This window comes from Heliconius melpomene, chromosome 13 (genome assembly GCF_056956725.1).
Source record: "Heliconius melpomene rosina isolate 202511_hmr_F chromosome 13, ASM5695672v1, whole genome shotgun sequence".
Classification (NCBI taxonomy): domain Eukaryota; kingdom Metazoa; phylum Arthropoda; class Insecta; order Lepidoptera; family Nymphalidae; genus Heliconius; species Heliconius melpomene.
This window is the reverse complement of record NC_140401.1, coordinates 5,064,004-5,637,242: the sequence shown is the minus strand read 5'-3', so window position 1 is coordinate 5,637,242 and position 573,239 is coordinate 5,064,004. Positions and strand designations below refer to the sequence as shown.

At 31.2% G+C, this 573,239-nt stretch overlaps 40 protein-coding genes and 2 long non-coding RNA genes across 62 annotated transcripts; 17 read left to right on the top strand and 25 right to left on the bottom strand.

The window, feature by feature from the left end:
• Positions 1 to 2,999: 2,999 nt before the first annotated feature.
• On the bottom strand, positions 3,000 to 9,114 carry LOC146532669 (endocuticle structural glycoprotein SgAbd-2-like). The gene is made up of 4 exons (XM_085196780.1): positions 8,964 to 9,114; positions 7,462 to 7,589; positions 6,124 to 6,295; positions 3,000 to 3,348 (listed from the first exon to the last, which is right to left on the bottom strand). The coding sequence occupies exons 1-4, from the start codon at positions 8,964 to 8,966 to the stop codon at positions 3,226 to 3,228; spliced, it is 426 nt and encodes a 141-aa protein (XP_085052906.1). The 5' UTR covers positions 8,967 to 9,114; the 3' UTR covers positions 3,000 to 3,225.
• Positions 9,115 to 14,231: 5,117 nt separating this feature from the next.
• On the bottom strand, positions 14,232 to 18,329 carry Cpr49Ah (cuticular protein 49Ah). Its single transcript, XM_085196773.1, has 4 exons — positions 18,200 to 18,329; positions 16,286 to 16,554; positions 15,027 to 15,288; positions 14,232 to 14,821 (listed from the first exon to the last, which is right to left on the bottom strand). Exons 1-4 carry the CDS (start codon positions 18,209 to 18,211, stop codon positions 14,723 to 14,725), a joined length of 642 nt encoding a protein of 213 aa, XP_085052899.1. The 5' UTR covers positions 18,212 to 18,329; the 3' UTR covers positions 14,232 to 14,722.
• A 6,812-nt stretch (positions 18,330 to 25,141) lies between these two features.
• LOC146532667 (uncharacterized) lies at positions 25,142 to 28,678 on the bottom strand. Its single transcript, XM_085196768.1, has 3 exons — positions 28,471 to 28,678; positions 26,631 to 26,807; positions 25,142 to 26,407 (listed from the first exon to the last, which is right to left on the bottom strand). Exons 1-3 carry the CDS (start codon positions 28,620 to 28,622, stop codon positions 25,387 to 25,389), a joined length of 1,350 nt encoding a protein of 449 aa, XP_085052894.1. The 5' UTR covers positions 28,623 to 28,678; the 3' UTR covers positions 25,142 to 25,386.
• Positions 28,679 to 29,107: 429 nt separating this feature from the next.
• On the top strand, positions 29,108 to 31,741 carry LOC146532666 (uncharacterized). The gene is made up of 3 exons (XM_085196771.1): positions 29,108 to 30,102; positions 30,504 to 30,606; positions 31,439 to 31,741. Exons 1-3 carry the CDS (start codon positions 29,477 to 29,479, stop codon positions 31,616 to 31,618), a joined length of 909 nt encoding a protein of 302 aa, XP_085052897.1. The 5' UTR covers positions 29,108 to 29,476; the 3' UTR covers positions 31,619 to 31,741.
• A 2,909-nt stretch (positions 31,742 to 34,650) lies between these two features.
• LOC146532665 (endocuticle structural glycoprotein ABD-4-like) lies at positions 34,651 to 40,659 on the bottom strand. The gene is made up of 4 exons (XM_085196781.1): positions 40,540 to 40,659; positions 36,395 to 36,510; positions 35,693 to 35,867; positions 34,651 to 35,058 (listed from the first exon to the last, which is right to left on the bottom strand). Exons 1-4 carry the CDS (start codon positions 40,549 to 40,551, stop codon positions 34,960 to 34,962), a joined length of 402 nt encoding a protein of 133 aa, XP_085052907.1. The 5' UTR covers positions 40,552 to 40,659; the 3' UTR covers positions 34,651 to 34,959.
• A 14,039-nt stretch (positions 40,660 to 54,698) lies between these two features.
• On the bottom strand, positions 54,699 to 55,944 carry LOC146532664 (uncharacterized). The gene is made up of 4 exons (XM_085196772.1): positions 55,933 to 55,944; positions 55,313 to 55,812; positions 55,057 to 55,228; positions 54,699 to 54,913 (listed from the first exon to the last, which is right to left on the bottom strand). Exons 1-4 carry the CDS (start codon positions 55,942 to 55,944, stop codon positions 54,827 to 54,829), a joined length of 771 nt encoding a protein of 256 aa, XP_085052898.1. The 3' UTR covers positions 54,699 to 54,826.
• Positions 55,945 to 64,584: 8,640 nt separating this feature from the next.
• LOC146532663 (larval cuticle protein LCP-30-like) lies at positions 64,585 to 66,650 on the bottom strand. Its single transcript, XM_085196274.1, has 3 exons — positions 66,636 to 66,650; positions 65,399 to 65,631; positions 64,585 to 64,915 (listed from the first exon to the last, which is right to left on the bottom strand). The coding sequence occupies exons 1-3, from the start codon at positions 66,648 to 66,650 to the stop codon at positions 64,585 to 64,587; spliced, it is 579 nt and encodes a 192-aa protein (XP_085052400.1).
• Positions 66,651 to 67,048: 398 nt separating this feature from the next.
• On the bottom strand, positions 67,049 to 79,781 carry LOC146532662 (uncharacterized). Its single transcript, XM_085196774.1, has 4 exons — positions 79,612 to 79,781; positions 78,467 to 78,588; positions 76,508 to 76,944; positions 67,049 to 67,279 (listed from the first exon to the last, which is right to left on the bottom strand). The coding sequence occupies exons 2-4, from the start codon at positions 78,482 to 78,484 to the stop codon at positions 67,123 to 67,125; spliced, it is 612 nt and encodes a 203-aa protein (XP_085052900.1). The 5' UTR covers positions 78,485 to 78,588; positions 79,612 to 79,781; the 3' UTR covers positions 67,049 to 67,122.
• A 4,365-nt stretch (positions 79,782 to 84,146) lies between these two features.
• LOC146532661 (larval cuticle protein LCP-30-like) lies at positions 84,147 to 87,356 on the bottom strand. Of its 2 annotated transcripts, XM_085196769.1 has the most exons (6): positions 87,288 to 87,356; positions 87,099 to 87,142; positions 86,612 to 86,836; positions 85,183 to 85,332; positions 84,808 to 84,891; positions 84,147 to 84,627 (listed from the first exon to the last, which is right to left on the bottom strand). In XM_085196769.1, the coding sequence occupies exons 1-6, from the start codon at positions 87,300 to 87,302 to the stop codon at positions 84,234 to 84,236; spliced, it is 912 nt and encodes a 303-aa protein (XP_085052895.1). In that variant the 5' UTR covers positions 87,303 to 87,356; the 3' UTR covers positions 84,147 to 84,233. The 2 variants fall into 2 exon arrangements, with proteins under 2 accessions (XP_085052895.1, XP_085052896.1); XM_085196770.1 differs by lacking the exon at positions 84,808 to 84,891.
• Positions 87,357 to 99,929: 12,573 nt separating this feature from the next.
• Positions 99,930 to 100,849, bottom strand: LOC146532660 (larval cuticle protein LCP-17-like). Its single transcript, XM_085196783.1, has 2 exons — positions 100,800 to 100,849; positions 99,930 to 100,629 (listed from the first exon to the last, which is right to left on the bottom strand). The coding sequence occupies exons 1-2, from the start codon at positions 100,809 to 100,811 to the stop codon at positions 100,258 to 100,260; spliced, it is 384 nt and encodes a 127-aa protein (XP_085052909.1). The 5' UTR covers positions 100,812 to 100,849; the 3' UTR covers positions 99,930 to 100,257.
• A 3,983-nt stretch (positions 100,850 to 104,832) lies between these two features.
• On the bottom strand, positions 104,833 to 105,579 carry LOC146532659 (endocuticle structural glycoprotein SgAbd-8-like). Its single transcript, XM_085196562.1, has 2 exons — positions 105,394 to 105,579; positions 104,833 to 105,270 (listed from the first exon to the last, which is right to left on the bottom strand). Exons 1-2 carry the CDS (start codon positions 105,403 to 105,405, stop codon positions 104,908 to 104,910), a joined length of 375 nt encoding a protein of 124 aa, XP_085052688.1. The 5' UTR covers positions 105,406 to 105,579; the 3' UTR covers positions 104,833 to 104,907.
• Positions 105,580 to 107,444: 1,865 nt separating this feature from the next.
• Positions 107,445 to 120,130, bottom strand: LOC146532658 (uncharacterized). The gene is made up of 10 exons (XM_085196273.1): positions 120,045 to 120,130; positions 119,885 to 119,936; positions 116,202 to 116,226; positions 114,304 to 114,418; positions 114,131 to 114,221; positions 113,590 to 113,665; positions 113,061 to 113,341; positions 109,490 to 109,647; positions 108,017 to 108,137; positions 107,445 to 107,723 (listed from the first exon to the last, which is right to left on the bottom strand). The coding sequence occupies exons 1-10, from the start codon at positions 120,128 to 120,130 to the stop codon at positions 107,562 to 107,564; spliced, it is 1,167 nt and encodes a 388-aa protein (XP_085052399.1). The 3' UTR covers positions 107,445 to 107,561.
• A 237-nt stretch (positions 120,131 to 120,367) lies between these two features.
• Positions 120,368 to 121,425, bottom strand: LOC146532657 (larval cuticle protein 1-like). Its single transcript, XM_085196653.1, has 3 exons — positions 121,342 to 121,425; positions 121,142 to 121,260; positions 120,368 to 120,817 (listed from the first exon to the last, which is right to left on the bottom strand). The coding sequence occupies exons 1-3, from the start codon at positions 121,348 to 121,350 to the stop codon at positions 120,601 to 120,603; spliced, it is 345 nt and encodes a 114-aa protein (XP_085052779.1). The 5' UTR covers positions 121,351 to 121,425; the 3' UTR covers positions 120,368 to 120,600.
• Positions 121,426 to 129,606: 8,181 nt separating this feature from the next.
• LOC146532656 (larval cuticle protein 1-like) lies at positions 129,607 to 130,668 on the bottom strand. The gene is made up of 3 exons (XM_085196359.1): positions 130,543 to 130,668; positions 130,272 to 130,396; positions 129,607 to 130,024 (listed from the first exon to the last, which is right to left on the bottom strand). The coding sequence occupies exons 1-3, from the start codon at positions 130,549 to 130,551 to the stop codon at positions 129,808 to 129,810; spliced, it is 351 nt and encodes a 116-aa protein (XP_085052485.1). The 5' UTR covers positions 130,552 to 130,668; the 3' UTR covers positions 129,607 to 129,807.
• A 3,162-nt stretch (positions 130,669 to 133,830) lies between these two features.
• LOC146532655 (larval cuticle protein 1-like) lies at positions 133,831 to 134,782 on the bottom strand. Its single transcript, XM_085196642.1, has 3 exons — positions 134,714 to 134,782; positions 134,447 to 134,571; positions 133,831 to 134,259 (listed from the first exon to the last, which is right to left on the bottom strand). Exons 1-3 carry the CDS (start codon positions 134,720 to 134,722, stop codon positions 134,043 to 134,045), a joined length of 351 nt encoding a protein of 116 aa, XP_085052768.1. The 5' UTR covers positions 134,723 to 134,782; the 3' UTR covers positions 133,831 to 134,042.
• A 2,631-nt stretch (positions 134,783 to 137,413) lies between these two features.
• Positions 137,414 to 138,343, bottom strand: LOC146532654 (larval cuticle protein 1-like). Its single transcript, XM_085196643.1, has 3 exons — positions 138,186 to 138,343; positions 137,967 to 138,082; positions 137,414 to 137,840 (listed from the first exon to the last, which is right to left on the bottom strand). The coding sequence occupies exons 1-3, from the start codon at positions 138,192 to 138,194 to the stop codon at positions 137,624 to 137,626; spliced, it is 342 nt and encodes a 113-aa protein (XP_085052769.1). The 5' UTR covers positions 138,195 to 138,343; the 3' UTR covers positions 137,414 to 137,623.
• Positions 138,344 to 141,756: 3,413 nt separating this feature from the next.
• On the bottom strand, positions 141,757 to 158,147 carry Orc3 (origin recognition complex subunit 3). Its single transcript, XM_085196156.1, has 12 exons — positions 157,938 to 158,147; positions 157,708 to 157,851; positions 157,456 to 157,634; positions 156,843 to 156,951; positions 156,397 to 156,617; positions 156,012 to 156,159; positions 155,660 to 155,785; positions 150,487 to 150,801; positions 150,004 to 150,387; positions 149,339 to 149,572; positions 143,303 to 143,487; positions 141,757 to 141,927 (listed from the first exon to the last, which is right to left on the bottom strand). The coding sequence occupies exons 1-12, from the start codon at positions 157,968 to 157,970 to the stop codon at positions 141,831 to 141,833; spliced, it is 2,175 nt and encodes a 724-aa protein (XP_085052282.1). The 5' UTR covers positions 157,971 to 158,147; the 3' UTR covers positions 141,757 to 141,830.
• A 167-nt stretch (positions 158,148 to 158,314) lies between these two features.
• LOC146532652 (uncharacterized) lies at positions 158,315 to 159,563 on the top strand. The gene is made up of 2 exons (XR_014878645.1): positions 158,315 to 158,848; positions 159,518 to 159,563. It is a non-coding gene; the product is annotated as an uncharacterized LOC146532652 (long non-coding RNA).
• Positions 159,564 to 160,440: 877 nt separating this feature from the next.
• LOC146532651 (T-box transcription factor T-A-like) lies at positions 160,441 to 175,530 on the bottom strand. Its single transcript, XM_085196157.1, has 8 exons — positions 175,286 to 175,530; positions 166,717 to 166,882; positions 164,713 to 164,833; positions 164,232 to 164,375; positions 162,788 to 163,064; positions 162,315 to 162,434; positions 161,871 to 162,207; positions 160,441 to 161,295 (listed from the first exon to the last, which is right to left on the bottom strand). The coding sequence occupies exons 2-8, from the start codon at positions 166,875 to 166,877 to the stop codon at positions 161,061 to 161,063; spliced, it is 1,395 nt and encodes a 464-aa protein (XP_085052283.1). The 5' UTR covers positions 166,878 to 166,882; positions 175,286 to 175,530; the 3' UTR covers positions 160,441 to 161,060.
• A 7,554-nt stretch (positions 175,531 to 183,084) lies between these two features.
• Positions 183,085 to 193,310, bottom strand: LOC146532650 (coiled-coil domain-containing protein 6-like). The gene is made up of 11 exons (XM_085195849.1): positions 193,022 to 193,310; positions 192,821 to 192,950; positions 192,523 to 192,613; positions 191,547 to 191,696; positions 190,963 to 191,106; positions 190,425 to 190,564; positions 189,903 to 189,980; positions 189,248 to 189,362; positions 187,672 to 187,764; positions 187,169 to 187,276; positions 183,085 to 186,866 (listed from the first exon to the last, which is right to left on the bottom strand). Exons 1-11 carry the CDS (start codon positions 193,044 to 193,046, stop codon positions 186,699 to 186,701), a joined length of 1,242 nt encoding a protein of 413 aa, XP_085051975.1. The 5' UTR covers positions 193,047 to 193,310; the 3' UTR covers positions 183,085 to 186,698.
• A 950-nt stretch (positions 193,311 to 194,260) lies between these two features.
• Positions 194,261 to 216,177, top strand: LOC146532649 (uncharacterized). Of its 4 annotated transcripts, XM_085196136.1 has the most exons (29): positions 194,261 to 194,419; positions 195,045 to 195,193; positions 195,278 to 195,472; positions 196,102 to 196,191; positions 197,269 to 197,376; positions 198,181 to 198,399; positions 199,892 to 200,071; positions 200,397 to 200,552; positions 201,072 to 201,215; positions 201,620 to 202,245; positions 202,614 to 202,714; positions 203,734 to 203,882; positions 204,247 to 204,369; positions 205,000 to 205,102; positions 205,447 to 205,564; positions 205,842 to 205,940; positions 206,540 to 206,600; positions 207,744 to 207,869; positions 208,621 to 208,708; positions 210,889 to 210,992; positions 211,074 to 211,275; positions 212,357 to 212,594; positions 212,692 to 213,161; positions 213,307 to 213,425; positions 213,510 to 213,616; positions 213,719 to 213,815; positions 213,978 to 214,100; positions 214,301 to 214,472; positions 215,045 to 216,177. In XM_085196136.1, the coding sequence occupies exons 2-29, from the start codon at positions 195,059 to 195,061 to the stop codon at positions 215,563 to 215,565; spliced, it is 4,974 nt and encodes a 1,657-aa protein (XP_085052262.1). In that variant the 5' UTR covers positions 194,261 to 194,419; positions 195,045 to 195,058; the 3' UTR covers positions 215,566 to 216,177. The 4 variants fall into 4 exon arrangements, with proteins under 4 accessions (XP_085052262.1, XP_085052263.1, XP_085052266.1 ...); XM_085196137.1 differs by lacking the exon at positions 196,102 to 196,191; XM_085196140.1 differs by lacking the exon at positions 197,269 to 197,376.
• A 1,309-nt stretch (positions 216,178 to 217,486) lies between these two features.
• LOC146532648 (transmembrane protein 242) lies at positions 217,487 to 218,560 on the top strand (the record flags this gene model as incomplete). The annotated part of the gene is made up of 4 exons (XM_085196154.1): positions 217,487 to 217,538; positions 217,733 to 217,834; positions 218,144 to 218,280; positions 218,352 to 218,560. Coding segments are annotated over 4 exons (444 nt in total), but the record flags the coding sequence as incomplete, so codon positions are not given.
• On the bottom strand, positions 218,530 to 220,499 carry LOC146532647 (uS5 assembly chaperone PDCD2-like). Its single transcript, XM_085196151.1, has 6 exons — positions 220,230 to 220,499; positions 219,977 to 220,156; positions 219,742 to 219,897; positions 219,247 to 219,342; positions 218,871 to 219,167; positions 218,530 to 218,700 (listed from the first exon to the last, which is right to left on the bottom strand). The coding sequence occupies exons 1-6, from the start codon at positions 220,407 to 220,409 to the stop codon at positions 218,548 to 218,550; spliced, it is 1,062 nt and encodes a 353-aa protein (XP_085052277.1). The 5' UTR covers positions 220,410 to 220,499; the 3' UTR covers positions 218,530 to 218,547.
• A 394-nt stretch (positions 220,500 to 220,893) lies between these two features.
• On the top strand, positions 220,894 to 222,441 carry Dus4 (Dihydrouridine synthase 4). Of its 2 annotated transcripts, none has more exons than XM_085196150.1 (2): positions 220,894 to 221,035; positions 221,356 to 222,441. In XM_085196150.1, exon 2 carries the CDS (start codon positions 221,384 to 221,386, stop codon positions 222,410 to 222,412), a length of 1,029 nt encoding a protein of 342 aa, XP_085052276.1. In that variant the 5' UTR covers positions 220,894 to 221,035; positions 221,356 to 221,383; the 3' UTR covers positions 222,413 to 222,441. The 2 variants fall into 2 exon arrangements, with proteins under 2 accessions (XP_085052276.1, XP_085052275.1); XM_085196149.1 differs by having other exon boundaries at positions 220,910 to 221,270.
• Positions 222,442 to 222,484: 43 nt separating this feature from the next.
• Positions 222,485 to 230,646, top strand: LOC146532645 (uncharacterized). Of its 2 annotated transcripts, XM_085196147.1 has the most exons (7): positions 222,485 to 224,107; positions 225,676 to 225,786; positions 226,204 to 227,292; positions 228,085 to 228,293; positions 228,746 to 228,831; positions 229,595 to 229,762; positions 230,070 to 230,646. In XM_085196147.1, exons 2-7 carry the CDS (start codon positions 225,676 to 225,678, stop codon positions 230,258 to 230,260), a joined length of 1,854 nt encoding a protein of 617 aa, XP_085052273.1. In that variant the 5' UTR covers positions 222,485 to 224,107; the 3' UTR covers positions 230,261 to 230,646. The 2 variants fall into 2 exon arrangements, with proteins under 2 accessions (XP_085052273.1, XP_085052274.1); XM_085196148.1 differs by lacking the exon at positions 222,485 to 224,107 and having other exon boundaries at positions 225,680 to 225,786; positions 226,229 to 227,292.
• On the bottom strand, positions 230,627 to 248,341 carry Blimp-1 (PR domain zinc finger protein 1). Of its 5 annotated transcripts, none has more exons than XM_085196143.1 (9): positions 248,185 to 248,341; positions 238,065 to 238,117; positions 237,297 to 237,548; positions 237,065 to 237,181; positions 236,799 to 236,840; positions 236,163 to 236,311; positions 235,976 to 236,076; positions 233,674 to 235,890; positions 230,627 to 233,409 (listed from the first exon to the last, which is right to left on the bottom strand). In XM_085196143.1, exons 2-9 carry the CDS (start codon positions 238,071 to 238,073, stop codon positions 233,087 to 233,089), a joined length of 3,210 nt encoding a protein of 1,069 aa, XP_085052269.1. In that variant the 5' UTR covers positions 238,074 to 238,117; positions 248,185 to 248,341; the 3' UTR covers positions 230,627 to 233,086. The 5 variants fall into 5 exon arrangements, with proteins under 5 accessions (XP_085052269.1, XP_085052268.1, XP_085052270.1 ...); XM_085196142.1 differs by lacking the exon at positions 248,185 to 248,341 and adding an exon at positions 240,459 to 240,850; XM_085196144.1 differs by lacking the exon at positions 248,185 to 248,341 and adding an exon at positions 238,934 to 239,004.
• A 36,458-nt stretch (positions 248,342 to 284,799) lies between these two features.
• On the top strand, positions 284,800 to 296,002 carry lin-28 (protein lin-28 homolog). The gene is made up of 5 exons (XM_085196152.1): positions 284,800 to 285,185; positions 292,270 to 292,400; positions 292,929 to 293,101; positions 293,421 to 293,541; positions 293,918 to 296,002. Exons 1-5 carry the CDS (start codon positions 285,146 to 285,148, stop codon positions 293,999 to 294,001), a joined length of 549 nt encoding a protein of 182 aa, XP_085052278.1. The 5' UTR covers positions 284,800 to 285,145; the 3' UTR covers positions 294,002 to 296,002.
• A 10,185-nt stretch (positions 296,003 to 306,187) lies between these two features.
• On the top strand, positions 306,188 to 308,677 carry LOC146532642 (uncharacterized). Its single transcript, XM_085196155.1, has 2 exons — positions 306,188 to 306,708; positions 308,586 to 308,677. The coding sequence occupies exons 1-2, from the start codon at positions 306,642 to 306,644 to the stop codon at positions 308,675 to 308,677; spliced, it is 159 nt and encodes a 52-aa protein (XP_085052281.1). The 5' UTR covers positions 306,188 to 306,641.
• A 713-nt stretch (positions 308,678 to 309,390) lies between these two features.
• sif (guanine nucleotide exchange factor still life) lies at positions 309,391 to 381,307 on the top strand. Of its 5 annotated transcripts, none has more exons than XM_085196135.1 (41): positions 309,391 to 309,526; positions 310,429 to 310,613; positions 311,624 to 311,742; positions 312,330 to 312,460; positions 312,764 to 312,846; positions 313,631 to 313,783; positions 314,087 to 314,217; positions 314,481 to 314,663; positions 315,579 to 315,684; positions 316,163 to 316,367; positions 316,695 to 316,989; positions 318,591 to 318,777; positions 319,309 to 319,365; positions 320,356 to 320,470; positions 324,926 to 325,003; positions 325,396 to 325,446; positions 327,422 to 327,622; positions 330,114 to 330,246; positions 354,796 to 354,944; positions 356,423 to 356,702; positions 356,784 to 356,915; positions 359,519 to 359,701; positions 360,346 to 360,546; positions 361,608 to 361,832; positions 362,120 to 362,306; positions 362,478 to 362,592; positions 365,445 to 365,599; positions 368,715 to 368,824; positions 369,275 to 369,472; positions 370,874 to 371,068; positions 371,162 to 371,270; positions 371,350 to 371,529; positions 372,000 to 372,137; positions 372,221 to 372,378; positions 372,468 to 372,655; positions 372,886 to 373,054; positions 374,052 to 374,138; positions 374,245 to 374,362; positions 374,832 to 374,952; positions 375,321 to 375,424; positions 378,227 to 381,307. In XM_085196135.1, exons 1-41 carry the CDS (start codon positions 309,417 to 309,419, stop codon positions 378,370 to 378,372), a joined length of 6,171 nt encoding a protein of 2,056 aa, XP_085052261.1. In that variant the 5' UTR covers positions 309,391 to 309,416; the 3' UTR covers positions 378,373 to 381,307. The 5 variants fall into 5 exon arrangements, with proteins under 5 accessions (XP_085052261.1, XP_085052260.1, XP_085052259.1 ...); XM_085196134.1 differs by having other exon boundaries at positions 374,832 to 374,985; XM_085196133.1 differs by having other exon boundaries at positions 313,676 to 313,783; positions 374,832 to 374,985; positions 375,321 to 378,369.
• A 520-nt stretch (positions 381,308 to 381,827) lies between these two features.
• On the bottom strand, positions 381,828 to 394,416 carry LOC146532640 (uncharacterized). The gene is made up of 5 exons (XM_085196129.1): positions 393,762 to 394,416; positions 388,906 to 389,003; positions 385,695 to 385,766; positions 385,506 to 385,616; positions 381,828 to 385,396 (listed from the first exon to the last, which is right to left on the bottom strand). Exons 1-5 carry the CDS (start codon positions 393,964 to 393,966, stop codon positions 384,962 to 384,964), a joined length of 921 nt encoding a protein of 306 aa, XP_085052255.1. The 5' UTR covers positions 393,967 to 394,416; the 3' UTR covers positions 381,828 to 384,961.
• LOC146532639 (uncharacterized) lies at positions 389,813 to 398,578 on the top strand. Of its 2 annotated transcripts, none has more exons than XR_014878644.1 (3): positions 389,813 to 390,710; positions 395,866 to 396,078; positions 398,260 to 398,578. It is a non-coding gene; the product is annotated as an uncharacterized LOC146532639 (long non-coding RNA). The 2 variants fall into 2 exon arrangements; XR_014878643.1 differs by having other exon boundaries at positions 395,866 to 396,093.
• Positions 398,579 to 399,688: 1,110 nt separating this feature from the next.
• LOC146532638 (uncharacterized) lies at positions 399,689 to 404,490 on the bottom strand. Of its 3 annotated transcripts, none has more exons than XM_085196125.1 (6): positions 404,286 to 404,490; positions 403,999 to 404,201; positions 403,696 to 403,872; positions 403,263 to 403,580; positions 402,723 to 402,870; positions 399,689 to 402,006 (listed from the first exon to the last, which is right to left on the bottom strand). In XM_085196125.1, the coding sequence occupies exons 2-6, from the start codon at positions 404,176 to 404,178 to the stop codon at positions 401,465 to 401,467; spliced, it is 1,365 nt and encodes a 454-aa protein (XP_085052251.1). In that variant the 5' UTR covers positions 404,179 to 404,201; positions 404,286 to 404,490; the 3' UTR covers positions 399,689 to 401,464. The 3 variants fall into 3 exon arrangements, with proteins under 3 accessions (XP_085052251.1, XP_085052250.1, XP_085052252.1); XM_085196124.1 differs by having other exon boundaries at positions 403,254 to 403,580; positions 404,286 to 404,425; XM_085196126.1 differs by having other exon boundaries at positions 403,254 to 403,514; positions 404,286 to 404,425.
• Positions 404,491 to 404,992: 502 nt separating this feature from the next.
• On the top strand, positions 404,993 to 426,720 carry nudC (nuclear distribution C, dynein complex regulator). Its single transcript, XM_085196127.1, has 8 exons — positions 404,993 to 405,222; positions 405,358 to 405,435; positions 405,558 to 405,777; positions 406,735 to 406,883; positions 422,680 to 422,868; positions 423,228 to 423,300; positions 425,141 to 425,270; positions 426,215 to 426,720. The coding sequence occupies exons 1-8, from the start codon at positions 405,148 to 405,150 to the stop codon at positions 426,264 to 426,266; spliced, it is 966 nt and encodes a 321-aa protein (XP_085052253.1). The 5' UTR covers positions 404,993 to 405,147; the 3' UTR covers positions 426,267 to 426,720.
• On the bottom strand, positions 407,923 to 416,016 carry LOC146532637 (uncharacterized). The gene is made up of 4 exons (XM_085196128.1): positions 415,780 to 416,016; positions 410,019 to 410,144; positions 408,988 to 409,393; positions 407,923 to 408,714 (listed from the first exon to the last, which is right to left on the bottom strand). Exons 1-4 carry the CDS (start codon positions 415,795 to 415,797, stop codon positions 408,674 to 408,676), a joined length of 591 nt encoding a protein of 196 aa, XP_085052254.1. The 5' UTR covers positions 415,798 to 416,016; the 3' UTR covers positions 407,923 to 408,673.
• Positions 426,721 to 427,563: 843 nt separating the features above from the next.
• On the top strand, positions 427,564 to 430,714 carry LOC146532635 (protein odr-4 homolog). Its single transcript, XM_085196624.1, has 7 exons — positions 427,564 to 427,802; positions 427,867 to 428,062; positions 428,141 to 428,490; positions 428,580 to 428,759; positions 429,359 to 429,566; positions 429,980 to 430,156; positions 430,317 to 430,714. Exons 1-7 carry the CDS (start codon positions 427,707 to 427,709, stop codon positions 430,505 to 430,507), a joined length of 1,398 nt encoding a protein of 465 aa, XP_085052750.1. The 5' UTR covers positions 427,564 to 427,706; the 3' UTR covers positions 430,508 to 430,714.
• Positions 430,715 to 431,100: 386 nt separating this feature from the next.
• LOC146532634 (uncharacterized) lies at positions 431,101 to 443,172 on the top strand. Its single transcript, XM_085196123.1, has 4 exons — positions 431,101 to 431,667; positions 437,008 to 437,511; positions 439,831 to 439,969; positions 442,392 to 443,172. Exons 1-4 carry the CDS (start codon positions 431,464 to 431,466, stop codon positions 442,697 to 442,699), a joined length of 1,155 nt encoding a protein of 384 aa, XP_085052249.1. The 5' UTR covers positions 431,101 to 431,463; the 3' UTR covers positions 442,700 to 443,172.
• Positions 443,173 to 449,276: 6,104 nt separating this feature from the next.
• On the top strand, positions 449,277 to 469,758 carry LOC146532633 (vitamin K-dependent protein C). Of its 2 annotated transcripts, XM_085196766.1 has the most exons (15): positions 449,277 to 449,371; positions 455,112 to 455,186; positions 455,492 to 455,582; positions 456,031 to 456,145; positions 456,573 to 456,684; positions 457,007 to 457,082; positions 457,234 to 457,360; positions 457,685 to 457,778; positions 458,959 to 459,068; positions 459,614 to 459,735; positions 461,236 to 461,462; positions 462,337 to 462,539; positions 465,976 to 466,132; positions 467,047 to 467,205; positions 468,825 to 469,758. In XM_085196766.1, exons 5-15 carry the CDS (start codon positions 456,616 to 456,618, stop codon positions 468,942 to 468,944), a joined length of 1,464 nt encoding a protein of 487 aa, XP_085052892.1. In that variant the 5' UTR covers positions 449,277 to 449,371; positions 455,112 to 455,186; positions 455,492 to 455,582; positions 456,031 to 456,145; positions 456,573 to 456,615; the 3' UTR covers positions 468,945 to 469,758. The 2 variants fall into 2 exon arrangements, with proteins under 2 accessions (XP_085052892.1, XP_085052893.1); XM_085196767.1 differs by lacking the exon at positions 456,031 to 456,145.
• Positions 469,759 to 469,851: 93 nt separating this feature from the next.
• On the bottom strand, positions 469,852 to 474,693 carry LOC146532632 (uncharacterized). The gene is made up of 7 exons (XM_085196271.1): positions 474,165 to 474,693; positions 473,614 to 474,080; positions 472,290 to 472,512; positions 471,988 to 472,117; positions 471,808 to 471,909; positions 471,589 to 471,727; positions 469,852 to 469,995 (listed from the first exon to the last, which is right to left on the bottom strand). Exons 1-7 carry the CDS (start codon positions 474,691 to 474,693, stop codon positions 469,858 to 469,860), a joined length of 1,728 nt encoding a protein of 575 aa, XP_085052397.1. The 3' UTR covers positions 469,852 to 469,857.
• A 2,646-nt stretch (positions 474,694 to 477,339) lies between these two features.
• On the top strand, positions 477,340 to 485,755 carry LOC146532631 (glutamine synthetase 2 cytoplasmic-like). The gene is made up of 7 exons (XM_085196611.1): positions 477,340 to 477,505; positions 478,128 to 478,289; positions 479,715 to 479,928; positions 481,081 to 481,153; positions 482,259 to 482,443; positions 484,301 to 484,437; positions 485,576 to 485,755. Exons 1-7 carry the CDS (start codon positions 477,340 to 477,342, stop codon positions 485,722 to 485,724), a joined length of 1,086 nt encoding a protein of 361 aa, XP_085052737.1. The 3' UTR covers positions 485,725 to 485,755.
• A 7,320-nt stretch (positions 485,756 to 493,075) lies between these two features.
• Positions 493,076 to 517,362, bottom strand: LOC146532630 (RYamide receptor-like). Its single transcript, XM_085196740.1, has 11 exons — positions 516,853 to 517,362; positions 501,192 to 501,286; positions 500,559 to 500,761; positions 500,155 to 500,303; positions 498,751 to 498,872; positions 498,279 to 498,373; positions 497,254 to 497,379; positions 495,962 to 496,062; positions 495,500 to 495,590; positions 493,781 to 493,858; positions 493,076 to 493,701 (listed from the first exon to the last, which is right to left on the bottom strand). Exons 1-11 carry the CDS (start codon positions 516,861 to 516,863, stop codon positions 493,342 to 493,344), a joined length of 1,431 nt encoding a protein of 476 aa, XP_085052866.1. The 5' UTR covers positions 516,864 to 517,362; the 3' UTR covers positions 493,076 to 493,341.
• Positions 517,363 to 523,915: 6,553 nt separating this feature from the next.
• LOC146532629 (uncharacterized) lies at positions 523,916 to 529,952 on the top strand. The gene is made up of 8 exons (XM_085195663.1): positions 523,916 to 524,016; positions 525,277 to 525,435; positions 525,944 to 526,094; positions 526,357 to 526,500; positions 526,787 to 527,243; positions 527,627 to 527,886; positions 528,742 to 528,867; positions 529,463 to 529,952. The coding sequence occupies exons 1-8, from the start codon at positions 523,968 to 523,970 to the stop codon at positions 529,704 to 529,706; spliced, it is 1,590 nt and encodes a 529-aa protein (XP_085051789.1). The 5' UTR covers positions 523,916 to 523,967; the 3' UTR covers positions 529,707 to 529,952.
• Positions 529,953 to 530,526: 574 nt separating this feature from the next.
• Positions 530,527 to 548,941, top strand: LOC146532628 (uncharacterized). Of its 3 annotated transcripts, none has more exons than XM_085195661.1 (29): positions 530,527 to 530,782; positions 531,048 to 531,152; positions 531,244 to 531,428; positions 531,703 to 532,011; positions 532,105 to 532,312; positions 532,500 to 532,667; positions 533,976 to 534,101; positions 534,793 to 534,945; positions 535,276 to 535,404; positions 535,491 to 535,643; positions 535,753 to 535,878; positions 536,001 to 536,153; positions 536,263 to 536,388; positions 536,511 to 536,663; positions 536,773 to 536,898; positions 537,021 to 537,173; positions 537,283 to 537,408; positions 537,531 to 537,683; positions 537,793 to 537,918; positions 538,041 to 538,193; positions 538,506 to 538,634; positions 538,874 to 539,029; positions 542,253 to 542,393; positions 543,567 to 543,697; positions 544,645 to 545,193; positions 545,464 to 545,652; positions 547,577 to 547,833; positions 547,959 to 548,138; positions 548,365 to 548,941. In XM_085195661.1, exons 1-29 carry the CDS (start codon positions 530,716 to 530,718, stop codon positions 548,819 to 548,821), a joined length of 5,187 nt encoding a protein of 1,728 aa, XP_085051787.1. In that variant the 5' UTR covers positions 530,527 to 530,715; the 3' UTR covers positions 548,822 to 548,941. The 3 variants fall into 3 exon arrangements, with proteins under 3 accessions (XP_085051787.1, XP_085051786.1, XP_085051788.1); XM_085195660.1 differs by having other exon boundaries at positions 530,528 to 530,782; positions 542,250 to 542,393; XM_085195662.1 differs by lacking the exons at positions 537,793 to 537,918; positions 538,041 to 538,193 and having other exon boundaries at positions 530,528 to 530,782; positions 542,250 to 542,393.
• The last annotated feature ends 24,298 nt before the right edge of the window (positions 548,942 to 573,239 follow it).

Below are 573,239 nucleotides of genomic sequence, written 5' to 3'. Positions count from 1 at the left end.
GAAATTTCAAATTATACTACTAAATTAATCTATTACATGTTTTTATACAAGATTTTATTTAATTACATCTGTGTTGATGACTGCGTATATGAAAAGCTTAGAATTTTTATTTAACTCACTTACAGATTTCAGATTGTGTTCAGTGAAAAAATGTAATTATGTACAATTTGTGTCGTTTTAAATTTTATATTGCCGCTAAAACCAAACGACACATTACTCATGTGCAGATATATATGTCCCATCAAAAACATTAATGTGAAATGAGGACCAAATTTATTGCTAAGTAATCGTCGCTCTCAAATTCACCGATAAATATTGGGAGATCAATACGGGTACCGAATTCTGTGTTCAATCGAGATGGTAAAGAAATTATTACTATAAATTATTAATACTTTCTTTTAAATCACTTTATTTCCCTACGTTCTTTGATCTAACTTTCATACTTACCTTTTTTTACTCGCTTGATAGTTATTAATAATTATCGGTTTTTAATTTTTTGTTTAAATGTTTTGTTTAAATGTCTTCCATGTTTATATAGACTAATTTATTGCCGAGTTATGAAAAACTCAAAAGTAGCTTAAAATAGATTCTGTAAAATACACATTGCCCGTTTCCAGTTTTTCAACAAAAATTTTAACCCTAAAAGGGTAAAACAGGGGTTGAAAGTTTGTATGGAAAAAAATTAAATCGGCACCGATTCTTATTAAATTTGAAATTTAGATTTTTAAAAGTATTTAATTGAATACGTGTTTCATCGTTTTCTAGAATTCTTCCCCTAAGGTGCAAATAAGGGGTTGAAGGTTTGTATGGAAAAATTCTTAAATCGCCACCGATTTTTATAAAATTTGAAATTTAGACTCTTAAAAATATTTCATTGAACACATATTCGTATTTTATATAACATATTTCGTTTCATGGTTTATTAGAATTTACCCCTAAATAAGCAAGCGAAGCTGCGCGCGTCCGCTAGTTTCATTATATAAAACTCCCCGAGAATGGAACCTATATTAAGCGATAAGACAGACGCTGCACCAGGACGGAAGTCCTTAGAACCTGAAAACATTCCTAACTATTTATAGTTAGTTATTAAAATTTTTTTTGAACGAAAATAAAAACTATTGAATAATAAGGAATAAAAAAATATATAAAAGAAACACATATCAACATTCGAAATACGAATCTAAAGGAATATTATCGTAATGTGACATTTTTGCGACTGCTTACACAAAATTCCTTTTAAAAACACACATTAACTTAATTTGCCATTTAACTTACATAACGTAAGTTATTTAAAAATGTAAAAAAAAATGTTTTAACCTGCTGTAAAAATGCACCTGTACAAATGTCACGAACCGTGACATCTGACGTGACTTCGTGATGCATCTACAGCCTCCATTACAGACAAAGAATAAGATTTGTAAACTTTATTTGGTATTTGAATTTCTGTTATATTTAACGATAATTATCGATGCTATTGCTAAAAGTATTACACTTTAAATTACATTGTAAATAAAAGCTCCCACTCTATTGCTCCGAAATTTTACTGTATATTTCTAATAAATAGTAGTAAAAAAATGTTATACTTATTAGCTTATTGTTTTTAAATATAATCAATATACTAACTAACTAACTATATTAACTAACTGACTGTACTTAATTAACGATAATTTGTGTTAGCCAGTGAGAATCTTTATTTATATAAAATGCATACTTCTGTATTCCTTATATGGTAATAAAATATCATCCACACCATCTGGATGCGTGGCACTCCACTACTGTGCGGTTTCGTAGGAATTTCCTTCCACGCGCCACCGAACAGTGGAATAGCCTACCCGCGGCAGTGTTTCCAGGTCGGTACGATATGGGTACCTTCAAAAAGCGCGTCTATCTCCACCTCAAAGGCCGGCAACGCACCTGTAGCTCCTCTGGTGATCATCATCAGGTGACCCGAACGCTCGTTTGCCGTGTCCTTTTTCCATAAAAAAAAATGGTATGTTATTTAAAAATGTATACAACACATATCTATTTAACGTTATTACCTTATAAAATGATAAGAAGGCCAGATAAAATAAGGCGTGCCTTAATATATATTTCGATATTTCATATTTTGTAACTTGATTCTACGAGTGTATAAAGGTTAAGATATAATTTCATATCAATATTAAAATCTTCTTTATACGTCGCTGTCAGTGTAAATTTCAGAAACGATACAAAAAAGTTCAAGAAAAACTTATGGATTCTTCGAAATTATGGTAAACAAAACATAGAGTCAGATGTATGGTAGAGTTTTCCCTACAACTTTTCGAGATGATGCTTGTGGAATTTGACTATCAGAGAGGAAAATGGAAATGATTCATCCCCCGAGTTTAGATAGAACCTAAAACCATTGCGGTAACAGACTGTCCTTGCAGCACTACGCCACAATGGAGATCTGATGGATGACCTCTTGCCATATTTTGAATTATTTTAGTTAATGTCAACAAAAGAATAATTGCAGTTACAAAAAAGTCAAGTTAATTTTAGTAATATGAATAAAACTACTCCAAGCTTAAAACCTAAATTATGGCCAAAACATCTACTAAACTTATAAGGTCATTCTGCCAACGACGAACGCAGGTGGTAATTAAATAATTATAAAATAAAAACTTCCTTTTATATTCAGATAATATATTTGATACAAAATTATTATATTCATTTTAATAAAAACAAAATAATATAGACTAAATGACGATTGTGATCACAGGAGATGAGCATATTTTTAATATCTTAGGATACTATGAAGTTTCTAATGTACTAACATTACTTATGACAATGCATTAACAGAAAATTGCAAAAATATTTAGGAAGACGTCGTCGAAATACAAGAAAAAATGGTTAACTGATAAAAATATGAATGTTTTTAACTTAACCATAAAATTGTAAGGAAATGAACCATGGAACCAAATTATTGTAAAGCGGGTACAATATCGTAAATAAATTTCGACATTGAAACATAAAAATAACTGATTATTAACATTTAATTTCAGTGTACATTTCTAGTATAAACTTAAAATCTATGTTTATCTATTATCTACATTTTTAACAATTCGTACCCGCTTCTACAAGGTTAGGGATTACTAATATATTTAAAAGTAGAGAAGATTATATAATAAAAGCTAAGCTATACATCACTAGAGGCATTTAAACTGGCAGTGGCAAGAGTTCCTTGGTAGTGGTTAAAATATCTTAGCGTCTTCCCCTGAAAGGTTGTTGCTGTTGCTGATTTTGTGGCTGAGGGTTGGCAGCGATGTATTCTAAAGCTCTTTGGATCGCTGGTGGAATAGGGGGTGGAGTCGGCAGATGAGCGCCCTGAAATATTTATTTATAGACATATAAGAATAAATTGAAACGTTAAAGTTTATATAATAGATACTATTGTAAGATTTTTTATAATAATAATGTTCCTGGAATAAGGTTACTCTTATTGCTCTTGTACTATATTGGCTTGATTTTAAGAATAAGATAAAAAAAAAAAAAAAAACGAAATAAATGAACACGATATTAATTAATAGATATTTAAATTTCCAGTATAAATTATTGAACAAGAATATATACACATAGGGAATTGCTTAAATGCTAAACATAAATGTTAACATGATGTACACAAGTGACGGGATCTTCTACGTGATAATAATGCATTTGCGAGACAATACCTGTCCTAGAAACATGTGTATTTTGGTAAAGGATATGGTAATTTTATGCAAAGGATTGCTCTTGTTACTAAACTTGTTTTACGAGACGAGTAAGTATGTATGTAAGTACATTGAATGCATAATAATGACCTCATTTTTATATGGATAAGGAAGAAAACCGTTAATTATATTAATATATATCATCTACAAATAAATATGTAATATTTGTTCAAAATAAATTTAAATAAATATATTACGTTATATATTTTTTTATATTTCAACAGTATTATAAAATATCTAATAATACATAGTGTGTATAGTAGACGTAATTTATGTTATAAAAATTCAAATTAGTGCGATTCTTTCGTTATCGACAGTACCACCTGTCAAAGTTGCGTAGGCTATAAAAACTATGAATGACTTAGTGACGGCTAGAGGTTTTAATGAAATAAAGAAATTCATATTTATATTGACTGGTAAGAGGTTCCCCATTTCTTAAGACGGGTCAAGAGTCAATGTTTGATATTTTGAGGCGACATTTGCACATATATTAGCCAACTAACACCCGCGCCCGTTTCACATAGTCCTCGTCTTCATAGGTCTTTACGCAATGATGATTCAGACACACTAGTCGCTAGTACTTTCCAACCAATTTGTGTACATACTAGAACCACTCCCAGTACTTTGATATAATCGTAAATAACATGTTAGTGGTAGTTCACCACCCACTTTGAACCAGGCATGATGCTTTGATTCTACGATTTCTAATTCACATCAATTACCACCTCAAAATATTCTAGTGTCAAGAATACAGTAATTGTATGTGTGAAAATTTCAGGTTTTATTACTCATAGAAATTCGTAAAAACCGGTAAAGGTCAGCTTATGTAAGTTCTTTGAATTGGTTACTGGTAGTTTGGTGGTCAATCAGTTTTCGAAACAAAGACAGATTATTGTCAAATGGATGGATTTATTGCTGGTAGTAATACCGCTTGAGACATACCATAGAGAGGATGCTTTATCGACATCTCTGAACATATTTTATGGAACCTTTAATTTAATAACTTTATGCCACATAAATAAAAATCTATGGATTCTTACTGGTTTGTGGGTCAATGTTGATTACGTAAAAATATATTGTAAATTTGGAGTGAGCTATCCACATTGATACATGTATTAGAAAAATATAGACGTATTGCACATTTTATAGTCCGCGTAGGTTAATAAAATGTTATTAATCACGTAGAAAAAATTATAACATTTTATATATATTGTATTTTAAGGCCAGTCGTGGTGCAGGGGCCATTGAAATGAGGAATGGAGTGTCTTAACTCTAGGTTCTCTCAGCCTACCCTGCCGTGTACGGGATAGAGCGTGAAGCTGATGAATGATCTTATATTTTTTCTAATTTTACCTCAACATGAAGTAATGTTGTGAGGTGTTTTATTACGCTGAATTCCGCGACACATCTGTCAGAACATTGCGATTACAACTAAGATGTCAAGGATCTCACACGCCGCGCCGGCATAGGGCAGATGAGTAACGTTTTAGCTGATATTAAAGGTTTATTACATTAATGTGCAATAACAATATTGATGTTTTTTATATCTATAATTAAGAATAAACTATTTTTTTGCCTCGTTTCATTATTTTGTTATATATTTTTTTGCCCCATCGGTTGTCGGTCCTCCTGACAATATGGCCTGCCCATTGCCACTTTAGCTTGCAGATTTTGAGAGCTATGTCGGTAACCTGCGTTCGTCTACGGATTTCATTATTTCGAATTCTGTCGCGTAGAGAAATACCAAGCATAGCTCTCTCCATCGCTCGCTGAGCGACTTTGAGCCTGTGGATAAGGCTTGCGGTGAAAGACCACGTCTCAGCGCCATACGTTAACACTGGCAACACACACTGATGGGGAAGAAAGGTCCTCGAATGGCGACCACGCCTCGGCAAAAGGAGTACAGGCCGCCCTCCAACCAGGTGGACCGACGACCTTAAAAAGACAGCGGGAACCCGCTGGATTCAAAGGGCGCAGGACCGGACGGAGTGGCGAGCATTGGGGGAGGCCTATGTCCAGCAGTGGACCTTAAAAGGCTGATGGATGATATTTTTTTATATTTAATTGTCCGTCTATTATGGTAGCGGAAGGTCGTTTGGCATAGCGTCGTTTATGGTGGTGGTAGTATGATGGTGAAGAAAGTCAAGCCACGCCTACGCTATTTTTATTAACATACATATTATATATGCTTAAATTGTGGATATCCCATCACTACCAAAGCCAAACTGCTAAATTAATAAATGCTTGACAAAAAGAAATGAACTTTTAAGTTCATTTCATTCAAATATTAATTTGTATTAATGAATATGAATGTAATTTCCAATTAAAGATTAAAATTACATGACTAAAATATTCTTTACCTACTGGTAAATAATATGAACCGAGATCTCACCTTCGGTTGGAAGCCATTTTCGTCAGCTACATATGAGAGTGCTATAGGTGTACCGTCTGGTGCTTTGTAACTGACACTGCCCTCAGCCACTTGTATCTCTTGACCTTCACCTTTGCCGAAGTTTTTCACGTATCCATTCTCCTGAGCTGAGATCTCATTACCAGTTTCAAATCTAAATAATCAAAGGATTTATATAATACATCAATAACATTAGGTAGGTACTTGTATAAAATCAAATATTTTACGGTATAATGGTAAAGAGAGGAAACATGGGAACCTAGTGTTAAAATATTACGCCGAGTTCCGCCGAGGTAATTTTGTTGTAATAATTTAAATTTTAAAACGGAATGAGATTCCATAGAGCTATCAAACTTATCATAGCTTCTTCTTGTGAATGCGAAATTATTCGCCTCTATACTCGAAGTTTATGTACTATTTTATTCAGTCAATTCTTTTACTACTTCTACCTAATATTTTGGAAAAAGATATATAATATAAGTTTATATAATTATGATTTTTTTTATATTTTAAAGATTTTTATATATAGGCTTATATAGTTATTTGTTACTTTTAATTTACATGCTTAATTTATCTTAACGAATCTTGTATCCGGATTGAGAAATACTTGCTTAACTTTTATTGATTCAACAACTTGATAAAATCTTTATGTGTCTAATAGCATACGTAACTTTTAAATGTTGGGAAATATTAAAGAAAGCTGATTAATTATGATTTAAGTATGCGAAATGATAAATTACCGTTTTCATTAGGTTTATTTATATTTAGAAACAAATAAATAAATAAATATTTAAATATTAATTATTGACTGTGTTTTATATATTTTTTTGCTAAGTAAAGTAATATTATGTTGTTTTTTTAGTAAGTATATTTAACTTATGAAAAACATAGTAGGAGGTAATATTCTAAGCTCGCGACCACAAATAGGAAAAGTAACTTTTGTGTTCAATATTACACATTTAAGCTTTAATTTCAAATATGTATGTAGATTGAGGTGATCGTGGCTCAGGGGCACAAATGTCTGGCTGTAACGCGAAGAGTGTGGGTTCAAATATCACTGGTGGGAATCGATTATTATTTATTATTTTTTTCATTTCTTCTCTCTGGGACCAAGGTAAAAGGGCGGCGTTGAGGGCCGTCACTCAACACGCAATGTTCCAATAACTCGGTGAAAAGATTATACACATATATAAGTACAATATGTATAGTTACCATAAACAGACAAGGATAAATCTTACAGAACCTGTCATTAACCCTATAAAAAATGATATACTCAATCAATGCTAGTTTTTCTTGTTAGTCAATTTATTATTTACTCACGCCCATCGGTAAGAACCGTCTACGTTCGGTCCGTCAGATTCATATTTTAGTATTGGTATAGGTTCATTTAGTTTTTGCGCCTGCGTTGTGAAACAGCATGCCACCAGACAAATGAGCACTATGGAGATCTGTAATTTAAAAATATATGATTACTAATTTGTAAATAGATTGGCTTTAACCTTCCAAAAATTATGAGTTACAAATAGTTGCAACTTAATATAAAGGATGGATCAAATATTATAGATATAAGTAATTTATCACTTTTATGATACTACAATAGAGTAAATTTTAATCTTCTATTTTTTTCTGCTTCAAGCTGTGTCCTTCTGGAGACTTCTGGAGAAATTGCATAATGAATGGCTGAACTCAACGCCAGTTCTACTTCGACACCAGATCGAAGAGACTAAAATATTAAATATTTAATTTCTTTGAGTGGGAATCGAACCCACAGCCTAATCCTAATTACAGTCCCAAACAGTTACAGCTTTACTTTAAACTTGCCTTCTTATAAAGCGCTACTAAAATTAAGCTTATCCAATTATTTTCTTCTACCACACTAATAGCATTAGCATCTAACTACACTAATAGCATATCACAGTTCATATAATAATATGGTATATAGCCTGTTACAATTTCAGAGCAAAAACGAGAATGGCGTGATTGAAAATTTATAAGTCTAGGCGTTAGCCTTATAATAATTGTTAATATTATATATTCAGTATATTCTTAATAATTATGATTATGATAGTATATATTTCGAACTTTTATTTGTTTTTTTTTTTCCAGATTCACGCTGTGTCTCGTATATAGCAGGCAGAGAGGTCTAGTTTTGTGACACTCTGTACCCCGCTTTCCGCCGAATTTTCAAGGCATTGCATGGAGAGTGGCGGAACTCAACACTGTGCGCTGCCTTTATAAGTGATACTCGTATAGTTATAGAATCTTAATTTTTTTTCGTTAATTACCAAGAATAAACCGTATCGTTTCTTTCCAAACATTTAATACGTAATTTTTACAATTCGGTAGGGCGAAGAATTTTCCTCTTCTTAATTAATATGTAACACTTATCGAATTATTATAATATTAGAAAACATATAAAGATAAATAGTAGCTATATATCATATAAAATATGCACTAAATTATTTGTGCTGCTATTTATTTTTATATCAGTTACTGTTTTTTTTCTAAGCTTACTAATTGAACTATTAATATTATAATTATTTGGTAATAATTTAACATTTTAATAAAAAAAAACAATCTACAAAATATATTGAAACAAACCCCAACACAACACATAATAACTTAAAAATACAAATAAAGATTACTTTAAACAACATGAACTTTGAAAACTTATTTATTTCATATACACTATTACACAAAAAATAATAAAATTATTTTAATTTATTATTTACGTAAAAAATAATATTAAAAAGCAAAATTTTATAAATTCTTACGTTTTTACTATTGCAATTTTCTAAAAACTAAAAGCGAATAAGGCTCACCATTATAATATCAGCAGGATAAAGGGCGAAGCCAGGTCTGGATGGTATAAGATGCACCACAAGTATGTGAACAGTGACACTGGCTTAGGTTTATATAGCAGCTTCTTTACCTCTGAACTTAGAACGACCTGAGCGCATCCCGATGTTTCATCTAACCGAACGCACGTACTCGTAAACAAATCTATGTATGTATTTATTGAACGCACACAATAACTAACTAATGGATGGTCCATTATTGGCAATTATTGTTTATAAAACAAAGAATCCTTCAAAATTATTTTAATCGATCCAACGAGCTTTACAATGCCTTAATGAAGGTAGAGTGTTTTTTTATTATGTATTATTTTAATTAAATTGCACGGAAGTTGCTTTAATAAATGATGAGTATCATATCAAAGTATATGATTGCTTTATTAGAATTTATACTTTTAATTAAGCTTATATTGGTCCAGCTAGGGAGCTTAGTATCTAACTTTAATATTAAATATAATACTTTTTTTTATTTATTCCAAATAATGCAGAACAAATTAGTATTAACATTGAAATTATTTTCTAAATGACTATTCTAAGAATTATGTTTTTTTTTAAGAATACTAACATAGTAATGGTTATCTATACAGATACAGAGTGCATGACGAATTTACTACAATTTATTAAATAATTTAAGATATGCTTTGATAGTTTATTAATATTTTATGGTATATTATTATTTTATTTTTATTGTTTCACAATAAGCACATTTCTTAAACTTAAAGTATATTTATTATACTTAATTGTTTTGTTAGATTATCGGTTTGCCTAATGCAGTTTTCCACTAATTTCGAGCTTTTCATTAAAACATACAACCATTTATAAATATGTGATAAAGACCTTCTAAGCTAAACATGTGTTTGTACATACATACATTCTTGTCACTATATTATATGCATACTAATATATAAGTTGGCGTCATTAGAAACCTATAAATCAAGCAGACCGTGGAAGAAGCCACAAAGCGCACGAGCTTACAAGTACACGTATAATAGGAATTTCCAGCTTATTAGAAGGGCCAGCAAGTATAATTCTGATTCAGTTACATTTACGTATTGCAGTTTGTATTACTTCCTTGAATACAGTATTGCCAATTACATTTTATTGAATTTTAATATGGCACACATGAAATTACTTTTTTAGTGTTCCGTACCTCAAAATAAAACAGTCTGTCTGTAAAGACCATTTATCTCGAGATCGCACGGAGGTATCAAGCCGGAATTAATAACTAATATTCAATTTTTTTATGTTTTGAAGTACAGAAAAGAATGAAGCTTCTAAGAGAATGTAATCAAAAGATATGATAAAGATAATAGATGCATAATTTTGATTGTATTTTGGATGAAATTCGCCCCGTTTAATAATCAAAGCCATATTAGCGGGATACTTCCCGTGGACATGAAGTTGTATAATTGTAATTCATTTCATATAAAATGAGTCCGACTCGCACTTAACCGGTATTTAGTGTAGATGTAAGCAAAAATGGTATTTATATAATATACATATTTATCATCTTAAGGGCATTTAAATGTGTTATACATATTATAAATTATTAACATGTACTGATGACTCGCGAAGAACTCAAATACTATGTCAAGTTCACTATTATAAGCTAATCAAGGGATTCCCATATAATTTTTAACTCAACATTCCTCTTAAAAGTTACATTATTAAAATAAGGTACGTAACTTCACACTTGGGAAGAAAAGTTTATTTAGAAAACGTAAAAAAAAGAGAATATATGGAGATTTCACCCACACCTCTTAAAAATAAAACTTATTTGTATATCAGTTAAATGCCATTTTATTTTAATTATACTAAAGTATATTATAACCCAGAGATCAGTTCGATAGCCATTCGAGGAAATAAAATATTTAATATATAAATCTTGTCGTTTTGGTAAATAGGCAAAAGCGCGGTGTTGATTTCCGCCACTGAACACGCAATGTCACTAGCATTCGGTGAAAAGTGAAGAGCGGAAGTGTCTTAATGGGAACGTAGTGTATATAATTCTAGGCTTGTAGGTTCCCTCTGCCTACTACGCTATGTGATATAGCATAAAGCTGAAAAAAATAAAAACCAAATATATTCATATATCTGTGCGCAGTAGTTACTTATTTTAGTTAGGTATATACCATATTTTTGCCGACATTTGCTAATAACATTCCTATTACAAGTATAATTACTAATAAATTTACATGTAATATAATATTCAATTCATAATAAAATTGTATATAATTAATATAAATGATTGTTTAATATATATCTAATAGCTGAGGTAGAGTCTGTCGGCGGTTTACGATATACCTACCACAGTACTAATATTATCGAATGAATTCAACGGGTGATGACAGTTTAATGAAATGTTTTCTCAAATGAACATGAAGCGTACTCATTACCTTATTTCTCAAACGCATCAAGCAATATATACTTAGTTATAGTCAGTTAAGGCCATGGATATATTTAGAAACACTACAAGCCAACTGACTGTCCATATGTGCTTATTCAATCCTGTTATTCGTTTGGTATTTGATGACACTAATAAAATAAATACATCGTTGGGTACCATAACGAGAACAAATTTACATTTTAGTAAAATAATAGTTAACGTTTAATTTTTAATAGATAAATGATTACTGCAATAATTAATTTCGCTTATTCCTAAATATTGTTATTAATTTTTGTTTTATTTAGTATAATTTTTAAATCTCAAAAATTCAATATTATGGAATTTTCATATATGGAATAATAAGCCGATTACATACTTGCTTATAGCAGGCTAAAAAATTTCGAACAGATATAATTTCAATTATATTTTTCTATTTCACAGGGAACTCAAAAAAAGAAATTCTGGGAGCTTGTATGAAAATAAACATTTTAATCATATTTTTCTTCAACTCTGATTTAGACCTTCTAACGATGCAAAGTATGTATTGGTAAGAGTATATAAATATGATTGTAAATGTCAGACTTGCTACCGAAAGCTTTTATATGTTGACAAACGTTTCTGCTGAAAGAGAAGAGATCTATTTTGTAATCCTAACGGCATTTAGACATAATATTGAATATAATATAATCGAATATATCTTAGTTTCTATTGACTAACTGCTAGGTTATAAACGTTATTAGGAAAATATAAACTTGGACGTAAATATATGATATAACGTTGCAAGTTTTATTTAAGTTTGACTTTCCTTATTACTTATTTTATTTTTTATAGTAATTAATCAATATTTACACGTGACTCAAGTAAGGTTCAGAGAAAATCCTTTACCATTATTAGCCAGCTACTAGTATGTAGATACATCCTAGAGGTTAGCTTTCATTCATAAATGCATGAGGTTTAACTTTCATTGTGGTTTAGCATAATTCTATAGATATTAGTAAAATATCACTATTGCACATGCAAATAGCGTAGCTTCCTGTTCAATAATTAAATTAAATTCAGTTCAGTTCTTAGTTTATGGCGTTCCGAGTGTGCCAGTTGAGCACTAATCACGTCACCAATGTCACGTTGTATGGAGAAGACACGATGGAGATTGTACGATAAAAAAGGTATTTTAAGAATAGGAGAATGCATGACAATCAAATTTTCAGCCTCGTACGTCACGTTGATATGTTGATACCCTAAAAGGAAATAAGGAAACTACAGATATGTATGATTTATTACAATATTTAAACAAAAACATTCTGATTTTACTAATCTCATAGTTAACATTGAAGTAACGTTTTTATTGTCCACAGTACAACATTCCTAATTTAATTTCTTAGATTCCTCAAAGCCTAAGGAATTAATTATGTTATTTCATAGACATTTGCTAATTACTATATTACTAAACAATTTATATATCTCCGGTGACAATTTATATTTATGGAGTTATTTTTTATTAAAAGTTACACGTCAACGTGCACTGAAAAATAAGTAACTTAACGCACACCATATTTTAATTTTAAAACTTTATTTCATTAAGAACTTAGAGTACTAAAAAAATAAGTAAGATGAAGAAAAATTAATAAAGTTAGATAAAGTTTAATTAGTAGCTCTTAAGCTACTAATGCTATTTTCATAAAATATAAGTAATAACCATCGCGATCAATGAGGCTTTCGATTAACATTCAGGACCTACGGTGACACAGACAGACACACAGCCTGTCTGTGTCTTTATAGTTGCCTGATGTTTTACATCAGGCAACAAACTATAAATATCAACCTAATAATCCAATACAAGTTCTCCAACTTGTATAGCAACCTGCAAATATAATAAAGCCTCTGCGTTAAAAATCATCGAGTGAAATTTAGATTTAATTTTATCCTGAACGAACAGAGAACTTGGCATCCACATACTTAGATGTGAGATATTCTTGTGTGAGATTCTTTTTTGAATCTCATTTTACATTTATATTATTGAAGGCATTGTCCTCTATGAAAATCCTTAAAACCATATTATATTTCGCTTCGTTGTTTTTTTTTATTCTTCTTAATACTATAGTTTTTAGTTGTTTTTTTAAAATATTAACTATTTCTATGATATTTCAATTTCAAAACTTAAAAAAATTACCGTAGAATTTGAACGATTTGTACCATTTCTATTAATATTGTAGAGTTGACATTGGTAATCTATAAGTCGCCTTTCTGCCTTATTGCTTACACTTAATTATTATTATGGAATTCTGAATACATTGTTTTACTTCGTCCTATCAAGGAGAAAAATTATCTGTTTTTTTTTCTTTTTTTAGCTTTACATTGTAATTTACACATATCAAGAAATACAGAGGGAACCTGGGAACCTAGTATTAACACACTTCGTTCCCTTGTGTTCCCCACTTTCCGCTGAATTCTGGAAGCACTGCGTATTGAGTGACGGAGCTCGGTGCTCAATTGTAGAGTTAAATAGTAAATTACAAAGATATTCGTTCGTGATTCATGTACACGGTAGAGTTAGTTACCTCCCAACTGCTTCACGATGGGTTCAGTATGGTGGGGCTTAAAATGATATTAATATTTAAAAAAAAATGATAATAATTAATATTAATTTAAAGAATTCCATATATCAAAATCAAAATATTCTCATCTCAAACCTCAACCTCATTCTCACCTCAACCTTATTCTTGTTAAATTACAAGCACTTTTAAATCAAGTCAAATCCTTGACTTCACAATATTATTATATACCTAGATAAATATAAAAACTATTTCACATACTTCAGCATGAGAACTAAATGAGAATAAAAAGAAACGTTATATTTTAACATTTTAATATCAAATTAGTGATAAGTTACATAACAATATGTACAAAAGTAAATTATGTTCGTACAATAAAACTTGCTTTTACCAACTGAATATCACATTAAACAAAAACCAACAATAATTTTGGATACCTGACATATAAAATGAGTATTAATTGTTCCAAAGGAAGAAATCATGTTTACTTACAGCTTATAAAAGGAATATTCTTAACATTACCTACACAATACATATTTAAAATATAAGATAAGGCTTAGATGGCATTTGCACTACAGTCTGATCAATAAAATTAAAAAACATATAAGTGCGAACCCAATTAGATTCTAGAGATATTGTTTTAGTTTTGTATTAATTATACTACAAACGAATGACTTTGATCATGCTCACAGAGCACTTGCAGGTTACTAGTCATAGTCTATGACACTACTTTACGCTATTGCTTGACATAACGTCACTGGCTTTATGGTCAGCTTTCTATATATAATTTACTGCTGGTAGTAAAGTCCTTTGTAGTCGAGAGCTGCCTTGTCTTCAAGTAACCTGGCGGATTCAGGGTTGTTCTTCAGCTCTATGGCGGCACGCTCCTGGAATTATAAGAAAAATATTATATGTAGACAAATATTGCTTGTTAACTATTTTAAAAAAGAAAATAGCAAAATAGTATATGAAAATTATTATTTTGTATAAAAACAATTTAAGTGATTTTATTCCAGTGTATATAAATATTTATTAATTACGTTTTATACGATTCATATGAATAAATGATTTAAAATATATATTCATAATTACCTGGTTAGCTTTAATTCCAGCATAGATCAAATCAAGACCTTTCTGGATTTCAGGAGAGACTGGGGGAGGGGTTGGGATATGGTCGCCCTTGACTCTGAAGCCTAGTTCGTCAGCAGTGTACTCGACAGTGATGATTTGACCGTCTGGGGCGGTATAAGTGTAGGAGCCATGTTGCACTAAAGCTGGCACTTTGTCATCGTTTTCTCCAACAGTTTTCAAGTAACCTTCTTCTTGAGCTTGAATGTTGTTTCCAGTTTCATATCTGTAATGTAAATGTCATTTATGTTTTAATTGTTTTTTTATTTACATATTTAAAAGTATAAATTATATATTTAATAGGCGTTAAGGATAAGTACCTATATAAAAACTAAATATAAACCTCAGTGACAATAAAGTTACTTTTATTTTGTTTCATAATTAAATTAAACGTAATGAAACTAGCTACCTGTTACTTACGAGTATAAAGTTCCGTATGTAAAAAATATAACCGGATTTTAAATCGATTTTTACGTGTCGAATATCGATCATAATAGACCAAAGTGAAACTCTTAATGAGGTAATATTTATATAATATATTATGTATCATATTATTAACAAGCTTTATTAAAATTTGGTTATGTTTTTTTAATATTTTTTGGGTTTTGTATCTCAAAAGAAAATAGGCAGACGGATGTCGCCCTTTTTTTCTTTTGTAGTAATCCTAAAAAAAATCTTTAAAGGATTACTTTGTTGTTTATCTGTCAGTCTGTCCAAGTCTGAACCAGATATCCAAGATCATAGACTTGGACCACAGAAAACAATAAGTTTCAAAATAAATGCAATTAAAGATGAGCGAGCACTTTATACTTCGTTTTTTGCCGCAAAGATTCAAAGATTCAAAGATTCAAGATTTTTTCAGATTCAAGATTCAAACTCAAAATATATTATTTTATTACAAATAAAAAACAATACAAACTTACATTTATTAAATTGTATATCAGCCCGCAAACTTAAGTTTGTCAACTTTTATAATTAATTTTACTTTCCGTTGACCTACAACCATGAAATCCGTATGGAATTGACTCGTATCTAATCGGTTTTCTTAAGAATTTTTATACATAATATGAATAAATTTTGTTTTTTCTTTCGTTTTTTTATAAATCTTACACATTGTTCAGAAAGCACATAAAAATGCGCAATACATATTTTTCAGACTCATAAAGTCTAATTTACAATATGTAATAAATATTTATAATAAATAAATACAATATAAAACTTACGCTGTCCTGTAGCTGCCATCAGTTTCCTGTTCCTTGTCAAAACGAATAATTGGGATGAAGGTGGTGGTGTCGATTTGAACTTTTGGTCTGAAGTCCTCAATTGGTTTGGCCTGTCTGTATTCCTGTGGTGGCTGCCTATAATCTTGCTGTTGTTGATAGTTATTGTAGTTTTGCTCAGCGGCCTGTTGGTCTTCTAAGCCTTCAGGCTTCAACGACACTCTTCTTTGAGGAAGAGCGGCTGTAAGCGCTAGAGCAGCGGATAACACCACCTGGAAATATCAATTAAGTTTTCTTATAAATTAATGTAAAATTTAAATTATTATAAACTCAAAAACTCTACTATTTTTACTCAGATGGGCCACCAAAACTGACAATTAGAAACAAATGGTATTACTATTATAAGAGATGTCAGTTAGATCATTATAGAAAATGATATATGATTATCGCAAGGAATAATAAGGTGCAATGATGTCAGCCAGTGAGGAGCTTAATCATATTCTTGATGTCGTAAGATACCTTATCTCGTGGCCGGATACAATAGGTACAAGTTTCGACATCGCTTCGTTCGTTACATCGCTTGGGCGAAAGCAGGTCCCAATACAACGCGAAGAAGAGAATCGACACTTGTTCTGTTCGTATTGTTTTCTTTCAGATGTTTTTAACTTTAGCTACGCTTAGCATCGAACATCGTCATGCATATTTTACAGTTACACAATAAACGAGTTAAGAAGAAAAACGTGACCGATATGGCCTAACTAAGCCATTTGGAGTATATTAATTTTTTAAATCTTATAAATGAAATAAATTAAGCATAAGTTTCATACATATTTCTCATCATCGTCGATTTAAATAAAGATCTCATTAAAATACACATGCAGATTGAATACCAAGAAAGGGACTAAGGCTTATATGTCAAGGTCACGAATAGAATTTAAATGAATTTGGCATATAAACTTATGTGTAGGCATAAATTAATTATATAAATGATGAAACCCATCTCTTAAAACATGTTATGTACAATATATTTGATATTACAAATTACTTTACAATTCAAATATATTAGAAAAGCTCACCTATATGAATAAAAACCACGCCTTTCTTGGTACTAAAAGATTATTTTTATTTTAGTTTTAATAATTATAATTTTAATTATTAAATTTAATAATTAATTTAATCAATATAACATAATGTACAAAAAAATATGACCGAAGAAAAATATGTTGTGCAATGAAACTAGATAAAAAAAGTCATAATCATTTGTATAACAGAACTATCAAGCGTTTACATATCTAATGAAATATAAAATAAATTAAGACAGTTTCAGCTGCTTTTTAAAATTAAATCGATTCTTAAAGCAAAATTTTAAATTTCTTTTATTAATACGTAAGGTGAGCTAATGATATAAATGGCATAATTATAGGTATTACGGAAGATTGTTACGAAAAAGATTACGATAATAATGATATAATAGTAGGCGTTAGTCTCATGTTTAAGGATATTCATATAAAACACTACTTTTAGACGATTTATGACGTTATATTAGTTACGTTTAAAAAATTGATGTCATAATGAAAGCGAAAGTTACAAAACGTCTATGAAAAGTTCATCGAAAGTGAGATCAATGTTAAAAGTGAATTGAGAACAAAAGTCGCGACCCACAAAGCAAACAGCGAATGCCACACTTAGGTGCAGGCATTCCAACATTATGTCAAAGTTCAACAACCGACTCGTCTACCGACTCTATTAGGTGCATCTTGCAACAGATGATTGCGGAAATCTTTAAACAGTAAGATTTCAGTAAAAACCCGCTCACCCACTGACCCATATTTTAAGGTTAGCTATGGCAAGGCAAAATGAACGATTCGTCTGGCTTATATCGATGGCAGATGAACTACTATAATTTAATGAACTTACCAGTACTTTCATTGTTGTTTTTGTGATTTTTTTTATGCGGCAGCGACGCACGTGGTGTGTCTGAACTATGTCAGAGTGGTAGTAGTGCGCTCACTTATATACTTCACCCCTGCCACTTACGAGCGCGGTGCCCTGGGCCATCACACTTTCATACCAGATTTGTCGCTGCAATATGCTGAATCTGCTACATCAGTGCGTGATCTTGACAAATTGATTTTAGTTTTATATTTTCATTGTTTTCCAAAAATAATATTTTTTTTATTACGATTATTATATTTTATTCAATAAAATCAAGCGATCAATATTTTTTATTGATAATAGAAAATAAATTAATCAATTTGTTATGATATAATGTTTAATGTATGAAAGCAATAGAGCATGTATAGTAGCATAGTATTGTATCGATATGTTAATACATAATACAAATAAATCATATTTAATGTGGTATTTTTTGTCTACAATTTTTTTAGCTTCACACTGTATCTCGGTCACACCAGGGTAGACAGAGGGAACCTAGGAACCTTTTGTTTAGATACTCCGTTCCCATTTCCCATTAATGTTTATTCACTTTAACTTTCCCCATTTTTCGCCGAATTATTGAGGCAATGTGAGTGAGGCAATGTGGTGGAACATAACGCCGCCCTGTGCTTGCTATCAGAGCAAGTAAATGAAAATGTAAAATATTTAATTGTTGTTAATTATTTCGAGTGAGAATCAAACCCACAACCATCATGTTTACACGTCTTTACCGGACCCAAAAATGTACTAAATTACTAAAATAAAATTAAAATTTATTCCAATTAACATTTAAGAATCCTGTAAAATGTACTTGTGAAAAAAGAGTCTAAATTATACATACTCTATGCTCTACGCGACTAACAGATTTTATCTTAAATTGGCTGTACCTATATAGGTCGCCTTACATCCTTAATACATGTTAGATTATGTCCATTCGCTATTTTCCCGTCAAGACCATAGATCTAGATTATTATAATACCATATTATATTATGAACATATAAAAGACAATACAAATTACAAATTTGTCACGATAATTGTATAAAAAGCCTGTACCATGAGGGAGTGTATTATTAGTTAAATATGTGGTAAAGATCAAATAACTTTTATTAATTGTGTAAGACTTTAAAAAATGTATTAACATATAATGTATATTATAATCAACCAATATACTCTTTTGCTTAGTTCCAATTTTTAAGAGAAATTTTTAAATAAATTTACTCTCCTAAATAAATATTATACAATAGCTGTCACGCTGGCAGGTATATGTAATTTGTACAATTGCGTAATATAGTAAGATGAAGATTACCTTTTAGCCTAGATATTAAGAAAATACATTTTAATACAGTAAGTTACAGTAAAAAATAAAAAAATATCATTAATACAATTTTACAAAATTCGAACCTGCGAGTACGTCAATACAAATAAATGTTAAGTTTGTTAACTGAACAACAGCGGTAACATTATATAATGGGCAGTGTTTTCGCTCATCAGTGTAGCAATGCCTTAGTATCATTTATCTCATCTTGTGCAACGAGTTAAAAAGGGTGCTCATTCGGGATCCCGATACCACGAAATCAAATTGATTAAAATTTACTTCTATTGTATAACATTTTTAGAGTCACCTGTATCCCACACACTGCGGGGAGGCAGAGGGAACCTAGTGTTAATACACTCCGTTCCTCATTTGCTGTCGAATTCTGGAGGCATTGCGTGTACGAGTAGAACATGTTATGTCGATTTTATAGTAACACGCAATACTTACTATTATGATAATACATACATTGCTTTCGTGTTTCATAATGTGTTTTGTTAACTTAAATCTATAATTAATTACTGACTCAGTTGTTATAGGTCTATATTTATATTTAATTCATACTTACATTGTAGTATAAAATTCTCATTTATTATTTAAATTTTATTTGTTAATAAAAAAATAAGTTTTTTTACTAAATATAAATTTACCAAAGCATTTTTTTATAAATATCTCGAGAAATAAATGAGAATTTTATTTATCTCTTGTCTTATAATTCTTAAACTTTTTAGACATACATTGTGTACGAGTACTACATTAGATGACCAAAACCAACGCAACACTTAATTGTATGCCCATTAATAAAAAAACCTTTTCATTATTAATATTTATCTGATTTAGAATCGAAAGAGTAGATATAACAGTAAATAATTTGAGTCCAGATGAAATCGTTTAAATCATTTATAGCTAAGATTATGACATTATTATTATACAATTACTAATTGCTCTGCTCCACATTCTACTGATTTCTAATTTTGAAGATATCCAACGTAAATTGACATAACTGCTGAAATCATAATTACTCTTTGAATTTTTTTATTTGCGCTTTCCAATAAAAAATAATAATATACAAACCTTTTTTTTAAATGTCATTATTTTTATTGAACGGTTGTCAATAAAAAATAAACCATACTTTTTTTTTATAAAAACTAATGCTTATATTTTGTTATTAAATACTTTATTCTATATCCAAGTATTTTTTCTTAGATGTGATTGTTAATGAACTATAAGTAAGCGTGCGAAGAAGAGGTGAATTCCAATGGATACACTCAGATGGCAGTGACATCGTTTCAACGCCTTACATGAGAGGTGACGGAGGAGTATAATTCTAATGAAGCTTCAACTGTGCATTAACTTCTATATGGAACGTGATCTACCCACGTTACTATTTACTAAATAAGATAGGTATGCAAATACATTCTATAGGTACTTTATTATTAATATACATTAATAAATTATGTGGAAGTTAAATATGACAAGATATTTTCTACATATTTTGGATTTTTTTTTATTTTTTATATGTGACTATTTAATAGTTATGTCTTGTATTAAGGATATGAGGAAACAGTTAATACTTTTAAGTATAATATTAAATCTGGTGGAGTTTGTCTTATAAGGCCACAGGGAGAGAAGAGAGAGATAATGAGGATCCAATCCACAGCCCTCGATTGGTAGGTATACCATAACAGTGTCCTACTATACCTGTTCTTTTCAATTCTTTATTTATGGCCTTCCAAACGCACTAAGCACTTAGCCAACATTATTACATTATAAAGAGATCACATTAAAGCATTATTTTTTAGGATATCTATCCTACTTTATCCTACTTTAAGAAATATTCCCTTTCTGATAAGAATGTATGTCTTTTCGTAATGTATGTTTTAGTATATGTTAATTTGGTGCAATAAAGAATAGAATGTTTTTTTGACATCAATAAAAAGATATTAGCATTTGTTGAAAAATCAGAATCGAACTAAAACTCAGCTAACAATTAAAAAAAATTACCGTACAAATCTTCCAACTAATCCAACTAAATACTTAGTCATTCATATGTATATTAACCGCTATCTTTACATAAATAATTACCATCAGCCGTAGTAAGACGGACCGGTTATATAAGGTACCATAAGGTTACCGACATTGCGCGTGCTCTAGTGAGTAAGCGGACTGTGCACATTGTTACGCATCATTAATAGCACCTAGGAAATGCTCTGGTACGCTTTGAATGATCATTTCCTTCTTCCTAATCGTCTGTTTTTTAACTTTCCCTTTTAATAATCATTTAAAATTATTTTAAATAATCATTATGTAACCTTTACTAGCCCGCGAGTGGCTTCGCCTGCTTAAATTAAGCGTTTGTGTGTTTATGTATTGTGTGTTTATGTTTAAGTATGCTATTTGGGTAATAAAATAATAGGGATCGAAGTCTCTTAACACTAAGTACATTCACTCTGCCTACCCTGTATCAGTTAGATACAGCGTAAAGCTTAGAAAAAGATCGGGAGACAATATAAATATAATTAATCTTAAGAGATTGTCTTGAAAGTGCGGCGATGATGGCCCTGTCCCTGTATATTAAATTTCTGAGATCTTCTTAGGTATTAATTTAAATAACATGCTTGCATTATTATTATTTTTTGCAACATATTTAACGATGAAAAGGAATAATATTAAATTGAATAGATAGTTTCGCAATAATCTTATATTTTTTGTAATTTATAAAACATTATTTAATTAGTTTAGGTAATCCCTAGAAGATATATGCTGTCTGTTGGATTTTTTATAACTTTTAAAGCAGAACAATTCCGTCGTACCTATGTACGTAGTTAAAGTTAGGCAAAAACCTAATTTTCAGGCACAAACGTTCTCAAGATCTGGTTTTGCAATTTTGTTTGTTACTCCATTCTTATTAGCCATAGCGTCATATAATATAACATAAAACTTGCCTTATAATAATAAATAATAAATATTCAACACGAAAGAAAATTGTCAAATCGAACTAATCGTAATATCACAAATACATCATAAACAAGTACACGTCCGGGACTGATTTCAGCGACAATACAAACAATTACGAAATAAAAAAATATTTAAATATTTATTCTTGTTTGTATACTTAAGTTAAATATAAAAATGTTATAAAACAAAGAGTAAATATTTTTGTTTTTATTTTATTACATCTGATATTTATTACTTTAAATATACGAGCTTCGTAATTACTTGGCAACCAATAGAACCTTAAGTATTAAATACGTACAGACAGACGTAACGTAGCATAAAACTTCGTATTCCAAATAAGTTAAGTATGAATTTTGTTACAAGTTTTTTATTTTACGTGACTTTTGTAAGCGGATGTAGATCAAAATGACTCAAAGTTACGTACCTTCATTATATTATGCCTGTTTATAGGTGTTGTTAGAGGAAATGTTTTCGACATAATTGAAAATGACTAATGTTTTTCCGAAACTAGATCTTTTTTTATATTATGATATTTTAAGCTTAAATACATTTCAATGTAAGACAAGCAGAGAAAACACTCTCCACTCTCTGACATTACGTACTTAACACATGTGATGGAACCTAACATTAGCTTTCCAAACCTCAGGTGGATGCCCATATGTATTTTTGTGAATATATTAAACAAAAGTACTTAGATTTATTTGCGTTTAAGCGTCTAGTCTAGTCGTCATATCGTAAAGTTATTTTCCCCAATTTTATTCAATGAAATGGTAAATATTCACTAATTTAGTGAATATAATGAAACCTAAAGCCGTACTTGTTGACCAAAGCACCCACTTAAAAATAATTTTGCGGGTGAAATAAGAAACCACAACCACAATAGTCAGACATCATAGTTTTACATATATATTTAGTTGTTAATTAAAATGTCACTTTTACACTTGTTGACATATAAAAACAAATTTGACATAGAAAAGCAGTAGGTATACTAATTGATGCCTATTCCAGCATCTTTAAAGGACATCAATACTTATACAATAGCGTGAGGACAATAAGATCCTCCACGATTATGCATTGGTCGCTGAAACTGATCTTGACATTTGATGTAGATGCTTATATTATATTACTATAGAAGTCACATAACATTAATGCTTTCTCTTTATTATTGATAAAGATAAATTAGTTATTATTTACTTTTGACGTATGCAGTGGTTGCGAATTGAAGGGCCCACTAGAAAGAAAGGTTGCTTATAAAATATTTTTCCATTGTTGTTACCTTGGTTTCCTTTACTCAACACGCAATATAAACGGAAAATGGGATACACTATAGAGTCAGTAAGTTAATCAGTAAGTTTTTCTGCCTGCCATATATGATAGACAATACTGGGAAAAAATACATTGTTTTAAATTCTACGAAAATGAAACTTAAGTTTTCAAAGACCTAATAATTTAACACTTAAATGTCAATAAAGACGAGGAGTATTTGATATACGTTAAAAAATTTAGAGGTTAGACAAATTTTAGTAACCTAGCTAGCTAGCTCTGTGTAGATATATGGTCAGGTATAGCCTAAGATGGAATAAAAGATATTTAAGTTTTGAAGCAATTATCTCAGTTCACACAACATCTTGTATTTGTTTCTTAATTAAAGCACTTTATTAAATTATTAATATGGTTTACTGAATTTTATAAAACGAATTATTTTATTGTTATTAATATGAAAGTTTTGTAATACGTAATTCCTTTCAAGGTAACTAAGCAATATCATGTCACCTACACCAGAATTCAATTACTTACAGAGTTCTTATTTGTTTATGTACGATATATATTATGAATCATAACGTTAGGATTTTTTAAATGTTATCACGCTTTCTTTAACTTCACGATGTATCCCACACATTAGGCAGAAGGAGTTTAGTGTTAAAACATTCAGTTTCCTACTTTCTATAGAATTCTCGAGGCAATGCGGGATGAGTGGCGGAACTCAACGTGCTATTCCAAAATGAGGAAATAAAAATATTAAATAATTACTTCAAAGGCAGTCGAACCCAGAGCCATCACGTTTACAGTCATTTGCTTCGGCCGTTGTGCCATGACGCCATCAGCCTCAAGTATTTTATTATCCACAAATCTTATTGAAATGGTTAAGCTTCCTGTGTGTTTACTTTTGTTTGGACTGCTTACAGTGTTGCACTCTTTAAACCATTTCTTACTTAACTCACGGAAAAAAAGAAACTGAAATTACTGAGCTGAAATCAACTGTTTGATTAAAAAGTATTTATCTTTGTTTCTTGTCGGTGACTAATGTGAGTACGATAATTATTTTATGAAATAATATTATACAATATTATAATAAGGCAACCCAGCATCTTATTTTTTTAAGCAGATTGTAAGAAATTATAAATATTCTATGTTTTTAATATTCTTTTCATTAGGTATAGAGACAAATATATTTTACTTGCAACACACTTAGCATTAATCAAAGAAAAATAAACAAATAATCTTTCGCGTATTTTTATTTGCATAATGCAATTCAACTTTATAAGTAATCTTCAGTTACAGTTCTTGAACAAAATTTATGTCATGATATTTTTACCTAATTTGAATAGGTGTTCTACAGTAAAAAAAGAGAGTAATGAAAGTAACGTATAACATAATTTTAGAGACTTCATTTATTTACATAAAGAAAACAATACTCATATTTATACCTTAATAACTAAGGACTTAGAAGTTTTGTCATAATTTATATATCTTATCACATTTTTATTATACATTTTTCTTAATAAAGTAATAAAGCTTAACAACCGCATTTCACCCGTAAGAAAATAGAATATTTTAAAAAGTTATATTTAAATTATTATAACACTGTCCAAGATAGTGGAATTAGCAATAGATCGATTAATCTGATACGGTTGAAGCGATCGATTCTTCAGGTTGAGGAATTTTGGTGGATTGTTCAGCTTCTTCTGCAGAAGGTTGATAAGCAACTTCTGTAGAAGAAGATTGTCCGATTGCTTCAGTTGAACTCGATTGCTCAGGAGCTGAAGTAGAAGATGACGGTTCAGAAAGTTCAGATGATGATGGCTGTTCAGTGGAAATAAAAGCCTGTTCTGCTGAAGCTGGTGATCCCTGTTCAGATTCAGTAGACTGAACAGGAACTGGCGAAGCTGCTTCACTACTCACATCTACATTGGCTGGCGATGCATCACTGGCATTCAATACTTCAGATTCTGCTGGTTGTTGTGCTGCTTCAATAGATTGTTCATTATTATCTTCTGCAGCTGGCTCACCTTCTGATGCAGGTTTGTCTTTTTCTTCAGCGGCTAGCGTTGAAACTTCGCTTTGGATTGCATTTTGTGGAGGTATTATTGCGGCTACATCAGGTAACGCTGCATCTGCTGGGGCTGCATCAGCTGAGGCTGCAACAGCTGGGGAAGCTTCAACTGGGGCTCCATCAGCTGGGGCTGCATCAGCTGGGGCTGCATCAGCTGGAGCTGCATCAGCTGGGGCTGCATCAGCTGGAGCTGCATCAGCTGGGGCTGCATCAGCTGGAGCAGCATCAACAGGAGCTGCATTGGCCGGAGCTGCATCAGCTGGGACTGCATTAATTGCGGGTGCATCAGTTGGGGCTAAATCAGCTAGGACTGCGTCAGCTGGAATTGCATCAGCCTGGCCTGCAACATCTTGAACAGGAGAAGCAGCTACGTCAGCAGAGGGTTCATCAGGCTTGCTTAAAATTTGAGGTGCCTGTGGCTTACTAGCTTTTTTTTCAGCAACACCTGAAGCGGATACTGAACTATCATCAGACTTCAACGCTCGTCCAGATTTTTCCCCTGAGCTTGGAGACGCTGATATGGAAAGGGGAGATTTCGGTAGATGGTCACCAATAGGCTGGAATCCATTCTCATCGGCAATATATCTATTGGAAAATATTTAGATTTTGAAATATATAATGTCAAAAAATATTTAAAGTTTATTAATTTAAATAATAACATATATTGTTTTATTTACACTTCTCTACCTTTCTTATAGGGTTAAATTAAGCTACAGCTATTACTCGATTACGAGACTGTAGAGCTTAATTGACTGTATGTGAAATGCGAACTAAATTCCATTCGGGGCGATATATGTATTGATTTTACCTTAAAGAAATAATAGTGCCGTCTGGAGCCGTATAAGAGTAAGATCCCTGTTGAACATGAATCTCGTCACTGTAATCTTCATTTTCGCTGGCTTCATTGCTGCTTGCTGCACGGCTCTTAGGAAGAACTTTTTCGTATGCTATTTCTTCTCGTTTGATTCCATTACCAGTCTCGTAACTAAAATATTTTTGTTTATATTAATTTACTGCAGTGAACTTTTCTTATATTAAAAATGATAACTACAGATACTTTTTTCCCTATCCCTTTTTTCAAGTGTGTGACTTAAAACGCTACCTACAAGGGTTCGATACCCACTCAACGAAATGAAATATTTGTTTAAATTAATATATTTATTTCTTCGCTCTCATTCATTAATTATTTCTTCGCCAGAGGGAAGGAGCGATGGTTTCAATCTCTACTCAAGGGAAAGATTATACTTTTTTGATGATTTGAGCTTCTCCAATCTTGTTAGATTCCTCTAATTTAATATCTACTGCCGGAAAAACGGAAAATGCGTAAATGAAAAAATAAGAATATGTAATAATAATACAATAATAATTACTATAAAAATCATGGTCGGTACTTATAATTGCTATAAAAATGCGTACTATAAAGTTAATGGGGCGTTAAATAATATCTAATTAATTTTCTTTATACCTGTGCATATTATATAGGCTTGTAAATATCTTTAAATGATATAATACGAAAATTAAATATACACCGTAACTCAGCTAGAGCAACGTTAGCTATTTTCCCATTAAAATATTTTCTAAATAAAGGTACAGAAATTTGGGGTTTTTTGTTCTATGTGAAAAAAAATGTGTAACATGAAGCTGCCTCAATATTGTACCTAATTTTTATAGGGTTACAGAGTTTGAGAACGTTAAAATTTTGTTACAAGCCATCATTTTCAATATAATATGTATGTTTGCTTAAAATTGAATGCTTCAAAATTTTGCTTGATGTCGAAGTTTAACTAACATTAAAACATTTTTAACAATTTTTGAAGTATCATTCCACATTTAGGAAAGAAAAATACTCTTTAGAAAACGTATATAAACGTAACGTGTTCCAAGAGGCACGGGTTCAAATCCCGCTTCATCCAAATTTATATAAGTTTTCTAAAATATTTAGCATTAAAACAGTTTTTAATGCGATCCTGCCTCCCTATACCTTTTAAAAATAGTCTCCACCTTGTGCTAAATAGTAGCAGATAGTCTAGACTCGAGTTGTGATAGAAGACCTACATATTATTTTTCACATTTTTAAAATGTTAATTCATATTTAGGAAAGAAAAATACTTTTCAGGAAACATATCAATATTCGAAGGTAGCATGTTCAAATACCGCTACGTTAAAATTTTTATATGTTTTGTCAAAAGTAATTTACCTTATTGTTTTTTTAAAATTTGTAGTTAGTAAATTAGCCTTTTATCGAATTCAGGCATTTAATTGAAGCTTAATGTAAATTATTTTTTCTATTATATCATAAAACAATGCAGAAAGATATTGAAAGAAAATCTGTAGGCGCATTACACATTATTACAATATATATTTAAAATAAAATAATTAACTAACATAGCAAAGATAAATTCAATATACTTACTGCAAACTGGATTAGACTTGAAAAAATGTTACATTTCTTGTTATACATTTATTATTATAATTGACCATGTTAATACTAGCTAGCCATAAAATTCTTCAATCTACATCTCCAGAAGTAAATTTAATAATTATTTTTTGTTATGTTGGAAGGCAAAAAGATGTTTTAATTGACATGTGTTTTTGTTTTAAATATTAGCATTATATTAATTTACTTTTGAATTAAAAAAAAAGATTACCTGAATTTGTATGTCCCATTGGGCTCAAATTCTTCAGATTGAGAAACTATTGGTATCACCGTTGGTTGCTGCTTTTCAGGAGGTAGCTCAGCTGGCGCCGCGGTAACGTAAGATACGAGCCAAAGGCACAAAATGATGTTCTTGTAATACATTTTAATTTAATTCTTAGTACTTCCAAAAATCACTAATGAATGATACTCCAGACTTTACGAGCACCTATATGTAAGTCTCATCTATTTACACTATCCTCCCCCCGCCTTCCGGTGGAGCCTTAGCGTATGCTAAATACTTCAACCTTAGCGGTTGACTGAGGTGTTCTTTGGAAAATTGCACAATCGACGAGGTGTCAATAATGTGACATGAAGGGTGACGATCGAACGCGATTAAACTGATAAATACTTCAAGCAAGGCCTGAAACAAAATGTACGTAATGTTCTTTGGTTTTCAGTGAGGCATTAAAAGAAAACACTCTATGCGAAGGCTATATAAAAATATTATGCCAAAATATAATGTTATGTTTATTTTTGTATTTTGAATATATTTGGAAATTTGAGATATTTTTTGAGATCAGTAAAATTTGTGTTCATCAAAATATTAATGATATTATAAAAGATTTGATGTTCATTTTATACATATATCTTGCATAGTTCTATTGGTTTTTTAATTAATAAACTGGGTTACGTGTGCAACTATGTCGCTTGGGGTCATTATTTGACATATGAACCTTAACCATAAAGTCATAGATTGTTTATAAAAAAGTTGAATTAAAAAAAATGTATGCATTTATCGATAGCTTAATATTATACCAAAATATATATATTCACAGCTATAACAGAGTTTATATATATTTTAATGTTTTTATACTTGTTTGACTAGTGGTTTGACTGTCTACATAAATATTTTAGAGTAGAAGTAGCTATAATTGTATGCTGACACATCTTCATTACGATTTGAAACGTGTTACTGATACGTTGTAGTGTAATAAATATACAAGTAATTATTAAAAATGGCAACTGTAAGTACTCTGCTGTATTTAGTTTTTGTAAATCTCGTGACTAGTAGTGTTTTAGAAGATAACTTCAGTCATAAAATATTACCTTCTGAGAGTTATAGACACAATCACCCGCCGTCATTCGAGCCATATGACTTTCCAGATGCAAATGTGTTCGAAATTAGGAAAAGTCGAAATGTAGAAATTAATGAAAGTATTAAGAATGAACAACTTGGAGTAGCTAAAACAATAACTAATTCAGATTCTGTTTTGGATTCATGGTCTTCGAAACCTAATGTAGAATCTGCAAAGTTACGGCCTGGCAATAAGTCTCAGGTAAACAGTGCAAACAGCAATGTTAAAAGACGCAAGCTAAGGAGAAACCAAAATCCTTCAAATGCAGCAAATGATGTAGAGAAACAGACACTTCCTTATTTAGATGAAAAAAGATCCAGCGTTGCTATAGAACTAGTGAGCACATCTCCAAGTCCCAGAACAATCGTTCCAAAAACTTTCACAAAACGGCCTGTTCAATTTAATCCTGTTACTAAAAAAACATGGGAAAATACTCGTGTTCCTGTAGTAAAGATACTAGAAGAAACAAATTACGTATTTGCACACAATGGCAATTTTCATTACAGGTATATTAATTGCATTTAATTCTTTACTTGTGTTTATCCTTTTATTTTATATTTCGAGGCCAGTCGTGGCGCAGGGGCACAAGGTGTGGCTGTAAAATCGATTGATCGTGAGTTCGATCCCCACTCGAGGAAATGAAATATTTATTTAAATTTACATTTTCATTACTTCGCTCTGGTGTAGAGGAAACGCTTGGCGTTGAGTTCCGCTACTCAACACGCAATATCTCCAGAATTCGGCAAAAAGTGGGTTAACCTATCCTGCTGTGCGCGGGATGCATCCCGCGCACAGCACAGCACAGCTTCACGCTGCAGCGTGAAGCTGATAAAAAAATCATATTTATTTTTGTAGGGTATTATACATTTATTTTAGACAGTATTTCATATCATATTTAATTTTACAGTTTCGAAGGAGCTGACGGTACTAAAGTTTCCAGTGTAGGCGAACTGAAATCTTTCAACGATGACAGAGCTGGGGAAGCGGTCGCAGGAGAAGTACATTACAAGGTAATTATACGGTATTCCGTACTTTAATATCATAATAACGCAGCGTGGGCTGAATATGTCTGACTGTACGCAATCATCACAACAATCAAACAGAGAGCAGAGAGTTTAAGTTTATTTTTATTTAGAAATTAAAGCATTAATTTATTAATTACATTAAAGAACCGAGACTGCAATTAAATTTCATGTTTCAAATTGTCAGATACTAGTTTCGTTTAAAAAATATTTCAGATATTTACATAACAATGAATATAATAAATAACAATGCTAATTGAATTATGGAATGCTATAAATATCTATGAGATGTTTGGCCTTAAAGGTTAAAAGTAGTCACGTATGCCCTTGAACTATAAAATTTAATCCAGGTAATATTTACATGTCTCGTCTAGAATAATAATTTGTTTAGTTTTACAAAACAAAACAAAAATATATTATGATGTTCAAATTTTGTTAATCATACAAGTTGGTAATCATAATATCCTCATCGTTAATGGGTTTTTTATGTTAAAATTTGTATTTTTAAGTTAATCATATTAAAATATATACTTTAATTTATAACATATATGTTAATTTTAAATTCTTGTGAAAATTTTTATAGTATATATTATGAGCAAATAAATATCTTCTATCTATAACTGATTCTTTGTAACGACCTTTTACAAAAAAACAAAATGTCTTATAATATTAATATATTAAGGATTTGGACCCATTTACAGAAGTCAGTTCAATTCCATATTTGTAGCGTTTCGTAAAGCACTAGGCATTTAATTAATTTTCCTACTAATAATAAGTACAAATAATAAATAATTAAAAATAAACACTATGTATTTTTCAGGATAACGAAGGTAACGATTTTAGTTTATCATATACTGCTGACGAGAACGGGTACAGACCATATGGTGCTCATCTGCCCACTCCACCTCCTATTCCTCCTGCAATCGCACGAGCACTAAAACACTTGGCTACAAAATCAACCCCTGAAAGTATAACCGAAGCTACGAACTACTATTACTAAGATTTTTTTTTAATTACAGTTGTAATATAATTTATAAGACTTTGTTTTTTGTTTTCTTTTATAATAAATCTATATAATATTGTTATGCTGAGATTAAATGATTGTTGAATAAATATTTTATAATAAAAAATATACGATAAAAAATTGTGTATAATTGTTATAATAGGTATATCTTTTGGAAGAGAAAAAAGTGAAATCATTTATTAATAAATTCTAAAAGTAATTAAAGATTAATTAATTTCAGAAGTATATTAATAATAACAAACTATATTCAGTAACATATAATATTTTGATGGATTTTTATCATCTAGAGGCAAATTAATTAAGTTCGTATGTACACGAGTATGTAAATTTGATCAACACTGCGCTTTTTCACAGTTAAGGTGTCAAAAATACTTGTTTGCTTATTTAATATGTTAGTGTTCAAATAAGCTTCAATTAAAAAACCTATAGGTAAATCAGACAAATTAAGTATGAATGAAATATACGTGTGCATATTTTTCTTTCAGCTTCATGCTGTATCCCGCATATACTAGGATAGGCAGAGGGAACTTAGTGTTAAGACACTCCGTTCCCTACATTCCGTCGAATTTTCGAGGCATTGCGTGTTGAGTAGTGGAACTCAACTGCGCGCTTTTGCCTTATTAGGTTAATATTACTAAAATATTTTCGATCTTTGACAGCGACTTTTACATATCGCCAACATTTGTACTTAAATAGGAGTAGTAACTAAATGTAAAATCATTAAAAACGTGTAAATAATGATAAAAATATATAATTATTTTTTTTGCCTAAACCGATAAAAACTAGGTATCTTGATTACTCAGTTTTTTTGACATCGTTGGAATTGTAGATACTTTTCGACAACATCCTTTTTAATTAATATAATCAATTACTATACGATGAACATTTCTTAGTCTTAATTATTGAATAATATTACCTACATAAACTACATTAAAAAAGGATGAAAATTAATTCTGTATATCAAAAATTTAAAATATATTATTTAGATCCATTGGAATATCTATAAAACTAGATAAATAAAAAACCACTCTGCAATTTTTTTGTCTGTATGTTAGTTTGTTTGCGAACTACGCAAAAACTACTGGACGGAAATTAATGAACTTTGATATAATGGAGCTATATTTTTTTAGATTTACCTACCTTAAAAGAAAAAATGGAACCTTTATAGGAATAGAACTCGCTCACATTGGTGTCCGTCAGACAATTTATCTCGAGATTGCGTGGAGAAAACAAGCTGAATTAAAATCAAACAATCAGGTCTACGATGCTGTGTGCTGTGCTCTATGCACAGAAAAAATCAAGCTTCGAAGTCAATACAATCAAAAGCTATAAAATGCATAATTTCGATGCATTTTGTATAAAATTCGCCGGGTGATTAAAACCTATAGGGTACTTCACTGTAGGTCCACAGTTATGAAATTTGGTATTATAATTATAATTTATAGGTATTTCACATAAACATATTACAAATTTATGATTATAGTTAATTTCTCGTAAGCCTACGGCACGACCAAGGTATTTTTTTAGAAAACCATTATTATTGTTTATTAATTTTTACTTAAGTAAATACTTGTCTTTATTACTCGATAAGTTTTATATGTCAAAATAATTAAAATAAAATAAAAATGTCTCGTTCGTCTACAACTTGATATCCGTTTAGTGTTCTCATCAATGACCTTGTGTCAGCGCTCACTTTAACAAACAGGTTACTCACGCATACTTACAATGCGAGAATCTTCTCATACGAATAGATTAGTCGGGCGTTTTATTCGATAACAGAATTTACGTGACAGTTTAACTAACGAAAAAATATACTTTTAGATGGAAGGGTACAATTTATTAGGTATGCTATTTAGGCTTATATCGTAAGTTCTCTTTCTGCAAAATTTCATAACTGTAGGTCCACTTGAAGTACCCTACAGGTCGTGATTTACAAAATGCAGCAAACACGATGAATCGTATGTTTTGATTGCTTTGACGTAAATTGGTTGATTTTTTTGAACTGTAAGATACACCTAAACATTTGATATTCATTTGAGCCCTGAAACCTCCGTGCAACAGCGAGATGGACAGACGGACAACAAGGATTCCGTTTCTACCGTTTGAGGTACGAAACCTTAAATATGGGAGGAATAATGAGAATAAATATGAATAAAATCATGAAGTGTGTGACAAACACGCATATGATGTCATCTATATTTTGTAATTCACCTTAAACAATCAAATTGAATAGACCAAATCTCACAGAGTTTAGACATAAGATCTAGTACTGAAACCTGTAATTTCACCGCTTTTTCGACAAATGAATAAAACGTGCGTTTCTGCTGCAAGTGTGCACGAAGCTTAAATTGAAGCTCGTTTCTTAAGGTCGTTTTTGCTTTCCACTTACATTTGCGTTGGAGATTCTTGGAACAATATACATGCATACACTTTCCTTATATTTAATAATTACATAATTATTACCGAAGGTGAATATAATTGTGTTCTTGTTACGTCGTTATTTGTAAATATAATGTGCGTTATTGTTTTTTTATATTTCACATTTTATTATTAAATACACTTATTAAAAAGGTAAATTTAAATATTTATGCACTAAGTTCAAATTCGGCTCGTCAATTTGTAAACATAGCTATTAAGTAGTGTATAAATTTGCATTATATGATATGTAAACTTAGACACTTGTTTATAGGTAAAGTGTTACCTAGTGTGTCGAGTGTGTCGAGGTCAAACAAGAAGCTATCGTCACTTTGCTGGTAATTAATTTAATATCCTGGACAAGTCAAGTTTTATTGATTTTCATCGGTCACAAATCTATCTTTAATACTTGTGTCATACTAGGCATTGTTTTTGAGTTAAATTATAAGATTTGTCGGAAATGACCTCAACAATTAACACCTTTACGACATAAGTGTTGTCAACATGAATGCTAATAAAATGTTTACATCATATGCTTAAATTTATTCAACACATTGTAATAAAAATCAAATAAATTACAATAAAACAGACCATTTTCATCTGCAATGCATCTTTGGCACTGGAATTGCGTTTATTTAAAAAACTAAATACAATAAACATTTTATTTTCGTACGAATCTTAACTATCACAGTTCATGTATTGAGCATTATTTTTGTATATTTTTTTCTCTTTGCTTTGAGTATAAGAAAATCAAGTACCATTTTGTTATATGCATTTTATAATTTATATACATGTTCCTAAAATATATTTGGTAGCAAATGTCCAAAGTGGTACAAGCGTAAGCCTTTGACAAAAAATATTGGTCTGCATGAGGTCATTGAGAGGTCGGTGCTAGTGTCTCTTCAGTTTCTAGACGGTGGTGGAGGAGGCAGAGATGCGATGTAGTCCAACGCCTTCTGAATTGCTGGAGGTATAGGCGGAGGAGTTGGCAAATGAGCACCCTGAAAAAATAATAATTACTTATTTTTATAATTACACTAGGAAATTGTAAAAGTTTAATATTTTTAACAGTATATATATTTTTAAAAGTAGGATAAAACATTATGAACTTTCGCCTGCGCCTGCATGTTATTTTTAAGGTCGTAACATCCTACCTTGACATCATATTCGAATAAGGTACATCATATATCGGCACTCACACTGCAATCAATTTTAATATAACTTATGTATGTAAAAGATATATTGCTATTGCTAATTTTGAGCCTTTTTTTCTAATATATATTTTTTTTAGTTTCATTTTGTACGCCGTATATACCAGGATAGCGGGGAAAAACCGCCAAACTTCGAATGGCGGAACTTAACGCCATGCTTTGTTATTATGAGAGCGAGTAAAATGAAAAAATCATCCATCATCATCCCTCGACTCAACCTAGAACCGTCGCGTCACGTGGCTTTACTTTACTATTATTGTTGTATGAAAAATATGTATTCTAACGTATGTATGGTATGTTAATTATCGAGGAATTTGGTTTTCTATACATATTACAAGTATATACAAATTACAAGTATATACAAATTATAATACAAATTCTATTTTTTATATAAAAAAACTGTATAAAATTATTTTTTATTCACCTCAGGTCTGAAACCATTCTCGTCATCAGCGGTGTAACTTAAGTTGATAACAGTGCCATCTGGGGCCGTGTAACTAAACGCGCCTTGTGCGACTATTACATCATTGCTGTCAGGACTTGATGCCTTCTTTAGACTGCCTGTTTCATCCGCCTTAATGCCATTTTCAGTTTCATAGCTAGAAATGTCAAAAATAAAAAGTACACAATCAACAGGATAAATAAGATATTTTTAACGTTGCTTTTTTTAACTGAAGAAATATTTAACAATAAGCTATTCAAGTTTAACCACCTTGTATGATGACTATATAGCTAATTTGGCTAAATACATAAGTAAACATAAAAATAATTAATGTGTCAATATTTTAATAAACAGGACGATTAAAAGACAAATAGACAAACTGATGCAGATGGTAGAGGACGTCATTTCCATATATTTTTACTCCATATAGTACGCCCTTCATATTACCGTTTCCTATAATTCCCCCCATTCAAGCTTCATTCAATTCAATTGTGGGTTCGATTATCAGTTGATTCTGGTAACGACGCAAAGCGCATGTTGAGATTCGCCTATCAGAATTTGCCGGGATGTGGGGAATGGAAGTGTATTAATGGTCTTAACCTGTCTACCCTTCTATATGCATGATACAGCGAGAAGCTGAAAAAAATGGACAGGAGGATGAGGAGGAGTAAGAGGAGGACCTACCTGTATACATAAGATCCATCAGCTTGTTGGTCAAACTCTTGCTTAAGAATAGCTATGACTTTTTCTTGTGGCGCTGCTGCTGCGATGACTAGCACAGCAAGAAATAAAAGTAATCTCTGTAAAAAGTAAAAATATTTAGAAATTGAAGGATTGGATCTATTTTTCCGGCGAGCAGGGTGGACAGTAAGAGTTTAGTGTTAAGAAACTTCGTTTCCTACTTTTCGCTCATCTTAGAAGCATTGGGTCTTAAAGCGGTACTCAACATCGCGCTTTGTAATAGTTATTAATTAAATTATTTATATCATTATTTCAAGTGGGGACTGAACCTATAACCAGCGTTTATAATAAATCGATTATTTTTTGCACTCCTATAACATTGTTATAGCAAAGTCGCACTTATTAACAATAATTGTATGTAAGAAAATATAATATTGTAATCGGACAAAGACAAAGTCCAGTGCCATCTTAAGGCGTACTACCCTAGCCCTTATACACGCATAAACTTGGAGCAAGTTAGAAAAAAATACCCTGTAAGTTTTGTACCCTTTAAATAAGTAGTAAACTTTAAGAATTTTCAATATTTATTAATAAGTATAAAGTAGCACATTTTATGTTATTTGATTTTCAAGTCCAGCTGTTATATTATATAGTTTTCAAAACATCGAATATAAAAAAAATATAATATATGTTTCAGCTTAAATTTTCTTAAACCATAAATAAAGAAATAAATGTTCATATTTAAAATAACGCATTAATTAGGTTTGAAGCTACAAACACAGATTTGGTACTTTGCTAATATCTACTTTAAGGCGAAGAAATATCAATGATGCGATAAAACGCGAACCATATGTATTTTTTGTGTATTTCAAATTGTCTCTATCACATACATTGTTTAAGTAACTAAGATAACAAGCATTTTTTTTATTTAAATTTTACTTTAAAGTACGCTAGGCTTTAAGCTAATACGCATTTTACTTTAATACGTATTACTTTTATAAAAAGTGATCATAAATCATTGTTTCTATTGCAATGCAATTGTTTTTATTCTTATAATGTGAAGTATTAATTTCTTTTAAGACGATTCGATATTCTTGATATTTTTTCTGTTATAATATATATAATTAATTATTATACTTTATACATATAAACTGTTCTCTTGAATCACTTTATATTTATGTGAAAACTGCATCTAAATCTGTTGCGTAGTTTAAAATCTTTCGAAAGCTAAGTGCACTTCGTATTTTACTAGAAAAGTAAGTACTATATTGGTGATATGACTGGGTTAAGTGAATAACACATTGTTTAAACACTCTAGAATACAGAGACAGACCGACTATGCAACCATTATAATTAGAAAATATTAAATAAGAAATAGTTTAATGATACAAATAATAAGAAAAATTAAGTAAGTAATTCTACATAATATATAATTTTAGTAATGTAATTTTACATTAGATATTATCATTCTTAATGTCGAATGTATATTTTAATCAAAATATAGAGTCGTTCGGGGCAAGTACTTAGGTTAAGTACTAAGAAATTTTACTTAATTTTACAAAATAATTCTATCATATTTTGATTGGTTCACATATTTCCATAATTTAATTATTCCATTCATTAATTACTATATAAACTAAAATGGTTCTAGAGCTATGTTTATTTATGGTTACATAATTTTTGCTGAAATATACGAATACAATTTTGTAATAATAGGTTCCCCTTATCTTCCCTGCTATATGCTGGATATAACGTGGATTTAAAATATTATTCGTCGTTTAAATAGATGTACCTGAAGATTTTTTAAAAATTTAACTTTTTAAATTATGATTTGTCTCAGGCTTCGAAGATGAATCTCATGAATGGGGATATAGTGATGCTACGTATATTAGAATAAATGTAATTAAATATACAATAAAATAGACCTTACAATTTTAGAAATAAAACACAGTGTTATAAAGTCGCGGAAACAAACAACTCTTTGAGGAAGGAAGAACCTTCAGTAAGTGAACATCAAGCTCTCTGTTTCCCCTATAAGGAGACCTATACGACAAAAATCAAAAGAATATTAATCTTTAACTATAAATAAAAAAATGTACGTTCCAAATAAGGAATACGAGGAGATGACTCGAAAGAACTCTGGCGTGTTTTACTATGATTATTAATTACCAAGAATATTAAAATAACATTTTAATACAATCTTTACCTATTTGCGTTCATTGCTGAGATTTATTACCATGTCATTAAATCACTAGATGTTTTTAATAAGGCAATAATGAATTTATACAGGTACTGTATTTATGCAGATGTCTGCATAATGGCGAACGTTTTGTAAGAGTGTTGAGTTGTGGGAATATGACACAGAATTTAAGTGTTACCTCGAAAACACAATGTCCTACGTGATAAAACAAAAGGAATGCGACTAATTAAGCGCTCACACGCGACAGAGACGGACTCTCAAATTTTCGGCAACGAAATGGAACGTTATTTTAGATATATGCAACTCTGTAAAATGCTTTTTTTTTTCAATATATTTTAAAATTCTATTTCTTTAATATCACTTCTTATTGGCTTAAAAATTTTAGCTAATTTAATGTGGTAAGTACTTATTCTATTCTATTAAGTTAAGTAGGTAAAGTTTTGTGTTGAAAAACCAATAACGTGCGCTGTTCAAATTTAGCTATTGTTACTTGTTTTATTATTTCGCTAAACAATATTCAAAACTTTGACCTAAAGCAGATTGTTTTTGTGTAAAGCATGAATGAATGAAAATATAAGTATGATATACATAATGGTTATGTGAAGTATATGCACATATACATTTATATATATTAATTATCGCTGTTGATTGATGATTATATTATTAGACGTTAATTTGTCATGATGATTTATGTCATACACAACATAATATTCAAGCGACAAGAACGGCGAAATAAGCTTTCTAAATGGTTTCTCCTGAAAATAATTTCATCGACAACCAGGTTTCGTCATCGAAATGATGAAAAAAATCAGTTTCCAAGGCTACCAGAAATAGCCTGCTAGATCCTACGATCATGGGCGTTGTGATTTTTTTATGAAGATTCGTGGAATCAAAATAAGTACGTGAACAGACCATAAACAATATGTCAATCAAAGGAAGAAATCCAAAGTGTTATCATTAGCATCCCACCAAATGATGATGATGCGTCATTGAAAACTTTATTGAACGCATTAATCATGGCCACGTTAGAGTTCCTTGGCCATTTGGGGGATATCATACGTAGTATATAAATGGGAGATGCTACTTAATATACATGTACGGTTTTAAATTCGCCGATTTCTCACAAAAGGTGAGTGATTTGTAATTATGAAAATAATTCCTACACGTCAAATATCAAACTTATGATCCTGAAAGTTAGATATTTTTTTCTACAGTTGCCAAAAATCTCAAATTTAATTTTGCTTTTCCAAAATAAATTTCTGCGGTACTTTGCCACTTAGATTAAAATAGACAATGCGATTAGCAAAGGTTAGCTGGGATGTAATAAATGCAATGGTTGTTGCATAAGTTGCGACAAACCTCTCGCCTTGTTGCATTTGCCACATGTAAATGTGCAATAAAAATATGTCAGTTTATTTTATATTTTTTTTTCATTTTTAATTTTTAAATATTCTAAATTGCGAAATTCTTGAAAAAGTTCTGTACTATAATGCACTCTCAACGCTCAAGGATATAAAAATAAAATAATATTACAAGAGCAGATCGCAAGGACAATGATAATATAATTTTATAATTTTTTTGTGTTAGGTTAAGGCACATATGTTTTTCTTTCTCATTTTACGCAGTTTTATGTGAACCATTAAAGTTCATTCATTGTTAATTGTTATTGGCATAACTTGATACACAAATAACTATTAGCTCGAATATAAAAAAGTATAATATTATTTAATATTATTTAATAATATTATTTAATTTATATTATTTAATATTATACTTTTTTGTATTATTTTAAAAATCGTGTGAATTTTTTTTACACTTTTCATTAAAGTTATTATTTTTTTAAAAAAATTGTAATATATTTTCATTATCTTCCTTAAACAACCTAAAAATGCAAACTTTTCTTAATTATTAAGGTTTTAGGTAATAAAAAAATATAAAAGCTACTTACCATTTTCATCATGTTTCCAAATGAAGTACTAAGGATGTGCAAGATATCCTATGTGATGATTGCGGCGTATGCGCCGGATTGTACTTAGCCTCTAATATCTGTCCCTTTTATAGAGACGCAGGTTTGTCTAGCCATTGCATACAAGCAGGGGGAGTTTACATTGACTGCAAAAACACAGGGCCGTACTCAAAAAATATCAAATTTTATAGAATTGACCATTCTAGTCTTAATACTAAACCAGTTAATTCTTTTTTTAACAAATTAAATTAAATCAAATCAAGAGAGAATAATGCAGATTAATCTCATTACAATAAATATTACTAATTAATTACGTCTATATTTGTTCTAAAGAAAAGAGCTGTAACTCACACCTTCGTGATGGCGATGGGAATTTCGAAAAAATCTCCTTTAGTGCTCAAAACTAACTTAATTTATCAAAAGTGACTTAGGACAAGACTTATGAAAGAACCAAAATTTTTAGCAGCAACAGTTTTACCTATCGTTATCTCCTAGTCACTTAGCAACAGAAGAATTGTGAAGTGAAAAAGTTTCGTGTCGTCGAAGATAAGTCTATATTTAAGTTTATATACAATGCCATTTTTATACGAATTTTTATAAATTAAATCTTCATGCAACAGACAGTGTGTAATACGAAACACTATACCTAGTGTATCGTCTTTAAAGTTATTGCGTAAATTTTACTTGACAAATCAGAATAATATTTACTCATGAGAAGAGAATGGCGTTTTAAAATTTGATGAAACCCAATTTCAGTTTGAAAATTAAAAAGATAGCCCTTTTTGTAATATTTTCCTTAATAACCATCTATCTATTCCACGATACATAATTCTATATATTATAAGAATATTGATCATAATATAATGATATATTAAATATAATAGTGAAAATTTAAAAATATAATAGAATTAATAAAATATATTTTGTAAATAACAACAAAAAAACAACAATTCTTAAAAAACATGAGATAATTTATTAATAACTATCAAAATGCTCGTAAAGCTATGTAGGTACACCAAAAGTAGTACACGCGTTTATGTCAAGTCCATTACTGTCCGCAATGAAGACGCCTCTGCATGCTGTTCGAATAATTTTTGTATTTTCTAACTTTAACGTAATTCTTTGATAAATTTACAAATCAATTTTAGACATTCTCTGCAAGAAAATACTTATTATTTGAAAATGTTTTTTTTTAAATTCTCAAGCATTCTCTACATTCAACAGCAGATTTTAGTGTTATTGTCTTATTAATTTTCCATTGATATTTAGAAGAAGATTCTATATTATATTTCTTCTGTAACCCACCATTATAGTAAGTATCTATAGTGAAAACACAAAATGGATCTCACAACGTTTAATACGATAAAAATATATGTGTTTACAAGTGAAATAATAAATACATTTAATACTTATAATAATGTGTTTTTCATATACCTAAAATATAGCAAAGCTTGCTTTATATTTTTTTGTTTTATAGCACACTAGGCAAAGAGAATCGAGTTTTAAAATAACCGTACCCACAACAATCGCGCTTACAGAAAGTTACTGTGTCGTCGAATGCATGTTATTCAGTCAGATGCATGTTATCATTTCTGCACTTAGTTTCATCATATTTGGAGACCATAAAATTGGAAAACGTGATGCCTGCTTCTCCTCACCTTTGAAGAGGGACTGAGGGAGTCATCAATGCTACGGGTGTTGTACGAAAAATCTTTGGGCACCCTGAAAACGTTCATAAGGCAAAATAGGCGCGCAGTAGGCGAACCTTACACTAAAGTCTCATATCAACATACGGGCTGCTAACTAGCTGGGTAGTTTTGGAGAAGTTTTAGTGAGTAGTTAGAGGTTCATTTCCGATGAATCCAAACGCAGAATGAATATCTTTCGCCGCAAGGCAATTTTATACTGCATACGGGTAATCTTTGTTGCTGCAGTGTTAATAAAAAATATATTGGTGGAGCGGTTTCGCTGGGTTTTAGTGGGTAGTATCGGTATTCTTTGCGATGAGTCCCACAGTACCATCCTTGTACGGATGGTCTGCGTAAAAGCATTTCCCAGCGTGAAAAAAAAAAGTGTTAATAAAAAATGTAGCAGAATACTTTCAATAGCTGTCTACTCTATTACTTTTATCTTTACCTTGCCCAGAGTTTTAATTTGTCCTATAAATATTTGTAATAGTATTTCAAAAATACTAGTCGTAAGTACAAGTGGATCCACAGTACAACCACTAACAACAGTACGCGGTGCCTCAAATCTTAAAGAAATGACAGAATTATTTATAGAAACAGCATAATTTTTTATTTCTTTGTAATGTACAAAAGATAATAAAAAAAATAAACAAATAGTTGTTAATGCATCGAAGTGTTGTTTATGAGTCAAAAGTTTTGAAACACTAATAAATAAATACACAATAGAGTTTATGGACTTAAACATTGTTATTTGATGTGCTTACATAAATTTATTTATACATTTTGTTTTTAAGTTGAGTGCTTTTTAATATAAAATACACAAATGGACGTCTGCATCCTTTAAATATTTGAATTATAATAATGTGTGTATAATAATTCAATTTGGATTTACATATAATATTACGTGTATATTCTTTTAAGCGTCATCAAGATATCCATGGCCTAGTTGTGGTGTTTCTTATGTAATGGTGGTTAAAGAATCTTTATAATAAAGTCATATTTCATTGAATTACCTACCTCCTGATCTTTAGAAACCTATAAGAAGTAAAAAAAATAAAATAAAATGTATTATATTTTTAGTAAAGTTGTAAAAGTATTTTTCTACTTAGAAATATATTATTCAGCTTCACACTCAGGCAGAGGGAACCTCGTGTTAAGACACTCCGCTCACTATTTTCCGCTGAATTTTGGAGGCATTGGGTGTTCAGTGACGAAACTCAAAGTCACTCTTTAATTCGACACCAGATCAAAGAAATGAAAATATTAAATATTTCTTTTTTTTTCAATAGGTTTTTTTTCTTCATTTTGTCGAGTGAGAATTGAACCCATAACATGTTGCATGTACCTCACACACCCCTGTTCGACGACTGCCCTCTATAAAGAAGAGCTATGTATCATTATTATTGGAATCATTATTATTGTACAACTAGGGACACTTAGATAGAACTTGGAAGCTAATCGTTATCCTTGCTGCTTAATATAATCTCACGAGTATTTATATTTTGTAAATGTAATTGCAATAACGAGAATTGTAATTTGTTTTACTTAATTTCATACTAAAGTTTTGAGGCCGTCATGGCGCTGGGGCACCAAGGTGCGTGTTGCGACTTCGATTCTCACTCGACGAAACGAAATAATATTTATATTAATATTTTTATTTCTTCGCTCTGGCACCAAGGCTCTTTCTCTCTCTCTGGCACAAAATAAAAATTCGACCGGAAGGTGGGGAACGTAAAACGAAGAACAATGTTTTAAATGTAGAACTTATAGCTATTATGAAACCTATCTTTCTACAATATAAAAAAGTTGTTCTTCATAAGATAGTATTATTATTGTTACAACGAGCGGAAAAGCGAGCGAAGGCGAAAAAGCGAAGCACAGAGCGAAGTCTCCTTGTAGGTAAAGCCTATAATTATAACTTTTAATAACGAGAGTCAGTTTAACTATTATACTACAATTATATTAACGCCGACTAGCAAAGATTTTATCTAAATACTTTAACAGGCCGAAATTTAAACAATAAACCTATTATATGTATTGTTTTCGTGTAACAAAAGGTAATTGTACTAAAACATCTATGCGAATTCCTTTGCGCAGGTTAATCTCATTCGTTACTTCTATGTGATTATTTTAAATATTTTAATTAGATTTCAACCGACTATTATTATTATAACCACGACTATGTACTTAGATGACTGTAATATTGGTACATTAAGCAGTTATAAATAACTGTATTTTATCAATACACATCCTCACGCTTCTCTTTCACAACGTAAGGAAGGCGGAGAGAACCTAAGTTCGTTCTCGTAATAATAAATTGAGCCGTTCATATCTATCACGGACGGATATCCCAAATACGCAATAATCGATGAGCTGAACACGTTTAAAGGCAGCTTATTTATATAATTTTTAATATGTACTTGGATTTTTTCACTGTAACGATTGCAATATTATGACGATTCCATTATTTTTAATTTTAAAAAGATTTACATTAACATATATCTTTTTAAAATTATCAATTAGGATTAGGATAATTTTGTGACCACTCAATGACTGCAACGCGTTTATAGGTTGTAGGTTCGATTCCCACTAGAGGAGATAACTTATTTAATATTTTCTCGATCTGGTTTTGAAACAAAGCAAACGCTGCGGTGTGTGAGTGGGAACATTAGGTTAGTGGCAACATTAGGTTTAGGCTGCCTACCCTACTACATCCGGGATACAGCGAGAAGCTAGAAAAAATAAAACTTAAAGTATAACAAATATAAAAATATATAAATTGTTAAATAAATAAATAAATATATAAATAAATACTAAGAATCAGCCACAAGGTGATTTGAATTGAAAAAATCCTTGCTATGCTAATATCATATGTTAGTACGACTAGCCATAATATAATTCAGTTTACTCATCAATAAACACGACATAAAATCAAAGGGCATCAAGTATTTACAACAAAAAAGCACAACATAATTGTTGCTACGACTTAATGAGAAGGATGCGCATTGCACACAATCCATTCACCGCGTCAATCGATTAAAAAAACATAAATATCTAAGTAAGGAATTTGTATTTTACTATCAATTACGTATAGACGGACGTTTTTGTTTCATTCTCACATGAGAAGACAGTAAATATTTATTTCGACATATTTACACATCGTTTTTCAGTGCGCCACAGCTGTAACAGTTATTAGTTTTTTTTTTATTAATAATAAAATTTTGATTTTATAGCATTTTTTTAGCTAAATGTCTTACTTAAAAAATATAATTACGATATAAATTTTAAAAATTACAACAAAATAAAATAAATAAAGTCAGACATTTAATTCGTAAAACAATTACTAGTAATTGAAGTAAAAATCATAGACTTTTTAAAAATCTATAAGGTTTAATATAATAATAGTTTAACAGAACTTATGAATCATCTAATTATTAATAATATGATTTACATTAAAGCACAATTAAAAAGAACTAGTTTTTATATAGTACGTCTTAATGCTATTAACATTGTGATGAATCCTCCAAAGGTATATGTAAGATATTTAACAAAATGCTGACATTTCGACAACCATCTAACGATTACTAAGAGCGGCATGACCGCGTGGCATTAACATTACCTACATTTAACGTTAGAAAACATATACAGCCTCTTTACGCATCCACACGTCCTTTTAGTTTGTAAATATTAAATATTCAATTTATTTTAAGCACAAAAATAAACGATAAAATTATATTCGTACCAAATTCCAAAAGAATATTGCAGCTAGACTATACATATGTATATACTTGTATATTATATAGATTTAATTCTTGAATGTTGCGATAGTCAACAGGATAATTTGAAAATTATTAGCTTATTATCAAATTAGAATTTAAACACAAATTCCACACTTGTTGTTTGCTTATATACCAAATTATTCTCATATATGTATTTATGTAATTGTTAACTTAGCGCATTTTTTATGTCATGTTGTGTATGTAAAAATATTATACTTTTATATAAAAGGAATATAACGTCAAAGAGGTATTTAAAATGACATGAAGATGAATAAGAAAAAACCGATTAAGTACGAGGCGGTCTCGCTTATCGAGGCTTCCGTACCAATTCGGTCGAATGTACGTCTAGTTTGTGAGCATATGCACTCGTTTTGTACGAAATGAACTTTAAATATAAGTTAATAGTGTTTTTTTCCTATTAAATATTTATAAATTATCACTTTTCTGATTTTTTCCTTTATCTGTATTATAAGTCCTCATATCATTGTATTGTAAGTTCTCAATTCCACGGGAAGTACTTTATAGGTTTTGCGATTTTCATACAAAATGCACCAAACTCGACGCATAAATGCTCGTATCTTTTAATTGTGAAGCTTGATATTTCTGTGCTTCAAGAGACAACAGTCTTAAATATTTGATAAACATTTCAGTATGATATTTCCACGCGATCTCCAAGTAAATGATATTGACAGAACCCTAAAAAGGATATATTAACAATGTTCCATATAAAATTATTATTAAGTATACAGACCAACATAAAGCGTGATATAGAATTAATATTCATATATTTAAATATGTGGATATCTCATTAATTTTTATTTCTATTCTATGTCAATGCTCTGTTTGATGTAAAGAAAATAAAACTATGTAGCAATCGTTGCAATATTTATTGAAAACTAAATATATCATATTATAACATTGAGATTAAGAGTATGTATTAATTTTTTTTCTCTTCTTCTTCTTCGTGTCAATGAATGGAGAATTCATATCACATTTTGCCAGTATTTAGCCACGTCGACTGCGGCATCTGTTGCTTCCATCAGATCGTCATGTGAGCAGGTGAATGGACATTTCGGGCAGGAGAGTAAGTGTGCCATCGTTTGTGGATCGGCGCCACAGTCACAGGGTGACCCATCCCTCAGTTCGTACCCCCATCTCACGAGAAGCTCTTTGCATCGGCCAACCTGGCTCCGTAAACGATTAAGTGACTTCCATGTTGGCCACTGCAAGTTGTAACCTGCGGGTAGGCACTCTTTGGGGGGAACAAAGCCTGAAGGTGGCGAGTAGATTGTCTGCCATAACCGTATCCTATCCTATCCTTTTTTCTCTACATTTTATCGATTAAAATATACTTCGATTGGCCAACTAAATATCATCCAATATAACAAGCAATTAAATGCTAAATTGGTTATTAAATCTTAACAAGATGTTAAGCCAATCAAAATATTTATTAAATTATTAGTTACAGCTTCCTCAATTTAGAACCACAATATTTAAAAGTATGTGTCCAATAATTTTGTAGAAAATATTAAATATTTATATACACATCGCATCCATAGGATAGCACGTATTATTTAAATTAAATATGACTAATATAAAAAAAAATGGAACATTTATAGCTATCTCGAACCCATTTAGAGTTGTTGTAACCCGGATACCCAGAGAATGTCATACAAGAGCTATGTTTAATGTTGAATAAATAAAATATATCACTGTTCTGACGTTGCCGACATTATTTTTATTTTTACTCGATGAAAAAATTAAGATTTATTATGTTAATGAAATAAGAACCAATAACCTTATTAATTTCAGATTTATGACATTTTAAAAATAAAGTACTAAAGAAATAGGTAAATAATTTCTGTTTAGAGGACATAAAATGGCCTAAACCTCCTTTAATAGTAATGTGATATCTCCGGTGATTGATTATTTTATAATAATGACAATATAAATATTAAAAGGACTATTTAAAGTAAATACTGTAAAGTACTATAAAATCTACACATATATAAAAAAAATTGTATGATTTTGAAATTAATGTTTTCTTTGACTCATATATGTAACTACTTATGCCTTATAAAAACATTACTTTAAAAATAATCTTGTTCTTTTGTCACGGACGGATAGTCCGGTCTGTCTGTACGTATGTATAATTAACTTACTAGACGATTACAAGTTCACTTCATTAACAAAACATACCTCGTTTTACTTTGCACAAATTTCGCTTAAAAATAAAAATAGGATGAATATGATGAAATAATTTACAACTAGTGTTTATCTTTTTGAGAGAAGTCGTAAATATTTATTTTAATAGGTGAATAGCTTTGATTTTACATTAGATATAAACATATTAAATGTATGTCTGTGTGTGTATTGGATTAAATATAAAGTACCTATGTCTGTTAAATAATATTAACATGATAATTTATTATTAAAATCCAGCATATTTCAATTCCAAAATAATTAAACAAAAGTCCAATTTTATAATAAGCATTATCATTTTTTAAATAAAATATACGGTAAACCTTAACGCAGTACTTCTTAAAAGTCTTAAAATACTACGAGCGAAGTCAAGTTCGACAGTAGTATATAATAAAGTAACTAGGCAATTTAATGCTAAACAGTAAAAGAATGATTAATAACTTTTAAGATCGATAACAAGCTAAGCATAAGTTATATAAAATGATAGTACATTATAAAACGGTGTTATGAGGTATCTCAAAGGCTAAGGTTATTCCTATTCGTGATGAAGAGCGGTCTATATACATATTATACGTATTTTAATTCAAAATATGAGGCCGTCTTGGCGCAGCGGCACAAGCGTGTGACTGTGACGCGACGGTTGTGGGTTCGATCCCCACTCGAGGAGGTGAAATATTTATTTACGTTTATATTTCCATTTTTCGCTCTAGTGTCGAGGCAAAGCGCGACGTTGAGTTCTGCCACTCAACACGCAATGCCTCCAGAATTCGGCAGAAAGAACGGAGTGTTTTGACACTAGGCTCTGCTTACTGTGAAGCTGGAAAATAAACAATTAAATTACACAGCAGAATAATTAAACAGTAGGTTTCCAAGTCCAGTAGCTAAGCTATACAAATTTAACATAATGGTGAAAACATTATGACCATTTAAATATTCTTTGAAATTCATTATATTTTATTCCATTTAGATAAAATTACATTATGCAAATAAATATATTTTTAGAGCGGTAAAACGGAACAGTCCCTTTACCGAGCTGTGAAGCAGACGATCAAGGTTATTTATAACATTATTTATTTTGTACCATTTATTTTCCCGATAGAATGTCAGTCAATTTTATAATGTAGGCAAATCGCAAGCTATACCTACATTTTTTTTTTTTATGGAAAAAGGACAAAGGACGAAAGGAAACTAAACGAGTAAAAAAATATATATTTAAAATCAAATATCAGCTTCACAATATATCCCGCGCACAGCAGTGTAGGCAGACGGAACCTAGTGTTAAGAAACTCCGCTTCCCACTTTTCGCCGAATTTTACAAAACATTGCGTGTTTAGTGGTGGATCTCAACGCCGGATTTTTTGTTTCTGCAAAGTACACATATAAGATGTACCTACTGCTGCCTACTGCTAGAGGCCATCGTGGCCCGGAGGCAGAAGAGTGTGACTGTAACGCAACGATTGTGGGTTCGATCCTCACCTGAGGGAATGAATTATTATTTTCTAATATTTTCATTTCTTCGTTCTGGCACCAATGCAAAAGCCCGGCGTTGAGTTCTGCCACTCAACACGCAATGCCTTGAAATTTTCGGCGGAAGGAGGGGAACTCAGTGTCTTAACATTAAGTTGTCTCTGCTTACCCTGCCGTACGCGGGATATAGCGTGAGGCTGATAAAAAAAGTGATAAAAACTATAGTCATAATAATAATGACAACAATTACACAGAAGCGTAAAGTCACGCAGCATTTTAAATTTACATAATTTTGCATTTTTAAATGTTCTTATAAAACTAGTTTATGAGTTCAGAACTTATTACATAGTCGATGATGAGTATAAATATTTCCTTATACAAAAAGGACTTAACAAATAGATCGTTATCTTCTACTATTATATTGTGAAAACGTAGGAATTTTTTTTTTAAATATATTAATAGCTAGCGCCACGCTCGCATCTTCGCCCGCTTGAATTACATAATTATTAATTTAGTAATCTGCTTCATTTTCGTTTTGTAATAAAAATATAATTAAAAAAACAATATCTTTTTAATTTATAGTTATTTATCATTGTATAGGTAAACTTAAAAAAAATATGTATAGATTTCTAGTTGTGCATTTTAATATTTTTTGTAACGCAGCGCCTGCGATAAAAAACAAACTAAAATTCCCGCTAAGCCTAGCTTACATGAAATTTTTGCTAGGCGTATGCTTTACTATCAATAATTATAATTTGCCATAAAGTTGTATTCGCGTTGCTAATTCAATTATCAATATGGATTTTTAACGAGTAATCAGCGAAGAGTTCGCGCAAACTATTGCGAAGAAGTATATCTATTAATTTTCGATTTTGTACGATTTATAAGGTCGACTTAGAGATAAATCTTTCAAGAACCAGTTTTATATTAAATTTCGGTGGGATTGCGTAATCATTGAATGTTGATGAGCATACAACAGCCGCGTGGGTTCAGCTGCCTCCCGCCTTGAACCACTGTGAGGCTTGTAAAAACCAAGGACACTTTATGTCGGACAATCGATCAGGTTCATCTCGCGTTGATTTAATATGAACAGACACGGTTTACCAACGCGTTACAACCATTACTATAACGCAAAGAAAATTTAAAAAGTATTAAATGAAATTATGAATACGTAGTTATACAGGGTGGAAGAGGCAGCGCTTCTTTAACTGAAACTGCATATAGGGTAAAATATTTCAAACCCAGAATAAAAAAAAATAATCAAGGCACCTCAACGGTTTGGACGTAGGATTTTTTTTCATTTCACGATTTTTATCCATACCTGTATTTCGTGTGACGCACACATACGTGTGCGACGTTGCCGCTTTGACAAGTAAGTGTGTGCGTGCCTATGTTATACTTTACAAATGGCGTTTTATTTTAAAACGATAATTTTATTATATATTTTGTTTGAAAAAAAAACTTTTTCATTTTTGAGAATAATTTTTTTTCCGAATTATATTAGGCTTTTATAGAATAGTTAAAACTGTGGTTTCATTTAAAGTGGCGCTGACAATTCCACCCTGTATAGGTACACTAGCAGCCCGCTTGCGGCTTCGCCTGCGTGAACTACGTTATTATTAATTTCTGTCTCCATGAGTACCTACGTCCTATAAGTGACGTCCATGCAAAATTTGAGACTCCTAGCATTTGTAGTAACGAAGTTTCATACAAACTTTCAACCCCAAAAACAACCCCTTAGAAGTCGAATATTGCAAATTCCCGTCTTAGCGAGCACCTACGTCCTATAAATCACTCCTATGCAAAATTTGAGATTCCTTGCACATGTAGTTTCTGAGATTTCGTGATGAGTGAGTGACCTTTCGATTTTATATATATAGATGACTATTTACTGTTATAAATCCACCATTTTCCTAAGATCGATGCTACCTTGGGTAATTTTTATAAATTATTTTCTTTAATTTTTTTTCAGTGTAGTAGTTATATATTTATATTTCTCTTGACTGGAAAGTACTAATTAATTAAGTTATGATTTAATCTAAACTTGAATAAACAAAAAATGTCTTATTAACATTTTTAGATTATTAATTTTCAAGTTTTTGCTTTTCATCATCAAACGTATTATATATATATATATATATATATATATATATATATATATATATAAATGCTCTACAAGTTGTGATAAATAATATTGACTAATGTTTTCTCGAAGAGTATTTTTTCTCCGCATATTTCATTGTTTTAATTACAAAAATCACTTCACATTTTTACACGCGAAATTATTTTAGAATTCTCTTTGGTTTTTGATTTGTTATCGCAATTCGCTGTAGTCTATTTACATATCGTACGAGTAGATTATGATACCTCATTAGAAGGCAAAGGATCTGTATTAAATTTACACACAAAGTTATTTCTTTTAGAGAAATTTTACATTTTAATATGGACCAGAATCATTGTTCTAGATTTTCCATAATGTCCTAAGCTCATATTTCTAAATCTTAGCATGTACTTCCTACCTAATAATTCTTGTCAAAGCTTTTATAAAATAATTTAAAAAGTTTTTAATGGGCTGTTCTCTAAAAAAATTATTTTATATGGTCATCTACATCTCCTTCACAGGAATTGGACGAATTACAAATAACGTTGTAGGTATAATATTGCTGCAACAAGCAAAAGTAAAATATAAATTAAAATTAGCCTTAAAAATAAGTTATCGAACATTAGAATCTTAACAATAGAAATATATACAAAAGATACAAATGTTAATTAATCAAAGTCTCATCTTGGACACCTCTTAATTTAATAAATCGCTTATTGGTCATTGAACTAATACGTCGTATACCTACTCGTAAATGTATTAAGCAGTTCCGTGAGAGAAAGAGCGAAAAATAACATAAACTGAACTTAGTTCCTATTAACATTATTATAATTATAATACTAGGGCCCGTGCGGGGCTACGCCCGCTTGAAATACTTAATTTTTGAAATACTTAATTTTGAAATACTTAATTTAATAAAGAAATGGAACACTAAAGTTTCAGTTAATTCAGTAAAACAGTTGTATAAAGTAGCTGTTACGGCAATTAGCAAATTTGTCGAACTAGATACTTTAAATCATAACTTTTTTACTTATGAACCCATTGTAATAAAATAAGCCCTATATGTTTACGGAAGCTTCCCAGGATCCAATAGTGAAAACCGCATCTAAATATATTATTTTAAAAAGCAAAGCTAAATATATTATTTTAGTGTAAAAATTAAGATTTGCCGATTCAGTAATATGTATATCTTTCTCTATTACCAGAGAGAAGACAGAAAAACAATTAATTTACTGCCAAACGCAAAATAATAATATTAATAAATAGTTGTAACATTCCAAATAAAAAATATTATAAGAATCTAAGCTAACTGAAACAGCACATGATGGTATGTTAATATACAAGAAAGCTGTTATAAAAGCGCAATATACCATTCCTTATAATTTTTTGTTAAATAACACGCAGACGTTTAATGAACTGATGTTATAAAGCTCTAAGTTTTTGTACAGTTTTTTTATGAAGTTTTAAATAATAGTTTAGGATGATAAAAGTGACAGAAACAAGTTTTTACCGTGGATTATTGTTTACTAAAGGTCAATAGGCATATACATAATATTAGAATCTAAATAATTTTAGAGGATTTTGACCGAAAATACTAAAATGTTTATATATAAATTGTGAACCTGTTTTTTAATATAATTAATTTAAAATTTAAAAAGTATGCTCCAACACTAAATATATTTATTTTTATTTTTTATTATATATAACTGTACTTTTTTGTAAAGCTACTTACTAAAAGTATTTATGCAAAATTTTATTTTTTACTTATAATATAATATATTAAAAGCATTCAGCACTGCTTTGTGTCGTTTATATTCTTACTTATTTTTAATTTCTTAATTTATTTTAATTTTGTTGTATTTCAACTTATCATTTATATATACAATTTCATACATAGATAAATAATTATGTATATTAATACTACCAAAAATAACAAAAAAGAGCATATTTAGTCATTATTACCAATATTTATCACTTAAATATTGACACATGAAGGACCATAAGCTATTCGATACTATATTATAAATGTAAATAAATTAAAATATATCATTAAAGGAATTCTAATTTTGTTGCTATAAACGATCACGTTATTCAAATGTTATGGTTTCCTGATCTCGTCTCGACACAAATGAGCATCTTCACGTTTATTCATGAACTCTATATGACTTTTTAGCTATATAGCGATTTTAAATGAATTTGGAAATATAAATATACTTTTAAATCCTCAAGATTTATTTATATAAGGCACAACATTTACATTTTATTCCATACTGTGTAACTAAGCCATTTCTTTATTATCTTTATTAACTATTAAAATTAATAAGATACGTTTACCTTTTTCCTCGCAAAAGTGAGAGGGCAAAGGGAACCTAAGGTTCCCACTTTCCACCCGATTTTCGAGATATTTAGAGTTTCAAACTAGAGTTCCGCGCTTGCAGGAATGTAATAAATTAAATATATTTACTGCTCCGAGTGGGGACCGAATCACAACTATCAAGTTTTCAGTAAGATGCTGCCCCACTGCACAAGGCTATATACTATATGAACCTCTTGTAACGTAAAGTCTTCTTTAACTTCACACGGTATCCCGTATATAGAAGGATGGGCAGAGGGAATCTGGGAACCTAGTGTTAAGACACTCTGTTCCCCATTATTGTATCGCAACAATTTTTATTATCAGAATAATAAGAAGTTTTGTGAATAAAAACACTCAACAATATTAATCTCTTAATTTATTAAGGCCATCTTGGCGCAGTAGGCAATTTTCTGTTTAAATAAGGGATTGTTGCAAGTTCAATCCCCATTCGGGTGAAGTGTTCAGTATAAAATAAAAATAACATATAAGATATTAAAATATTTATTGTATTCGTATATTATATATTTACTGTTTAATAAGGCTTGAGATTGTAACGGTTGAGAAATATCACAATATGAGTATGTATTTGTACACATAAAATTATATCTACTTCATTATAAACTTTTAATATCATGGTGGTAATATTCGCTATTATTTAGTAAAAATAGTAAATAACTTAGTTTTTGGGGGCGGATCTCGCGATGTAAGCGAGGGCGCGGGCGATCTGGGCGGGGATTTCAGGGGCGACGGGGAGGGCGTTTCCCTGTGAATAAAAAAATATTCCTAAATTCTACGTAAAAGAAAAAAATAAACATTTACTTATGAAATATTAATAAATAACAATATTTTATTATTTAAATAAAAATATTAAAATGATAATTAGAAAAGGTAAAAATTAAAACTTACGCTGGGTTGGTATCCGTTCTCGTCAGCGACGTAGCTGATGGCGATGACTTCACCTTCAGGAGATGTCCATGAGAAAGATCCTTCGGCTACATCAGGGGCTACTGGGGGGTTGCCACCAAGGACACGGGGAACTCCTTGAGCTTGAGCAGCAATACCGTTTTCGGTTTCAAAACTGAACATAAATAATAAATATTGCAATTTACAGTTAAATACAAATTACACAGAAAAATACATAATATAGAAATATCTTTCTTACGCGTATCTGTAGGAACCATCGGGGTTGATCTCATTGTCGTATCTGACGATGGAGGCAGAGGGACCGTCCGATACAATCTTGGCTACGGGAATTGCAGCGATAGCGGCGGCCTTGGCAGGTACAACGGGTACCACTGGGACAGATGGGATAGCAGGGATAACAGGGACAGCGGGGGCAGCAGGGGCAGCGGGTGCAGCGGGAGCAGCTGGAGGAGCAACACTAGCGCTAGCTTCAACTACGACAGCTGGACGAGGTGGGAAAGGAGTAGAGGACACATAGGGTTTGTAAGGCTTATAGTTCTGGTAACGGTTGTAGTTGGAGTTGAAGGGATTGTATTGGCCGTTGTATTGTCCGTTGTACTGTCCGTTGTATTGTCCATTGTATCTGTTGTATCTGTTGTATTGGTTGTATTGGTTGTACTGGTAGTCCTTCTGTGGGAAGTATTGTCCCTGGTTGAGTTGAGCGGCGGCGGCTGCCAGCACGCATGCGAATACGACCACCTGAATTTACAAAATTAACACGTTACAATTATAGTGTATTCAAACAATTGTTTCATATCACAAATACACAAGTATTTATTAATTTTTATTTGATTTTTTTTCCGAAAATAATCGACTTACGGCAAACTTCATTTTATTATTTGTGAGATTGCCTAGCTTCGATGAACTAGTTCGAATGTGGATAAAAAATCCGCGCAGGCTTTTATATATCAGCGATAGAACCACCCACTTTGGGCGGCGAATTGCAATAACATTTAAATAATTTGCTACGAGAACGAAGAATTATTTTTATTAAAATAACACTTGGTCTATCCATATTAGTCATTTAATTTTATAAGGTCGATATGGGGTCATAGGAGCTATGAGCTTTTGTTTAAGTGTTATAGTTATCAAATAACTATTATTTAAAGATAAATATTTTATTGTTGTATTAATGTTATATTATTTATTATATACACTAAGATGTCGAATGCTTGAGCAATACAATTTGTTGATAAATGACGTTTTATTACATTTTTGTGTTATTTTATATTTATTGGTTTTTAAGTGCATTTTTTAAATAAATAACTTTTATAAATATATTCCTGGTTGAATTGTGCTAGGACTTTTAAAATACATTTTTTTTTACTCGTTCCCCATTTTCTTCCGAATTCTGGAGGTATTGCGTGTTGAGTGGCAGAACTCAACGCCGTGCTTGTGGCTCGACACCAAGGGGAAGAAATTTAAATAAATATTTCATTTCCTCGAGTGGAGATCAAACCCTCAACCTGTCGATTTTGCAGCACACTTTGTGCCCCTGCGACACGACTGGCCGATGTTAACAATTATTTTTTAATTATTTAACCGAAGAATGGAAGTATCTTAAAGGAATTGAATTATCATAACACTGGGTTTACAAGCTCCTACGGTTATGTGAGGGATATAGCGTTAAGCTAAAAAGATTTAATTTGCTCGGCTGAACAAAGTTACCTATCACTATTTTATATGATTAATTACAACATTTGTTTTTTACAAATTATTTCAATCCATATTTTTATAAGCAAATTATATTAGGAATATAAAAATTAACAATCACAAGCTCTCCATAAAGCTAAGGGATCTTAAAGACGTAAGTAAGAATATTGATAGAGCTTTAGGTTATTATTTCTTTAAGTACTTGTTTCACTTTTTTTATATGTTTTATTTTTTATTTACAAATGACTAGCTTTCCTAAATTTTAATGTAAATTACTTTTTTAGAAAATACGAGCGCTTTACAGGCAATTCAAAATATAATGATTATTTGAAATGTTTTTTTCTAAAGTAAAATTATTATTGAAAACAAACAAGGATCTTATATTAAAATAGTTTATAAAAACAAAATGAATAATAAATATGTTCATATATAAATATGGTCATGTTGCATAATTCACACGGTGATAACATTATGTTGAATTTACATTTTTATGCCTGATTTGACACTCTAGCCGTGTTAGTAAAAATTTCAGAAGTTTTTGGTTTAATTTTATTTGGCCAAAAGGCACACCTGTGTCATAATTACTGAGATATAATTTCATTATTTACTTTTTGTTAAATTAGCTTCATGCTGCATTCTACACAGCAGGGTAGGCGTAGGGTACCTAGTGTTAAAAAACTCTGTTGACCATTTCCCACCCAATTCTGGAAGTTTTGCCTGTTGAGTGACGGAGAGAATGAAAATACATTTAAATAAATATTTCATTTCCTCGAGTGGAGACCGAGCCCATAACTAGTCGCGGTTAGAGTCACTTTTGTCCTTGCACCACGTCCTGCCTCAGTTGGCTCAGTAGTTCAGTTGGGTTTAATAATTAGGAATTGAATATTAATCGACACGCAATGTCTCGAAAATTGGACAGAAAGTAGAAAAACGGAATGTCTTTATATATTTCTTATATGCGGGATATAGTGATCGATGTGATAAGATCAAATAAATTTATGCAATAATATTATAAATAAATTGAAAAAGAAATAGATGAATCTAACTAATTACTAGGTAGATTAATCTATTTTTATATCTAAAGTATCTACGCGAAGATTGTAATTTGTTATCTCACATATATGATCAATATAGATGACATTTAAATATGTGATTTTCCCCTCTTTGATAAACAAAAAAATGCTTAATCAAGATACTATTTTTAATTAAGATAAAGTCAAAAGTAGGAGTCTCTTTTACGAAACAACTAGAACGCACCCTAAGAAAAGTAACATCATAATTTATTAATAAAATATTAAATATAATTTCTAATAGTATCAATACTGTTGTTTAATTAATATTTATAAAAATGTATTAAAAATTTTCAAGGACACCAGCTGCTGTTCAATGGCCCCAGACGCTGGTTGGTGATAAAAATGACAAGTTTCTATGAGATGAATCATTTACCTATTAGTCTCTTCACCAATAAAAGAGATTCATTATAAAGATAACACTCAAAATCTGTAATTAAATCTAGCTCAATAAGTTTAATGGCTAATTGGGGTCTTTTTAATTAACAGCATCTATATGTGCTTATAAATTTATTTTTTCTTTAACGCATATAATAATAATTGATTTAACTTCCCTTCCTAAAGCGGATCTTACAATTCTTAGGCTCTAAATTTATGGACACAATAAAACTAAATTTGTATTAATGAGACAAAGACAGTCCATATTTGGAAGAAACCTTATCATTACCGCACCCATATATTTTGTTGTCATTGACTCACTCCCAATAGTATTCGTAGAGGTCACATTACAGTATAAAAGAATATGTTATAGAAACAAATAAATCAGCTTCACACTGTATTCCACATATAACACGGTGGGTAGAGGGATCCTAATGTTAAGACACTCCGTTCCTCACTTTTCGACGAATTTTGGGGGCATTGCGTGTTGAATGGCAGAACTCAACGCCGCCCTTTGCCTCTACACCAGAGCGAAATAATGGAAATATAATTTTGAAATAAATATTTCATTTCGTTATAGAAACAAATTAATTAGTAAATGATATAGCTTTTATTTAGCTTACCAGGCGTGCTAAAGAATTTACCTAACCAAATATACATACGATACCAATATTTTTTTAAACAGTTATTTAAATCTATTCTTGTATTTGAGCTGTAGGAAAATTAAAATAATTTTATTTTAATTGATAAAACTATAAAGCAATATTTCTTATCAAACTTTTATACGTCGTTCTTCTTTCTTAACAATAAAAATATTAATATATGTATAGCCAAGTTGGTTGGCTTCTTAAGTATATAATCTGAAAAAAACAATTAAGTACATTTTTTTTTTTAACGTTATTTCTTTATACGTTTCTAAACTTAACAAAATTAATGCTTATAATCATTTATCTCATATTATTATATTATAAATATTATTATAAATGCTAAAAATATTTTTATATGAGTGGGTACAGTTAGTTCAGAAAGACATTTAAATTTATTAATCGTTTACCAGCAAAACCTGCTTGACAACGTGATAGTTTTAACAAATAAACTAACAATCTTGTTATGCTAAAATTATAATTGATATGTAAATCGAGAAAAGTCAACGGTTTCAGCTTGTGGTTTTAGAACTCTAATATCTATTCATATTATCTTAAAATCTTTCTCCAAATAAACATAACATATCTATTTAAATAATAAAAAAATCATAGCCTAACGACCTGCCTGTGGTGTCGCTCGCTTTAACACCTCTACTACAACTTACTTATTCCCATAAATATGTTACATTGTTATAATAGCGCGTTAATCAATATTTAATTATATTAAAACTTAAAAATTTTAAACTTAGCAGATTTTACGTAATTAAATTAGTACTAGTTCTTTTACACAGGTAAATCGCGCGACAAGCTTTTATGATCATATAAATTGTCTATAATGAGGTTATGAGTTAATAGTTAAAATTTAAAAGACTAATTTTATTTTCTCCTTTGTAGAGCGTTTAAATAAAAGCTTTTTCTAAAAAACATTTTTTGCTCTTAATTTATTATATCTAATATAGATATAGATACTGTTAAAATTTACTCGTATAGCGTGAATCGTAACTCTCCATCAGTTACAGGTTGGTTGTGTAGCAATAAAATATTCTAGTTTTATTATTATCTGGGCGTTGCTCTTCTCTTGATATATGAGCGTTAGGCAACATGCGTGTCCTATTGCTACAATTCGTATTTCGGATCTATCACCACAAATTTACGAAATTAGTCCTGATCTTATTGAAGGCGACTGAGATTATGGTCTCCAGGCCAGGCCACATATTTCCAGGGAAGCCAAGGAAAACTTCATGTCAAGACACTCCGTCCTTTACACTCTTACATCGGAGTCACTATTTTTTGAGTAAAGCAAACAGGGGATCGAATCCACAATAATCACGATTACAGTGTGACGCTGTTCCACTGCGCCATGATAATCTCATAAACAATGTATGTTTTTTTCAGCTTCACGCTGTATCCTGCATGTGGCAGGGTAGGCAGAGGTAGCCTAGTGTTAAGACACTCCACTCCCCACTCTTTGCCGAATTCTGGAGGCATTACGTGTTCAGTGGCGGAACTCAACGTCGGGATTTTACCTTGGTGACCAAGCGAGGAAATGAAAATATGAATAAATAATACCTAATTCATCACCCTGAGCCCACAACAGTGATATGATTAAGTGACGCAATTATTTTTTTAATAAATGCCAGTAAAAATTATTATATGCGCAACATTAAGAAAATATTGAAATATATATAATATATTGTTATATTCTCATTTAAAAAATATATCTGTTTGTACACAATATAACACAACATATAGGAATAGTTTTAATAATATTATATGTAATTATTAAAGGCGTCATAAATACAAAGTGAAGTTATAAAATATATTAAAATTATAGTGATATCTGTCACGGTTTTGACAGGTGCTTATAATTTATTGTAATATTTGATCTTGTCGTGGTAATTCTCACATTCCGCTAGCTCATCCGAATTCAGTATCAATGCCTAAATTCAATAAATAAATCATTGAAACGAAGATTTTTAATATTATATTTTGTATCACTAATTAAGGTCAAATTTAAATGTTTTATATAGATACTATAACTTCAAATTAGCTCCCTTGTGGTATAATTGCACACAGCCCGGTTGTACATGCAACATTTCTGGGTTCAATTCTCACTTGGGATACTTCTTTATATAAATTATTTTTGTTTGCTATGTCTGATCTGTGTCCTTTGCGTGTATTGGAAGAAAAACTATATATGTAATGTTATTATTGTTATAAAATGTAATTAAGAGATTCTTAAATATCCACATTGCATTCATTTATTTAAATATTAGTTAATTTTATACACATATTATATCGCGGTTTGTCAGATATATTTAACTTCACCAGTATCATGCTAAGCTATATAGAACCCATATCGTCGACATTTTTCTTCATTATTATTTAAATGAATTGCAAGACTATAATTTATTAACATAATACTAAATTTGATCGTTTTCATTATTAAAATTAAGTTAATATCTTATTCTTAGCAAAGTTATTTTTTAAATGAATTTAAATCGTAATGTGGAAAATTAAAATATTATGCTCCAATTTCGTATAAAACACAGGTTTTAAGTTGTTTAATTTAAATCGCATCCTTGTTTGGTATCTTTGAATGAATGACGAAACATCAGCCTCCATAAATTTTATTTCTTATACTTATATCACGGAAACTGCTCTGATCTTGTTTTTTTTTATTGTGCTATTTTACAAAAGTGATAATAGCTTTAGTATTTATGTATAATAGCATCCTGTTGAGTAGAAGATGTACAAATTTTATTATTTCTTTAATACTAGCGAATGCCTGCAGCACCGTTCACGTGGATTTTTTACTACTACACTTTTTTTGATCCACTATTTATTTTTATTGAAACTTTTACCATCTTAGTCAATGCTAATTTCGCTGACCTTTTTTTTTAGAATAAAAAATTAGAATTACATATGAAGAATTTATTATTTGAGATTTTAAGAAGTCATTCCTTTAATTTTTATATTTATATCAACAAAAAACCCCCATTGCACTGCATCAACTTCTGCGTCATTATCATATAATTATATTATTTGTGTAGCTGCAGCTGACTTTTTCATTAATCCATATGATATTTTCTAGATCTACATTTTGTAACAGCTTCACATACCAAAATTCACTAGTATCAAATATTTATCAGTAATGAAAAAAAATTAAATCAGCTTCACGCTGTATCCTGCACACAGCACGGAAGGCAGTACCTAGCGTTAAGGCACTTCGTTTCCCACTTTCCGCCGAATTCTGGAGGCATTGTGTGTTGATTGGCAGAACTCAACGCCGCCTTTACCTCGATACTAGAGCGAAGAAAATGGAAATATTAAATATTTCATTCTCTCGAGTGTGAATAGATCTCACAACCTGTGGGCGTTTACAATCACACTTTGTACCTTTGCGCTACTTTATTCGCTTCTATTTTTTTTTATGGTACAGTAATAATAATTTAATTTAAAATTATTGTTACTTATCAATCATCATATCCTGACTTAGTGGTAATTGGATCAATAGTATGTTTAAAAGAAAAGACTTAAATTGTTCACAAAATAGCGGGGAGATCGATATACATAAAAAAAGTAACTTTTGCACTAACTTTGCAAATTGCAGTTTCAGTCAAAATGGATAACGTAGATTTATTTTAATTACTCTTATTATGCCAGTCATGGAGCATGGGCGCAAAGTGTATTGTAGTTGCGATCCCCACTCGAGGAAAACGGAACGAAGAAGAGGGAACAAAGTGCCTTAACACTAGGGAGGGATCTCTGACAGCGAGTGACTGAGGCGTGACGCTAAAAAAATCCCAAAATAATATTTTATTTAGTAGATATGTTTCTACTTATGTTTAAAAAAATATTATTTTAAATATTAATTTCAAATTAAATTTATTTAAAATGTTGATATGGTTTATTTGGAGCTAGTATGGTTTATTTGAAGTAGTAGATGGTTTATTTGAAGCTAGTAGCGGCGCAGGGGCACAAAGTGTAACTGACATCGCGACCGATTATGGGTTCGATCCCCTCTCGAGGAAATGAAATATTTATTTAAATTTATATTTCCATTTCTTCGCTCTGGTGTCGAGGTGTTGAGTTCCACCACTCAACACGCAGTGCCTCCACCTCCTCTGGTGTGTGCGGGATACAACGTGAAGCTGATATCTAATTGTTTGTATATAGCTTGCGTTTTGGTTTACTATTGGTTACATCATAATAAGTGTGAATGTATTCATTGATATCAAATAGATACAAGTTTAAATGTTTACGAATTTTTTTAAAAAACAATTTAACGGCAAAATGATTTTATTTAAATAAATTGGAATCCAAACGATACCTAATAGATTTTTGCTCATTTTAATAAAAGAGAAATGAGTGAGAAAAGTGAGAGAATAAAATAATTACATTCTTTTTATATAGCTTGCTTATATAATATATATATATATATATCCATACCTATATTATAAATTCGAAAGTAACTCTGTCTGTCTGTCTGTCTGTCTGTCTGTCTGTCTGTCTGTCTGTCTGTCTGTCTGTCTGTCTGTCTGTCTTTTCCGCAATCAGGGCCAAACCGCTAATTTAATTGTGATAAAATACTCATATAGAGATACTTGAGGGTCCCGGGATGAACATAGGATACTTTTTTTTTCTCATATTTGTAATATTTTCGTTATATACCAATATATTAAAATAATTAATTTGACAAGGAATTTATTCTGCCATGTTAATAACAATCGTCGCTACGCGTTGCTAAGCAACGGCTTGCAAAGTTTGCTGTTTTAAGAAAACGTCACCCACAGTGAGTTTGCTTAATGCATACATGGTGCGCGCCGATATAGATTTATACAAATCTCTTTATACAAATCATTAACAAAAATTAGATGATTTCTATAATTTGATATTCATCCTTATGAAAATAAATATAATAGTCACTTTTAGCATTTCATCTAGATGGAAATTATAGTTTACTGTATAACATTCTAATAAATAATTAAGATGTGACTGATTCCAAATGACCTAGCCTTCGGGCGGCATAATATGAGTATGACCGACGCGAACGGGCGGATGACTTTGATGATTTTGTAAATTTTTATAGATTTTCGAATTACTATTATTTTTTATGTAATTATTTGCTGCTTATAATTAATTTATCTCAGTTCGGTTATCTATACCGATGTTATACACTTAAAATATCGTAATTTTAATCATTTGAGATTTTATTTAATATTGTTCGCAAAAATTAATAATTTTTTAATATAGAAAAATGTTTAGTACGCGCGCACAGCAAACTTTAGGTTTTTTTTTCTAATATTAAGAATTTCCTTTAGTTACTTTTACTTCTTTGGTTTGTTCATTTCGGTTACTCAGATATTTTTTCTAATAATAAATCTCCACTTATTATTATTTTTTAACTTATTTTAATGATTTAGGCTTATATTTTCGCGGGCGTAGCCGCGTCCGGGCCCACTAGTATATATATAATATTGTAATCGCCTTAAAGCGCAATAACTTTTAACCAGAACTAAATCGGTTGCTTGTATATTACAAAACTATATATATTCTTCATAAATACTAACATACAAACTAAACTAGGATTTTGGAAACCCTAAACAATTTCAAATCTAATCTAAGGAGTAGAAAATAGAGAATCGTTATAAAATAAATATTTTATTTTTATTATAACAATCGTTTTACATTTATATCATTCGTTAATCGTTAAATAAAATAATTTAAGGTAAGTGAGCGCCAGTTGGGTGGAAGCCATTTTCATCGGCGGTATAGTCCACTCTGTAAGTTAGTCCATCGGCACCAACATATTCGTAGAAACCAGATACTCTAGTACCACCAGCCGAGTTGGCGTCGACTATTCCACTTTCAGCAGCACTTATTCCATTTTCCGTCTTGTATTTGTATTGATAGCTGTTAACACTTGAGTCACTGTCTTGTTCAATGATTCTCGCATAGCCCTCGTTTCCGTAATTTATAGGATAAGCATATTTAGTTGGTGATGCCGTTGAAGGTACCGCTATGACAGGACGAATTGTTGAACTGGGAATAACGCTGAAATAAATAAGGATAATAATGAATAATAATTAAATTAACTTAACTGACAATCTCTGTTGCAAGAAATTGTAGCGCCTATAAATATTATAGAGCAAGCTTAGCTACTGTAGAAAATTAAGAATACATTTTTAAAGGCGTGTAAGATATCTTTCATAGGTGATGGACGAATGCGACAAAGCGTTTAACATATCAAAGTAAAAAAAAATTAAAAATTAAAAAAATAAAAAATAAAAAAATATATAAAAATTATAAATATAAAAAAAGTAAAAAAATTAAAATTAATTAATTAGTATAAAAATTTCATTTAATAGAATATTTTAATAACAAGCTTTCTATGATATATGTAACATTCTTAACCTACTATAATTAAAATATATATATGAATTCATTAAGTTTAGCAAACACTTTTTAAGCTTTAATAAGCTCTTCGTTATGTTAAAATAAAAAAAATGTTTAACTATAAAGAAAAATTAACTGTACCTATTATCTTTGTTAGCCACTACAGGTGGTGCAAGCTGTTGATGTAGCGGCTGGTATGCGTAGTTAGGATAATAGCCATTATTCCTATTAAAGTAGTTCTTATATTTGTAGTTGTATCTTCCGTCGTGTCCTCGGTTAAATGCGCCATATTTGTCCCCATAGAGGTCTCGACGATAGCTTCCATCGTTTTCAGATCTTACTAAGTTTATAAGGCACAGAGCCAAACATACAAACTGAAATTAAATAAAAAAATCGAAGTTATGTAGTAATTGCATTGAAGTATATTTCAATACTTCTTTAACTTCATTGAACTTTACGTAGAGCCAAAAGAATCAAGACTCTCCGTAACTCTATGCTTGAATTTGAAGCATTGTAGACTAAGGAATTAGTATAAATGATTTAGTGAATATATATATATATATATATATATATATATATATATATATATATATATAAACATACATATGTATGTACAACATATTTATGTACACTCCCATAACATTTTCATGACTGAAATATCTTCTTTAGATAGTTGCAATACGTTCAGTACTGAGATATTTTGCACAAATTCAATTTCTTTATAAGAAAATACGTACACAAAGAACTGCTTATTTAATTTTTGTTTGTAAAATATGCTTAGCCAAGTTTGTAAGCCTTTTATACTTTCTCAAATGTATAGATATTTATAAATATTTATTAGTCGAAGAAAATAATAGATGAATTGTTATTTTTATTTGTTTCGTAGCACCACAAACTACGATAATAAAATTTCTTAAAATACTGTAATATAAAATAATTAAATTTTAATTTTAATAATAATAAATAAATATAAAAGAAATATGTTATGTTATAAATGCGTCTAGGAAGTAAAATTAAGCTATTATAAGTATGTAACATTGTCTGACCAAATCGTTGATTATGCTAAAATGACGTGAAATATTTATGTTTGCAAAATATATTTTTTTTAGATTTGGTTAATAATTTAATCTCAATTTGTTTTAATTAAAATTCATCTAACTCTGAACGCAATTTATTGGTTGGAAATTGCTTATTAGGATGACTAATTAGATAAGCTACGAAAATCTAATAAACCTCCCCATTGAAACAAAATTTAAAGGTACCTAATTATTATTATTTCTTATTTAATGTCGTTTACAAATGATGAATAAAATTAAATATTAGTGATTTTTATGTTATTTTCCCAAAATTATATTTGCAAATTTATATAAAATCTTACCACGAAAGCCTTCATTGTACTAAAACCTTGTGTGTCCGAATCTTACAAGACAATGATACCTCGACTATCCCATCACTTGATTTTATGCAATCGTCGAAACTAAAATAGACTATTTATTGCAAGAATAGGATCGCCCGATATGTAGAAAAAGCAATTTAGTGCTTGTCAAGGTGACATTGAAAGGAACTTATTTGGAGCGCCGTGTGAGTTACGCCAATAACCACACCCATAGCAAGAAATTCGATCAATTTACAAAACATAAAAAAAAACATCTGCTTTTTAAGTTCCGGCATCTTGTCTGTTGCCCACATGTCAACTTAATCGGTATACGGCAAGTTTATTTTATACATCGCTTTTATTTAGAACAGTTGTCATAAACGCATATTATTTAGAAATAAAACAGCACAGTGTTCACAATATTTTATTATAATTTAAAATTCCGCGTGCAGCATATACAAAAGTAAGACATGTTCCATATAAATTAGCATCATGCGCTCTCGTCTTCTACAATCCTAACGAATACTTCATATTCTAGCTTTAATTTATTTTTTGAAGAGTTGTCTGTCCTTAATGCTTTAGATCCTTTGAAGTTGTAGAACGTTCCCAGCTTTTCACCCTCCTTCAGTTTTAAGAATGGCGGGTACCTGAAATCACAAAAATATTTCATTATAGCAAAACAGAAATTTTACTTAAAAGGTAAACTTAACTAAACTTAAAATTTCTTTTAAGACATTATCTGTATGCTGATTTTAATTTTGAAGACATTTTTTGTCTTACTTTCAATCCTAATTTTTTATCCTTAACCCATTTTTATAGATAACCCATAAGAGAGTTATGGGATGGATGGGACTTTAATATAAAAGTTTATTTTCTCAATATCTATTAGAGATTATAAGATATATTTATAAATATTAGCTTAATATATATTGAACGTGTGTAATGAACGTACGTTCTAAAGCAATAATTAAGTTTACAACTAAATTAATTATTAATTTATTTCTTGATATATTACTATATTGTATAACAAACTTCTATCGACATAAGAGTACTTGCTATAACATAGACCTACATACGAGTACATAAACATACATATGGTACGCATATCTTAATATTTAAAGCTTTTACCTGTGGTGCATAGGTGCAGCGGTATTAAAACACGACTAACAATATTTTAAAAGCTTACATTAATATAAGATAAATATTTCAAAAGTATTATAATAGTATTGAATATAACAATCAATCCTCATAATTAACTAAATATACTAAATATTGATCTTCGGAAAAAACATTAAAAAAATTACAAACAAATAAACATTAACAAAATTATATTAACAATTCAATATAACCAACCGAATTTGAATATCAAAATTTTATACTAATATTAAATGGGTAAATATTAGAATAATTTTCTTAATACAAATCTATGCCTTTTTACTTTATCTGCGAAATTTGTTTTCCTCGAGTGCTAATAAATTAAAATAATTAAGTACCAATAAATAAGGCACCGTACTGCTTAAATTTCATAATAACTTTATGAATATTTTTTTTAATAATAGATATCGAGAAAAGAAACTTTTACATTGAGGTTTATGATCCCAAGCTTATTAACTGATTTTTATCTGATAAGTAGATGTCCATATGCTTAATAAATAAACCCTTTAGAAATGCATCTCAAATATAAATAATATGCAATAATTCCATTTAAAATAGATTCCATTGAAACTTAATTATTTGAAATCCCACGTAGATACGTATTAAAAAAACTCAATTTTTTTCTTAGTCTCAATGCGAAATTTGCTAGACCTATTAGAGCCTTAGTAATTTCTAAATATATCAATTCATCATGTTTAATTTATCATCTTCATATTTTCAATTTATTTTTATATAAATGCAGCATATTACTTATGCTTTACTTTTTCGTAATCGATGCGGAGGCGAAGCGCTAGTATTTAGAATTGACTTATCTACGACTTTGGGCTGAGGAATAATTTTATATACTTATATCAAATATTTAATGTATTTTAAAATATTAATACATAATTTAACACCGGGACAATTGAAATATTTCCATGAATTGACGTCTAGTATAGAATTGGTTGGTTCATTAATAGCGCAGAACTAAGTACTATGTGCTTCAGTAGACGTGAAAAGGTAGGTGAGAGGCATACACTTAAAAGTTTTATATAATTTTGAAATATTAAAACACTTATTATATTTTGTAGTTGGAAAAATATAACAGCAAAATTACGTTTATAGTAATACATTTCCTTTTCGATGTAATGGCAGTAGAGAATATCGAAGATTGCTAACGTTATGTTGTAAAAAATACATCGTTTATTGCAAAAAAATAGCTTTTACATATTACAAGAAAAATAAAAAAATATTTTTGGACCCATTTTAAATAATAGAATAGAATATTCCACATCACAATTAATACAAACGTAAGTGGGCGGAAAATAGCTTAAACGAGATAGTTTGTAATAATGACGATATTTCCCACCAAAAAAGCATATCGTGCAGTCTATACGAGTGAATCTGCGAGCAAAACTTATATTAAAACATTAAAAAAGTTTAAATACCAAAAAATTTATGCATCCACATCTTTGTAACTCTTAGGCAGATTTGTATGGTATGTTGTTTTTTCTTTTTCTTTCTATTTGTTTCCATCATTTATTTTAATATATTTTTAATGATAGTTAAAGGTTTAAATTACATAAGTTAGTTAGTTATTCATTAAAACACATATCTAAAAAGTATTCGACTACAACAATTCTTTCTTGTTACATTTTACCAAATGGTAATCGCTTTGCGATATAGGGAACAAAAAAAAGCTTCGAGATTACTATGATTCTTTTATAATAGAAATCATATTGAAGTTAAAAAAATGACTTTGGAAAAGGATTCAGAAAATAAAAAGGTGAGCATTTCAGTTACTACTATTGTCACACTTTATGTCGCATATACCAAAGTAGGCAGCGGGAACTTAGTATTAAAACACTACGTTCCCGTTAAGACGCTTCTGTTCCTGACTTTCTGTCGAATTCTCAAGACATTGAATGTTGAGTGGCGGAACTCAACACCACTCATATACTGAAAAAATAAAAATATTTCATTTCTTCAATAAATAATTTTTAGAGTTCCGTTCCGTGAAGCTGAAAAAATAAAAATTATAAGTCACCGCAATATAAAGATACGTCTATGTCGCAAATTTCAGTAAATTTTCTATACCCGCAAGGGAATCAAAAGTTACAGGGTACTTCCCGTGAAATTAGAATCTTGAAATTTGGTTCTAAGCAACGTCTTATAGCACAGATAAAGGAAAAATTTCAAAAATAATAAGGTATTTCATAGGAAAAATCATTACATGCTGTAGTTTTTCATTGCCTACAAAATGAGAGTATAATGCCCGCCTAATTAAGTTTGTTAACTTAACTAAGTTGTACTTCCTTTTTCTCAGTAGATCTACAGTTTTGAAATTCGTACAAATGCCTCGGTGCACGAGTTTAACTCGCACTCGAGCGGTTTTTTTTGTTTGAAGAATGTTCACGCTGTATCCCTGTATTTTTTATTTAAAATACATAATATTTTCTTTTCCTTTGTCTGTGTATATTTAACAAAAAGCATTCTTGAGAATATCCTTTAGGTAGCGGAAGTTTTTAAAACTCCCTACAGAGATACGAGCTAGCAAAAAAAAAATGTAATTTAGTTAAATAAATGACAAAAATTGTATTAAGCTATTTAAAATGTGACATTTTTTTACTTTTTCATTTTTAAACAATGATAAAACTATTTCATCAGTAAATCAACACTTAGCGGACTTCTAATTTCGTACTTTTTGTTTTTTACTATGTTTAACTTTAGTCGTAAACAAAGTACCTTAACCTTCTTTATATTGCCTATTGGCCATAGGATTATAAATTAATGAATATTAATATTACGCTAAAAAAAATTCCAATTTATTATATTAGAGTTTGTGAAGACATTATGTACCTAAATATAAAAAATTGGTAAACTAATTAATTTTATAACAGGTAAAATTTAATTAATTCTTTTTAATGAATTTTATTCTTCTTCATAAAATTTGGGTACTGTAAACGCAAAACCCATCGCTTGTAGCTTTATATCTCTGACCTTTTATAACAAATTAACGTGCACATGCCAATTTTATATGACTATTACAAAACTTACATTCATAGGAATAACATGTTTTATAGTAATTGATTAAAGAGGTTGAAAGTTCGTATTGTGAAATTTAATAAACTCAACTTCAACTTCGCGTTCTTTTCCCGCATAACAGAGTAAGCATGGAGTACTTTGTGTTAAGATACTCCGCTTTCCGCTCTACATCCGAATTCGGTTCAGTTCTTAATTTATAGCGTTCTGAACGTGCCAATTGAGTACTAATCACTTCGCCAATGTCACGTTAGGTGAAGAACAAACAAGACAGATTGTACGGTAAAAAATACATAACGTTACATAATAGATTAATAGGAGAATGTATGTTAATTTTTTGATTTAATTTTATTTTTTCCTACATATATTTCTTTTTTTTAACTACTACGAATTCCTTCACATTTAGAAAAACATCGTCATTGATATAAATGCAGAAATAAAAACTCCAATTACCTACCAATTATTCTAAGTTTGTCTGAGTCCAAAATAACAAAAAAAAGGTAGAATCATCAAAATCGGTTTATCCAGTCATATCTTCTGAGGTAACAAACATAAAAAAAGTCGAATAGATAACCTCCTTTTCTTACAGAAGTCGGTTAAAAAAATATACTATCGCCTATCCGTCTTAAGCCGGAAGTAAGTAGTACAGATCACACACGCTATATGAAATACTAGCGGCCCGCTCGCGGTGACACCCGCGTGAACTATGTTATTATTAATTTCTGTCTCCATGACTACGTCGTAGTGACGTCTATGCAAAATTTGAGACTCGTAACATTTGTAGTAACGAAGTTTCATACAAACTTTCGACCCCAAAAACAACCCCTTAGAAGTCGAATATTGCGAATTCCCGTCTTAGCGAGCACCTACGTCCTATAAGTAACTCCTATGCAAAATTTGAGATTCCTAGCACTCGTAGTTTCTGAGATTTCGTGATGAGTGAGTGACCTTTCGATTTTATATATATAGATTTCATACAACAATTAAAGCGGTAGAGACCGTCTACTCTTAGACTGAACTTACTAATACATACAATTAAGTGAACTTACAATAACATACTGTTTTTTTTAAATTGAGTTTTTATACGCCGCAGATTTTTGTTGTCCGTGCCTTTTTGTAATTAATTCGTTATTAAAATTGTTGTTTTTTTTTAATGTAAAGTGGACGTTAATTATATTTTGAATGGTCTGTCAAGTCCGTTGATCGTGATGCAGTTAGATGGTTACGTAGTATTTTTAAGAAATAGCCATTTTGATGTTGTGTTCCACTATATCAGTCCTGGAACCTTCATTTGCTCTTTTCAGTGCAGTAAATGCATCCTTTTGCGTGCCTTCTTAAAGCGACGACAGCGTGTGATATACTGTCGTGTCGAACGTCCTTGATGGTCTTAGTTTGGATGACTACTACAAACTCGTATGTAAGTCCCTGAGATTCGTTGATGGTCACGGTGCGTTTCCCCCTTTTCCGTATCCTTTCCTGATTAGGTCCGCTTGCTTACGTATGGACCAGGTACAGAGAATTGGGAGTACATGGATGGAAGCACCCGTGTATCGCGACTCTCTCAGGCGAGTTGTCCGCCGGGCTGAGTAGATTCCGTTATAAACTTCGTTAAGCGCGTATGTCACATCCAGTGGACGTCTATATGATCTCGCTAGCTCTTGACCGATTGCTGTCACGAGGTTTATGCCGATATAGTGCATTTGGAAGAGGTTAGAAGAGGATAAAAATCTTTTTATTTATTTATTTTTCTGATGTCATGAACATTGAACAGGAACTAGTACGTTCATTGTATCTCATATAATGTCCAATATAATATACATTTTATTTGCTACTGCTTCATTGTTTATGTATAAGGAAATTAATTGCAAATATTACCATCCTCATTAGAATTTAAATTTAATATGGTTTGATCATTTCTAACAATTTATTATTAAGTTCCGTGACGAGATATCAATATATGATTAAAATATTCACAGCAATATTGATGTGAACAGGATTCTTCAATAGTTTTAGTGATGGAATTTGCTTGAAATGCATTTAAAACGAGAAACCGGTAGTTGCCTCATTTAGAATGTTAATGAAAATCACTTTTATTGCTATATTTTAAATAGCCTGTCATCTTTTATGCGGACAATAACATGCTCAGTAATTTTACTACACGCTTGCTGCTTTGCTTAGATCTCAAAAATAAAATTATAGAATTCAACATCTTAAAGTGACTACTTTATCTTATATATTGTTATAAAATTTGGCACGAAGTGTGAACTTTCAATACAAGCACAGGAAAAATCCGTAGCATAGAAATTTATATTTATATTGCGGATAAAAAATATTACAAGCTTATAATTTTAGTTCATTTCAAAGTAAGTAAGTAATAAACATTTTCAATATTAACCTTAAAGTCCTAACTAATGCAATATCTACCTAAGTAATTTACCATCAAACAATCAATGGTCGAAAATCATTAAATTAACTTAAATAAAAAGAAATAACTAAATGTAATTCACAATGATATGTGAAATCGCCAGCGATAAATAAAAATTTCAAAAACAGACCCTTTGCGACGCCGCCGCCTTAAGTAAGTATACATAATCAGTCAGTAACAATAGCTCTGCTAAAGTATGGAAGTTTCTCGATACCTTAGGTATTGGGCGACAACGTAAAACTACACTCATAAACGACAGAATGGATCTTGATCAACTTAATAAACATTTTACTACAGTGAACCTCTTAAGCCAACGCATTAAATCCAGTACTCTCTTATCACTCTCTTCACTACCTGTTCCATCTTTCACTCCTTTTAGTTTCCATTCGGTTACTGTTACTGAAATTAGACGACATCTACTTTCCATAAAGTCTGATGCAATAGGCGCCGATGGGGTGAGCCGAAAAATGATTCTCATGACATTAAATGGTGTGCTTCCTGTACTTTGTCATATTTTTAACAATTCCCTTTCTACCAATTCCTTCCCTAGCTCTTGGAGATTTGCTCATGTTATTCCTATACCTAAACTTACCAATCCTAATTCTTTCACTCACTATAGACCTATTTCTGTACTTCCTTTTCTGTCCAAAGTACTCGAGAGAATTGTACATCAACAACTTTCTTTATACCTAACAAAAAACAATATTTTATCAGTTTTCCAGTCTGGTTACCGGCCAGGACATAGCACTGTTACAGCACTCAATAAAGTATGCGATGATATAAGAAGTGGAATAGACAATCAAGATGTTACCATATTAGCCTTATTAGATTTCTCCAATGCTTTTAATACAATTGACGTCGACATATTGTTAGCTGTACTCAAATCTATTAACATATCACCAAACGCTACTGAATGGTTTTATTCTTACCTGACCGACCGTGAACAATGCGTACGTGTTAATGACAAACAGTCCTCGTACTATCGACTCAGTGCTGGGGTACCTCAGGGTGGTGTACTTTCTCCGTTACTTTTTTCCATCTTTATAAATTCTTTAACTCCACTGCTGACAGTGTCCTTTCATCTTTACACTGACGACTTGCAGATTTATACGACTACGGCGGTTGATGATATTGCTAGCGCTATACGGCGTGTCAATTTTAACTTAAGCACTATTAACACCTGGAGCAAATCATATGGCCTGTCCATAAATCCTAGCAAGTCGCAGTTGTGCATTCTCGGCAACGCAAAACAACTCTCCAAATTTGACTGCTCCTTACTTCCTTCCGTAATGCTTGATAATTGCAAGATGGAGTTTAGTATCTGTGTGAAGAATCTAGGTATCAGGATGGATAATACTCTGACATGGGTTCCTCAAATAGCGGATTTAAGCCGCAAGGCCTTTGCTGCTATTGGGAGGGTAAAAAGATGGAAAAATTTATTGCCGCTTAAAACTAAAATATCATTAGCTCAATCTCTTCTTTTTCCTATACTGGATTATGCAGATTCCTGTTACCTAGATTTGTCACAGCAGTTACTAAATAAACTCGAACGTCTCCAAAACGTAATAATCCGATTCATTTTTGGACTTAGGAAATATGATCATATTACCGAATATCGAGTTCGACTAAAATGGTTGACCATGAAACATCGTCGCAATTATCATGCACTCGTCCTTTTATACTCTATCTTGTATCTCCCTTTAACTCCTTCATACCTCAAACAAAGATTTACTTTCCTGGGCTCCCACTCTCAGTCTCTCAATCTACGTTCTAAATATGACAATGTATTGGAGGTTCCATTATGTCGCACCAAGTGCTATGGTGAATCTTTCACCGTAAAGACGATAAAATTATGGAATGAGCTACCGCGGTTCATCAGGCAGTCGACATCTGTCAACATCTTCAAGCACCGTCTTAAAGAATATTACCTGTCGTTGTAGTCTATGTACAGTGTATGTATTTTATGATATTATGTATGTATGTATAATACTGTATTTATATATATGTATATTTATATGTATATATATTACTTTATATATATATGTATGATTGTATGTATGTATATATGTATTTATTGAATATATAAATGTATGATATATAACAAAAATATCTTTGTGCAGCGTCCGCCAACTATGATCTCCTATTATTAGTTATTGTAAATAAAAGGTTGCCTGTAAGAGATCACTTACAGTGATAAGGCCGCCCTTGCGCTATGTTAAAATACTATAATTCTCATGTATCTTTATGTATCTTTGTGCAATAAAGTATTTTTGATTTGATTTGATTTGATAATTGCATTAGCGTAAGAAAGATAATGCTACAACAACTTTACTACAATATCTAATGCCTGTTTGTTCCACTTTTTTAAAATTTTCTTTAATTATTTATTTTTAACAAAATCAAAGTACTATTGCTTTGTGTTAAGTAAAATGTATTTTATACTTTTTAGTTTGTTAGTCAGTTTGTTTTTTGTTAAAAATTAATTTATAATAGTCCTACTTGTATATATTTGTGAATTATTGAATTAATATAATATCGAAAGCCTCAAAATATAACTCTCATAACATAACTAGAGTTGTATTTTTTACAGTTTCCTATTTATATCAATTGTCTTAATTATAAGAGACGCAAATATGCAAGCATGCAAGTGGCATGTAGCTACGACCTAGGTGTACACATACTGATATTGTTTGATTAAAACACAACTTTACAATACAACAATAAAGACTTCATAAAATTCACGAAATGATTACCGCTCAAGTGACATACTGGGAATATCGTAAACTAAGAACAGAACAGAAGAATGCTAAAGAAAAGTAGTTACAAAATTTAAAAAACATTTCTAAAGTTAATTTTAAAATTATCTCATTTCTATTTAGATATACATACGTACAAACTATTTTATTGGTAGTATATATATATATCGTCAACGCGGATCCAAAATGATTTATTTGAACCAGTTTTAATAAACAAATCATATAGTTCATATCCGTAAATTAATAAACACTGCTCTATTTAGCATTAATTTTAGAAAATCCTCGATGAGCGACCTCGAACTAAAACATATAAAGGTCATCCTACTAATATCGGATGATACCAACTCTGATGATTAGATAAATTTGCATTCCTTAAGATCATAAAAACAAGTTAATAAATTATTTTAGACGAATATTTTTCATGTAGGTAACACAATTACGAAAATAGTTTACTTTTTAAATTTTTACTTACAACCACACAAAAAGCTTATCTTACGATAATGTATTAAAGCACTTACTGCGTTACAGATTCCGTGGTATTTTTAGGTTCCGGTTCTAGAACTTTGCATTTCACAGCAACTTCTTCCGGTACTTTTACGTTATCAACATTGTTTGCTGTCCAGCCTAACTTGACACCACCAATATCGGGTGAAACATACTTAGCAATAAAAGTTTTAATTATCCTATGAAGGAATGGAAAGCGTGGGGCGTATGTCTGGTGGCCTATATATTCATTGGAGTCACCTCGTCCCAAATGCTTGTAAGTACCATCGTAAGGATAGGCCCCTCTTTGATAAATATAAGTGTATTTTCCTTCATCACTAGGTACATATTTGCCTTCATCTAAAGGTCTATAATATTTGCCGTCATCATATGTGTCATAATTCTTAGGCTTGTACTTTCCGTCATCGAAGGGTGAGCATTGAGCTATCGTCAATATCGATATCACGATTGCCTGGAAAGTGATTAGTTTAGAATTTATTTACAAGTCATAATTATAACATTTTTAACATTATTTATATTGTATGCATACCAAAGTATATATATATAGGGTTCAAAAGTTTTTTTAATACTGTATTTAAAGCTTTAACCTGAAGCTCGATATTGTTAAAATGTATCTAACTGAAGGTGATGGCTGTAGGTTCAAAAAGGATGCATCTGAGTGGGTGTAATTAAAACATTTAAAAATATTTAAATTAGATATCTTGAAATTAATAGCGCACAAAATAATAATATTAGACGCATTCTTGAAAATACAAGATATATCGTAATGGTATAAAAAGAAACTATTAATATAATAATCATGTTATCAATATAACAAAAACAAAATATCTATATATTCTTTTAAAATAAGCTATAAAGGAAATCTCATCGAGTCAACCAATATGAGTTTAAGAACAGTCAAAAAATATTATGTATATGAAAGATACTGATATGTTAAGATATCGATAGGGAAACTCTCTATTTAAAAGAAGACATTATGAGAGTAAGGATAACTCAATTTTTAATATGGGAAATATTTATTATCCTTTGAGACTCCAACACATTATTTAAAAAGAAATTTAATTTAAACCCAGTCGCGCCACAGAGGCAAAAGCGTGTGATCATATTTTCATTTGCTCGCTCTGGTAACGAGGCAAAGCGCAGTGTTGAGTTACACCACTCAACATGCAATGCATCCAAAATGTCTAGAAAATTCTGCGCAAAGTGGGGAACAGAATCTCTTAGCACTAAGTCTCTCTAGGACTACTATGCAATCGTTGCACACAGTGACGGTAAAACCGCTGAACTATGTCTTACTAGGTCAGTAAAATCCCTGATTGATGATCAAAGCATAAGCACTTGATGCAATTAACATTAAAAATTAAATAAATATTTCATTTCTTCGAGTGGGAATCGAACCCACAACCAGTCGCGTATACAATCGCATACTTGTGCCCCTCCGCCACGATTAGTTTCAGTGTAAATAAATTTATTAATTTATTTTCTAACTTTTATGAACAAATGTCGAATTATATAATTCCAAACACAAAAAAAGTTAATTTAAATAACTTGTATCTATTTATACTTTCCTACAGATTCCGTCATCGCTATACCCTATTTAGAGACTAATTCATTGACCCCAAACACGCAGATGCTAAGCAACATAGGCTCTACATTTAATTGTAGGATAGGTATATCTAAGATAAACTTTTTTTGGAAAATTATTAATGTAATAAAATATTAACCCTACGTGGCAGATTCGAATTCTCACTTGACCAAATTTTTCATAGTAATATATATGTCTTTAAAAACTTTCTATAATAAAAGGAACAAAAAAAGTGGAAAATAATGATCCCACATTTCACATCACTACTAAAACATTATAATCAATACATATAATTCACAAAAGTTATTACACACGTCCGCATGTATATACATAATCCTAAAAACAATGTTGTTAAAACAAAACAAACAAAATAAATAATATAACTTACAAATTTCCTTAGTTGCATTTTTTCCAAAAAATATGAGCAACTATTTAATATTCAATGATATTTTTTTCTCACTCCGACCGGTACAAGTTGTTTACTCCACAGGTTATGTTTTTGATCTGAAACTAGATCACATAGTTTGACATAAGTGAGCAGTATTTTTGTGAGATAACAGCGAATATTCGTCAAAAAATATCGTATTCCTCATTGCCTTAATTAACATTTAGATCTATAATAAATTTTATTCGAGACATACCAAAAGTGGATCAGTATCCTAAAATCAGGTGTGACGAGGTCAAGCAGAAGAATTTGCATAGCTCATGACATTATAGTGACCAATGAGTCTGAGTTATAACTTTATTCACCAATGCACTAATATTATTTTAAAAATTAAATTAAATCAAATCAGCTTCACGCTGTATCCCGCACACAGCAGAGTAGGCAGAGGGAACTTAGTGTTAAGAGAGAGAAGAGAGTCGTAACACTAAATGTATTTTACTGGCACAATTTATGAAAATCACAATATCGCCTAACACCTTGTGGGTTCGAGACGACTGACTTAAAGAATAATCGTAATTCTCTTAGAATGTATAAGGAACAACTTCACAGAGCAATTTGCATATAATAAAATTAGTCCGTCATAAACCCAACATAATGGTCACTAACCTTTCATATTACCTTACTTATGCCCTTATACATATCATCATTTACATATATGTTATTGCGGTAATTACATGCAATGTTATTCCTGCATGTAACGTAATAAAGGCACTATCTTATGTTCATGCATAATAATTCCTAGGTTATTTTAAAAAAAAAAACCAGGTTCACGATGTATCCCGCACACAGCAGGGTAGGCAGAGGGAATTTCGTGTTAAGACGGAGTGTCTTACTTCCCCACTTTCTGTTTTACTTCCCCACTTTCTGCCGAATTCTGGAGACATTGCGTGTTGAGTGGCAGAACTCAACGCCGCGCTTTGCCTCGACACCAGAGCGAAGAAATGGAAATATAAACGTAAATAAATATTTCACTTCCTCGAGTGGGGATCGAACCCATAACCGTCGCGTTACAGTCAAACCTCTTTACGACGGATATTTTCTTGTACGTTAATAATTTTCTTATATATAAGTAACCCTATTACACTAACCTTTACGTCCAGTGCACATATGACATTTCAATGTTGATATATAAAAAAAAAAAACAAAATCGTTACCAAAATGTCAAATCATAGTTCACAAATTGACTAAACACACTCTACAGGTTTAAGACGTTTAATAGACAGAGATCTGTATCACATTAATTTCTTATTTATAAACTCGAGACCTACTGTTGCTGTTTTATAGTAGTCTGACAGGAGCGTCACTATTAATAAGGATCTTATTTCGAAATGTAGACGACATTCCGGTTAAGCTAAACGTAATATAATGTTTTTCTGAAACTGTTTTACCAATCGCCTTTTTAAATAGAATAAAAATGAATATAAATTAGAATTTAATAATTTAAATCTTTGATAGTAATAATATTCGCTATAACTAGCTTAACGTATATATGTATTTATGTTTATTTATACAGGCTGTATTTTTATGTAAACGGACTTAACGGTTTAAACTGCAAATGTATCAATACAGTATTATTAAATTAAACTGCAATATAAATAAAAACCATTATTGTAATGTTACAGCAATTATATTTTTATTAATATATGCATTCATTTATTTCTGCCGTTTTCATTTTATTACATTGACTTTTTATTACAAATACAAATAGAGACTTGAACCATCGATAGCTAGGATTTTCCTTATATTACTTTTAAAGTACGTAAACTCTTAAACTTGTTTCTTGATCCAATAGTAAGTGATCGCCTCTTGAGATATTGGTTGAAACTTCATTATTGTTATCATTATTTATATTTTTTTATAATATAATAAGTGTCATTCAATGGTATTAAATGGCCACATGACAGGAAGCTAACACTGACCAATAGCCAATATCATAGGAACACCAAAGGACGCCTAGTCCTACAGACAAAAAATCTTGACATGTGCGATTTGGATTTTATGAGATTTGCCTTGGAACTATTATTTACAATGCATTATCATTGAAATTTGCAAAAGTAAGCAACCGAGTGACACTCAGTTGTCAGCGTTTCATCCATTCAGCCATTGTATGGTCAATTGTAACTCAACGCTACGCTATGTCTTGTCTTGCCTTTCTTTTTTGTCTTGTCTTTCTCTGAACGGACACAATCACAGCAATAATAGTCAAATGCATTTCCACTGCTTCACGAAGGTCTCAATTTGCATTACAACTGCTCACCATACTAAAAATATTTTTGTAGGCCTCATTTCATTTTTATTCAGAAAATATCTAGTATATTGATGAAAGTATAATGAATAATATGCATTTGTAATATATAATTTTTCAGAATTTATAATATTTTAATAATGACAGTATGTAAATTGTAAAACACTCATTCGTTTTAGCGGGACTTGAATTGCGGCCTGTTTTATATACGAAAGTTATAAAGAAAGTAGTTTTCTTTATTAAGTCTGTAATAACACAAAAAATATGGAAACTCCTAAGTAGCAGTAAGCTTAGTGGTCAGAGCACTTGGTTTCCAAGATGTGCGATGATTTTGTACCCGGGGCGAAGAAATGAAAATATTAATAAATAATAATTCATTCCTCCGAGTGGGAATCGAATCCACAGCCGTAGCGTTACAATCACAACTAATATAGACGATAGTCTATATTATACTTTATTTATCAAAATTAAATGAACAATAAATAAAAACGTTATATCACAATGTCGTATTTTTAAGCTTTAGCCTTCCTTAAAATCTAAAACTAGTGTGACTAACAATATAATTAAATTAACATAACATAAAAATACATCATGTTTTTTTCATTTCCGTTTTCCGACTGTCAGTTGCCTGCCGCTATTTAGCCTAAATATTATGAAAAATTAAATACTGTATTAAATTAAATATAATTTTTATATTAATATTTTCATTTCTTCCGCCGTTGAGTTCCGTCACTGAACAAACAATGCCTCGAAAAATTCCGCGAAAAGTGAGGAAGGAAGTATTAAGTTCTTAACACTAAGTTCCCTCTGCCTACTCTGCTGTGTGTGGAAAAAAATAAAATTAATCAAAAAAAAAATAAAAATAATCAGCGTGAAGCTGATTAATTTTATTTATTTGATTGATTCAAAAGAAAATCTTTCCTAAGTCTGTTATAATGAAAAAGGATAAAAATAATTTGAACTCGTTCTCTGCTCAATTAATATGAAATATTATAAAAGACTTAGCTTTTCTTCGTTAAAAATAATTGCTATATTTTATTTCAACAACCACATGAAATCTATTTTATTTGAAAGCCGTATAAATAAAAACAATAGAACAAAACTTGCTAAATTATTACTTCTAAGTTATTAATTTAGAACTAGTAGTTTTTTTTATTTTATCGATATTAACGATTATCATAATTACGTAAAGAAATCACGTATACAAAGAAAAAAGATGTTGGAAGCATTAATTTACTTTTAATAAGCGCCTTAACATTTATTCACGCAAATCCCAATTTGCTTTTTTTGTTATGAAATTTCGTTTTACAGAAACAAAATTACTCGTGTAAATTGATAAATTTTTCAGTATCTTCAGAATAATTTATATATCTATGTCTTATATAAGGCATTATTATAAGACGGACGTCGCGCAGGCATATTTTTGAGTATAAACAAATGAATAGAAAATAATTATATTTATTTCTATTTTTCTTTTTTATCGTATAGCAAATAGGTAAAAAAATATATACTAAAGTCACTTTGTAGTGCGCTCTCAGCTTACTTAGCGTGTTGAATGAACTATAGATTCTTTTAATTTTCTTCTTTTAATTTCTGTTAATTTCTCTCAATTTAAAAATTTATTCGATTATTACATAATGTACAATGTATGTATTACAATTGCAAGGTTAGTAAATTTGCGCAAATTTAAAAAAAAAATTATAATTATTGTCACATAATGCTGTCCCTCAATATAATTATATTAAATATAAAATGTTTAATATTTTCATATGCTCGTGACAACGAGGCAAAGCGCGGCGTTGAGTTTCGCCACTCAACACGCACCAGAGTTTGGAAAGTGGGAAAGAAGTGTCTTAATGGGAGCGCAGTCTTTTAGTATCTACTAGGTTCCCAATGCATACACTGCTACGTGCGGGAAACAGCGTGAAGCTAAAAAAAATATCATCATTATAAATTAAACATGGTCTTGTAGTGTTTAATTTAAAAGTGTCTGATACTTTTTATCTTAAGAGTAAGGATTTTTTTTCAAATTCAAGCTATATCCTGGCATTTAAAGCGGAGTAGGCAAAGAAAGCCTGCCTTGCCTGCCGCTTACTTGCTTCTGCTAATGGCAAAATTTATCGTTGCATTAATCGTTGCACTTTCAAGATATTATGCCTCAGACTTCCTTTTTTTGAGAAGAAGGACGTTCTATGTTTGTTAACAATATTATTTTTTATTATGGTACGTCAATTTCTCGATAGATAAAAAAATCTTTTTTTATTTGAAATAGAATTCTTTTCATTGGTACCATTGCTGCCAAAGTCGGGATCTGGTGATGTCATCCTATGGAAATTGAACGAAGCCCTAGAATTTTATAGACAAGTACTATGTGTCATATATTTCTTGTAATAATCAAATTATATTTGTTTCTTGTAGTCATCATCTGTCGACATTATTGTGCTAGCAATAATATTAGGAGACACAACTCCTCAACGACGTATCTATGCTTTAAGTAGTCTTAGTAATGTTTAGTTTTGATGACAATTAAATTATATACAGGTGTAACTCGATCGAAGGATCAAATGTAGTCTATAAGTATGGGACCTCAGTATCTATCTATTTCAACTTCACGTATATTCATTCGATTTTCAGTGGTTCAGCGGATATTTGGGAATTTGTGATTTTTTAGAAAAAACCGTATTCTTGAACAAAATTGTCAAATACAGCCCGACTGTTGGGTCTGCGCTCGGTGTTTTGTTTCAACAATATAGTAACAATAATAGAACTTTCGTATCATATAATAACGCTATCGATCTATAAATCTTGAAAATAAGATCAAGAGTAATAGATTTTTACAAAACTTAATTTAAGCAAAAAATATCAAGAGCTGTAACGAAAAAAATTACTAGTCATTTTTGCCAGAAGTCATTTTAAAAACTACTGGTATTTATGTAGAATTTTTTGTCAAACACCATTTAATATTTATATATTAAATATTTTGATATTTTAAAGATAAAAAACCACAGGCTGGATTGGGCGGTGTTTAATGTTAACTATCAGAAACTTTAGAAGAAATATTTCACAAGTAACTTTTTTTTACCGTCTACTATAATAATTGTTTAATTTTAATATATAATTATAATTACAATTAATCAAATATAGTTAAATTATGTTAGAACTAAAACTATTTATTTATTTTTAGAAAAATGACCATTTTTAAGGGATTACTTAAATCAAAATGTTGTAACTAACAACACACATGTATGTATAAGAAATTAAAAATATCTTTACAGAATGATAAGCCACGAAATTTTTTTTACTCTTAAATAAATAGATAAATATTTTTTTTATCAATAGAAGTACAAAAAAGAGTAAAGTAAAACAAACAGAATATTCTAAAAATATGCATTTATAATAGGTAACTAAAAACATCATCTATTATAAAAATATGACTAATATATCTTAATTGTTAAGACTAGATTTTTAAGGTAAATGAGCTCCACTAGGCTGGAAACCATTTTCATCGGCGATGTAATCAACTCTGTAAGTAATGCCATCAGGGGCAACAAATTCAAAGAATCCCTTAACTTTAATACCTTCACTTTCATTATCAATTTTCTCGATTTGTCCAGATTCTTCGGCTAAGATTTTATTTTCAGTCTCATAAAGGTAGTGGTAGCCATCAGGTAGAACGTCAGATTCTTGACGGATAATGCCATATTTGTAGTCATAATTGCCAGGATTGACTTTAGCTCCAGCTAAACCTTGACCAGCTGGCTTAAGTCCAAAACTAGCGCTATTGGATGGTGGAGCTTTGGATACAGGAGGTGCAATACTGGATACTATTACTGGAATGCCTGAACCTGCTCCAGATCCACTGAAATAAAAGGTTGTAATAAGATAAATTGATTTTCGTTATACGCACAACAATAATAAATAAGTAATGTAAAAATACATTACAACAAAAATTAATAAATACTACAATTCAATTGAAATTTATGTAAATAAAGTTAGAAATTAGCATTAATTATTGTGCTATACGAAAAAAAAATCTTACGAGCTTGAAGATTTATCTTGAGAACCTTTATTAGCAGCATCAGCACCATTTGCACCATTTGATTGTGAAGGTACCTTATTCCTACTAAAATATTAGAATAAAAATTATATATTAAAAATGTTAGATATTATTTACAAGTACGCATTGTTAATTGTATTATTTATAGGATTATATTATTATTGCATTAGTTTAAGCGAATAAATTTCTATTGTAATTTCTTCATTAATTTGATAATTAATACTATCCTGGTCCATTTTAAAATTTATTGTATTATTATTTTAATTAATTATTATTATAATACATTTACATTGTTATTGAGAAAACCATTTAGCACTCGAGACCAGATGACTTTGTGATAATGATAATAAAACTCACTTGGAAGCGTTCTTGTCAGGAACATACTTGTCGCCTTGTCCTCCTTTCCCAATGTCGTCTTTATTGCCTACATAAGCACCCCCAGGGCCCCCTCTATCCGAAGACCCGCTGTAAAAGCCTCCAGCCGAACCACGATCGCCGCGGTCACCGCTGAAAGTTTTTTCATCATTGTAAAGTTTTAAATACATACTATGTCTGAGTCATATACCTATATAATACATTTAAATTCAGGCTTTTAGTAACATAGGGCATATTATAAATATCAGTTCATTAATATGCAAAGTGTGGTCAAGTGCTAAATAGATGCGCTGACTATATCATTGTCATCTGTATGATGCATAAATATTTGAATAAAACATTGTCGAATTATTATTTTTTAGGTTCACTCTATATCCTGTACATAGGAGGGTAGGCAGAGGGAATCTGGAAACTATTAAGACACACCGCCCTATTAAAACACTTTCGTTCGCCACTTTCTGCCGAATTCGGAAAACATTGTGTGTTTTCCAAACTCAATGCCGCGTTCCGCTGTTGGCGGAACTCAATGCCGCGTTTTGCCAAATGCAATTATCACATCACGAGAGAAGAATCACATTATATATAACGAGGGCAGGGATACAATCGTCGCTTGTGAATTGTGAATGTATGTTAACTTTTAAGATATTCAAACACCATTGTCTTAAAATATTATAATTAATATCATTTACACCCCTATTCTAATATTACTGTTATTCTGTTTATAATATTCTAATAGTTCTGGTTCGAAGTTCGATTTTTTTTATATTGAACAGTTCATTCATCGAGAAGAAGACAGGGTATATACTATTATAATCATTTCGATATAATCCACTGACATGTGGTCAGAGTTACCTCTGGAACTTACTTAGAAAAAGGCATAACTTTTAGTTATTTTTTAAAGCTAGTATAAGATAAAAACAATAAAAATAAGATTTTATTGACATTAAAATAAATAGCAGTAATATCTGTACAATAAAAAAGATGAATCAGGGTTATAGTAACAGTAGGAGGCCTTAGGGAAGCTACTAAAGTCAATAAAATACGTGCTTTATATACTTTGAATCAAACACGCATTAGAGTTCTCGTCCACAAATTATACATAGATATTGATCTTTTTACTATCGTATAAATATGATCGGTGTTGCAATAACATGTTACAGAACAATTTCATATTATGAAATATATATAATACTAGCGGCCCGCCCGCGGCTTCGCCTGCGTGAACTATGTTATTATTAATTTCTCCATGAGTACCTACGTCCTATAAATGACGTCCATGCAAAATTTGAGACTCCCAGCATTTGTAGTAACGAAATTTCATACAAACTTTCAACCCCAAAAACAGCCCCTTAGAAGTGGAATATTGCAAATTCCCGTCTTAGCAAGCACCTACATTATATAAGAAACTCACTCATAGGTGCCAGATTTGTCGGGAACGTAACGTCCAGAATCATCATATTTTCCAGGATTATAACGGCCGGCATCGTATTTGCCAGGGTCGTATTTGCCAGGATCGTAACGGCCGGCGTCACTTGCTACGGGTACATTGGGCCTTCTGAAGTAGCTGTAAGGGTCGTATCTATTCACTGGCGCTACGCTTGATGTACGAAATACGGAGAAGGGGCGCGGGCTAACACTGTAATTTATTTACAAACAAAGAGATTATTGAATGTTTATATATAATTTTTATTATAAATATAAATTTATCATACATTACTTAAATGTATTTTTTTAAATACTATTTCATTTAATATAAAAATATTTTACACATATATACAATTCGTTTTTTAATATAATAAAAAAAAGACATTTGCAATGGCTAACACTTAATTATTTGTGTTTAATTTTTTATTTTCACACAAGATTAAATATAATATATTTTTCTAAATACTACTTACCCTGCATACTTTTGACCACTGCAAGCAGCTACAAGACAGATCGCCTGTAAATGTTGAAAACTGTATAAAATATTCAAAAACTTAATAATTAAAATTTAGTCTTATATTTAAAAACAAATATAACTACTTAATCATTTAATTTAATAAACTTAAAAAAAATATACGACGTCTATTTCGAACTCTACGTACCACCAGAGCCAACATTACTGTTATTGTCACACCGCTACAATGAACTTGAATGTTGCCGCGTCTAAGATCTATGCGTTTATATACCTTTTTTTCATCTAAATTTACAATGTGATGCTTCTGCTATGCTCATCTACTTTATCTTATTAGTTATTCATTAGCAATGATTCTCAAACTTTTATTCACAAACTCATATAATTTTAATGATGGCAATGTGCGAATTGAAGCAACATTGCATTGTTAAAATTTTATAATATCTCGTAAAAAATATAAAAAATATAGACTTATTAATCAAATTTGATATATGTGAAGTGATTTCGTATATAACAAAAAAACTGAAACGAAAAGATATGACTATGTAAAGACACTTTACCAAGAATATTTGGCCTTTTTACTTATAATACTCGTATAATAAAAAAATATAATTACTATTTAACATATAATTATTTTTTTAACAAAACTTTTAATAGATTTTAATAAAAGTATAGTATCAAACCTCTTCAATTTATAAAGCCGATTATAACGAACGTGGGACGGGTAAGAAAACAACGTATGTAAAAAGAGAAAAAAATATAGACAATACAATATAATATACAATTTAGCAAAAAAAAGTTTCAAGAAATAAAAATAAAGGAGCGATATAATCTTCACCGACAAGTGAAAATTTAATATGTTTGTGTCAGGTGCTTGAATACGCAAAAGTTTTTTAACCAAAATAAATATAAGTGTAAATTACCTACTATTTTCCAGGTTAAAAAAAAATTATCTATTCAATGCACACGAATAGACATTTATTTAATTGTAAATCCTTGGTAAACTTATAACTATAGAACTATAGCGCTATTATAAAAGTTTTTGACGGCGGTAATATATTAATTATATTATACCAAATTATGACAATCACAATAAAGGATTAATGTTTGTAATCTTATAGTTCAAGGATTCAGTTCATAATTTATATATTTTGACTGGATATTAATTAAGACATTAAATTTGAAACTGGTTCAAAAAATTATTGACATTTATTAATATAATAATTTTGACATACATTTACCGATTATGACAACAAATAAAATTTCTATTTATATAATAACCAATTTTACAGGTAAGCCCGTCATATTTTTCATCGTGGACGGAAAGGACTACGTTGAACTCGCACGAGTAAGCTGCAAACTTGTTTTTCCGCCTATAAATAATTGGGGAGAAGGATCGAGTTCGAAGAAAAACTTAAATGAACCCGCTCAGTTCTGAGAATTTTTGATCTTTGATGGTGGAAATGTAAACCTATTTTATTTAAAAGGAGTCCGATCCGCCTACCAAACGCCCGCTTATTTCTCTTATACGATGCGAACCGGGCTTTTTTCTTATAGTAGGGACTATAGACTTTGCAGCATGATAGTAAACTATCTATTTCAATTTTATTCAGGACACTAAAATAATAGCCATGATAATGAACTTAATAGAAATTATTAAATTCAATATAGTTTGAGAAACAATTAATAACATATTATGAAAACACAACCCCTATGGGGGCATTTGTTAAAAAAATAAAAGTTTTAGTCATATTAAATAAATTATTATGCTAACAAGGAAGTCGTATACACATATAACTTAACGGCAATTTAATGATAATAAGCCATTTCGTCTATAGTTTATTGTGTTGCATTTTTTTTTGTTAATCTATATATATAAAAGGACTTGTCCTCACTGACTGAGGTAAGACGCACGCACAGCCGTAACGACTGATGGTAGAAACGTGGAATTTGGTCAGATGTTTACTTTCGTAATCTGGACATCCACTAAGAAGGGATTTTGAAAAATTTTTACCCTAAAGGGGTGAAATAGGGGTTCAAAGTTTGTATGGAAAAAAAATTAAATCGGCACCGATTTTTATAAAATTTGAAATTTAGATTTTTAAAAGTATTTAATTGAACACGTGTTTCATCGTTTTCTATAATTCTCCCCCCTAAGGGTGCAAATAAGGGGTTGAAAGTTTGTATGGAAAAATCTTTAAATCGCCACCGATTTTTATAAAATTTGAAATTTAGACTCTTAAAAGTATTTAATTGAACACATGTTTCGTGGTTTATTAGAATTCACCCCTAATTACGCAAGCGAAGCTGCGCGCGTCCGCTAGTATTTAAATAAAGCTAAACTTGTACTGCTTGGAAATATTTTATTTATAATAGCTTTATCGGTAGTTAACATTGTAGTTTCTTGTTATAAATATATAGAAAAGTCAGTAATGCACATTAGTAAATTTAAAATTACGTAGTTCAAGCGGGCGAAGCCGCGAGCAAGTCGCAAGTTTATAATATAATTCAATTTATAGTTCAATCTTCGTTACTAATTATTATAATATAGTTAATGGAATCCACATTTAAGATTTTAATTTTAAATTAATTGAAAGGGTCAAGTACACAAAACTAGCATCATGTATGCCATATGTTAATTAGATAAGCAGTTTAATATCGTCGTAAATATCTGAATTATATTATCTTATTTCTTATGATAATATTTTTAATGTGACTAATTATTTTATATTAAATTAATTATATTCTTAATTGAATAAATGATCTTAAATAAAATTTAATAATAATGAAGAAATAAATTCAAATGCTTATGTGTTAATTTCGTAGGCTTCACAGAATCCCCATTTCTGGATTATGCTGATACTTACTATCTGGACATCAGAGAGGAGCAATTAAATAAATCGTAACGTTAGATTTAAATTTGGTATTGTTTTCATATTTGATAATTTATGATAAATAAATTTTCTTTAAAATTAAGCTCAATCGACGCCCGAAATGTGGGTCAAGTTTAATACAGCGACAATTTGATAACAAATAGACAGACAATTTTACAGATTTACGTAAATAATGAGTTGTATAACGAAATGTACTACATTATTATCTAGGTACATGTTTTATATTTGACGTATGTGTATGTGTATGTGGATAATATTTAAATATCCTTATAATTATTTAAGTGAAAGTAAGATGAAAAATAAATTATATATTATAACTTTATATCCTACGGCTGAATGATCAAAATTAAAAAAATAAAGAAAAGATATTTTTACATTCTTAGGAGCATAATATACATTATTGATATTTGCATAACATGCACGTTTGTATAAACAAAAGTAGTACATATACGGGTCATAATCAGAAAAGTGGACATTTTTGAATTCGTAACGTAACTGATAAGTAACAACACTGATAATGTTTGTTACGAAACTGATGTCATAAGGCATTATACACAACAAAATAAGGTTATTATATGAATAAAACTATTGTTTTTTTTTATTTAATGAGACACAGATTAAAATTTTAAAGATTTAATCGTTGAATTAACAGATTATAAATGTGAGAAGAAAACATAACCAAGTGACAATATTAACAATATAATAATGCTAGTTCGTAACGTAGTAAACTTATATTTCTAGTTAGAGATCACAAAGTTAATGATAAAATTAAATCCACTTTAAAATATATCAAAATTTGAGTCGTTATCACTGGAATTAATTTTAATTCTTTGTAAGTGTTTATTCCGCATATCTTCATATTTAATAGGATTGGTCTTTTTAAGACGTTCTCTATATCTTTTATGTGTTTCAGCATTTGACATAGGAGCTATGATGCTTACTGAAAATACAAAAATATTTATCAAAAAATAATAATCACAAAATCACAACTAATTTCAAGAAGAATAAAAAAATATTCTTAACTAAATCGGTTCAGCTGTTTCTGAGATTACCGTGCACAAACACATAGACAAACAAGCAAAAACCTTAAAAATCATTATTTTTGGTTACTTTACGTTATGAAAAGTCACTAATAGTTTTTTTCATATGCCAGCAATTTTTATTTTCTTATATACATATCTTCCATATACAAGCACCGGTTCGATACAATTTAATTATAAACATTGGTAACGTAATTGTGAACTAGGCTTCATATTTTCTCAATTTCGTTACGTAACGAAATATAACGAAATTGAGAATGAAGTCTGAGAAATTCTAACCTTTTTAAATATTTGCTCATAAGCCACGTGTTGCATGTGCAAGCACTCAAGTTCTTTTTTGAGATTTTGTAAAAAGAAGCAAATAACATAAACAAGAAAACGAAATTATAGAATACTTACCAAAATAAAAGCCGTTTATAACCCTGAGATGTAATTTCACGCATTCCCTCTAAAACATTTGAACCCCTCAACTGCTGTGAGAACACTACTGGTTGTAGCTACGACAGCATTGACTTTTAGAATTATGGTGCCATAACAAAAAATAATATTAAACACCATCCAAAATAATTGCATTCATAATCTAATTGTATGTTACTAGCCCTGAGTAACAAAAAGACAATATTTTGGGACAAATTTACTTAACTAATATATATTATTTAATAAATAATGTATCAATAAAAGTACTTCTATTTAATATTATACATAAAGTAAAGTAATATAAACATATCTGAAATCAAATAAAACCATAAACATTCGTAACAAATCAATTTTTAAAAAGTAAAGTGGTGAATGGGACACGAAAAATTGTATGGAAGCATTTTGAAAGGTTTTTTTGCAACTAACAAAAAATACTATTATTTGCCATAATACATTTAAAATATTACAAAAATCTTTAAGTTAATAAATAAATTTATCGTAAATGGCAAAATATTTAAATTATCTTTAAAATTGTATTTTTAAAACGCATTCAAAGTAGCGGGACAAGAAAAGACACAAAAAGTACACTTTTTCTGATTATGACCCATACACGTGGTTGCGCACACAATGCCGTTGCTGGTACATAAATATCGGTCAGAATCATTTAAATAATGTTTTATTATAATCGGGACCCAGAATTTATTATAAAATTTAACTTGCAAACTATAATATTGCGTAATATGCATTAATATGCAAACTGGATCTTGTAGAATTTTATCGGTTTTTGACATCACCATAAAATAAAATCAAAACATTTACAAACATTTTTCGAATAAAATTTAATAGCTTCCTAATTCTTATTTAATTTAGACCTAATATGATATTTAATTTTATTTAAATGGCTATGGCTGTACAGTTCATATATAAAAAATATATTTATTAGTCTAATTGAAGAATATTTTTATTCTTTTCAGGGTAAATAAAATGGATATTCCTTATTTATTACCCATTAAAGGAATTGCCACCTTTAAAGGTTTACCAATCTTCCGTATATATTTATCTCAATAGCAATTTAATGATACTATCTCTATTAATATGTTAGTAGAGTATATTAACTTTACGAAATCCTACGCAACTCCAAAATTCTACGCAGAAATATCTTATATTTCTTCGCTAAATATGTTATTATCAATGTCAATTTCAATAATTTATAAGAAACTTCATCTACCTTATCGTACAAAGACAATAAAAATATGTTACAATAATTACGCAAAGGCACAAATTAACTAAATATATTATTTTAAATATCCATATACCTACCCGCTTTTATTTTAACTTACAAATAAGTAATCTAATTTGAACTAATCAAACATGAATGGATCCTATCAGAACTGTGTTCTGTATGACATTATACTTCATAATTTGTTTACATTTTGTATCTTGAATTTTAGGGTTCCGTACTTCTTAAGGAAAAATGCAACCCTTGAGCCTTGGAGATCATTCTGTTATTAAAATGTACCCCACATTCAGTTAATCTAGAATAATGAAATTTGGCGGCTAGTATCTACAGGTAGTACTAGTTTAGTAAAAAATCTGAAAACGATATTTTTGTGGTTAAATCTTACAAACAATAGCCTCAAATAGTAAAAAAATACTTATTTCAGTACTATAAAGGAATTCAAAATTCATAAGGTACTTCCGGTTGACCTATAATTATGAAAGTTGGCAGCTAGCATCTACACATAGTACTAATTTAGAAAAAAAATCTAAAAACTACATATTTATGGTTAAATTTTAAAATTTAATTGCCTTAAAAGGAGGGTAAATTTGGTATTAAAGCCACTAGTTCAAGTGAGATACGAAATAAAAGGGCTCAAGACCTCCAATTTTCATACGGAACCATCAGTGAGTGAACCCAACTCGCACTTGTCCGGTTTTTTTAAATTAGGGTAAATGACCTACATTCATTTTATTATTCCACATTAACATAAATGAATATGCTGTGTCAAATTATATAGTAAAACTGTTCTAATATTATCTAGGAATAGATTATATAGTAAACATTTATAAATAAGGATATAAATAAGTATTTAATTACGAATTGCGAATACAACGTAGCGCGTAGAGAGTACTAGAGTGGTACTACGAATGACGTAGCGGGTCGTACTCGTATTACCTCGATAAAAAGTAATTTATGAACAATTCTAATGTTCATTATTTCCATTTCAATTTACTATTGCAAAATATTTTTATTGTCTTTTTATTTGAAAAATGTTATGTTGGTAAAATATTTGTAAATATGAATATTTATTATCTATAAAAGCTATTAACATTATAATGTTTAAAAATCTAAAATGCTGCCACTGTGGAGCTACTATGTATGTGAGAATTATTTTAATTTTTTAAATAAGATATTATACACACGTCGGTGTACACGCATCGTCCCCGAACCATCGATGAACTGAAGGCTGCAATCACGGAAGAAATCAATGCTATTCCGCTGAATATGACTCGACGAGTAATGGACAACTTCCGGGAAAGGCTTCAGCAGTGTGTGGTCAATGGAGGTAGACATTTACAGGATATCATTTTTAAAACCAACTAAATTAAAACTGCATGTTATGTGCTTTCAAACAATAAAAAAATTTTTACTGCATGTCGCTTTGTTTTTAATACACACCTTATTGAAATCGGAAAGTTCAATATGACTCACCCTGTATAACTATGTCTATAAAAATAACTTAAAATAATAAAAAAAAATATTTAGAAAAAATATTAATTTGTCCCATATTAGACATTTTTGTGAAAATGTCTATACATTAGTTATCAGCCTTTTGAAGTCCACTACTACTGGAAATAGTCCACTACTATTGATAAGATGGCCATTTTCTATACAATTATGCAAATGCAATTCCGCTATAATGGAGAATATAATTAAATGAACATTTTAATTAAATATTCTCCACTCCTGCAACATATGTTGCAAGGAGCAGGATATTAATAAAAAATAATATGGATTGGTTCTTTGTATCCTCTATCTAAGGTAACATTCATACAAGCATATGCACGTTTAATAATTATGAAGAAGTCCTTGTACCACAGTTGTCGTCCATGTGTCAACGTCAACAAGATGTTATAATGATTTCACGCGACCTTTTTACATGTGTTGTTGCAACATCAGAACCAGAACCGGACATAAATGTTTATTAAAAATACATGTATAATATCATATTAGTCGTACACAAATATATAAAATAAATAAAAATTAGATGAGAGTATACACTCGACAGATAAGAGGAGAAGGAGAGACGCATCCGTGAATGGTATTTTTACTCCTCCGTTCAAAATATTTTAATAACATGATGTCTAATTATGATATTTAGTCTTCATCTCTTATAATCATTATATCAATCTCTCTCTCCTGTAATCATTATATCATTTCATTATTTTATGTTGCTCCAAAATTTTAATTCGATCTACGTAGTTTTAATTTAGTTATTCGTAGCGGAGATTAAGATATCTTTGTAACGGTCCAGATCGGTCATTTTGTTAATGTAATAAATATAGACTTATACTATTTACTGCATTTATAAATGCATGCCTCTCTTTTTTAAAATGTTTCATATTAAGTGACTAGACCAAAAACTTTTCCCTAAGTGGAATAAGGCTATCTTCAACGGAATCAACGCATATCAGTTCTTTATGAAGATCATAATAAATGCCTTACTTTTTTAATCTATTTTTTAAGTTAACACAGCATTCAACCATATTACACAAATCTCAATGCCATTGAACTTTTAGAATATTTTTATCTAAACAACTATTTAAGTTTATAGAAGTGACATTTTGGTGGGTTTATAGAACAAACGTAAGTACAATTATACATATGTAAGTATAATACAAATACGTAACTGAGCAATGATGCCATTACGTCTTTATTGAATCAAATATATAAACTATTAATTTTATGATTATATAAGAACCGAAGTGCTAATATAAACGTTGAAAACAAATTATATGCAGTTTTTATTATTAGCGACAGTCATCTACGAGCAGACTTTGTCATGTCAAGGCATTTCTGTCATGTGTATATGAATATCCGGGTATCTTTAGTTTTAAAAAAGGTAATTAATTATCATTTTCAGAGGCACAAGCATATTTCTGTAAATACAACGGTTGTGGGTTCGATTTCCACTTTCCTTGCTCTGGTAACATTCTCACACGCTGGCCGCACGCTGCGCCTCGAGCATTCGGCGGAACAGAGTGTCTCAGCACTAGGCTCCCTCTGTCTACCCCGTTATACGAGAGATACGGCGTGAAGCTAAGAAAAAATCAATTAAAAGGCACAGGCACACACAAAGGCACATCACATTACTAATAAGTTAAATATATAAAGCATCTTATAATATTACTATCTATTAAAACAATTATCCTACAGTAAAAGTCAACAAAACTATCTTCCTTATGACATAATAGAGAAAAATATAATAAAATTTGAAATAAATAATGAGGAAAGATAAGTAGATACAATAAAACAACGCGACCTCTTCCACAACCTTATAATGCATGAATCAACACATAACTTAGGTCTAATATCTAGAACATTTTTCATTCATTTTTTTTACAGAATATTTTTAACATTTTTATACGTTACATTTTATTTTGTTTATGTATTCCCCTAAATTTATAAATAAACGTAAAAATATTTTTAGTAAAAGTAACGATAAAAATAAATAAACATTAAGCTCTACTAATAATTCTACAGGCATGTTCTTTTCCTTAAAGAATAAATTATATTTTTAAATATTGAATTGTTTGTTTAAAATTAATTGTATTAACTCTCTTAAACTTTAATTTGACTAACTAAAAAATAAATATAATAATAAAACAATACGATAGACAGAAAATGTTTGCTTTGTTGGGAAAATTTCCAATAATATAAAAAACATACAACTGTATTATTAAAGCTTTTATAGAGCTATCTTATTCGTTTACTTTTTTCTTCCACTAAATGTTGAACGCCGACAAAATATAAAGAAATAGCAAATAAATTTATTTAAAGCGCCTGCTGCAGCTACGATTTTATTAAAATTAGCATGAAACCAGTATATTGCTACTAAACTTTATACAGGTGTCATATAATATTTTAATAAATATATTTTATCTAAACCGATAAAAAAAATCAATAATTGACCGTTTTCCATTTATATATATATATATATATATATATAGATATATATATATAGATATATATATATATAGATATAGATATAGATATATATCTTCAATTATACTCGACATATTAAAAATCTTATAAACCATACTATTTTAAGTGAATATTTCAGCAAGCTGAACAAAAACCAATAAATCTCAGAAAACTAAAATTTGCGCGTTTTATATGACTATAAGAAACACATTAATTACTATCACAAAGTTAATATATATTTTTTTAAATATATATTAGTGTAATTCTCAAATCCACTTATATTATTAGTAATAGTCCACTTAGGACTTGGTGGAAAAGTATTGCAAATATACTAGGCAAAGAAATTGCTCTTTAAAAAAATATTAACACTGTTTACCATTTTTACCGATTTTTATTCTCAATTATTTGTGAAAATTATAATATACATATATTCTATGCCACATATAAATGTTACATATTATCGCTACAATTGATATCATTAACTATCAATTTAATACACGGTATTATTTGTTATGTTACGCGGTATGAATTTGGTAGTCTAAAGTTAAATAACAAGAAAAAATCTTTTGTTATAATTTTTTTTATGTCTATAAAAATATCCACATACACACACACAAATAGCTAAAAAAAAGTCGAAATACTATGCTGCCTAACCATACCTAAGGTAAATAATGGTAACGCGTAATAGCTTTTTTCCATTTGCGCCACTGCTAGTTCTAATTGATTATCTCTTTAAATAACGCTGCACAACATATTTTAAGGTAAGATTTCATTAATTCTTATATCGTCAGCTTCACGCTGCATCCCGCACGCAGCAAGGTAGAGACGGAACCTAGTGTTAACACTCCGTTCCCCACTTTCTGCTGAATTCTGGAGGCATTGCGTGTTTAGTGGCAGAACTCAACGACGCGATTTGTCTCAACGCCAGAGCGAAGAAATAAAAAATATAAAAGTAAATAAACGCTGCGCCACGACTGCCTCAAAAAAAGAAAATGTTACACAATAGGAGAATGCATGTTAAAAAGAGATACAGTTAAATACTGCTTTCACCTATTACATACGTAATGTCTCGTATTCAGACGCAAGGCGGAGAACGGAGTGTGCTAACACTCGTTTATATTTTGATGCTTTATTGGGATAGTAAAATTGATTTTGATTGCTGAAGTTTATTTTAGGTTATGTTCCATCGTTTAATTCATAACATTGTATTTACAGTAGATATTAGGGGACCGAATGATTACTGCCAGTTCCTTCTACGTAACATGTAAAGTAGGTAAAGGGTCAGTAAGTCAACAACCTAAAGACCTACAGACTAAACTGCAATCGATTTTTTCGTTTCTTTTTGCAGTTTTTTCTTTTTTTAACTTTATTAAATAAATTGAAAGTAAACATAAAGTTAGAAAAATTGAAATCAATAAAATAAATTTCATTTAGATATATGTCGCTAAGCTATAGGGCTAAGATATATGTACCTACATGCGTGACAAAAATATTCATATCAATGCATTTATCAATATTGAATTATCGATACTGTCTAGCTACTAGATATAATTAATACACGATGAATCAAGTAAACATATTTTATATGACACAAAAAAACGATTTATAATATGAAAATTGAAACATTAATTTACATTTAAGTGTTAATATTGGATAATAAAATTAAAAATATCCTCGTTGACCTTCACCAGGTCTACCATGTATAAATCACCAAATATATTCAATAGAACCGGCATCGTGTATTGAAGATGTCCGCACCCACAGGCCTCTAAAACTAGTTTCGTTTATTTAAATGTCAACGGCTATTATTACCACTCCCTAGGGGTCAGCGATGTCACACAGACGATCTACAGTCATCGGTAACCGAAACCTTTGAAGAATATATTTTTTAGGTTGGACGGTCTTCGACTCTTTGTTACTGTCAATACGATATATTTAGAAGGATGTCAATAATTATGCAACATCAATATTCTTATTCAACTTCCAAATAGATGTTATGAAAGTGCTCTTTACTTATAACATAGCTAGACGACATTTAAATATAAGCAAGGAATATTTCATTTGTATACTTATCCAGAATATAAAAGTCAGCTTCACGCTGTACCCCGCACACAGCAGGGTAGGCAGAGGGAACCTAGTGTTAGGACACTCTGTTCCCCACTTTCCGCCAAATTTTACAAGGTATTGCTTGTTGAACGGCGGAACTCACAGCCAGGTTTTTACTTTGGTACCAGAGCGAATAAATTAAAATATTAAGAAATAATAATTCATTTCCTCGAGTGAGGATTGAACCCCCAACCCCTGCGGCATGACGGCCTATTCACAATATATTTGCTGCTCCTGCTATATTGTATTTTTATCTTGTTAAGTAAAAGAATATATAATACCTCTTATATACATTTATGTACATGCAGATAAACGCTACACATGTAACAAACAGTTGTTGGGGCTTAACCCCAATAGTAAAATATATCATTCAAAATGACAAACAATATTGTTGAAAAAAAAATGTCTTGTATAAAAAGCTATTCTTATTCAGTGTTTTATTATGTATATATTATTGTTTTAGTTATGGCGCCATCTAACATATTTAAAAAAAACTAAGAGATATAGATTAATACAAACAAATGCAAGATATTTATGTGTTATCTTTTAATTAATTCTATAATTTATAATACTAGCTGTTGACGGCAGATGGAGTAAGCTTCAAGCTCAAACTAAAACTTCCAAACTAGATCTTGTTGTAGTACGTAATATGTACGACGTACGTACCTAAATGCATACAATATACAAAGTCCAAATACTTATTTAGTTGACGTATTTATCATAAAAAAATGTTGTTCTAATAATTTATTAAAAAATAAAATTTAGCCGAGAAAGAAAGCAGGTGCCCAAAAAAAATTAATCGCTATTCTGAATGTTATGTGTTATTAATGTCCTAGTTAGGAAACTAGGATATCGAGACAATTTTTTCATATTATTGTGTTTTCCTCGACCCTTGATAAGTAGTTTAAGTTTCAAATAAATCAGACGATACGAAGTCAGTCAATATCACGTTCCAAATTTTCTTTACAAAGATACATTCATACCAAGCTAGTAAAGCCAGTTAATATTACTGTGAAATCAAAAAATAGGTGAAAAAAATTTACATAATTTGTACTGAGTAAACTCCATTAAAACTTTTTTTAGATCACATTTTATTACATGTTTTCTATACATGTAAAATATTAAACTATTTTAATAAAGAATTGTGGGTAGATGTAATAAAAGATAAATGTTCATGTAAGACTATTTAAATAAAGTATAAAATGGTATGTACAAAAATACAAACATGATATCAACCTCTCATCTTTATGTTGCTGTTCAAGCGATTACACATCAGTTAACATTTCCTTAAGATTTACAATTACAATCAATTGAACGTTACATTTATAAATAATTAGTAATACTTTTTTTATAATAATGTTTTTACTCATAGCCTCAAATCAAATTTTAACTGATGTGTACTCGCCTTTAGGAAAAATAGTCCCTTATTGGTATAATTATAACTAATAGCCTTCTAGGTAGTGTAATCGTGGACAGCCACTCCTTTTAGTTAGCATCTTAGCGTTGGGCTTGAGGGGGGGCAGTGGCGAGGAAGTCCAAAGCGCGTTGGATATCAGCTGGGATAGGAGGAGGAGTAGGTAGAGCGCTACCTTGGGGTTGGTATCCATTTTCATCAGCTACATAGGTTAATTGGATGCTGCCACCGTCTTCACTGGGGTAGCTAAACTCCCCTTGGATTTGCAGAGCTGGCTCCTCAGCGCCAATGTTTCTTAAAGCTCCATTAGCTGCTGCGTTAATTCCATTACCAGTTTCATAAGAATACTGGAAGGAACCGTCAGGGTTGATGTTGCTATCTTGACGCAAAATTGGGATCGGCTCCGAAGGTAACTGTGGTGCGGCGAAGGCTACTGCCACAAGGGAAAGGATGATCTGGAATGAAGATAAATATAATATATTAGAAAATTCATAAGAATTTTTAATGGGTTTCACTTTCAAATAAATATTTGAGTCGTATTAAATATTTTTTTATAAATATTTAGTGTTATATCCTTATTGTTTTTATATCACTAGTTATCAAAAACACTAACACTGACACTTACAAAGGTTCTCATGTTGGTAGTAAATTGGTGAATGCAATAGACAATGTTGATCTAAGAGTGTTATCGGTATATATACGGCGGTCACCTGCCTCCACCGCTGGGAGGATTGCACCACACGCCGCGTCAGAATAATTCGACAATATTATGTGAGAGCTTACCTATTCATGCGCATGCAATATATTTACACATCATTTTAATATTACTTATTTATTTTTAGAGACTCCCACAAGTATTCTTAACTAATTAGTCGTTTTTTTTAAGTATATACAATGTTTTAAAAAAATAAGCTAATATATATTTGATATCCTAAAAACATAGAAAGCCTTTAATTGTTAAAAAAAATATACTATTTTATTTAACTTTTTTTTTGTGAAAACTAAACTAATCGTACCTCAATCCATAATAAGTTTCTAGTTATCGACATAATTATGTAATTATTAGTTCTGTACTTATTACAATGCAGTAAAATTTTTCTTGCAAGAAATTTAATACTTAAGATTAAATAAATAATATTTAATTTCAACATATTTGCAAGTGATAAATGATTCATGAAAGAAATTACTGTAATGGAAAATTAATAAAAAATTATATAGTATTGAAGTCAGAGGCCCGTCATGGCGCAGGCAAACAAAGTGTGACTGTAAAATCTACTGGTTGTGAGTTCGATCCCCACCCGAGAAAATAAAATATTTATTTAAATTTATATTTGCATTTCTTAGCTCTGGTGTCAAGGCAAAGCGCGGCGTTAAATACCGCCATTCAACACGTTGCCTCCAGATTTTGGCAGAAAGTGGGGAACGGAGGTTCTTATTACGTACTAGCCTCTCTCTGCCTACACTGATTTTATAATATTAAAATAAACTGAAAATAATATTTGACGAATAATTATAAAACAATATATAATACTTAAATTGGATTCCCTATGTACAAATTTAAAATCTATTATTTACACTTACTATAAACAGATAATATGTAGAAATGAAATTATTTAAAAGACACACTGTCTATACAAAATATGTTTGACATAGCATTGATAATTATATTTAGGAATTTCGTTAAAGGTTACACAAATCAAATCCAAGAATACTGTTGTATTGCTTAAACTTTTGTAAGATTTCACCATTTTCATTAATTTACCTTCTAAAAAAAGTGCTAAGTACATACAGATAGATATAAGAGAAGTAAACACATGTCAAATATTCTTAACTAATTTATTAATATTTTATTGAGTGTTTAAAGCCGATGTAAACAACTCAATAGATAATATACTCGTATATAAGCATACATGTTTAAAAACATGACTTGCATTTTACTCGGTATAGACTTTTTAGAAATTCTTCTATTAAATTTATCATTTCTTTAACAATAATGTACGTGCATATTCGTGACCATCGACGATGCCAATTTTTTTTTAAATAAACCCAGCAATCGCTGTGCTAGTGCACTAAAGTATGCAGCGTAGAGCCATTCGAACCATTAAGGACCCAATCTATGAGAGGCTAGACTTTTTGACTTTGCCTTACCACTACATTTATCATGAGGAGTACGGAACCCTAAAAAGAAATAATTAACTTTATATATTAATATAATTATGAGAATATCATATTTTGTTTCTATTATAATGATTGATGATAAATGCAATAATCTTTTTCTTCATTCCAAGGTAATCATTGAAATCGAATAAGAAAGGTCAATTGATGAAGACAAATATGCATATTGCATACTTATATGTTTATGTACGCTCTTTACATTCTATTTGTTAAGATTATATCATTATCAGTAGAGTACTGTGTAAAGACTATAAAGTAGGTAAATTAATCTATATTATTTTAAAAGAATTCATTTATTAACGGTATAGGTAAATTTATTTTACTAGTAACCTAAGATACAAATGCGACCGGTTACGGGTTCGATCCGCACTCGAGGAAATGATTTTGTTATTTAAATGTATATTTTCATTTCTTCGCTCTTGTGCCCAGTCAAAGCACAGCGTTGAGTTCCGCCACTCAACAGGCAATGCCTTTAGAATTTAGCAGAAAATGGAGAACAGAGTGTCTTAACTCTAGGTTCCCTCTGCATACCCTGTTGTGTGCGGGATACGGAGTGAGGCTGATAATTATTATGTAACTGTTTAATCATTATAAGCTTACAAGAATAAATCAATATCCGTATACGAGTATATCTCTGAATCTTTTATCCATTAGGTTTTTTATTTAAACATCGCTGGGGAAAATATTACTGGGCGACCCATCATTATACCTCTAAAGTTTAGAGGTATAAAGTTTAGAGTCTAAACAGTTTTTTTATAATAATCACACAGTTAGGCAATTTGCTAAAGGTCAATTTTAATAACAAGTATAATAAATTTATGCGCACATTTTCAACATTTTTATTTATAACTAGATTTTGTTCGCACGTTTACAAGCGAATAATATATACTCTACTCCAAGTTAAATTCCACGCTACCCAAGTTAAATTAATTTAAAATAAAAAGCTCTTGAAAAGTAACGCTAGTTTTTTTTTAATAAAATCTACCCATTTTTTAGATATAAAAATCCATTACAATAAAGTTTTACGTTTGATTATGTAAGATGAAATATAGTCAATACGAGGTGTGCAATATTGGTTTGTCGATTTTTCATGGTAGCGTTATATTTTATTAATATTTTTATTAGACCCCTGTTTTACTTGAAGAGTTTTAAAGCGTATATGAAATTACGGATAGGTTAAGGGCTCGATCGAGACGAGGTCACGGCAATACAAGTCTGGTTTTTATAACTTCCATTTTGAATTACGTAGTTTCACAGGTTTTGGCCGGTAAGAATCATCCTCAATGGTGATGATTCTTGCAAGTGTGATTATAAAAAACGTTGACATTAACAAATTTACGCACAATGTATAATGCTTATTTCCATATAATATGTTTATGTATATTTTAAATCTTAAAAATCATAATTACTTTTCCTATATGAGTAAAAAAATGCAAATAACTATATTATTATATAGTACAATGTTTTTATAATATTATTAAAATTATAATTTGTGATTTTCGGCGTTATGGATATTTGGATTTTTTTGTATAGAAAGTAAAAATATAAAGCGTACTTAAATGCTTTCGATTATATTTGATCAAAATAGCTATTAACTCATATTGATTTGCTTATTAATATCTGTGTATTTTATTTAATTGTCTTATTTATGGCAGCGTGATATAATATAAGTAAAGTACATAAGTATATGATAAATTCGATTAAATTAGAAAACGTAGCTCCAACGATAATGTTAGTTACTGTACTTCTAGTAGTATTATGTCTAGATCGTCGTAAGACTACGCTGACGTTCCCACACGAAGAAATGAAATGTTTAATATTTTCATTTCCTCGCTCTGGTAAAGCGGAATGGTGGTGGGGAATGGTTGTCTTAACACTAGGTTACCATGTTCCTTCTGACCACCCTGCTTTGCTGCTGCTGCGGGATACAGTGTAAAGTCAAAAATAATAATTATTATGATTACGATAACATTACTCATCACATCAATAAAGAGAGAGAAGAACAACGTAGGTTTGAACTTTCGTATTTCATGTATAAAATTAAAAGTTGTTATATAAGAATATTAAACAAACAAAATTATGTATACTGTATATTTTGGAGACAAACGGAAATGTTACGGATAAACATCTTGGCAACAAATTCAAATTTTATGCATAAGAAATGCTTGTTTATATTTTTTCATATTTTAACGTGCACTTGAGTTTCGAGTTATTTGACTTATAATTTTTTTAGCCATCATAATATTATATAGTAATCAATATTATGTTTAAATATTTGTGAAACAAAAGTATGTCGCATTTTATCCTTATTAATTAAAAATCGTTTTACAAATTAACCGCAATGATATTAAATGTTCTAACTTTTTGCAACTAAATGCTTGATGTAGAGCTTAACGAGCCTTTTAATATAATTTTTAATTTAAAAATATTTTATTGTTAATTCATAAATAGGGTTTTAAATAAATTATAAAATTTATGTAAAATAGTATATTTGGTGTATAAAAATATAAAATAATTGTACTTTACTTTTCTATTATTACTAAGCGATATGTTATTTTTTATTCTTGTGGCGCAGCGGTTGCCAGATACGCGAGGGCACGCTGGATGGGCTCAGGTACGGGAGGAGCTGTCGGAAGGTGAGCTCCCTGTGGCTGATATCCGTTCTCATCAGCGACATAAGAAAGTTGAATATTTGATCCATCTTCACTGGGATATTGGAATTCACCTTTCACCTCCAAAACGTCAACGTCTCCAACTTTTTTTAAATCTCCCTTTTGATCAGCACTGATACCATTACCTGCTTCAAAGGCATATTGATATGATCCATCAGGATTAACCTGACTATCCTGTCGAACAATAGGAATAGGCTCTGGAGCTTGGGGAGCAGCAAGTGCCGCTGCCACGAAGAGTGCTATAAAAACCTAAAAATTAAATACAACTTAATATCCAAGAAAGTTTTAAAATGTAAAATATTCACAAATACAATTTGCACTGTACTTTCACTTAAATAAAAAAAATCACAATCTCAATTTTTGTAAACTTACAAATATTTTCATTTTTGTGCAATTATTAGATAAAATATCGAGAGAATATTCAGTTATTGACTGTTGCTATCGTATCCCGACAATTTTAGTATTTATAGTAGGCTCTAAGTGACCACCTCCCAATATTTCTAGTTTCACAATCCTTTAGCGATGTCGTAAAATCTATGAAATGAGTAAACAGTGGATGCATTACCTCGAGGCGTATATGTCAACTTGTTGTCGACGTAACGGCTGTCAACAAAGCTAGCGGATTTTCATTTGTTCAGAGGTGACCTTAACACGGGTGACTATTTACATCGGTGTAATCAAATTATTTTGATCATACAATTCATTAGTGCGGTAGTTACACAAAGTTCTCGTTCTACCTTTCGTTCAACATCATTGAATTTCATCAGTCCCAACACATCTTATGTTGCGCTAATTTAAAGACGATTTGCGTAAAACGTGATTATGGCAACTTCAATTTAGATAGTTTTAAAGTTAACCTTGGTATGTGAATTTAAACAAAGCACAATTATTGCATATATATATTTAATATTATTGTATCTCATTTTATAATTATTATACGTTTACGTTTAATATATTATAACTTAAGTATTTTCTTTTTTTTTGGGTGTAAGCAGACAGTATTGTTTTATTTCTTGCCTACTATGGTTAAATACGTTGATAATTTATTAATTATATCTTGTAAAGTGATCACACGAGATATTTTTTGATTTTGCATATCTATTTTACTTTTTTGTTCTCCGAACCGTACCCGTGCCTATTTAAGCTACACGCGAAGTTCCTAGGGTCAAATTCTATGTATAGATAGGTAACTGCAGAAATAAGTTTAATTATTTTCTTAAATATTCAGTAATTTTATTAAAAAAAAAACTATTTTAATTTTTTTTGCACGTTTTATTAGCAACGAAATAATAAACACTCATATATTCCTAAATGGGGTTACATTTAATATATTATAGTCATAGGCGACATTGCATCATCATTTTTGTTCTATACATCGAAATGGCACACGCATCTGTATCGATACTTATATTATTACGTAATATCATAATCATTCGTATGAATACGTATTCAGACAACAAAAGGATTTCTCTCATATTGGTTATGTAAATGTTAATACATTATAAGCACTATGGCCAATAGAATGACTTCGGGCGAAATTTTGGTTGCATTACCATCGATGTACTGGGAGTGGTGTGTCACCTAGTAATAAAAAAAACATGTAGATTGTAGATATATCTCATATGTCATATATGTATATACGTATATATTTTAATATTGTTTTCCTTAAAAAATTGTTACTTCAAGCATGTTCTTACAGTAAAAAAATATATTTAATTATAATATTTTATTTTTGTTAAGGCAATTAATTATGATAATTTCCCAGCTCTGACATAAGCACAGCGTTAAGTTCTGCTACTCAACGCGTTTCACCGAATTCAAGCGAAGACGGCTAATTTATTTTTCTTTTTTACTGCATTACGAACGATAGAAAGCGCATAAATTGTTATTTATTCAATCAATATTTGTATAATAACAAAAAGAATAACTTTAACTTTACATTGGTCACGATAGTAAAAATAAATAACATAGAATACATCCGATCGTTCTCATAAAATTTAAAAGGATAATTTATTATTTATAACCCCATAATAAAAGTATAGTTAGCGTAATAGACAATCAAAATTGATTTATATTATTCGACAGTTTGAAAACCGTTTAAAATCTTTTACAACATATGATTAAGGAGCTTCGACTATGTGAAGTTTATGGCGATGACTGGCGACCTTGACACGTGCAGAGAAAGTGAACTGGCGGGTCGTTGGGCAAGTGAGGTCGCCGTGAGATAAACGCCTGCGCACACGCATCGAGACCTGTTGTTTTATAGCACTTTTCCTCTCAATTTCTTTTAGAGTCAGAAACCAATTAAATAGTAGTATAATTTTAATATATTGAACTTAAAGTAATAGGAATAAAATAAATATATTTAACATCAAATATTTTATTCGATGTATTTTCAAATAAGTCCACTATATAAAATAAATTATTATTGTACTTAAAACTAAGTCACACACTTATATATCTTTTACTATACTTTAATGCCGGTGTTGTATTATAGCCTCTTATGGTCATAATAAATTATATTTCTTTGTAATATTGATTTATAATAATTTATATAGATTTTGCTCAGGCGCTTGTGGGGGAAGTGTGGCGAGATGGTCTAAAGCTTTTTGAATTTCAACAGGGATTGGTGGTGGTGTAGGAAGATGAGCACCTTGCGGCTGGAAGCCATTTTCATCAGCTACGTATTGCAGCTGGATAACCTGTAAAATATGAAATAATTAAGTAATAATTCTATGCCTAATTGATTTGGCATACTACATTACTACATTCTGATAATAAATATGTAGCTTAACCTGTTAAGTTCTTTTATAAGTCACCTAAGAAAGTTTTATTTTTCAATACAAATGTATATGTAAAACGCCTGGAGCTTAATTTAAGTTTATGTGTTGCTGTGGTAATTGTCTATATTTTTGTCTAGGCGTTAAGAAAAAAATATATAAAAACAGACGTTGAAAATGGAATGGAATAAAATTATATACAAATCTTAACTTACTTGTCCATCGGGCGCTGTATATTTGTACTGTCCCTGCGCAACCTGTGATTCTTGTTCAGGGATGCCTACATTTTTTATGAAGCCAGCTTCTTCAGCACTTATGCCATTTCCGGTTTCATAACTGAAGAAGAAGAAAAAAATACATGAAATTTATAAATGTCGACCATATATAGATAGCGCATTGCTATTGTCACAGCATGATGGTTCTATTTTTAAGTCGCCGGTATATGATTCAATAGTTTTAATCGTTACAACGGAAAAATACTTGAAACTGTGATTATATCTGAGTTTTTTATATTATATAAAAATACATGATGTTATTGTCTGTGTTTGCTAATAAAATTCAAAAATATTTAACAGATTTAACATTTTTAGACTTAGACATTTAGAAAAAGCCATATCATCAATGGCAGTTAAAAAATGCTTATTAAAGTTCTCGTATATTCTACATCGAATATACCTATATAATATTACAGGGCATAGAGAGTTATACTACATGGTTATATAATTAATCATACACAATAATAAACTTATTTGTGAAGCAATCGTCACAATAATAATTAATTATAGTCTAAATTAGTTGAAAAAAACTGGTAGAATCATGTATTTGTTTCGTGAAATAAATTCGTATGTATATATAATCGATTACAATTAAATTGAACATTTATCAATTGACGTGTAATTTATGCCAATAAAATCAGAAGCTGCGAGAGATAGGTCATAGAACTTTGTATAAGCATGTACAGCATTTTAATATATGCTAATATTTTTTGTCAAATATGTCTTATAATTATCAGTCACTGTGAAGAAGATAATTCAAATGTCACTATAAATATTCAAGATCTGAAATATTTGAGGCCGTAGTGGCGATGGGCTTTGGGGGCGGTTGTGGGTTCGATCTCCACTCGAGGAAGTGTAATATTTATTTACCTTTATATTTCCATTTTTTCGCTCTGGTGTCAATACAAAGCGCGGCGCCACTCAGCACGCGATGCCTCCAGAATTCGGCAGAAAGTGGGGAACAGAATGTCTTAACACTAGATTCCCTCTGCCTACCAAGCTGTGTGCGGGATACAGCGAAAAGCTGATTTTTTTTTAGAAGATCATGTTTTAACTTTTGTAATTACATTAAAAGGTATTTAGCGAAGCGGTGCCAGGGTAAAACAATGGCGAAACAAAGCACTTTTTAATCGAAGTTTTTAATACTTATCGTACGAAAATTTATCAAAAACCTATTACTTGCTGCTATTATAAGTATTATACTGCAAATGCTTAGCTAGTAGCTCAGTCGCCTTGACTTGTCATCAAAACACAATATTTTGTCAAATGTCATTTTGCTTAATCATGACATATGATACAATACATTAAAATATGCATACATTAAAATACAACTTTTAAAAGATTGACTTAACACCTGTTAACGAAATACAGAAAATAAGGTCAATGTTAAAGGTTAAGTGCTTAAATACTTACTTCCATTTATAAGATCCATCAGGGTTGAGAATTTGTTCTTGTCGTATGATGGGAATGGGTTCCGTGGTGTACACCTGCTGTTGTTGCAACTGTGGGTTCTGGTGATATAAGCTGCTGATGTCTGCAGCTGTTGCAGCAACAATCACAACTAATAGAAACTGTGGAAAAAGTGACAGTTTAGAATTAAGAAAAAATAAAATTTAATAAAACGCGGCGATATCATATTGAAACTTACGATATATTTCATTTTGTTTAAATATCAGGTGCAAGTTGGGAGTTTACAAAAGGTAAAGAAGGAATGATGCACTGAGGGTTAACCCCACGTATTTATACGTTTTTTTCACTGCATTACACAGCGACACAGATTCAAAATTCATATTTTATGGCGGTGCGCGACAAAGGATAACTTCTGTGAAGTCCCTTATTCCGATGTTCATATATATAATGTATGTAACGAAGAGCAAAATGTAAAAAGCACCTTACTGCTTATAAGATTACGTTAAAATATTCATTGGCTGGAAATTAATTATACGTAAAATTTTGTATATACACCTGAAAGGCTAAAATCTAGAGCTATTAATTATAGAGAAATATTAACGACAATGTATTTTCTTAGCTTCACGTTATATATCGCTTTCAGCAGGATAGGCAGAGGGAACCAAGTGTTAAAACACTCCGTTCCCCATTTTCCGCCGAACTCTGGTGGCATTGCGTGTTGCAAGTGGCGGAACTCAACGTTGAGTTGAACCTCACCAGAGCGAAGAAATGAAAATATTAAACATTTCATTTCGAGTGGAAATTGAACCCACAACTTGTGTCCATGCACCAACACTGGACTTACTGTCATATCCCTTTATAATATTATTAAAAATATAAATTGGCTTATTTATATAATTTCTATAGGAAAATGTAAATGAGCAACCTAAAATAAATATTGGTATATTTTTTCAAGCAAAAAATGAAAAACAGAACTTTAGAAACATAAAGCAATAAAAAGAGAAAAACTTAAAATTCACTCACGTACAATTGTAATATAATAATATAAAAGTTAATTCTGTTTTATGCTTTTGAAAGTGTTTTTTTACAGTCACGCATAGATCTTATCACAATTCTGGCAAATCGTGGTATGCAAAAGATTTTAAGTATAAAAGCAAGTACAATTTTGTTGAAACAAAATATAATCATTCCAATAAAAAAATCGTATAAAATATTATTTCTTGTAAAATAAACCATCAGCATTAATAGCAAAAACCAGACAAGCACGAGTCGGGCTCGCCAACCAAGGGCTCCATACAAAAGTTGGAGATGTCGAGCTATGTTTATATGGCTTGAATTTCAACTCGACATTACCAAGTATTCCTGAGATAAAAAACTCTTGACAGACGGACAGCAAAATTGTCTTATAAAGCTTCCTTTTTTCCTTAAAAGGTACAGAACCCTAAATCCGATTTCGGCAAGTAAAATAACGCTCGCAGAATTGGGTAGAATTGAATTTTGTTGCAAACTTATATACGAATATTATTTCTGAATAGAAGAAGAAAGTAAAAATAAATATTGTTCTTGTCTAGTCTAACCGTTATTCATCGTCTATCTTTAAATAAATTTAATAAAATATATGAGTGCAGTAATATAATAAATAAGATATTTTTCTCGCACATAGCAGGGTAGATAGAGGGAACTGGGGAACCCAGTGTTAAGACACTCCATTCCCAAAAATACCTTTCAGTCCCTCGAGTGAGAATCGAACTCACAACCTGTCGCGTTTACACGGTTGTGAATTTGCGCCACAATGAAAAATAATAAAATTGCTTAAATTGTTTAAAATACCGAAATCTTATAGACTAAAATATTGTTTAAAAACTAAGTGTATATACGACATTGGTACATCTTATATTTTTCTTAAAACGAGGAGAAATCAGAGCAAATTACTTTATGAAGAAGTAAAAAAAATTGAGTAAGGAATATGTTTGATTATCAGAAATATTAAGTTATTTACTAAATATGGTTTTCAGCTATTGTTCTGCTTTCCAACGATATAATATATATATTCTCGTCAAAAAGTTTTATTCACAATAAGTTTCCAATATGAACAAAGCAGTTTTTATTAAAAAAACTAAGGATAAAAATTGTGAATCTCCAAGTGGCTACTAAGAGAAAATATTATGAAAGAAATCAGTTAAAAATTTTGCAAATTTAACCTTAACTCGTAGGTGCATCAGTGCGGACAGATTTCTGGAAACCAGTTACAAGAATGTATGACACACTTCAACAAGGTTTTTTTAAAACAAAAATTTATTGATCTTGCTTCATCGACCCGTCATACATAATAACAAAATATTGTCCTTTAACTTTATTCACTTTTGACCGCTACTATGTTAATTCATGTTTTTTAATTTTTTTATTTACTTCTAATAACCATAACATTCAGTTGTTATGTCACATATGCTCTATACTATATATTGATATTAGGTTTGGAATGGAACCCACTACCCTCACATTTACAGGCATGAAAATAATAAAATATTGGTCGTTTTCTTTTTTTTTAACCTCTGAAATGTGTACCATCGTGACGCACTATTACTTTTATTTTTTTATTCAGCTTCACGCATCCCGCATGTAGCATGGTAGGTAGGTAGGCAAATTCTGAAGATATTGCGTGTTGAGTGGCGGAACTCAACGCCGCGTTTTGCCTCGACAATAGAAATGAAAAAATTATATATTTTGTGTCCTCGAATGGGAATCGAAACCATAACCTGTCGCATTTACAGTCACACAGTTGTGTGTGTAATTTAAGAAATTATAATACTACGTATATTAATATCAACACATATTCTATTTTATTAAAAAAAAAGATGTTTACGACGTTATTTCCAGAATTTAATAAGAGCCTAGGTATAGATAAATATATAAATAATTGAGAATTTTATGTGGTGTTCAAGTTTTTCTTTATACTAACATTTAAATTAATTCTTTATGACATTCCACAAAACAATCAATTACTTCGTATAGGTTTTTTTTAATCACGTTTTTTTTCAACACTCCAGGTAGTTGACCATCTAGTGAATTTTATTTCTATTTTTCATCTGCTAAGCACATTTTGACTTGTAGATTAGCTTGCTTGGATTTTTTGTTCAGATATAACAAAAAAATTTGAAACAAAGATATTTAAAATTTATCTTAATAAGATGAAAAAGTGGCGCCGCATTCGTGGAGTTTGGACGACCGTGAACACGATAGAAGTAGATTACATTTTAGGTGAATATTAATTATAACATTTTCACTATGCAGGTTTGCCAGTTTTTAGTTTCTGTGATACGTCAGGTTTCTTGATAAGCGCAAAGCGTGAGGTTGACACTCTATATAGTCCAAGATCCCAGACTGCCAGACCTACGTAATTTTAGCAAAGCTGAAATTTTGAAGACTATTAGTCTAACCCTTAAAATTGGCCCTGGGATCTTGGTCTAATATATAATGTTTAACTAAAAAAACATGCTATATACATATTTCATTTATTTTAACATTAAACATGTTAACAAAAACATCAGACGGAGGATTTTGTAGCTTCTTTTACAACGTTGTTATATCCAAAAGGCCGATAAGGATTGTAAGTATTGAAAGGATTGTTAGGATTGTAAGGATTGTTATGATTGTAAGGATTGTAAGGATTGTAAGGATTGTTAGGATTGTAAGGTCTTAGAGTATTATACTGATTAAAATATTTGTTTCGATTATAAGGATCGTAAAGGTTGTAACGAGGATCGTAGATTTGAGATCCTTTTATGCTGTCGAGTAGAGACGCTGGTACAACACCTCTTCCGTCCGCCGATATATGAACACCTGCTGGTCTGAAACCTGCAAGGATTAAGAACAATGATAAATTAATAATATTATGAGAGACTAATGATTTCAGAGATCTTAGCGCTTAAACAAACAAACAAACAAACAAACAAACAAACAAACAAACAAACAAACAAACAAACAAACAAACAAACAAACAAACAAACAAACAAACAAACAAACAAACTCTTTATCGTTGTTATATTGGTATTAATTTTTACCTAATATTATAAGTAAGTAATAACAGAAGTAATATTACATACCATTTTCATCGGCAACATAATTTAGCTGAATAGGGATGCCTTCTGGCGACACGTAGCTAAAACTACCTTCCTTAACCTGTAACAATGAAGCTTATATATTCGCTCGTCGTTTAATAGTAATAAGTCAATTAAGGCTTTTTGAAGGTCTAATGATATTGCGTTCCAGGTGGTGGAAACCAAAGGTTCACTTTGTTTAGACAAAGTAGACTATAAACAACCAAATTATTTTAAGTGTCAAAGATGACTTTGACTTCTGAACTGCTATTGCTATCAATGAGGCTCGCGTCTACTTCGCTTAGTTTTCACTATAATATAAAATGGAGGACCAGTTTATTTACGTAAAGCTTTATTACTTGCAATGTTACTTCGATTTACCATCAGCTTACAACTTTATTAGATTTATAAAGACTATAGGATCCTTTGACTTTATGAAATACATACTGCTAATGATAACAAATTATTCTACACTCTGTTCTTAAGTAAAATGTGAGACGAATTTATGTCTATCTGTTTTAAGACAGCTATATTATCTATTGCTTACATGAGTTCCTTTGGGTGAACCAGTATTGTCTACATAAACATCCTTCGTGATTCCTCTTTCCTGTGCTTGCTTACCATCGCCAGTAGTGAAACTAAAAGAAAATGATACAATTATTTATTATTTGTAATTATTATCCAAATTAAAATTTTAAATATTCATTGAATTGAATTTACCTGAAGTCATAACTGCCATCTATTCCTTGATTGCTTTTGTAACTTAAAATTGGAACAGACCGACTCGCAGAATTATAGTACGGGTTATATCCGAATGCAGCTGGATTACGAAGTGAGTTGTATGGATTAAGCTGAGGTGCGACGTTGGGAGCCACAGATTGGGAATTTCCAAAGGAACATGTTAATGCCAAGATGGCTATACAAATTAACAAATTCATCTGTAAGAAACATTTATATAAAATTATATTCTTAAATGACCTCAAATTGTTTTGTAACAAAAAAATTAAATTTAAATCTTAAAATTATATTTTGTAAAATATATACTTACTTTAACTAAACCAAGCTGCACTCGTTGTACTTTGTTAACTATTATTTTGGAAACAGACTATACCATTTATAGGCAGGGTTGCTCGTATTTTTTGTTGTGCCATCACTGAAACGTGAGATTTGCACACGCCTCTATTATCTCTTTATCAGTTATAATTACGTTACACCTAATTACAGAATCGTAAAACTTTTAAATATTAGGATGGTTAATCTAAAAATATACTTAACCTCATTTTGATTTGTAACTATTAAAATATAAAAGTTTCTTAATTAAGCTTAACTGTAGCTTTATATTTAATTTAAAAAAAGGATAGAGCAATATTGTTTGTTGATGTTATTTGTCAATGGCATTTCAAGTGTGCCAGTTCAGCAGTAATCACTTTCATGGGCATCATTATGGGAACGACATGCAGTAAAAAAATCCATCCATATATTTCAAGAAAGAAATATAATAATAATAATAACAAATAATATTAATTTCTTTGATTGACCGCTCTAATTTCATAAAGTACTGTTGCAAATTGAAAAAATATTTTTCTTTTGGGTAGTAGTTCATATATATGATCCATTTATCGATGAAGCGAACAGAAGAAGAAGGGTACAACTTACGGAGTTAAATCAAGCATTTATTTTAGCATTATGCTTCATAAAAAACGCGAAGTTGATTTGGGATGCGGGCGAAGCCGCAAGCAAAAGCTAATATTATATGAAAATAAAAAGAAATTAAATTAATATTCAATTATCCTTTAGTGTATGTTACTATTTACTGTATGATACATAATTTTTTGACATATTTTTTTATTATATACCTTAGATATGCATTACCAACACACAGACAGTAAATTTTAACTGTTTGATATATTTTACCAGATATGATATAGGTACATAAAGTTAGGATTTTGCGCAAATAATTCCAAGAATGAGCAAAAATTAAATGTATTATTTTTATTATTTTAATATTCCATACATATAAGTTACGTATTTAAAATAATTAACAATTCGGTTGCACTTTATCTTATTATGAATTTATATTATTTATATATAATTATATTTTTTGAATAAATATTAATTAAATAGCAGTAATTAAAATATGCGTTTGAACCTTACAAAACACTTGTCAATAAAAAAATGGATTTTAAGATCAACCGGAAGTAGTTAAAGTACATAATTCCTTTGAAGAAGGTCAAAAATTTCGTTAATCTTAGCATAAACAATAATGATAACAATCTAACTGTTAATTAAACTCTGATTTAACGTCTTGTTGCTTTTAATTATACAAGGCTCATTTACATTTTCAACTAAAATATTACTTTGTAATTTTTTATTATGAACGAGGGAATAACGTGGCCCTCTTTAAATACTAACCATCAGTATTAATCCTCTTTGTTTGGAGCATGTGCGTTCTTTTGTGAGGTTTTCAATAAAACAATATATAAATAATTTAATTGATATCAGAAAAGTTTGAAATCATAATATAATTATGTGGCCCATCTGGACGCTATGATGGCGCAATTGACTACCAAATCGCGAAGGTTTTAAGTTCAAAAATAATCGTAGTTTAGGTGCTAGAAGTATTGTATTACTTGCCCTACCCTCCTACATGCGGGATACAGCGTGAATCAAAAAAAATAAAAAAATATTGAATTGTTTTCCCTTTACAGTTAGAGTTAGAATATGTTGAAATATATACTCTACAGGGCTAAAAGTGTTGGCGAACGACCGTCGTAGCGCAGTGGTACAAACGTACGTGTTGGACGGTTTGATTGAAATATGCTTTTTTTAGTAACACGCCTAGTTCGCAATTTAACACGCACTGTCTCGTAAAGTCAACGGAAAGTGATGAACGAAATTTCTTAACACTATGTTCCTTCTGCCTAAGAATGAAGTTACTAAATTTTATTACGAAATATTCATATTTGTTTCAATACACGGGCTATGTATTTATAGTAAAAAATATTTAATAACTAATTTAATTATTTATTCTAATTTAAATTCTGGGTAGCGACTATGTAGATATGCTTTATTTTATCTACTGTACTGTATTTTATTCTAGTCTAGTATTTTGTTACTCTTTATATTGAATATTTTTGTAATGTGTTATTATACTTCTGTTTATTTAATACTAGCGACCCTCTTGCGGCTTCGCCCGCTTTTACTACTGGATTATTAATATAATGTATGTTTGCAAATCACTTAAGATAATGTGAAAATTAATTAAACCCTAATGCAACCCTCATTTTTGTAGTTTCAATAAGGATTTTCTAATTGTTTTACAAAGCAAGGATTTTTTAGTAGGTACCGTAATTTTAAATCTGTGCTACTAATCTTTTCAAGTACTTATTAAAATATATTTAAATTACTATTTTTAGATAGTTAAATGACATTAAATAATACATTCAACTCGAATTATCCAATACGTGCAAACGCATCTAAATCTTCGTTTTTATAAAGGCAGGCGGGTTTTTTTTTTTCGACCTTGTGGTTAATGCTGAAGAGGGTATTCTGTCCCTGATGAAAAGCAAGCACTACGTGGCTGCCTGTGACGAAAATTAAATAGAATGCATCGGCCGGGAATTGAACCCGGGCTGCCCGCGTGGCAGGCGAGCATTCTACCACTGAACCACCGATGCGTGTAAGGCAGGCGGGCGCGGCGGACCCGCTTGTATAAGCATAACGTCGCGAGGCGCGTTTCGCAGCAAGGATTTTTTGATATTGTAACAACTTCTAAAGTACTTATTAAAATGAAAAACAGAAAAGACAGTTTTGATCTACATTAAAAGTAACTAATATACTTATTTATATGCTGAGAGTAAGGGATAAGTGAAACTTGACTCGATACAGTTGATGTGTGAACGGCGTGATGTGTCAATAATTAAATGCGTTTTTCTCTAAAACTATTCGCAATTTCGAAATAGTTTAAAAAGCAAATTTTATCTTCGTTTAACGTAAAAATGTAATAAAGTATTTTAATGGATAAGGATTAATATCATTATGGAGAAATATGCCTCACAATAAAAAATATATTGAAATTACTATTTTTAGACAGAAATATGATCACTACACGTTATTCTTAAAAGATACGAATATGCCATCGCGGACTTTTTTGTAGATCTTATTAAGAGGAACAATACTCCAGTACATTTTTTTCATGTAGTACTTACCATTAAAGCAGCGCATGCGCGAAAGTGTCTCAGCGGGTAGGACCTTATACACATTTATCGTATTTATGTTAATTTACATAAGAATGTACAAATAATAAACTATATATAAACCTTCTGCGAAAAACACTCGAACTAATGGTGAAGACCGCATCAAAATCCGTTGGGTGGTTTAGAAGAAGAAGAGTTAGAAACAACAGACAGACACGAAAAGCGACTTTGTTTTATAAGATATAGGATTATAAATATTTGAGTGGTTGTGAATTATGAGTTCAACCCCCAATGCTAATATTTTAACGGGGCTTGAGTTTGATCCCATCATATAATATGCAAAAAGGGATTAAAATGTTTTCTCTGTCTTCTTCTTCTAAAAAAAAGTTAAATAAAATCATAAAAAACGTCAATAAACTCCTCTTTCAGTTAGGTGATTTAAATGTATATTGTGTCTGGCATATGCAAAGTGTTTTTTATTTTTGAATTGTTTGCTCAAAGCGATGATTCATTGTTTTTTATTTCATAAATAAAATATTTCTAAGTTTGAATTTGAACACATAACCATTACGTTTCACTACTCTTCAAATTAACTAAACTTAAGTATTTACTATCGATATATTCTAATTTTCTCAAATTTCAAGGGAATAATTTGTCAAAATCAAATCATTTAAATCTTCATGTTATATCCCGCATACAGCAGAGTAGGCAGAGGGAACCCACTGTTAAGATACTCCGTTCCCCACTTTCCGACTCCACTCCACTTCCGTTAAGTAGCGGAACTCCTTGCTGAGCTTTTTTGCCTTATCAGAGCGAAGAAATGAAAATATTAATAAATAATTATTCATTTCCTAGAGTGGGAATCAAACCCGCAACCGAGGGGTTACAGTCACACAGTGCCTCTACGCCATGACGGTCTCCAATAATTTGTTGAGCGTAAAATAATCATATATAGGTATATTATGTATATTTGTTGTTCATGACCTTTTTCAATTCATCTTGTATTCAAAGCATATTTGTCCGTTTGCCGAAGTCATCTTAATATTCAATGTCCATCGTAGTTGAACTAAATGTTAAATGTATGGATTATTAACTGACTAATCATGCGGCGAAATAGTATTTATATTACGTAAATTTTATTTTTAAACATATGTTTTTGGGAGATGATTCAATCAATGTCTTAAGAAAATGAGAAATGTAGAATAAAAATCTTTATAAATTACAATTCAGCAGTAATAGTTTCACTTATATTAGTTTTTTTTTAGCTTTGCGCTATATCTCGCACATATTAGTGGCAGAGGTAACCTGAGAACCCATCGTTAAGACTTCCGTTCCCCACATTATTATTCTTTACAGCAACAACAGACAACAGAAGTAGTAATTTATCGGTTTAAAAACTAAACTAACTGTCCATGTTAATTTAAAAAAACAAACACGAACCGTGGAATTCAAAAAAGGTATTGTCAAAAACTTATATAAAGCATGGTATCTCAGAAAAAAGACCATATATCTTTTTCTATTATTTAATATAATAATTAAAATAATTATTTCGGTATTATGCAAAATATTTTTTATATATGAAATATTTCCAACATAAATTTAGGATCGAGACTGCATATATATCAGAAAATTATAAAATCGTTAACTTAATGAAGTCGGTTGAATATAAAATTAAACAAATCTGAAAATATTTTTTAATATAATCTAGCCTTCATATTTTTGTTTTTCGTGTGATATTGCTGTAGATCTAAAACACGGGACTCATTTGAAAGAATGGTATTTTGCACATTTGAATGATTTGGATCGTATATCACGTTTTACTGGAACGTGTCTAAAATAAATAATAAGAAAGGAATTGATGATAATTTGCTATATACCTATAAATATACGAATATCTAAATAAAAAATCATAGAGATATATAGAGAAGTAACAATTTTGTAATCTTATTTATTCAAATTACAATTTATTTTTAAAATATTTTAGATACATATATTGCATATATGTTTTTCTTATAATTTTCCTTCTCAGATTAATTATCCTTTGTTTCATAAAAATATTGATCTACCTACACATAGGAGTATAATGTAGTTGAAGGTCACATTACCGATTTTAATTTAGGTATAGCGCCACCCGTCGCCTCTAAATGTGCTTTATTCCTATTCAAAAGTTTATTTCGTAAATATAAAAGATATTTACGACAGGATAATTATCCTGGATAATTATTTTATATAAAAAAAAATACTTGACATTTTTAGCAAACTCACGCAGTATGGTGAGCAGAAAAAACCTCAGTTAAGACTCTTCGTTTCTCATTTTCTAGGGCAATAAACTGAAATTTTAAGTATTTCATGCCTCAAGTCACAACCTGTCGCGCTTATAGTCACACAATCAAGTTTCTTGCCAAATCTAGTTTATTTCTTTGAGTTTAATTTGTGCTATCCTTATTTTTTATTTTTTATCAATAGTTTTTATTTTTTTAAAGTAGTCGTATATATATTTTTATTGCATATTTAGGTTCCACTTAATATTTTTAAACATTTTTTTGATATTACGAGGCTATAAAAAATAATTAAAAAATAAAAAAATATTTATACTTAATGACTTTTATTTGATGTTCTTTTTAACACCTTAAAGTAAACATTACTTACAAAATGTACAAAATATGGCACTGAGAGTGAACTTGACACTATATTTGGTGAGTATCATAGTTGTCAAATCACTTACTCAATATGGCAGCTATTTTCGTTAATAAATAATTGATAGAGTACTATTGGCACTCGATTAATTATTTTTTAAAAAATCAAATCAGACTTCATTAATTTATCTCCTGGCAACGGGAACTTGGGGGATGGAGTCACCATCAGCGTGGAAACCGTTTTCGTCAGCAACGTAGTTGATGAGCTCTTGTTTGCCGTCATTGTTGATGTAGGAGAAGGATCCACGTACTACTACCACTTGGTGGGGCTTGTTCTCCTCATCAAGGATTTCCTTCACTTGACCAGACTCGCTGCGGACGATACCATTTTCGGTTTCGAAGCTAAAATAGAAATTTCACATTTAATATTATTGTTTTATTATAATATTTTACTGACAGTTTAGATTTAGGTGTCATGGTGCATATCGGACTGTACGTACACAAAGCAATTTTGTTAAAATCCAACGTGAGTAATGCAAGTATGCGTTTTTATTGCGAGACAAAATGCAACTATATTGTTCTAATATCAAAATATTTGTTTCTACTAAGTTCCTCAGGCAATGCTTGTTTTATGCCATGTATATAATAATATATATATATATATAATATATATTTAAAAAACATATGAAATTTTTTACACATTGCTGCTATTTAATATTGTCTCACCTGTAGGCGTAGTTTCCTTCGGGTTGTTGGTCAAATTCGGACCGAATGATTTTTGGTGGCTCCTTGTCCTCCACGGGGGCGGCAGCTACGAGGGCCACGAGGGCGAGGGCGGCAATGATCTGAAAGAAATAATTTTAATTTAAAAACTATTCCTACCTAATTAAAAAACTAATAACTAATTTAAAACTATTACAACGTACCATTTTCATGGTGAATTGATTGGGTGAGATGTCGTTGCAAGCAAAAGATCGACTGATGCTCTAACGTTGAAAGCACATTCTTTTATATACTCGTCCCGGCGATGATAAAATAACGTAATATCAAGAGGCAAACACGCTTAGTATATTCCAACGACATATTATATGCTGTATACTAATAATACCTAGTATTTTTATTTGTTCAACGTGTCGCACTTCTACATTGCGAAGTCATTTTTTTTATAATGTAACAAAGAATATATGTATATAAAAATATATTATAATTTAACAATAAATACTCTTAATAGGAGCAAATGGGTTCTTTTTGGATTTTTTTTAATGAAACAGTTAATTATTCACTTAGGTTTATTATTTTGTATTTTTATTTGCCGTCGTACTACAGCGGCACAGCGACTGACTCTAAGCATAACGATTGTGGGTTCGATTCCCACTCAGGGGAATGGATAATTTTTATTTCCTTGCTCTGGTAAAAAGACTAAGCACGGCGTTGAATTCCGCTACTCGACACGCAGTGGTTCGAAAATTAAGGGGAAAGTGAGGTACAGAATGTCTTAGCAGTAGGTTCCCTCCTCCAATACACTGCTATATGCGGGATACAGTGTGAAGTATAAATAATAAATATGTTCAATAATAATTAATTCAAAAATAATTAGAAATTTTAAATTAAAACTAATTCTACTATTATAATAGCTAGCAACTATTATTTATGAATAAAAAACCAAAACGGTTAACATACAGACAAATAAATTATATATACTAGTACTCTTTAAACAAATAAAAAAGAAACGTAGAATTCAATCAAAGTGTACCCAAATAAACATATAATATGTAAAAAGATTTGATTTTTTACTTCTATTCCTTATTGACCGGTAGTGACCTTAATAGTACAAGTTCATATATTTTTTATTCATTTCGGGTTCTGTGTTGTTTTTCATGATCTTTTGATCTTTAATATGCTTCTCTAAACAGAAGATATATCGCAAGGTCAATACTACGCATAAAATTCTGATACTTTTTTTACTGTCATTTTAAAATTTTTTGTTAGGTATAATATACATATTATTTGGGATGTGACGATGCACAGCATCTGTGAGAGAGGGCGCTGTATACTTCCCTTTGATTATCCAATGATTTTCACTTCCGGTTGCTGTCTTCGACCAATCAGCGATCGCCGGAAGTCACGTGGTCTCAGGTGGTAGGGCGCCGGAACGTATAATAGGCGACACTACGCTTCTTACCTTATAGCGTCGTTATTTCCCATCAGAGTAACATCGTTTAAAAGTGAAAGTGCTGTGGTAAGTGTAGTGTTGGAGGTGGAATTTCTTCACATCGTGAACCGGATTTCTATATCGGGCCTACTCCTGGAAAGGCCTCCAGCAAAGATGTTCATCCTCATCAAGAGAATTTGCTTTTGTGAAATTCAAAGGTAACAAAATGGACAACGGGTGAGTTCATTTGAATCTCTTGTTTAACAAGTATCTACATGCATGTAATACTGTTCTATTGCTTGGTATTATATATACCAATACTGTAGTGGATTCTGAGCTTACCGAACACGGCTGTGCTATAACCTAAAATAAGGTTAGGTATATGTCTCAGATTTTCAGCAGTTATGGCCCAATTTTATTCAACTAACGGGCATTGCAAAAAGCAAGAGGACTCATCGCTTGTTTAACGCTCTCGGCATAATGTCATGCGATGTAAACGGAGTTTACTAAATAAATCGGTTTTCACCGAGTTTACTTAGTTGTATTATCCATTAATATACTACCTTCGTTTAAATACGATAAATTCGTTAGGAGCGTATCCTGAGCGAGTTATCAAATATATAAAAATTCTGTTCTCCTCATATATATCAGGGAAGCGGATTATTTAATAGTTGCCAGTTGTCAAAACCAGATGGCGTTGCCTGGCACTCTGACGTGACACCGATCGATGACAATCAGAAATGGGATCGGAACAAGCTCCGGTCCCAACCACCTTATTCTGCGACATATATAAGTCTGTCTATTTTTAGATAAATCTTTTTTATTTATTTTTAATAGGATAATTACTAACGTTGTTCAAATGTTATAATCGCTGGGAGCGTATCCTAAGCTAGTTAACGAATAACAATGGATAAATCTGCGTGGGACTTTCTTTTGGCTTCTTTTGACAATTGCAGGCGAATACTCGGAAGAATTAGACACAAGGATTCGAAGACAATTTCAAAGCCTCCTGGCAGGAAAAGTGTTTCAAACACGGAATATCGGGGGTTCATTTTCTCAATCCTGGAGGAGTGAGGATAAAAGAATTGTGGATTTGCTGCTTATTCATGGTTACTGCCATCGCTGGGAACGTCATAACATTTAGCAATGGGCTCCATAGTATTTAGCAATCACGGGATCTTCTGTATGGCCTCTTCGGCAAAAGTTCTAGCCAGTCACCTTATCTTAATTGCCTTAAGAGGGACTCGGGCTATTACTTGACATAAGGTATGTCCAACTATTTAAAGTGCATTTATCCGTACATTAGAATTTAAAAAAGCTCGGTACTATTTTAATGCTCTCAATTGTACGGGAGGGGGGCAGTTATAAGGAGGCTGCCTCTGAGCGTATCGGAGGCAGTGGCTGATGGTTTGGGCTCCGTAGGCCCTTCCCGGTTTAATCGCGGGAATGCATCTAGCCATTTACCTCCATGGCACCAATAATCCTTTTCCAAGATTATTTGAAGCAGTTAGACCTTCGTCAACCGTACATGCATCAAAAATTGAGAAGCATGCGTTGAGTATGAAACTCTAGCACGTTTAATTATACATTAGCAATTGTCAAGTATCAGTGCATACCGGATATCGGATGTATGGAGTGAGAACCCGCCGACGGGTAACACAAGCCCAGAACTTAGTACAAGGTGTTGCATGATTGTTAATAATTTTATTTAAATGTAACCGTATCTTCCTGTATACATGGTGTTAAGAAATACGGAGGCTGCCTATGGGTATATCGGAAACGGGTGTAGATGGTTTGGGGGCTCTGAAAACTCTTTTCGACTTAATAATGAGCATTCTCCATATCGTCTCTGGCTTTATCCAATAAGAATTTTCAAGCGGTTCGAGAAAGCAAGGATAGAAAATAGTTCGACTCACGTTTTACAACTGATAAAGCAAACCAATAGGATATGGATGGTTGAGTAATGGATAATAAAAAAGTAAAAAAAAAATTTTAAGTTAAACGGTTTTATATTGCAGATAAATGTACTAAAAGCTAAAAAATAATTTCATAGAAATTATGATTACTAAAATTTAATCGTGGGGCACGTCCAATATCTACAATTGAAAGACATAGCGTGAGACTTCACCCACCTAGTGGTAAGTAGCAAGTGTCCCCACGATTTTATTTTAGTAATCATAATTTCTATGAAATTATTTTTTAGCTTTTAGTACATTTATCTGCAATATAAAACCGTTTAACTTAAAATTTTTTTTTTACTTTTTTATTTTTAAGTTTTTAGTTTTTATTTCTCATGCTATTCAATTCGTTGAAATGAGGCTCGATGTCTCATTATTGCAAGGTTAATGGAGAATGTTACGAACGACCCCCCCAGAGGTCCAATAGAGGGACAAGGCTATGTACAACAAGATGTGCCTGAATCTTGAGGGGAAAACGCTAACGACATATCATTTTTATCCACCTAGTGCCATACAGTTCTCGGCGCGCTTTTACCTTTTACCTTGGGTGGTACCCCTAGCGACGTATCATTTTTAGGCACCCTATAGCCACACAGTCCTCGACAGGATACCAGATTTTGACTTAGGTGGGAGATTCATATTGTAATTGTGTATAGTATACTGTATTATACTTACCAAGCCCTTTATTTTGATACCCATATTGATGGGATTGAAAACTACATTATCCGCCATTTTGTAGCAGTGGCCATCTTTGATTTTGATTTTGTATAGTGCACTGAATTCTACTTGACAAGCCCTTTCATTTGATACCCATATTGATGGGATCGAAAAAACTAACTTGTACGCCATCTTGTAGCGGCGGCCATCTTGGATTTTGATTTTGTATAGTCCACTGAATTCTGCTTGACAAGCCCTTTCATTTGATACCCGTATTGATAGGATTGAAAAAAACTAACTTGTCCGCCATCTTATAGTGGCGGCCATCTTGGATTTTGATTTTGTATAGTCCACTGAATTCTACTTGACAAGCCCTTTCATTTGATATCCATATTGATGGGATTGAAAAAAACTAAGTTGTCCGCCATCTTGTAGCGGCGGCCATCTTGGATTCACAATAATATTGAATATGGATAATTGTATTGTCACCAGAATCAAAGGCGTATACCAAATTTCAGATCAATCGGTTAACGGGAAGAGGGTTAAATTTCAATTACTAAATTTGACCCAAACAAACAAACGGGGTGAGCTAAATAAAACCGTTTAAAAAGAAGCAATGTGTCAAAACTAAATTAAAGAACTAAAATAGCGGGTTCAAGTATTATAAAAAGTCGCCGAAAGTTTCTTTGGGCTAATTTGGCATTACCCTCGTGCAAGTGAGTGCACATACCCGCGAGTGCCGCGGCAAAAGTATTTTATAGCTGACGTACTATATAATAGATACCGTACATCCCTGTGGTGCATTCGAGTAGCCATCAGAATTGAAGCTGATGTAGTGGAAGAAATCTATAATCCATCTAGAAGAAAAGAATCCAGCTAGAAAATGCGACGGCGACTGATGTTAGTATTTGGAAAAAGAAGTAAAATTTGCATCTAGCAAGAGTAAGAAGCAGGAGAAGGAGGAAAAGAAGGCAGCTAAATAATTCAGAAGGCAAATCAAGACCAAATTAAAGTCGCCAGTTGAGCGGCTTATTACTGAAGTTGTTAGATATGACAGAATATGAAATGCGAGAATTACAGACGACAACCTTTTATTACTAAGTTGTTGGATACGACAAAGTATGATACACAATAATATTGCAAAAAGACTATCAAGAAGTTTCATTCGTTTTTTTGTAACTTTGGTTCCAAAGCTGGAGAAAGCTAATGAAAATAATCGTCTTCATGGGACATGAGGGCTGTGTAAAGGTAGTTACATAATTTATACCTTGGCGATATCCACGTGCGTAACGTAGATATTCCGCCGCATATTGCCATGAGTTTTGCATAAACAGAACCTGGCTAGCGAGGTGTACACGTAGTCACAACTCCAATATGGCGGAGAGCATGTTCGATGTCTACGACATCATTAAGTCCGGGGAAGTCGGACGTTTAAATTGAGTGCATCTGTATTTAAATCGTATATTTTGACACTGTGAAGTTGCTCCTAAAAGCGAATTTCAGAGAGTGAACTATTGTAGTTCTAAAATACAGCTAAGAAGCGATAATTGAAATATTATAAAATTGATACCTTTATATGTAAATATATAGTAGTATCAATTACTTATAACTTTATTACACTTCGAAGAATGATATAATCATTAGTTGGCCTGAATTTTGTTGAAAAACTAATGAGCTCATAAACTCACATTTTCTAACGCATCGTATATCAAGTACAGTTTGCTTCAAAACTGTACCTAAGTAGCAGATAGGACATTCATATCATGAATTGTCGGTCTGGTTGTGGATCGGGTAAGCATTCATTGATTGATGCTTTTGTGAAGTTGTAATACTCAAAGTATGTGATAATGAAATCAAGTCTTAAATTTAACAAATGCGTTCAAAGGTTTGACCAGTATAAGAATATATTATTGGGCTAAGTACATAATATTTTATAGAGCATTCTATTAAATACTCTAGTGTTATAAATATGTTGTACTAATGGCATCAATTACAAGGTAAAAATTAACTTGGGTAACTACTTCATCATCATCATCATCAGCCTGTCCTCGTCCACTGCTGGACGTGGGCCTCTCCAATGGCGCGCCGCTGGGCTCTATCTTCGGCTCTCTGCATCCGGCCGTTGCCGCCACCTTGCGGACATCGTCACCCCATCTAGCGGGAAGACGGTCTTTAATTACGCTTGCCAAGGCGTGGTGTCCACTCTAGAACGCGTCTACTTACTATAAATTTATTATAGTTGTTAAAAAAGGAAATATGGAGTTGGTTGCCGGTTCTATCTACGACCCGCTGTCTGAGCCGGAGATGGTTTCCAATAGACCGGACGACATTTTCTTTGTCATTTCGATCCTGCTCGTACTTCTAACATCATATTTCGTTTAGAAATATTTTGGTGAAACAGGTGACCTGTCGAAAATTACCTAAAACCTTTAAATCCTAAGAAAAATGTTTTTCTAGGTTCTACATTAAGAAACTAGCTAGACCACCGGAAACAGGCTACAAAAGGTAACAATTTTGTTGTGTAACTTAGAGGTGAGGCTACGCAAGGGCTTCATGAATAATAATGAATACTTATATAAACAGGTTATTAAATTATTATCAAAAGAAGTGAGCACGTCTAGCTTTATTATTTAGACGGTATTATACGTTCCGGCGCCCTACCACCTGAGACCACGTGACTTCCGGCGATCGCTGATTGGTCGAAGACAGCAACCGGAAGTGAAAATCATTGGATAATCAAAGGGAAGTATACAGCGCCCTCTCTCACAGATGCTGTGCATCGTCTCTCCACAATAATACAAGTTTTATTGTTATGTAAAACTTGTACTAATATTGTGATTAAGCCTTCTTAAGCAAAGAATCAGTGAAGAATATTCTTATATTCACAATTAATAGGTCATTAACAAATATATTTTATAGCTTTACATAGCTTATACCGGTCTTTGAAAATACTTCGAAATTTATTGTACATTTAGTACTGATTTACCTATTATTGCGTAAAAAATCTAAATATCAAAAAAATTGAAACGGCTCCACACTGTATCCCACACACAGCGGGAAGGCAGGGAACTTAGTGTTAAGTCACAAGAGTATGTTTTTTTTTTTTTTTTATTTTAAAAACTACATCCACGGGCGCATAGTTGCCCGTGCCTTTTTTTATTTTATGAAAGTTCTTTTAATGTGACGTACTTAATTTTGGGACAATTTTAACTGTACTTATATCTAGAGCTTATACTAGAGGGGTTGGATGAGACCCCTACCGACAATTTTTTTTTTTTTTTCACAAGAGTATGTTAGGAGTGACAACTAAACCAGACATGGGAAAATAAGCCTATTAAGTATCCTTATTAGACTTGTTTTTCATTCTAAATCAGGCTTATCACACAGAATAACTTTTGTCAAGGCGACATTTCTATTCGTCCCATAGCTTAGCAGAGCTCTTAGGATTCTTCATCAGATACTCCAGACCTTCAATTTTTGTAATCCGACAGTCCCACCACGCTTTTGCGTGCACCCTATAAACACGATAGGTTGTGGCTTCAATGGAATGGAATTCATATAGCAAATAAAATATTTTCATTTCTTCTCTCTGGTAACGAGACAAAATATAACGTTGAGTCGTCCAAGTTGAGTTGACTCAACACGCAAAGCCTCGAGAAATCGGCGGAAAATGGAGATGTGTCTTAATGGGATCGTAATGTCTTAATACGTTCTCTCTGCTATGAATGTATGTATACTCAGGGGTACAGCGTAAAACAAAAATATAAAATACTAAACCGATCTTAGATAGTAATGTTTAAAAGTACATTTTTATAGGTTTTATTTTCGCAAAACAATTAACAAATTTTATAAGAAATTATATAATACAACTGTCCGAAGCCGTCGTCGTGGCGCAGAGGCTCAGGGGTGTGATTGTAACGTGACTGTGGGTTCGATACCCACTCGGAAGTGAAATATTTATTTACGTTTATATTTCCAGAATTCGGCAGAAAATGGGAAAAAGAGAAATTTAACACTAGGTTCCCTCTGCCTACCCTGCTGTGTGCGGGATACAGTGCGAAGCTGATTTTTTTAGTAATATAACCCCAAAGCCTTAGTACTTTTCACACTAGTAATCACCTAAATGCATTTGCAAGCATATGAACATAATTCACTATATATTAAATAACTACGACGTGTAGTGGCCCGATCGTATATTATGACATACTCATATCTTTAGCAGATACCGAGACAAAAAAATTGAACGTGCAGGGTTCTAACCCCCATAACTCTGTTAGTGTAAGGGATAGAAAAAAATGGCATGTTGCTATTTTAATTATTATTAACTTTTTTCTTACTACTATATTATAGCAAAATTTATCAGTACAGTACATTACCATCTTAAAGTTACTCTTACAAAATTGTAGAATGCAAAAAAACAACAGTTTAATAATTCAGTAATATTTATTTGGCATAAGATTACCATATAACAACTATTTATTACAAAATGTACAAAATATGGCACAGAGGATGAACTTGTAATTAGCTACTACAGTTGAGTCAGCCAAATATTGGTTCATACTCTTTCTTATAGGCAGTTTTTTTTTTATATCGCACTGTGTACAAGTATCAGTCCAGAACTATGTTTATCTCCTTGCAACGGGAACTTTGGGGATGGAGTCGCCTTCAGCGTGGAAACCGGATTCGTCAGCAAAGTAATTGATAACCTCTTCCTTGCCTTCGCTGTTAATGTAGGAGAAAGATCCGCGAACAACAACGACATTGTGGGGTTTGTTCTCTTCATCGAAGGCTTCTTTTACTTCTCCAACTTCTTCGCGCTTAATACCATCTTCAGATTCAAATCTGAAAATACAGTTATTTTTCTTCAAATGGTCGCTTTTCTGATAATAATTATTTAATGTGAAAAATATAAACAGATCTTACAAAAGCAATATATTTAATCTCACTGTTTCTCCTAAAATAACTTTTAAATAACCTCAGGTTCAAAATATTTTTTATATTTTCAAAGTTTGACACCCTACCTGCATGGTGCATTATGGTGTCTTTGTAAAATAGAGAAAAATATAGTATAAGAAAATAAAAAGTTTACCCGTATGCGTAGCCACCATTGGGTTGTTGGTCAAATTCCGACCGGAGGATCTGGACTGGTACTGGTTTCTTGTCTTCGACGGGAAGAGCGGCGATAACAGCCACGAGGGCAAGGGTAACGATGATCTAAATCATAAAAAAATCACCTTGAGCAACAATTCAATAGATTTAAATATAATTTCAATTCATTGATATTAAAATATTTTAAATGAATATTATATTATTTTTCCTGTACAAAATAAATAAAAACACAACACTAATATTCAACTAACCACTTTCATGATGATTAGGTTTGACTTCGTTGCTATCAAATGAGCGACTGATATCCAAACGTTCGGAACGATTTCTTTTATACATTTCTCTCGATTGTAATAATCTCCTTTAGATGTCAATGTTCTTGCCAATGTAATCCTTAATGACACCACATTTTATGGTTTTTTAGACACCGCTAGGCATTAGGTAAAATCTTTAATTGAGAATTTGAAATTAAATATAATTTAAATTGTAATTCGGCAGTATTATATTATAGGTACCAGATACCTCTTATAAATAAAACGTCATGGCACAGGGGCAAAAGTATGTAACTATGAGCTCTGATATCGAGACAAAGCATGGTGTTGGGTTCTGCCACTCAACATGCAAAAAAATAGGGAACTGAGTGTCTTAACACTAGGTTCCCTCTGCCTACCCTGTTGTGTGCGGCATATAGCAAGAAGTTAAAAAAAAACATAGTAAGTATACGCTAATATTTTTTTGTTTCGTTTCCCTACTCTGGCAAGACAAACCATAACGCACAATGTCGTCACTCAGTACGCGGTGTCTTCGGGTGGATTCTATTTGAAAGCGGAGAGGAATGAGTGCCCTAACTCGGTATTCTCATTAAAGTCACGAGTGTCTATCAACTTGATAGATATAAACGATATCTTTTGACTTTATGTAAAATTTTGCATTGACCATTTATATATTTTTTATCGTTGTTATAAAACAGGAATACATTGTGATATGTAACGACAGCTCACTATTCACATGAAATAATAAAAAAAAATCTAATTAAAATCACGCTATGTCCAGCAAACGGCAGCCAGAGGGAACTCATTTAGGTTAAGACGTTAAGACATTCCGTTCCTCACTTTCCGCCGAATTCTGGAAAATTTGCGTGTTGAGTGGCGGGACACCAGAGTGAAGAAATGAAAATATTAATTTGAATAAATATTTCAAATGAAATATTATATAAATATTTCGAGGAAATCCTTGAGTGGAGATCGAACCCACAACAAAATCGATTTTGCTTTTTTATGAATTGTTCGTATTCGTATATAACAGATGAAAAATTACTTGTTACCTTTTAGATATTCACTGTATACTAAGCAATATTATATATATTATATATATAGGTATGGTGATATTTTAGTCAATGAAATTTAGAAAATAATTTATTATGAAACTAACGGCCCCCGCGCGGCCTCGGTCGCGTGAACTATGCGAATATTTATTTAATAGTGTATTTAGGCAAAAATGCAAAATGTTTACTAAGCTCACTAACTTTTATTAGACGGCATTTCATTCTTTTTAAACGGTTTTATTTACTTTCTTATTAGACAGATTCAAAATAACTGTGATTTTCAAGTGTTTATAGTTATATAGCACAAAAACAATTTTGCATTTTTGTCTATCTGTTTATAATTCGACTTGTCCTGGGTAATCTTCAGAATACTTAAACAGATATATGGGATACATAACATGGAGGGCGTTGTACAGCAAAATATAGGCAACATATTTTTAGAAAAAAAAAACTCAGGATAATATAAAATAAGTATTAGAACACGAATCTATCCTAAGCTGTTACTTAAAATGAAAAATTACGAAGGAATTTAATAATCCATTTCAAACCATATTTGAAATTATTCAATTATTTATTTATTTTTAATTTTCGTGTTAAAGTATCTTGTTATGTCTTTAGCGACGATCGCAAGGTTAAGACGAATCGATTGACGTAAGAATTAACAAAGTCGATGAATTCGTTTGTTTTCTACAATACCATAGAAATAAACATGTATGTAACATATGTACATAGACTGATTAGTAGATTATCTTCCGTTACGTCGCGCGGTCAGAAAAAATGTTAGTTACTTAGTTATCTACCTATAGTTAATATAATAAAGCAGAAGAGTTTGTTTGTTTGTTTAAACGCTAAGATCTCTGAAACTGCAGTTCAGATTTTTTTTAATTTTATATGAAAGTTACATTCCTCGGGAGCGCTATAGGCTATATAACATTACGGTATAATTCTTAGTTAGCCTTAAATAATGAAATATGAATTATGAACATGATATAATTATTGAATTACAAACGCCTATATATTATTATTGAATTATGAGCGAAATTAAGCGTGTGCGCTGCGGAATTTAGAAATATATGTAGGGAAATTTTACATAAAAACATTCAATTTCATTAGTTCTATTTAAAGTCCACCACGCCGTATATTTATTATCTTATGAATAAGTTACAATAAGGCGTATTGTGACGAAAAATAATTAAAATCACAAGGATATTTGACCTTGAGGTTTTTCAAGCCTTGGTTCGATTCCCGCAAGAGGCGCTGACGATATCCTCGCAAGCAGCCACGTAATGCTTGCACTTTCACAGAGATAGAGTACCCTCTTCCCTCTCCAATCTGTGTCGCTGTAAGTAGGACTAACAAGATTAATCTCAAGTTCGAAAAAAAATCGGTTCCCTATCAAGGAACGGTGGAGGAACATAGTGTGTTCATAAAGCTGTATCATAATATTATTTTGGAAATATTTAATAATTAAGAAAAATCGTATAAATAACTTTAATCTTACATTACCTGTTGGTAAATCAACAAAATAAAAATATTAACATTGGGTTCAATAAGTCTAAACAGCTAATATGTAAACACGTAACTATACATACATTACGTATGGAATTATTCAGATCGGTACCGATGATACTTAGTTTTAAAATTAACATGAATAGAATTTATTGAGTGCCTTGTGAATATAATTATGATGGAAAATATTCATATCATATTATTCCTTTTTTTCAATTTTACAAATATAAACTTATTAGTGCTGTCGATCATCGGAGTAAGATAGCTAGCTAGTGGTAGCAAGGAAAAAGTAAATAAGTAATAAATATTTAAATGCCCACAAATTTTGAAGTTTGGATTTTTTCCCGAGGGCACAAAGAACTCGTCACCCACATAGATCTCCCAATATTCTGTCGGTGAAGTTGAGAATGCAACATTACTTAACATTAAACTTAGCGATCATTTCCCATTTTCCTTTACTTTACTAATTAAGAGTAAAAAAAAATAAAATAAATATTATTGGTGAAGCGACTTTTGCTTTACTATAAAATACTTTACTTTTATTTTACCCACTGAATTACGATAATAGGAAAAATATTCTCATTAAAAGTATATTTATTGACTATTCTATTATATTTCAGCAGTGAAAACCACCTACCTGTAGGTGGTTTGTGTAATATTTCATAATTGGAGTTTTATATTGTTTATAGGATACATGAAAACAATAATGATTAATTCAGTAATATTTAATTGATATTAAAATACCACATAACAACTATTAATTACAAAATGTACAAAATATGGCACAGAGGATGAACTTGTGGTTAGCTGTAGTTGAGAGTCAGCTACATGTCAGTTCATTTACTCCTGTAGGCAATAGGTTTATTATATCGCACTGAATGTAAAACTCTTAACTACACGAGTATCAGATCAGAACTGTGTTTATCTCCTTGCAACGGGCACTTTGGGGATGGAGTCGCCTTGAGCGTGGAAACCGGATTCGTCAGCAAAGTAGTTGATAACTTCTTCCTTGCCTTCGCTGTTAATGTAGGAGAAAGATCCGCGAACAACAACGACACTGTGGGGCTTGTTCTCTTCATCGAGGGCTTCTTTTATTTCTCCAACTTCTTCGCGCTTAATACCATCATCAGATTCAAAACTGAAAAATACAAAAACATATTATTTGAAATGATCGCTTTTTTGATTATAAATAATAATCATTAAATGGAAAAAAATATTATCAGATCTTGCAAAGCAATATATTCAATCTCTCTGTTTCTCCTACAATGACTTTTGAATAACCTTAGAATAAGAGAAATGTAGTATAAGAATATTAAAAAGTTTACCCGTATGCGTAGCCACCATTGGGTTGCTGGTCAAATTCAGACCGGAGGATCTGGACTGGTACTGGTTTCTTGTCTTCGACGGGAAGAGCGGCGATAACAGCCACGAGGGCAAGGGTGACGATGATCTAAATCATAAAATAAATCACCTTGATTAACAATTTAATAGATTAAAGTATAATTTTAATTCATTTAACAATGATATTAAAATATATTAAATATTTTTCCTATACAAAATAAATAAAAACACAACATCAATATTCAACTAACCACTTTCATGATGATTAGGTTTGACTTCGTTGCTATCAAATGAGCGACTGATACCCGAACGTCCCAAACGATTTCTTTTATACATTTCTCTCGGCGGTGACAATCTCCTTTAAATGTAAATATTCTTGCCTATGTAAGCTGTTATGACGCACCTGATTTTATAAAAAATTGTTCTTATCGGCTGTGTTAGAAAAAATCAGTTAAGCAAAATATTACGATTTAAAGTTCATGATTTTAAATTTTTTCAGTATTTACAAATTCCTTTCACGTGGTAACAGCTTAAAAACGTAGGAAATAAAGGTCGATTAATAACGATAATTTTATGAAAATTTAATGTCAAAAATGTTAGTTATTAGTAATTAAAATACTTTTATTGGATAAGTTACATTTTGTATTCTAAAACTCAATCAGCACAGTTGGCCTGATGGTTTAACGATTAACGGTTCCTAATACTATGCCAAAAATACGTGGGTTCGCTACTTACTCAAGACAAATTAGTTCCGTAAAGTAATTTATTCGATATCTGGTTTTCATTTCGTAGATTTATTTGATTCTTTTTTCAAAAATGTATATTTCAAATATATATGTTCTTACATTTATTAGTGATCTAGTGATTAGAATACAGTATATATATAATTTTCTATCCAATACATTTTTAGTTAGGTTTGACTCAATACTGCATGAATTTTCAAAACTGAGACTATTTAAAAATTAGACTATTTGAAAACAAATTTTTGAAAACTGAGACTATTTAAAAGGTTTACTATTATCAAATATTTAATAAAGTGAAGTACATTTTTTATTTTAATTAATCATTAATTCTTAAGCAAGTTCAGAATATTAAAAATATCGTTATATATTTAATAGTACATAAAAAATCTTTACATAAATTTATATTATTAGTAATACATATTTTCATTAATTCCTAAAATACTTTATATAATAATATAAAGTATTTTAGGTTTTTGAAAATATTATAATTATGATGTAAATATTAAATTACTAGAGAAAAGACGTCAACTGATAGTATATCTAACTAAAGACTTCAACGCGTTTAAAGCTCTACATACATTTTGATATTAATAAAAAAATTGTTTCATTTTTATATACTTTAAAAGAATTTAATAAATAAACAGAATTTATTAAATAATCTGTATAAAAAATGTAATTGGAAATAAAAAAAATACTTTTAATTTTTTCTAACCTCACAATTTTCTTTGCAAAAGACAAACAAATTCAATTATTTAAATGTTTGATAAGAATAAAAGTCGATTAACATTGCACGTCTAATTGTGTAATAATCAATAATAGCCAATAGAATACAAGCAAAATTTGTATGGGAAAAGATTACCTTATTTTTTTAAACTAAGCCAGTAAGTCTGAATATGTAGGCATACATGTACGAGTATAGCACGTCCTTGAGTGCTCTGAACGTGTTTGTGTGCGTGCGTGTGTGCACTTAGTTCAATACTATTAATACGAAATGATGTTATTGGCAAATTGTTGCATTACATTAGTAAACAATATGAGTTTTTAAATGAATGTCGCGAAATACGCCAAGAATTCCTTACCTATTTCAGGATTATCAATTTGAAGAATAACTTATAAAAAGTTGAGTAACCTTACGTTTGCGGAGAAATAAGCAATAATTGTTAGTTCGTAATAGTCTTCATCATATAAATATAATTTTTCCGGTTCTAAATATAAATATATTTTTCCTGTTTAGAGTCTCTCTTTTATTTTTACTGAAAGTTCTCACTTCTTTCCAAATGTTATAATTGTAAAGCCATTATTTATAAGTTTTCTCTTTTCAGACTCTTTCTTTATAAAAATAAAAAAAAATCTTTATTAGGAATTAATTTTGTATTGTAAGTTATATTATTTTGTTGTATCATTTGTATTGTAAATTGTCACAATTGTCAGTTTTGATTAGGTTTGAATTGAAATTTCAAATAAGATGCACCAAAAACGATGCATAAATGTTATCTTTTATCTTTTGTATTGCACTGACGCAGAAGCATTTTTTGTGTGCTCCAAAGGATCATAAACCTATTTATTCCATATTAATTTCAGCTTGATACCTTCACGTGTTAGTGGTTGTTTTTCTATTTTAATATTTTTTATTATAAAACTTACTGTTAAACCGAAAAAGCTTGTTTTGTAAACTTAGATGAATATTTTTTTGTAGATGTGGCATCGATGGGGTTTTTCACATTACTTATACATATAATTACGTAATATTTTACTTGTAAGATAACTTGACTGTGACCTTTACTTAAATGTCATGCGGCATAATAGAATCCACGAAAGAAGCGCCCTAATGATTACGCCAATCTGACAAGTAGGCAATATTTATACAAAGACGGCTCTACTTTATTTATCTACAGTAATCGTTAAGTTATTTACATTACATAAGCGATATATTTAGCAAATTATTTAACTAACTTAAATTTTTTTGAATAAATTATACATACTAATGACTTAAAAATTAAGATAATTTTATGGATTATTCCAATATTACGGATATGGTAAATCAACTATAACAATGTATACCAATTCGTTTTCACTATTATTTTTATGTATATATTCTTTAATTTCTTTTATATTATAGAATTTTGATTTTTTGTATTAAAATATATTTTATGTAATTACTTTTTAAAATAATACAATTAGGCTAATATTGATTAATAAAACATAAAATAATTTTCAATGACTTTCATTTATTTTACAAATTAAGTTGAAATTCATAACAAATACTACAAAATTACAAAAACATGGCAGTGGGCATCAGATCGTAACAAGAAGCATAGAGCTCTGGGATGATGCCGTCTCCCATACACTCGTATCATTAACAATGGTTTCATTCGCTTTACTTAAACCTATACAATGAATAGTCCAGTTGTCGTGCATTTATCTCCTGGCGGCGGGGAGTTTGGGGATAACTTCTCCCTCTGCGTGGTAACCGCTCTCGTCGGCGTAGTAGCTGACGCTCACAGGTTTGCCTTCATTGTCAAGGTAAGCGTAAGATCCACGAACAACAACGACTGGGTGGGGTTTGTTCTCTTCGTCAAGAGCCTCCTTGATTTCACCATTCTCAACACGTTGGATTCCGTCTTCACTCTCGAAACTGTAAAGATATTTTAGTTAAGTCAGTGAAATTATTACTAATATTTACAAAAAAATAGAAGTTATAAAATAACAGCTGTAAGCAATATTTTAAATGGATAAGGAATCGATACGAAAATCTACTTACGAGAAAACATATCCACCGTTGGGGTTTTGTTCAAAGTTGGAGCGGACGATCTTTGGTGGCTCGTTCTCTACGGGAGCGGCGACGGCGAGAGCCACAAGGGCGAGGGCAACAATGATCTGCAATCAAATTGTATATAGTTATTAAACTTATATTTTTATAATTTATATCTAAGTTTATTGTAATGACAAAATCAATATATATGTACAATGCACTACCTACCATCTTCATGGTTGATTAGTTTGGTTTGATTTCTTGGATATCAAGAGAGCGACTGATGCCTTGACGCTCTAGTCATATTCTTTTATACATTTCTCCCGGCTACAATTCTTAATGAATTCTCAAATATGAACAAGTTCTATGTCGTTTTTCTTGCTGCCCGGATATCATCTACGATAGCGCACACGACTGCACGAGCGCACTCACACTAACGCACATTCTAGTCGATGACGTATCGTGTACGTAGCAATTTGTGCATCACACACTCGTTTGAAGGATTTCTTTCCATCTGCTCATCTGTTTATTTAATAATTTGTCACTTCATTTGAAATACCTCTTTAAACAGGTACATGCGTATTAGGCCAAGGTACATATGTAACTTTTTTGTTTAAATTAATATTACTATGATGTAGAAGTTTTTTTTTAAACAGATTTTTTAAAGTACAGCCCTGTATAACCGAAGCTTATAAATATAAACAATGTGCATACATGTAATAAGGTCACCATAAGTTCTGCAACTAACAAAGTAAGTAAGGAATACAGAAATTTTTACAAGGAAAAGGGCAATAGCTATTTTAATAGTTAATTTTAAATGTTTTCTTATGAACGTGAAAACTATTAACTTACTGTAATTTAGGAATTCATGCTCTATACCTTTTCCTTTTTGACATTTTAATGTCTCTACATATAAAATGATTAGTTTAAGACAACTTGAACTAATATCATATAAAATTATACGTAATATAATAACTGAAGTTTAAAGTTTTTATCTATATAATCTAACCTCACCTTATAGGGTGAGGGATACGGCGAGAACCTAGTATTTAAGACATTGTGTTTCTCATTAAAACACTTATGTCCACTTTCCAGCGAATTCTTGAGGCATTGCGTGTTGAGTGGTAGAACTATTTCATTTCCTCGCTTTGGTAACGAGGCAGACTGCGGGGTTGAGTTCCACCACTCAACACGCAATGATTCTAGAATTCAGCGAAAAATAGGGAACGGAGTGTCTAAACACTAGTTTCCCTCTGACTACCCTACCGTGTGCGGGATACAGCGTGAAGCTGATTTTTTACTAAATATATACTAAATATATTTTTAATAAAAATGATCTATTGACGCACCTTTGCTTTCCACTGCAATTTACACTATTCCTTCACATTTTTAGGAATTATTATTATGGATTACGGATTACCATACTCCATCCGTTTTCAATTTTAAAGATTTATGATATTTTAATAGACCCAAATTATGCACGCTTCCGACTATTGTATAGTTAATTACTTAATGGTCCTTTAATAGTCTCTTATATATATTAAGAAAAACTGGTCAAGTGCGTCTCGGATCTGCCCACCTATGGTGTCAATTAAGTTTGTCATTTCGAAAATTTTCGTTAAAAACGAATTATTATTTATGTAACAGAATAAAAACTATTACAAACTTATAATTGTAGTTAATTTCAAACTAAGTGAGTGTACACGCCCGCGAACTTAAGTTTGCCAACTTATAATATATTTATTGTGTTATGTATATATTTAGTAAACATTTTTTTAGCAAATCTGTTTATAACAATCTTTTATTATTTATTATTCACCGTTTGCGTTTGCCATTTAAACAAATAATAAATAAAAAATTACAATATTAAATTAAATATAAAATAATAATCAATAAAACTCTTAGGAATTTTATTGATGATTTGTTGAAGTTGCAGCAACCTTTAGAGGTTAAGCGAGTAAAAAATAGCAAAAATTACATAAAATATAATTATCATTAACAACATATAACTTCATGCATAATTTAAGATGTGAACGTTAGAAAAACTTGTCCCGCCACCGTCGCTTTGCAAGACGCAAATAAAAGTGATGTGCTCTTAACCTTTCCAGAGGTCGGGTCCGATTTTTATTTCGTGAAATTATAATTCAAGGTCGTCGTGTTTTTTACTTGTGTAAATCAACAGATTTTTTAACTCAACAGTAAGCTGTCTGGTCGATGGCTAAGTTTTATATAGGCAAAAATCCAAAGCCTAATAACACACTTTACATAAGAGATCTCTTTACATGACTTTTGAAAATATTTTAAATTGCTCATAATACTACGTTTTGAAAGTCCTATTTCTTAACCTCATAGTGCTAATATTGTTAATATTAGAAGTTAAATAAAGAAATCGACAACACATACTTACACGTGCTTAAGCAATAAGTTAGCATTTTGAATATAAGTCACAGTTTATTTAGATTTTAGAACTAATTACCTCTAAGTTAAATAGAAAATATTATAACATTTTGTTACAGAAATATAAACTACATAAGCTCATTGAAAATATTATATTTTTTTAAATTGTATTATTAATTGAGATAAACAGCACATAACAAAAGGATTTCCGCAAGTTTTATTTTTGTCCAATGTCTTTACTAAAACAAATAATTTGTACTCGTGTATTATCAAAAATAACATAAAATGAAAGTAATAAGTTCGAAATCATACTTATCAGAAAGTTTTAAACATTCATTAAATACTTGTACCATTTCTGAGCTTTTTACCTACTTATGTAGCTGTAGTAAAAAAAATTGCGTGCTGCTATTAAATATATTTACCGATGTTTTTTTAATTATAACCAGAATCAAATTATTTTGTTTTTAAAGTAACATACTAAACTAGTTTTATTTATATCAGAGTATAAAATTTAAAGGTACGTAACCTTCATTAACATTTGCTCCTCCAAGTCATTCGTGTGCTTATGCAAATTATACGTTTATCTATGATTTTGTATATAATTTAATAAGGAAAATATGCAAATGTAAGATATTCTTCGATTTTTTTATTTTATTCGTTCCCACACGATTAGATTTTAAAATCCTTTCTTATAGCTTTTCTTAGTATATTTACATAATTAATAAAAGATAACAGAGAGAGAACAGACAGAACAAAATAATACTTCCCTAATATGATGATTGAATTCACTCACAATTTCACACCCATCATGTTTATAGGCAGTCGCTGTCCTCCTGCGTGACAGTAGCTTATTACTGATGATTTTTTTTGCGTCCCGCTGTTTTTCGCATAGGCCCACCACACAGCAAGGTAGGCAGAAGGAACCTGGGAACCTAGCGTTAAGACACTCCGTTCCCCACTTTCCGCCCGACTAAACGCCGGACTTTTGCCTTGGTGCCAGAGCGAAGGTAAAGAAAATATTTATAAATAATTATTTATTCCCTCAAAGAGGGATCGAACCCACAACCGTGTCCTTGTTCCCTTGCGCCACGAGGGCCTACCCATACCCACACTAATAATTAAATATTATCTTTGAAATAATTTAAAATATTAAATCTAGAAAGAAGTATTCGATTATATAATAAATTTCAAGTCCCAGAAAGAAAGAAAAATTACAAATGTTCGTATCTATTTTACGAAGTCACTAAACCACTATTTCAATTTATGCGACATTGTCAAGGTCGAGGTTAATGTTCAGGTGAATTTCAAGTTTCCAACCGATTTAATGGGACGACAAGAGAAATTATTATATTTTGCATAATTCATGAGATTAATATACAAATAGCAAATAAAATATTCGACACTATAAAAAAGCGTTTTATTCAAACTCATTCACACAATTCTACATAATACTAAAAATAAAAGAAATCTTCAGATTCACCAAGTCAGACGCATTACATGGTCAGTTTTTCTTTTAGATGATTTTATGAAACCGAGGAACTGGAGCTCGGATACGGCTCGAGTAAAACGAACTCTGAAAAGAAAAGAAATAATATAATTAAGAATATAAGAATATATATGTATGTACATAAGCCTCTTCAATGGCACTCCACTAAACTCGATCTTCGCTTCGCCCTTTGCACCCTAGACTTCATCATCAGCCCAAATTGTTAATAATAACCAACCAAAAATAACATTTTGAAGCCAGTCATGGCGCAGAGGCACAAGCGTGTGACCGTAAACACGACATGTTCTTGGTTCAATTCCCATTCGAGGAAAGAATGAAATATTTAGTATTTTAATTTTTTCGCTCTAGTGTCCAGACGAGTGCTTCGTTGAGTTCCGCCACTCCCTAACAAATTTGAGAGCTAAAATTGAAATATCACATGAATTCTAAAGCGTACCGATACCGACCACGTTCTGTCCTATAGCACTGGTTCCAATAAACACGGAAATATTTGTACTGTTATTGTACATGAATATTTTTTTATAAGTACCTTTATTATGAACATCACATTTGTAATAAAAATATAATGAGTCGCATAACGAACAATATAATATTAAAATCACTGCGGAGGACAAAAATATAGAAAAAAATATATTTCAACAGCCTCCTGGATAAAAGGAAACTTATTTATTCTCGACTATTATTAACGTGTTCGCGTAGACAGATTATACATATTTAAATTATTTAAAATTTACTATGAAGATAGGAAAACTCAAGGTTATTTTCAAATTTAGAACTCTCGTTTCATTATTTCGAGCAATAATAGATAGAACTATTTGAAGGTATCTTAAAATAATTACAATTTGAACACTGAAAAAATTTTCGATGAGCTAACCTTTAGAGATTTTTTAATGTCTCATCTATAGAGATGAAATGACGATGAGATTTCCTCGCGATTAATATATCTCATCTATAGAGATGAGATAGAGATGAGATATATTAAAAAATCTGTAACTGTTTAGACGTATAGCTAATAGGTAATTCAATTCGACAGTACATTTTTTAAAGTTTTTTGTTTCACAAATGTTTAAAAAATATTTTTCTTTAATTTCTAGCTAATTTACACAACTAAATACGAATATGTGATGTTATTAAAAATTAAAATAAATTTAAACGAATAAGAATAATACACGACGTCTTGAATTAACTTATTATTAAAGAGCTGCTAGAAGGGTCACTAAAATAAAATAAAATATTGACATAAACCAGTTAAATTCCTGATAATAAATGATAATTATCATATATTTGCTATTATATTATAAAAGAAGACTTTAATTATAAATTCAAGAGACAAAAAAAAAAACTAGAATGGTATGGTCAAACAAAAAGTGTTCTGGTCTTATAAAATAATCAATATTTCTATATTTAACGAGCATATGTTTAATAAAACTTTAAAACTTACTGGACGCTGACATCCTGGTATCGCTCCTCGTCTTCTTGCTCCGGACGTAGCACAGCGGCAAAGGCTTGAAGCCAATCGTACAGATTTATATGCTTCCCGCACTCGCGGTGTAGTTTGTACGCAATGCACACATCAGGCAACGTGTCCGATACACTTTCTACTGACGGTAAGATGCAGCAATTACACTAAAAAAATACAAATAAAAAACAAAATAATTAATAAACTTCTCCCATGAAACTATAGGTTTTTTTAACATAAATTTCTATGTAATGGAGACATTTTCACATTGAACTATTAAAAAGCTAAAATTACTAGGATATAACATTGTGGGATAAGCAGTAGGTCCGGCAGTTCGAGCCCCACTTTGGGAAATAATTATATTTCAATAAAGTTAGAGTTATTAGTCCACTCTGATAAGAAAGCGCGGCATTGAGTTCAGACACTAGACATACAATGTTGCGAAGTTAGACGGAAAGTTCAAAACGGAATATATAAACATTAGATTCTCTCTGTCCGCCCAGCTACATATAACAGATGTACTAAACTATATTAAATTTGAATTTGCAATAGCGCCACTAGTATCATAAAATATCGAACTCAATGATTCATCTCTACATTCCTTATTCTCCCCCATATTTAATGGTATAATAATTATAATTATGCGGCGAAACTAATAAACTAATATCTTGTATTAACCTAAATTGTACCCTCACGTCTTTACAGTACGATCGACTAGTTGAGGCCGACCTGAAGTTTGCGAAGATTTTATTTTAGGGGTTTTTTCTTACCTTTCCGGGTTAATAATGTTCAAAAGAAAACCTAACTTCAGAGCGATCACGACTTGTCAACCGTGCTGTAGGTACTATACACTAGCCACACTAGTCACGATAATGTTCTTAAAAGCAGTTGGTTATTTTTTACAATTATAAATAGGAATAAAGTAGGCATAGAAATATATGGCTGATATTACTGATTAGTTAGTATAATAAGGTGAAAAGCTGCTACCAGTACAAAATCGTTTTTATCTAAATTAAATATTTATTTTTGTTACAAAAATAGCATAGCAAGGTAAGCAGATAGAACTGGGAACCCAGAATTAAGACAATCCGTTCCCCACTTTCGGCTGAATTCTGGAGGCATAGCGTGTTGGACAGCGGAACTCAACGCCGGACTATGCCTCGTTACCAGAGCGGGGAAATGAAAATATTGACTATTTCATTCCCCCGAGTGGAAATCGAGCCCACAACCGTCGCGTTTACAGTCGCCCGCTTGTGACACTGCGCCACGATGGCCTCTGTGTTTGTTTCTCCAAACTCTAGTTGGATATTTTATTCTAAATAAATATATATATAAATGTTCAACGAAACATAAATTATGAAATGAATAACTTTTCATCTATAAGGTATTTAAATTTAAATTTACAATCATTAAAAGCAGATGTTGTATACATATTCATTCTTAAGCCGGTGAGCCGGTGTCATTATTTAAAAGTAAACGAAATGAAACAAGTTTCGACACGTATGATAAGACATCCACGTTTATTCTAAAGAATACTATTATTTTTACATTAGCTTTTACCAATTTAATATTAACGTTATTTAGTGGACCTATAAAATAAATATATCTATGACAGCATCGCCGCGCATTTGAAATATATTTGAGTAACCACAAATAAGTTAAATTAAAATCTTAGAGACATTTATTCAATAGGTTAGATTAGATTTTTTAATCAAGAAACGAAATCTCGACATAGATAAACCAAAATTCGATAACAAAAAACTAATACGGAGTTATTATACGGCCATTAGGGGTGACGATGAAGGTGTAAGAATGGTATGTTTATACATGAATGGTATGTTTATACATACCATTAACACCACCTTAGAAAGAAAAATGTCTTATTACTCTATGGTCTAGCCAAAATATATTTATATCACAGTAAGCAATCTTCTTTACCTGGACAGCGGATACTATAAATTATTTAGTTATAAAAATGTCAAGGGTTGCTTATGCAAAGTCTCAAATTCAAAGTCAAATCAAAATCATAATATTCTTTATTCAATTAGACCTTTATAATCAATTGTGAATCGCTAATTAGTAATGAAATGTCAATATTGGGCGCGAATAATCTACAGGCAGGTAGATTAGGTACTAGCATCTCGAAAAATAATTCTTCGAGGAGCTGGCAAGAATAATTGATGTTTTAAGATACAATGTAGTATATTATAATACAACAATCGTTATTTTTTAACACATGACAATTAATAATAATAGGTTAAAAAAAATAATTTGTTATATATGGTACTCAATTAAAATTTAATATTCTTATCGGTAACATTTCGCTAATATAAAATTTTCAGTAAGTGGTTAAAATATTGTTGTTAATCTTATTTCAACATTATATGAATAGAGAAAAGCAACTCTTTTTAGTTACCTACTGAATATCCCATTAAAAAAAATACGAACATGTCAGGCGGAGTTAGAAAACACTTTTAATTGCGGAAACAATGATAATTTTCTGTGGGCATTTTCAAGGTTTATTAATATTAAACCTTTAACGTAAATAAAATAAACAATTTTTAAGTGACTTTTGGGTTTAATGTGATATAATTAATAAGGAGGGCAAGGCACTTACAACCATGATCTAATTATATTCATAAACATTTTCACGGATCATAATAATGAAAAAAATGAGTATTAGAAAGTATTTAGTAATGTAGTAAAGTTGTTACTAATGATCTTTTAAAAGTTTCTAGCCTTAAATAATAAAATAAAAAGATTAAAGAAATACAAATAATATTGTTTACATAATTCAAATGTGCCACTTAGAATCTTATGTTGTTACTTTATTTTATAATCTTTTATACAGCTTCACTAGCATATGGATGAATGGATTGTATGAAATTAACGAAGAATTCATATTTATATTCATTTTCGCTAGTTAAATATAATGGCAAGTTATAATATTTACTATTATGTTATATTATAAAAATAGCTTCACGCTGCAGCCCAAACACAGCAGGGTAGGCAGAGGGAACCTAGTATTGAGACACTCCGTTCCCCCATTTCTGTCGAATTCTAGAGGCATTGCGTATTGAGTGGCGGAACTCAACGCCGCGTAATATATTCTTTTTTTAATAGGGTCTAAATTCTCGAATAAATTGTTTATATTTAATTGATACAGGTAATTTAGATGTTGTCTAATTTACTTTATAACCAAGTCCCATAATTTATATTTGAGACTAAAATAAAATATATTTATGAAGAGGTAAGTATGTAGCACAATTAATAAGATAATAAAATATTCAATAACAACTTGTATACTTACCTTGAACTTTTAACTCCAACAAATATTAATGGAAAAGATAGAAATATATTGATATATGTTAACTTGCCCGCACAAAAACTATTATTTAATGTTTTAAATTAACACTAAAACTTGAAACGTTTTTATTACTAGGTGCTATAACACTGTTTGAAACGTCTCATATTTTTTCCTAATGGCTAGTCATAAATATTTGATATCCTGTACTAGTCGAAGGTTCGATTTCTTATTTTTCTTTGTATAATTTATAAATATAAGCAAATATCATTTTTTATATTTCTTTGTATCTCCTAGTCAAACAATAGGCGTATATACAAAATATTTCCTAAGGTTATGTTAAACTCTTATATTTTTAATATAATAATTATTAATTAATACGCACCATAATGTAATACTCTACATAGAGTTAAATAAGCTTATTACCACTAAACCGCAAGGGCGTTACTACTATTTATCTTTTCTTAGCTTCACTCTGTATCCTGCACATAGTAAAATAGGCAGAAGGAACCTGGGAACCTAGTATTATATCTTTCCGCCGAATTCTGGAGACATTGCGTGATGAGGGGCGTAACTCAACGGCGCGAGTCGCCTTGTTACCAGAGCTAAGAATTGAAAATATTAAAAAAATCCTTTGTACGAGATCGAAAAAAGAGTACTTTTTTAATTAAGTATAACACCTAAAAGAATTTAGTTTAAGAATAATAATCTAAGTAGCACATTACTTCAAATAACTAGAAATAATATATAATTAAAAATCTTGTTTTTTCTTTACCATTTTCAATACTGAAACTAGTTTTAATACATTTGAATAAACAAGATAAGTAAGTATGTTCGTCTGGACAGGTCACTGCGGCTAATATATGTAATCAAGCAATTATAAATACATACATATTGAAAGTATAAATTTTCTATATTTTTTTCAATCTACATGATTTTTACCGCATTTTGTGTGATTTTTACCGCATTTTGAGTAAAAGATAACTTAATTTTAAAAATATTTTTTTCCCTACATTCTGCTCACCCGAGTGTGCATCCGGCAGAAGATCTTAGGTCATAGCACATATGATGACTTCAATTGCTAATTTTGTAACAACGCAGTTTTCAATATTTAAAATATATTACGACTTTCTACTTCTGAACCTTATTTTTACGCATTTGTTTTATATTCAAAAGTTAAATATAAAATTAAAGGCTTTTCAAATTTTCCACCTATTATTAAACTTGGACTCTCGTAATTGAGGAAGTATGTGACATTAAATATCTTACTTAACCTTAGCACTTTAAATAATATATTACTATTTGATTTAGTCAAATATTTTAAACATCAGATCATTGGTCGAAATAGATATCATAAAAAGAATGAAATCATAGGTACATTTTAAAAATAAGTAATACTAGTCAAATACCATCCGTGCGCTCGTTTGCCTTGTCTTTTCTATAAAAAGAGGAAGAAAAAATAAAATTACTTGTGCGGAATCTATCTAGCTTTATCTTTACATGGATTTTTTAAAACTATGATTTTTTTATTTTTTTTATTATACATATATATAAAATATTATTAAGGATAAATCATACCACGAAAAACGAACATCGTTTCAAATAATTTAAATTCAATGGAATAAGGATATGTTGATGAAACTTTTAGTGTCATATAACTAGTTAATTTTATTATAATAAACAATATATTTTAACTGCATTTTTCTTCTTTTTTTATTTGCTTTTTTCCGTATATCGAACGGAGGAAATCGAACCAGCAAGAACTTTCGCTATTTAGTAAAGTTTATCGACGCATATACCCAACACTGGTAAGTACTATCAAGGAATATGAAATTTAGATGGTGGTTACTTAGGCAGTTATTAAGGTAAATAATGTGTATAAAATAGTACATTACTTACTTTAAATATATAAAGTATAATGATCTTTTTTAAATATTTTCTTGGAAATTATATTATAGACGTTATTTATTGCCAGACACTTGACATGATATTAACCCCCTGCCATACACTCCTAGACCCTACTAAGCTAAGTTATAAACGCCTGCGAACATATTAGAAGCAAACGCCATGTTTCTTCACATAATTTTATTAAAATTAATAATAAATCCTTCTTGTTATAACTTTGGTATATTATATTCGTAGGCGATTGTAATTTGTAAGAGCTTAGAGGTGTGTCTGGCAAAGGGTTAAAATCATGCTTCCGGTAAGTTTAATCGAAGTCCAAATTCAGAAGCACCCCTTTCAGACAGTATATATTTTTTTTATGTTTTCAGATTATCTTTTTCCTGGATTTCTTATTTCACTTTCCGCCGGGCATGCATTTCAACAAAACTCAACGTCGCGCTTAGGTTAACCAGAGCAGAAGAAATTATAGTAATTTAAAGATAATAATTATTCCCCGAACGGGAATGGAACCCACAACCATCATATCTATCAGACATAGTTTCAATGCACTGCTATGGCCTCCAGTTTAAATATAGTATACCTTAGATAAATATAACAAGGGCATCGTGGTAGTAATTAATTTCATTTTTTCGTTCTGGTGACAATATATAGCGCGGCATTTATTTCCGCCAATGAACATGCAATCCCTCGAAAATTGAGTAGAGAACCGATTGTCTTAGACGGGAACCCTGTGTAAGTTCCCTCTGTGTACCCTGCAATATACGGATATATCGTGAAATTGAAAAAACAACAGATAATAAAATACATACCTGCAAATAATAAACAGGGTTGCTTAGAGCAGTATGTAAAGCGCCTCTAGGAGAACCAACAATTTGCTTCTTTATATTGGAGACATCGCTAAAGAACAAGATTTCGTGAAAGGTTTGAGTGTGCGGTGGATGAAGTCCTTTGGTAAAAATTTCTTCTAAATAACTAACAAATCTCGAACGTATCATTTCGAATTCTGATTGGACCTTCTCTGCTCTTGTCGCTTTAAATAATTTCTGTAAATAAATATATATATGTTATTATAGATTTTTTAAGCTTTACTTTATAAAATGATGGCTGGAGTCCACAGAGGATTCAACAGGGTTCTACATTGGAGTGACAAAAAATGGGGTCCGGTGGCGGTTGCTCACAGCACAATCTACTAATAAATTAAAAAATTAATTATGATTTTTTAAAAAATTTAAACATCTAAAATCATGGCAAAAATCTGGCAACGCTGGATCTAATCTTTATTTTCTTGGCGAGTTTTGGGAATGTAGTAAAAATGCATGGGGTCCATCGGGACCAATAAAATTTTGATATATCCCTTATATTACTACCATTAGTACATATTTTCCCATAATTTTTGAAAAGAGTCACCCAAAACGGCATTGAATAAGTAAATTTCAATTAATATTAATACCAAATTATAATTTTTGTTAATTACCTCTTTTAACTTATACCTATTGCCAGGTGCGTTAGCAATATCCATATTGTCATTTTCGGCTTCGATATTACTATGTACAGTTGTTTCATTATTAGCATTTTCTATTTGCCTTAAAAATGTCAGTAGATGAATCCTAATATTTTTGGCAAAATCCACGCCCAATTCATTAGATGAAGGTGTATTTATATTATTCTTTAGTGGTGTACTTCTTAATGGTTTTACTGGAGACGACATTTGTAAAATCATATTAATTTCCGTTAAAGCTCCGGTTAAACTTTCAATCAATTTGACTTGAGATTGAAAGTTCAATAACTGGATAGCCTCACGGAAAGCTGGTGTGTTTGTTATATTTTGTAGGGAACATCTAGCGTACATTTCTCGTACCTGTAAAGAAATGTTAACATTATACGGAATTAAATTTATTGAGAAAACGTATAAAGATGCTGCCTGCATGTTTAAAATATAAATGCATAGTTAACTTACTGTTTTGCCCAATATATTTTTTGGTAAATCCTTAACAAAGGCAGCTAATAACCGTATACACATATGAAAACTATGTATATAATCGTGAAGCTTATACATTTCTTTAGCAAGTACTTCTCTAAAGAAATTATCATTTTCAAATAATCCAATTTTCGTTTCACAATCCTGAACTTCTAAAAATGGTCTGAATGATAAAAGCTGCCTTATAGTTTCTAAGTCATCTGAAGTAAGATTTTGTATAGCGTCCTCGATTTTATCTCGAGGACAACACAACGACTTTGTGTTATCACCATAGAAATGATCTATCATACAGTACTGAAAACAAATTAAATTATTATTTTTTTGTCTCGCATATAGCAGGGTAGACAAGAGTGAACGGTCGACAAAATCTTGTCCTCCATTTTCACGACATTTCATGTTGAGTGACGGAACTAAGTGCTCGTGGTAAAGAAATAATCATTTCCTCGAATGGTAATCGAACCCACAACCGTCGTGTTTACAGTCGCGCACTTGTTATAGGCCAATTTTTTTTATTATATCAAAATATGTGACATTTCTATTTTCTTAAATTTTTCTATGAGTGAGCGGCACTGTAACGCGTGGGTTCAATCCCCACACGAGGAAGTGAAGTATTTATTCACGTTTATATTTCCATTTCTTCGCTCTGGTGTCGAGGCAAAGCACGGCGTTGAGTTCTCCCACTCAACAAGCAAAAAACACAGCAGTACTACCAGTTACTAAATGTTTATCCCATCAAAAACATAAATGTAAAAAGAAAGCCAAGTTCTGTAATAAAACGTATGCTTTCAGCGATAAAAGAAGTGAGATGTAAATGTATGCCAAGTTCAATGGTCAGTCCTGAAATTTATTTTTAACAATATAAAATATTTTATAACAACTGAAAATGCCCATTCTTCTTACAACTTGGAGACTTTATTTATGTGTAATATCTGACTTGGCTAGTTTTCATATGAATTTACAATAGAATCTGAATAGAATAGAATAGAATTTGAATACATTCATTAATATCGATGTAAATTAATTTGAAAACTAGCCAAGTCAGATATTACACATAAATGAAGTCTCCAAGTTGTAAGAAGAATGGGCATTTTCAGTTGTTATAAAATATTTTATATTGTTAAAAATAAATTTCAGGACTGACCATTGAACTTGGCATACATTTACATCTCACTTCTTTTATCGCTGAAAGCATACGTTTTATTACAGAACTTGGCTTTCTTTTTACATTTATGTTTTTGATGGGATATCATTACTTTTTGTACAGAAATTATAAGTAGGAAGGTTCATAATGTTATCAAAATCAAAATATTCTTTATTCAATTTGGCCATTACAAGTACTTTTCCTATAGGAAGCTACTATAGCAAGAAACTCAAGAGTTGCTCTTTTTAAAACATAGTTTAGAGTAAGCGCTTCATAGGACATTTCTCTTCGCCGAATAAACCAAGTAGGACACCATTGTGATAATACACTTCTATCTTAATATTGTACAAATCTACTGCAGCCTTTATTTCGGAAGTAGCTCCGTACGTAGTTAAGCAAAGCATGTCTTCTTTAGAAGAGTAAGGATTCCCGTTTCGAGCGCTAGTGTAGATACTTAAATCATTCCAGTTACGACATACGTACTCTACTATAGTCTCGCGCAATTTATTAGTTTGTTGTATATCAATACGCTCAAACAAAGAATATGCAAAAGCATGGAAGAGACAGCTCCCATCGGGAGGCATTGGAACAATTCGGTGTAAGGTTCTCGTTTCAACCACAAGCAATTCTATTGAACGACTCATTGTTCAACATGTCTTGGAAAAAATATAAACAATAAGTTTATTAAGTGCTGACGGTACCAATCTGAATTGATATGATCCCAAGGTTAACTTCGTTCTCTGCCGTTTTCACAAGTGTTCCTAAAATCAGTAAAATCATGAAACCCAGGCCAAAAAAACCATTAAAATATGAGCGCCTTCGTACAATAAAATGTATCTAATATAATTAGGTATTTACTTTTTTTATTATAGTCAATAATATTATGTTTTATTACTCTTAAGATGATATTTAATTATATATGAATTTAGATTATATTTATCTATGAATCTCGACTATAGTTTTTATTTTGTTGATTAAATGACAGTTGTCAGATTATAAAGTAATTAATGTATGCTGCGTTTAGAAATCTGATAAATTTATTATTATTTTTTTCTAATTTTATTATTTTGTTGGAATAACTCAACACGCAATGCCTCCAGAGTTCGATGGAAAGAGGGGAACTGAGTGTCTTAACACTAGGTTCCCTCTGTCTAGCCCGCTATGTGTGGGATACACCGTAAAGCGGATTTATTTATTGGAACGAAGTTCCTTACGGCAGGCTTGGAAGGGATAGGGATTTCGCTGCGTGAACGAACTGAAAAAAATGTGATAGTAAAACCGTAAGAAAAATGCGTGGAATAAAACCGTTAAATGAGACGTGCGCAGGCGCGACAGTCGCATACACAGACGAGTAATGTATAATACCTTTCTCTTTCTCCCTCTTCCTTTTTTTAGTTGATAATTTGAATTACGATGTTTTTTTATTTTAAGTAATTTATTATTTCCTAAAATACTGAATTTTCTAAATACTTTCTTCTACTTAAATAAAAACAAATCAGCAAAATTTAAGAGAAAAATCAAGAAAACCTACATAAAATTGAGCACGACTTTTTTTGCAATTTGTGTCGATTCTATATTAGCCGAAGGACTCGTCGTTCGTCGAACTTCGTTCCTAACTGGTGTCCCACGACACCACATTTTGGTTTTTCTTATTATTTTGTTTAAGTAATTTTTAATTTTCTCTTTTTTTCTCTTATTTTTTTATTAACAATTACTTAAATTTTTACTGTTAACAATTACTTCTGTTAAGATAGCTGGTAGGCTGACAATGTTTCAAAATAAAAATCAAATCAGCTTCACTCTGTATCCCGCACACAGAAGAGTAGACAGAGAGAACCTAGTGTTAAAACACTCAGTAACTAGTAACCAGTAACCAGTCAGGTTTTACAGTCACTCTTTATGCCCCTGTTCCACGACTGACCTTACAGATAGTATATTATTATTAAATTTTATATATATTTCTATCAATATAATTACTTTTTAAAAGCTTTTATTTATATTTATTTTTTAGTGTATTTTTTTCTATTTTAGGATTCTGTACCTCGAAAGCAATAAAACAGAACCCTTATAGGACTTAGTACTTAAATATTGTAATAATAATTTGTTATTTGTTATCATTGTGCCGACAGTGGTTTCGGTTAACGGTTTAATAGCGAAAAGCCTCGACCAACACCTTAAGAGGCTATCGCTTAGCTGTTGGATCAAGAACCGGATACAGAAGGCAGTATTACTTGAGACGGCACGTATCGTGCGGAGGTTCCTCTCTCTGGAGCCCTAGCCACCGATGGCTTGGACCCTTGTCCCGCCCTCGTAAGAGTGGTTTTTTTATATTTTTAAATGTATCTTTTTTATAATAATTTATATTTAAAAATGTAAAAGTGATTCACTAATTTAATAAAAGTTCTTCAGGTATTTAATATCAAATACGTTAATCGACTATGCAAATGCTCTTAGTATAATAAGTACTAAAATGTTTAAATTATCTATATATATAAAAGGACTTGTCCTCACTGACTGAGATAAGACGCACGCACAGCCGTAACCGCTGTGCGTAGAAACGTTAAATTTGGACAAAAGTTTACTTTCGTAATCTGGACATCCACTAAGAAGGGATTTCGAAAAATTTTAACCTTAAAGAGATGAAATAGCGGTTCAAAGTTTTTATGGAAAAAAATTTAAATCGGCACCGATTTTTATAAAATTTGAAATTTAGATTTTTAAAGGTATTTAATTGAACACGTGTTTCATCGTTTTCTAGAATTCTCCCCTCTTATTATTCCCCCCCTAGAGAGAACCTTTAGGGGTGCAAATATTCATAAATATTCATAAAATTTGAAATTCAGACTCTTAAACGTATATAATTAAACATATGTTGTATGGTTTTCTAGAAATAACCCCCTACGGGTGCAAATAAGGGGTTGAAAGTTTATATAGAAAAATTTTTAAAACGCCACCGATTGTTATAAAATTTGAAATTTAGACTTAAAAATATTTCATTGAACACATGTTTTATGGGTTATTAGAATTCACCCTTAAATAGGCAAGCGAAGCTGCGCGCGGCCGCTAGTAATAAATAATAATGAAGGATGTTAATCCATTTATTATATTTTTATATTTTTACGTGAAGCCCTTGAAGTCCACATGATGACAGGCTTTCTCAGGACATAAATTAGAGTCATTTTCAGCTACAAATGGAGACATATCTTATCTTAAAATATACTTGAAAGCATCGTGTTGTTTGAGATGGCTTACGTAAGTAATAGTGAAGTTAGTCTACATAACAAATAAAATATTTACTAACGTGTGACATAAATAAAAGCAAATATATATAAATAATGCATTGCTCTTATTTTGTTGGCAGGCGCTATGCCTAAAAATCAGTTATCATTAACTTTGATTGCTATGCTTTCATTACAGGTGCTATAAGTAAATGTTCCTAATTGAATCTATTTATTGAAAAATTATAAGAAAATATTTAAAAAAATACTAGTTTCGGATTTTTCCCTTGACATACACCCAATTACTTAACCGGATGCTAAATTTCACCATTCTAGATCATCTGGAACTTGGTTAACATTAAGGTCTATAGGTCAGTCACCCCCCTAAAAATTTACGATTTTTGGACGTCATTATCTAAATAACTGTTTGAGCTGTGTTTATGAAATTTTATGCACGTATACAGGTAGAGGGTCTAAATATTTGAGCCAAATATGACAGCTTTAAGTGGAATAGTTTTTGAGTTACGAATAGGTAAAAAGTGGCTTCAAATGGTTCGTGTAAAATAACACACGGTGCTGCTCGCCAGTTCTGAAACCCAGAAACTTGGCACGCGCTCCGCGCGTTTTAAATTTTATATTTCGGTTATCACAGAAAGAAGATAAAATAGTTCAAAAATAATTCTATAGCATCTCATATACAATCAAATATGTAGATCATATAAACACTCAAATATTTATTATAACTAGGTTCACTAAAATATTTATTTAATTATATCACACTAATTAAACATACCTTAATACTTTGTATTAGTCCTGTAACAGAGAAATCGTAAAACAGAAATACATCTGTCAACAATTCAAAAGCTTTACCGGACAAATGGAATGGAGTTATTGGACTTAAAAAAATGTTCTCTATAACCTGGAAATTAAATATAAACATCATTAGTCTTTTTTTAGCTTCATGCTATATTTCATAGATACCAATGGGGTGTATGATAATCTCTTTTGTATATATATGCATGAATTGGAAATGTCCAACGCATGCATATAGATACAAAAGAGATTATTATCTCGGTAGACAATAAAACTAAGTTCTTTTTAACATATTATAATTGTTTGTAAACTACAAATCACATAAAACTTACTTGATTCATATAGACATGTGATGGGTGCGAATGGAAAACTTTAATAAGAAGCTTTGAAGATACATGATAAGGAAACGACTTGTGAAGTGCTGATACTGATGTCGCCACACCGAATATTAATACTATCGGTAAAGATTTTGCATATGAACTGTAACAATATATTTAATTATTTTAGTTTTTGTATTTGTTCTCTATTCCGTATATAGCAGGGTAAGCAGAAACAAGCTAATGTCAAGACACTTTGTTCTCTGCTTGCCGCCCCAAGTAAAGACATTGGATTTAAATTTATTTCTTAGACTCTTCTTTTCTATTGGTAAAAATATTACATGCAGCTCTTTTTATACCCTAATATTTAAACATCCAATTATTTAAATGTTCAGTTTACCTTATAATCATCACAAAGTCTTGTAATATATTACAGTTAAAGCTTTCAAAATCAGGCATTATTATAACTAAGGTTTTCTTCTTAACATTACTTTTAGATTTCTTTGGTGATCTATTTATGTATTTTCCTCCATACCAATTGTACAATGTTTTCATAGTACATTGATTTTTCTTCAATTTTATTTTTTCTTGTTCTTCAAAACTTTCATCAACTGAGTTGTCCTGGAAAGAAAATAATTGTATTATAAGTAATAATCATTATTAATAAAAACTTAATAAACAATATTGGTTAAATAATTGGGACTTCATTTTTAATTTTATTTATTTGGAGACTGAAAAAAAAAACAAATAAACTAAATGATATTTCCTCACTGACAAATCAGACAAAATCTGACAATTTTAAAACAACATATTAAAACTTAAAAAGTACTAATGCTTAAATATTACCAATAAATCTTGACCATTGATCAATTGCCAAACAGAAGTTTCAACAACATGTTTTACTGCTTGAGCATCTTGAGAATTAACCATGGCCACATGTGGTGTAACATCTTCCCTTAAAATTATAAAGTGACATATCAATCCAATTATAATTACAATAATACCATAAATATGGAAGAGATCCAGGTGAAAGTTTACAGTAATAAAGCTTATACACTAGGATACAATTTATGCAAAGGTTTTCTATAATTTGGCTATAATTAAATTAACTCCAAAGTGTATGAAAAACACTTGAAAAGTAATAAACATTTCATACATACATTTTTAGGTATTAAAATAAAATAATGCCAAATAATTTTAATTAATTCTACATAATGCATAAATTATGAATATAAATTATGATTAATAAAACAATTTTACTTCTTAAAATTGTTTTATTATATTTAGATAAATGTAAGTGTACTTCATGGCCTCATTCTGATAATAATACAAATTGGGTGAATTTCCACCACTCAAATATGCTATGTAACTAATGACAGAAGGTTCCTTGTGTATATGCAGCTATGTGTGGTACACAGCATGTAGCTAAAAAATAGAATAATATTCAATAGTGACTTACTTTATCTTATTTATAAGTGCACAAAACTGATTTGCATGATCTGGTTGATTTACACCAGTTAGTAAAGTTGCAATGGGTATTATACCTTCTAAGGCTTCATATTCTCCTTGCTCATTATATATCTTCACATACTGTACAACATCATTTATTAAGGCACTGTATGTTTGTTCATGCAAATCCTGCAAAATAACAATATCATTATAAAAGATAAATTTATAGTTGAATATTCTCAACAATTATATTTTAAACAACCTGTAGTTGTTTTTCAATCAAGAGCCAATTCTGCCTAAATATTTTATACCAACGATCATTATGCAAAGTCTGAAGTAAAGTATGCTTAGTTTTCTTTTTAGACGTCTTGGTTTTATGGAATCCATTACAGAATAAAAATACACCCTGCAATAAAACATAAGCAATATTTGTAGGTATTTATTTAAATAAATACATATACATATATTATTATATTACAATAATAATATCACCTTAGAAACAGAAACAGTATTTTCCATAATCATAAAATATATTTTTTTATAAAATTATATTTACATAAAAAATATATATACTTTTTGTCTAGTATATTAGATTTAGTAGTGCCTTATATCTTAAGTTTTAAAATATTAGCTTATTCATTTATTTACAAGATCTAAAAGAATTTAACGAAAATTTGAATGCACCTGTCAATTGACCTGACATTTTCAGCCACAGAACACATTTACTCATTGTTTTCAGCCATCAACCAACTTTCAAGCACAGAACATATATACCTTTGGAATTCAAATCAAATTTTATAATCAGTTTATATTTAATAAATTTTATTTTCTTTAAACATTACAAGTCAGTTTTTTCAGAGATAAAGATTTCTGTAAAAAAAATCATATAAAAATTGCATAACAAGTAATAATTACTTTTCAAATAAATATACGAAATTAGAAACGTATAAATATTTCGTAATTCCTTTGGCTGTATGTTTTAAGACATTTGCCTCGAGACTCGTATAAAAAATTGAAGAACACTTTGAAGCGGGACTTCCCCTTCACGTACACGTTGCACTTAGTAGTTTATTACACCTGCGCTGTGCGTTTGTACTCAATTCACAATTTCACAACCTTCTCTTGTAAAAGTAACTTTTAGGCCATAATTTAACTGAAATAGCAATTTAAAAAGTTAGTACAATCCAAAAATGGGTAACGCGTGTGCGGCGGGAATTGTGAACGTACTGGGAAGTATTGTACTCTGTACGGGGAAAGGCGCCTGGCTTTTATTGAAGCTAGGATTTTCTGCAACTGGAGTGGTGGCAGGCAGCTTGGCAGCTCTGGCCATGTCATTTTTTGGCAACGTAGAAGCTGGCAGTGTTATATCACGGGCTACGTCTATGGGAATGAAGTCTTAAATCGTAAGTATGTGTAATATATATTTTAATCATATTATCAGTTGATATTTCATGTATTTTTTTATTTTAATAATTGGAATAAAGGTAAATTAATAAATATTTTCACTGTAATTAAACTTTATTTAACCTAGCCCATAGATATTACACATACACTAGAGATAGATGTACCACCGACAAATAAGAAATTATTTTTTTGTTGATTATTTTCTAATTTATTGAATTTGAAATAAAAATATAAGAAAACGAAATTTGTATTTTGAAACGACATCTACGGACTAAATATATCAACTCTGAATCTTTATTATCATGCTCCAAGCGATAGATGGCATTAGTTACCATACATTTTTTTTCGATTTAAAGTAATGGAGTGCCACCCCCATGACCTAGCCTAGCTAGTTCCAATGATTGTGACAATTGAAATTCTTTTTTATTGTGATTACAACTCAAAAAGAATTTTATTCTATGAGTATTAAAATTTATAAATAAAAATGGTATTATTAATTATTATTATTTATAATCATAAAAATATTCTTCTTCATTCTATTCTAAATAGACTAGAAAATATGTTTGACTTTTTTCTCTTGATAAGAGCTAACAAGAACATAAGTTGGACAACATTTATAATAATGGCAAAAGATTTATTTGTAATAATAGTGTTCATTTTGTTTACAGATTTTGTTCCTGCAGCGAAAGATGAATAAATCAATACAAACATTAATGTTTTTGATTTCATTTATAATGTAATTATACAATACCTACATACGGCTAGCCGCACACAATATTATTGTCAATAATATTTTTCAATAAGTATATGGCCCCGCATACCACACTAAATTCTATTAATAAAATCTGACGCAGTCGCTCAGTAACAAGGAACATAAATTATACTAGAAAAAACGTAACTCCCATACGAAAAAAATTTACTTTAACTTTCACAGAACACATTTCCTCGTATATATATTTGTGATAACTTTACACGCTTATACTACTAGCGCCCTCGGGAATAAGCACCAAAACTCTTAGTCAAAAAAAGAGCATGAATATTCAAAGTGAGGTACATTTAATATTACGCAATATATGTGGTATAATTAAATATATAATTGCAATTCACAATGAAAAATTAACAAATAAACAATTGATAATTTTATTTTAATATAATTATCATTAAGATTAAAAAAATACATGCAAAATGCTTCTTAAGGACGATGAAGAAGAATTAATTCATAGATCAATATCTATAAATATTTCACAAAAAAAAACCAATTACTTCATTGCATACTTACATATTTTCAAGCGACAACAATTACTACAACGATTACTTACCTATATAGATACTTCATTTTTTAATTACTTATTAATAATTTTTAATCTGTAAGTTAGATAAGATATTATGTGTATAAGTCCCTTATAATTAACGCAAATCTGATACTCATAAACCTACTACTAATATATAAAGCTAGTAAGTATATTTATAATTTGTCTAATTTCTTCAGATAGATTCACTGGGGTGGGGTATTTATTTAATTATATGTAGAGGTAAATTAACTCGTGGCTGTGTAATAGGTATAAATAAAAGACCGAAAACCTGGAACATGTTTCTGTAACAAAATATGATTTATTTCTCGCTTGGTCATTGTCATACACAAAATATCATTATTAGGATCTACTCGTTATAGCATAGTTCTTACTCTATGTATCTATTTACAAAAAAATCTTAAAAACAAATTAGCCATTTCTCATAGGATTAGCAGACAAATGAAGAAGTTAGATGATATTACAATAAATAAATCAATCATTACCAGATTAGTATTAAAAATATTATCATTGTATCTATGTAGATACCTAATTGATTTTAAAACGCTATTTATTAACAATACTTGTTAATAAGCAACAAAATATTTACAATATAAACGTCCATTTTACATAATTTATAAATAACTAAATTTTACCTTGATATACATGTATATGAAAAGAAATTAAATAAAAGTTGCATTGTATTAAAAAAAAGTTTAAAAAGGAAAATTAATATCAAAGCATTTAAACTTGCATTATATTTATCTAGATAAATACATAAATATCTATATTATGCTAAGTTGTTCACTATTTGCAACTTTGTAATAATTATAATTAGTATACAAACATAATATTGACTATTACATTGTACCTAAGCTTACACATATAATTGAATTTACATTTAATCTAGTTTTTGTATTGGTCACTGAGTTGGAGAACGTGGTGGAAGCGCAGAATCTTCACACGGGGAATGACGTTCTTCTTCAGCACTGAATTTGTACTCTCTCTCCGTCGACTGATGTTCAGATCCGGTAGGGGTGGTTCGATCGTCTTGACTTGTCGTAGCACCTTCTAATGGAGCACCCGTAGGAGCAAAAGACATACCCTCACTGTAAGCCACATCGCCTGTACCCACATACTCTGGTTGGTAACTATAGCTGTTAAAATAAAAAGTATATTCATATTTTAAACTTCACAACACATATAAAATAAATAAATTTTGGCCTTAGAAATAAATACCTACCTAGCTACTTTTAAGATGAAATATTGTGTTATTTAAGAAATAAATTTCATGCTATCTGATTATTTGAAACTTTATTTGAGGCCAGTCGTGATGCAGAAGCACAAGTGTGTGACTATAAGCGCTACTGATTGTGGGTTTGATCTCCACTTGAAGAAATTAAATATTTATTTAAATGCATATTTTTACTTCTCCGCTCAGGTCAGCCCAAGCGCGGCATTGAAAATACGATACTCCAGAATACGACGAAAAATGGGGAACTGAATGAGAATGAGTGTCTTAAGACTAGGTTCTCTCTGCCTACCCTGCTTCGTGCGGAATACAGCGTGAACTTGACATTTCGCTGTAAAAATTCTTAGAGTTGGAGTATATATTTTTATACATCTATATTTTTTTATTAAATTTGAATGAGGTTAGTATAGGTTACTAACAGAAATTTGAAGTAATATTCAAGTAAAGAAATCGAGCATAAAAATTAATACATTTCATCACCTATTAGGCCAATAAGAAATATCTTCAATCGTATGATGAGCGTATGGCGCGTACGCGTGTTGATAGTAAGAAGAATGGTGTTGAGGAGGAGTTTCATATTGAATAGGGTATAACGATGCAGGCGCCGTCGCAGGGGCCGCAGTGCTCGGAGGAGGGGGCGGAGCGTACTCTATGGGGGCAGGGTACGCGTGGGGTGGAGTACGATATGGGGCCGGAGATGCATTAGGCTGGGGTGAACTGCTCCCTTGAGCTGAACTCCAGTAGCCACTCGTGCTAGCCCAAGTATAGCTGCCGTTTGCCGAAACCGCTGTAGTCCTCTCTGGATTGCTGTAGGTTGCTAAAAATACACAATATATATATTATATGTAGGTATTATATTTATAAAAATAATATTTTTCTTTATTTCACGTTTATTCGTAGTCATTAAAAAATACATATATTTACATGGTGGTGATAACGTTCGTGGGCGTGAAGGTGGTCTAGGTGGATATGGGGCTGGTCTCCTTGATGTAGAATTACTACTACTTCCATAAAGCGATTGTGACGTAACAAACCATCCACCGACTGTAAAATATATAGAATATTTTTTTTTTATGTTACATAGGTAAGATACCATTTGACAATATTTATTCTATTTAAATTGAAATAAGCTAGCACTAGAACTACATTCGAGTTTATGTTATATTGCTTAAAATACTTAAATAATGTTGACGACAGGAGAGAACCTATGAAATATTTATTTCTTTTTTCACCGTAACTTTTTTCTTAAAAAATAATATGTTAAGGTAGATATTATTTAATTTAGATATTAATTTACATAATAATAGTTGTAAATAATTAACTTTATTTACAATGTTATGAATAAAAATCGTATAAAACGCACATAAAATATAGATATCTATAATTAAGAAACTCACATTGTGGATATTGATGAGGGGAAGAACTTTGTTGCTGATAATGGTTTCCAACGAAGTCTCGCTGATAATAGCCTTCAGGTCTTTCTTTTGCATCCAGAAAGGCCTTTGCAAATGGATTATACTTAATTTTCAGTGACGTTACTTCTTCGTTTTGGTAAGCCGTCACAGCTATAAATTGTGTTTCAGGGAAAGGGTAAGTCATTATGCGACGAAGATCGGTACCAACTTTCACTAGATGCACTCGAGGCTCATATTTGTGGAGAGAGTTTAACATTATCTAAAAGAAAGAAAGTTTAATATATAAACGAATATAATGATGTAATAATAAAAAATATAATGTTCTTACGTAGAGTTAAATAATTATATTCTCGTGCCTGACCAAACTCGATAGTTTTAAGTTAGTTATATTTGTGATATAAGAAATGGCCATTATATGCCCATAGCCCATATATATATAAGCGGAATGTAGAGGATAAGAGGTAAACAGTAAACGTAAAACGCAAAAGTAGGTATTAATTTTTTCATAATCTTAACTAATAGGAATAGGCTAGAATCTCAAGCTATAAATATCACAACTTCGAAGATACACTGCTATAAAATCACAGTAAATAGATGATAGACAAATCGATGTTTGATATTGCAAAAAATATTTCTTATGAGAAACAAAATTTAAAAAATATTGATGAAACGAGACACCATACATGTCTTACTAAAACCATCGAACCCACAACCCTCGCAGAAACAATGTTCCACTGCGTCATCTAAATACTATTAATTATAATCGATTAATGATTTATTAACGAGCTCGCAAAGCTACCAACACTAATAACACATTAGTGTCACTAGAGTACTAAAAAAGAGCAGTAAACATGACAGTGAGACAATAATGATTACAAATGATAGTGCGTACGGACATCTGCTAAATAGTTGGTAAAGCTATAGATTTCACACCGATCCGTCAACATATGGATCTGGATGTATCAGATGTTTGCTTTCATACTCATTCGCACCACATACGAGCGTGAGAAATGCTGCTATGGAATAGCGGTAGCCACCAAACTGTAGCACTGTAACACCTTCGAATAACAGACTTTCTATTATCAAAAATTAGTATTCGGTCAGTTCTGGGTACTGTTAATTATGCTCTGTTTTAACTGATGAGATGAACACAAAGAGAGAAAACGGAGCAAATAAAGAAGCTTCGGTAACTAAGCAAACTTGTACAGTATTGATACGTACCATACCATAGAACCAACAATCGTATACAATTCTATGAATATAATTACTTCATATTTGAATTTAAAGAAAAATGTTGTTTGCTTGCATCATACGATTTTGGATTTTTCAGTTAACAACTTTCAGAAAGAAAATTGCCTGAAGCGAGAAAGAGGCACATTTTTGTCAGAAAAAAAAATAATCACTCTTTAAAAAAATTTATCAGTACCTGTCCATTTCCATTGGTCTTGTTCGTTAACTTGACTTTTGCAAAAGATATGGGTTCTTTCATCCAATGTGCACCAAAATTTGGACTTTCAGGGTGTATATAAATAGCATTAGATGGCGGCACTTCAGCTTTTCCACCGGGCACCTAGGAAGATATTATACCATATTAGGATAACATAAATTTCAATATCTAACAGAAATATCTTTAGCAACTATTTATTAATATTTCATAATTTTCATTTAAATTGTTAATGTTTTTATTACAAAAATGCATTAAGTAATAAACTGTGTAATTTCAAATGCCTAAATAAATTGACACATTCGAAGAATTGAATAGTTATAATGTAAGCATTGCATTGCATTGCATTGCATGTAGCATTAAAACCTGATTCCAATTTTGTAGTAAAAGCTGTCTGCAAACAAAATGTACGAAAGACGAGTCATAAAATTAGATTTGTAGTTGTAAAACGAGCTGTACTTACCCATTCGCCGTTAACGTATTTCCAGCGGTGAGTGTCAACTTGGACAAATTCAAGAAGAACGGTGTACATGGCCGTCGGGTCCAGCCCACTGGCAGTTACTTTTACAACTGGGAACATTCGGCTAAAACAAAAGATAATAGCAATTTTACTTGCAATATAATATGAATTCTGTTTTATTATAACATATCTTTTACTTTGATGTTTGTATTCTTTACAAGATATATTTTGTTAAAATACGGTTTTCTGTTAACCAATGTTTCGTTTGAATAATATAATCTACGTCTTTGTCACAATTGTTTGAATTCTGTTTAACTTTCGTTAATTAATAATTAGTATTTTCAGTATTTTGAAAATTTTGATTTTTATTTGTACTTTTATACTTTTCTTACTTGTAAATATAGGGTAAAAACAGAATATTTATTGTCATATACATATTATATATAGCGGTGATGATCAACATTTGCGAGTGCTAACAGGGTGCTGAGGGGCAGCCAGTTCTCAGCTATTAACACTATGGGTCTTGCTCATTAACGTAGGGCGTCTAAACGATACCGCCCGAGCCATGCTCTACCCTTGACGCACTAACTGTCTTGTTTATAACTTGTATTTTTAGATTTTTTATACTTTATTATACAATGTATTATATAAATACATTAAATTAGTTATATACTATACTAGCGGACGCGCGCAGCTTCACATACTTATATGGACCCTTAGGGGGTGAATTATAATAAACCAGGAAACACGTATACAATGAAGTATTTTTAAGAGTCCGAATTTCAAATTTTATAAAAATCGGTCCCGATTTAAAACATTTTTCATACAAACTTTCAACCCCTATTTCATCCCTTTAAAATTTTTCAAAATCCCTTCTTAGTGGATGTCCAGATTACCTACGAAAATAAACATATTGCAAATTCACCAAATAATCGGTTCACTATCATTTTAATATATATAATTAACATATATGATATACCGGGATGCCTCCATGCGACCTTAAGATAAATGCCCTCCATAGAACACAAACGGACACAACACGGACAACAAAGTGATCCTGTAAGGAGTTCCCTTTTACTTTCTTTTGAGATACGGAACTTCAAAAATACAAAAATATTAATAAGTAAGTCGGTCTTATTGTTTAATAAAATATTAAACACGTAACGTATTTTGTCTTTTTTTCATCAGCCTATCGCCGTCCACTGCTGAACGTAGGCCTCCCTCATCAAGCGCCAACCAATGTCTGAATTACCCCTAATTAGTGTCTAGACATCAGATTTAAGGAGATACGGTTTTAATTCGGCGGTAAGTGCGTAACGGAGTGTCTTAATACTAGGTTCCCTCTGCCTACCCTGCGATATGCGGAATACAACACAAAAATAACTTATATTTAATTGTAATATAAAAATTAATTACGTTCATTCTCTCAATAACCTTTACCTTTAATTTGTCGTAAAAACGCGGCGAGTTAATTAGTCTCTACACATTTAGAACAAGTTAATGCTTCACTTAAACATACAGTAATCATGCTCGGGCTATTAACTACATAAATTGTAAGGCATATTGTTCGATTTTATTTCATACTCATTTGCTTCAATGTTGTTGTTATTGGATTTTAATGTGCTTATTCTGTGTTTAAAATTGTAAATGATTCACATTATTCTTATTTATTTTAGTTATTTATGATATTATTAAAAATGTTCGAATTTATTTTGAATAGTTCACTTTTGACTAAGGGCCCTGTTGAACACGCGATCGATGAGTTGAGGATTTAGTTCCATAAACAGGGGTAAGGAAATTAGAAAATGTTTTTATTTTCACGGTGTGCTTAGACAAAACGCAGTGGTGTGCTTCATATCTCAACAAATATCAGAAATGAAAGAAAATGAAGAACGGAATCTACTAATACACTTACCACTTATAAAAAACACTATATAAATTAAACATATATTTAGTTATAAATATGTAATAGCCTTACATAATATATGAAAAAAAAAAAATTCTTACCGTCCATTTTTAGTGACAATCATTTCATTGGTAAGGGTCTGAAAACGAACCCAAAGCTCACGATCATCGAGGGCTACGTTGACCTCTCTCTCGCGACCTCCTCGCGATCCGCCGCCACCCACCGTGGGCTCTACCGCACTCAATATATGCGATGCTGCCATTGTACCTAAACAAAATATTAAATTATCCCATTAATTATGATATTGGAAATATGTGATCCATTTACTACTAAAATACTTTTTTTATAAATAGGATCAGAATTTTAAATCCTCGCCTCTTTGTAACGTTTTGTATAAAAAGTATTAATCTTTTCTCAGTGAGTGTGCAGAATAATACTTCAAAAATATACCGCCCGAGCCATACATACCCTAAAAATACCGTTACATACCCTAAAAATCATAATCATAAATTCAACTATTAAGAACTAATTAAATATTATTAGACTGAGCGCTATAAAACAAAAAGCGATTAAAAGCTATACAATAGTTCTAATACTAAACATCTAATACATATATAGAATTGTTATAAGAAATAAGAAACGAAAGCCTTAATGGGAACAGAGTGTCTTAACACTAGGTGCCCATTTTAACGCTCGGCGTACCCTGCTACGTACGATATACAATGTGAAGCTAAAAAAATATATACAACTCATAATTCAAATCAACTTAACATAGAGTTCGTATCTTATTAACATTCGATAGGTCAATCTATAATTTATAGAACCGTCACGCTAAGCTTTCTAATTCGCATTTTTACATTTTCATATACTTAAAATTAATTATGTATCAATATTATTCGTATTTATAGATAGAAATAGCTTTTATTAATAAAATAAAACGTTAAACAATAAATAATTAAGCAGGTATTTATATATATCGTGACATCAGTAAATAGTTTGTTTTCCTTTTTATCATAGCCCATCTTTCATAGTAGAGATTTAGTTTATTTTAAAGGCCGGGAAACCTGAGGTTCAAACAAAGCAGACTAGCAATTGTAAAGTATAACGAAAATTCGGCATAGCAAAAATTGTTATACGCGATAGATATTTGTTATTTAAATATTTAAAATTATGAGTACTCTGCTATGAAATTTGACAGAAACAAACCAGCGAAACTACGCCTAGACATATAGAAATGAAACCTTAAACTAATATTTTTTTATGTAACAAGCACAGAAGGAAATTGTAAGCTTGGGCACAATTTATCTTCGGACGGTAAATTATAAAATTATTATACCTTATAGAAAGATTCCTGATTGCCTCCTAAGATAGGATATCTGAGTTGTTTTAAAAAACAATCCGTGTGCAATGATGCAAAAATATTAAAAAGGTTAAACAAAAGTTAACTTTTAACGTATACCTATAAGTTGGTCAACTGAAGTTTTTATATAATCTTTCTCAAAATAGTCTAAGAAAATCCACAAAATTAATACATCTTTAATATATAAAAATATAGTATAGGACTTGAGAAAATGTATCAGCATATTCATTTAAAAGAAAAGTAATATGAGAACGAAACTTTTATATGCACATAAAATTATTTAAATTCTCAAATTCCCCTTTGTATCTTTACTGTAAGAAAAAAAGGTAATGTATTTTATAATACTAGTACATAATAGAATATATACAATAACAGAAAACAGGGTTCAAGCTTACAATTTGTCTATCAGTTATCCAGGCTGTAGATTACTTATAGAAAGGTTTTACATATATAGATAACGAAAAACGGTTAAGTGGCTGTTTGTTTCATTCACATATATTTTTTAATTTAGATATAATATCCACCAATACCTATCTCCCAAAAATCATTTGAATAACAAAGTAAACATCGTTTCTATTTGTGCTGCCGACCGTCATCTAAAATATAACAGTTTCTACTAAAAACGTTAAAAATCTTTATGGCAAATATAAGACGAGCATTTTATTGTAAGTTTGGCTCACGAGCTTCCCTCGTATGTTTATTGTACTTATTATCGCAGACCGACGCAGTTCAATGTACCAGGAATCAACTAAGCTAAGAATTTGTCAATTCTTGTGAGCCCTTTTAGAAATATTTAACATAAAAATTAATAAAGAATTCTTCGAAAACTAAATTGGCGGTCTAAGAATGTCGTAGGTGTATATTGAAAAACGCAGCCTTGTTTTTTGGTTGTTATAAGTACTAGACTTATGAAAATTATGTGAGAATAATATAATTTGTCATTTGTCAAAGATAATTGCAGTCTACACAACTTTTTGTTTCTAAAATTTTGTGAAAGCCAATAGGCTTTCGCTCAAAATTTCTTTAGCGTGGACGTAAAATGAAGAGTCATACTCGTACATATCCTTCCATGTCACATCCGTTTATCATCAAATAAAACTTCAAGGAAAACCCATTAAAAATTGGTAAGACCCTAGTCTCAAGAACTCTATTCTCCACTTTTCACCTAACTTCTTCTTCCTAATATTTCGTGAGTGCAGCGTTTCATGAGTGAACTTGCAATTTTACTTTCCGAAGCAGGAGAATAAACATAATTGAATAATCATAATCCTAGTATTTATTTTGGTATCAATCTGTATACTATTTAACATATATTGGAAAATTATTACTTCCTGCAAAACATTGCTTTATGGTAAACACCATACATCTCAAATGTGATATCATAATTTGATGACTCTCCTCTTCCAACTCTTTAATGTCATCTTACTCTCTAACTCGTGCGTTATATACCAAGGAAGTAGGTATATAAGATTGTATGACATTTAGTTACTAACCAAGTCTGATTTTTGTGATCATTAGCTAAAATAGCTTTTTGTTTTCATAAAGTCTAATAAATGTTAGAAACTTGTTCTCGTTGAATTCGAAATTTAATTATAATTCACAGTAGGTATAATCATTTATATTATTTATGTTTACCATGTAAAAATTAAAGCCAAGTTATATAAAACGGAAAATGAGTTTTTATCCTATTTTTAAGAGAAATAAGTACCATTTATCGCTCTTTATATAAAATATTTTTTTAATATAGTCCGAAAATAGGTGTCTCTGTCTCTGTCTTGGGTCTCAGGAGAATAGTCTGATACTATGTGTATTACACATATTATAAACATTAGCTTTAACAAATAGTCGTATATTTCAAGTTTATTTTAGATTAAATAAAAACAAAAGATTCAAAGTAATTCTAAGCAATATAATTAAAAAATTCCAGAGCAAATATTTTTCTAGAGCTTAGATTAGCGGAATGAGTTAATTTATAGGTTAAATATCGTTCCTTTTTCTATTGTACTATACCAAAAAATAAATAGAATAAATACTTAGGTAGACTATATTTTAGTTACCAAGTAGCATACATTAAATTTACGTAGTAGATAGGTACATAGGTACCTACACAGATAGGTCGATCGTAGGATAGAATGTCTGTCTGTAAACGTGATGGTTGTTGATACGTCGGCTCGAAAGAATAAACTAATTTCATTTTCCCGCTTCCGTAAGGCCAAGTTAGGCCTTAAGTTACATCAATTATCAAACACTACCTCTAATTGGCCGAAAAGAGAAGTGTCTTAACTCTTCCTATAAAATTGTCTCCGACTTCCCTGCCCTACCCTAGTAGGTAAAGCTGAAAAGATTACATAGATAGATAGATAGATATAGCAAAAATGTTTGATTAAAATCCTCATTACTTGCATATAGTCGTGCGTCCTCATTACTTGCTTCATTTATGCATAGATTTGTTATCTAATGTCTGTTCATCTTCTTTACAACATATAAAACAAAATCGATTATTGGAGATGAACGTTTACATGTTTTAAACTACACAACGGATTCCACTGTGGGAGACAAGAGACAAAGTTTTATCATAGGTGCATATTCAGATTAAAGCAAAAAGAGTTATAATATCTTGAAAACATTTTTTGTGCGTGTACCCGCCAAAACGGAAAATATAATAAATTATTATTATTAAATTATTTTTATTAAACTATTTTTAACAGATAATAAAAATAAACTTACAAAAAAGATGTACCTACATGCACTTTAAGCACATAAGAACAAAAATCGTACAGGTGGACTAAAGAATGCTAACGTAACTCTTCCTTACTAATGTCGTAATCTTACAATATTAGTTTAATATTATGGATAGTCCTTTTATACAACTATAGGTATATTATATGTTAGGTTTTAATTTAGAATGTTTCATGTTTCTTTGCACAGTTATATTAAAGGATCTATAAAGGTTTGTATCGTAACTCTACAACATTTAAGTTTTACACAACAACACAAGACAGCCAACGTGCGGTACTTATGTATAAAGGCAAAGTAATTACAGCACTAGCGAACTCAGCTCCAGCGTCATTATTCATCGTTTTACGACTGCATGAGGTATAAATATTAAAGTTGAGTCGTATAGATGAATTGCGAACATTTTCTTTTTAATGGTAAGGTTAAATATGGTGTTCAACCAACTATTGGTCCGAACTGCTCATCTAAGACCGTGATGACCGCTACAAAATATTCATAGCGCACCGTACGTAAATATTTATCGATTTTTAATTGCGGGTAATTACATCGATTCGTTATCGATGCCGACAGAGCCCTCACTTCAAACACAATATAACTCGCCCCCATCACCAGCTCCACAAGTGGAATGTCGCTTAATCGCTTTGCAGTGCCGTCGTTTTACTGATCGCTATAAAATATTAAAGATAACAACGAGTGGCTCTGAATGTTACCTCAAAAGGTATAAGGGACCCGTGATTGAAACTTTATGACACGCACTTCGATAAATGTTAGCGTCATATATGATGTTGACTGTCGGTGTCCCGAACACTATTGTCCGCTATGTGTAAGAATGTGACACTAAAAAAAGCATTTTCATATTTTTACCTATCTTAATACATATATAAACGCATTAAATTCGCATTAAATTATTATATAATTTCTATTTACTTACTGCTATCATCTATATCTATTTACAAGAAATTTATTCCCAATTATATTCGTTTTCATAGCAATGTAATTTGTGAAGCAATAAAAATACGCGCATACCGTTTCTATAATATTCTGTGTTAAAGTTTTAGGTAAGACTAGATATGAACAGAGAGGTGCTAATTATCAAATGCAAGAGCGAACAGACAAAAATTGAAACCATTGAAACAATATAGCTCGTGTTGTCTTTTCCAATTTCCAAAGTTTGCGGAACGGCTGCGTAATGAAGGCCGAGGAGGCTATGCAAATGGAATGATGCCGAAAACTCAAGTAAGTATTTTTAATGGTCTTGCGTCATCCACGTTTCAAACTTGAATTTTTATTATCACTTTGCATGTACAACCGCCAGCCTTGATATGTTAATCAAACAATAGACTAAAATCAAATAACGCAATATATTATCAATAAAGTTTGTCACAGTCAATTTATTAAATTGTGACCAATAAATAGCTAATACTTAAAATAAACAACGAAAAAAATAAATATGCTCAATACTTACGTCCTTTTTATACATTACAATATTTTAGAACGATAATTCGAATTAAGACGACTGAAGGCACCTGCACCAGCACGCGTTGAAATCGTTTATATGAAAGATTTTGTCATATATGCAATTTATTAATTTAGTATTAATAAATGCAATAAATGCGCAACAATATGTGTGTATTCATTATTTTTTCGAAATAAAAGGTAAGAACTTGTTATCAGAAAATATTTTTAAGATATTTTATTTTATATCAAACAAAAAACTAGTCATTTACGAAATTTAGTTTCCACTTTCAAATTTTAGTGACCCGTTTCTATTATAATAGACATGGTATGTTTATAGGCTCAGAAATATTCAATGTAAATATTCAAATTCGGAAGCTGATAACCGCAATCAAACTTTTTTTCGGGGATACGTTTCAATTAAATTTTATTCCTCAATTCTGAGGTTGTCATAAAACTTTAGAGTTTGACGAGTGAAGCCCATTGAGGAACTCCGAATTGATATTAATTCAAATAAGTCGGGTTAAAAAGTCAGGGTTTTATGCTGCTGTAAAAGTTTATTGGGGGGCTTTGTGGTGAGGCGGACGCGCCGATATGCCTTCGTGCTCGATGACGGAACTCGCCGCCGCCGCGCGCTTTGTGCTGATCCTGCCGTTGCCGCTTACCGGTATTGCGCCTGTATATATGCTACTATTTTATTTTTCCCACTACAGTAATCAATAGTACCTACTACCACTTTAATATCAATTATTTTATTAATATAAGACTGATCATAAAACATTTCAATCACCTACCTACGTATATTTCATATCGATCTCAATATGCAATAAATATTAACCTATAAATTTAATATTTTATTACAATATCAAACTACTAATTGAAATATCAATGAAATATTTTGCACAAATAAATATGGGGTTGCCAGATTTTTTTACATCTGTCTTGGCTTATTGTATAGGCAACGACTATTTAATTTTTCATTGATTTTCTTTTATTTATTGAGCGAGTATATAGTATACTATTTAAATATTTTTTTAAATAATGCTGTGTTTTAAATAATTATAATAGTGCCGATTTATATACTGATAACTTTTAGAGGTTTGATTGAAACAATTATTAATTATTGTTATATTTTAATTACCTATTGTATATATTTTAATATTTGTGAAAGTTATAATATCTTTAAAAATATAATACCTTTGTTTAAAATACTACTTTCACATTATGTAGAGTTTCATTTTATAAGTCTAGTTTAAGCCTAGTTTGGAGTAGGTATATTTAATTTATATTATTAAAATATTTGCTCAATTTTGTTCAGTTTAGTCCTTTTGCAGTGTGTATCAGTTGGAAACAAATTACGTGTTTTTTCAAGTGCATATAGTGTTTTTTAGCTTCACGCTGTATCCCGCACATCGCAGTGTAGACAGAGGGAACCTAGTGTTAAGACACTTCCGTTCCCTACTTTCTACCGAATTCTGGAGGCATTGCATGTTGAGTGGCAAAACTCACGTTGCGCTTTGCCTCGACACCAGAGTGAAGAAATTTAATTATTAATAATTTAACATTTCCAATATAAACGTAAATAAATATTTCACTTCCTCGAGTGGGGATCGAACCCACAACCGTCGCGTTACAGTCACACCCTACTGCCGCTGCGCCACGACAGCCTATAAGATATGAAATAAGTAAACAATAAATTTCAATTACTAAATTTGACCCAAACAAACAAACAAACGGGGTGAGCTAAATAAAACCGTTTAATTATCTATTAAATACCGCCGCACGTGTACCACGAGTATTAAATACATATGTGTTGCGTTTTCTCAATTTCTCTAAGCAGTGATAAGTAGAGAATGTAAAACTTCTCTGGTTCTTCTTTTGTTTTTTGTTAGTTTGTTTGTTTTTTAAATTATTGTTTTTTTTTCGGGCTGCTATTGAAATATAAATACATATCAAATTCGGATGAGTTTAGATAGGCGTCGCGTAATTATATAATTATTATATAAGGCATAACAGAACAAAACAAGCGGAACCTCTAAAAGTTGTCCGTCAGTCTATTCCTGTCACCATTTATCTCAAGATCGCGTAAAGGTATCAAACTGAAATTTAATATCAAATATACCTTGGAGCAGAGAACAAAATAACCTTCTACGGCAGCATTTTCAAAAGAGGCGAGCGTTTACACTGAAATTCAATGCAACTACAAAAAAAATTCTATTGATTCTTAGCATAAACGAAATTGTACTATAGCTGAAATACCTGGACAGTACTCTAAAACCAGCCTATTTAAAGGTAATTCAAAAACAGCATGTAGAAAAACAAAGTGGGTCATAAAATATTTTAGTTATTAAGATAGAAATCTTAGCCACCACCACCACCACCAATAAAGGCAGTCAACAAACTACGAAGAACTTCTCATCCAGAATGTTATAAGATAATAAAATATAGAAATAAAAAAATTAACTACAGTTAAAGCGTGGTAAGGTTATACAAAAATACGCCATATATCCTTAAAATGAGTAGGATGTAAAAACTAAACGTATGTTGAGCTCAATCCTATAAAGACTGTTGAAATATCAGTCCGTTGTACATTGAATATGGTGTTTAAATTGGTGAAGCTGTTTCTGGGATTGCCGCGCACAAATGCATAGACGAAAAGGCAAAACAAATCGAAACTTCGACTTTGAAAAGAGCAACTGTTGAGTTTCTTGCCGGCTCTTTTCAGCAGAACTGCCTTCCGAACCGGTGGTAGCTTTTTGTTTATATGTTCATTCGACGATTCAAAAGTGGTTATAGTCTATTTGAATAAAGAATATTTTGAATTTGATAAAGGCTCCCAGTATTAGATTTTCTCTATTATTCTCTCTATTAGATATCTTCCATGTACAGACGATCATTTACATTTTTATTATACATACAGATGTTAAATACTTGCACTTCACTAAACACGAAAACGTGATTTATATACTCGTACATAGTGATTATCTTTATACTGTGAAAATAAAGTCGTTGAATTCACAATACTGAAATCTGAATAGCAATATTGAGAGAACCTTACAAGAAATAGGCGATAGGTATCCCCTACGTTATTGTAAACTTATTTCTTTTCTAATATTTACCTTTTGTAAATTTTGAATCCCTTATTCAGTTTCAGCCTTAAACTATTATCATTTCAGCTTTTCACTTCACTATTAACACACTATATTGTCCATAAAATAGAAAAAAAAACTTATTATAATCAATTAATTAATATAAACATAAAACGTCAACAGTTCCAATAGAAGCTAGGGTGTCTATTTGTCATATAACACAAATCAGTGCTGACGTGCCAACTGCATGACCAACTACCACAAACTCGACCGCACTACACCTCATTAGCATGTATACAAAATGATATACCCTCAGGTTTTCCAAGCGTGGTATTCAAGATTCGTTCATGTGGCTTTAACGTACATCATAATTTCCCATAACATTTTTTAGATCACCATAAAATTATCATACAGGATTGAGTCTTAAGAATATTATGTAAAGGTCTAATTTTGCGTTAATAATGAAGTGAGTTATGACCCCAGTAGAGTGCTTCAGGCCACGCCTCCGGTATATTGACAGAGGAACCGATTGGTCCGTGGTGATGTTTAGCCGCATTTGTGACAATCCTGCGCAACATCGATGCGGTTAGTCAACTAAATAGACATTCAATAATTCAATAAAATTTGACTCTAAATTAATTTTATATACCGTAGCGGAAAATGTTTGATTTACATTAGAATTCTATTATGACAAAAGCTACACGGTTGGTGACAATAAAACCAATTCTATTATATATTATTTTGAATATATTATTATTATTATTATTTTGCACTAAGTATTTATATTTAATATTTTCTATATTATTTTATACACAACTAAATGTAGGCATCGTAACAAAATTCAAATACAAATCTAAAAAAAATATATAGCTACGTCATTATTAAATTTATCGAAGCCTATCGAGGCGCAGGGGCACAAGCGTGTGACTGTAAACGCAGGTTGTGAGTTCGATTCCCACTCGAGAAAATAAAATATTTAAAGTCAGTTTTTTCATTTCTTCGCTCTAGTCAAGAGACAAAGCGCGACGTTGAATTGCTTCCTCTTCACTCAATGCCTCCAAAATTCGGCGGAAAGTGGGAAACAGAGATATCTTAATGGAACGGAGTGTCTTACACTTACACTAAGTTCTTCAACCCTGTTACATGCAGAATACAGCGTGATCTTAAAAAAAAAAAGTACCAATTATCAGAAATGTAGAGTCGGGTTAATATTTTCATATTTAAATTCCAAAAAAAAAGCTTATCAATTCCTTCTAACTTTCAAAGCTTTTAAAGTATTCTTACAATATTTAATAAACCACAAGAACTCTTCGATAATGATTTTCTTATCTTAGTAACCCTTTCTTATCTTTACTCTAATGACCCAGGACCCAGCAGAAATTTTACAATATAATAACTAAATCACAACATTGTATCATAGTAAGGGTATAGGGCTGGAGAGGCCTGTGTTCATGATGATGATGATGATGATGAAGGGTACAGACCCCTTACTCTAAATTATAGTAAATATATACTTATACATATTTTAACTCATAGAGTGGTGAAGATTGTTCTAAACTTGAACAACAAAGATCATGTATTATAAAGGTTCGTTCAGTTTTTTACAATTGACTACTAAAAGTCAACTTCGATCACGCGATTTTATAAAAAAACTACTAGTTTTTTGCTTGCGACTTCGTCCGACATGAGGAAATACTTAGTTACAGTATTTTCGTTGCTTCTAATTTCTCTTTTAAAAATACCACGTTACTAATCTTTAATATTCTCTGCATTAATTTAATTACTTGAATCTGCCTTCAATAATTCTGTCTAGTGAAAAGTTGGCCATGACATAAAGTTTAAAATAGCGAAGACCTCGATTAGACAATAGTTTAAAGACAATAGTTAATAAAATAAATGTTTGGGTAAATGTTATTTATTATTAATTTTGCTTTCTAATACTAAGATTTAGACATATGTACCTATATGCTATACTTATTGTATTGGCACTGACATTGCCTTTGTACCTATCCACGAGCGGCCCAAGGCGACTTCGCCCGCTTAAACGTATTGTGAAATTTTTTAAAATTATTCAAAATCTTTAAATAAAGTCGCCTACTACCTATGCGTTATTCTCATGTATAAGCTACATTACTGTAAAGTTACATTCAAATATGTTCAGTAGTTTTTGGGTGAAAAAGTGGAACAATCCCTCTTCACAAAGTTTCACATTTATAATATTAAGTAGGATTCTAAACAGTCGAAAATTGCTTTAGTTAACTAAAAATAAATGCGTTGTAAAATGTCTTTGAAGCTGAACACATGGAAAATTATTTTTGCCTTTGGAGTAGATATGCAGTTAAGTGAAATTTTTAAGTTGTAAATTTCATGTTTGAATTAAATTTATTTAAATAAGTGGTTATGTATTTATCTATGTATGTGTTAAATCTAAACTTTAATTGTATAAGTTAAATTTTAATCTATCTAAATCTAAACTTTAATTTTATAAGTAGATACGCTGTATAAATATGTAGGTAGAATATCTCGTTCCAATTACAATTGGTAAAAGTTAATTTTTAAGTATTATCTTTTTCTGCATTCCAACTGCAACAAATAAGCAATCGTTAACACGATTATAGTGTAATATTTTATACTTTGATTACAATGAAGTAATTTTACCCACCAATATTATATTAATTTAAATTAATTTCATTAAATAAAAATAAATTAATATTAAAAACATTTTCAAATGTTTAAATGGTCAGCAATCACACTCGGGATGTATAATACCTCCCGAGGAGAGCCTGGCCAGCATTCCGACATACCAAACTCGCCTCACCCAGTTACGGTCTACCGGCCAAGTGCTAATTGGAAAAGGAAACCTCAAACAACGAACGAGCTCAATGCTCTCCACAGAAACGTTTCATTTTTAAACACTCCGCCGTTATGGCCAATCATAATGCTTAGTGATATAAGTACATACCTAGTACCTACGTATAATACAAAATGGTAGGTAGAGGATAAAATTTGTATGAAATCACTGAATACAAAAATCTTTAGTTCCGCATTTCAAGAAAATATAGTAATGAAATACATTTTTACCTAATACAAATATCATCAACACGACGAAATAAAATTACCTACCAGATTATTCGAATTCGATTGTTCTATAAAATGTCGTAATTAAATACTTTTTTTATAATCAGGATTGCAATACTTATTTAATATATTTTCAGTCAACATGTTTTATAGATTTTTATGTAAGTACTTTCTTTTGCTTGACCTTTACGAAAACTTAAGGATATCACCATATCAGCAATTTGAAATAAAAATATAAATTTAAATAAATATTCACTTTCCTCGAGTGAGGGTCGAACCCACACTCGAATGCAGCACACTTTGGGCCCCTGCGCCGCGAGTGGCCTACCTATTATTCTATTATTTCCAAAACCATCAATTGCAATTTCTTATTTACAATACATTAATAATAAATATCTTTAAAACACTGCCACACCTTCAAAAGGACAATAATGACGCGCTTATACCTAATTGCATTCGTAAAGCGTCGTTCAGTTAGTTGACACCAGCTGTGGAGACGAATGACGACGCTGCAAGCTCAACTCTGTTTATTCGGAGCCCAGTGCTAACTCCACCGTTTAAACACTACGTGCTAGCAGGGCATGAATTAACTTTTCATATAAATAAAATTCACGCTACTCTAACCTCCTGAAATTAACACCTTGGCGTAAATATCATTCTGCCTCGTTATCTCACACCATATCTGGTGGATTTCGACTGACTTAAATCTTACGAGATTATGATTACGAGAGAGAAATTATATAGAAATTTATATGTTTTAAAGATGAGTTTTACGTCATTGGGTTTAAAGTTTTGTGTCATGGATGCTTGTATCTTAGTTGTTTGCAGAGAGTTTGGTCAATATAAACGCTAGATCATGCTTAAATTGATACTGTCATGTACTTAAATATGCGCAACTTGTTATATATGTAGGTATTTATAAATTTTCTTTTCTATTTTAAAGTTACCAAGCCTCAAGATGTATAAATATACCTACTATGTAAACTTATATAAAAATAGTTAAATCGAAACTAAAGTTATAAAAATTTATAGTCATTTTCGTTTACATGAACATTAACAGTACGCTAAAGGTAACAGTTCCAAAATTTACGTGATAGATTCAAAGTCAATATTTACAACTATTAATATTATTAACGTTTAACTCTCATTATACATATTATGTACCTGAGAAATATAATTAGAAATTCGTTAAAATTGAAATTAGTTACTTCATGTAAAAAATTACAATCAAGTTTATTTATATACTTAGTATTATTTTCAAGTTTCAAAATATAAAATAGTTTCATAGCATAAATAGATCCTAAAAAAAACTACTTTAAGCTGTATAGGTACCGCATATAGCAGGCAGGGTAGTCAGAGGTAACCGAGAGTTAAGACACTCCGTACCCCATTTTCCAACGAATTTTTCGAGGCATTACGTGTTGAGTGGCGGAATTCAACACCGGGTTTTTGCCTTGGTGCCAGAGCGAAGAAATGAAAATATTAATAAATAATAATTAATTCCCACGAGTGGGAATCGAATCCACAACCGTCGCGTTACAGCCACACCCCCCTGCGCCCCAACGGCCTCTAAATAAATATATACTTAATTATCATATAACATAAGTAGGTAAAATTAAGGTAATATTGTAATCGATGTGTTTATATTTACATACCTTTAAGTTCACAACAATGCGGTATCTCAGTATTGAAAAGATCAAAGATGCCGACAAAAGGTAATTCTTATCTTTTGCAGTAAACGAATATTTCTCCCACCGTGACGGGTTTTGTGTTAGCTCTGCCGACTGCCTACCTCTACATTTCCGTACGTAAATGTAAACAGGCTAGCTGCGTCCGCCATGCTCGTCTACTTTTGTATTTAAACATGGTGACATGAAACGTGTTCGATAATTATTGGAAGGATCAATACACCGCGACAACTATTCGTGGTTAGCAAACAGTTATTTTACGACTGTCGGCTCTCGGACTACGTTTTACGTTTCTATTTGAATCTTAATTTTAACTCAGTTTACTTTAAATACACTTTCAAGCGTTATATTTACCTTATCTGTCTAAACGAATATACCTACCTATATTTTCATTTCAAATGAGCGTGATTTTGCTAATTTTCACTGCGATCACGTATTCTTTTCTAAAACAGTTAAATACTAAGCAAATACGTATTTTTTTAATATAAATATTAAAGGAAGTATACGCTTAAATAAGTAAAATGACCGGCGTGGTGTAGAATCTAATAGAGCAACTTAGTCTAATAAAAAAACTGTTCGTGGCTTGATAAATTATTAAAGTCAATACAAGTAAACGAAACTTATGTATGTCTATGTACATACATACGTTCACGAATTAACTTATATAACAGCTAGGTATGCTACATTTATACGTATTGAATTTATATAACCAAGGAAGACATTTTAAAGCTAAAAAAATTTTGGCAAGTTTAATAATTACAGAACCAAAAATTGACAAACATTTATTATATATGGGTTACATTCAAAGTAGAACAATCATTCCTACCTTCAAAAGTAAACATAGACATTTGCTTACAGATAAAATGCCGGCATAAGGGGCGCGTTGCACAATGGCTCCTTCCGCAGTTTACTCATCATAAAAATCTTATATTGCTAAAAATACTTCGTGGGAGGCATTATGCAAATTGCTCTACCTGTAACCCTAGCAGCGACCAACGCAAATACACCTTGCCCTGGCCGTCCTCGGCTTGCTTAGCTTTACGACGCGTGTGTAAAATATGATTGTATGTACATATTAGAAATGTAGAACAATACAGGAACTAAAGAAATATACAGATATATAATGTATGAATATAATACAGAAAATATACCTCAATATAAAATAATATGAATTTTAGTTGATTTTCCTCTAAAATTACTTCGTATACTTTAATTATGATAGAGGATTAAATTTTACATTTTAATAGAACGATCCCAGTAGAGCAAAGCACAACTATTTTCAAGAGCAGATGTGGGATTTTGTACCTATAAAACAACCACCTAGTACCCTAAGTTAGTAGGTACTTTCAATTCCCCAAAGCCATACCGAAGAGCAATGCTGATGTATTATCTTGGCTACTTGATTGTATCTTTGCAAGAACTCAACATTAGCAAGATGAGAACAACCAGAAACAATATCTGAAGTACTTCATAATATATATCTGATAGTACCTTGTTTTGATAACATCATTCATAATTCCACCTTCAACCTTCAGTTTCCGTGAAAAGATCCCCGATCTGTAACCAAAATAAGGAGAAAGCAATTTCCACGTCCGGGCCCATTTTGGCTCTATGGAATCTACCATAAACATAATACATATTGTAGTTCTTACGTAGGTATGACCAAACAACGAAATAGAATTATTAAAAAACAAATTATACCTATATAAAATATTTTTCAACAATTACCAAACCATGTCTTCGCCTAGGCGGATACCATTTCATACCGGATTCCGTCGGTTGCGCAATTGACCTTTTAGAAACTATACAACACCAAAATTAGATGAAATATGGGAAATATCCATGAAATAGAAGAAAGTGATGGAAAAATTTTATAAATCAAATTAATTATATTCATCTATTATTACCTGCTTTAATTATTGCATAATTTATATTAAAAAAATGTCATCGGACGTGCGGATCAATGAAATTCTACTTAGGAGAATGTTGGGGGAGCGTCTGTATAACTTGCGATTTTTTCTATTTTTTTATCGAGCATAATTAACCTTGTTCGTCTATTATAAGTAATAGCTATCATGTAACAAATGCCAATCCGGCACAATAAGGATTTATAAATGAACAGATTAATTCATTCAAGACTTTATATTTTATACTAGCGGACCCGGACGCGGCTACGCCTGCTTGAAATATAAGAATATAATTTCTATACAAATATAATTTCAATCTAGATGAAATGCTAAAAGTGACTATTATATTTATTTTCATAAGGATGAATATCAAAATGACGCAGTAACGAACGCGGTCGCGTAGCGACGACGGTTGTTATTAACATGGCAGAATAAATTGCATGTCAAATTAGAAAGTATTTTAATTTATTAGTATATATGTGTAATGTAATATTATATAGCCTATAGCACTTCTGAAGAATGCAGCTTTCATACAAAACAAAAACAAAGTAAATCGATCCAGTAGATCCAAAGATCTTAGCGTTCAAACAAACAAACAAACAAACTCTTCCGCTTTATTATATTAGTATAGATTCGGCTTATTATTATATAATAGTAATACTGAGGCCAGTCGTGGCGCAGGGACACAAGCGTTCGACTGTAACGTGACAGGTTGTGGGCTCGATTCCCAGTCGAGGAAATGAAATATTTAATAGTTTCATTTCCTCGCTCTGAATTCAGCGAAAAGTGGGGGGGGGGGTGTCTTAACACTAGGTTCCGTCTGCCTACTCTGCTGTTTGCTGTATCCCACAGCGAGAAGCATTTTTTTTTTTTTTGACAAACCTATAATTATTCTTAATTTCATACAAAATGAGTAGATACGCCCGCAAATTTAAGTTTGTCAATTTTTGTAAGTTCGTTCGTTGAATAACAATCCTAAAATTGGTACAGAACCGTCGGTGGGCAAGTCCGACTTGCACTTGCTCGATTTTTTTTGTTTATATACCATAGAAATTATCTCATTCCAAATGCATTGTTCTTCAAATCTATTAGTCAAGTATTCGTAAGCCTCATAGGTATACCTCTTAGACTACGATATTTAAATGAAAACACAAAATTAATATTAATGCATATATTTCTTTTATTAACATTGAAAAAAAATAAACTGTTTAAGTGAAAATTTGCATATATATATTTAAATAGAGTCTGTATTCACCCTACTCAAAGTGCCCATGATACAAGCACATAAAGTAGTTTGAAGACATGTTCGTGATATACATACATATATTAGATTACAATCTTTAATCCTCTACAACCCTTATTCGTGTACGATTTATACAGTCTATAACATAATACCCACTGCCACACAAATAAACCCATATATAACCCTAGGCTATGTCCAGACATTGGATAATAAACACTATTAAATAGCCAGAGTATAATATTAATGACAAATGGGCAAATCTGTGCATTAGAAAAATAAGTTGTTAAGTCTAACTTTTGACTTAATACAATCTATATGGTACATTCGATATTTGCAAGTCTTACATAACTTACAAAAACGGCAAATATGCACAGATACCCATCATTTTGAATATAATCCAATGTCTCATGAGTTTTAATATTAAATTACTTTATGAGGATTCTCAAATTTGACTGTACCACGTTCCCCTCCAACCTGTCCAAAATAAACGTTGCGCGTTTAACATCAACTATTGTATTATAAATAAAATCACAAGAGACCCGTCTCACCACACCTTTATAATAAGTTATTTTAAATAATGTAGCTGATTAGTATAGCTTAAAACTCTAATACGCTCGGTAACTCAGTAACAATTTCTTATTAAATTTTATATCTAAATAGTTGTGTGCGTTAAATTACGGAAATGATTATATCAATTTAATTGAAATTGGGTTTTAATCTTATTTAAAAGATTTAATTATTCAAAATGCAGTTTACAGCTGGTTGATAGATATCCAAATAAAAAAAACTATCCGTTACCGAGACTGATACAAAAGTTTCGGATAATTTCGAATATAGACGGTATCTAAATGAAACCTGGCCGAGCCGATACACTAGTATCTTAGTACAAAGTAGTGATAATTACCAAGAACTTTTCCTAATACAATATCAATAACTTTCAATAAAAATCTTCATTTTTAATCAAATCAAACAAAATACTTAAAAAAAAAACAATTTCACAACAATCTAATATACGTCACTGAAATTATTCGAAACTAATGGATAATCCAAAATAATTTTATGTCCGTTACCTAAACCAGAACCGATGGTATTCTTCATAGATACATATCCTAGATACGAATTCAAAATGACATCATAAACATCCTGCTTTACAATTACAAAATATCAATAATTTCGTAAAGTGACTAAATAAAGTTATTATTACAATTAAAAAGAGTTGTGTAGTTTCTTATGAAATTACCCAACATATTTTCATCAAAACGCTGTCGTCTTATTCAAATATTGTGGTGAAATAGGTCCTTTATAAGGAACGTGTCAAGTCTAAAAGGCAGTGAGCGGTGCGCGATACATAATATACTAGAAAGGACGCAAGAGCCTTGAGGCAAAACGAAGGAATAATATAAAACAATAACTATTTTTTTTTTATTTAAGCCGTTGACATCAGCGAGGGCATATATTATACATAGTAACAATAGACTTTTGATAATTGAATCATCAAATCATCTCGCGACGCATGATGCAGGAGGCCGCGTGTATGGAAACTTGCGCAATTCCAATGTAAAGAACTTTGCGTGAATTCTATAGGCATATTTAAATGCAATATTATGACTAAAATCTTTAGTCAAAACAAAAATAAGGCTGCCCGTTTAAGTAAAAACAAAATTCAACATATTCACGCCTAGTCCTAAAACCTAATTTCGTTCAAATATCAAATACTTATATTTAACTATTATAAGCATTGATATTAATATACTTTAAATAATGTCTAATCAATTTCAATAATAATCAGTCAAATTCTAATTTTCATACAAAGTTGAAATTTTTTATTTAATAATTTAGAATAAAACTAATAATAAGCTTCTTGCAATGGTATGATTTCTTATAATAACCCAGATATATAAAAAGAAAAAATAAACCAGTGTGATAACAACTTAATGTATAAATAGTTCAGTATTCTTGAAAAATATACATAATAATTATGTTAAAAAAAAGAAAACAAATATTAAAAATATCATAGTTCAGTTGTTAATATTGTATGATAACATACTTTAAAAAACTTTAAATGAAAAGCACAAAATTCAACATAATATAATCAATCCCAAATATATATCAAAATATTAGTATTGTATAGTATTTTTTTATTTTTAGAAAACGTATAAAAAAAACGTAGAAACCGCGCCTCTTTTTAAGCCATCACGTTCATCAGTTAGTTACGATTTATGTATACGTTAAAATTTATATATACGTTTTCTAAAAATATTTTTCTACCTTTACTGTGAAATAACACATTAAAAATGTTAAAAATAATAGTATTTATTTCACGACAGCGCAATGTCTTAGTACTATATAATTCAATATATTTATTATGGTACTATCTAGTAGCACAGGGGACATACATAAACACCCCAAATAGCACTGCAACTCAAACTTGTAAGCTGCATTATCAATAAGTGTTTTAAGTTTTGAGTTTTATAACAGCTCTAGATCATTTTTATAAAAAGTAAAGAGTAGCAGAGTAGACAGAGGGAACTAAGTGTTAAGACACTCCGTCCCCCGTGCAACACCCAGGTATACCCTTTCGAGGTAATGCGTATTGAGTGGCGACACTCAAATTTATTTTTAATTAATATGAAATGAGAACAATTTTATTTTCTAAAAGTACAATAACATTAAAAATTTTAAAAATGTTATGAAACTTGTTTTAGCTCGGCGATATTTTTTTACTTCAATACTATATAAAACAAAAAATAATGTTAACTGATCACTGAACTGAACCACTGATCAAGACTGTTATAAAGCACAAGACAACTGAAGAGAATGGACTGAATAATCTCAAAAACATTTAACAGGATAGTAACTTTTAACTGAATACATAAAAATTTTGATATAATATATATTTTTTAATTTTGAATCAGATACCTAATTCACAATTTAAAAAAACCAGATACTTAATTCACAATTTAAAAAAATATCTACTGATTACATATCTCAAATCAACAAAAAAAATATTTTTGAAATTACCTGTACTTTAATTGCTAATAATAAGTAAAAATCTTTTATTCAAAAACTTTAACATCACCCATCATCTTGAAAAACTTGATTGAGATCAATTAGGTATATTGTTACCCCAAACAAACTGCACAAGCAAAAATATAAAACAATTTCAATATACCAATACTTTGCTTTGTTATTCAACTGGAATGAAATCAAAAAAAAATTACTGCTACTGTATGCTGGATGCAATCAAGATAAGCCAGACCATTCTCTACCTAATGAAAGGTAATACGATGTACCTCCGCCCCCGCCCCCATGGATGCATCAAGCATAGACGAGTGCGAAGGTACTGGGGGAGTGCGTGCGAATATAGTATGGTCGACGAGTCGTGGCCGCCCTGAAGACAGGCGCCATGAAATTTTGCGCATTGTTCACACAGGAAGAAAATAATCAAAAGTAAGAAAATTCCTAAAACATATCTGCGCAGGCATCTACACCTAACTTCAAGGCGGGCACGAGTGCTCCTCTGTCGTCTAGTCCCTGGAGGACGTGTCCATGGGGCTGGCGGGCTGCATGGTGGGCGAGGGCGGCGCGACGGGTGCGGGCGCAGGGGGCGCGGGCGGCACGGGGGGGGCGCGCGGCATCAGCGTGCCGGTGGCCGGCACTGCTGGCTTAACGAACCGTTCGCTTGCGCGTCTCGCCTGTAATTTCGAACAAATCAGTTGTCAAATGTCAAATCATTTTATAAATTAATATTTTCATTTTCTCGCTTTTGGAACGACGTTGAGTTACGCCACTCATTACACAATGTGTCATGAATTCGGCGGAAAGTGGGGAATGGCATTGTCTTAATAGGGAGAGGAGAATCTTAACACTAGGTTTCCAGGTTCCCGCTGCCTACCCCCCTATGAGCAAAATACAGTGTGAAGCTATAAAACAAAGAACAATAGCATGTACCCACATGCTGCGTGGTGCATGCTGTATGGTGTGAATGAGTAGGTACCTGCGAGTTGAAGTGCAGCGCGGGGCGCGCGGGCGCGTTGAGAAGCGGCGCCGCGTACGGCGACAGCGGCCGCGACCCGCCCGGCGACGACACGCTGCGCGACCGCGCCTGCATGCACAATGCACATGTGTTTATTACACAAATACATCATTTATATGTTTTTTTTTTATTTTGTTAGCTTCACGTTCATGTACTTGATGGAATATGTCGACTTGTAAATATATATTAATGTGCATGTTTCACTCCTCTTAATAGATTCCTAAAACTAAGTAGCCGGACAGAATCACTTAGTGATAAGACTGCCTTTTTGCATTTTATGGTTTTCGTTAAGTTCTTGTGAATTGTATATTTGTAAAAATTTAAGACAGGCAGAATAAAAAAAAATTGAAAGTTTATGTAAAACATATTTTTAGTTTTATACTGGATCAATAGATTAGATAGAACTCTGTTTCGGTCTAGCAGCGGACGAGAAAAGGCCATTGATGATGATGATTTCTACTTACACTCAATGCTTCATTGAATTGCCTCTCTTCTTCCATCTCTAGAGAAGATTCACTTTCTGAAAGATGCCGGCACAACGCCTCACGACGCTCTACCTGTTGTTGAAATTTAAATTATAATAAATATATATATATATGTATATGTATATATATACAGGGTGTCCCAGGAGCCAACGATAAAACGAAACCAGGTGATAGACCAAATCGTGACAGTTATGAGAAAAATATAAAAAAAAATCTTTGTCATGTATTTTTCATATTATATTGATTTTAAAAAATATCGCAAAAACCGACACCCTGTGATGGTTTTTCACGTCCCTGGACTACAAATATTACTCTTTCTTCATTTTTTTTTCTGTAATTCACAGAAGGGTTACCCTTCTGTGAATTACAGTTTAAGATTTAAACATACCTGCATCAGTTTTCAATAAAATGTGGTGCTTTTGCCAAACATTAAATTCAAAATATTTACTACACCCAACTTTAACCGACTGTACTATAAAAAAAATGTACTACACTGTTTTTGCAAGTAACTTTAAAAGTTGGCGCATTTAATCTGGATTCCGAAATGGTACGACACTTGCTGGATCACTTCTTTGTTGAAGAGACAAAAATCGAAATACACGATAATCGGGATGACGTTCAGGATTACATTAAAGAAAAAAAAATGAAGAAAGAGTAATATTTGTAGTCCAGGGACTTGAAAAACCATCACAGGGTGTCGGTTTTTGCGATATTTTTTAAAATCAATATAATATGAAAAATACATGACAAAGATTTTTTTTTATATTTTTCTCATAACTGTCACGACTTGGTCTATCACTTGGTTTCGTTTTATCGTTGGCTCCTGGGACACCCTGTATATATATATATATTTAAATTGTATATATATATATATATATATATATATATGTGTATATATATATATATGGACATTTATATAGATAAATGGACATTTTCCCACTGACAGGTCACACAAGCACACGCACAGCCGTAACCGCTAATGGTAGAAATGTGAAATTTGGGCAATGTTTATTTTCGTAATCTGGACATCCACTAAGAAGGGATTTTCAAAAATTTTAACCCTAACGGCATGAAATAGAGATTGAAATTTTTTATAGATTATTTTTAAAATCAGAACCGATTTTTATAAAATTTGAAATTCAGACTTAAAAATATTTCTTTGAACACGTATTTTATGGATTTTTAGAATTCACCCCCTAAGGGTGCAAATAAGGGGTGGAAAGTTTGTATGGAAAAATCTTTAAATTCATTGAACACGTGTTTCGTGATTTTTTAGAATTCGCCCATAAGGGTGCAAATAAGCAGGCGGAGCTGCGCGCGTCCACTAGTAAACTATATTTTCAAAAGCTTTTTTCTGGCTCTACTTTTATAATCACTCACACTAATGCAAAATTGAACTTAAGCCTTGCGAACTGTACTTTACTTATTAATTTATTTATAAGGCAAGCAAAATTGACTAAGGTTTAAAAAAGTTTTACATTGTATGGTATAATTATACAAAAAAGACTGTTATAACATTTAAAAAATTGTAATTGAATGAGATCTTGTCTCTAACCTCTTGTTGTAATTTTCGATGAAGACGCAGATTTTCTTCTCGAATGTGTTTTTCTTCTAATGCAAATCGTTGTATCTTCTCCTTGTTTTCATTCTGAGAGACCGCTAACTGATTCCTATTGAGACATGTAATTGAAATTTATTTTATGAAACAATATTTATTATATAAATATCACTTTTTTTGGTGTAGTGTATTAGGATAGCGTTTAACTATAAGCGCAATGGATATGGGTTCGTTTAGTGATTGGATGATGCTTATATTTAAATTACATATTGTAATACCCCAGAATATTTGGTAAACAAAGGCGCGGCATTGCATCCTGCCGCTGAACACTCCCGAAAATTGGTCGGAAATTGGGGTATGGAGTGTCTAAAGACAAAGTTCTCCTTGCCTACGTGGAGAGAAGTGTAATAGTATTAAGTAACTCTGATTTCCACTTAGCCACCACTGGTTCGTAAAGGCGTATGACTGTAGACGCGACGGTTGTGGGTTAGCAATATATTTCTTCTTCACTCTGGTAACAACAGGGCAAAGTGTAGTATCGAGTTCTAGCGACGGAAAGTCGGAAACGTAGTATTGGTACCATCTGCCTACCTTGCTATATGCGAGATACAGCAAGAAGCTGAGAAAAAAAAAAACAATATAATAATTTTACCTTAATTTAACAACCTCCGAGCGTAATGTTTGAATGTGATTGCTTAAGTTAGATGCTGTATCTCCATTGCTAATGTCCCTGGCAAGACAAAGTTATTTTATTATTACATAAAGCACAATAACAAAATCAAAGAAAACATGCTGTTAGAATCAATCATCATCATAATATCACTAAACACGGAATAATACGTTAAAATTGAATAATATAAAAGCAAATACAGAAATATCCATTTTTGAAAACAAAGTAAACAGCAATATTCAATAACACATTCAAAGTATTTGTATACATATGTAGTTATTTTGTTTTCTAATACTAACATGTTTATTCTTAACTTTGGAATATTAAATGAAACCATTTAATTTTCCAAATATCAATCTAAATAGATATTGTTTTATTTGGTTCATATCAAAAGAATTCAAATGTTAAAAAAAGGTATGAAATACTTATGAAATTGTATTAAAAATGTTTAATTGCATTGTTTGTTGAATTGAATGATTGAATGTTTAAAAAAATGTTATCTACCTAGGGCTGGCTGGATCGGAGACAGGTTGGTCAAGTCTTATTTGAAGGGAACGTTTTTCAGCTTCCAATTTATCCATTCTCTTCCAAAGCCTGTTTACCAAGGCTTCTTGTTCTTGTTCTAATGTATTTTCTAACTCTACCTGTGTAATGATAATAAACACGTAGATATATATAATATACATATAACACTTTTCTAATTATAGGATTAATATATATTATGAGGCAGTCGTAGAGCAGCGGCATAGTGTCGCGTTTACGCAGACGAGTGTCTGACGTCTGCAAGGAAGTGAAATATTTATTTACGTTTATATTTCCATTTCTTGGCTCTGGTCTCGAGGCAAAGCGCGGCGTTGAGTTCTGCCACTCAACACGCAATGCCTCAAGAATTCGGCAGAAAGTGGGGAACAGTGTCTTGACACTATTTTCCCTCTGCCTACCCTGCTGTGTGTGGGATACAACGTGAAGCTGATTTGATTTTTTAAGCTATACGTTACCTTGCTGGTTTTGGCTTATATGTTCAAATATTATAAACTCATACCTTCTCCCTGCGAAGTCTTTCTAAATTTGTTTGTTTCGCAAGAGTTTCTGCTTCTAATTTTTCAATTTTACGCATTAATTTATTCACCAAACACTCTTGTTCTTGCTCTAATGTTTGCTCCAAACGACATTTCTCTTGACGTAACTGTAAATTAACACTTTTATGATAATATTCTCACTTTATTGACTTCAAAATATTATTTAGTATATTAAATAGTGATCTTATCCTTTTTAGGTAGGTCATTATAATTATCATTTTATAGTTATTTCTTTTAATAACCACAATTTATCTTTACTGCTACATACATTATTTATAAATAAAGTAGTATTAAAAATAGAATAAGGAAATGTTCATTATTATATTTTTTCTTTTTCAGCTTCACCCCTGTATCCTGCATATATCAGGCTACACAGAACAAACCTTGTATTAGTTTTAATATGGTTTTAATAAACACCCCATTCCCCACTTTCCACCAAATTTTCAAGACATTCCATATTGAGTTGCGGAAGTCAACCGCACTTTGTCTTAATGATTATCCACACTTTCTTTTAATTATTCGGTATTTCATAATTTAATGTAAATACCTGGTTTAGTTTACGAGACAGATCATTTGTCAAACATTCCTCTTCTCTTTCATAGTGATGTGCTAGGGTTTCTTTTTCTTTCTTCAAAGCTTGAATTTTCTTCAGTAATGTATTAGAAATATATTCCTCCTCTTGCTCAGCTTTTGCTTGCTAATGAAACACATTTTAAATAAATAAGAAAATTCTTTCATTTATATTTACAATGTAACCCATCTATAGCAGGGTAAACAAAGAAAACTCAGTGTTAAGACACTTTGTTCCTCACTTTATGCCCAATTTTCAAAACTATGCCATGTGATGTTACTATAATAAGGAAATAAAAATAACTCATTATCTAGAAGGGAATCAAATCCACAATCCTAGATATTTTAAATTGTTACAATGACTACTGCACTTGAACATGGCTTGTTTTTTCACCGACACAAGCTGAATTTCATATAGCATGTTCATCATATTACATTTTCAATATAATTTTAGAAATAATTGGGATAATGTTGTGTAAACATAACCAAAGAAAGCAGTGAATGCAAATGAAATATTAAATACACAAATACATTTTTTTTATGTTTTATAATAACACTAGTGGACCATATCAACTTTCACCCTTATATAATTAAAATTTTTCGAAATCCCTTCTTAGTGGATGTCCAGATTACGAAAATAAACATCTGTCTAAATTTCATGTTTCTACACACAGCGATTACGGCTGTCTTGTACGGTCTTACCTCAGTCAGTTGTAACATGTCCTTTTATGTATATAGATTATAGAAGTTACTACTCATAGATGTTAATTGATGTATTAAGAAATTACATATCAATTAAATCTTTTAACTTACTATATAGTTACAAAGTTGCTTCTGCTTACCCTGCTTATGTGCGGAATACAGCATGAAGCTCATAAAATAATAATAATAAAAAAATAATGTTTTTACACAAAATAAAATTAGTATAATTATATAAATTTTTCATCACTCACAATTGATACTGAAGCTTGTCGCAACGCCCGATTTTCCTCCTGCAAAGCTTTGACTCTTAGCTTATATGTATCAAGCTCTACTTTTAGTACCCTGCAATTTTTTTATATTATCTCAAACTTATGTAACTTATGTTATAAAAATATTTTTTACTAGCGCCTTATCAACTAAACAATAAATATTAGTAATAAAAGAAATAGTACTATATTAAACTTTTATGAAAATATACAAATATAAATACAAATCGATAAATAAAAATTTAACAATATTGTATCTTTATAAATATTAGAAAAACAATACCTATTTTGTTGTTGAAGTGATTCAATTCTTTTTTGCAATTGATCTCGCGAGACCGTGCTTGGAGGAAGCATAGCCCCGCCATCAAGAGAGCTTGAATCACTTTCAGACGCCGAATCGCCCATTTTGTTACCTTAAAAATAATAAGTATAAATAAACATAAAAAGATATAGATTAATATTATAGATTTAGCATTAAACATACCTGGGGAAGTCACTGTATCATCCATTTGCACGGATCCTTTGGATATAGACGGCGACAAAACAAAATGTCATCAAATAAAATAAACCAAAGGAAATATTCGTCGAATTCTACTAACTACTATTAAATTTATGTAGAAGCCGCTAACTTTTCGTTCTTTACTCTTGAAAGAAATAAATAAACGTATAATATACTAAAATAATTAAGCCAATAAGAAAACTTAAATCTCGAATAATATGTCTTTAGACTTTATGTCTTCCAGTCATTCCAGACGTTCTATCATCTATGATTTTATTTTTTTAATCCTAATCAATGTATGCTGTATCGATAAATTAAGTTTTAATTCGATTAAATACTCGTTAACATAAATAATTATAATTAACGTCATTAATATTTTTGATATACTAAAATCAACATTTTAGTTTTAAAAGACTTTTGTGTTTATTAGTCTTTGGTGCATAGGTTCAGGTATAATTATGATATAAATTTATGAAATATGAACATCGATGAAAGTCTTTGTACAGTTTTATAATAATTGATGTCAAGAAGAAGAGAAGCTTATGAGCGAAGTGAATAGACACGTAATATGGGTTGATAGAAACGAGATCTTCTGTATAGACACGAAAAGAAGATGTTTATAAAAACTGTTGTTAGGCTTGACATTGTAAGCTTCATATTTTGTGATCTCATATAGCTGAAAATAATTTAAATGCAAATAAATCCTATGACTGTTATTATGATTAAGTTATTATAAGACTTTGATTTGAACAATTTAAGCTAAGTGCAATTTATAATAAATTACATAGAAACCTAAGATACTTAATTTTATTTCTTAAACACTTTACTGCGTGGTAAATGTAAAACCACCATCGGCATACTTCAATGTAGATTGTTTTCTATTTAGTGTCGGGAGCATTATTAAAATGCAATATAAGGTGTTAAACTGATTCTATGCATGTCAATTGATATATAATGCTATAAAAATCAGTAATTTGATTTTTTGCAACTAAAAATAATATATTATAATTATAATATAATATTTATTATAATTCTTAGACTAGACAACACATAACTAGCAGTATAATAAAGGTATAAATAAATTTAAATAATATTTTATAATTTATACTTAAGATTACCACACAGGACACATTGTTAATAAAAATATTATTGTTAATGCAGTCTTACGATATTTTTTTTTGTTTAGTAAAATTATATTGATGTCCAGTAGTAAGGCAACATTAGTCAAATACGAAAAAAAATAAATTTGTAAAAAATGACACACACGCCATAATGTAAATTGCTTCTAGATTTGGCGTTTGAGTTAAAATGTCTGCATTTTGATGCTTAAACTTACTGTTTTCAGTATATATATGGCATTTAAAATGTCGATAGTAAATATTGGTAAGGTTTAGTTCAATAAATTTAACAAGCCAACTGTAATATATGCAGTAAAAGAGTATTTAGGTTCGACCAAAAAGATCGAAGCCATTTCGTTTAGCTCCTTTAAACGATTTCGAACTCTTTATTATGTTATTCTGTCTTTACAAGAAGATAAAGAAATATTTGTTATGTAGTGAAAGATATAGTGCTTGTGAAGTGATTGTTTAATGTGGTCGCCATAGTTGAGTACTCACTTGATCCACGAAGTCATTGCTGCTGTTGTTGTACGTAATGGGTGCACTAGTGTACAATATATCTGTCAAAGGAATAATTGTTAGTCCAAACTGAATTTTGGCTCGATTTTTTAAATATATTTCTTATTAATTTCAAATCGTTGATGTAACTACATTTTGTAAATATGAGTCTAGGGCGTACCTCTAAGTTTCGTAATATAACACAAAAATCAAAATATATAACAGTACTTGCATTTCAGAATTAATATTTATTTATAATAACTGTGACTATAACTGTTGTTACTGTTGAATGATCTACAACCAAATATGATTTGGGTGCATAGACTATAATTTTAATTAAATAAATTATGTATAGTGTTTGTAACTAAGGATATATATTTTTTACCATTCAGGCTAATACCTTGCAATGGCTCAATATTACCAAATAGTTGGGCAAGGACAATCATTAACTCTAGAAGATTTACAAAGATATTGCCCCAATTTAATATGTTCCGATGGAATAATAGTCAATCAAGATGATCAGCAATATCCACAACAGCAGGTGGTATAATTAATGTATTAATTACATAATAGATTTATGACAAAAGAGATGAACTAGTTAAAATATGTCTTTTTAAATGTTAAGGTGGTAGTGCAACAAGCTGAACAACCTAGTGATATAATTGTAAGTGATGGTGTTCAACCCCAGCTAGTAGTGGGTGATGGTTTACAATATCAACAGCAATACATTATTCGTCATGAGCCGCCTTCCCAACAACCTAGAACTGACTTTCAACAGCAGCAGCAACACCAACAACAACAAGCTTTACATAGACATCAGGTAAAAGGAATTGTTTTGTCTGTTATACAATATTATTGTAGATTAAATGTCTTTGCCCATCCCAACTGTATATAAAATTAATATTAAACAGAAGACTCAAAATACCTTTAAATATTTAGATATAGGCTCCACTTATATTACTTCTCTATGGTAAGTATGTATATTTTTTTATTTTAATATATAATTCCTATAGCAGGATATGAATGTATTTATCATATGTTTATGAAACATTATTTGAATTTTATTATCATATTTTTAAACATTTTTTTATTAGCTTAAAAAAAGGAAACTTGAAAAAAGGCATAAAATAAGAAAATTACATAAAAGCATTACTTATAACAACTAACTTTATTTGTGTATAACTTATGGGCCATCATGCCTCAGCAGCATAGTTTCCAACTGTAAGTGTCACAGTTGTTCAATTTCCACAAAGGAAAACAAGTTATTTTTTTCACACTCTGGTAACAAGACAAAGAATGGACTTGAAATTGTCACTCATTAAATATCTCAAAATCTGTGCAGAAAGTGTGGAACTGAGTGTCTTAACTCTAGATTCTCGCTGCCATCTCTGCTAAATGTGGGATACGGCATTAAGTTATAAAACAAAAAGAAAACAACTTTATTTGTAGGTGTACTACACATCTGATTTGCCTATGGATGCACAAGTTGCGCTACAACAGGCTCACCAGATCATTGATGCATCACAACGGCCTCAACATGTATGTCTCTTGATTAGAATAAATGTCTTGAATTGTATATAACATGACATTTGCTCTACGCATGCTAAGACATTTTATGTTCACTTTTCAGTTTCATTCTATAAGTTGATATTGGATTTTATTATTTGCTGTATATAAATCTGCTTTTATATGTAGATGATTATTTTAACAATTAAGAATGGCCCCCCAGAACATAGTATATTTAAAAAAATAAAGATGGTAATATGATAAAACAAATAGAAAAAGTTAATAAATAAATGAAAGCATCATTGTTATTCAAGAGACTTTAAATTAAATAACAAACTTGATATCTACTTATTGATGATTTGTATGACTTCCTTCAATTCTGTCATCAAAATAATTTAAAATATGTTTAAAATTTATGATGCTTATTATAAAAAATATTAAAAGGCTCTTAGTTTATTTAATTCTTTAAAGCATTTCCTGGTAACTAAGATATGTTTGTAATGAATGATTGTAATACATTGAATTGAATGTTATATTTTAAAATTTATAAGAAGTTATTTACAGCTCTTACTCTTTTTTTTTCTAATTTTTCTTAATATAATTAAATTTTCATGATCTTATTACTTAGTTCAGAATCATTTTTGTCACTTAAAATAAACATGCTGCTTACTAACAAGTCTTCATAAAAAACATACTTTGTTAATAAAAAAATATTTTTAATTAATAAACTAAACTAGGTGATGGCCTTTAAAACACCCTACTAAATTTTGATTTATTATACTTAATATTGTATAAAATATCATATATAAAATAAAAATTCTAAATGATTCACTATTAAGTGCAACTTTTATTATTAACTTAAAACCATATATTTATACTAGAATTTACTTTCCCAAAAATACTCAAGAAAATCTTACTATAATAATTGTTAACTATCAGCTCAACATCATCTTTGTTGTTATTGTGATCATATTTTTTAAATTTATTCTTAATAATTGAAAATTGTTACTTAAAACTAAAGTCCAGTGATTCCTAAACATATTTTCTTATTATATCGTCACATGTTTTGTCTGTTGTAACATTATATCTTAGAAATGTGAAATTCTATAGTTGGTGAGCCCTGCACATGTATTGTCTCAGCCGACTGTGATACATCCCGCGCAACAGCCGCCGCCTCAGCCTCCACCTTCACCTGCGCAACATGGACCACCTCAAACTGTTAGTTTTTATTTCATTGTGTTGTGGGCTCGATTTTCGCTTGGGAGAATGTATTATTTTATATTTTAATCTCGCTCTGGTAACAACACCAAGTGCGACATTGAGTACCATACTCAACACGTGTCTCGAACACAAGTCTCGAAAATTTCCCGATGTGTGAGAAACAGAGTGTCTTCAACACTAGGTTTCTTCTTCCCTCTATATATGTGGAAATAAAATTCTTCATAAAATTGGTTGGTATTCGGCTAACATTAAAAGCAGTTGGTTGTTTACTTTAGTATTGACACTTCAAGTTCCTTGTAAATATCATTTAGCTTTGAATACTGATTTAAATCATTGCTTTTATGCTTTCACTTACTTAGTTCATTTATCATCTATTTATAGTTTAGACAATAGACAGATAATCTAGAGACAAATTATTGTTTTTATTTATATTAATCAAAACGAAGGTGTTGGAATAATTGCATTTAAAAAAAATACATTTCATTCTATATATACCTGGATAGATAAAGATAAATATTTCTCCACATTCTGCCCATTCGGGGCTTAGATTCCTAAGACATTATCATTTTATCGTAGTATGGAAATGTAAATAATTCATTGGTTTGAATGGGATTTGAACTCAAAATTATCGCATTTGCATTCAGACATTGTTTCACTGCACCATGAGGCCTTCTCTGTAATATTATGATTGTGATTAATTTAAGGACCATAAAGAAATAAACAGGGTTATTTTTTCTATCTGCTATTCTTTATATTTTTAAATAAATGTAATGTTCTTAGTTGGCTAATTAATGCTTTCAGCCGCCACAACAGCAACAACCACAACAGATGTCCCGCGCGTCACCGCAACTCATGCAGCACTTGCAGCATCATCAACAACAGATCCACTTGCAACAATTACAGCAACAACAACTACAACACCAGATACAACAACAACACCAACATTTACAGTCCCAGCAGATACAGCCGCAGCAGATACAACACCAGATAGTGATGCACACTGCTTATGTAAATCAAGCTGTAAGTTTTTTCTCTATATTAAACTAGTATATTTGCTCATAAGAAAACATACTTTACTTAACCTTTATGTTTAGATTATTGACCTGTTATTTACATGATTTCTATATATTTTATTTTTAATTCAAAACATTTTTTATTCTAATAGATTTTTGAAACTGAGAAGATTTTCCACCCTCCAATACCTAATGTCACTCAAAACGGACGTAATTTTTTAACACTTAAATTGTAACCATTGTGTCATTATTTGTAACTCTAGATGGCGCAATAAGAAGATATCTGACTGTTAACGCGATAATTGTGGGTTCAATGGGTGGGTCCACACAGTGGAATGATTATCTTTAAATTATTATTATATTCCTACGCTCTTGAAGACGAAGCGTGGCGTTGAGTTCCGCCACGCATGGGGAATGGAGTGTCTAAATATTGGGTCCCTCTGCCCATCATGGGCGTAGGAGGAGGGGGGCCGGGTGGTCCGTGCCACAAAATAGCCCGGTGCCCACCCAAGAAATTTTAGTAACAAAAAATTACCTAAGCCGTCGTACCGCAGCGGCACAAGAGTATGACTGTAACGTGACGGTTGTGGGTTCGATCCCTACTCGAGGAAGTGAAATATTTATTTACGTTTATATTTCCATTTCTTCCGTCTGGTGTCGAGGCAAAAGAGGCAGGCTGCTGTGTGCGGGATACAGCGTGAAGCCGATTTAATTTTGATTTTTATTTAAAAAATTACCTCGAAAAGTAAAAAAACATTTACACGAACATATCTGTGCAAAGCTAAAGACCAGATCCCCCAGATAATAACTCTACAAAAGCCCATGCTGCCCATCTTGCTATGCAAGAAACAGCATAAGGTTACTTTTTGACACATATAGTGGAAATAAACATGTTCCCTTGTAGAAATTTTATTTATAACCATTATATACAGTAATGACTTATCTCACGTCCTGAACGCGTAGACTTATGATTCTAAGAAAATACAGCAGGACAGTCTTAACAATCTAGTATTTATCTGTGATATTACAAAAATACAACTATTACATTCAGGTGCAGTATTTATATTTACGAGTACAAGTGAAATGTATTCGTTTTCAAACCATTCATTTTATCTATCTTCTAGATAAAAGTGCAGTGCTCACTTTCATCATCCAACATGCCATCTGTAAAATATCTTAATGCCTGTTTTAGGTTCTTTGCTTACCTAGGCAAATGCGAGATATACTATAGTTATTTCCATGTTGCTTACTGTATAAAATGTAAGGAAAAAAAACATACACTATTCTTCATTATAATCAGCTACAAGTTTTGTACATTTTTAATACATCGCACTGAATATACAAAATGAGTTTTACGTTTGCGTGTGAACATCTCATAATTTCCGCTTACTCACATCTGTACAATCTTAAACAATAGAGACATTAATATTTAACATTTATTTCTGAGTTTCTGTCGTAGTTTAAGCGTACAATTAAAATTAAATTTACATTATTTTCAGGGAACACCAACCCGCCCAGCTCCACCCAGATTATTAAACCAAGCGCTGAACAATCCAAGCGGAGTGACGTTAGTACGGACCCCCCGACAAGTGCGACCTCGTCGTCCGGCTATGAGAAGCCCAATGCCCACTTCGCCTTTACAAGTCACTCCTAGACTCCTTAACCCGCAAATACAACAAGTAAGTACTTTATACATTGCATTTATATTATATAGTTTTAGTTTATAGTTTTTATTACATATTTATTATTGTTTTATATATAATTATTATTTATTAGTTATAAAAAAAAACATTTAATTCTAACATATAAAGTATTTTTTGCTACAAAATAGCTACAATAAGTTTATTGAATTGGCTTTAACTTAAGGTTTAATGTATAGATATATTTTCTTTGAAATTAAAATACTATTAGAAGAAATTAAATAATTGTGTAGTTAATTAATTGACGCCAGAAATTTAACAATTTTCGCTGGTAATATAATAATGTAATATTTCCCTCATTCAGACCCCACAGACTCCATCTAGTGCTCGTTGTATGGCCACTAATGGTGCGGGCGTGGTCAGAGCGCGCGCTACGCGGCCCGGCTCCCCGCGTGTGCTCAACCCACACGCGGCGCACGCGCAGCCTCGCCCACCCAGATCTCGAACGCCGTTGCTTCAGGTAATTTATTTTTAATTAATTAAAAAGCTCACCCAGGTAATTTAATTATTATTATTTTCTCACTCTAATACCTAGACAAAGCGCGGCGTTTAATTACACCACTCAACGAGCAATGTCTCAAAAAATTAGAGGAGAGCCTGGAACAGTGTTTTAACGATAGGATGCCTCTGAGTACCCTGCTGTATGTGGTGTACAGCGTGAAATTAAAAAATAACCAATACAAGAAAAAGTTATGCGATATAAGCTTGTACAATGGACGCTATTGCTACAGGTCATTTATTTTTACGTGCTATATACTACAGATTGCGGTTGGTTGTGGTATGGCCACTAAAGGCGCGGGTGCGGGTTGAAAATATGGAAATATACATTCATAAATGTAAAATTTGTTATATTATTGTAAATTTTATTATATTTTAAATTATTTAATTTACAATAATTTTATAGATTTTGCGGTTCTCGACATTTTTATACACATTAAATAACTTCGGCACTACCTAATTTCTTAACTTTTTTGTTCAGGCAAATCAACAACAACAACAACAGCAGCAACAACAACACATGCCACAGCAACAACAACATCAACAACATCAATTAGCACAACATGTATTAAACCATCCTCAACAAATTCAGCAACTTAATCAATTGAAACTAACAAATCAACAGGTGTGCAATGGTATTTTTTTAGCTTTACGCCAGGTATGTGCCGGATGTAACATTTCAGATATTGACACAATTATAAAAGAATAGTTCATCGATTTCGTCAGTATCTGTTAGATGAGGCCATTGTGGATTGCCATTGCTATAACCGTGACGATTGTGGGTTCAAGTCCTACTCAAGGGAATTTAATATTTTCATTTCTTCGCTATGATAACAAGGCAAACCACGGCGTTGAGTTCCGCCACTCAACACGCAATGCCTTGAGTTTTATTGAATGTGTCTTAACACTAGGTTCCCTCTGCCTACCCTACCATATGCGAGATACAGCATGAAGATAAAAAAAAAGCTAAAAGGAATTTAAGAAGATGTAGCAATAAATGACTAAATCATTCTTTTTTTACTTTTTCAGCAACAAATTCTCATAAACCAACAAAATCAATCTCCATCACAGCAATCCGCACGTATAATAACGCCGCAAGGGACAATAGTGACGCAGACATTGCAGACCACACTTACGCAACACCACACTGTACAAACAAACCAAAACGGACCTCTACCTCAACAAAATATTAATTCGACACCACATAGAGTTTCCCCGCACCCACAACAAGTTCAACAACAAGTAAAGAAAGTAACAGTTCAACCAAACAACGCAAACGATATGGACGATCTTGAAGAAAGCATAAAAGCGGTGATAGTCCAAAAAAATCCTGTAACAGACAATCAAAGTCAACCACAACAGTTTCAATCGCCGCCAAACCTAAGACAGAACACAGGTCTTCCTACTAATCAGAATATAAATCAACCTCATCAAATTAATTTTAATCCTCAACATGGCTTCCAACAACAACTGTCGTTCGAGCATTCTCATTTGCAACAGCCGCAAACTATAAGTCAATTATTAATGGAGCCAGAAAATCCAGAAGAGGAAAGACAGTTCGTTTCTTTGCCGAACGGTCAGAGAATGTCGCTTGCGGAATACAGAAGAATACATTCGTCGCGTGTGTTGACGCAACAGCAACAACAACAATCAAGGCAAGTTTTACTAATATTGAATTTCGTAAAATATCGTCTGTCCTGTGTAAAGTGTCTACACTTACTATTAAAGATCATTAAAAATAAAATTGGTCATAACAATCATAGCCTACCTATAGCCTATAAAAATGCTACAACTAAAACAGTATCGTATCGATTTTATCTAAAAACTAGCTTGCATAACTAGTGGAAAAATGTTCCAACTCGTCATAATTATTACCTCCGATTTGGAGAAAAAACTAATCATTCTAATTTTTTGTTATATTCCACAAATTGCATTTTTTTTTATAAGTCACTTATTCTTATTTCATCAATTTATATTATATGAAAATAAAAGTATATATTATAACCTATTTTGTTTATTGCAGGGATAGTGGACGTCAAACATTAGTAAGAAGTAAAGAACAGCAAAGACCTGTTCAAAGAGTTCATCCAATGCAAACTCAGCAACAGTCTAATCATCTTCTTGGTTCGTACATTTTTAATGAAATAGGCTTTTAAAAAACGGTAAAATAAAACAGTATTATAATAGCTTACTCATATTAATGCCGGGAAGAAGATTCATATTAATTATTATGATACTTAAATCCTCAATGTATATTAAATATCCTTAAAATATATTATTATTGTCACTATATTTTTTATATATATAAATTACTTTATCCGAAATTACTTCATTAAAAAAGTTATAATACAACAAAAAATATTTTTTTAAATATTGTAACTAAAACAGAATATTACAAAAATATCTTATTTAATATTAAAAATATAGTTACATAAGGTTTCAAAATGGTGAATTGACTATATAAAAATATTTGCTCTTATCTATATATATAAAATCGAAAGGTCACTCACTCATCACGAAATCTCAGAAACTACAAGTGCTAGGAATCTCAAATTTTGCATAGGAGTTACTTATAAGTCGTAGGTGCTCGCTAAGACGGGAATTTACAATATTCGATTTCTAAGGGGTTGTTTTGGGGTCGAAAGTTTGTATGAAACTTCGTTACTACAAATGCTAGGAGTGTCAAATTTTGCATAGGAGTTACTTATAAGTCGTAGGTGCTCGCTAAGACGGGAATTTACAATATTCGATTTCTAAGGGGTTGTTTTGGGGTCGAAAGTTTGTATGAAACTTCGTTACTACAAATGCTAGGAGTGTCAAATTTTGCATGGACGTCACTTATAGGACGTAGGTACTCATGGAGACAGAAAATAACGTAGTTCACGCAGGCGAAGCCGCGGGAGGGCCGCTAGTATTCTATATTCCTGAGGCCGTCGTCACGCTATGCACATCGTCTAAGCATTTCATATCCTCATTCTGGTAACAAGGCAAAGCGAAGCGTTGAGCTCCGCCACTTAACACGCAATGGTTTGAAAATTGGGCAGAAAATGGGGAGTGCAGTGTCCGAACACTGAGCTTAATCTTGTTTTACTACTATTTGCGGGATAAAGATGAAATTAAAAATTCCATATTTTATGTTGTAGAAAACAATGAGGCATTAAGTGGTCCATCGGAACAAACACCTGAACCGCAATCAGCCAAAATGTTAATTTTCTTACAAAATGGAGAACAAAGACTCATTACTTTTACATTACCTAAAGAAAGTTGTACACTTCAAGAAGTTTTAGAACAGGTATGTAGTTTTTTAAATTACACTTGTATACGGCCGTCGTAACGCAGCATATAAGGTAACGTAGTCATGAGGCAAGGCACAGCGTTGAGTTGCATCACAAAAATTAGGCGGAAAAAGGAAAACAGAGTGTCTTCACACTAGGTTTCCTCTGAATTCTACTCTATACAGCATGGACACCAAGAAACTGAAAACTTGCACACCAATTAAGTAAGGAAATACAAATAATAATTTAATAAAAAAGGAATTATACTATAGAAATGCATTTAATATGTGATTGCTGGTTATTTAAAGTCTGACAATTTAATAAACAACTAATATTTTATAAATGTATCATATATTTGTTAATCTCCTATGTTTGTTACAGGTTAATGTTCCTTTTACGAATGATACTAATATACAATGTATGCAAAATACTAATAGTGAAATAGATTACTTTGTATCTGTAGGCTCAACCACTAGAATTGAGGATATGTTAGAAAATCATCCAGTGAGTATATATTTATTTATTTATTACAGATTTTTTGACGCCTTTTTGATGCTGTCAGGAAGTATCTTATTCATTAAACACGCAATGAATGTTTACATTTACACTATTTTTATTTCCTTGATCAGGTAAGATAAAGAGCAGACTTGGGATCATCTAAAAGTAAACAATGGACTTGGTCTCATTCTTACTATCTATATTCATTATATGTATATTATTTCTAATCCCGTTAAACTCGGGATAAGCCTGATACTAAATAAGACAAGCAAAATAATAAATTTTTGTTCTTCGTAAATCGATACGGCTGTGGCGCAGCGGTATAGCGTCCTGTCTTTAAATGCGACTTATGGGTTCGATTCCCACTCTTGAAAATTTATTATTGTCATTTCCTTCCTCTGACATAAGACAACGCTCAGCGTAGAGGTCCACACTCAACACGCAATGTTTTGAAAGGGTGTTTTAACATTAGGTTCCCTCTGTCTATCCTGCTATACGCGAGATACAGCGTGAAGCTCTTGGCTAAAAAATACGGAATTGAACTTAATTGACTTTAATCCTAATTAGGAGCTTCTATGTTAGTTGATATAGATCATTATTTTTGTACACTAAAATCTAAAAATAATTGTTTTACAGATGCTAGTTAGAGAAATTAATAATAGAAACTCCCCAAGTGTATTACCACAAACACCAAATAGTGAAATATCAACTCCTGAAAAAGGGCCCTGCCCTGAAAATGGTATGTTGTTGTGTTGTTTATATATTTCTTAAATAAAAAATAAAGTAAACTGGGTGATTTTTGAATTTTAGCTTTAATCAAATGTCTGATCAATATGCTCCCTCTGCCTACCCTGCTACATGCGGGATACTTTAAATAAAAACATATGGAGAGGGAAGTGTATAAATTATCCCGGCATTGCATGATGTGTGGCGGAGAATATGAAAATATTAAATTTTTCATTCCTTAGAATCGAACCTGCAACCGTCACACGTCTTCAGCCACCGGCCTCATTCTTTTTATATATATTTTTTTATTATGATATGATTCTTTTATTATTATATGATATTATTTTCTGTCTACAGTAAATAATAGTCCGTCGTCCCCCGAGCAGCGTTCACCTCCGCCACGTTACGTTGAAGGCATGTTGGCTGTGTGCAAATTCTGTGGATACACTGGCTATGATTTTAGCAGATGTGAACGGTATATATTATTTAATTTAATCTTTATTACACTTTATAAATAAACCAGTACACTATTTCTAATTAAAGCGCGGCGTTGAGTTCCGTAGCAATACTCAATATTTTGAAAATTGGATAGAAAGTGGAGAATCAATCGTGAGGCAAATAATATATTTAGTAGTTGAAGTATAATGTAAATATAAGAACCTACCTATGATTTTTTTAACATTTCACTCAATATGTATATAAAGACTGTTTATTATTTTTGTATATCTATTAATATTAATTTTGTTATGCAGATGTAAAAGAGTGTTTACTGAAGAACCAAAAAGTGTCCTTGCAAGTAAAAAAGTAGAACAAAAGAAGAAGGAACCCGAAAAAACGCTAGATAAGCAAATGTAAGTTTTTAACCGACTTCTGTAAAAGGAGGAGGTTAATAATTCGACTGTATTTTTTTTAGTTTTGTTACCTCACAGTTTTTGTCTGGGTAAACCGATTTTGATGATTCTTTTTTTATTTGAAATCTGGTGCTTCCTGTGTGGTTCCATTTTGATTTGGTAATTTTTCACAAAATGTTATCCTTGAGAAAATCATATAAGTCCTAAATTTGCATTAAGTATGTGCGCAATAAATAGACGAATAACTTGGTTGACGTGATATTCTTGACAACAAAGTTCGATTATTCTTTTTTTTATTAGAAAGGACACATTTAAAGGGTAGTTTGATGAGAGTCTGATTATGGGATCCGGTCGCCAGTATGTCGGGGATACGATTTCCACTCGGAGGAATAAATAATTGTAACTTTCTCGATCTGGTAAGAAATCAAAGGGCAGCGTTAAGTTTCGCCCGTCAGCATATACTAACTCGAAAATTTGAGTGGTTTAATACTAGGTTCCCTATGCCTACCCTCCTATATGAAAGACACAGCATAAAACTGAAAATAAAAAAAAATATAAAAATGTATATGATATTTCTCTAAATGAACTTTTTTTTTCAGTTCTCCTGAGACTATTAAATTAAATTTATTAAAGACAGTGAAAACTTTAAATAATAAAAATGTAAGTATTTTTTAAATTCATTATTTATAACTTTATAACCAAATCGCTTTGACTGATATACACTTAGATTTTAAAAAACTGCATTACAAGTCTTTATTTAGAATTCACTTATTTCAAAAAACAAATCTAGTAGAATGTTTAAAATATTAAAAATAATGTTGTAAGAGATATGTTTATGCTGTGTACCCAAAAAATATGATATATAATTTTGTACTATAAAGTTATTGTAGGATTTGCAGTTAGTCGTTATTATTTTGAATTATTTAAAAATATGACTGCCCACATCTGTCTTTATTTCTCTTTCAGAAAATGATAATGTTTCAAACATTTTCGCTTAGATTTTTCAAAGTATGATGCACTTTGAAAAACCTAAGCAAAAATATTTGAAAAATCTAAGTGATCTTAATGTGGTTTACACCACAAGACAGTAATTCAAGAGAAAGTGTAATATGCATATTATAATAGAGGATTATAAAGACAAACTTTTGTCTTAACCCAAAAAAATATATATTTTTTTAGAAAATGAACATATTCAAAACATTTAAGTTGGTCTGATAAATCTGGTCAGTTGAGTTTTGCAACTCAACACGAACTCGAATGAACGAAATGTATAGATTTATAATTCACTTAGTCTAATTCGAAAAATTTTCTATGCAGAGAAAGAATATAACAACTATAAAGTTCAAGATAATAAACTTATTGATATATTAATTTTGTTAGGCCGTCCTGGCGCAGGGGCGTAAGGGTATGACTGCAACGCGATGGTTGTTATTGAATGATTGATATTTATTAATATTTTCATTTCTTCGCTGTGGCACCAACACAAAAGCCTTGCGTTGAGCCCAAAAAGGTAATAACGTGTCAACACTCAATGCCTCGAAATATTCGGTGGAAAGTGAGGAACGGAGTGTCTTAACACTAGGTTCCTCTGTCTACCCTGCTTTATGCGGGATATAGCGTGAAGCTGATTTCTTTTTATATTTTATTATCCATCCATTTCAAAGCCTTTCAAAGTCCACTGCTGGACATAGGCCTCCCTTAATACTCGCCACTCTGTCCTGTCCTGCACCCTTTGAATCTAGCGAATTATTTTATTATAAGAAACTAACATAGACACCATCGCTTGTTTTTGCCATTTTGTAGGCTGTTCAAGATAAAAAGCCGACGAGAGTACGGAAACCTAGAGGAAAACAACCTGACCCGGAACCAGTCATATTGACTTTAAGTTCTGATGAAGAAGATTCAAATAGTTCAATATTTAATAATCATGTAAGTAATTTTTAAATGCTTTTAGTACTACATCTATAATTGTATTTATCAATTAATGTAAGAAAATCTTGTAACACGGAATGAAAACATTTTTAGAAGACATATAAAAAATATAACTCGTAGCCGTGCTTCCCTCACGCCAAATGATAATTCTGAATAATTATCTTTGGGTAGTAGCAAGTAAAAGTGTCGCTAGAGATATATGAGTATAGTAAATAAAAGCGTATAAGAATTTCAACGTAGCTTAATAAGCACAAATGGCTTAGTGGCAAACGATTTTCATGAGTCAAGCCATTGGTTTGTTTTTAAGAATATTCTATTTCCTCAATATTTAATAACACTTTGAAAATGTTAATATTATTTTTTAACACTATCTTCACTTCCTCTTGTCAGATTCGTTTTTTCATAGAGTGAACCTAATGTTCTTGTTAGGAATATCAGAACATAGAGAAAATACTTTTAGAATATTTTTTTTCGTTAAAGTAAATATTCGTTAATAACTTTTTGGTTTTTTGTGTTTTGCTCCAATGATCAAATGGAATTGAAAATTCTATGTAGGACATGACATATTCTCATGCTACATTAGCATGATGCCTTATTCCTTAAGAAATTCAGTATCCAATATAAAAATATGTTTTCATTTGAAAATTACAGCAGGTCTTACGACTAGAGTTTCTGAAAAAATCTTTTCAGTTATAACTATGTCAAAAAAATGAAAACATATTAGTAATAAATATTTTCTTGTATATAGCTAGAACAAATGGCCAACACAAAGGAACCTTCATTGAGTGAAATTGAGGGCAGCAGTTCAGATGGTGTTGATAATGATAATGCAGATGGTAAGGATTTTTCATTTTACTAAAATTTGAGTAATATAGTTTTCTATTTTTCAGGCAGAAAAAACCTAGTGCTTAGACACTTGGTTCTTCAACTGTTTACTCAAAACTGTTGAGTGGCGGAACTAAATACCTTATTGTGTCTCAAAAATATTATTTTTTTCTAACAAAAAACTTCTGTATTCAATAATACAGATACTTGTTTGAATGAAAACGAATGAAATAATTATTTAAATTTCTTTACTACGACAAGAAAAAAAACTACATTGAATTCTGCCACTCTGCACATGGAGTATCGTGATACTGTGTTTTCTCTACATACTGCTTCTATGAGTAGGAGAAAATAAATAATTTCATTTTAATTATTTTATTTTTGACGTATATTTTCAATTGTTTTATAAAGTATAAGAATTAAGATAGATATAGATAGAGGCCAGGTGTGACGGCCTCAAACGTGCTATTGTGAACTCGACAGGTTGTAGATTCGATTCTCACTCAGACAAATGATATATTTTTATTTCCAAACACCCAACAATGCAATGTCTCCACAATTTGAATTTTGGGCACCGGAAATGTCTTAATGAGAATGGTGTGTCTTGACCCTCTCTGCACCTTGCAAGAGTGCAGCTTAAAATATTAATGTTAAAAAAATGTGAGACTTTTTCGTGTAGGCGTTTCTATTTTTTTGATATAACATGTTTTCACACCGGAACACAAATACTTTCTTGTTCACAGTTTTAAAAATTTACTAGTTTTTCAAAATATATGGAAAATGCAAATAAAAAATGTATTTATTGTTAAATCTAACAAGATAATAAAGTTTTTTCTGATGAAGATAAAAAAATCTCACCATCAAATCATCACAGAATTTGTAACTTGATATAACTATTGACTATTTATTTAATTAAATTACAATCAAATTATTATTATAAATTGTTTTACTGACTGCACAGGTATTTTCTGGCATCAGAGACAATGTTGCTCAGTGAAAAAAATATTAAGACAACCTTTATTATGGCACTTTCTTTGTTCCATATGAAGTTACTTAATTTTAAATGTAAATATGAATTAATTACCCAAATTATGCACTAATTGATTTTTTACATCCATTATTACTTCGTTTTAATTACAAAAAATAAACTAAAAAATACTATAAATTTTCAAGTTGTCCCTTTATTTTCTTTAACGACAACTATATTATAATTTAGTTTTGTTCTTTTTCAAAAGAACACAAATAATAAAATCATATTGAGGTAAATGATAAATCTTACTGATTATTAAAATCGATATCTAATATCGATAACTTTGTATTGTTGTTGACATCACTAGTAACTCGTCATATATAATCTTTAAACAAGAGGAGCTTTCTGTCAAGTGTCATGGTGGTGGTCCTTGTGTTTAATGCGTTTTAAGTGTTATTTGAAATGCCTAAATTAAAAATGAATACTACAGTAAAAGGTATTTACTGTCATTCATATAATGTTTTTGCTTTTCTGAACTATTAAGTTACTTAACTTTGTTTTTTATTTGCAAATATAAATAATCGATCAATGCGTGCGGTACCCTCACAACTTACCTTGTTTCATACCGAATATTTTTTGTTTTCATATCCACTGAAACTCCCATGTGAATAAGATTGATTAAAATTTATCATGATAAAATCAAAATAAATTGGGCCCCTACGTTACCCGCATTTTATTGTTACAGTAGTTAAGCGTCAATGCGCTTTTATTATAGTGTTCCTAAGAATAATAAAAATAATAATGTTAAATGAATAAAAAGATATTGAACTTAATAGATATATCATTTGCATATAGTGTTTATTAATAAAGGTTACTCTTTACCCATTGTCTACCAGAAATAACAATTCAATTTCTATTATTTCTTAAGTTCTTCTTAGCTTCAAAATCCAAATTTGCAGACTTTTGTTGCTGTTTTATTGATCTATACTAAAAAAAAATATATTTATGAACATTCTTTTGATTTATAACCATTGATTGAGTAACTGATCCACAATGAAAATTTTTTTGATGTTGTATGGAACTCAACATCCCATTTTGCCCTTTTTGTACCAGAGGGAGGGTAATTAATTCCCATATTTTGTTATCAAGCTCATTAACATATTCTGTACTGCTTCGGCAGATGGCTTCTATATTGATATTGAATATATTTTGTCCTTTCAGAAGCTAGCAGAGATGATATTTCCCCAGCTTTACAATGCATTGAAGCTTTTCTAAATTGTAGAACGATCAGAATAGGTTCATATAGATATACACCGAAAGAAAAAGTAAGTTTTTTTACCTGTCAATAATGTAAATGAAATTTTATAAAGATTGTAATTTTTATTTGCTTAATTTATTTTGTACAGGTACACATATCAGTAAAAGGTGTAAAAATTGTTGCTCCATCATTAAAAAATGAGTCAAGAGATGTTGCCCTACAAATTCAACTAAAAGAAATAGTTAAAGTATTAGTACATTTTGGTAAAGGTCTTCCAGTAATTTTTTTGTATACATTTAGCAAATGTGCAGTTTACATTAGAAAAGCTTTGGACATGGAGGAAGGATCAGGTTTGTTTTTTATTTATTTACATTTAAGAATATATTATAAATCATTCTTTAAAATATTTCATGTGAGAAGATGTTCTTAACCTTAGATAACTTAGATAACTAAACTATATTCACTGTTATGTAATAACTAAACATTTGTTGAGTAGTCTACTCAATTAAAGACTCAAATATCACCAATATTATTTGATTAATTTAGTAACTTCTTTCAAGACACGAAAGTTATATTATTTAGAAAATAAACAAAAAAGAAAAAAAAAAAGAGTTGTTATCATTTTGCACAATGACAGCACATATAAACATTATGAGGGCCGCAAATAGCTTGTCTGCACCTAATGCAATGGAGTTCTGGTCATTCATCAAGCCTTTGATGGTCACGGGTAGCAGATTTTGCACACATGTGCTGAAAGATATATGGGGCTTCTATATTAGAAGAGTCACCCAGAATATTCTATATCATGACTTTGATACTGCACCTCAAAGTCACAGGTCTGTAATCGATATCTTAGCCAGTACTCCATAAGATGACCTAATTATGTGATGAAATCGCGTACTATGGGTTTCTGTTTATTTCTTACAATGTTACACATTTAATATAAATTATAGAAATAAAATATAATAAAACTAAATACTTACCCAAAAACATACAAAATATATAAATAAACTTCAATAGAATAAAAATAAAATTATTTTGCCAACAATAATCGTAGTTGAACGAAGTATGTATAAGTAAGAAAAATCTGTATAAATTTAAGAATATTCTTAAAAAATGTGGCTAACATATACAATGTATATATACTACGAGTATACATACATACTTTCGTCGAGTGGACGACGGGATGGCTGTAATATGTCCTAGTTGCCGCAAAATCACAAACATGTGACTCAACGCACTGCTGCTGCAATAGTATTAGGAACGTAAAAGAAGCGACAGATTCTGGGGGCACGCGGAAGTAGATACACTCGATCTACGTCCAGAGTTGTGTCGTCGATCGGACGAATGTTTAGTTATCTAGGATTAAACTTTAAATATATAAAATTGATTTCGTTAATATTAATATTTTATAATTTGATTGTTTGTTAGGATTATTCTACGATCCTATGTCGAAAGAAGACCCATACAAAAGGATAACATTATTGCCCGAAATTATAACAGATGACACAAAAGCAGCATTAAAAACTCTATTTCACAAATCAATAGATGAGTTAAATACAAAAGAAGCTAATGAAATTCTAGTAAAAACCTGCCCCAAAGAGAGCAATAATGTTTCCAAATTAATGACAAGGTCAATGAGTGCGTCCATATCCACCGGAACCAAAAGGTAAAAAATATATCATGTAACATCCTTCCATATACAAAACAAAGATGTGTCCATGTAATTTATTTTTAATAAAAATAAAATATATCTTTATTTTCAGTTCCAATCCTACCGAAATAAGACAAATATTGATATATCCCCCTGGCAAAGGAGGCATCCCCATAAACACTGAAGATTACATGTGTCTAGCCCAGGATCAATTTTTAAATGATGTTATTATTGATTTTTATTTAAAACATTTAGTTCACGATATTTTAACTGATAGTCAGAGACAGAAGACTCATATATTTAGCACATTTTTTTACAAAAGACTAACAACAAAACCAAGTAAAGTGAACAAGAGTTCAAATCCCCACGAATGGGACAGTAGTTTAACTCCCGCGCAAAAACGGCACGCCAGAGTCAAAACTTGGACGAAAAACGTAAATATATTTGATAAAGACTTCATTGTAGTTCCTATAAATGAAAATTGCCACTGGTTTGTGGCTATTATTTGTTATCCTAGCCTAGATGGATGTAGAAGTATGGTTGACAATAGAACTGTTGTTCCCCAGGAAACTAAGAAAAAAGGTTTGTTAATGTAATTTTTCATACATATTTGATTCTTATTAGAGAAGATTCTTATCTATCTAATTCTTATCTATTCTAATATACAAATAATAAATAACAAATTATTTCTAAAGTTGCATTCCATGATATATTTTTAATGTTTCAGAAAGGAGGTCGTCAATGCAAATAGGTAGCACGACAATAACACCTTTGACAAAACAGGAACAACTTACATTAAATTGTGATTCAGACAATCTTAGTGAAAGAGATGAAGCGGAAGCTGAGGTAAAACATTGTACCATTTACATTTTATTTTGTATCAACTAAAGAAATAAAAATAAATAGGATGTAAACTATTTACTTTTTTAGGAAAGTGACTTAGACATGCAGTGTGATTCAGATGAGGAGGAGGCAGAGAAACAACCTGAAAAAAAACCAGAAGTACCTATAGTCAAAAAGAATGATCCAATAAAGCAGTAAGTGTCTATATTTCTTTAAATTATCATGCAATATGCAATGATTTAATATAATTTACAATTATAATTTGATCAATACTAATGTGTCATACAAAATTTCAGACCATGTATATTAATATTCGACTCGTTAGCGGGGGCGTCACGGTCGAGAGTGGTAGCGACGTTACGGGACTACCTTACCTGCGAATATCAGGCAAAGGTAATTAAATGCTAAAACAAAGTCCACCAATAATAATGAATGCATACTAAAATTAAAGAAAAGTATTATCTTGGGTTTTTTTGTGGTTCATATGCATCAATATTACTTAGCATTTGCAGTGTTCTTCTAATATGAAAATACATTTGTCATTAATTTTTGCAGATCTCAAAAAGCAAAATTTTTAATAGAGATAACATAAAAGGATGCTGCCCTAAAATTCCACAGCAGAATAATTTTACAGACTGTGGATTGTATTTATTGCAGTATGTTGAACATTTCTTTAAGGTAATTCTACTTATATGTACATATTCTATTCTTGTTTATGTATGTCTGTGAATTAATTAATTTGTTTATATTCCTTAACAGGGCAGGGACGGCCGGGCCCTTTGTTATGTATATTAGATATGTTCATTTATTTATTATGTGTATGTGTATTATGTGTGTATTAAGAATAGTTTTTCATCACCGACTTTAATTATTTTCAGGATCCTATTTGTGATTATATACTGCCAATTAAACAGTTAGCAAATTGGTTTGATGAAATTGTTGTGACGCGGAAACGAGAAGAAATATCCAACTTATTGAAAACATTGATGCACAAATATAATCCAGACTCGCATTTACATTTACCTGATATAAAATTTCCTACTTGCAATGGTAATATATATGAATAGTTTTATACTTTTCAATTACAGTTTTCAAAATTTTCTGTTATAAATTAAATAATTTCTGGTTATAAAATCCTACTATTATTCTTACTAATAAAATGTCCTTCAAGCTAGTTACAAAAATAGTAATCAAATAACAATTGTAATAACAATAGTAATCAAAGAAATGATGATAAAAGTATATAAATTAAATGTGTACAAATTATCTAATATTTTTTTCACCAATTTTTTCGATTATATATAACATTTATTAGAAAAATTGAAAAAAATGGACCTGGCTGAAAATGTTGAACCTCAACAAGCCTGGAACAACTTTTTAAGACACATCAAAGAGAACTTTCATAGTTCATTTATAAATGGTACGACTGTCAAATTTTAGGTGTGTGTCAATTATTGCAATTTAAAATTATTATATTTATCAAACCTACATCTTTAGCAGTAAATAATTTATGTTATAATGTTATATTCCATTTAAAATGTCACTATTATTAGAAACAAAATTGTAATATTTTATTGCTACTTAATGTATGCAGTACTTTCATAGAAATGTCAAACTTACAGGTGTATTGGTTGAAACAGAAGAACAACAAGAAGACAGTGCCGATGGTGACAAAGGTACTACTAGTTTCAAAATACAAAAATGTGAAATGAAAGATGGAGAAGGACCTACTATTTATGTTAAACAAACATCAACAGGTGAAATATTAGTAAAAAGAAGTTTTGTTGATACATCTGATACAATACATGTTAGAAAGAGGATGATAAGACTCACTAGTGACAGTGAAAATAGATCTGTGATGCAAATCAAACCTAAAGGTGACAATGAAAATCATATTCTCATACCTATCAAGGTACACAGCACTGATGTGGTCAAAGACAGTTGTAATGCTTTTATAGTAAATAAAAGTAAAACCTTAACTGATAAAAAATATGGTGTACATAATCAAAATGTTTCCAGTGTGAATTGTGTTCGGCAAAATGTTAGTGAAAGTGACACTAATACAATCATTAAAATGAAGAGGATAAACAAACTAGAAGATGCAGTGACTGAAAATAAAAAGTTAAAAAAAAATGAATGTTAGCACTGTTGCTGGTCCATTAATCCAATATGTTAAATTATTATTAATTTAATAACGTGTATAGTTGTTTCAAGGACTTGTAAATATTAGTTAATTCTATTTACTACATGTATTTAATACTGTATCTGTTTTATAAACATAATGTAAAATTTTAAAGTTAATGTATTATATAGCTTCCAGAAATACAAGACGATAGTAATTTAATAGCTACATGATTTTTTTTTGTTTTATCACTATTGAAGTTTTCTATTTATACATAAGATTATAGACAAATAAAATGAAATCAATAATGAACACTTATTTAAATACTGCCTTATCAATGTTTGTCACTACTGTATTATATTATATAGCACATGCATAAAGTATGTGAATATAAAGTATACTTGGGAAGTATATTATGAATGTTCTTGAAGGTCTTTCTGATATCCGAATTCTACTTTGCCTGTTTTATAGGCACATGTCAGTTCCATTAGATTAGCTAAGCAAACCAATATGACAATGAAAATATCCACAGAAGAATGAGTGTATTAAGAATAATAAGAAGAAAACAGAAAGTAGAGACTTTGGTATGTTAAAAGAGTGACTTATGTTGGTAAAAATATTAAATAAGGTAAATGGCATGTCCTTTTATTTTTAACACAATGAAATGTTTAATAATTAAGAAATTGACATTACTATGCCATTAAATAAAAAGCATAGTAGTGAAAATATATCATTCAGTCAAGCGCAATGGTCGTCAGTACGATTGAAATTGCAATTTCTTTGCTCTCTGTAAAACAATGTGTAACGTCGAGTTTGCTTTATATACAATGTCTGTCTAACATTTGGACAAGAATAACGGAGTGTCTTAATACCAGGTTAGACCACCAACTCCACTATGCTTCTGAAATATAAAATGGTGACTTGGAAAAAAAAGACTAATAGAAGTGAGAATAGAGTTATCTATTATTTTGTATTACTTTATACATAAAACTTACTTTATTAATATACAGAATAAAGACTCATTTGAATAAAAAGAAATGTTATTAAGTATCGGCTGACACCATCTGTACTGGTGAATAGAAATTACGGGATGAATAAACAAATTTGGAAAGATCTTTATATCTAATGACTTTATTCCTTTTTTATTGGAGTGTCCTCTTTACAATTCTGATTTAAGCTAATGGATACCAATGGAAATATTTGCATGTGCAATTGTATAATCGTTGGGTGAATAAATACGTGATTATGTCTATTCTAGACACGCCATCCATGACTTAGAGTAAATAGGAAAAAATACATTCATTAAAATAATAAATATAAATCATAAGATGCTACTAAGATTTATTCCTAAGATAGGTAACAATTAACAGTTTATATCAAAATTCATTAATATTTGAAGTCACTTAAAACAGACCATATAAAACTCCTATCAAATGGATCAATGAATTCGTAATTTTATTTGACCTTAGTGTAAGTTCTGTAATAGGAGATATATTAGTTTATACTATTTATTGCTATAAGTAGATACGGGGGAAGTAATTTATTTTCTAATACAATGTTCTTTCACTTAATCACAATTCAAGATTTCAAAAAAAAAACGGTGACCGGTAAATCATCAGAACTCAAAAGATATATATGAGACATAAGATCTAAACTGTATGTATTTTTTATAAACTAGAGAAATTAATATATGGAGGGTAGATACTCTCGTCGACGTCGTCGAGTACCATGAACACAGACCATGAATTAACACATTAAAGCACAGATCGATAAAAAAAAGTTTTCCAATGACATTGACATTTTTAAGTGACAGTATAAGTATTAACCTATAATACGATAGTAACTTTTAATATTTAATTATAACCAAATCATCCTTAAATTTATAAATCACGTATGGTTTTATTACGTTATAACGCAATATAAGCATTCCATATACATTTAAACTGATTGTCTTAAATGGCAGACACAGAGCGACTTCAACGAATCAAAGTTAGGTATTTAATAAACATGAATGAAATGTTATTTCTATCATGATACTGAAATATAACAATTATATAATAAAACTAATATAAACATATATATATATTTAAATTTTAAATTCATAATTTTATTAACTTTTAGCATTTATTTTTTCTCAGTTTCTATATATTTAATAAAATAACAATATAATATGAAATATTTCTTGCAGCCGGTGCATTTTTAGCATCTGTTGCTGGAATATCGGCTATTGTTGGATTTAGTGCGACTTTATCAGCTGCTAAAAAAACTGATCCCAAATATTTTAGTAAAGGTATTTTCCAAAACAAATTGATTTCGAAAATAAATTATAGGTATCTTTGTACATAAACAAAAATACTTTAGATATCAAATAAATGAAAATAACAATTTTGAGGCCATGATTGTAAATTTAATTTTCATCCGGGGGAAATGTATATTCATTCCCCTCTTACACAGAAAAGCAGTGTCTGCTTCTCAAAACAAAGTGTTTTGAATTGTAGCAGAAAATAAAGAATGGAGTTCTTTATTACTAAGCTGAATTAAATAATGTATATTGTAATAAATGTGATTTTTTATATATTTAAAATCTAAATTTACAAAGGGCTACATGGCAGTGTTGAACTAGCTGATGCAGGTGCCATACTTGCTCTAAGAGCATTAGGATGGGGTACACTTTATGCAATTGGTGGAACAACATGTATTTGTTATGGAATATGGAAATTCTCTGGTGCAAAGGATGTAAGTACACTACAGAACTATACCAAAATACACCTACCATTTAAGCTTTTTAACAGATAATTTATTTTTAGCTTAAAGATTTCCGAGTAAAAATGGGAAATTTATTACCAACTCTACCTAAAAACAATCCTCCACAATCTAGAACTGAGTTCACTGGATTAAATGATTTATTAACATACATAGCAGAGGATTATGGAAAAAGAAAAGATGACAAAAGGAATTAATGTGCATAACAAACATAGGCTAGTATATTATTTATTAAATCCTTTAATTAATTAAATCTTGTTTTATTATAAACTCTTCGTTATAACCAGGTTTCATACTGCAACTATTTTTACAGGTATATACTGTGAGTACACCCCAATCAATGCTGTTTAATTCTATACCAACATTAATATAGTTTAGTAGTTGAGGCATTATCTGAAATTGAGAATATTCTTTATAGTTTGTAGATAGATACATTAAGGTAAAGTGACATATTTTATTTTACATTGCTAAAGGATCTAGCAGAACAAGTACATATATGTAAGCTGAACATAAATATTAAATTTAACATTCTCAGCTATAAATAATAGTCAAATATTGCTTACTTGTAATTCAAATTGTCTTTCACCATTACAATATTTACAATTAGGTATTTGAATTATATTTGTTGAATTTCCAGTAATCCATAAAGGAGCACCACCTCTGTCATATCTCAAAACTTGATCAGGATGTCTTGCTATTCTCTTCGTAAATTTATTGAAAACCTTGTCTTCAGGCAAGGATTTGGTATATTCTTCTAGTTCATTTTCACATATATCATTCATAGTACCTGCCTTTTTTTCGTTAATCATTTTTCTCAATTTTTCCATTTCATGATTTGTATTCACATTGCTTGCTTCTTCCTAAGTTAAATATATTAAATGTTAATATAAATATGCTTATTTGGAGTTATTATATGCATTTAAGAAATAATAATTATACCTCATCTTCTTCATCTACTATTAATTCCCACTCTTTAAATAGTATACATTTACCAGCTTCCGTCACAATGAAATTATTGAGACAAGTCTCATTTACCTAAAAATTACAATAACAACATTTACATAAAAAACACTTACAATGGTGTCAGTTAAAACATTTGAATTTTTAATGAACACATGACATGACACTGAATGGCAAGTACAAGAGAGGATGTTATAGTATGAATTAAGAAGAAAAAGCTCTGACAGTTTGAATGTTGAAAAGATGTATGAAGAAATTCAAGACATTGTGAAGTTAACCCTCAAGAACACTGTTGATGATTGTGGAGGAAAGTGATGTAAAAAGCATAAAGATCCTTGGAAAGCCTTGTTTGAAGATCACAGTGTATATATAAGACATTTGGAGGGACCATAGCACTTTGAGCTCTGTTTTATCTGAATATACTGCCAAGGTTGAAGCATAAAAGTAATATATGAAAATAAAAAAAATAAAAACCTTTTGTAAGTTACATTGTTCTTTATGTTCTTTTTGCCAATCTAAAATTTGGTGTTTTCGACTACAGTAAAATACTTTTTTACATTTTGAACAATGAGATGGTCCTTTTATACCGCAGACATTGCATAATTTTGGCCATTTATCCATAGGAAAGTTCTGTAATAAATTATAGTGTTAAGTTGTTTATGTTGAATTTGGTTATGAGTAGACATTGTAATTGTTATCCATAATATACCTCATCTTTATTTTCTTGATATGGCTCAAATGAATAGTAGTCGTTTTTACGTCTTAGTTGACAACGTAATACTAATAAATTATCTGAAGAGTTTGTTTTGCAGCACGAGCCATTTTTGCAAATAAATATAAACAGCGTACGATGAAAACAGTCATTACTTTCTTCATATGGAGCATACACCTGAAACAAACAATTTTTTCAGTGAATAATATATAACTATCTTCAATATGACCAAAATAAAAGTATGTATTACTTGACACAAAAACACAAGAGGGTCGCCGCAGATTTTACAGGTTAATTCTTCAGGTGCGGGAATGTGTTTTAAATCTAACCATGCTGGCTTCCCCCCTACTTTACTAGGAAAAAATTTTGGGTGTAGCAGCCAATTTTCTTTTTCTTCAAGAAAACCAATATCTACAATTTTTTTACTCATACTGTTTAGTGTTTATAAAATGTTTCACGATGTACAGGTACACCATCACACATTAACAAACGACATTGACAAAATAAAAAATTGACAACGACAAGGAACTATTGGTCTATTGACAACTTGCACATTATACATAAATATATATGCAATTGTATAAAATTTAAAAATATAATTATGAAAATAATTTCATCGGTATCGACAAATTTAATTACCTAATAAGTTTTATAGACATTGTTCTATAATATTGTGTGCTATGATAGCACTGCTATCAGCGTATTACATTCGTAAATCCATAGATATTTTTTTACTGTCTTCAGTAACTCCATTAATGAAATTGTGGCTTGTGACCTTTTTTCATTAATTGTGACTTATATAATTAATGAAAAAAAGGCTATTTTATAAAATAACCTTTTTTTTATTTGCTTACATTTCATCTAATCTATATTTTATTATAAGTTTATATGTTGCTACAACTTACAAGGCCAATTTATATTATAGGCCGTAAATAAGGTGTATCGACTATCAATATCGATGTTGTGAAGGTATTCTGTATACATTACTCTATTAACTTGACTTTGACAATTGACGTTTAGCTGCTAGCCTGCTATCCTAGTAAAGCCGCTACTTACGTTAAATTTTATTTACATCTTAGTCTTACATGTTGTTTTGCGTTTTAAGAATTTTAAGTTATTCTATGATACTATAAAAAATTCATTAATTCTGTATACATAAAAAAATCAAAATGAAATTAAAATCGAATATATCGGATTTATTTTTTGATGCAAATTATAACCAAACGTATGTGAAAGTATGTGCACCTATGGTTAGATACAGCAAAGTACAATTTAGAACATTAGTAAAGAAGTTTGTAACTATTTTAAATAATTTTGTATATAAATGTTATATCTTTATATGATATCATTAATACATACTTCACACATTTTTTCAGCTTTGGTGTGGACTTATGTTTTACCCCAATGATATTAGCGGATTCATTTTGTCAGAATGCAAAAGCCAGGACAAATGAATTTGTGACTACAGTTAGTGATACACCTTTAATTGTGCAATTCGCTGCCAACAATGTCGATGACTTTTTAGATGCTTCAACATTGGTCAACCCTTATGCTGATGGAGTTGATTTAAATTGTGGATGCCCTCAAAGATGGGCTATGAAAGATGGATATGGTTGTGCTCTGCTTTCAACTCCAGAATTAGTTCATGATTTGTTAAGAAGTGTGAGAAATAAATTTCCATCTACCTTCAGTGTCTCAGTAAAAATAAGAATCTTACAAGAGCTTAAGAAAACTATAGCAATGTGCCAGCAGTTGGAGAAATGTGGTATTAATTTTATGACAGTTCATGGACGAACACCAATGCAAAAAAATGGTGATAATATTGATATAGAGACTATCAGAGATATATGTGATATAGTAAAAATTCCTGTTATAGCAAATGGCGGAGTAAAAACCTTAGACGATGCAGATAATTTATATAAGTCAACAAATTGTAATGGTGTAATGGTTGCAGGAGGGATACTTAATAACCCCAGTCTTTTTAGTGGCACCAGTAAAACTCCACTTGCATGTATAAAATTGTGGATGGATTTAAAAAATAGTAGCACAGACAAAGTAACCTTTCAATGTTACCATCATCATTTGGTCTTTATGCTTGATAAGGTGTTGTCTAAGAAAGAAAAGAGAGAATTTAATAACTTAAGCACATTTGAGAGTGTTGATAATTTTTTATATTCAAAAGTTATTAATTCTTATGATTATGACATTTCACATGATATCAATATTACATTAGATGATTTTGTAACATGTCAATTTGATAATCAAATAACTACCAAACATTGTAGTAAATGTAGGGGGTGTGGTAAAAGTGTCTGTTATTGTATTTGTAGTCAATATGACTATAATTCTACTAGTGGTAATTATTTTTCATCTTTTGTTAAAGATGATGGCTTAGATTATATGGATAGCAATATTTTTAATGAATCAATTTGATAATAAATATATGCTTAGTTAAAATGTAATTTATATGTTTATTTTTATTAGAATTTATATATTATATTGCATCAAAATTTTATTTTTTCACTCCAGGCTCCACACCCCTCCTTGTTTGTTCTCCAAGATATGCATTTTTGCTAGCTATAATGATAAAATCAATAAAAGTTGGAGGACATTTGATTGTCTGCTATAAAAAAAAAAACAAAAACCGCTTGTGTTGTGCTATTGTTATAATCACATTATACAAAATCTTTACAGAAATGATGTAGATGGAAATAGGTTAATGTTTGCAAAGTTAAACTGTGATAAAATCCGTTACCGTAAAGAAAAAATACATAGGTATTTTAGATACGTATCTAAAGATAATTTCTAAGATGATATTAAACAGGAAATTATTCATTTATATTGTGTTTTGAGCTGGACCACATCGGCCGACTCGCTTCCATCCCCGCGCCCTCGGACGTCAGACGTCTTTCGAGATACCTTTATTCCCACGACTCCGACTCCTGAGCTGTCACTTCTATCTCTGGTCGCTTAAGCTGGGCCTACCCCGGGTAATCGATCGTCATCGGGCTGAGCTGACCATCCAGGTGGCTCATGTTTATCCCTCCCCCCCGTAGAAACCATGTTCTTCTACATCTATATAATTTCTTTTATTGATTTTGGCTTGGCAAATTCACATATGCTCTAGTCGGACATCGGCTCACGGCTGCTGCGGTTAACTTGTACACACTAAACAGTTAAATATAAATTATAGTGTCCGAGAAGGACACCTTAGCTTAGATCTTATCTAACTTGTATGGCTTTCTGTGAACATTCGACAACCATTAAAAAAATTTAATTGCCATGAGATATAAAATTATAATTTTTTCTTAGACCGAGGCCATTTTTTCGCTTCTACTTCTACTAAAATTAACATTGTGAGTTTTAATTTTATCATCGTCAACTCACAAGCTGAATTTATTTTATAATTTTCTAGCTCCTTTAAAATAAAATAATTAATATAATTAAAATATAGGTAAAATTTATGGAAAAGACATTGAAGTCCGCCAATAACCAAATTAAACTATGTATATGGATAATTTAATATTTACAGGAGATATTTTCAGTGGAGATCCCACCGCTGAAACCTGCAGGGATCTGTTTTCATAATTAAACTTATATTAAATGAATAATACATGATTAGTAGAACAGATTACACTTGGGTTGCCTAGAAGAATCTTGCCGCAATCATTTTTAATTAATTTTTTTCGTAACTCGTATTTGGAGAAAATTGTAAATTTATTTATAACAACATATACTTAAAGCATTGACCGTATTACGTGTGTCGAGGTGGCCATATAATGTTCTTGTAATGTCATCAAGCTTATCTAATGTAAAAATCTAATTATATATTAAGTATTTAAAAAGCTCACTAAAGGTTATTAAGATGTTTTAAAGATTTAATGAAAGTATGTATGAGCCCGTTACTTTGTTGGGAGGAGCAGGGACAGTCTCTTTGTAAGATTCCGCGCATTATATTGTGCCCAGTCGAACAATCGTGACATGTTAAACGTAAAGCTGATTTTGAATATTATTATATACTTACCTAAGTTTTGTTTTTAAGTTTTAGAATAACAAATTAAGAAATACTTGTAAGAATATGCCGATGTGACATGTGATTCATTAAACAGAGACATCTAAGGAGAAAACGTACGTAAAAACAAAATTCATTTGATTTAAAATTTAGTATATAATTCTAAATATAAGCTGAGTAACATGTGTTTTTTAGCTCTCCGTTCTAAAACCCTTCCATAATTCGGAAAAAAAAAGATATTCAATTCATTTTTATTTTCAGAATTTTAGTCAATAGTTGCTTAATCTTTATTATGTAGGTTTAAAGTAGATATCTATCCGGTATCCTATCCTACTAATATTAAAAATGTGTATGTTTGCGCGGATGGATGTTTGCTCCATTTTCACGCAAAAAGTACTGAATGGATTTATATCAAACTTTACAGTAATATAGTTTATACACCAGAATAACACATAGGCTACAATATATGTAAAGGTTTTGTATAATTTGACTATCATTTAATAATTTAAAGCTTTAAAGCGAGCGAAGCGGCGTTTGGTTTGCTAGTGAAATATACTTATATAAAAGTTATCTGTCTTTTTTTTGTCTACTGAGCTAAACTAGTTATTATATTTGCTTGAAGTATAAAATTTAAATGTATGCCTATATTTTAAAATATTATTTTCTCCATTATTATACCAAATATGGCATAACTAATGTACTAAATTAGGTACCTACATATTTTGACGTATGTTATAATGGGCGCACATACCATTAAATTTTTTTCCTATTATTTATTCAGATTTATTTACTTATTGACTTTCACGTGTGGTGCTACTCAGAACCGTTGTGCAGCCATCTTACGTGATTGCTTAATTTCTCGTAAAAATCCCGGTCATACATATATTGAAACACACAAGATCTATTTGTTTTTGGACGAGATATTTCGATAGTATACCACTCACATAATAATACTATATGTACCTACCTTCCATATATAAGTATGTAAGACTTTGTTGCAGCAGGTATCTACATGAAATTCAGGTAGGTACTATATGCGTGACTCATGTTTAATGATAAATTGAATGTTAAACAAAGTTCAGTATTTTATTTAAAATAATAAATACCTAAATATGTTTTTTTTTGTAACTTCACAGTGTCAATCATATAACAGGATAGGTAGAGTGAATCTGGGAACCCAGTGTTAGATCACTAAGTTCCCATAAAGACGCTTCCGTTTCCCACTTTTGAGTGGCAAAATTCAACTCCACTTTACCCTGTTACCAGAGCTAGAAAATGAAAATATTAAATATTTCCTTTCCAGTGGAAATCGAATCCACAACATGTTGCGTTTCTAGTCGCACGCTTGTGCCCCTGGCTTACGAGCACGAGGCCTTTATAATACATCCGTAATGAATAATATAAGTAAGAATAGTTAAGTATAACTTTATTAAGAAAATAATAATATAGCTAAAATATATTACATTTTATATTACACTTAGGTAGGCCGGATCTAAGTTTATTTTCTAAACTTTCCTTAAATTTAAAAAACAATTATTTTATTTTTGCAAAATCACAACAAACAAGTGACATATTTAACATATCTAATACACGACATATACGACGACTGAGTGCTATACGAGTACAAGAATTAGAATTTTTCTAACAACAGAATAAATAATGATAGAACATTGTTTGTTGTCAGATGTGTCAATGGTTGTCTTGCAGCGAATGGTGCGACGTGTATTTACAATGCAGCGGTCGTGTGTTCAGCGCTCATCGTGCTGTTTTAGCCAGTGTCAGCAATTTTCTGAGGGTACTTTTAAAGTCATTATTTTAGTTTAACTATTTATTTGTTTGAACTTTACTTACGAAACTATTTATATGGCTTTTTTCAGCTTCACGCTGTATCCCGCATTTAGCAGGGTAGGCAGCGGGAATCTAGTGGTAATATACTCCGTTCCCCACATTTCACCCAATATTCCTCAGCGTCACATTTATCTTGTCAGAGCGGAGAAATGCGAGCGAAGCAATGACTACTAATAAATAATAATTTATTTCCTGGAGTGGAAATCGAACCCACAACCGCCGCGTTTCAGTCACACGTTAGTTGCGCCACGATGCGACGGCTTCAACAACGAAAATAATATACTTAAATATTTTTATATTTATTATTTACTTTATTATTATCGAATAAACTATATCATAAATGCTTTTGATATTTTCATTAAAGGAAGCGCTTCTATCATGTCCGGCAGGAGAAACACCAGTTCTGATCATTTTACCAGAGTTCGACCACGACTCTGTATCGTCAATGTTATATTACATTTATAACGGAGAAGTAGTTATTAAAAAAAGCCATATGGAGAAGTTTTTAGAAATTATAAATGCAATGCAAATTTTCATCGACTCTGAATATTTGACAAATATTACCGACCTCATCAAGACTCACGATGTGAACACACACTGTCAATATTTAGATTTGCAAACTAGCGCGCGTCTTGTACGAGGCGATAATGATAATAACGAATATATCAACTTAAGCACGAGTGTAAATCTTCAGAAAGTATTCAAACCATCGCAAAATTCATTTCAATATAAACATGTTAACAAGGATATAGAACAAAATAAGCGCTGGTTAAACGAAAGTTTCTCTGATTATCTAAAATCTGTACACGAATACCGACAAAGACAATCATTTTCTCGAGGTTTATTTATTGAGACATCTAGTCTAAACGGTAACAGTAACGGTAACACGGATAACGTGTTGGCAATAACAAATGAGTGCTATCGTAAACCAACATCTCTTCACTTGACGAATGCTAATTCAGGATATCTCGACACTAACAACTTACTCACGAAACGTTCTATTATGGAAGTCTCTGAGAATATTTCAAAATTAAAGTTCAAGCAACAAGATATTAAGAAATATGGCATGTTTTGTGGAAAGAATTGGTACGAAATATCTGAATTTCATGATTATAATAAAACACAAATTGGTTTAAATGTTTTATGCAAAAGAACTTTTAATGGAATACAAGAAGATGAAGGGGAAGATTGGTTTTTTACCCGAAAACCCGTTAAAGTACATGAAGTTGAAGGAGGTAATTTTAACGTAAATTACCCGAATCTTCTTTCGAACGAGAAGAGTTCGCCCAAAAATGAAGAAAAAAGAATTCAAGAGCCGTCGCATTCAAGAGCTGCTATCCATAATAAAGTATTGCAAAGTCCTTGGGGGTCAAAAGTACCAAACAACTATAAACCTTCACATAAAACTATCCAAAATGTTTCAACAATTAGAAATGCAGATTATGTATGTAAGGTAATATAAAATAAATTATAGTGTATATATATGTATATATAACTAGGTAAGTACCTAGATAGGTTTTTATATAAAAATATTTTTTAGACTACGTATGGTATCTACGTCACGTTTCTAATTATTGTACTGATCTTAAAAAGTGAGCCTGAGGTCTGGCGAAAATCGCAGTTGGCAGTGTCGGGACACTAGGTACCCACTGTTTATCCAGCATTATGCAGGATATATGAAGCTACAAAGCTGTTTTACTGATATAATTAGAAAATTACTTTTACTTACTCTTTGTTTTCTTTCAAAATGTATCAGAAGCGGCAAGTTGTTGTTCTGTATTTGTGGCGTTCCGAGCGTGCCAAAAGCGGCAAGTCCGCCCATATATCTAAACGTGACGCTTAATGACAGTATAAAAAATGATAACAATAATATATAATACTAGTGGACGCGCGCAGCTTCGCCTGCTTATTTGCACCCTTAGGGGTGAATTCTAATAAACAATGAAACATGTGTTCAATGAAATATTTTTAAGAGTCTCAATTTGAAATTTTTAAAAAATCGGTGGCGTTTTAGATTTTTCTATAGAAATTTTCAACCCCTATTCACCCCTTTAGGGTTAAAATTTTTCAAAATCCCTTCTTAGTGGATGTCCAGATTACGAAAGTAAACATCTGTCCAAATTTCACGTTTCTACCCACAGCGGTTACGGCTGTGCGTGCATCTTACCTCAGTCAGTGAGGACAAGTCCTTTTATATATATAGATATAGATTATGTGAACTTCAAATCATAATTTTATATTTCAGAAATTTGCCGATAATGAACTTAAGTCACACGTAAAACAGTGTGCACGATATAGATGTGTGGAATGTCACAAATCATTTTCGCAATTACGCAACTACAAGTATCACATGTCGATACACCGCGGCACAAAGGAGTTTGCTGCTACTTGCCCTGTATGCGGCAAATATTTCAACGATAAAGGTTACTTAAGCAGCCATATGAAAATTCATAGGTACATATATTATAAAATATACTTAACCTATTTTATACATTAATATTTTACTGTATACATATTATTATTATTTTATTGAAGCTATCGTGGCGCAGCGGCACAAGGGTGTGACGCGACGGTTGTGGGTTCGAGCCCCTCTTGAGGAAGTTAAATATTTATTTACGTTTATATTTCCATTTCTTTCGATTTCGTAATAGAATTTAAAGTTTTTGATATTTGTTTCCTTACTTTATGGTTAATTGATATAAATGTCAATTTAATTTTGTGTCCCTAGCATTTTAAAAATAAAAGTAGACAGTGAGAAAATTGTAAAATTTAACATTGCCTATTCAAGACTTATTGAAAAATCTAACACCACATTTCATCGAAACGAACCAGTGAAATACATCATTTTTACCTCTACTAAAAAAAAATGTTTCCATTTTTTCTTTAAACGATTTGTCTTTTTTTAGGAATCGTAAAGAGTATAAGTGCTCTATTTGCCCTAAATCCTTTAATCAAAGAGTTGCATATAATATGCATATGAGGATTCATACAGGTACTTAATATAAAATTTATATTGTTATTGCTTATATTAATTTTTGTATAATAAAAAAATATACGTTGATCGTTGACTGATAAAACTTATTACCAATGGATGGTTAATCCATTGGTAATAAGGCACAACACATTTGACCACATGGAAAATTTGCTGAGAATAATTATATTTATTTTTTTATTTTACTTATTTAACTCACATTAAAGAGTTATTTAGATAGCATGAGTATCACTATAGAAAAATGTCACTATTTAAATATGAAAACCTTATATAAAAAGATATTCATAAATATTTAAAAACTACCCAAAACCAGTAACATAATTCACACTGTCTTTAAGAATAATACCTTGCGTATAGTAATGATTCACACGATCGCACGCCTATTAATTTTAATAGTGCGTTAAGTAGGTAAATTCTTTTAAAACCTGTTGTGTGTTTTGTAAAATTAAAACTGTTGTCTCGCGGTTAACCGTTAAATTATATATTTCAGGCATCGCTATTTATTTTTTACTAGCGGCCCAAACGCGGCTTCGCCCGCTTAAGCTTATTGTTATATTATAGATAATTATTTTAAATAAGTTGTAGCTTATATTTTATTTTAATGTATTAGCTATAACACTGAAAAGTTTAATCTAAATTTGTTCAGTAGTTTTGGCGTGAAAGTGGAACAAATATCGATCCTCAGAAACTTTCACGTTTATAATTTGTATTAGTAAGATAATATCCTTTATTTTTTTACTGATGATACATGTTTTTGTATTAGGTGTGAAGCCCCACGTGTGTGAGGAGTGCGGGAAAGCGTTTTCTCGTAAGATGCTATTGAAGCAACACTTTCGTACACACAGCGGGGAGCGCCCGTACGCATGCTCTCACTGCGACAAGCGATTCGCGGACAGATCTAATATGACTTTGCATTTACGATTACATACAGGTAACCTTTCAATTAATCTCTCAATACCACAGACCAGTCGTGGCGCAGGAGCACAAGCGAGTGACAGTGAAGCGCGTCAGGTTGTGGGTTCGATTCCCACTAGAGGGAATATTTAATATTTTCGTTTTCTCCCTCTGATAAAAAGAGCGGAGTGTCTCAAGATTAGGTTTTGCTCTGCCTATCCTGCTATATGGATACAGCGTGAAGATGCAAAAAAAATGATTGAAATTTCGGGCGCGGCTAAAATATTGTTAACACTTTAAGTGAGCTTTTTTCAATAAATTTATAGATTACATTGTATTTCCAGGTATCAAACCATTTAAGTGTTCTCTTTGTCCTAAGTCGTTTACGAAGAAACACCATTTGAAATCGCATTTGAACTTTCACACTGGGGACAAGCCCTACTCGTGCCCGCGCTGCAAGCTCGCCTTCACACAATCGTCTAATATGCGGACACACTATAAAAAATGTAACATAATTTTACAAGTGCAACTATAAACCATTTAATGATATATATATATGATAATAAGAAAATATTTTATTTATTAGTGCTTAAGAAATGTAACTGAATGTAAAGTATTTATTATAATTATTGTATTGCAATGTAGATAAAAAGTAAATGCAATTCTTACTCACAAAATAAGAATTTTTACTTTTTTGCTTTCTCCTACATGTACCAGGGTAGGCAGAGAGAACCTAGCCTTATTAGGGTGGGGTAATAAAAAAAAATAACTAATTTACCCTTAGTAATCGGATCGAACCCACAACCATCACCTCTACACCACCACACCACAGCCTCTATTATAGATATAAAGTATTATTTTGACATATTTATTAAAAAATGAATTATAAGGATTAAATAAAAAATGCGATTTTAATTTTTTTACTCCTGTTTTAATTTGTTTTGGTGTTGTAAAATAATTGGTTATCGAGGTGTATAAAATTACAGGCCTTTACAGTGAGTATTGTTTTTCTGGCGTATTAAATAATTATAATATTGTTTACCTTGCCACAAGGAATACGAGTTTTTTGTATTTATAAATATCGTAGCAGAAGTTATCAAATACAGTGATATATTGCTTACTTTGCCATACCTACCTTAGTAAGGTATTACTTATATAATGTAAGAACGATCTATTCTTCTTAGGTCTTAGGTATTTTATACAATATTGTTACAATGTTTACGTTTGTATAATGACTGATTATTATCAATAAATTTATTAATTGATACAGAGTATCAGAGCGGTACCTATTTACATTCAACGAAATGGATAAACTGGTTAAATTTAGAGCTAAATATTTATTGCTTATCATTTTCAATTTTACAGAAGAATAGTTATACATGTTTTTGCACTTGTTTTTTTATTAATTAACAAGTGTTCAAGTTTATATAGATTATTTACGAAATGAAGGATTTGTGCGCTCGAATTCTCATATAAATATCCTTCTGTTTATGTAGAAATAGATTTTTTAAATTTTTAATACATATTTTAACTGAAATATAAAGTACAAAAATACATAAGTTTCTATAAAATCCAAGTAAAACATAAACAATACAAGGAATGGTGAGAAGTCATTAACAAGATTATGCAATAGCAATTATTTGTAATAATTTATATTAACTGTTACATTTTATATTTTAATGTAATTTTATAGGAAGTGCCGTATATTATCTAGACGATTTCGACGATAATTATTTTAAAAGTAAATATAACAACATGAAAGTTAAATTTAATAAAAAAATATGTTGACAAACGCTGACCACACTTCCTCGATATAATAATTTATTTCTCTTTCATATATTATGTACTACATATTGATTTGATAATGTAGGCAATTATCATTTTTGAAAATTTAGATAGCAAAATTATTAAATTATCTTGTAACATATGAACCCAACATATGTATACATAAAATAATTATAACGTCGAAATCTGAATGTTTCGCATAATGCATTATATACTTAATATCCGTCTATAGTATGAATAATTTGACATTTTTATTTCAACGGCATTCGTTACAAAAATTTAGCTCTGTAGGTAAATGCTTGGTATAAAATATACAGATAATAATTTTTAAGTGATTGCGTGTAAAAATCTTACATTATGAACAATAGAAATATACAAAAAGCTATCGCCCGGTTCGTAGCTATCGACAGCGACTCGACGGATCACGGGTACACTTACATATAACGTGAACCACAGTTTATATTCGCCAATCGTCATTACACATTTATCTCAGCCTTTTCGAATAGGAGAATCATAATTATCGAATTTTGGAATATAAAATAGTAACTAGTAAACTCGGTGAATAATTACATGTAGTAAATGTCGGCCAGTCGCCTACGGACTGACTCGAGCGACTACTACCTACGATGTGAAGCACCATTTGTTCTAGCGTAGGGATAATGTACAAAGTTCATCCGTTCTACTCTAAGTAATGTTACAATTAAGTTGATGCATATACGCGCGTACTTTCTCCGATAATTCTTTAGGAACAATATTTTTAAAATACTTTAAGAATATTTAATAGAACAACTTAAAAAGTAAGAAAATATCATCGCGTTTTTGGCACTTATCCTAATTTGAGATAAAACTTGTAAAAAAAAATGAAGTAACAATACACACCACGATGATTTACCGCTGGATTTCTTACAAAAATGTGAACGCAATCTGTAGTACCTTTAGCACTACGTTGTGTCCCAAGAGAAACTAATTGAAATATTACAAACGGCTGATAAGACCTTCTTTGGTGAAATTTAAGCAATTCCCGTCATACACGATATATTGCATCTAAACAAGTAGAAAAAATATTGATAGATAATATTATAGTTCCTGCCTGTAACAATAATACCATTACACAATGATATTCATAATTAACCTATGAAATATGTATACGTATATATTTACAAGATATTTACACAAAATAAAAAATTATAAATTATTTTACGTCGATGTTACAACACTCTATTTACAATAGAATTGAAAAAATAAACAATTGAGCATTAGCGTAAGGGTAGGCTGTGGATCTTACAAGTACCTACAACAATATTTAAGATACTAATTTGCATACGTCCTATGTAAGTACTTAGTACTCATACACATAAAGCGCTAAACCTAAATATTTATACAACTTTACAACTTAATGTCCATATCATAATCTCATAGCCACTGAATAAGAGCATTCAACGTGTTAGTCACTCGATTGTCTCAACACATTAAACGAATACTTTTGATCACAAGACTGGAATCACATGATTCGGCGGGGAAATACGCGTCCGAGGAGAGTGCGCGGCAGCGAGGGCGGCGACTGAGGGGGCCAGCCTCAGGTGCACTCGATTATAAGAGGTTGGCTCGATTCTATAACGCTCGGCCTGGTCTCTCCACCACCGGAGCCGTAATGTTGCTGCTCGTGGTCGGATCCCGGCGGGAGTAACGACCGGTACTGGCTCCCCGGACCGGGAGAGAGCTGCCCGTGGCCCATTATCAGATGCGGCGTGGTCGTGTGCGCCTGCCCTACCATCAGCGCGTCATTGTGCGACATTCCCATGCGCGCCCCACCGGCTCCCACCAGCCCTCCGTGCGACGCCGAGTGCACCTCGTATGTCTCGTGCCCCTCTCTCTCGTGGCAGTCTTTGTCGACGGTACCTGCAAAGTGCACGCGAAAATGAAATCGGCCGCGTTCAGCGAGAGCGCAAGTGAAAGTTGCGGTTCACCTACCGAGAGAAAGTGCATCACGCGCAGTTGCTCTCGCCATTACGTACAGTTTACTATTCAGTACTATTCCAAAAATTATAAAAAAAGTGTTTTAAATAAATAAAATATGTGATGTGGATATGAAAGTGATTGAGTGACAAATTGTGTCATTCCAAACTTAAACTTGTTAAAATAAATTAAATGATAATTGCTTACCTATGCATTCTGTGTTGGCGGCGTTGGTGATCGCTAGGACCTCCTCAATATTGTTCGGTTTGCAACTAGTGGTTTTCCAATGAGTACGAAGGCCTGACGCACTAATATACTTTTTGTCGCATCCTTGACAGACGTAAGGTCTATCATTTGTGTGCAGTCGCTTGTGAAGTTTTAGATGAACGAATTGGGTGAATTTTTGCATGCATAAATCACAAGCGTACGGCTTTTGGCCCGAGTGGAGACGTAAGTGTGTTTTTAAATTCGATGTAGACGAAAATCTTTTCTTACAAATGTCACATTGGTGTGGCTTTTCACCCGTGTGCACTAGATGATGCTTTTGTAAGTGAGCCAGCTGTGTAAAAGATTTACTGCAAACGTTGCATTTAAAAGGTCTTTCTCCTGAGTGCGTCCTTAAGTGCACTTTTAAATTCGATAATTGACCAAATGTTTTACAGCAAACGTTGCATTCGTAGTGCATTTTTCCATCTTTCTTCTTCAAAGGGTATGGTAAACTTCTATAACCTCGTGACGATTGTGAATTTGGACTCAATGGTGCGACCATTAAACTGCATGTACCATCTGGGCTCATGCTACTGTGTTGTTGTACTAGTTGACCATTCACATTAGAATTTTGAATAAGACTTAATTGTGAACAATTTTTAAGCGTTATGACGCTCGTTGAAGAAGGAAAATGATGATTATTTTGTCCAGTTTGATTTCTTTCATATTGATGTGATGATGAAACTGGAGAATATGTACTAGGTGGAGATCCCAACTGGGTTATTATTGTTGAGTTAGGCGGCGAGTAGAGACTATATGAATAATTAGGGTAATGACTTTCATATCGCGTTTCTCTAATTTCTCTAATCTCTCTAATTTCCCGAATTTCGGTAGTATGGGGAATCGAGTGAGGAGGTGATGAAGAATAAACAGAAACTGAATTAGGTGCTGGTAACTGCTGTGGTAGTGGCAGTAAAGATGGCAAAGGTGTTAAATTGGAACTAGAATCAGGACTACAGGCATTACCATACCTTTGGCTCTTTTTGTACGAATATGCCATTTCTGTTGGTGATGATGGTGGTGGAGTAGCATTTGGTTGCCTTCTGTTTGGGTCATTGTTATTATTAGTGTCAATTCTATTGCCTGTTAGAATAGTTTCTAGAATTCTAGTATCTGGTGGTGAATATCTCATGAAAGCTGGTTGTGGAGTCGGTGAAACTGTCCCATCTTCATAGTATGGTTTATTTATTGGAACTACAGTGTTTTGAGATGACTCAAGAACAATAACAGTCGATGTAGCTGGGTCACGGCGTGGTGGTGACACGTTTTGTGGAGGACTATGTATAACTTCTTCAGTTATCATTAACTCCTTTTCACTTTCACAGTCCATATCTTTATTTAGAGCGTAAGCTCTTGGCATTTTAATTTTAACTTTCCTGTATTCATTTCTGTGCATGTCTTGGTCAATTTTTTGAACTATAACTGTTTCTTTTGGTTCATTAGTTTTATTTGAACAATCTAATACATAATTTTCAGCATCTGAGTCGCTTGAATCTTCAGGAGGAGTAAACTCATCATGGTAGCCATTGCTGTGATATCCCTCATCTGATCTTACTGACCCATCATTTGGTGTTAGCTGGTGTTCGTAATGTGTAGGTACACAATGGGTAAAGCTAGGCGATTTGCTACCTAGCTTTTCTGGGACATTTGGGCCCATTGGAGAAGGTCCTCGCATATCTCTCATGTGGATATTTTGAGCTGGTGATCGATTGTTATAGAGTCTTGGATTTTCAAGTTGATGTATAACAACATGTGACGTACTTTCTTTGTGTTGATGAATTATTAGGGTCTGATTATCCCTGTGATGCGCTTTCACTGGTGAAGGTGGTTGCATTAAGGTATTAGGAGATATTGAAGGATGGTCATTGATAATAGGATCAGATTTTTGATGAATAATATTAGAGGGAATGTCCGGTCTCATTACTATTCTTTCATTTTTTATTGTACTTCTAAGTTCATCACGTGCTGGAAGATTGTTATTTTCATGCAATGATTTGTCACTCGCTTCACGTTTCCTTCGTCTACATGGGATTTCTGCTTCCAGGAGTTCTTTAGCATTTGTAAGTCCAAGAACATATTTCATGTGATTAAAAGCAATCTCAGGATGTACTGGTGCAGGTGGTAATCCGTAAGCTTTCTTTATAGTTTCTTCTTTACCTAAAAACAAAAAGATTAAAATGTGTTATAAAAAAGTCTTTGGTTACTAATATAATCAAGATTTTTTTATTATTTTTTAACTTACATATAGAATATGTAGCTCTTTCTGGGTCAATATCGTAGCCGAGCCTGGTCGCAAAATCTTTGCAATACCATACCATTAATTCCTCGTTTGGCATTATGTCACTAAAAATTAAACAAAATTATTAAATGAAGTGAATAATAAAAAAATAGTAAAATTAAGTTATTAAGAATTAAATGTGGTAACTTACCGAATTGTGTAAAAATAAATATGTTCTTGGTGTTGGCACGCAACGAGGTTCATTACGGAGAGGGAATATGCTGAGGCCACGTATCGCATCCAGTTGGCGACACTCGTGTCTGACCCATCCAGGTAATAATAATCACTATCTTTGAATATCTGTAATTATTAATACAAATCTATTTACTAAAGTGCTTTATACGTATTATTACGGGGAAGTAAAATATCGTATAACTTGTTATATTAATAAGTGTATATTATATAAGTGTTTCTACATTTGTCATATGGAGTGTGTAGCACGTGTTTAATATTTACAGTACGCGTGCATCTGATACAAGTCATGCTTGCAGTGATTAAGACGGGAAGTCAAGGTCGAATCATAGTATCATTGTTATCTATGATAGTAAACATTATAGAATGATTAGAATTTATTTTGAGTTACGTATATTTGTTTACAAATAATATTTTGTTGCAAAAGTACCTATATAATAGACTAAGATTGCCATTCCACTTAAAAGGCACTAATAAAATAAATAATATTCAATATAATTCAGAGTTATCATATTATTTACAAGTATATATTGATCACATATATTTTATATAGCTAAAGGAAACCATCACCATATTAGAAAAAGCCTAATCTCACCTTAATATTTCCATAAGTATGATGTCTGACAGTTTCTTGTACCTGGCCCAAAATAGAGAGGAATAGGTTAGTGAGAAGTAAAGAAGTGTAACTAGATATATTTATATATGTGCGTCTAACGCTTGTTGCTTACATTTAAAATTAATTTGAGTTAGCCTTCTGATAGAAAAGGTAAAAGCCATAACCTTGGTGTTGCTGATATAGATCTTAGGATACAAAAAAGCAAATATAAATACAATAAATTTAATTTTATAAAATTTACTTACCCGCCAATAATATCGCCAAGAGACTTTGTCATTTGGTTTATTAGGGGTCCGTGTTCCTTCAAAAGGTCCAAATCGTGTGCCTCGTGGAATAACTCCTGTACTCCACACGCCTTCGGTCTGTACAATATATATATGACTATTAATTTCATAAAATTTAGAATTAGAATATAAATAATTAATGAAATATTACGACATGTGTATTTTAGGAAACAAGTATCGTTCGTTTCTTTACCGGCGTGTTAGGTGTTGACAATACTGCAGATGGTCTTAGTGCCAAACTGCGCGGAAGTGTCCTCTCGGCTCTGTTTGTAACGCCGCGTTCACACGGCACGTCAGGCACTATGTACACTGTGAGCCTTTCAAACTCTTCTTCACGCATGCGCGTTACATCATATGACTCCGTGCCTCCTACAGCACCAACAGCGCCCACGCCGGGACTTGCTGTACGGCCAACCGTCGTAGTAGGGATTTCTTCACTCGTTGACTGGAATTAATAATTAGATTTTTTTATTTCCTATATGACTGCTTTTTTTTAATTTATGTTAAATATTTAAGTTTCTATAACGCTTTGTAAGAAATTTAGAATTATAATAATCGTGTCATTAAGAGTTAAATGACACCAGTTAACTTAGTTAAGGCAAAAATGCGTAACTGTCTGTCTTTTTGCAAGCGGAAAATATGCAATGAAAATGCATACCACCCTGTACACTCATCATCACTCATCTGCATATTTTGATGGGCAGATTTATTTTGGATCTTGTCTAGCTATTTTGAAAGTTTATTTTTGCTAAGTAAGGAGATGTCGTTGTCGCTGCAGTTCGATAAAGGGGCGGCGCTACTACTGACCCAGTTTTCTTATAAGTGCGCACTTTCCACTGCGCACTGATACTTCCCATTTGCCTATTTATAATTTCCGCAAATTTAATTTAACTAACTCTTATAAAAATAGATTTTGAAGGGCAAATACTCTTTAAAGTATCATAAAATGAAATTCACTTACCAGCCTCATTTTGATGCTTAAATTTGTTGAATGGTTTTTATTAATTTTAGTACCTGAAACAATAAAATTTTATTAGTACAAAATTTTAAAAATAATTACTAATAACGCCAACTAACTAATAATTACGCCATATTACTAATAACTTACATTTTATTACTAAATTATTTAGATAATAAATCGAAGTAAATAAATAGACAATAATCGAAGTCTTTAGTGTTATGAAAAATATTATTTCATAACAATTTTTATTGATGGTCACATTTATAGAGAAAATATAATATTGACAGACATCATCATTATTGTTTGTTACATAGTATTATAGTTATAATTTATAAAATAATTAATGACTATATTAATTATTTATATATCCACATTTAATGATTATAATGATTCAATTATCTTTAATTAATCAGAAGGAAGAGGGTTATTACACGTGACTAAGCACGAGTCATGACATGCGTTTGCGAAGAGACACACCGCACGCGACTGTCTCTCGCTCCTTATCATAATACTTGAGCCAATTATGTTTTTAAAAAGCAAATATAACATTAAACTGATAAATTAATATTACCGATAATTCATTTAAATTACAAGAAAATGTTAATAAATTCAATAACATAATTGTTAAATTACATGTGTCTGTTATATATAAAAATATTAGAAATATACATATCAGTATATTACATATAGAAAACCGAAAGTTGAAACAAATGGACCTGGATGATCTAACTGTACCTATATCACTGAACAAGCTAATTATTTAGCTTTAAAAATATTTTTGAAAATAGTGATATTAAAAAGGTATACGGTAAAGGTATAAAATACATATTACTTATGATATGTGAGTTTTCAATATTCTTAGTTCTTACCAATAAAATTTTATTAGGTGTGGATGACGTCTGAAGCAAAAGGTAGTAGATCTAATAAACTATTTTATATTGTCACATTTGTTTCCAAATAATCTATTTTCTTTCAATCATATTCCTGTCCTTTTCCTAATAATGATGGAAAAAAAATACTATTATCATTAAATTTCAATTGAAAAGACCAAACTTTCACTTTCTGCTTAAAAAGGGCCAAATAGTACATTCGATGTTCGATGGTTTTCGCCATTTAAGCCAATAGAAAAAAATTAAAATGATTTTTAATTTCGCGACGGTACCTATTTCGAAAAAGAATTTTAACTGAAACTTTTTTACGTTTTTAGTTATAGAACTTGGCCCTTCTTAAATAAATGCTCATAAATAAAATAAACGGCTTTCTAAATATTATCTTAAAAACTCTATCAGTTTGTCTATATGAGTAAAATTAGCGCAGATATGTATTTTATTTACACTTTAATTAATGGTTTTCATGGTTTTAAAAATATTTTATTACCACAAATGAAGTTTTATATAACATATAATACAAATATTGCATAATACCGTGTATGTAACAGCTGTGAGTTAAAGAATAGAACACGGACAGCGCGTCGGCGCTCGCGCAGTAGGAAGCAACCTTGATGCATTGGACTTGAACTTGCCCTATACGCTGCACATACGCTTATCTATATTCTCATATTTACTCTATATATATAGAAATATTTAATTAATAAATATTAACATTTCAATGTAATTTTTAATTAAATAAGTATTTAATAAATTAAATAGATATATTACATTATATATATATTTTATTGTAAATAAATTACATAAACGAAAACGATAATTTATATAAATTTTGCATATTTGTTTTTTCAATACAGGAAGTCTTTAAATAAGACTATAATGTTGTAATTACGTTACGTATGTATGTGAGTGCAATGGGAACCTAACCTTGCAGTCTAATAATAATTTGATACGTTGTTGTTTCCACTGTAAATAGATATGTATAGGAGGTATATCGACAACACCATCTCGATGAAAACTGAATTTAACTTATTGTAGAAGTCATATGGAATAGATTGTTGTCAATAGTATTAATAAAGTGTTTATTGATTTATTATATAGTGTCTCGTCTTGCTGCAATTACTTTAGTGCTAGAAACGTAACGTAGGCGAAGTTAAAATAGAATATAATTAAACAATATTATTAAAAATGTGAACGCGGAAGTGTTTATATATCTTTAACTAATATTTTCACTTTCATATGTATACTTCTTTTACATATTTTTTTCATTGTCATGTTTCTCCTTAGAATTTTGTTTAGAATTCAAAATGGAAATTGTATTCGAATTAAATTATTATGGATAGCCATTACAAAATATTTTCTTGATTATTATTTATGATTTTTTATCTGCAGTTTGAACCCCTTTTTAATATCACTTACACTTATATACCACTGTACGACGCGCTTAATGTTCTAATAAGAAAATAACATAACTAAAATAACGACAACATACGACATTAATACTTACAAAAATCATTATTATGTGATATCTTCTACTAATATTAAACTTTGATAAAGGAACTCGGTACAAAAGTTTGGTAAATTGTCTTTGGTAATGAGTTAGGGAGGATGTCGAGCGACTTGAGGTACTCCAGCAGTATGCGGAGCGTCAGCAAGGGCACGAGCGGTGGGAGCCAGCGCTCCGCTCTCATGTCGGCGTCGCGGCTGCGGATGCTGCGGCAGCTAGCGGCTCGCGGGCGCGCGCGGTCTGCGAGCGGGGCACATGGTGCACGGCTCCGGCCTCCGACCTGCCCCACGTCGCACTAAGCGCCGCGACGGCCCGACCGACCTAGATGCACTTTTACAACGCCGAGAATGCAATCGACACACATATTCGCGTCTCGTTCCGATAAACGCATCGACGACGAAAGCGGCCCGTGATGGAGAATGCGGACGAATTTGACAGCGAGTGCAGTGAGGACGTCACGTTCGCGCCTAGCGCTCCGTGATTAGACTAGAGCGGGACGGAGCCGGCTGGAGTGCGACCAGGCGCATTCAAGTTCATTACTTCCGTAGTGTGGCGGCCGCGGCGCGCCCTGGCCATGCTCCCGATCGCGCCTGCACTTCTATGATAATACCGTGTCAACTTGCAAATATACTTTCCTTTGAAATGTATTAAGTCTCAACAAATAAAAAAAAAAATGACTCTAAATGTCTAAATATAAAAATATTTGACTCTATATGTCTAAAAAGTATAAACTCCAAATACATTTCACATTTATTACAATGTAAATACTATCAATAGGCTAAAATAAAATTATAAAAATTTTTTACGCGTCCAGTGCGAGGCTGTTAAATAAACACGTTAAAAACAAAATACGAAAGGGTAGCGTGAGAACGGTAGCGAAAGCCATGATAGGGCGGGCGGGCGGCCGGCCGCGCGCCCGTGCCTCCCCGGAACAAGCTTTCACTCTCGCAGGTCGACGACACGGGCTTCATATGCCCTTACTTGCGATTCTCGATGTCATAGCACCATTTCCCTATGCTAACTCGCTTTAAAGCATCATTTCAGGAAAGAGATAGTGCAATACGTAATTTTGTAAAAACTTGCCGCTTCAACGTGGTAGGGGTGATGCGTTTAGCCTCCACTGTCGACATAGCCCGCACCCTGCCATCCACCATTATCCAATATTGATTTCACTATTTACAGTCTTTAATCTGTTAACAGCCTCAAACTCTGTGAATTCTGAATAATAAACATGGTGGCTGCGCGGGTTGCTAACGCTTTAATAAATTAAGCTAAGGACTACGTAGTAATACTTTAAACACGTATGTAAATTTTCAGATTCAAAATCTAAAAAATAATTCATTGTATAATATTCAGAAATAAGATTTTAAGTTAAATTGGTAAAATTTTTGTTCTTTTAAAAAAAACCAAATTAATTTTAATTTTAGAAACACGTTTTCTATATAAATAATTGTGATTCATTTGTTGGGCATGACAGTGTGACCGATTTATTTAATACTGGCCTAAATTATTCTCCCCTTGTTACATCAGGGGCCCATTGCACCCCATTACCGCTCATGACCTACCCTACGTCTGCATCCTTGCAGACAGGTCTGAAGCTCTGCTTCCGTCGCGATCGATTAAGACTAATGTTTACAAACGCCGAAACCCATATGATTTAGTATAGATGATATTTTTTTTTTACTTAACGAACTATTTGCTATATGGGTATGATTGATTGTATGTGTATATCTATATGTCTTGATTATTTTAATATTTTAATCAATATTTTTTCAATTTTATTTTGTTTATAATGGCTACTAGACTTGAAATACTTCTATGCAGTAATTTATAATTTAAATGTATTTTTTATTTAACTTTATAAAACTTTATATCTCGTATCGTGTTAAGTTTATGTAATACAGCAATGTCTACAAATTAAAATTGAAACAAAATTAATAATATATCTATTTTTATTTATATATTTATAGACATCTCATCAAAATAATTGTTTAACATTGATTTATATAGAGTATACATTTTTAACATCATTAAAAATCTAAAATAACTATATCCAAAATAGGGTAATTGGTTCTCAATTAGAGCGTGAAAAGTGAAGCGCATCAAAGAAAATGCAGTTTTCCACCGCCGCGCCGTGCGCCGGTGGAGGCTCGAGCGATATCAAAACACAGAATGTTCCGGGGTGAACGGCCTCGGCTGCGTCGTCCCACTGCGCTAGCCCCCGCCGCCCGGCGCCGCGCGCGTCTCGCTGTGTGCACGACTATTGGGCACAGGGGTCGTTCACATCACACAAATTTTCTTTAAGCATGCAGTTTAAAGCTTTGAAGGCTTCATCTCGATTGCTTTAATTGCTTCCAATTATTTTATTTCTTGTATCTGATAGTTTTTTTTAAATTTGGTACAAAATGAATGTTGTAAATATGGTGTCATTTATTTTTTTAAAACAAATATACATTTTTTTTTCCTTATTACTTCAATAAAAACATTTTATATTATATTTTTTATCTATATTACTCATTATGGTAAAGAAATTAACACAACGATTGATATTCTAAAAAATATTTTTATTGTGTTTCATATCATTCATTGAAGGAATAAAGTTTTATCGATCTCACAATACATAGTAGTGTGTGGTTCGTCTGTCTGTAGTTGCAGTGCCCACAGCCTACAGTACAGTGCAAACTCGATTTCCCCCTTCTTGGGGTAGGCTTCAACACTCATTCATGCCTTTTTCCTGCTCTAGCCGGGTTCAAACGCATAACGCGCTCCCGCTCGTGATGCTTCCGTGTTGACGCCGGTACATACGCGCATGCACTAGACCTAACCCAATGCAGTGAATTTTGCGTAGGGTCGTTGTCCTCGCCTGCTATATCCGCACCAAACTTAAGTACTAGCTATTACGAGACGACTCTCAAATCTGGCTGAGACCGTAGGCCGTAATCAGCTGTAAAATCGTTATTATTAAAAGACTTTGTTTGTGCTTTTATGACGCTTAAGAAATATGTGCAATTTTTGTAGATGCCGTTGTAAAACTTTAGAATTGTATAACAGAACCGGTAAGAACAAAAACTATTCTAACTAAAGGTCGTTTCCTTTATGGTTGGTGACTATAAAAGAATCACGCTAAAAAGTACCATTTGCACAAATTGCATTTTTTGCACAAATTCAAAGGCCTTTTTTCAATTTCAGAAACAATATACATTAAAAAGTGCACAAAGTCCCGAGGTAATTAGTAACAAAACATTAAAGGTTCTACTTTGGAGATTTTTTAATGTTTTCGCTCAGCCTTGGAGTTCAGTGTAAATTGTGATGTAATGACGCAATTATCGTAAAATGTTTTTTTTTTAAATAATATTTTACAAAGGCACAGAGGTATATTTCTAATTTATATAACTTTTGGTTTTTAAGATACATATTTCTGTGAAATTCCCCGTAAGTGTGTACCTTATACAATTTACTTTCCTTGTAATATTGTTGCTTCAAGAGTCTTATTTAGTATAAGAATAATTTCCAGATTTAGTTATTAGAAGTGTGAAGTACAAGTCTAGAATGTGGCTAGGGTCAAAAGCCGCGCAGTATGTCAGCGTTTAGTATTCCGTGAGTCCGAGCCCGGCCGGCTAACGGGACCCGTCTACACCGGCCTTTACTTTCATCGATCGAACCGACCACGGTTTACTTTCCTTTGTTACTTACTTTTAAATTAAATTCGATCAATTTCATGTTTGTTAACATTATTCCAATGTCATTATTAACTTAACGTATTTATTTTTTTTATTTTATTATATGACGTGTTTTTAACCAATTTGTGGGTATATGTTCTTATACAAGCATATTTTAGTTAATAGTTTCTTACAATACTAATATATAGAATAGCCCGCATAATTCGATACCACTGTGACAAAATAGATCCCTAATAATTATCCATGGTTTATAAAAAAAATAACAAAAGGCTAGGAGCAAGTGTTTGCTCATATCGCAGGTAGAGGATTAAGTCCGGAAAAATAACAACGAACCTTTTGTTAAGGACGTACCGTTATATTCATTTGAGATGTTTTCAATCAACACAGTACTAAGGACGCATGTATTTCATATAAAAATTGTAATGTGTACTCGTATGTGTTGTTAATATAAAGTGATTGTATTGTATTACTCAGAAAAAGTTGTACTAGAAATATTTTCTGCAAAATAACAGTATAGTAGACTTTTCTGGAACTTGAGTCATATATCCTTTCCAAATAGGTTTATAGCCTATGCAGTGCACAGTTTCCATACATAATTTTGTATTGCAGTAGTGCTTACCTACTTTATCAATAGCTGGAAAAACAAATTGATGAAGTAGTCGAATGCATTTTAAAAACTTTTTTTCAATTAATTTTTTTTAAAATATATAATAAATATACTATTGCAATATTTTCGTTAAAAAATAAAAAAATGTATTCTATTACATTAAACAGGAAGATCAAATAATACAATGCATGAATTGATTCAAAGATATTTCATACGGTACCTATGGGATCCGACTACCGTTAGGTAGAGTCGATAAAAAATAAAATGGGAGGGTGAAATCAGAGCCCAGCGGGTGATGGCCTCTGCAGGGCGCTAATATTTACTAAGGTAATAAGAACAATTTTATACACATAAATAGTATTACTTACTCTTCTTAAATAAAATAGCTTTAGATTTAAGTATACACTTATTATAATATTATTGTAATTAGCACGTGCATTCATTCATTAAATGTCAACTAAATTCAATGTACTGGCGTGACACTTTCGCAAACACTACGTATAGTGTTGTCTCGAGTATTTTGTATTTTTCCTATTGCATAACCGGTAAAATATGTATATAAATATGCATTCTAAAGACTTGGGGTGACAATAGAGTGAACGGTATTCGCTGTGGTATGGTATATGCTTCTCTATGGTGCGGTAACCGCTATTACGGCCTCCGGAAATCACGATCCGTACGTTTTATTTGAATTACATGTATGTGGCACGGTTTATTATACTTAATATAAAACACTTTCTGTGGACTCTATTTTATGGACTAATTAATTATTCAAATTTATACATATGACAGACAGCAGATATATTCGTGCAACTGCCTGGATGTCTAGAATATTTTAAATAGATTAATTTAACACATAGTTTACTGCATTTCTATAAAAAAAAATACTGTTAATAATGAAATACAGCTATTATTTCGTACCATATATGACGAATGACATATGCTACAAACAAAGAGTACTGAGGCGTAAAAATCTTTGTTATATAATAGACGCGTGCACGCCCGGGGCACACCGAGGTACCGTTGGTCGAACAGGTTACAGTACGCTGCCCGCGCGTCCCTTCTTCCCGCGATGTTTACCAAGCATTTACTTTCTACCCATCAAGGACCTTCCTGGCACTCCCACGTAAGCGTAAGTGATCTCGTCGGGAGGCGAGAGAACTAGATATTTACATTTTTTTATACATATATGTTTTTTTATTTCAATGTAGAGTTAAGTAAGCTCGACTGGATTACAGATTGTTTGTGTATATTTTTAAGATCAATATTAAATATAGCATTTTTTACTAAATAATTTACTTGAGGTATGATGCAGTATTAGTAATGCTTTTTACATCTTCAATTCTAAAATTATCGAATAAATATATAAAATACCTTCATTAATGAGAGAGTCCGTTTAATTTAAATGTAATTATTAAATTTATTGCAAGATAATATAAAAAATGAAAATAATGTAACATTTTTATTACAAAACAAGAATATTGTGTATTATATGTATACGATAAGTAATTTTTGTATGTTAATAATTATCTGAGTAGGTAAAAGTAGAGTCGTGTTTTATTAGATTAACCTCTTCCAATTACCAATTCCATGATCTGTGCATATATATATAATGTGTTTATTATGTATGTATATATATTGTATGTTAGTAAGATAAGTTCAGTCGGCATCTCAACGACGTGTTGTCAGAAATAGCTAGGATAAAAAAATATCATATCTAAAAATATTGTATAAAACTTAATTTCAAATCATGTTTAAATGTAATATAAATATTGATATGTGTTTGTTATATATTATTTAATTGACTTGCTTTGCATTTCTTAAAAACGAAACAAATTCTGAAAACCTATCAATTTAATAAAAAAACTCGTAAATATCGTAGATGTCATTTAGTGTAGATTTAACAGCATAAACATAACTAGATCAAGAGAGATTGATATTAAACTTTATCACGAGAGGTGTAAACACAAAATGGCGTAAGCGAAAGCAGTCGGTTCGGCCGCGGCCGCGAGCTCGCGGGTCAATGACCGAATTTTCACGGGTTTGTCAGCTTGCTGTTATATCATCGGCCGGAGTCAGTGTCATTGCCGAAACAGCGAGAAGCGTGTGTGCCAAATTGAATCCTTTCTCTTTCCATATTGAGCTCACTTTTGCTTAAACGTGAAGAAGTTTTTTGGTTCTATTTACTATATTTGCACTTCATTTATGTATTGTGTTCGTAATTTTTATATATAAGACTGTAAGATGCTTGTGTTCGTGCATGTTTTACACAATCACGTACGTCTTTCTACTGTCAATTATTTCAGGATGATGTATGCGAATGTGCGAGCGATATATGTAGATATAGGTAGGGATACTTTTTATAATATTTAATTTAAATGTTTATTTTATTTTAATAACAGTTATAAATGTATATTATAAAAAAATATTTAATGTGCTGAAAGACAAGCAATATCTTATATGAAAATCACATGCTATATTATTATTCTTTATATTTTTTATATTATATTATATAACATTTTTTTTCATTATTTACTATTCCCAACATTGTCCATACGAACAATTAAAAGATGGTTAACGTATTCATAGAGACGTTACCAAAATAAAGCTGCATATATAATTAATACACGATGATCTAATAAAGCAATATAGTTCATTTATAAAGTTAATTATAAATAATTGTAGTTTGTTTACAGTCGCACGCACATGCCATTATGTGAGTGGGGTGTATTACGTAAGCCCTCACGTGCGAATGTTCGCCTTGAAATTGAACTTGTTGAGTTCAAGGTCCATTTTTTGCAACTGATCTTCAAAGTTTGCGCTTGCGCAAGTGTGTGTGTGTGTGTATGTATGTGTGTTATGTACATTATACTTATATAGTTCTCAAGTCTTTATGGTAATTATAGCCAAAACTCACCCAGGATGATGGTGTGTAGTTTGAATGTGTATCAATATTACATAAAAATAACATGATATCAGCTTTAGAGAAATAACTTACTTTTAATTTAAGTATAACCCTTTTTTATTAGTGCTTCAAAAGCTCCCCTAACTGATAATTTAATTATGTTCAATATAAGAGATTTAGATCTTTAAATAGAGTATATATATTTTTGTATCATAAACTAAGTATTTTATAATCCATATTAAACATATACAAGAATATAGAACATGTTAGAAAAATTTAAAGGAATAGCAGAAAAAATATTTAAAATATTTAAATAATATTTTATTTATTAATAAACTTAACTATAGCTAAAATTATTATTTAGAGCTTTTCAGCCTTTACTTTTAAAGATTATGCAATGGGAAAACCTTGAAGTTTTCTTTAAGACACGCGCGTTGATGTCTTTTAAACGCGAAGAAAGCTCTTCGCTTATCCACTCGTTAATCAATAATAACCTATATTTATTATAACATATAACATAACATAATAACTTACCAATTCTCTCATAATAATCCAGCCTCGAAACGCCCGAAAATATATCCAGATCGTAAATAATCCGTATAAATATTTCACTAAACTTAAAACTACACTTCACGTCACTTAAAAATATTATTAAAAATATAAGTCTTGCATGAGATCTCTGTTGCTTTCAGTCTGTAACACTCTATGGGGTCATATTGGAGCGGCGTTAGCGCACCGACAGCACCGCGTAACTGATAAAGTGTGGCTGTGTCATGGCCGGAGACGTCTACCGCCGACTACCGCCGGACCGCCGCCTGCGCTTCTTCCGCACTGCGGCCGGGTGAATGAACTGCTGCGTGCGAGCGAGAGGACCAATGCCATGGTCACACGAACACTTCTATCTCAGCAACGCGATCTAGTACAAGTGTTAAATTATATATTTTATTCTATGTATTTTTCATTTGTTCATATTAGATTGTATATGTTTATCTATGTGTGATATAAAATGAAGAAAAATAAAGTGAAGATTAAATAAACATGGCATTTCAAATAGTACTAATTAGTTACTTGTTTGTATGTTTACTAGTTTCGTTTAGGTGTTTTTAAATATAAAAATATTAAAAATATAACAAATTTGTCCATTTCTTCTCGGTAGAATTTTAATTATTTAAATTATTATTTTTGTCTAACCATAAAATAACTGAGTAACTATCTCTGTAAGAACTAAAAATATATTGCATTAGAAAAATATAAATAGATACATACATTTGTATTGTAATAAAAATAATAATATGGTCTTGTCATGATTAAAAATATTAACTGATTTTTTGAAAAGGCAATTTAAATACCTGGACTCTAATAGAGATTAAATATCTAGAGATAATTATGTCTAATCTTAGTAGCAGACAAGAAAGAATATAATAAAAGCTGACAATTTAGAAAAAGGTGGAAAACGTTGCGGACCACGTGTCTGTAGTGTTTGTTTAGTTAAAATATAAATATAAAAAAACATATCAATTACGTGGCAAGATATTTATAAACTCTACCTTGCTAGTATTTAGTAAATTAGTAACTAAAAACTATAACTCTGCGTCATAAATAATAATTACTTTTTTTTCATCGTCACGCTGTATCGTGCATGTAGAAGGGGGTAGGCAGAGGGAGCCTATTTTTAAGACACTCCGCTCCCCACTTTCCACCGAATTCTGGAGGCGTTGCGTGTTGAGTTACAGAACTCAACGCCGTACTTAGCCGCTACACCAAGGCGAAGAGTAAATTTAAATAAATACTTCATTTCCACGAGTGGGGATTGAATCCATACACTCATGCCCATGACTGGCCTCAATAGACTTAATTAACTTAATTTCAAATTTTACATGCTGAAAGGATTTGTTGAAAGTATAATTATAATTAGTTGAAATAATAAGTATAAAATATTTAATTTAACGAATAGTCATTATCTGTAAAACTGTTTTATATTAAAGAAAAAAATCTATTGTAAATGGTATCAAAAAAGGCACGAGCTCCCAAAGAACCAGATGGTGTTTCAATGACACGTTACGTCATATGGCACTCCTTCTCTTAAACATACTTGAAAATACAATAAATACTTCAATGTATAAAATATCAGATAAGAAAGAATAAAGCACTAAGTAACTGAACTTGTAGCATGTTAAAAATAACAATAGACAATATTATGTAACTTCGATCACAGCGTTAATCGCGGTCCGTGATCAGATTTGCTTACCTGCAGAAACCCCTGGCTTTTTTGCCTTCAAAGGGTGGCCATTATAACCTGGTCACGTAAAAAATATAACGGTACCCCATCCACCCCGGCACACATTGCGATGACAAAAACACAACGAAACTATTAAGAGAAATAGAAAAAAATATAATGTGATGTTATATTTTACTAAGTCGATCTGGTTATACGACTAAATTTAAATTACATGATTCTAGCAACCAAGGACATGTCATCGAAATATCTCAAGTGTTAGATGAACTTAAGAAAAGTATCTTTTCATAGTATTCATAAAAAAAAACATGTATGCCTAATTTTCGAAATAAATTGTCACAAAGAAAGTTTTAAGGAAGGACTATAACAATTGTTTAATTTATTTAGCTTAACTGTTTACTCGGTGAACAAGAAACAACAAAGACTTTTATTGTACAGTAGCTAAAACCCGAAGAAAGGGTTAAGCGCATTTAAATATTTTCCTCACCATTGCCATTTAAACGACGACGTGAGCAACTTTGTACGTCTTATCGACTGATTTACAATATAGCGGCCACTTCATTGTCATTAAATTTATTTGTGGAACTAAAACATGTTTTTAAACAGAATGTTATGTTAATACTACTACGTCTTTAGGTATCTTAACAAAAAAATAAAGCTATTGATAAAGAACTTAATCCCATCTCACGGAATTAAAATTTTATGTTTTTAATAATATAATATTGTTGTATTATAAATCTTAAAAATAAGCTTAAGAAGCATTAGGCTTTTCATAAAATAAGAAAATAAACGGGTTTCGTTAACAAAATAAAATAATGTTGAACATTTCTAAGTCGAATACTTCGGCTAGAGTTGTGTGGGTAGGTGGGTAACAAATATTGAGTTAGTAAAAAAAGACTCGTCCAAACTCGGACCGGCAGGACGCGATCAGCGATTCGGGTGCAACGTCCTCGGCCTTGAAGCTAGATGAACTTACGTAACCGGACATCAAGCTTCCACCGAAATATTCCTTGGTTTTTTGCAACTCCCACCTCCATAATTGATGTCTTGTCTGTTCTATAGTTACATAGGAGCTATGTATTTGAGGGAATTATATATGAAATACACAGTTTTTATTGCTATTATATGATGTAATATTTTATTAAATAACTGAGTACTAGAGCACTAGTTTAACTTAGTATTATTTAAAGCTCTTATTAAAATATATATTTTTGAATTAATTTATAAAAATTCAAATGAAAAATCACGTAATGTACGTGATTGGGGTTTCGTATTTCAAGAGGAAAAAAAAACGTAGGATGATTTTGTTATCTGCTCAGACCATTTATCTTAAAAACGCGGCACTGGATTCCTTTAAAGCACAGAAAAAAAAACAATCTTCTAAGTAAAAGCAATCAAAAGATACGAGCATCTGCATTTTGAATGAAGTTGGCTGCGTGACATAATCTATAGGGTTAATGCACATGAGCCTACAGTTATGAAATTTGGCACGAAGTGATAACTTGCAATACAAATAAAGAACAAATCCCGATAAATAGGTAAAAATTATAACAAATTTATATTTGCAGTTAATTTCACACTAAATGAGTGCATTCGCCCGCAAACTTAACTTTGTCATCGGTGTCCGTCTCACATTTAGCTAGTATTTTGAGTTTTCATCATATCATAACTATTTGAAAATTCTAGTTCTAGTATGATTATTTATTAAATTAACTCTTTATTTCAGATAATATTTATGAAATGTGTATTTAAAGTGATAGAGTGAGTATTTATGCCCCCCCGCATTTAATGTAATAGAGTGAGCGACTTTATTACATTAAATGCGGGGTTGGTCTGCTTAAAGCCTAATATCTATTGTCCTGCCTGTTCTCTAAATATGTTAAAAACGACATTCAGAAGCACGTGGTGCTAATAATGCATAAATGAATTAAGTTAAAATAAATAAAAATAAGTCAGTATCACGCTTTATCCCGCACACCGAAGGGTAGACAGAGGGAACCCAGAGTTGAGACACTCAACTCAACGACGCTTTTTACCTCGAAACCAGAGCGATGATATGAAAATATATATAAGTATATTTCAATTAATTTCTTTTATCGTAGGAGGAAATCTATTTTATAACGAGTTGTTGGCTCAACAGAAGTGATACTGATCGCAGAAGTACGTACAGCATGATATAAACTATGGTGATGTCATAACCAAAACCGAGGCTGTACAAAAACAGCCATTGTATAAGAGTCGTGCGGCTAGTTGTGGCTGCGGACGTGCGTTGAACTCTTTTGAGTGCTACAACCATTAGCCAATTATGAGGGGTTAACGACGTTTGAATTGCTTTTGGAACTATGAAAAAATTATAATTTATATTTCTGAAAAATTATAACGAATTTATAATAATAATAAAAAAATATAATAATAACATCATGTCATTTACATCTAATACATTGAAATTTTACACAAAAATGAAGGATATTAATTAAATTAAAGGAGAAATTATTGGATATCATACAATTACAAATAATAAAAAAAATAGTAAAAATGGATGGTTTAACGAAGCTAAAATCTATTTAAGCTTATTTATTAACTTCTGACTTTATAATAGAGGACATTAACTGACCCGCATGGCAACGTTTTTGGCCTTCGTTGCAAAATCTTTGGTGAGACCCAACAAAAACATAACAAGCATTTGCTTTTATAGTTTATTCTGTTATCTATCTTCGTCATATCTTTAAAATATCAAATTATTTTAATATTATTCACATAAGCTAACATAAAAAACGTAAAGATTGAAATAAAACAAGAAAATAGTATTATGTACCTACAATACCTACATATATATTTTATTTGTTTATTACGTACTTTTTGTATAATAAAAAGGAATAGACTTGCTTGTTTAATTTTGTTTTCCTTGCGCTTTTATGTTTATACACTATCATATTTTTTATTGTTATCTTCTTGAAAATTGAAAATGAGAACTTTTAACTTTATTCTCATTGGTTTGTGCACGGTTAAGCGTAGAAATGTTTATTTATATTAAATTAGCATACATATTACATAGTGTTAAATGCCATTTTACTTTTTATTTTACATTTTTTATCGTGGCCTGCCCGAGGCCTGTGGCGTCGAACAGTCTTCAAAAATATTACAAAAATACTTTAGTGAATACAAAAAAAAAATACTTACAAATTTTGTATACAAAATACTAATAATAATTAATAATCAATTTATGAGACTTGTTATAAATTAGGAAAACTTTATTATTTATTTCCATTCGGATAATAAAAGCTAGATATTAGGTTAAAGAAATATGTAGCCTATGTAAAAATATAAATTATTTTTATGAATTGTCCTTAAAATATGTATAAATAATATATATAAAGTCTGAGATTGCCCTTAACGTGATAACATTCTATTTCTAAGCTCGTTTCGCAATAAGCGTTGGCAATAGCTCGTCTAGTGTGCGGCAAAGTTCGATCACCCGCAGATCAATAGAAAAAACTTGTTTGATTTGTGTATGCCACTAGCATTTTCTAGTTGACATTCAAAGTTGCTATTTTATGTTATATAAAAAACAATATTAGGTTACTGCAAAGTACCTACACGATAAACTCTTAACATCATCTTATTTCACAGTATTTAATATTTTTGTCTGATTCTACGTACAAAATTTATATAGTTTTTATGGAGTATAAAAATGTTGTAGTGATTATTGAAATAGGCTATGAAAAATTTACATAAAGTATCCACGGCGCTGGCTTATTTGTTTCTACAGTATGCTTCCAGGATTTACACCATCCACCACACCATGTTTCAGAAGGCACTGAACGTGGTTTTTTTCAGAAGTTCCTCTGATTCTCTAATGTACTGGTGCCTGCTCATTATTTATAGCAACACAGTTCAAACAGCGTGGTTTGAGTTATGACCATTAAAATTACAATCTTAATTATCTTTGAAAGCATCTTAAATATTGCTGTATTCAAAGATAATTAGATTTTAGATAAAATTTACAGCTATTGTATTTAAATCGTATCGTGCATACACTTTAATGCGTTTAATTCACTTCCGTATTGTTATAATGCTTAATACAATAAAAAAGGCAGACGACCCTCGAGGACCCGATGTCAAGAGACGGTCCCTTGATTATGTTTTCTATTTAGTCAAGTATTGAGATTAAAAAATTATGATATTTTGTCTTAAAAACTAAAACGAAAAAATAATAAGATATTTTCATGAAATTGTATTATTTGTGAATTAAATAATAAGCTCAATAACATTTTATACTGATAGTCCTGAAATTTTAGTCCTTAAAAGGTTTTTGAAGATGCAAAAATTGTTTAGTTAACTTAAATTATCATATTAATGAAATAAAAAAAACCTGTTAAGTGCGAGTCGGACTTGCCCACTGAGGCTTCCGTACCAATTTCAGGATTGTAGGTCAACTGGAAGTACTACATAAATAAATTCATATACGAAAATTTATGTTTGTCACTAAACTCTTAAAACGGTTTTTCATTATTTTATTTCAATTTCCTTCTTTATTATATAGTGTCTAATTATTTGCTATGCCGGTTTATTCGCGTGTATTTATTTTATATATTTTTGGAAATCCAACATTATAACACTTTGCAGTAGCCCGGGTCACTGATAGACTGAGGTGGTATTCGTCTGTTAGTTGCTATAATTATTTCTTAATATTAACGATTTCTTTATATTTTCGAGTACATCCTGGATTCTTGTAGAAAAAGCTGACTGTGTGCCCTCTGGTGTGGCAGTTTTGAGATTTCAACGTTTTTAGAAGCGCAACCAATATAGTAGAAAATTTTCAACCGTCTTCACTATTGAATAATTTCTTGTTCGTGTCAGATTGCCTACCACATCTGCGACGCTGAAAATCCAGGGGACAAGCTTCCACAGGTGAAGAATAATAACAAGCTACCAGTGCCTTGCCATTGGTTCAATTGGAACGAAAGTTATCTAATATATATATACTAAATAGTTATGCATTCACAAAATATAGTAAGGTAGATAAATTTATAAATACTTTTAAGCAACTTCATGATCGTTCTCGCCTCAATAGACAATGAATATCTATTATCAAAACACTAAGTGCTTCGCTTTCCATCCCAATCATTCAATTCGTGTTTAGGGATGATCTTATCAAGCCCTCGAGTTTGCAATGGAGTCATAATTAACTCGCTTACAGTCAGTCGCTGCCCCACTGACCCTTCACGACCTAAAAAACTCCATCATATAATTACTTATATTATTTTGATTAATAAATATTTTTAGATGCTTATTTACTCCAAAAAAATTAGTTAAGACGCGATGTCATAAAAAAAAAATATATAAAATATATACAGCTTATCATAAAAAGAATAAGTTACACAAGGTTGAATTCATCTGGAGAAACTGACATCATTTCTAAGACTATATTTATTCTTACAAATTTCTTCTTTCTTAGTGAAACTAATGCACAGATAAGTTTCTAGGATCATATAAGACAACAGTCAAATAAAGAAAAAGCTACAGCAGCAGTCATGGCGCAGCAGCACAGTATCTAAATATCTACATTATGGTAGTGGGTCTATTCACACTTGGGAGAATGAATTATTTTCATTTGGTCTGGTATCTAGGAGTGAGGGGTCAAATTCGGTCACCTAACACATAGCGTCCCGAAAGTCGGACCGTGTTAGCGAAATTTAGTGTAAAGTTTGTACACATAGGGATTTGCAGAGGATTCTTATGCTCTGGGATTTGTAGAGGATTCTAATGAAAATGATTGATATCCAGATACCACATATTGTACATATTGTATTTTGAGGCCGTCGTGGTGCAGCGGCACAAAAGTGTGACTGTCACGCGATGGTTGTGGGTTCCATTCCCACTCGAGGAAGTTAAAAATTTATTTATGTTTATATTTCCATTTCTTCGCTCTGGTGTAGAGGCAAAGGTGTTGTGTACGGGAAACAGCGTGAAGCTGATATGATTTTTTATTATTATCATATTGTACTACTTAAATAGTGTGAAGATAGTCTGAAGTCTCAGTAGTATGAGGATTTGACAAATTAAATTACTTCAATTGCTAAGGCACACAATAAATAATTTGGGAAAGAATTACGGCCATTATGGACGGTGTTTTAAGCTATTTCGTAACTTATAAAATTTAGGTTCACGTTTGCATTATGTATACAATAATTGCGAGAAACTGTTCAGGGTGCCTAGTTTTCTATTCGATGCTAGAGCGTAGTGCGGCGCCGACTGCGTCGAGTCAAGGTAAGTGTGCCGACGGCCGGGTGTGACCTAGTGTAATACCCCCCCACTCTGCTGCGTTCTGCACTCGCGAAAGTTCAATGAACCCCCAGCAGAATTCTTACAGACAGCAGTGAGTGTTACATTACCGGTAAGCTGCTGCAATCATCTATATACGCGGCGTGAAGCAGTGACGTTGCCGTTTGGAACCAGCGACGGCTTAACGTTCAACTCATATCTGAATCACGCAAAACACACTAATGTGAAGGGTTTTACTAATATGATTCATACTGATTTATAGACATTTAAAATAGTCTTTTTTATTTTCCAAATTGTCTTTTTTATCGATAGTTTAACTGAAGAACAATGATCAATCAATTGTTGTGCTTAATTATAGTAAAATTTACTTTATTACGAGATATAGCTTATAATTACACTTGTTGGCTTATTATAGTTGTACTGTAATGTTATTTTTGATATGTACACTGAGTTGCTTTTTACAATAATTAAGTTCAATATTACCCCCTATCACTACAACCAATATTAATTAAACATAACATGAAGCTACCTTCGTCTTTTGTGAATGTAAGACAATTCTTGGATTTACCGATGACCCGCATAGCAAGTAGTATGACTAAGATGAGAAGGAAAGGAGTTTTAACACAAACTGCCAAATAATGTTAATTCATTTCATTATGTCACATCACAGCGCGATCGAAGCTTCGTGAATCATGGCCGCCGTCGAGGCTCCTGTGTATACGTTGGTATATGTTTACACCGTTACTTTCTACGAAAAAACGAATGGGCTTTTTAAATTTGCTTTTGAAATATTATTTTGTAGGGAAAATATTTTACAACGTAGTTCTTATATCATGATGTAATAGTTAGTGATTATCTATCGAATAGATTTATAGAAAACTACGATGGTTATTGAATATGAAAATATTTATCTGCCAAGATAAAACTTTAATTTCAATTTAAACAGATTAGATCTTTTACTTACTGTAAGCATGTAGTATTAAAAAAATTACTGTAAGCATGTAGGCAATCTCTGACTATGTACGCAATGGATTTATATTCGATACCCACTCTTAAGGAGATTATATTTTAATTATTTTCATTTTCCCAGACAAAGGGTTAGTTTGGAGTTCGTCACCCAGTCTCAGTATATATTAAAATATGCAAGGAGTGGACAACTATGTACACTTTTCTTTTCTAACCTAATTACGAAAGACGTGTTAGACCAATAAAAAGGGTTCATATCATACAAATGTTCATTAAACATATGAGGAAAAATCTTCCTATTCATACTTAAGTTACGACAATTAAATAATTCTTAGTTTTTTAAATTAAATAATAGGATAGGGGTTAATATTTTTTATCTGTAAAAAAAATACCGTGTGTCTATCTATGTATATCTAGTTTATTCTAATGTAAGACTTGTTTGTGACTAAACGTTTGATTTAAATAAGCTCGTGTAAACAGACACAGATCTAAAAACGGAAAATGAAAGGCTGTACGAATTTGGGGTTAACGACCTACTAGTACGCTGCCAAAAACTCGCTACAAACTTCATTATCAACGATTACTTAATAGTTGAATACTAAAGCAATTTTCTTTATATCCATCTTGTTATTTCATTGTTTTAAGTATATGAAGTAAATTATATTTACATAAATAATTTATGCTATAGTTTTTGATGTTGAAAAAATTTGCTCTTTACACAGGTGTGTTAAAAATATACAATACTATAAATGGGGTGTATTTGATATTATTTACCTAACAAGATAAATTTAAATACAGTTATGATTGTATTATTAAAAGAAAATAATAGGAATTGTAGATTACGATTGAGAAAATTTAGTAAAATTTTGACAACAAATAACCCACTGTTGACGGTGAAATTGAAGTTTTCTTTAAAATAAAAAGAAGTATAAAACCTACATGAATTATATTTCATATAAATTTTTATCAAATCCAACCATTATTAACAATTAGCAGGAACATTTATCAATTAACTGTAATTAAAGCCTTAGCTGAGCAACAGAATGTGTATTGTATGGTATCATCGAATGGTGTTATTATTATATCAGTGGAAGTGCGTCGATCAGCGAGAGCGGCGCGCGGCGTCCGGCGTAACGGCGCGATCGGGGCCGTTGAACGCGGGTGGCCTTATTGCCGCGAACTATCGCAAGCGAGAAACGTCGTACTTTCATTGTCACCTCGCGATGCACTGGCACCCGCACACCCACTCTAGCTCTGGTGCTACCCGGTAGAACTCTATATTCCAATGGCTTTAGAATTATTAATTGTTGTTAATTTTGTAGTTTCTTCCCCTTTTTCTAAATTAAGTTATTTCTGGTCTTAGTTATAATATTAATATTGATACCGTTTTTATTCAGTTCAAAATATACTTTCTATTTTATAAAGATAAAATTAGTTATGATATTAGATAGTATGATGTTTAATTTTTTTTATTGATATTAGGAACAGAACTTAATAGATAAGTTCAAAATACAAAAAAATAAAAATATATATATTTGAGGCATATAATAAACTCCTTTATTTATTATCATATTAAATATTCATGATCATTTTTGTCATTTATTCGTTGTTTGTTGAGGTCAGCTACGGCGCTGTCAACGGCGATAGTAGTGCATGCTACGCCGCTACGCTGTCATTGACCTTAGCGGTGTCAAGTGCACTACTATACAGTGATGCATTTCATTAATTATTACATCATGTAAATCATTCATGGATACACAATCCTACTACATTTTTATGTAAAAAAAACTTACATAAATTAATAAAAAAATCTATTTAATATTCAATATCTATTTAAAATCTATTTAATAGTCGCTATAAAAAATATATTTATAGATCTATTCCTTATGTGATAAGAAATAAATATTAATTACGAAGTCTCGAAATAAAAAAAAATAATTATTATTTATAATATGGTATTAAAAATTTCTCTCACCTATTATATGATGTCTTTTTTGTAATATTTTCTGATCTATCGAAAATTCATTAGAATAATTACCAGAAATCTTGTTATTAGTAGTATTATCAGTACAATAACAAGATTTCCCATCATGACATAGTTATTTAAAAAAAAAACTTTATAAAATCAAACCCTAACTTTTCTCTAACTTCGAGTTTATAAGTGAAAATCACATAGCTGTACGGACGTCATTCCACTTTTCTGCGGCGTAAGTGGTATAATGCATCCACTATATGGTGAGCTACGCGGTTACAGTGGAGATCTCTAAGTCTATGATACTACGTTATATCGAGAGGGTGTCCAAGTTCTATGAACGTGGCACCCGAGTCCGTAGAAGCGAGTGACGACGCGCCGCCGATGCATTTTCGCTGCAGTGTACAGTAGGTAAGTGTGTCAATGCACTCTAATCCCCTCTCTGTTTTTGCAACCACTTGACAAGTTCAACCTGTCTAGTTTCTGGAAATAGCATCTGGCACAGGCTCGTCAAATCCAGTCAGGTCTCTATTATATACAAACACATAGGTATAACACTGACAGTAAATTGGCGAATTATTTTTATTACATAACATATTTATAATAAATTTGATTCTTTTATTGAATACCTTTGCTAATTTATCAAAGTTTTTACATAGGTACGGTTATAATTATGTCTTGAGTATGCAAAATAATTGATTCTTTTTTTGATTTAAAACAAATTGAAATCTACAAAATCCCTCTTCCGTATTTAAACGAATTTCTAGATAATAATTGTAATACCAAATATATTTACCAATTACTGTATAACATATGACAAAAATTAAATAATAGCGGCCGATGACGTTGTAATCTGATCTCAATTTAATTGGTACTTAAATGTTTATTACACAATACTTATATTCCATTAGTTTTGAATAATTCTATATTTATTATAATAAATGAAAATCTCAGACATTTTATTTAATAATATAATTTTTAACTTAGGTTATATAAAAAGATTCACTTTTAAGCTTTTATAACAAATTTTTGTTCTATTTAATATTTTTAGGAAGTAATTACAAAAGTAATTAACAATAGACATAATAGATATATTATCGCCGCTGTGGCAGACGGGTTCGATAGCCTGTCTCGTTTTCATTAGCGTGCGCTACGGAGCGTGCTTACGGCGGAAAAACTTTCTTACACAGCATTAATGATATTCGGAAAAAAATCAAAAATCTATATTTAATCTATTTTCGGTGATTAATAAAATACTTAATTATCAATAAATAATAGCAATTTCTTTGATATACAAAAGGTTTTGTATTGTCTATGACATAAAAGAAAATGGATATTACAAGAGATATTATTTCAGGATTTAAAAATTAATAAAATTTGTATCGTTTAAACGTAAAGTCGTATTCCAAAATTGAAGGATTGGCAGTGAGGATATTCCGTAGGAGCAGCGTCAGCAGCAGGTGGGCGCGCTGGCGCATCGTCGTGTTGCCTATCCGTATCTAGGCGAGTGACAGTAGTGGCTTGCGAAAGTGCACATAATTGGATCGGTGCTTTAGAAAGGGGGTTATGAGTTTGTAAGTGCAACGAACCCGCGTGCATTTTCTCGGGAAGATGCAGTTCAGTCGGCAATGGAAAGCGTTGGTTCCAGGAATCGACGATGCATCGACAGCGCCCCGTCACGGCTCTCTCGCCACGCACTCGATATGGCGAAAAGTGAAAATAAATTAACACACTAGCTAACTTATCTACTAGGTAAGGCACGCTAGGCTAAGGACAGTCCAATCAAATATGTCAAAAAAATACAGTCGAATTGATAACCTCCTTTTCTTACAGAAGTCGGTTAAAAATACAAAATAAATTAATAAATCATAATAAACAAAAAAAATATCTGCTATGAAGTGCATATTAAAATTTTTGTGATTTCGAAAAGTTGTCATGAAAATGAAAACTATGGTTTTTTAAACACATTTTGAAATAGTAATTTACCTACCAAGATCACCATTTTACTACATATGCCGATAGTACACTCATAAATGTACACAATAATAAAATAACTATATTCAACAAGATTGGATAAATGAATGACTCCAGAATACGGCAGAAAGTGGGGAACGGAGTGTCTTAACACTGGTTTCCCTCTGCCTACTCTGCTGTGTGCGGGATACAGCGTGAAGCTGAAGAAAAAACACATTATCATATTCACCTGGCCAAAATTTAAACTATTATTGTGCAACAAAAACTTTGATTGTTACGCGGCTAAAACGCAACTGCTAGGCGAACGCAACATAACGGGGCCAAAGGGTTACCCGGCCATATGCTCCACCAAATAGCGGATATGGGTTAAGTAATCACAGGCATTTTTAATTTTTTTCCTACATCCTCTCTATTTAACCCCTTTCATTAAAAAGCCCCGTAACAAAACACTTTGTTGAAAAAAAAGTCGACATTTGCAAGCTTTAGCGGTATGTTAATTGAATTACTGTCAACTGCTGCTGTCGACGAACTGTAACTCTTTTATATCGACAGTATTGTAAAAAGTGTATTTTATTTATTTAACTGCACTTTTTCACGTTTATCGTGTATTTATAATTACTGTCTGTTGTCAAATATATATAAAAATCCAAAAAAATAATTATTACTACGACTGCATTATATACATGACAAAATATTTACTTAACGAAGTAATAACTAATTTTTTCATCAGAAAACTTATTTATTCCTTTTACTTGTTTATCTTTTACCTTTAAAATATTTTTTATAGCCATCTACCACAACGGCTTCTCATTTTATATTTTGAATGCTAAATTTACATTACACTTCTAACATTATTCTAAACCTCAAATTCGTCACAGTGCCTAGATTTATGGTCTGTAATATATCTTTTGCGCCTTTGTTTCGTAGGGTCTTGTCGTTCCGAGAAATTGTGAAACATACTATTGATCCCGGTTTACACCAGAAACTGTTACTCAGTAACGGGACGAGCATCAGATATTTTATTTAAAAAAAAATGGTGTGACGTCATAAAGCTCCATACGACAACACCAGTGTCCGTTATTCGTACAAAAGCATCGTAAACAAAGGATCTCCAGTTTGACCACAAAGTAGCTGCTCACTGTACCTACATTATATAGAAAACACAGGCCGTAAATCAATCTTAAAACAAAATGAATTTTAAAAGCGTTTCTATTTTTTTTTAAATATATATAGCAAGTTGTAAATTTTCAGCAAATCTAATAAGTTTTATGTAATTTATTATTAAATATCATATATTTTTTTATTTATTATTATTTGTTTTTAAATATAATATTACTAAGATTAACGACTTGTTTAAATATCATGAATTACCTATGTTTAGCTTTAAAATAAATATTTTAAAACAATTGTTTTACATTATGTATACATACTATTTTATATTCTGTGATTAGTTCTGAAATGCTAGTGATGTAAGCTATATTCTGATTCTCATGGCTATCCAAAAACTTTAACTATCAATCTAAAAAGGCTGTTAAAAAAAGGACTCCAAAAAAATTGTTAGGCTCTATTAAAAGTGAACGCATGCCTCGGCTCGTCTAGTTCAAAAAAAGGGAAAAAGAAATGACAGTCCCGTTACTATTCCGGTATCCTGCTGCGTAACAATGTGCTTAACAGTAGAATGGGAGAGATTTGGTAGGTAGGGCTTTACTTGGTGCATCAAACGTTTACAAATGGCTTAAATTATAAAAATAATAATCATAAAATAAATACTGATAGAATAATTTAAAATTTTTAATTATTGCATATTTATTACTTAATTCACTAAATGGTTTGAAAATTTCTATATCAAATATTTAAACAAGTTTTAACATTTGTAAAGTGTTACTAATCTATACATTTATACAAATACTCTTCATTATAAAGTGGACAAATTTGATTAATCGCTGATCTCCGGAACTTCTAGTTCAATTTGAAATCATTTTTTTAGTTTTGTATATCCCATCCTTAGGCATGTCCTGTCCAAAAATATATTAAAACGAGTGAGATTGAGAGTTTCTGTGCGTGCGATGCGTAAATATTTAAAGCTACGTAAAAACCAGTCAATTTATAGAGGAATGCTATTATTTACTTCACTATTCGTATTTATTCGTATTTTGGTCCTCAGGTGGTTACCAGACTTAGATTGAGTTATGTGTTATAAACTCTTAATTATTTCCATTAGACCTTGCAGGCGAAGCCGCAGGTAAATGCTAGTGAAATATAATTATGAAAAATTAATGATATTAGCAGTCCCTTTTGACAAAACTTTTATATTATTATTTAGGTATAAGCTAAACTAGAGAAGACTTCAATATTTTACACGAACACATAGGTTTAACTAAGTTTCGTAAAACTAGCCTCAGAATATTAGGAGTATTTTGTTGAGTTTTTGTAGAGACAATGAGACTAATTTAAACTATATCAGTTATGAATATTTTTTATCAAATATTTCATTCCCTCGAGTGGGAATCGAACCCACAACCTGTCGCGTTTTCAGTCTCACGTTTCTGCCGCTGCGCCACGACTTGCCTCTTGACTCTGAATATTATCAGCTCAAGTTTACATTTTAAAGTGTTCCATGTCATGATATAAGCTAATAGATTTATTAGAAAACTAGCACACCCAGTCTCCCATGGACGCCGTTCGCGATGCGCGGCGCTAGTAGTAGCTTGCATTGCTAGTAGGAAAGTTGCTTATGACGTCGGAAAGTGTCACGTTGAACCATGGTGAACCGCGACCAAAGTCTTCCGCGGTGCTTGGCCTACTCACGAATTGTCATTCTATCAATCCGTCACCATCACTTTATCTTCGCCATCTTATGGTCACACTGCCCCTTAAAGAAGTGCTGCGCCTTACCGTTGTACGCTTATGTCAGTCAATCTTTGACATTTGTGACATGATAAATCGATTTTTTTATTAGTGTAGGTGTTTTTGTTGTTGCCAGATTAAGTGCAAATGATAAATATTTTATATTTGGTTTCAATTGCTAATGGAAACGACACGTTTGTTGGAAATATGAAAAAAAAAAACATAAAATAATTGCATAAAACTTAAAGTAATTTAAACTATAAAAGTAGTTCATTGACTTTCCTTTCAGTGATGTTAATTAGCATTGCAATGAAGGTCATTTGATACACGAGGTTCGTATCTTATAGTTTAAATTTAAATGCTTGAAGTTAGATTAAAGTAATAAATAATAATGAAATTGCCGACAGGCTGTGAAATATTTAAGCATTTTTTTTTATACGAACGATTTTAAAATAACTTCAAGTAAGTGAGTGATAAATAAGATTACAATACCTTTTAGATTATTAAACGTTAAACAAATAATGATAGAAAACGAAGTATCTGGAAAGGCTTTCTACCAAATGTATTGTGAAAAATGCGTAGAGTCTATATATATATTTTTTTTCTCTTATATTAAGGTTATCATTTTGTTTCTTCATTAATTTCAACAATTAGTCACAAAATTAGTTTAATTTAGTAAATATAGATACAATTCATTATAACAAATGAGACAGCGAGGCTCGTCGAAGAACGTCGCGTTTTGTAACATTTGATAGCGAAATAGAGGTCAATGACAAGGCCTCGCTTGCAACAACATCATTCCGATTCGATCAATAACTTTTCGATTAATATAAAGTAAGTACATAAATGTTTCCAGGAAGTATATAAATAATTGTACCATTACAAAAGTAAAAGAAATAGGATGATTCACATTATAAAATTACATAAAACGAGTTTGGTTTCGTGTTTTTGCGCTGGCGCATCCGGCATTTGCGATACTTGAGGCAACGCATTTCTTTTGGTATTTCCATAAAATCATATTTGAAAAGATTTTTTTTAGCAATACAATATATCCTTATATTGTTTGTAAAGGAGTAAAATATTGTGAATTTGATCATTAGAAGATATTTGATATCTTGAATTGTTTGAAAACATAAAGTTTTTATTTGTGAGAGACTTTTTTTGCTTTAAAGTGTGAAATTATTATAAGTTTGCGGAAAGGGGGCAGGCGGCGGGGGAGGGGCGCGCAGCAACCAACGAAACGAAAATTTGTGAGGTCAACGAACGTGAGTGGCCGCGCAACCAAACGTCAGGTTGATTCACTTTTCATCTGCGCATGCTTCGCAATATTATGTTTTAAAAGGAAAAAATAAAACTCGTTTCAGTAACATTATATTGATACGTCAATCATGAATATATTAGGAATATTTAATTTTTAACTAATACATTATGAATATGCAATATTATTAATAAAAAATAAACAAATAATAGATAATTTATTATGTTTTTAATAAAAACAGATAAAAAATGTAGTATTCTATTGTACAAATTATCAGCATTGTATTCTTTACATGTTTATACAGTAATTAAAACAGTTTAAAAAATAAAATATTAATAACAGTACCAAAAAACCGTACCAAATTACATTATATATTATTTTCTTTGTTTGTCCTTTTTCCTTTCTCCTCGAAAACAATATATGTATGTATATGACACTTGTATGAATATTCAACGTGAAGAATACAAAATATTTTGTAACGTGAGCGGTAACGCTAAAAACAGGAGTTTTTACTTTTATCGAGTGCGGACTGCCTTATGGACGTTGAAATAATATTTTAAAACAGAAAACATAAGGTCTAAAGTTAAGTAAAACTTTAACTCATGATAAAAGTTACAAGTACTTAATATACCGAATGTTAGCTGAGGCCAACGAACTTGTGTTTGGCGGGAATTTCGCGGTTATCTGCGAGAACTGGTTGTTTTTAGCGGAAGAGCCAATTGACTAAACATGGGATTTACAACCTAATAACTCTTATTTTAAGTAATATAACTTAGTAGCTTGTATGTTATGTACAAGCAAGTACTATGTCATGAAATTGAAAAGTAAATTAATAGTTGCACCACATGGCGCGCTTGGATTCTTCATTATAATTTTCAGGTAATTTATTAAATGAAATCAGTAAGAATTATTTTATTATTTTAAATGTCGAATCTAAATGCTTACATTGACTAGATGTAATGTTTTAAACAAGCGTGTATACTAAATATTTTTATTTAAATAAATATAAGGAAGAGCTTTTATTTTAAAATGTCTTATTAACGATAAATAAAATGAATAAAAATGTTAATTTATTTCTATGCTTCATTTCCTTTTGTTTTCATTTATTAAAAAAAAAAACAAACATCAATCAAGCACAGCTCGGCTTGAGCACACGTTGATGTCGTTTGTATGAGCTGAGTATTTTTCGGAATATTTATATATTCTCGTCCATATTCGTGATATGTATTGTAACATAGTACTAACAACGCCTTTACTATTTCATATACACAATACGCATTATTCGTCGTATTATTAGTAATTATTAACATTAGTGTTATTAATACCAAAGACCAATCAATCTTATTCGTGACTTTTGTCATGTAATTTGTGTGTGTAATTTATCTCACACACAAACACACACACATACACATACACATTTCTTATTTATTTTTCTCTTCTTTGAGAAAAAATATATAATGCTTAGTACTCTACTTAAAAAATATAGTCTAGGTTTTATCATTCTCTTTCAAACATAAACTTCACTCATTTCTCACTAAAATACAGGTTTGTTCCTAGCTTATAGGGTAGGGTAGGCTTGTAAGCCTCTTTTATGTAATGTGCATATACTTAATATGTAATATCATTGTATTACAAAATGACTTTAAAATATAAGTTAAGTTCGAAGGAGCCTTTGAAGGGTATAAACTTTTTGTGAGTGGACTAAAATTGTACTAGCGCTTTAATAACGTTTTAAATGAACTTTTCAGCAAAACTATTTCAGACTTATTCAAGATTTCAGGAATGTCATAGTGCGACAGTCACGAAAAAGCTTCCGCATTGCGCAGAACGGTCACATTCTATGCAGTTATCCTCCCATTAGTTTAACTATTCTCTTTCATTATGAGACTTTCATAATAACCTATATGTATAATATAATTTTTATTAAGTTTTTTCTTATAAAAAAAAAATAAAAATATACAGTTGTAGGTGTACTTATAATGTATTTATGACTTATTGTAGGAGCTTATCGTGGGTGTTTACAGATAATTGCAAATTATATACTATGCTTAATATTTTGAACAATAACACGTGGGACTTGAACTCTATATCATTTTAAAAATTACTACTTGAAGACAAATTATCAACTGACTAATTTAATATATAGATATATATATATATATATATATATATATATATATATATATATATATATATATATATAACAAAAAAATAACGATGAAATTATTGTAATTCTCACAAGACTAACTTAAAGATGGTTTATTATTTGCTATAATTATACAATTTATAGTAAAATAAAATTTTGAATAATGAAATTTATGCAGTACCGATGCAGCGTAGCAAGCGTTGGCGGCATCTGTCGCTATCGGCGTCTAGCGGTTCGCAAGGTTCAGGTTCACCTCGGTTCATTGCCATAGTTTTGTAACCCTTCTTGTGTAACTCGCTCTCGGTGGCCCTTCGCTCGCCTCTCACTTGAACTCATATCTTGCTGATTTTCCGCATTTCTGTGATGCATATTATGTGTTTATACGCTATAAATACGTCAGTATGATTTTATGCAATGTTAACATATAAATTTATATATATTCTTTGTTGTACTAAATACATATATAAGATCAATTTTAAGATTTCACATCGGTGGACTTATTTCTAGAAGAGATCTTTTTCAGCTAGCCCTTAGAAGTGAATTAGTTTAGAATAATGGGAAAGATAAAAGTTAAGAAAATAAATAACATAAAATAATATCATGAATGACAAATACATAAATAAACATAAAAAGTGCCATTATATATGTAAACAGTAATTAAATATATATATGTACAGTACGGGTCGAGGCCGCCCTAAAGTTAGCTGTAGATGGCTCTACAGATTTTATTTTAAGATTTTTTCTTACTTTTGTATAGTTTGCTAACGAGTGTACAATGCGCAAAAGTTGAGAAAACTTAACTTCTGCGTGGCCATAACATGTCGACCGAACTGTATAAATATACATATTCCAAATAAACATTTACATAAAAAATGTAAAACGAAAGAAACAATATTGAATATAAGATGAAACGTCTACCTACACAGAGAACATGAGATGATAAGAATGAGATTTTCGCAGGATAGGCAAGAAGGAACTTGGATTTTATAAGGGAGTGTATTCGTGTGTTGAAATCAATAATATATGGAACCCATGATATATATATGGAATAAATTTTGTGATAATATGCGATCTCAACTTCCAAATAAGGTTCTATTTTTTAAGCGTTGAAATCCTACTTAGTTCAAATCTAAAATAGTTGATAATAGATTGAGATTTCTGTGGATTTACTGACAGTCCGAAAGATTCCTATATATATTTTGAATCTTAAGTTAGAATAGTAGCTAGAACTTTATATAAAGCCATTGCTGTGACTAAAATCGGACTGGTGCTAAAAGCAAAAAGTAAAGAATTGGTCATTTATGATGAATTCAATGTCTCATTGGAGAATTGGAGGATAGATAGGAGGAGGTATTTATGCTCTTATAAATAAAAAAATAATTAAATAAAAAAAAACTTTATTGGTTAATTAAGTTTATTGGTCATTGTAATTACCTATTTGCATGTTTTTGTAAAGTTCAGTTTTACAGCAAATGATCTATATACAACAATTATTATTTTTTTATAATAAAAAAAAATATATTTACTTTCACATTAACAAAATAAAAGAATTATTGCACAGCCTAATTCACTTCAGCAAAATTAAGACAAGTTTATAGTATGAATTAAGTCGTTATATCTTTAATTTTTTTCATGAATATCAAAGTCTCAATGCCAAACATGGTATAGGATGTATGAAATAAGCGAATGTTAAAGGTGTAATTGAAGATAGGCTATTCTGCGTCTAGCGGACGTCGACCCCGCAGCCTTTCGAGAGTATCGAACCGCACGGATTACGTCACCGCGCAAGCCTCACTCCCACCATCCACCATCCGTGAAGACAGCGAACGCTGGCTGGCTGGCTGCTTCGCTTTTCCTACATTTTTGACAGATTGTGATTTTAAAATATGTACGTTTATTTTAATTATTTTAATACTTATCTTGTCATTATATGAATAATATTGTTATTTTTACACTTGTCTTATATTTTATGTGCCCATGTTAAATTTTGTAAATGTAACAAGGAATCTATAAAAAAAATTGAAAATATTATTTGGTAAAATGGTAGATGACATATGTATATCAAAATATTATATGAAAATGAACCTACTTTATGTTTTCAGTAATACTGCGCCAAGATGGCGTTATTTTATTTTACTTATATTATATTTATAAAATGGTATTTCGTTTATTTTATTTATAATTAAATGTGTATGTTGTGGCTTCTTTATATACTTTAGAATTGAATTATAAGAGAAAGTTATAGAAGGGAGGTATTATCCTTTTTATAAGGTGTTATCTGTATCATCTGTTCTTGCTATCATGTCCCAGCTCCGCCCGGTTGTGCTTCTCTTTGTTGCGTATTAATTTATTTTATTCATAAAAAAAAGTTTTCATTAACTGCCTTCTAAAAAGAAATTTAGCCAGGTATATTAAGAATTGAAGTTTATTTGTATTGAGTTCCCACTCTACCACTTGTACAAAAAAATTACATTATTTTTTTGTCTCTTAGTTTGAAATTGGCTTAATAAAAAATTAAAATAGTTTAAGGTACGATTAAAGCGTCCTTAGAAATTTATTTTTGTTTTTCGAACATTGAAATTATTTTAAAAATTATTTTGAATAACATTGCATGAGTTAAATAATGAGATTTAGCCTATGGAATGTTACGGGTAATATTTTGTGGTATATAAGTAAAAATAAAACAATATTTTTCTTATTAGAAATGAAACAAAATACGAGTAATTAATGAAGTAACGATATAATGGTTGCCTAGTAACAAAACAAACGACAGCTGTAACTATATAATGGAATAATAGATATCAACTGTCTTCAAGCTTAAAATATTTATAAAATGTTAATCTGACTGTTCAAATATTTTTAAATACTTATGTATAATTTTGAGTGTCGCCGCTTACGTTCACTCGATAAAGTAAACATCTGCGATGCAGTCATTGACCTGGACCGCTGGCAAGGCCACTTCCTTACCCAACTCGCCACCAAAAATTGACGTATATCTTACATATATCCAGATCAAAAGCTTACATTAATTTTAAAGTGTAATGTGAATGCATGTTATTCTATAATTTGTCTCTATTTAAAACGGGACAATCGTGGAGTCGCGGGGGTCACTGTTCTGCAATGAACTTAGCGCATTTATTGTGGCTACGAATTTTGAAAAGGCAAGCTTTGTTTTGAACAAATATAAAGGCAACTAAGCGGTGTTCTCAATACGGTGAACTCGCGATCGGTCATATAGTGAGCGGCTGAGCGCTCGAAGCGAGCGAGCAACAAAAGTACTTTCTGGCGTGTAACGGGACTTTGCGGAGAAATGCTCTACGAAATCGAAACACGTGTTACCGTTAGCCGGCCTAGCGGCCCTCGCCCTAGCAGCCCGCCGGGATAGTGTTGATAGATCACGACCTTTCCCTCTTTTACCTACCAATCCTTTTGGCCACGCAAATATTTGTATACGTTGTAATTAGAGCGTTTTAATGAAAAACCTTCCAGTCAATACATATACACATATTTTTTCTCTATATTAAATTTTATTATAGAGAATCATTAAAGTTTTAAAATATACTTTAACAGTTTTTATATTCATACTTTACGTATAACAAAATAAAATCTAATAAGAAACGACAATATACTAGAGATCCGGCAATCGTCTTGTCAGAAAAAAAAAGAATATGTGTATATAACAATTTATTTATAACGATTTCTTATAAGAACTGCAGTTGATCCATTCCAATATCTATACATCAATCGACATTACTGTGGAATTATATTTCACATAGAATCTTATCTAAATCGTTCCCATCGTTTAGGAGGAATAAGTCATAAGATTCGTAAATATTTTTTTGTTTCACTTTCTTTAAATAGCAGCCAGCGACATCGCTCGGGACACATTAAACTCACTCACTAGATCTGTCGGGATGGAGTTACCACGTAGTTCAGTTTAAACACCATAGATGGCGATACTAAATTAATTATTAGGATTCCTAGAAAGAGTCTAGGAAATAATCAAAATGTGTTATTAATTTATTTTTGATGTATTATATTAAGTAATATTAAAAAAAATACTAGAATAAAAAGAACATAATAATAAGTCAAAAATAGTCTATATACTAATCTAGAAACATTATATAAGTATGTAGATAGTGGCGTAAAGCAAATAAAATTTCTTTTATTTAAGTCTTCAATATATTAACGTAAATTCAAGCAAGCATCATCAAAAATTTGAAATGGTACCCGCGCACTTAGGCCGTACATTTTCTATAAAAACGGCAAAAATCACATTCTTGTATGGGAGCCCCCTTAAATATTTATATTATTCTCTTTTTCATTTTGTTATAGCGGCAACAAAATACATCACCTGTGAAAATTTCAATTGTCTAACTATAACGGTTTATCAGATACAGCCTGGTGACAGACGGACGGCGAAGTCTTTTTGTAGTAAGATCCTGTTTTACAATTGAATACTGAATCTTAAAATATCATTATCATTGTTTATATTTTTTAATAATATTTCTTTTAAAACTAAGATATCTTAATCATTTAATGTAAGAAATATGTGAATAGTTTAGTAAAAGAATATAGATAGCGATATATGTAAAAAAAAAATATTTTTTCTGCTTATAATACGCACAGTTTGAGTCTTTATATATGTCGTGGCCACGTCGTAGATTTGATGACGAGGATATGACTATTCTAGATTTATACTTAAATTAAAAAAAATTAAATATACTTAGTTAAAATAAAAAAAACTATAAACTTTAAATTATATAAATTAAGATGACTTTTACTTAATATTTTGGTTCACAGGCGATATTATAGAATAAACAATTTCTTCATCATTTGGTCCTATCCTTAAGTTTTTTTTTTGTTATTTATTACTATCAAATATCCATACAAATATATTTTTACATTGATGAAGGCACTACAAAAAACCACGAAGGTTTGTCTGGAGTACCATAACTCGTCTAAATTATAGATCGATTATTATTTTACGATAATTCTAATCCTAATAATTATCGATTTGCTATCGATGTTTATTAGGCTAGGGCCTAATTTTTGACATAAAAAGGTAAAAGTTATTATTCTCTAGAATAGTCGCAATATGTTAGTCAAATAATGCTAATAATAACAATCTGCTTAACTGTATATATAAGTATGTATCAGATTAAATATTTATTGTTTCTTCTGATAATATTTATTCCTTTAATACTGAAATATGTTTTTGTATTTATTTATAATTTGCTTTCTCAATTGCAAAATACAATGCAGTAATTTAATTTGGTCAAGGTGAAATATAAAAAAAATATAAACTGAAACTCATTTAACAATATTTGTATCAATGTAATTTTTTCCTATGTAAACAACCCCTTCTCTTTAACAAAACTACATACCCATTTATCATTCGTACTATTATGTATAGGGTAAATACACATACTAAAAAACACGTTACTTTTTATTATTTTTATGTTCTTTATCTAAAAAATAAGGGAATTGATTGGCTGCGCGGGGTTCCGAGCGACCCTCGAGCCCGCGCAGCGTCCCTCTAAAAATCGACCAATGACAGCGAAAGTACCCTTAGAGGGTCCGCGCCCTTTCGCATTGAAAATTAACATTGAACATGCGACGCCGAAAATATTTCGTGCAATACCAATTTTATGCTTTCATATGGTCTATATTTTATAAATTATTCTGGTATTAAATGAACATTTTACGTTAATAATATGTCTATGCCAATCTGGGTAGTTTAATATAATAAGATGTTTGACTTTTGTGATTTTTACGCATTTTAAATGAAATTTTAAGAACGATTTTTTTTTTTTATAATTTTTTTTTTTAGCTTTTATTCGGTGTATTTAAATGTTATGTATTGATTTTATTTTTGCCTTAGTTGGTACCTATTTCAAATTCAAAAATAAGAGATTTTAAATACCTAGTAAAGATAGGGTAATGACACCATTATATATTACCGGACAAAAACCGGATTACCTGCTAATAAACCGGACAAGCGCGAGTCGGGGCGCCCACCGATGGTTCCATTTAAAAATTGGCGGTCTCGAGCTTTTTTCTGAAATTCAAGCCTAGCTTAGCCAGAGCCCTTTCATCTCATACTTCACTTGAACTAGCGGCTTTAATAAAAAAAATGGTTAAGTGCGAGTCGGACTCGTCCGTCGAGGCTTCTGTAGGTACCAATTTCACGATTGTAGGTCAACGAAAAATATAACTTATAAAAGTTGACAAACTTAACTTTGCGTATCACTGATTTGAATGAAATTTACACACACACACACACACATGTATGTTTATAATGTTTTCTTCTATTTAATACCTATAATTTTAGTATAAGCTTTGTGCCAAATTTCATAACTGCAGGTTCACGCGAAGTACCCTATAGATTTTTATTACGCTGTGATTTTCATACAAAATGCAGCAAAATTGATCCATATAAGCTCGTATCTTTTGATTGCGTTGACTCGGATACTTAATTTTTTCTGTATTTCAAGGGACCATAGATTAACAATTTTATATTAGTTTAAGCTTCATACCTCCAAGTGATCTTGAAAAAAATGGTCTTGACAGACGGACAGACGGATAGCAATTTGACTCTATAAGGATTTCGTTTTTACTTTTTAAGATACCTAAAAAAACATTTTGTCTCTCGGTTAATGTCGCTGGCACGGTCCTAGTAAATATGTATAGAATACCTATAAAAAGCGAAAGTTTGATAGCAAAGTGCGAAGTCTCGAAACAACATTTTTTTTACTTAATTTTGCAGTTGTGAAATACTGAGGGTGTTGAGAGTCACAATCATTCATTCCAATGCCACATTTTTGAATTAAATTAAGTAAATACTTAAACAAAATAACTTAAACGTAACATTAGTGTACATTTAATATTAATACAAATAATAGTAGACTAATTTACAATAAGTTATTTTTATAAGTCAAAACACCCTAAGTTTAGTTGTATATGCATTAGAGATCATCTTCTAATAAACAAACTCAGCATGATTTTAACTTGTCAGTCAGTTTTGTCAGTTCTTAATTTGTGCATTGTAAGTAGCGAGGTTTGTCATACACTCGTGATTGAAGAGTATTGTCAAATAGGCAAAAAGTTGTCATTTTTGTTATATCATGGGTGCGTCCGCCCCCTCGTTGTGTTGTGAGGGTTGTAGATTTGTGGCGCATGCGCACTCCGCTATCGTTACTTATATTTGGTTTATAATTTCGTAGAAACATTTTTAATTAAGTAGAGTTTATATTATATATATTTGAAATCAGTGTTGTAATAAATAAAATTTCAATATTTTATATATAAAATAAAATAAGTTTTATTTAATTTTAAAAATTTCATCGTCAAGAGAGGTGGATTGGTAGATTTTCAACTATTTTTACTCCGTGTTGCTTGGTCAAAGATTTGTCCGTGCTCGGAGCATTATCCATACAAAGATTTATTTCTAAATATTATACTCGGGCCTTAAAATACCTACTTGAGAGAATTACCTGTATCTATCGACTTAGTAATATATCTTGAATTGGGGTCATTTTTTGAGTGATGAAATAAAAATATATTTTTGTAGTAATCGTATAAGAAATACGTATTGGGACTCAAACACTAAGTGGTAATGTAAGAGAAAAGCTTCGTCTTAGCGTCAGCAACTAATCACGCGTTTATTCTTATCTGAAATTATAGATCAGACAGATGATGAGGAAACAAAATTTGTTTTACTACAAATCAAATATTTAAATATTAATGTGAGCACGTTAACTTTTCATCTAAAAAGAAAATTTTATGAAAATTCTCCATTATATAAAATGAGTAAGTAAATGGATACTTAAATTATTGTTTATACTTTATTAATTGACTATTATTTATTGAGATTTACGATATATCGGGATCAGGTGATTTTATCGAACGTTAAACACAAAAATTTGCAAAATGATGCCCACCAAGTAATATGTTGCCTATGTACATATATAAGTATTACCTATGTACATATTTGTAGTGCACGGTCACTTTGTTACAACAATGAATCAGTCTATCAATTATCAGTCTATAATTAGAATAGAACTTTTAATCATAGCGAAATTTAGTCATAGCTCTGGTACTTATTACCCACCAGTTATAGGTTCATGGTTCATGAAATATTTAATAGTTTTACAAAAAGAGATAAAAATATCGGTTTAAATATTTTATGTCAGTTACACGTAAAACATTCAAATTGATATTAAATAATAACTTATTATCTCACTATATTATACTTAAATATAAAATATTTATGATTTCCTTTAAAAAAGTATTTTTTTGATAATAAAAAAAACACTATAATTTGGCACGTGAGCCTAATCTCAACGAATGGTGTATTCATTCTTTTTTTAGTTGTATTTACTATTTTTTATGGCTTTGTGCGTTTTTTTCGCTGGTCAACGAGGGGTCATTTTTTTGTCCCTTGTTCTGATTGATTGACAGACAACGGTCATTCGCAAATTCACGTCTACATCTGCGTGATAATTGGAACAGGGCTTGAAATTGAAAAGAATGTACTTTTCTAATCAATAGAAACAAATTATAAAAGCGTTACCTATTTTTAATATCGAAAACGTGGTGAAATTGATTTCAATTTAGTACGAACATTTCACAGTACTGATTTTTGATGTTTGTAAATAGTAACTTTTTGAAATCTATTTAATATTATATATTATTCATTATATAAATGATTGTAAGTTGATTATTAATTATTTTACTGATACCGTATAAGGGAGGTTAAAGATGTAGGCAAATAAATTTTATTTATGAATTAAATAAAGACAGCCCTTGTAAATATCCACGCTTTTTTGCTAATTGTCCCATGCCAAACCTTATTATCGGGCGCTCTCTTCTTTTGTAGTTATTGTCAGACACGCGTCCAATCTACGTTTTTTTATATTGGTGCACTTTTTATATCTCTCCTAAAAAACCTCCCCTTTTGACAAATAGCAGGGACCTTTGATCTGAGAGCTTATTAAATGTAAATATTTCATAAAGTATAATCGCTGAGCGTTTTTTCGATATTTATTCTCTATACAAATAACTCCTTTAACACAAAAAGTAAATTATTGGTAATGATTTAAAAATATTTATTAAAATTTTATCACATTGCCACTGTAGTATGTTTAAGTTTATATCTTTTACCAACATACGTTATGAATTATATACATATATAATTATATACGTACATATGTATATATAATAAGACAGCACAATATAATTTTGATAACTTAATAATTTTCCAAAAAATAATATTTGATATGCAAATAGTTAGTTAGTGAATTAAAAAAAGTAGAGCATAAAATCTATGCACAAGCGGTCTAAATTTACGCCATGGGGTCCATCAGGTAACAATAGGGTAACCATGACATTTATGTCTGACCCACGTCAAAGATTCATTTGAAATGGTGCTGTATTTAACGTGATTAAATTTCAGTAATTATTAGGTATACAACTACAGAATTTATTTTCAACAATTTTTTGATATACTAGTATATATATATTTCTAATATGCAATCGAAGACAGATTAGTTAGTCAGTGAATTATTATTAATAGGTTATACTTGAATTGTATATTTTATCTTATGAATAAATTATAACATGACTGTATCAATTTTATGTCCATTTCATTTATTCTATTTATCATTTTCGTTAAAAAATATAACTTTTCATGTTGTTGTAAAATTGCATAGCTATCGCCGAAATATACTTTAAATTTCCAATTAATACTAAGAATATAACGTATTTAAATAAAATAATTAACTAATATTAGTATATAAATTATTAGATGGTGTCAATAGTACAAGTATTGTGTCCACGAGCTGACCAGCAGATGTGCGAGCCGGCTGTTTGCATTCACTCAGCGCATGCGTCGCACGAACAAATATGGCCACTGTCATTATGGCCAATTTTAATGCATTTTTGCAACCAAAATATAGGGGTATTAATAATAATTTATTTCAAGCTCAGAACATTAATAAGGCTTATACGATAAAAGACCAATTTTTATAATCTCGGTCTCTCAGTTTCTTTATTAAAATATTTTTATTATACAATGAGCGAGGCATTGGCTTCGCCCGCTTCAACTTCTTGTTATATCATAGCTAAATGGTATAAAATCTGTAATAATAAGCGATATTAATGCACGAGTAAAGCTTCATCTAAATCTGTTCCCTAGTTTTCGTGAAAGTCGAACGAACATTCATCCACAACCTTTCACATTTGTAATATCAGTAGGATTGAAGTTGCTTTGCAAATGCAAATGCAAAATAAAAGAAAATATTATTAAGTTTACCTGATTGAGTTATGTTCTTATATTGAAAAAGTTTAGTATTGTTTTTAGAAAAATAATGAAACTAAAGAACTTAAATACTATTAAAGAACTTTAGATGAAGAAAGCTTACTACTATATACAATATATAAGGTCAATTTTTATTTTATATTAGACTAGTGGACCCGAACGCGGCTACGCCCGCTTGAACTATTCGAATATTTATTAAATATATTTATGAAATTATTTTCAGTTTTCAATAGAGAGATGCGTTAAGCAAGCTCATTTTGGGTGACGTTTTCTAACAACAAACTTTGCAAATCGTTGCTTAGCAACGCGACGGTTGTTATTAACATGGCGGAATAAATTGTATGTCAAATTAATAAGTATTTTAATATATTGATATATATCGAAAATATTACAAATATGAGAAAAAAAAGTATCCTATGTTCATCCCGGGAACCTCAAGTATCTCTATATGAGTATTTTATCACCATTATATTAGCGGTGTGGCCCTGATTGCGTAAAAGACAGACAGACAGACAGACAGACAGACAGACAGAGTTACTTTCGAATTTATAATATAGGTATGGATATTATATATACGGAATGCATTTTTTCAAAATTATACTCTTATTCGAATAAAATCTCCTTTTTTTAAAGGTTTTTGTTATGAATTGCATAATTTGAATTGCAAAATTGCACATTATTATTATATTTACACATAAGTACATTTTATCACATTCTTATACTAAAGGGTTTACTTTGTTAATAATTTTTTCAAAATTTCGAATTTTAAAAAGAAAATCGAATTAATCGACGTCTCTACAATTTTGGATTGTTCCTTTCGTAAAATAGTTTAAACTTCAAATTTAGTTTACACACTAGTAGATTATGACCTTTATAGGTTTTTTAAATAAAGATGGAAAACAGTGTTTTTATTATTTTTCTACTTACTCTATTTACACACTTAGTCCACTCTTTTCTTTCTCTTTTGTTAAATAATAAGTATTTTTCTTTTCTATTTCATCCCTAGTAGTATTTTGTATTTCATTTATTTAGTTATAATCATGACAAAAAATAATTTTTAAATAAAATTATACTCAAAAATATTTAAGCTAATATTGAGATTTATATATTAAAAAATAGAGCAAACACTACATAATTGTTTATTGTAAATAGTTGTGGCCCAGCCCCATCCATGCGCGTCGACCCCTACGTAACTACTGGTCTACGTAGAACTTACCACGCAGTTCTTCGCAAATCGTCACACGCAACACATCTCTATAATGTACGAATATACTACACAATACCCCATTCGTCAGTCGCAAGAACTAAATCAAAATCCCAAATCATTATACTCTCAGTAAGAATAGAAGCGGGTTGTGTAAAACATCGCTGGATCGATAATCAAGTGTTTTTAATAGATTATCTTATATTTAAATAATAAATTATTTATGTTATACATTAACTATGTGGTGATACACTCTGTTCCCGTTTTCTGGAGGGTGATAATAGTTTTACATGAAGGGTGAGCTTATTATGTATTAAGAAGAATTTTTTTTAGAGTACATGACTCTGTTCTGTCAACCGAAGAAGAATTTTTCGTTAAAGGAGCTTTTACATATTTTTTGCTATGTTTTTTACAATTAAATAATGTTTCACTTTTCTGTTATTGTAGTTTTATTCGTAAGCTAAACTTTTTTCTTAAATGCATGGTAGTAATTAATTTCTTGAAATATTAAATAAAAGTAAAAACAAAAAAAAACATATAGGTACTAGCTGCCAAATCTAATCATTGAAAACGTGATTATTATTAATGACGAACGCAAAAAAAAAGAAAAACGAAACAAAAATATTTTTACCATTTAATTTGTTTTTTTTTTCAAGATTTTTGTCTATAATTTTAAAGAATGATATTAAAAATAGTCATCTTAAGATTTTAATTGGCCTCCTAATAAAATCACCATCCGCTCAATTTAAGACCGGTTCCTTTGATCAGTATTGGCCCATATATTAATATAAGTAGTTAAACTGTAAATGTCTTATTTTAAAATACGGTAGTTATTTTCTTATTATTCTCTACAATCTCCATTTAGAGGTTATTATCCGAGTGGTGAAGCCAGCGCTATGTTGTTTCTAACTGGATTTGAAAACAAAAATATTTAATAAATGTACGCATCCCCTAAGATGAATTTGAACTCACAATCATAACAAACAGTCCAAAGTCCAAGCGCTGTACATTTTAATGTAGTATTTGTACTTTCAATTTCATATTGATATAAACCACTTTGTTTCAGAATTAGTTGATATAACTGTAAAAAAAAATATTTTAGAATAATATTTTAGTAAGTAAGTGGAGTTGAAATTAGACATTAAAATTTACAATTTATTGTACTGAAAATTCCATGCTGTATTATTTAGTAAATGTACACAGTGATTATTTGATTTATTCAGATATAAAGCTTTACTAATCTTTTAATTTTTTTTATTAGTGAATTTATACATAATATTGTAATAATATTTAAATATTATTACAAAATTGATAAATTTCTAAAAATGTGCAATTATTACTTACAAGGTGTGGTGTGATGTCATTTTTTCATTAAATAATTAGTTTAATTTAGATTTACATTCTTATTTCAGCTTCACGCTGTAGCTGGTTACAGGAAGCCTAGTGTTAAGACACTTCACTCCCCACTTTCCGCTGAATTCTGGAGGCATTTCGTGTTGAGTGGTGGAACTCAACACTGCGCTTTGCCTCAACACCGGAGCGAAGAAATGAATTAAATATTTCATTTCCTCGAGTGGGGATTGAACCCACAACCAGCCGCTTTTACAGTCATACATATACATATATCAGTATTTAAAAGAAGAAACGTATTTTATTAAAAACTCTAATTTCAATTGTTATAGAGTGCAGTGTGTGCGCGGCCGCAGCGGCAGCAGCTGCAGCGGCTGTAGCATGGAATACATCACAAGTTACACTTGACCCAGAATCGAGAAAGTCTTCACCACTCCACATACCAAATGGTGGAACTGTCAACGGTGATGTAACTTACAACAAAACCTGTAAGTTTTAAAAAAATATATATTTAAATGTTTCTTATGTATTTTTAAAGTTGAGAAAAGATAAATATTTAGACGTAATTTTCTATTTCTTACTAGCAAAATAAAATATAAGATTTAGTAACTCCACTGTTTGTTTGTCTTTTGAAATAAGGAACCAATATGCATTAATATAAATACTTAACATTAATTAATATGTGTACTTCAAAACATAACATAAAACGATTAATGTTATATAACGATTAACGTATTAATGGCTGAGATTGTAGTAAGTATGTTATTTTTCTTGATTTTATATAAATAGACAAAAACATTTCTTATATATTTATATATTAGGGAAATAATAGTTATGAGCAGGTAGGTGGTGAATGTAATTTTTTTTTCAAGTAAATCATTTTTTTTTAAAGTATGTTAAAATGCTTACTTAATTTTTATACTACATTTTCATATTTTTAATTTATTAAATAAAATATAAAATAATATAAAAATTTCTCTATATACCAAAAAATAAATCTTTGATTATCACATTATAATCAAAAAATAAATGATTTTCGCTAATTTTACTACGTATAAGGCACAACAAATATCTTAAAGTTGATTTAATAAATTTAATTATTGAAAATATTCAAAAATACCAAATAATAGAAATATTTAGAAGTATTATTATTAAGCCATCTAGTTAACAACCAAAGACCAGCGGTTACACGATGCTGTCCATCCTTAGCAGTGTAGGCAGAAGGAACATAGTGTTAACACATAAACAAAATATTCAATATTTCATTTCTTCGAATGGGAATTGAACCCACAACCTGTCGCGTTTACTGTCACACTTTACGCCCCCGTACCATGACTGGCCCTTATAATAGTATATCTATTTTTTTCTATTCTGTCACGTGGCGGGATACTCAGAACTTGGGAATCTAGTGTTAAGATACTTCGTCCACAATAGGCCATTCCTGTTCCTCATTTTCCGTCGAATTCTGAATGCATTTCGTGTTAAGTGGTGGAAAATGAGCGGCTTGTTAGGTTAGGGTCTAAGGGTTTAAGATGCCCTTTGCACTGTCCTTCTTCTGTGCCAATCAAGGATCCTCTTTCTATCAAAATTGATCCATATTTGAATGAATCTATAAGAGCTGCCTTTGAACTGCGTTCTACAAATGAATTAATGACAGGTCTTAGATCTATTAAATATCTAATACTAAAAGATCTTTTAGGATAGTATAAATAGTTTTAGCTATCATACCTTTCGTTCCTACAAATAAAAAATATCTATATAAAATTCACTATAAACCTTTTCCTAATCAGTTCCTTGGTGTCCACTATAAGAGTCCAATCAGAAGTTGAATCAAAAATAGAGAAAGAAAGAGAGAAATTTTCTGTGTGTTATTTGACGAGGCTTCTTTCACAAACTCTATGGGTTTGTTGGTTGTTATGTTTCTCTATATTCTTAATAGTCAAAAATAATTTACTTCTCGTATAAAATGAATATCTATCTATCTAATATCTCTTAGAGAGTGGTTACACTCTCTAAGAGAACTCTATATCCTACCAACAAGTTTTTACATATGTAGCAAGACTTTTCCATGGCTTTATCAAGGTGTTGACTAACTTAAGGTGTTATATACATAAATATCTCTTGTATATTAGACGCGCCGCCAGGGTTTTATATCAAATGCTGTAAACTTTCAATTTTCTTACATTAACAGGAAATGTTCATCTTGCAGAACCGCCTCTACCAGGATATTATATTTATTTCTTATAAATTTAAGTATAGTCCCGAGGCTTCTTCTTTAAATCTTCGTTTTTTAATATCAACAGATATCGTTCTTTATGTTTCATATATATTTAAGGCATAATGCTTTTTATAGAGAGAACAGCAAGAGTTTTATATCAATTATAAAAACATATATTATTTAACAAAATATATTTACTTTCGAAGTGAATAAGTATGTGTATGTATACTATAGACGAATATATTTTAAACAAACTACCTACTTATTTGTTAAAATAGGTACCACCCATTTTACTCTTTGGGGTGCCGCCCTATCTTATTAGAATTGAGGGTTCTCTTGTTTCATAATGATAAGCTTTTACTATAAAAAGTTTTTCGTTTTATTCAAAGATGGCACTGCTAACGGTGACGGTGCTGTCATCTATAAAGCGAAGAAAGAGCTTTTATGAAAATAAGCTACGTGCATAATGTAAATCGTTCTGTTAAATGGTGATAGATGTCACTTGACTACATATTTAATATATATACGTATCTAAATATATATAGGAAATAATATTTTAATATTTTTTTATTATTTTAAATAGATATAGTGGTAGTGTAGTATTTTTGATTCAGCGTTATAAATTTATCAAAAGGTCACTATGAGTCAATACTGGCAGCGTAGTTCTAAGTATTGTGAAATGAGTCACGTTTTTTATGCGTAAATTGTTAAGTGTAATCAATAAGTAGATCTAATATTAAGTAATAACTAAATACGTCCCGAATAATCTCCGTAACTTTTTATTATATGTAGGTTCGTATATAAGCAGTTAGCTTTATCATCAAAAGCTCTAGATCTTAAATGTTGCTTTGTTAAAATAATTTTATAAAAAATATAGTATAAAAACTTAATATAGGTTACTTCTAATAATAAATTCAATTCAATTGTTTTTTTACTTTTTTTCTAAAAAAAAACTTTTTAACTCTATCTACTATTTACTTTACTCTGTCTACTATTTCATTTATAATTAAGCTTTCGTCATTTCGAAAATTTAAAAACTAATCTAAACTCTATTATTTTTTATTTCCATTCAAAAATGGAATCAAGTAGGACTTATTTGTAACCATCATTGATGTTTGCATATTAGATTTTCAATAGTATTTCAGTAGGTAATTAGACAAGGATTTGGATTTGGAAAATAATTTATACAATTAGCTTTAAATGAATTCCACCATAGAAAATAAAATAGTAAGTCGAAGGGGAAGTTATGTAAAATTGAATAAAATAATCTGGATCTAATTTAATTCACAATATGCATATTAAAAAATAATATAGGTAACTAGCAGCAACGTTTACAGGGGTGAAAAGTAAAGAGAAAGTAAATGTGACAATCAGTCGGGTTTTATTATTTTCGAAACTTGTCTTTCTAGTGTACATTCTATTGTCGGACAATTTTGGTGTACAACCATTCAAGGATTAGATGGATGACAATGGGCCAACAGGCAAGTTCGTCACCGTTTGACAAGTTAGCGAAGGGGACTTCCTTGACCATTTGAAGAGAAAAGCTCTCGTTTTTAAATTTCACACATCAATTGAATAAAATTAGCGATAACTAAAAATCTTCAACTACTTTTTCTTATAGTGTTTTGATTTATTATAAATATATATATATATATATATATATATATATATATATATATATATATATATATATATATATATATATATATTGTTATAAAAATCAAATAAATATAAATTTTCATTTAATGCTTTTCTCTATCTTTAGGGTAGAGTACCTCAAAAGGAAAACACGGAATCCTTATACGATCACTTGTTTTCCGTCTGTATGTCTGTCAAGATTGTTCTATTATTATTATGGATATTGTGTGAAGGTATCGAACTGAAATTCATATAAAAGTTTCTTCAAGTCTATAGCACCTGGAACACAGAAAAAATGTAGCTTGTAAGTCAATATAATCTAAAGATACGGGCATTTGTGTATCATTTTGTGTGAATTATGCCGTATAATAAATACTTTGGGAGGATCTACATTATGAAATTTGGCAGGAAGTGAGAGCTTAATTTATAAATATAGGAAACGATCTCAAAAATGAAAAGTGTATCTATATATATGATGAATAATATAAATAATATTTAAATTTTAATGAATAAAAATTCTACAATTATTAAACTAATTGTTTTTAAATAAAATAAGATACAAGAAATAGTTTGCATAAGAAAAAGTAATGACAGAGGCGGCATTTGTTATTATATGAATGGTGGCTCGTTCCCTTTCTTAATGGTAGTGCGTTCTCTACACTTAGGCCCTACAGTGTACACCTCGTCAACAAGTGACACATTTCGTATTGGGGTAAAGCAGCCGGCGCTTTCGGGCGGCGCGCACGTTCCGTTAGCTTCTCTATTTTAAAAACTACTTATTTGACTATATCCGGGAAGGGACGGACCACATCACCGTGCGTCGTCGACTCCTCACCACTGCCACTCGTTTTCGATGCAGTCGACCTGCGTACGCGCTGCTGGCCGCTACGCGCGCACGCGCGTCCTCCCTCGTGCATTCAGTCAATTTTGATACTTGATAACTTAAATTTGTATCTGTAAAAAACTATAAAAGTCCAATGAACTGCAGCTAAAAGTGCCTTTACGTTACGCGGAGGATGGATGTTACGCAGAGGTGATAGAGGTGATAACAGTGGTGCAAGTTGAGATATTTTAGTTAACATGAACGGGAGGGAAGGCGGAAATGCAGTTCCGTCTTCGAGTAAGTATACACACTTTTATTTTGTTTATAATACTTTTAAAATTTGTTATTTTATTTTTTGTTTTTATATATTTTTTTTAATTTATTTGTTATCTAACTGAGCACGTGTTTACAAGATTTGTAGACGTATAATTCATTTCATAGATTGGAACTTTTGGCCTTATCGAGCGGATGTGTGACTCGCAGGGCCTGGGAAGCCAATCATAGAAATTGTTTACAACATCATTGAAATTATACGAATTGAGGTTAATAGCCTTGTTCATTGATGTCGCACATATGCGTGCCATGTTTACTTCGATTCACGTTCGTCAACAACAACATTTGTCTAATTATAAGTGCGTGGTAATTAATACATATTTTGAATGATGTTTATCTTTCGAACTCTTTCAAAATTTTCAATATCAAATAAATTTGATTTAAAATTGATAGAAAACTGATATGTTAACACACTCTTGAGTATTTGGGGTATTTAAATTACTTTGCGTTTTTTTTCAACAGTGACTAACCTATGCTAAAATAAGTGAAGTATCTACCATTTCGAAAAAGCAACTTAAATCTGAAACTTAAATCTCTTTACTAGGCAAGTTACGCATCATGCCGTAAATTGTTTACTATAGTCGTACAAACCATACGATTCCATTTAAGTTACTCGCGGGCGTAGCGCATGCTTTAGAGAAATATTCATCATTTCGAACTTTATCCTTTTAGTTATAGAGTTTATATTAAAGTTATGTCTAAAACGTTTTCTTTTAATTTGTGAGAGTTACAGAAGCTGGTGAGCGTTTTAGACCGACTGCATTTTCGAAGGACTGTAATCTCTATACCCCACCATTCCTCAACTACGTGTTTTTGTCGTTGACATACCAAACGCATAGGGAAGAGCGGCGTGTCGATATGTTTACGTCGATTCGAGTTTGTTGATGCAATATTCAAGGTTTGGAAGTCCCCTATTGCGTCATGGAGTACGGGTATCATTGAATTTCAATGAACTATCGTAACACTTTGGTCACAAACCTAGTAAATACATGTAAGCCGCGAGCGCGTTATTTCCAAAAGAAATTGTTATTCACAGAGTGGTAGAAGAAATACCTAATCGGAATTTTTAGAAAGTCGATGTTAAATAACGCTACGTCCCTACGGCAGGGTCCGAACCCGTAACCAGTCAATTAAGTCTGAATGGTGGTACATTTAGCTGTCTCTTTCACTCTTAGCTAGAGTTCCCGAACGCAAGCGCCACTTGACAATGATTCATGTTTAAATTCCATACCTGCGATTGATAACAGCAAAAAAGCAGTGAATGGCGCAGTATTCTTAAGAAATACTTACTTAGACTAAGAGTTTTGGTATGTAAACGATGTTACGGCTAAATAACAACGAGCACTAAAAGAATTTCTCTCGGGAATTTCCAATAATGTAATATTTTAAATTATGTATAAACATACAAATAAATGGGAACCATAAAATAACGGAATACTAAACTATGTGCATTTCTATTTAAATAAATTCTTATTCAATGCATGTCAATCGAGACCGCTACGACTCGTTTTCGTTTATACTTTATAGTTATTTAAAATACTTATGCGTAATACTTTATTTGATCCGCGCCGCCCTAACGCGTAATTATAGCCAAATATTTCAACCGGAAATAAATATTAAATTAGGCTGGCTTAGTGTTTTAATTGTTTATAGCAATTACAGGGAATCTAACAATTCGCATAAAGTAGGTATAATATAATAAATAGCTGTTAGATCTTGTTTACTTATATTTTGATATACGTACACATATTTTTTATATAATTGAATTGGGTATTTGTACCCTATTCAGTTATACAAAAAATCATTCAAATCAATTTCAAAAATCATTAGAAGTAGCAGAAAATATATTTTTGACATTTTTTTATTCTATTGTCAATTTTTTATAATTTTAAAAAGATTTCATCATTAACTTTATCATTATCGCCGGACTGTTTAACGAATTTGTAAGTTTCGATTACTTATGCGTATAATTATAATAGTTTATGGAATTATTTGTCATCAATGACTCAGAAATGATGCCAAATCAGTGTTCATTAAAAAATACAAAACTATACATTACTTCTATGGTTTTACTGAAGTAATAAATTCAAGTCATAGTAGCGCCTAAATAGCAGTAAAATATGTGGATCCCTTTCTCTATTTTAAAATAAAGTAGCTTAAATTAACTCGCACTCGAAGCAGTTTAAGGTAATCTCTTTAGGAACTAACAATAAGACAAGAATGTCAAGAATCAAGACATCTTCCCCGTGTTTCGTAGATATTGCACGAATTTTTCACATATCTTTCTAAAGTTATTTTTATTTAAAGAAATGCATAGTATTTTTCTATACGGCTGAATTAAAAATCTTAGAACAATAATATGACTTGAAGAATATTTTTGAGAAGCTTATTTCGAACGTACGAATTGAAAATAAAGTGTAATATTATAAATAAAAAAACGACTTGACAGAATGTGATATGTTGGCATTAAGAAGTCTGAAAATGAAACTAGTAAATATTTTATCTCCAAATATTTGAGGGCACTGTCTAATGGAATGCAATCAAAAGTTAAGCAGGCATATGAAGTTTGAAATTCCTAAGTGTATGTTTTAGTGGTAGGGCGTAGATGCGGGCGGGCGGAGTGGGGCGGTGGGGGGCGCGCGGGGGGTCGGTCGGGCGTCGACTCGCGCGCACCGCACTGAGTAAACACAGCAGATACACGGCTCGGATGCGCCGCACAGTGGGACGGAATGACCCGCTTCGTGTCAAAAATCCGTAACTCATTCAGTTTTCATCGCAAAGTGTTGAAATTTTGCATATATATACTTGAATATATTTGCTATCAATGACATAAAATAGATATTAATAAAAGTCATGAGTTATTTAATAAAAAAATATCAAAGTTAGAAATTTCCATAAATAAGAGCATATTAAGATGTTTAAAAATTATTATTATTTTTAAATCATTAAAAGTAACTTAAGTATACTGAATCTAGGCTGTTAAACAAAAAACTGATGTATCATATGTAATATAAAAATATTTTTTATAAAAATAGTGACGTAAATAAGGAATTTATTCTGTGATTTGCAGTTCTTTAGCTTCGTCAAACAGTTCGTTAGATACTTTTGTAATCCTTATTTCTTGCTTCCTGAGCGTCTTCAGAAAGTTGCCCAATAGGAAGAATCGCATAGTACTGTATAATTTGAGCTCCATGTATAAGAATTTTATGCACCGAAGGAGGCATGTAATACTTGTTACATTTGTTAACATACAATTGGGCAATTCGATCAATATACACTTATGTATTAATTTTTCGACATTTACGGCAGGTCCTGATGACATAGTGTGAAGAATTATATAAAAAAAATTTTTTAATGTTGTTCATTATAGTTTGTACGTCTGATGACAATAAATTGAAGTTCTCCTTTTAAAAGTTTTCTATTTCAGAAGTATTTCTCCCCTCAATTATAAAAGTGCATAAGTTACGTCTACCTCAAACGAATTCACTCATGTTGCACAAAATATATGTATATCTTTTAATAAGTTAACAGTATTAGAAACAATGCGGAAAAGTCCGGTTACTCTAATGAAAGCAACTAGTTATAATTGGTCTTTTTATACTTGTCCAGAAAAGTGTTTTGTGCAAAACCATATCAAATTAATTAAATATTTTATTTTGTATTCACATAATATTGATTATTCACATAAAAAATTATAATTTTGTCATGTTCGTAGTTGGAATGACCACAATAAATGTTATATTTCAAAACAAATATGCTCTTTCAAAAATAGACATATTATTATTTTCCATGTTAAAAAAAACATTCTGATAGTTTTTTTCTACTTAAAGAACAAAAAAGAACTAAATAGGACGCCAATTATTTAAAATAAAAGCAGTATTCATGAAATATCAAAAATTGACATTTTACTACATTTTGGTTTTTTTGCTCTAAATCAAAATGGCGCAAATATGCGCAAAATTTTATTCTTTCCCCTAATTCTTGAATAGTTTTTGTATACATACATATAGTTTTCTCGGCAGCGGCAGCCAGCGGCAACAATGAAAACTCCAATTGAAATTATGAAAATGTTAAATTATAACAGTTCTAAAAATTTTAAGATATCTTTTTAAATATAGGTTTTTATTATACACTAATTATATTTTCTTAAAAAAAAAACAATGAGCTTTATAAAAATGTATAACATAAATATAGTTACTATAGAAATTTATTAAGAAACTAACGCTTAAATATCGCTATATGCAGTATGGAAAATAGGGAAATATCGAAGTGTATTGTTTGAAGGTCATTTTGGATACTTTAAACTGCTATCAAAAATAAAAATCTTGTTGTGTTGAAAAGATTCTAGTATAAAGAACAATCAACAGAACTTTGAAATTACGACTTTTGTTTCGACCATTTTTGGCACGCTTTTATAGAAAGCGTCCCATAGTGCGCCGGCGCGCCGCTACCGCCGCCTGCACTTGTCCTATATTCACAATGAGGGGGATAAAAATACTTTACTATTTTGTTTTGTTAAAGCTAATCTCTCTGCTTTCGTAAAAAATATATAAGAAAGTAAAAAATATATATGTCCGAAATTGTTCTGTTGTAACAAAAGGAATCAAACACTTTAATGTTTTTTTACGTAAAGTTTTGTAATCAAATACAATGCTGGGGTATTTTATATTAGTTCGTTGGAAACATAAAAATAATAAATAAACATATTAATTATCAATATAGTTCACGTATTTTCACGATGAACATACATTATATATCTATATGTTAATATATTGCATGGATAAATTCCAACGTCTCTACTGTTTTCTATTTCTAAAACTTTTATATTATACAGAACTATGCTTAACTATTATAAAGGGATGAATGTACTCATAGCTTTTATTATACACTTAAATAGAGACCAACATAATTATTAGAGGAAGCATGTCAATCCCTTTTGTATGAACATACCACTTCTCTTTATTTCGGAATGTTTTGAACAAATATTACTCCTTTGAGTCTATTACGTTAATACGAGAGTAGCGAGTAAGTGTGCTTTGTATGTACATACATCTCATCTCTCTCTTTAATGATTTTTTTTAGTAACACAATCTTACACATTTTTACATAGATAATTAAAAAAAATATTAAATTACAATTACCATTTTAATAAAAGTAGGAGGGATCAACACTGAAAAACTTATTTAATATAATTTTCCCTTCAACAATTTCAAAGTATAAAATCGACTTAAATATTTATTATTTATAGTCTTCAGGTAAAACTTTGTTTATAAATAATACCTACTATAACATACAAAAAATCTGAATCTAAAAAGGCAATATATTTAATTTATAGAAAACGGTATATCGCTAACATTTAATAATTATACAATATAAAAAGCTCATCTGAGAATAAGTAACGAATGAAAGAAAGTTAATATCGGAAGGCAGCTGTAAAACTCAAATGTTCATACTAAATTTTTATGTCTATATTAACTATAAAATATATTCTTCAATGCAAAGCTCATAGTAAATACAGCGCGTGTGTATTTTATTATCTAGCACAAGTACTCCAACATATTAAATTATAATCGTTTGTAGTAATAAAAAAAGCAATTTAAAATAAACATACAAAAAATAATATGACGAAATAGCCAAATGAATAAAACATTTAAACTTTCTCATTAACACAGTATAGGGAATAATAAATATTGACTATCTGTTGGTGTGCGTTTGATTCTCGACAAGACATTGGGGGGCGAGGTGAGGTGAGGCTAAGGCAAGGTGCAGTGACGGCAATGAATGAAGAGGTACCAGAAACGCAACCTAAATACCGCGCATTCCTCAAGTCCCCGTCGCCGTCGTCACAGCCACGTGTGTTGCCGCTTTTACCTACCGCCGCTACAGCCCGAAATAATATAGCTTACCCTACCATCTTCCGTACACGCGGTACACGCGGTACAATTAGCGAATAGACAAATGTATTTGTAAGCTCGATTATATCGATTATTATATAAATTTTAATAAAACTAAATTTTAAATGTTTTGATACACTTTTCACCTCATTCCGGTTTTTTTGATATTTTTTTCGGATTTTTTTAGAAATTATTAATTAAGCCTTTAAATAATAGTATACATATTTCGATCATCGAATGTCCTAAGTTTTTTTTTATGATTATGTATCTAAAATTTAATACAACTTTTTCATATTATATTGTAGTTACTAAAATATTAGTCATATATGTAATTATGTAGGTATAATCGTTGATATTTGTCATATATTTTTAGCAGAATTCATTTGGTAAAAATTTACTTCCGGAAATAGTTATATTAGTCATTTGGTTTTAAAATTCACAGAACAACAATTTTATTTTTAGACATTCAATAATTCATCATAAAGTTCATATAGTATTTATTTAAAAATGCGTATCTGTAATCCTTTAAAAATGAGGTCTTCAACCTTAACAAGCATAGTGATATCAACGCATAAAAAGAAGAGTTCATTCTTCCATTCGGTTCCCACGTTATTTTTTGTTAAGGAGCCGATAAGGGGAATAGTATACCCTTTCTTAGTCCTGTAAATGATCGTGGGCCCTTATTTATTGCTAATAGATTTCCAAACGGTGAAATATCTAAATATGTGTGCTTTTAAGGAGGGGACGACTAGTCCGATGTACTGTTTTAAAATTCAATTACAACTTTCTCCAAGTTCCTTCAGGTGGCTTTAATTAATTAATGTTTTACAAAATAAAGTAGATAAGCCCGCGATAAACATGGAAAATGCAATCGTTATGCCCCATTATATATGCATGTGTTGCCCTACTTTACTAATTGCTTATCAGTTATTACATTATTACGATATTTAGTACAAACGTTACTAGTAAATAGTACTGTTTAGGTAATTAAGAGAATGCTTTTTGGATATATTTCTTTTCAGGTGTTTGTAATATATTAGAGTTTGAAATAAAATAATTCAAAAGTGCTGTTTAAAATAAAAAAAAAAAAGTTATGTTCTGTTATTGCCTATTGTAATAGATTTACCTGTAAATCTCATAAAATTTTTTTTTAGGTGCGGGGAGCGCGAGTGGAAGCGGCGTGATAGGCGTGACACGGCGAGGTCGCTGCAAGTGGTTTAATGTGGCCAAAGGTTGGGGATTTGTCACCCCCGATGATGGTGGCCAAGATGTCTTCGTTCACCAGGTTGAACTATTTATATTTAAGCCTTGAAAACTTATAGAATAATTAGTAAAAACTAACTGAGAAAATAATTATAATAATGTATTGTATATACATAAATGATTATTTCATAAAATTTTTATTAATCGGATAAATTTATAAATTTGAACTTCATAATATCACATTTCATTGCAGTATTGAAAAAATTCTATGATTTTATATAAATATAACCATTGAGAAAACATTCTACGTATCTAGCGAGTGAACTGATATCGGGCTTGTTTGTTTGTTCCCCTTATCAACTCCGGATGTTTTTTTTATACATATGTGCCACCAAATTTGTACTTCGGCCCTCTGTAACACTGTTGGTGTTATTTACTATAATATATTATACCGTAGTAGCTTTAATAATTGTTAACAACAAACCAATGATTCTAGAAGCTGATGACAAACATCCAATATTGCATCTTGTAAACTATATTTAAATTACCAATTATTTTTTAGTAGGTTCCACAGTCGAAGTTATTTAAGTATTGTATTACTTTATTTCAGAGTGTCATACAGATGCCTGGATTTAGATCATTGGGTGACGAAGAAATGGTAGAGTTTGAGTGCAAAGAATCGGACAAGGGGTTGGAAGCAACACGTGTTTCTGGGCCTTCTTCCGTAGACTGCCAGGGCTCACATCGACGTCCTTTGTCCAAAAAACGTTTCAGGAAGATACGGTAAAATACGTATTTAATACGGATTTTACAAATATTTAGAATAATATAGAATTTTGTATTACTTAACTACAGTAAAAAGTTAAGCAGCCTTAAATAGTAAAAAAAAAAAAAGATTTTTCATTTATTAATTTATGTATATACTATTTATTACGCTCATATCGTTTACTATGAAAAGTATTTTCTTTTTTGCATTAATTTTAAATAGTCTTATGAAATATTGGCAAATGATTATAAATATACTCTATTCATAATAGTTGTCGTTATCTATAGAATAGGTTATACGGTTAGATATCAATTATATGGATTGCATAATTTTTAGTTGTTACAATTGCGGTGAGTTTGCCAACCATATAGCTGCCAAGTGCGGCATGGGCCCACAACCAAAGAGATGCCACAATTGCAAAAGTGAGGACCATCTGATTGCTGACTGCCCAATAAAGGTATTAAATTAATATTTAAATTAAAAAAAAATGCTTTCAAACTATATCCCGCACCCAGCAAGGTTGGCAGAGGGAACCTAGTGTAAAAACACTTTATCCCCAACATTGCGCCGATTTTTTTGACGCATTGCGTTCTGAGTGGTAAAAAATATTAATAAATTAATGTTTAGTTTTTCTTTATATAGAGATTTAGTTCTAAGGCTTTTTTTGGTTATTCATATACCCAACTGCTTAAACCGTTTATCTTTAGTAACGAAGTATAAAGTTTTTTGATCGTCTTAATTAAAGTCATAATATTATTAAAAAAAAAAAAACAACAGTGAAAACTGTTAATAATCTTATTTAATATTCTTAACATATTTTTAAAAAATTGTAGGTGGAGAAGAAAAAGGATGATTCACAGTCCAAGAATTCTAACAGTTCACAGGGAAGTATTCAAGGCAGCCCCCCACAACACTAACCTGTAACATTCTTCGTTTATATTTGCAATTTTTACTTTCTAACACGGTGACAACCTTTAATTATATGTAATTAATTAATTTTAAATAATCTACCTCGTTTTTACAAAGACCAAACTTTGTGCACGTCTAAATACAAGACTGATCAGTATGTAAACCATGAAGTACAAAAATATTTTACTCTTAGATTTTATAATTTAAGTTTGCAAATGTAACGTAGTACAAATTTTATGTGTTCGAGTGTTCGATATCTATATTATTACATAAATAATATTTTATACCCAAAGTTGTGTGTGTTTGTATGATTAATTATTATTAATTTTGTTGCTATATTCTATTACAGTGGACTTAAGTTATATTTAGTTTAAACTTATTTTAAGTTAGAGTATGTTTTAAATTTATCATGTAAACGAAGTGTAACTTTATATGGCTCTTTGATACAACTGTAATATCAAAAAAAAAAAATTCCGGTACAAGCTAAAACACGTAGTAAACTTGTTTTTTTAAGGTTTCTGCGCAATATTAGTCGCATTTAGAGGACCAGCTGGGTAGTCTGTTATGAACAAAACAAGAATACATTTTATATGTAATTACAAATACCTCAATACAAAATTGTATCAATATGAAATCTTACCTGAAATGTGTATGAGGTAAATTAACAATTATCATGGGAGAGTTAAAAAGTAGAGTCAGTAGAGTGCAACTCTATGTGCCAAAGTGGAAAATGCTAATGCAATAAATTTATTATTTTAGATTTTAAACAATTATGTCAATTAAACAGCTTTGCTTATATTAATTATTTGACAAAATGTTTCGAAAAAAATATTTCTTTGTCGTAAATAAAAATTAGTACTTAAAGGAGCATGATCAAAAGTTGTGAGTCATATTTTTATCACCGCATTTTATGTAGATTTTATATTTGCCAGTTATGAAAATAGTGTAAGCCCATCGATTTTTAATATCTTTAGATTAAGATAAGTAAAGTGTTAAAACTATATTTTATTTTATGGCAAAATTGCAAGAATTTTAGTGCATTGTACTTGATATTTTTTTATTTTCTTAAAACACACGACAAAATACATAATTTATATATCAATATATCTAAGAAAAAAATATCTTCCTAAAAGTAACAGTACTACCTCATTTTATAATAATAAGAATAATAATGATAAAATATTAGTAAGTACACAAATATTAATTTTTGATTTTCTGCAATTAATTGTCAATAGTGTACCATTTATATAGAACCGTTACATAAAAATGTTTAGCAAAGTTAGAACCTAATGTGGTAGTTATATAATAGTTACTGTAATATATGAAATAGGACAAAATGTATGAATTCAAAATAAAATACGATACAATATGTGTATTCTAAAACAACAAAATTATATTAAATAACATATAAATTACATGATCATAAATACACTGTACATGTCATGTCACTATCGCAGCTTTCAAGCTTATCGTTGCCAGCGCTAATGCACAGGAAGTAAGAAAATGAAATAAATAAGATTTAAGTAGGACAGTTGCGCCACACACATGTACAAGTACAAAGAAATGTAATTAGACCGTACATGGGATTTTTATTATCATCAATGTTTACTAATTTACATATCTTTAACTCGATTTTACTCGGTGCAAAAGGAAAATAGTGAAACTGAAAGAAAGTCAGACATATTTTGGTGTTTTAAATCTAAAGCAATATTTAAAAAAAATATTTGAACTTAGGTATTACAAATACGGGTTTCTTAATTTTAGAACGTAGACATTAATGTAGTTATTTATAAGATTTTAAAGACTATTTGAAATCATCTACCTCATAATTTAACAAAATTTATAGTTTATTGATAAGTTAATATTATAATATTATACAATTTCTGAATATTATTTTCATTCTGTCATCGAATGGTAAATAATTAAAAGTTTTGTATTTCTTATGTTTAGAGTTTAATTTTTGTTTTCTTTTTTTTATTTTTCAAAGAAAAATAAAGTATAAAATGTAAGGTGGTATTTTTATTTCAACTTCGTTATGTATTTATAATGTATTGTAAATTATAATGTTGAAATTATCGTCACTTATTTGGTAACTACATGATTTTTTTAGTGATGTAGTTATTGAACTCTACGTGAAGATCTATTTCTCAATCAGACGGCCACCGAAAGAAGTTGATAGTCACTATTTTTCAGTATGGCTCAAGTATTATCTACTACAGCTTTATGGAATTTGTCTCTCGACCACAACGGATGTCTACTGTTATCAATTAGACCAAGTTATGAGAAATCTTTCAGTAAGAGAACCAAAATTATGAGTCTAATCATCCCGCACGATATCCCACGACTATATGCCACACAAATAACCATATCAAAGTTACAAGAGTTGAATTTGATAACTCTCCGTCAACCATTATATTTTTTAGGCTTTGCCGTTACTGGCTATTATTTATTTCAAAATTTCAACAATTTTTTTACTGGAAAAAAAAACAATTCCTCAAATGCTATAAAAATATCGTTTCAATAGTTTATCAACTCCAGTTAACCAGGTCTCTAGTGAAAAAATGGTAAATAAGCTACCTCTGAAATAACAAAAATGTATCGATAATATATATATTATATGGGTGCAGATTTTAATTAAAAATAAAAGATTTTATTTGCAAAAAAAAAAACAGACAAAAATCAGTGAAGAGAAGCACTCATTTAATTAAAAAATAGCCTGAAGAAGGCTAGAGTGGCTAATCACAACGGCGCGCAAATATTTTTTTAATTAGGATATAATACAACTAAAAGTGTGGTATAGAATTATGAGTACTGGTATAGAAGTATGTACAAAATATGTGTAACCTAAAATAAAATATAAAATGTTCAGGTTACACATAGTTTGTAGATTTATTAGCTTAAGTTTTGATCATATTTGAGCATATTATAGATTCATATAACTGTGAGGAGATCGTCATTCGTCACAGTCCTTGGGGAGCGCGGAGGCGGCCGACGGCAAGAGATGTCACGTTTTTAGGGAAGCTGGGAGAAGACGGGCGCCCGAGGATGCAGCAGTGCGGGGCTCCGTCCGGGGCGCCCCCGCCGTCCACCACCCGCCGTCCCCGCTTCCCCCGCCGCCCCGCGCCCCTCGCTGACGTAACGCTGCCGTGTCCGCCCGCCCTAGTGTGTGCCGCGCCGCGCTCCGACCGACCGGGCATCACTCACGCGCCCACCAATCTTTAGTGCAAATCATTTGACGTTTCATTTTCTGGACATCAGATTCGGTATCGAGCTCTGTTACAAGGTGGATAACGAGACTGTGCACGTGCTCGTGTGCTTTCCCTTACCTTAGGATCACATTAACCCTCTTACCGGATGCATCGATATCATTCCTCAATAAGTTCTCGTTAACAGCGTTGCAAAACCTCCTTTTCAGCGCCGTTTAGAGTCTTAGCATATCGATTAATGTTTTTAGGTTTCGGTTAATAAATAATTATATGAATAGAAAATTTAACTTAAAGGTAAAAAAAAACAAGCCCACTTAAGATATATCTGTCAGGAAGGAAAGTGGCCATAGTCGGCTTGAACAATTTGAGATACCATCGCATCAGCAGCGTAGACTATTCCTCTTAACAGACCTATCAGCCAATAATGCTATTATTTTGATTTAAATTTCTGATTGAATTACGTTTTGTAGCGTTGTAGCGTAATAGATCTATGTATGTAGCAGTTTATGTAATAGAGAATAGAGCGAGGCTAAACCATACTTCCCGATGTTTAATATAATACAGAATTGCTTGTAAACTAATAACTTGCTTCAGATTACGTCTTAATAATCCGACTGGTGCAGATATATCTTAAATACTTGTAAATCGACATGCAATGTGTATGTAGACGGTGGATGATTTCTAAAAAATATAAATTTGGACAATAATATTGGCATTAATGCTCTTATGGTAAGTCACTTGTCAGACCCAGATGTAGGTAGTTTACGACAGCGCTTTTTAGTCCTTAGAAGCATTATTTATCTTATACATACATACTTCAAGCAAAACAAATGCATTCAAATGTTAATTCATTCAGTAATCATTCACAGCATCGTCGTAGTTCAATAGGAACGACGTACAAATGGCATTCATTTTAGATTGAATGATAGTATCGTTATAGGAATATAAAAAACTTTTTCACTTCAGGGGTATGAAATATCACTGAGGAGGAAAATAGTGAATGTTAGAGAAGCATGGAGAATATAATAAGTAGTGTATGTACTGCCATTGATCATATAATGTTTTCATAGTAATTACATGTATTTGAAAATTCATCTAAGAACTAATGCTGACATTTTAAATTGCACATCGTACGGAATTCGTGTTGAGATATTTTCTTTTTGGTTTTCTAGACTGATATGGCCTGCAATTATGTTCGCATGGATGTTCCGCGCATCTGGCTACATTTTTGTATAATACGACATATTTCTGAGATATCTTTGAAAATCTTCTTCGAATAGTCGTAATGAATTTTTAGCTGTTTTTACAAGTTCCTACAAATTTTAATTATTTATGTACAGCGGATGATATTGAAATAATAACTATATTATTCTTTTACAAATATGAAAATATTTTAATAAGTTATATGTTTTTAAGATTAACAAAATTTCCGCGGATTTACTCTCTCAGACAAAAAGATATGCAATTAGATATTTTGAAAAAGTCTATATAAAATACGATAAATCACTTATATTATTAATGTAAAATCTGTATTCATTAAGTCTATCTTAAAACGTATTAAGTTAATTTAACTTCAAAGGCATAAACCACTAAACAAGAAGTTCTGAGTGCGATTTAGGTTAAAAGAAAGCGGGCACGTGTAAGAAAAGACCTTATTTCATACATTTAATGAGTCAATGCATCGGGCAAAACGAGCTCGCGCTGGCTAAAGCTCTTTGCTAACGCCTTTATGAAAATAAAGGAAATAATTATGATGAAAAGTAATAACACTTTTTACATATTTGTAAAAAAAAAATGAATTCCCAATCATCTATTTAAACTTACATAAAAAAGATTTTATTCTAAAGACATATAACGATTTACATTTGTTTTCACTTATCTACACTTAGAACTAGTGGTAAATCAATTATTTCACCATATACTGAACACGATCACGAGGTGACCGGCGGAGTCTAACGCCGCGAATAAATATAATTCAGTAACCTTAACTTCTTAAATGTTTCAGTTTTTAAGGTATTGTTAAAAAATAAGGTTTTTGAATACAGTAGGTATTCAAAATTCTTATTTTGCTGATTTGTATATATTAACTGACACAACATTGTCCATAAAAATAGCGAATAATTTTATATTATCGTCCCTTAGTAGGCTAAGTGTTTTTTTTTGATAATGTCCAACTATAAAAAATTATGAAATACTTCTATGGACTTGACTAATTCTTCTATAGACTTTAAAGTTGGTTACCTTTATTTGTAGGTATGGGTAGTCATAAAAATATACCACAACTCCTAATCAGAAATTTGGACAGATGTTTATTTTCGTAATCTGAACATCCACTAAGAAGGGATTTTGAAAAATTTTTACTCTAAAGGGGTGAAATAGGGGTTGAAAGTTTGTATGAAAAAATCTTTAAATCGCCACCGATTTTTATAAAATTTAAAATTTAGACTCTTAAAAATATTTAATTGAATACATGTTTCGTCGTTTATTTTAATTCATCCCCTAGGGGTGTAAATAATGGGTTGAAAGTTTGTATGGAAAAATCTTTAAATCACCACTGATTTTTATAAAATTTGAAATTGAGACTCTTAAAAATATTTCATTAAACACGTGTTTCATGGTTTATTAAAATTCACACCTAAGGGTGCAAGTATGCAGGCAGAGCTTCCGCGTCCGCTAGTTTGAATATAAATAGATATATAATAATTATTAAAATTAGTAGTTATTAAAGAAAACAGTTAATATGCATGTCGCAAAAATAGATAAAATAGTATTTTTACCCGTATTATATTTTTATATAATCAAGCGTGGAAAGTTACTAACAAATTTATTCTAAAAGATATTATATACGTACTTAGCTTCTTCTTAGTCTTCTCATGTGCTAAATAGCGATAAGCAGTCGAGGTAACATAATTAAAATGATGAAAGATGTTGAGCGGAGAGTGTCAGTGTCATATATTTCTACAAAAAATATTTGCTATAAATTGTGTGCTTCGTATACGTGATTGAAAAATAATTTAAAATTTAAGAGATATTTTAATTACATTTAGTTTTTTCTCCTAGTTACCCATTATATACTTAAAAAAAAAGTACGATTTGAACCTTATTTTTGTTGTCAGCATCTCTATGGGGAGATTTGTACTCCATTACCCAAAGATAATTCCATAGATTTATCATTTGAGGTTGAATATTTTTAAAGTGTTATTCCATTCTTAACAAATCGACATACTTTTTAGAATAAGTATAAAAATTTAAATGTAGCACGATTTAACTATGCTAACAACGTAAATAAGTTATATCAAGAATATAAGAGTTTCGAGGTATCGAATGGTAGGATCGCGTTAAAACAATAATAATGTTAGTTCGCTAACTTTGGCATTAATAGCTTTTTGAATATTTTTTTTTTGGTGTAAAAAAGCAGGAATCGAAATTATAAGCCTAATATTTAAACATTCCTAATATTTTCCAAGACCAACGTCTACGTAATATTAAATATTTTTACCAAAAATCTAATATCAAATTATTTTATGTAAATTTTAGCTTGACATCTTTAAGCGGTTTTGGAAAAATGGTCTTGATAGATGGACACATACATAACAAAGTAATCTTATAATAATAATCAGCTTCACGCTGTATCCCGCAAACAGCAGGGTAGGCAGAGGGAACCTAGTGTTAAGACATTCCGTTCCCCACTTTCTGCCGAATTCTGGAGGCATTGCGTGTTGAGGGGCAGATTTCAACGCCGAAGTAATCTTATAAAGGTTCCGCTTTTTACTTTAAAGATATTTGAAATTGAGCTTGCAGAAATCAATAGCAGAAAGCTGCAATACTCGTCTTCCAAAAAGTTATTTGAAAGGCTGCCCATAAATCTGGACTACGTGTTCCTCTATAAATTATTTATTTTTGATGGTAATATATGATTTCAAATTTCTTGTACATATAGTCAGACATTTATATTTACAATATGCTCAAGATAATCATTCTGAAAAGTAGTTTTAAATAATTCTTTTCTTTTTATATTTAGAAAAATATTTGCTACATTTGGTAGGTAGAGGTATCACACCCTGAAAGATGTTTTAGTGTTCCAATTTCTACACAGATATTGAGAGTTAAGTGGAGATATTCAACTTCCTGCAATAATACGTCCCAACATCAAAGAAACCATGTTTTTGGGACGTTTTTTTCATAGAGGTAGTAGTAAAGAAATGTAGGGAGAGAAGTGTATAGCTGCCGGTAAAAGAATTAACGATGCGCTGTACGTGTTAACGCCCCAGTGAAAGATTGAATCCAACACTATTATAAGGAAGCATCTTCGTTACCCTATAAATGAAGTGTTGTGTTAAATGGCAGAAGAATTTACATATTTCTTTTTAAATAGTTTTGAGAAGCTAAATATTATATAAGACCAAAATATGTACAAACATCATCTGTGGACGCAAAAATCCTATCATAAAAATGCTGGGTTGAATATTAATATAAATAAAAAGATACAAAATAAGTTTTTAATGATATAGTAATTTTTTGAATGTATTTAATTCTTTGTACCTTTTTATATTAAAAGTTGTTCCTCATGTAATAGTTATATTCTTTATATTTACACATTAAGGATGCTTTTAATGGAGTTGAAGTATGAAAGGTACGGTTGCATTTTCAACACTTATTTTATACGGCTTGTTCTTATTCTAAAATGTACAATTTTATGGTTGGTTGGACTCCTTTTAGACGCCACGTATCTTGTCATTTAACTTGTTTTAAATACATTTAAAGAATAAAAGTCTATTATTTTCTAACATTAATTTTTCTAAATTTTCTTTTCTTGGTATAAATACTTGGTATATCTATTACAGTTTTTATTACTATCTATTGCAGTCAGATTTCAGTAAAAATACAGTCATTTTCTTTGTGATGATATTGTTCAATTGTAAAAATTTTCTAATCTGTAAACAATATTTTTCTGTAACTTCACTTTCCACACCGCTCAAGTAGTTGTTTTGATGTTACCACCTTATTATTTATCAAATTATCAGTTAAGAAATGACCAGTGCCTCTCTCGGAGACTGTAAGTCCTAAGGCTTCTTTTAAAATAGGCGACATGGTTCTAGCTTTTGGACAATTCTTCACATTCTTTTCCTTACTGCTTTGATGGGCTTTTTCTGACGAACGTTACGTGGACGGCCAGATCTTTTTCTGTCACAGAGTAGGTATCCTTTAGGAATTGCCTGGTACAACCGGCAAACATTTGACTAATAACAAGTTTGTCCATTCGTATGGAGGATTTTAAAAATTGTCTCCATAACTACTTTATGTAATGAAATCATATATCATATATATTATCATTCCACTCCATATTAATTTCACAAAATATTTTACAATATATTGGCGTGAAAATAGGAAAATACAATAAACAATTTTCAAATTCAAAAGTAATATTTTGTTTATTTTTAATTTCGGGAATAATGTGTAAGCCTATCTTCATAGACTCTATGATTAACTCTTACAGCTTGTTCAAAAGTAATGATGGAGGCCATCGTACATATACTAAAATAACTTTTGGTAAGGAATTAAAAATTACATTTAATTTTCTCAAGTATGACGTGTTACTTTTTTAATATATTTTTGGCTAGTTTTGATGTACATACAGATGTACATGTATACATACGTACGTAACCTTATCTAACCCACTTATTTGATATAATGGATGATGGTATATGAAGGTTCAATATTTAGAGTACAGAACATTGCGCAACGTTAGTTAGGAAGTATTAGAATGGAGCATTTGGCAAGTTTCAAGTGTTTAACAGTAAGCTTAGTTCCTGCAAATATAGTATATTATGAAATGACTATAAATACTTAATACATATATTTATAATCTTAGTATTTCCAGGTTATTGATATTAATTCAATTTAATATTATTTGAAGTTTCAGAAAAATTTATTTCGACGATCTCTTTTAATTCGACGATATCATTGTCTCACCTTAATACTTATCCATTGGAATTATTATTAAAAATAAATTAGCCTTATGGCGATATAGCGATCTTGTATTAATTTATTTAACAATGTATTAGCACAACGTAACATCTTTGTTATTATTATTACATTTTTTTATAATCAAATAAACGATATGTAATGAATTTTACGTCATTTTATGTCTGCCGGACGTACCTAGTAGCACTAGTTAGGTAATTAGTTCTATAGTATAGTTTTTATTGTCAAGAATGAAGATAGTAGCACGTTATGAAAAATCCTTGTAAAACTAGTATGTTCATATATATATTCATAATATGTAATTGCTATTAGTATTTATAAAATCTGGTCAAGTGCAAGTGAGAGATTTGCCTACCGAGGGCTCAGTGAAAATTTCGGGATTATCAACTTTTATAAATTGTATTTCCCGTTACATACAATCATTTGACCGATTTTTGTCCGAGTAGCTGCCCAAATTCGAGATATTGAATGTTCGGTGGCAACATTAGCAGGAAAGGAGAAGTGAAAATAATTTGTATTTAATTAGGGCCCTGACTGGAGATACAACTCCCAATCCTCCCCCTGAGTGCAGTCAGACGATGGCCCTCTACGCTAAATTGACCTCAATTTCATGATGATTGATTTTTCCATGATATTTATTAATTGTTAACGAAAACTGTACAAACATTAAGAACGGTTTTTAAGCGCTATATACTTACATATTTGCTATAGATTAGCAATCAAAAAATAGCAAATATATTGAAGTGATCCAGTCTTGTCTGAAACACTACAATAGACTAACATTTTTTTATATGATAGATTCCTATTCTATTACTATCTTCTTGTCAATCCATATTTTTTTTAAATATTCAACGATGGCCCAAATTCCCGTAGGAAGGCAGTTTACTAGGAAAAATCGCGTCTCTCGTGCGCGAGTAACTACCGCTACAACGAAGCTATAATCGACCAATATTCCCGAAATACACTCAAATAAAATTATTAATAAATACTCTTCGTGGGAACGGAGTAGCTTAACACTAAATTCCCAGGTTCTCAGGTCTCAGGGATTTAATCTGAAGTTTTATGAAAAATCACAAAATTCAAGTACGGAAATTCTTCACAGAATTCAAGGACCGAAGTACGGAACCCTAAAAATGTATAAATTGTATCATTATTAATTTATAGTAGTACGTCTTAAAGAAAGTTTTAAATAATTTTGCTAAATTTCTTTTCAGGAAAAATGTTTCTCTTAGATTTACTAGATAATGTCATTGAGACTAGATTATGTAGTTTCTTGAAGTTAATTTTGTTACCTCCGCCAGCCGTTATCTTACGAGTTTAAGAGAATAAGAAAGATATTTGACTCGGCTGTGGATATGAAATTATAACATTTTTAAATACTTTAAATTTTTGACTTCGGTATATATTTCAACTAAATGATATCTAGAGAGCTGTCGTGGCAGGGTCACAAGTGTGTAAATGCGACTGGTTGTGGGTTCGATCCTCACTTCGATCGAGGAAATGAAATATTAAATATTTTAATTTTTTCGCTCTGGTGTCAAAGCAAAGAGTGGCGTTGAGTTTTGCCACTCAACACGCAATGCCTCCAAAATTTGGCGGAAAATGGGGAGCGGAGTGTCTTAACATTAGGTTCCCTCTACTTACCCCGCGATGTTATTAAATAATATCTAAAAATATTGTTGGTAATTTTTAAAATAAAAAAAAACGGTTAAGGGCGAGTCGGACTCGCCCACCGAGGCTTCCGTACCAAATTCTGAATTGTAGGTCAACGGGAAGTACAACTTTTAGAAGTTGATAAACTTAACTTTGTGAGCATTTTGTATGAAATCAAGAACAACTATAAATTTGTAATGATTTTTTTTATGAAATACCTACAAATTTTCAGCTTTTAGATACATTTCAGCTTTTAGATACAACATTTCGTACCAAATTTCATAATTGTATTTAAATTGTATTTAAATTATCTCAATGTACTCCCTTTCACTTACATTTGTTAATTGAGTATTTGATATTCTTTTCTTTTTGTTATTTACCATGTTTTGCTGATTCCGACGCTCACATTGTTTAATATGTATTTATTTAAGATAACTCTGTATTTCTCTTTAAGTGAAATGTAATTTCTTTTGAGAAATAAATAAACTCTTTAACCACAATATCCCATAGGTTTTTTTAATATACGGCGAATTTCATACAAAATGCAGTAAAACCGATGCTTAAATGCTCGTATCTATTAATTGCGTTGGTTTAGAAGCTTAATTTTTCTGTGCTTCAAGGGACTATACACCTGAATATTGAATCCACGAGATCTCGCGATAAAGTGGTCCTCCTTCCGTTTTTACCTTTAGAGGTACGGAACCCTAAAAACAAATGTATATATAAAATTTTACTAAATATTAAGTATAAGTAATGTTTTTTTTTTGTTTGGTTATTTTATTTATTATTATATCTTTAACTTACAAATTTAACGTAATTTGGAATCAAGTGTTAATCAGTGTTCTTTACTTTTTAACACTTATAATACCCAAGATGAAATTTGTATGACAAATGCTACAGTAAAATTATATTATATAAAAAAATATACAATATTTGCAAGTTTTGTCATAGTCTAGAATGAACTATTAAATATCTCGGTGGGCCACAGTAAGCTTCCAACAGTCATGGACCAAAATCGAATGTCTCGGGCAGGTTGCGCGCGCATCCCCCTCTCACGCCGTACCTCTCCGAACGCCCATTGATGATCTTCTTAATCTCAATATATTTATGAACATAATTCGTACGAAACCTAACTCTGTAGTATATTTGTAGCTTTAAAATAAAATTCAAAACGAAGTATCTCGAAAGAGTTTAAAACGATAATTGTAGAACAAAATAGTTTTGAGTATTTAATGAAAATTAAAGGACGGTGGGCGCTGGCCGTCGCGCTCGCTACGTTTGGGCGTCGCTGCGTCTCGGCGGGCGGCGGCGGGCGCGGCGGGCGGGCGGGCGGTGCGCGGCGGCCGGCGACCGTGCGCGACAGCGCCGCCACGCACGCTCCTCGCCTCGCGACCCAGTCTGCTCTGACATTTTACTAAGTCCCGGTGTCGCCTCGCCGACCCGCTCGTTGTGCCGTGCGCAGTGGTAGACGAGGCCGGCGTGTCGGGCCGAGGCGAGAGCGCCAGGTAGGGCCCAGGGCACGCGTCAGGGTCGGAGCGGCTGGCGGTGTTTACCCGCCGCGCCTGCACCGGGGCGCCCGTGCGCCTGCTCGCTGCATCGGACTCCCCTCATATACTATTCGCCGCCGTGAATTTTTAAGTTAACGAACGAGCGACTTTAGAGGTATTTAATGTTTGTTCAACCCGAATCTCCACAGTGAGCACGGTCGTAGCGCACATTGTCACCGCTCGACATCTCGACATACGCATCGACACCGAATTGTCATAGTTCATTTGACTGCGAGTGATATCACGAATATATAAGTATGGGTGCTAAAGAAAGCGTGGAGGCTGCTAAATTTTCTGCGCAAAATTGGAACAATTTCGAGGTTCGTAGTACCTTTAAATTAATTTGCACATGGAGTGTTTGTTTCCCCTACGTCCTGATGTATTTTTGTAATGTGGGCATAAATAAATACAAAATAAAATTATCTGAAATAAACATAAAAATGTATGCACAGTAACGCAATGCAACCCTTTGCATGTACACATTTGACTAAAACTAATAAATAAATATTTAATAATCCTGTTTTTGGAGTGGTGGCCGACACATACGTTTGAATTTCATATTGATACACTTAATTTAAATTTGCATTTTCCCTTGATGTGTAAAAATATATGTATTTATATACACTATTAAAAAATAAGTAAATATTGTAAATATGTTAGCTTCTTTAACGCGACACGCTGGTTTTATTATACTATTTGTATAATTTGCCATAATCACACAAACATGGTATTTGCTAAACTTAACTTAAAAATAAATAAATACATGTTGTCAATTGGAAATGACATCTTACTTGGGTAATAATTACTAACATTTAGATCGAACTATGTCACATAAAAGTAATTCTAGTCTAGTCAACTTTAAACTGGGAAGCCAAACTGGGTTGACCCACATATTGTAATGTGGCTCTTGAATTTTAATTGCTATTTAAAAATATGGATTAGGTTTTCGATATAATATAAATGGAATTTGAGCTGTAAAGTAAAAATAAAAAATATAATATATTAATAATAATAAAATATAATAAGATACGTCTACCAAACAACAGTACGTTTAACTATTGTATAATTTGATAAGATGCATAGAGCCTTAGATGATGCAATCAGGGCCATGTTATTAACTTACCTACTTGATTGATGCTTGACGCCTGCAGATTAAGGTCATCCACGGGCACGATGTAGTTCATAGGGCTTCGAACACAAAATAAAGTAATTATTGACCAGATTTTATGAAAAAAAAAATTCTTTTTAAATAATATTAAAATAAGATTTAACATAGAATTTACTTAAATAGGTGCCGAGGAAATGTTTTCAATATTAATGCCGTAATATTACAAATGAAGTAGAGCACTTTTGTGTTAAATTAAATAAATGTGTGTACATAGTACTTATTCAGTTTAATAGAATTAGACGTATGACGTAAGTAGTCTCTTCTCGTTTGCGTCTGACAAATATGTATAATTAATGCATAGAATGTACAGGTTGTGGTAATCTTATGAATTGAATGTGAATCATCGCGTTAAGCATCTGTCTACACTTTGTTTTCTATTTAGGAATGACATGTAGTGCTACCTTGGTTACTTATAGGATTTTGAGCAAAGTACATAGTATATAAACTCGTAAGTTTTTAGTTTTCTAGTCATGCATGTCCACTTCATTTAACATATTACATAAATATCATTATTAAATAACGCATATATTAAATAGCATATAAATATCAATCATCACTATATCACGTAATATGAGTAACATATTCTTACTGTTTTAGAAAACGTATATAAATTTGAAAGTAGCGTAAAATTTGAATGAAGCAAATTTTCTTTCTTTCTAACAAGTTTGTTGTAGTGATGAATGATTTTATAAAAGCATGTTCTCTTGCGATTTAATAAGGCTTTAAATTATATAGTAAAATAACTTTTAAAAATGTTTTTCTTATAAAATAAATTATATATATTATATCATAATGTTCTAAATATATATTGTATATAAATAAATGTTGTCAAAACATAATTGCTTGAAAAATAATATTTATTCATACAAAAAAATACAATATTTTTTTTAAATATATAATTGTTGTGGTGTTAATTGTGCAATTTTCAATATTATAATTTTTTTACTATTACTTTGGAGATATGTAAAAGAAAATGTACGATTTTTGTTATGTGTAATAATATTTTAAGAATAAGTACGATTTCAGCATGGAGTCAGTGTGAAACATCACTACAGACACGGTACGCAACGCTCGCAGAGTCTCAACCGTGGACACTCCCTCTCGCGTTCCGATGGCACCTGGTGACATCACGGGACCACGGGTAACTATAACTCATATTTATGTTTTTTTTATTTATTAGCGTCCGCATATAACAGGGTGGGCAGAAGGAACCTGGGAACATTGTGTTAAAACATTCCGTTCTCATTACTACACTTCTTGTTCCCAATCTCCAAATTGTGAAGGCATTGCGTGTTAAGTAGCAGAATTTAATGCTGTATATTTTCGTCTATAACATTAAAATATATAAAATAAAATTATATTGAAATTTAAAAAATATCAAATCATATAGATTTATTTTTATGAATATTGTTTATCATTTAATTTTTTAAAGAAAACAGTACAAAAACTATTTTTATATTTTTGAATCAACCTCACCCTCAATGTAAGATAAATGTCACTTGGTGCATAATATTTCCCCTAAGATAAAATAGTAAATGTCTATTATAGTATAAATATATTATAATTATATACACTTTATGCACATAAAATAACATTTTTTCAGGATAACTGTTCCATACAACGTTTTTACTTTTAGATTGAGATACAAGAAAAAATATTTGATAAAACCTGATGTTTCAAACACTAAAGTAGACCACATGGCATGGACTACTGTAACGTGTTCGACCCTCCTGGACAAAGTTCAAAACATAACTTCAGACTTTCCATTTTTTTTTCACGTTTTCCTTTTTTATTATTAATATAATATATACCATAATTAAATACAGGCAGCGTAGTAACGTGCGCCGAGTGCGGCCAGCGCACGATGGGCAACAAGCTGTCATCGTGTTCGTGCGCGCCCATCCTCCGCAAGGCGTACCGCTATGAGGACAGCCCGTGGCAGAACTCCCGTAGACGAGATGGACATCTTTTACGGTTATATAATTAAATGATTATTAATATCATTACTTTGAAATAATAACAGATTCTAGCCCTGAAAATCTATATATTTTGGTCAGTCAGTTAAAACAAAAGCGAGAACAAATCATGTTTCTCTTGAGGTAGTTTTTTATATTTATTTTTTTTAGAAAATCGATTTTTCCATTGATTTTTGATTTTTTTTGTAATTTAGATTTTTAAATAAAGATCTAATAAACTCTTCAATAATAAAAACAATGAACAGATTATCACTGTCTGTTGTTTAAAAATAATTAAATTTGCTTTAACTAAATCTTAAATCTATAATTGTATAATATATTTATATATATATATATATATATATATATCTTGCTTTAAGCTTTATTATTAGGCAATGAGCATCTCAGTATTTTGTACTATTCAATTGCTTACAGAAAATCTAAAAGCCATTACCAGAAAAATAAATGAAACTTAAAACTCTATAAATTTAAATCCATGTCTGAAATAAACGTTAATTATATATGATGTGGTGTCATTAGTGAGCTTTGAGTCAATAAACAATTCCTGCATGCACGTCCACCACTCAAACATGCATGAGCTTACATGTGACATGCAATCCTTGTGGAGGCAAGTGGGTCGTACACGAATAATTATAGAGTTGTAAACTGTCGGTCACGTGACACTAAATTACATCTCTTAGGAGGTAAAACAGAAATATGTATTAATTTGAATATTTATATGCAAACACAAAATATGTACCATTCACAAGTACCTATATAATATGAAATATATCTAATAAATAATCAGAATTTTGGTAATAATTTTTGGTAATAATTCAAAAAATTCTATATATTTAATGTCGAAAACTAAACATAAGAGGATTTTATCCATTATCCTGTTTAATTAAAACCAATTTACAGACTTTGGGCTGAGGTATTCCACGTGTCGGCAAGCGGGGCCGGTACTGTCAAGTGGCAGCAGGTGTCCGAGGACTTAGTTCCGGTGAACATCACCTGTATACAAGACTCACCTGAGTGCGTGTTCCACATCACCGCCTACAACTCCCAAGTCGATAAGATACTGGACGTTAGACTATTGCAACCTGGTACGTTGTTTGTACTTTTATTTTTTTATATAGATATTTTTACCATTTTATAAAGTATTATTCCACACAAAAAAAATAATTTAGAAAACGTATAAAAATTTAAACCGCCTCTTGGACTATGTCAATATTTTTATACGTTTTCTTAACAAATAGTTTGTTTATAGATATTTTACTAATATTACAACCTAAATATGAATATTTTGTAATGTTTAATATTAATCTCGTTTGTAGTCTCGTTTGTATTTTTGAAATGTAAGAATAAAACAATAATAAGTGTACTTACGTAGTTCCGCCATCAATCCGTGCCTATTTTAAATGTGGTTTACGAAATTTGTATTTTCATATTTTAACGTAAAGCCAAATATTTTTCTCGACTACCTACATAGTAGGGAGTTTTACGAGCGAATCCGAAAGTAGCAATGTCGGCCGCTGTAACCTAGTTTTAAATTTACACTAGATGGTGCACGGATAATTGACCGAAATTCACATACGAGTGTATGAGAAAACTGAATATTGCATCTTCTATTTCCTTTCGAATGTCGTAAGTTATAATGAATTCGAATGTTTGTCCTAGAATCGATAATGCAACGTCCATATGGAAGTACTTCATTGATATAGATCGTCTGAAATATCTTTTGGGAGAAGTTCTTATATAGAATTTGTTTTCTACTTGAGCTTTAAATAAATCTTTCTCTATGTGCTGCTTAAAATAGTAAATTAGGGCTTTTTATCTTTGTGTTTTGGACATCATGTTTATAAATAAACAAGTTTATTTTGAGTTTATCTGTATTATTTATAAGTGATGTCAAGAATTATTTATTAAAAAGGATTCACGTTGAATCTTATATATACTTTAAGAAAATATTAATAAGTAATAATTCATTTCTCGAGTGGAGATCGAACTCACAACCGTCGCGTTACAGTCACACCCTTGTGGCCCTGCGCAACTAAATCCATAAAAATAAATATATTTATAACAATTCTTAATAGGATTTACCATATTTTTTCAGGTACTCGTATCGGTCAGGCGTCAGAATGTTTCGTGTACTGGAAAGATCCGATGACCAATGACACGTGGGGGCTTAATTTTACATCACCCATTGACGCGAAACAATTTAGAGAATGTTGCGTAAGTTATATAGTTATACCTGCTTGCTAAAATTCATTTATTTTCATAGTACATATGTATAATATTAAATTGGTATTGTATAAATCAATCTAATCAATGGCGTTTTCCTTCAACTGGAAATTTAAGAACATTCATTTTATAATTTATCAAAAAATTGTTTAAATTGTAATTAATGTTTATTTTAATAACGTACACATAATAATATGACTTAAAAAAACGATTAAAATTGTATAACTGTATCTATTACGTATTTAGAGACTATAAAACAAATTGAAAGTAATAAAATAAATAGAAAGAAATAAAATAAAATAAATAGAAAGTAATAGAATAAATAGAAAATAGATTAAATTATTTACCCAAAAAACAAATATACAAAGAACCATAAAAAAACTATTTTGATCGCTACTTATATGGTTTTTTCTTTTTTAAATAAAAAATTTCATAACCATGCATTAGTTTATACATTCGATCATTAAACAAGTGAAGAGAGAAAAACAAGAACGCACAAGAAGACAGCAAGAACAACACATTGATCACCAAACTCATCGTAAGGCCATTAACATGCGACCGGCTTTTTGTGATTTTAGTCACCATCATTCAAATTCTCACGAAAGGCCTCCTCGAGCTACAGCCTCAAGCTGGAGCCGCCTGGCGCTAAGCAGAAATTCAAGACTAAGAGGAAACCAGTCTCTACGCCAGCCAGCCCTAACCGATCTAGGTATTTATAGATTATTTTATTCAAGCATTATAGCATTGCAGAGTAGGCAGAGGAGACTTGGTGTTAAGACACTCCGTTTCCGTATCGGCTTCATGGACCGTCGTCGGCACGTCTGGAGACATGGTCGGCCCAGTTCCACTTCAGCGTGCTGATTCTTCGTGCAATGTCAGTGACTTTGGTTCTCTGAAGAATCGCTATACCAACTATTGTATAACTACAACTATTCTTAATATAATTCTAATCTATATAATAAATATTCCATAAAATATGTGATATGATTTTTATATTTGTTTTCATTCGCAGTCTCACCTATGGCCGCGAACCGCAATGCACCTGCATGACACAAGAACAGTACGCCCGCCTCAGGGCTCAGGATCCTCGTTACCGTGAGTAAAATTACCCCAATAATTTACAGAAAGTACATAGTATGTTAAAATATTTTTCAGTTAGTCATGTTGTGTTGAATTCTGGAGCCATTCCTTGTTGAGTGGCGGAACTCACACCACTATAGTGAAGAACTGAAAATATTTTATATTTAATTTCTTCAAGTGGGGATCGAACACACAACCCGCCGCGTTTACAATCACGCTTGTGCCACTGCACCACAAATGGCAGCACAATATTTGTAATATGTTATTATAATATTTTGATTTAGGCTAAAGTTGTATATATTTTATAATATGCCACGTTAAAACTTTGGCCAGTTGGGCAGTTGAGACGGATTTTCTTGTATTGAGCATAAAAAATACGTGTAGTACTGAAAACGCAGGTTATGAGAACTCTTTAAATATAGAATAAACATATGTATTTATATGAAATTCGTGTAATAAGAGGAAGAAGTTTTTCTGGAAATTATTTCTAACTGTACACAGTTTTCATATTGTGCAATTCATAGTTTTGGTTTCAATCAAAGTTAATGGGAATGCTTATATTTTATTTATTTACATATCTCTGAACTAGTAAGACAAACGTGGGTTCCGATACTTAGTAGTTGCAAAAATGAGCAGAAAGTGGAAAACGATGTCTTAACGCTAGGTTCTCACTGCTCCTTCTACTGATCAGTAGATATCAACAGTAAAAACATAATAGTGCTTTGAAAGTTCAGATATTTTTTGAAAGACAGTATAGTCAAACAAAACATGGTTTGACAAAAGTTATGTTTTGGGCTAGGGTCGTCCACTCTGCCGCGTACCACTACACGTGCCGTTGAAACAGATGCAGGGGGGGCGCGCGCGGACAAGGTGGCCGCCGCTACCTCCTCCACCTCGCTCTACGACAACGTCGGCGGGGCTCAGCCGCAGACCACGCAAGCACCTCCGAAACGTTAGTACTTCGTTATTAAGTGCTATGCTATAGCGAATAAAGAAATGTCAGCTAAGCCGACTTATGTTGTCTATTGATATAACTAAAATTAGACACTGTGACTACAAAAACCTCTTATACGAAGACGGATCACTTGTGATGAATTAATTAATTAATGTAATACAAATCTATAATATATATTTTTATTGCTTTAGGATTGAGGTAGATTGCTTTAGGATTGGGGTAGATTTTAGTCTAGGAAAAATAGAATTCGTTGTAAAGAATTCTAAAAGATGAATAATTTAAATAATCTCAATATTATAGCGGCTGCCCGTCAAACTGAGTCTCAACCGCCGTCACGCCCACCAAAATCACAGGAAACCTCAACTATGACAACCAACACATCAACAGCTCCTAAAACTGTTACTGCTTCTGTCGGCACACACGCTACCAGCGTAAGTTATATTTTTTATATAAAAGCTATGGCTTTTATGCTTAGTAAGAATATGATATTTTCCATAAAAACATTAGCATTGTTAATATTTTTGCGAAATGTTGATTAAATTGAATTATACAAACGTGAATATTACTAAAATGACAAAATTAAATAGTATCTAATGTGGATAAATAATAAATATGTTCCTAATTTTTTTAAACATAGAGTCAACAGTCATAAAGTAAAAAATCACAATTAAAACGAATAAAATATATTTTTCAGGCTAATGAAGAATGTCAAACAAGCATCGGTCAAACCAACCAGCACGGGCAAGATCTAAAATCCGAGGGCGTCCAAGCCGGTGGTACTCTCACTTCATCCAAATCATCAGCGACCTCCACACGCTCGAAGGACCACTTACAGCACATGCCAAAAAGTGTCGACTATGGAGACGGCAATGAATCTGTAAGGAACTTTTCCACTGCAACAATTGGGTCTTTCATGTTTTTTGATGTAATCATATTTATTTTAAGCTAAACAACCACATAGATGCTCTAATATTGTAAGGCAATTTGACTAGACTAAAGGGATTTATGTAAATTTCATTAGAGTTATTAAATAATAATAATATGAATTATATTATGAGTATTCCATGGTATAGTTAAATATCAGATGAACAATTTGAAAATTAGAAATTTTAATATTAATTACACAAACACAAGAAATTACAGAAACAGAAAAAAAATATTGTGTTTAAGAGAAAAGTGGAATATATATATATATATATATATATATATATCCTTTCTTCTTCCTGGCATTAATCCCGGCTATTACCAGGGTCTGCCTTCCTACTTAACCTACTCCACTTTGCACGATCTTTTGCGTGTTTTATATATATATATATATATATACAGACGTATTAGAAAAAAACATTTTTAAACTTTTGAATATAATCTTTTAATGTTAAATTATGTTTATATACTTTTATTATTTTTTTTTCTTTTTATGGAAAAAGGACAAGGCAAACGAGCTTGTTTCGTCTAGTCTAGCCCACCAGACCCACAAGACCCACTTCCCTGTATCCGATTTAGCTGAAATATCTTCTCTTATCTCTCAATATACATACTCGTATTCTGTATTCTTGATAATATTGGCTTTTACTAAAAGAAAATTTTTATCTTCACGCTGTAATAACCATATAGTATACAGAGGAAACCTAGCGATGATCTGTTTCTCCACTTTCCACACAAGTTTCGTAACTGTTAACAAGACTGCTGTGTGGATCTTTATATATCTTATTATTTAAATAAAAATGTTTTTAGCTATATTAATCACTTGTTAACACATACTTATTTAGAAACTTATAAAATATTTTTATAGTCTCGCGAACAAGATCGTCATACGATGCACAATCACAACATCATCAACAACAACACTTCTGGGTCGCGCCGTACAAAGTCTAAGAGCACCGAAGATATGAATATGGGTAAGTAAGGCAGTCAGTTAAATTCTTAAAATTTCAATTATAATTTTAACTAAGTAATGAAGTTGTTTTTTCTTATCATTAATATGATTTATTTAAATAATTTCAAAGAATATAATGTTAAAAGTCCACTTGTATCCAGTTCCTGCCACGATTTCGATTAGCAACATATCCTAAAAAAAATACGATTTCAGCTTTACGCTTTTTCTTTCATCTTTCATTTCATTTCATAACAGGGCAGACAGAGGTCCCTCTAGATGAAGAAGATACACCGTTCCCCACTTTCCGTTTGATTTTCGAGAAATGGCGTATTATTAAGTGGCAAATCTCAACACTACTTCCTCCTTTTCTACCAGAACAGGAAAATGAAAATGATTTAAATATTATATTTTCCCGAGTTAAAACTATCCCACAGCGACGGCTTCATTCAAATATTACAAAATTATATAGCCAAAATTAACAAATAAACTCCACCCACCAGATTCGAGCACACTAAAGCGTATGCTCAAGCCGATGCCGTCGACTGAGAGCCCAGTAACGTCACCAGAGATGGGTCGCCGGCGCTACGGCACACAGTGCCCGTCCACGTGCGGCTCACACCATCGACAGCATATGCATCATGGGCATTACGCGCACGTCGTCAATAATAATAGCAGGCAGGGATCACAGCGGTATTCTTCGAATAAGTGAGTATTAACTACTCAACGCCACCCTTTGCCTCGATACCAGAGAAATTGAAATATAAATTTAAATAATTTTTTTTTTCTTCGAGTGGGAATCGAACCCACAACCAGTCGCGTTTACAGTCCCCTGCGCCATGACGATGTTTAGAATAATAATAATGATTTACCGAAATACAGCCTGATATATAACAATACTTTATGATATTGTTTACTGAGAATATGCAATTTATATATAAATTCCGACAATGCCATTCACGTTCCTTTAAAACAATATAATAAATATTATGTTACATATATATACGAGTGTATTAACAAAAGCATATATTCCAGCCGCGGTGTAGGGGTGGGAGCAGCACCTAGTGGGTATCCCGGGCGTGGACTTTACTTGGAACTAGGTGGAGGAGAGCGAGATCTATCACCACCGTCTGATAACGTGATGTTCGACAACCAATGTTACGCAACGACGCCTTCTTCCTCTAACGGCAACTCCGACCAAGAACCGTGTCAACGACGTGATAGAGACCCAAGAGACCCAAGAGACCCAAGAGACCCGAGGGACCCAAGAGACCCAAGAGATCCAAGAGACCCTAGAGATCCAAGAGACCCAAGACATCATCATGGAGTGGTGAGTAATTAGTTTTGTTAGTACATAGTTATTTATTTTATGGATCTAAGATTAGTAAATCTATACTATAATATAATAAAGCGGAAGAGTTTGTTTGTTTGTTTGTTTGTTTGTTTGAACGCTAAGATCTCTGGATCTACTGGTCCGATTTTCATTGTTTTTGTTTTGTATGAAAGCTGCATTCTTCAGAAGTGCTATAGGCTATATAACATTACATTACACATATATACTAATATATTTTAAAGTACATTCTAATTTGACATGCAATTTATTCTGCCATGTTTATAACAACCGTCGTTGCTACGCGACCGCTACCGCGACGTTTTGATATTCATCCTTATGAAAATAAATATAATAGTCACTTTTAGCATTTTATCTAGATTGAAATTATAGTTTACTGTATAACATACTAATAAATAATTAAGGAGATGTCACTGATTCCAAATGACCTAGCCACCTAGCGGGCGGCACAGTATGACCGACGCGAACGGGCAGATGACGTTGACGGTTTTATAAATTTTCATACATTTTCGAACTTTATTTGTTGTTTATAATTAATTTAAAATACACTTTGATTCTCTTCTTATTTTATTTGATATTGCCCGCTAAAATTATCCTCCTTAATAGAGAGAAATGTTTAGTTATTTCGTAGAGTCGATATCTATGTACGCACGTACGGAAAACTTTAGGTACTTTTTCTAATATTATGAATACCTATCCTTTAGTTACTTTTAATCCTTTTGTTAGTTCATTTCAATAACTCAGATATTTTTTTCTAATAATGTGTATCTACTTATTATTCTTTTTGATTATTTGAGCTTATATTTTCTTACTAATTCTATTGAGAATTGAAAATAATTTCATGAATATATTTAATAAATATTCTTATAGTTGAAGCAGGCGTAGCCGCGTCCGGGTCCACTAGTGAAAAATAAAATTAGACATCGAATGGGTTGTTTTACTTGTTGTTGAAAAATCGCAAACACAAACCAAAATGCTTCTCGTAATCGTAAAATTGTCATCACATTTGATTTTTAAATTATTTCAATACAGATCTATGGAGAAAGTGAAATGATCAATAAATTTCAACCCATATTTTTTTTGCGTTTTTTAAAAAACTGAGAACAATCTTTTGGAGTTGGTTAAAATACCAAATTTTCGCCTGGGTGTGACGAATATTTACCTTTTTGAAATTGGCTCTACACTCCGGGGAATATGAGGCACTTGCGGCGCTATTAAACGAAACCATTATCGGCAATGTCAATGTAGCAGAGTAAAAGGAAATAAAAATATGTTTATTATTTGACATTATATTCTCTATCTGATTTTAGCACAAAAAAATTGAAAAAAAAATTTAATACTATGGCAGTGATCAGTGATCTACTGAAAACACGTTTTGGAGCTATACCGCTTCACGCACAACATCCAAAATCATACCGCAGAATAGAGCGTTAAGCCCCATAAAAAAAAGTCATCAACATCTTATTAAAACCCAATCACTAAAAAATAAGCTAAAAACAAATAATAAAAAAAGGTTACTAGTTACCTTAGTGAATTTTATAATTGTTATGTAATATATATTATTTTTATTTATATTATAGCAGAAGCCGTGTCTGTCACGCCAGGCGTCGCAGTCGAGCGCCACGCCGGCTCCGGGCTCGCCCACGTCCCGCCTGCTGCTGGAGTACGAGATGCACCTCCGTAATACCCTCGCTAAAGGAATGGACGCTGAAAGCTACAGCCTTCACACGTTTGAAGCGCTCTTGAGCCAGAGTATGGAGGATTTGGGTGAGTGTTGACGATAACTAATAAAATTAACAGAAATAAAAACTAATGGTCCGGAAACTGTTTATTATGCAATGTTAGCAATAATTATATGTATTCTTATATTCACATGATAATCCAATAATAATAATTGATTATAGAGACCTGAAAAAAGATTTTTTTTTTACTTATGAACTTACGAGTATGTCATAAACTACTTTTTGTTTATATGGCATAGATATTATGATTCCGCTTAAGAATTTAATGTTACAACAGTAATTATATCAAAAATCTTTCAATAATTAATTATATGTAATGATTATTTCAATGAGTCCATATTACTTGTAAATTTTTAACATGTAATTACAATTGAAAGCAAAACTTAACGGTTGGGTGTTGCGTTATCTTTAGGTAGTGGGTAGTAACATATAAATAACAAAGAATAAATAATTAATTTAACCTATGTTCAATTAACACATGTGCCTAATTAGGTAAATATTCTTATACTACACTACACTATGCATCGTATATTAAATTTTATAATAATTTGTACAGAATACAATGACAACTTGCCACCGTCGAATCAACGTAGTCCGTATCCGCCTCGTAGACGTAAGTATTCACTTTCTTATTGTATACTCTTTGCAAGAATAAGTTGATTGTAGAATATTACTGTTACATTTTCCTCTTCATAGATAGTAAAGGTAGATTTATGTCTAATAAAGTAGAAAAAAAAAGAAAAACAGGGAAAAACACAAACGTAAAATTAAAGATTTTAGTCAATACAAAAAGAGAATTATAGAGTGAGACTATTTCCTCTCCTCGGATGAAAACAGTATTTTAGATCCTATTTTACTTTGCGTTGTCACTTATTACCGCCTGCAACTTCTTTCGTATGGATTTTACTACCCTCATAATACTTTTGTTCACAAACAAGGCAACGAGTTAGTCGTATCAAAACTCCCTGTTCTCCACTCTCCACCTGAATTTCGAGATATTGTACGAGTGGCGGATCACATGCCTAGCGTACTACGTTTTACCGGAGCGGGGAAATGAAAACAATTTAATTACCGATTACAGTAAAACGCAGTGAACCGCGATAGCCTCAAATTACAATGTTTTTATTTGTCAACGAAAACTGTCCACTATACTGAACGAGTTTTAGCAAGGTCGCATTTTATATTTTTTTAATTCTTCTATAGTATCATTTATGCTGGACTATTAATCATATTAATTCAAACCAATTAAAGCCGAGTGTAGACCCGGTCCACCCTTAATACCTATGGAACAAAAAAAACATTCGTCAAGTAGTTCCGTAGAAGACGTTAAAAAAATTAACAATCATACATTCATATTCTATTAATGTTTTTGATAAAGAGATACCAATATTATACTATTTTATTACAGTATAAGATAAAATAACAATTAAATTATTTAAAGATAACAATTTTATTAATAGTCCAAATATATTAAATGTTTATGACGAAATAATGACTAACGACACCACTCGCCTGTAACATAGAATTTTTTTCTCGAGCAGCTTATTGCGCAAATTTGATATTTAGAAAAAAAATCTTTAAATAGTAAATATTTCTACACCAGGACCAGCATCTCAATGTTCTGGTGGTGGAAGCCGATCATCAACACTGCCATTACCACACCGTCTCGGAGTGGAGAGACAGCATAGCGCGCGATCCGACAGAGATGGCTACTACAGGTAAGATTTGCTTATAAATGAATATAAATAAATGCGTTGAGTTTTACCACTCAACACGCAATGCCTCCTGCCTACCCCGCTTGCGGGATACAGCGTGAAGCGTGAATTATAAATAAATTCCATCAAATAAAAATAAAAACTGATCGTAATTGGTTATAATTTTACTATCATAGTTTTTCTGGTATTATTAAAACTTTTAACTTTATTTGAAATATTTAGGACCTTCATGATAAATACATAAATTTCAGAACATAAATATAATAACATTAAATAAACATATACATAACATTGATTTATGTATAAACATTGATTTGTTTTAGACTTAACACTTTTATAAAGGGTACTGAATTCAGTTCCTTCAATCATAACTGTCTTTCTTATATGAAGAATGCCGAAGCTAAATAACCTAATTAATCTTTTTCTTCCTAATATTACAAACACATATAAACCAAATTATCATATAAATATTTTATAAAAGTAATAAATAATACGCCAATATAGAAGACAACTAACATAAATAACTCAAATATAATATTTATATTAAATATAGCTTCATTATTACTAATTGCGTAATTTCGGCGTTGCCTTTCGTCATTTAACACGCAATGCCTTGAAAAATTCGGGGGGAAGTGGGGAACGCAATCTTTTAATCTTATATTCCCTCTGGCTGCCATGTTATATGCGGGATACAGCGTGAAGTTGAAAAAAACCAGGAAACAGTAATTACTACTAATTAATGATTGCATTTCCAAGTGAACTTCAAATTAATTACCGATATAATTTATTATGGTTCGTTTATATTTAATGTTTTGTATTTTATTATATTTTAAATAAATAAAACGTACTTACTTATACTAGTATAACTAACTATACGAATCATGAAATGATCAGCAAAAGAATCTTTTCATAGCAATAAAAATCATTGAAATTAATTGAATGGATTTTATTCTTAATTCTGTTCAGTAAAGGAAGAATAACTAAAGTGCTCTTGTAAGGGACTTTATGATATAAAATTAATAATATACTCGTACATATATAAAATTTACCGAATATATAAAGTACTTGTGTGTGTAATTATTTGAGTTTTAGATGCTTGAATAAATTCTTCGACGAACATATTGTACTTATTGATTTATTTCAAAACAATTTATATTTATTCCTTATAAAGATTCATTCATATCCTTATAGGGATATGATTAGCTTATAAAGCATTCTTGATTTAGACGGCAAGACCAACAAAATAAAGCGGTAGGTGGTACTACCTGTCTTTACTTGAGACGCATCGTCGTTTTATGGAGTCCCCATTACCAGTTGAGGTCTGGTTTAATCTACAATGCAGCTCCTTGCTCTTCCACACAGCATGCGATCAGAAGTAATAAGTACTACAGGCCTACGCCAGTTCCCTTTGCCATAAGAAAGAAGAGTAAAGCCTTTGTCAACTGGTACCACATCCTTGTGTATGTCCACGTCAATCTTGAGAAAAATATCTCTAAAATTGCATACCTCATGGTTATGGAGGTTTTTGACATTCAAAAAGCCCCGACCTCCACATTTATGCGGATATACAGTCCCATTACAGACGAATGGGATGGTGCGATATTTGGTGATCTACAGAACTTAACTCAGTTTGTGTCCAGTCCATCTTACAATGCCAAAAGTATAGGCTAGAACCGGCATAACCCAAACGTTAAAAACAGGAGCCTTGCTATCACTCAGATAAAAGACTGCCAAGCACTTTTTTCACGCGACCAAAGAAACGCTCCTGCACCAATTGCTTTATGCTCTGTTCATATCAATACCCAATGCTTAAGACTTTCCAAGATATTTATAAGTCTCACCTTCACCAAGAGTTCAGAGAGATCTTATCACACTCCCCCGAAATATATGCACGCTCGCAAATTTATCGACGATAAATTTCATCCTTATATAATTACTAAAACTACAGTAATAATATGGTCGAAGATATGGTACGTTTTGGCGCAAATTATTACTGTGAACGCAAAAAAGTGTATTTTAGGCATTTTCTTATCAGTAAAACTATCTACATCACCACCTCAAACTATTATACCAACCTCTATTAATAGAGGTAGTATAAAAGTTTGAAGTGGTGATTATTCACAGTATTTATGCTCTCCTGTAAAATGTTGAAAATGTAAATACGTTCATCGTATAATAGCTTAACTCAATAGTTATGGGTGTATCTTCTACTGGGGAGAATATATTTAAAATATTTTCATATGGAGATATGTTAATATGTATGTAATATATCTGGTAAGACAGAATCCTTAAGTTCCACTACCCAACACGCGATATCTCGAACTACTAGGTTACCAGAGCGAGGAACTCAAAATATAAATTATTTCATTTCCTCGAGCGAGACACGAACCCACAACCTGCCCCATTTACATGCACGCATGTGGCTGTGCGCCACAACTAGCCTCAGTATTTAATCCTCAATACCCAGCTTTCTATTAATTTTATTACAAGTTAACTTCTATTTAGCGCCCGTACACTATGTCGTAATAGTTGTCGACTTACTGGTGCCTTGACATGGTAATTGGAGATTTACCCTATTTTTGGTTAATACAATTTATATGAGGTCAGTCTTGGCGCAGGTGCACAAAGTGTGACTAAAACCGACTGGTTGTGGATTCGATCCCCACTTGAGAAAATGAAATATTTATTTAAATTTATATTTCCATTTCTTCACTCTGGTGTCGAGGCAAAAGCGTAGCGTTTAGTCCCACCACTCAACACGCAATACCTCTAGAATTCGGCGAAAACTAGGGAACGGTGTGTCTTAACAATACGTTCCCTCTGATTGCCTGCTACATGCGGGAAACAGCGTGAATAATAATACTTATATTATTTACTACTTATACAAATTTTGATATTTTACAATTTGAATATTTTTTATTCTTTATTTATTCAAACGTAAAATTTAAACTCGTAACGTCTATGTATTGTGTACAATTTTGATAAAAAATAAATAAAAGAACTTTCAAGTACGTGACATTTCTCTATCTGTAACATAATAATTAGGATGATATGAATGTTTCCATCTTTCTCATTAAAGAACACAATGCAAACACAAAAAGTAAGTCAGCGCACCAGCAACTAGGTCATCTTTATATTCTATAGTCGAAAAAGTAAATGCAATATTAACACTATTTTTAATTGACACCTAAGATTTCAACTATATTGATTTTTTTAATAAGTTTAAGAAATGTATAAATATTTTTAGATATTGTGAACTCATTTAGAAGTTAATATTTTACTGTTGAACTGTATTTTGTTAACAAACAATGCCTGCCACTTTTTAACCTCATATGATCGTACGTCAAACATTGATAAAATAAAATATTTATTTATTTTAAGTATACAAAGCCAAAAGCCTTTATTTTGATTTATTATATTCTATTTTAATAAAGCAAGCATACTTTTTAATAAATATATAAAAAATGCGCTTTAAATTTGCAGGAGTATTATTTCATTTTTAGTGTAGGTAAGTGAATAGATATATAATATCAATGATAGATGTATATCTAAATGACAGTCATATATTATATTACAGACGTCTTTTCAGTTCAATGAATAATCGTCTGGTTAGAACATCCTGTGTCTACTCTATAGACATCACATCTAGTATATTATATGAATGAGATAATTCATCTTTATAGTAGTAGAATATATTATTTTTATATATGTATATGTAAGTATCAGTTCAGTAGGTATATCCTTTTGATGAATGTAAATTTATGATGCTCTTCTAAAATACTTAATTTAATTTTGTATTTCAGTGTGTGAAAAATAATTTGCGTTTCTGTCGTATCTATTATGGTATAGTTAAGTCGTATTTAATTTATAAAATGCTTCAGATTTAAAATGGTAACTATATTTTCAAATAGTGTATAAGCATCGAAATATTTTTGGAGCTTTTAATGTTTTTTCGTTTCTTTAAATGGGTAAGTTTAAAGGCGTCAACGATGACTAAAAAACTGAATGCTAAGTTTTCTTATTTCATGCAATGCAAAAAATATACTATTCTGTACCCTAGTAATAATACAAGAAAAGCTTTCTTGTATAGAGGATCTTTCAAGCGCAAATCAATTTCTTTATTCCTAATCCATTAATTAATATAGCGGCATTTTTCCTCTCTATACAATTAAACAATGCAGAAACTTATTTGTTTCTGCATAACTTTCCAAGATAAATGCGTGTAAACTTTTGATTTTATCTATAATTTGTGTATTACCTAGCTTATTTACTGTTTTAAAGTCAAAATATATTATAAAGTCATATGATAAAGTCTAATAAAAACATTCATTTTAAAAAAAATAATATTAGATGGTTATTTTGCTTCGGCTCTGATATTTGAAACTGACGTTCTTTCTCGTATAAATCGATTGTTCACATTTTAATCTACGTTTTGATTAAAACATGGTATTGTTCTAGCGATCGCAACGAGCTGATGCGGGAGCGCGAGAGAGAGCGAGAGCGGGAGCGAGGCTATCTCAGTGATCACAATACGAGGTTCGTTTAGGTTTCATTTACATTTGCTAAAAATATGTTATGTTTACAAGAATCGACAAGTTTTTTAGAGTTTTTAAAATTCTTTGTATGTAACTTAGGAAGTGTCTGACTGGACGGTTCTGGATTCGATTCCCGTTTGCAAATATTTTTGACATATTTTCTTTTACCCTGTCTGATGAAATAATGAACCGTGTAATCTACACTACAAAATGTCCTTAAAATAAGTGAAAATCAGATAATGGAATTATTAATAGAATTATTGTAGAAGAATATCGGCGAAGGACGCAGAGTATACGTAAAAATTTAAATAATAATAAAGTACCCATTTATCTATAATAACTTCATACTACAAATTAAAATTTAAAATTAAAACTTATATATTTTTTTTGTAGGGACCGCATACGAGACAGAGATCAAGGTTACCTTAGTGATCACCAGTCAAGGTAAGTTGCATTAATTATTATAACTAAATAAAATAAACAAATATATATTATTATTCAAATTTAATTTATTTTAATATATACATAAATCTAAATGTGTACACGTAAAATTACATACTTGTTTTTACTTATAATGTACGATATTATTGAGATGTAATTATTAAGAATAAACAAAAAAAAACGTTTTTTAAATACATTTCTAAAGAATCGAAAGTTGTCTATTTTTTATACAAAAAAAATCGTGGTACTTCCTTAAATCAAATACTTTAATATGAACAAAACTTAAATCTTACTTTTCAATTTTTGAAACTGACAAAAAAAATATTTAAGTTGCATATAAAAAATGTTATGAAAAGCTAAGCTAAAATGATATACGTTTAGAAAAGTAATATACAATTTCGAATTCTATTAGAAAACGTGCTCGTTTATAGGACAGCTTCCGCTGCGAGGCACTACTTGGCCGCTTATCCGAGATTTTCCCCTGTTTAGATGGACAGATGGATAGTAAAACATATGTGCCACAGGTTCCGGAGCGGGGTCAAATGTAGTTCTTTATATGATGAAATTAATTTATATTCAACGTAAATGCGCACAAAAAAAACATTTTTACGCGATAAAATATCCAATTTATTCCGCCATGTTAATAACAACGTTGCTTTCCAAAGTTCAACAACGATTTCCAAAGTTTGTTGTTAGAAAATGTCACCCAAAATGAGCTTGCTTAATGCATCTCTCTATTGAAAACTGAAAATAATTTCATAAATATATTTAATAAATATTCGTATAGTTCAAGCGGGCGTAGTCGCGTTCGGGCCCATTAGTTAGGTACTAATAATAATTTTGATAACGTATAAAAATATTTAGCTTTCATCGATTACACTATAATTTTATAATAATTACAATTACTCAAAATTTTCATACGATGATTTTGTACGAAAAATGTTTTATTTGTATATTTGCAATATTGCGTCAACCTAACCTACGTTATAAAAGGTTCAAAAATGAAATTGAAAATGTAATTTCGAAATATGAAATACGCCTGAACTACATGATGTAAAAGCTAGGCACGGAAGCGCTCTCCTGTACATTTCCTTTCATAATACCGACGCTGTTAAACTCGTAATAGATTCGAAGCGGGTTTCAACCTGACACGAGACTGTTGTGACTCTAGGGGATTGTCGAAATGTCCATTTTGAATTAGGTTACGTAATGGACGAGTCGGATTGATTTTCTGCTTCTATTTATTTATTATCTTCTGTACATTTTACCCTTTTATGTTGTTACAAATTTTAGGTAAGCTCTATAGCTTTCCTAATGATATAACAGTTTAAGTATTCTTTGTTTTAATTATGATCAATAATAAATAATTAATAACAAATATTTCAATAATAAAAAATAATTCCAAAGTGAATATGAAAATTTACATACATGACAGACATTTTGAATTGATTTGAACGCTATCTATATAACAAGACGCTATTTTTCCTTTGTTCATTTTGGGACAAGAGGAAAATCAAGATAAAAAACGGAATGATCTCAAAGAGCAGTATTTATTTAAACACACAAACACACATGTAGGGGCAGATGGGTAAAGTCATATCATTTCGCGCCGTAGAGAGAACGGCTGCGTTAAATGCATTGAAATAGCGCATTATCTCGAGTATCTCTCGTAAACCATCTCGGGTTTGTAATGTAGCGCTATATTGAATGTACGCCTTAACGACTAAGTTCTTTAGTGTTTTCCCCTTGGCGCGGGTATACTCAGTTGTAATAGGAGATAACACAAAGATTAAAGTTTATTTCGTATTATATAGACAAAATGTATGGTCAAAAAAGGTTTAATTTGTTAATATGTAACTATTATACATGGGACTATATAATAACTTTATATACAACATTATATACAGCTATATGTATGCTGTTTGCTAGTATTAGCAGATTATTTTTACTATAATACTAAAAAATAAATATTTTTCAGCTTCGTAAGTGCTTCTCGTTGCGCATCATGCATCGGCGAGTCTGCACGTTCAGCGTGGTACCGCCATTCTGACGGATGGCGTGGAGCCCCGCCGCCGGGACCTCGTCGATCACCTTGGGACTCCCTCCCTAGCTTACGTCATGAAGGCAGCCTCAACGATTCAGGATATCGTAGTAATAGAGCTGACAGCTTTGAACAACGGTAAGTTTTCTAATCTTACAACACAATTTTTATTGTCTTATATTATTTATAGTTTATAAAAAGGGAATAAGGATAAAAAAATAATGCATATACTTTTAGAAGTCCAAATCTAAACGTCATGGTCCGAAAAGTAATTTTAATGAAGCCAAGCTACGGAACGTAGCTGGCTAGTAATTAGCTTCTATTACATCACTTTTATAATGTAAATATGACATAATGTTATATTCATTAGTTTTCTAAGTAATATTCAACAAACTCAAAGAGTACAAGGCGGCTATAAGAAAAAAATGTGCTGACAGCTTATTACAACGGGGAAGCGCTTCTTTAATATTTCATTCGAACGTCATCGCAATTCTTTTGTCTATGTTCATGCAATCAACATAAAGTAGTTCGTATAACTTGGAATGTTTCATAAAAAGTAATATCGTACTCGTATACCAAATGATACAATAATTTAGTAGCTAAATGGTCTACCAGGGTAAGCATGGGAAAACAGCACTAGCTACGTTTTTACCATAATCATCTACCAAAAAAGCGATACAGCAAATTGTATGTCTCTATAGCCATAAGTCCTATATTGTAAGGGTTTACAATATAGGACTTATGGCTTATCCAATAGTAATCATTAATTAAAATAATTTATTTAAGTCAAACTATATTTTTCCCATAAAAATGACATTGAAAATTAGGATATACTTTAAAGTATTACCATTCATTAATTTTTATCTTGTAGTTTTTGTGCACAAACTTCTTAATTTTTTCATAAATTTTAAGTACTTTTTCGTATCTGTTGCCAATATATTAACCGAACCAATTAATATTTTTTATATTATTTAATACAAAAAATAATTAATATTTATAATAAAATTGTTTATATATACATACAAAATAAATAATATGTTTAAATAAACGTTACAAATCTTATAAATAAACTTGTATTTGCATAGATCTAAATTAAATTTTCTTAAGATCATATAGTAATTATTTCAAGACAACGTTATCCTACCATCATAAATATGGTATCATTAAGCTACGTTCGTACATCTACGCGATCGTAGATGCCTACATACATATATACATACATACTCATCACGAGATTCTTTTTATGGAATGAATGAAAGTTAGCTGCATCTATAATGTTAAACACAAGAGGGAAAATACAATCCGTGCTTGTGCTTGACTCCCTCATTAGCCTATATGAATCGTTATATACCCACTTACATTGTGTTTCTAAACCCATTGAGAAAAGTTTAATAGTAGTTCTAATCGTTATATTACATCTATTTACAAGTTTGGCACGCTATGCAAATTTAGTTCATGTTGCGTAATTGATGATTGATTATTATTACGTGTGGGAACACGAGCGGAAATTTAGCTTGGAGAGCAAGTAAAACATCTAGGTTAGTCGAGTTACACTGTTAGTAACATGTATAGGTATGTGGTATGCAAGATCTTTTTTAATTAAGCTATAACGCTTTAAAGACATTAAAAATGGACACACATAAACATATTTTTATTAAAATGAATTTTATATAATTAAGTATTACAGACAACTAAAAAATATATTGTATAACAGTGATAATGTGACATATGTATAGCTTTAAGAATATCCTATCATTTATTAATGACAAGAAAAATCTTTTACAAAAAGCACAATTTTGATCAAAGTAAAGTTTTAATTGATTAAATTTTATTTAGAAGCCAATTACTGTAAAAAAATGAACGATAACTCAGTAAGTCTTCGCCAGTAGACTGTTAGTGGGTTTTAAACCCTTAAACAGCCTTTGTATTACACAACAATAAGATATCTGAAACTGAAATCCGAATATCTTATTATTAACCATTTGTAATAAATACTATTTCATATTATTCTTTTAACTATAGTCGTTAAATAGTATTTTTTATTACTCACTCGTATATCACGTAGCATGTTCTAAATGATAGCACATATAAAAATAATATGATTTCAGTTAAAAAAAAGTACTTTCTCAAGTTGTAAAAATACCCATTATTACTTTTTACTTTGCTTTAGCTGTCACGTACAAAGAACATTACCTCGACTTTTATTAGGATTTTTTCCTTGTTCTATGTGTAATTTCATAGGCATACAATTTCCCTGACAGAAAAATGATAAAACACCTACATAACTCTATAACATATATTTATAAATTCTATTCAATGAGGCCGTCGCGGCGACAATTGTGGGTTCGATCCCCATAAGAGGGAATGAATTATAATTTTTTAATATTTTCATTTGTTCCCTATGGCACCAAGGCAAAGGCCCGGCGTTGAGTTCTGTCACTCAATAAAGTGGAGAACGGAATGTCATAATATTTGGTTCCCTCTGCCTACTCTCCTGTATGCGGGATACAGCGTGAAGCTGATTCTATTGCATATAAATTATTTTTGATAACCTATTTATTAAAGTATTTCTAGTCGTCATGATGTGCTTTAAGATGTTTAGAATTAACACGTATTTCTTTGGTTACAGAGGTGTTTTCGATCGACAAGATAGTGTTAGATCGGAGTACACGAGCGACCGCGAGTCTTCTCGCTATGGCATCGTCCAACAAGCTTCTATTGATAGCACGGATTCAAGAATATGTTACCTGACTTCAAGTGAGGTAAGTGGATTATATTAAACTAGCGGACGCGCGCAGCTTCGCTTGCGTATTTAGGGGTGAATTTCAAAAAACCACGAAACATGTGTTCAATGAAATATTTTTAAGAGTCTGAAAGAGTCGGTGGTTTAAGAGTCGGTGGCGATTTAAAGATTTTTCCATACAAACTTTCAACCCCTTATTTGCACCCTTAGAGGAAGAATTCTAGAAAACGATGAAACACGTGATCAATTAAATACTTTTAAAAATCTAAATTTTAAATTTTATAAAAATCGGTGCCGATTTAATTTTTTTTCCATACAAACTTCCAACCCCTATTTCACCCCTTTAGGGTAAAAATTTTTCAAAATCCCTTCTTAGTGGATGTCCAGATTACGAAGGTAAACATCTGTCCAAATTTCACGTTTGTATCATCAGCGGTTACGGCTGTGCGTGCGTCTTACCTCAGTCAGTGAGGACAAGTCTTTTTATATATATAGATAATATGTCTAACGCATATTAAGTAAAATATCGAAAATTATTATGTACTTGGAAATAACGACAATTTTACAAAATGAAATTCACAACGTATGAATTTAAAGGAAGTAGGAAAAGAATTTATTTCTTAGTCATCTTAAAATATATAAAATAAATTAAAAAAGCGCTTTTATCTCATTTTCTAAAACGATTTGAATTACCCATTTATGTTTTGAAATAAGGCTCTTTAGCCATGACAGAGTTTTTAAGCTCCTACAGCACTTACTCCACGGAGACGTAATGGTTGCTATGCAGTAAACTTTAACATTTTATATTCCTTCAATAGAATGTAACGAGGGATAAAATCCCAGACATGAACATACTTTACAAATTAGCCACTGTTCTGCAAAACTTTTAGCTCTCTGGTTTTTTATACTTTTACGACCAGACGCTATAATTTTTACTGAATCCTTTATTTTCATGTAAAAAATTCTCTTTATAATTCTCGTCTATAGCCGTGATAATTTTCTAGCATTAAATATAATATTTTATTATTTAGATAGGTATATATGTATTATGGAATACAGGAAATCATCTCGCAAATGGCGACAAAAGAAATAATAATTTCAGTAAAATATTAGTATTAATATTTCATATAACGGTAAAATCTTGTAACATACCTGGCTAATGTATTATTATATTAATTTTTAACAAAAAGAGAAACCGACTTCTAACAACGAACTAAAAGGTGAAAAATAATTTTACAAAGATTTTATAATTTTGAAATAAAAAAAGAATCATCAAAATCGGTTAGCGCAACATTGAGTTATTCGGCTATTAGTCGCGCACATGGCTAATGCAAATTTAAGACTTATGTGATTTTCTCATGGATACCATTGTCAGACATGGACCAAAAAAAAATGGGACCATTCGGGAAGCTATACCTTTCAAATAAAAAAAATTATCAAAATCGGTTCACCCAGTTAAAAGTTATGAGGTAACAAACATAAAAAAAAAATAAAAAAAAAATACAGTCGAATTTATAACCTCTTTTTCTTACAGAAGTCAGTTAAAAAGATGGAATTGTCAGCACCACTTTAAATTAAACCACAGTTTTAACTACTCTATAAAAGCCTAATATAATTCAGAAAAAAATGAATTCCCAAAAATGAAAAAGTTATTTTTTCAAACAAAATAAAAAATAAAATTATCGTTTTCAAAATAAAATTTGTAAAGTATAACATAGGCACGCACACACTTACCTGTCAAAGCGGCAACGTCGCACATTTACGTGTGCGTCACACGAAATACAGGTATGGATAAAAATCGTGAAATGAAAACAAAATCCTGCGTCCAAACTGTTGAGGTACCTTGGTTAATTTCTTTTGGGTTTGAAATATTTTACCCTATATGCAGTTTCAGTAAAAGGAGCGCTGCCTCTTCCACCTTGTATACGTCTAAATTAATACTATATTAGGTAGGATCAATCTACTTAAGCGTACCCTTAAAAAAAACAGAATTATTTAATTTATTTAAATTAACAGTTTTTAACCGACTTTCAAAAAAAAAGCCGTTCTATATCTGAAAATTAAGCCGATATGAAGAATATTATTTACTTGAAAAAGCGTACTTCTAATTTAAGATGTACACTCGTTTTAAAAATCACTAATAAGAAATATATTACATATTTTGTATTTATAATACCTGATTTATTGGAGACCTCTCTAATTCACAGACTCAATTACTTTACACGGTCTAGCGGTCTCTAATCTAGTTTCCAATTACGTCTTTCGAGCGTATTTTATAAAAAATTTATGTTCAACATTTCATTACATTTTGTCTAAGCTGTAAAAAAATTACACATTATACATATAATACGAACATTTTATTACACTTTTATATGAACGTAAAAATTAAAAAAATATTTTATTATAAATATTCAGTATATTATATCCATATTATTAATTAGGTCATTCTTAAAAAAAATCTGCTAACACGTCTAAGTTAAAATACAATTTATATTTTTAAAGTACTTATAATTTTACTAATCATAAGCCTAAAATTAAAGTTACTCGACGAAGTCACGAGACACACAATAAATTTGACCTAGTTGTCAACTTCAAAAGACGTATACCTTACATATACCTTACATATATTATACAAAATGACATGACCTTAGAACCTTGGATTCATATACAAGAACTTAGAAGAACCATCGTATATATTTTTTTGTTTTTTTTTTTTGTTTCACGTAGCACAGATTATGATAGGCAGAGGGAATCTAGTGTAAAGGCACTCTGTTCCCCATTTTCCCTCGAAATTTGGAGGTATTGTGTGTTGAGTGGCGAAACTCAACGCGACGCTTCGTCTCGACACCAGAGCGACGAAATGAAAATATTACAGTATTAATAGAACCCATAAGCCATCGCATTTACAGTCACACATTTGTACAACTGCGTTATAACTGGCTACTTAACACATAATTTCTTTTGATTATTTTAATTAAAAGTATAAACGAGTAGGCACGACTTTTTACATATATGAGGGTTGCTTTAAATTACCTTTTTGATAAATCAATAACGGCCTTACACGACATTCTCCATTCCATACTGTCTCAATTTTCCTATTTGAAATCATATATTATATTTGCATAACAGCTTAAAAACGTTTGCCTTATACAGGCAGAATAGATAGTCATTATGTAACGTTCGCATGTAGCATGTAACGTTCGTACAAAGTCGAATTGTTTAGAGGTACGGTCTTGAGGATCGTTGGAGATCGGCGGCGCTCGGCGGAGTGTGCGCAGGGCGCGGCGCTCACAGCTGCGCCGTAGACAGCCCCAATCGTAGCATTAAAAATATTATTTTGAGGTTAGCTTCCTATATTTGTAACAAAATGAACTGATACAAAAACGTGCGTTTCGAACGCTTTAATTCGTTTAAACATTGACGTGTCGAATGTCGCGAAAGAGAACTTTGAACCGTAAATTGAGACGTTTTGTTTGTGTAAATACAAAGCTTTTACTATCAAGTGCACGGACAAAGAAGATCTCGTCAATCTCGTTGCGATGTCAATAAATGGATATTACTTTTCATGGTTGTTCGATAAAGTTAGACTGTAGACTAATTACAAATCTCCATAGGAGAGTATCGTGTTGTGTAAACATATCCCGTGTCAATTGTATATTGGGCCTATATCTTGTTAAGTGAATAGTTCTTCCCATGTTTATTAAAAGTATGTCAAATATTTAAATATAAAGTAGAGTTCCTGCTTGTTCGTCGCTTGATCCACCTGTGATATTCTTTTCTAAGTAAATGTTGACATTTGTGTAAAACTTCTCAGCTGCCAATTTCTATAAATAATACATTTGAGTAGATCATCGTCGTTGGCCAACTTATGCTTTATTAGGAATTGATAAGAAAATATTATAAAAGTTATAAATATAAAAAATAATATAGAAGTTATTATTATAAAAATAAATTTTATATGTAATGAATCTTTATATATACGTATATCTACTGTTGGATTTAAAGTAGCTGTTCTTTCTCTAAAGTATTTGAGATTAAATTTTTGTGGTACCAGGTGCCAATTAAAAATGTATATTTAATAACTGCATGGGGGCCATCAAGTCGAAGAATGCTGTTTTTATCAAGGTAAAATTTCAATAAAAGTAGATACACCCTCTGCTATACTCTCCTTAGTAGTCTGTCTTTCTATATGTTTAAATCCTATTCTTAGAGGGATGACAATCTATTTATATTGCCTTTATTTAGAGATTTAAATACATAATACATGTGTGTTAATTTAGAAAACAGAAATAGTGTAAACATAGTGCAAATGTAATATGTCTTTAGTAGATTAGTAGCTTTGAGATAAAATGTAGCAGAAATCCAACTAATTTTTACAATTGTTTAAAAATTTTACTGAATAAAATGCCAAAGCGTGGGCAAATAAGATGCTTGTTACATGAGAAGCCGTATATAATTTTCAATAAATCCTAATATCTACTTAGAGTATCGTTGTATTAATTCTGTCCAATTACAGTTTATTTATTTAGTAAGACTTTTTTTTATAATAAACATTAATAAATTATTACAAAATTGTAAAAATATAAGAAAAATACCGAAAATATTATTTGAAGTTGTCTAAATTTTTCATGTATAAAATTCTAAAAGATAAAATAATTTTATATGGATCCAGCCATAAAAAAAACATCAAAGAAAATGAGGTAAAAAAATATTATATTTTCCTTCCCTTTGAAACCGTAGGCAGTTGCTCCACTAGCGTGAACTAATGAGCAAGAGTGAGTCCTTCACTAATAACGGATGAGGTTCAGGACTGATGAATTATATTACCATGATATATATTACAGAAAAAATCTTCTTTTTAAAAACCTCTTTGCAGTTACAGGTGTTGATAATGGGTTTTACAAATATGAGATTTGTTTGAGGCTGAAAATACTTCTGTAAAAGTTAAATTTATTAATATATTGCGTACTGAAAACCCACTGTAGAATAATTTCAAACTGTCTACGTAATAATTATAGCTTCGATATTTTCTTGGAGAAGAGATTAATTATTTTTATTTTCTCGATCTGATAAAACAAAATGTAGCGTTCAGTTTCGAAATGGAGAGTAATTTACATATAACGTTTGCATAAATATCATAAAACTTATATTCTATTTATAATATCATAAGTTTATGTCATATTATTCTTACTAATTAATTACGTCATACAATTACAATAATTAACGCATGTTTAAAAAGATCTATTCGTAAAATTTATCACATTCACTGATATATGAGTTTTGAAAATCCTACAAAAATTATAAATGTAAGGATGTTTGTTCCACTTTCACGAAAAGCCTACTAATATACATAGTATTATACATTAGAATGAGACAAGCTAAAATTTGGCTATAATATGATTATAACTTAAAACGAGCGAAGCCACGTGTGGGTCGCTAGCCATATATTACTTATAATAATTACTTTTATAGTAATAGGTAAACTTTCTTTATATGAGTAGTCATCGCTTAAAAGCATTCATATTATAATTAAAGTGTAAATTTTTTTAAACAATATTTTTAAAATAATTTCGTACTCAAACCTTATAAAATGGAAAGCAAGTTCTATTATGAGAAATAAAAACTTCCACTCTATTCGGCATTCTCCTCAGTGTAATAGGATGTGGAAGCTGAAGCTGATGTTTATTCTTGAACGCCACAACCTCATCTGCCTTACGGACATTGAAAATTGTGTCAGGGTCGGTTTTTATTGATCTTGCTTCTTTCACTGCGACAGTTCAGACCCGTTGCCTGCCGTTTCCGGTTAGAAGAAATTAATTAATATTCGGATATACATTTTTTTTTCACTCCATCGCTCACAGTAATAACTTTCAGAAACAAAAGGTCGTTTGAAAAACATAAATTCAAATTAAGCTATTGTTTCGCCTTCCAAAAATGTTTTTTTAACTTACCCGAATACCTTGCCCTTTATAACAATTTAGGCATATAATTTACTTAGCATTGCCTCATTAACTGTGTATTTTTCTTTTTTAACAACCCTCTTTTCTTGTCCATTGTTTAAAAAAAATTGTTATTAAAACAAGTAATTTAAATTTATTTTTATTATATTTATTTATTGTTAATAATTTATTTAATATCATATGGTAAACATTTAATTTTATCTTAGTGATGTATATATATGTATATATGTACATCTACCTATTTGTAATGAATGACTCGTCCACCTCAAGGGTTCCGTATGAATTTCAGGAGTGTATATAAGAGTTTTGTTTCTCTCTTTTGACGTACGGAACCCTAAATGTATACTTTTTTATTGTACACATAAGACTAATTATATTCGCCTAGCAAAATCTTATGTTACAAACAAAGCATACAAGCTAATAATAATAACAACATCGTCTCAATCTAATGTTTTCCTGAAATTATCTTCCAAAGCTTTACACGTTAACATCTGTTTCTCTAGCTTGAATTCTACGAAAGACTAACGCTGCTGATGTTAAGCCCTCCGGCTCAGAAACACATTTATAAAAGTAATATATTTTTAAAACATGTAAGTAACAACTAGATATGAAAATTATAAGAAAATGGAATGCTTAAAACCTTTCAGCGAAATAACTTTTTGCTAAATATTCTCGCTAGATAAGAACTTAGACTAGTGTTTATTGTGATAAGTTCAAAGACCAATACATTATGAGCTTTTAAAACCGAACGCTCATTCTCAATTTAGAGAAATAAACAGTTAACATAGATTCCTAACTTTTAGTTAGTGCCAAACAGCGGAATAACAACACAGTGCAACACAGAAAAAAAAAATATCAGAAAAATATATATATTAATGTATATATATATTAGTATGTAGAATACTAAATGCCATATTCTATAACTATAAAATAATTTCTTTAAAGTCACTCGCAAATTAATCACTTGAACATCCTTCTCCAGACCTTCTTGTCTCTCATTTGATCTATTTTCTTTTATTTTTATTTTGTTTAAATTTATATATTTTTTATTTATTTATTATATGTAGAAATGAACTTTGGTAAAAATAATTTTATTTAAAATGACTAATCGTGAAAATCAAAGATTTTATTTACACTTAAAATTTAATTCGTCATTATAAATTTACACTTAAAATATTATGGTAAATTTAAAATGAATATTTAATGTTTTTACATACATAATAAATAATTATTTAGACAAATCTAATGGATGTGAAGATGATAAATGCTAACATTATAAAAATGCTTACATCATATCGCATTTTATAAACGTGGAAAACATTTTACAAAGCTCACTAAAGTGCTTGCGACGTCTAAAAATAGTATAGTTTTATTGTTATTATCAAACTCCGAAAAATACTTACATATGTACATATATATACGTATGTCGATATAGCCGCTCGCATACCCGCGGGCTCTCGACCCTTTTCCTTTGTATTCTTAAGTACCGAGTTAACCTTCTTCTTAATTTGTACGAAATTATACACTTCGTCTTCGTTTCTTCGCGGTACCTCCGAGCACCTATGTTGTCTTTAGAACATAGTTTAGAATATAATCTTTTGATTTTCCTAGCTTCACATCCTCGTGGCCTGGAAACATGGTGTTAAGACACATCGTTCCTATAAAGACATTTCCATTCCTCACTTTCCGCCGAATTCTGGAGGCTTGAATCTCGAGCGGCGAACGCCGGAAGCCTTGTTGAAGCTGATATATTTTATGATTTCAAAAAAGAGTATACTCGTAATATTAAATTATAGAGTAACACCGTATAAACTGACTGCATTCAGAGGATGCCCTGACTAATATCTGTCCGATATTTGTTTGTGGGCATACGGGTACGCGACCCCGGATCCTCGAGCCGCCACTCTTACATCCTCATCCAGTCCGTAAGAATGGTGTCCTAACTCCCCCCTTCCCCTCCTCTTTTCCTTCGCTCCCTCCTTTTACCTATCCTATCCCCTCTATTTTTCTCTCCCCTCGGTTTTTCCCCACAAAGGGGTTTTGGAGGTCAGACGGCAGTCGCTCCATTTAAAAACCGCCAACCGCCACTTATATGGACCGACAACGAAACAAAAAAATGGGTACGGCTAGGGCGTCGCCGCAAAACGACGCGCAGGCACATCGCCCTACACCTGTGACAAGTGGGCAAGGGCTACCGTGTCATGTACGGGCACGGCTAAAGACGCTAGTACCCAGAAGGAAACTCCGCTTTGCAACGTGGAATATTGGCTCTCTGACCGGACGATGCAGGGAACTCGCAGATGTACTCATGAGACGTCGGGTCCAGTGTGCCTTCCTCCAGGAAACACGCTGGAAGGGCTATAAGTCCCGTAACATCGGACAGGGTTACCGGCTTATATACACTGGGTCACCTTCGGGTAGAAACGGTGTAGCGGTAGTGCTTTCTGAAGAGCTTCAGAATGGGCTCCTTGAAGTTGACCGTCGCTCCGACCGCTTGATGCGAGTGAGGGTACTGATTGAGGGCGTTATCACAAACTTAATCAGTGCCTATGCTCCCCAGGCGGGATGTAACGCGGCCGAAAAGGAGACATTCTGGGAGCAGTATGAAGGGGACGCTACTTGCTGTGCCGTGTACCGAAGTGGTCTTAGTTGGGGGGGACTTGAACGGGCACGTCGGTAAGGCTGCTGAGCCGTATGAACGTGTTCACGGGGGTTTTGGGCACGGTCTTCGCAATGCAGAGGGAGAAAACATTCTGAGAACCTGTATTGCGTCTGATCTGGCCGTCGTGAACACATTCTTCCAAAAGAATTCTCAGCACCTTATCACGTATAAGAGTGGGTCCCACTCAACTCAAATAGACTACTTGTTGACCAGACGGTGTCATATGGGCAGGGTAACTAACTGTAAGGTCATTCCAGGCGAAAGCCTAACGGCCCAACATCGTCTTCTTGTCATGGACTTTAACGTCACTCCGAAGAAGAAAGTAGCCGAGAAACGTAGGCCTCGGATCAAGTGGTGGTTGCTGAATGGACCGATGCAGACCGACTTCCTGGCAGAGGTGAAAAGTCATAATCTTCGGCCGGCCGGCAATCATTGCGGCAGGCAGGCGAGTTCTTGGGATTTCTAGGGGAGGACGTGTCATCGACAAGGAGATATGGTGGTGGAATGACGAGGTCCAGGAGGTGACTCGTGAAAAGAAGGCTGCCTTTAAGAAGTGGCAGGAATCCAACTCTCCTGAAGACAGAAGGGAGTTCACAGTAGCTAAACGTGCCAGTAAAAGAGCTGTAGCCAGAGCCCGCAGTGAGAGTTTGTCACCATTGTATGATAAACTTGAAACTGTGGAGGGGCAGAAGCTCATTTACAAACTGGCACGTACCCGGGATAAAGTGACGCAAGATATCGCAAAATGTCTTTGCGTCAGAGATTCCCAGGGCACGCTGCTCTGTAATCATGACTCTGTGAAGGAGAGGTGGAGAAGCTACTTCCAGGAGTTGCTGAATACTCAGCACCCATGCAGTCTTCATCACGACCCACCGCCTAACCTCGGACTTATTGCCCCGATAACCCTTGACGAAACACGTAATTGCCTTCGACGCATGAAGAACGGAAAAGCGGTGGGACCTGACGACATTCCGATCGAAGCGTGGAAATCGTTGGGTTCTCTTGGTGTGCTCATGCTTACTGACCTTTTTAACCATATCTTGAACACTGGTAAGATGCCGCATCAGTGGCAGCTTAGCTTTATTACCCCTATTTACAAGGGAAGGGGCAGTGTTCAAGATTGTGGTAGTTATAGGGGCATTAAGCTTATGAGTCATACCATGAAGCTCTTCGAGCGCATGATCGACCTCAGGCTCCGCCGAGAGTGTACTGTCTCTGAGTCTCAATATGGATTTCAGCCGGGATCGGGCACCATGGACGCCATTTTCGCCCTCAGAACTTTGATGGAGGCATACAGGGAAAAAAGGAGAGCTCTGCACGTGGCCTTTTTAGATCTGCAGAAGGCCTTTGACTGTGTGCCTCGTCAGTGTATCTGGTGGGCATTGCGATCCAAAGGGATCCCTGAGGCCTATATTGAGATTATCAGGGGCATGTACCACGATTCCGCTTCTATGGTTAGGACTGCTGTTGGCGACACTAGACCCTTCCCGATTACAGTGGGGGTTCACCAGGGCTCGGCTCTTAGTCCGTTCTTATTCAATGTAGTGCTCGATACTGTCTCGGCTCACATCCAGGACCAGCCTCCATGGCTGATGATGTATGCCGACGACATAGCACTCATTGCCGAGAACCGACTGACGCTGGAGCGTAAAGTCAACCTCTGGAAGGGTACGCTTGAGAACGGCGGTCTTAAACTAAATGTGTCGAAGACAGAGTACATGGCCTGCGGGAGCCGGGACTCGAGCACCATCCTTATAGGTCCTGAGCCAGCCGTTAAGTCGGAGAAGTTCAGGTACCTTGGATCCGTTATGCACGAGTCTGGAGGCATCGACCACGATGTCCATGGCCGGATAAGCGCTGCCTGGGCCAAATGGCGGGAGGTCACTGGTGTGGTCTGCGACCGCAGAATACCGCCCAAGCTCAAGGGGCTGATATACAAGAGCATCGTCCGACCGGTTCTTTTATACGGCAGCGAATGTTGGCCAGCACTATCACGGCACACTCAGGAGCTTCACGTCACGGAAATGAAGATGCTGAGGTGGAAATGAAGGTGCGGCGTAACGCGGTCTGACCGCATACGCAACACATTCATTCGAGGTAGTCTTGGGGTCCGTGACGTAGCGGATAAGCTCCAAGAGCGTCGCTTGAGATGGTATGGCCACGTTACGCGCCGGCCTAAGAACTATGTCGGACGCAAGTGCCTTGCTATACCAGTTCCTGGGGCGCGACCTCCCGGACGCCCAAGGAAGCGCTGGTTGGATGTCGTGATGCAGGACATGAGAGCCAATGGTCTAACCACCGAGGACGCAAAAGATCGTGCAAAGTGGAGTAGGTTAAGTAGGAAGGCAGACCCTGGTAATAGCCGGGATTAATGCCAGGAAGAAGAAGAAGAAGAAGATTAAATTATAGAGTAACAGTAGAGGAGAACAGTATAATACGAAAGCATTAAACATTTATTCGTACTTTTATAGTTTATACTTCAATGTATTAATTATTTTAGAAGACGTTCTCACATGATATATTTTTAGGGTAACAAGTCCGGATACGTGGACGCGTTTTTTTTAATTATAATAAATTTAATATTATTATTAATTAATAATAAACATTTTGTGACTAGGACAAAATTGTTACAATATAAAATAATAAAACTCTAGGTAATCTCATAAAATTATAAATAAGAATAGCTTATTCAGCAAAATAGAAACGTGATTTACCTTTATCTCAATTAAAAATGCACACAATGAACGTCGGGAAAATTTTTCTCCGTGGTTTTAATAAACTTAATGAGGTCTGCAGATTTTCGTTTGCGAAATAAATGAACAACGCTAATTTATACAATTGCAGTTATTAATATTTGTGGATGATATAAGTTTATATTAATAAAAATAAAACCGTTTAACTAACAAACGACAATTTTTGTATCTCTTTTCTCTATTTTCTTTTCTTCTCTTTTTCTATATTCTTTTTTAAGATTATCTCTATGTTTTTATACCTATATCGTACGTATGCATACCTAATATTATGATATCTCTACAAAGTAAACTTTCCAACAACAAATATTAATCAAGACACAATTCAAGCAAAGCCTACTGGTATACGAAGAATCTTGTAGCCCCATATATTGTGCCAATGTTTCGACTAGGCTGGTAAAAGCTTTTAGAAATATACGGTACGATTTACCTTTCCTAATGGTAATAGTGAAATCGTGGCGTAATACGTTTTCTTTTTTCTTATTCTTAAATCTCCTCCAAAAATAAACAGTATTCTGAATATTCATGAGTACGAGAAAGCATTGTTAAGAAACGTAATAAAATATTCAGTCAAAAACCATTATAAATATCGTAGTTTTATGTTTTTTTTGTGTAATATGAAGAAAGAATGATGCATGCTTTCTTTTTGGACTAAACGAAATATATGTTAAGATGAAAAGTCTAATTTATATTACAGACAAACTAAATAACTATGGGACTAATAGAATAAAAAGAATATTACGTAAACCCTGTACGTAACATGGCATCGGTACACAGGCTCAAACTATATACAAAAACTCTACATTCATCTATTACAAAGATAGAAATATGAACAATTTAGAGAACTAACGAAGCAGACGTTGAATGCAAGACTGAACTAGCAAATTGCACGCACGCCCTTGTAAATTGCAATCTATCAGCGTATACGAATACAATAATTGAAGAATTCAGTAACAGGCAACAGTCAGAGACTAGTGCTACTGGCTATTGCGCAATACATTTGACGAGATTCTCGATTTGATTCGATTTGATTCCTGCGTCATTCCTTTGACATAAAATTTAGCCTCGCCACGTAGCGGGCGGGAGCGCCCCCAGTTGTGATTGCAGCCGTGGCGAGGCCTGTCGATGCTCAGCGGGTCTGACGCTAGTGACGCCAGCCGCGACGTCGCAGCGCCTCACTCCGTGCACCGTGCAGGGAGGCAGGAGGCGGGCCGTCGAAGCCTCACGCCTGCGCCTAACGACCACCGCCATATTATTCTCTTGTAACGTACTCTTGGTTCGTTTGCTCGGTCAATTATCTTTAACGTATTGGAGAGACGACGTAACGTGATATAATTCGCATTTATTGAATTAAATTACATTTTAAATATTGAGAACTATCAAGCTTTATATTCCAATAACACATTGGTGATACAACTGATAGCCTAATTACATGTTACTTAACGTATAAAATAGTAAAAAGTTTTTGTTTTTTATTATATTTCTAAAGAGAGAAGAAGAGATTTGCATTAAAAAATATATCTTTCAACGTTCATATAATTTAAAGCAGTCTCTATATTTCAAGCAGCAGGTTAATAACTTATATTGGATCTGTAACTGCGGCCACATGAATCAAACTGACACTTACTGCTACTTTTATATACTATGACCACAATAAATTAAATATACCATAAAATATCTATTGAGAACATGAAGTGGCCCCTAATTGCATAAATATTTCAATCGTATATAATAAAAAGCTGATTTCATGTTCATTTAACTTTTACACGCTTGTATTATTCAGATCTTTATAAAAATCCCAAGTTAATTAAATTGAAGTTAAAAAGAATTTTTAAGTGATCATTAAAATAAATTACATATATTATATTTGTACAGATCAACCTAGAACCTATATTCATATTTTCTGGACAATTTTTCAGTAAAAAATTACTAATATAGTTAATAACAAAAAATAGTTAGAAATCTAATTGAAAATTCTAGTATGTGGGATAAAAAAAGCTAAAGAAGACAATAAACCATTTAATATATTTTTTAAAACCATGGTTTTATGAATACTCATGTTGTTTATAGCTTTTTTCAATACTTATATATACTTCTTAAATATGCAAAATTTTCTATAAAGTACGATATCTAAATATCTCTCCTTCACATCTTCATAAGTATATCTAAATTATTTATTTATATTTGTTATTGATGAAGGTATGTAATGATTCAATAAATGTAAATTTTAAAAAAATTAAGCAAATGGTTATGTACTATATTCTCGACGCAATCATGTTTCGTTTATACATGTTCAAATTGCTGCTTCTATAAAACGGAATGAATATCTAAAATTTTATAAATACTTTGAGCGGCAGAAAGGTAAATATGATTAACGATTTGTATGTGCAATTTGTATACTGTTTACACCGAGTCGAGATATAAACGAAATGTATTAAACATAAAACATCAATCAACAGTAATTTATATGACATGTCCTACTTTATATCTTCCCTCGCAAATAAATAACTTTTTGCTTCTTCATTTTAAAAGCTGAAGATGAAATATTCTTGCAAGACTATGCTTACTTTGTGGCGCCATAACTACAACAATTTGTAAATAATATTTTGCAATGATCTCATATTTATTATTTTCACTAGTTAGATATCGTTACTTTACGTAAAAGCAGTATATCTCCTTCTTCAATTATTGCAATATTAACATTATACAAAAAATATATTTCAAAACTAATTTGAAAATAACGGTTAGTGTTGATTAATAAAAATCGGTACGCTTCTTGTTTTGTAAAAAACATAATAGATTCCTAATATTTGTATGTTTAATAACATAGGAGTTTAAAATGTAAATATATTAAATATTTATTTTATTTTTAAAATAAATTTAATGAAAGGCTTGGCCGCCGCTGTGTACGTAGTACGAGGCACACGGGCGCCGCGGCGCCGCCCGCCCGCAGGCGCGTGCCCCGAAGCCGGCCGAGCGCTTACGATCGTTTCGCTCCGAGTCGTAACGAAGTTGGACGATCGCGGCCGCCCTCCGTCGACGCGTGCCGGAGCCAGTCGCAGTGAGAGCCGCCTGGGCGTTGGAACACTTCTCCATGTGCCCTGTGCTCGGTTATGTAACTCAATAAACTTATTTATTTATCAACTCAAATACCTTCAGGGACGTTTGTGGTTAAAGTCCTAGATTCCGTAAACGTTTTTAAGTCACAATTACCATACAAAATGTGTTAAAGTGATGTGTACCTCCGCCTATCCTCGCGGCAATAGACATTGGCACAGGTTTATCGTTTTGTTCAGAAAATTAATTTCAATCGCATTTCAATTTAAATTTTTTCGCAAAAGTTTTATTGCCCATTTGTGTTATTAAAACATAGGTAAATGATATTACAGCGACATGTACGGATAGATGTCATACGTATGATTTTAGTTGCAAACATTAGCCAGGAATCAAATTGATTAGACATACAACCAGCATTTTTGATTTGTCACGTGACGGTCAGTAGTGCCCGTCATTGCTGTTCCAATTAAAAGAACAAATAGAACAAGACAAATAAGAATCTGGCGCAATGCAGGACGCTTGTATGAGAGGTTCATTTATTTGCTCGCCGCTCATTTCAAATCCGTAATTAATTTAGTAAATGTAATTTCATCCACAAATACGTCATCACGTTTTATATGCATACATTATTATTCGATTAACTGCCATAGCGATAAAATAGCTTAATGTGATGATACGGCACATTAACACAGAAACTAATGTTTCGTAAAATCGATGTGTCGTTAACCTCACTTAAGTTTGAATCCTTTCATTCTGACATTTTCGACTAAGTATACAATTTATGGTAGATTTAGTAGTGATTAGTAAAGAAACTATGTATAATCATTGTATCGTATAGAAATAATTATAGTTACGAATAATATCTGCATTATTTGGAGAAATACAAATACATTTTTAATAAGTATGATACAAAGACAATTGGTTGGTTGGTTGAATATGGCATACAACTGCAACAGTGTTTCTAAAGTAGGCAGTCCATCTAACACTGGACGGCCATCGCCGCTGACGTTCTTAGATCAAGGTAAAACAGGATGATCTCGTAAATAAGTGAAGAGCTTCAGCACTTTAGACTTGTGTAGAATCAGCAAACACGAGTGCCAAACATTTGTATGATGTAAAGCTCGGCGACAATACTTGACCTAAAAGCGTATACAGAGAATTTTATCTAATCTCGAGGTTTATTTTTTGCATTGCACCTTCACCTTTAATCCAATTTTTAGAATAAAATTTAAAACAAAACGATAAATTAGTTTTGCTATAAACAATGTCTCCGAAAATACAGTAGAAAGACATTTTTGTTTTCTTTATCTTCAATGAATATTTGTGACTTTATTATTTAAAATTATGTGTATATTTTAATACACTTTGTAATCGTTGTAACTGTTCGTTTGTGGTATTAGTTTTATTATGAGTTAATTACTTCTTAGTTTTGAATTATCAATTTAATACAACATTTAACTTTAGAAATATCAATATATATTTATAGAATGTATACGCTTTGGCTTGTTTCATTAAAGTAATCATTAGTAAACATCAATCATTCATAATAGTATATACGACTACGTTATACTTCATTACGTTAATTAACGTGAGACCAATTTGAATTTCTCTAAATTTAATGAACGTTATTATGGAATCGATGTCGTTAAAATAGTGCTGATTAGTGAAATGGGTGGCATTTGGTAAATCATTTTAATTTTCACACAGTTTTGTATAATTTATATGAAGTTATATATTTTTTTACTAACTTTAACTTATATAATTTATATTAACACATATATATTTTTTTTATATGAACGATAACAAATATCAACGCTACTTTTAGGGCCAAGATCCTAGACCTAACAAAACAAATTTGGAAAACATAAAATACATTACTAAAAGAAATTTTGGATCGTTTTAATCCTATCATACATACATTTACACGATGTTATATATTATGTAAATTACAAAGACGCGAAATAAAAAAATAAATAAATATTGGCAAATATAATTTTGAAAATTTTAAATACTTTTATTTTTAAGTAAGATTTATTAGTACATACAATATAGTATAGATAAATTATATAAGTTAAAAGAAATTTTTGGAAAGCTCTGTTTTGAAAATAACAAAATAAAGTTACGTTTAGGATTACTTTATTTTTTAATTTTTGTTTATTTTTCAATTCGAAAGTTTTTTGTATGTTAGCTACCACAGAACTTTTCAATGGCTGAACGGATTTTGATGTTTTTTTTTTATTTCAAAGCTAATGCTTCCTGTGAGGTCCATTTCTGACAATGGTTAATTCCATGGGAAAATCACATAAGTCTTAAATTTGTATTAAGTATGTGCGCGACAAATGAACGACTAACTCAATATCACGCCAACCGATTTCGATGAATCTTTTTTTTTCGAGTTTGGCTAGATTCTGATTATGGGATCCGGTTAAAGTTGGTATTTTTTTTTAAATTATTTATATAAAATTAATTTTATTTAGCTTTTATTTGATGTATTTACAAGTCTTCTATTCTGTGTGTATAAGACTCCAAAAATTACAGATTATAATACAATAATTATCAGTTATTTCGTTAATTGTTGTTTAATAACTTTACTTTAAAGTAATTAAAATTAATTTTTAAACTTCTTTGTATTTTTTTCAGTTAGGTATAGTTTTAAAGTGGGCTTTTGTTTTTTTTTTATTACCTTAACACATCATGCGCGTAATTCGACACTGACAGTGTTCAATTTCGTTTCGCGGCGTAACCAAACACCGCGCCTTTTCTAATTATTTTTTATTACATCATGTCCATACAATCCTTTTATTACGTTATTTTGATATTGTGATAAATCTAAGTTTATTACAATGTTGAATCCTAAGTACTAAGAATAAAGTAATAAGAACATTTAAAAATAATATTATAAATAGATTGATAGATGAACTTTATTCATCATAAAAACTTGATACTCCTTAAGTCAAATTAGTAGTTTTTTATAACGTAAACATAATTTTAGTAACAATTCGAAATGTAGCAATTGCAAAATAACAAAAATTAAATAAAAAATTACAATATAACGCATAGATTAGAAATCAGTTAAAGGCCATAGGTATTGTAGATGCGATAGACCAAATGCAATGTCGCATCACTGCGGTGCATCACGCCCTACTTCCCTTGGGACGCGCCGGCTGTTAGCGTAATTAAAACGTGACTAAATTTCAAGAAATACATGAATCTCACGTCATCAACGAGCACAAAGTACCATATTATTACGTTAAGAATTCATGTCTTATTTTAAATAAATAAATAAATCAGCTTCACGCTATATTCTCATAGCATGGTAGGCAGAGGGAAACTAGTGTTAAAACAACCGTTCTCCACTTTTTGCCGAATTTTTCGAAGCATTGCATGTTGATTGGCGGAATTCAACGACGGATTTTTGCCTTGGTGCCAGAGCGACGAAATGAAAATTATTAAATATTAATTCTTTCCCCCGAGTGGGGATCGACCCACAAGGCTTCACGTCGCTTTACAAACACGTTTGTGCCACTGTGCCACGACGGCTACGGCGTCATTTTAAATGCGAAATTTAGTTAAAGGTATTACAAGTAGGTACATATTATTATTAATAGTAAAATTATTCATAGAAAACTAGTAAACTTATCAATAATTGCATAATATCAAATAGATAGAAAATCTAGTAATAAAATGCTCCAATCTCGGATTACCGCCCGAAATCAAGTCATTGCTAATTGAACGGCATAACTCAATACCACGCTTTATCTTACCAGAACGAGGAAATGAAAAACATAATATGTATAATCATTTCCTCAACTGGGGATCGAACCCACAACTATATGTGTAATTTTGAAGTGTTGCTGTTAATATAAAAACTAAAATAGAAATATAGATAAATTTAAAATAAGATACTAATCTTTAGACTGTTTTGAGCTTAACCATTCTGAAATAGACTACTTATAATAAGTTCGAAGTTGATTTTTTTTATTTTTATTGACAACAATTCTTTGACAGCTTGTTAACATCTTTAACAGACCAGAATAAGCTACTTCCAATGCAGACGACCATTCGTTCTTGTTACTAGTCTGGGTTGTATTTCCTTCCGGTTAGCTATTAAAATATATGTAACTTGAAACTATTTTCTATACTATACTTTTTTAAAAAGTTAATACTATTTTATAAAAGAACCAACAAAATGTATATTTTATTTACTTTATACGGAATTTCAAAAATACATGAATGCCTTTTGTAGAGAGATATGCACATATATGTACCTATATCACTTATTATTTTATATCAGCTTTGACAATATTAATTTAAATTTATCAAATACATTTAACAAGTAAATTATATATATTATAGTTACATCATATTTTAAATTCATTTTTCAATTTGATTTGGTTATTTTATATCAAAGTCGACTTGAGAACTGCGCGAAAATTACGTTTCAGCGTAGCGTTCAGCCACAAATATTAGAACATCCGGTATCGCATGTACGGATAATTTAATTTAACGCTCTAAATGCGAACTACCATTTACAACTCTTAAATGACTAAGACCTTTAATTATGAATAAAATATAAATTGTTGTATCTACTAGCTATAATATAACTACTAGCTATATTTATTAAACGGAACCTATGTTTTAATAACACAATAGGATTAGCAATAAATACGTTTTTGATTTCGAATTCTAATAATATTTAAAAAATTTAAAAATCAACCAAATTACAGAACTATGCTGTAGTATATATAGAAAATTATTCTCCAAAAATGAATATAAATTACGTGACTTTTACCAAATGTAGAGTGTAGAATAATTGATTGGAAGTGAGCGGAAACAAAAGCGGGAAAGAAAATTAATTTTAGTTTGGTCGTGATGAGGTGACGCTCGCGCGCCGGCCGCTGACGCCGCTCCCCGCCAATGATGGTGGAGACGCACCGCGTGCCGCCGCGGTGTGGGCGCGCGCCCGAGCCCCGCGGCAAGCCCGTGTCGGCCTCCGCGCCACCCTCGCTGGCCGGCAGCGGCACGGTCATGCACCTGCGTCGACGCCGCCACAAGACTGTTCACTTTGGAGAGAACCTTTTGATGCAAGTTTGTGCTGATCGTGCACATTTGGCAGCGCTCGGAGCGAGAGTGCCTGATATATCCTTTTGTCACAAATCACATACTGGCCTCTCCAAGGAAGATGCACGATTCTGCTGTGTGGCGCACCACTGTTGCCTGGCCGCGGGGGCTCTCGTAGCTTTGACGTCGAACGGACGCCCGAAGCCCCACCGAGAGCGCAGCGCAGATTCCCACTCGAGCGGCGGTGAGACCGCAGACAAAGGAGATGGCGGTGGCGGGTCGGTGTCAAAGGAGCCGAAGCGTAAAACTAAACATCATCACCACCATCACCACCACCATCATCATAAAATACACTCCTGTCCCTATCACGACGTCGCACCTCCTACCGAGGACGAGCCCGAGGAAAAGCCGCTAATACCAAAAAAGACAGTGTCGCCTTATCTGTATATACCTAGCAAATTAGAACCGAACGTGCAACAATTATTCAGTTTTATCGAAAGTGTATTGAGTGCATGGGCCGCTGAGGAAGGGCTGACCAGTACTGGTGAATATTCGGAGCCGGATGAACGAATAGTTCGTCGACGTAAATTAAATAAATATAAAAAGCGAACAGATGTTCTTAATATACGAAGGATCGTCTATGAAGTGTCCATCTTACAAGGTGCAAAGCTTCTTGGCAATGTACGATTTCAACATTATCACTGGAAAGGGACTGCCCAAACATGCAATGAGAGTTTTCTACGCAAGGTAAGGCCTTTAAATAAAAATGTTTTCCATATATTTATTTTAATTGTTTATTTTAAAATATAATATTAGCTCTTTGTTTTTCACGATTGATAAAATGATTTGACAAATGCTTAAGTTGTTTTTTTACGTTGAAGTGGGACAAACATTTTTTATACGATGATTACATGTTAGCCAAACTAAAAAAAATAGCGATGATATATGTATTTGTGATAACGATTAAACAATACAATACAATTTTTACGAATAATTTTAGTTTACTTGGCAAACATATGGTACCTACTTGACACTTTTAGAATATGTAGACTTGTCCACTGTATGTAGGTTGTTTTTAAGGCCCCACTTATGTACCTGTGAAGCTCTCAATAGGTTTCACAATAACCTTTACAATAGATAGCTCGAAGATAAAAGCCAGTAAAATATAGCTAACATTTTGACCTTATTTTAGATTCCTCTTCGAGGCTGCAATTTCCTTTTCTACTAATGAGGCCTTTTATTTTCTACTCTATAGCACTTCCTAAGTATCTTTTTACATTTTTTGTTAACTTTTTACGCCACAGATTTGTGATAAAAATGATTTTTAAAGAAAACTTTAATTAGTGCAAAAATACCATAACTACTCAATCAGTTCAATAACATTCATATGTAGTATGTATTTTATTAAAGCATAATTTGTACACTGGTCTGAAAATATATAGTATTGTTGTTGTTGTTGCTCTTTATTTATGGCGTTACGAGCGTGCCTATTCAGCACTAATCACTTCGCCAGTGTCACGTTGAATGGAAAACACACAAAGGAGAATGTACGGTAAAAAAGACAATATAACGCAATAGGAGAATGCACGTTAAAAAGAGATCCAGCTAAGATACTGCCTTCACCTATAAGTAAAAAAAATAAATATTATATATATACAAATATTACAATATATACATAGTAAAGGGTTAGTACTAAGTAATATTTTACAAAATTGTTAGCTTATACTTTAATATTATTATATTTAATATATTTACATAAAAACTTACACAAAAGAGAAAATACAATATATAGTAAATATATAGTTCATACAATTGTCAAACTATAAGTACAGGCAACACAAATTCCTCTATTATATGGTTAAAACTCTACTGTTTACTCTACTCTACTCTACTCTACTGTTTTAGTAACTCTATTGCTTTATTCTTTCTTGAAACTGAAACTATAAATACTAACTTTAGTTAAGACGCCAACGAATTTTCTCAAATTTAGCCTTACGTCATCAGAGTGTGGTAACAGAAATCAACAAATTTATAATATTTAATTATATATTTGGAGAAATTAAGTACGATTTGTATTCTAAATAATGTGGGCTTGACGATACATTAGCTGTGAAACTTTATTAGCAGCGGTTTAGTAATTCAAAAGTTAGTTTGGAAACTATGACTTCTACCTTCAACAAGGCTAGCTAGCTATAAATAGTCGTTTCATAATAAAGTTGATGTATAATTTCGTACAAAGTTTCACAATGCACACAGCTATAAATGTTTTTAGTTTAAATTAAATTATTCCTATTTACAATTCTTCTACATCAATGTTAAATAGAAAATTTGTTTTTCTCCTATTAATGTTCTTATTCATTATTTATTATATTTAAATTACTATATAGATTAAATTAAGGATTTGTCATCCATAGTCTTTTTTTACATCACTGACATTATTATACATTTTTATAGGTTACCTACATTTCTCTGGTATCAAAAAGTTTCATATACCATGTCACATGGTCAATTTTATATTTAATTTAGTTGGCGTGCATATCTCTTTGTTTTGAAAATACGTAGATGCCGGTAACGTTAAGTGCCATCGAGCGAAGAGGTCGGTGCCGTGCCCCGCATGTGCTTTACAGTAAAAAGCATTTCTTGTTATAATTTAACGTCATTTAAAAAATAATTTACGTCGACCTCACCTTAAAAGCATATAGAGATATATTTAGTCTTACTGAAACGAAATGCATAAATAATAAAAAAATAAATATACGTTCTACAGATTGTTACAAATTTAAAAGTTTTCTATTTATCCTCGAAAATTTTCGAGAAATTTTTCCTTAATATTTTGATTTTAAAGGATTTCGTGGAGGCCTTTCCATATTCTCTCTACATCTTGCTACAGCCATCAAGAGAGGTAACAATTTTCAGTGCTGAAAATGAGGGCGCGAGTGCCGGTAAATTGCGTTATACCGTGAAATATAGCAAGAATACATAAACGTGTGTTTTCATTCTTTGTAACATTTTACTATTGCAAAATTGTTTTTTAAGTATGTATTCATGACGATTTGTTGAACAATTATTTTACACTCAAGAACTATATTTTCAAATATAGTTGAATAAGTCCGAGGCATAAAATTAGTTTAACATTATATTAATACAATCATTATCGCCCTTCTACGGTAGTGAAACGTGAGGTCCAATTAACTAGCATCCCTAAATATATTTTGCGTTACTATGGCTACATATTAAAAAAAAAAATTAAAACTCTACATAATTATCTTAAAATGGTATCTTGATAAAGTCTATTTCTCCCCCACACTACTTTTCGCCGAGCTTTTTACTATCCGGTGCTGTATAAATGTGACAACTCAAAGCTAAGTAAATTCGTTTACTTTAAAATTTTCTAACGTTAATTATTTTTTAACGACTAGGTATAACATTTATAACATCGTAAAATATATATTTAAAAATATTCTATAAAAGTTATTAATGTCAAAACATTTGAAAATAAATTTATATTTTTTTAAAACTTTTACCAGGTTAGGTTACAGGTAGGTTGTATTGTATTAGAATATATAGTTAAAAATATATAATCAAGTAGAGTACGTCGATGTTATTTTAGTTAAAAGAAAAATTTTAGCAAATATTAAATACTGTCTATGACTAAGTATTACTTCTTAACGTCTCTCATTAGCTCTTTATTAGATTTATCGCAGCATAATAAAAAAGATAACTTAAAAATTTATATATTTAATGAATAAAAACTCCGAAATCGCCAAATGGGAGGGAAATATCACTTTAAAAAGGTCATTAACGTTATAGAAATTAAGGAATTCGTCATGGGAATGAAGGTAGGTGACCTGGAGGCATATACCCTATTGTACAACAGATGATGCAGTGCAGATTGCATCAGAATGAGAGTTGCAGGCATTAGCCACTCTAAAAGAAGAATGAGAAAGAATAGTCTAAGCATTATACAACATGAGTGTAAATGGAATGATTATTTACAAATATTCAGAAATTACAACAACTGAATGAAGTAATATATCTTGGAAGCATGATATAGCAGAGACGGAAGATAGGGTAACAAAATTAAATTAACCTTAGCTAAAAATACAAATGTCCTGTCCTGTCCATAGCTCCAAGTTTGGCTGAACACAATGCAGTGCTGGTACCGACGCTGTTATACTGCATTTCTGTTGACTTGTAATGATTAAAATTAAGAGTCGTTATGATCTCTATCTCTCGACTACCAATGACTACCAATCACGAAAGTAACAGAAATTAATTATTTAGATGACTTTTAAATAACTTTAATTATGTATAAGCGACGGTCGCAATTGCTTACTTGTAATCAAAGGAGACTATAATGTACAACCTTATATTTTTATATCTCTGCCTTTGCAATTTATAGTTATATATAGTGTTAGAATAATAGTTTAAAATATTCGTTTCTAATACATAATAAATTTCCATTTTGCTTCACAAATACATAATGTATATTTTAGTAAAAGATAAAAATCCTCAGGGTATATAGGTACGTTGTATTAAAAGCAGTCTGTTGGCAAAACCTGGAAATATTGATCCCCTTTGTCATTGAAAACAAGTCAGTAGCCACAGATTCCGTCCAATTGAAATTTCTATGTGGTGCACTGCTAATGTATTGAAACCAATGCTTATTCGGACACTGGTTTTGTGTATATTCGATATTGGTTGTGTGTTTTTGATCAGTACAAATATGCAAATTATCAAATGCCTTCAAAAATTATACCATATATTATTTGAATTGTTTCTCATTGAAACTATAAAATATAGATGTTTTAGAAGTTACAAGAAACAACAACAATACTTATAAAGTATTGTAGCTAATTTTAGTAAGTAAGTAAGTAAGGAATTGAAGCTAATTTTATAATTTAATATATATTTATTGTACTTTAATAATTTATTACTCAACACACCATGCCTCCAGAATTCTGCAGAAAGTGCAGAACGGAGTGTCTTAACACTAGGTTCCCTCTGCCTACCCTGCTGTGTGCGGGATACAACGTGAAGCTGATTTAATTTTATTTAATAATTTATCTTTTATACAGATATCAGATGATGACCGGATGTCGCTGACCACTGCCGTTTCTGATGAGGAGGACCCTGGTGAGAGCGCAATGAACTCTCCCTACAAGGGTAAGCAGACTGGCGCAGCAGCTGCTTCTTTTAACTGCACTGGCGCTGTCAGAAAAGCTGGGTAAGAACAAAATATATTAAAATTAATAATAAGTAACTTTTTGAACACTTTTGTCGTAGAAATTAATAAATTAAAAGCAAAAAATCATTTTTAGAAAAAGCTTTTATTTAAACGCTCTAAAAAAGAGAAAATAAAATTTGTCTTTTAAATTTTAACTACCAACTCATAACCTCATTGTACACAATTTATATGATTAGAGCTTGTCGCGCGATTTACTTGTGTAACTAAACTAGTACTAATTTAATTATGTAAAATCTGCTAAGTTAAAATTTTTAAAGTTTTAAGTTAATTAAATATTCCTAACTTAACGCGACTCCCCACTTCACATAATAAATAGCAAAACAAAATAATATTTGCTACAAAGAAATATCTGTCCCTACCTACATGGTATAACCTCACAGTATGTACGAACAAAAATAAAAGCCTACTAAAAGTACCTGTCTTTCGGAAAACTTATATTATTGTAAAAGGAAGGAGGTTGGAAAAGAAAAACAAAAAAAAGTGATATCGTAGAAAGTTGAGTTTCCTTGAGCCCACAGCGTCTTTTATATTTCTTAAGGCTACAATTCCTGTCCCATGAATCGCAAATGACCGGAGGGAAATCTTAGCCGTGACCCATTCAAAGACGATGTAAAAACGCGGGTGTAAGGCAGGATGAGACTTCGTTCGACGGATCTTATAAAAAAGTACAAATCCTTTCGTCTGATATTAAAAGCGATCCTTCTAAGATAATGCTTTTTATAAAGGGTATTGGGAACATTATAAAATATATAATCTTAAGAGGATCTTAAGATACAAGGCTACCAATATTATTTACTATTACATAAAATAGTAAAACTCATACGAGTACACCGGTAAAAATGAGAATCGAAAATATTAAAATATTATTATTTTTAATTTATTTTAATTGTTATTTAAGAAAATTCACTTAACTATGCTAAGCTAGTTTTTTAGAATTTTTTTTTTGGACAAATGTTGGAGACCGTGCTGTGCGTGATTAAGGATAGTGCTTAATAATAATAGTGTCCGCAGTAGTAGCACAAGTATTACGAGTCTAGCTGTGGTTCGGGGTTGAAATTCTTCTCGGGAGGGAGTTTATATGCCTAACGTTGCAGTTTTCTTTTCGATATTTTCTTGAATTGCTAAAGAATGTAGTGGGGTAGATTGTCTGTAAAGTGGAGAATGGAGACTTAAATATAAACACTACAAATAACATTAATGATAATTCTCATAAATATAAACTTGCTTTTGATTTTAAAGTCTTCTTTTAATAGAAAAGACTGTTATGTAAATATTAAAAAAAATATCTGCAAAATATTCTGAAAAGCTTTCGTGGTCAGTTATGTAGATTCCAATACTAAACTCAGTATGTACGAGTATAAATGACCCTAAAATGTACTTAAGCTACATCTTTACTTCATATTATTTGTAAGAAACTATATATTTATTTTAACAAGATTTTTTATTGATTTATTTAGATTTTTAAGTGTGAAGAAATGGTTGCTTCGTAAGAAACATCAAATTGAATTGGCTCGCAAGCGGGGATGGAAAGGTTACTGGGTCTGCCTAAAAGGCACAACTCTCCTATTCTACCCTTGCGACTCCCGCGAAGGTCGATCTGTGGAAGCTGCCCCGAAACATCTTATCATAGTCGATGGAGCCATCATGCAGCCTATACCTGAACATCCTAAACGTGACTACATATTCTGTTTGAGTACGGCCTTTGGTGATGCATATCTGTTTCAAGCTCCGTGCCAGGTACGTTCTATCTTTAATTAACTTAAGAATGAAGAATCAGCAATTAAGTATTGTCGACTAAAATATATAATACTTTCAAAGGTGGAGCTCGAAAACTGGGTGAATAGCATACATAGTGCATGTGCTGCGGCATTCGCACGTCATCGTGGCAAAACTGGAACACTCCACCTACTTCAAGAAGAAATTTACCGTCTCGAGAAAGCCATAGAATCTGTAAGTATAACAAACAACTGTAGTCCTCCAGTTAATTTATTAATAGAGTCTGGAATACCGAGACCTAGTTAAAGTAAAGCACTTTCTTTGAAATAGTTATGCATTAGGCGGTTTTGGTTCACTGAGCTAAAGGTGCTGAGTACAATGCAGATACTGAGGTATTATGCAAGGCATGACCCCACCGCCAGCAGCATCAGCCTGAACCAACACAAGTATTGTTTGACTAGTGCGGATCACTACTTTTGTAAACTAATATCTATCTCGCCCATTTTGCACTTTATATCGCCGCGGTAAGAGTCAATTTCGAATAAAAAACAAGTTTCGCAATGTTCGCTGTAAGGCTTGAAGTGTGTACAATGTAGCGAGGCAAAAAGCATTCACTGGTTATGAAGATAAATTTATTTCTTATTCCTAACTCACCGCTAACACTTATTAAAGCTGCCTCCGCCATAACAAAAGGTGCATTTACGGTATATATATTATATAGTCTATTCAATTCTTTTTAGCTATATGCAAACCTTTATTTCATAGAAAAAAATATTCCACTTATTCTAAACTTTAATGCTCGACTATAATAGTGTTTAAGTTATTATATTTGATATTATATTATACCTAGATTTTATGATGGTTTCTACCAGAGCTTTAATTCTTTACTTCACTAATTGTTCTTCTTTTTGCAAGCAATTTACTTCTACAAGCATTTACACACTTTAAATTCTAAAGAAGTCATTCTTTAATAAAAATCCGTCTTAAGTCTCAATTAATTTTCTCCTTAATTTCTACGTATATTACAATTTAAAATTTTAATGATGTTTCCTTGTAATATCTATAGTTTTCGCCTGACTTCGTAAACATATTATGTGTAATATGTATTTATTTGACGGCCGTATGTCGTGTAATAAAAAATACATTTTTATTATATTTGTTTCTGTGTTATTTATGTTTTCTCTATTTAATTTGAAAAACTAAAAGTAAGTTTGTAGACTTTAATAGTGTCAGTGGCGTGTGGTCTGCAACGTTCCTCGTGCAGATCGAGGCAATTTCTGACCCGCATCGCAAACCACAACACGCATCAAAGCCTTTGCTACATTCTGATTATTACATGTTCACCACATACGAATATCCTTCATTTCGGAACACCCGCTATAAAAGCCTCTGGTTAAATAAGGGCAGACATACGGAACTGTAACCGCATATGTCACACAAAATAAATATCACTCAAAGAGAACCAAAGGGAATTTTTTATTCGGAAGTCAATCGGAGCCTCTGTAAATCGGAATATTGCAATTCGTACTGTTGATCCTTGTATTATAAACATAATATCCAAACTGGTGATAACTTTTTGAAATAATATTTGTAAATAGGCAAATTAAGAGCTTTATCACTATCTTATATTTACATAGCACTATCTTCTTCCATCTGGCATTAATTCCGGCTATTGCCAGGGTCTGCCTTCCTACTGAACCTACTCCACTTCGCACGGTCTTTTGCGTCCTCGGTGCTTAGACCATTGGCTCTAATGTCCTGCATCACGACATGGACGACATCCGGGAGGACTCCAATAACTGATATAGATATAATGATATAGAGACATAGCACTATATATACTTAAATATTCCATAGCTACAGTAATATCTATCTGACCCAATACCTGCGATGACATTTACATTGCATAATTACTGTCCGATACGATCAATTCCCTACATATCCTCCATTTTGATGACAGTCATATCAATTTATCAGAGTGTTAAAATTCCATTTCGATAATAACAATTGTGAATAATTAATTTTGAAATTTCAATTGAATTTGAAATCTCAATTGAATACTGAAGGTATCCTTTAGGTCAGGTTATACGAAGTAAGGTAGTGTGTACGTATGTGTGTGTGTGTTTATCGCGGTAAAGTAATCGCAGGCAGGTGGCGTGCGCTTATTAATATTCATGACACCTCGTGCCCTGGTACAGTTTGAGAGCCGCGTAGTCAAATGGTGTCGTACAGCATTATCTTCAACTATGATTTATTTATATTATTATAATCTATTGCCAGGTACTATATATATATTAGCTGTAATTATAAGAAATACTTTGCGTTTCTACTATATAGTATACTAGTGGACCCGAACGCGGCTACGCCCGCTTGAACTATAAGAATATTTATTAAATATATTTATGAAATTATTTACAGTTTTCAATAGAGAGATGCGTTAAGCAAGCGTATTTTGGGTGACATTTTCAACAACAATTTTTGCAAATGGTTGCTTAGCAACGACGGTTGTTATTAACATGGCGGAATAAATTGTATGTCAAATTAATAAATATTTTGATATATTGGTAAATATCGAAAATATTACAAATATGAGAAAAAAAAGTATCCTATGTTCATCCCGGGACCCTCAAGTATCTCTATATGAGTATTTTATCATAATTAAATTAGCGGTTTGGCCCTGATTGCGTAAAAGACAGACAGACAGACAGACAGACAGAGTTACTTTCGAATTTATAATATAGGTATGGATATAATTTCTTTGTATTAAATATTAATGATATAATGATATGATATCAGTTGTGTTGTAAAGCATTAGAATATGTAAAATATATTCACAGGATCACAAGCTGAAGCACATGGCGGATTTGCAACAATCCGTGGTGTCAGACCTGGAAACGAGAGCCCAGTTAGCTGGACAAATGTTACAATGGGAAGAAAATCTGGAAAGACTGCATTGCGAACAGTTCCGACTTCGCTGTTACATGGCAAGTCTACAGAGCAGTGAACTTCCGAATCCGAAGGTATCAATAGCTTGTATACTTTTTTTCTTTACCCGTTTTTTTATTTTTGTTTAAGATATAAATTTATGTTTATTAACTTAAAATATAATCTCTGGTACTTGATGTTTTTCAACGATCCGTGTAAAATTAATTACATTTATATAATTACATTCATATACAACATATGAATCAAAAATAAAATACTTACAGATGATTCTCAGTTTCTGTTCATAAAATATTAATATACAGTTATTTATAAATCAATATTATAGTATAAGGATTATAAGTAAAATTATATATCCTAATAATGTATATATTTCCATTACGCCCATCGCTACGAATCTCAAAATGTTATGATTCTATCGAGTTGACAGAAAAGTGATATTTGTTGGGTTCGTTGCCCAAATTGACAGATCCGTTGACCGGCAAGAGGAGCGTATCTGTTACGAGGACCCATGTCACGCCTCTATAAATTGCCCTCTAACAATTGAAATGAAAATGTCTACAATGTGTTGGTCTTATTGTGAATCGAAAGTAATTTCCAATTATATGGGTTTCTACACTAACATATATATTGAATTTATATAGACATAATGTTGCTAATATTTTATAAAATTAAACTAATTTTAACTATATTTAGGCACTCAGTTAGTTATACGTTCCAGTCGCTGTTGACACACGTGTCGCGGGGGACTAAGAGCACTCTGAATAAGCTGGGTGTGTTCACGGTGTCATCGTTCCACGCTTTCATTTGCGCTCGCTCTCCTTCGCTTCTAAACAATTTATTGGCGGGCAGGGGTGCCACTAAGCGCAGAGCCCCTAATCTTTCCAGATCTAATTCTGGCTCCAGTCGACGTTCTATGCAGGTAAGTGACATATGTATATCTAAAACATACGATGGATTAAACAGTATTGCAAATGACTGGATTTTATAAATAAATAATTAAATAATAAAACGTCAGTAAACATTTTAACCTAATCAATAGAAATATTTTTGAAAATAGATTTGTAAAACCCGTCCCGGTTGAGTTTCAAAACACTCATACTTTATCAAGCATTGAAGAACGCGCATAAAAAGGAAGTGCCCATTATCGTGAAAAATTGAATTACAAAGGCAAACATGGCGCCTCGGACGTCGTACCCAATTAGTTGAAGCCATCATTACTGTTATCTACAAATTTTATTCATCCCACCGTAACGGATGTTTATGCTTTTTATTCGATTTTACTTCCATTTTAGTTAATAAAGTAAATAAATTGTAAGAAAACTTTATTTTAAACAAGAAAACTTTACCGTTTATTTAATTATTTCAGAAAGTAAATTAATAAGTCGTTCCGAGACTATTGTGCTACATAATGTAGGATACTCTTAATTTTGTTCGTCACGCAAAGCTACCATTACTCTGGTACCCGCAGCCGCCTGCCCCATTTGCCCTTGTTACCAGAATAAATTGTGAATACGATTCTATTAAGTAAGCTATAAATTCCCTAGAAAAAACAAAGTAGCGTAACTTTGGCACCTAAATTAGATTGTATTTTTTCACGGTCTATTAAGAACAAAGTTAAAATTTACGCAAAATATTCTTTGAGAAATTAGAAAATAAGTTAGCGAAAAATTGGACTTCATTTTTAGCAAGAAAATAATTTTATAGTTCTTAAATGTTTTACACACGAACGAACGTAGCGTAAACAGTAAAATATTACTTGTTTGTGTAAGACACATGTGATATGCAAGATGTAAGATATTTCTCGAATTTGATAATATATTAAATGTACCTTTTAGAAAATAATATTAACATTTTAGAATGTAGACTACGTATTTCGCTACGAAGTCCTTTTGTCTATTAAACCAAAAGTTTTTGCTTTTTGTTTTTTCGTTTTAAAATATGGACTGGATGTGGGTTTTCTTTTGTCCCATTGTAAAACAGATGTCGCGTGAAGAAGGCGAAGCCGCGGTAAGGGTTTCATTACCCGAAGGTACCACAGCTACGGTGGGCGTGCGTGAAGGGATGTCAGTTGAAGAATTCCTCGCGGCTGCCTGCGCTCGCCGCTCACTTAACCCTCTAGAACACTTCGTACGAGTCAAGAAACGACGTGACATGGAAGATCATAATTACTTTGTACCACACAGAAGTGATCTCATCGAGACATACGTAAGTTTCATTACGGCCCACAGTTTTACTCTACTAAATATTTCATATAAATATGAGTATTTTTAAAGCTTTTAAGATTTTCCTTCCGAAAGTCATAGAATATACGTAACATTTTATAACTTTTTTATATTAACTTATCTGCAGATAGTTTATTTTGAAAGCGATGTCTTACAGGATTTTAAAATAAAAATTATATTTTTTATCGGAAAACATTAATCATGGCAATTTTTACGGATTTATAAAGACTTTTTAACGATTTCCCATCAAAATTCCAAATATCTTTTTAGTTGCACACTCATGAAGTAGTGGAAGTGTGTGCTAAAATCTTGTACCAAGTGGAACTGCAGCGCAATACACTTGAGCAAATGTGGGGCTTCAGCGTCGAAGCTGAACTGATCGAAAACGCCGAGCGCCAAGACGAACTATGCTGCTACGTCAGCCGCGTAGAGGACAAGAGCGTGGCCATGCAAAACGGTAAGGTTCCCTTAAAATTATTATTTACTATGCATGATAGACAAAATAATTTTACGTACCCATTTCTTTAACTTAATAGTATTACTTAGCGATTAGTATACTTTACATTTCATTCCTCCAGTAACTTAATGTAATTATATAAAAAAAAATAATGCAATCAATATTTGCCAGGTATTATCAAAGGCGATGAAATAATGGTGATTAATGGTGCGATCGTATCTGACCTAGATATGATGTATTTGGAGAGCGTTTTACAAGAGGAACTCTCACTGGTTATGATGATGAGGTAAGTTTTTTAATCGTCAATTAGTTGAGTTCTGCCACGCAACCTGCAATGCCTCCAGAATTCGGCGGTGAGTGGAGAGCGAAATGTTTTGACACAAAGCTCCCTCTGCCTACCCTGCTATGCGAGATATGTACATCGTGAAGCTGAAAAAAATTAGCATTTTATGCAATTTGGTGGATCCGCAGGCAAGTTAACCGCTGTTCAGTAATCAACGGTCTTCGTGCGCATTCGTTAGCATCGATTCGCATAATTTACTGCACCGAGAGAGGGTTCGTTATGAATAAAAAGGCTTCGAGTGGCTTTGTGAGAGCTCGAAACAGAGCAGGTAAACAGGTGAAAAGTATTATGAGGATCTCGACGCCCGTGGAAACACTGGATGCTGTCACCAAATATTTATTGTGTTGTTTATTTTTTTATTATACCTTTTGGTTATGGTGGGAAGTTTATATATGTAATGTATATAAAAGATTGTTTTCTTTTATATACATAAGGGTTTTTCATGATTTTCATTTCAAAATGTCATTGCTAGTTTCTAATTCTAAGATGATGGTGCTTCATAAGAGTAACCTCTGAATGTGCTTATAACGCAATATATACTTTTAATATAATAGCTAAGTTCAATTAAAAATTACTACATTATTTTTTGTACCGTTTATTAATTAAAAAATCTGTATGGAAATGTTACACAAAGCAAAATTTAAACCTTTTAAAATAACTCTCTAAAAGTTCTCGCCAACTTACCTTTATATCCTTTTACCTTTATATCCTGCCACGGAAAATTTTGATAGTTGCTATGAAAAATATGCTGTAAATTATTGCAAATATTTAAGGGAATATTGGTAATTATTTGTAATTTTAGGACCACAATTTTCTTTACAACGTTAACTTCACAAAATCCGTCTGAGATAATAAAAAAGGAGGTCTGCGTGGAGTCCTAGGCCTCGAGAGTAGAAGCCTCATATCGTCATTTCCCGCCCTCACACACCTGACCTTTCGACCGCGACAAGTTTACTGAAGCGCTCGCAACGACCTACATACTCTCTCGCTATGATAACCAAGAGTCTCATAAATTGAATACTTGTCCCTTAATTTTTTCATATTTTCAAGTTAATCTAATTTCTCTTGATGTTTTAATAAATATATTAAGGTATCCTTTATCAATACTGTTTTATTAATAATTAAATGTAATTATTAAAATATTTGACGCTGTTAGCGTTCGCGTTATAGTAGGTGCGTAGCATCGCGTAACGTCGCGTAGCGTCTCGTAGCGGTTACTATTTTTTGTTGTCACAAGACAATTATTATGGAATTAATAATAATAAGCCAATCATAATTGTATGTTGAGAGTTTTGTTTATATGTTAGTATAAAAAATAATTAAAATTAACGTTCTAATAAATAAAAAAACTTCTTCTGTGACATAAAACAAAACATTGAATAGAGCCAGAAATATATAATCGATTGCATATATTTTTAATTAAAGATTAAGTCAATAAAGGACTTAAACAAATTTCCATCAACTTCCTGTAAGAATAAGAATACAAAATCCGCTATATTATAAAAATATGATTAGTAATTAGTACTTCCACGAGTGTAATGTATATTGGCAACCCTACCTGTCAGCGGCGCCCACATCCCGCGCACCGGCCATTGTGCGCAGCGCGGCCTCTAGCGACGCGCGTGGACCTGCCTAGAATAGAATAAACACTTGATACATATTAAACATATTCTCGGCTCTAAATTATATTAAAACAGTATCGATATAGAATTTACGATCAGTTTTATAAATTTGCAATTTAGGTAAGTTTCGTAATCAAAGATTGATACTCGTATATCTCAACCTCACGATATCGTCCATCAATTCCCTAAATTGAAAATCTTCTTTTTAATATAAAGAAGATCACTGTATTCATAATAAAACATGACAATTTCAGTCCTTAAAATTATTTTTTCGGTATCGTTACTCTTATACTGTCCAATTCAATGATAAAAATCCTTACATTTCATGACAAAGAAAAAGATTTTTGTACAAATTTTCACTAAGACGGTTTATGAAAAACGTATAAGAATTAGAAAAATGAAGGAATTATTTATAAATAATTCATCAAGGACATATTTTTAATAAAATTGAAATGATTCATTAATTCTTGTAGTGTTGTTGTTCATTTATTTATGTAAATTTTAAAGCCTAGACCCCGATACCTCTAGCTATGTATGCTGTAATAAATATTTTTTCCAATCATTGCAAATGACTCGCGTTAAAGCGTGCATCTGTTGTGTTATTTTAAGCCCCGGTCGATTAATTAAATTGGCACGGGGCTACGAATCGACGCCATTGCATTTTCATATTTTCAATCTACATTTTCATAATATTGTTGAGATGATTTGAAGAAAAAAATGTTTATTTCTTATTGAATTGTAATTCTAAAACGTTCTACGAATAGCATACGTCTTTATAATAATGGATGTGATTTGTATATAAGTCGACGTAAACGGATCTGTAGGAAATAGATAGCCCCATATATCCGGGCACAACTAGAACATTGTTGCCCTAGATTTGAATAAATTTATTGTGTACTTAATTTCTTTATGATTACAGTAAAGAAATAAGTATTATATAATTAAAAAATATATATTATTACGAAACTAAGAAAACTACCATTATCAATATCAAATTAGTTTAAAGAAAAGTTTAAAAACGCACAAAATTTAACACGCTGTCTTTACCATAACTAATTTGAATTTTAAACTGCCATTTGTATGTATATCAGCTAAAGTTATTTATCTCGTTAATCATACTCCAGGTTAGATATAACATTATTCGTATAATAAATAGTAACAAATGCGACACAGGTCGTCGCGGACGGAGCCGCCTGAGCTGAGCGGCGTGATGCGCGCGGCCACGGACGACATAATCGATTCTCTGGTGTGCCCGCCGCCGCCCAGCGAGCCGCCCGTCATCTCCGACGACATGATATCCGGCCTCATCGTGCCCGCTCCCGCCTGGAGTGAGTGTTTATTATCAATAAACATTACTTATAACAAAACTTTAAACAAATTTTAATATTTTGTTGTGTCTTTTCATTATTACATTGTTTATTGCATTAATTATTTCATCCAATATACTAGATATACTCTTCATACAGTGTATTCGTACTCTTACTTTAGATAGGTATATGAATATTTATTTTCATTTTCACCGCATCCAATTTATGAACCCATATTGATTACAAAAGAGTTTTCTATGAAATATCTGTACGGAGCAACTAAATTCCTCCTATATAAAGCTTACGTGAATTTTTCACATTCAAGTTCTGAGTATTCACATTGGAAATCTAGCATAACTTGCTTGAAATGAACAAGTACTTTAAAAACTTCACCAACTCTATATACATATATTGAATTTTCACGTTGAGTTTTTATAACGAATGTTTATTTTTTATTTTTTTGTCAGCTTCGACACGACTGGCATTCTATAAGTAGGAAAATTATTATAATAATTTAAAAATAATAATTTAGTTAGTAGAGTAGGAAAATTATTATTTAAGAATAATTATTTTCCCATCATTTATCTAATACCTCTTGCGCCCTATTCACATTCTCTTTTCTGAGACAACCCTAATGTAAATGATAAAAATAAAACAACTTGTCGCGTTTAGGATTACACCTTGTGCCCCTGTGCCAGGGCTGGTCTCATTGTTTTATTTAAATTAATTTATTTAATTAATGCCTTAGCACACCAACAATATTATATATGTTATAATGATAAGAACAACACGTGCGATCTTTTCCAGGCGTGTTTACCATTATATTTCTGATATGCAACTTTCAAGCATGGAATCACTTAATCCCCGAGCTAACGAGGCATCATGTTGTTAGAATTCAATTAAATTATAACGAACACGTGCATATGTACATAGTGACGTGAAATTTACGTACAAACTGACAGCAAACACGACGGCATGTTGTCACACACTTAAACACTTAGGTTCCGCATCAATTTTCACTTCTATGTCAATTACATCGGACATATGTTTGTTATCTTTTAAATTAAAAGAAAATTTTACATTTTAAAATCATTAATAAATTTAATAATACGTATTAGGCCAGTCGTGACGCAGGAGCACAAACTGTGATTGTAAACGCGACAGGTAGTGGGTTCATTCCACAAGCAATGCCTGCAGAATTCAGCGAAAAGCGTGGAACGGAGAGTCTTAACACCTGCTTCCACGATTCCCTCTGCCTACTCTGTCATAAGGATATATTTTTCGGTTTTGGGTTATAACGTGAAGCTAAAAAATATATACAATTAATAAATTTCAATACTGTATTCATAAATAAATTTCAATACTTTCAATATTTGACATAATTATTTGAGTATTTATAACTTCAAAACTAAAAAATAAACTGAAATATGTATATAGTTTTTATGTAGGTATATCTACCTCACTATAACTACTTAATAAGCAATTTAATTTTTTGTATACGTAATACTTGGCTTCGGTTGTGTTATAGCAAAATTTCATTAGCTTCCAATATTATGGCTGTCAGCCAGTATTGTTATGAGTATATCGAAGTATTACAATTAACATCATTTCAATTTGCGGTTATCGATTTCCAATGTTACCTACTACCCAATTACAGAAGTTATGGTAATTGTAGGGTTTGGTACGATGAAACTAATAAAATATATAGCTTTTTGAATTCAACCGATCAAAGGCTGTTGAGTATTTTTGAAGTAGGCACCTGTACTTGCATCCTTTTCAACAAAACAATACTAACATCTTAAAATATTGAAAAAAATATATAATCTACAAAATTAATACGAGTATATTCCATTGTTGTTGAAAGAAATCGAAATAAAAATTGGTTGACATTTTTAATACGCTCCCCTTATTCACAATACTTTTGTATTTCGAGGTCGTGACGCAACTATGCAATTTTTTTTCAAACAGTGCATTCAAGATACAATACTAAAAATATCCACGAATTATAAAAATATCACAAGAGTAGGTCTAGTGGTACTTGCATCGTTTTGTTGCAAAAGTTAATTACAAATGGGAACCCTTTGTATCGCCATATCGGTATCATTGTGCCCGTGTGGTCATTATTTAGAACAGGCGGCCCGAAATTGCTGGGCTCTTGAACCGCTGGGATTTATTTCAGCGAGTGCTTGCAGCACAAGTGGTTTTATAATGGCGTATTGACCTGACATGCGAGGCGGTTGTTTTACGATACTTGATACTGTCGTAGATAGAGGATTCCTGGTAGCGAACGGAAATTTAGCTTTTCTTTTATTTTCGTATTTTGATTGTTTCTACAATAAATGTTTGAATGCCAACTGTGACAGAACGATTTCAGATTTTATTTATTGTATTGTTTAGTACTAATCATAAAAAGTTATCTTATAAATCGAGATATAATAAAAAAATGGTTATATTTAAAAAATGACCTAAAACGAATTATAACTAAAACAATGTAAATAGTGTTTATATGTACAAAATAGGTTGCGGAAAATTCAAAACTTAAAGTAAAAGCACTCATCGCGGCCTCCAAATAAAGGCCGCGACCCTTCCCCTGGGCTATTTGCTTGCCCCTGATGTTGACTTACCTCGACCAAAAAACTCATTGTGTGACTTCTTATCACAGAGCAGACTCGGCATGAAAGTTGTCATTTACTCGCTGTCGTTGAAATCTGCTGCGTTATCAAAGTACCAGAATACTCGTGAATCATTATATTTCATATTTCATATTCCGCTATCTTTGATACTTGAAGACCCAAACGAGTGTGGTAATAAAACGCGGCTTAACGTTTAGCTTAGTATTTTTTTTGGTGGTAATATTTAGCATTATTTTGTTATATTAACAAAGTAATATTTATATTGTAAACATTATTCTAATTAAATTGCATGTTATTTAATTATTGCACATTGATGAGATGTATTTTTAAGCAATACATCATTACGTACATTCATTTAAAAAACATAATTTTTATATTTTAGATCTAGATTACATTTATTATAAAAATACTAAAAATTTTTTTAAGAAATGTATAAAAAAATTGTATTATTATTTCTTGTGATGAAGCTATGTATACGGATAACATAAATTTCCTTACCCTAGGTAAAGAGCTGTACAGCCCTGAACCGGATGCACACGGAGATGCGACGAGCACAGGCCCGCCGAAGGTTAGCTCTCGAACTAACTCCTTCGAGATCGAGAACCTCCTCAAGGTGCTTATTAAGGAAGACTTCACTTAAATGCTTCTTTGCTCACTCGTGCACCCTTCACCCGCTTGACTCGGTGTCTCAACAATCTTGTACCGTCTCCCCTTCACCACTCGAGAGCGCACGCTTCAATACGAAATCCTATTCTAAATTATTAGTTAATTAAACTTCCATTCATGGACCAGATAAGCTTGTATAGAAAGTTTTAATAGTCAAAATGCTTGGTGATTATTAAATTCTATTTTGATTAATTTAAAATATACAATACAAGAGAAAATATATTTTGTCGTACTTGTACTTCTAAAAACTTGAACATATAATTCACAGTGCTAAAATTCTCACATATGATATTAGAGTTTTACAAATGTATTGAAGCTGTCTCTATGCATGCGACGCCTCCATGATGATCATGACATTCGCTTAGCAATAACAGCCGTTGTCCGTGGGCATAAATAGACGTATGGGCGTGTGCGTGTGCGGCAGAGCGCGGAGCAGGTGACGGGGTGGTGCCGCTCGCCGGCGGACACACGCCGCGGGAGCCCCACCGGCAGCCTCACCAGCGCCGTTGTCACGCCCTCCAGGCACCTCTCCGACGCGGACAAGCTACGCAAGGTGCTTATGGAGCTCGTTGACACTGAACGCGCCTACGTCAAGGTCTGTATGTCACGTTACGTCATTTTACAAACAAATATATTTTTGAAATACATTCTACGTACGTTATACGTAATATTAAATCTAGTATACCTCATATTAGATAGAGATTAGATTGAATTTACCTACCTCATAATTGCTGCAGGGCTATAAGCTGAAATCCCTGAATGGGATTTAAAAAAAAAAAGATTTTAATGATTTCCCATCTCAAATGATAAATTATGTATTATTACTTCTTTATTTAATATAACTTTAATTATTTTACATTTTATTCATTTCTTGTATTTTTTACAACAATTTATATTTAAAAATGTAACATTTATTTGTCTTGTGTAATAAAAGTATATATTGTATAGCTTAAAATTTTATATACATATAAATTAAAAACAAAACTAAATGATTCTCTTTAAAAAAATCTGTGTTCCATGTCTATTATTCTTTTAAAGGATCTCCAGCTCATTTACAACTCTTGCAAAGTGTTCCCGACACTCGATATTGAGGACACTTTCTACTATAGATAAGATAATAAGGTGGCGGATCGTTTGTATACGAGCGTATCTAGAGATCTGAGGTGGTGGAAAGATGTCGTAATACCCATCCGACAGAACCTTCACGGCTGATTACTTGATAGGGTCTACATCGTGCAAAATATATGAGTATAATTTTGACGGATGATTGCCCCGCATTCCAATAACTCTGACAAATTGATAATTCACTTTTCAATTCCAATTGAAATTTAGTTTTTTTTTCATAAATGAAAAACAAAGAGAAATCTCCAGTACTCATTAATATTTTCATTTGTGATATTATTTTTTAATGTAGATTAATATATATTGTTATAAAATCAATAAACTAAATCTGCTTTAAAAAGCTTATTAGCTTTTTAAGACAAATATATACTTCGACATTAAAGAATACAATAGGAAAAATGGCTATGTGGCTCATAAATATGAAACAACCTTTTTTATGGGATAAATTGGAATTGATAGTAATATCATTATATTTCTTGGTGGCCGCATGCGGAGTGACTTAACGAAGTTGCGGACGGCATCGTGAATTAGGTTTAGAAGCAATTTGCTCTAACTTGTAATAGTGTTTACAAAATCTCATTTTATATGGCTATCACAAATTGATTTAAATATTTTCACAAGAAAAATAAATCCTTATTCGCCGTAAGTCCAGAGGTATTTATAGCTACACTAAGGACCCAGATAAATAATAAAATTATAGCAGGCAAAAAATTTTACAAATCTGAAAAGTTGCGGAGGAAATTTATTACTTTACGGGCACACCTGCGTAACTGTCTAACTGTCAGTCTAACGAAAATATTTGATTTATCATTGGAACCTATTTGTATGTTTAACTCAGTTTAGATTCTAGTGATGGTTTTAATGATAATTGCAGCATCTAAATAATTTATTGGAGAACTATCTGGAACCCTTGAAGAGAGAAACTTTTTTATCAAATGCCGAGATCAACGCTCTGTTTGGAAACATTCAGGAGATTGTAACATTTCAAAGACAATTCTTGCAAAACTTAGAGGAAGCGCTCGAGGCTGAACCCAACTTCAACCATTTCGAATTTTCAAACCAATTCAAGGTGAATATGATATGGAAATTTATTGTATATTAAAATAATAAAATAATTTTATCCGCTCGTCGTCTACTTTACTAATTTTTTACTCTTTTTTAGAACGTTCTATTTGCCGTTGGAAACGCTTTTCTTTATTACGTCAACCATTTCAAATTATATAGTTCCTTCTGCGCTAGCCATAGTAAGGCACAGAAAGTCTTACATCCAAGTAAGTTCCCATGATCATAAGATTTCTTATAAAGAAGAATTTATTTAATTCTTATAACATATTTTTTTATTATAAACAGACGAAGGCAATCAGGCGCTTCAAGAATTTCTCGCAGCACGTAATCCTAAACAACAACATTCGTCTACCTTAGAGTCATATTTAATCAAACCCATTCAGAGAATTCTTAAGTATCCGTTACTTCTCCAACAGTTAAGAAATTTAACTGATGTAAATTCCGAAGAAAATCTTCATTTAATAGGTAAGTGTTTTTGAGCATCACAAAATATACTTGTTATTAATAATCAAAATATAATTTTTCAGTTAGCAAAGTTACGTAAGTGCTGAATGTATACTTTGCCAAAAGAATTTGGAAAACCCAACTTATTTTTTCAGCTACACACTGTATTCCGCATGTAGCAGGGTAGGCAGAGGGAGTCTAGTGTTAAGACAATCCGCTTTCCGCTTTTGGGAAATTCTGGAGATATTGCGTGTTCAGTTGCGGAACTCAACGCCGCGCGTCGGCTTGAAACCAGAGCGAAGAAATGAAAATATGAAATATTTCATTTCCTCGAGTAGGAATCGAACCCAAGACCTGTCACGTTTACAGTCACACGATTGTGTTTTGCTTATAGCTCCAATTATTAATTGTGTTTAATAATTAATATTCAAAGAGAAGTATATATTATTCCAAGATATAATATTTATGACACTAACAATTTGAATTTGCAGAAGCTTTAAAAGGAATGGAAAAAGTTGCCGAACACATTAATGAAATGCAAAGAATACATGAAGAATATGGTGCTATATTTGATCATTTATTTAGGCAACACCAGAAATCGTGCAAACAACCTATTGATCTTAGCCCGGGTATATCATTAACAAATACAAACACACTGTCAATATATTATGTAATTTACATATGTTAATAACAAATTACTTTACCCTTCCAGGTGACTTGTTGTATTACGGAGGTGTAGAATGGTTGAATATATCGGACTTTTTAGGCAAAATTAAAAAAGGACTCGAGTTACATGCTATGTGCTTTGTTTTCAAGTCGGCCGTTGTCTTTCTCTGTAAAGAAAGATTGAGACAAAAGAAAAAGTTAATGGTGAGCGTTTTATAATAGAAACATGTTTTTATGTTGTAAGTAATTTCATAAACATCATTAGTAACTCATCTAACAACATACAATTTTAGGGAGTCTCATCGAAAAATAATTCCAACGAAGTAGAAATCATAAGATATCAAGTTTTGATCCCTGTAACCGAAGTACAAGTGCGAGCTTCCTCAGCTAAAGATATGGATAGTCACTTCCTCTGGGAACTAATCCACTTGCGCAGCCAACTTCAACGTCGATCGGAAAAAGTTTATGTGCTCTCTAACAGGTATTATGAAATTTATATGAATTGAAGGGAAAAGTTATTTACCAATGTGATGAAATATATCATCATTTCATTATTACATATCTTAATTTGAACGTGACAGAAAAAGTGTAAGTGCTTAATTGAAAAAAACAATATCTTAAATTAACATACTCGTAATTGTCAGAAGGTACTTGTAATACAAGTGTTGTAAAACAAAAATTAGTAGTAATTATAATTAAAATAATGAACAGCACGGCGGACTTCCGGAACGCGTTCTTGAAGACAATCAGGCAGATCATCCGGGAGTCGGTCCGCAACATGTCCCTGCCGAGCTCGCGGCCGGCACCCACGCCGCCGCGCGCGCCGCACGGCCTGCACGCCGCGCACGCCACGCACACCCTCGATCGACCAAAGCACCAGGTATTTTAACTGGGACTCTCATATTATGCTGAATTGAATAGACTTATTATAGTTAGTATTATCGAAACAGGCTTGCCTCCTTACACCACTTTGGGAATAGTTTTTCCTTACGGCTAATATTTTTTATAATTAATGAAATTTTAATGTTTGTGCTCTGTTTGTAATATAACGGTTGTAGATTTGATTCCCACTCGAGTGAATAAATTAAAAAGAAAACAAGACAAAGAGCCATTATTATTTCCAAAATTGGAGAACGGCTACAGCATGAATGGAAATGGAAAATATGTCAAGAGTCAGATCAAATATAAGTCTAGTTCTAATTTAGTGGGTACAAATGGATTTCAAACTAATGAACTAGCTAAAAAAGTTTGGGCCATGTGATTGTAGGAACCAAAATAATAAAAAAAATGGGAATTTACCTTATAATAAAATAATTACTATTAAGCAAATAACAAATGATATGCATATATACATTACATATACCTACAAACATGTGGTATACGGTAAAAGTAATCAAGCTTTTAGTCGCAACCCAAAGAACGTATTATGGAGATTTTGTTATGAAAGGATATTACAATTATATTTACAATTACATAGTGATAAAAAAAATGCTTAGTTATACTCTGTTACATTTAAATTATTCATTTGTAATACCTTTTTTATTGAAAGTAAATAAAACAACTCTATAGCTGTATCAAATAGTTATAGTAGTTAGTAGGTTATATATAGAATATATTTACACTTTAAATACGAGTATTGCAGCAGTAAGGGAAGTTTTTCTCATTATCGGATAAAAAGTTTGACGTAGAGCTTTTTTGTGATCCACGTAACTTTCCAAACTTGGATGGCAATGTAAAATAAAATAATGTGGTCTTGGGTGACTTGCAGTTAGCCAGATTAATCTGGCATATATAAATTTATTTTATAAAAGTTTTAAAACTGTATACATATATGTTCACGTAATTATTGGAAATATACAGCGTGCTATATATTAAAGGTACAGGTCATGCAAGGATCTCAGACTCTTGGAAAGACAAAGAAGCCTAAAACCACTGGACAACGGTTATCTGCTGGAAACATTGAGGTATCATACACTTTAACTATTACTTATACACAATCATTAATTAACTATCTAATAAAATAGCTTTAAACATGTTCCGTTCTTATACATTAATAATAATTATTAACAGGTTGGAGACTTATCACGTGAAAATTCACAAGATGCAGATGAACCACCGCAAATGTCGGAGCTGTCATCCGACGAGACCACATTTAGACAGAGGAGTAAGACACTAGGCGACGCAGCAGGTAGTGAGGTTTTGTTTAAATATAAATAATTACAGGGTTCAGAATAAGCTTCTGTATTTGATTTGGAGTCAGCTCTAGCTCGTATACAGTCTTACCACTTGTTTAATACTCTCAGTTAAACTGTTTGGTTCTCTAACAGACTTTGTGCCTTTATAGTCACTAATAAAAATTAGACATGAAGATGCCATTGTCTTACAATCGTCATTAGTGACAATTCATTATTATTACTTGTCAACTTTAATCATATTCATCGCGTTCTACAATTATATTATAACAGTCAGAGCCCCCTTACATTTTGTAAGCACAGATTTCTTGAAAAAAAGCACGTGCATATGTACATTTTTTGAAAATTCTTTCATTCACCCAAAAATAATTCAAGACTAATTGAATTGAATTTATACATAGTCGCCGTATCCAGGTTGGTATATTATTTGAAATGGAATAATAATATTTCGTATTTGTAAAATAGTAAACATGGTGAAGAGACCCCTTCCGGCGGCTCCTCCGCCGACCACAGACACGGACAAGTCTGAAGGAGGGTCTAAGTCGGAGGGCGAGGACGAGCCGCCGCCGCCGCCCGCCAAACGAGGGTTAGGCCGCACTCCCAACCACCTCACCCTCAGGTACTAACATATGTATGGGCTAACCACAGACATCACCTACACTATTGGGACTGACGTACTTGCTCCAAATTGCTTACAACGTAGGTTCGCTTCTATCTCATACATATGTCGCTAGTATCGCTCATCTCAAAGAATGCTTTATGTCGTACCACTCATCCACTTTAAGCAACACAATAGTTGATTTAGTATTAATTTTAAGTAGAACTTGCACCAATTACTTCTATATAATTATTACAATTAATTCCTCTTAACATGTACTGATTTTCATTTGTTTAATTTGTAAGAATAAGTATAGTAATGAGTATATACTTAAATATATTTTGTATATATTACAGTACAACGTCGACATTAAGTGCTGGGAGTACCGGCAGTCAAGCACGGCTTATCCAATCTTCTCATCAACCTACTCAATACCAACCGACAATGGTGAAAGAATTAGGTAAGCAAGGATCTCAGTCACTTAAATCTTCTCCAGAAAGGAAGAGCTCATCATCGTCGGAAAAAAAGATAAAAATAATCCGTTCAGGCAGTGGCAGCAACATAAATAGGGATCGGTCACCGATAAGATCTGTAGAACATATTTCACCAGATAGAGACCGCGTAACTAAAGTCATTATTTGTAAGTCACCTAATAAATCTAGCTTGAAGCACGGCAATAAAACGCTTCATCGATCACCCAGAGGGAGTTTCGATCAATCTAAGTCCCCTCGTGGGTCAATTGACAAATCTCGTTCGCCTCAACAAAGTTTCGATGGGTCTAGGTCACCGCGTGGAAGTATTATGAAATCCAGAGAAAGTAGCCTAGATAGATCTAGATCACCAAAACCTGCCCCTAAAAAGGGTATAATGCGAACTCCACAAGCCAGCTTTGATCGATCTCCATGTAAATCACCAAATACGAGTCGTAGATCATCTAAATCAAGTGGTGAAAAATTAGCCAAACTTGGTACTAATTCCTTGGACAGAATGACCCATTATTCCCAATTAGCCAAGGTTGAAGATAAAGCTATGAAAATGGGTATCGTCGTTTCAAAGTCGACCGAATCTATCGCTAAAGCTATCGAACACCCCACTTGTGTTGAATGTTACCTTTCAGGAAAAAAGCAAAGTAAAACCTCTTAGCATAAGGGGAAGGGCAAGCAGCCCAAATCTCGTCGAAAGTCTCTGACGTCTCAATCTATCCTCGTATCATCTGATCGTAGCAGTGTTGAGACTCTAAACGACTCTGGACACGAGCGCGGACATTGCCCTTCCTCCCGACATTATCAAAGAAATGATTTTGATCAAATTCACGTTTAGACCTTATATTTTTTTGTAAATTCTCTATTTACATTATAAAATACTTGTGTATTATAAATTTAGATACTTTTTTGATTATCGTATACATTTTTGTAATGATTGTATCCTTTATTTTATCATAAAGGGATTTTTTTTCAAACAAATGTCAATTTAATTTGTAGAACCGTGTTAAGTAAAATATATATTTTATGAAACCCCAAATTGGTCTAATAATTACATGACAAATTGTAATGCACTAATATTTTCATAATGTAAAAAGATATTTTACACCTGCTTATATCAAATAAAGTGATTGACGACTGAAATGAATATTGGAAATAATAAAAATGACTACTGCTCGATCGTAAGGATAGCTATAAGTATGGAATATTCATATATGGAATTGACTAGACGCCGAAGTAAGGAAGTTGTTTTAAGAACTTAGATAGTTAATTTTAAAATTATTAGAATTATTTTAAGTATAGTTTATCTCACTACGTACTAAGTAGATGACACCAATTAATTTAATTTAATCGTAGAAAGTGATCGGCTGGGAGACATGTGAGACGATCGGCAGGTTCTATTTACGTATACGACATACGTAACTATAACTATATACAAATACATAACTCAACCCCGTGAACCCCGTTTAGGGACTATATTATACTCGTAGTACTATATTACATGTATGTAGACATATATTGGATCCAGTATATATTAAACTAAAACTCTTAACTATAGACTCCAAGTGCTAAGTGTTACATATAAATGGCTGTGGTTTTGAACTGATGATAATCCTTAATCAATTTTTCATAGTTTCTATCTTAATAAATTATTTCACTTATTATATTCTTATAAAAAAAACCATATATTACTATTGTTATTATTATTATTACGTAAATTGCCACGGATTTGTACCATTTAAGTCTTCCATTTCGATATACCTGTACTATACTCGTACGATATGAGTATTTTTTTTATAATTTAATTCTGTGCCTGCTCAATTAATATTTAAGTTGACTATCCGCTAATCTATTACTATCGTTATCATTGTGTCGAAACTTCGTACGTTTCACCTCCGACATCATAGAACGTTAACAATGAGTAAATGAACTATGCAAAGCTATTTTACGCAATTAATAAAAATATCTTACTACATATATTAAAATTATAATCGATAATTGTATAATCTATATGCATGCTATTACAAAAGTAATTTTCAATTAACGTAATAAAATCTTATAATAGGATAGCCATAAACAAATAACCTACAATTATAAAATTTACTATTGACATAATAACTTAATAATAAAAGTAGAAGAAAAAGTATAAAAAATAGCAAATTTCTTAGCAAATAGCAAATTTAGATTAGCACCCTCTTCGTTTGATGGCCTATAGATGTTGCACTGATCGAACTTCTGACAGCTAGTGTCGTGAGATGACTCACCCGTCGCAATACTTATTCACGTACGTGATGCACCTTAGTTTAATATAATAAAAATATTTAATCGTGACATAGCAGTGAAATTATATCACTATATAATAATTATAAACTAATATTAAACTACAATAGTTGTAACGCCGCCGAAGTTTTTTGAATGTTCGATGACAATGTTGACCTCTGAGACTGTGGCTAGCCGCTTTGAAGGGCGCAGCGTGAGCTTTATGAACGTTTCGTTACGTACCGGGCCCGAGCCGAAATGAAATTGCAATAGTACAACGCCACGGTCACATCACCTTGTTTCTCCTACAACTCATTCTCTCCGTTATTTATCGTGATTGTTTAAAATGAAATTGCAATTTCCTTTCGCTTCGCCGGGGCGGGGCGGACGGGGCGACGTCGACAACATTCATCAAACATTCAACTCTTTGAGCCGCGGTACCTGGCGCCTAGTACTCTAAATTGATGGAACGCAGCGACGTGACGGAAGTGATAAAGAGTTCGGTGTTTGGTGTGTTGTAGGGTCGCCCGTGTGGAAGCCGCGCGACGTGGCCGGCGAACCCGCGCCGCCCGCGCCCACCACGCTGCCGCGCTCGCAGCGCCCCGCGCCCCGCGCACCGCACCTCTCCGCCAGCCGCAAGTCGCTCGCGCCCGACCACCGCCACTAGCCCCCTAGCCCACCAGCCCATCCTCCACCACCGTCTGCTACTGAACGTTGTCGTTATATCTTCGGACTTCCAAAACGCGCTTCCTCATTTTCAACCCCCTTTCCTCACTTTCAATGATAACATAAATTATCTCATGTTAAGCTGTTTGTAGTTTCACATACTTTATAATAAATATGCATCGATATATTAACTCGTAACTGATTGAATTACTTCAACAACTTAACTGACTCAAGTGAGTAGTTCATAAGTTGTTCAGTAGTATTTTTATTTGTCTTGTTTTTTTTATAATGATTTAAAAGCCACCACTTGCAGATCATCTACAAAGAACATTACATAAAAATAATTTCTTTTGAAAAGATGTCTATATGTCGCATTAAATTATATTGGTATTATCAAAGAAATTATAAAATAATTGTTTTCACACAAATAAAGTAAAATGTGCTCTAATTAAATCCTTTAATTCCGATGCGTATATATTATTAGATACAAGTATAAATAGTTAGTACTACATATATAATATTATATTATGTACGATTGGGACAGTACACGCGATTGACGAATGGTGGTAAGAGGTAGGTTAAATGGGTTCCGCTACAAATTACACTCTTTTTATTTATTAAGAGAAATATATAAATATATTATTTAAATTACATGAACACTGTTATCATTTAAAAAAAAATCGAGGCATCAAGCTCAAATATGACATATTTGTTCAGTTATTTTTAAGTTTAATTTGTTTTACGCTCAAATGTTTTACAGTTTTTATATTCCGAAATGTTTACATTTGATATTAAATAAGACTGTGCGAGGTTCGTATGTGGTATGGACATAAGAAAGAAACATTTAGTAGAATATACTTATGGCGGATTTGTACCTATAGTGTTTTATCAGATATTCGGAACTCGGCCGCGAGTGCGCGACGTAGCACCAGTTTCACATCAGGTTAACATTCATTCGATTATCAAAACCTACATTTTAATAGTCGCTAAGTTTTATTTATTCATGTTAGATCTAACATAAAACTTAATTAAGCCAATCTCATAAAATAAATGACAATATCAAAACAAATGAAATTGAAATTACAGACTTCACACATTTTATTACATTTATTTTGGAAGATATTTGTTTTATTAATGTTAATATTTGAAAATGTAGTTACGGAATTAAATCAGACAATCGATATAAGTAATTGACGGCAAAAAGTACGGTGCTGTTTCGTGTTGCTTGTTGAATACTACACTTTTAAATATAAATATATAACTGCATAAAATCCGATCGATGAAAAAATGTTTTATAATTACTTTCTATAACATATTTACATAATATGACTATGATATGAGGTTTCTACTGTATTTGTGCCAAACTGGGTATCCGTTGTACCCGCCCGTGCTTTTTAATACTCACTGTTAACATAGTACTGAATATATATATGTATATCGTGGAGGTAGCTAGCTGTAATCTACTTACTTGCGTTTCATTTGGTCACGTCGGCGTCGCAATCACCTACTACCCTATAGTTGAAATGCACTTTACCTTATGGGAAAATACACTAGGTAGTTTTGATAATTATTTCTCTTCGTGAACAAATTCGAAATTTCTATCATAGGTTAGGCGAATTATATAACATGTATTGTATCCATGACTCGGTTGGATTCGTTTACCGAATGACAAATAGACATAATTATTTGGTTAATGTATAGCTATTGAATTGTGAAGTTATTTAAAACCATGATAAAACTAACAACTGAACTATGTTTTTGTCTTTTATTTTATCCTTTTCACAGTATGTTTATATACTTAAATTAAATTAATTTGAAAGATATTTATTTGCTTAGTAAATCTTAAAAATTAGGTATGCCATGAGTTTATATTATAACGTTCATTTTTGCTTCCTTTTAAATTTAATTATTAATAATTGAATAATGTAACACTTATAAGTTAGTACATATCATTGCAACTCCAGAGATGTTCAGTTAAAAGTTATATTATGGTTTTAAAAATATATTAAAGTTTACAGTCATTTTGAAATTTATTGTATATTATGTATCGATACTATGTAGATATTGTAATTATTTATTATTATTACAACACATTACACATATTGCAATTATTATATTTCAAATTTTACGTAACGTATCAGTTCCAAATTTGTTTTTGTGGATTAATTAAAATAAAACCTGTTTATTAATATACATATGTTAAAATATTCGAATTTAATAATTACGAACTTATACAATCAATTTATAGATATTGTTATACTAAGAAAATATAATTAATGAAAATGAATAAACAAATATGAGTGAATAATGAAATGAAGAATGAACTCATTAATTGCGATTGTATTTCATACTTCAATGACATTCGAAAGTAACGTAGAAAACTGAATGAATATTTAGAAAGACTTATTGAAGTAAAATACGAATGTAACTAATGTTATTGTAAGTATTATACTTTTATAATTTAATCTTATATAATTTGCTGCTTGGGTTCTATCATCACCTTCCCCTCCATTTTGCCAAACTACTTCAGATCGCACACGGAACCTGAAATATCCAATGGGAAGTATTTAACTGAAAAACGTTAAAGCGTTACGTTTCTTATCACTGCGTCGAAAATACCGGTAAAGGATTTGATTGATGTATTAATTAACAAGTTCATTTTATTAAAATGCCTAAATTAAAAGTGCCTTTACGTATTGTGAGAACGCCGAGTGCACGTTACTTTAGCAGCCAGTCTTGTGCCATCGGACAGTGGTTTGTCAAAATATTTATTGTGTTCATTGTTTTCTCCGTTCTCGTAATTTTAGTGACTCTCCGATTTAATTGTAAATTGATGTATACATTCCGGTTGTTTTTGTAAGTATCAATAAGTTCTTTTTGTGACACATATTATGGAAATTACTTTTTATTGCTTATGAATAAATATAAAATGTATATCGTTGGTGTTTTATTTTACCCAAAATATACCTTCCTAGTCATATACTTAATAGAAATTATTATGTATAAATTTAATATAATTGAAAGAGGCATCATTTTGAGCATAAGTTGCTAATTCTAGTTTTTACTTCCAATTTTTATCATAATTAATAACAATTTTAAAACAAAATAAACAAATAAACAGAAGCAAGATATCTTTTTAAGCCTTTCCGCCGAATTATTGAAGCATTGCGTGAAAAGGGCCGAAACGCCTCTAGAACATTGGTACTAGAGCGAGGAATATCAAAAAATAATTCATTTTTTCAAGTAGGAATTGAACCCACAACCGACGCGTTTGTCGCACGCTTGTGCTCCTGCGCCACAAAATTAACACAAAAGTATTGTCATATAAAAATCTGGTGCTTGTGTGAAAGGAATCTGCTTAATCTGGATGACTACTACAACTATGCAGCTGTTAAAATTTTTTTTTATAGAAACATATGTAGATTAAGGTTTTCTGGTAACTTCAATAAAGCAACATTTAGGTTTAGTAAAATGTTTTATTTTAATTGTACATCGACGTCGATAAATTAAACTCGGTAAGTGTCTTTGGAACGATAATCTTACAATTTGCTATTAAAACAGGATATCTAAATTGATATGAATGGAACATTGAAAACATAATTTTATATTTACAATAATGACCTCACAATGATGTTAATTAATACATAAAACAATGTTTACTTCTACTCAAGTTTTCTGTGAAAATTAACTATGATTTTAGGCGTCCTCCATTAGCGTCGATTTTCTCAATTTAAATTACTAATCGTATATTCCTGTTAGAACCACTTCTCCAGAAACTAAAACTATGATATAAAAATTAGTTAATAAATAGTGGAATGATGTTTTATATCCTTTGTACTGTTAACGTGAACTATGAATATGCTCATCGACTTGACTGTCACAAATACAGAACGACCACAAACAATTAGAACTTAGCATTAAGTAAGCTAAGTCTAGCTCGATACTAATATAATTCGAAGGAATAATAAATTCGTACGAAAGTATAATGATAATAATTATAAATGGTAAAGCTAACTCTGGTGGTAGACAAAATTGTAGGATAGTCAAAGGGGAAGCTCTATATTAAGTAAAACACTTAAAATATTTTATATTAGGTTCTGTACAACTCTCTACAGTATAAATTATAAATTCCTAACTTAAATAAATAACAATAGGACTATCTAAGAACATGTATATTGTATATACATTTATATTATGTGGCACAGACTACTTTTTTATTGTATTTAAACAAATATAAAATACTAAAGATCGGTGTCGCCCAGGCTCAAATGCTGTTGATGATGTATCGCTTTTTTGTGTACCAGATGAATTCACAAACTTATGTTTGAACCTGAGAGATTTAGATTTTAAAATTACAGATACTCATAGTAAATTTTTTAACATTTAATAAAATAATTGTTTACATGACAACAGTTTTTAGAGTCAAACCCGCCGGACATTTATTAATTTTACTACGGGTATGTCTTATATAAACATATTGATATATCATCAATATAATATTCCGTTAATTTGATATTATCAACTTAAAAGAATATTTAATTTTCAGATCATATTGAAATTAATAATAATCTAAAACAAATATTATTACCTGTTATAAATTATTTTATAATAGTGTTTTATGACGTCCGATGAATATGACCCAAAATAGTGATGTCAGGTGTGATAGAGTAATAGACGGTGAGACTTGACTAAACTTCAATTTTGACTATTATCTACGTAACTACGTAACTGCTGTCACTCGCCAATTTTTCATGAAATCAACAAGTTTTAGAAATAAATCAGTACAACAAAAGTATAGGGTATTCTCATAAATCTATAAAGTCACACAAACGAAACTCTTTATATAATAAATGGCTTTGTATATATATATGCTATTGTTATTTATGATAGCCACATTTTGACAAAAATTTTATAATATTTTAAATATATAATAATAATACGCACGCTATTACATGTATATGTTAAATAATTTTTAAATAAGTTTATTATCACATCTACTCATTAATGAAATTCTCGGTTTATAAGAGTTTTCATTATGCTATTAACTATATGGTGTTTCATCAAATTAGACTAGAATAAAATTCTTCCACCTAATTTCATATTATAATAATTACATAAGGCACTCCTTTAATTTTGCAGAATTTTTCGAAAGAGGTTCACATACAGACAAGTTGATTATAGATTCCTTTCCTAATAACGAAGACCAATGGAAGTTAATTGTTAAAAGACGCTTGCAAAATACATTCAAATCAATTCATACTTTACTAGTAATAGTAAAATAGTAATACTACTCGTAATATCTACATATACATATAAATAAATCAATAGGTATCTATTTCATAATAATTAAATGAGAAAATATCATAATTTTCCAATTTAAGAACAGGTACGGTACATAAAAAATATTAATAAGTGGAAATATAAAAATTACCTTTTGCAATGAGCAATATAAAAAGGTTACATTTGAAATAAATAGGTCCTTTTTAAAACAAAGAGTCCTTGCAACACGCTTCAGAATGAACTATCCAATTAATTGTAGTTGAATATTTAGAAGTTTGTAATTTGCGTTTTTTTTATGCAAATACACATTTATTTCAAGTTTATTGGACCCTAGCATTTTTTTTCAAAAAGCTGTCTTATTTATAATTATTAATCTCTTTAAAAATTTATCTACCTAAATATACTTACGTGACTTCTTTCATTACTCATTAATAATTTCAATTTTTTTTTATGTTACCGCGCGGCGTCTTACTAACCCCATCAATAATTAATTCTAAACTATTATGAGAAAATAAAACACGTTTGAGTTTAATTTTAAGGCTCAAACGTTGAAATGTAAACTACAAATTTGTTTTTACATTTTTAACACTTCAAAAAAAGTCCACCAAAATAAATGTTTTTTTAAGGTTATTTTCATATTTTAAATTATGATAGCATAAGATTAAAAAAGTTTAATATATAATTTAAATTAACAACAAAGCTATTATTTTGTCCGTTATATTGTTATAACATTCGACTAGGGTTCTTATAAATTTCGTTAAACTCCCTGACTGAATATTAGTTTTCGTTGAGCTTACTGCGTATAGGTCGTTAACGCGACAGGGTCGTATATATTTGTCTAAACGTTGGTCCCTAAAATTGCTATTGTAATTATGATATCGATATCAATAGGTTCGGGATGAGGGACGCCACGCGAGCTGCGGCCGGGCTCTCCAATTAAAGGCACATTGAAACGTGATTTCTTTTTCTTTTCCTACTCGTTCTCATTCGAACCCCCATTTGCTGTCCATATTATTTATTAATGTCTTTCTTTTAAGGTCTTTCTAAAACTAGTCAAAGGGAATAACTAAATTTCTCTAATATATAATATTATATCATATGTATATCCATTAAAAGTCACCCCACTTTACTGGTGTCAGTGCTGACATCGTATATTTAAAAAAAATCGTATCACATCCTAGTTCTAAGATATTGAGATATCTTCGACATCGCTACTTCATTTTGGCAACGTGGTGGTGGAACTAAAAATTATCTAATTACCTAAAAGGCGAAATCGCCTAAAATTAGCACTAGCAAGAGGAAAGTATTCCTCAAAAATTTTCTTCACATTTGATCTCGCGAGATGTGGCCTGTGAAGTCCACTGCAACTCGGGCGGCCCTTCCCACTCGTGAAACGATTCGAACATAAAGTTGTCGGAGGAGTCTTCGGTTTCGTGGACGACCTCCGCTCGACTAAAGGCCTCAGCAAACTTACCTATCTCAGTGGAACCGAAAGCTTGCTGAAAAGCAGGTAATGGTACTACTGGAGGTCGTTTCTCTTCAGGGGGCGATCGTCGCTGCTCAGTATATATTTGGTCACGAACTGATCTTACAGCCTCCGGTGGGATTATATTTCGGCTCGGAAGCTCTGGAGTGTTGACATGTTTTTGTCCATTGTCTCCGTTATAAAGTGAGTCTTCGTACGTTGGGTACGGAGTAGACCTGCCATCTTGCGCGCATATTTGATTCTGGGGATATATTGACCCCTAAAAATAAATATAATATATTAAGAAATAATTCAAGAATAATAATTGTATTACAGAATGAACAGAGGACTATTTTTGCTAAGCTACATTAAATTATTTGTAGATATACCTTCATTAGGCGACAATCAGATGCGTAACGTTCCCGCGAGCACATGTTTCGAGAAGCCCAAGAACCATTCATAGCATTAGGCCCACTCCAACCACCTCCTATCACGCCCATCTGTAATATACAAAAATATATGTAAATATTTCAATTTGTTATTTATTGTAACTTTTATTAATTTTGCGTATGAAGTACCTGATAAGGAGACCACATCTGTGGATCGCAATATGCGGCACTGCGACCGTTAATTCCACAATCTAAAGGTGGCTGAAAACAATGATAGTTTATATAAATTTTAATATTTTTAGTTATTTAAAACTCTCTATATATACTTTAAATATAACCTAACTAAATGTAAGTTCTTTATATTTTATTTGTAGATTTTTACAAAATTTCTTTTTGTGAAATACTGATAACAAAAGTTGTAACAACACTAATATCCAATTGGAAATTTGCACTGTCGGGTAAAGAAGCGCTGATCATCCAATAGGTGCGGAGTTTTAAATGTTTATCCAAAAATATTTTGATTAGAAATAAATTCTGGTGTTCTCGTAAGTTAGCACTAGTTACAAATTTCATACATATTCTAGTTTAATACTTTTTTCTCTCTTATACGTTTAACCGGACAACAATTTCAAATAGCATTTTTTTTTTCATATTTTACTCTAACATCACCTACATACCTACATAATAATTCAAAAAATATCATATAATAATAAACATCATGTGTGTACATTTCGTATTAATAAACAAATATTTAAAGAGCATGGTCTAAGAAGAGAATGTTTCGCGAGTATCGATTCAGTGGAGTGAAGCAAACGTCGCGTTACATAGCTGGCTGATGACGATAAACGGGCAATCGATAACATTCACTTGGCACAATCAATGCATGTTACTAACTGTATAAACTACTCCTTTAAATATTCTCACTTTATTTAAATTATTTTTTAACTTTATGTATATTTTATGTCACTATTTTTATATATTTGTTGATATCGCTATAACATTACCGTGTTCTATAATTACTTCCTGGAACAAATGTCAATTTTGTGTTTTATTAATATATAATGATAATAACACAAAAGGTTATAAAAGGTTATAAACGTTATAAAATTAATCGGTTAATTAAACAGTAGCCGTGTGTGGAGCATAGTTGCGGTGAGGACGTCCAATCCTGATAATATAGGTCAGTGTCAGAGGACAGTACCTCTCTCTGATATCAGTCGTACGCGTCGCTCTTTACGGTCCACTTTCAAATAATTGGTCTTAAGTCCGAAACTTGACAATATGAATTAGTTTCCGCTTTTTAGCAGCACAAGGGCAAATGTATGGCAAGTGTTTCGAAAACTTTAGTTAAAATCGTGTTTGAGCGCGAGCCGGTCATTGACTCGTAGCTATCAGTAATGCCAACAGATGTTAATTATAAACTTCACGGTTATCAGCTCATATCAATAGTATTATAGTTTTTACTAGTGTATGGAGTACATTAAATACACATAATAATATGACGTTGAACAACCATTCAATAATATCGACAGGCTTAATTTAATTAGTAAACAAGTTCCCTCTGTACCTCATAATACTTAATATTAGGTTACGTTGTATTAAGTATTTTATATTTTTTTTAAATTTGACCAAAAATATTCATATGCAGATGAAATTTCAACATGTGACATTTAAAAATGAAATTTTGGAGGCCGGAAGTAGTTTATAAGTAGTATTATAACGGTGTTATATTACGAGACAAGCACGGCACAAAGGCGCTAATGAGGGCGGCGGAGGGCGGCGGAGGGTGGCAGGGGGGGTGCGGGCGGCGCGGGGTGGTGGCCCATGAAAGCTGTCAGCGGTTGATTTTTCCGAGTGTCGTGGGCGCGCTGATCGATAAGTCACGTGGGCCGCGCCGCGCTCGCCGCGCTCACCGCGCTCACCGGGCGCCGCTCGATAGTTGGCCTCCGCAAATCTCCCGCCACTACTCTAATGTACCGTATGACTAGTTTTCAACATTCGAAGCAATACCTAATTGCTTACATGTTGCCTTTTATTATCTTCGGTATGCCTAAACGTATTTTTTTTATATATATTTTAGATATTTCAATTTATTTGTGCTCATTGATGACGGTAATCCTTAAGTTAACAGTGCTATGATAATACATTTTAAAAGTCTTAATATTCATATACACGAAAGTTTTACCGCGCTCAACATTATAAAAAGTTTTGTTTTATCGTTACATCCAGTTCATCCTGAATGGAGGACACAACTTTATGTTGAATATTTTATTTGGATTGGATACAGCTAAGATTGAGATTTTGCGAGGGTATTTTATATTCTGTAAAATTAAGTATAGAGATATTATTATTATATAGATCACGTTAAGTTTCTAAACAAACATTGCAATGTTGATATTATTATATATAATTTATATAAACGATCCTGTCTATACATTCGCGTTTAAAGAAGATACGTCCTAAAAACATTTTCATAGACTTTAGTATGAAAACCAATTTAATATTAAAGCATATGCCAGGAGTTCTTAAGAAGTTGTAGGAATTTCAAGATGTGACGGATGCAGTACTGCAACGCAGAAGTGCAGGGACTGACGGACATCGATCGTGCCGCGCCGCCCCACCCCTTCATCACTAAACGCTATCTCATATATAGCTACATTACACCCGTTATATATGTATATACTATACATGGTATGAGAATAATTCATCGTTTTAATCATAATTTATACATAAAAATACGAAAATATTTACCAAAACACTAACAAAAACATACTATATATTTGTTATGAAAAATAAGATGTTACTAGACAATCACATATTGAAATGTAACAAAGACATAATAAAGGTATAAAACAGCAACAGCTATAAATAGCATAGTAAACCGCAACAAGCCCGCCTCTACGTGCGCTCTACGCTTGTATAACCATAATTACCTAAACCCTAAGCTAGTACAGTACGCTTGGCTTGTTTTTGTATACTTTTTTTATACTAAACTGTGATTTCCATATAAATATAATAATAACTGCAACATTTATAACATAATTTTAAATAATTTTATATCTCCCAAATAAAAAATAATGAATAAATTGATTTTTTTTTAATTATTTTTAAAACAAGTGGTTATTTTTATCTATAAAGATTTTGTGGCAATGCGGGTTCATTTGTAACAAGTTCCTATGCTTTTTAGAAGCATAAGATTTTTCTTAGAGCGTGACGTAAACGCAAATATTTAAAGAATTATATATTTATAAACATTTTATAAATATATCATAAATATAATTTGTTATGAAATATTATACATATTTTTAATTCATTTTAAATTTAAGTTTGTTCACTTATATTTCACGCTATAAGCGGGATACAGCGTGAAACGCTAAAAAAAGTTTAAAATACAACTTACCGTATGTGGTAAAGGAAGATGCGCAGGATGCGTGCGTAGCTCCCGTCGTGCCAAGGCCCTTCGAGTGCGCGCCTCCTTCAGCGCGTAGGCGCCATAGTCTACGACAGATGAATTACGAATTTACTAATTATTTACAATTAAAAAAAAATCTTTTAGTAATAATAAGAGTTTTTTTACAATTTCAAAGTATACTTTAAGAAATTAAAAAATATATTAATTGATGTCCGACCACATTTTTGGTGATTTCATATTCATTAGTTATACTAAATATATAATTTTATGTCTATTATATAAGTACGTCTAGTTATTATTTATACAGATAAATTATGAATACTATTGTATAACTATATTTTCAAGGCATTTCACACGACGAAAATGGTTTTATTACATTTCTATATAAAAATACAAGTAGCTTGGATAAAAACATTTTTAGAGAATAAAAAAAAGAACTTTAAACAAACTAATTTATTAATTTAGAATAATTATCTAATATCGTTGTAATATTCTATTCGTAAAATGTCTCTTAATATTTCGTATTTACTCCCCTGAATAGATATAACAATCAATTTATGAAGTTTATTAAACAGGAAGTAATCCTGAGAAATAACAACCAGTCATTCATTCAATTTCATAAAGTTATCTGCGCATGTCATACGAATACATTCAAGAAAATATTTACATAGTATAATTTCGTCCTCCTACTCATTCTACGTATCTGTACAACTTCGACACGTGTTCTACATTCTAAAATTAAACATTAATGTTAACATAATTACAGCTTCACGCTGTATCCCGCACAAAGCGGGATTTCCAAATGATTTCTAGAGGCATTGCGTGTTAAGTGGCGGAATTCAATGCCGCGCTTTCCTTTTACACTAGAACGAAGGGATGAAAATGGTAAATATATCATTTCCTACAGTAGAAATCGAATCCACAACCTGTCGCGTTTTCAGCCACACTTTAGCATTCTACTTAAATAATAATTTTCTCATCATCGATACCACTCGAGCTATATTCACATTTTCTTTTCTGAGACATCCCTAATGTAAATGATAAAAATTAAAATACAAATTGCTCACTGCCAAGCTCGCGCTTAATCGCGTGACTTAGAATACTATTTACATATTAATTTATTTATGCGACTGACGTAACTTAATGTTACTATAACTTAAATGTTTAAGTCAAATGACATATTTTATGATAAAATTTGAATAGAAATATTTTTATTTGGATCTTTTAAAAATGGGGGACGGAGTGTCTTAACACTAGGTTCCCTTTACGTATCCTGCTGTATGCGGAATACAGCGTGACATTAAAAAAAAGTCATAGTTTACATCGTGCATAATGAGAGACAATAATGACGAATACGTCAAGGAATGAAACGTGTGACGTAACTTGAGATACAAGTGTGAGGTGTAAGTTTCAGTAGTCACTAGTATATGTAGTCGTGTTGCAGTGTCTAACTACACGGACGCAGTCGCACTCGCGTAGCCTGTAAAGTTCATAGCGACAGCGACGCGGGTGTTAGCGCCCCGGTCAATATGTAGAGTGGCTGTGCGCCGTGCGGGTAATCAATCCCGCGCGGGCTGCGGGGGACCACCTGTAGCGCGCCCGCCTCCGCCGCGCCCGCGCCCCGCCGCCGCCCGCGCCCCGCGACATCGACACGTGAGGCAGACGGCGCGCGGCGAGAAGTCCGCCCAAGCCGCAACGTAAACATTAATTCTTAGTTCATTCTTCATTGTTCAGAATGTCGCCGCGCCACGCGCCACGCGCCACGCGTGCGGATTCCAATCTTCCGTATATTGGTAAACAAACTTTGGCACTCGATGATTACGCACTACACAAATATGTATAACTCATGTACATTTTTTAGTCACTCGCAAGTAAAAATTTATGGTTGGAGTGTATTATGGAAATACAACATTTATTTTATTTGGCTTTAAAGTTCAGTAACTAAATATATTTTTTTCTAGTTATTGGCTTTATATAGCTTCTACGATAAATTTACACTTGTGCGAAAGCTGAATTTATTCGAATCACGTTTTAATTATATTATTCATTAATATGAATCATTATTATATCATTTCAATTTCATATATTTAAATGATTTTAAAAGTAAAATTCAAACATTCAAATAATATTTGAATTTGTTAAATTAAATAAAAATTATATTTAAAAAAATCTATTAGGTAAATATAAATTAAAATTTATATACAAATTCAAATAAAAATTACTGTGTCGGTAATGGACTGTATACAGGGTGGAATTGACGGCACCACTTTAAATGAAACCACAGTTTTAACTACTCTATAAAAGCATAATATAATTCAGAAAAAAAATAATTCCCAAAAATGAAAAAGTTATTTTTTCAAACAAAATAAATAATAAAATAATCGTTTTAAAAAAAAAACGCCATTTGTAAAGTGTTATATTATCACTCACACACTTACCTGTCGGCGCGGCAACGTCGCACACGCTTCATTCAAGAAATCGAGTCGCAGCAACTAGCGTAGGTATGTAGGCAACGGCGGCGAGCTGATGTTAAATTAACGCAACACTTAGGAATACACTTTACACACACTTTTATTGAATTATTTCTATTAGGTTTTTAATTTTACTTTTGTTGCACTACAAACACATTTTTTATGTTCCCGTTTTAAACTAACACTCATTTTTAACATGTTTACAAAATTATTACAATAATAGCATTTTTTTTCACTTTTTTTAACAATAAATATTACATTTTCTGTCCACATTACATTCAGCTCGATAATGACCCATATTATTACACTTGAAACATTTAATATTTCTTTTAATTGTAGCATTTCTTTTTACAATAAATGCAGATGATGATGACACAATTTCCCCCCGTAGTAGTATTATGGTTTGGAACTTCCAAGCATTCCAATTTTTCACTCCTTCCAGTTTTATTACTGTGCTGTTTCCTTTTCATTGTGATTGTTTATTTTGCTTGTTTTTCTTTTTTATTCCTTCCCGGCAACTTAACCTCCAAATTTCAATACCAACGCCAAAGCGTCGCGTGAAGTAACGCTGTTTTAATCTCGCCAGTATTTCTAATTTTCTACGATTGATGCAATCTTCTTTATTATTGTTACAACGTGGTCTGGGCCCATAACCCGTTGTATTTATATGGTTTAGTAAATAGCATTCAGCTATAGTCCGACCCAACTACTATTGCGCAGAATGTACGCGCCGCACCGATTCTATGGGAATCCCCGGTAATCGGTGCGGCGTGAGCGGGGTGTCTTTGTACAGATAACAAAATTCATTTTTAATATTGATTGATTGTGCAATATAACACTATAATTCATAATAAATGTAGATTATACTTTTTACGCATGATTTGATATTAAAATAATTAATAAAATTATCAATACTATTTACAAATAATTACTAAATATTAATTTATTTCGTATTGAGTTTTCGCAGGTCCTCGTGTAACATTATAAAACTCGTTTAATATTTAATTTTTATACGATTTTCTATCAAAATAATCATACAAATATAAATAATAATGAAAATCTTAATAAAAAATTTAATAGTATATTCGATAAGTATTTTAGTTAATGGCAACTATTACAATGTTTTTAATTATCTGTGTGAGAACAGAACTTAGCCGCGGAACGGCTAAGTTCTGTTGTATTTACATTATTTTGTTTAACTTTATACATTGAATAATTATTAAGTGTTTTAAATTATTTGGATGTTGTTTAATATTAATTTTATCATTAATCGGATTTCTAAAATCATGATGAATGTTTCGTGATCGTGATGATGTGATTACTGAGTATTTTTCTCAAATGTGAAACTATTGTGTCAGTATTTGAGTGTACTATCAAAACATACATTTTTTAAGACATTTCAAACAAATGTTGAGTTTTTAATATTACTTATGATGTAAATATTAGTGATAGTAAAAGGAGAATGCGACAACGACGATGTAAAACTAATGTTAAATGTAAGTACCTATCTATCGTAGTTCAATATCATTTTGTGTTAAAAATTTTGAATATAACTTTGTGGGTGGTTCAATAACCATGCAGTATTTCTAAATAATTTCATAATAAAAGTGATATAATAAATTGACTTAAAGTAGGATTTTGTTAAACAATTTTAATAAGAGGTTTGAACATTATTTAGATTTATAATAAATAGGTAATTGCGTGAAAAAGAACGCGAGATATCGTTCTTTCTCGTTCGGTTTTGTTTTGACGAATGAAAAGTAGAAGTTTGGCAACGCTTAGTAGTATTTTTGTAGTAGTATGTGTATGTGTGCGTCACACGAAATACAGGTATAGAGAAAAATCGTGAAATGAAAAAAAAATCCTACGTCCAAACTGTTGAGGCATCTTGATTAATTTCTTTAGCTTCGAGTTTGAAATTTTTTACCCTATATGCAGTTTCAATTAAAGAAGCGCAGCCTCTTCCACCCTGTATAATAGATTTATTGAAATTTTCCGATAAGTACCACTTAACTTAATATAACAATCACTGCAAATGACAGCGCGGTCGTAGCTTAAAAATGTTTACAGTCAAACCACAACCGCTACTACGCGGAGATAAATGTAATTAACTATAATTACTAAGTGAAAAAATTGAATACGTTCAGTATTCCATTTTTTTTTATTCAAATACTAATATTTAAAAAAAACTTTAAAAAATTTAATTACAATAGCTTAAGTATTTCATTTTATAATAATTATTAATACATTCTATATTTATCTATATAAGAATAATCTACTATTATTTCTTACTAGCTTTTCAAGTTACATTTACTTTGTTGTAAATGTAACTTGAAAAGTTAGTAAGTACATATAAAATATAGGTATACCAACCCATAGGCATGGCATGGTCACTGTGGTGCATATGGTGCGGGTAGTCGTAGCGGTAGTAGCGCGCATAGGGGTCGTGCGCGTGCGGCGGGTAGTAGGCGTGCGCGTAGGGCGCGTAGGGCAGCGGCGCGTAGCCGTAGCCGTCCCAGGCGGCCGGGGCGCCCCCGCCCGCGTACCCGCGGTACTCGCCGTAGTTGCAGCAGTCCATGCCTGCCTGCGCCTACGCAGCCGGCAGCGCGTCCGGCCATGCTCGTCCGCAGCCACGCGCACTCGCACGCATCGCACTCGTGCGCTCTCTTATCCTACCTTATTTTGCTCTCTGAATGCATTACAAAAATCAACACCCCCCAAAAAAGTCCTATTTCGTCGACCTCCGAGCTCCCTTTAAAATAAAAACAATTGTAAACGGTGAGAACGTTTAGAAAAGTTCGATTCGTTTCGGCAATATAGGCAGAGATCGAGTGCAGTTTCGCGGCGGGAAACGGACGCGGGTGCGACGTTAGCTAGCGAAAAGAGGTCGGTCGAGTTTGCCGGCTCGGCGGGTCGCGGGCCGGGGCAGGCGCGGGCGGGCGGGCGGCGGGCCGGGGCGGGCGGCAGGCGCGGCGCGGGGCGCGAGGGGCGACGCCCGCTCGCCGGCGGCTCGGCGCAGCGCGGCGCTCGACGGACGCCGACTGAAGGCGTCGCGGAATCGATACGCCGCCGCCGCGTGCCCGCGCCCGCGCCCGCTCTACCTGCCCGCGCCCGCTCTACCCGCCCGCGCCCGCTCTACCTACCCGCGCCCGTATTGCGCGCGAACTTCGTCTTCCTCCACCAAATTTTATATTTAGAACCATGGTGAAACAATTGATCAATACTTTGCACTATTAATTAGTACACACTTTCGCCATTCTCTCGGAAGGACACCATAGTCACCTCTTGTCGCTCGTGTCGCCTACAAATTAGTTTTGAGAGTTTAGAAACAGTTGTGAAATATTTTAAACACATTCAATATAAACTTTTTAAAAAGTTTTGAATAATAATTGCTTTGTTTCTTATTACGTTGATTTCACATAGAATATTTTATTTTTTTAGCATAATAAAGAAATATATTTTTAATGGGTAAATTATTTAATAGTATTGAAATAATTTGAACTTAAAAATATTTTTTTTGAGTACGAAATTTTGCATAAATGTTAAACATATGCACTTCATTGCGTTGTACACATACGCAACGTAACCACGTAAAGTTGCAAAGTTTTATCGAATCGCGCGTAGGCGGCAGTGACCCACATAGCAAATATATTTATGCGGTGAAACAGCCACCACCCTTCGTCCTTCAACAAGAACACCTTTCACTAATGAAAACATATCTAAATATTAACAAATTGACAATGAATACGAATTACTTATAATGTCATTGAAAATATACCTACCTGTGTATGTTCCATAATACTTATATTCCAAAATGTAAAAAAAAACTTATTTATTTAGAGAATAAATATTATTAAAAAAAGAAAATATCAAAATTAATCTAAAGAGGAAAATAATGATAATTTTTAATATCTCAATGGAGATTTTCATGGAAATCCATATAGATATAGGTATAATCCACACACTGTCAACCCACATAGTTCACAGCCTCACTTTCAGTCGTTGATCAATAAACATTTCTATTGATTCTCTTGTTACCTAGTTAAAGCAAAGTCTATAGAGCTATTACAAGTAAAAATACTGTTCGCTAGCATTGCAGATAATAAAGAATTAAAGTTGCACACCCAATACACACGATTCCAGTTTCAGTTTTGAATCTTGATTTCGCGCCAAACAACTGTGCATTGACAAAAGCAACATTTGTCGCGCGCCTTTTAAATTTCATTAAACCTGTTCAGAAGTCTTGAACATAAATAACTATTTTGTAAATCAAAATATATTAAAAATAAACGGAAACACATCAAAATATATCAATATAACATGATATTTTTAAAAATCGTAAATATTTTCTAAATTAATTCTTATCTTTTTTTTTATTTTTGGCCTGTCAAAATATTTTTTTCACAAATATAACGAAAGATTTAAGCATATTATGATGACAGAGTAAACAGATAAGTATCCTAATGATATGTTGTAGCGTGGAGAAGCCAGGCGCGGGTTATCATGCAGATTGCGGCGAATCAATAGGGCGCCTCGGCCACTGACGGCGGATGACGATCAATAGCGTCCCAACGGAGCTGTCTCCGCATTAAGGGGCTTCCTCGAACGCCTTCACATACATCCAAGCTATCTACACTTCGTACATCACTATACTTACACACAAGCGTAAGAGATTCTTATTTACGTCTTGGTAAGGATCATTTCGGTAAATATTATTATTATTATGTTATAATACTATTAATAATTTATATATTAATGACGTTTTTATTTATGTTCTGTTTAAATTATTTAATGAAAAAAAATTATAATTATTTATGAGGTTATGAGTTATCATTGATACTTAAATAACTTTTATTATTTTTACACATAAAGTCGTTGTAGAATCAACTTTATGAACAGTTTAAATTTATAAAACGAAGGTCATTCTAATGTCAACTGCAACAATGCACGAAGGACTGTTGATATTATATTAAGTTGATATTTTAGCTTAACTATTTTATAAATATATAAATATATTTATATCCGAATAAATTACTTCTTAAATGGATAAACTATTTTTTTGTAATAACCGTGAATTATATTTGAGTAAAATATTAAATAGTACATAAATTGTAGACCAATACTTTCAACATAAGTATATAACCACAATCTGGCAATAAATCTGAAATATTAATATTTTTTTCATTCATTACATTTCATATGCACATTTTCGCCACTACATTTTTATTTTTCATCATAATTATTATGATGTAAATTGTAGTACCTGCACGCGTGCAGCAGATGAGTGTAAATTAACAACAATTTAAAAATGCAACATTAAATAATTATATTTTCACATTAACTACTACCAATTTTATAAAATATATAATTTAAAACAAGAAAACTAAATAACATAACTAATAAATATATTTTTTCAGCGCACATACAAATCTATCAATCACTTCTAAAAATAGAAGTTTCCAATAAACCTAGTTATATCATTTGAGATATTGAGCCGTCTATCTCTAATATATGTACATATATCTTACTTATATGTCTACGAACGTATATGGCTATGTACTTCTTCTTATCTACTCAGTTTCCCCTTGCGCGGTAGACAGATGTAACTTTAACGCCCTTCTAGTGTGACTCCGAACAAGTGCTGCTACGGTGTAAATTTTAGCGCAGACTTGATTTAGCAAAACCATCATATTTAATTTTATAGTTAGTAAAGATATTGATGTGCCAGGTGAAAGGTTTGGCCATTTCAATAATGTACGGAATATATTTAGATAAAATTATTTGTATCAATAGATATAACGAGGTTGCCGTGTCACAGCACAAGCATGTAGCTGTTAGCTTGTGCTTATCATTTTTCATAAGAACGGCAAAAAAAACACGTTTATTGTATAGGAGCCTTCTTAAATATATATTTCATTCTCTTTTTTATTATTTGTTGTGATAGCAACGACACAAATACGTAATCTCTGAACATTTTAACTGTCTAACTATCACGGTTCATGAGATAAAACCTATATCCTGTATCCTGCAGACAGACAGACGGACTGACGAATAACAAAATCTTAGTAATAGGGTCCTGTCTTACGGTACGGAATCCTTAAAAGTTGAAAATAAAAATATTAAAAAAAAAACAAGGTATCAATAATTTCATTAGACATTTTTAAATTCTCTATTACCTACAGAATTTATACTAAATAAAATATATTTTTAATTAACTCATTAAAATACCTATTTAATTAGTTCAAAGTCTTCGAACTAAATAAAATGCTGCTTTTGTTTGTGTGTGGTATTTTTTGACAACTTTTTTGCTTATAATTATAGTATAGTCTTGTCGTACAGGATAATAATTTTCAGCGACTTATAATGTATATTATATTAGAATACCGTTTTTAAAAATACTTGACTTTATATACATACATTTTTTTTTCATTAGGGCGGAAAGTAGAGAACGAAACAATGACGTAAGTCCCCAGGTACTAGGATCTCACTACCTTCTGCGCAAAATCCGTGAGACAAAAAATAATAACACAAATAAAAAAAATCGAGCAACCGCGAGTCGAGCTCGCCCACAAGGGTTCCGTAATCCGAAATTCAAGCTTAGGTTAGCCAGAACCCACCCAAGAATTCGGCAGAAAATGGGGAAGGCAGTGTCCTAACATTATTTTCCCTCCCCTTTCCAACCTTGCTGTTCGCGGGATACATCGTGAAGCTATTTAAGCTAATATATAAGGAATAGCAACTAAATGAGTAATAGCCAACACGTATTGACTATTTGTATGCTATTTATTTCGCTGTTTCCTTAAAAATATTTTACCAAAATCTACTCCATATCCAACGATAATTTACGAATTTATTTTTCAACCCCATTCAGAAATAGCAAGGGACAAATTGCGGATAACTTTGAAGCTCGACGCGACGTTTCGAAAACTCAGCGTTTACATAAAAGCTCCACTTAATTTTTAAAGAACTTTGTAACGATACCTCGCACGCCGAGTTACGTGGAAAAGCTAATTATTCGTATTACTATATCTATATATATGTACATTTATGTAATTAACGTAAAATAAACGTAGCAATTAAAATGTTTTCTCAGGGGAACTCTCGCTTTGTTATGTCAATAGCATAATTTTATTATTTATACCTACCACATAGAAATAAGTTTGCATCCCTTATATGCATATATTTTTTCAGCTTTAGCAGGGAACCTGGAAACCTAGTGTTAAACTAACCCGTCGCCCACTTTCCACCGAATCTGAAGGCATAGCGTGTTGGGAGGCCGAACTTAACGCCGCGCTTTGCCTCGTTTATCGAGTGCGGGTCGAACCCACGACCTATCGCGTTAACAGTCGCACACTTGTGCCTCTGCGTCACGACTGGCCTCAAAAAATTGATTACTTTATTAATATGATGCATAGATTCATAATAATATTCAACAAAGGAAATAAGCTTCAAGAAGACATCTTGAAAACCTACATATGTAGACTGACACGTCTCTTTTTTCATGGTAAAAAGCTAATTGTACTATGTTAAATATTTCCAATGGTATTTATAATAATTATAAAGGAATAGATGATATTTTGAGTCGAATGAAAAGTTACTTTTCTTCTATTCTACCATAAAAATTGTAAGTAAATATTCAACAACAATTTTTATTTATTTCTTTATTTATTTACACTTTATTGTGCACAATTACACATTAAGAAGAAAAAGAAGAGTATAAAAACGACAGAAATATAACAATTGACACACAAAAGGCGGCCTTATCGCTAATCAGCGATTTCTACCAGACAACCTTTGGGTTAGGAAACCTGTGATAAAATAGAGTGGGTGGTGTAACTAAACTTACATGTCATATTAAATTCTAATACATAAACATAATACATATATATTTGAAAAAATACATACCATTATAATATATAGCTATAGTGAAATATCAATGTCTTCGCCTCAGGTTAAATTATTTTGCTGGCATGAAACCAATTTTTTGTATATATAAAATGTAAAAAAGGCAGAAATCATAAGTTCTTTGTTTGTGATACAAAATGGCACTAGACAAAATATTTGCGACTCTTTATAAATTGTAAAGTAGTGTGATCGATTATAAATATATAAGTTACTATGATGTAGGTACTGGTAAAGCGGGTCTAGCTGTGTCAATTTGTATTTAAAGTCAATGCGTTATTAAAATTTAGCTTAGTTAAAAAATGGTTTTATTGACCCCATTTAACGATAATGATATTTAACGAACATCATTTTAAGCTTCCTTTAATAAAACCTTTTAAAGAAATTATTAAAACAAATTGTATTTAAAAGCATCTTTTATTTGTAACATAATTTAAAATATAATAAACCTTGTAAAATTTTCGAATAAAACATTCAACAATATATTTCTATGTAAATATAAAATTACCTACTCAATATATTTTATATTTCACTTTAGCTTAAATTCTAATAATTTTTAATAATTTATTGTTTCATTTCACTAATGGCTTGTACACACTAACATGTGTCATAGATTATAAAATGTATATAAATTATACATATGTGTCAATAGTTTGACAACTCAACTAAATCAAAAGTTTTATATCATTAATCATAAAATAATCTATAGCTGGTAACAATATAGAATAAACAAAAAGTGTCATTTCACATTTTACTGTATATGAAAGAGCTTCTCAAGTCTAATTAATAAAAAATATATAATTTTAATAGGCGCCAAAAATGACAACAGATCTAACAAAATTAATACAAATACAGTTTTTTTTAAGTTATTAATTGAAAAATAACGTTCAAAATTAGTTTTATTTAATTAATCTCCAAACAGGCCTAAATTTATCTTTAATTGAACTCAAAATGTCTATTTATTCGTTATTTTTTTTAAATATTTATAAATCAAATGTAGGATATACAAAAAAAACATGGCAGCACATCTGTCTTCCTCTTACATATAAACTTCAAACGGCAAACCTATATAATATAACATGGTAACTATAAACTAGTCGTTCATAAGCACTTAATTAAAATTTTGGCACAATTTACCAAAATTGTAATATCATAATATGAAATATCATCACTAAATCGATTTTAAAATACTGTTCATATTATAAAAATATATATATTTTTTTTTATATTCTGACCACTTTTCTAAATATATTATAAATATTCTGTGTTAGTTAATACTGAGATATATTTCTTGTACTCATAGAATCTCAAAAATTATGACCTATTTCATTGAAATGCTGTACATAAATAATTTTTAGTTTGGAAGATCTTAAATAAGAATCACTTTTAATAAAGGAATATTTTAAGTTAAGCCTACTTTTTATGTATAATAATATAAATAAAATATATTTCACTTACTTAATATTCGAATAAATATGTTGGGCGATGTTGTCAGGTTCTTTACTTTATAGGTAATAATCAATTTTATTATATTTTAAAAATATTAGGCCACAACGAAAGTATTATTTGGAAATTTTAATAGATTCTGGCAACATTACTTCACATTTAACAATTTTTATCAAAACCCTATAAAATGTATATAATTCCTTATAAATAATATTTTTTTGTTTCTACTAATATAGTAGACTAAAACTTCTCATTATTTTTGTTCTACATTAAGTTAAGATCAGGAGCACCATTTTGTTTCTTAATATTAGCTCCATATTTCCCATTTTTTATCACACATAACATCTATTTGGAGAGATCTTGCAACATAAAACAATGAATTTAAATAGTTTCTGTTAGTATAATATCTAATATATTAAATATACATTTTTTTAGCTTCACAGTAAGGGACAGCTAGACAGAGGGAACCTAGAGTAAAGGCACTCTGTTTTCCCACACCCTGCCCAATTTTTGATATATTGCATATATAGTATTATTTTGTGAGCAAAGCAGGGAAATAACAATAATTCAATCCCTGATGAGCAGGAATCAATCCCACAACAGCCAAACACAGTGCACAATGGCTTCAGTATCAAATATATTTGATAATATTTTTTTTGTTTCCTAATACTAATGGTATAAAATTTAATATAAAATTTAAGGCACAAAATGTAAATCTAAGGCACTTACTAATTGCGCTGACCGTGGCTAGTCCACATGTGTTCTTTAAATGTTTCCCTCATAGTGAACGACCTTGGACAGAGGTAGCAACAGAGTCTGTTAGTCAGATCTGAGTGCATTAACCTCACATGGTATTTTAAAGCGGATTGATTGGAATATTTCATGCCACAGTGGGGGCAATCCCCGCATATGGCGGCGTGGTTTGACTGATGACCAGCACTTTGAGATGTTCCAGCAAGCACTGGAACTGTTGACATTCCCGCTAACAACAATAAAGCTTGAGATTGCTCTTGACTGTAATCCGAGTCTGCGCCGTCTTGTTGCTCCGATAGTAAAATCTCTGGTTCATATTCCACATCAGATTTCGGTGAGGGTTTTTCTGATTTTACTAGTGAATCTTCATTTGTTTTAATCGGACTTTTAACCAAAGTTGGGAAATTACTTGAATCCATGCTAGATTCCTTTTGACGATTAACTGTTTGCATATCTGCCATGTTTGACACTTTTTTCACTGTATTGGCACATATATCGCTCTTTGAAGGATTGATTCCTACAAAATAAAAAATAATATAAGAGATAGTTTCAGAACATTTCATGTAAGAGTTTATGTGGATTAGGTTGATTAATTAATCATTTTGCAAACGCAAAAGACCATGCAAAGTGGAATAAGTTGAGTATTAAGGCAGACCCTGGCAATAGCCGGGATTAATGCCAGGAGGAAGGAATTAATCATTTTGTAGTGTATATACATATTTACTTATTACTCAGCCTTAATTTATAAAAAGTAAATTAGACAACTTTTTAGAGTATATATGTATACATTGTTTTTTAGCTTCACTCTGTATTCCAAAAGTAGTCTCTGTATTCCAGAGGTAATGTGAGAACCTACCAATTAAGACACTTCCGCTCCCTCCTTTTCGCCAAATTCTGGAGGCATCGCGTGTTGTGTGGCCGAACTCAATGCCATGCTTTGGCTCTAGAGCGAAGAAAAAAATATCAAATATTTCATTTCCTTAAGTAGGAATCAAACTCAACCATCACCTCATCCGCAATTGATAAAATTGTGAACTATGATTTTTATTTGTATTCCTGCTTGTGCAGCTGAACCAGTGTAAAGACTCTCCTTTACTCACTGTCTGACGATTTTTCTTAAGACATTGATGTTGTGTTTAAGTAGCAGAACTCAACGCCGCAACTATCTGAACTATTCTTTGGTCTACCTAATAACGTAATATTGACATATTAACTATTCATTGACAACTTTACCTGAGATTAAAGATCTGGCAAGCATACTATTTTCATAATCTGGAAGACTTTCATCATTTTCTGAATTAAGTGTTTGATTGGTTACTGGTGAAACATTTCCTTCCCATTCTGTTTTAATTGTAATTGGTATGTCATCGTGAACATTTACCTACAGTAAGATTATGTTAAATATGTTAAATAAACAAATATTTTTCAGCTTCACTAAATAATGAATAAGAGAGAGCAGTAGTAGTAGTAGTAGGCAGAGAGACCCTAGTGTTTAGTCACTCTGTTCTCCACAAATTACACAATTTTCAAGATATTGCTTATTGGGTGGTATAACTTAACAACTCCCCTGAATGAGAAATAAGCCATCAACTGTCAAATTTACAATCAAATGCTGTATTGCTATGCTACTGTGGCCTTAAATAAATAAGCTTAATACATTTATATAGGTTATAAAATACAAACTAAGTACCTAGTTTGTCTTCTACAGCACTGTAATGTGAAGCCTTAAAAATATATACAATCATATAACAGTATTATACAAACTTGGCTTACATTCTTTCCATTAGCTGTCACCAATGGCTCAATCTTAGATTCATTTCTCTTCTCAATATGGTTTTCTGCCAGCAATGAGTTATCTTTGACTTGGGATCCATTATTTTTTGAATGTATCTCACTGGGCTCTACAATTTTAGATTTCTTTTGGGAATCTCCGAAAGGCACATCGTTAGGTTTATCTGAAGTACTGCTTCTTCTTTTCTTCAGGGCTGGCATTTTAGTTTCTTTGTGAGTAACACTAAACTGTGGCTTGGAAGATATTGTTAGCTGAGTATACAATTTGTTTGTAGCACTGGTTGAAAAAAAATTTTCACTCTAAAAAATATAATGTAACAATAAGAATGATTAAGCAAATTTAAAATAATGGTAAAAAATAAGAAAAAATAAAAGTAAGAGTAAAATGTAATAATGATACTCCTAACTATCTCACCTGTTGTGTTACTCCTGTTAAACCCTTAACTTGTAGCAAAGCCGCAGTATGTAAAAATGATGACAATTTACTTTCCTCAATAAAAACTTCTCCTTGATACATGTAAGACAACAAACTTAGAATGTCATCTGCTGATACATCTTTCAATATTATAACTGGATGTTGACATGGGTTTTCCTGAAATAAAAAACATATTTGTAAATATTGTGTACAAAAACAGTTACCACAAAAATTTGGTAATATCTTCCAATTATTACTGTTGTCACTACAAACGTGAAGGTTATAATGCCCCAAGTCATTCACCTTGAACACATTCCTAAAGTACGGGCTGCATGCTGACAGTATTACTTTATGGGCCTTGATGTTTCTGCCTTCACAAGTTAACGTAACGTCTACTAAATCTTCAGAGCACTTCAGGGAATCCAATGCACTTACAATATTTGTTTGGAAGTTATTCCAACGTAAACAAAACTGGTCTGCCATTACTATGTTTTTGCTAGATAAATCTAAAAAACAGATTTACATTCGTTACTTTTATTTTCTATCACACCAAAATATTTAATATTATTGTATACTTTCATTTCACGTACCACTTCACACATCACTACACATAACATAGATTTTTTTTACAATCTATTTTCACAACTTTTTATCTAACAGATTTGTTTAACAAGACAATTTCGTACGAATAAAAATAAAGTGCATGACCTCCAATGACACAGTCTTCTTTCACTTTTTTAGCTATAGACAATATAAATATTTTTAATGCAATCAGCAAGCATGCACTTTTGCAAATGAATCGGATAGTTTCTTGAAATATTTTTTTTACACATAGACAATAACTCAGCATTTATGTTTTTTTGTAAAAAACCACATTAAATATGAAATAGATCAATAAGCGTCTTATATTGTTTTATTTGATTTCTTATACAACACTTAAGTAAAACGTTAATATTTTAATATGTAATCATCTAGAAAGTTCGAATCGGTAATCAGTTTTATAAGAACATCACTAAAAAATATTTAGCCTTATTGCAATTAAGTAAATTTTCCCAATGTATCTGCAAAAAATTTACTCTATGAACATTTATGTTTATACCATAAAATTCTCATCTTACGTCTTACTTCCTATCTTTTATTAATTGTTAAATAACAATTTTATTCTATATAATAATAATTACGAATAGCGGGGTAAAATAGTCGCAACTATATATTCCTATATACACGCGAAAGCACATCAATAGATGTGGTTCCGGGTATATATTTGTTAAAAAATCTGGCAATACCTGATTACCTATTGTCTTTTGTCGCCGGCCCCGGTTAATTCGCGATATATTGCTTTGTTGGTGTTGTATACTCATCCAAGGAAACGCGCATGCTTTAAGTGAACTATCATTTGTTACTTAGTAATACACGTTTTATTTAGATACAGTGTGGTAAAATACTGTGAAAATGAGTAACGATCCTGAAAGGTTTGATTCCATGCTTCTTGCAATGGCACAACAACATGAAGGTGGTGTTAAAGATGTAAGCTTATTCCTATGATCTTTATTTACTAAGAATCGTCTAGAATACAAATTTAAATTCAATTTCTTCTGCCTTTTAAGTAGAATATCCTACTTTAACTTCTATAATATAAACGTATTTTATTCCTATTTTCAGTTACTGGCCACAATTGTGAGCTTCTTAGCTAGAAAAACCGACTTCTTTACGGGAGGCAATGAAGGAGAATGGGAAAAAGTACGTATTGTTTTAGTGTTTTTCCCACTGAAGACTTTATTTTATATTTAATGAAAAATATATATATTTCGAATTTCTTTAATTTGGAAATGTGTACTTAGTATTGCTTATAACATTTTCAGGTTATTAAAGACACATTTTATGCTCATGCTAAAAAAGCGCGAGAAGAAGCTAATAAAATTAAAAAAGAGAAAGAGGATGCAGACAAAAGGTTAAAGGAGATTCAACAGAAAAAGGAACAAGAGCGTCTAGCAAAAGATTTTGAACCTGCTACTGTTAAAGAACTTACTGACGAGGAGGCTGCTGAATTACAACAAGATATCGAAAAAGATAAACAAAAAGGTAAAAACATATCATTTGTATAAAAGGTAATTCTAAGGTATAGTCTTTTTTGTATTTGTATATTAAATTATTGAAGTGTTAAAATTATTTATTGAACACTAGCTGCTGCCTGCAACATAGCTTATATGGACAATTTCCATTTTATCTCCATTACCCACCTATTATCATAAATACCCAAAATCATTACAACTTTACTAACAATTTTGTAAACTGGATAATGAAATTTGAAATAGGGTTACACAACTTGTAAATCAATTTATACTGTAAAAATAATTGGTGTATGTATTGAAGACCCATATAGGTCTAGCTCATCTGTACTCCAATACAGTAGAGGCCAATTGTGGTGCAGGGGCACAAAGTGTGCTACAAAATCGACTGTTTGTGGGTTTGATCCCCACTCAAGAAAAAATAATACCAACAAACTTTTTAATGTGATAACCTGGAACTGTGACATAAGATAATAGGTATTGCCAGATACTATGTAACTAATATTGGAGACCTTTATATTTTTACCAGTTTTCTTCAAATAGAATACCACATATGTGTTATTATTGATAGTTGTATAGTTATTTTTGGCTCTTCGAAGCAGAATACAGTACTGCACAGCGTAGCTTCACAGCAATTCAATTATCCAAAAGTGATTGCTAAAGTCTATTAGAATAAATCATATTTTGAATTTAAATTTATCTGGGTCCCTACGAAAGTTGCTTTTACTGATTGTATTTGCAATCATTATGGATTTTATCCTTACAAGAGACAACAAATTATTTTCTATTCTTTGGTCTGGCAAGACCAAGCATGCTTGTGAGTTTCGCAACTCAACATACAAATAATGTATTAAATATTGACATTGGATTCTTTTCTCTGGATTCTTTTCCTTTTCTAGTATGTGGACAAAGCCTAAGAATTTTTTTTTCTGAAGTTATATGTTACTATATATTAAATATTATTTTTTAGATAATGAAGAGGCTAGTGGTGATACAAATAATGATGTAGAAATGGAAGAGGAAGATGATCCCAAAGAAAAAGGAAAATTAAAACCAAATACTGGTAATGGCTGCGATTTTGAAAATTATAGGTGGACTCAAACATTGGAAGAAGTTGAGGTGAGTAAAAAGCAGGATGGAGGAAGCAGCAGGATAACCCAAAAATTCACAATATGAGACATTGCATATTAAATTATTTGGCAGAATTTAAGTCAGTACTTTGTATGACCAAAAAATTAAAAAAATTCAATTCATTGCTCTGAGTGGTGATCCAATTCATACTAATTGTATATAATCAGATGCTGTCAATAGGTAATGCCAATATGATAATAGTTAATTTGACAAAACATTCATAGAATTTTTAAGATCTCTATCTTTTTTTATTTATCTATTCATTTAATTTCTTTTTATCACAAATTAAGTATATTGTCACTGGTGGTACCGATATAATATTCGAGATTTGGATATAGATCATGTGAAGAATTGTATATTGTTTTATTTTACAGTTATGGATGTTATTTTTTAAGATATTTGAGTAATTAAGTAATTACTTTATTTTATTCCTTAATAACTATTATTTGGTACTACAATCAGCCATGTACTTGAGTAATTGTTACAGGTAAATTAGTATAAAGAACAACCCTATTAGTTTTTAACCTTAGTAAATTGTTCAGTATCTTCCTCTAGGAACTTCTACTACCTACAGTACATCAATCAGTTTCTTAGGTCTTTGTATATTAAAGATGTATTCTTTAATATACACTCAAATTTGAATGCTTACAAACAAATGAAATTTTCTTAAACATTTTTTTTAATGCATATTGATATTTTAATGTAAGTTTTAAAATGAAATATCTATTATTATATTTATGTCAAATACTGTAGCCAATTTGACATATTGATTTGAATTGAATATGATTGACTGTTCTTCAGTGTAATTCTAAGCCAATTATCTCTGGGTAGTGCAAATTTGTAAAAATATCCATACAACATAAATAATTCGTAACAAGTACAAATATTTCGAAGTTGCTTGATGAAAATATATGGCTTATTCTACGGTCATTGTTGTATGGTTTTCAAAACTAGCGGGTTTAAAATCCTGCTAAGCTAAAAGTTATATACGTTTTTTTTTTTAACTATTTTTAGGTAAACAAAGAAATAAATATATTTTAAATCATTTAATTATCACAGTTTTTCAAAATTATGCCATATTGTATGTACAGTTCAAATTTGTGTGTTATAATGGTATGAACGTTATAATTCGATTTATGTATCATTAAATAATCTTAGTTTTTTTAATATACATACATATCCACCAATTTTCTAATTATAATATATAATACATATAAATGTAGAATAAAATACTATGTTAGAAAGCTTCTATGTATTCTTTCATATTACACTAACATTTAAACAAAACAATATGTTTTAATTTTAAGTACTAACAATAAATATGGTATAACTAATGCTACTCCTGGCTAAAATTATACTAGAATGATATGAAAAACAATTATTGCACTAAACAGTTAGCAGATCTTTGAGTATCTGCAATGTCATAGTTTATTTTATATTATTTAACAAATTAAACTATGACACAAAAACTAATATTTTTGTCTTTTCATTAGGAATGCCACAATTAATTCACATAATTCCATAATTTCTAACTTATATTAATAAATATAATTGGCTAAATAACTCCTATATTAATTAACCTGAAGTCTTCTGTTAAGGTTTTATATTGAAGACCTTTAACAAACTTTTCTAGAAAATCTTAATGCTTTATTTATTTTACGTTAACTTTGTTTTTCTAATTATTCTTCTTAGTTCTTTTCTGGTGATCTTCCTTCTTATTCTTTCAGTTTTTGCATATTTTGATCTCCAATTCCTTGATTTCTCCGATCGTTAATGTTTTAGGAGTACTTGTACATGCCAGTCTCCCTACGCATCCGCACTGTAAAATAAATTTTATTATGGCCATGATTTTGAAAAAAAAAATATAGGTTTTAGAATTTTCGTAAACAAAAAATTAAATGAAATATGCTGTATGATATAGCTATTTCAACTTTGCATTTGAGTATATTATCTGGTACTTGTTGAATGTATAATAATAATTTTATTATTAAAATGTATATGTACAAAATTTAAATACTTTTTAAAAAAATAACTTTGCATACGGTCAATTATTCATATAAAATTAAATAAAAATAAAATATATGATACAAACTTTCAACAAAGCATATAGCGGCCAGTATGCAGGCTGAGAACAAAATCGTCATCGATATAACTAGAACTGTAATTTGGTGTGAGTGATCGCAACAACATGATTTTGGCTCTTTACTGGGGCGATGCTTCGTGAAGCCATTTACGACAGTGAAATGGGTTGAGCTGGCTACGGACCCCGCGTCAGGCCCCGCGTTAGATCCTCGTTTGACATCAGACCAAAATGTGTCCGTTTTTTCTTGTGATTCTTCAGGAATCGACACTATAGCATTGGTCTGTGTTGATTTTCCTTCGATGTTCATACACCGTGATTGAGTTTGATAGCACTCACACTCTTCTGGCAGGGAATTTCTGCCGTTCATTCTGGCCAAATGCGCTGCGCTTAACAACAGCGATCCTGAAGATACGCTCTGGAAATAGAGAATTTATTATAATTTAAAGAAAAGTACAATATTTTTTACAAATTACCAACTTTATCATATTGCTAAACCAAAAATAACTTATCTATTTTAAGAAGTTTCGTATTTAAAGAAGTGGGGATTACCAGATATATTTGAAATCGTAAGGTACATTAATTGTCTGCAATCTATCAACTTGTGACATAATCTTTGTCCAGATCCGGTTAGATTCATCAACGAAACGAATTAAATTCTAAAGGTACATACGTAAGTTTAATGGCAAAATTAAACATCCGGATCATTGTTCTTGTTGTTGGTTGTATCCTGTACAACCTTCGCGTGTATCTTACCGTCAAGGTATTATTTTTTTTAATGAGATACATGTTTTTTCATTATAATTTCAATATTTTTGAGACAAAGAACCAAAATGGAAAGCTTTTTTTATAAAATTATATGGTTGTTAATTGTAGTTTTTTTTTTTCAATTACAAAGCTGACTGATTAAATTATACTAACTAAGACAAATTATACTCCAATAGGCTTTAAGAATAAAAGATTTAAAAAATACATCATTATTCGTTTCATACGGATGTGCAAGTTATTTGTGGGCGAGTAATGAGCCTTAAGTAGTATCTTACGTGTGTGCTGTGATTACTCGACGAGCCTTGGCTCGAGGCGGAGCCTCCACGGGAGCGCGCGTCGCTATTGCTTCCATTATTGCTTGCCAACGACGGTCGTGGAATATGCCATTCTGGTCTTGAAATCTGTAATGAAATTAGATATTTCTTTTATATTTAGGAAATTTCATTGTCAAGCATGTCCAAATATCGAAACTCCTTAAAGTAGTGAATTTTTAAATTGCTTAAGAAAGTAAAAACTTCACTTATGAAATATAAACATGCAAGAGTTGCAAACCGTGACATCGTTAGCTATAAGTAATACACGTACGTAGGTACGTCCAGGAAAGCTTATACAAAAGTTCACGATGCAGACGCTGTAGCTGTTGTGCAACTTAATTGTATAGGTGTGTCGAATGTTTGCGGAAATCGTCGCAAATTTCATCCGTATTGCTTACTGTCATTTTTATTTAGAATGGTCACGCTACCATTTCAATTTTTGTTGTCGAAAAAGTTTGCATTAATTTTGTATTTCAATGTTTCTTAAGTGTTAATTTTGAACTCGACATGAATGTTACATAATATGTTATTTTCACAGTCGCGTTACTGTTGTGCAAATTATAAATAACACCTTATTAAGTATTTATTTACTAGTACAATTTATTTACCACTTGTGACATGTCACCTCGTGGCAAGGTAACTGGCATGGGTCTGTGGTAACCGCATTACGGCAACAAGCCGGTAATGCATGTTAGTTTAATCTGTGCTCTGAGCTAAGCCAGGTATTATTCGCAGGTAGTTTGGTACCTAGTTGGTAGGTACGTTTCATCAATTTCATTTTTAGGTCAAGTTTTGTTCGGAGTCCGATTGATTTTGTCAGATACGCTGTTCAAGGTTCGCGTTCTCTTTATTTGCGGTCTTGTTTTGTCGACCTCTGGCGCAATAAATCTCAGTTTTGCTTTCGGCTTCATGGTCCTCTTTGTTATTTTTATTTGATGATAATTATTTTACTTCTTGTTATAATAATAATAATAATGACTGCCAATTATTAATTATTTATTCTTATTTTAAGATTATATTTATGAAAATTAATATCATTGTTTCAACAAGCATAGAAACGATTAGAAACATTTGATAACATATTGCTAAATATTGTACTAAGTGCAAAGAACCGGTTTTATTTCTGGTTAGATACGGTTGTACCGCAGATTCATTAATGCTGCTGCTAAAAGTACACTATCACTTTTGCTTTTTATGGGGCTATATTATAGTACTAATTCTAATATATTGTTAATATACTAATTCTATTTAAAATATTTACATTCTTTATTCACATTGTATGTGATGATATATCACGTTAAAAACGCTTTTAAAATAATTGCCTATACATCTAATAAAAAGCACGTGGCTTATAAGGATGTGCTATGTCAAATAGCTTTAATTGCTATCCGCACGTGATACAGGCACTTATGGTACAACCCATGTGTACAAGTTCAATTTATCTTATTAGTTACATGTGAGTTGGCACGTGATTAGATGCATTTTATTATTCTCGTACGTCGTTAAAGCTGTTGTTATAGTCTTATATTTATTTATATCTGTTGAATTAATACCTTAAATGTTGTATTAAAAATAAATACAACTAAAGCTTACATTTGGTTGAGCAATACGTTTGTATTTTATTTTTAAATAACACTAATTATTTGTTTCTAGCCACAAAAAGGCTATTTGAATATTTCTTACAGCAATTAGTGCCCGTGTTTATAGTTAAAATTAACGGCGATGATCCAGTTAAAAGTGTAATGACAGTTGCCTAGTTGAGAAACATGTTCGTCTCGTCAAGTCACAGGTTATGCAATGGCGGTAATCTCAACAAATCTAATTGACAGAGCCCGCTATACGTCAATAACGGTTTATAGTTATTAAGATATAAAATTGTAATGTTTTTTTCTTTTTTTATTTTGTTATATTTATATACACGATAGAAAATAATTGGTTTCTCTACTTTGTGTTTCAATTTAAAAGAATTACTTATAGACTTTTGCATTGACTTGAGAAATAAGACAGACATTTGAACAATACCTGCTACACTTACCATGATAATCAGTTAACGAGCATCTAGACTGTTCCCCTTTGGAAGAGAAAGTGTGTTTTTTTCATGTCTCTTCTTGGAATACTTTCGTTAATGCAAATGTTACAATGGATGACGGATTTAGTTCACCATTTAAATATTATTAGTAATAATTTCTTGTCATACGATATTGCATTTAATATTTAATAATTATTAATGTAAACGTATTCGTATATCTTCTTTACTTTGTCTCGAGTTTTACTAAATAGTCATAAATAAATGCGTCGTTAAGGCAAGTTTGACAGATATGCAACGTGGTTTTGTATGTCCAATTATAATATTTTATACACGGCATGATGAGGACGCAACATAACTCATTGTTAACGCTGGTCACAAACACTGCTGTGATGATTATTGTCGTCCTTGAACTCAATTGGCCATATTTATGAAGCTAGCAGGAATCGTGTCAATGCAAATTGCTATGGAAGCTGTCTCACTACGGCCTGACAATGACTAAAGTCTACCTTAGTTTATGTTATCCAGCTATTTTTATCTTTTTTTTATTGTTCAATGGTACATACAATTTATAGATTCAATAATTACCATTCGCCTCCATTTCAAGGTTTACGTAGATTTAGATGGTCTTGACCGAAACAACAAAATTTTAAATATTCATCAAATGCTTATAAATATGAAAATATTCTTGGATCCATTAGCAGTTTGTTTTTATTAATATGTAAAAAATCACCAAACAATAATCACATACTTAGCATTACATTACTTATTATTTATCGACGAAGTTAAGTGAGATGTTACGATAGAAAAAGTGGCCATGAAATAGGATATTTATCCGGATTCTTCTGTAGATACTATCATGACATCATTCGCTGACGTCTTCAATTTTCTGTTATATCTTAGGTTGAATCGTGACAGTTTTTTAAGCTTTATGTTATATAATAATAGTTAAGAAATTCTTTCCTATGTTGTTATTACGCATATACAAGACTATAGTCTTTGTACGTTTGAAATTAATAAATAGTACGACGCATATTCGATGAAGAGAAACGTAACCTTGACAGATTTGGGAGTCTCAGAGTTTTAGTAAAATATGATACTTCCTGGCTATCATGTTAACTAGTTGACAAATATTATACCGACGTGTAACTTGTGTGAATTGAAATTAAGGACACCCTGTTTTTTTTTAATATTTAGTACATTTTGTATAACAATAGTTTCTTATTTTTTTCAAAATTTAACTTTTAGATTTACTCTCTTAATAATGTATGGATGTAATATAAAAACTAATACTTTTTTATATCTACTGCTATTTATATATTTGATTTGAATAATTACCTCATTAATCTAAGATGCCTTAATGTTTTAGCACGGTTATTTTGTTCTGAAATGGAGATAGTTTGACCTTTGACGAAATTCAAATTTGTTAAAGCTTTTACAAATAATATATTATGATAATCTAGTAGACATTTTAAATGCAAAATATACTAAGAGTATCGCATAGATCGATTTTTGTTTACTGTCCTTACTTGACACTCCGCTCCCACTTACAGAAGCAATTATTATAAACGTTAATTGCACAATACCTAAATAGGAATAACCAATAGTACTGTCAACTCTCTAAGTCGTACGCAATAGGGCCATTGGCACATGCATTGTTCATAAACATGCATGTATATGTTTCTGAACAATTATAGCTTGTGACAGGCTTCAGTGTGTTGTTGAAATTTGCATGAATTTCATAACCACTCAGCTGCTCCAGCAAACGAAACTAAACTGAACTATTAACTATTTACATGGTTATCGACAAACTGCCAAATATTTTCAATTGTTACTTTAAAAAAATATTATTAAAACTAAATTATATCGTACTAATAGGATTCATTTCCTGCTATCCTAGTGTTAGCCCTCAATAAGTAGGTATATTGCAAATATAAAGTACGACCCTGAACTAATACCACCACAATATAAAATTCAATGTTATTGACACCGATAGATTATGAATTTTAATGAGCTAACACGATATTTCGAAATTTACGTTGATAACAGGATTTTTATTTTACTTTGTCAAGATTATTCTGCATAAAAAAAACAATACTACAAAACTTTTACCAAATAAACTTTGTTTTCTATATAAGAGGTGGAGTGCACTGTCCAGTGATCTGGTTGGATGTTCGGTTAAGTCCGGGTGTAGTAAAATGTGAAGGTCACCCGTCTCCAAATCGCCTTAGATGTCAGTTCCCTTTGCGTTTTTGTTCTTGGGAGATGCAATTTAGCTAATTTAGAAATGTTGCATTTTGAAAATTTATGTTTTTTTAGTTTTTGTGTAGTTTTAGTTACTTATTTTTTTTTCTTGATCGTTACTTAATTTAAATTATTAAAAAAAAACATTTATTTATTTATATTAACGTTTTATTTATTGTTTTTATATTATAATATTTTAGTTTAAATTCCTAAACTCCTAAAATATTTATTGACGCTCGATACGATCTAAACGAATGCGGATCTGTCCAAATTTGGTCAAAAGCCATATTCTATTTTGATACGGGCCAACGAATGATTATGGAACGTTTATTATATTGTGTTGCCGAATGTAAAAAGAATTTGGGCTTTTTCTGGTTTTGTATTGAAAATTAGCCATATGATAGCAGAATGCTTGATTTAATTACATTTAATAGATTATACATAGGTAAACGTGCGTTAAACGATTTTTTTGTAAATGAAACTGACATTTTCGTAGTACGCTTAAATCCCAATTTCTTCCTTTTCTCAGCAATTCTGTATTCCTAATATAGCAGGGTAGACAAAAAACCTAGTGGTAAAATAATCTTTTCTCTGCTCTCTGCCTAAATACTAGATATTGCGTACTTATGTAGGTGTTGAAGGGCGGTACTCAACACTGTACTTTGTTTTGCCGGAACGACGATCGTAAAAAGATTCATTGTGGCGATCGAATCCGCAACCCAGGTGCTTATAGTCAGACCCTGTTCCACTGCGCAACGTTGACCTTCCTATTTCACATAACAAGTCCAGATATTTATATATGTATCTAAATGTTCTTACAATTACTTTACCTATATTTACATATAATGTTATTACATTTAATTACATTTTACTACATTTGTTATTAAAATTAAAGAATTCGTTTCTTAATTGTTAAAAAAACTAGTATCTGCTGCACAAGTAACCAGAAAAAAATGTTGTAGAATGTAAAAAAAAAGACCTGTAATATTGAAATCCAAGTATTGTGCATATTTGTATGTTTATAAAGCAAATAGAATATTATATTTAAATCGGTTATACTTGTAACTTTAGATACGAAATATAATAATCCCGTTTTGAATGTATCCTCGGTCCACTGGCTAATTGGCGAACAGCGTTTAAATGAATGTAGATCTTATTTCTGATATGCGTGGGTAAAAACTATGCAAATCATTAAAATTGTACATTTCATGAATTAAACTAATTATATTTATGTCTACAAAAGATATTCATCTGCTTGCATATTGCAAAATACTACTTAATCGTTAATAGTTTTTTTATTTCATTTATCAGTAAATTTTTCAATTATTTTTGTGGATTTGGAATAGTTAAAAAATTGATGCTTGAAAAAATGGAATTCAATTTAATCTTTAAGTAATTTTGTATATCTATTTTTAATAAATATGTATGTATGGGCTATCCAATTTTACTTACTGAAGTTTTGACATCCATGATTTTATTATCATCAGCACGAACTTTTGTAAAAGATGCACTTGTTATGTCACTGAACACTGCATTCACTCGGTCCACATGGCTGCCGGACTTGCGTTCGTCTCTTTGACAATTGTTGTTTAGGCCTCTCTCGCCCTCTCCGTGTGGCCGGCGACGTCGGACGCGCCTGCTCCAAGCGGCAAAGCGACTAGAGTCGTACTGAGAGTGTTGCAACAATCTCCAAGGCTTATATATGAGATTGCACGCCGTTGCTTTTATACTATTATTGAATTTTTAACTATTTTCTTAATAATGCTCTATAATTTTAGTTGTCTTTTTGAACTAACTATCTTGAAAAAATTGGTGACTACAAGAACGCTGTTATGGGTCAGGTCCGAGATTTTTCAATTTTTAAATACGTAACATAAATAAATGTTCACTAAAATACGTAATAAAATGAATATTTGCACTGAACGTTTCATAATATTATTAAACTTACGTAATATTTGACACTATTTTGTGACATATTGCAATTGCAATTGACCGAGTGCACTACTTATACCAGAACAGAAGGAGAATATAATTAATCGAACTCCTAAGTCACGCTACATGTTTCTGAAGGGGGAATCGTGACGCACCCTTTACTCCACCGGTGGTTGTGCAACCGCAACCGAGGACGTATTGCCCATGTATTGAATCATACGGGATTCGGAAGGTAGTGTTTAAAATTCAAGACGATGCGTCGATTAAAAGGATGTACGTGCTTTGTCCAAGTTCAATGATTTTAATGTTATAACGTAGTGCCTCTCAATGGCGTGCTTAGGTCAGCGTTAACTTTATGCCGTATCACACACACAGCAGGGGGCAGAGGGAACCTAGTTTTGGCAGGCACTGTGTTCCCCATATTTCGCCAAAGTCTCGGGGCATTGTGTGTTGAGTGACGGAACTTAACGCTGTGCTTTGCGTGGACACTAAGAGCGAAGAAATTAAAATATTAAATATCCTCGAGTGGGAATCGAACCCACAACCGGTCGCGTAGACACGCGTCGGTGCGGCGGCGCCACGTTTGGTCTCATTTTTTTTAATCTATTATACGAAATCGTTATATCATAAAAGTAATATAACTTATTCTTTTAATTTCTATTTTAACAAAACATGTTTTAGAACAATTGTTTTTATTAAACACGTGTATGCATTATCATCCATAAAATATGCTTACTAATTAAATTATCTATCCACGGAATAAACAAGTAACACGTAGGTATGCACTACAAAAAAGATAAAAAAGGAATATTTTGATTGTATATGTAACAAATTAGCTTATTTAATTACGTCATCAACAGACAGATGTTCCCTCCATTAGGACAAAAGGTTCGTGCCAGAACAGCAAAAAAAAAACAGTATAATGTTAGCAATTTGGATTGACAGTGTAATTAGTGGCCACAGCGATCGTTGCCCGTAGCTTTTATTACTCTATATTTGTATCAAATAATTTCTTAACATAAGTCAAAATGACGTATAATTAAATTCAAAAGACTCACCGATTAATAACAATTACCTACGTACAAGTAACTACTTGTTGTGTTTAACGTTTAAATGACCTCCGTTTAAATTTTTCATATACTATTATATTTTATGTTATGCTTATTAATATCTATGTAGGTACGAACCGGGCAAAGCATAATCGAATAATTTGTAAAATATCTGCCTTAGAGATGAATTGAAGGCTTTAGCTTTAAGTTTTAATCTGACATTTGAAGCTGCAAATTTAAATTACATAAAGTTTTGAGTGGGTTTTGAAATGAATACATTAGGAAATATGTACTTAAAAAGTAATAAAATATATTGTGTCACGAATTATTTACTTCGATATTATGTAATACGTACTCTGATGTAGGTTGTAAAATTGAGGATAACTTATATTATACCTAGCAAGGCATATCAACTATTAATAGTTAACTTTGTTTCTGTGTAATATATAGCATTATATCTAAGTACAAGACATGGTCGCATGGCGCAGGTGCACAAGTATGCGACCATAAACGTGACAGGTAGTAGGTTCGATTCCATCTCGAGGAAATAAGGTGTAATAATAAATCAATCAGTAATTTATTATTAGAATTTTGTGATTAAAATTTTCTGTGTTTTTTGAATGCTTAGACTATAGATGTTGTTGTCAATATTTTTTTTCTCCATCTATAGACGACGTTGTATAATTTTGAAAATATTTTGTGTAAATTTACCCCTGGTAAATTGTTATATCTGTTACTTGTAAATCTAAAAAAATATATAATAGTTGAAACATTTTAAAGTAAATATTAGCCTAATTAATATGATTAATTTGATTTAGAAAATTGTTTTACAATACTTTTTAGTGGTAGATATGCGGGTTACCAGCGTCTTCTTGTAGAGTTCTTGTAATCGTGCGAAGTTATTATAACACGATGCTATTGAGCGCGGTTACTGCAAGGTTTTTATAAAAAGTAATTCGTTAAAGTAACAAAAGATTTGAAGGCTTGCTTAATTTCTCAGTCGCACGCTCGCTCAGCTTCTCCGTAATTAAGACTGTATGCTCGTAAACCATCAATTTGTTATTGCTTAATACGAATTATTTTATGATCTTTGTTAATTAGTTTGAAATAGCCCTTATAAACTTACAATGTTAATTATTATTATACTATATTAAATTATTTAATATTAAACATTTTTTTTTTATATCATTAACGTATTGTTCAAATATCTAAATTGACATTTTTAAGCGCTTTTAAAATCATATTAAAATCGATCTTCATATTGTATAAAAACTGAACAAAAAGGTGTACTTTAAATTTAAACAATACTGAACATGATATCGTTCGCATGGATTTTATAATTGGGTACAGAGAGAAATTATGTAACCTTTGTTTTAACATAAGCAGATAATAATCACGTTTCTTTTTTATCTATGTTAATATAAAAAAAACACTCGTTCATTAATCATGAAACTTTATTTCGTCCCGAACGCGAAAAATAATATGGATAAAAGGTCAAATACTAGGTCTAATTTCTGATGAAAATTGTTGGTACTTAAATTCTCATGCAAATGGAGTTGTGGGGCATCTACTAGTTACGACAATAAATATCTTATTTGATTCTGGCATATTAATCGATACTAGTGTACGAATTAAGCGTACCAAACGCGTTGTCTTAGCAACGTATAAAAGTATAATATTGTCGTATTTTATATTATTAATTTGAAATATTTCTAGTTAATTATTTAAATATATATATATATAAGTCTGCACTCCGCCACCATATTAAATATAACGGCTTTGCCAAAGTTCATACTCCTACAGCAACGCTTGTATATTTTGTATGCATTTTTGTTAAAGTTACCAGAAGTTTTGACGACACTACCAAACAATATCAATATCAAATATTTACTTGTTGGTAAGACTAAGGCAATAAGGAGATTGCGATAGTTGTATAATTAAAGGGCGAGGCTGTTTCAACTTGATTGAAACAATGATCGTACGTGAAAGGTAATATGCTGGCCGTTGTACCTGAGATTTTGATACGCAAATATTGAAATTCTTATTACGTATTCGACAGGAAATATTTTGTCGTCATTTTTTTATACTATTTTTTATTATTACCACCGCCTGATGTAAACTGTCACCTTTTCCACTTGTAGAATGTAGGTATATAATACAATTATTACGTATTCATTCGTTTAACCTTTAGATTGTAGTTTTAAGGAAAACCTTATTATGTCACCTTCGCATGCTCTGTCTTGAATATAGTAAGTAGGCTCAAAGTCTGAATGCAAAATTAAATTTACGCTTTATCTCGCCTTATATATAAATTTTTATATTTATTTATTCTATTAATCATCTTCTGTTGTAAGATAGTAGCTTGGTAATAACAAATATTGGAACTAACTCTTATCTATATATATAAAAGGACTTGTCCTCACTGACTGAGGTAAGACGCACGCACAGCCGTAACCGCTGTGCGTAGAAACGTTAAATTTGGACAAAAGTTTACTTTCATAATCTGGACGTCCACTAAGAAGGGATTTTGAAAAATTTTAACCCTGAAGGTGTGAAATAGGGGTTCAAAGTTTGTATGGAAAAAAATTGAAATCGGCACCGATTTTTATAAAATTTGAAATTTAAATTTTTAAAAGTATTTAATTGAACACGTGTTTCATCGTTTTCTAGAATTCTCCCCCTAAGGGTGCAAATAAGGGGTTGAAAGTTTGTATAGGTTTTTTTTAAATCGTCACCAATTTTTATATCATTTTAGATTCAGACTCTTAAACGTATATAATTAAACACAAGTTTCATGGTTTTCTAGAATTCACCCCCTAAGGGTGCAAATAAGGGGTTGAAAGTTTGTATGGGAAAATTCTTAAATCGCCACCGATTTTTATAAAATTTGATATTTAGACTCTTAAAAATATTTAATTGAACATATGTTTCATGGTTTTCTAGAATTTACTCCCTAAGGGTGCAAATAAGGGGTTGAAAGTTTGTATGGAAGAATCTTTAAATCGCCACCGATTTTTATAAAATTTGAAATTTAGACTCTTAAAAATATTTCATTGAACACATGTTTCATGAGTTATTAGAATTCACCCTTAAATACGCAAGCGAAGCTGCGCGCGTCCGCTAGTAATATTATGTTTGGCAGTTACAATACGTCTAACAAAAAGAGAAATAGGTAGTAACTGTATGTAACGGTATTAAATACATGATTAATTTAGTTAATACAATACACAAAATAGCCCGGTCCGGTTCAGGTGTCTCTAAATTCATATGTTCATCGTCCTTGCCAGGAATGCGAGGTCATCACGCCTTCGTGGTCGGTCGCGTTCTTTAGCGGCGCTCCTCTTGTACAAAACAATTATTGTTATTTTTAACTTTAACCTTAACTATGTTTTGTTAATGTGCTGTAATTTTTAATCTACATCTTTATTACTGATACATAGTCAACTGTAGTAGGAAGAAATTCCTATTAGAAATGACTACATACAAACTTCTCTTTTTTTGCGCTATTGACGTATGCTATGCATGATGATGAAATTACCCAGTGATTCGCGGAAGTGTCCTTTGAACATCGACAAAGGCAATAGATTGCATTAATTATAGTATAGTACCTGAGTACGTATTTACTATTATTTTGATCAAAGTTTCTAGAAAGTTTTTTGTTTATATATCTCTGATATTGACGTCATAGGATAATTAGTTCAATTCCTGCTCACAAAATTAAAAGTTGACATTTGATCCACTCACTATGTATTTCTTAACATATGTACTGTTAAAGTAAATGCTACATCCTGGTAACTTTCAAACAAAACGTCACTTAAGCGTAGTTCGCATTGTGCTAGTATTGTAGTTGAGTAGCAACTAAATGTGTACTACAAAAACATATATTTATGTAATAGTTCGAATATTTTATGTAATTCATTTTTAAACAATAGTAATAAAATAGATATTTGTAATATTATGGTAGAGTCATCAAGGACACGAAATGGACACAGATATCGAATAGATGCGGAAAATATTTAGCATGTGAACTACGCTTACGTTAGTGTTGCAAACATTAAGTAATAAACTTTGAAACAGAGTATATCACGAAATTATTTTATCAAATTTGATTTTAAAAAATTCAGACCGTAATTTGTAGTTATAAGCTGTACGATTTGCCGGTACTTATGTTTAAAGGTTATAATTTGACGTCACTTAAATAGCAAACGAGATCAATTGTAAGCTTACGCTCAATTATCATGATACATAATTTAATAATTTTGCTACACATAATACGAATTTAACCTTTAAAATGTATGTACAGTATTACACAAAGACAACCTTGTTTTGTATTTGTAAGTAACGCTCAAATTTCAGATATGTTCTATTATATAGAAAAAAAGCAAATATTTGTTTTAAATTTGTATTAAAAGCTTCGATTTCGCTTAATCGCGTAAGAAATTAAATTAAAATTAAATTGTTAGAATTTATACAATTTTCGTAAATATGTTATATTAGTAGTTAGTGATGTACCTACCTACTTATTTATTTATAAAGATCGTTCCGATACTATGTTGGTTGTACACTTATTTTTAACTCTATATTTGTTTAAACAGTAAATATAAAAAAAAATAAACTAACAGCTTTATATTTTTACCTACGTAAAATTATTTACTATGCATAAACGTCTTATGCATTTAATCAGAATTGCATTAGATCTCGAGATGATGTATCTACATCATCAGGTTTTCCTCTACAGTGAATTTTCCTGGAAAATTCATTATACAATATTAATCTTGTCAATACCTATTCATATAGGTACTATATTAAATAATTGTTCAATATAACTTCATCATTAGGTACATTTAACATTAGCATTTTATTTTATAAACTGTATAGAAATATTACTATTTTTCTTAAAAACTAACTAAATTATTTGTTAACTTCAATATTATTAAACTGCTATATAATTATTTCCATATTAAGTAATAACTTATACGAAATGTTACAATGAAGCGCACTTTAATATATTTGCGACCCGAAAACATCCAAAACATGTCCTCACTCACATACATGTAATAAACATACATTTCGCAAACTATTATTATACCGCCATGAGACCAGTCGTAGGCATAAAAAGGGTGCCTGTAAATTTTTTTTTTTTATAAATAAGTAATATTTCCATTTTCTTCGCTCTTGTGACAAGGCAATTTGCGGCGATGAGTTCCGCTACTCATCACGCAACGTGTCCCGAATTCGGCGGGAAATGGGGAACGGAGTGTCTTAACACTTGATTCCCTCTGCCTACTATTTCAGCGTGACGCTAAAAAAGAACATCATAACAAACAAAAGTTTATTTTCTATTATTATAAGCTTTCTTTATATTATATAGTTGCGAGTGCCTCTCCGTCAAGTGTTGCGGCCAAGAGACCTGTCAGTGATAATCAGCAAGAAGCACCTGAAAGTTGGCATTAAAGGGCAACCACTCATCATTGATGGTGAGCTAGACGCAGACGTCAAAATCGAGGAGTCCACTTGGGTGCTACAAGATGGACGAAATTTACTCGTAAATCTCGAAAAGGTAGGCTTTAATCTCAAGTGACTTAATCATTTTCAGCTTTATTTCTTGACTTTCATAAAAAAAATAATGAAATAGAGAGTAATAATTACTTTAAATTCTTCTTTCTATTGTTAGAATGTTTCTAAAAATACAGTGTAATTATAGATCTTGTTATCGAAATTTTAGATACAGATATCATATTTTTAACTATAATTACAGTTCTTCGTAAAATTGTATTAGACAAGCTATTCTTAGGATTAACTAAATGTATATAATTATAAAGCCATCATTCATTAACTCTACAAAAAGTTAACTATAATCTCTCACATAAGAGTGTCAATGAGTTACCTTGCAACATGTAATTATTAATTTATACACAGGTAAACAAAATGAATTGGTGGAGCCGACTTGTTACTACAGATCCTGAAATATCGACTAGGAAAATAAATCCAGGTAATTTTTTTTTCCACGATTTTCGGAAGACTTAAATACATTTTAAAAAGTAGGTTTTAGGTCAACTACTATGACGCTGGATATATGTATATGTGTTAATATGAAATATCTCTATAGACCTTTGAAAATAAATCATAGATTTCTGTCACGTTAATATCTTTAATAACATTCATATACATTCCGATGAATTAAAATATGATAGATAGGTGAAGGAGAAAGCTGTTATGAATAGAACCTGATATTTTTTATTGAGTTTTTGTTTTATACAGCTTAATAGGTTATGAGTTGTGCTCTATTTTCTATTAAACTATAACGTATAATTTTATTTAGTTATAAAGATAGTAACGGTTACTTTTAAAATTAAAAAAAAGAGATAAAACCCATGTATGTCAACTACATTGAAATATTAATTATTGGTGGTAAAACTTTTGCATACAATGTAAAAACCCAATCCGTGATAATTCGTCTTCAACTGTCATGGAAAACCAATAACGTTTGCGAATCGTGCTCGTGATTTAAATACTACTACTTCGAGCACCTTCGCGAATGTAGTCCTAGATTTGCACATGAAAATATATTTGACTAACTGGTTACTCTTACAATATTTATTGTTTGTTAAGTAATAGTGAGTAATGTATGCATTAATTATCTAAACGTCTGATTACATTTTTAATAAGGGTAGTTTTGTATTTAATATTTGAAAATTATGTTATTATCGGATTCGAAGAATAAGCAAAAAATTTGAAGGACATTTAATTTTAAACTCACAACTATAGCTTGCTTTTATAACATTAAACTATATGAATTCATAATATATTTATAATACCCTTCTCGGAATTTGAAGACTCGTCAAACTGTTTACATTCATGATTACCTACGAACTGGTACTTATAAATGGTATTATAATTATTTATTTTGTTTAACATCAGCGACATTTTTTCTATTATACCGCAATTTAAACAACGATATTAAGAAGTTAATAAATGGCAACGTCGACTCGCTATACGTTGCACGAATCAATTATCAATTTAAATTAAATACCAGATGTGCCACCGATAGGGCCTTCCGCGAGGATTTCCTACATTATATGTCCTAGTTTAGATATATTCAAGGACATCTAGACAACTATCGAGTTTTAAGTAGCGATCATTAAGTGCAACGTCTGTCTTTATTGATACCTTTCTATAACAGAGGGTGTGCAGTACAAAATTATATATTTTTGAAATCATTTGTACAAAAAAAACTATTATAATTATGACGAGTTAACTTTAAATTGTCTTTAATATTAATTTTGCGATTTACGTGTATTAAAAATATCGGCACAATGTTTAGCGTTAGTTCAAATCTTACACAGAGGTAAATTTCAATAAATTTGCAGCCACCCGGTCATTGTCTTTGATATGAAAAATGAAATGATGTAACACTCGTTCCCTCTGCCTTATATGAGATACGAGACATATGAGAAGATAAATAAAATATTAAACATATGGTATTATCTTCAGAAGTGAAAAGGACTTATATTTTTAAAGCTACCTTAAAGCGATATATGAAATGTCTTATAAGAGAGTCTAGACGTGTTTTATGGTTTTGTTTTAGCTTTACGCTGTATGTCGCATATATCAGTATTGGGTCTCTCCGTTTCTCACTTACAGCCGAATTTTACAAACATACGTTGAGTGGCAGAACTTAACGTCGCATACACAGTCGCTCGCTTGTACTAAAAAACCTATAATAACAATATTATATTTGACATATTAAATATTACGTTATTTTACATATTTAATATTATTTATTTATTTATAAAATTATCTTCAGAAGTAAAATATACTTATATTTTCAGAGCCTTCTAAGTTGTCAGACTTAGATGGAGAGACCAGAGGTCTGGTTGAAAAAATGATGTATGATCAAAGGCAAAAAGAAATGGGACTACCAACTAGTGAAGAACAAAAGAAACAAGATGTACTTAAAAAGTGAGTAAACCTTGTTATTTTTATTAAACTAAATTTATATAATATATGACACCTGTACATTTAATGTATACATGAGCCTTTTTTTTGTGTCCAACTTTAGTTAAAAACATTGGCTGACGTGGCATGTCCACAAAATACAGTTAAACGTTATGCTTTACGTTACGTTTGCATGAAAATTAGATAAAATATAAAATTGCCTGTATTAAAATGCAAAATCAACAGCAACCTAAGCCCTTCCGTGTTCCTTATTCCTTTCCTTTCTAAGAAATTCTTACTTAGTGCTTACATTCTAACCTACCACATGCAAATCCAGTAGTTTCTCCAGAAGTCTGCCCGTTGTCTGTCTGTCACCCGGTGACGGAAGAGTTTTTATATATGTATATATAGATTGAACGGAAATATACTTGATAAAGTTAAGGACATCGTCAACATATTACTAAAAATCAATAAAATACTGAAATAAATTAAGATTTAAATGATTATGTATATGTCCTTCCTGATACTTTAGTGGAAGTGAAAAATAGATGATAAACTGTGTTGCAAGCGGCTTTACTTATTGAAAAGGTTATAATTCAATAACTTTCAATTACTTACATGTTTATTTTTTTATAATAATTTGAAATTGTTGTAAAAAAATATTTTCGATTAAAACTTCTATTGGTGATTACGTGATATTATAGAAATTATTTTGTGTGTAGTAAGAACATGTCTTTCTAACATAATAGGCGACAGGATATATTATTTAAACAATTATACCTTATACTTAAATGTTTTTTTTTAAATCTATCGTTATATGTTTTTGTAACAGACACGCAAGGCGATTTTTTATTATAAGAGCATTGTTGCCTTGAAGATATATAATATACAACTTTTCCCAAAAATTCTTGTCTTCATGTATAATTAAGCTATGATAAACATTAAAAATGTATTCTTTTTTTTTACAGATTTATGGAACAACATCCGGAAATGGATTTCTCGAAGTGTAAATTTAATTAAAAATAAAAATACGAAACAAAATCAATATTTCAATGTCGACCAGCTATAGGCGTTTAAAGATAGTATAAGATTATTATAAACGCAATACTGTCGGTTATTTACAACATCTGTTATAATTAATTGCTTAAATTAACTAGCCGCTAGATGTCCCAACGTTATGATTGGCCTTTAAAGTGCAGAAATTTTTTTTTATTGTTCACTTTTTTTGTAAAAATGTTCACCTTCTGCTTTTTGAGATTGTCTGCTAGTCAATAACAGCACTTATCGAGTTTGATTAGGAAACGACTTTCAATAGGCGCAGATTCTACGTTCAATTTGTTTATGTTTTCAAAAAATATTTTGTTTCTTTAATGTAAAATAACACTTTTAAATGTAAAAAAAGTATGTTTCACATACATTTCGAGTTTGTTTGATTCTGTATATGTACCAGTATAAATAAAATTGAGTACTGAAAGTGTTGTTTTTATTTTTTAATTCCCAAAAATTATGGTTTAGGTCAATATATAATTATTCTGCTAACAAGCAGCGAAACCATGGTTTCTTTCTGTCAAGATTTCTGTCATTTAATATATTATTTGTTTTGTTTGGCTCTAGTGTCGAGGCAAAGCGCAGCATTAAGTTTCGAAACTCAACACGCAATGTCACCAGGATTCGACGGCTAGTGGGAGGCGAATGTCTGTGTGGTCTTAACACTAGGCCCCCTGTACCTACCCTGCTACATGCCTACAGGATATATCCTAGGAAAAAACAATTCTACATATAATTCTAGGAGAATTAAATAAATGTTCACTTTAAAAAAAAGTACGTAAAAGTACCTGCTTATATTATTCATACAAAATCTTTAGTTGGTGACTCAATTTTATTTCAATTTTTTTTGTCGTCACAGTAAAGGAATAAATACCTGTTTCACATATTAACTCAATTGATATCCAGCCTTTCTAATATATCTATATTAGACACATGAGTCATGAAAGTATGCCAAAGTTGAACAGACGAAAAGGGTGCTCCTAATGGAGTGGATACAAGTGTTAAAAACGGCTAAAAAAGAAACAACTGGAACGTTTTTGTGAAAGCAAATATATAAATTGTCAAATGGATAATCTTTATTAATAATATTAAAAAGCTGTAGAGTTTGGTTCAAGGCGCTTATACTACTGATTCGTTACTAAAATATTTTTACTATACACTGAAAATATTTAGAATTTTGTGAATTATTTGCGTTCAGCTTTGTTTTGTAGATAAAAAATAAACACGTATTTATGGTTGTAATATTTTGTGCACTTGTCAGTTGTCATTAGCCAGTTGTCAATGTCTAATTGTCAAGTGTTTTATGTCGAATGTCGCCACGACATTACAAAATAAATATTAAATAAACTACATGTAATTCATAACTTGTGTTGTAACTAATAAATTCACATAAAATCTTATCAAAAGATCAAAATGGGTAGAACAGTTTATTCTCCAGAACACTGTCTTCAGTACTTGGAACAGTACGCTACTAATGAAAGTTTTGTATTGGGTTTAATATTGGGCCAGGTATGTTATTTTGTTTATTTTTATTGTATTTAATTATTCATTTATGTAACAATATAATTTAAAGATTACAGAGGCACGAGAGAATGTTATTCATCTAGCCCGTACTCCTGAGGAAAAAACAAGCGATTCCGCTTCCGAATCTAGTTATACATCGGATAAACTTGAACCTGTACGTAATTTGTTAGGAGTGTCGGAGATTTGGGTCGCCGACCACGCTAAACATGTTACGAGAATGTTACCTGGAGGCTTGTTTGTGCAAGGTATAGCATTATTTAATACACTGAATAAAAGTATGTAGAAGATACAGTGCAATATTAAAAAAATCATCTTTTTTTTAGGAATTTTTATTACAAGTGATGAAGATATTTTTGAAGATCCAAATCTTTTCAGCAAAGTAAAATCTATATTAAACTTCACATATAAAGCATTAGGTGTTAACCAATATATGTATGGAAATTCTGTAAATTCAAATGAAAAATTGGTGTTGCATATGTCCACAAATACTAAAGTATTAAATTGCAAAAGTATTGAAGTAGGATTAGGAAAGACAACTTCAATTAAACCTGTAGAGTGGAAATTTTTATCCAAACCACAACAGTGGCAAAGGCTAGATTGTTATTATGAATTTGATGAAGTTTATCCAGTAATTGTTAAGAAAAGTGGAATATCAGTAAAGGAACAGTTTCAAGTAATTTTTTATTTTTTTTTACTACTTTTATTACTTATCACCTACAGGTAGTATTGCTACTTTTTTTCATGAAAACTAATAACTTTCAGCAAATTTTGGAATCTGCACATAAAACAATTCAATCAAGTGTCATGTTTATTGATGGAGAGTTGAAAGAAGGTTCTGAAGCTCTAGAACAACTTGTAAAGAAGAAGAAACCTAAAGGCACTAGTACAAAAACAACCCAGGAAGCACCCAAATCCATGCATGTTTCTCTTTTTGTGCCTTTTGTAAGTATTTTACTTGGTAACTGAGTATCAACATTTAATATTATTCTTTATCCTCTGGACTGCTTAAATGTTTATGTGAATGTATTTGTGTTTACTTAGATATTATTTGAAAATAATTTTACACAATTACGGGATGGGTTTTTATTAAATATGACAAATAAATAACTTCTTAATTAGTTAATTTTCTTATTTGGGAAATAAATTGATACTACATTTTGTATTTTTCATGTGAAATTGAACAAATTAATATTTCTTAACTTCAAGTAGTATAGCTAATATATTTTTTTATTCATACACTCATTTGCCTTGTCTTTTTCCATAAAAAATAAATAAATAAACCTTTATTTACTAATAAAGTCACTAATAAAGTAGGTGTTATTATTGCAATAATATATGAAATACTTATAACATAAAAAATGTCTAACTAATAAAAACTAATATATGAAATACTTATAACATACTAAATGACTAACCATATGTTATGTTCTATTTTGAATATGTCTATTACATTTAAATAATGAATTATATTTATACATGCTCATAATATGTAGTATTTTATATTGGCCTATTATATTATTATGTTTTATTATTTTTAATAGGAAAACAGTCTACCTGAAACAGTGGAATACTTGGAATGTGATGGCAGTATACATTTTAGTGGTGTGGTCTCATCAAGTGTATTTATGTATCCCAAGGCAACAGTCATTGAGTCAATTACCGCAGTAAAGCAAGATATAATCAGATCTCTTGCGTCACGGTTTACCATGCACTGTGATGCACTTATTGATGACAATTTGTTACCAGAAGGTATTTTTGTTATTTATAGTGTATTATAATTAAAATTAAGATTATTTAATTAGTCTAGTCTATGAAAATAAATGTATTACTGTTAATCATTTGATTTTTGAGGTCATTGTGGCTCAGAGGCACTGCCTGTGATATTAAATGTAACTATTGTGGTTCTGTGTTAGACTCTCACTTTGGGGAATGAAATATTTAATACTTTCATTTTCTCGCTCTGGTAATGAGGCAAAGCATGGCGTTGAGTTTCACAAAATATCTCAAGAATTCGAGGGAAAGTGAAGAACAGAAGTCAGAAAGAAAACAGAGGGTTATATCACTTTTTTTTATTCCCAGGTTCCATCTGACTACCTTGCTATGTGCGGGATACAGCGTGAATTAAAAATAATATATATATTTAATACATTTTTTTTTTTCAGAAAAAGTTTGTTTCAATGAGCCACCGCGGCGTGTCTTAGTGCCAGTGGGTCCACTTTATCTTTGTGACTACCTCTTCCCTGGGGAAGCTCCGGCTGAAGCTCTGTTATCAGTTAAAGAGCTTTTAGACTTGCAAATTACTGAGGCAGATGTAGTTTGTGATGTTGAAACACCTGCAGGTAAATAAAAAAAAATATATATTTGGTTGTAATCAGTCCAGTCCACATCTGTAATATTACAATATAATTGAGGGTACAATTCGAGTTGATGAATTAAGCTAAAAAAATCTAGAAAAAATTGCATCCGAAAATATTTAATGTAATTTACTTTTTCAATTAGATACTTCCGAGTTTGATGCTTTGGACCGAGACGCAAGCAGCGAAGAGCTTCTGGCAACACCACAAGAAGCTAGCCAATTTATGTATATCACAGGAATTTGCTTTGCTATGTTGGTACTCATAGTGTCAATTTTTATACATTACTACGACGCAATTGTACAATTTATAAGTCAATATCTATCACTTTCTTAAGCTTTAAATGTAAAATTATATAATTGAAACTAAGACTTGTTTATTTTATGTTGCAATCATTTGTAATTCTAATTATACTCATTTAAAGATATAAAGATTTAAAACTTATGTCGTTTCGTGATTACATGACGCACCTGTTTTGTACAGTCATTGCTGAATAACCTAGCATTTTAGTATGCAAAAAATAAATATTTATTTTTATATATCTACTTGATTTTTATTTTCTATATATTTTTAAGTGAAATAAATACTAAATCATCTTCAGCAAATTTTAAAACTCATGGCAGTATATAAAATTATTTTCTAAGGTATTACAATCCCTATTTTCAATATATTTATTTCTATATTATTAAGATGATTAAGTATGATACTTTATATAAATAAAGTTAAATGCAAATGAACAAAGTAATTAATTCGATGCGAATACGCACGCTCATATCGATTTTGTAACGCCATCTCTTAAATAACTCTGCACTGTCAGTTTCCATCTACAGATGGCACTCACTACAACTGTCAATGATTATAATGCTATCTTTGAAAAAGTCATACCGAGCCATTGCCTATTCACTCGCTAAATAAATTTTTTTCGTTGTGAAATGTACGTGTGACAGAGACATCCAATAATCAGATAAGAGTCCCCGCTCCTTTATTAATGGTACATCACTATATCGTATAGCCTGTGCGTGTGTGTGTAGCACATACGAGTTGTAAATTGTAGAAGTTCGGAACTTCGGATTAGTTAAATTTCATTCAACATTCCTGTGTGTGGTGTCAAACGCGATGTTAATATTTTGAATTAGTATTGCAATTGTGAAATCTATGTGAAAATTATATATTTAGTATTAAATAAACGATTAAAATGAAGCGACCTCGCATTGTTCGTGGATAATTATTCAAAAAACCGGTTTAATACAAGTTTTCTGTGAGATAACGCAGTCAGTCGAACTTTGTTTACAATGGCGTTTTCCTTAAATAAACTTAAGAATATTTTGAATAATAATAAAGATAATCAGTTAGCAGGAAGTGGAAGTTTGGACCCTGAAATAGGTTTCAAATTATCATTGCATCCAGTTAGTAAAAATGTGTACATTACTGTTATCGGTGCCCGGCATCTCCCATCCTTGTTTGGACTCAGTCGCGCTCATGGATACCTTGTAAAGGTAACTTCCAGTTTTGTTTTCATAATAATAAACACTAGTTTTGGTCAAGTTATATTCGTTAATATTATAGAAAGCAGGAGTATTTTTAATGAGATTGTATAGATAATTTACTTACCAATTTATAATATTACGTTCCAACTTTTTTGTACTATATTATTACTTAATAAGGAAATACAATTTCAAATAGTTTAGAAAAGTAATGTTATATTAAAAAAATATATTCTTTTTATCGATTAAAATTTTAAAATAATTTTAATTTTAAATTTAACTTTTAACTTCTGTTCTGTTCTGTTCTTTCAAAAATCATCACAAAAATCTTTCAAAATCACTTCGCCAGTGTCACGTTCAATGGAGACTTTTAACTTATAATACGTATTAATTCTTTTTTTTGTCATGCATCACTTGAAGTTTGTTGTCTTCAACTGTAAATTTATTTAATAAATCCAATAAACGATAAAAAATACAAACTGGTTTAATGTTTTTAAAATAGGCAAAACCTGTAATTAGATGAAGACTGAAAACTAAATTTCTGTTAAAGTAAATATGTAAAGGTTTTGTTGTAATAGAAAATAGAAATTATATAATAACAATACACTAAAAATGGTTCTTAAAAATATGACCCTTTCAGTGTTCTCATACCTTTAGTCAATTTTCTAATTAAGGCCAATAATAACGTTTCCGACATAATTAAAGTTAATTGGTCAGGAAATGGTGCTAGTTGCAATTTTCTAAAAAGATTAATATTTGTTTTTTATATCTATCAAATTATTACAAAGTTAAGTTGTTTATTAAGCCATCCGTTAGATTTTGTTGTGAAGATATGTTTGTAGGCCAGCTTTGCTAGATTTTATCTCGGTGAAAAGCGAGATTTTTAAACATTTTAAATTAAAAAAGCGGGATTCCATAGCCAACAGGGGGACATTAAATAATCTTTTAAATTTACGAACGTCACTTTAAACGATATTGTTTTAGTTTACTATGTAAAGCAGTTATCACAGTAGTTATATACATAACTTAAGAATATATTTATTTGTATTTCTATTAAATTGTTAATAACTAACTTAAAACTTAAAGGAAAACGGTTCCAGTACGTAAAATAATCTGTGAAAAGCGGGACTATGCCAGTCCCGATCGGGACATTTAATTTTTCGGTTAAAACCTGGTCTGGCAACGCTGTATTAGTCTGACCTGGTCGTCTTAATAATGTTATAATTTAGGTCAGCACCTAACCAATAAAACTCCGGTCGAACCACGTCGAACTCGTACGTAAATATTATTTATGTATGAAAGAAATTGTTTAAATTATGTACTTAAACAAAAAACGTCTACATTATAGACAAAGTTTTTAAGATAATAAATATTACATTTCTAATAGTTACGTTATTCAGACTGTACTGTATGGTCTGCCGTCTGACCCTAGATAAGTGGTTGTCGCTTGCATTTTTTTGTTGGCGTGTTGAGATGGTGGTTGCTGACTTGTAGGAAGCACTAGTGTAGGCAGAAATGTGCGGTGGTTCTTATAGGCAAGAATTGTAGACTGAAGACGACATAATCCAGGGAAAACTCAATATTAGGAGTTTTTTAGAATTTTCTTGATGATAGTATCACAAGAAATTTCGAATATCCCAGTATTGTATATGCTGTTCCCGTAAAAGGAGTCCACCTGTATATTTTCAAATGAAAACGGCATCTCAAGATCGATCTTAGACTCGAGAACGGTTTATAAATACGGGCCTATATTTAGTTCTTTATGGGATTTCACTATCGCAACAAATGATTAATTAGTTAGAATCTTACCTATTAATGAAGGTAATCGCTAGTATAATTTGTATATAATAATCTATTTAGATTTGTTGATTAATCCCTATATTCAGTATGGAAATAATTGCTCTTGCTATAATTAATTAATGCTAATCTATCAATGTTTAAAAATAGAGTCCCGATAACTAGAACGTGTCCTTTGTCTCTGATTACTTCACGAAGTTTATACTTATAATTATTGTAAATCTGTAAAAGGGGTAAATTTACGCAAAAACAATTTATGCATTTACGAGTATATGCTATAATGTATTTCCAAGATTTGAATATCTGATGTTAAAGCGAATGAGCCCGTCCAATCTATAAAAAATATAGCGCCTTGGGTAAAGTTGGTTGACATGAGGAGCATTTTCTGATGATATAAAAAACGAAAGACTGATAGTGTAACCCTAGTAGTCCAGCGAAATATTACCAATAAACACAACCTGCCGCGTTTACAGTCAAACGCTTATGTCCCTGCGCCACAAATGACCTCAAACTATGCCTACTTAGGTATTACTATTTAATTAACACCGAATATAAATACTCCAAACATTACGAAGCAAATGTTAATTTACTAATTTGAGAAAACCACAAAAGTTAAAAATTGTTACAAGGAACAAAATCTTAGGCTTAGTTAGACTTCTTTGTTTTATTCTTCATACGGTTTACTTTTGTCTGTACGTCTTTCGTTGGACTAGACTTCGTGTGGTGTGACTTTAGGTAATTATTTCTTTTTCTGCTCTGCGCTATTAGGGTAATTAGATACGGAATTGTGATTACTTATGTATCCTTTAGTTAATGATGGCTATTTTCAGTGCCTACTGTTTCGTTATAGGTCATACGCTTATAAAAATAATATAAGTAATACGGACTTAAGCAATTTTTATATTTTGAATGTCGTGAATCATGGAATGCAACCAAATTATGTTCTTCCAGGCCTTATTTGCGCGAAGCGCCTAAATTTTTTTGAATTGAAACAATTAATATTGTTGTAATTTTCGGATAAGTTGTTATTATATTTTCTAAGTTTCAAATTTAAACTTATTATAAACTAGTTGCCGCCCGTGACTGTGACTGGGTGATTGAATAGTATTACCATTACTATTACCATTTCCATTTACAGGTTTTCATCAAAATATTGATATTGCAGTAAATTGCGTAAATTGTAAATTAAATTTTACATCAGATATTCGAAATAGGAAAAGAGAACTGATGTAACTTACTTTTTTACAAGTTCAAATATCATCCTCGCCACGCGCCTTCCTACCATGCAAACCCAACTATGGAATGACCTACCAGCGGCAGTTACCAGGCGGCAGGTACGACAAGCTACCTTAAAAAGCGGGTCTATTTCCGCTTTAAAGGCCGTAAACGCACCTGTAGCTCCTTCGGTGTTACATGGGGTCATGAGCGTCGGTGACCATCAGGTGATCGGTGCGTTCGTTAATCTTGTCTTTTCCATAAAAAAATACTTTATTCTATATAAATCTTCATTTCTTGGGTATAGTGATCCGCCTATAAATTAACATATATCCATATGTTTTCATTAGTTACAACTTTTTTCCTGTTGTGTTAGTTTAATCCTCAAAGTATATGCTGCTATTATTTAAGATTTAATAGAAAAATAAGCGGGAATAACTGTTGTGTGCTTTAGGCGATATTACATCATCAAAAATTATTAAATGTGATTATTATAATGAATCTGCTCATCCTTTCCTCGTGTTATGAAAATTTGTATGTCGAAAATAAATTTTCAGTACAATGTCATGTGCTCTTAATAAATGATTATCGGTATTCGTTATCAAGAGCTCTACTATAGTTATGTTATCGTTCGGCTATCGTCGAATGCGCTCATGGACATTGAAATATGACTTCACTTTCACATTTTACAACTAATGTCATGGTATTTAATAAATGTGACGTAAACGTAATATCGTAAAAATGGTTATTATTGTGCAAGCTACATAAAAATACTAGGAAATATAAGAATAAATTGAAGTCGTAAAGTAAACGCGACAGGTTGTGGGTTCGATTCCCACTCGCAAAAATGAAAAATGTTCATATGTTCATTTCCTCGCTCTAACAAGGCAAGGCGCGGCGTTGAATTTCACCATTCAACACGCAATGCCTCTACAATTCTTCTACTGGAAAGTGAGGAAAGGAAATGTTTTAGTGGGAATGGAGTGTTAACTGTAGGTTCCCAGGTTCCCTCTCCGTATCCTGTTATGTGCGAAATACAACTTGAAGTTAAAAAGAAATAACGGAAATAAAAATGACAATGTAATGTAATTTTTAATGGTCCTAACAATTAAAAATTATATGTAAACAAAACGTGATCATTGAGCGCCTTAATAGTTAAAAAATACACCGACATGTTACTATTTCTATATTTTTATTATCAACTGAAACAAATATTAAGGCTTTTTTGCATTCAAGACGTAATGTATAATACTAAGTCAAGGAGTTCTATTAATAGAAAATGTATTATATCATTATTATTTAAATCGTCATTAAAGAAGAAATATAATAAAAGTATCTACATACTTTTGGTAAATTATTTTTAGTCATCTTCACTATTATTTTTTTTTCATCTTCACTATTAGTTAATAATAATTAAACATGAGCATCGAATTATTATTTTTTTTTCAGTTTTTTGTATCCCACATGTAGCACACACAGCATTGAGACACTCCACTTCCCATTTTGGAGGCATTGCGTGTCAAGTATTTGATCTCAACGCCGCCCTTTGCCTCGTTATCAGAGAGCGAGGAAATGAAAATATGAAATATTTTATTTCCCCGAGTGGGAATCGAATTCAAAACCTTCCGCGTTTACAGTCACACGCTTTTGGCACTGCACCACGACTGGCCTCTTAATATTATATAATACGATTCTACTTAATTCTTTTTTAACTATCAAATAATATACCAATCTGATTTTCATTTTCCGTAGAAAAATAAAAAAATATATATCTATTAAAATTATCAATTAATTTACGTGCTCTTATAACGATGAACATATTGCGTAAAATGTTTTAACTTTTCTATATCAAACCTCTGTGGTTAAATTTGAAACGTAAATGCTAGCTATGAGTTATTACGCACGCTAAAGGCATAAAACTGAGTAATAGGTAACTACTTTGTATTCAGCCAGGCCAGATACCTGATACCTAACTTCAACTTCACCTTCAATTAACAACTATAGCAAATGATAAGAGCTACACTTCTGTATTTATTTATTTTAGCGTCACGCACACACCAGAGTGGGTAGAGGGAACCTGGGAACCCGGTATTAAGGAACTGCGCCGTGCTTTGCCTCGACATTAGAGAAATGAAAATATTAATTATTTCATTTCCTGTGCCCCTTCGGTTGGCCTCTACACTTCTTTTTACATTTTTTTTTATAATTGACTGTGAATGTAAACAACTCATGTATGAGAAGGAATATACAAAATTTACAATTTATATTTAATATTAATTTAAAAAAAAAATTAATTATCTACATTATTATTATGAACGAATGTTTAATTTATAATTCCAGGTGAAAGTATTTCCTGGCGATAGTAAATATGAAACAACATTACAAGAGAGTTCATGGCCGATATGGAATGAAGACTTTAAGTTTCAACTAAGGCAAAAGGATAACAAGAAAGGAACCGATAAGGTCGACCTACAGGGTTTGGTAGCTGGCCATTTTGTATCACTGACTATATACGCTATATTGGAAGCGCCAAAACAAGAAATAGACAAAAGAAAAAACGCCAAATCTTTAGAAGCTAAGACACTCAAATCACTAAACGAAGAAGAACAAAAGTCAAAAACTGGTAGTTTATTTGAAAAAACGATAAATAGTTTTAAGTCAACTAAAACAGAGGCATTTAGTCAAAAGTCAATGTTAGAAAAAAGAAGAACCGTTGGCGCAGCAACTTGGAATTTCGACTCGAAATTATTTCAAAATGATCTCAAGAATGGCTTAATTGGAACGCCGGATATTTGGAGGCCTATAAATGCGATCGCTAGCGGCCTGTCGGCGACGGACTCTCGGGTAAGTATTATAATATAGATTCCAAATAATATAGTTTAAGCTAGCTTTGTATGTTGCGTTATATTATAAAGGGAAACGTCAACCTTCCTTTTTCTTTAAGATTATCGCCGCCGTTAACTTTTAATGGTCCCGTAAACGATGTTTTTATTTTCAATGATGTCATTGCCAGTTGTTGGAGAAATATTTTTCAACGTTATGACTTTATATACCTTTTAAGCATCTTTCGTTTTATGTTTATATTTTTTGTTTATTAACAGTGGTAGCAGGTGTAAATACGTCTCTTACATATAAACTTTACGAATCTATATAAAAAAAATATACGGAATAAACGGAAACTGAAAAACTATTATTAGGAACATCTATTAATGCAATAGATAGAACTCAAAAGAATTTTATTTTTTTTGCCTATTTGTGCGTTTGTTCAAGTTAATCTCAGAAAACGATTATTCACTATTGGAATCTGGCAAAGTTCACGTAATTTTAGTGTTTATTTTATTACAATCGCTTCGTAAATAAAAATATAAAAAATTACTAATTGTTAGAAACAGTTATTTTATACAACTGTTTTATTGAATTTAGCATTTTTAGAATCATTTATTATATTTGTAAATTTCCTCAAAACCACATTTGCTCATATACCTTCCATGCACAAGGCAACGATGAGTAACAATTTTATTATAATATATACTAGATAAAAAATACTGCAAATTATAAACGACCTTTACGTATTATACGGAAATCTCGCATCTTAATCTACTCTTAACAGATATCGATCATATTGAGTGAGTGTACAAGTATAGCAAGTGGACTTAAAAATATCTTAAATTGAAAAATGTGTCATTATATTTAATTTTTTGTTGGGTAATCTTATTAACGTTCTATCACTAAAATTCATATTTAATTTTATCTAAATATAATTTCTCCGTACTCACAACTACATCGATAAAAAACAAGGTCAAGAAGTTTCTGCAAAAAACTACTGATAATGAATATAAAAATACATATTTAGGAACTTTTTAAACAGCTATCTCTAAATGATAAGCGACCTAGACCCACTTTTATTATATAACACCATCTTTGATAAGAACGTAAGGTAAATTTCCCTAATGTATGATAACATAGCTGATATACTCGATATTCTCAACACGAGAAGTGTAGGATTCAACTTCTGACAATAGAATAGTTTCGACCTCGACCGATCCATCCCAGTTGGAGTATGTGCCCTATCATTATTGCGCTGACGCAAGACGTCGGCCTTGATGCATCTTTTTTTATAAGATTTAAACAATTTAGTACTAGTTAAATAATTACTTTATGTTTTTTTACATTGTGTACCTATCGTATTCTGTCATCTTTGTTGTGTCATAATTATTTATACACATGTATAAAGAATTGTAATAAATATTTATTACTAAGAAATTTTAAATAAATATGAATAGTTCACAAAAATTTGATAAAAAGCTGTTACTTTTCTTGATATATATTTCATGTAAAGGTAATATGTATATAGATATATATTGTATACTAAAACAAAAGGTTATCAAGAAAACAATATAAAAGACCGTTTTTTTTATAAAAACTTCTATGGAAAAAACATTTAAAACCCATTATCGCTCCCTCATATGGGTATGGGGACATCCATTAAACCAGGACATTTTGTATTCAAAAGTCCTGATGATGCTATCTGTGATTTCTCAGCATTAATGTTGCTCAAACAGCTTAAAATGTTTTCACAAGACGTTCATTTTAGGATTATACGTATATTTAAACGCTTTAGACTTATACGTAGTACTTATAGAAGCTTTACGAGTTTACTTAATTAATAAAGTTTTAGTGACAAAATGTTCATGAAAATAATATAAACGTTATTTATATTACACGAAGCAGTATATTCAAGCACCTCAGCTGTTTGCTTTGGGTACAATTAAATAAAATATAAAGTTAATATGACAAAATAAAGTTATTATGACAAAAAATAACATTAACATTTGAGGCCAACTGCGTCGTGCAGGGACCAGCGTATGACTGAAAACACAGACAGACAGGCGACAGATTCGATTCCCGCTCGAGGAAATAAAATATTTATTATTTTATTTCTTCGCTCTTGTGTCGAGTCCAAGAGCAGTGTTGAGTTCAGCAATACGCAATGCCTCCAGAATTCGGCGGAAAATGAGGAACGGAAATGACTTAATGGGAACGGAGTGTAGTTACACTAGGTTCTCAGGTTCAATTTAAATATCCTGCTACATGCTTGATTTGATACAGCGTGAAGCTAAAAAACATTATTGATAACTATTTTATTGTACTTGATGTTTATAGAGAGAGAACAAAAAGGGACAACTTGAAGTAACGCTGCTTTACACGGCGAGCGAAGACGGGTTAAACGACACAGTGCAGCTGACTGTCAACAGATTACGGTGTTCGGTGCAAACTATGCAAGAGCAGGAGCAGTATAAAGGTATGTTGTGGTTGGCGGAGGAGGAGCGACTTTGAAACTGATACGTGATCTTATCGATGTGGTTTATATCGTTATTGATATTATTATATAAATAACTTGCACATTTTTTTATACTGGAGTGCTTTTGAAAGATTTTATAATTTTGAAGTCGGTGCCAAGTAAAACAAACAGGCTTAGTCATTTGATATTGTCGTAAGGTTGACACTTATTTTCATAGTCTTCTATATTCTTTATATCTTTTTGTTGTCTATTTTTTACTATTTCATAATCCATCGGAGAATTTGCTTTAACTAAGTGTTGTACTAATGTTTCATTGTGTAATATTTGTACCTACCTATAACCTCAAAAATATTGCATTCAGTCTGTTACAAGGTAAAAAAACATAGACAATCTTAGTCTTCTCGAAGGAGTGATAAGAATTTATGAGACATCAGTGAACCCGAAGGGAAATAAGACAGCAAACCTAATTAGCTTGAAGTACATGTAAATGTACAAATTTACTTACTAAAGTTACAATAAATAGTAGTCTGTAGGGAGACTGTTATAATGCTGTTATGTAAACATGATGCTATAGTAAAGGAAACTTCTCATGTTACTCAATGATTGATCGTAATTGAGCACAAATGTATACCGCTTATGCCGTTCGTAGTGTATAAATATGTTTCTTGATAATAAGATTTGACGATAATTATAATTCTATAAGACTTATTTAAATTTGAATCTAAAATTATTTTTAACACTACCCAACCACGTCTCTAGTGCGTTATAACGTCTTTAGATAATATCAAATATAATTATTTTTCACGTTCCTATAATTGATAATTACATTGCGGATATTGCTATTAAAAAGTTGAACATATCAAATATGCTAATTAGAAATTAATTCTACTTCTTCTTGTTTACTTTATCACGAAACTTTCCTATGATTTATATTGTTGCAAAACTTTTGAAACGGCGTGGGTTTCAATTTAAATACAAACGATAAATTTTCGAGGACGTTATGAGTTCCAAATTGACCTTTGTGTACTTTCCAGTTATAAACTATCTTTAATTCATTTATAAATTCAATATTCATATTGTATAAATAGTATTTTTATATACTTATATTACTTGGGGTATTAATAAGATATGATAAAATAAATAATATTTATATACTTGGTTTTCTGTTTCAAACCTACATACATATATATATATTGAAAAGTTATAATGACTATTTTTGCGATAGCTTTGATTAAATAAGACAAAAGTGTATTTCGGTCAAAACGTTCATAGACAAACAAGTGGTAAACTCTCATGAGGAATGTTTATGGGTGTACTGTACACGGCTAGCCAAGTAGCGGGGGCCAGTGGGCCGTGTAATGCTGTTTGCTTATTAAGGAGGAGAGAGTACTTCATACGATTGCGCAGTGAATCATAAACGAATCGTCTGCGAGGTCCAGCAATACTTTGTAATGTATTCAAATTGTAGTCGCTCTGGGCCTCTGTATGGCTTTGTGTAATAAAATTGATGTGGGAATAGTTATTACGTGTATTGTTCTATTTAATTATCGATTGGCAATACAGAAACAATACAGGAATAATATTCCAAGGACATGTCTGGTGGTAACTATTACAAAAAAAGCGGCGTAGTTGATGAAGTCACAAGTAGTAATTTGAGATAGTCGTCTTCGTTTGTCTCTTACAAACTATAAGATTAATTTAGCCTTATATTTCTTCTATTTTCCGTTTGCCATTTTGAAGACATTCCGTAAACTACACTTACTATAGTTGAATGTATGGAAAAAAAACATTACCCCGAGTGAAAAAGACACTACGTCACTGCGCCACTACAGCGTCATTTGTAAGGTTATTAATAATAATAAATATAAAAAAAACTAAATAGTAGACAAGAAATAAGTGAAGTAATGAGGCTATTAAAATAACAATTACTCCAAAGGTACTACGTGTCATCATCAATTGACACACCATATACATATATATGTGTACCTACACGTACGTGATAAAAACTCTAATAAGTGCTTGTCACAAATCGTATGTATATAAATAAAGAATATAATTTATATATACTACAATTAACATATAACTACTTGCATCATGTGGGTAAAAAATATGAAAATAGTTTTTGCAAGTTTTGCTATAATCGATATAATCTTAAAATATTTTTGCACACCTTTTGCATTTTGAGGGTAGATTAGATGAGTGGCATATGGCTTCATGGTTATTTGTTAATTATTGTACAAATGAATGCTGTAAAATTATTTAATTAAATTTGAATATAAAACCATTTAAAAAACAATTACAGTATATCACTTTACTGTCATCGCAGATCGTCTAAATTAATAAATTTACATTTATTTATAAAATAGTTCAAAGTTATGTTTTCATGAAAATTAAGCTAATATAATTATTTTCTAATTTTCAGCTCCTTTGTACTTGAAAGCGACTATATTGGAAGCCAATAAGGCTGAATGCTACTGGAAGAGTGATAGATTTGTCCCAGCTATATCGGCCAGATGGGATCCCAAATCGGCGACCGTGAAACTAACGGTATTTAAAGCAAATTTGAACAAAGTTAGCATATACATAAGTCTCGGATGCAAAACTAAAATGGCGAAAAAAGAAATACTAGGAAAGGCACATATTGATGAGAAGTCACCCCACGCTGATAGTTGGAACGAATGTTTACGACAACCGGGGATACCTAAAACGTTTTGGGTCAATTTTCAGTGATGGCCGTATGATACATATTTTACAAACTTCCATCTGGCATTCATTTACATTTTGCTGTATGTTTTCAAGATTGATTTTCAACTAATATATTTTATATATTTTTTTATAATTTATTGTGTAATCTTCATTTACGCGATACATATTAAAATAATGTTAACAAAATTTCTCATAAGTTATATGTCGTATATTAAAAATATAACTGATTGTGATATTTTAATCGTTAACCAAAATGACATTTACTGTTTAAGTTAAGTTTAAAAAAATACTATTAAAATTGTTATCTGAATTTTAACCGTCCAAATATATGACAAGTAATTGTGGACTCACACTTGACGTAACTTATCCACGAATATATTATTAATCTATAATTACTATTACTAAACATATTACCAACGAAAAGACTTATTTATGACATCACACAATTTTATTGTGATTAAGTAAATTAAATTCAAATAAAGTTTTTTAAATTTAAATATAATAACATTTTATTTCATTTCCGAATATATATTTAACTTAAGAAATATATCTTCATATGTTTTTAGCTTCACTCTGTATCCTGCATATATCAGGGTAGGCAGAGAGAATCTAGTCTCAAGACATTTCGATCTTCACTTTTCGCCCGAAGTTGGGACAATAGCAAAATTCAACGACGACCGGCTTTTGGGCCGATGGGGATCCCGGATCGAAGAGATAACCATCGTGCTAACAGTCAGATGCTGCGCAGTCAGAACTGCGCTGTCATAGCTACAATATATTAAAAAAACTACGTGATTTTATTTTACTTGTCCCCGCCGTGTGTGTGTGTACTGCGTTTGGCCTGGTTACCAGAGCAAAAAAATTAAAATGTTTATATTTCATTCCCCTGAGCAGGAATAGAACCGTCGCGTCGCGCCACGACGACTTCGATTCAATTTACTTATACTGCCTTATTTACAACATAGCAGTGTTCTGCATTACTCTTTTTCTTGCAAAGAGAGGCTTCTCTTTTCAGTCATGATACAGATATTTAGATAGTTAAACAATATGACAGACTCATATCTGTCTTGTGCTGTGCCCTATACTATAATGTTCGTACTGGATATGCTTGACCTTTATAATTTGATAGCACTTGCATTTCAAGGTATATAATATCAACATCGGGACCACTGCTTCAGTATCAAATATCAACTTGCATAGAGTGTGCGAGGTGATTCTGACTATGCTGGCATGTAATCGATACACCTACTTGAACAATAATTAATTGGAATGTCGCACTCAATTATAATGAAGACTGGACGAAAATCAAAGAATATTTCGAATTAAAACAACGATTATAATTATATATTTGGACAATTTTGAACGTTAATTAAATGAAGTTATTTTTATTATGGTGATAGATTCAGTAAATATGATAAAGTGCTTGAAACGATAAGTAGAGTAGAAGTAGATTTTGCCTTCCTCTTCATATAGAAGTCAAGTGTCAACGCTGTAACAGTATATGATCACTATGTATAAAGTAATACATACTATCAAAATGAGCCAGAGGATTATCATTATTATTAATAATGTTGCCATATTAGGAATTTTATAACTAGGTTTGGCGATTTAAATAAAATACACTTTTATGGAATGTTATGTCACTAACAATATAATTTATTTTAGCCATTTTTTATACAACAAATGGCTATATTTAGGTAAATATTATAATTTGTAAATACTTTAGTGTTATTTTATTTCAAGAAAATTATGAAAAATAAATACAGCTACAATTGAATGTGTAAATATATTGGTAAATAGAAAAAATATAAAGTGTAATTTCCAGTCGACTTCGTCGTACCGCAATGGTAGAAGCATGCAACTGTAAACACAACGTTTGTTGATTCCTATTTATTTTCGTTAAATACAAATAAGTAGTATAATTAATTAATTAGATTCATAAAATATTTTCAATATTCAATATATTTTTCTGTAATAACTAAACTTGAAACATTTTAGTAAAGTTAGAGTTCTAATCCTATTTAAGTACACCTCGCTAAGCTGAAGTAATTGCTACGGGGCTCGGGATTGCTGCTGGATTATCACTGCATTTGAAAATAATGTACATACTATCTACAAAGGTCACAGGCAATTCTCACGAGCTTTTTATTTTAAAGTAGGTGAAGTATGTGAAAATTAATGTATTTGTTGTTTATAATCATAAGGCAATCTAATAAATTTCATTTTACCTAATGGACAAATATTACTTATATCGTAGCGCAGAGGCACCGGGGTATGAATGTAATGCGACGGTTGTGGGTTCCATCCCCTCTCGAGGAAATGAAATATTTACTTAAATTTATATTTCCGTATCGAGGCAAAAGCGCGGCGTTGAGTACTACCACTCAACACACAATTCCTCCAGAATTCGGCAGAAAGTGGGGAACAGAGTGTCTTAATACTATTTTCCCTCTGCTTACTCTGCTGTGTAAGGGATATAACGTGAAGCTAATTTTTTATTCTTTTATTATATCAATTAGGCATGTTATAATCAATGTTGTATCATATTTAGTCAATATTTCATACAGCTTATCATCGTTAAGGAGGAGGAGGGTTTAATGTTCGTAGCCCCATTTGCGGCACCTTCGGATAATGATAGACCATAAAGCACCTACTGAAAATAAATCTCTTTTCCATGTGTTTGCATTGTATGTATAAGATATCTTGATTAATCATCGAAATAAACAGGAATTCTTTGAGTTATTACAAACAGTATAAAAATGAAATGGCAAGGCGGAATTCTGCCTAAAAAATAAGCTGTGACCTGTGAGTAAGGCTTATAGGACTAGGAGGTTCAAATTCCATTACATTTAATTCTTTGTACCTAATTTCAATACTTAATATTTGCGTAATTCGATATTTTAACATATCTTATATTTATATTTACATTTTTATATTTATGATAGCAAATACACTATATAGTGCTAAGGTGTATTTGCTATCATAACTCCGTAAACATAAATTACAGCTTATGAGAACTCAGATTAAAAGTTTGGGTAACGCAGCCATATTTCTTCTAAGTTACTGGGAAAAATGGCAGCTTTAGCCAACAAAATAATTTTTGTTCATCAAGAAGTATGCTCTTGCCTAACATTTTGACATTAAAACGTAACAAGTTTTAGTTTACTAAAGTGTTAATGGTGGCGTCAAAATTTTAGGAGACGCTATAAAAGTTGCTGAATGTTAAATATTCTTTTAGGTTCTGTTCATAAACTTGCCTGCCTTTTTTAAGGCGAAAATAAAACGATTTAGAAATTAATCACATGATAAAACCTTTTAATTAAAATCTTATAAAGTTTTATGTTAATTAAGTTAATCTTAATTTATTTGGGTCCACTTACTTTTTACTCCACAGTTAGAAAGAAATACTTTTAACAATATAATTAAGCTGTAGGCTCTGAACATAAGAATTTCGACGTAGCTTTATGAGAATGTGTGCTTTAGAGCGCTTGAACGATTTCCACGTGGCGCAGGTTCAAATTTTGTTACTTTAAATTTTTTTATACGTTTTCTAAAAGTACTAAAACAGTACTAATAATCTCACAAAAAATGCGCATAACTGTTGTTTCATATAACTGTGCGTTAATACCAACTTGAGATATCTAAATTGACTTTGATTTTCATTGCATACATACTAAAATACAGTAAGCATAGTTTTAGTTGAAATTTATTTAAATAAGGAGAATTTCTTTATGTTTATTAAATATCTTATATGCATAAGTTGTTAGTAAATCGCACTCAAAGACAGTAATAAACATTTACCCTGCTAAGTGCGTGATACAGCGTGAAGCTGATTTTCATAACTTAGGATAAGTATATTTTTTATACGTTTCTTAATATAACAATGCTCACACATTGCTACGAATACTATTAATAGTAAACTATAAATAACCGAAACTTCAACTTCATTTAACCATTTCATAGTTAAGTAAACCTGTGCTAAAATTACTTCACAGGTGGGTACTAGCTACGGAACTAGCTATTAGTTGGTTAAATACTGATATATTTGTTGGGGTCTCTCACCGTATACCTAGTTGAAAGTTACTGCGCTAGTTTATATCACTATCAAACTCAGGTCTATGTTGTTTCAAACTAAGAAAAGAACTAAGTACAGGCATCGTTCTGGGCAAATTAACATACAGCAATGTTTAGCTTACAACTCTAGAGAGTATTATAGAGATATAACTCTCTGTACTTTGGTACTCTGGTAACTATTAAAAACTCTGGTACCTTTGCTGTAATATTTTTGTTCAAATAAGAATTAGACTTAAGTACATAACTATTTAAATATAGTATTTATGTTTCTTAAAAGAAAGCAACATTTTATTATTAGCACGTAGACCTATGTTATGGCACTAATTATGCTTGTGTGAATGCACTCAACTCTCACAGATGTCATTCTAGCGTACATATTTTTAATTAGAAAGAGTGGATTTGTGAATTCCCTATACAGTATGACGCCAATATATTTAATATCTGATTTGTGAGGTCAGTCGTAGCGCAGGGTCAAAAGTGTGTGAGTAAACGCGATTGGTTGTGGGTTCGATCCCCACTCGAGAAAATGAAATATTTATTTAAATTTATATTTTCATTTCTTCCCTCTGGTGTTGAGGCAAAGTGCGTCATTGAATTCCTCCACTCAACACGCAATGCTTCCAGGATTTGGCGGAAAGTGAGGAACTGATTATCTTAACACTAAGTTCTTTCTGCTTACGCTGGTTTGTGCGAGATACAGCGTGAAGCTGATTTTTTATTTAATATGTTATATTCAGATTTAACATTAATTTATACTTATATTGCCAAGTTATGATCGCTATTAATATAAAACTCTTCCGATACTGAGTGATTGACAGACAACACACAGCCGAAGCTATGCGGCGTAGAACGCAGAAACTTGTCATATAGGCTTTATCAATTTAGCAATGTAGAGCGAGGATTTCCTAAAACCCAAACCCACTAACTAATGATATGAATGGTACAAATCTACAACATTTTATTCTTTTAAATATACGTACATTCATTACATCTTAAATCGTAAACGACATTAATTAACAGCCCATATTTACAAATTAACATAACTCTTGCTGCTTGTGTACATTAGTCATTAGAAAGTAAACTGGCGAAAATAAATTATCTAGTTCTACTTTAATAATGAAATAAGACTACATTACCATTCCTAATAAATCCGTCTTAAGTACCTATCTAGATCATTTTTATCTGTGAATCACATCACTAACTATATGTTTTTATATTATTTTACAAAGACGAATCTTTCTTACAATAATAGAGTCAGGATATTTTCAGTATAATTCTCAACATCATACGACATTATTAATAAATAACACTTTACTAACAATATTATTTACATTCGATTGCAATTTATAGTTTTTATACCTATCCCAACACTTCACCGTACATCCCCCGGCAGATAATACAAAACAAGAGCCGTTCTAAATTTAAATTATGATTCAAAAAGGAAAAAAGATCAAGTCAGAGGTGGCCAGATATTGGTATATTAAAAGCATTCAGTATATAATGTACAATATTTGCGGTATTTAATCATATACATATATGTTAATAATTAGTAACATTATATTATAAAAAAAATAATAAAAGAAATAAATTCTGTACAAAAATAATAATAGTTATGTTACTATCGATCTACGTATAAAATACAAACTGCTACATGTATAAACTAAAAGATGTAGTTTTTTGTCATCATAATAAAGCCTTAAGCAAAAAGTTATCCGGAGTGAGGAATTATTTGCATAACTAACCCGAGGCAGTATACAAATGAGATCCAATAGAACCTGCATAGAATTTGTAACGGTACCTAATTGGGCCTTGAACTCTCTCGTTAACTTCAGAAACGTGAAGTTCATCAATTTTCATAGAAAATAATTGAGGATTGTCATGCAATGTATAACAAAAAAATGATATATAGTACTAAAACGAATAGGAATCATTAAAAATATACTTTCTTAAAAAGAAAATAGATGTAAAACGTTGCACGTCGATATTGTACTCGTACCTTCACCCAGGTATCTAATTAACCATCACTTGTCATCGTCATAGCGGACCAGGTAGAAGTATTCGGTCACTACACTCTTATGGTTTTCCTTATTTATCTTATTTATATAGTCAAATTATTGCTTTTTCCATGGATTTCCCTGTATAATATACTGTGAGAACGTTAGATTTAAAATATATATTTATTAAAAATTTTATTTAAAATACACAAGCATTAAAGCTTAAAATAATAATCTGGGTCAATTTCTATGTACATAGATATTAGGGCGAAGTGTAATGGAATTTGTAATGCTATTGCCAAACTTTAAGATAATAATTTGTCATTATTATTACAGATTGCTATTAACCTAAATGATAATATAAGTTTTTATAAAATGTTAACTTTAAAATAAATTTCTAAGAATTTTTTGCTATTTCAACTTGAATTGATATCTTTTAGTAAGTAGTAGATAGAAATTTGAATGGTAAATAGCGGGCGCGCGCGCAGTTCGGTACTGTTCTCGTTGCGAGCGTGTTGCGTCCACGTTTTGCGTTTGTGGTATTTTAGTTTGATTTGCATCGTTAGAAACAAGTGAATGAATTTGATTTGATATTTTTATTTACGAAATAATTACAGCCTTTACATTGGTAAGATTAATATATAAAAAATAAATTATAATTCTTTACAAGTGCACTTACTACACTTTATATTTTATTTCGGTACAATTTTTCTTATTGTATTTTTTTTTCTTAGTGTAGAGCGTGGCTTCACTCTGTGCCTGCGGGATACAGCGTGAAGCCACGCTGTATCCCGCACACAGCAGGGAAGCAACTTAAAGTTTAATAATAAAGTATTAATCTGTATTAGTACTAAAAACCCTTAAAATTTGATCAAGTTTATAACCATTTTGAAGATATTTAAATTTTATTTAAGATTAAGAGAAGAATATTGAATTAAAGTGGAATATATCTGACCTTATAAGATTTTAGTACACAGAGTAAGCCTATATTTTTTATTGTTAATAAAAAATCTCGGAAATTGTATTTGAAGTTTATTCGTAAGCTACGCTCTTAAAGAATAACTTTACTAAAGAAGCTTAATAAATGAATCGTATTTTTTCTCCATTATATTAAGATGAGGCTTATTGTGGCCCGAAAGGTTGTCCGTTCGACCTCCACTGGAGGCGATAAAATAATTAATTTATACTTGCTCTGATAACGAAGCAATGCGGCGTTGAGGCGTTAAGTTCCGCCACTTAACACGCAGTGTGTCTGCACGGAAGAGTGTCAATGAGAACAGAGTATCTTAACACTAAGTTCCCAGGTTCCCTCTGCCAATCCCTGAAATGTGCGAAATACAGGATGAAGCTAAAAAAATGAACATTTAATTACTATCTAGGATAGGCTAGTGATAAGTTATTGGCCATGAAATTGACAGGTAATTTGACCAAAATAAAATGTGTCAATTATTAAAATGTGCTTTATGTACCAGAACTGACGTCACAAGATTATAGAAAAGATAGATACAATATTTTTAATTTTTTTTTAAGAATTCAAAAATATTTTAGGAAACTTATAGAAATTTTTATTTAAGACCGACGGTGACAGCTGAACTGTTTCCAAAGGCCGCGAGTTCTATTCTCAGTACGTTAAAAAGTTTGTGTTTTCTAAAAAGTGTTTGTGTAGTATTTAATTTATAGTAATGTTATTATCATAATAAAAATGTCTTTTAGTTTAACGCTCTCAGTAAGCTGTTCGTGCCGAAAATCCATGTACATTTTGTCCAACCATCTGCACATATAAGACAGATTGTAAATACGCTATAAGGACGTTAACAAGATTTTATTTTATATTTATTTATTTATATATCTTTCTAAAAAGATTATTATTTATTTATGCGCACGTACACCCAATATCGTGACGATGTGAATCTTACGGTGTAGAAATGGCTGGAATTTCAAGTAGCTATTGGAAAAACAAATAATTGTAAGTTTTGAGCAGAAATTATACTGTGAAAATAACTTTAACGTCACTCAAATTTTCGTGAATTCGTGTCTGTCGTTAATCGTTATTGAATTTTAATTAATGTTTGATCGATTTTGTATTAAATAGGCACCCCGGCAGCAGCAGTACTTACCTCTAAATAAAAAAAAATATCTGTAGTATATAACATTTCTATTCTCCTTAAAAAGTGTTAAAAGTTTAAGTTATTTTTTTCTTTACAATTTTACTAAATCTGGTAATATACATACATATTTTTTTTTATTTACATTTTAAAAAATAAATAACATCATCTTAGACAAAATTTAATATTATAATAAGCTCGCAGCTGGGAACATTTATGTACTTGAGTATAGGTGCGTTATTCTTCGTCTAAGCATTTGAGTAAAATAGTTGAACTACCAAAAATGTCTAATGCCGTGAAAATAGTAGACTTCATATTAACTGGAATTGATGTTACTTGTTATCAGCATTGTTTAAATTATTTATGATTTTTTTAGATATAGAGCAAAGAGCATCTCGTATATACATATCAAAAAATATATATATTTATTCACGGCAGCAACAGTAAATTAATGATTTTTCTTTTTTTTTTTAAGAAATTACCTTTTTTACAAAAAAATCACACGACGCAACAGAATCTATGCATCTATTCCTTAAAGCCAGTAATATTAAAAGTTCAATATAAACATTTTTATTATATACTAACATAGTCTTAACAGTATATTCCATACATCAAACTCAGTCATAATATAAACAATATTTTAATATAACTTCTAGTTACTATCGACGTAAGAACTGAGAACTCTAATGTACACAGAAACATTACAAAAATAAATCACAAATAAAAGTAGCGGTGAAAATCTTAATGAAATGAAACAGCTTCATTCCTAGAATAATATTATAACGGCAGTGTTGCCAATTACCTTTATTAACTACATATAAAAAAAAATATGCAATCACTACTTTTAACAACCAATATTTCTAGTATTTTTTCTGATATTTGAGATAAAATTGATCGACTCTCCTCAAAAGAAAGAATATCGTATTTACTTATCAAAAGAAAGGAGGAAACGTTTTTTCTATTTACTATTTATATAAAACATAGTACAAGATATAAAAATATAGAAAGTAATATAGATTTCGAAATTAAAACAAGCAAAGCTATAGCGACGCGGTATGTCAGTTTAACATAAAATACAAGTGTTTATTTATCCATATTTATGTATCACGTTCAATTAAACATCACTCAAAATGTTTATTCAATTCAATGAAACCAATTGCCCTACTTTGATTTTTTTTGTTTGTTAAAAAAATATTACTTTCCAATTTTCAGGCATAAGCAGAGAATATTAATCAGTCAATTTCAAAGGAGTTTTGGAGAGAGGTTTTTTTCAAGTCTAATTATAGTCTTTATCTTTAAGGAGGCTAAACCTCTTGTTCGTAATATAAAAAATATATATATTTTATGATTTTTAGATATGTTAGCGAGTTGAAAGAAAAAATATTTTTTATTTAGTGAGAAGTTACTAGGTACTACTTAGGCTTTTATACCCTTCTCACGTTGTCCCGCATTACCTTAACGTCAAATCTACTGAAATATTTTTTGCTACGTAAAATTATCGAAAAAGTTTTAGTAAATAATAAATTGTCTATATTGTAAAAATCTCTAAATCTGAACTGATTAAAAAATTCTTAAGAAATCTGAAAGACTAGGAATATTTAGAATTATTTTTAGAGGTTTTAATTTTAGTTAAGACTTCAAAGGTAACTTATCGGCACCAATCTCTAGAGCTTTTATATAAAAAGATGAAATAGACTTATGTTTACGATATATGAATAATAATGGTGGTTCGCTTATATTAAATAGATAAGAGTATAAAAAATACGTCGGCATTTGAATATTTTCGATATAAAGGTTTTACTTTTGGAATATTTTTACTTTTCCTAATAAGCATATAGCTTATATTCTCATTGTATCTTCGTATTCCTATTCATTATAACTCCGCACTTAATATTTTTTTCTTATAACTAAGCTATACAATTCCTTTAAGTAGAAATAAATTCATTTATCACTAATAAATATGGACGATAAAACTTCGTTTTACAGTTTTTAGTTAGGATATTATAAATAATATAAAATTTTACTAAACGTGTCTTAGAAAATAATTTTTAAGCGTGCGGATAGGTCGCATAGTAAGTATAAACAGCCAATGACGATAAAAATATTCAAACAATCTCTCATATTTTTCTATAAAGAACATTACTTTTATGAAAAAAGCAGTACTAACATTACTGTAGAAATAAACTATCATAAATGCCTGTTACTAAGCTTTATGTAACATCTACCTAAAAATACGCCTAATATAATCTGACGTTTTTGCCGAGTTACTACAAAGTAATAGGCTTGGGATCGCGATTCAAAACGATGAGAAATTGTAAAAACAGTGTTTCTATGAATAATGAGACTTGTAAACATTACATAAAATTTTATAAACTACATCAATGGGTTTTATTATACATATAGGAACAAAAAGGGGGTATAAAATGGTATTTCGGTATATTTTTTTGTTTATATACTTAAGTCTAAAATGATTTCATACTAAAATATCTTCGTAGACATTTACGCATGTTCTTGTATCATTTAATGAACTAAAAAAATGTTTTCAATCATTGCTTTTTTAACTACATAATTAAATTACCACTGACAAAGCAGTTGATGGTCTACAATTTCACGGTCGTAAATTAATTTTCGCGCACATCTTTTTATGTTTGTTGCCAATAAAGTTAATTAATAGGTAATTTATGCAAGATGTGACTAGTATGTCGTCCAAGGCTAGTCGGGTTTGGGCAGAGATGCGAAGATTTATGGGCGCACTCACCCATCCGCGAACGAATATTAACCAATAAACCATATGAAGCTTCCGGCAAGTGCCTGAATAATTGATATTATGCTATAATAGTAGGCATATAATTTGTTTCCTTTTTATTATGTCAATCAAAAAGAAACACATAGCACACACAATTGTAATTCATATGTATAAATTACAATTTTTTGCAAGAATACTCGTACGTTTTCACATTTTGTACTAAACTATAACTTGCCATATTCTTTTCCTTTTCCATTTGTTCTCATCGAAAATAAGCCCCAAAAATGTCACTGTCCGAGGCGGGAAAGTGACATAGAGATAATCTGAGATTATTTTAATGTTACTATAATATATATTTGAACCTACCTTTTATGATTACGTTAAGATAAAAAGAGGACTTTTTTTGTTTTAGTGTATTTCGGGTTCCGTACCTTTTAAGGTAAAAAGGAACCCTTATAAAAATGACAAAAAAACGTATTTCTACATTTACTTTAAAAACAGATATGGCCATTTATATCGCAAAAAAACACGTATTTCGATACTATAAAGGGAATCAAAATTGATAGGGTACTTCTGTTTGATATAGTACTACACTATTGGTACTACAGGTATAGTACTAGTTTAGAAAAAAATCGAAAAACTGTATATTTGTGTTAAATCCTAAAAAGTAATAGCAAAAGGTGGACAAAATTCGGTATTAAAGTCGCTAGTTCAAGTGAGGTGTCAGATGAAAGGGCTCAGCTAAGCTTGAATTTCAGAAAAAACTAGAGATCTCCAATTTTTGTACAAAACCTGGCATAATGGTCTTTCATAATGTCCAGGCATTTTGTGTTTGTATGAAGACATAATGTTCCGTCACTCACTCGCAATGCCTTCAGAATTCAGCGGAAAGTGGGGAATGGAATGCCTTAATATTAGGTTCCCTCTGCCTACCGTGCTGTGTGCGGGGTACAGTGTAAATCTGAATTAGTTTTTTTTTTTAAATTAAATAATTAATTATTTTTTTAACCAGTGATGCGTAATATACATCATTGATAGAAAAATTGTAACTCAAGTTTATCAGTGTAATAATAAACCAGCCGCGTCTGTGGTATTTAAAATAAAATATTTTACGTAACAGTGTTTGGGTTTAATTTAAAATAGCACAGAAAAGTATTTATACGCTCTGATTCATAGATTATACGCATATAAATCACCAGAAATATAAACAACCAGCAATTATTGAGAAAATAAGTCGATGTCTTATTTATACAAAATATTTAAGAAATTGAATTTTTTGAAGGAAATTGTAAACATGTTACAACACACTTTGAAGCAAATTGTAAACACGTTGCAGTGTTACATTTTTATTTTAATAGATGGTTTTATACTAGTTCATGAATTTAAGAAAAAGTTTCTGTTATGTGATATTCCGGTACAATTTACCCATTAAATATATAATTGTATTAACGAGGTTTTCTGAAAAAAATGCCTTAATGACGCGAGTAACATTCGTTTCCCTTTTGTCTGTTGTACAGTAACTTGGAAGAGCGTGGACACCACATCAAGACAAACGGATGTGCTGAACTTCCCACTTCCTGAAATCAAATTTAGTAAGTTCTAAATTCTGATATTTATTAACACTGGGCCTTGTTACCATAGCGAGGGAACGAAAATATATAGGTTAACTATTCATTCCACCAATTTCAATTTTCAATTGAGGGAGCTACCAATTCCATCGGCCTCATGGATCGATGTAATTGGTAAATATATTCGATTTAACCAAAAAACATTAAAAAAAATAAAAAAACAATTCTCTAGAAATAACAAGTTATAAATTTGGTAAAAATATTATTTGCGAAAAAGGCGTTATGACATAAAGAATTATAAGACACTATAACGTCGAAATACTTTTTAGGTTTCAATTATTGATGTACAGACAACGAAGAGAGACCCATCTAAAATAGCCATAAGCCACCCACATGATAACACTAATAGGACACTTACAGGTACGTACATATTTGTGGTTGAACAATTTTCTTCTTGACCCACATGGCTATTAAAGGCTTAGGTAATTTGTCAGCTTACGTTTTCATATTTTCTTAACTATGATGACATTGTCCCATATGTGATGTCTCTATATATGGTGTGATGTGACAAGGTGCCAACAAGTTGCATCTAAGCACTAATTGCATTGTTCTAGGTCTATTGTTTGACATACTCGTATGTTTCCATGAGACTTGTTTTACTTTTACTTTTGTAATATCTCCATTATTAGATTTTTTATTTTTTTTTGTAACATTTAAAGCCAAATCTGTGTTAAAGTAACGGTCTTAATGCCTTTTTATCATTCCATAAGAAGAGTTTCATTCTTATGTATTATTGAAAGTTTTTATATTTATTTTATTTTATTTCATATTTATTTAACCTATATGGTAAATATTTCTTGACTTTCAGACAGTAATTTTACACCGATACGAAAGTATGTGTTTTGGATAGAAATGGTAAACATTTCGTAAACTCAGTAGACTCTATACTACATTGGCTCTTCTAATCTACACAATTCTTCTCGGTCAGTATTTTTATAAAAAAATCACTTATAACTAACTACTTATACCTAACCTACCTTGAAGAATCTTTCATTTATTGTAAAATTGTTTAGCTTCTTCATTACTGATTGAATTTTTTTATTCTTTTGTTAGCCCAGGTGTTACTTTAATTTCTAATTATTATTTACATAAATTTATTGTTAAATGCTATACTGCCTTTCATGGTGTTAATTTTGAAGACGGAAATATTATAGTTCAAATATACTTTTTTATTTACTTTGAAAAGTTAACGACACCAGGACAGTCACCTCGTGGTCCACAACCATTGTCTACGCATACTTGTTTGTAAGAAATCTACACACACTGTGTATATAACCTGCTTTGAAATTCAAAATGTTAGGTTTTATAAGTTCACTAATTAAAATTTTAATTATTTGAATATTTAAACAGATGTTGAGTCCTCAACATTGCTGAACCACTGGAAGTATTGGATATGATGTGGCCACATACTTCTGTTATACTATTTGTGATCATAGGCATGGAGCTATCTCGAGGACATCACGTAAGTTTAACCTTGTTTGTCTGCCCCACTTCAATTTTATATCCTATTGTTACTTCCCAATATCAACTTGATACAAAAGTTATAGTTAGTTTAGAATCTATTGTGGATTTTAAAAATTGTATTGCATTTTGCCAAAAAATGAATGGATTTAACTAAATCTATATAAGTGTTACTGAATGCGATTGAATGCAGCCATTGTATGACAAATGCAGAATTGAAAAGCGCCGACCCAGTTATCCAAACAGCCAAATTGTTCAACGTGTCCTATTATGTATCTACAATCACCGTTTATCTATTCAGAAAAATACTATTCTAATTGCAGATAGATATTGATTCTGATGAAGAAAATTCTAAATTGGATAGTTTAAGTTTAAAACCTCAATATGGACGCCAAAATGGTGAGTTAAATTTTATTTTATTCACCTCTTATTACACAATAACCTGTTCGTTTTGCCGCAGTATCAAAATTTCCATTTTTGCAATTTCCTCGTATAATGATTGCGGGTTGGAAACTTGTTTCATATTTTTACAGTGAATTTTCAATTTAAGGTATAAAAATGTCTTCTTATTCTGAATGGTCAATTTGGAGTGCATGCCTCGGCGGGCATAAAGTTCGGCGTCGGCATTGCTTGCATCGTCAAATTTGCGGGGACGCCTTACGAGTTGAAATTGCAAGGTTTGTGAGGTTTTTCCTACGTTTTTTAAAATAGCATTAATACTTATAGTGCTTCATAAATAATGTTAGTGTTTTTTTATTACGGACCATATATAATAAAATTTCTTTAATTAAAATTTTAATTTTCTTTAATATGACAATATAAAATTAATTTCATATACAAACATATGCCAATACTAAACAGGTATAATTTGCAAATGTGGATATTGAATTTACCATTTTTGTACTTAGCTTAACTACTTAATGGCTTAATCATATTTGGAACATGTCATGTTTATAAATATGGAAATAGTGAGTTGATGAATGAGATATTTATGTTTACAGTTGTGGCAAGTTTCGTGGGACACGACGGAATCGCACTCAAGACCACCATTTAGAACAACCGAAAAATGTTTACAAATATATAATATTAACAAACGTATGTAATATGGTACATTTCTATATTAATAATTATATAAATATCTTTTTAGCTTCACGCTGTATGTTGAGTACGCAGAGGGAGGCTAGTGTTAAGACACTCCACTCCCCACTGTCCGTCGAATTCTGGAATCATTGCAGCGTGTTGATGGGCGGAACCTAACGCCGCGCCTTGCCTCTACACCAGAGCGAAGAAATGAAAATACCAACCACTAACAATTAACTTCCTCGAGTGGGGATCGAACCCACAACCGTTGCGTTACAGTAACACCCTTATGTCTCCCCGCCACGGCGGTGATTATTTGAATATGGAAATTGAAATAACGTATCTTGCAGCTTAGGCAAGAGCTCCAACTCTCTGCCAATGTGTAAAATATTACATGTCGGGTGACTGCAGTGCGTAAAAATATTTGTTTCATGAAAATGATCAATTTGAAATTATGAATACTGCAAGCTATAAATAATGTGTAAAAAGACATATCTATGACATTCACATTTGTAATATGTATGTTTTAATGTTAAATATGATAAGCATGCGAATTTAAATTTCATATAAGTTAGTATAATATATTAGTATAAACTATTTTTTTACTTAAATTTGAATTTACTTGTAAGAGAATTGAACTGAACTTAGAGCTTTTTAATATTATGAACTTTGATATTTCACTCAAATACGACTTAAACCTGAATCTCCCTACAATTACTTACAGTGCATAGTAAAAGGAATCCAATTTTCGTTCGTGAAGATCATAAAGATTTCTTCGTGTTTTCTCATAATAGCAACTTTCATAGATGTTTTTGGAAGAAATACTTAAAATCTAGATATATAACCTTTTATAAAAACTTCTATGTATGCTTCCCGCATATACCAGAGGGAACATAGAATTAAGTAAAGATTCGGTTCTCCACTTTCCGCCGAATTTTTGAGGTATTGCGTATTCGAGTGTGGAACTCAACACCGCGCTTTAAATTGTTATCAGAGCGAGGAAGAAAATATTAAACTATTTATTACCCTGAGTGGGAATCGAACCCGTCACGTTTAAAATTTGTTGGTAGTTGCTGCGCCATGACGGCCTCACTACAATAATATACAATAATATTGACCAAATAATTTGTATGTCATTTAAAATATTTTATTAGTAAGGAATCAGCTATCCTAATTGTATATACATATATTATAGCCTGATTTGCGGCAGCTTGATGCAGATGATGTTCAGAAGAAATTTCGAGGTTTTTCACCTTGGAGTAGTTGGACTTCATGTTCCCGCAAATGCACAACTGTGAGAAAGAGGTATGTGTATATGGTGTTCAAAAATATAATAATTCTCGATTTTTTATCAGCATCTCCCTGTATCTTGCATGTAGCACGGCAGATGGAGCTTAGTGCTAAGACACTCCACTGAATTCTGGAGGCGGAAGAAATGAAAATATTAAAGACTTCATTTCTCGAGAAAGAATCGAACCCACAACCGTTTACAAACACACGTTTGTGCCCCTGCACTAAGACTGGCCTCGGCACAATTTATTTATCAGGAAGCCAACCGTTACATCTATGAATAACTTTATAATTTACCTATACATCTACAAAATTGTATTGACACAATATTTGTATATTAAACGTAGTAGAATAGAAAACTAACTAACGAATGAAAAGACGAGAGTAATAGACAAATGAGTAACAACAATAATAAGTGAGCGACAGATTCACATTTATATAGATATCCATTATTATAAAAAAATTATAGATATTTATATAATATCTGTGTAAACATGCACTAACTAGGAATAGAATATCATATAAAATTGTAATAACGAAATTGTTTCCTTTTATTCCAGGTATTGTCTCAAAACTTCGCTATGCGGACAGAAAGTAATTAGACAGTCTGCTTATTGCTACTTGGAAGGCAGCTATTGCCAACTCTGGATTCGTAGCAGAATGCAGCGACGAAAGGATCCAGGTGAAATTGCACATAGGTATCTAGCTAACAACTTTTACATATTAACCTGTGATGAGAATAACCTTAGTTTAAACTTGGTCGTACAGCTACTTACAAATTAATTAAATATTATGTAACCTCAAAGCGTATTGGCATAGCGCTTAATCAGCAAAGTCTTTGAGAGTTTGTGTTTAATATGATGCAAGTACTTAAGCATTATCTTCTATCTCACATAATATAAAAAAATCTCAAGTTCGAAGTTTTTTTTCCTTAAGTGTTCTTAAATCTGTACTTTTGTAGAGTACATAATACATTTAATCTATTCACAACTCACTTTATTATTTTCTCCGACCTTGTTAAACATGTAATGACAATGAACGTTTATCCGTCAGACATGTCACAAATAATATTAAAAAAAATAATTAATGGAATTTGAATCGACTATCCCGTAATCTGACTAGATCCACTTGCACTGTGTCCATATTATTTTAGTGACCGTAAACTAAAGGTAATATTTTTAAGTTTTATCACCAATTTCCTGATTTTCAAAGAGCAAATATCATTTCATTCACTGAATTGCATTTGGCAGTGGAAAGGCATTGTATTATTGGTTTAACGGGCGTCGGTGATAAAATTAAGTTTTCATTCATTACACAACCGAATATTTAAAAATTAATTGCTTTTTACTGCAAAATAATTTAGTAATTTAATAATTGTATTATTTATTATTTAATTATATTCCTATATAACGGACTTACTATTTGCATTTTTAATTGTCATTATTCGTCACAAATCTTGTCTCCGCATTATATAAATATGTTTAAGATTTTATACCAAATATCTTCAATATTGATACAGATGACGAATTAAATTCATATATTATATGAACATAGAAGGATCTAATTTGAAGAAAAGAAGTTAGAGTAGTTGTATCAATGAAACTTATAAAATATTATACGTAAACGAAAAAGATTAAACTATAAATATTTTTTTTAGATTAGAAATGTATCAGCATAAATATAATAAGTAAATTTATGCATAATTTGTTAAACCAAATTGAATTAAAGTAATTAAACAATTATTTTAATTCAATTAAAATATTGTACTTCAGAGATAAATATTTCTTACTTTGCTATTTAGTATTAATTTTAAATATAATAAACCAGTTGACTAATGAATTAAGCTTTACACTAAAGTTAAAATCGAGTAAGTGACCTTTATGAGAATTAATTACTTCCATTAATCAACTTGAAACCGTCGTGGCGAAGCGGACTGTAAATGTAAACGGTAGGTTGTGTATGTGTTCGATTCTCACACGGAAATTAATTATTTGTATTCTTCGCTCTGGTAAAAAGATATAGCACGGCGAGAAGTTCAGCTATTTAACACGCATTGTCTTTATAATTGGACAGTTAATGGAGAATGACTTAACACTAGGTTCCCTCTTCCTACCCCGCTAAATTATTTATTATATTAGGATACATTGTAAAGATAAAAATAAAAAGATTAATCAATTTCTAGAGTATACAATAACTGAGACAATGCCGCAGCCGGTGCCGGCTATTCACCCGGAAGACTCTCGGGCGCTCTCCATCTCCAATACGGGCGTTTGTGGTAGATTGGGGAGATACCGCTCTGTGAATGCTAGACTTCGAGCTAAAATGAGGGATATGGTGCGCATCATTGGCGGCCGACCCGCCCCCCCGGGAAAATGGATATGGCAAGTTGCTGTGCTGAATCGATATAAGGTGGGTTTCTCTAATATAAATGTATGAAACGAAATTTCAATTGAGTGGTTTTTTAGGATAGTGGTCAATGCTCATAGTTGTGGATAGGGTAAGAAGCTTACGATGTTGTCATTACATTTTTATAAGCAATATACAGTCTTAAAAATGGTTTATGTGTATTCTATATTAATAATTATAAAATGCTGATTTAAGACCAGACGAAGCTAGGAGATCTTTCATTAAGGAACTTATAAGAATACAATGTACGGTTATTTATGTTCTTTTAAAAAGAAAGTTCGCAGAAATAATAAAATTTGTTATATCAAATCATAAATCGTGTACTAAAAAATCGAACTAAAAAATCCATTCGTGGATAGATGGATTAATTTATTAAAAAAAAAAACTGAAGTACCCACATACAGTACGACCATTTTACTTATGACTAGTTTATCATCCTAGTCACAAATGACTCAAGTACATATACGATACTTTATATGAAAAAAAATAAATGTGAAAATGTTTAATTACGTACTTAATAAGTAATCAGAAATTTTGTATATATATATGTATAAAAGTTTTTTAATTTTTAATTTTACACGCGTAGCAGCAGTCGCTATAATATGACATTATACGGTCTTGTAAACAGAGTATTAACTGATCAATCAATCCTTGTTCATATCCTACGCCAGAGCAACACGGCGCGCGGGGTCCAGTGTATTTATCAAAATCGATCCAGTGTATTCATCATAATCGCGATTGAATAAAATGGCTGTAAATTTTATAGTGGTTATCACTTCTGAAATGCGAAATGTAAAATAAAAGTTGAAAAATATTAACCGATTTGAGATCCTCTTTTAAAAATGGATGTAAAAACTCATACATTTTTTTTGTTTAGGAAGCTTTCTGCGGCGGTACATTAATAGCTCTTCGATGGGTTGTAACTGCAGCACATTGTGTAAGAAAAAGGTTGTATGTGCGTCTCGGAGAACACGACCTGCTCATACGTGGCTACGGAGAGGTGGAGATGAGAGTGACGGAAGCTGTGATCCATCCCCAATACGACCCGGACACTGTCGTCAATGATGTCGCCCTGCTAAGGTGAGAAGGTTTCTTTGATTAGAATAAATATATAAATGGACTCTTTGACTTAGGAAAGGTAAAATATACGTTAATCGAGTTAAATGGTATTCTTTAAACAAATATCGATCCTTGGTTACGACAAAATTTATATATTTTGACGTTTTTATATATTTACATCTTCTATATATCTATCTATATGTATAAAATCGAAAGGTCACTCACTCATCACGAAATCTCAGAAACTACATGTGCTAGGAATCTGAAATTTTGCATAGGAGTTACTTATAGGACGTAGGTGCTCGCTAAGACAGGAATTTGCAATATTCAACACCTAAGGGGAAGAAATAGGGGTTGAAAAATTGTTTGAAACTACGTTACTACAAATACTAGGAGTGTCAAATTTTGCATAGACGTCACTAGGACGTAGTTATGGAGACAGAAATTAATAATAACATAGTTCACGCGGGTGAAACCGCGAGCGGGCCGCTAGTATAATATAAAAAGTACACACTTGAGACGCGTGTTTCATATATTTTTCTCAAAAGTTATTTTCTAAATCAACCAACCATACATATGTATACCAATATATAGATTAACTGAGATAACGTTAAGTAGCACTCAAACAACACAATGTGTGATGTCTAATAGCCCGTGACGATGCGTGGATTACGTTAAAACAAAGGAACCTAATGGATTATATCAATAAGGATAGTTATTGTTTAACTTAAATTCATCATTTAATAATTTGAACCATATTTTTCCTTTTTTTTTTAAACTTCCGCGAAATTCTGGAGGCATTGCCTTATGAGTGGTGGCTGTGGTGGACCTTAACTCCGCGCTTTGCCTCGACACTAGAGCGAAGAAATTAAAATATTCAATATTTTATTTCCCCGTACGGGAATCAAACCCACAACCTATCTCGTTACAGACAGAGTCTGAGCAAATGATAATTCTAAGGAATTGTATTAGATAGCTTATAATTAATGAGAATTAATATAAGATGATGAATTAATTGGAATTAATATTAATAAGAACCACTAGGTCAGACAGAGCGCTTAAACGATTTTCAAGACGCGCGGGTTCAAATACCGCTTCTAATTTTTTATGTATTTTCTAAATAAGTATATTACATATTTTTTTTTATTGAAAAGCCATTTGGAACTTTTCGTTTTGCATTATAAGTTCTATAAGCATTGTCCCTACACCATTGTGAAGTTCTGTTGATGAATATAAACTACGTTTTCTATCAAGATCGGCTCTCTGATTTAATTATGATATAAGACTCTAAACTGTAATTATTTCCGCATTAAAATAGAAAATTAATATTATTTGTATGTATTATTAAATTTTATGTAGATATAGCTTTATGTAGATATAGTTTAATTTAAGTTTGAATTAGACTGACTGGCTTTATTCTAAATGTTACTATAAACATAGTTAGTTACAATATATGTACAAAACAAGTTACAAAAAATACATGGGCCCGTTTCATCCACTCAAGGACATTCTGATTGATATCCCCAATCTCGGTAATTTCATTGTCTTCATCAAATCAATTTATCTTTTATGAAGGTACAGCTCACTATACGTTTTAGGCAACGTTTCGTGAAGTAGGTAATAAATAATGCTATTAATTTTATACTATGCCGTACCTTTCGGCTGGTTTTTTACGAGGATATATATATACCTAATTATACTATTTGTAGAGGTAGGTAAAGGTATTATTTATAAATAATAAATAATACCAAAACTTATGCGTAAGGCCTGGTAACGACGCAAAGTGCAGCGTTGAGTTCTGCCACTCAACACGCAATGCTTCAAGTTCCTTTCAAGTGGAAAACGGGAATGTCTTAAAATAAACGTAACATAAAAGTGTCCTAATTACGTTCCTATGTTCCCTAAGTTCCCAGCTAAAAAAAATGAATTATCGTCTGATTATATTTAGTAAGTTCCGTTTAAAAATCTAAAATCAAGGTCAAGTTTAACGATGTCAATATATTCAATTGAGGAAAACCAGATAGAGTTGAATTGACATTTGAAGTATTTATAGTTTTTACTACCCGAATAATAATAACTAATCCACTTATCCTATATTTATTGTAAATAGAAAGAACTAAAAACTATGTTAGAAGCAATACTCGTTAGTGCCAATCTTGGATATAGGTCGCGTCCGTTCTAATTGGTATATACAGAAGCAAACATATAATAATTGTACGAAATAAAAATATTATTTTTGTATGAATGAACTTTTCACGTATTTGACGGGGTAGGCAGAGAGAATTTAATGTTAATACACTATGTTCTTTTCTTTATGTACGTGTGTATGTACTTTCCACCCACTGTATCGGTTTGCGTGTGTTAAGATGAAATTCAACTTTATTTTACTTTTATTTTTCGTATGTTATCTTCTCAAATAAGCTAGGAAATTAATTAACAAAAAAAGATTAGGCACATTATGGTGATAAAATGATATTAAATTTATTCAGAGTGCATATTAAAATAAAGTAAAGGAAAGTAAAAGTAGAAATATTGCAAGAAAATAACATGTTTAAACAACAACTTTACTTTACTCGCTATTTAATAAGAAATCTCAAAACTTCTCTTGATAATGTCTTTACTGGACCAAAATTTATGACTCCGAATATTTTTCCGAGTCTGGTTACGGCGTGCTTTTGATTTATTTTTCCTCTTCCGAATTTACGTCAAGTATCTAAATTTCGAAGTAAGCCTGAAACATAAGTAGGGTATTTTAAACAACGCTTTCCCTACCCTTATTTAATAATTAATATGTATCAAATAAATGAAATATTTGAAATGTACTTAGGAGCTTTATTTGTTTGTCTTTGCGTTTAAATTTGAAACGATATGCAAATACAATATCTCTCTTCCCTCGTCAAATGGAATACCCGTGCTTAAAATGTTGGTTGTTCAATAGGCGTCACGGTCCAAAGTTATAATCACAATACCGGTAGCGTTCGCTACATATAAAATGGATTACTTACTAGTCCCGTCTGTAAAATTTTATATTTTGGCCCATTTACTTTTAATAAATAAGAAATATGCTTATTTAGATCAATTTTTTTAATATAAAAAACCTTTTTACAAAATGTTTTATTAAATAACAATAGCGTTAAAATTGCTTGTATTTTCGTAAAGATTTTTGTCAACGTTAGAGATATCTCAAGAGCCGAAGGCAACCTAACCTTCGTTATGTTATAAAACCTGAAAGTTTAGTGCCTATTCTCTGCGTATACACCCATCACCTGTAAATACTATCAGGAAATATGAAATTTCAATGGTGGTTTCTTTGTTACAGTTACAGTTATAAATAAGTTATTAGCGTCTTCACAATTGTAAAAATGTTACCTATATATTTTTATATCACTATCTTTTATTAAATAGTATTCAAATATGAGAAGGCCATTTTTAAGAGTTTATATTGTTTGACTTATAGATTACCAGCGCCGGCTCGACCTGATCTAGGCCATGGTATGGCGTGTCTGCCTAAATCTCACCAGATTCTACCTCCACATTCAAATTGTATAATATTGGGATGGGGGAAGAGACGCCCCACTGATGTACATGGAACAAGAATTTTACACGAAGCTCAGGTAAATCAAAATTTTCATATACGTCGTTTGACATAGGTCAATAGGTAATATTATACCTAGCAATATATTTGATTTTTTTAAAAGCTTATAAGTATTATCCATATTTAATTTTATTATTTTCATTGAACTTATATAATCTTATACATTTGAATATATAATTTGTAAAATAATGACAATTCGATAATCATTTAGAATATAACCTGTCTCTATATCTTTATTGAAATTATTTTTGGTTGTAAGAAAACTTGTAATCGACGTCCCATCGTGTATGAATCGAGCGGTATTTGAAGATGATACGAATATATTGGGCAGAACACGCGTGAGAATGTGCTGATAACGTTATTTAAATGTAAACCCAAAAAATATAACATACCAATACATAGTCTTTAGGGGAGAATACTAATATTTGAATAAATAAAACAAAATAACATTTTTACGTAACACTACAAGAAGAACTACAACTAGAAACTAGTAAACGTGTAATGATGTATGTGATGTGTGTTTTGTTTTTAGTTTTGTTATATTCCTTTTCTTTTTTTCTTTTTCCTGTGTTCCCTATATCTATATATATAAAATCGAAATGTCACTCACTCATCACGAAATCTCAGAAACTACATGTGCTAGGAATCTCAAATTTTGCATAGCAGTTACTTATAGGACGTAGGTGCTCGCTAAGACGGGAATTTGCAATATTCGACTTCTAAGGGGTTGTTTTTGGGGTCGAAAGTTTGTATGAAACTTCGTTACTACAAATGCTAGGAGTCTCGAATTTTGCATAGACGTCACTAGGACGTAGCCATGGAGACAAAAATTAATAATAACATAGTTCACGCGGGTGAAACCGCGAGCGGGCCGCTAGTCTTTGTATAACAGCCGTTTCATGATCTATTCGTTATTAATGATCGTATTCGTAGGTATCCACAATACAGCAAGGGGTGTGTCGCCGGTCCTACTGGCAGTATGCCATAACTGACAACATGGTGTGCGCGGGTCGCGGCCACAAGGATTCGTGTGCGGGGGACTCTGGTGGACCACTTTTATGTAAAGATCGTACCGGCCGATATGTTTTACAGGTACGCACAAATGATAGACCAAGCTTAGTATAAATTCTTTCCTTTTTAAATAAATATTTTATCTCCGATTATTTCTATGGATGATGTATCGAAAGAAATGTGAAAATAAATAAAATAAAATAAACTTTTTATGTTAACATAATTTGACACGAAAAAATTATGGTGGAGATCTCGTTTTAAGCATATCAAACCTGTTCAACACAATATGTACAATGCTTGTTTAATAACATTCGTAAGTTACATATAATTATTCTGAAGATTATTACTGGCGTATTTATGGTAAAACAAAACAATATCGTTTAAATATGATGATAAATGGTCTTTCTTATAAAAAAACATTTTATATTGATATCTATCACCATTGTAAGCTTTATTTAAAACAAATAAATGGAGAAATAATAAATGAAATTCTCATTATTATTTTTTTCCCGCTTTTAGCGAAAGAATACCAGTTTTTTACTTAAAATGTTAAAAATAACGCTTTTCACCGAGAGAAGAAATCTGGTAACTCTGTTTTCAATAGTACTTATATTAAATGAATTTGTGGGTGTATGTGTTTGTTTGTTACTTTACCTTTATATAATCTTTACCTTGAACTACGCTGGAGTTGTGGATTATGTCACGTTGATGTTAGTTGTTTACTCTAGACTTAATACTTAATACAATAGGCTTTGTTCCCGCTGAATTATTGAAATATTCGATAACTCTGTCAAGTCTAGCAATGTTCGAATATTTTCCCTAATATTTTCTCTAACAAACAGAAAATTAAATGTACCTATTGCTATAGGTACATTTAAATTTTTGTTTGTATGTTATACTCTGTAAATTCGATTTCTTTTCCAATATTAAAGTAAATTATTGTTTACTTTTACTCTGAGTTGCTACAATCCCAAGTAAAATAGCATTTGTCTACGATAAATATGTAGTAAATTAACTTATTGAAGGTCTTTATACTTTTGTTATTCAATAAAAAACGCTGATTCCAAAGCTAAGAAAAGAAAAGAAAGAAGAGAAAATATAAACTTTATCATGTTACATAGGTATATTCATAAGGGTGTGACTGTAACGCGACGGTTGCGGATTCGATCTCCACTCGACAGAATGAATTTTTATTTATTAATATTATCATTTCTTGGTTATAGCACCAAGGCAAAAGCACGGAATTGAGTTTTACCATTCAACACGCAATACCTCGAAAACATCGGCGGAAAATGGGGAAGAGAGTGTCTTAACACTAGTGTTACCCTACACTAGGGAACCTAGGTTCCCTCTGCCTACCCTGCTGTGTGCAGCGTGAAGCTGATTTATTAACACATTTAAATCTGTGACACACACGAATGTAGCTGGTAACACTATTAGATGATGACAGTCGGCATATAATAGGGTGCTCAATCACTTGTTTATAGCTTATAACGTAACTATAGAATTAATATACATAAGAAGTAGTTACGATATATGGAAGATAATATATTCATATTTCGCTGTCAGCATAATTATAATAAAATTTATATGAAAAAAAATTATTCAACGTACTTGAATATAAAAATTATAGGTATATAAATGTTATATATATACTGGTATGTAAAGTTATTAATTATAAAGAGACTGATATATTTCAGGGTATAACGAGCTTTGGGGATGGATGTGGTAAACGAGGCAAATATGGTATTTACACAAGAACCGCTGGATATGTCAACTGGATTCGAGACATTATGAACAACAAGTATTTCGACGATTGACATTTAATTAAATGGTTATATTTAAACGACTTTTGTAAAGGTTCATTCTTAGTCAATTAAATATTTAATTGTTAGAATTTAGATTACACTGTTGTAAGATGGGATTTCTTAGAAAAATATTGCTTTAAGCTTTATTTCCTTAGTTAGAACCACATTAATCTATCCTCCGTCGTAGCTTGAGGAGTATTAATGGAGCAAGAGTTTTAACAACTGCGTTGTTTTATAGTCAAATAACTTTTCGAATAAAATATTTGCTACAATGGAATCTCTTATTATATTTTATAAGTATATGTATGTCTAAAATTAAATGTAATTATATAGATATTACGATAGTTTCGTTCTTTTTAATAATTTTAGCGATAAGGAATATGTATTATATATAATTAATTTAAATACTTGTGGGCAATATAATGCCCAAGCCTTAAGGACTATTTTGGGTGAGATTTAGAGAAAAGAAAAACAAATATTGTTAATGTATTATTAGCACAACTGTGCTTGTGATGTTAGAAATTTTTGTAAATATAATCATTAAAAAGTGTATTCTTTGTTTATTTATATCCATTGTATAGATAATGCTTCTTGTACGGATTTATTTTGACCAAATCCTGTATACCGTCGTAGTACCGCTACGCAACCTCCTACGCTCCATGAAGCGTTTACAAACTGTTTACAACGATTAAAAAAAATATTCTATTATATTTTGTTTTCTAATTACTCTTGATTATTTGTTTTATAAATAACGCCTATGCTTTAAAAATGTTACAAATAAATATTTAATTTATCTTGAAATCCCACGTAAAAATATTACCTTTAATGAAACAAATTAGATATAATTTTAAAATATATATTCAATATAAAAAACAATAAATATTATAAAAACATAGAAAAAATATTTTTTTGAACCAGATAAATTTCAATTTGAGTATTTGTACACATCTGAATCAAATAAGTCTACATCTTCCTCTTCTCTAGCTATGTCGTTTAACCATGGTATGAGGTGCCAAATGCCAGTGTACAGTGCAGACTGCTCGCCCCAACGACGTCGTTCCTCCTAAAAAACAATATTGGATTGCTATAATTAAAAAAAATGGCTTGGTAAAAATATTTGTTCTATATCGGATAATAAAATAACAAGGTTGATGAAACCTATGTTAACTTTCGACGACCTGCTGGAGGAAGGTTGCGTAAAACCCCAAAGGGCTATCCCCCATTGGCAAGATCCCAAAGTTTAGCATATTGTCCAGATGAGTAATGTTTAGTTTATAGTTGCCATATATATACAAATATATTAATTGTTAATTATTTAATGGATTAAGTTCCTACGTATGTAATATAGTAACAACATTTTGTAAGTCTGTACAAACAATTACGTTCCCAAATAATCGAATTGAGCAGAAATGTAATGGTAATTCCATTTTGCGCAGTTGATTCAGCTAGCATAGGTAAGCGTTTTCGGTGGAGAATAAAATTCAAGTCGGCTATAGAAACTACTTTAAGCCTTAATAATTTTCTTTTTCTTAATTAGATTACAGAACTTTACAATTTGCAAATGCTATTACATTTTTAAATTAACATTTCTAAGCATGTATCTAAATAGCTAAGAAGTTTTATTGATATGTATAAAAGAATCCCATTTAAATGAAGCACTCTTAAATATTTTTTTCCCTTTTTTCAGCTTCACGCTGTATCCCGCTTATAGCAGGGTAGACAGAGAGAACCTAGTGTTAAGATACTCCGTTCCCCATTTTCAGCCGAATTTTTGAGACATTGAGTGTTGAGTGGCAGAATTCACTGCCGCGTTTAGCCAATGTATATTTGAGAGAAACAAAATATTAATAAACAATAATTCATTCCCCCAAGTGGGAATCGAACTCACAACCACCGCGTTTACAGTCACTCGCTTGTACCCCTGCGCCACAACGCCCTCGAAAAGTATTTCTATCATGAAAATATAGAATTTGGCAAAATATGTGAATTTATTATGTAATGGAAACAAAACTTAAAGCGCTTAAGTAGGTACTAACAAGTCAAAGTACATTTAAGCTTCTTGTCGTCTCTATGTTTATTTACTTTATAATAGCAGTCCGACGTGGCTTTTTTCTTACAGTATACGTAAAAATGCGATTTAATGTGCATAATTTTTAGAACTTTGATAACTTTTAAAATAATAAGTTGTGTCTTTGGTTTAAGAAATATTAAGTCTTACAATATTATCTTTATAACAATCTAAATAAGTGTAGGCAGAGGGAACCTAGTGTTATTCCCTACTTTACGCCAAATTTCGAGGCATTGCGTGTTAAATAGCGACATGCAACACTAAACATTTTATTTAGTAAAAAAATCTACCATAAAATAACTGTGTCTCATTCCCTAATAGGTAACTATATCTAAATCTTCGTAACTTCCAATAGGGTTCCCAATGTTAATTACACACAAAACAAGTAAAAATATATACTCGTATATGAAATTAGTTACAATACAATTACTTACAAGCACATACCTATTTACAACTCTTCATAATAATAAAGGATAAAGACTTACAAATATTATTTTAGATATTTTTATTCGTTTTAGAGCTTTATTCTGAAATCCTCATATACAAATGTCGGCTATAAAATATTAAAATGAATAAATTGACTGGTACCTGCGAATACAACGCCATTAGTTTCCCACCCATTAGTAGCAAGCTGCCGTGGACGGGATCGCGCTCCTCTGTAATATACGGTGGCAATGATAAACAGTAAACATTTTTAACACTTGCTTCGTTTAACCGTCTTGCCTCGCTGAAAGGTATACATTGTTAATCTTGTAACATTACGTTTAATTCATTTATCTTAAGTAGTACGTATTACTCAACCCGCACCTGTAGCCGATATTTCCAGGACAGAAATTTGAGTACAAAAACCCCTGGTACATCATGAGATAATGTTCTGGTAGTCTGGCTACAGTGTACCTAGTATCATATCTGCGAAATTTACAAAAATAAAGATATAAAACTGAAAGATAATAATATGATTTACTTTGACAAAATACCATATTTCACCTGTCTAGTCCCCAACCTAACGCTGTTACAGGGGAACCTCCTTTTTCAGCTACAAAATGATGAGACATTAAGGAGATTGGGTGCCATCCATTGCATGTATTCGACATTGAATTCACAACCTGTATAGCTCCTGTAAATTATTTTATATGTAAATATATTATTTCGAATTGTTTGATTAAATGTACATAAACGTATTGAGGCTGTGGTGGTACAGCTTCTCTCTGTCTTTCGTTTTGTACTGTAAAAATAAAAAAAAAATCATAATATTTATGTTAAAATGTGCAATTTACTAAAAACATTACCAATATTGTAAAGATGTCTTCGAGTATAATTCTTTGGATGAAATTGTGGATGGAGAACGCATTGTGAGACGTATGCTATCCGTCCAGGTAACCTCCAGTTATTACTACAGTATGTCACGAACGCTGACCTATTGTCTTCTAGATTTTTTTTATTGTAGCGATATAAACATGTCGCAGCACCTACCAGCCAGTGTGGACTAATAGAAGCACAATCACAACGCACCTAAAATATTATAAATATTTTTTAAATTTATTAATCAAATATCTGTAGTGTATATAAAACGAAGTAAATAACCTTTCATCGTCCGTAGATTGCACAGAATAGTTCATATATACTGAGTAAGCAAGTTTTATGAGAATAGAAGAAGGGTACATAAAAATCTCATTTCTTTTTTCACCAACCTACACGTCAAAGGTTGTGGTGACGCACACTGTTTGAAATTTATTACGAGCTTCAAAGTGCTTGCTTGCGTATTTACATAGCCTACCCTTATAATAGCGAATATACTACGTTAAATATTACGTTCTTATTATCAAAATTGCCCTTGCAGAGGTTAAATACGTAATGCATGTTCTTGGTAAAAGATATATTTAAAATCAATGATGTGTTAGTTCACATGAAAGCGAATCCATGGTTTCCATAGTCATTATAATTATACATCAAAAGAATAGTAATAATATTCATAACAAGACAAATAATGTTTTAAATATATAAAATTTTCATCAACGGCTTTAAATTACTGTTACAATGTTTTTTTATTTTTAGTTAAAATAAGTAATATGTAAGTTAATAAGAAAGAGTATCAATGAGTCCTAAAAAAGAGATTTTAAATTGATTATACAAAGCCATAAATTTATATTAAGTTTCTTTTCATTGAAAATGTAGAAATGTCTTGGAAAATTTAATAAAATATACAGAAGTCAAAGGGCACGAAGTAAAGTTCTACAAAAACAATGCAATTTGTACCCACGCCTCGGCGCGGATGCAAAAATGAATTTATAAAGGAAAAGAATTGTAGTTAAGTGGCCGCAGCAGGAAGACTGCCAATTTTTATTCCGTAGCTTACTTTAGTACTAAAAAACCCTAAGCAATTTCTATGCAAATTGATTCATAATATATATATAGTAATATAATTTTGCGTAGTATATATATATGTATAGTAGAGTATTAAATAATTTTATAAATAAAATCTCATGTTCTAAAACCTACAATGCTTTTATGTTTTATGCTATTTTCACTTACAACAGGGTATATTATCCATATTATACACCATACCATGCCTTAAAATCTAAAAAAATATAAAAAGTATTATAATATATATACCTGTTCTGGTTCATATACGTATACAGCAACGAAAGGGTAATCAGACCAAGCTACAGTCTGGCTCGAATATGCTAGGCTCTTGGATGTAAGCGTAGAAGAATAGTTATCACGTTCTATATTTCTTCTTACTGTTTTCCGTTCGTTATTAGATATATTGGTATTATCTAATTTTAAATTGAAAGGCTTGTCAAGTCTTGGCAAGTCAAATCCACCATCGTCCTCAACTTCTTTATTTTTTACGGAATCTTTGTCAGGAGATTTTTTTTTATTTTGTAGCATAGAAGACGGTCTAGGAGTATCGCTGTCGTATATTTCAAAAAATCTAATGCGATCATATGCTGTCGTATGTACTCTTCTTATGGTTGTCTTATTTAATTTACTTCTTGGATAGTCTAATTGTAAGTTGGTTTCATTTTTTGTCAACGTAGTTGTAGATGGAGCGCAGGAGGTAATACTTATTTTAAAATCTGCAATCATATTCTATATATAGATATAGATATAGATGAGAAAATAAAAAAATATATAATTTAATATTGTATATTGATAATTACTTGAAAATTTATGTGGGGGTTTAATTGAAGACTTTTTTCTTAGAAACGTTGATGACTGGAGATTTGGTGAAGACTTACAAGTTGCATCGTCTCTTCGAAATAAATGAAAAGGCGCTTGTAGAAATGCAAATTTGTATCCAGCAGTACGATTATTATTTCTTTTCATAGTAGATTTGCGATTTATTTTGTTATCTAAATTATCTAGATAATCAAATTCTATAAAACTAGAAGTAGATGGTTTAATATTTAGCTTTAAATTTGTATGTACAACAGATTTTTTATTTTGGCTTCGGGACTTAATATATTTAAGGTTGCTAGTTTTATTGTATAGAACTTTTTTCGTCAAGTGCTTTACAGATACATTTGGGTATATTTCAGCCGATGCAGTAAAAATGTTGTTCTTTTGCCATAACATGTTAAAAATTTCATATCGTTCATTGGTAACTTTTCTTTCCTGCCATTTCCCTGGGGCTATATTAGTAGTATTATGCGATCTATGGAATTTAAAACTAGGTACGGTTATATTCATTGTTTCGAAACCAAAAATTTTGTCGTTTAAAAAGAAAATGAGAATTGACACTCTCATAATTTTTATTACTCCTATCTCCATTGCATGAAATTTTAAACTTATTAAATTTATACTTAAATAAATAAATGTTTGTATATTATATACTTCACCAACATTGTTTCAAGATGTCATATTTTGGCATTCACTTGTGTTATAATTTTCTAACCTCAACGTCCTATAATTCATTTTAATATATTTAACAATTTAATAACTTGAATAACATTAAAATATATTGAATAATATTAAAAATGAAATAATATTAAGTAATATATATTTAGCCGTATTTAGAACGCCGTCGTGGCCATCGTGGCCTCGGACAAAGGTGTGACTGTAACGCGATGGTCGTGGTTTCGATCAACCATTCGAGGAAACGAAATATTTACTTAAAGATTTCTGTTTCTTCGCTCTGGTGTCAAGGCAAAAGCGCGGCGTTGGGCTCCGCCACTCAATACGCAATGCCTCCAGAATTCGGCGGAAAGTGAGGAACGGAGTTTCTTAACACTATGGTCTCCCTGCTGCGTGCGGGATACAGCGTCAAGCTGAAAAAAATATTTTATTATATATTCATAACGATTTTTTTTTTATTTGTTTAGTCTGTATATATAAAAAAGTATCTATAGCTAAAACAATTAAATTGACAGACATGTCACAGTTCAAAATATGAAAGTTTTATTTTAACGTAGAATATTTAGTCTCATAGATTTTAAATTTTTGTTTGGTTTGGAAATGAGATAAATTATAGAATATGAAAAATAATATTGATTGATTATTTAAGAATAAATTTGTGATAAAAATTATGTGAGTATAAATTTAAAAATCAATTATACTTTATCATTATCACTTAAAATCAATTGAAATTCACATTTAATGAGTTTTCCTTTGTTTAGCAGTCTAAAATAAAGGTTATCTAATATATCAGTAATGATGTAATTATTATTCGTATGTTCATTTGATTTCTGATCATTTTGGCCATACTTTGCTAAAGAACTCTTATTAGAATTAAATCTCACATGGAATGTTTATTGTTTTTGCTGTAAATATAAATGTAAAAACGATTTCAAATGTTATTTATGTAAAGTAAATGGAAATTTTGGTCATTTTAGTCCCGGCGTAATTACAAACGTAATAACCATAATGGAATGATTTAAATGATGACTCAAATTATAAGTCAGGCACGTCTAGGCTAAATGAATTTTTAATTTGGTTAAGGCTTAACGAGTTGACAAATTGTACAAAATTTTGAATAAAGTATAATTTATAATTATTAAATACTATGATCGCCGTTTTTATATATGAACTAGCGACCCCCTTGCGGCTTCGCCCGCTTTAACTACTGGATTATTCATATAATGTATGTTTGCACTTAATATAATGTGAAAATTAATTAAACTCTAATGCAACCCGCATTTTCGTAGTTTCAATAAGGATTTTCCAATTGTTTTACACAGCAAGGATTTTTTAGTAGATATCGTAATTGTAAATCTGTGCTACTAATCTTTTCAAGTACTTATTAAAATATATTTAAATGACTATTTTTAGATAGTTAAATGACTATTTTTAACGGACGAATTATAAACAAAAGCCTACCTACTAATAACTACTACATAAAATATGAAACCAAATATATCGCGCTAAAATAATACATTCAACTTCAATTATCCAATACGTGCAAACGCATCTACATCTTCGTTGCTATAAAGGCAGGCAGGTTCTTTTTTTCGAGCTTGTGGTTAATGCTGAAGAGGGTATTCTGTCCCTGATGAAAAGTAAGCACTACGTAGCTGCCTGTGAGGAAAATTAAATAGAATGCATCGGCCGGGAATTGAACCCGGGCCGCCCGCGATACAGTTGGTGTGTGAACGGCGTGATGTGTCAACAATTAAATGAGTTTTTCTCTAAAACTATTCGCAATTTCGAAATAGTGTAAAAACAAATTTTATCATTGTTTAACGTAGAAAATTAATAAAGTATTTTAAAGGATAAGGATTAATACTATTATGGAAAAATATCCCTCACAATAAAAAATATATTGAAATTACAATTTTTAGACAGAAATATGATTGTTACACGTTATTCTTAAAAGATAGGAATATGCTCTCGCGGACTTTTTTGTAGATCTCATTAAGAGGAACAATACTCCAGTACATTATTTTCATGTAGTACTTATCATTTAAGCAGCGCATGCGCAAAAGTGTCTCAACGGGTAGGACTTTATACACATTTATCGTATTTATGTTAATTTACATAAGAATGTACAAATAATAAACTATATATAAACCTTCCCTGAGAAATACTCGACCTAATGGTAAAAACCGCATCAAAATCCGTTGGGTGGTTTAGAATAAGAAGAGTTAGAAAGTTCAGACAGACACGAAAAGCGACTTTGTTTTATAAGATATAGGATATAGAACAGTCGATGATTTCCCAGAGTTTAAAATAATTTATTATTCAAATGTCTCATATATATTGTCAAAAATCCTTATTAATCCTTATTTGGTCATAGAACCTAAAATTAGTTTTGCAAATAAAATTATATAATCAAATATTAACGATAGATCAGACATGGTTCAAGTAATTTATATATTCGTATTTGTTTAAGTATACAAAATGAATACGGTGCCTACTGCGTTAAGCAAAGCGTCGATGCGTAAATATGAGGATCTTGAAGTACCCTGTGAACTCATCCTCGCCGGCTACGTCTGGGTAGATGGATCTGGCATAAATTTACGTTCTAAGGATAGGACGTTCGACTTCGTTCCTAAGACACACAAAGGTACTTTTTACATTTGACATTGCGCGTAATTAAGCTTTGATTTAAATTTCGCGATTTAAATAGACGAAGCTTTTTTTATTAATCTGTTACCATGGCATATATCTTTTTAAGAAAACTCTTTAGTTCAAGAGCATTATAAGAGAAAATTTAAAAATGTTATGTATGTAATTGAAAATTCTATTTAAGTTTTTTTTAAGAATACGAAGCGATGCGAGATGCATGCTATAAGTCGCACATTAAGAGAGAACGTGTGCCAAGGTTATATTTTACATCAAACCAGGCCACTAGTTTCAGGAACATAAACTTTCAATAACAATGATATATAAATATTTCGCTTGGCAGAAGTTACGCTAGTAATCGCTATGATTTCCGTGAAAAGTGCAATTTCGAAAAGTATACAGTTATCCAGACGTGACGTACTAAAATTTTATTAAAATCGGTTCAGCTTAACAATTATGTATTATTAACAAACAGGAAGAGCCATTTAGATATAATAATAGAGTTAGTGCTACTGCTATTGATGATCATAGAATTTATTGGTAAAATCAACCGTAAAAATATATATAAGATCTAAATTTTTAAACTTTTTTATTTCCTTTAATTTTACGAATTGAATTCACAGATTTACCAATTTGGTACTTTGATGGCAGTAACACAGCACAAGCGAGCCCTGACAACGCTGACACATTCATCTTCCCAGAAGTGATTTATCACGATCCCTTCCGACGAGGAAACCACATATTGGTTTTGGCTGACACCTATCAATACAATTATCAACCAACTGGTTAGATATGTTGTAACTGTCTGTGTTCATGTAGAAAACTTGAGTGATTTCCCAGTGATTACTACTTACGTTTTCACGCTGTATCCCGCAAGCAGGGTAGGCAGAGATAGCTTAGTGTTAAGACCCTCCGCTCCCCACTTTCAGCCGAATTCTGAAGGCTTTGCGTGTGGAGTAACGCAACTCAACGCCGTGCTTTGCCTCGAACCAGAGCGAACAAATGAATATATTAAATATTTCATTTTCTCGACTAAGAGTCATACTCACAACCTTCATTCATCATTCACACGTTTGCGCTCCTGCGCCTCTAAGTTATAAATACATATAGTAGCTATATAAACTCACATTAATTTACAAAAACTTTTTATAATATTTATATTACCTGATAAAACGGGAAAAAAATGTGTATACTCTCGTTATACTTTAATTGCTACAATGTTATTTTTAGCTTACAAGAGTATCAATAACAACAGTTAATTACGTTTCCCGTCACAACTGAAGTAGGGCTCGGTAGCGAATGAGGAAACGTTGAGTTAGCATCACCTGTATTGTATATATGTACAATATAGAGAAAGTAATATTATACATATTTTTTGAGTATTTTTTTACTTTAGGGTAGGCAGAGGGTAGGTAGAGCTTAGTGTTAAAGCACTCCGATCCCCACGTTCCGCCTTTCTAAAATTCCTTTCATTATTTCTGGAGGCATTGCGTGTTTCCATTTTGAAGAATTTTTAGATTTTTTCTTTTATGTTATTATTATATATTTGTGAGAAGTTATTTATGACAAGATTTTAGGAAACACATTTTCTTTGAATGAGCTATACAAGTCCGAAATTAACACTAAATTATATCAAAGCTAGTAACAAAGTTGTTGACAATAAGTTTAATTGTATTTTACACAGAAAAACTATGTAGTTTTATAAAGTTTTCATTTTATTTTGTCTAATTACACATTTACAATGTAATTCTGTTTACAATTCTATAATGTAGGTACAGTGTTCAATATCATATAAATATTCACCTGAATTTTTTTATTACGCTTCTCCATGGTTGTGGTAGGTAATAGAAAAGATTATAGATCAATTAGTATATTATTATCTGAAAATATTTAAAAATATATTTACTAGAACTACGCATTTTTTACATAAGAGTAACCTAACATGTCAAGATACTGTCAGTCCACTCTGCAGACATTTGCTAAAGGATAGCACGCGAGACATCTTAGTTATTTACAAAATTACTTAAACTACTGAGAAAAGAATAGCAGCTCTGACTTACAAGGCTTGGCTGCTTGGTCACAGTATCCAAAAGAAACTGAATACATAATATACTCGTACAAGAAAAAAAAAAAATTTAGATATCGTAGTCAGAGTTTAGATGTCTACTCTAATACTATATATTTTTCTAATATTATATTATTTCTATTAGCTACGAATCACAGAAAGAATTGCACATTGGTATGTGAGAAAGGAGAGGTGGAAGAACCCTGGTTTGGCTTCAATCAGGAGTTTATGTTAACGACAACAGATGGAAGACCTCTAGGATGGCCCCCCGGCGGCTTTCCTGCACCTCCAGGCCCGTACTATTGTGCTATTGGAGCTCACAAAATCGTTGGAAGAGATCTTATGGAAGCTTTTTACAGGTGTTGTTGTAAATTTGTTAATTATATTTATCAATAGCAAAATGACTACAATCCATACAATCGATGATAATAATTCAATGTAATTTGACACTTGTGTTTTTAAATTACAAAACTAATTGATACCTAATTATAATATAACCTATACGAATATTATATAAACACCTTCCCTTCCCACTTTTCGTCGAATTTTCGAGGCATTGCATGATGAATGGCAGATCTCAACGCCGCGCTTTGCAGTGTTACCAAAACGAAGGAATGAAAATATTAATAAATAGTAAATCATTCCTCCGAGTGGGAATCGAACCCAAATCCGTTCGCTTGCCGCTACGCCACGACGGTCACAATCTGTAAATTTGATATAAGTTCAGTGTAAACAATGGTACAGTCCCTAAGGTACATATGTTTTTGTTACCCTCACATTTAATGTACTTATAATAAATGATAAAATTTTAAACAAAAAAAAATGTTAAATAATTTAGAAGTCCTCACTGAACTAAGTACACCCATAAAATCTTAAATTTCTCTTTATTAAATTTACTGAAGTGCTCTTGCTTAATTTAATTCTTTTTCCTCGAATTAATTAGTTTAAGTTAAAATTCAAGCTGACGTTTCGATATTTATCTGTAAAAACGTAAAAAATATTAGATTATTTAATTGATGTTTCTTTTTACATATTATTTTATAAGACACGTAATAAGTATAGATGTAATATATAATATAGTGTAATATCAACCAGTAATAGTAACCATTTTAATATAATTTGTATGTAGTGAACTTCGGTTCATCAACGATCATTATATTTTTGTATATTAGTTACGTTGTAGACTCGCGTAATTGTCTTAATGGCGCCTAAAAATAGTAATTTGTTTTTATTTATACAATATAATTATACTCTCATGTTTATAAAATTCACAGTAAAAGTAGAGCAATTATTATAATTTTTTTAATAAAATTTGGGGCCATATAATGTTATCATTAAATGAATGAATTACATAAAAAAAAACTAAAAGAACTATAAAATAAGCCGTTATTTTCTTAATATTAAAATATGTTTTACGGATCTACGGATATATATTTTTCCTATTTTGCTAAAATCTGCCCCTGACATGCCCATATATAAACGTGGAAATCATAAAAAATTTACGTCCATAGGTGTTGTCTTTATGCGGGTGTACATATCAATGGTATTAACCCTGGGACCACTCCTTCCCAGTGGAATTTTCAGGTAAGTGTACTACTTTGTTTCATCCACTTTATAGTCGTTTTAATTGCAAATGCTTGTGGGTTTTAGTTAAATGTTACTGCGACTAATTCCGCTTTAAAAGCAATTTATTTACTGGCTCTTTCATACAATTTTAAACATTTAATAAATAATAATATAATTGGGCAATTCTAGGTTGTATTACAATTTTTGGCAAATAATTAAAAAAAAATAGTAAAGCGCGGACGTGCTCGCCCACCGAGGGTTCCGTACAGAAATTGAAGATTTCTTTCAAAATCAGGCTTAGCTTAGCCAGAGCCCCTTCATTTGATACCTCACTTTAAATACCAATTTTGCTCCCCATTTAAGGCTAAAATCTTTTAGCCATCCCACAAACTTACCTGCCGTAGTTCACCGTCACGCTTGTGCTACAGCTGCGCTACGACAGACTATAAAATAATATATTATAAATTATTTCCCGTGTTGAATTTAAACTTTCATTTGAACAGTTACGTTCGTTTCAGTATCATTAAAAATTTTAAAACATTCATGTCTAAAAGTTTCCTGACATATACACGCATTTCATTCTAAAAAAATATTGTGTAGCGAGGGCTCCGCAGTTTTTGCGAAAAATTGTTCTAATTTTTACTTTGGGTCTTAAAGTTAACCAGCAATAAATAATATGTGAATATTTATATAAACTAATACTTAATAAATAATATATGAATATTTATATGTTTGTAAATATTTATAAGTAATTGAAAGCATTACGAATTCCCTCAATTGTTACCTTTTCCATTGTTTTGTCTTTAGATATTTATGTGTTCTTTTTCAGTGCCTTAAATCTTTATATAAATTCAGGGGTGTTACGATTGAATTTATTGTCCTCTAGATCAGCGTCTGAGGATTTTGTATTTGAATAAGTGGTCATATATTATTGTATTTTATTTGGAATATACAGTTGAAACCATAAAAGGGAATTTAGATGTAGCCTTGAGAAATAAATTAGAGGCACTTTATTATACCTCTACGAGCATTTGGAAAATGTTACATCGCACGCTTTGGTTATGAGTTTTTATAATTATTTTTTAAATAAACACGTATATTTTGTCCTCAATAAAATAAATAGGTCGGACCATCTCCTGGTATAAGAGCTGCTGACGATCTATGGATGGCCCGGTATATTCTGTGTAAGCTAGCAGAAGAATACGGTGTCGTTGCTTCTTTTGAACCTCAACCAGTTATCAACTGGCCCGGGAATGGAACCTTTGTATACTTTTCTTCGAAGGATATGAGAGAAGAAGATGGAATTTTGTGAGTAATAATGCATTAATAATTATTTATTAACAAAAAATAATTAAGTAATGTCCTATTTGTTATATTCAAATTAGTCGATTTGAATTCTCAATGTTCGCCGATTTCAATGGTAACAATTAACCAGCTACAAACCGCCTACGATTAACGTAACTAGATAACTGAGTTAGAAATTAAATAAACAGCATTACTGTGAATATTATGAATTTATATGGAAGTTGCGAAGGAATTTATAATTTCTATTTATAATATTAAAATATAAGTAGATACTCAATGTTTTAAAATATTATATTTGAAAATATACAAAGTGAAAAAGTATATCTAAATAAATGAACGAAAAATTAAAAAGTTATTTTGGTAGTCTGCAAATTTAGAAAACGTTATATTCTGTTTTCATGTTTGTATAAAATTGTCAAAGTGAATATTTTTTACGTTACTTTTGATTTTATAATTATGTATGAAGATATTCCTCCAAAACGTGACATAAATTACTTATATTGTGTCGTAATTTTTCTTAATCTTGAAATTTGTATGGAAGGATCACATTTAGGTAGACAAGTACAAATTTAGGACAGTGTATAGTATATATATATATATGAGTAGATAGTACATATAATGTCTAAACCAATATTTTAAAGTAGAGAAATAAAATAGTTTCTGTGAAAACATATTTTTCCCCATTTACGATCAAAATTTCAAGAAATTGCCATATAGACGTTGGATTTAGAACAAAATTTATGTTTTGTACAGATTCAAAATTTTTACCCTAAGTTACTGTTTGTCTTTGTATTTATGCTTTCGTATAGCGCAATTCGTAACACGTTTTAGGTTATATAAAAGAAACATGGGTGGTTTTAGTACACAATTTCTGATACAATATTGTCAAATATTGCAAAATATGAGATGACGTTATCAGCTGCCACCTGTTATTGCTCTTCACTTTTGACAGAAGTGATAAGCGATAAACTGTTATTACCATTATGTGATAATGCCCACTGCATTATCATTAACACGTATGTAGGTAACGCAGTTTTTCTATTAACTGAATAAGTATATTAATATTCTCGGAACTTTTATATGAATATTAAATTTTATATAATATTTTTTGTTGTGATTTGTATTATAATTGTGAAATAACGACTTATTTTATTCCCTATATATTATACCAATCAACTTTGAAGGGATCTTTTGGCTAAAATACCTGAAAAGAGTAATTACTTTCATTTGTTGTGTTGTTTTAGGGAATTAAAAAGAATAAATCTTCATCTCGTTTATCTTGGTCACATTATTCTTTTATTTATTGAAGTGAAATAACTTGGGTAACATTTATTTTGTCAAAGAACCAACACAAAAGACTCCTAATCGATTTGTTGATCGTTTCTTTAAGGTCAACCGAAATGTTCTGTCTTTTCATATCAAAATAGATCATGCAAAATGATATAAAAATGCAGATAAAAAGTTAAAATAGATTTATTTACGTAACAATAAGGAAGCTAATTTAATGTTTTTATCGCTTGGAACTTTGAAAAAGAGTAAAATAAAGAACGATGAACTTGTCAATTCCCGCTTAACCTCCAATTCATCGTGTAATTGTCATTTTACCCATTCTAACAAAGCAATCTTATTTATGGTTTCATTAATAAAAAAAACAGTTAAACGCTATATCCCGCATAGAGCAGAATAGGCAGAGGGTACCTAGTGTTAATACATTCCGTTCCACACTTTCGTCGTCATTAATTTCCTCGAGTGGAAATCGAACCCACAACCGTCACGCTAAAGTCACGCCCTTGTGCCTCTTCGTCTCGACGGCCTCGGTGTTTCATAATTAAATTATGTTTATATTGTTAATGTATCCAGGGTAATAGAGAGGGCCATAGACAAGTTGGCGCGACGTCACGGCGTACACATAAACGAGTACGACGCTAGTAACGGCGCAGACAACGCGCGCCGTCTCAACGGCAACGGCACATCTCACATACGAGATTTTACCGCGGGTAACATACCTATATTGTATTTTATTTCTCTTGATTTTCATATAATACTATTTATATAGATTGCTAGCAACAAAAATAGGTTGTAACAATAACAAGCATATAAGAATGTAAACGTAGCCCGATGAGAACATATGGCTTAGTTGATCAGAGCGGTTGGACGGTTTCAAGAGGCACGATTTTAATTTTTATATGTTTTCTAAAAAATATTTTCCCACGTGTTTGTGAAAGTTCTGTACCTTTTCCAATCAGGAAAATTTTAATATAAGAACACACCTAAATCACATTTCAATTTATAGCCGTCAAGCATGCACCAAAATACCGGATACCGTAAATATATCTATATAATATATCTATCTATATATATATTTATATAAATATATAATATATCTATATAATTAATAGATGAACATATTAATGCCACGAGGGTGTAATTAACATATTAATATAACGTGTGCGTCATTAACTAATTTTAAGCAAATTAAAATCTCAATTTTTTTTCTTGTGTAATTAACGTAAAAGGGATGGATGAGATATAAACCTGCTAATGTAAAGGGCCGGAAATAACACGTGAATCTTATTCGTCGCTTTTGTCGAATGAATGTCGGGCTGCGGTTTTAGAATGATGTACCTATTACTTTTTGAAATAGTCATTTCTATAAAACTGGAATGTATCGTATGAGAGTGCTTTAATTACTTTTCTGTAGACAAATAACACCTGTATTTGGAATTTGAAGCTTTTGAATTCCAAATGATCACAATAAATTTTAACCTTTTTTTGCAAGGAAACATTTTAATTAGTTTTGGAGTCTCTAAGGAAGCCTTATCTTTAAAAAATTAAAGACAGTAGTTCGAACGATCTAAATATTTTAAAAACATGAAGAAGTCACAAACGTGTAATATCTCTTTCTATTCTATAAAAAATATTGACACGGACTCAATATTTTTTTTCTTATATTTTTATACTAGACACTGCCCAAGGTTTTGTCTTTATTATATTATAGCAAATTGCTTAAATTCTTCCAAAATTGGCCAGCGGTTTCTGTTGGAACGAATAAAAAATATAACAAATTAATTTCATAATTTTTAATATTGGAAAAGCTTAATAAATTAATGATTAACGAAAAATATATTTTTCTAGGTGTGGCAAACCGTTCTTGTTCCGTACGAATTCCTCGTCAGGTGTCGGAAGACAAACGTGGATATTTTGAAGATCGTAGACCCGCTGCTAACGCTGATCCTTATCGTATCGTCTCAATTCTACTGCGGACGTGCATTTTCGATGAATAAAATTGTGTTTTCTTTTATTAAAAGTGATGTATTCTTTTATAGAGCTTTTTTATTTGTTACATTTAACTATATGCTCATTTATTGCTACTGCTACTGCGTTTTCGCGTGCAGCCGCCCATTATGGTTTCCATTTAATCTGCGATCATTCAACACGACTCTCCTTTGTAGTAAAGCATCTGGATTATCTATTTCTGGATTTACTAGACCAGATCAATGGAAATTCATGACCACTATCATTGTTTATAGAATTGAGTAATTCCTATAACAGAGGTATTTGTAACCTAATTTTCTCGAGATATGTTGTAATGTACCTACTATAAAATAATTTAAAACGTGGTAAAAAAGCAACATATTAAATTCTACCTGAAGTCGATAGTCTAGATACGAGTGGGTAACTTTCTTATTTCTGTCTTAAAATTTAAAGCAAGCGCTCTCACTAACTAAGCCGTATGTTCAACTTGGACGGTTTTCAAAGAGAGAGAGGCTTCAGGCTTTTAATAAGTATTATTCTTTCCTAAGTGTGGAATAGCACTTTAAAAATGTGAAAATATAAAAAAAAAATCTATTACTTCTTTGATTGTATTTCAAAAACTTTTATTCAAATTACAACTTTGTTATATATATATTATTTCACAAGTAAATTAAAACATGAAGATTTCTCTTAAAAACTAATTATGTACCCTTTTAAATTATTAAGTATAAATTGTTATTAACATCATGTCAGGACTTTTTTATCTGATCGCGATAGTTGTGGTTTTAGAACTTAATGAGAAGAAATCTATTTAAGAAATTGCTTTAATTATTGATTAAGAAATAATGAAGAAATTTTCAGTCATTCCTTATACGATCAGGAATAGAATGCTTACCCTGTAGACTGTATCCCATAATTGCTTCGAATTATTTTTAAGTCATATTCAATACATCTTGATTCGAATCGATATAGATAGATTCTGTTGTTCTCTATAATGGTATATAAAATATAAAAAAAATATCATAAAACTAATTTTGAATTTACTATATAAAATCTATTAAAGTGTAATGAAACTCTAGTAATCCTCTTACAGTATAAGGTGTCTAAGAGAGTATTAAGCTTTGTAGTTGATTTGCAAACTCTGATAAAAGTTAACAGAATGAGGCAAGAAGGCCTAAACTAAGTAACATAAACAAGAGTTTTGAATTAACTGTGTAATGTGTATACAGTAATAGATGAAATATTCAAGTTTTATCACATATTGTACATAGTACGTGACAAATTCTATTTGGCTGAAAATTTAACATATCTATACTAATATAATAAAGCGGAAGAGTTTGTTTGTTTGTTTGTTTGTTTGTTTGTTTGTTTGTTTGTTTGTTTGAACGCTAAGATCTGTGGATCTACTGGTCCGATTTTCATTGTTTTTGTTTTGTATGAAAGCTGCGTTCTTCCGAAGTGCTATAGGCTATATAACATTACATTACACATATAAACTAATATATTTTAAAATACTTTCGAATTTGACATGCAATTTATTCTGCCATGTTAATAACAACCGTCGCGTCGCTATGCAACCGTTACCGCAACATTTTGATATTCATCCTTATGAACATAAATATAATAGTCACTCTTAACATTTCATCTAGATTGAAATTATAGTTTGCTGTATAACATTCTAATAAATAATTAAGGAGATGTCACTGATTCGAAATGACTTAGCCTACGGGCGGCACAGTGTGAGTATGACCGACGCGAACGGGCAGATGACGTTGACGGTTTTATAAATTTTCATACATTTTCGTACTATTGTAAATGTTTATGTAATTATTTGCTGTTTATAATTAATTTAAACTACACTTTGGTAGTAATAGTACCGCTAAAATTATCCTACTTAATAGAGAGAAATGTTTAGTTATTTCGTAGGAACGCACGCACGGAAAACTTTAGGTACTTTTTCTAATATTGAGAATACCTATCCTTTAGTTACTTTTAATTCTTTTGTTGGTTCATTTCAATAACTCAGATATTTTTTTCTAATAATGTGTATCTACTTATTATTCTTTTGATTATTTAAGCTTATATTTTCTTACTAATTCTATTGAAAATTGAAAATAATTTCATGAATATATTTAATAAATATTCTTATAGTTGAAGCAGGCGTAGCCGCGTCCGGGTCCACTAGTTTAATATAAAAGTTTTATGAAATAATCAAAGGTTAATTAACAATTATAAGCTAACACCAGGTATGATTAATTGTTTCAGCAACTAGTGGTTACTGAAATAGTATTCTTTTAATAAAATGGTGGTGATATTTAGCATTTTATAAAATAAACTTTTTAATAATAATACAAGTAATTATAATAAATATCAATACAAAAATCTTATATCAGCTGAAAACAATTTTGCGTTAAAGTTTTAATAATTTGTGTTAAAGAACGTAGAGAATAATATATATACATAATTATTACCAAGCTCATTCTTGCCTTAATTACAATACACATTATAAACTACCGAAGAATAAATATTATTTATATTTATGGAATTACCCGCGGCGTTTTATAAAAAAATGTAATTAAATATTGAAATATTCTTTCACAAAATTTATTAAGGGAACCCTCGTTTAGATAACGCTGTTTGCATAAAAAAGCTTTTACAAAGTTTTTAATTCTTTTACAAGTCAAAGAATTATGTTGATCACTTTAAAGTATAAACACGTTTTAATTTTGGGCATATTATGCGGGAAAAATATGAATTTATGCTTTTTTGGTTTTATTTTGCGAAACTAACGTCCTGTTATTTATGTAGTACTAGTGGACCCGAACGCGGCTACGCCTGCTTGAAGTATAAGAATATTTATTAAATATATTTATGAAATTATTTACAGTTTTCAATAGAGAGATGCGTTAAGCAAGCTTATTTTGGGTGACGTTTTCTAACAACAAACTTTGCAAATGGTTGCTTAGAAACGACGGTTGTTATTAACATGGCGGAATAAATTGTATGTCAAATTAATAAATATTTTAATATATTGGTATATATCGAAAATATTACAAATATGAGAAAAAAAAATATCCTATGTTCATCCCGGGACCCTCAAGTATCTCTATATGAGTATTTTATCACAATTAAATTAGCGGTTTGGCCCTGCTTTCGTAAAACAGACAGACAGACAGACAGAGTTACTTTCGAATTTATAATATAGGTATGGATGGATGGTAAAAAAACTTACTCATTTAGGTAGAGCCTCTTCCATCCTCTAGAGCTACGAGCAGTTATGAATCCTTCTTGCTGCATTTTATATGAAATCCAACTTTTAATCCAATCAAATCCAATCCTGAAATTGGAACTCTCGGTGGGCAATTCCAACTCGCACTTGACGGTTTTTTATTATCCTTATATTGACGCCATTGAAGTACTATTTTCTACATTTTTGTTTATAAATTCAAATATATATTTTATTTCCTCGAGTGGGGATCGAACCCACACCCAGTCAATTTTACAGTCCCTCTGCGCTACGACTGGCCTTATAATTGAACTAGACCAGAAAGTATCTTGCATTGGTAATTTAGAAAAATAAACCGTAGCATCTATTTTGTTTACGTAATGGCAAGGCCGCCGTACGACCGCCAAATGTTTGTAGGTATATAGATTTATACGATAAAACAACCACAAATTTATGTGATTCATATTTTATACGCATATAGCAAAATAGCAATAGTACCTACATCCTAGGCCTCCTAGTACCTCGAGTCGTAGACTCGATTCCCTTTGACGACACCAGAGCGAAGAAACGATCATAATATTAAATATTTAATATTTCCGAGTGGGAATCTAACCTACAATAATAATAATAATAAATTAATAGATAAAGAAAAACTATTCAAAGAATTCATAAGTTCTTTTATGTAATATTATTTACATATTATACTTAACAAACAAAGAACATTCAAGATCATTTCGTTTATTTGTTCCAAAATAGGCCTAATAATCTAATGTTCTTACATTTACTTTGCCAAGTGGATATATTTTTTCATACAAATATTTACGGTCCATTTCTCTCTTCATATTGTTCCAAGTGAGTACAATTAAAGAGAATGTCGTGTTTTTTTTTCTGTTTGAATTGTGTATGTATTTAGTTATTTTTATAGTGTCAGATTTTAAAAAAAATCTTATTATAATCTAAGTAAATATTATTTGTAAGTATCGATTTTGTGTAAAGAATTGGCAACTTCAGTCGCAATTGTATAATTTATATTATAGAGCGTGTTTTAATTTATTTAATTATTTCAGATATAGAAGATTGATTAAAATCAACAAAGGGTTAGCGTAGCGTAAAGTTATAGCCTATTTCCCTTGTAAAATCAAGTCATACAAGTGAAACTAATTGTAAAGAAAAGAATTGCGGTCAAAAATTTATATATATCGAATCAAAATCAATTAGTTTATGCAAAAATATAAGGAAAGAAATAAGAGAAAATTATGGAATAAGTTTAATATTATAATAAATACACTGTAGGTATTTGAACCTTCCTTCAGCTTTGTAAAAGTGGAATGATCTACCAAACAAACGTTTGATTATTTATATTGCCGGTGTTTACGGTACAGAGCAATAACATGTAGATAAAGATGTGGTCTGGTTTTCTTCAAATATTTCTTAATTTCTATTTTTAGTTCACGATTGACTATATATTTTTTTATTCCCTACGCACGAAACTCTTGTGAATTAAGGGACTTTGTCATTTGAGAATTTACTTAAGTATATTAGTCTTTTTTATTAAACTTTCTTTGCTAATAAAAGTAATATTATATGTGACTAGCGACCCTCTTGCGGCTTCGCCCGCTTTAACTACTGGATTAGTCATGTAACTCGTATGTTTGCAAAGCACTTAAGATAATGTGAAAATTAATTAAACCCTAATGCAACCCGTAATTTCGTAGTTTCAATAAGGATTTTCCAATTGTTTTACACAGCAAGGATTTTTTAGTAGGTACCGTAATTTTAAATCTGTGCTACTAATCTTTTCAAGTACTTATTAAAATATATTTAAATGAATATTTTTAGATAGTTAAATGACTATTTTTAAACGGAAGAAATTATAAACAAAAACCTACCTACTACTAACTACTACAAAACATGTGAAACCAAATATATCGCGCTTAAATAATACATTCAACTCCAATTATCCAATACGTGCAAACGCATCTAACTAAATCTTTGTTGCTATAGAGGCAGCCGGGTTTTTTTTCGAGCTTGTGGTTAATGCTGAAGGGGGTATTCTGTCCCTGATGAAAAGCAAGCACGACGTGGCTGCCTGTGAGGAAAATTAAATAGAATGCATGGGCTGGGAACCCGGGCCGCCCGCGTGGCAGGCGAGCATTCTACCACTGAACCACCGATGCGTGTAAGGCAAGCGGGCACGGCGGACGCATGGCGAGTGGCGAGCCGTTTCGCAGCAAGGATTTTTTTGATATTGTAACAACTTCTAAAGTACTTATTAAAATGAAAAACAGTAAAAGACAGTTTTGGTCTACATTAAATGGCCAACGTAACTAATGTACTTATTTATATGCTGAGAGTAAGGGATAAGTGAAACTTGAGTAACATACAGCTGATGTGTCAACGGCGTGATGTGTCAACAATTAAATGCGTTTTTTTGTAAAACTATTCGCAATTTCGAAATATTGTAAAAAGTAAATTTTATCTACGTTTAACGTAGAAAATTAATAAAGTATTTTAAAGGATAAGGATTAATACCATTATGGAAAAATATACCTCACAATAAAAAATATATTGAAATTATTATTTTTAGACAGAAAAATGATCACTACACGTTATTCTTAAAAGATACGAATATGCTCTCGCGGACTTTTTTGATCTTATTAAGAGAAACAATACTCCAGTACATTTTTTTCATGTAGTACTTACCATTAGAGCAGCGCATGCGCGAAAGTGTCTCAACGGGTAGGACTTTATACACATTTATCGTATTTATGTTAATTTACATAAGAATGTACAAATAATAAACTATATATAAACCTTCTACGAAAAACACTCGACTTAATGGTGAAGACCGCATCAAAATCCGTTGGGTGGTTTAGAAGAAGAGTTAGAAACAACAGACAGACACGAAAAGCGACTTTGTTTTATAAGATACTAGTGGACCCGGACGCGGCTACGCCTGCTTCAACTATAAGAATATTTATTAAATATATTCATTAAATTATTTTCAATTTTCAATAGAATTAGTAAGAAAATATAAGTTTAATAATCAAAAAGAATAATAAGTAGATACACATTATTAGAAAAAATTATCTGAGTTATTGAAATTAACCAACAAAAGGATTAAAAGTAACTAAAGGATAGATATTCTTAATATTAGAAAAAGTACCTAAAGTTTTCCGTACGTGCGTACATAGATATCGACTCTACGAAATAACTAAACATTTCTCTCTATTAAGCAGGATAATTTTAGCGGGCAATATCAAATAAAATAAGAAGAGAACCAAAGTGTAGCTTAAATTAATTATAAACAGCAAATAATTACATAAACATTTACAATAGTTTGAAAATGTATGAAAATTTATAAAACCGTCAACGTCATCTGCCCGTTCGCGTCGGTCATACTATGCCGCCCGTAGGCTAGGTCATTTGGAATCAGTGACATCTCTTTAATTATTTATTAGAATATTATACAGTAAACTATAATTTCAATCTAGATAAAATGTTAATAGTGACTATTATATTTATTTTCATAAGGATGAATATCAAAATGTCGCGGTAACGGTTGCGTAGCGACGCGACGGTTGTTTCATGGCAGAATGAATTGCATGTCAAATTAGAAAGTACTATTTAAAATATATTAGTTTATATGTGTAATGTAATGTTATATAGCCTATAGCACTTCTGAAGAATGCAGCTTTCATACAAAACAAAAACAATAAAAATCGGATCAGTAGATCCAGAGATCTTAGCGTTCAAACAAACAAACAAACAAACAAACAAACAAACAAACAAACAAACTCTTCCGCTTTATTATATTAAGTATAGATTTAGAAATTTCCTATAATATATTTGATTTCAGGATTTAGTATTTTCTATATTAAAAATAAATCTTTGTTATATTGTGAGGAGTCTCTGTTACAAAATTAAGTAGTTAGTACGAGAGGGAATTCGAAATCAAAGATTCAACGAACTGTAGTCTAGTTACTATGACTCGATCCTCTTATAATGTATCTACCTACTACTTACTTTTAGTAAAATGTCTTTTATTCACTCTCTGTCTTTGTATAGGACATTAAATAATAAGTAATGCCATTAATTTCACTCAGCTGTGCTATTGGACTTTTAAAAGGATATGAAAATAACATACAACTAAATTGCTCGTGCGTTTTTATTTATAGTATTTATTTTATACGTTTTGCCACATCATATGTTTGACATTTTAATAAATACTTACATTAGAGTCTTTCATATTTACATTTTAATTATCACATATTACATTACATCCGCGAATTCTATAACTAATGTATGGAAAAAATATACAATTCACTGAATGTTTTATTTCCTAACAAGTCGTGAGCACTACACTACAAACGTTCACTATGTCTGTCCGTGCTACGTCTTTCACCTTCAATTAATGAATTTAAACTTTATGATCACGTACCAAATCTGTGAACTCTACTATACTACTATTTGGGAAAATATATAATTCACTAACTCTTTCATCACCTATAGGCAAATCGTTGTCGTTAAATCTTCGCGATCTTCTCGATGGCTCTTGGAGTACATTGCGGTTGCCATTTTTACAAATTTCAAATTCCTTTTTGGTTTCATGTAGTATATTGTCTTTATCGGAATGACTGTGTCCTCTTGCGCATATACAAGAGTTTCTCATTTTCAAAGATTCTACAGGTGCAGTGTTAATCGACTTTCGTGTTGAGTAAACGCTTCTTTCATTTGTGGATCGAATCGATAGTACCCGTGTCCTATATGATTGTCCGTCCTGAAACAGTTTTTTTTTTTAATTTTATCAAATATTACAATATTAGCTTATCTGATACACTTCATTTCCTTTTATTTACCTCGTAGCTGTCATTAGTGAATCTGTTTCGCTTCTGTCTAAATGTAAATCTTTGTTTGAATTCTTTCTTAAATTTTTCCTGAAACAATATTATTAATAATTATGTTCGAAATTATTAAATAATAACAAATTATAAGTAACTTTCAGGAAAATGAAAGTATAATATTGCTTTTTAAGAAATAAAATGTATCTATAACTGTTTTTATTAAAGTGTGTTTTTATATTCGTTTAATTTTATTTGATCTTCATGAAACCAAAGGGCTATATACAATATTTATATATCACCGGCGTAGACGGTCATTTATAATCGTTTAGAGAGTATATTTACATAAAATAAACGAGGCTATTACTGCGGGGAGACAAGTCATCATATTTAGGACAGCCCCTTAATCAAAAGAGAAATATCCTTAAATTTTTTGCCCTTTCATTTGAGGAAGATTATTCCTTCAATAAGTTATCATTTACTTCAAGTTAAAGTAAGATTAACGTAAATGTATTATTTTGTGAGTGGGTTAAAAACCAGTACAACCAGTCGCGCTTACAGTGCCCTGCGCCACGACTGACCTCGAATAATATATTGTCAAAGTAAATATATTGTTATTTATTTATACTTTTTAATTCTTACACTCTTTTTTCTGCAACTAGTTTATAATTATTTTAAGCAAACATAGTATTGATAGTGCGTATTTCAATCAGTCCAAAGCGTTTATAAGTGATGGTTTCATTTAGTGAGTTCATTTCAAAAAAAATAATCTCAATTTGTACGTACATGACAAGAAGTAAAAATATTTGATTTTAATAAATTAATAAAAATTCTTCAATATTCAATAAACACTTTATATAAAACGCATAAAAATTATGCATATCCACTTTAATAAAGGAGATTCAGACTATATATAGTCGTGACAGATTCGTTTGTTTTTCAAATCTCAAATTATAACTAAGCTATGTACATTACATAGTAGAAAAATATAAGAAATTAAGAAAAGTCTAGGTGTATTTTATTCGAAAATAAAATTTCTTTTCTCTATGCTAAAGAAACCTAACAGTCTAAAGCGTGAATTCGGAACGTTGAATCTTCGTTACACTTAACGACTCCCTCCATCACTTCCATCAGGAACAAAGCTCGTATTTTTACTTGGCTTTTCAGCGTTTTACAAAAACATTATAAGATTAAAAACTAATTAGTTTAAACACTTAAATGTCATTAAAATTACTGAGCATAATGGTCCTCCTTTATGCTCAGTAGTTTTAATGATCTGTTCAAAAAATGGAAAGCGAGTCGTGGTGCAGGGGCACAAATGTGACTGTGACTGTAAATGTAACTGGTTGTGGGTTCGATTCCCACTCGAGGAAATGAAATATTTCTTTAAATTTATTATTATATTTTTATATCTTCGTTCTGATGTCGAGACAAATGCGGCGGTGAGTTCCGCCACTTAACACGCAATACCTCCAGAATTCGGCGGGAAACAGGGAATGAAGTGTCTTAACACTAACTTCCCTCTGCCTACCTAGCTGAAAAAGTCTACAACAATCTACAAATGTCTTTCTTATTTTATATTAACCTAATTCATAGCTAATACGTTTGTGGTTGTTATTTGCCCAAATAGTGCTGATCGTTCTGAAAATGGAGAGGCATTAATACAGAATGTGATATAGGCTACTAGATGTATATCACAACTAACATTCGATATAACATGAGTAACATAATACTCACATTGTAGATAGCGTATATAAAAGGGTTGTAGCAAGAGTTACTCATCGCTAACCAGTCGAAGCAGAAGAATATTACATTTATATATCTGTACCTGTAAATAAATTATCATTATTTTAATTTCATAGAAAAATAACAAATACTTTCCTTGAAAATACTTATCCTAATTGAAGTGACTAGACATTAATTAATAATTTTACATCAAAGCAGATATTAATTATAATTCAAAGAAATTAATTTATATCAAAATTAAAACTATACTAATAAAAAAGGTTTTATATTAATAAATCGACATATTCGATTTTCTCTACTTTATTTTTCCCATCCCACAAGAAACAGTTTCGTTGCAATAATAACAGAATACCAGTTAAACTTTTTTTAAATTCAAAATTGTAAACTGACTTTTAACTTATAAATGGAGTATTATTAAAAATATTATTTATCTTATAAATATAAAATACTTACTCGTTAATAGATGGAAAGAACGACTGTAGCAGCATGTAACTCTGCAAAGGAAGCCAACAGAGTGCGAAAAGCGCTACCACTAGCACTAGCATCTTTATGACCTGTGTTTTAATTAAAATATTAGATGCTGTGAGGTAAAAAATTAGCTTAAATTACTTTTAGAAGAAGAAAAGTTCACATTTACAGGTTTTCCTTTACTTTTTACTTTTGAAGAACGTCTTGTGAACATCCTTGTTTGTGTGATCAGTGTAGAGGTATTCGAGTACAAGTAAGTATATAGGGAACAATTAATAAAATAAATAATTGGGGATTTGTATTAGATATATAGTAAACTTATCTATATTCATTAAAATAAAAATAGTTATTATAGATATTAAAGCTTGAGTTTTATCACGAGTAAAGACAGAACTCGCTACCTATTGCTTATATTTTGCTGTTGAAGTCGAGAACGACTCATTACTCAACATTTAACTTTGCTCCCATTTTACATTTATGTATAAATATAATATGTTATATATTTTCACGCTCAGTAAACTTCAGTCAGTTTTCAGGTATTTTTTCATTGTCATTGCCCAATATATTATCATTTATCCATTTATTATACGTAACTGCCAATAAAGTATTTAAATATTTTATTATTCATGCAGTGGATTTGGCTGTGTGAATAAATATGTTGGCTAAAAATCTTAAAATTAAATGTAATACTTTAATTTTTACTTAAAATAACATACTTTTTATATTTCATATAGTTGTGTATCCACTGCGAATTCAATTAAAACCTGCATATTTCAGCAAACTATTTCATTTTCCTCTCTTGAGTATTTCATGCTGACGACTATTAACCCTGGAGGGCACTTGTAGTCTAGGCGTGAGTGTTCTAGATATAAATTAATTTGGGAATTCGAAGATAAGCATAGTTTGCATACTTCGAGGGGACTAAGGAAAAAAAATCGTATCAAAGTTTTACATACTACTTGATATTTGAAACACCTTTTTATAGGAGACCTAAACCTGAATTTTTATTTTAACTTGCGATTTGCGGGAAAAGTCCTAATAAATTAATTAAGCAATAAATCTCGCAAATGCGATAGAAATTGCAGTTCTTATTCGATTTTTTTCTTAATAAAGGAAATATGAAAGAGGATCCACTATTATCACTATTTAATATTTAATAGTTTATTATAAGTCGATTCACTTAGATCAGTCAAAAGATTCGTTATTTCTAAGAATATTTAATACTTCACAATTTTGTAAGAAAGCAATAATTAACAGTTTTTTAGATTGCTACTCACCTTTTTCTTATTTTTCATTTGATTAGCATCGCGTGTTTCTTGCGCATTACCCGGTGCTCGGGCCCCCCACAGCTTCATCGCCATGTGTGCGTACGCAAATGTTATTACGCATAATGGTATAACGTACTGAAAAAATAAAACAATTAAAATATTTCAAGTATAAGGAATAGTAACATACACATAAATCTCTGTTTAATAAATAAAAACATCAACTTTTTTAAGCTAAAATCTCAAAATATTCTGCCTTCACTAGATTCTATTCTGCCTTGCTAGCTAAATATATCACACTCGTGACTTGACATATTCTTGAGTTGAATTGGATTTAAAATTTCTTACAAGACATTCTTATTGCACCAAGTGGAGCGTAAGTTTCAGCAAGTGCATATGATTCTTTCTTAATATTATTCTTCTTTTCTATATTCTTGTAGTTCAATAGAATCAAAATTTATTTCAAGTTTATTGTAATAGCAGAATTTTATATGTAAAGCTTACTAAAACTTTGTTATGTCATGCTTATCATAAAATATTGTCAATGTTTATCGAAATAAAATTGTAAAACCTAGTTGTTAAAAAATATTTTGTGTCAGCCTCTCATCTACGTTATATAAACAATATTTACATTCTATGCCATTTAATATAAAAATATTATAATACAAAATTTAATAAAGGAGCTCTAGTTTAAATGACGCTGATTACCCTTTTAAAAAGGAGGAACTATGTTGATCTAAAATATACGCTACACAATTTCCTTCTTCTCGTTTTAATTCTCATACCAAATTTTGGACCAATCTCACATTTAAAAATATTTAGGTAAAATATAAGTTTACTTATGTTTATTAATTCTGTTTATTATTTAAAGCTTGTTTGTGCCATGCCCATAATATACTCAACGCTCCTCTTTGTGACATACATAAATTAAAATAAATAACATTAAGTCTTTTGTGAGGTTCAAAAAATGTGATAATAAGTAAAATTAAAATATTACCTACTCATATTCCGTCTAGTATTAAATATAATAAAAATACCTGAAATATGTACAATATCAGTCTGTATATCGCTAGCGAATGAGATCCAAATTCAGTTGGCGCACAAAAGGGTTTCTCGTAAAAAATTCTCGACACTGTAAAAGTATGCCTTAATTAGAATTTGGATATTACTTACGTGGTTAGTTCTTATGTTGACAAAAGTTTGCGTATTTTTGAACATTTATTTAATATTATAAATATTAAATAATGCAGTTATTTATAAATATATTTATACTGAAAATATTTATTTTATTACCACAAAAGCTATTGGGCCAAAGTTTGCTTTAGAAGAATTACAAACTTTTCTCGTCTATTCCAAATAATGATTAATTGAGAATATGTCATGAAAAATCATCTTCTTAAAGAATAGAAGAACAGAGAATATTCCACCATTATTTCTTTTCAGTGAATTAAGACACTGGCAGCTTCAAGTAAAATAAGATAAGAAATTTTAGAATTGATCGCGTTGTACCTGGATCTTGTTCTTCAACCATATTAACTTCCCACGACATCGCCATAGGGGCAGCGAGAGACAATGCCAAGACCCATATGAAAACAATGATGACTTTAGCGATACGTTTCGATGTATGTGCACTAGAACAGAAGATTTATATAAATAAAATTCTGTCAATAATAAGACTATTTACAGTTTTAAGAGTTCATAGTAGAGAAAAAGAAAGGCAAAAATCAGAGAAAGTATTAATTGACAAGGCAAAAATAAGTCAAATGAACATTTAACCCTTCCTTCATTCTTTAGTAACTTAAGCTACTCTGATTGAAATATTACGACACATTTGGATTTCTGCTGACGCCATTTGTTAGGATTTCTAGTTATTTGCCGTCGTCCGTCGTGCTCGCGATTTGATATATTGAAAGCATTTTGCGGTATATTTCAATCTTCGGTCTTCTTTGTTTCATGTTTTACAGTTAAAACATATGCTTGCGCAAAATTCACTTTCATTATATTTTAAAATATCTTTTCCGTTACGCGTTCAGCAGGGTAGGCAGAGGGAACCTAGTGTTAACACACTTCGTTTCTTATTTTCCGTCGAATTCTGGAGGTATTGCGTGTATTAAAATATCATCCAATCGAAATATATTCTATTTGATTTACAAATCAAATTAAAAATATTTTCAAGATATTAAAAGCTTTGCAAAATACATTTTATTGTGATTAGATAGATGTGTTGTGAGTGAGTGAGACCTCCCGGGTGCCCAAGGTAGCGCTGGTTGAATGTCGTGATAGACCCTGGCAAAAGCCGGGATTAATCCCAGAAAGAAGAAGAATATAAAATATTTTTACTTACAAGTGAAACATTTAGTTCGGTATCTTTTCATTGAACACATTGTAGCAATAAATCAATAATAATGACAATTAATTAATTGTTGTCATTAACATAATTATTTTTTATTACTGCGATGTACGTATAACTGAAACGCAGCCTTCCATAAATAATCTGGATTAAAGTTAATTAATTTTGTTTGGCGCATACCGATTTATTACTTGGTAAACCTACGGTGGTGGTGTTTGTGGTTTACCTACTAGATACGTTCTCATAGCATTTATTAAAACTGTTGTTAATACTATAATATTATTGTCTTTTTTATTTATAGGAATATTTTTCTTATCTTAATTAGAATTTAAATGTGCAAGAATGATCTATTCTAAATGTTTTTTTTAATAACATTCGCTACATGCGTATAAGCTCTCATTATCGTTTATTAAGGTATATTTTTATGATTTTTTTTTAACTTTGAAATTTTTAGATATAACAATACACACCCAATTTGTATATATTTTTTTTCAATTCAACTGCGAGTACGATTTACTGTCTATTACATCGAAGGTTGTAGACATGCAAATAATATTTTTTACCTTAGCGGCGTAATAATGGCACGGTGTCGATCCACAGCGATAGCAGTCAAAGTAAATACACTAACGTTCACACTTAGTGCTTGCACGAACGGACAGAAGGCGCACATGAAATGTGGAAGCAGCCATCGTTGCAGTAACGCGGCTTGGAACTACAAATATATTTTAATTAAATATATTTAATACAAATAAATTTTATTATTAGTGTTTATTGATTATAATAATATCTGTTTAGAGAAACAAAAGCTATATCGAACTAAAGTTAATTTTACACTTAGACTATATTAAGCAAATAAATTAATGTAGGAACAAATCTATTTAATGTAACTTTTTATCATAACGTTAATTAATGAAATTCCAATAGACTTCTGTAACGAATTTAATATATCTGAAATAATTTCACTTACTTGGAATGGTACAGCAAATAAACCTATTACGATATCAGCTAAGGCCAAATTGGCTATGTAGCAATTAGTTACGCTTTGCATCCTGCGTGATGTCGCCACCACCCACATTACTAGGAAATTGCCAACAACTGCTAAAACCGAGATCGATCCATAAAGAAAAGACAATAATACGATCATGCTCGTTGGCACATCGTATAATGTATCTGAAACAATTTATATAGTGAAATAAAAAAAAATCAGCTTCACGCTATATCCCGCACACAGCAGGATTGACAGAGAGAACGTAGTGTTAAGACACTTCTTTCTTTATTTTCCGCCGAATTCTTGAGGCATTGCGTGTTAAGTGTCGGAACTTAATGCCGTTCTTTGCATCGACACCAGAGCGAAGAAATGAAAATATTTTGTTTCCTCAAGTGGGGATCGAACACAGCGCCGGTCGCGTTTACAGTCACACTTGTGCATGCAATATTATAAGCTGCCTAAAATCTTTGTTCTAGGAGCCTACAGCTCTAAATGATCGCAAACTAAAACACATTTTTTATAAAAAATAAACAATTAAAAATATAATAAATTCATATAATAAATAAGCTTAGTAAATTACTAAATATAAATTGTTAATATCTACATACATACCAAATGTATCATTGGTAATGTTCTGACCTAAATATTCTTTAATGGTTGTATTCCTTGACCAATCTGGTTCATCATCTTGTGCAGGAGTCGTTCCACTGTAAAAATGTTTATTATATCGAAGATGATTTTATTAATTCCAGGGAATCCCCTATATAATTATCTAGAATAGTTTATTCAGTTATTAATTAATACTTGCGGATATATCACATGTACATTTTAATAATCTACTTCAAATATTTTGTATAACTCTAGAACCCAGTCAAATGAAGTACGGTAAATGACCCTAGACTTTTACACAATAAATTGAAAACGATTTTATTACATCAAATCAATTTCGCCACTCAACACGCAATGCCTTCAGAATTCGGTAGAAAGTGGGGAACGGACTCTATTAACACTACGTTCTCTCTGCCTATCCTGGTATCTGCGGGATACAGCGTGAAGCTGATTTTTTTTTAAGTAGTAGTAATAGTTGCTAAGAAAATAATTAAAATAATATTGTCTGGTTTTTTGAAATTATTCAGATTCAAAGAGCCTATGGACTAAAAGCACATCTGTTTTGTGAAACAATTTAGTCTTCACTTTTTTCATTTTAATTTGTTAAATTTAATATTTGAGCAGTAAAATATGTATTTTTTTTTTTATTTATAAAAAATAATAACATCTAACTTTTATATGACAAGCTTTCATTCCCGCCTTGTTCTGAATATAACGTCGGAATAACATCTTGGATGTATGAAATATTTGTATAAAATACATGAATATTTGGAACTATAGCAACTTTTGGTATTTACCGCATGCAAGGATCATAAACTACGCTACTGACATCAAACTGGGGGATTCATACGAAACATAACAATGAATCAATTCTAGACTCTTAGATCGAAGAGTTGCTTCTTCATTTATATATTTTTCTGTAAATTAAGCTTCATTATATAAATTGATAAGTCATTAAAAATTACAATCTGTGTGGGATCTTAAAAACCCTATTTCAATTTTATTATGTCGTAAAAAACATGTTTAAGCATTGAATGAGTGACTATAAAGGTGTCCTGTTGTACATATACAGGATAGAAGCGTCTGATCTTACGGGAACAGTATATAGGATAAAATATTTCAAACCCATACCTAAAGAAATTCGACTAAGGTGAAGCAAAAAGTAGGGTTACAATTTTTATCTCTCTGTTCTCAAAACAGAAACGTAATTCAATATTTCAAGCGGGTGGAGCCGATATACTTTATTATTCAACTACAAATATTAATACCGTTGAGCTTGGAGCAGTACCTGGGATTCGCGACCACAGGCTTCAAGGGCCCCTCTACAATGCACTAACAGTCAGGTTTTACCTACCTACATTCACTGCTCGAGCTAGAATAATATAGCATTACCTCGTTTTATACAATTTAATAACAAACATGGCTGCCATTAATCCTATCAAAGTACAGTGTTGCCATAGCATACTTGCTAAGGCAGCACTGGCATATTAATAATTAGTAAAACATAGTATATTATTATCGCTAAATATAACAGTTAACAGATTAAGTAAGGACGTTGAAGACAAAGAAGATTAATTGTGATAAGCCACCAACAAATAGTAACAGCAAGTACCCATTAAACCGATAAATAGAATTAATTTAATATTTAATTATAAGTATTTGTTGCTAGTATTATTTTAATCTTCATAAGATTTTATCATACTAAATTGCCTTATGCTTATGTTTTAAAATAGCCTAGCTTTGTGAAAGTTTTCCTTATTGAATATTTGCTTTAACTTGGTTTCCCACACATATCAAGGTAGGCAGAACGAACCTGGAAACCTAATGTGAAGACACTCTGTTCCCATTAAAACTTTTCTGTACCACATTCCCCAGAATAGGAATCAAATCCGCAACCGAGGTGGTTACAGCCGCACGCTAGTGCCCCTGCGCCACGACAGCCTCGACGTAAATGTAACGTAATAATCTGTTCAACGTGCATCTCTTTACCATGGAGATAGAGTCACCTATTTGACGTCAAGGCAACGCATTAGCTTTTCGATTATTATTGAATGAACTTTACATATCCTGCATAAATGCCACGTTGGAGGAATACACGCATACATTTCCGTATTTTAAAGTTTTAAAATATACATAGTTTAATATATTACATATAAAATAGGAAAAATACTCTTTTCGTATTTTATAGCGAGGCAGTTGTAATATATAAAAAAAATAAATGAAAGTTTGTTTAATCTAAAAACAGATCTAGAATAATAACATAATAGTAGAACATTTAAAACGACTATTTCAATTAATTTAATATGTAATACTAAATGAATTATAAAGTAGTAGTTCCTCTTTTTGTATCAATAAGTTCGGCCGAATTCGAGACATTCTAATTTACTACTCAAAAGCTTAAATTCGTAAACTAGATGTAAATTTCAATTGAAACCTATATTTTATATTTTCATTAAGTTAATTTAATCCATATTAACATATGTAATTAAAGGATAGAAAAATCTATAAAGACACGCATCTATATAAAAGAATAGCAATTAAGATAGGTTGTAACAGCAAAAAACTTTTTTGTTCATAAACCGATTTAAATAAAACACTAAATGTTAAGGAAAGTTTGCTTAAATACAATCGTGAAAACTGCATTAAAATCGGTTAAGCCGTTTCTGAAATTAGCGTGCACAAACAGACAAACAGACGGCGTATGTTCAATTATTCATATAATTCAATAGGACGAAGCCGTGGTCGGGTCATTAGTATCTAACATAAAATTATATATGTATGTTACGTAAACGTTTTTAATTCAAACAATAGTATAAAAGACGCAATGTAAGAAAGCAGAACGGTAAAATTTTCCTTTGAGAACGAAATGATGATGACTGTGAGAGAATGGAAACCATCTTTGAATCATAAAACGAGACTTACTCATTACAACAGTATGTGTAATGATTAATAAAATTCTGTTACGATATTCGTACGTTATATTTGACTGATATTCTATATAATTAATAATTTTTTAACAAAAAGAAAAACCGACTTCTAACAACGAACTAAAAAGTGAAAAATAATTTTACAAATATTTTATAATTTTGAAGTCGGTGCCAAGTAAAACAAACAAGCTTAGTAGCACTAGCTTGACATACAATACAGTCGATTTGATAACCTCCTTTTCTTACAGAAGTCGGTTAAAAAAAAAACAATCGAATTCATAACCTCTTTTTCTTACAGACGTGGGTTAAAAAAGTTTTGTTTAGAATAAGCTTTATTTATATGAGAAAATATTCACTCCTGAGTGTATCAAACAAATAATATGTTTACATGGATGCGAATAGAATAATCGTCATTGTTACACCCGTATGACGTCCCTTGCTGGCCAACGGCCGATCAGTCCTCTTTTGAAAATAATTATTTGTCTAATATTTTAGCAAATCCTTTTTTTTTTACATATGTTTTACTTCCCTTTTTTCCATATTTTAATTTCTCTTTTCTTGTTCTACTCGAAGTAGTAATTATATTGAAATTTCGCTAGTTAATGCTTTCAATATTAAGATATACAAACTCACAAAACTGTACCCGACCCATGTCGAAATAAATGACAGTTTAGATAAATGTCGCGGTTAATTATTTTTTATCTTTTGACTCGTTTACTTGTAAGGAAACGCTTAAAATATTCGCTCATAATAATTAATTTTATTGATCCAGGAAACAGAAAATATATATTCATTTCTAAAAGCCATAGGGCGATTAAAAAATTAAAATAATCTCCAAAGTTTGACCCGATTGAAGGAACCGCTGTCACTTCCACCAAACTTTGCAAGAAGAGAATTAATTAATTTTGATATTTTTAAAAGACATCTTGTTGATGAAGTCAGATATATATACATGTATATTTTGTCTACCCTACCTCTCGCTGGCTGCTTCGCCCGTTTGGTTATTAATACACTATTTTTTTTAACACTTTGGGTTACATTGTCTATAAGGATATTATTTTTTTTTAGTTTCACACTGTATCCCGAACATAGATTTATAAACAATAATTTTTTTATTAATATATTTTATAATTTTTTTTTTGACTACTTACTATACCGACTTGTGTTGATTATTTACCTTATACTTTTAAATCTAAAAAAAGTGATTAATTGGTGTCTTCTTTTCTGCGCATACCACAGTAAAAAACATAAAAAATGTGAAAAAAAATATTCAATTTTGTCGATATATCCTTAAAAATGTAAGTATCTTTCACAATTATTGTCATAAAAAGACAGCATAGTACCAAAAACAGCTATTTATTTAAATTATGGATATTCCTTGTGTATTGTTAAGCAAGGTGCAAGTCTCATCACCTAGCATAGGACTTCTTTAAAAGAGTAAAAGTACAGAACTGAGTGATATTTAGCATGTAGATACCTACCTGATACAGCATGAAGCTGACCTGCGACCCTAAAGTCCACGGGGAGATAAACACATCCTATTAAACTACAACGACGTAATGGTTATATATATTCTTTTAAGATATTTAGGATCGTCGTATTAGATTACATGAATGACCATTTTTCACAGTCCACCCTGTCACGGAATAAATAAAATCCTTGTAAGCGAGGGTTGATATTTAGGAGTAAAGCCATTTTTGCTCTTGGCCAAAGTGGGATCAATCCAATATCTTATGGAAACTTGTCCATTATTTTTTTAACAAATCTGCGTATTGTACTTTTTAATAATTACAAGCAATTTAATAATTAACGAAACAATTATTTAACGAAATGACGTCCGTTTTATAATAAGCTCTAATTCTAAATTATGTAAACCAATGAATGTTTATTTTGAAAATATATATTTTTTCAAGTGGAATTTGAATCTGTAACTATCGATTCGGCTTTAACATTAAATTATTTGTTAGTGTGGATAATAATCCACGTACTAAATATAGTACGAGCCAATTATAAGTTTTATTTTTCTTATAAAGGATCTCAGATTGTAAAATATAATACTTTACAGAAATATTGTGACAAGCTCCAAAGGAGATCACTGAAAGATAATAATGTTTCTTCTGAAATAATAATTCTTCTTAATAATGAAATTCTTCTTAATAATGAAAGATAATAATGAAAATCGAACCTACAACCGCATTACACATTACGGCCACACTCTTTTGCCCCTAAGAAACGACGGCCTATACAGTATTCATTGTAATATGTTAGCTGCCGGAATGTAATGTAGAGCGACGCGTTTAAAATGAGGTACCGTGGCTTTTCAACAAGAAATGTACTTGACTAAACTACTATTTGAAAATACCACATTTGACGTTAACGTTAAAGAAAATGCTTTTGACATGACATTATAGGTGAAAAATATTACTACCAGTGTTTGAACAAATAGGTAAGATATTTAAGCATTTAAGCTTATATGTAATGAGCTAATTTAATAAGGTGGTAAAATTTCATATATTTTAAGACCACCACTATCGCGACCACAGTGCAACATGCTTAGTATATGGTTACATATACTATAAAAAATATCATATAAGAAAATAATATACGATTATAAAGATAATTAATTCTAAATTATATATTGATATAACTAAACTAATTTCATTTGTGTACAATTCATAACTTGTTGTAAACTTCCCTAATGTCCATGTATGCGTAGAAGGGGTAATGACTGAACTTCGTTGTTAAACAGCCCCTAAGTATTTAGTTTAATATATAGATATATTTATATGTAATGAGCTATATAATTATATGTTGACGCCAGTCAGCGCGCAGGGCACAAGCGATAGGTTGTGGGTTCGATTCTCGCGTGAGGAAATAAAATATTAAATATTTTTATTTCTTCGCTATCCTCAAATATATAAAACGCAGAAATTGGTATTTTCGGAAGAGACATATTTTATAGAAAATCTTTTTTTTTGCGTCACGCTGCACACATCAGGGTAGGCAGAGGGAACCTAGTGTTCATACACACCGTTCTCCATTATTCCCTTATTTTTTTCAGGCATTACGTGTTGAGTTTGGAACTCAACACCGCGCTTTGACACTAGAGCGAAGCAAATGGAAATAATAAATATTTGAAAATCTTTATTGAAAAATTATTTAATCTTTACTATAAAAATGAAATGCAAAAATTTAACAGTATATATAAAAAAAAAACAAACTACGTGGGCATTTATAGGAGAAAACATTTATTTAATGCAAAACGGTTATCGTCAAGAGATTTTTCATTCAAACAAAATTATCTTCACGAAATATTTACATTTTCTTATCTCATTTGGGCAAGAAACGCCATATTAGTAGATATAATTGTTTAATTAATAATGTATCAACATAATACCATGTGTCTCATAACTTTAGCTTCATTGTATTAGACCTGTAGCGGAATTCATAATTTAATAACAAAAGTCAAAGATAACTTATACGCGTCTTATATAGTAGGTACCGAGCTTTATTAAATTTCAATTAAAATGTATAATAGCTTTGTAAAGATATAAAAGTATGTTTAGTTACAATTAATTTGTTTTCGATTAACTTTGGTAAACATTTTATTTAATCGTGTGGAACAAAATTATAGAATTCATTAAGTTTAAACGTTGCTAATATTAGTATTGTTATTGAGAATTTCTACAATATATATCATATTTAATTTATGTATAGGTACTTATATATTAATTGCTACATATAGAATAGAATAATCTTTACTGCTTACAAAAAAGCATATGCAATAGGGGACTAGTTGTAATGAAGAAAGGGTAAATAACGTCTCAGTGCAAATTTTATTTAAAGAAAATGTAATAAAAAAATGTACGTATGTATGTATGAGGCTCAGGGGAACTAGCGTGTCACTGTAAGCGCGGCAGGCTGTGAGTTCGAGTCGGGCGCGGCGTTGAGTTCCGCAACTCAACGAGCAGCGAAGTGTCCTAACTTTTTAGACTCCCTACCCTCCTACACGGGATACAGCGTAAAGCTGAAATAAAATTTAATTTTTTTTTATAATTTCGCTAATATCATATATTAATATTCGCTTCTTACGACTGATTTTCACGATCCAAGTAAAAGAAAGTATAAAAATATTATTTTCTCATTAAAACTGGTACAAACTAATATCGTCAGCTATCCAAGGAATATTGGCTTTTCAATCTCCCGTGCGCAAGTACTCGTAAGTCGTTAATTGTACATACATATAATACAATGTAGAAGATAGATTACACATGTATTCCGGAGAGCAATATTTGGATAGTAATTATCTGCAAATTATTTTGGAGCACAGGCTATTATCGGATGCTTGCTCTGATAATGGCGACTAATGACCTGAATATTCTCTGTGGTACGTACCTTAACAAAGATAATATAAATAATAGTGTTGTTTAAGATAAATTTGAAATAAAATTTGAAAATATATGGTGCAGTACAATGTTTTTGATTTAAAAGGTATTGCTTTGGTTCGGCATCTTATCTTAAGCATTTTTTACAATAATTATATTTATTACAATCACTCAAAACTGAGTTCTAAGTTTCTTGGTATGAATCGATATCCAATCGATTCTCAACAGGTCAACCACCTAGTCTGACATTCCACCTAGTCTGATCATCATTTTGCACTGAATTCTTAAGGCTTTCCGTACCGAGTGGCGGAACTCACCAACGCGCTTTGCCATGTTACCAAGAGCGGCAATATTAAGATATTTAATCATTCATTCCCCCAAATTCGAAACTATAACCATCGCGCCACACGCTTGTACCACTGCACTACAACGGCTTTAAGAATCCTAATGTAGACTTAAAAATACTTTTACAGAGTTTAATGAAAACTAACAAATAAACTCGTTCCTACATTAAAACGCATTTGTTTAAAGCAATCATGAGAAATGTTAACTTAATAGAAGTTATTCCTACATTTGTATGTGTAGCTATAATTAGTTTTTCATTCGAATAGATAGTGTTATACAGTATTGGAAATGACATAAAATAAACTTCTAACACACTCCTAAACAAACATAAATCTTACCGAATTTTTCTTGTTATATTACACTTTTACAAGTGTGAAACAAAAACACTTTTTATTGCAGTTTTCTTCGTATCGTCCATAAAGAAAACAGAGAACATAGGGTCATTTATCGCTACAATACCGAAACAGTATTTACATATTGTATACTATTTCCTCGAACACAAACGTATTTTTTCAGATTAAACTGAACATGCGTCACACACCAAAATCTCTTTTATTAGCAGTAACCGTCGCTAGCAGCAAATAAAATACAGCCATTATTAACTCCTACATTGTCTTTCTACTGTGCGTACATCTTCTACCGAACGGTTGTATTTGTTCTTTAGAAATACTATGATTTTTTCCGTCTAAGATACTAATTTAATTGGTGGCCAGTCGTGGCAAAGGGCACAAAGTGTGACTGTAAAACCGATTGGGTGTGAGTCGATCCCCACTCGACGAAAAGAAATATTTATTTATATTTCCATTTCTTTACTCTGGTGTCGAGGCAAAGCGCGGAATTGAGTTCCGCCACTCATGACACAATGCCTCTAGAATTTAGCGGAAAGTGGAGAACGGTTTCCTCTGCCTACCCTGCCGTGTGAGGGATACAGTATGAAGCTGATTTGATTTTAAGTTTTAAGATATTCATTCAATAGCTTTCAATTCTATATTTTTTAGGACTGTACTACACTATATATGACTCTTTATGATACTCTATATATATTCTTTGACAAGGATCGTCGCCGGAGTGTGATTGAATTGGAACTTGACCGAAACGATAATATCATGCTCGCATTGTTTCTCGTATAAGAATACTTTACCAGACTGAGATCGGACCAAAAACGAACTGTGATACTATGGTTTGACCTTTGGCTGTGCAAGTTCTAGGAAAAGTACGGATTTTCGGGACTTAAAGAAAATAGTAGTTGCTTATGAAACATTGTAATTGAAAAATATTTAAATTGAAAAAGTCAATATGCGAATTGTAAAATAGACCTAAATACGAAAACAAATTATAAATGGCGTCTTGGAAAGAAATTCAAAGAAAATTGCTAAGAAAAACAATATTAAGATAATGAAACGACTGTAAAATACACGGCACAAATATAATGAAAGAAGGAAATTGCAGGGTGGTCAGACCGCATGCTTCTTTTAGACATGATACAAAGACGAACAAGATTTTTTTGTAGGGGGTATTTACCCATATTCTTTTAATGTGTAATTTATCGAAATGTTGGCTCTAACATAATGACATACTTCACTGCTTTTTTCAGATTATCAAGTCAAAATATAATTTAGCACACAGATGGTTTCAATTTCAAATATAAAAAATAGAACCAGATAACATAAGAAATGAATTAAATGGAATTGGAAAGTGGTGATTGAAAAATAACTATTACTACTATTAGTAGCCAATTCAAGATTAAATTCATGAGTTTTACGTGAACGTTAACAAAGAATTGAATAGAATAGAATATTTTTACATATTATATGCTCAATGCTCATGTATAATATGCTCTCATTTGTCTCTGTCATGACTGAGGCCAGTCGTGGCGCAGGAGCACAAGTGTGGGTTCGACACCCACTCGAGGAAATGAAATATTTAATATTTTTTCGGTCTGGTGTCTAAGCCAAGCATGGTGTTGAGTTCCACCACTTAACGAGCAACGCCTCTAGAATTCGGTGGAAAATGGGGAATGGATTGGCTTAACGCAAGCTTCTCTCTGCTTACCCTGCTGTGTGCGGGATACAGCGTGAAGCTGATACTCTCATTTGTTATGACAATAATGACTTTTTGTAAAATCTAATGTAAATCGTTCATTATAAACGTTAATGTATTGTACATTGTTTATTTGTTTTCCATACTCCTGTTGTTAGTTCCATTTGCAAAAATGATAATTCTACTTGTACTTGTATAAATGTCGGACGAGGGTAAGGCACATATTACAACCTAATGAATCAGCATTTTGTGTCACTTCATTCAACTTACTAACCCTATCATTTATTTTAATTTAATGTGTTATACTCGTATTCTATATTCATAAGTTATTAACGTTATATTGTTGCATGTTGCTTATTTTTTTTTAATTCAAGTTAAAGTTAAATAAAATTAAGGAATATTAATAATTTTAATCACTTTAATCTTGTATTTCCGATATTGTATAAAAAATTCTGGGCAATCAAACCTAGTTTGTCATAATGTATAAGCCAGATCAGATCAGATCAGCCAGATACAAAATTATAAATTTTATTTTTTCGTTCTATTTATTCATAGCAGTAAAGTGAAAAACGATTTCTAAATATATTTTTTTACTTTATCAGTTTCAAAGTTGTTGTCCAAAGGTCGTTCTGGTTACGGAAAATTTGAATAGTCGATAACAGTAGTCAGCCAGTAGGGAGGTTCATAAATTTAATATTGAAACCTGAGTATATCATAAATAAATATTATAATGACGATCAGCATTTCCTTTGACATTTCAAAAAGCTGTAAATAATATAATGCCCATGAAATTCTGAATATCCTATGATAATTATAATTACGTTAATTTTGACGAAGAAAATTATTGACGAAAACATAGGGTAAAACCCGGATAGTTGCCTCGGACGGATACTTGCCTCAGTTTCAAATGCTCTATGTTAGACGTGTTTACAGTGTTTCTTTTTGATCATAATAAGAAGCGTCCCCCGCGTAGGACTCGGTGCCGCATCAACTGTCGAAGTAGGTGCACGAGTTTTGTCCGTGTGAGTAAAAATCTTCCGCGACGATACTTTGACGAGCGTCAGAATTATATTGGCAAGTAATCTCCGTTAAATATAATTATAACTAATTGCAGTTTCAGTAAAATAATTATTTCTTTGATTGCATTAGAGTTTAAATTGCACTCTAATAAACGTTTTGTTGTTAAATATGTTTTATTTATTTTGTAAATAAAAAGGGCAAGTATCCGTATCAAAAAGGATAGTTGCCTTATTGTCTTTTGCGGATAGTTGCCCTGGGGCAACTATCCGTAACTACACATTTTAACGAGCAAACAGGTATTTTTCTTAGTTATTTTTTCATTTGGTTTTACCTTTTTTTCTTGGTGATATTTTTATTAGGCTTTACTATAGTATATCTTAAATAAAATAAATTCTCAACAGCAAAATGCCTCGCAAGTATAAACGAAAGCCAGGCGTGGTGCCGCGCCACATCAGCTGGACAGAAGATAGCTTAGCACTTGCGTTCGAAGATCTAAATAAAAAACAAAAAAGTATCAACGAAATATCCCGGACTTATGATGCCATAAATCCGGGATATTTCGTATTCCTCTCGAACCTTAAGAAATTCAAAATAGCAATATCAATTAGCAAATTAAAAAAAAATGAAATACCAACAAAGTTAAAGTTGATAATTATTGTGTAGAATGTTTTGAAAATTATAATTTAACTAAATCAAAATCAGATTGGATACAATGTGAGATGTGTCGAATGTGGTTGCATGAAACTTGTACAACATTCAAAAACTATTGCATGAGATGTGGCAAATTGAAAACCTTGGCTTCTGGTAATAATCAATACTAATGCCAAAGTTATTCCCATAATTATTTTTAATATTTAAGATAAATACTAATATTTAATTATTTGTTTAAATTAAAAAATTACTTGTTCAAATTTAAAATTTTAAAACCTTAGTACTTTTAAGTGTTGTTTAGGTAATAATTATAAGGGATCTCAGTAAGTAATTAGAACTGAATACTTATTTAATAGATGCTATGCCAAAGATAATTCTTATTTTTATTGTTGTTCTACCTTTAAAATAAATAGTAATATTTAATTATTATTTTGGATACTTAATTACCATTTTGGAGTCTATTTTGTTGTAATTTTATAATTATATTGACTTTGATTAATACTTAATGAAAGATTGTGTTCAATAACAAAAAGTGATTACTTAAATTAATATAAGTTCGTTTTTATTTGAAAAAAAAAAATAGACAGGCAAGTATCCCCCGAACCATTTTTAACGTTAGGCTAGTATCCGCCATAGTAGGCAACTATCCCCCTTTTTAGAGGCCACGTAAAACAGGCTGTACTCTAAATTAATAATATTTATATTTGAAAAAAATGGCTAAGTTAGAAGATTAATATACTATGTTTAAGAACACACATTGAATAGGTAATGTAGTGGTATACATTTCTAACAAAAGAGCTTTTTCAAAAAGTGTGGCAACTATCCGGGTCTTACCCTACATAATAATTTCAACATTCAAAAGCTATTTTATTTTTTATTTCATAATCTGTACAAAATTGGGACATAGTGGGGATTTGAACCCGCCCCTCCTGGAAATAAAATTACACGTTTGCTAAAAAAAAGTATTTTTCTTTCCTAACCATGCAATAATAATGTAAAAATAGTTAGTTTATTGACTTATAGTTCCCAACACCTGAAATCTATTTTAAACTATAAGTGAATTACACCATTAGGTAGGATAGTATAAAAATATAATTTATATGTAAAGTATATTAAGAAAATATTATTTAGATTGTAAGTAGTCTAAGTAGTCTAATAGCATTCTGGTAGCTACCGGTAAGAAAATAAACGGTGCTCTCTTTGTAGTGATGATACGATAGAAAAAATCGTAATGTGTTTCTTTTACACGCTACGTAGAATAAAAATGTGATAGTGAAATGTTAAAAGAAATATACAGTTGGGTAACATTTGGTTTAAAAAAACACGTGAAAAAACATGATTAATTAACATATATTGCTTTTTAATTTAACCAAGGTCTCAGAGGGTCAAGCAAGGGACAAAACGTTATTGGATTGGTGTCTATTGTAGGACAGCTGTTCACCACAAGCCAAGCAACCCAAATACGATGTATCCATACATAAATAACATTGAAATTTCACCTTAGAAAAAATATTCTATTTATATAAAGTTTGTGATTTTATATAATATTTTTCTATGAGATATCAATAAATTTTTATTTTTTAAACGGATTTTTCCATTATTTAAATTGTAAATTTTCACTTTCTGCTAAATTTACTTTTATAGAAACTGTAGGTCTACGGGAAGTGCTCTATATTATTCACGTGGCGAATTTCATTCAAAATGGACCAAAATGGAAGCGTAAATGCTGCGACAGACAAACGGACAATAAAATTATTCTATTAACGTTCCGTTCCTTTTATGGTAGGGAACCTTAAAAAAATATAAAATTCATTATAAATAAATAACATTATATAACTATTACTGGTCGATCAAGTACCACTTAGAACACCCGGAAGGAGGCTCTACGTTTATCGTAGCGCTAGGCACTCCATCTCCGCCTATCAAGAAAGGGATATAGTGTCATTATGCGTATCTGAATAATAGATTAACATCACCCTCTTGCTTATACATTTATCTGTAATGAACATCTATGTGGATTTCCAAAATTTCTCTCTACTATATTTTTTTCAGCTTCACGCTGTATCACACATATATCAGGGTAAACAGAGTGAACCAAGTGTTAAATCACTCCGTTTCTCACTTTCCGCCGAATTTGGTACCAGAGCGAAGAAATGAAAATATTAATAAATAATAATTCAGTCCCTTGAGTGGGAATCGTACCCATAACATTCGCGTAACAGTTACACTTTTGTGCCCTAGTATATTGAAAAAAAATTTTTAGTCATCTTCATTAAATATTATCCTATCCCAAGAGCATAGGAAGGAGGTCAGCGTCTAGTATTTTAGAATAGTATCATAAAGTAAGATACATAATCTTTCGTCTTCACTAAAATTTAAGTTTATTAAACTGAAAATTCTTATATCGTTATATTATTCTTTGGTTAATCTGCAAACATATCTTTAATTTAAACTTGGAAAATTTAAGTTATAAAGTAAATTGACTTTTCTTCGTGCTCTTTCTCTAAGTTTTAAGTAATTAAATACCGCTTTGATTACCACTTTAACTAAATTATTCACACGGTGAATACTAACTTATGTAGAGGCTGCCCAAACCTAAGCTCAAATTTGAACTGTTACCTTAGCCTTACTATAAACTATTTTTTGTTAAAATTATCTTAGAAGTTTAAATCATTTCTATATAATAACTAGCGGACGCGCGCAGCTTCGCTTGCGTATTTAGGGGTGAATTCTATAAAACCACGAAACATGTGTTCAATTAAATATTTTTAAGAGTCTAAATTTCAAATTTTATAAAAATCGGTGGCGATTTAAAGATTTTTCCATACAAACTTTCAACCTCTTATTTGCACCCTTAGGGGGTGAATTCTAGAAAACCATAAAAAACATGTTCAATTAAATATTTTTAAGAGTCTAAATTTAAAATTTTATAATAACCCGTGGCGTTTTAAAGATTTTTCCATACAAACTTTCAACCCCTTATTTGCACCCTTAGGAGGTGAATTCTAGAAAACGATGAAACACGTATTCAATTAAATACTTTTAAAAATCTAAATTGCAAATTTTATAAAAATCGGTGCCGATTTAAAAAATTTTCCATACAAACTTTCAACCCCTATCTCACCCCTTTAGGGTTAAAATTTTTCAAAATCCCTTCTTAGTGGATGTCCAGATTACAGAAGTAAACATCTGTCGAAATTTCACGTTTCTACCATCAGCGGTTACGGCTGTGCGTGCGTCTTACCTCAGTCAGTGAGGACAAGTCCTTTTATATATATATAGATATAGATTAATCGTTTTTATAATCTCATTGGAATAGATATAAAATATTATAAATAATTAAGTTAATTAGTTTCAATAACACTGCGATATTCAGCAATATAATTGTGAAATAGAATTTTGAAACCATAAAATCAGAATAAGCTGAAATTTTACGTTTATAACAAGCCTGTGTGACGTCATTCTAATTCCAAAATGGCAGATATTAAAAGCTTACGAAAAGTTATTTTGGGACTACCTAATAGGATATATGGACATATATACTACCTAATTTTTTTAGCTTTCCCCCTAATTACGTTATTAATTGTTATACATAGATCTAATAATTAGAGCCATTATTTGAAATCGGTTAAAAGATACAAAGTTGTGCATATTGTATTAGAGAATTCAAATAAGCGTAATTATCTTACTGCTTGCAAGCTATATCTTAAATAAAACAAATAATGGTAATGCTACGTTAGTAGCAGCCTAAGATATTCTTTATTGATTTTTCTTCATACAGGCCTAATAAAATACATGAGTTTTTTTTTTTCTCATGTAAAAAATATTAGTAGACTCAATAGAATAAGTATATATATTAATTTTTATTTGGTTGAGACTTTCTTTTAATAGATATTATTAGCACTATAAAAGAGAAATATTAGTTTTTTCAACTTTTGCAATATTATATTAATGCATACATATTATATTGTATTTATTCATTATTCTACACAAGTATAGACAAACAACGCCAAATACTATAGCATGTATTAAAAAAACAAAACCCACTTATTCCAGTTTCGCGAAATCATAACACTGTAAGTCTATAATGTCTGTAATTCCAAGATAAATAGACATTGCACTCTGAGATATAGTTAACACGTCACGGCCATTGAATAAATCCTTTTGAGCTTGTGAGCTTCTAATATAAAATATATTTTGCGTTGGCGCAACCAATATATAAATATAATATAGTAAGTATACCTACATATATGCTATATTTAATGTTATATATTAAATAATGCAAAAATAACTTGCCTGGTATCCATCTTGTTGCCTATATTCTCGAAATCGATGGTGATTTTTAATAAAATTCCTTTACTCTTTATCGGTCGAGACCTTTTTCCATTCTGCTAATGACTGGGCACACACGAAACACTTTACGACACTCGCCTTACCATTTGTTTGTAAAACGATTAACACGCCCGTTCCTGTTACCAAAGTTGTCATTATGCATTCAGAAATATTAAAACTAGTCAAATAATTTATTTATTAATTTATTAGGTGTGCCTCTTTAAATTTTTTTTTAAACTTTTTTTGGATTTTTTGTCACTGTCACTATTAATTTAAGTAAAACACCAAAACTTTTAATCACTTTTGTTTATTATGGTACAAATGTTTTTTATCACTCATATTTTGTCAATAAATGTAATTTATTCTTTAATAAAATTTATTAATAGCTACACTTCTATATTCTACAATACATAGTATTAGGCCGCGTATGAAAGTTTCAGGAGCGTAGGTGCGAGAGACGTAAGGTAGCTACGCTCGTTCATAGACGAATGCGCGCTCGGCGGACACCCACCCTGCACTAGAATATTTTTCCCAAATATTTTTCCAATAATAATATGTACTTAAATTAATAATTTTAAAAGTAACTAATTTATTAACTAATATTAAAGGTTATACAAGCTAAATTATTTTAAAAATATAATAACAAATAATTTTATACATTTTTTTGAATTTTAAAAATTTTCTTTCGTTTGCTTAAATTTTGTTTTACACCATTATTAATTATCGCTAAAAACATATATATGCAATAAAAGTTAAGTACAATCTTCGAAAAATGCGTCACTCTCGACTTTACCGATAAAAGAATTGGAAATCTAAAGCTATATGGATGCCGAGCTCTATGTTGTCTCTAGTATTATGTATTTATTTATTAGTTTGTATTTGTATGACCTCTAATACTAGGTTGATATATTTATATGAAAATATGAGAATATGATGACGAAGAATCCCTCTTCCTCACTTGACCATCGAAACTGTAGTTCTGTATGTTGTAGGAGAACGTTTATCCAAACAATTTATCAAACAAAGGAAACAAATTATGTTTATAGAATTAAATTTTGGTTGATGAACTGAAAGAGATATGCTGTAACCGTAGCATTTAGCTCTTAGTGAAAGCTTAAAAATAATTATCAACTCGGTAAATAATAAAGAATTTCCAGTTTCATTAAAGTAAAATATACATACGAGTACATATATGTATGTATAAAGGCAGGAGTGCTATATGTATCATAAAGTGTTTTCTGTCTATACTGTGTGTATAAAAAAGAAGAGATCTTAAAAATAATCCAAATAGACATACCAACGCAAATATATTATATTATCCTTGGATTTCTCTGTTACGCTAATAAATCTAGGTTTAAGTTTCAATGGCGTTCAGTTACATTTACTAGACTGTAATGTCGCTATAAATTCTGTTACACTATACAGTTGAGGGTAAAACTATTGTTGAAATCCATAGTTTATAAATAAGGCCCTGATTTCGTAGAAGAAAAGTATATTAGTTATATAATAATATATCTAAAGAAATAAGGAAGGTACCATTTTAGGAGATTTGTTGAAATCTTCATCGTTTCAGGGCACTTCCGTTAATAGAACGGCTTTGCTGCATGCGGGACAAGATAAAATTAATGGACCATAGGAAAATATAATCTTTATGGTTTCCTACTCTATCTACAACAAAATATTTTTTATTTATTAAACATAGACTAAGCTTTTATTTATTAAACATAGAATAAACATAGACTTCGTAGTAATTTTTTTTAAATTTTTTGTCAAGAGTAACAAAATGTATTTCAATTACATTTTCTATTTAGCTTCAGTTTTTTTCCGCGTATCGTGCGGTAGAGTAAGCAGAGCGAACTTTGAGTTACGACGTCCCTTCTTTATATTTTCGTCTTATTTCAAAGTAAAAAATAGTTCAATTTTAGAGTAACTTTGCCTTATGAGAACGATATTAAACACTATATAAATTTCATTGAGAGGCGACCGAATCCATTTGCTCATCATTTTGGTGAAAATTGTTTCTCCCAAGAATAAGTAAAACTTACAATCTTTGTGTGAACACCGAAACACTCCCCAACTACCTCATTTATATTTATAAAGTTCCGTTCGCATAGTCTAATTATGAAAGTACGGTTGTCGAGCTCAATAGCAACGTTACTTCTGAATAACTTTAAATTTTGTCTGCTTATTCCGGGCGCAAAATATATACAAAAAATAATATTATTTTAAATATAAAACTGTATCAGTGGAGTATATAAAAAATATTATTATAGTCATACACAAGGCCAGCTGTGGCGCAGAGGCACAAGTGTGGGACTGTAAGTGTGACTGATTGTAGGTTCGATCCTCTCTCAAGGAAATGGAAAAAACAAATTTCATTTCTTCGCTCTGGTGTCAAGGTAAAAACGCGGCGTTGAATTCCGCTACTTAATACGCAAAGAAACAATTTGGCGGAAAATGGGGAACGGATTATTTTAACACTAGGTACCCTCTACCTACCTTGCTGTGTGCGGGATACAGCGTGAAGCTGATTTTTTTTTATTATGGTTATATAAGTATATAAACATGGATATATATTATATTAACATGACAACTTTAACTCTAACAAGATATCAAATATGAATGTTACAGTATTTAACGTTATCACGCTAATTGTTCACTAACGACAAGGACAGTATTATTTCAAGTTTAATGCTATTTTATATATCAATATTTTATTAAAAATGCAATAATAGGTACAGGAAACTTATAATATACTTTAGGCATAAAATAATTGTACCTAGAACCTACAATGCAGGTGTTATATACTAGTTTTTACCTGCGGCTTCCCCCGTGTGTTTAATTTGAAATAGCTAAGAGATGTGTATGGCACGTGACACATACTAGGTGGCCGTAACTTTGACCATAGGCAAAGTGGTTATGTAATATAGCCTATAGCCTCGATAAATGGAATCATCAATCAATAAATGGTATCATCAATCAATCATCATAAAAAGATTTTTTAATTCGAACCAGTACTTCCCGAGATTAGCTCCTTCAACTAAACAAACCTTTCTATTGAGCAATATAAGCCATGAATAGCTTTACCATTGAAATACTATAAATTTTCATATACACAATTAATTAAAAAAAATTGTAAACAACCATTTATTTTGGTTATTTTTGTCATGTCAACTCAATGCGACATAAAGTTGATTAATTTGTATACAGTGTATTATCTATATTAGTCCTTTGCTAAACGAAACGTGGTTGGAATACATTTTCGTGAATAAATATTTAATAAAATCGGTCAAGTGCAAGTCGGACTCGTCCAATAAGGATTTCGTACAAATTTCAGGATTGTAGGTCAACGGGAAGTATAACAAATATACATTAACACTTTTCAGGCTTTCCCTGTATTTGTATTGTAAGTTCTCATTTTTTTTTAGTACCGTATGGGTTTTGATTATGCGGTGAATTTCATTTCATCTCATTCATTCATTCTCTCATTTCATTCTTTTGATTTCATTGACCTAGAATTTTGTTTGTGCTAGAAGAGACGCTAGACCTGTATATTTGATAATAATTTCAGGTTGATAACTCCACTCTATCTTGAGATAAAAAATCTTAACAGACGGATAGACGAACAACAAAGTGATCTTATTCAGGTTTCGTTTTTCTATATGAAGTACGAAACCCTAAAAACTAAATTTCCTTCAAAATTTACATAATAAGCTGAAAATTAAAGTACAATATAAAGGTAGCCAAATACAGGAGTGATGAGACATGATGATGAATAGCTTGAAGAAAGCTATTTGGCAAAAAGGTAATTTTATTTCTTTGAATTCGTTTTAATGAAATGAACCATTTACAAAGTACAGTTTACCAAAGGTTGACTATGTGATTAATAGGCAAATCATGCCCGGAGTAAGAAATAATGAAAATGTACTAAGAAAATGAATTATTTTACAAATTTTGTTAAACAAGCGATTACAATTCTGAATGCTTTTATCAGTATGATTTCAGTAGGTGCTACATTATTGAATATTTTATTGATTGATAGATATATTTCATTTTAGAGCCCAGTTGTAGCGGAGGGACACAAGTGTTTGACTGTAAACGCCACAGGTTGTGGGTTCGATTCCCACTCGAGGAAATAAAATATTAAATATTTTAATTTCTTCGCTCTAGTGTCGGTGGAAAGTGCGATGATGAGTTCTACCACTTACTGCTCGTAATGCCCCCAGGATGCGGTGAAAAGTGGGGAACGGAAGTGTCTTAATGGGAACAGACTGTCCTAGCACTAGGTTTCCAGGTTCTCTCTGCCTACGCTTTATATACGGGATACACTGAGAAGGTGAAAATAAGAAAATATTTTATATTACGTTAACTGAGCCGGTCGTAATAATGAATAATGCCGTGTTGCTTCCAATTAAGGTATGTGTCAGTTAACTTAAACTGGTTATTTTATTATAGAGATAGTCTCCTGCAGGTGACAATTTATCATTGAAGCTTTTTCCACATAATTATTTAAGCTCAGAAAACTATGTGTAGGCACCAATAACTAACGTTAATAACTGCCACATAGTTTGCAACTAAAGCGGTGGTTATCGTTGAAATTGTTTTTAGTAATTTTGTCACTAATAAATGTTAAATATTATATTATTATTTTTTAAATATTTAGGTTTATCAGCTTTGGAAAGTAGTTTAGGCTGTTTCTTTGGTTGACGTACACAAGAACCTTACAATTACATTTATATTTTAGAGGAACAAAATATATTTATTTTTATTTTTTTGTAGCTTCACGCTTTATCCGTAGTGAAGTATCCAGAGACGACGGAGGGCTAAACACTACGGTCTCTCTATACCTCTTTGCAAAGATGCCCTCCGTCTCATCAATGCAGCTAAGGTACCATTCACTCTACTACCAGCAACAATACGTCTTTCCACATCCGTTTCATATCTTTGATATATACTAAAAATACTTCTCAATATACCACTTCAATCACATGTTCCAATTTCGTCCATCCATCTCCGTTGATCTTGCATTCGTCCTTTCTACATATCTTTCAAATATCAGACAGAACCTTTGTCTTAGCTGAAAAGAAGGAAAATCATTATAAACACAAAAGGTTTTTCTTATATATTCATAACGAAATTCAAAATCATTTATCGTTCCCACTACATCGCCCTCATCACCTTGGTATTATAATATAGTACCTACAGAAATTTTCCTAAACAAATAGACCTTCAAAGTGAAACTCAAATAACTTATGTATGTTAATTTTTATATATTAGTTGTATATGAGCTCTAAGCTAAATAGAGATTATGGAGAAGGACAGATGAGTTGTCTCTTCTCCATATATCTATATACGAGACGAGATGTTGGTTTGATTCTCATTTGAAGAAATAAATATATTTCAAATGAACATCAGTTTTATTTAAAATATATTATGGCGCTCTCGTCGGTTAAATTAGCAAAAGCCAAATAATATTAATTATGAATAAAAGTTACACTCTGACACAATTTTGTTTGAAACTCCTAAGGCTACTGAAGTCTTAAAAGGAAAACAAACCATCGTGTTAGAAAGTATTTTTGAAATAAAGTCAAGAATACTTTCTAACACCTCAAAAAAAAACTAATTTACAGAAATTTGCTTTGCTCTTACATTTTTCTGTTTAAAATTTTGGTCTTGCTTTTTTATGTTATATATCTCAACAGTTAACGATTTCAATCATTAATAATGAAAATTAAATGATAGTATTTTATTGGAAAAGGTGTAAAATGGTTTATCTTAAATCACCAAATTTTCATTTGCGTATTCTATGGACATATGTATGTAAGTCTCTAATCTTTTATTTTCCTATCTATTATCGGTATGGACACAAGAAAATTGCTTAAGCCCATGCTTGGGCGGACGCAATCAATTCAGTTAACTGGTTAATTAATACTCGGTATTAAAATTAGGGATCGCGAGTAACGACATGTGACAAGTATTTTTTTTTAATATTAAAATAAAATTTTGAAAAAATATAAAGCGAGCTTATAATTTTCATTAAACCAATACTATAAAATTCATATTTACAAGCTTATTTGCCGAATTTTATTATATTTAGTCAAGGGATTTATTAATATTTATGAAACGAAACAAATATAAAGATAGACAATTTATATGAAAAAAAAAGCATAGAGAATTATATTAAGAAATTGATTGCAAACTTAGAAATCAGATCGTTTTATTTTTTTGCCTCGTATAACGTACGTACTTTCGATATACAGAGAACGCTGTTTAGTATTTGTTCATGTGGATAATAGGACCCCTAGATTTCTTAACGAAACAGTCGACCGGTTTTCATATTTTAGGTTCGAGGTCACGCACCATCTGTGACCTTTGCTATTATAAAAGCAATGTTCGTAGACGTTGAGTTATTTCCCTAAACTGTCCCTAACTTAACCGTTTTCAAGTAATGAATCTTCCGACAACAATTCTAATAAAGTTAACTACTCCGTGCATAAATTTTGAATTTATTAAATTTTATGATTTATATTAGACAATCATAATAATAGTATTATTATGTAAAAAAGAAAGAAAAAGTAATTTACATGTAACGTATATTTTTTTGGTTTTTCTGGGCGTTTTATCAAAAAATATGGAAATATCTACTGTTAATGTACTGTTGTTTTTAAAAATAATTCATATCGATTTGACTAATATATAAAACGACTCTATCATATTTATCTACAGAGCGTAGGTAGGTACATACGGTAGAGTAAATAAAACTAAACAACATAAAATTAAATATACGTATTTGTGTAGACAGCGCCGAAAATTCGGCAGAAAGTAAAGAACACAGTGTCTTAACACTACACACCATCTACCTATCCTTCTGTATGCGGGATACAGCTTGAAGCTGAAAAAAAATGTACTTGTATAAATTCATTTAAATATTAATAACTAAAATTGTTATATGGGACATATTTTTTTTTCGAATAGTTGTATTGCATAATGCACGCTCTCGTTAAACAAAAGGACAAATGGTATAGACTTCGCGATTTACTATTATTGTACAGAGGTGATCAGTGGTCCGAGTCAACGCCATGTATTTAGTATATATGTTGTTAGCCACACAAATTGCTGGGATAACAGGTACAATTTAAATTTCACAGTAAACATTATAAAAATATTTCTTCAATATATTCCCAATATATAAAAAATATGTGAAGTAAGGACTGTACTAATTCTTAACCTACTTCTTTCGTGCCAATATGCTATAACGTCATGCCTAATTAACCTCTGGTTCATTCTACTGCAGCAAAGCAATGAAAATCTAATAAAAAATTATATTGTCTTTAATTTGTCTTATATAACTTTCATTATAATTGCCTTTAAATAATTATATAAATGTTTAATGTCGTTATACAGTCGAGGCAATACCGTTACAACAGCTTATTTAAAACTTATACTATGCAGGTTTCTTAAAATAAATACCATTATTCATGTGAAAAAGATTACTGTTCGAATCGAAGAAAACCAAAATATGAAGTAAGTTAAGTTATACGCGTATATAGGAAAAACGTGGCGTTAAGTTCCGCAACTTAGTGCGTAATGCTTCTCGAATTTAGCGTAAAATGTGTAACGAAGTGTATTAACACTAGGTTCCCTCTGCCTACCCCCCTATGTGAGGATTATAGCGTGCAGTTAATTAAGTACGTGTATTTAATTAACCTTAACATATCTCTTGGGAGTGAAATAGGAAGAACATTGTTATATCACGTTTTTCCATATTAATGCCTGTTGTGATAACTTAACACATTTTTATTTACTTGCCCGCATGAAAATTTGTATAACATCATTTAAAAGATAAGTATAAAATGACTTTGCTTATTTATTTCACATAGATACAACATATATTATTGAAAATCTGTAACGTAGGTATTCGTTTAAAAAAGTCTACTATTACTTATGAAATAATTAAATTTAATCAGCTTCACGCTGTATCCCGCACACAGCAGGGTATGCAGAGGGAAGTGGGAGGAAGGGAGTGTTAAGACACTCCGTTCTCCATTTTCTGCCGAATTCCGGAGGCATTGCGTGTTGAGTGGCGGAACTCAAAGCGGCGCTTTGCCTTGACACCAAAGCGAAGAAATGGAAATATAAATTTAAATAATATTTCTTTCTTCGAGTGGGGATCGAACCCACTGCCAGTTGAGTTTACAGACACTTTGTGCCCCTGCGTCCCGACTGGCCTAATTTAATATTACTTTCTTTATTATATGAGTTAATGACTAATACCTTAACTTCGTTTAAATGTTAAACTTAACATTCATCCAGTTTAAATTCGTGGTGTACACGTTCACCTGGGATATATTCCAAAAGGGGCTCCCACTTAATTAATGATTTTCTCAGTGTTTCGTACAGTACAAGCTGAATGTAATCTGTCACCCTGTGACGTGCTGGAGATATTTTCAACGGGACAAAGACCCGGTCAGCCGGCTAACAAAGCCTGCACTAACGATCTTCACTGGCGTAAGCTTGACCGACGTTTACAAGCCATTGAACAACCAGGCAAGTAGCTATGTTACACTACCTACCATTAATGAAATGTATGTAATGAACATAGTGCATGTAATAGAGGGGGAACCCGAAACCAGACTTCCGTTACATTATGTAACTTGAAAGTTCCTTGAAGTTCCTATGCTATTTCTATACACCCAACACCAAATGATAGAAGTAATGTAGTTTATGATAGAAATCAAACGCCCTTATAAAATAAATAGCAAACTTACAGTTATGTAAAATCATAACAAATACGTAAATAAATAAATGGAAGCGTATATAAAAGAAAGAAAAAAACTGATCTCTCGAAGTTTTTATGTATTTTTCTATTAGCAGACCCAGTTGGGACGTGTTTGATTATTATAATAGATATTTAGTACATTCAAATCTCACCTATGTAAAATCTTTACATTCAAAAAGCAACATTTATAAAGTTATTAAAATTTACATTTTCATTTATATATAGAAAAATATAAAAGTAAATATATTATTTTATTGTTATTACATTATTTTTCAGTGTGGACTATAAGCTTCGGACAATCACGATGGCGTCAATGTACTAAAGGCATGTGCAGGTGTGACGTTACACATCGCTCGCTCAAATGCTGGAGGACCGGCCTAACCACCCTTTCCCCAGATCTCATTGTACCAGCTGACTTATATACAATGTAAATAAAAAATAAATAAATTTAAAGATGACTTTTCAACAAATTTGCAACAAATTATTAATAATAATCGTTACAAGCTTTGTGACGTACATATACCTATAGAAACTTCTAACCTGTAGCTCCCCCAGTTTAATTTTGTAACATGAAGTCAAAGTAACATCAAGATTTACTTTGAGTCTCAATCTGTCTTATACAAACTAATGTAATTATTAAAATATTATTAAAATTAAATAATAATTAAAATTGCTTAAATTTATTTCAGAGACCTCGGCACAAACAAGCTACGTACATTGCACAAAACGACATTTAAAGGGATGCGGTCTCTAACGGAATTGGATATGTTTGACAATCACGTCGAATTCCTGCCTTCGGGGATATTTGATTCCCTTGTTAATTTACGCATTTTGTGAGTATCCTAATTAAGCTTTCATATGTTCCTAACATACAAAAAAGAAAGTAATTAAACCACTTCCATAATAAAATAAAAACATATATTATGTTTGAAATGTTTTTTTTTATTTATATGTCATATATTATACTAGATAAATATATTTATTTATTTAAATATATTTTTTACAAACACAAGTTTTAATCCACACAATTAAAAAAAAATATACAAATAATAGTTTCAAATTATAGTTTCCCCCTACTTCTACTTCTGTTCTGTTCTCTAATAAATATGTTTCTTTTAGGCGTTTACAACGAAACTATTTAGAAGAAATCGATAGCGAAGCATTTAGATATACAAAGAAATTATTCCACGTTGATTTATCTAATAATTTTTTATACACCTTACCAGAGCGTCTCTTTGTGAATAACTCTTATTTAGAAACTATAGATATTTCAAATAACCAGATTATATACATACCTTCCTTCACTTTCGTGGGTCTAAAATCTTTGTTGATATTGGATCTTTCAAAAAATAAAATTTCACAAATTGAAAATGGTACATTTGTATTGAAAAGCCTCCAAATATTAAAGTTATCTGATAATAAAATAAGCAATATTACTGAGAACGCATTCGAAAGCTTAACGTCATTAGAGACGTTATTATTAGATAAAAATAATTTAGAAAATATACCTTCGAAGTTATTTTGCAATCTTCATTGCTTAACTTTTTTGGACTTATCAAATAATCATTTAATTACGGTAAGTATTTCTATGCGAGTATTCTATTATATTAAAATATATTATAAATACTGTATTTACCCTTTGACACATCTTAAAATTTTGAAGTCAGTGAAGTGCTGCTGAAGTCGTGACAATCAAAAAAATAATAATTTTCAATCGTAATATAGTAATTACCGAACTTGTAAGACTTAGTGTTTAAACCATTGGTACGTAATATATCTAAAAAAGCCCGAAACTAGAGTGGACACTGATTATAAAAACGCATAAAAATATAAAAAATAGGTACCATATAAGAATTACTTATTATACATAAAAATATAATTTATTTTTTTATTAATATAATTTAACAATTTTGATTGAACTTAATAAAAATAAGTGAATATGTGTAAAAATTGTTTCAGCTGACCGGTCTGGAGTTTCAAAATTTGAGACAACTTCGCAATTTGGATTTAAAGGGGAACTCTATATCCGACATTCCGGACGATATTTTCACCAACTGTAGTAACTTGGAAAAGTTGGATTTATCTAAAAACAAATTGCGATTCTTGAATATTTCAGCTTTCCACGGCTTGCGAAATCTCACTTCGCTTATACTGTCTGACAACCAGATATATGAAGTACACTCTAAAACGTTTTCTACTTTAAAAAATTTAACTACTTTGTAAGTAAAGATTACCTTCATAAAGACTACTAGCGAGCCGCTCGCGGCTTCGCCCGCATATCACAAAAGTATCCTATGTCCTTTTTAATTTTCTTCTTCTTCCTGGCATTAATCCCGGCTATTGCTAGGGTCTGCCTTCCTATTCAACTTACTCCACTTTGCACGGTCTTTTGCGTCACGTTAGGTGGTTAGACCATTGGCTCTCATGGCCTGCATCAAGACATCCAACCAGCGCTTCCTTGGGCGTCCGGGAGGTCTCACTCCAGGAACTGGTATAGCAAGGCACTTGCATCCGACATAGTCCTTATCCTATGTATTTTTTAATACCTCTAAGAATATGTGTACAAAGTTTCATGATAGTCGGTTGAGTGATTTTGGTGAAAAAGTGTAACGAACAAACTAACTTACATTAACATTTATAATATAAATATAATAAATAATACAGAAAAAAGATACTTTCGATGATTGTAATTTAAAGTTTAACACTAATACTGGATTGTTAATAGGTTTGTAAACAATATAATACTAAATACAGAGTGTATTTATTTTCTATTTTCTTTTCCCTAACCTGGTTAGGAAATAAACCGCATTAAGCTTTGCTGCTTAGCATGCAATGTCTTTGTTTAAAAGAAAGGGAGTCTTTGTTAAGATGCTCGTTCTTTAGAACCTTTTCTATTTATTTATTTTTTCTTTGGCTTGGGTTCTATTTTATTCATTTTGTGTAAAGTGCATAAATTGTGATTTTTTTTATTTAGAAAGAATATTTTATAAATCATTTATAAATCGATATTAGTATTACAATTTTCTATGTTAACACAAGTTTTCGAAATAATCGTTTTCCTGTATTTCTCTTAGATACTTGGACAACAATATGTTCCCCTCGTTGCCGTCACGTACTCTGGACTACATGCCGAAGTTAGCAAATGTAAAACTCTCAAACAACCCTTGGCATTGCGATTGTCACGCGCTTTATGTTTCTGCGTAAGTATTTAAATTATCTAATGTAAAAAAACTAATATATTTGTGGAACATAGTGTTAAAACACTCCGTCCCCCACTTTCCGCCGAATTCTGGAGGCATTGCGTGTTAAGTGACGGAACTCTACGCCGCGGTTTGCCTCCACACCAGAGCGAAAAAATGAAAATATTAATAAATAATAACTCATTCCCCCATATGTGGGGATCGAACCCACAGCCTTCGCGTTACAGTTACTTGTCCCCTGCGCCACGACGACCTCAATAATTTCATTATCCGAACATTCGTGCACAAATATTTCACAAATGATCTCTGTAGCTGTAAGTGGAATTTGGTTATCACAATTACCATTGATTGTATTTTCTACGTAACCTAAACTGATTAATCAATATTCTAACAGTTACGTAAGTAATGTCATTAACGGTTGCAAATGCTTAACATAAATTTTGAAGGGAAATAGAATAATAAATATAATAATTAAATAAATATAATAAATTGTTGAAATCATGAACTTCACTAATTTACTCGTCATTTCATTGCCATATATTTTTTTTAAGAAATAAACGACTATTAAACTATTACACTTGTTAAACTATTTTAGATGGGTCCGTTTAAATGAAATGAAGATTTGGGACTATTCACCAACATGTGTGTCGCCGTGGTATTTGGAAGGTCACTTTTTAAAGAAATTAAAGTTTCCCGAGCTGTGTTCAGGACAATGGGCCAGTATGGTAAATCTTTCACCAAGACTACCGATGCAACAGCTTTTGTCACTTAATGTTAGTGTTAATAGAAAACCACAGGGAAGCATGGAGCAAGTAGACGATATCGACGACTGGAATTGAATTTCTCCCTCTTTTTGTATTATTTTTTGTCTGAAGTATGTTGAAATTTGTATTAATGTGTCCTTGAATGACCTGAAAATATAAAAATTGTAGGAATGTAAAATAATTGATCTTTCCACATTTGTACAAATACTTAAGGGTCACCACAGATTCCAATAAATAAAACCTTATGTGTTCTAAATAATATTTACTTTAATCATATGATATTAACTATTAAACTGCCAATTAAAAGTGTTGAAAAAGTGACGTATTATTTATTTTATTTCTTCCAATCCTTTCTTTACTTTAATTAAACATTATTCAGTCATTTCTTTTGTCAAGAAATTCAGATTCCATTTAAACAATTTCATATATATCAATCAACACATTTATCCATTCATATCATATCAACAATTCATGATTTTACAAGTACTTTAGATATAGATAAGACCATAAAAACATTACTTAAATAGTAGAGCCAGCAAGAAAAACTTTAATTAACCTAAAAAAACGATTTAATGTAAAAGGACCATGGAAAAAAACAATAACATTAATCCCTTTTACGATTATGGCTTAAAAAGGTTTGTATTTAAAAAAGCATTTTAAATTTTCCGTTAATGTAAAAAAACAACCATCCATCCACGATGGAGTACCAGAGTAAACACTTTGAAGTGGGTATTAAGAAGACCAATTAATGTTATAGATTTATACGCTTGATACAATTCGTAATTGATATGCATACCTCATAATTATTTATTAAACAAGATAACAAATTTATCAAATTTCCCTGCAACGATATCAATCGATAGATTGGCAGTTAATAATAGTCATCACATTATCTGATAAATTCATATAAGCAGACACGATTGTAGTCATTACAAGGATAGTTTTGTATACGTTTTTATAAAAATCGTCGTCTTTATTTACATTAATTGTCTTACTAGTGTTTTAAAAGTTAGTGTTGTTTTACTTAATAAAAAAGTTGTGTCTTATTTATTCGTTATAATGTGATTTTGGTGATATATTCAATATGGAACCATTTCGACACAGTATATTGTTTTGTGTAGTCGTATTAGCATATCTTCATGTTGCAAAAGGTAGGTACTTTCAGTACTTTTCTATATTGCCTATATATGATATCAAATATGGTGCAATGAGGCACTAAAGTAATTTCTAATATCCTCTTAGCCTCTTACCACTAAAGTAATTTCTAATATCCTCTTATGTCTATCTGATGATTTTCTTGAATGTGAATCTTGCAAGATTATATTTCAGGCAAAATACTCTAAAGATAGAAATATATTTTTATTAGATACTCGCATACTTTAAGTGGATTTTATTTTACGACGTAATATTTTTTAGCTTGCTCCATCGAAAACGTAACTAATTGGTTTGCACCTGTAAGTGAATCAATAATTGACACACACAGAGGTATTATATCTACAAGACAAACTTCAAATATCCAAGGTTAGAATGCAAATTGAATATAAGTGTACCTATATTATGGATTAATGTGAATAATGTAAGAAAAACATTAATACTTGTATTTAATTTACAGAAATAACAAATATTACTCCCGGAGAGGGCCTAAAGTCTGGACCATATGTCACATTAGAATTAGTTAATAATAATCTCATACTTTCTACAAATGATAATTTTCAAAATTATGAAGAAAATGAAACTGCTTTAATGTTTACTTTAACAGTACAATTTAGATGTTCAAGCGGGTCGACACAGCTTTTGGTACGATATTTCATGTATTTTATACCTTTTATACCTACTGTATTTTAAAGGAGTCCATTCCACCTCAGCATCAGCATTAGCCGCTCACTTTTCTTTGGCGGTTAAAACCGGGCTTAACTATGGATGGGATTTGTCACATACTATAGCATTTATTCAAAATATCATAAGATAAATCTTCTTTACATTACAATATGTTTAAATCTATTCAAAATAGTACGTGTTTTATGTCTATCTCTGTTTCATTTCATATAAAGGATTTCTTTATCACTTTTAGGTATTTACTATATCTGTCAACGACACAAACAACAATGATCCTCAATTTATGCCAACCAGCAATTATGAATTCACAGTGGCTCCACCATTGCCACCAGGGTTCCTGATAACGGATTGCGTTAACGATATATTAGTCAGAGATATAGATCTGACAACCGAAAAAATTGATTTTGCTATCCATGGTAGTTCATTATTTGAAATAGCTTACGACGAATCATCCTCGATCCCAAAAGAATTTAAAGCAATCTTGAAAACTAATACGTTTATAAGATCAATACCAGAACCAATAATCCTTACTATTAGTGCTACGGTAATATTTATTTTTTGTATTATTTATATACGAGTTAGTTAATAGAAAGATTAGTTTACTTAAGTTATATTTAAATTTTTATATGTGTTTTAGGATGTAGATAGAACTAATGATCCTCCACGTACTAGAAATGCGACTGTGAAAATTTTGGGTAACACCGAGTTTGAGTTTCCGGATGATCTAATTTTTTCTCAGACTTTTTATTTGGCGAGCTACAGTAGGGAGAAGGGATTTGTCCTTCAAGACAAAATTTACTTACGCCAAGGATATGACGCACAAGTTAATTTTACATTCCAATCAGGTAATTGTTTAATTACTTTATACATATTATATTTATGTTTAATTACATTTCATTATATTTATTTATAACATAGTACCTTCATTTTTTATATTTCTTTAAAATATAAAGTTTACCTAAAAATAATTCATTTAATCAAGAGAAAGATATTAAAGTACAAATTATACTTAAAATTAGTTTTTTTTTTCAGAACATTCACAGTATTTCGAGCTAGATACCGACAACAACGACGTTTCATTCATCTCAAAAGATTTACCTGAAGAATTATATGAGGAAAGGCAAATCTATATCGTTGTTAAAGCAGAAAGAGAGCATACGAGTGGCGCTACTGCAACTGTTATTTTACAATTACCGTACGGTAAGCAACAATTTAATACAATGAAAATTGATGACAATAATGTATATCATTAAACTAAACTAATTTATGTTTAAAAATAATAAATAAATGAAAAAGTCGTTTAGTAAAAGAATATATGTAGTTGAAACAAATTGAAAGGACGAATACCACAATTTTCTCAATATTTCATATATTATACTTTTTTATAAATTATGTATAGGTAATAAAAAAAAGATTTTTTAAACATATTGGATATTATTACACTATAACAAGTATTCAAGCATTCTTATTAAATCAAAAAAAGGTATGACTTCCTATTGAAAAACTTTTTGTGAAGCCCTAATAGGATTACAATTGGGAGTCATTATCATTGAGTTCTGTCATACCTGTCAATTAAATGGAATTCTAAGATAAAGGAATTTCATTTGAAATATTGGACCATTGCTACAAATATGCTAAGGTTTTATATTATAAATTGTAAATTTAATATTTCTCTATAACACTGATATTTTTTATAAAAATCACAACTGTAAAAAAGAAACTACATATAACTTAGACTTATAAATATTTAGTCTTAAGTACGTTATTTAACGTCCTTGTTTTAATTAGACGCCGTCTAATCCTGACTGACGTTGATGAAGGCTATATCGTTACTAGATTTTGGGGATTTATTCCCTTCATTAACATTTTAATTCCCTATATCGATTCTACGCGTTACGCCTTGAGCTCCGTTGTAAATGAGGAATTGCCTTAATGAAAATGCTGATTTTCTATTCTGTGTCACCATACAAATTATTTAAATTAAATATAAGTCTATTAGTTAAAGCTGGGGGCATTTACTTATTTATTAATTAATTAATTATTTATAGTAATTTATTCTCACGAATGAAGAACGAAATCAAAGCCAGTAATTTTTTTTTTCAATTAATTAACTTCCTTTCATATCTTGTGAATCCTTACTTATTATGAATATTACTCGACTTTTATTATGGATAACTATGAATTTTACTTTTATATAAAACTTTTAGTTCATTGAAATGTTTTAGGCCTAACGTACATTTTTCAGAGGATGTAAGTTATTTTTTTTTAATGTATTTCGTCAGCATAAACTTAAGTTCAAATTAAAAAATAAAATTTCCTAATCTAACAAATGCAACCCTAAGTTTAACTTTTCAATGGACTATTTGCTTATCATCAGTTACATACAAAAATGTTGAAGCTATTTCATACTTTTAATGTAAGGAAACATTATTAATCCTACAAGGTAATATATGAATGTATCTTAATTTTAATTAAATAAGATGCTAAATATTGTTTTTTATTCTATAGAATCAGTGGGTGTTATAGAATCTTTTGATAAAGCTCTTTATAATGGAGAAGTTAAGGGTGGAATTGTAAATCACGAGACTATCACGATTACAGGATATAATGGCTCTGATGTTAAACTTTTTGGCGGTAAGAATTTTTAGAAAATATGTATTACTAAAAAATATAATCCAAGTATCATAGATTTATTATATTTTAATGGTTAAATAAATTAAATCAGCTTGCTGTATTCCGTATAAGCAGGGTAGGCAGAGGGAACTCAGTGCTAAGACACTCCCATTTTCCGGCTTTACCTCGACACCAGAGCGGAATGAAAATATAAATTTAAATAAATATTTCATATCGATGAGTGGGGATCGAACCCATAACTAGTTACGCTTACGACTTCGCGTTGACTTTATATATGAAATAGTAATAAAAAACAGATTTATTTACATAAATTTTTAAAAGTTATGTCGCCGAGACTTCCCGGTAAGTAATCAAAGGTACTTGTGTTGGGAATGACTCGCTTCTTCCTTGGATACATTTTTACTTAATCATGTTCTATTACAATTGCTAAATAGTCATAAAGTTTCCGTAACTCTCAAAGATTAGATTTTCAGAGATTTCAGAGATTTATTGACATGGCACAAATAGAATCTGAAAGCTAGAATAATAAATATTTCGAAAATAATTTCTTTGTTGAATGACTAATAAAATACCACCACCTATAATAGCTATAAAATAATTAGTAAAGTAAAGTAAAAGTATAAAATAATTAGTAAAGTAATAGTTTGCATAACAAAAGCAAAACAGTAATAATGTGCACATATTTTTTTAGAGTACGCTTCTATATTTGAAGCTACCTTATTGGATGATAAAATATCTGTTTTGCCTAGAGAGGCGGCTACCTTACCGACCGATATATCGCACACTGCTGTCACTCTAGAGGCAGGAAGGGCAAGAGCTGTTTTACTGTTAAAATTCGTTTCAGGTTCGTTACATCAGTTTTTAAAAGAATTATTATAAGCAATTATATTGAACTGAATTGAATTTTTAAATAATAGTAAATTTTACTTTAGGAATATATAGTAGGTAATCCTACTAAATAATATTCTATATTATAATTGACTTTATGTGCCACTCACTTTATGGAATGAACATAATACAAAATATGTATATAATTTAGATAGCTCCTCTGGTGTTATTCATAATAAATGAATTCTGCGTTATAATTATCATTTTAAAGAATATTTTTCTTTATTTTAAAGACAGTTTTCCTTAGATCTCAAATATTGATAACTAGAATTTTTATGTCCTACAGAATCGGAAACTGAAGTTATTGAAGAATTTGATAATATCCTTTATAATGGCCAAATAGAAAATAACATTGTATCGCATGATGCCATAACGTTAACCAACTTTACCGGATCAAACATACTACTTTTGGGTGGTAAGTATTATACTCAATAATATTAGTACTCAATAATATAATATTAGTAAATATATTGAAATTAATGAAACATTAATTCGTAACAGATCATTCGTCTCTGTTTGAGCCGTCATTGTCAAATGGTGTGGTGACCGTGCAACTATCGACGACTGCATCTATCCCATCTGAGCTCGCTTACATAACGCTCATATTGCAAGCGGGACGAGCCAGCTCTGTGTTGTCGCTAGGCGTCATTTCAGGTACGATTTAAACAAAAATAAAAGAAATTCTAAAATTTTACGATAAGAATAAAATAATTAATATTTATCCCTTAAGCAATTTTTTTATATTTTATAATATTTTGTATAGGATCCGGAGCAGTCGTTGAATATTTTGACAAAGTACTTTACGAAGGAAAATTAGAGAATGGTACCGTGTCCCATGATGTTATTACGTTGTCGAATTTCACTGGATCTAATATAGTTATTTCAGGGGGTAAGAATTCAATCTAATCTTTCTAATATTTTAAAGCAGTTTTTTCGTAGTTCCAAACGTAGAAATAATAGTTAGACTATATTTAAATGGCTGAAGTAATTGTTAAGTATAATTCGTAACAGATCATGCGTCTTCGTTTGAAGCGTTATTGTCAAATGGTGTGGTGACCGTGCAACTATTGAGGACTGCATCTATCCCATCTGAGCTCGCTCACATAACGCTCATATTGCAAGCGGGACGAGCCAGCTCTGTGTTGTCGCTAGGCGTCATTTCAGGTACGATTTAAACAAAAATAAAAGAAATTCTAAAATTTTACGATAAGAATAAAATAATTAATATTTATCCCTTAAGCAATTTTTTTATATTTTATAATATTTTGTATAGGATCCGGAGCAGTCGTTGAATATTTTGACAAAGTACTTTACGAAGGAAAATTAGAGAATGGTACCGTGTCCCATGATGTTATTACGTTGTCGAATTTCACTGGATCTAATATAGTTATTTCAGGGGGTAAGAATTCAATCTAATCTTTCTAATATTTTAAAGCAGTTTTTTCGTAGTTCCAAACGTAGAAATAATAGTTAGACTATATTTAAATGGCTGAAGTAATTGTTAAGTATAATTCGTAACAGATCATGCGTCTTCGTTTGAAGCGTTATTGTCAAATGGTGTGGTGACCGTGCAACTATTGAGGACTGCATCTATCCCATCTGAGCTCGCTCACATAACGCTCATATTGCAAGCGGGACGAGCCAGCTCTGTGTTGTCGCTAGGCGTCATTTCAGGTACGATTTAAACAAAAATAAAAGAAATTCTAAAATTTTACGATAAGAATAAAATAATTAATATTTATCCCTTAAGCAATTTTTTTATATTTTATAATATTTTGTATAGGATCCGGAGCAGTCGTTGAATATTTTGACAAAGTACTTTACGAAGGAAAATTAGAGAATGGTACCGTGTCCCATGATGTTATTACGTTGTCGAATTTCACTGGATCTAATATAGTTATTTCAGGGGGTAAGAATTCAATCTAATCTTTCTAATATTTTAAAGCAGTTTTTTCGTAGTTCCAAACGTAGAAATAATAGTTAGACTATATTTAAATGGCTGAAGTAATTGTTAAGTATAATTCGTAACAGATCATGCGTCTTCGTTTGAAGCGTTATTGTCAAATGGTGTGGTGACCGTGCAACTATTGAGGACTGCATCTATCCCATCTGAGCTCGCTCACATAACGCTCATATTGCAAGCGGGACGAGCCAGCTCTGTGTTGTCGCTAGGCGTCATTTCAGGTACGATTTAAACAAATATAAAAGAAATTCTAAAATTTTACGATAAGAATAAAATAATTAATATTTATCCCTTAAGCAATTTTTTTATATTTTATAATATTTTGTATAGGATCCGGAGCAGTCGTTGAATATTTTGACAAAGTACTTTACGAAGGAAAATTAGAGAATGGTACCGTGTCCCATGATGTTATTACGTTGTCGAATTTCACTGGATCTAATATAGTTATTTCAGGGGGTAAGAATTCAATCTAATCTTTCTAATATTTTAAAGCAGTTTTTTCGTAGTTCCAAACGTAGAAATAATAGTTAGACTATATTTAAATGGCTGAAGTAATTGTTAAGTATAATTCGTAACAGATCATGCGTCTTCGTTTGAAGCGTTATTGTCAAATGGTGTGGTGACCGTGCAACTATTGAGGACTGCATCTATCCCATCTGAGCTCGCTCACATAACGCTCATATTGCAAGCGGGACGAGCCAGCTCTGTGTTGTCGCTAGGCGTCATTTCAGGTACGATTTAAACAAAAATAAAAGAAATTCTAAAATTTTACGATAAGAATAAAATAATTAATATTTATCCCTTAAGCAATTTTTTTATATTTTATAATATTTTGTATAGGATCCGGAGCAGTCGTTGAATATTTTGACAAAGTACTTTACGAAGGAAAATTAGAGAATGGTACCGTGTCCCATGATGTTATTACGTTGTCGAATTTCACTGGATCTAATATAGTTATTTCAGGGGGTAAGAATTCAATCTAATCTTTCTAATATTTTAAAGCAGTTTTTTCGTAGTTCCAAACGTAGAAATAATAGTTAGACTATATTTAAATGGCTGAAGTAATTGTTAAGTATAATTCGTAACAGATCATGCGTCTTCGTTTGAAGCGTTATTGTCAAATGGTGTGGTGACCGTGCAACTATTGAGGACTGCATCTATCCCATCTGAGCTCGCTCACATAACGCTCATATTGCAAGCGGGACGAGCCAGGTCCGTGTTGTCCCTAGGCGTCATTTCAGGTAACATAAAAATCTTTTGATAAAATTTATCTAAATTTTTTGTATTAAGGACAAAATAAAGGAGGATAAAATTTGGCTCTGCTCAGCGGAACTGTCTTCCGAGCCGGTAAACAATTTTCGTAAAAGAGGCTACAAAAATTTTTGTTTAGTTACTATATGGATACACTATTATTTACTTATTTTTTTATATATATAAAAAAAATGTATAGAACTTTTTATTTAAAATTTTAAATTGTATATTGCGGTTTTCGTCTTTTTTTTTAATTAACTTGCACACATTTTCTTCTATTTACTTTTTTTTCTTTCATATAGGATCGACAGTTGAAGAAGTGGAATCTTTCAATGAAATTCTCTATAGTGGAAAATTTGAAAACGGTTCGATGTCTCATGACACTATTTTATTATCGAATTATAGCGGAACCAATATTTTACTAACGGGAGGTAAGTAACAACTAAAATATTACAAATTTATTTATTATCTTCAAGAAAATCAACATTTTAACATAATGCCGCTACAGCCCATTTTGTCAGATACTTTATTACAATTACTATAGAATTACAATCACTATTATTACAAGAGTGTAAAAGTGTAAATCGAACTAAGAACTATTACAATTTAACAACACTTATCAACTGTGTTACAATAATGTTATAATTAAAAACTTATACATTTTTTTTAGATTACGCCACATACTTTGAGTCTTCTCTTACGAGTGGCGTCGTCTCTATAAGAACTATAACACCACCTACTTTCCCGGTTAACCTAACGCATACAACTCTTACGCTGAAAGCTGGTCGAGCTGAAGCTGTTCTGCTGCTAGATATAATTACATCAGGTATGAGTTTCCTGAAATATTTTTCCATTTTTCCAAAATTCATGCACTTATGAAATACTTACATATACGAGTATAATTATATAAACATTTGTTCTCAAAGTTTTTTTTGTACTCCATTCAATGACATCAAAAATATGAATAAATCACTCAGTATTACAAAGTAAATTTTCTATATCCACCAGAATCCTTCACATCGCATCGTATGAGGTTTTCTTCTTTTCTACTATACGAGCGCACTTAAAATTCAAAGAACACTTAAAGCGATGCATATTTATCGTTCTCCTCGCGTTTCTTCTTTTACATAGCTGATAGTAGGTTAGATTATATTTTATTTTACGAATTTATTAACTTGAGAGAGGAACCCGTATTTTTTATTGTAACAGATTCGCAGCTCTGTTATCTTCAGCAGCGGTCTGTTATTTTTTCGTGCTTAAATTTTCTGAGCAATCTCAATCTTCGCCCTAAACGTGGCTAGAATTCATAAAAAAGAAGAACATTAAAAAATCGATTCTAAGGACCAAGTGTTTTGCTTTGGGTAAAATATTAGTAAACTTACTACTAATATTTGAAAAAAGTGTTTGTTGTTCAACTATAATATAATAATATTTTGTTTAAATATTTCCCTCATACTTCATCAACTAAGAAGCTACAGTAACACACTTTTTATTTTCCGTAGAACTCTCGATACTTACGATTAGTAACTAGACCGGGGAAACATGTATATTTCAAATATTATTATGTCCTTGAGGATATGTGTTTTTTTTTTTAATCTAAAATTATTATTACTAAATACTTAAGTCATAATAAAACAAATTTAACACATATTTACAAAACAAAGTAAAAAGCGATGCAATCCTATATCTTATAAAACAAAGTCGCTTTTTGTGTCTGTCTGAACTTTCTAACTCTTCTTCTTCTAAACCACCCAACGGATTTGGATGCGGTTTTCACCATTAGGTCGAGTATTTCTCAGGGAAGGTTTATGTATAGTTTATTATTTATACATTCTTATGTAAATTAACATAAATACGATAAATGTGTATAAAGTCCTACCCGCTGAGAAACTTTGGCGCATGCGCTGCTTTAATGGTAAATACTACATGAAAAAAATGTACTGGAGTATTGTTCCTCTTAATAAGATCTACAAAAAAGTCCGCGATGGTATATTCGTATCTTTTAAGAATAACGTGTAGTGATCATATTTCTGTCTAAAAATAGTAATTTCAATATATTTTTTATTGTGAGGGATATTTTTCCATAATGGTATTAATCCTTATCCTTTAAAATACTTTATTAAATTTCTACGTTAAACGAAGATAAAATTTGCTTTTTAAACTATTTCGAAATTGCGAATAGTTTTAGAGGAAAACGCATTTAATTATTGACACATCACGCCGTTCACACATCAACTGCATCGAGTCAAGTTTCACTTATCCCTTACTCTCAGCATATAAATAAGTATATTAGTTACGTTGGCCATTTAATGTAAATCAAAACTGTCTTTTCTGTTTTTCATTTTAATAAGTACTTTAGAAGTTGTTACAATATCAAAAAATCCTTGCTGCGAAACGCGCCTCGCGACGTTATGCTTGTACAAGCGAGTCCGCCGCGCCCGCCTGCCTTACACGCATCGGTGGTTCAGTGGTAGAATGCTCGCCTGCCACGCGGGCAGCCCGGGTTCAATTCCCGGCCGATGCACTATTTAATTTTCGTCACAGGCAGCCACGTAGTGCTTGCTTTTCATCAGGGACAGAATACCCTCTTCAGCATTAACCACAAGCTCGAAAAAAAAAACCCGCCTGCCTTTATAGCAGCGAAGATTTAGATGCGTTTGCACGTATTGGATAATTCGAGTTGAATGTATTATTTAATGTCATTTAACTATCTAAAAATAGTAATTTAAATATATTTTAATAAGTACTTGAAAAGATTAGTAGCACAGATTTAAAATTACGGTACCTACTAAAAAATCCTTGCTGTGTAAAACAATTGGAAAATCCTTATTGAAACTACGAAAATGCGGGTTGTATTAGGGTTTAATTAATTTTCACATTATCTTAAGTGCTTTGCAAACATACATTATATGAATAATCCAGTAGTAAAAGCGGGCGAAGCCGCAATAGGGTCGCTAGTATACCTATAAATAACAAAAAAAAACAATAACAAGCCACCTCGTATCGTCATAGTTTTATATAACACATATATATGTGTTATATAAAATGATGACAACATTTTTTAATATATTCATAATATTTAAAATAATTTATTGCAAATAACAAATAACTTTTAAGCGTGAAATCAATCGTTATTTATTATGTCTAGTCATACTACAATTTAATGAAGTGATTAAAATAGTATGGCATGCAATATAATAGCTTCATTTAAAAATACAATCATATTAATTTTGTAATAGAAGAAGTATTTTACATACAATAGTTAAAGATATGAAAAAAATCCCTACCCTATAAGAGATTAAAGAATTAGTGAACTTTAGATATGAATTGTTGTTTTCATTATCTGCGTTTCGTAGTATGTAATTGTTTATTATTTTAATCAATTCAATAACACTTCCCTTACTTGTATATAGCTTATCAGTTTTAGATAATATCTCATTGTACAAGAAAGTACTTTATTGTTTTGTTCACATTTATATAGCATATAAAGGTATATGTAGATATGCCTGGAAAATTGGAATTTACATCATTTTTAAAAATTTTGAAAGATTGAAATATGTATATTTTTTTATTGTTGCCGCATCTTTTTGAGACTACAGAAATCGTATTGGCAATATTTATATTTTTTCATATAAAATCACATACGACCAAATAATCTCCCAAAAAAATATTACTTATTATAAAAAAAATTAAATATTACAAGTACGAGTATGCAACAACACGTTACATATCGTTTAAACTTTCATATGGACCTACTGAATTTCACGGTCCATGAGGCGAATAATTTTATTTCAACTTGAACGAGCAAAATGGCCGCACATACCGCAGGAGCTTTATTATGCAACATTTGAATTTCAGAAGTAAGAATATAAGAAAACTAATATAAGCACATTATTTGGTCAAGCTATTATATATTAATATTGTATTCTTTAAGCTATTTTATACAAATATTTCTGGTGAATGAAATCACAAGCAAAAAATTTTGCTCTTATAATTGTATAGGCGGTACAATTATAAAAGTAAAAATTACATATTAAAATTTTCAGAAGATGAAAACCAGCCTTCTATAACGTTCAGCTCACCTTCGTACTTCTTTTGGGCTGATGTTAACCAAATAGGTGCCGTGGGACGAATTCAAGCTACTGAAACAAATGGAAATACAATTATATACTCCCTTAACATAAATGACGGTAACTATAGAACTTTTATTTACTTTTAATAGACAACCGGATAAGACATTGTTAGACAGAGTACCCTCTCTATTTCTACTTATTGCATTTTTCTCTTTATCGCTACTATCGTTATTACTCCTTCTCAGATTTCGTAATTGTTGGGACACTAAGATAACCATTTTTTTTCTAAAGGGAGGGAGTCATTCAAATTTAAATATTAAAATAAAACAATAAACAAATTAAGTCTTCTCCGTAAACATGTAAACTTTTCACATATAAATCAATATAATCCTCCTGAATATAATCCCTCAAAAGCGTGAAAGGTATTAAGCAAATAGACCGTATTATTTTCCTATGGCAAAATATATTTGTTTTAATGTTAAATATAAATAGCTACTAACGGTACTGGGCACACACTCAGATAGTATTAAAACTAATGAACATAATTATTAATCTTTAGTACGTTCATAACTATTATATACAAATTATATTGAAATTTTAAGAGTATAAATTTTAATAAGAATAGTTTGTATGTCGTCGTGTAGTACCTGTAGTACCTGTAGGTGCAGTTCGCAAAGGATAAACTGAGCTTTGTGTTGAGTGTGTTCCAAAAAGCAGAGCCAGAAAAATAACTTTTAAAAATCAAAATTATTATAAGATATCAGTTTGTTATAAGTTTCTTTTGTTGAATTTACTAATCTGGAGAACAATTTTAAAAAATCTATTGAATTTAAAAATTCAGTTTGTATTACGTAATTTATCGATTAATTAATAACTTTAATCGATTTCATACAATCCACCATACCTACGATCACAGTTAGCAACGTTATCTCAAATACTCACAATGACAAAGAAATCTGTCCTAAAATCTCTTTGTTGAAAGAAAGAAAGGAATTGCAATAATGTATAATTAAACAACATTCACTACAATTATACATATTCTTGTAATGTTAAAATCAAGTCCAAAAATGTCCTAAACTGGTTTTGAAACAGTAAATAATCGAATTAAAATCTTTGCCCCTTTAATTAATTATTAATTACGTATGCATGTATTTGTATTGAGGATATTTTTTGAAAACGTTATTTTGGATTGTATTATGTGAGATGGAAGAAACATAACTAAAATAAATTAAATCTAAATCTATAATTATAATTCAATTTATTTATTAAATATTATTAATACTTTTCCAGATCACCTCAAGGACCGTATTTCTGTAAATAATGAAGGGAGTATAATACTATCAGAAGTGATTGATATAGGTCTTCACAGTTTTAGTGTTACAGCCACTGCACAGAATAGTCAAGCTAGTGCAAGTGTTCCGGTAAGCAATTTTACTCCTTAATTCCATATTCACATTTTACTTTAATATGTTATTTATTATAGTACTTTTTCTTACACATACACATACAGGGTAGACAGAGGGAAACTATAGTTAAGACACTATACCACCACGATTGCGTCAGTTTCTTTTCTTTCTTTTTACTTTTTTATATTTAAATTTATTTGTGTATAAAAATAGCATAATGCTAGTAAGTGTACATACTTTACCCAAAGTGATTAAAATTGAACCTGTTACTATATTGTTGTATGTAAATATAATGCAAATCTCGACAGTGTAAATCGCACGCGGTCATGTATCTATGCGGATAGTAATCTGTGACAAGGGATTGTCCCAGAACTAATCTTGTAATAATTTAGCACTAGCCTAAACAAATAAATGTCCCTTTACTACAGCCGAAATTAATCTTTCCGTGTGCTGCATTTCAATTTTAGCATTTATGTCAATTTTTGAGGCCGTCTGTTGTGTCAACGGGGCACAAAGTGTGTAAACGCGACTGGTTGTGGGTTCGATCCCTACTCGAGGAAATTAAATATTTATTTCAATGTTTATTTTCATTGCGTTAAGGTGTCGAGGCAAAGCGCGGTGCTCCGCAACTCTATACGCAATGCCTCGAAAAATTCATCGGAAAATGTTGAATGGAGAGTTTTCACACTAGGTTCTCTCTACCAACCAACATAATTCAAATATTATCCTATATACTCATATCTAAAAAAATATAATTTAAGCTAAAACCTTTAGGAACTTATTTTAAACAAAACAGAAATGAAAGCTGTTGGATTTTGCGTTTCTTTTCATAATATCATACTTTGTTTTGTACTAATATAGATTAAGTGCTCTGGTAGTTTTGTAACAAAAATATTTTATATAAATTTAAATTGCAGTGACCTAAAAAGTTTTAATTTTTTTTGTCTTGTCTGTCAAAATAGGTATTAATAAGAGTTGACGGTTTACCAGAATGCAAGGTGGGAAACGGTTTATCACCATTAATAGTATTAGAACGACTTGAAGAGGAGCCTCATCAAAATCTTGTTACTTTAAATCGAACTGAATATCAAGACTGCCATTACATTTTGTCAAGCATTTGGCCAGAGGACCAATCATGGCTGTACGTGGACGAGGACGGCTTACACACCACGGCCATCGACCGGGAAGACAAATCAATCGCGTTTATGACTTTATCTCAAATCCAAGTGGAATTAAGGCTCCATTGCGACAGTGATGAAGTACCGGCCACAAGACGTTCATTAACTGCAGAGAGTCTCGAACTGAGCACTGATAACTATGGCTCTAATAAATGGATCTTGGCCGATACCATTGTCTACAATGAAAGACGTAGCTTTGTGAATCTAATCGTCATAGATATCAATGATAACTCGCCTATATTTATAGGGAAAGAAAATGAGCCTATTTACATTGGATATCCGATACCGGAACTTGAAGAAGCCGTACTACCTCGTGCACTTACAGAATTAAAGGTATTTGAGGATTATTTTTAATAATACATATATCGCTAAGTCGGCCTCCATAAATAAAATATTTATTATTTATTTATTAAATGATTTAATACTTTGTTTATTTACTCTCAATATATTAAAAAGTAGGTTAGTTTTATTAACAAATGTATGTCTGTATATATTTTTTAACTATCATGAATATATTAAAAAATGACAATTCAAATATAATAATGATTAAAATACAAAAAATTCAAAATACAAAATTTTTGGCTTAACATAATAAATGTACAGGCAACCGACGCTGACATTGGTGAGAATGCAGCGCTTGTCTATTCGAGCTTGGAAGACGTTCTCGCTGTAGCACCTCACACGGGCTTGGTGCATGTACGTAACAAGGCGAAATTGCAAAATAACTCACGCCTCACTGTATATGCCACCGACCAGAATGGGAGAGGCCGAAATGGGTCTTTGGATATTGTGGTAAGTAGACCACCGATATATACCTTCGGAAATCTTTTTTAATATTCGTTATCGTCTCACAGCAAACTTTAAAATATATTTTGATCAAATTTTGCAAATAGATAAGCGGATATGTAAATTTTTCATGATATTTTTATATCAAGCAAATTTGTTTTGCAACTCTTTCAATATGAATGGTTTATAAAAAGTTGCATTTAGGTAACTTTTTATTTTATAATTCAAAGAGACTACTTTTTGGGACTACTTGATTAACATTATTTATACATTTTATCTTTATCTAACTGTCACTCCCCTTAATTAAATAGTGTATACTAAAATTGGAGGTGATTTGCCTGACCATTACTGTAAAGTGTAGTTCGTAATATTTAATGTAAATATTTTTATCATCCCACACTTTTGGCACCTTGCGAGATGCAGAGATGCCATTTTTCAATAAAAAAACATGCAGAAGTTCTACTATTACACAGCAGTTCAGTTCTACATCATTATGTAGAACTTAACTGCATGATTCACTTAACTTACTTGAATTATTAATCGTCAAAAAAGTATATTACATACTAGAATGCCAGTACATACTCGAATAATACAATTCTTAAAGTAAATAAAATAAATAAAATCAACAAAATTTAGCGACTTAATTCTTTAACGACGTGCAAATTTTGTATCAACATTAACCTAAACCAGTTCTAATAGCGGTAAAGCCAGTTAAACCGACAATATTATACATTTTTAAATGTTGACAAAACTTGTTTTTGTGCCAAAAGAGACTTACCATGAACGTCAGCTTGACCCCACACGATTGTGCCCCTTAAATGTAATTAGGTATAAACTAACATCTGTGGGAGTGGACAATGGATGTCACCAAGGTAATAAAAAAAGATAAAATGTAACGTAGACGCATGAGATCTAACTGGGTGTGCCCGATAGCATTGTCTTATATCCTGTTCATCACGATAAAAAATTTACTGTTAAACAAAATTCATAATAAATACCGAGGTCTTTATAATTTATAAATATGATAAAAATTCGACGGCTAAAAATGCATATATTAATAATTTATCAAAACTGCATTAATCAATTGGTGAGTGATATCTATTATTATACACTTAAGTAACTTAAAAAATAATATATTGAAGGTTAAAAATGCGTGATCAATCTAATTTTTCGCTTGTCAAGTGCTACTGTGTCTTGCATTTTATATGAAATTCAAAACGTATATAAACGCATCTGTTGTTTTAAGATTTTAAGCCTGCTTGAATTGATCTTATATGGTACACAATAGAATTTAGCAATTTTAAGTTTAAGGATGGCAGTACCTATTCTTATTTGTTTATTTGAAATAAGGTCAGTTTTACAAATAGTTATTTGTTAATATCTAACTTAATGGATAATTGAGAAAAATGTAGTTGTATGAAAATTATTCTAAAATTATCTCCTAAAATTTTTTGCCAATTGTTTTGCAATTCTTTCGAATAAATTATTCGTGCAGTCTTAACAAGAAATTTTCAATATTATAAAAAACATATTTAAAAACAAGAACACATTTTAATAACGCAGTATTTTTTTGTTTAACAAAAATAAAGAATAAAAGAAATAAAAAATATTGTTTACCAACTTTTACGTGGCTGACCTCTGTTTACATATCATATTTGTTTACTGTCGAGTTAACAGATTGTTTGACACTCACTGTTCCTTAAATAAATATTATTTACCTATATTTTATTTTTTGTTCTTTCCCGTGTATACTAGGGTAGGCGTAACGTTGGCTTGGTGGTGAGTCATTTCTCTTTCGTTTTCCTTTACCAGCTAAGACAAATGAAAATAACTTAAAATATCCCTCAAAATGGGGATAAATATACGCTAGCTAGCTAGCTTTTACACACAGAATAACTTAAAATTATAATTTTGATTTTGTAACTTCCAGGTAAAACTACTTGATAAACATCAAATAGCTGTATTGACTATTAGAAACTCATTCTTAGATGATGAAAATTTAGTTATGGCTGATATTAGTAATGCTATAGGGTATAACTTGAAAGTGTTAAGAGCTGTGGTGGTTTCTGATAGCGATGAAGATTCAGCAAGGAAAAAACGTGCAATAGTTGAACCTGGTGCATCATTGCAGCTTTATGTTTACGGATTGTTGGAAAATGAACCTGTTGATGTCACTAAATTGACTAAGTACGACATAAACAATTTACTAATTATTATTTTTTTATTTTATCAGTGTTTTTTTTTTAATTTATTTAAATTTCGTTAATGTAACAGCAATTATAAAGGTAAAAATTATGTATTACTATTTACAGTGATATAACCAATAGTAATATAGCAAGCGTTGACATAGCAAGAGCGCTATCGCTACAAGAACATATTGAAAATATTGGAGAATGTGATGCACATACCGGCCTTTTAGCTGCTACCATAGTCCTTGCAGTTTTATTATTTCTTGTAATTTTGGCCATACCTTTATGGTTCTTCTTGAAATGGTAAGATATATAGATATTTATAATTTTTTATCTTCACTCACGTCCTACACTATTAGACCGTCGTCGATACATACTGAAATATAACATTATGTTTCCAAGTAATACGCTTCCATATCATAAAACTGATGGACTCGCCAGGACGATTAAGATAAGGAGAAAATTCTTTTAAAAGTATTTTGTTAAAATTTTGTTAACTATTTTGTAATTATATATTATTTTATTATAGGAGGAGAATACAAAACTATGAACAATTCAGTGATCGCAATAGCTTAGCATCTCGAGACACAATTGATAGCCCTAAAATTGAAAGCATCACAAAACCAAGACTAAATATAGAAGAACTGAAAAGAAGCGAAAGGAGACTGCAAGAAATGCTCGATATACCGATTCAAGATGTTAGAGCGGAACCCGAAAAGGATTTAAACATTCAAAAAGAACCACCACCCGTTCCAAGCTCAACAATAGTAAACTTTTCTACACCTGAAATGCCTATAGTTATACAGTCTATCGATAAACTAAAGGACAATAATGACGAATCAGACGACAATGATGAATTTGGAGAACAAAAACAAAAGCCAAGAAAATCCGTTGTAACATTCAATGAGAACGTAGAAAAAATTATACATTTAGAAGATGGTATTGAAGACAGCCCCGATCCAGAATACGAGATTTTTAAATTTTAAATAATCAATTATTTCCAAACTTACATGAATATTCCATTATCCCGTACAATGTAAATGTAATCGTTTTGTTTAAGAGAGTAAGTTTATCAGTTACTTTATTTCAATAAAATCTTAAGCACATATGAGTAAAATTTCCAGGTCATTGTCCTCTTTATGAACGGCCCTAAGATAAGATCGAGTATTCAAAAAAAATATGAGTTTCGCCTAATATTTTGCGAAACCGTAAAGGTGGGCGTAGAGAGCTTTAATGTGATTTATAAACTAAACTAAATATAAGCAAATTCTTATACAATAAACATACATATGTAGTTGCAAACACTTATTTAAAAAACTAAGACGTTACACCTTGCAAAATTTGTTTACATTCATGTCAAACAGAATGTCACTTCATTAAAATTCCTGATGAATCCGTCAAAATTTATGAATGTGACATAAAAATCTTTCGGTTTCTTCACATATCGTATTCTAAATTTGTACTACTTTAAAAAGAAATAATAAAGACATTATTAGTATTTAAAATTTTCATAAATACCGTTATACCACGGAAAATGCAAATATTACGACCATACTGGTTTTTTACGGTTATTTTGTGGCTGTTTTAAAATAGGAATTCGATATTTAACAATATCTCTAAATTTCAGCAAAAATATACGTTAGAAAAATAAGTTTGAACTTAACTTGAGCTTTTATATAATATACTTGAAAATGATGTTTAGAAACTTTCATAATTCGATACAAAAGTATATTATTATATAATACGATTCATTATTGCAAGAATGGCTATATAACCAAATAATTTTAGTGATACATTCGCAATGTAACAATGAGATATTAACATCAAATTGGCGGGAGATAACATTTAGGTGGACATGACTGACGATCCTATAGACGACGCCTACACAAAGTTTTTGCACATATAAAATCTTATTTGTTTTATTATATAAATATGCTATGATTATATGGTCGAAAATATAGACCTGTTTTACTTAATTTTTAGCCCATAGCAGCTAATTAGCTCAATGTCTAACTGCAAAAGTAATGGTCCTAGGTTCAATTTTTACATAGGGGAAAAAATCATAATATCGTTTCCCCGATCTGGTAAAATAAATTGTGATATATCCTGCCACCTAATATACAATGTCATACAGCAGAAAGGCACAGAAGAAACAAGTCAAAAAAAATATTTCATAAAAGTAAATTTCTATATGTATGTATTACTTAGCTTAGTAATGTGACTCTTATTACAGCTGTGATTAAAACTTTTGTTATTAACCAGCGACCCGCTTTGGCTTCGCGGGTTGATACTCGTACATCAAAGCTAACATCAAAATTTGAAAAGATTATACACATGAAACGACGTGAGTAACTTTCTTGGTAGCTCGTTACTCCAATTTTATCTTAGCTTCAGAAGTATAAATTGAATTAATGTTATATATAGAACATTTCGGCTAGTCGTGGGATGTGTCTTAATGAGTATGGGCTGTCTTAACACTAGGATCCTAGGTTACCGCATATTACACATAGCAAAGTAGGCAAAGGGAACCTAGGTACCTAATGTTAAGTTACGGACTTCGACACCGTTCGATACTTACCGCCGGTTACCAAAGCGAGGAAATGAAAATATTTCATTTCATAAAGTGAGAACCTACTACCTGTCGCATGCTTGGCCCCTGCGCCACGACCGGCCTGTTATTGAATATAAATTAATTATTTATTACTTATTTACTTGGGATATAATACGAGTATAAAAAATAAATGGTGTGATTACGACCGAATGCAGAACGTAAGCACTTAGCTGTCCTGATTCACTCGTTAATATATTTTATCTCCAATGCTAAGAAAAAATCATAAATGTGTGGTATGCACTTAGTAATATAATATGTGTTGTTTAACAGCTTTACGCTGTGCACGGGAGAGTAGGCAGAGAGTACTGAGTGTTAAGACACTCCCCTCCCTATTTTGCGCGATGGAAGATTCTAGAGATGGAAATTAACGCCACGTTTTTCCTCGACAACAGAGCGAACAAATGAAAATCTTAAATATTTCTTTATTAAAATATTTTAAATATATATTTTTTTTACTTGGTTATTAACAAAAGTTATACACAACTAAATTGTTAAATTTCCATAGATCATGAGGTAGATAATAGGATTATGTAGAAGACTTTTAGAAGTTTCACGAAGCAATTATAAACATGCGACGATCCGTTCTTTTCAATTTCACCCTAAATTACGTTAGCTTTGTAAAAAATAGGATATTATAGTTATACAATATGAAAATTTTGATATTAAAAGCTTGAATGGTATGGTATTGGTTCTTAAGAACGGAATACCAAAGAAACGTTTATTTGGAATATATTAACCTACTAACATTACATTATTTATGTTATTTTTAACCTTATATACCCACATATAGTATTTACTTTTATGTAGGAGAGCAAATATGTGAAAGCCACATCGCTAGCATCTCATCTCCACATTTATAATTCAGTGCTCATCCACATCTGACAATGAAGACTTTCAAGACAAGACAGCGGAGAAAAAAACGTGCCCCGCGTACCGAACTGTCATAATACAAGACATGCTCGTCGATGTACCGACATTGTTTTCAGCTATAAAATTGGTTATTAAAAATATATTTTTTTATAAACTTCATTGCAATAAAATAATTATAAAGCTTTACTTTTTTAATAAAAATAATATTGATATGGATGTCTAATATGATATTTTTTATGTTATTTTATTAGTTTTTCTAACAAGTAACACAAAGCTGAAGGGGCGTTATACTAATACCAATAAAACTAACATCAAACCAGCGTATAAATATTTATATTATTTGGGATGTGACGATGCACAGCATCTGTGAGAGGGCGCTGTATACTTCCCTTTGATTATCCAATGATTTTCACTTCCGGTTGCTGTCTTCGACCAATCAGCGATCGCCGGAAGTCACGTGGTCTCAGGTGGTAGGGCGCCGGAACGTATAATAGGCGACACTACGCTTCTTACCTCATAGCCTCGTTATTTCCCATCAGAGTAACATCGTTTAAAAGTGAAAGTGCTGTGGTAAGTGTAGTGTTGGAGGTGGAATTTCTTCACATCGTGAACCGGATTTCTATATCGGGCCTACTCCTGGAAAGGCCTCCAGCAAAGATGTTCATCCTCATCAAGAGAATTTGCTTTTGTTAAATTCAAAGGTAACAAAATGGACAACGGGTGAGTCATTTGAATCTCTTGTTTAACAAGTATCTACATGCATGTAATACTGTTCTATTGCTTGGTATTATATATACCAATACTGTAGTGGATTCTGAGCTTACCGAACACGGCTGTATTATAACCTACAATAAGGTTAGGTATATGTCTCAGATTTTCAGCAGTTATGGCCCAATTTTATTCAACTAACGGGCATTGCAAAAAGCAAGAGGACTCATCGCTTGTTTAACGCTCTCGGCATAATGTCATGCGATGTAAACGGAGTTTACTAAATAAATCGGTTTTCACCGAGTTTACTTAGTTGTATTATCCATTAATATACTACCTTCGTTTAAATACGATAAATTCGTTAGGAGCGTATCCTGAGCGAGTTATCAAATATATAAAAAATTCTGTTCTCCTCATATATATCAGGGAAGCGGATTATTTAATAGTTGCCAGTTGTCAAAACCAGATGGCTTTGCCTGTCACTCTGACGTGACACCGATCGATGACAATCAGAAATGGGATCGGAACAAGCTCCGGTCCCAACCACCTTATTCTGCGACATATATAAGTCTGTCTATTTTTAGATAAATCTTTTTTATTTATTTGTAATAGGATAATTACTAACGTTGTTGAAATGTTATAATCGCTGGGAGCGTATCCTAAGCGAGTTAACGAATAACAATGGATAAATCTGCGTGGGAGTTTCTTTTGGCTTCTTTTGACAATTGCAGGCGAATACTCGGAAGAACACAAGGATTCGAAGACAATTTCAAAGCCTCCTGGCAGGAAAAGTGTTTCAAACACGGAATATCGGAGGTTCATTTTCTCAATCCTGGAGGAGTGAGGATAAAAGAATTGTGGATTTGCTGCTTATTCATGGTTACTGCCATCGCTGTGAACGTCATAACATTTAGCAATGGGCTCCATAGTATTTAGCAATCACGGGATCTTCTGTATGGCCTCTTCGGCAAAAGTTCTAGCCAGTCGCCTTATCTTAGTTGCCTTAAGAGGGACATAAGGTATGTCCAACTATTTAAAGTGCATTTATCCGTACATTAGAATTTAAAAAAGCTCGGTACTATTTTAATGCTCTCAATTGTACGGGAGGGGGGCAGTTATAAGGAGGCTGCCTCTGAGCGTATCGGAGGCAGTGGCTGATGGTTTGGGCTCCGTAGGCCCTTCCCGGTTTAATCGCGGGAATGCATCTAGCCATTTACCTCCATGCCACCAATAATCCTTTTCCAAGATTATTTGAAGCAGTTTGACCTTCGTCAACCGTACATGCATCAAAAATTGAGAAGCATGCGTTGAGTATGAAACTCTAGCACGTTTAATTATACATTAGCAATTGTCAAGTATCAGTGCATACCGGATATCGGAAGTATGGAGTGAGAACCCGCCGACGGGTAACACAAGCCCAGAACTTAGTACAAGGTGTTGCATGATTGTTAATAATTTTATTTAAATGTAACCGTATCTTCCTGTATACATGGTGTTAAGAAATACGGAGGCTGCCTATGGGTATATCGGAAACGGGTGTAGATGGTTTGGGGGCTCTTTTCGACTCTTTTCGACTTAATAATGAGCATTCTCCATATCGTCTCTGGCTTTATCCAATAAGAATTTTCAAGCGGTTCGAGAAAGCAAGGATAGAAAATAGTTCGACTCACGTTCTACAACTGATAAAGCAAACCAATAGGATATGAATGGTTGAGTAATGGATAAAAAGATGTGTCAAAACTAAATTAAAAAACTAAAATAGCGGGTTCAAGTATTATAAAAAGTCGCCAAAAGTTTCTTTGGGCTAATTTGGCATTACCCTCGTGCAAGTGAGTGCACATCCCCGCGAGTGCCGCGGCAAAAGTATTTTATAGCTGACGTACTATATAATAGATACCGTACATCCCTGTGGTGCATTCGAGTAGCCATCAGAATTGAAGCTGATGTAGTGGGAGAAATCTATAATCCATCTAGAAGAAAAGAATCCAGCTAGAAAATGCGACGGCTACTGATGTTAGTATTTGGAAAAAGAAGTAAAATTTGCATCTAGCAAGAGTAAGAAGCAGGAGAAGGAGGAAAACAAGGCAGCTAAATAATTCAGAAGGCAAATCAAGACCAAATTAAAGTCGCCAGTTGAGCGGCTTATTACTGAAGTTGTTAGATATGACAGAATATGAAATGCGAGAATTACAGACGACAACCTTTTATTACTAAGCTGTTGGATACGACAAAGTATGATACACAATAATATTGCAAAAAGACTATCAAGAAGTTGCAGTTCGTTTTTTGTAACTTTGGTTCCAAAGCTGAGGAAAGCTAATGAAAATAATCGTCTTCATGGGACATGAGGGCTGTGTAAAGGTAGTTACATATATACCTTGACGATATCCACGTGCGTAACGTAGATATTCCGCCGCATATTGCCATGAATTTTGCATAAACTGAACCTGGCTAGCGAGGTATACACGTAGTCACAACTCCAATATGGCGGAGAGCATGTTGGATGTCTACGACATCATTAAGTCCGGGGAAGTCGGACGTTTAAATTGAGTGCATCTGTATTTAAATCGTATATTTTGACACTGTGAAGTTGCTCCTAAAAGCGAATTTCAGAGAGTGAACTATTGTAGTTCTAAAATACAGCTAAGAAGCGATAATTGAAATATTATAAAATTGATACCTTTATATGTGAATGTATAGTAGTATCAATTACTTATACTTTATTACACTTCGAAGAATGATATAATCATTAGTCGGCCTGAATTTTGTTGAAAAACTAATGAGCTCATAAACTCACATTTTCTAACGCATCGTATATCAAGTACAGTTTGCTTCAAAACCGTACCTAAGTAGCAGATAGGACATTCATATCATGAATTGTCGGTCTGGTTGTGGATCGGGTAAGCATTCACTGATGCTTTTGTGAAGTTGTAATACTCAAAGTATGTGATAATGAAATCAAGTCTTAAATTTTACAAATGCGTTCAAAGGTTTGACCAGTATAAGAATATATTATTGGGCTAAGTACATAATATTTTATAGAGCATTCTATTAAATACTCTAGTGTTATAAATATGTTGTACTAATGGCATCAATTACAAGGTAAAAATTAACTTGACTAACTACTTCATCATCATCATCATCAGCCTGTCCTCGTCCACTGCTGGACGTGGGCCTCTCCAATGGCGCGCCGCTGGGCTCTACCTTTGGCTCTCTGCATCCGGCCGTTGCCGCCACCTTGCGGACATCGTCACCCCATCTAGCGGGAAGACGGTCTTTAATTACGCTTGCCAAGGCGTGGTGTCCACTCTAGAACGCGTCTACTTACGATAAATTTATTATAGTTGTTAAAAAAGGAAGTATGGAGTTGGTTGCCGGTTCTATCTACGACCCGCTGTCTGAGCCGGAGATGGTTTCCAATAGACCGGACGACATTTTCATTGTCATTTCGATCCTGCTCGTACTTCTAACATCATATCTCGTTTAGAAATATTTTGGTGAAACAGGTGACCTGTCGAAAATTACGCTCTAGAGACGGTGGTGTCATCCTAAGAAAAATGTTTTTCTAGGTTCTACATTAAGAAACTAGCTAGACCACCGGAAACAGGCTACAAAAGGTAACAATTTTGTTGTGTAACTTAGAGGTGAGGCTACGCAAGGGCTTCATGAATAATAATGAATACTTATATAAACAGGTTATTAAATTATTATCAAAAGAAGTTAGCACGTCTAGCTTTATTATTTAGACGGTTATGCGAGCTTCCTTTCCTACTCATGCTTATCAGCGAGTTGCGGATCATCTTTTAAAATTTGTTTGTATGCAAATTATAAGTAAATCTAATAATTGAAGTTAGATTATTTTGGCTCAGCTTCCGGCAGAGCGATTATTAATTGAATTAAAAAATTAAGCAATTAACAATTTGCTTATAAATAAAACAATGTTACTCATGTTTTTTGTGGTTTTACAGATCAATTTATCTGAATGTATCAGAATCAGTTTATAATCATTCTGATTTAGATCACATAGCGTCGTGCGTGGTCACCAGGAGTTATAAACACGTCTCTCACAGATGCTGTGCATCGTCACATCCCAAATAATAGTACAAGTTTTACATAACAATAAAACTTGTATTATTGTGGAGAGACGATGCACAGCATCATTTTAAGGCTCCTAGTGAGAATCTGCTATGAGGTAAGAAGCGTAGTGTCGCCTATTATACGTTCCGGCGCCCTACCACCTGAGACCACGTGACTTCCGGCGATCGCTGATTGGTCGAAGACAGCAACCGGAAGTGAAAATCATTGGATAATCAAAGGGAAGTATACAGCGCCCTCTCACAGATGCTGTGCATCGTCTCTCCACAATAATACAAGTTTTATTGTTATGTAAAACTTGTACTATTAATATATGTTTTTGTGGTCTGGCGACATACCGGTATTATACCTATGTTTTGCCACCTTACAAATATTGTGGATTTGTGTGGATAGTAGATATGGGAGAGCTACCAGTCAGTTTTTCTACCTATATGTACAGGAATAAACAATAATTATATATTTTTTTTAAAGCTAAATTTAAGCCTTACAAAAAGATAAAGCCGATAAAAACGAAAAATTGTAATTTAACCATTAATAGTCATAAATTACTCTAACGGGTATATAAATATCACGAATTCAATTCTTCATTTACATTATTTATACGAACGAATGCACAATTTAAGCATAAGAAGAATTTTAATATGTTATTGTATACTATTTTTAGTGCTGCGAGACGTTCATTGTCAAATCAATGTATAGAATATGAGTGCCGCGATGTCGTTTTACATAAACATTAGGACCTAAATAAGATTTGCTCGCACAATCCACTTGAGACTTGTTTTCACTAGACTCTGTAAGAAAATTAAATATTTAAGGCCAATTTTGTCTAATATGATTATTCAGGCTCACTGGGTTCATATAAAATAAATAAAATATCGGTATAAAATGTCTCTATTAATATTTTTTTAGATATTTTAGGCAACATCTTTTATCTTTACGTAGGAAATTTCGTAAAATCATATAAAAGAATGTCCAAGTATAACTTATACTTGATCTCTATCAAGTATAAGTTCGATGATGCTCCGCAGGATTTGCAGGCTTGAAATCCATTCGACCGCTAAATAGCAATTAAATAACAAATTATTAGTATATCGTCACATAAAATATTAATAGTCACGCTTCTGACATAATTTACAACTAATTTTATTTTGCTTGTCGTAAAGTTATAATTTGTATCAAATTTACGAACCTTATTATACTGGGCTTCAAGAAGCTTGAGTGTTTTTTTTTTCAGCTTCACGCTATATCCGGCATGTAACAGAGTAGGCAGAGAAAGCTTAGTGTTAAGACACTCTGCTCCCCACTTTCCGCCCAATTCTGGTGGCATTGAGTGTGGAGTAACGGGGTTCAACGCCAATCAACTGTGCTTTATAAAAATATTTACATTACAGTGAATTTCATAAAATTATATATTCTAGTGCAAAAAAAACGTATAATTGTATAATACTTGTGTTTTTAAGTTAGCAAGTAGGTAAGAAGATTACCAAAAACAATTTCCTAGTAAATAAATTTGCACTCCACATATAATATAAAGGTAACACTAAATTTTTGACATGGAAATGACGAAAATGTGATAATTAAATTGCCACATCTCTACAAGTATAGACGAGGCCAAGCAATATTAATAAATAAATATTATTCCATCATAGTTCCGCTTAGTTATTTTGAGAGATACAAGTATATCCTGTTACAATGCATTGTTGTTTTTAAAAGGTCTATTAAACTACTCAAATTATTAATAAAATATAATAAAAAAGTCATTTAAAATGTCCTCGATTATTATATTATATATTAATACTCTGTATATAGATGCAGCTTAAATAAATGCCTAAGACTAGTTGCATTTATTACAATAATCCTTAATAATACCTTTCGTAACATAGTGTAAATACAAATAAAATAATTAATTCAATTATGTTTTATATTAAGAATTTAACATGAAATTATCATTTAAAACTAAAAATTGAAATTACTAGATAGATATATGTGCTAAATATTCAAAATAGCAGAACATTATTTGTCACTTTAGAAAGATAGTGTTTTTTTATTAAGATTTATGTGAATATAGATAAAATGGTAATATTGTCATTGATTAGATGAGGTACATTTATTATGTATTTTATACATAAAGACCGTTGTGGCACAATGGCAGCGTGTACAGCGGCATTAACAACGTCAATGATCTTAGGTACGACCAACTCTCGGGGGAATTAATTATTTTCATTTTCATTTAAAATTTTGTGTCATCATCATCTTCATCATCATCCTGTCGTCGTCCACTGCTGGACATAGGCATAGGCAGCTCTCCGCATACAGCCGTTGCCAGCCACTTTTGCGAAGTGTGTGTACGATGTTCAATTCCATAACAATATACGTATTATTTAGGATTGTGTCAGCTGTCAGCATATAGCGCGTCTGTACTTTTCATATATATTTTAATTTTTTAATATATATTTTAATTAAAATCAATTGAAAAAATATTTTATTATATATTAATGTAATATAAAATTTTGTATCAGGAGTATAAATATTTTGTAAAAAGTACTGTCTAAACTGAGTACACCATTTTTAAAAGGCACATTGAATTTAAGCTTACTTTTTAACTTAATTTTTAAACAAAAACGATTGGTAAAAGTTTCATCATCTTATAAGCCAATAAATGGAGAAATCTAAACCAGCATATAATTTAATTTAAATTTTCGTTAGATTCTAACACTGTCATAAATAAGAATATCCATAGCAAAACTACTAACTAGTTTTAAAATGCAAAATTTAATGTGGGTGGACTAACCTCTTTATGTTTGTCACATTTTAGGTCGTTTACCTCAAATTATAAATTTTTGGCTGATTCTTGGGTAATATTCAACTTTGTAGATTTTCTTACTCTTCTATAAAACAACTACGCATAAGAAATCATTACCTTAAAACATTTCTAAATTGATTTTTAATCATGAGCTGTCATCATCATCAGAGTTATCATATATTCTAATACTACAATTAAGAAATGTATTGTGAATAAAAGATGAACGTTAAATAACAAAGTTAGGCTAAGCAGCATTTCAATAAAAATTCACACGTCCCAAACACAAAAAATTATGGTTTTATCATTGAAACTATCATCGTCATATATCCCTATGCAATTTAACCCTTTTTCCTAAATTACTTTTTCGTGGACATAATCTACACTATAAAAATAATTTCAGTAAAGTTAAACTGAATAATATTTCCATGAATTTTATATAAATCTAGAAGAATGAAACGTATACGAGTACGTATACGTATTAAGTACTTGTTAATGTTGCATTACAGAAAAGAAAACTTTTTGAAGGTACAACGTGAATTTCACAAATTCCTGAAAAATAACTAATTCTATTATAACAAATCTCCTTTTAAACTAAACAATCTTTAAGAAAAACATATGTTTACTGTTACTTGGGACAAATACATAATTTATGAAAAAACAAAAATACCCTCGATCCGTTTGACATTTAAATTACAGAACTTTAATTAAAATGTCCTTCATATACATATTTTACCTACGAACATCTATAATATATATTTATTACAACGGATCTAAGCCATCACAATGAAATTTATTATTTCCTTATTCATGCAACCTTTGCAAACAAAGTCGCCAAAAAAAAGAGCCAATAATAAAGAATAAAACTACTTTTTGGTTAATTTCTCATTCCTCAGAGGTCATATTAAGGTTTCTTTGATGACTCAATTCTAAAGTAATAAATTGTTTATTATAAAGAAAACACTATAACTCGTCAATCTAGTTTATAAACATAAAAAAGTAATCTAAATATTCTAGGTATAATTATACATACTTAACATATAAATAAATAAAAATTCCAATGATGAGAACAATATAAAAATAAAAACATAAGAATACTCGGAGTTCTCCACTCGATATGTTTACGGCATCTTATTTCTTCGTGTTGTCTTATCTTAACTGTTGCATATATTGCCGAAGTTTGGCAAATCCTGTTTCGCACACACACAAAAATATTTTTTTAAAATAAAATGAAATAAATAACTGTGAAATATTCTTAGTTGTCCCGAAAAGCGCTGGGATATTTAGTGTATCCAAAATTCAACTTAAAGACGCTAAACCTCTCGAACTTTTTTCTACAACAAGAACCATCCATATAAATCTTAAAAAAATATTTAATTTTTAAATAAACACACGTGTATCCTGTATCTTTTGGTACAGGTCCCATTATTTCTTAAAAAATATTATTAATTGTTCACGTCGTTACGTCATGAATTTGTCATTCGAGTTATTTTTATTGATATTGCATCCACGGCAACGAAGTCGTTATTGTAATCATTTAATATATAAAATGACTGACGAACAGTAGACAAACTCGTTTTATTAATTATCATATTATGCTTTAAAGACTTACGGTTAGTCACGAGTTGTATAAAAAATGATATAAAACAAACTACAATGTTTTATTGAGAGAAACCAATTTTTAAAGCTTTAAAGCCTCAATTTAAAAGGGTATGATTTAGATAAGCCTTTTATCACATCTTACCTGTATAACCTAATATGTATTATACGAAATATGCGTATTTCGTTGTTTTTTTGCCTTGCATATAAAAAGCTTTTACATTTCCGGAGATGTTACATTTCCTATAAATCTATACGTAAAAACATAAAATTTCCCAGGAGATTTTGTTAGACAAACTTTATGGGGTAAATGTAACATAGGCATAAACTTTGTTGTATTTTTACTATTATATGTATACAAAAATAGGAAACTTTATGAGAAACCCATAAGAAAATATATCTCAATCTTCAAGGAGCTTTAAATATTTTTATATAACTCTAACTCTATAGAAAAAACAAAGACTACACTATACTTTACACTAGTATTTAAATCATACGTATAAGAGTACCTATTTTTGAATGTATCTGTTATCAAATACATGTAAATGTAGTATTATTTCAATTTAAATCTACATATATGATTTTATGATCTCCATTTCCTTTATGAACTGAACAATTACGTGAAGAAATGAACTTATAAATTACAATTAATAAACCAAGTCCGATTTTAATGACTTTAAAACTGGTAATTTTATTGAATTAATGAATTGAATACCGGTAAGAGTTTTATTTTTATTTTCAAATCAACAGGATCATACATATTTTTGTATAAAAACGCGTTGCACTAAAAAAATACATTTAAATTTTCAATAAAAATAATAAGATAACACTAGATACATAATGACTGATAATGTAACTATTTTTAATTAAGCTCAATATATTTCTTGAAATAAGACTATTTCAAGAAATATAATAAAACTTTATTATATTTTTTCTTTTTTAATTAATGTACGAGGTCGTCGTGGCATGGTGCGACAGCGTGAACTATTTGTGAACGTGACGGTTTTGTATTCGATTCAAACTCGAGGGATTTAAAGTATTTTCATTTCTCTGCTGTGGCCACCACTCAACACGACGAGACGTACGTACGGCAGCGTCCGACTGTAAGTAGGGAGTCCAATGGGGGTAGAAGTCCATTGCTGCTTGGTCCCCCATTGGAGGGAATTAATTATTTTTATTTCCTCATTTCAGTAACCCAAAATGCATGATTGAGTTCCGCCATTCAACACGCAATATCTCAATTACGTCCGGAAAATTAACGACGAACGATTTATAGGTTTTAATTGCATGTCCTGTCCGTATTTATAGCGATATAAAGGACACAGTGTAAATTTGAAAATAACTTGCTTACCAAAGAATTTCTTAACTCTTCTCTCTTTCTTACTGTCGTCGTATGTCGTATATCGACTTAATTACGATTCATTTTGTGTAATAAAATTAATTCAATTATTATTATTTTGTTTTATGTACATAGATTATTCTATAGAAACAAAAAAAAATCAACACCGTCGATGCTTTTTATGCTAAATATGTTTTTCGTGTGAATTATATTCGTATTAATTAAGTATCATTTATTTAAATGCTAGATATGACGATGTCATATCTATTTTGATTAAAAATCTTAATGTTTTAAAATCAATCCATTAACCCTATTTTTAGTTATGACATTATAGACGTTAAAGATCACATACCTATTATTTTATTTTTTTACAATTCATTTATCCTACAATAGATGAATTATCATAGTAATTAGAATTTGACTAATTAAGCTTAAATAATATATAACAAAAATGTTTATATTGTTAAAAATATAAATTATAGATCGCTATTAATGAAATTGAAAGCTTTAGTACTGTATCGAATGGCAGAGGAATTTAATCCCAACACAAACAACTGCGAAGTTCATCCAAATGTTTTGTGGTTATGGTATTTCACACATGATTGAATAGCACTTATCCATTTAAGACAATAATGATGAAGGCCACATAATTTAATAAAATTAAATTTAGAAAATAAAAGAAAAACACTATCTCTGCACCGAATCAGTAAATAAAATTAACAAAACAATAATAAGCGTAGCGACCACAGTTACGTAACAAGGTTATTAATTATTATATCTGACTGCATAATATCATTCTCTTAATCTTTCATTTTACTCTCATTTTGAATCGGTCTAGTTTAACGTAGTTAGTTTATCTTAAGTACCCCCCTTTATAACGTTCATTCATAATAAGATCACATGGCAATACAATTTCACTTTTAAATTAAATTTAATTTAATTTAAATATTGCAAGCGTATATTATATAGTAATATAATAAAATAAAACAGTTCGTTTGTTTAAACGTTAATCTCAGGAACTCTGGTTCAAATCAAGCATGGTTTAGCATATAGCCTCTTATTACATTGTAATAATTATTATTAAATAACTCTACCTGAAGTACCGACATGGCGGCCAGTTATATTCTGTTATTTGATTATGACTTACCGAACGTGCCAGTTGAGAATTACCACTTCGTTTATATATATTTACTTAACTTAGAGGTTTATTACTAAAAAAATACATAATACAATGATATTGTTATAATTTTAGCTTATAATTAATTAATAGCTTATAATTTTATATTGATAAATCCAATATATTTTACAAAAATTACAAAAAATTAAACCTTAACAAACAACATATCATATGAGGGACGGATTAACTTAGGACAAGTAAAATGGATGTGAGGAACCGACTTCCAGGCCACAGTCTCACAGTGAGTGGTCCCTGACCCTGATCTGAGCCTGCCACACACAATTCAGTATACAATTCTTAGATGTTTCCATTTGTTCAACCTGGTAAAACGGCAGAAATTATAAATGAAAAAAAAAATAAGTATTGTATAAAATTAAAGTTCGCTTAATACAAGTTAAATATAAAACAAGTGCATTTAATACGTACTTACTATAATATTTTTATAATAGTAAATTTTAATGGTTGTTTTTCTGCTCTAATATTTTTGTCTCAATATTAAGAATTCACTCACACCTTATAAACATAAACTTTCATATAACGTAGACTTTCGTAGAATTCCAATTTACCTCCTTTAGAATAGAGCAGAATTTTCGTGAAATTCTCGTTGAGCTTTCGGCTCGTACCACTATGGAACCTATTAAAATTCTATCAAGTTTGTAGATTCCCTTAAATTATATGTCTAGTCTATTATCATATTTTTATAAAATTATAGTATATGCACAATATTACACTTCCTTTTTTTATGACACCCTATCCGGAAAGGTTGGATGACCTATAAAATACAGGCAACGTTTGACAAACCGACCCCATATATACTTTTTTCCTATATCGATAAATGTAAGAATAGTATATATTGCAGTTAGAAAAGATGCTACAATCGGTAGTTATTTACAACATTTACATTTTATATAAACATTATTATAAAATATTATTTTTTCGAAAATGAGCAATTTTTTTTCTTATAACTTTGTCACAAGCTGTGACCAGACAACTTAAATTGATATAGTGCCTAATTTCTACTAAAAATATATTATTACTTAGCAATAATTATTTTCTTCCTTACTTTGTTTTATATGTAATGTTATTATCGTTGTTTCCTAATTCTTATACGTATCTCTTGTTTTTACAACAAGGCAAACAATACAAATATATTAGATACTAAATATGTAAAGACAATTTTAGCACAAAGAAGTCAGAGTCAAAATATATTTATTGCATAATAAGAATAAATATTACGTTATCGGGTTTCTACTAGACACATTTGGTAATAACTAAATTGAAATATTATTGATAATTGTATTATTTAAGCTCTAAAACATACTTTTTTATGTCTAGTTAAGTAAATATTTGTCTACACAAACACACAATTCTAAATTTAATTTATATCCAACTGAACTATACGTAACTCGCAGAATATGGGGAACGGAGTGTCTTAACTCAAGGATCTCTGCGTAACCTGCTACATACGGGATATAGCGTGACACTAAAAAAACTCATAAAAGATACATTAAATAATTATTAAAATAAGTATAAAACACACTACATACATTTAACGATATAGTATACGCTTTTGTAGTTGTAAATTGACATACACGTTGCTATGGCAACTCGCATTATTGCATATACGAGACAACAGGTCCTCTAGTCTTTTTAATTTCATCAGAAGCCTAAAAACGTTATGCTAGCCTAAAGACTAGCCTTCACATCACTTAAAATGTCACTATAGGGATATACGACAGTTTGTGCAATATTTGTATTTGCATTTGTATGCAAATAACTAGCCATTAATTTGACAGTTTGATTACCTGCACAATATCCATAGCCAAATTATACTCAAAATAATATTAGGCAATTCTTGTTATTTTCCATTATTCTCTCAACACTTGTAGACATTGTTATAAACGAATGATTAGAAAATGTTTTATTTAAATATTTAATTAACATCATAACCATGTGAATCATTCTGCTATGTTTGAAGAACTAAATATACAATCTACCTTCCCTAGCTTCATCCGGGTGTGACTAGATTTTTTTACATAAGATCCTTAACCTAAACATATGCGTAATATTTCGTTCATTTCCCAGTAATTTCATATCTGTGTATATTTATAAAACATTATGTAAAACGCAAACAACGTTAATAATTATAAGTGTTTAATAATATACAAGTATATAAATTCCTAAAGATGTTTGGAGATGGATTGTAAATTAGTATAAAATAAAAAGTGAGTTTCATAAGCTTCCATTTTTCATAGTGATAGATGTTAAATGAAAATTTTAATTATTTAAGAGACTTGTGAGAGTGTACATATTACGACGCAAACAAACAGAAACCTCTAAAATGTCGGAAGTTTTGCCTACCCGGCGTTAAATAAAACTCGTTATCAAAATCGTGGTTTAATTAAAATTGTGCAGCAAATTAACGTTTATTCCACTTTCAAGTTAAGTAAAAACTTGTTTCCTAAAGCAAGACGAAGCTTAATCCAGAACTGACACAAAATGGCAGAGATAAAGCCTTTAACGACCTGTTAGCGTGTAATCGAATGTAACCTACTCTTAACTCTTGAAAACGAAATTTAAAATATCCAATAAATATATTTTTAGCACAAGATATATATATCATGTTAACGTCAGTTTGTAAGCAGTAAAGCGATCGAGCTTGTTCGGTGGCGCGGTCAATGAACCCATGGATTACAAGGAAAAAAATTCCACTTAATATCCACGCTCTCTCGCAATTCCTGCCTCCCGTTGCCTTCAAAGAATGGAAAGCAACACGAATCGACTTTTTCCAATACCGCTATCTTTATCACTTGCACCGAAAATAAACATTACACATCTCTGTCCCAGCAAATGCATATAAGTAAGGACTATACTTAAAACATTGTTTCGATAATTAATTAAATGTAATAAAAGAAAAATCTGTACACGAAAAAGAGCTTCCTTATCAGGCATGTTGACTGCATCCAATTACTATATATGAAGATAAATAAATACTTCGCCCATTGCGTTAAAGCAAAGCAGTTTTTTATTAAGCTCACATAAAACGTATTTAAAGTTCCTTTACAAATAAACAATTACGTTAGTAGTAATCTATAAAAAATAAAATAAAACTGTAAATGAGGTCAACTCTGCACATCCTATCCTATATCTTATAAAACAAAGTCGCTTTTCGTGTCTGTCTGAACTTTCTAACTCTTCTTCTTCTAAACCACCCAACGGATTTTTATGCGGTTTTCACCATTAGGTCGAGTATTTCTCAGGGAAGGTTTATATATAGTTTATTATTTGTACATTCTTATGTAAATTAACATAAATACGATAAATGTGTCTAAAGTCCTACCCATTGAGACACTTTCGCGCATGCGCTGCTTTAATGGTAAGTACTACATGAAAATAATGTGCTGGAGTATTGTTCCTCTTAATAAGATCTACAAAAAAGTCCGCGAGAGCATATTTTTATCTTTTAAGGATAACGTGTAGTGATCATATTTCTGTCTAAAAATAGTAATTTCAATATATTTTTTATTGTGAGGGATATTTTTCCATAATGGTATTAATCCTTATCCTTTAAAATACTTTATTAATTTTCTACGTTAAACGAAGATAAAATTTGCTTTTTACACTATTTCGAAATTGCGAATAGTTTTAGAGAAAAACGCCTTTAATTGTTGACACATCACGCCGTTGACTCATCAGCTGTGCCGACTTAAGTTTTACTTATCCCTTACTCTCAGCATATAAATAAGTATATTAGTTACGTTGGCCATTTAATGTTGATCAAAACTGTCTTTTACTGTTTTTTCATTTTAATAAGTACTTTAGAAGTTGTTACAATATCAAAACATCCTTGCTGCGAAACGCGCCCCGCGACGTTTTGCTTATACAAGCGCGTCATGAGCAGTCATCGGTGGTTCCGTGGTAGAATGCTCGCCTGATACGCGGGCGGCCCGGGTTCGATTCCCTGCCAATGCATTCTATTTAATTTTCCTCACAGGCAGCCACGTAGTGCTTGCTTTTCATCAGGGACAGAATACCCTCTTCAGCATTAACCACAAGCTCGAAAAAAAAAACCCGCCCGCTATAGAGGCATAGCAACGAAGATTTAGATGCGTTTGCACGTATTGGATAATTGGAGTTGAATGTATTATTTCAGCGCGATATATTTGGTTTCATATTTTTTGTAGTAGTTATTAGTAGGAAGGCTTTTGTTTATAATTTCTTCCGTTTAAAAATAGTCATTTAACTATCTAAAAATAGTCATTTAAATATATTTTAATAAGTACTTGAAAAGATTAGTAGCACAGATTTAAAATTACGATACCTACTAAAAAATCCTTGCCGAGTAAAACAATTGGAAAATCCTTATTGGAACTACGAAAATGCGGGTTGAATTAGAGTTTAATTAATTTTCACATTATCTTAAGTGCTTTGCAAACACACATTATATGAATAATCCAGTAGTAAAAGCGGGCGAAGCCGCAAGGGGGTCGCTAGTTTAATATATAAAAATTAAAAAAATATCTTCCTAGGAGTATTTTATTTACAAGTATCAAAAGCCAAAAATATATATTTTTTAAATCAGTCTGTCTATGTGTTGCAATGTCTATAATATATTTCAAGGTTTTGAAAATCTCATGTAAAACTCTAGCAGCCCGTCCAATCTGTAAGAGATATGAAAATAAACACCTGTTGCCACAGAAACGAAGGTCTAATGTGCAACCATAGCACTTCAGCTAAATGTTTAAAAAAAGTGTTGTTTAGTATGATGAGCACATTCTGAAGAATGTAACACCCTAAAATAGGACCTCGAAGAAAGTTAGGAAAGGGGGCTTATGTAGGGCTCTATAAATAAACTACTATCTAAGTATTAAAAATGTTGGCTTAAAAAAGTCAACGTTCCAATATTAAAACACATTATGCAAAGCAATCGAAATTGCAGGAAGCGACTAGTATGTTATAAGCTCGCAAGGCAATTAGTGACATATCCGGTTTCGGACATATTTCAGTATAACCTAACGCCAAATTCAGTAACCCTAATTTAATTTTCTTTTCAGTTACCTGTGGTTAGAAGAAGTGCATGCGTCACCTTAACACAAATTATTATCTCTAAGAAATCTTTACATGTTAGACCTATGTCATCGGCCAAGATTCCCAAGAATCGTATAAATATATTTTTATAATTTGGAAATTTGTTAAGGCAATTCAAATGAATAAATCCTCTTTTGTAACTTCAACTCGACATCAGTTTTGAATTCTGGCTACAATAGAATTAGTCGGTAGTGGAAGCTCACTAGCTCACTAGGAAGACTTCTGAACTACACGAGAAAAACTATTTAATTAACAAGCTGAAAATAAATAATTAGCACCTGATTCAGATTTACTTCGTTATCTTTCACTCAATGCTTATACTACCTTTGATGTAAGAAAATTATTTTTGCCTTATATGTAATTCCAACAATGCGTAAAAGTATAATTAACTAGTTTTATGAGGAAAAACACAAAATCAACATCTTATTATAAGGTTTGTAGAAAAAAAGGACTTGAGTGGCATTCGATTAACTTTTATTTAAGCATAACTCTTACAAGTTTATTCCTTAATAAATATGTATCCTTTAATAAATATAAAGTGACATTAGTGTATACTTAAAATACATTTGGAATTACGTCTAAAAAGAATACCACAAACCTGCAAGAACAAGATCAAGAGCGAGAGAGATTAAAATATATAAATTCTACCATATAATTTATTGCCTTAATTGTTACTTCTAAAAAATATTTTATCGATATCCTGAACGAGGTGGGCAACAAGCGCTCTAAGCTTATTAAACATGTTATTATATAGTGGATGTAAATTCACATTGACACGAACTACCTTTTTCATTCGTTCCAAGTTCAATATCACTATTTATTATAATCCTGTTATCGCCAAATTGAAACGCGTCGACCATTTCATCGAGGTGAATGTCCACTTTAAAATATCTATTAATTGTGATCATAACAATTCGTCAATATGTATAAATGTAAATCCTTCGAATATTATGTATACTATACAAAAAAAAACCTTTGTGGCGCAGCGGCACAAGGGTGTGACTGTAACGCGACGCTTGTGGGTTCGATCCCCACTCGAGGCAGTGAAATATTTATTTACGTTTATATTTCCATTTCTTCGCTCTGGTGTCGAGGCAAAGCGCGGCGGTGAGTTCTGCCACTCAACACGCAATGCCTCCAGAATTCGGCAGAGTGTGGAATGGTCTCAAAAAATATTCAATTTAACGTGCTATTGGCAGCTACTGCGACTGCAAGTTAAATTATATCCAAATGAAACGACAAAAATTACTACGACAACACCTATCTATATTTTTATTAGAAACTTCACCGGCTACAGAGAGCACTCTAGTAATTGTTAGATGAATGTTAGAAGCCCCTTACAAGTGTTCCCGCTTCGATGAGAGTTGATATTTTATTTATGTATCTCGTGCGTGTGTCGAAATGGCCGCTGTTTCGCTCTTTGCCCCTATTCCACTATGCTAATTTAGAACAAGAAGGAATAAGTAACATGGCCCCTAGTGTTTTATTTTTTACTTAGTAGGGCATGTAAGATATTTATGCTTAATTAACCTAAAAAATAATCTCATTACATATTTTCAATAAAATAAATAAAGAACCAATTATTGCCACGCAAATAAGCGTTGCCATAGCAACTAGCTACTGTTGGGTGGCGATCTCCAACGCCGCATTCGCCACTTGACACACCAGCGGAGGCACACTGGTGCGCGTCGCCTGCGAGCGCGGCGGGACGCCTTATCAGTGCACTCTCTGGAGATGTATGTGACGCATGGAATGTTGCAGCTCTCGTAAGGGCTGGCAGGGCTCGCTGCCTACAAGCCTCCATCCTGGACCCCCAAGCGTTTGTCCTTCCATTCCCTCTGACTACCCCGCTAGGGGTACAGCGTGAAAATGAGCGTGAAACTTTTTATCAATTTTTAGAATGGAGAGTTCTTTGTTATATCTAGGTACTCCTCTATCAAAACGAAAAGCTAAAATAGACGAGACAGCTTTTCATACAGTTCCCCGTTTCACTAAAAGTCCCGAACAACTTTTAGTGAAATTTCAGAAAAGGAACCAGAGTTGTGAAAGAGAAGATTTATATTTTTTTACTACAATATGGCGGTAGAGGATATATGAGGCGCTTTATGAAATTCCTCATCTCTATAAAATAACCAAAACAAGATGAGGAGGAAATATATACAACACTATAAATTTTTAGAACAGAACCCTAAAAGCTTTAATTTAAAGTATTCCAATAAAATTTCTATGCAAATTATTTCTAAATCAATTTGAATATTGAATAAAAAACCAAGATAAATATGTGAGCACTAGGCATAAATGTGAAAATTATAAAATCCTAAAGTTTTTCTTATTCATACTCAAAATACTGCAAAAATGTAATAAATATTTAATGACACAAAAAAATATCGTACATAGAAGATAACATGCGTTTCATTTTTCATAGAAAACATAAATCTGGCGCCGCCGTGTACGACAACTTATATAATACTAGCGGACGGGCGCAGCTTCGCTTACGTATTTAGGGGTGAATTCTAATAAACCATGAAACATGTGTTCAATGAAATTTTTTTAAGAGTCTAAATTTCTAATTTTATAAAAATCGGTGGCGTTTTAAACTTTTTCCAAAAAAATTTTCAACCCCTTATTTGCACCCTTAGGGGGTGAACTCTAGAAAACCATGAAACATATGTTCAATTAAATATTTTTAAGAGTCTAAATTTCAAATTTTATAAAAATCGGTGGCGTTTTAAACTTTTTCCAAAAAAAATTTCAACCCCTTATTTGCACCCTTAGGGGGTGAACTCTAGAAAACCATGAAACACATGTTCAATTAAATATTTTTAAGAGTCTAAATTTCAAATTTTATAAAAATCGGTGGCGATTTGAGAATTTTTCCATACAAACTTTCGACCCCTTATTTGCACCCTTAGGGGGTGAATTCTAGAAAACCATGAAATATGTGTTTAATTATATACGTTTAAGAGTCTGAATTTTAAATTTTATAAAAATTGGTGACGATTTAAAAAAAACCTATACAAACTTTCAACCCCTTATTTGCACCCCTAGGGGGAGAATTCTAGAAAACGATGAAACACTTGTTCAATTAAATACTTTTAAAAATCTAAATTTAAAATTTTATAAAAATCGGTGGCGATTTGAGAATTTTTCCATACAAACTTTCGACCCCTTATTTGCACCCTTAGGGGGTGAATTCTAGAAAACCATGAAATATGTGTTTAATTATATACGTTTAAGAGTCTGAATTTTAAATTTTATAAAAATTGGTGACGATTTAAAAAAAACCTATACAAACTTTCAACCCCTTATTTGCACCCCTAGGGGGAGAATTCTAGAAAACGATGAAACACGTGTTCAATTAAATACTTTTAAAAATCTAAATTTCAAATTTTATAAAAATCGGTGCCGATTTAAATATTTTTCCATACAAACTTTGAACCCCCATTTCACCCCTTTAGGGTTAAAATTTTTCAAAATCCCTTCTTAGTGGATGTCCAGTTTACGAAAGTAAACTTTTGTCCAAATTCCACGTTTCTACCATCAGCGGTTACGGCTGTGCGTGCGTCTTACCTCAGTCAGTGAGGACAAGTCCTTTTATATATATAGATTATTTTAATATTAGAGTTCCTTTTAGTAATGTGCAAAACAGCTAAACAAATTTGAAACTATATATAGTGGCTATCGTGACGCAATGAAACAGTGGCTTACTGTAAGCGTGATGGTTGCGAGTTCGATAACTATTCGAAGGAATGATTTTTTAAGCTTCGACTTTGCGTGTAGAGTAGCGGAACTCAACGCTACGCTTTGTCTCGTAACTAGGGCAAGGAAATGAAAATATTAAATAATTCATTTCGAACCGAAATCGAACTCAGAATCATCGAATATCACAAGCTGTCGTCGACAGTCACAAGCTATGCTACTGTGCTACAACAGTCTCATATAATGCATCAATTTTATTTTAATTTTATTTATTTTACAATTAGAAGAAAAGCTTATATCTTTTAAATCGAGGCTACGGAACTTTACCATATGCGTACAATGAACGGTTGGACTGGTTTCATGATTTAATTCACAAAGCTCGCGAAAATCATGATACGAGTATCATTTGAATTTTAACAACATTAACCCCAAACACCAAATAAACCATCGAAATATATTATAATGGGTCTATTAACCTACTCCTGACACAGCATTAGAATTTATCTATCTATCTAATATTTTTTTAATTTTAATATAATAATTTATTATTGAAATAGCTTCTTATGAGAATGAAACATAGAAGAAATATGGGACGCCGTTCTGACGCAGTAATCAGTACCTGAGTCTAAGTATATTAAAGTGGATTCAATTTCCACCCCCAAAGAAAAGATATTTTTATTTTTCAATCTAATAACGGCGTTATGTTTCGCAACTCAATTTAAAACGTCTCGAAGTTAGGCAGTGTCAGTTTCTGACCACTATGCTCTCTCTGCCTATCTTGCTATATGCGAGGGATATCATCATTTGCAATATATAAGCAATAGATAAGCATTTGTTAAGATTTTTAAAATACATCTAAGCTAACTTAGTCAAAATAAATACTAACTACATGTAAATTTTTCATATTAGATACATCATTTGTTCATCACTTTAGTGCAAACTTCATCAAACATTATAAAATATACTCTACGTTGTTTTTAAAAATAAAAAAAGAGTTTGGTTTAATCTTCACATTAAATAAAATAACTCTAAAACAAAAGAAATTTAATTATAGTATTCAACAGATAAAATTAAATTTAAGAATATTATATTTATATTTTTTATATGTCTGCTTTATGCCTTTAATACCTTTTTGCCTTATAATTTTATTATTTTTAAAATTTTATTTATACTTAGTATAAAATTATAAAAATATAAACTATATATAAATAAATTGAATACATAAAGATTTTCTATGGAGTCGATTATTTTATTACCTTATCATACTCTAACTTACCCTTTCGACTTAGTAGATCTCAACCAAGTAAATATAACAAAAAAACTTCCTAATAAATTGTTAGCTACATTATATTAATAAATATTCAATCTGTTTTCATTTGAAAAACCCGAAACAAAATAAAAGAATAACTTAAAAAATA

Coding starts and splice junctions, on each gene's coding strand:
- LOC146532669 (XM_085196780.1), bottom strand. Junction 6,296..7,461: donor GACGGTTCTTACCGATGGGC/GTGAGTAAATAA, acceptor TTGATTATTTAG/ATTTGAAACTGGTAATGAGA. Junction 3,349..6,123: donor AAAATGGCTTCCAACCGAAG/GTGAGATCTCGG, acceptor TAAATATTTCAG/GGCGCTCATCTGCCGACTCC.
- Cpr49Ah (XM_085196773.1), bottom strand. Junction 15,289..16,285: donor GATGGCAGCTACAGGACAGC/GTAAGTTTTATA, acceptor TTTACATTACAG/ATATGAAACTGGAAACAACA. Junction 14,822..15,026: donor CTGGAATTAAAGCTAACCAG/GTAATTATGAAT, acceptor TTATAATTCCAG/GAGCGTGCCGCCATAGAGCT.
- LOC146532667 (XM_085196768.1), bottom strand. CDS start 28,622: ATGTATTACAAGAACATCATTTTGTGCCTTTGGCTCGTATCTTACGTT. Junction 26,808..28,470: donor AATGGGACATACAAATTCAG/GTAATCTTTTTT, acceptor AAAATATTTTAG/TTACGAGACTGGTAATGGAA. Junction 26,408..26,630: donor GGCACTATTATTTCTTTAAG/GTAAAATCAATA, acceptor ATTTTCCAATAG/ATATATTGCCGATGAGAATG.
- LOC146532666 (XM_085196771.1), top strand. CDS start 29,477: ATGGCAACTGTAAGTACTCTGCTGTATTTAGTTTTTGTAAATCTCGTG. Junction 30,103..30,503: donor AATGGCAATTTTCATTACAG/GTATATTAATTG, acceptor TTAATTTTACAG/TTTCGAAGGAGCTGACGGTA. Junction 30,607..31,438: donor CAGGAGAAGTACATTACAAG/GTAATTATACGG, acceptor TGTATTTTTCAG/GATAACGAAGGTAACGATTT.
- LOC146532665 (XM_085196781.1), bottom strand. Junction 35,868..36,394: donor GATGGATCTTATGTATACAG/GTAGGTCCTCCT, acceptor TGACATTTCTAG/CTATGAAACTGAAAATGGCA. Junction 35,059..35,692: donor AGAATGGTTTCAGACCTGAG/GTGAATAAAAAA, acceptor TTATTTTTTCAG/GGTGCTCATTTGCCAACTCC.
- LOC146532664 (XM_085196772.1), bottom strand. Junction 55,229..55,312: donor GATGGTTCCTACAGATACGC/GTAAGAAAGATA, acceptor ATTTATGTTCAG/TTTTGAAACCGAAAACGGTA. Junction 54,914..55,056: donor AGAACGGATACCAACCCAGC/GTAAGTTTTAAT, acceptor TTTTATTCACAG/GGAAACGCCCTCCCCGTCGC.
- LOC146532663 (XM_085196274.1), bottom strand. Junction 64,916..65,398: donor GTGGCTAACAAAGATAATAG/GTACAGTTAATT, acceptor TATTTATTTCAG/CGTTATTCCCAGTTCAACAA.
- LOC146532662 (XM_085196774.1), bottom strand. Junction 67,280..76,507: donor ACCACGGAATCTGTAACGCA/GTAAGTGCTTTA, acceptor TTGTGATTTCAG/GTACCCGCCATTCTTAAAAC.
- LOC146532661 (XM_085196769.1), bottom strand. Junction 86,837..87,098: donor AGTGGTCAAAAGTATGCAGG/GTAAGTAGTATT, acceptor AATAAATTACAG/TGTTAGCCCGCGCCCCTTCT. Junction 85,333..86,611: donor GACAAATCTGGCACCTATGA/GTGAGTTTCTTA, acceptor AAAAACTTTCAG/CGGTGACCGCGGCGATCGTG.
- LOC146532658 (XM_085196273.1), bottom strand. CDS start 120,130: ATGAAATACTTAAAATTTCAGTTTATTGCCCTAGAAAATGAGAAACGA. Junction 114,222..114,303: donor GATGGCAGTTATGACTTCAG/GTAAATTCAATT, acceptor ATTTTCTTTTAG/TTTCACTACTGGCGATGGTA. Junction 113,666..114,130: donor GTTCACCCAAAGGAACTCAT/GTAAGCAATAGA, acceptor TCATTGTTACAG/GTTAAGGAAGGTAGTTTTAG.
- LOC146532657 (XM_085196653.1), bottom strand. Junction 120,818..121,141: donor GAAGGAAACTACGCCTACAG/GTGAGACAATAT, acceptor TTTCTATTTTAG/CTTCGAAACCGAAAATGGTA.
- LOC146532656 (XM_085196359.1), bottom strand. Junction 130,025..130,271: donor AATGGTGGCTACGCATACGG/GTAAACTTTTTA, acceptor CTGTATTTTCAG/ATTTGAATCTGAAGATGGTA.
- LOC146532655 (XM_085196642.1), bottom strand. Junction 134,260..134,446: donor AATGGTGGCTACGCATACGG/GTAAACTTTTTA, acceptor TGTATTTTTCAG/TTTTGAATCTGATGATGGTA.
- LOC146532654 (XM_085196643.1), bottom strand. Junction 137,841..137,966: donor AACGGTGGATATGTTTTCTC/GTAAGTAGATTT, acceptor ATATCTTTACAG/TTTCGAGAGTGAAGACGGAA.
- Orc3 (XM_085196156.1), bottom strand. CDS start 157,970: ATGATTATGGAAAATACTGTTTCTGTTTCTAAG. Junction 155,786..156,011: donor CACATGTCTATATGAATCAA/GTAAGTTTTATG, acceptor TTTAATTTCCAG/GTTATAGAGAACATTTTTTT. Junction 150,388..150,486: donor AAAATATATTGGGCAAAACA/GTAAGTTAACTA, acceptor ATTTCTTTACAG/GTACGAGAAATGTACGCTAG.
- LOC146532651 (XM_085196157.1), bottom strand. CDS start 166,877: ATGGCAGCATCGCATATATTGAGTGCGGTAGAGCCCACGGTGGGTGGC. Junction 162,208..162,314: donor ACGAACGTTATCACCACCAT/GTAAATATATGT, acceptor GTGTATTTTTAG/CAACCTACAGCAATCCAGAG. Junction 161,296..161,870: donor ATTTCTTATTGGCCTAATAG/GTGATGAAATGT, acceptor TTATTTTAACAG/CTATAGTTACCAACCAGAGT.
- LOC146532650 (XM_085195849.1), bottom strand. CDS start 193,046: ATGGATGATACAGTGACTTCCCCAG. Junction 192,951..193,021: donor TGATACAGTGACTTCCCCAG/GTATGTTTAATG, acceptor ATTATTTTTAAG/GTAACAAAATGGGCGATTCG. Junction 189,981..190,424: donor TCCGATCCAGCCAGCCCTAG/GTAGATAACATT, acceptor TTGTCTTGCCAG/GGACATTAGCAATGGAGATA.
- LOC146532649 (XM_085196136.1), top strand. CDS start 195,059: ATGGCTCAATATTACCAAATAGTTGGGCAAGGACAATCATTAACTCTA. Junction 196,192..197,268: donor CATCACAACGGCCTCAACAT/GTATGTCTCTTG, acceptor GAAATTCTATAG/TTGGTGAGCCCTGCACATGT. Junction 205,941..206,539: donor AAAACGCTAGATAAGCAAAT/GTAAGTTTTTAA, acceptor TTTTTTTTTCAG/TTCTCCTGAGACTATTAAAT.
- LOC146532647 (XM_085196151.1), bottom strand. CDS start 220,409: ATGAGTAAAAAAATTGTAGATATTGGTTTTCTTGAAGAAAAAGAAAAT. Junction 219,898..219,976: donor ATCAAGAAAATAAAGATGAG/GTATATTATGGA, acceptor AATTTATTACAG/AACTTTCCTATGGATAAATG. Junction 219,343..219,741: donor AACAATGTAACTTACAAAAG/GTTTTTATTTTT, acceptor TGTAATTTTTAG/GTAAATGAGACTTGTCTCAA.
- Dus4 (XM_085196149.1), top strand. CDS start 221,149: ATGAAATTAAAATCGAATATATCGGATTTATTTTTTGATGCAAATTAT. Junction 221,271..221,355: donor TTTAGAACATTAGTAAAGAA/GTTTGTAACTAT, acceptor ACATTTTTTCAG/CTTTGGTGTGGACTTATGTT.
- LOC146532645 (XM_085196147.1), top strand. CDS start 225,676: ATGTGTCAATGGTTGTCTTGCAGCGAATGGTGCGACGTGTATTTACAA. Junction 228,294..228,745: donor AGCCATATGAAAATTCATAG/GTACATATATTA, acceptor GTCTTTTTTTAG/GAATCGTAAAGAGTATAAGT. Junction 229,763..230,069: donor GCATTTACGATTACATACAG/GTAACCTTTCAA, acceptor TTGTATTTCCAG/GTATCAAACCATTTAAGTGT.
- Blimp-1 (XM_085196143.1), bottom strand. Junction 236,312..236,798: donor ATACTTATGGAAATATTAAG/GTGAGATTAGGC, acceptor TAATAATTACAG/ATATTCAAAGATAGTGATTA. Junction 233,410..233,673: donor CGCCAACACAGAATGCATAG/GTAAGCAATTAT, acceptor TGCACTTTGCAG/GTACCGTCGACAAAGACTGC.
- lin-28 (XM_085196152.1), top strand. CDS start 285,146: ATGAACGGGAGGGAAGGCGGAAATGCAGTTCCGTCTTCGA. Junction 285,186..292,269: donor AAATGCAGTTCCGTCTTCGA/GTAAGTATACAC, acceptor ATTTTTTTTTAG/GTGCGGGGAGCGCGAGTGGA. Junction 292,401..292,928: donor AAGATGTCTTCGTTCACCAG/GTTGAACTATTT, acceptor ACTTTATTTCAG/AGTGTCATACAGATGCCTGG.
- LOC146532642 (XM_085196155.1), top strand. CDS start 306,642: ATGGGTGCTAAAGAAAGCGTGGAGGCTGCTAAATTTTCTGCGCAAAAT. Junction 306,709..308,585: donor TTGGAACAATTTCGAGGTTC/GTAGTACCTTTA, acceptor TTCAGCATGGAG/TCAGTGTGAAACATCACTAC.
- sif (XM_085196131.1), top strand. CDS start 309,417: ATGGGCAACAAGCTGTCATCGTGTTCGTGCGCGCCCATCCTCCGCAAG. Junction 361,833..362,119: donor GTGATCTCATCGAGACATAC/GTAAGTTTCATT, acceptor ATATCTTTTTAG/TTGCACACTCATGAAGTAGT. Junction 372,379..372,467: donor GACAAAAGAAAAAGTTAATG/GTGAGCGTTTTA, acceptor ATACAATTTTAG/GGAGTCTCATCGAAAAATAA.
- LOC146532640 (XM_085196129.1), bottom strand. CDS start 393,966: ATGGACTGCTGCAACTACGGCGAGTACCGCGGGTACGCGGGCGGGGGC. Junction 389,004..393,761: donor TGACCATGCCATGCCTATGG/GTTGGTATACCT, acceptor CATCTGTCGTAG/ACTATGGCGCCTACGCGCTG. Junction 385,767..388,905: donor ATCTTCCTTTACCACATACG/GTAAGTTGTATT, acceptor CATTGTTTTCAG/CCACCTTTAGATTGTGGAAT.
- LOC146532638 (XM_085196124.1), bottom strand. CDS start 404,178: ATGGCAGACCAGTTTTGTTTACGTTGGAATAACTTCCAAACAAATATT. Junction 403,873..403,998: donor ACTTTAGGAATGTGTTCAAG/GTGAATGACTTG, acceptor TTTTTATTTCAG/GAAAACCCATGTCAACATCC. Junction 403,581..403,695: donor TAACAGGAGTAACACAACAG/GTGAGATAGTTA, acceptor TATATTTTTTAG/AGTGAAAATTTTTTTTCAAC.
- nudC (XM_085196127.1), top strand. CDS start 405,148: ATGAGTAACGATCCTGAAAGGTTTGATTCCATGCTTCTTGCAATGGCA. Junction 406,884..422,679: donor AAACATTGGAAGAAGTTGAG/GTGAGTAAAAAG, acceptor TATATTATATAG/TTGCGAGTGCCTCTCCGTCA. Junction 422,869..423,227: donor TACTCGTAAATCTCGAAAAG/GTAGGCTTTAAT, acceptor ATTTATACACAG/GTAAACAAAATGAATTGGTG.
- LOC146532637 (XM_085196128.1), bottom strand. Junction 409,394..410,018: donor CGAGTAATCACAGCACACAC/GTAAGATACTAC, acceptor CTCTATTTCCAG/AGCGTATCTTCAGGATCGCT. Junction 408,715..408,987: donor CGCTATATGCTTTGTTGAAA/GTTTGTATCATA, acceptor TTTATTTTACAG/TGCGGATGCGTAGGGAGACT.
- LOC146532635 (XM_085196624.1), top strand. CDS start 427,707: ATGGGTAGAACAGTTTATTCTCCAGAACACTGTCTTCAGTACTTGGAA. Junction 428,063..428,140: donor TGGAGGCTTGTTTGTGCAAG/GTATAGCATTAT, acceptor TCTTTTTTTTAG/GAATTTTTATTACAAGTGAT. Junction 428,760..429,358: donor TTTCTCTTTTTGTGCCTTTT/GTAAGTATTTTA, acceptor TATTTTTAATAG/GAAAACAGTCTACCTGAAAC.
- LOC146532634 (XM_085196123.1), top strand. CDS start 431,464: ATGGCGTTTTCCTTAAATAAACTTAAGAATATTTTGAATAATAATAAA. Junction 437,512..439,830: donor TGTCGGCGACGGACTCTCGG/GTAAGTATTATA, acceptor TGATGTTTATAG/AGAGAGAACAAAAAGGGACA. Junction 439,970..442,391: donor AGAGCAGGAGCAGTATAAAG/GTATGTTGTGGT, acceptor TCTAATTTTCAG/CTCCTTTGTACTTGAAAGCG.
- LOC146532633 (XM_085196767.1), top strand. CDS start 456,616: ATGATGTGGCCACATACTTCTGTTATACTATTTGTGATCATAGGCATG. Junction 459,069..459,613: donor TGCACAACTGTGAGAAAGAG/GTATGTGTATAT, acceptor CTTTTATTCCAG/GTATTGTCTCAAAACTTCGC. Junction 461,463..462,336: donor CTGTGCTGAATCGATATAAG/GTGGGTTTCTCT, acceptor TTTTTTGTTTAG/GAAGCTTTCTGCGGCGGTAC.
- LOC146532632 (XM_085196271.1), bottom strand. CDS start 474,693: ATGAATATAACCGTACCTAGTTTTAAATTCCATAGATCGCATAATACT. Junction 474,081..474,164: donor ACCCCCACATAAATTTTCAA/GTAATTATCAAT, acceptor ATATGATTGCAG/ATTTTAAAATAAGTATTACC. Junction 471,728..471,807: donor CCTGGAAATATCGGCTACAG/GTGCGGGTTGAG, acceptor TATACCTTTCAG/CGAGGCAAGACGGTTAAACG.
- LOC146532631 (XM_085196611.1), top strand. CDS start 477,340: ATGAATACGGTGCCTACTGCGTTAAGCAAAGCGTCGATGCGTAAATAT. Junction 482,444..484,300: donor AGAGAAGAAGATGGAATTTT/GTGAGTAATAAT, acceptor TAATGTATCCAG/GGTAATAGAGAGGGCCATAG. Junction 484,438..485,575: donor CATACGAGATTTTACCGCGG/GTAACATACCTA, acceptor ATATTTTTCTAG/GTGTGGCAAACCGTTCTTGT.
- LOC146532630 (XM_085196740.1), bottom strand. Junction 500,304..500,558: donor TATTTGCTGTACCATTCCAA/GTAAGTGAAATT, acceptor ATATATTTGTAG/TTCCAAGCCGCGTTACTGCA. Junction 493,702..493,780: donor TCACTAATGACAGCTACGAG/GTAAATAAAAGG, acceptor AAACTGTTTCAG/GACGGACAATCATATAGGAC.
- LOC146532629 (XM_085195663.1), top strand. CDS start 523,968: ATGTATTTAGTATATATGTTGTTAGCCACACAAATTGCTGGGATAACA. Junction 526,095..526,356: donor CCAGCTGACTTATATACAAT/GTAAATAAAAAA, acceptor AATTTATTTCAG/AGACCTCGGCACAAACAAGC. Junction 528,868..529,462: donor CACGCGCTTTATGTTTCTGC/GTAAGTATTTAA, acceptor AAACTATTTTAG/ATGGGTCCGTTTAAATGAAA.
- LOC146532628 (XM_085195660.1), top strand. CDS start 530,716: ATGGAACCATTTCGACACAGTATATTGTTTTGTGTAGTCGTATTAGCA. Junction 531,429..531,702: donor GCGGGTCGACACAGCTTTTG/GTACGATATTTC, acceptor TATCACTTTTAG/GTATTTACTATATCTGTCAA. Junction 537,919..538,040: donor TAATATAGTTATTTCAGGGG/GTAAGAATTCAA, acceptor AATTCGTAACAG/ATCATGCGTCTTCGTTTGAA.